This window comes from Bubalus kerabau, chromosome 1, assembly GCF_029407905.1.
Source record: "Bubalus kerabau isolate K-KA32 ecotype Philippines breed swamp buffalo chromosome 1, PCC_UOA_SB_1v2, whole genome shotgun sequence".
Lineage (NCBI taxonomy): Eukaryota > Metazoa > Chordata > Mammalia > Artiodactyla > Bovidae > Bubalus > Bubalus kerabau.
Window position 1 is genome coordinate 83,858,940 of NC_073624.1, and position 467,094 is coordinate 84,326,033.

General features: G+C 38.3%; 4 protein-coding genes, 3 long non-coding RNA genes and 2 pseudogenes across 40 annotated transcripts; 5 read left to right on the forward strand and 4 right to left on the reverse strand.

Annotated features, from left to right (window-relative positions):
* Positions 1–4,358: 4,358 nt before the first annotated feature.
* Positions 4,359–5,967, forward strand: LOC129641668 (splicing factor 45-like; annotated as a pseudogene).
* On the reverse strand, positions 4,385–9,119 carry LOC129641670 (uncharacterized). Of its 2 annotated transcripts, none has more exons than XR_008709387.1 (4): positions 9,016–9,119; positions 8,511–8,621; positions 6,238–6,346; positions 4,385–4,674 (listed from the first exon to the last, which is right to left on the reverse strand). It is a non-coding gene; the product is annotated as an uncharacterized LOC129641670 (long non-coding RNA). The 2 variants fall into 2 exon arrangements; XR_008709386.1 differs by having other exon boundaries at positions 6,238–6,459.
* Positions 9,120–49,312: 40,193 nt separating this feature from the next.
* On the reverse strand, positions 49,313–98,822 carry GXYLT1 (glucoside xylosyltransferase 1). Of its 2 annotated transcripts, XM_055580868.1 has the most exons (8): positions 98,447–98,822; positions 89,923–90,015; positions 80,586–80,757; positions 75,006–75,131; positions 70,882–71,133; positions 63,185–63,308; positions 62,803–62,975; positions 49,313–53,957 (listed from the first exon to the last, which is right to left on the reverse strand). In XM_055580868.1, exons 1-8 carry the CDS (start codon positions 98,665–98,667, stop codon positions 53,796–53,798), a joined length of 1,323 nt encoding a protein of 440 aa, XP_055436843.1. In that variant the 5' UTR covers positions 98,668–98,822; the 3' UTR covers positions 49,313–53,795. The 2 variants fall into 2 exon arrangements, with proteins under 2 accessions (XP_055436843.1, XP_055436852.1); XM_055580877.1 differs by lacking the exon at positions 89,923–90,015.
* Positions 98,823–108,361: 9,539 nt separating this feature from the next.
* YAF2 (YY1 associated factor 2) lies at positions 108,362–327,416 on the reverse strand. 10 transcript variants are annotated; one of them, XM_055581137.1, is made up of 5 exons: positions 327,406–327,416; positions 188,550–188,640; positions 187,979–188,104; positions 110,543–110,695; positions 108,362–109,746 (listed from the first exon to the last, which is right to left on the reverse strand). In XM_055581137.1, exons 2-5 carry the CDS (start codon positions 188,573–188,575, stop codon positions 109,509–109,511), a joined length of 543 nt encoding a protein of 180 aa, XP_055437112.1. In that variant the 5' UTR covers positions 188,576–188,640; positions 327,406–327,416; the 3' UTR covers positions 108,362–109,508. The 10 variants fall into 10 exon arrangements, 6 of the variants coding, with proteins under 6 accessions (XP_055437112.1, XP_055437153.1, XP_055437128.1 ...); XM_055581178.1 differs by lacking the exon at positions 327,406–327,416 and adding an exon at positions 162,900–162,971 and having other exon boundaries at positions 188,550–188,714; XM_055581153.1 differs by lacking the exon at positions 327,406–327,416 and adding an exon at positions 121,588–121,642 and having other exon boundaries at positions 188,550–188,657.
* LOC129652500 (uncharacterized) lies at positions 130,026–135,292 on the forward strand. Its single transcript, XR_008714567.1, has 3 exons — positions 130,026–130,150; positions 130,536–130,707; positions 135,161–135,292. It is a non-coding gene; the product is annotated as an uncharacterized LOC129652500 (long non-coding RNA).
* Positions 190,476–196,977, forward strand: LOC129652507 (uncharacterized). The gene is made up of 3 exons (XR_008714573.1): positions 190,476–190,632; positions 194,229–194,367; positions 196,828–196,977. It is a non-coding gene; the product is annotated as an uncharacterized LOC129652507 (long non-coding RNA).
* On the reverse strand, positions 274,279–291,599 carry ZCRB1 (zinc finger CCHC-type and RNA binding motif containing 1). 3 transcript variants are annotated; one of them, XM_055581097.1, is made up of 8 exons: positions 291,407–291,596; positions 289,733–289,818; positions 284,701–284,729; positions 278,855–278,966; positions 278,404–278,511; positions 275,883–275,995; positions 275,708–275,783; positions 274,279–274,978 (listed from the first exon to the last, which is right to left on the reverse strand). In XM_055581097.1, the coding sequence occupies exons 2-8, from the start codon at positions 289,814–289,816 to the stop codon at positions 274,847–274,849; spliced, it is 654 nt and encodes a 217-aa protein (XP_055437072.1). In that variant the 5' UTR covers positions 289,817–289,818; positions 291,407–291,596; the 3' UTR covers positions 274,279–274,846. The 3 variants fall into 3 exon arrangements, with proteins under 3 accessions (XP_055437072.1, XP_055437085.1, XP_055437076.1); XM_055581110.1 differs by lacking the exon at positions 291,407–291,596 and adding an exon at positions 279,059–279,194; XM_055581101.1 differs by lacking the exon at positions 284,701–284,729 and having other exon boundaries at positions 291,407–291,599.
* Positions 291,429–461,929, forward strand: PPHLN1 (periphilin 1). Of its 21 annotated transcripts, XM_055580960.1 has the most exons (12): positions 291,633–291,707; positions 301,902–301,943; positions 304,654–304,742; positions 304,966–305,057; positions 327,228–327,392; positions 330,005–330,066; positions 365,538–365,746; positions 373,593–373,649; positions 376,126–376,205; positions 389,946–390,065; positions 402,536–402,676; positions 461,117–461,929. In XM_055580960.1, the coding sequence occupies exons 4-12, from the start codon at positions 304,986–304,988 to the stop codon at positions 461,306–461,308; spliced, it is 1,098 nt and encodes a 365-aa protein (XP_055436935.1). In that variant the 5' UTR covers positions 291,633–291,707; positions 301,902–301,943; positions 304,654–304,742; positions 304,966–304,985; the 3' UTR covers positions 461,309–461,929. The 21 variants fall into 21 exon arrangements, with proteins under 21 accessions (XP_055437060.1, XP_055436998.1, XP_055436880.1 ...); XM_055581023.1 differs by lacking the exons at positions 301,902–301,943; positions 304,654–304,742 and adding an exon at positions 405,203–405,319 and having other exon boundaries at positions 291,578–291,707; positions 461,117–461,186; XM_055580915.1 differs by lacking the exon at positions 304,654–304,742 and having other exon boundaries at positions 291,624–291,707.
* Positions 383,888–388,324, forward strand: LOC129652367 (sorting nexin-4-like; annotated as a pseudogene).
* Positions 461,930–467,094: the final 5,165 nt, after the last annotated feature.

Sequence of the window (467,094 nt, forward strand, 5' to 3'; positions counted from 1 at the left end):
ATAAGATTCCCTTCAAAGCAGTAAGTAGTAATTGCCCCCAAAAATCAAGACCAAATGGGCCAGAAATGAGAAACCATTTGTAAATCCTGAGTTTGGGTCCACCAGAGCCAATTACTCTAAAAGGGACAACCTTGGTGTCTTTATTTGGATGCCTGAGGTAGATTGTTTACCACAAGGTAAATGAATTGATGTGTTCTCTAGGTGTAATTGAGGAGAAACCTGTTGGATCACAAATTCACCCAGTAATTACCTAGGATTCCTCTGAGAAAGTGCTTATATAATTTCCTTTGTATGTGTTTTCCAAAAAGACATACATCTCCTATCCAGTGTTCTCTAAATCACAAATGTACCCCATTGATTTTCTCAGTCTACAGTGTGCTGATTTCAGCCCATCGTGTAGAAGGTGAAAGGAAACAATAATTGTATATAGAAAATATTGATCTGCAACCATTGATTCAAGGCCCCATGGAACCAAAAGATTAGTTACTTTGAAGAGAAGTACTAAAGGTGACTTTCAGCTACTTTTTATTGACTAACACAAACCAGATAAATCCTTTCATTCTAAGCCATAAACTCTTCTCCAGAGGCCATAATGAATCAACTATTTTACTTCCTTGCTTGAGATCTAAATAACAGTGTCAACATATTTTCCAAATACATGTAAATATATGCTGCACTGTTACCAAATGATTCATATTTAATCTTAACTGTAATAATGACTAATACATTTAATATTTACTATGTCCCAAGAATTGTTCCAAGTGATTTACATATATTTATTTTTTTAATGTTCATAATACCTCTCTGAATTAGGTGCCAATATTATTCCTATTTTACAGAAGAGTAAACTGAAGCATAGAAAGTTTATGTAGCTTGTCCAAAGTCACACAGCTAGTAAGTAGCAGAGCCAGACTTTGAACTCAAGTAGCCTGACTCTCAGAGAAGGCGATGGCACCCCACTCCAGTACTCTTGCCTGGAAAATCCCATGGACAGAAGAGCCTGGAAGGCTGCAGTCCATAGGGTCGCTGAGGGTCGGACATGACTGAGCGACTTCACTTTCACTTTTCACTTTCATGCATTGGAGAAGGAAATGGCAACCCACTCCAGTGTTCTTGCCTGGAGAATCCCAGGGACGGGGGAGCCTGGTGGGCTGCCGTCTATGGGGTCGCACAGAGTCGGATATGACTGAAGCGATGCTGCAGCAGCAGCAGCATATGTTAAAGAAAATGTGAGAAACTTCATGTGTCAAAATTGCAAATAAAAATTATTTAAATAGCAGCCATTATTCTGCATCTGAAGAAGGTGAAAAAGAAAAGGTAATTTGTTATCTTTCTGATGATAGCTAATCTGACAGGCATGAGGTAATATCTCTGTGATTTTGATTTGCATTTCCCTGATATTTAGTGATGGTGAACATTTTTTATGTGTGTGCCTATTGGCCATCTGCATGTCTTCTTTGGAAAAATGTCTTAGTCACATCCTCTGACCATTGTTTAATTGGGTTATTTGGTCTTTTGATCCTGAGTTATATGAGTTCTTTGTGCATTTTGGATGTTGATCTCTTATCAAATATATTATTTGCAAATATTTTCTCTCATCTAAAGTTTTCATTTGTTGGTGGTTTCTTTCACTGTGCAAAAAGCTTGTTAGTTTGATGTAGTCCCATCTGTCTATTTTTGTTTTTGTTTCCTCTGTTTGAGGAGACATATCCAAAAAATATTGCTAAGACCAATTTTAAAGACCTTATTGCCTGTGTTTTATTCTGGGAGTTTTATGGCTTCAGGTCCTATATTTAAGTCTCTAAGCTATTTTGAGTTTATTTTTGTACATGATGCAAGAAAGTAGCCAATTTGATTCTTTTGCATGCAGTTCAGTTTTCCCAATACCGTTTATGAAGAGGCTGTCTTTTCCCCACTGTATATTCTTGGCTCCTTGGTCATAGATTAATTGATCATATAAACGTGGGTTTATTTCTGGGCTCTCTTCTGTACCTTTGATCTGTGTGTCTGCATTTGCGCCAGTACTAGACTATTTTGATTACTCTAGCTTTGCAGATTAGTTTGAAATCAGGGAGTTTGATACTTCCTATCTCATACTTCTTTCTAAAGATTAATTACAGTATTCTGGGTATTTTGTGTTTCCATACAAATTTTTAAATTATTTGTTCTAATCTGTGAAAATGCCATTGGTATTTTGATAAGGACTGCACTGACTCTGCATATTGCCTTGGGAAAGGGGAACCTTCCCAAGGTTTGGCCCTTTTGGTGGGAAGGTAAATTGGTATATCCACTATGGAAAACAGTATAGAAGCTCCTCAAAAACAGAAAAGTAGAACTACCACATGATCCAACCATTCCATCTCTAAGTATATTTTTAAGGAAAATGAAAACGCTAATTTGAAAAAAAATATATGCACCCCATGTTCATTACATTATTTACAATAGCCATGATATGGGAGCAATCTCAGTGTCCGTTGATAGATGAATGGGTAAAGAAGATGCGGTTGATATAGATATAGGATGGAATATTACTTAGCTACTGAAAAGAATGAAATCTTGCCATTTGCAACAACATGGATGGACCTAGAATGTATTATACTAAGTAAAAGAAGTCAGACAGAGAAAGACAAATACCACATGATTTCACTTATATGTGGAATCCTAAAAACAAAAATAAACAAACATAACTAAATAGAAACAGAATCATAGATACAGAGAACAAACCAGTGGTTACCAGACAGAAGGGTGGAGGGATTTAAAAAAAAAAGGTAACTATATGAGATAATAAATACTAATTAACTTAATTGTAGTGAGTACTTTACAATGTATATTTATATGAAACCATGTTGAATACCTTAAATATATACAATTTTTTATAATTATGCCTCAGTAAAGCTGCAAAGATTTTTTTTAAAAAAGGAAATGCAACTTTTTCAAGTTCAGTTTTTCTGGTTTATCTTCCAAAAAAAATTTAGAGAATAACAAAAATTTTATTACTCTATAGCTTAATAAAATACTCAGGGAAGATTTCTTATCATCATGCATAACTTTTAAATTGTCTCAATTTATAATCTAGAGAAATGCAAATAAAAATCACAAGATACCACTTCACACCCATTAGGAGGCCTATCAACAAAACAGAAAAACAGAAAATAACAAGTGCTGGTGAGGATGTTGAAAAATCAGAACCCTTGCTAGTGAGAATATAAATAGTGCAACCGCTATGGAAAACAAGGAGGAGTTCCTTAAAAAGTAGACATAGAATTACCATATGATCCAGCAGTTCCACTTCTGGGTATACACCTGAACAAACTGAAAACAGGGATCTGAACAGACATTTGTATGCTCGTGTTCAAAGCAGCATTACTCACAATGGCAAAATGGAGGAAGCAATCTAAGTATTGACTAAGAGATGATTGGATAAACAAAATGTCATACATACATATGATGGGAATATTATTCAGCTTTAAAAAGGAAAGATAATCTGGCATATGCTCAACATGGATGAGTCTTGAAGATATTATGCTAAGTAATATGCCAATCACAAAAGAACAAATACTGCATAATTCCACATATATGAGATACGTAGAGTAATCAAACTCATAGCAATGGAAGTGGCATGATGGTTACCAGATGCTGGGGTAAGAGGGAAATGAAGAATTAGTGTCTGATAGGTACACAACTTCCTTGTGAGCAGATGAAAAATGTTCAGGAGACGGATGATGGTGACAGTTGCACAAGTGTGATTATATTTCATTCTACCAGACAGTACAGCTAAAACGCTTAAACTTTATATTAAGTATGTTTTCAGATCAGATCAGATCAGTCGCTCAGTCGTGTCCGACTCTTTGCGACTCCATGAATCGCAGCACGCCAGGCCTCCCTGTCCATCACCAACTCCCGGAGTTCACTGAGACTCACGTCCATCGAGTATATTTTACTACAATAAAAAAAGACCACATGTGTTCATTTGTGCATGCAGATAATGTAAGTAGATGATAGAGTCTCTTTTTAATACAAATTGAAACTGTGAACACTGTTCTGAATCTTCTTTTATTCTGGTAACAACATATCTGAGAGAGACTTCCATATCAGCACATTCTTTTAAATAGCTGGTTGCTATTTTATGGTACAGGATACTAAACTTTATCTAAGCTACCTGTTGGCAACGGTCATTTAATTATCTACAGTCTTTTGTTACAATACACAGTGTGGCAACAACAACAACAAATTCTCTACAATAAAAGGTGCACTGGCTGACTCTGAGCACCCAGCCCGCCAGGTCCAGGGCACCTGGGCCTAGGTTTCCTGCCGCAGCCAGGAGCGTCCACCCATCCGGTGGGCATTAAACTAAGAAGATGTCCGTATACAAAGATCTGGGAGTGGAGAATAGTGACTCAAAAAACAGAAGGTTGGTCCCCAAACTTCAAACTTCTGCAGCCTCAGCTCCAAATGAAGAAGGCAGCTCTCACTCAGGCAAAGAGCCAGGGGACAATACAAAGTACTGTCCTTGCCCCAGTCATCCATTGACTTCAAGCGAGGTGACTCTTCAGATGAGCAGCAGATCCAGGACACCCCACCACACACAGCCGCGGGCCTCAAGGATCCTGTTCCCAGTGGGTTTTCTGCAGGAGGTTTTGATCCCTACAGCTGAGGAATATGATCCAGCGTTTCCTAATGATTATGAGAAAGTAGTGAGGGGCCATGGAGAAGGCAATGGCACCCCACTCCAGTACTCTTGCCTGGAAAATCCCATGGATGGAGGAGCCTGGTAGGCTGCAGTCCATGGGGTCGCTAAGAGTTGGACACGACTGAGCAACTTCACTTTCATTTTTTACTTTCATGCATTGGAGAAGGAAATGGCAACCCACTCCAGTGTTCTTGCCTGGAGAATCCCAGGGATGGGGGAGCCTGGTAGGCTGCCGTCTATGGGGTCACACAGAGTCGGACACGACTGAAGTGACTTAGCATAGCATAGTGAGGGGCCAAAGAAAGGAGCAACAGAGTCAGTGGGAGGTGGAAAGACCGAAGAGAGAGAAAACAGGCATAAAGCCAGACACGAAGCTAGTGGGTTTTTCAGGTTAGGCGATCCAGACTGATGAACATGAATATTATGAGTGAAAGCGAAGTATGAGCGGAGCTGCCATTGCACCACCTGCTTCTCTTGTAGAGAAAGACAAAGAGTTATCCCGAGGCTTTCCTTATGAAGAGGATTCAAGACTCGGCTCCCAGTCTTCCAAAGCTGCTATCTCTCCCTCAGTGTATGAGCAACAAGACAGACCCAGGTCCCCGACTGGCCCCAGCAATCCTTTCCTCGCCAACATGGGGAGGGTTGGCGGTTGGGGGAGGGGGGGGACAAACAATAACACAGAACATCATGCAGAAGTATGGCTTCTTGGGAAGACTGAGCAGGGCCTAAGCACAATGTTGTTGGTGGAGAAGACCAGAAAGCGGGAAGGCAAAATCATCATGGGTTGACACCATTCAGAAAGATGCAGCCAGGAGTCAGAATCAAATCGATTAACTGAAATACTTGTGTCCTACTAAAGTGGTCCTACTAAGGAACATGCAGGAAGGCATAGCAATCCACTCCAATTTTCTTGCCTGGAGAATCCCCATGAACAGAGGAGCCAGGCATGTGGTTCATGGGGTCACAAAGAGTTGGAGGCGACTGAGCAACTAAGCACAGCACAACACTAAGGAACATGGTTGGTGCAGGAGAGGTAGATGAAGATTTGGAAGCTGAAACCAAGGAAGAGTGCAAAAAATATGGCACAGTTGTAAAATATTTGAAATTCCTGGTGCCCCTGATGATGAAGCAGTAAGAATAGTTTTAGAATTTGATAGGGCTGAATCTATTAAAGCCGCTGTTGATCCAAAGGAGAGGTATTTTGGTGGATATGTGGCCAAAGAATATTTCTACAATTTGGAAAAATCAGAGTCTTGGATTTGGCAGAACAAGTTTGATTTAAAAACTAGAGTTTGAGTCATCTCCAATGATCCTTCAACAAGCTGCAGACTGAGCAGAGAAGAACAAGGCAATAGGCAACCTTCATGGCTGAGGGTGCAGAAATTCTGGAAAGAATTCTAAGATATTCATCAACTGATCCCTTTTTTATTTTGTGGTTTTTTGATATAGTATAAAAATCCTTAAAAAAACAAAGTATACAATAGTTCTTATTGGTCAGGATAGACTTCATGACACTGAAAAAAACAAACCCCTAATCCTTTACTGACCTCCCAGTTTCTCTTAATACAAGAGTTTCTTTCCTCCACAGGTGACATGTCCAGCAGAAATCAGCAATGGCTTCTTTCCACACAGCTCCACCATCTTCTCCTTCATCATCTAGAAGACATAGCCTCCCTCCTTATTCACTGGGATTCCCACAGTCTCAACCCAGAAGGAGATACATCACATTAGCCAGGACTAGTATTTTCTCCCTCTCAACTGAAAGGAGGCTGCAAAAAATGTAGGAGAGTAAAATAAACTATTTCAGCATCTCTTCCATACTTCAATTGCACAAATAGAATTAATTTCCTCATTAAGGTAAGCCCAAAATTTACAAATTATTTCAAGAAGGTTTTTTTTAGCTCTCAAGTGATTATGTTTCATTCAACAAACATTTATATCACTCTTGATGAAAGTAAAAGGGGAGAGTGAAAAACTTGGCTTAAAGCTCAACATTCAGAAAACAAAGATTATGGCATCTGGTCCCATCACTTCATGGGAAATAGATGGGCAAACAGTGGAAACAGTGTCAGACTTTATTTTGGGAGGCTCCAAAATCACTGCAGATGGTGACTGCAGCCATAAAATTAAAAGACGCTTACTCCTTGGAAGGAAAGTTATGACCAACCTAGATAGCATTTTGAAAAGCAGAGACATTACTTTGCCAACAAAGGTCCGTCTAGTCAAGGCTATGGTTTTTCCAGTGGTCATGTATGGATGTGAGAGTTGGACTGTGAAGAAAGCTGAGCGCTGAAGAATTGATGCTTTTGAACTGTGGTGTTGGACTCTTGAGAGTCCCTTGGACTGCAAGGAGATCCAACCAGTCCATTCTAAAGGAGATCAGTCCTGGGTGTTCATTGGAAGGACTGATGCTAAAGCTGAAACTCCAATACTTTGGCCACCTTATGCGAAGAGTTGACTCATTGGAAAAGACCCTGATGCTGGGAGGGATTGGGGGCAGGAGGAGAAGGGGACGACAGAGGATGAGATGGCTGGATGGCATCGCCAACTCGATGGACATGAGTTTGAGTGAACTCCGGGAGTTGGTGGTGGACAGGGAGGCCTGGAGTGCTGCAATTCATGGGGTCGCAAAGAGTCAGACATGACTGAGCAACTGAACTGAACTGAACCATATGCTGAGTGCAGGAACATGGTGGGCACTCAATAAATATTTGCTGAATAAACAAATGTATGATCCCTAATTATACTAGTAATTGCTACCTACCATTTTTCTCAGAGCAGTCCAACTGCTAGAAATGAATATGAAAAGAATAAGAAATGACTCTGTCTTCTCACCTAGCCACTTGACCAGAGCCCAAATTAACTAAACTTCCTATCTGAGAGCAACCCTTGACCATCAGGAGGAGAACCAGGAGTCTGACTAAGCTCTAAGCTACAATTAAGCCATGATTATTGCCCAATTCAAAATTCTCATTGCTTCAAGGTCAATCCATGAGCCAAGGCTGGCACTTAAAACACTTCAGCTTACAGCTCATATTTGCATTCTGCACAAACATTAAGCACAGGTAAAAGAAGAGAATAGGATTCAGCTTAATCCAATAGCTAATTAGCAACACCTGCACCAAGACGCTATTAGCATCCTACTATTAGGTTACTGTTTGCCTTAAAGGATAAGTGATTATGCCTGTCAAATTATGACAGGACTTGCTTCATTTTTTAGTTCATGTTTAAATTTAAATGCCATATTTTTTAAGGTCCCACAAAACGTTTAGATATGACATTGCTATTTTTGAACGGCTGTTACAGATTTCAGTTCAATGACAAAATTACAATTCAATGCCTAGGAAACTTAAAAGTTGTATTTACATGAATAAGCATATCCTTTTAATTATTAGTATCAGAATGTCCCTTCTAATCAGTCTCCCTGTTGTCCCTAAAGCTCTAGTGCCTAGATATAAACTCTAAAAGTAGTAACATGTGCTAATGCTCAAAATTTTATGCATATGCCTAAAGAGATTACCCAGCATATGTAAGTGCTCAATGTATATTGGTTAAATTAATTCATCTTCTGCATCTCTGTTGATGACTCTCAAATTTCCACTCTAACCACTCTCTAAGCTCCCGGCTTCTGTTCACTTACAAAATATCTTTCAGTATGTCACCATTCTACAGACAATATATGCTCTACTGTGATATGGTTGTAATTATTTTTTAAGTTTACAGTCATTCAGATCAAGAGTTCACAGTATCCCTGGTCCATCTTTATTCTGCTAGAGAGAGAAGTGGCCAAGATGGTGGAGTAGGAAAACGCTGAGCTCACCTCCTTCCAAAGGCACGCCAAAGCTACAGCTATTTACAGAGCGATTTTCCATGAAAGTCACCTGAAGACTAGCAGAAAACATCTTCTGAACCAGCTAAGAACCGGAACCAGCTGAAAAAAAAAGACAGGTAGGAGAGGCATAGATACAGTACAGTCAAGATCCGCAGTCCAGTTAGGCAACTCACAGATGAGACGATAATTATAATTACAAAAATTCCCCCCAAGGAGCACGAGGTCTGAGCCCCACATTGAGCTCCCAAGACCAGGAGTCGTGCACCAGAAAAACAGGCCCCCAGAACATTTGTCTTTGAAAACCAGTGTGGCTTACTTTTAGGAGAGCCAGAGGAGTGTGGGAAATAGAGACTCCACTCTTAAAGGATGTACACAAAATCTCACACACCCTGAGACCCAGGGCAAAAGCAGTAAGTTGAAAAGGCCCTGTGTCAGACCCACTTGTTAAATATTGGAGAGCCTCCTAGAGAGGCAAAAGTCAACTGAAGCTCACCCTGGGGCCACAGACTCTGGCAGCAACAATTTTTGGAAGCTCATTTCACCACGAAGACACTGATGCTGTTAAGCACCATTTTGAAATCCTCCCTCTAGCTTATTAGTGTTAGGACCTGGCCCAGGGCTAAGATGCCCTAGGCCAGGTCCCCACCCACCAGCAGGCCAACTGCTATAGGATTCCCTGAGCACCTAGCCAACCTGGGACTCAGCCCCATCCACCAGAGAGCCCAGGACCTACCCCCATCCACCAATGAGTCTACTAGCCCCAGGACCCAGGGGCCACCATGGCTAGCTGTCAGATTGGCCCCTCCACCAGCAGGCTGACACCAGGCCCCAGACAACCACACCTCATAGATAGCCAAGTCAAGACCCATTACCCACCAGCATGCTGGACCCTGGCCACACCCAACAGTAGGCAAACACAAGCTCAGAACAATTTTGTCCCCTCAGCCAGCATGGCAGAATCTGGTGCCATGTACCAGCATGCTGCGATCAGCTCTGGCTCACCCCAGATTCTGTAGCCAGCCATGTCAACAGTTGACCTCATCTACCAGCAGGCTGATACTAGTGCTAGGACCCCAAGCCCAGCAGCCAGATACCTGGGGACCCAGCTCTGCCCAATAGTAAGCCAACATGAGCCTGAGGATCCCCAGAGTTTCATAGCCAGGCACTTTATGTCCTGGTACCACTCACTTGATAGCCAATACCAACACAAGGACTTCTCTGGACATGCAGTCTGCTACACCAGGACCCAGTCTCACCTATCAGTAGACTCCACACAAGGAAGAGCCTGGCAACTAACCAGACCAAGGGCCAGTCACATCTCCAAGTATTTCCACACTAGTCAGCCCCACCACAACATAAAGACCCATGCAGCCCACAGAGAGGGCGCTCCTAAAGCATATAGCTCTGGTGACCAGAGGAGAGTACCTTGCTGGGATCCATAAGATGTTTCCTACACAAGGCCTATTTTCCAAGATCAAGAAACATAAAGCAACCTACCAAATACATAGAAATAAAAATATCACATTGGGCAAGATGAGGCAACAGAGAAATATGAAGATAAAACCCTAGAAGAATTAAATGAAGTAGAGATAAGCAACCAATCTGATAAAGATGCTCACAGAACTCAGAGGGGGAAATGGATAAGCAAAGGGAGTAGTTAGGAAGTTTTAACAAAGAGTTAAAAAAATATAAAGGACAACCAGACCTGGATGAAGAATACAACAACTGAAATTAAAAAATACACTGGAAGGAATCAACAGTACATTAGGTGATACAGAGAAATGAATTAGCAAATTGAAAGACACTAGTGGAAATCACTGAAACTGGACAGTGATTTTAAAAAATGAGGACAGTTTAAGAGACCTCTGGAACAGCATCAAAACATTCACATTATAAGGATCCCAGGAGAAGAAAGAGAGAGAAAGGGGCCAAGACATATTTGAAGACATAATAGTGGATAACTTCCCTGGCCTGGGAGAGGAAATGGACATCCAGTTCCAGGAAGTACAGAGAGTGCCAAACAGAATCAACCTAAAGAGGACCAAATCAAGACACACTGTAATTAAAATGGCAGAAGTTAAAAATAAAGAGAGAATACTAAAAGCTGCAAGGGCAAAGCAACAAGTTATGTGCAAGGGAACTTCCATGAGGCTATATGCAGACTTATCAACAGAAACTCTGCAGGCCAGAGGGAATGGCAAGATACTCCACTTTTTTAAAGTGTTATAAAGTGATAAAAGGAAAAAAATGACAACCAAGAATACTCTACCCAGCAAGGCTTTCATTCAGATTTGATAGGGAGATCAAGTTTTTTTAGACAAGCAAAAGTTAGAAAGAGTTTAGCATCACTAAACCAGCTAAACAGGAAATGAGGTAAAGATACTTCTCTAAGTGGGGAAAACAAAAAGGTCAAAACTAGAAATATGAAAAGCACAAAAGAAAATATTTCATTGGTAAAGGCAAATACACAGTAAAGGCAGCAAATCAACAATTTATAAAGCTAATAGGAAGGTTAAAACAAAAAAGTAATGAAATCATTTATATCCATAATGAGGAATTCAGTCAGTTCAGTCCCTCAGTCATGTCCAACTCTTTATGACCCCATCACTGCAGCATGCCAGGTTTCCCTGTCCACCACCAACTCCCGAAGCTTACTCAAACTCATGACCACTGAGTCAGTGATGCCATCCAACCAACTCATCCTCTGTCATCCCCTTCTCCTGCCACCTTCAATCTTTCCCAGCATCAGGGTCTTTTCCAGTGAGTCAGTTCTTCACATCAGGTGGCCAGAGTATTGGAGTTTCAGCCTCAACATCAGTCCTTCCAATGAATATTCAGGACTGATTTCCTTTAGGATAGACTGCTTGGATCTCCTTGCAGTCCAAGGGACTCTCCAGAGTCTTATCCAACACCAGTTCAAAAACATCAATTCTTCAGTGCTCAGCTTTCTTTATAGTCCAAGTCTCACATCCAGACATGACTACTAGGAAAACCATACCTTTGAATAGACCGATCTTTGTTGGAAAAGTAATGTCTCTACTTTTTAATAGGCTGTCTAGGTTGGTCATAGCTTTTCTTCCAAGAAACAAGCATATTTTAATTTTATGGCTGCAATCACCATCTGCAGTAATTTTGGAGCCCAAAACAATAAAATCTCTCACTATTTCCATTGTTTCCCCATCTATTTGCCATAAAGTGATGGGATCAGATGCCATGATCTTAGTTTTCTGAATGTTGAGTTTTAAGCCAACTTTTTCACTCTCCTCTTTCACTTTCATCAAGAGGCTCATTAGTTCTTCTTCACTTTCTGCCATAAGGGCGGTGTCATCTGCATATCTGAGGTTATTGATATTTCTCCCAGCAATCTTGATTCCAGATCGTGCTTCATCCAGTCCAGCATTTCTCATGATGTACTCTGCATAGAAGTTAAATAAGCAGGATGACAGTATACAGCCTTGATGTACTCCTTTTCCTATTTGGAACCAGTCTGTTGTTTCATGTCCAGTTCTAACTGTTGCTTCTTGACCTGCATGCAGATTTCTTAGGAGGCAGGTGAGGTGGTCTGGTATTCCCATCTCTTGAAGAATTTTCCAGTTTGTTGTGATCCATTCAGTCAAAGTCTTTGGCATAGCCAATAAAGTGAAAATAGATATTTTTCTGGAACTTTCTTGCTTTTTCAATGATCCAACAGATGTTGGCGATTTGATCTCTGGTTCCTCTGCCTTTTCTAAACCCAGCTTGAACATCTGGAAGTTCACAGTTCACATATTGTTGAAGCCTGGCTTGGAGAATTTTATGCATTACTTTGCTAGCATGTGAGATTAATGCAATTGTGTGGTAGTTTGAGCATTCTTTGGCATTGCCTTTCTTTGGGATTAGAATGAAAACTGATCTTTTCCAGTCCTGTGGCCACTGCTGAATTTTCCAGATTTGCTGGCATATTGAGTGCAGCACTTTCACAGCATCATCTTTTAGGATTTGAAATAGCTCAACTGGAATTCCACCACCTCCACTAGCCTTGTTTGTAGTGATGCTTCCTACGGCCAATTTGACTTCGCATTCCAGGATGTCTGGCTCTAGGTGAGTGATCACACCATCGTGATTATCTGGGTCATGAAGATCTTTTTTGTATAGGTTATTCTGTGTATTCTTGCCACCTCTTCTTAATATCTTCTGCTTCTGTTACATCCATAGCATTTCTGTCCTTTACTGTGGCTCAGTTGGTATAGAATAATAAGGAAAGCTATGCACAAAACAAAAGGATGTTAAAATATGATGTCACAAACAATAAACATGGAGAGGAGGAGTAACACTGCAGAATTTTAAAATGCATTTGAACTTAATAGATCAGCAACTTCAAATAATCATGGACTGTAGCCCACCAGGATCCTCTGTCCATGGGATTCTCCAATCAAGTTTACTGGAAAGGGTAGCCATTCTATTCTCCAGCAGATCTTCCCAATTCAGGGATTAAATCTGGGTCTCCCACATGGCAGACAGATTCTTTACCATCTGAGCCACCAGGGAAGTCCATATAAACCTATAGATTACTACATATAAACCTGATTGTAGATTCCAACAAAAGACATAGAACAGCTGAATGGATAAAAAATAAGACCTATATATATGCAGTCTTGTTGTTTTTAGTCGCCCAATCATGTCCGACTTTTTGCAATCCCATGGACCGCAGCACATCAGGCCTCTCTATCCCTCACCATCTCCAGGAGTTTGCCCAAGTTCATATCCATTGCACTGGTGATGCCATCCAGCCATCTCATCCTCTAACACCCTCTTCTCCTGCCCTCAACCTTTCCCAGCACCAGGAACTTTTCCAATGAAGAAAAGATACTCTTTTCAGTAAATAGTATTGCTAAAACTGGAAACTACATTCAAAAGGATCTAACTGGATCCCTTTCTCACACTACATACAAAAATAAACTCAAGATGGATTAAAGACTTACATGTAATGAAACCATAAATCTCCTAGAAGAGTATCCTCTTCTAGGCAATATACTCTTTGATGTCTTAGCAGAATTTTTTGGTTCTCTCCTCAGGCAAGGGAAACAAAAGCAAAAATAAATGGAACTCCATCAAATTAATAAGCAAACACAGACAAGGAAATTATTAAAAAAAAAGAAAGAAAGAAAGAAAAGAAAACCAAAAAACTGCATACTGAATAAGAAGATATTTGCAAATGATATATGCAACAAGAGGTTAATATCCAAACTATATAAAGAAATCATATTCCTCAACATCAAAATATTAATAGCAAACAGCTCAACTGAAACTGGGCAGAGGACCTGAACAGACATTTTTCCAAGGGAGACATAGAGATGAATCACAAACACATGAAAAGATCTCACACCTACAGATAGCTATTATCAAAGACAACAAGTGTTGGTAAGGATGTGGAGAAAGAGCAACCTTGTGCACTGTTTGTGGGAATGTAAATTGGTACAGTTGTATAGAAAACAGTATAGAGATTACTCAAAAAATTAAAATTAGAACTACCATATGAGGGGAAATCAGATGAAGGTAGTCAAAAGGCACAAACTTTCAGTTGTTAGGTAAGTACTAGGGATGTAATGTACAACATAATAGGTGTAATTAACCCATTATATACTATAATGAAAATTGTTGAGAATAAATCCAAAGAGTTCTCATCACAAGAAAAAAGTATATGTATTTTTCTATTTCTTTAATAATGTATCTATATGAGATCATGGATGTTAACCATGTTGTGGTAATTATTTCATGATGTATTAAATCAAATCATTATGCTATACCTCTTAAACTTATACAGTGATCTATGTCAATTATATCTCAATAAAACTGGAAAAGCGTTCTCCTTCTAGTCCAGGAGGCAGTATCGTGGGTGAAATGGGCTTTAGAGAGTCTTAACCTAGAACCACAAAGAGGGTTTTAGAAATCCAAGAACCTCATAAAATTCATACAAAATTTGTGTCTCGTGGATTTTACCCTCTCAGGGTAGGAGTGGGTTGTACCTATGGTATTGGCGTGCTGGCAATCCCAGCTGCAGCAGAACATGTTTGTAGTGGCAGCGCAATGGCAGCGGTGGTTTATCTAGGTCTGTGTTCACGGTGTCCACGCAGAGTTGGTGGTGGTTGCTACAGGACCATATGGGCAGTCGGGGCCAGTTACGTAATTCACAGGGCTTAATGCAAAATGCAAACGTGAAGCCTGGTGTTTCAAAATAATTAAGCAATCCAAGATGGTAACAATAGACCCTTAAACCAAATGTGAGCCCTTCAGAACACAGTGCCCTGTGCAGCTGCTCAACTTGCAAGCCCAGGAGCAGGTTCTATTTGCAGTGTCGACAAGGTGCAGATGATGGTTGCTATGGGTCCACATTTGTGAGGCCAGCCAGTATCGATGCTTGTTGCTGCGGGACCAAGTTAGTGGGGTGTTTCTGTCTGACCATGAACAGCCTAGCTCCTCACGACACTGCCCACCAGGTTCAACTATTTTCAGGTGCCAGATCCACTAGGAATCCTCATCCACCACCATTTGATAAACACAGGTTTACTGGGTTTTGCTGTAAAATTGAAGGAGGTGCTCAGCGGGCAGTTCCCCTTTCTCATTACACCTTCAGGAAAACCAGGAGGATGCTGGACAGATGCATCATGGCAATAATGCCTGGGATTGACCAGGTTGTGTTCCAGTGGGAGACTGGCCATCCCATCCTGTGTGTGGGCTCCATGTGGAGGAACTGGGAGTAGCTGAAGGAAGGTTTATTTTTGGTGCTGACCCAAGGCAGAGAGATCCTGACTCAGAACTGCTTCTCTACCTTCACCCTGATGAAGTTGTGGCACTTCCTACTGTGCAGGGCAGCCTAGGGGTCAGCCACGTGCAGCACCTTCCTCCTCATGGACTACAGAGTCAATGCCATTGCCTTCTGCTTCTACATCCTCTAGTGGGGCACTTGGCCCTGACTGCACTCACCTCCTGGTAAAGAATCCACCTGCCAATGCAGGAGACATGAGACACAGGTTCGATCCCTGGGTCGGGAAAATCCCCTGGAGGATGGCAAGCCACTCCAGTATTCTTGGCCGGAGAATCCCATGGACAGAGGAGCCTGGCGGGCTACAGTCCACAGGATGGCAAAGAGTCAGACACGACTGAAGTGACTTAGCATGCACGTATGCACTCACCTCTAAGCCTAGTGGACACTTTGTGCTGGAAGGGAGGAGGGGTTTTCTCCTTTTCCTTAAACACATACACACAAATAGAAGGAAATAAACACAGTTTACCCACTTCCCAAAAATTGGGGTGGAAGCTATGGTTTCAACAGCACTAAATTTCAGAAATAGCAGTCCAAACTGCAGCTTAGAGTGCAATGTAACAGTGGATTCCTCACCAGACACCTCTGTAGGGTAGGCTTGGACATTTCTTCCTGGTTGGTTAATCTCAGTTCCAACTCTACAACACTCCCAGAGGTTCTTTGAGCTACCAAAGTCTGAAAATCATAAAGCCTCCTTTCCATTTCAAAATCCAATCCGTTTTTTTTTTTTTTTTTAGCTTATAACAAAGAACTCCAACTGATATGTGGCTTATGTGGATTTATTGGGAAGGGAGGTTTGGCCTTCATCAGATTCTTTCAGAGGTTCTCTGCTTCAGAACCAAACCTAACTGAATTTCAGTGACAACTCTATGCCTTCCTTGCTCACATCTTACTTCCCTCTTATATAAACAGATATAGTAAAATCTTCTTTGCAGTGTTTTCTAAGGAATAAGAAATAATTCAAGGAGGAACTATCTGGCATACATGTACTGTATCAAGGTTAATTCCCTTTCTCTAGACTCACTTAAACTATAAATAAAACTTGTTTCACATTAAGAAAGGGGATCATAAGGTAGAGTTAAAAGACAAGGATCAGTGATAGCATAAACATACTTAATATTTGTAAAAATAATGAGGTGTCCTAAATTTGCTAAGGTGTTTTTAAAATATAAATAAAATCTACAGAAAACTAAGATGAGATTAAAGGCTTCTATAAACAATACAGGGAGGATTTAAATAAGAAACTGGGAATAAAAATTAAATACCATTATAGGGACTTCCCTGACAACAAAGGTCCATATAGTCAAAGCTATGGTTTTTCCAGCAGTCATGTATGGATGTGAGAGTTGGACCATGAAGAAGGCTGAGCTGTCGAAGAATTGATGCTTTTAAATTGTGGTGCTGGAGAAGACTCTTGAGAATCCCTTGGACTGCAAGGAGATCAAATCAGTCAATCCTAAAGGAAATCAACCCTGACTATTCATTGGAAGGATTGATGCTGAAGCTCCAATATTTTGGTCACCTGATGCCAAGAGCCAACTCAGTGGAAAAGACCCTGATGCTGGGAAAGATTGAGGGCAGGAAAAGAAGGGGGTGACAGAGGATGAGATGATTGGATGGCATCACCAACTCCATGAGGATGAGTTTGAGCAAACTCCAGGTGATAGTGAAGGACAGGAAAGCCTGGCGTGCTGCAGTCCATGCAGTTGCAAAGAGTTGGACATGACTGAGCAACTGAACAACCAGTGGTCCAGTGGTTGAGTCCACTTCCCAGTGCAGGGGAGATGGGCTCAGCCCCTGGTCTGGGAAGACCCCACATGCTGCAGAGTAACTAAGCCCATGTGCTGTAACTACTGAGTCTGCTTGCTGCAACTACATAGGTGGCACCTGTGGTCAAGAACCCACCTTCTAATGCAGGTAGACAGCAACAGACGTGGGTTCCATCCCTGGGTTGGGAAGATCCCCTGGAGGAGGGCACAGCAATCCACTCCAGTATTCTTGCCTGGAGAATCCCATAGACAGAGAAGCCCAACGGGCTACAGTCCATGGGGTTGCAAAGAGTAGGACACGACTGAGTGACTAAGATTAGCACAGCTCACTCTGGCGCTCTGCAACAAGAGAAGCCACTGCAATGAGAAGCCCACGTACCACAATGAAGAGTAGCCCCTGCTCACCACAACTAGAGAAAAGCACTGAAGACACAGTGCAGCCATAAATAATTAAAAAAAAAAAAGAATTAAATACCATTATAGTTTAAGGTCGACACAAATATTTCATTTCTGGGACTGTAGGCCAAGTAAAGTCCATATGCATAGTATCACTGAATTTCAGAATGGTATTATTATATTTGGTGATGATCTTGTAAGATATAAGAAGTATGCTGGAAGTGACTTAGTGTGGTGGGCCCATAAATGGTTGAATGACCAGAGTCTAAAACACAGATTGTGGGTTGCAGGAGCAGGGTTTAATGAGGTATAAGGGGCAACGTCCTTGGTCACATACACATGTTTCTTATTACTTTGCTGAGGTCATTTGACTCAAGAAATACGTAGTAAAAGCTTACTATATGCCATGCATTATACTAGACATGAAGATACAAAATGCATTCTGGATCATACAGGTTAGGGAGGAAATGAGCCAAGGATATGACCATTATAATGTATAATAATTTGATGAGTGCTAGGACTAACCTAAATACAGAGTACTATAAGAGCTCTGAGGTAGGCCATCTCACCCAGTAATAAACAAAGTCCTAGAAAAAGTGATGTCTCAGTCAAGCCTTGAAGAATAAGAGCTAGCAGAGGACAAAAAGGAAAAAGTATCACAAAACAGTATATGCAATGACTCAAACTGAGATAAAGCATGACTTGTCCAAGAATTATATTTCTGATTGTATGTATGGAGTAGAGTGTATGAGGGTGGGAGTGATGAAAGATGAGGCTGGAAGTGACATAAAAGAGCATTATAGGATCTTTAGCTAATATAAGAAACAATTACGAAGATTCTGGTAAGCCAAAACGATAAGCTAAATACAACAAGAAATTTAAGAGAGATAAATGCAAATTTCAAAGTCTAACTCAAACTCTACTCAAGGATGTGTGGAAGTGTTTAAAGAGCATGAGAAAAGAGAACAGGGATTTTGGTTGACAAGATTAACACGATTTAAACGAGTGTGAAGGTAACCCATAAAAAAGACTTCTTCAAAATCCAAATCCTAGGGACTTCCCTGATGGTCCAAGAGTTAGGAATCTGCCTGCCAATGCAGGGGACATGGTTCGATCCTGGTCTGGAAAGATTCCACAAGCAGTGAGGCAACTAAACACACGTGCCACAACCACTAAGCCCACACGCTGCCAGCTGATGAAGCCTGCATACCTAGAGCCCATGCTCCACAACAAGAGAAGCCACCACGACGAGCAGGTTGTACACTGCAACCAGAGAGTAGCCCTGGCTCTCCACAATCAGATAAAGCCCGCATACGGCAACAAAGACCCAGCACAGGCTCCTCTGTCCATGGAACTCTCTAGGCAATTCTACTGGAGTGGGTTGCTGCTCCCTTCCCCAGGAGATCTTCCTAACCCAGTGCTGTAGCCCTTGCCACACCATAAATCAAATTCTGTGTCATTGTATTTGACTTCAAATGTCTAAAAGGTTTTTCACATGGAAGAAGGAACAGACTTGTTCTGTGAGGCTTCAGAGGACAAGCCTGGCATGAGAAAGTTATTTACTGAACAGATTTGGCTTTTCACCTTTCAAAAGCAAACAATTGAGAGGCAAGTGTTGATGAGAAAGGAAATCTGCTTTATTTAGAAAATCTGGCAATCTGGGGAGATAGTGAACATTTGTCTGAGGTTCGCTCAGCCATGACAATTTTTTAGGGAAAAGGGAGAAACAATCCCAGTTAGTCATTAAGGTAAGAGGTCAGATTCTTTGTCATTTTTCCATTGAGTGCAGACGGACTGACTTCTGACCCTTTTTTGGATGCTGTATTGCCCACACGGACAACATGCAAATTTGCTAAGGGGAAGTTTGGTGTAGAGAGTCAGTTATTCTTTTACTACTTACTTCTTCACTTTTTACTCCTTTTAATCCAGGAAAGGAATCAACAGGTTAGGCAAGGCATTGTGTATGTTCAGTAAAATAGAAGTCAAGAATTAGGTTAAATGTTACCTAGGGATCTCATTTTTATGATTAAGATTCGAGGAAAACAGATAAATAGAAAAGCTGCTTGCCAATTCCCACTGTCAGATATCCTTCCATTTCTATGAGATTAGGGGCAAAGGTCCCTTTTCTCTGTTTCATGCTGAGAAAGGGCATCGAGATCTTAGATTGAGAATTATCAGCATGGGTCTGTAGCATCTCTTTGCTGGCAAAAAATTTTAGAGCAAGCTACAATTATTCTAATGCCCACAAAAATATAGATGATTATAAGCAACAGCATTAATCCCAATTTTTCATCAGACACTGAGTCTATGACTTTATTGTCCTAATCATTCATTGCTTCAGCCTGTTCTTATGTGATTCTGGGAGGCCTGGGAAGCCTGGGAGACTTCAGCTTTTCTACAAACAAGAAGCAAGAGACACAGAGGGGCCTTTGTACTTGCAGGCAGGGAAGCCACATGGCTGTGCTCAGTTTCAATTAAAGAAGAGAGAATAAAAATTCTTCAAGAGAAGAAAAGGTTTCTGCCTAAGCTGTCAAAACCAGAATGGGTTGACTGGTATAGTGGGGGTAACAGTGTTGAAACATGTTCAAGCAGAGGCTTGTCCATGACCATTCAGTTGGATATCTCCAAAGACCTTCATCCAGGACTGACCAGGCATAATAGGAGTGAGAGGGTAAAAAAGTGAATAAGAGATGTCCCTGCCTTTGATCTAAGATCATGCTCTATATAAAGAGGTGTGTGGAGATTGGCATGTTAAAATCATACTGTCACTCAAAACTATCCTATTTTGGAAAGATTCTTTTGCCTAAATACTGACTTTTACAGCTCTTTGTGTATTTTTTAAAACTATATTGCCAAAATATTTTGTATTTCAATTTTGCAGTTAAAAAGCATTGATTTACAACCTAACATAAGCAAACCCACACTCTGACTCTAAAGATTGAAAAGCTGTTTTCTGTGCATGCCACCATGGGAGCCCATCCAGTAATCAAGGCTCCACGCTTTCTGTGAAATGGACTCAGACTTCGCCTCCAGCTGTACAATATAGAACCCTGTGGACAACATTTTTAAATTTGCCATTAAAAGTATAAGAACGTTTTCCAGACTCTACCGAAAACTACTCTTTCAGACAATGGAAGTCATTTTTTTTCATAGCACTAAACTGAAAAAGGCACTATAAGTCAGAATCTTTATACTCAGAGAGCACACGTATTCATTTATTCCAAATTCCATCTGAGAATGAACCACAGCAGTGGTGACTCACAATTCGTTACAGGCTGATTTATCCTGAAAAGATCCCAAATAGCCTTTCTATTCAGCATACAATATCTACTCATCTAGTGTGAGAATCTCATCTTCACTACATACTCTCTCTGGGTATAGATATTCTTTGTCATACTTGCTTGACTTTGATCACCAGTTTGCTAGCTTCAGCCTCTATTGAAGAAAGTGTTGTCTAGTTTAAATACTTTGACTTAAATAGAAAACTGTAATAGATTAGTTGAGGCAAGGCAATTTTATCTATTTTAGCATGTTTAGAGACTTGTAAGAATAAGACATTTTGAACTAGCTAATTTTTGTGGGTTTTTTAGAAATAATAATAAACTGATTTTTAGAATGGACTCAGTAAAAACAATAGTTTGCCAATCTCCTTTATATCAGGGACTAAGAAAAGTAGGGGAGGAAAGAAATAAAGCACAGTGGTTTTTAATATTTCTCTTGAATAAGGTGAGAACTCAAAATACAGTTTTCAAAACAAATGTTACCTATTTTTCAGAAATAAGACAAAAATTGGCACAATGTATAACCGATACAGCCTGGAAGTTTTACTCTGTAATGCTGACTCTATGAAATTTCTTTGATTCTATACAATATAAATCCTCTACCTATTAAAATTCAATGTAATTTAAAATTAATGATGTGAAGAATTTTTTTCAGTTATCATTTAATCAAGCCACTTTCATAATTCAGCTAGTCACCTTGGCTTTTCAGAAACTAATGAAAGAAATAACTTCCCAAATGGCAGGGGTTTTGGACTTTGGCATCTGATCTTTTACTACAAATCGATCACTGACTAGCTCTATAACCTTGGACAAGTCGCTTCACTTCCCTGGTCACAGGTCTTTATCTGAAAATAGGTACATTTTTTTCTATGTGCCTATCACCAGTGCTGTCACCAGCTATGGACTGAAGGTTCCAACCAATCAAATTTGGCTTGATTAATTTGCTAGCGTGGCTTGCAGAACTCAGAGAAACACCTTACTCACCACATTGGCAGTTTATTTTAGAAGGCGTAACTCAGCGACAGCCACATGGAAGAGATGCATAGGGTAAGGTCTAGGGAAAGGGCCCAGACCGCCCGCTATTCCTGAATGGCATACCATTCTTCCTGAATCTCCACAAATTCACCAACCTGTCCTTTCAGGTTTTACGGAGGTTCATTACATAGGCATGATTGATTAAATCACTGGCCGTTGGCGATGAATTTAACCACCAGGCCCTCTACCTTCCCAGGAGGGCACGTGGCAGGACTGAAGCGCCAGCCCCCCTAATTATAATGGAGTGGCTTGTCATTTCCTTCTCCAGAGTATCTTCCCAACCCAGGGATCAAACCCTGCATTGCCAGGAGGGTTCTTTACCACTAGCACTGCCTGGGAAGTCCAGTTAACATAACAAGAGATACCTTAACAGCTCTCATCACTTAGGAAATCCAGAGTTTTAGGAGCTCAACTGAGTGAAGACCAAATATATGTCACAATGGAAGAACTGATGCTGAAGCGGAAGCTCCAATACTTTGGCCACCTGATGCGAAGAGCTGACTCATTGGAAAAGACCCTGATGTTGGGAAAGATTGAAGGCAAAATGATAAGGGGGCAATAGAGGATGAGATGTTTAGATATCATCACTGACTCAATGGACATGAATTTGAGCAAACTCTGGGAGACTCTGAAGGACAGGGAATGATGTCATACTGTAGGCCATGGGATCGCAAAGAGTCAGATACAACTTAGCGACTGAACAACAAAAACAACATAGCAATATACAGAATACACACAAGGGGTGGATACAAAGAGTAATAGATAGAGTCCCATTTATATGGTATAATCAGAATTACAGTAAAGATTACAACAAAATGGAATCACAAATATAAAGCACTTGGCACATAAATGGCATTCAATAAACAGTATTTTCTTATTACATTGCTCAGAGCAAGATATGGAGAAAATTCTAAAATATGAGTAGGTAGGATTTGAAATTTAAAGGAATAGCAGGCTAGATGTTTTCAATTTTTTTTCTATAAGCTACTTAGAAAAACTGAATCAAATATAAGTCATTCTCTCCAATGCATACCTGAGTTCATTTTTTTTAATGTATGGGGAATTCCCCCTAAAAGCAAGTTGTAACCCATAGTTGCAGGCTGACCCTAAAAGTGCAATTGGCCTCAAAGCAGTGGACAGTTCCCATTTTCTAAAGGCTTGGTTTTTAAGAGTGACCTGCAGACAGAAAATAAGATCTTGAACTTACAAAAAACAGGGATTTGGAGTTGAAATCCATGTGCTCAACCTCAGTAAAAAAAAAAGAAGGCTAGAAAATTGCTGTCTGCCAATCAGCAAAAAGGAAACACAAGATTGTTCTGTCTTGGCACAGATTTAGGGTGCTTAAAAAATAAAAAATATCTTCTGAAATTCATAACTACTGGTTTACCCTCATGCATTTGGGATTAAAATTCAGTCTCGGATTGGTTTGGGAAACCCCCAAACAATAAATTAACATACAAAATGCAGACAAACATGGTATCACAATCCAAAATTATAAAACACACCAGCCATGAGCAAAAGAGCTGGAGAAATAAAGAATTAGGCCCTCAAGAACTGTAGCTGTTGGAAATATCAGATAGAGAATACAAAATTAGAATGCCCCAAAGCAGCTTAAAGTGACCCCAAAGTAAAAATCTAGAAAAAATTATACTGATGACAGGGTAGGATACCCACAAAAACTTAATCAAAAATAAAAATTAAGCTGAAAAAATTATAGGAGAAATGGATGTCTATAAAATATAATGGAATTGTCTGGAAGGTGTGTGAAATTTACACAGATGTCTCAAACTACCTCTAATAAAATAAAATTCATACATCACAAATTTTTTAAAGTTTCGGGACTGAGGATAAACTGCTGAAATAGTGTCTTCTTCAGTGAAACAAAGATTCTTGTGCATATAATACAATATGATATGATATGATGTCTGAGGCGATCTCAGGCTTTCATTAGAACTACCTTATTTAGAATTGAAACAGCTATTCATTTTACAATTTTGATCAAGAATAATTTTGACCAAGAACTGCTAATAGTAAAATAGCTTCACAAAATTGGTTATCTTGTAACGTAAGCCCAGGGTTGATCAGGAATATACAAGAGAATCATATGCGTGAAATGCAGGTGTGTACACATCGGGCACTGTCATTTTCTCCCCACTTGGTATCTGCTGAGAAAGTGGTCTTGCATATGTGCCCCCAGGCTGGCATGAACAGAGGAAGGGGAACAGGGGAGAAGCAGTACGGAGAAAGCGGAGGTTGGAGTCAGCACTTGTGCTACTTTGTATGAATAACATGACTTTATGTATGGTTGATGGATCCACAGAAACTGCATGGAAGGGAATCATCCAACCAGAACAGCACTCATGGAAGCCATTGCCAGCAAAGTGGTCTGGTAGGAAGAGGAGGTCAAGGGAAGAGGCTGATCTGAAACCAAAGATCCCAGAGGAAGGAATGTTGTAGTGGGGACCCCGTCAGAAAGTCAGCGTCTGCACTCTGCAACCAGGCATCCTCTCCCATCAGCATTACCAGAAAAGCAACAAAAAGCAGATTGTAATCACCCAAAGAAGACAAAAGTTTTTCTTCCCTGCCATCCCTTCCCCAAGCTAGAAGACAGAAGATAGAAGACAGAAGATGAAAAAGTCTGACCAGCACTAGAGAAGAGTTTTGCATCAGATATGAAATTGAAGCTTTTAACTGGACTCAGTTCAGTTCAGTCCAGTCACTCAGTCATGTCCGACTGTTTGCAACCCCATGGACTGCAGCACGCCAGGCTTCCCTGTCCATCACTAACTCCCAGAGCTTATGCAAACTCAATCCATTGAGTCAGTGATGCCATCAAACTATCTCATCCTCTGTCATGCCATTCTCCTGCCTTCAATCTTTCCCAGCATCAGGGTCTTTTCCAACGAGTCAGTTCTTCACATCATGTGGCCAAAGTATTATATCTTCAGCTTCAGCATCAGTCCTTTCAATGAATATTCAGGACTGATTTCCTTTAGGATAGACTGCTTGGATCTCCTTGCAGTCCAAGGGACTCTCCAGAGCTTCTCCAACACCACAATTCAAAAGCATCAATTCTTTGGTGCTCAGCTTTCTTTATAGTCCAACTCTCACATAACTACTGGAAAAACCATAGCTTTGACTAGACGGACCTTTGTTGGAAAAGTAATGTCTCTACTTTTTAATATGCTGTCTAGGTTGGTCATGGCTTTTCTTCCAAGGAGCAAACATCTTTTAATTTCATGGCTGCAATCACCATCTGCAGTGATTTTGGAGCCAAAAAATATAAAGTCTCTTGCTGTTTTCATTGTTTCCCCATCTATTTGCCATGAAGTGATGGGATCAGATGCCATGATCTTAGTTTTCTGAATGTTGAGTTTTAAGCCAACTTCTCATCCTCCTCTTTCACTTTCATCAAGAGGCTCTTTAGTTCTTCTTCACACTCTGCCATAAGGGCAGTGTCATCTGCGTATCTGAGGTTATCAGTATTTCTCCGTGCAACCTTGATTTGTTTGTGCTTCATCCAGCCTGGCATTTTGCATGATGTACTCTGCATAGAAGTTATAAACAGGGTGACAGTATACAGCCTTGACATATTCCTTTCCCTATTTGGAACCAGTCTGTTGTTCCATGTCCAGTTCTAACTGTTGCTCCTTGACCTACATACAGATTTCTCAGGAGGCAGGTGAGGTGATCTGGTATTCCCATCTCTTGAAGAATTTTCCACAGTTTATTGTGATCCACACAGTCAAAGTCTTTGGCGTAGTCAATAAAGCAGAAGTCGATGTTTTTCTGGAACTCTCTTGCTTTTTTGATGATCCAACGGATGTTGGAAATTTGATCTCTGGTTCTTCTGGCTTTTCTAAATTCAGCTTGAACATCTAGAAGTTTACGGTTCACATACTGTTGAAACCTGATTTGGAGAATTCTGAGCATTACTTTGCTAGCGTGTGAGATGAGTGCAACTGTGCTCAAAATGTGGGGCTTCCCTGGTGGCTCAGCTGGGAAAGAATCCACCTGCAATGCGGGAGACCTGGATTCAATCCTTGGGTTGGGAAGATCCCCTGGAGAAGGGGATCCACTCCAGTATTCTGGCCTGGAAAATTCCATGGACTGTATAGTCTATGGGGTCACAAAGAGTTGGACACAAACTGTGAAGATGGCTGAGCACCAAAGAATTGATGCTTTTGAACTGTGGTGTTGGAGAAGACTCTTGAGAGTCCCTTGGACTGCAAGGAGATCCAACCAGTCCATTCTGAAGGAGATCAGCCCTGGGATTTCTTGGGAAGGAATGATGCTAAAGCTGAAACTCCAGTACTTTGGCCACCTCATGCAAAGAGTTGACTCATTGGAAAAGACTCTGATGCTGGGAGGGATTGGGGGCAGGAGGAGAAGGGGATGACAGAGGATGAGATGGCTGGATGGCATCACTGACTCGATGGATGTGAGTCTTGGTGAACTCCGGGAGTTGGTGATGGACGGGGAGGCCTGGCTTGCTGCAATTCATGGGGTCGCAAAGAGTCGGACACGACTGAGCGACTGAACTGACTGAACTGAACTGAGCAACTTTCACTGGCATTGCCTTTCTTTGGGACTGGAATGAAAACTGACATTTTCCAGTTCTGTGGCCAGTGCTGAGTTTTCCAAATTTGCTGGCATATTGAGTGCAGCACTTTCACAGCATCATCTTTTTGGATTTGAAATAGCTCAGCTGGAATTCCATCACCTCTACTAGCTTTGTAGAGATTCTTCCTAAGGCCCTCTTGACTTCACATTCCAGGATGTCTGGCTCTAGGTAAGTGATAACACCATGATTATCTAGGTCATGAAGATCTTTTTTGTATAGATTATTTTGTGTATTCTTGCCACCTCTTCTTAATATCTTCTGGTTCTGTTAAGACCATACCATTTCTGTCCTTTATTGTGTCCATCTTTGCATGAAGTGTTCCCTTGGTATCTCCAATTTTCTTGAAGAGATGTCTAGTCTTTCCCATTCTATTGTTTTCCTCTATTTCTTTGCATTGATCACTGAGGAAGACTTTTTACCTCTCCTTGCTGTTTTTTGAAACTCTGCATTCAAATGGGTATATCTTTCCTTTTCTCCTTTGCCTTTAGCTTCTCTTCTTTCCTCAGCTATTTGTAAGGGCTCCTCAGACTACCATTTTGCCCTTTTGCATTTCTTTTTCTTGGGAATGGTCTTGATCACTGCCTCCTGTACAATGTTACAAACCTCCATCCATAGTTCTTCAGGCACTCTCTCAGATCTAATACCTTGAATCTATTTGTCACTTCCACTCTATAATCATAAGGGATTTGATTTAGGTCATACCTGAATGGTCTAGTGGTTTTCTCTACTTTCTTCAATTTAAGTCTGAATTTTGCAATAAGAAGTTGGTGATCTGAGCCACAGTCAGCTTCCAGTCTTGTTTTTGCTGACTGTATAAAGCTTCTCCATCTTTGGCTGCAAAGAATATAATCAATCTAATTTCAGTATTGACCATCTGGTGATGTTCATGTGTAGAGTCTTCTCTTGTGTTGTTGGAAGAGGGTGTTTGTATGACTAGTGTATCTCTTGGCAAAGCTCTGTTAGCCTTTGTCTTGATTCATTTTGTACTCCAAGGCCAAATTTGCCTGTTACTCCAGGCAATTTCCTAGTTTTCCTACTTTTGCATTTCAGCCCCCTATAATGAAAAGGACATCTTTTTTGGGTGTTAATTCTAGAAGGTCTTGTAGGTCTTCATAGAACCGTTCAACTTCAGCTTAAAAGCATTATTGGTTGGGTCATAAACTTGGATTACTGTGATATTGGTTTGCCTTGGAAATGAACAGAGTCATTCTGTCGTTTTTGAGATTGCACCCAAGTACTGCATTTTGGACTGTTTTATTGACTATGAGAGCTACTCCATTTCTTCTAAGGGATTCTTGCCCACCGTAGTAGATATAATGGTTATCTGAGTTAAATTCACCCATTTCTGTCCATTTTAATTCACTGATTCCTAAAATGTCAATGTTCACTCTTGTCGTCTATTTGACCACTTCCAATTTACCTTTATTCATGGACATAACACGACTGAGCAACTGAACTGAACTGAACTGATGGACATAACATTCCATCTTCCTATGCAATATTGTTCTTTATAGCATCAGACTTTACTTCCATCACGAGTCACATCCACAACTGGGTGTTGTTTTTGCTTTGGCTCCATCTCTTCATTGGGCACCTACTGACCTGGGGAGTTCATCTTTCAGTGTCCTGTCTTTTTGCCTTTTCATACTGTTCATGGAGTTCTCAAAGCAAGAATGCTGAAGTGGTTTGCCATTGCCTCCTCCAGTGGACCACATTTTGTCAGAATTCTCCACCATGACCCATCCATCTTGGGTGGCCCTACATGGTATGGCTCATAGTTTCACTGAGCTAGACAAGGCTGTGGTCCACATGATATGTTTAATTAGTTTTCTGTTATTGTGGTTTTCATTCTGTCTGCCCTTTGAGGGATAAGGATATGAGGCTTATGGAAGCTTCCTGCTGGGAGAGGCTGATTGAAGGGGAAACTGGATCTTGTTTTAATGGGTGGGGTCATGCTCAGTAAATCTTCAATCCAATTTTCTGTGATGGGCGTGGCTGTGTTCCCTGTTGTTTGAGACCAAACTATAGTGGAGGTAATGAAGATAATGGCGACCTCCTTCAAAAGGTCCTGTGCGCACACTGCCGCACTCAGTGCCCCTGAACCTGCAGCAGGCCACCGACGACCCACGCCTCCACCAGAGACTCCTGGACACTAACTCACAGGCAAGTGTGGGTCAGTCTTTTGTGGGGTCACTGCTCCTTTCTCCTGGATCCTGGTGTGCACCTGGTTTTGTTTGTGCCCTCCAAGAGTCTGTTTCCCTAGTCCTGTGTAAGTTCTGGTGGCTCTGTAGTGGGATTAAAGGTGACCTCCTCCAAGAGGGCTTATGCCACACCCAGGTCTGCTGCACCCAGAGCCCCTGCCCCCATGGCAGGCCACTGCTAAACCATACCGCTGCAGGAGACACTCAAACATTCAAAGGCAGGTCTGGCTCAGTCTCTGTGGGGTCTCCTGATGCACAAGGTTTTGTTTGGTCCCCCCAAACATCTCTGGTGGGTATGGGGTTTGATTCTAAATGCAATTTTGCCCCTCCTATTGTCTTGCTGGGGCTTCTCCTTTGCCCTTGGACGTAGGGTATCTTTTTTTGGTGGGCTCCAACATTCTCCTATCGATGATTGTTCAGCAGCAAGTTTTAATTTTGGAGTTCTCACAGAAGAAGATAAGTGCACGTCCTTCTACTCTGCCATCTTGGCACAAATAACAAAAATTGATCAGAAAGGTGTAGGAATTGCTCAAGGTGTTGTTAGGAGGCTGAAAGTCATACTTGGCATAGAATTATTAAAAGTGGCTTGTATTCCAATGTTTCACGTCTCAATATTGCAATGAAAACTCTGGAAAAAGCAGAAAACAATACAGTACTCAGTTTCCAGTTCCTCCATTAAATAGTACACCTGCATTCATTTTTCTTGTGGATTGAAGTTTACAATCTATTTAGAGAGATGAAGTTCTCAGACATAAAATGTTAATGCAAAGTACTTCACATAGGTACAAGAGGTTAAGTGCTGAATGTGTGGCACATACTACAAGTTGAGAGAAGGAAAATGCTGTGAGGTACCCAGTGAGGTTCACGGGCAATATAGGACCTAAGCTGTGCCTGGAGAGATAAATATAATTTGCATTGATAAAGTGATGTCATAAAGATTTTTCAAAAGGAAGAGGCATCATGAGCCAATGTGCAAGTATGGCAATCCAGGCAACCATGGTCTACCTAGCTGCCAGGGGACTCACATGAGGGAACAATGGGACATAAATGTGCAGAAAGAGTTCAAGGTCAGATTTCAGCAGCCATGACCAAACAGCCAAAGGAATTTGCATCTGATCAAACAAATAATAAGAAACCATTAGGGGTTTTGCACAATGGTTTTTGAGATGGTTGTCAAAGCACGAGTGAGAAAGAAGCATTTAGAAAAGGAAAGAAAGCATTTATTTTCCAAGAGAGCAAAAGAATTGGACTTCAGAAGTGGCTGGCCAAAATTTAAAAGCTGCAGAATTACCCAGGTTACCAAGTTTACATAATTCTGTCCATCAAGGAAAAACAGCAGTTTTCTCATAAGATTATCACATTCAAATGGTCATGATGTATCTTCAGACACCAACATGGCAAATAACAGGTATAAAATGATTTTCAGGAAATATTCAAGGTTTTGCTCTGCATGGGCCAAAGCCAGTCAAGGTGGCCTCGTTATTTTTGGTATACGTCAGAGGGTTACATGTTTTCTCTGACTGTCATATATGAATTGCTTAAGCATATTAGAAAGAGGGCAAAATGTCACTCTTAGCTTCTACAGGATCAACGCAGAATTTGAAGCCAATAAATCTGACACGTGTTCAGTCAGGTTGTTGAGATGAGCAGATGTCTCTGTAGGTCTGAGCTGCTTGTGTTTTCCAGCTTCACCACAAAGAAACTGAGGCAGAAGTGTCACTGACAGGCTCCATAACATATCCCACTGGGCTGCAGTATGCAATTGACAGCGTGGCTGTCTGTTCCACTTCCCCAGCCCTTCTGATTAGGCTGCTGAATCATTTCACTTCTCATTCAGTAATAACTACCAGTGAATTAATTCAAGTGTGAGTGTTTTGGAGTTGCTATCAACAAGACAAATGATACAAGCCTCACCAGCAGGGCCCATAATTCAATTATTCTTAATTAGGCAGTGCTAATCTGAGGAGGAGCCATCCTACAAGATCCCAGATGCCTCCCTGGATATATCAGCATTATTGTCAGAGCATCTGCCTCCTTTATTGCTCATTCCAAAACATATGATTTACTTCTTATTATATTGTGGGGTTTTCCCCCTTGAACCTGGATGTGCAATTGGTGTCTTATTATTACATTTTTCATCCGGCCACAGAAGGAGCAATGTGAGGTTACAAATATGCCTCGGTGGTGTCATACCAATTCAGCCATTAAGAGAGTCCCATTATTTCTGCCTGGCTCCATCTGCTCCTGTGCTGAGAGGAGGAATCTCTTTAAAATCTTGACTGTATTCATTTGGTCTTTACTACACAATGGACTATTGTTCAATAACTATTAAAAATACAATAATTCTCTATAATATGTTGTATAGAGCAGAGAATTTTTTCCATACCTGTTATTCAAAGTTGCAGATTCAGACCTTCTCGGGTCTTCATTTGTCACACAATGATTTTTTTCTAACAGAGTGTTGACTTGGATTTTTCTGTTATCTTGACATTGCTGTTAATTTAGTCGCTCTTTGTACTGATCTGACATACACAGCGTTCAGTGCCAAAATAGACACACAGCTCCACAACTCTGCAGTTGCAGTTGTGTCTGTAGACATATTTATAAAACTGCATTAGGGCAGTGGGAGTTGGTAGTGGGGGTCAGAGGCGAAGAAAGAATAAATTACAGATGTTTGGGACTTGGAAGTAGAAAGGGGTTCTCAAAATGCACCACATAAAATGACCTTTTTTGATGCTTTTCCTTATATAAAATGCTTTTACTATTTTGTGAAATTATGATAAACATGATTCAGTTTGGTTCAGTCGCTCAGTTGTGTCTGACTCTTTGTGACCCCATGGCTGTACAGGACTGAGAATACTTCAAAGATGTTTTGCTCAACAATTGACATCTTAATAATTTCATTTTAAAAAACTAAATTGTAAATTAATATGATGTAAATTGAAATACAAATAAAACTTTCCCTTTAAAAGTAATTTCTGAGTGGAAAGCTTGTCCTTCAAGTTTTTGTCTTCTCCCCACTGATGGCAGTTTTTCCCTCAGCTGGTTTGATGTCATTTTATTAAGAAGCACTGTGTTCTCTAGTAGGGTGGTAACCCTGAGGCAGAAGGAACCCTCTACCCAGACTGGATTCTGCAATGAGAAGTGTGTCAACCACTAGCACCTTTATGGTGTGTGTGTGTGGTATAACACATATACCATTAAATTTAACATCTCATCCATGTTTAAGTGGACAGTTCAGTAGTGCCAAATACATTCACACTGCTCTGCAACCCATGACCAGAATTCTCATCTTTTAAATCTGAAACTCTCTACCCATTAAACTGTAACTCCCATTCCGTCCTACCCCATCCTCTGGCATTTATGCCCTTTTAAGAAACCCCTGTTTCGTTTCCTTTCAGTGCTGCCTGTTTGATGGTCCCCACCAGTTTTCTGCTTCCAGGAATGAAAGGCGTTGGCTCTACCAGCTTCCGCTCTCTGCCCAAGCAGCCCTCTTAGCTTTGTCGCACTCATCTCCATGCTTCTCCTCATCACTCCTCTCCTACTCAGTGCTCCCCATTTCCTCCTTAGCATCCATAGTGGCTGGAACAGCTCTTCCTTCTCCCCAGATTTATTTTCTTTTAGATTGACTCTGAGTTGACATTTTAAACACAAGTTTAAAACTTTTCTGAAGGCTGTGGTTGCTGAGCAGTAGTAGCAGGGGTGTAGGCGGCTATAGCAAAGCAAAACAGAGACTGAGGAGACAATGAAAAGATGGCTGCCTAGAGCACCCGGACCAGAATTCATTCCTAAAAACCACTTTCTTGGCCATTCTCCCATTAAGAGTCTTCAACCTTCCCTTTCAACCATAGCTCTGTACTTCCACCCCCACCCCCCACCTTAGCCACTGATACTCCATCTTCTAGCCCACTGTTTACAAACAGCACTGCATAGACATGTCCAGAGAGATAGAAGGTGGGGGAAAGACTTCTGTGAATACAAATTTAGACAACACTGTGTACTCTTTTCCCCTCTGGAAATTCCCAATGTTCATTTGAATAATAAAAGCTCTGACAAGTGCTGTAATGAAGAAATCAATGTAATTTCATCTAAAATGTTGTTCAGTTGCTCAGTCGTGTCTGACTCTTTGCAGCCCCCATGGACTGCAGCACGCCAGGCTTCCCGGTCCTTCACTGTCTACCAGAGTTGGCTCAAACCCATGTTCACTGAATCGGTGACGCCATCCAACCATCTCATCTTCTGTTGCCCCCTTCTCCTCTTGTCCTCAATCTTTCCCAGCATCAGGATCTTTTCCAGTGAGTCAGCTCTTTGCATAGGTGCCCAAAGTATTGGAGCTTCAGCTTAAGCATCAGCCCTTCCAATGGATATTCAGGATTGATTTCCTTTAGGATTGACTATTTTGATTTCCTTGCTGTCCAAGTGACTCCCAAGAGTCGTCTCCAGCACCACAATTCAAAAGCATCAATTCTTCAGTGCTTTATGGTCCATCTCTCACATCCATTCATGACTACTGGAAAAACTGTAGCTTTGACTGTACAGAACTTGGTCGGCAAAGTGATGTCTCTGCTTTTTAATACATTGTCTATGTTTGTCATAGCTTTTCTTCCAAGGAGCAAGCACCTTTTAATTTCATGGTTGCAGTCACTGTCCACAGTGATTTTGGAGCCCAGGAAAATAAAATCTGCCACTGTTTCCATTTTTTTCCCATCTATTTGTCATAAAGTGATGGGACCAAATGTCTAAAATAGCCTTTTCCAAATTACTTGACTATGTACCTCATAACATGATGGTGAAAAACACGGGTTTTTGGAGTCATGAAGCTCTAGATTCCAGGACCAACTTTTCTATTTACAAGTTTCACCAAGTTACTTACCCTCTCTGGGCTTTGGTTTCAACATCTGTGCAACAAGTTAAATAACATCTACATTTATAAGGAAGAAAAGGGAATCCTATAAACTCAATTTCCATGATGACATGGATTCAAACTATTTTGAGTCCATAGATTTAACCTAAATATAATAGTAATAGCAAAAAAAAAATGTCAGGATCAAAAACTAAAAGAAGCTAATGAAATGTTCCAGATTAAAAGAGGCTAAAGAACTATGACAGTGTCACACAATGTATGTGCATGGATTAAATCTTGAACCAGAAAAAAAAAAAAGCTATAAAAGACATTATTGGGATGATTGGTAAAATTTGAATACAGGCTGTATTTTAAACAAACAGAATTGTATACTTGTTAAATTTCTGTTTATTTATTTGCTTTGGGCTGTGTTGAGTCTTCATTGCTGCATGGGCTTTTCTCTAGCTGTGGTGCTCGGGCTTCTCACTGTGGTGGTTTCTTTTGTTGTGGAGAACAGGTGCTAGGTCTCTCAGGTTTTGGTGGTTGCAGTGCATGGCTCTAGAGCACAGGCTCAGAAGTTGTGGTCACAGGCTTAGCTGCTTCACGGCATGTGGGATCTTCCTGGATCAGGTATTGAACCCATGTCTCCTACATTGGCAGGTGGATTCTTTACCACTGAACCCCCAGGAAAGCCCAAAATTTCTCGATTTAAATTATTGTACCATGGTTATAAAAGAGAATGTCCTTATGCCTAGGAAACACACACTGAAGTAGTTAGGGGAAAGGAGGCATAATGTGTCCAACTTACTCTCTAATGGTTGAGGGAAGCCTCAGAATGCAACAGGGGAGGTGGAAATGATAAAACAAATGAGGCAAAAGAATTAAGAATATACAGGAGTCCCTGGTGCTATTCTTGTAATTTTCTAGTTTGAAGTGAATCAAAATGAAAACGTACCTAAAATTCATGATAACATATATAATGGTTAGCTCAGGACTCATCTTCTCAAAAACACCTTTATGTATCTCCCACTAGCCCCTCCAGTTTGGCCTCCACCACCCTTCTTGCCCCAGTTTGATCTCTGGGGATCTGTCTTTGAGGCCTCTATCAATGGACTCTGTCCTTTCTGGTTTTCACCTGGATTTGCCCAGCAGGAGATGTTCTCTGAGTTCTAGCAACTCTACCTCCCTGCTCTGCCCCTTTGGACTTAGAAGTAATAATAGTTCCCCAGTGTTGTGAGCCCTGGATATTCCAACATTTTGTGTTGTTTTCTCTAAACCTTGACCCCACATTGGTAACTTGTTTCTCCATGTATTTCTGCTCAGTTACCCAATTTGAACTGCTTCAGCATACTCCCTAGACACTAGAGATAACAAGATGGTTGAACATGAACCATGCGTTCCAACTGCTCACAATCCAAAGTAAAAATTGAATGCAGCTAAATAAAATGCACGATACCCTCAATCATAACCTGAATTACTCAGGCACCTTTCCTCAACCCTCTTTTGCCCGGCCTTGTGGTTTGGAGATTAATCTTGCCTAAATGTTCTCCAGATGTATTTGAGCCATCCCCAAAGGGGGGCCACCTTACAGACACCAGGAGCAGGGTCTGCGGTCTCTTCTGCTCTGGCCTCCTTGTGTCCACGCGCCACTGTGTTTGATGACAGTGACACATGTATGATCACCTGCCGAGCCCAGCTCATGTGTTTTCATTCATTTCTCAGAGGAATGATCTTCCCTGTAAATGGTGGCACTAGTGGTAAAGAACCCACCTTTCAATGCAAGAGATGTAAGAGACGTGGGTTCCATTCCTGGGAAGATCCCCTGGAGGAGGGCATGGCAACCCACTCCAGTGTTCTTACCTGGAGAATCCCATGGACAGAGGAGCCTAGCAGGCTACAGTCCATAGAGTTGAAAGAGTCGGACACGACTGAATCAACTTAGCACACACACACAAATCAGAGGAAATGTAGTCAGTGTTAATAGAAACTACTAAAAGTCTTAGAATAAGGGAATATTATAACTTAACACTTACCACTCTGCTCTGGAATGTCCTGGTGTTCTTCATCTAATACACTCACTGTTTCAGTCAGTCACCAGAAGCAACCCCACCTAAACTTCCAGTGTGAAACAGTTGAGATTAACTGATCAAATAAATCTTTAAAATGATGGGAAACTAAACAGCCATTAAAGATTAAAGATATGCTAAAGAGCTCTATAGACAATAGTGTTTACAATGGTTGAAGTAAGAAAAATAGGTTACAGAACCCCTTGTAGAGTATGAATTCATACACACACACACATATATATGTATATGTGTATACATATATATGTATACATACATGTGTATGTGTATATGTGTGTATGAATTCATACTTCTTGGTGGCTCAGACAGTAAAGCATCTGTCTACAACGTGGGAGACCTGGGTTCGATCCTTGGGTCGGGAAGTTCCCTGGAGAAGGAAATGGCAACCCACTCCAGTACTCTTGCCTAGAAAATCCCATGGACGGAGGAGCCTGGTGTCCATGGGGTCACAGAGTCGGACACCACTGAGCGACTTCACTTCCACTATACGAACATGTATGTACTTACACACACACTATAGTCAAATTTGTTAACCTGGGAACCATGTTTCCCAGAAGCCCCTTACCTGTGTAGGTCTGAGATGGAGTCAGCGGCCACATTCTGAAGGAATTCCCAGTGAGATACAGTCAACAGACCCAGACTTACCTGGCAGCTTCCAACTTGTTCTAACTCTTCTCATTCCATGTCCATCTCTTCTGCTGCTGCTACAGCAACCCCCATCCCAGCTCACCCCACAGAGGCAAAAGCTTCCCACAGACCTCTCCACAAGTCTTGGCTTTTTTGTGAAATGTAGTAGGGCTTCTCAGATTTCCTGCAAGCTTCAACTTATCCACCCACAGCACTGCTTCGGGAGAGTGGCTACTAGCTCTTTCTCAATCCTCCAACACCCTCTTCTGGACTTTCATTTCTCCAGCTCCCCCCACAATTGGCTAGAGTCTAATTACTATAATTAATCCCTCTTTTGTAACGTCCATAGGGACTCTGCTTCCCTGACTGTACCCTGACAGAAACAACACATGAATGTGTGAAGGAAAATATCTGAAAAGATATATACCAAATGGAAACCCTTATTATCTCTGTATGTTAGGCTTTTTAAACTTATTATATTCTATCGGTTTCCATAAACTATGTTTCCCATGCTGTACAATATATCCTTGTAGCTTATTTTATGCATGGTAATAATCCCCTTCCCATGTATTACTCCTCTCACTTCCCTCTCCCTGCTGCTAACCGTTATTTGTTCTTTATGAGTTTCTGTTTTGTTATATTCATCCATTTGCTTCATTTTTTAGATTCCACATATAAGTGAAAACATATAGTAAATACTATATGTTATGTCTTTCTCTGTTTGACTTACTTCACTAAGCATAATACTCTCCAGGTTCGTTTACATATATACATATTACACATATAAAACATCTTTATCCATTCATCTGTTGATGGACATTTTTTTGCTTCCATGCTTTAGCTAATGCTTCTATGAACACAGGGGTGCATGTATCTTTTCAAATTAGTGTTTTTGTTTTTTCCAGATATATATGCAGGAGTAGAACTGCTCTATCATATGGTAGTTCTATTTTTAATTTTTTTGAGGACCCTCCATAGTGTTTTCCACAGCTGCTGCACCAAGTTACATTCCCACCAACTGTGCACAAGGGTTCCCTTTTCTCCACATCTTTGCCAGCAATTGTTATATGTGGTCTTTTTGATGATAGTCATTCTGACAGGCATGAAATGATAACTCATTTTAGTTTTGATGGACATTTCTCTGATGATTAGCAGTGTTAAGCATCTTTTTATGTGCCTGCTGGCCATCTGGATGTCTTCTTTGAAAAAATGTCTATTCAGGTCTTCTGCCCATTTTTTAACGGACTTGTTTTTTGATATTCAGTTGTATGATTTGATTATATATTTTGGATATTAACCACTTATTGGTCGCAACACTTACAAATATTTGCTCCCATTTATTAGGTTGTCTTTTAGTTTTGTCAATGGTTTTCTTTCTTTCTTTCTTGGTTGAGTTGTGTGGCTTGTGGGATCTTAGTTCCCTGGCCAGGAATTGAACCTAGGGCCACAGCAGTGAAGGGCCAAGCTCTAATCATTGGACCACCAGGGAATTCCCTATCAATGACTTTCTTTGCTGTGAAAAATCTTTTAAGTTTAATTAGATTCCATTTGTGTTTCCTTTGCCTTAGAAGACAAATCCATGAAAGTATTGCTATCGTTTATGTCAAAGAGTGTTCTGCTGATGTTTTCTTCTAGGAGTTTTATGGTTTCTGCTCTTACATTTAGCTCTTTAATCCATTTTGAGCTTATTTTTGTATATGGTATGAGAAAATGGTCTAATTTCATTCTTTTACAAGTAGCTGTCTCATTTTCCCATCATTATGTTAAGAATGTCTTTTCTCCATTGTACAGTTTTATCTCCTTTGTCATAGATTAATTGGCCATAGGTGCATGGGTTTATTTCTTAGCTCTCTATTCTGTTTCATTGATCCATGATCTATGTTTTGTGCCAGTACCATACTGTTTTGATGACTATATCTTTGTAGTATAGTCTAAAGTCACAGGGTGTGATTAGCTTCAGCTTTGTTCTTTTTCTCAAGATTGCTTTGGTAATTAGGGGTCTTTTGTGGTTCTATATAAATTTTAAGATTATTTGTCCTATTTCTATGAAAATGTCATGGCTATTTTGATAGGAATTGCATTAAATCTGCATTGCTTTGAGCAGTATGGACATATTAACAATATTCTTATAGTTCATGAATACATGTTTTTGTTTGTGTCATCTTCACTTCCTGTCATCAGTGTCTATAGTTCTCCATAAAAAGGCCTTTTACCTCCTTAGTTCCATTTTTTCTAAGTGTTCTAGTCTTTTTGATGTGATGATAATGGGATTATTTACTCAATTTCTCTCTGACCATTTGTTGCTATTGTATAAAAATGCAACAGATTTCTGTATATTAATTTTATATTATGCAACTTCATGAAATTTGTTGATGAGTTCTGGTAGTTTTTTGTTGAGTTCTTTAGAATTTTCATGTACAGTATCATGTCATCTGCAAACAGTGACAGTTTTACTTATTCCTTTCCAATTTGGATTCCTCTTATTTCTTTTTATTGTCTGACTTAAATGTATGACTTATTGTATGACTTAAATGTATTGTCTGACTTATTGTATGACTTTTTATTGTCTGACTGTGGCTAGGACATCCAATACTGTGTTTTGTTGTTGTTGTTCCCTGAGGTAAGCTTGTATTACTATAAACTTCCCTCTTAGAACTGATTTTGCTGCATCCCAGAGATTTTGGATCATTGTGCTTCCATTTCCATTTGTCTCCACATATTTTTTATTCCCTCTTTGATTTTTCAGTGATTCATAGTTGTTTAGTAGCATATTGTTTGGCCTCCATATGTTTGTGTCTTTTGTAGTTTTTTCCTTATACTTGATTTCTAGTCACATAAAATTTTGGTTAGAAAAGATGCTTGAGATGGTTTGGATTTTCTTAAATTTACTGTTTTGTCACCTAGTAACAAGCCATTTTTAATCACTTGTTATACAAGAACTCTAACAGGAATGAATAGGACTCAGACTAGCTGACATCAATATCAGAATCTTCTCTTCAATATTTAGCCAGAAGTACTCAGTTTATTCCCTGAGGCAGTTAAAGCATCTCTGAAATATTATGGGTTTTTTTAAAGGAGAGAGACAGAATAATTATAAAATTTCAGAATTTTGATCACCTTCACATTTCTTCACTGATTCTTTTCTCACTCTGGAAAAATTCATATAGAAGCTTTAATTTTACAGAGGGAGAGACTGACACAGAGGGCAAAGGAGAGTAAATTTAAAAATTTAAAGTTTAAATATTATTTTTCCTAAAACTATCACAAATAAGGATCAATTATATCTGGAATATATACAAATTCTGCATCAATTTGTAGGTCTTGGGTGAGAAGGTTTTCTGTTGTTGTTTGCTTTTGCAGGGTAGGTTTTTTTTGTATAGACTGAGTGGTCACAGGTTTGGAATACTTTATATAAATATTATAAATTAATTTCACAGATGATATTTTTGTATTAAAAACTTGGCAAACTGTCAGCAAATTTGACAATTGTTTAAAAATGAACATTTTATCCAATGAGTCTCTATGGTTTAGTATGTAATTACAGAGCTGTGGATATGACGCTAAGCTATCAAAAGGATAAGTATGGGGTGAATTTGATTCTTGGAGCATGAGGGTAATGAAAAGCACTTTACTCTAATAAACTACCCTCCCTCACATGACCTAAAGTGGTATTAACATAAAAACCAACAGAAAGTCCTTTTAAAGAGAAATTTAAATGATTCATTCAGTAGCTAACTACATATTCCCCAAAGATAATATAGTAGTAGAAAAAGGAAGAACCACAATAACAAAGCAAAAGGATGCATATTAGTTGTTCTGAGGCTAAGAATAAGAGCACTGAGGAACTTCCAGTTCAAGATGGCATAGTAGAAGGACATGCACTTATCTCCTCCTGCAAGAGCACCAAAATGACAACTAGCTATTGAACAGCCATCAGCAGAATGCTGGAACCTACCCAAAAAAAGATACCCATGTCCAAAGATAAAGAAGAAGCCATAGGAAGACGGTAGAAGGGATACAATCACAATAAAATGAAATAAAATCTCATACCCACCAGGTGGGTGACCCACAAACTGGAGAACAATAATATCAAAGAAGTTTTCCCACTGCTGTGAAGACTTGGAACACCACATCAGGCTTCCCACCTGGGGACTGACAAAGGGACTGGGAATCCCCAGAGAATCTGACCTTTAAGGCCAGTGGGATTTGATTATAAGACTTCCACAGGACTGGGGGAAACAGAGACTCCAGTCTTGGAGGGCACAAACAAAACCTTGCCTGCACCAAGACTCAAAGGAAAAGAGCAGTGACTCCACAGGAAACTGAACCAAAACCACCTGCTAGTATTGGAGGGTCTCCTGTGGAGGCCACAGGAATGGGGGCACTGGCAGCAGCAGTCCTGGAAAGGCCCCTTGGCATAAGCCCTCTTGGAGGTTGTCCTTAATTCTACCATAGACTTGAAGGCTGGGTTGCCTCAGGCCAAAAACTAGCAGAGAGGGAGCACAAACCCATCAATCAGCAGATAACTGCACTAAAGCTTCACTGAGCAAGGGCCTGCCCACCAGGGCAAGACCCAGTTTTTCCCACCACCAGGTCCTCCCATCAGGAAGCTTACACAAGCCTCTGAGCCTCCTCCATCAGAGGGCAGACTGAAGAAGCAAGAAAAACCAAAATCCCACAGCAACTAAAACAAAAACATTACAGAAAGTCAATCAATGAAAAAGCATAAAGTTATGTCCCAGATGAAGGGACAAGATAAAACCACATATAACAATTAAATGAAGTGGAGATAGGCAACCTTCCAGAAAAAGAATTCAGAATGATGATAGTGAAGATGATTCAGGATCTCAGAAAAAGAATAGAGGCAAAGATGCAAGAAATGTTTACCAAAGACCTAGAGGAACTAAAGAACAAAGAAACAGAGATGAATAATACACTAGAAGGAATCCGTAGCAGAATAACTGAGACAGAAGAATGGATAAATGACTGGGAGGACAGAATGGTGGAAACCACTACCACAGAACAGAATATAGAAAAAAGAATGAGAATAAATGAATACAGCCTAAGAGATCAGGGAGAACATTAAATGCAGCAAAATCTGCATTATAGGGCTCCCAGAAGAAGAAGAGACAAAGGACCTGAGAAAATATTTGAAGAGATAACTTCAAAGAGATAACTGAAGCTGAAAACTTCCCTAACATGGGAAAGGAAATAATCAACCAAGTTCAGGAAGCACAGAGAGTCCCAGGCAGGATAAACCCAAGAAGGAACACACCAAGACACATAAAAAAACTGATGAAAATTAAAGACAGATAAAATATTAAAAGAAACAGGGAAAAAAGACAAATAACATACAAATAACATACTCCCATCAGGCTAACAGCTTATTTCTCAACAGAAACTCTACAAGCCAGAAGGGAATGGCATAATATATTTAAAGTGATGAAAGGGAAGAAACTACAACCAAGAACATTCTACCAAGCAAGACTCCTCTTCCGAGTTGATGGAGAAATCAAAAGCTTTCCAGGCAAACAAAAGTTCAGAGAATTCAGCACCACCAAACCAGCTTTACAACAAATGCTAAAGGAACTTCTCTAGGCAGGAAAGTAAAGAAGAAAAAGACCTACTACAGAAAATAAATCAAAACAATTAAGAAAACAGTAATAGGATTATACATACTGATAATTACCTTAAATGTAAATGGATTAAATGCTTCAAGCAAAAGACATAGACTGGGTGGATGAAAACGTGCATGTATGCACTTCCATTTACCACATCACTCTGCTTGATCCAAATTGTATGTAATTATTTTATATTGTTAGGTTAATCATGTTTCCATTATGACTTGCAATTGTAATTATCTTTTATTTTGGTCTGGCTATTGATTGTAAAAACTGATAAACATCTTTTACTATTGTGATTATTTAACTATTACTCACTTAATACCATTGCATCACGATTGGTCAACAGGAAAATAAAAGAATTCTATATCACCAAAATTACCATTTAATAGAAAATCCTGTAATCACTTTTTAAAATCCAGGTGTATATCAGAATTATCTTGGAATTTTTTGAAAAATACAAATGCCCAGGTATTGCTTTTATTCACCAGAGATCCAGATATGTTTCTAATGAACAGCATGTTTAAAAACAACTGGAGTATATTAGGATCTTTTACTTTTGTCTAGTTTGATTCACTTTTTCTATTTCATATTCTGTGCTCCCATTTCATTTATGTTTTCAATTTCTCCATCTCCTTTTTTTCTGATGTTCTTTCTCAAGCCTTTATCAAGCATAGTAGAAAAGCTTTTGTATACATATATATAAATATGTATAATAGAGAAGGCAATGGCATCCCACTCCAGTATAATATATATGTTTTAGAAAACTTATGAATTTTTGCCTAAAAAACTTATGACATTTTGATTTCACTTGTTTGACTTAGTATGAATAGAATGTTAGATTTCTAATTAAAAAAAATAGATATGCAAGAAGCAACAAAGGTTCACTGTATAGTATAAGGAATTATACTCAATATCTTGTAATAACCTATAATGGAAAATAATTTTAAAAATAATATATGTGTATATGTGTAAATGAATCACACACAAAAAAATAATTTTTTGAAATTTAGTAATGTTTGTTTATCTTTTTGTCAGTTTTTCTAAATGTCTAATCACAACGTGATACAAAGTTTTAAATATATTTGTGTAGGACATAAGATTAATACAAATGAATTAAATATAAATCTATTATATTTAAATTATTAATGATATAATTCAAGATGCTCCTGTTCTTATTTTTTCTCCACTTGATAAAACATTCTCAGAGAAATGTTGGTATGTCTCACTATGATTATATTTTTTTTCTTTTCCCTTATATTTCTTCTGCTTTTTGCTTTATGTATCTTTCCTTTGTTGTTAGGTGTCTAACGGTTTATGGTTCCTATTTTCTTTGTGAATTGTACCTTTTATCATTAAAAATACTCATCTTTGTTTCATTTATAACAAATAAAGAAAATAAAAACAATGCTAAAAAAAAAAGAATAAGAGCATTGAAGTCTGCTTTTGCCACTTAAAAGTTGTTTTTGCCTTAGGCCAGTAACACACTATGCCTCTCATTTGCTCCACTTAAAAAGTGCAGATAGTACTATCTCACTCCTACAACTGTCATAAAGATTTCATGATAATAAATATAAAGCAAAGAGCATCATACTTAGTGCTCTATCTCAGAAAAAGCTTAGCTCCTTTAATAAACTCAAGTGCGGGTGGAATAAGGAGCTTTCTGAAAGAAGACAGAGCTTAAAACACCCAGAGTTTAGCTAAATGAGTCTTTCACATGTAATTAGGGCCATTAGAAATGTATAAAGTTAGAAGCATAGATAGAAAAGAAAATCAAAACTCTTCATGTTGGAGTTTCAAGAACAGAACTCTTCATTCAGGCTTTCCTGGTGGCTCAATGGTAAATAATCCACCTGCCAGTGCAGGAGACAGAGGTTCAATCCCTGATCCGGAAGGGTCCTATATGATGCATGGCAACTAAGCCCATGCACTGCAAGGACTGAGCCTGTGCTCTAGGGCCCAAGTCCCACAGCTACTGAGTCCACACGCCACAAATGCTGAAGCCTGCTTGCCCTGGCGCCTGCGCTCTGCAACACGAGAAGCCACTGCAATTAGAAGCCCTGTACCCACCGCAACTAGAACAGCCCCGGCTCACAACTGGAAAAAAGGCCATGCAGCAACAAAGACCCAGCACAGACACAAATAAACAATTTTTTTTTAAAAGCTCTTCATGTTGGGACGTCCCTAGTGATCCAATGATTAGGACTCCATGCTTCCACTGCAGCATAAGACACAGGTTCGATCCCTGGTTGAGGAACTAAGATCCTGCAACAGCTCATGGCTAAAATACAACAAATTGCCTAATTAAACACAGTGAATTGAACTCACATATTTACCTTTGTGTCTTCACTAAATTCCACCAAAATGATAGCAAAACAGAAGCATACATCCACACGGGCAAAGAAAACAAGACAGGAGATGAAAGCAGCAACAAAAAAAATTGAAAGCTGAAAAGTAAAGGGACAAGGAGTTGCTGACCATTTATTTTCTTTGCTGAAATGTAAGCAGGAAATGGGCTTCCCTAGTGGTTTCAGCAGCAAAGAATTCGCCAGTAGCGCAGGATACACAGGAGACACAGGTTTGTTCCCTGGGTTGGGAAGATTCCCTGGAGAAGGGCATGGCAACCCACTCCAGTATTCTTGCCTGGAGAATCCCATGGACAGATGAGCCTGGCGGGTCACAAAGTCAGACACGACTGAAGCAACTTAGCACACAGCACAAGCAGGAAATGGGGAAAGCACAGGAATAAGCCACTTGAATCAGACTCCTGGAGAAATATCAGGAACTGGAGGACAAGTTTCTACTGAAGGTAGGGGCACTGGTGACCTCAACAAATGAGAGCTAGCTGCAGCTGCTAGACAGCCCCCCAACCTCCCCCCACCCTGCACCTCTGTGCAGTGAGTACCATTCCTCCACGAAGACAGAGACTGGAGTTTAACTGGCTAAAGAGCTTGAATTTTTTTAAAAAATAAAAATCTCTGACTTTGGATACATTAGCCTCAATTGACGTTACCAAAAAAAAAAGGGGGGGGAGGTGAATTAAATGATAGCTAACAGCCCCCTTCCCCTCCTTAGTTCTCATAATTGAATGCAGGCTCAAACCACATAAACTTGGTCTCCTTTCTGAGGCATCTGAGCAGCCCAAGAAAAAGACCTATAGATACTGAAAGAATCAAGAGTTCCCAATAAAACAGCATAGATTATCCTATAGTAAAATCCATCAGATAATAAATCCCACCCACACAGAGCTTCCACTCCGCTCTTAGGCACTTTTAATATTAACTACAATCACCAGACATCCAACATTAGAGGCAGACCAAAACAAAGAATAGAAAGAAACTCTGTGATTGGAATAATGCAAAATCATTAACATCCTTGGGGAGAAAAAAGAAAAGAGTGCATTTTTAAAATGAGTACAAGATGCTATGAAAGAAAACACCAGAAATTTAAAATATAAAAGCAAATTCAGAGATGAGTAGGAGAGAGGTGGGCACACGTGCTAAGTCGCTTCAGCTGTGTCTGACTGCATCCCTATGAACTACAGGCCGCCAGGAGGGCCCCAGGGAGAAGGCAGTGATCCATCTCCCTCCGCACTCTGCCGCGAGCACCAATGCAAGGGTGACAGTTGGCAGAGCGGGTACCTTTCACCACCGCACATGCTAACAGCAGCCTCATGACAAATCCAGTGCAAAGTCAAAGAACTGGCTTTAGACGGGAGGTATAAGGCAATGGCACCCCACTCCAGTACTCTTGCCTGGAAAATCCCATGGACGGAGGAGCCTGGAAGGCTGCAGTCCATGGGGTCGCTGAGGTTCAGACACGACTGAGCGACTTCACTTTCACTTTTCACTTTCATGCATTGGAGAAGGAAATGGCAACCCACTCCAGTGTTCTTGCCTGGAGAATCCCAGGGACAGGGGAGCCTGGTGGGCTGCTGTCTATGGGGTCACACAGAATCGGACACGACTGAAGTGACTTAGCAGCAGCAGCATAGTAACATAGGAAAGCCAGAATCTACCAGAGCACATTCAGGTTTATACAGATTTGAGATTAATATGTGTGCATGAATAATCAATGATCCAAAAAGTGGACCAGGAGGGTATGTGAATCATATGACCTCACACTGTCACCTGAAGTTCTGTGCAGTAGACACCACAACCTTGCTAGCACTGAGCTTCCTCTCATTATCTCAGACATACACACTTTAATTAGACTAAAATTTTTTCACCTCTTCTGGTTTAACTTCCCTCACTATCCATGAGGGTATACATTTTGGGGAAATAGAATTTTATTTCTTGTCTTTAAAAATAAAATGGTCAGAGTTCAAACTCATACCAATTTACAAAACACCTCCAAAGTTTTATAAAACATCTCTCAATTAAAATATATTGAGCAAATCTGTGTCTACCATGTATAGTCATGGTAACAGACACTGCTTGAAAAAAGAAATGACTTTTGCCTCCAGAGTTTACACTCTAGTAGAGTTGTGCTGTCCAATACATTAACCACGAGCCACAAGTGGCCACTTAAAACGTGACAAAGCTGAACTGAGATGTGCTGTGTGCGATAAGCACATGCTTATTAGTACACTATGGAAAAAATATGATCTCACTAAATATTTTTATATTTACTACATGCCCAGATGATAAAATTTTGGATATACTTAAGCAAAATGTATTATTAAAATTAGTAGCAAGTGCTTTTTACTGCTTTTAATGTGGCTACTAGAAAACCTAATTATATACATGCTTGTATTATATTTTTCAGACAACACTGTTCTAACAGATTAAAAACCTCTTTTAACCTGTTAAGTGACCCTATTAAAATATTTTAAATGCTAAAGAACAGTAGATAAAGCATAAGTAAAATTGATGGTTAAATTTTGTTAATTTTCACAAATTTTTTAAAACTTTACTATTCAAAATGTCTTTTTAAGAAAGAATGGAAAGGTATAAGAATAACCCCGAAGTAACAGTACTTAGACATGTCAGTCTCACAAAGATGTAACTATTACTTACTTTGATTATATTATCTATTGTATATTACAAATTATTTATTTTACAAAAACTTTCCACTTAATGCACTTAAATCACAACTAGAAAAATGGTAAAAGTAGTTAATGACTACTTCCCCTAACAAGTTAAAACTCATTACTTTTGGTTTCATACTTCATAAGTCCACAGGCTAATCTCTACTTAAGTATACTATTATTACATAATAAGTAGCTAAAAATGAGGTGGGTCTAATGTATCAAGGCAAGATATTATAATGTATAATCTGAAATGAGGCAAGCTGTCAGACACTGTAGCAGCAAACCCAGTGTGCGTGCCTCATGTGTAAATGTGCAGAACAAGACAGGGAGGATACACACTAAATGTTCTCAGGGGTGGCTTGTTAGGAGTCTTTTTTTTACTTCGTATACTTTTAATTCTTCTGTACTGTTTGAATTTTTTTCAAAAAGGACATTGTGTAACATATATGATTTAAAACAAAAGATAGTTGATTTTAACTCTCTTGTAAGTACTCATCACCTCAGTATCTTTTAAAACCCTTATGCTTATGCTATCATTTGTGACCAGAAAATCATAGTATAAATAATAAAATACGTAAAAACCTGAGAACTATTGGATCATAACATTACGGAGACCGATTAAAGCACAATTACACTCTGGCACAGGAAAAGTGCTCTTCTCTAGATCTGAAATTTGATCCTTTGGGAAGTTTTAAGAAATACTTGGGCCAGTAAAATCATGTAGGTCTATTATCTACCCCTCTACCCCACAGACTTCTAACAGAACCCTGATGTTACTTCCTTTTCCCTTCCTGTGAGTAGCCATTTTTCAAGGGGAGGCTATGTTTAAGTTTGTGGCAAATCAAAATCTGAGCGAACCGTTCAAGTTTCATTCTCTTTGAAAAGTAATTGTTTTGGACACAGACAGCCACTGCTATGGCTATGAGGGCAAGTGAATGGGGACAGGTGGCACCTTCCTCTTATAAAAAGATGTATTTTTGCCTCTGGTTGTCATTTGGGACCCAGAATGCTGGCTGTCATTTGGGGACCACGGGGGGAAAACTAGCTCACACGGTGAGAACAGTAATGTAAAGACAGAAGGTACCTAGGTCTCCAATGACATTGTCCAGTTGCTGAATTAGTCAATCCAGGAACTGCCATCTGCCTGAACTTTTAGTTATCAAGTTTCCCAAGCCTAATGATTTCAAAATTACTTTAAAAAAATTATTTAAATGGAAGATAATTACTTTAAAATATTGTGATGGTTTTTTGCCATACATCAACAGGTATTAGCCTTCTAGAATAATTCAGACACATCATTTGAAGAAATCAGACATTTATTGAGTATATGTTCATTTAATAACACCACAGAGTGAAAAAGATGATATGAACTCCCCCCAAAAGAGAACAAAGCAACTTGCCATTATTCTCACATTATATCTGAATCTATAAGCTTGCACTCACCTTCTCTTTAATAAATGTCAAGACACACAAACTACTTGGAGGAGGATATTCAATTTATCCTAAAATCATAATATTTTAAGGTAAAAAGCAGTTTAAGAGTAGTAATCGCTATGTATCACAGTACAGCAAAATGCCTTCTTGCAGCTTTAGAATCATTACTACTCAAAATATTAACACAGTTATGCAAATACTTGTGAAAAATGGAAACACCTTCCAGTTTCTGATTTCAGGAACAGGTGCAAACCACCATCTCCTTCACAGATCTTCTGTTACAACATCCATCAAAAGCCACTGGCCCAGCCCTCAAATACTGACAGTGAATGTGGTGCCCGTGTGTTCTGTTGAGTTTGAAATGGATGCAACAGTCCACAGCAAAGCTGCAAGACCTGAATTATTTTTGCATAACACCCCAATATTCCCTGAAGAAATTTTATACACAGATTGAAAACAGCTATTTTCCATCATAGTCAAAGTCCACTTATATTTTAAATGGAAGGTACACTGTTGGGTTCTCTTTAGTTTTTACAAGGACTTACCATGCTGTTATATATTTGAATATGCTTACAAATTCAGACAGTATACGTAAACTACACATCATCAGAGGCTTCACATCAGTTCAGTTTGTATTAAAAAGTCTGACCAGACATTCCAAATAGCATTCACAGCATTAGAAGTAAGAGAGATTTTCCTTCTTCTCTCCATATCCTTCCAAAGGCTCTCTTTTGTTTGATAACTGGAGTTATAGAAAATTCTTAAAAAATAATCCCATTAGATATTTGGAATTATTGGTAGAAATGAGGTGACAATAGATATTTTCTATTTAGAAGTAAGTCTGACATTGATTTGTAATCAGTTTTAAATTGCCTAGTTCAACATGCTATTCCATGTTCTCATAATTCTGTAATTGCTAGATATCTAAATTAACATCATATTCATTTTTAGTTAAAAAAATTCTTGCACCACATTTTACACCTGCTTTAGTTTTAAAAATCTCGTTTCATGTTCAATGAATCAAGAAACAACAAACATCAGGACAGTTAAGCCAGGCTTTAATAGGCAAAAAAGGGTTGCTTTGGCAATGTATAAAAGGATAACTGTTACAGTACTAATCATTATTTAATCTACTTTTATTAAAGATTAAAATGCAATAAGGCAATTGTTTTAAGACACTTGAAGTTACATTGAATAAACTGCTAACTGTTCCTACACCGCCACACTGTGCACCCACCTTTCCTGACACAGTGTGCTCCTACTTTTCTTCTCTGTTTACAAAATCAAAAAGTAAAAGAAAAAAATTAGTGGTCTTGCTAAATCGCTACTGATTAACACTAAGATGTTTACTCCTTACAATATAAACTTCTGAAAAAGAAGACACTGACTACCCTCTTTTAAGGTTTTCCCATTTAATGTACTCCTGTTGTCTCCTGTTCTTTTGAATCCCTTCCTAACACTCCACCTGGAAGTATGCCTATTGAGGAATCAATGGATGTGGTGTGTGGTTTAAACTGCCACTCAAGGCAGGGCAGTGGTTCCCAAACCTGGCCTCCTATCAGTATCATCTGGGAAAACCAGATAGATTCCTGGGCCCCCTTCAGATTTAATAAGGTTATGCCCTCCACTCTAACCTCCTGTATGATCTATATGGTCAGTCCTGCATAATCCATTATCTGGGAGGACTAAAAGGATGTCAAAAAAGAAGATATTTGTCATCCTGTTTCCACAGGTCTTAGGTCACAACTGGGATCCAACATATAAAAAGAAGAAAAAAAAAAACTACAATGTAGAATCATAGCACTAAATGATCAGTGAGCAGAGTAACTGGGGAAAGACTCTACTATCAACAAATCAAACAAACAAATTCAACAGAGGTAGCCTGGCTGCCCCTTCCATGAACGCCTGACCCCGCAGGGCCATGAACTGAAACAGAGGAAGGCAAGCTGACGGCAGTACAGGCTAGGGGGCTGCTGCTTCACAAGTGACTGTCCCCACACCACTTCCCTCCCTCTTGCCTTCTCTATTCCCCACTCTTAGCCACTCTTCTCTTTCTCTGCCTTTGGCCATTCTCACTCTTATTCCCTTCTCCTTCCTCACTTTTCTCACTTCCTCTCTTTCCCTTCTTCCTCTAATCATTCATTTACATCATTCTTTTCTTTGCTTTCTCTTCCTTAAAAATTCTTCCTTACACAAGCTAAGCAAATTCACACTGGAGATACAATGTACGTCAGCAAACATTCAGTCTAAAACAGAATGATCTGTACAGGAGGCAACAGGGCAGCCCAGAACTTCAGCAGCAAGGCTGGAGGGGCATGAGACAAGCCACGCAGCTAACCCATTCTCTCTTCTGGGTCTCACAGCTCCATGACTGCCGAGTCTTGTGAGGCAGGAAAGGCACACTGATTGTTCGCAAACTTAGGGTACAGAGGTGAATGATATGCCCTGGCCCCCTAACCAAGAGGAGAATGTAGATCCAGTTCAGTTTGGTTTTCTTTCCTTTATACCAATAACATTCGACTTGAGGCAAAATGAGAGAGCAGTGAAGCAGTAAAACTGTTTCAGGCTCTGAAGTATCCAGAGATAACCAGGTTGCTGTATATACATTATGAACTACTCTTCCCAGGGGGAAAAAAACCAAAGTATGTATTTTCTTAAAATGTAAATCACAATATATATTTTCTAAAGGTTTTTTCCTCTAAGATGGCAACTTCATATAAATGAAGGTTGACTACATTATAAAGTCATTCCACTTTGGTAACACTGTAGCCCAGAGATAATTCTGAGGTCAAAATTTTTCTAAGACATAGACTCAAAGAATATATAATTCAAATACACTGCATAGATATATACTGTCTTAAGGAAAGAAATATAAAACATTCTCTAAGCTGCTCTAGAATTTAACCTCACTAATGCTGAGAAACTGTATTTCTTGAAACTTCTCAAGGAAAAAGTTTATCTAAAGATAAATTCAGAAAATTCATTTTAATATTGTTAAGGACTTTCTGTGATATCCTAAATTTTAGGTAAAAACAGTCCCTCAGTGGAGAGTTTTCACCATAACCCAATTTATGGTAAAATGCTAAAATTAGGTCAGGACTGAATAAACCAAGTGAAGAACCTTCCAACTGACCCCACAGTGGAGAGTGTGTGATGGTATAAATAAGGCACAACACGTGTGACACCACAGCACACAGTCCAGTTAAACTAGGACACACTCTACCCAGGCTCAATCATACTAGAGCCCATGGGGCTAAGAGTCTGTTCACTGAGAAAATTAAACCTAAGAAACCTCCTAAGAATATAAACTCATATCTTGTGAATAACCCCAAGTACTTCCACTAACATTTCAGAATCACATTTATAATCCACCAACTGTGCTGAGAACTGTGGTCCTAACTTCAACCTTCAAGTTGGCAGAATGATTTCCAGTGGTTCCCAAACTAAATGACACCAAAATCATCTGAGGTGCTTGTTAAAAATAGAATTATAAGGTGACTTATTTTTGCACTCTTATCATAAGGGAAATGTGCCTTTGATATTAACTGAAGCCAAAGGGGGTACAATGTCATTGCAGTTAGCAAAGTGTTTATACAGGTGAAATAACATGATGACTGGCATTTTCTTTAAGATACATCAGCAAAGGAAAAAGGGACAGATAACACAAATGTGGTAAAACACTGACATGTTCAATCTGGACAAGGAGTCCCACACTGTACTGTTCTCTCCACTTCTGTGTAATGTGCAGACCCATCTGGATACGGCATACCAGGGTCATCCAAGGTGAAGCCCAGGCCATTCTCGTCAAGGTCCCCACAAGAGCCTAATATGCCAGGCGGCCAAGGGGCTCCTCCAGGGCCATTAAAAATGATCCTATCTGCTCCAAATTTCAAAATTCTAGGGATCCCATTTTTTATTTAGCCAATTCAATCTCAACAATCAACAAGTTCATGAGTTCTCATGTTCACTGTGGCATTCCCTAAATGCTTCTGTCCCAGCCCTGAGAGCCGGGCTGGTTGTCAAATTCGGATTCGTCTTTCTTACAGCTTCCTTTCTCAATCTGTCCCTGACTGAACCGCGCCAGAGGCCAGCTCTTCTCCCACATCCCCACAGGGGGCACTGTGTCTTCATAAAGCCAGTCACCACTATTTTGGGTACTTCATAAACGACCAGAGAGTGGCAGTTTTCCTTCATGATTTTCTCTTCTCTATTTAAGTATTAAAATATCAAAAGGAGAAAAAGAAGTTAACCTCATAGTACTTGGTAAAGAGACATGTGCCCCAGCACAGTACATGCTAAGTACTCAGAATCTATAGTTATATCAGTTAAAGGTCAAAAACACTAAGAAAAGTAATATTTTTCTTACTGTAAGATAAAAAACATAGCTGTCTCAAGTGACATTCAAAAAAAAGGAGGACATGCACATTAACCAAATCAAAACTGTTTTTTCTACAGTCAGATGTGACAATCTTAAGCCAAATCATCCATGAAAGTTTTCTAATGTACTTAAATTAAGGTTGTATATGTATATTTGCTTCTTCAAAGATATTTTGCAAAGCCACTTTGAGGTAGAAGGGAAAAGGTTTCAATGGACCGCTTTTTCCTGCTCCACTGTAACTGTAATTAATCACTGCTCACAGAAGACATAGCTTCCGTATTTTGGTCCACCACATTTTCCACCATCACGTAAGTATACTTGTTAGGTTCTCACTTTATTATCTGCCTATTTATTGCTTCCAGAATGCCCAGTAAAGCTGAAATTTTTCATTTAAAGTGATAAAAAAATTTTCCTAAAATACTTGCTTAATAATCTTAGATTTGACTTTTGGCAAGACAGTTAAGCACATACAAATGAAAACACGACATTTCACAAATACACATAAAGAAAATCCAAACTTTCACTGTTTTTCTTATAGAGCTCAGTTGTAAATGTGCAGCTTACATATAAACTAAAAACACTTTTAAACATGATTGTCACAAAAATATTTTAAACAGAGATGAAATGTATGAAGGCACGCACAGATTGTCGATAGTGACATCAGTTATATCACATTTCTTTAGAAACAGAACCTTTCCTGTTTCTGTAAACAACTTTTTTTTCTCACACATTTAAAGTGAGGTTAGTGCTGACATAAGATTATTGCTATACTCACAGTTTGAGTGTTTCCACTTTGTATGAGGTACATTTTCTCCATCCATACATCCCTACTGCTCTTACCTACTTGAGAGTTAAGAGTCAACCCAAGTCTGTAGGCTATATCCATTCAATAAGATTTTTGTCAATACTGGAATGATACCAGATAACATTATAAAACATCAGAGATCAAAAATATCTTCTTGTTGAGGTCCAAGACTTCAACTTGTTCTTCATTACATGAAAATACAGCTCATTTAACTTCTTCAGGAAAAAAATTATACTGAAGATGAGTAATTTCTTCCTGAAAACTTCATCTAAGACTATTCCTTCACAATAGTCTCTGATATTTTGTTGTTTTAATTCATTTGATTTAGCAGTCACCACGAATCACCTTTCTTTTGGCGGTCTGTCGTAACGGTCTTGTATGCTTTTTGTCAGCTGTTTGATAAATATTTTGTAAATTTTTCCACAGTATGTATGCACTGTCTTTTGTAGTTCCAGTTCTAATGGCTTTAATAAGGAATGGATGTTGTCATCTTCAAAAGAACACTAGAGATAAAAAGACAAAGATATACATAAAAATTTAACTCTATTCCCAATAACTTCTTCAATCAACTTTGTATCAACAGTCTCCACTTTAAAGTCTCATAGAAACCACGTGCCCAACAAATAATTTCAATGAATTAAACAGAAGACATCTCACAGGAGGAGGGAGGAGGCAGAGAATCCTGTGTCAAGGCAAGGACATGGTCAACAGCAGAAAAGACCCAGAGGTTCTCACAGCTGTGAGAAGACAAGCAACCAGTCTGAAAGGGGCTGAGAAAGACTAATAAAAGCCAAAAAATCACTCCGGTAACACTGGTGAAGCTGGACTGGAAAGGAGTGAGATAAACAGAGCACAGTTCAGGGCTTCCCAAAGAACCCTAGCTGCACAAGGATAAATGTCTGAGAACTGCTAAACACCATGCACTCTTTAGCGAGATTCACAGGGGCACGTGAGAAACTATTAAAACAAAAGATGCACCTGTTGAATGTTGTTTGGCCCACTAATTCCAAAATGTACTTTCAGAATCCTTTTTCACTACAAAATGTATTCATATCTCAAGAAATATATTTTGGAAAACACTGCAGTAGTAGTAGTAAGTGGGAAAAAACCTGAGATCTTAGTATTTTCGGCCATGTACCTTTTTGTTATTTGCAACCACAATTAGAAAGACTGATGAGGCTTGAAAATATCTTACAGGAAATTTTGAAGTCAGTAAAAAATGGAAGACTCTAAAGGAAATTCAGAACCTGAAATCTAGGAGCACTGCAAATGACCTGAGGTTTACTACTCTGCCACAGAGGGAGAGGAAATGGAAGTACCACTTGAATCACAATTAGTGAGTCTGTAGGAAGCTGCAGCCTCTCTATGGAGAACAGGCTGAACTTCAATGCTCATTCAGAACACTGACGTGATAGGGCTGCACAGAGATCCTACACCCTGGTGCCTCTATGCAAGAAAACTAGGATCATTATGCATGAAACCTTCCCTCTTGGGTAATTTTTTCAAACCTAATCCCATATACTGAAGATAAATATCTTCAGGTATTTTTAAAAATAATAATAAAAAAAAGGCAGAGGGGAGAAGAGGCTTAACTAGGAAGAAATGTAATGAAAATAATAACAGCCAGCACTCTGGAATCTGGGAGAAACTGCTGAAAGCTGGACTGGTTAAAAAGAAAGCACTTCTACACACCAGGCATCAGGCTAAGAGCTTTATATGTAGTAATGCATTTAAGCCTCACACTGACTTTATGAAACATGACAATTTACAATGAAGCAACTAAGGTAGGGAGAGAGAATTTTTCCAGTTACAAAGCTCTAAGTGGCTAAGGCAGGATTCCACCTGCAAAGAGCTTTACAACCACACAGCACTGCTTACCCAAAAAAGCAAATGAAATTGTGCCAAGTGAGTTTCAAAAACTCTGCTGAAAAGATGAAGCTCAGTTAACAGTGGTCAACTGTTGTGTGCTGTATATAGATATGTCTGCATTCCTCTGGGGTTAAAAGTAGCAGCCATGCTGAAGAAGGGAACCTTCCTCAAGGTGTAACACCTGTATGAAGTGACACTGTCTGGTAACATTTCACTGTGTACAAAAACATCCTAGGACAACTGTGGCTGAGACGCGAGTAATAGGGAAGTCATAGGGAATTTGGGAAGACCAAACTGGTCTTTTTCCTACTCTACAATGACTAAAAATGAAAATGTTACAAAGGTGTTTTAAAAGTTAATTCCTGGGAATACTTGAGATTCAGTTCATTTCCTTGTGATTTTAAATCCCAGTGTTTGTGGTTAAAAAATTTTTTTTCTTCACTGGGGAGCTCTTTTGATGAATATTTTCCTGAAATAAAAACAGTGCCTCATGGATTACAGCTCTTTTAGTCCACCATATACCACAAGAAGTTTGACCTTTAAAGAAGGTGCTGCTACTGCTGCTGCTGCTAAGTCACTTCAGTCGTGTCCGACTCTGTGCAACCCCACAGACGGCAACCCACCAGGCTCCCCCATCCCTGGGATTCTCCAGGCAAGAACATTGGAGTGGGTTGCCATTTCCTTCTCTAATGCATGAAAGTGGAAAGTGAAAGTGAAGGCGCTCAGTCGTGTCCAACTCTTAGCGACCCCAAGCATCACAGCCTACCAGGCTCCTCCGTCCATGGGATTTTCCAGGCAAGAGTGCTGGAGTTGGCTGCCATCGCCTTCTCCGAAAGAAGAAGGTTAGAAATCTCCAAATGCCCACCTGTACATACACAGCCAGCAGTCACGCCCTCCGCCAGGCAGACCCCACAAACACCCAGGGCTGTGCACGCACATTGCATCCAGAGGTTCACCTGCCCAGAGGCCACAGAGCCCTCACCTGACTGCAAGCCTCCTCCTCCCCTACTGTGTGCTACCTGGACTCGTCCACACCTTTCCTGGCTGCCTGGTACTCGTCCTTCCAGCTCAGTCCAATGTCAGCTCCTCCGAGAAACTCTCCTCACACAGATAATCACTCCCTCTGCACTGGCACTGTGCCCAGCACACAAACTTTTAGGAAGGTCATGTTTTATATATAAGAATGTCAGCTGAAGGCAGAGAGTAAACAGTGATGCTATGATGCCCACAATGAGATACTTCAAGGCATTTTCAAAAAACAGAACATGTTTTAAAAATACAGGTACAATGGCAGGCAGTTCAAGCCTTCAGATGCCAAGTGCCAGCTACATATAAGAAAATTGTGCAGGAGAGGATGTCGAGTCCCCTGCATCTCTGCAAATCTACTGTATCTCATGCAGATACAAGAAGGATGTGAGGTAAATCAAAGTTAACACAGAAACACCACAAAATCTAATAATTCAAATGAAATACAGGAAGCAGAAAATGCTTTACAGAGCAATAAAATGTTTTATTCCCACTGTGAATCTGCACTTTTTAATCTTAGTATTTGTATTCACTCAACAACTAATATTTAACAATTATGTATGGACTGTAAAACCTGATTTGCTGGCAGACATAGCCATGAATTCACATTTTACAGATGGTTCACATCCTTATGGTTCACAACATTCAATGGCTATGACTAAGCTTCTCTCTGAAACTTGCATAAATACCTCTGTCTGAACAGTAATTCTTTTAAAAATTATACTTTCCATTGAATAATAGATAAGAGAAGATAAAAACACTAACCAAGCACCAAAAAGACTGATTAACTTCATTAAGTTGAAAACTGGGCAGATACGGCTAATTAATACAAACCAAAAACAACCACTAGTCATTAATTACTTCAGTGTTTGAAACAGTTTTTAAAATAAGATTTATTTCTTAAAAATCGAATGTAATTAATCAGCTTAAAACAAATACTCAGGGTTTTTTTTAAGTATATACTTATAAGAGATCAAAGAAAAGATCAAGTAAAACTAGTAAGATTTAATTCCTTAATAATGGATTTTTTTTAAATGCTCAGAGGCAACAAAGAAATCACATTTTTATAGGAGTGCATTTCTTTTCTACCCTGCAAAGTCTCAGAACTCCAGAAGTACCTTTTGTTATTTTTATCACCTCTTGACAAGCCATAATAAAGCATTATTAAAATATAATATTGATTCTGAAGGCATACAAGGTCAGCTACATGAAAATGAACATCAACACTAAATTTTATAATTCTTCAGTGAGTGTAGCTGTATCATGATAAACTGATTATTCAGAAACCCTATCTCTCAGGCTTATAGGATTAAGAAACTTAGAAAAACACTAAAACTGTAGCTTACAATGCTATCAGCACTTTCCCTACCACCAAGTGTGAGCAACACTCATTTCCAGGAGAAAACTTCAGCTCCCTGTACTGCAGATCATCACCTTACACAGCACACATCGTCACCACTTCGGGCCCAGTCCAGCCACTGCCTACTTCCACCCATCACCCCAGTTAAACAGCTCAGCTCCTGACCTCCTCATGGGTTTTTCACCACCCACATGACTGAGCGACTTCACTTTCACTTTTCACTTTCATGCATTGGAGAAGGAAATGGCAACCCACTCCAGTGTTCTTGCCTGGAGAATCCCAGGGACAGGGGAGCCTGGTGGGCTGCCGTCTATGGGGTCGCACAGAGTCGGACACAACTGAAGTGACTTAGCAGCAGCAAGACCTTTTCTCAGGCAGTGTTGGTTCTGCCTGCTCACCTGGCAAACTCTTAACTCATTCTTCAGGGTTCACTTCAAATGTCTCCTCATCAATGATGCCTTCCCTGGCCCTTCGGGGCACAGCTGTTGCACTCTTCCACATCCTAAAACAGTCTGTGTCTCAGGAGATTAGAGTTCAGTATCTTTATTCTCATTCCTATTAATGAGACTGTACTAGCAAATACTGAGATCAGTCATTAGCAAATGCTTAGAGTCTCACCAATAGGGGCATCAGCTCTTTTGATCCCCATACTTAGACCACACCAGCACTCCTGTTACTGGTATTTGTCTTCACATCCATATACAGTCCAGCAGCACAGTGAACATACCCACTGAGAGATGAATGGTCACATATAACCTCTCCCCAGGTATCGGTGAATTAGCTGCATGGGTAGTGCCTGATATACAGCTCATTAAGCAAAATCATAAATCCAACCCTTATTTGGTTTTGCCCCAAGTCTTGGTCCCCAACATACTCAGAGACCTGATTCATGCATCAATCTACAGGCACGTGAAGTACAATCATCTCTCCCTGTCAATCCACCTCAGCTACATAAATGTGGACTGTTAAGACCAAGGGGAAAAAGAGACAGAAACAGGTGTCTGGGGTGACAGGGCCAGAATAATTTTTTCCAAACTCAATATAAAGTTAGTATTTAAAAAAGAAAACCTCATTTACAAAGGCAACAAAGAAAACAGAATAGACTTAAGATATGTTCAAAATCCACAGTATGAAGAGATCTATTGAACATTCCTGAAAGATACAAATCAAAGACAACCCTTGTTCCTAAAATGTCTCAACACCATCAAAACGTCAGCAGTCACTAAGTCGACATGTGAAGAGACACTCCCCCCAAAAAACACAACTTTTTGTTAAATGTGCTGATATCTGTGTAAAAATAAAAATACACCAAGTAGGAAGACACTAAAAGGACAGGATGTGAACAGGGAATAGCCCTGCCAGGTATTAAAATACAGCTCAAAGGCTTCATGGTGAAAACAGTGTGTGTTAGTGCACAAATGGACACATCAGTGGAGCAGAAGAGAAAATCCAGAAATCACAAATGGAACTTTCAGTTCAGTTCAGTCACTCAGTCGTGTCCAACTCTTTGCCACCCCGTGAGCAGCACGCCAGGCGTCCCTGTCCATCACCAACTCCCAGAGTTTACCCAAACTCACGTCCATCGAGTCAGTGATGCCAACCAGCCATCTCATCCTCTGTCGTCCCCTTCTCCTACTGCCCTCAATCCCTCCCAGCATCAGGGTCTTTTCCAGAGAGTCAACTCTTCACATGAGGTGGCCAAAGTATTGGAGTTTTAGCTTCAGCATCAGTCCTTCCAATGAACATCCAGGACTGATCTCCTTAAGGATAGACTGGTTTGATATCCTTGCAGTCCAAGGGACTCTCAACAGTCTTCTCCAATACCACAGTTCAAAAGCATCAATTCTTTGGCGCTCAGCTTTCTTCACAGTCCAACTCTCACATCCATACATGACCACTGGAAAAATCATAGCCTTGACTAGATGGACCTTTGCTGGCAAAGGAATATCTGTGCTTTTTAATACACTGTCTAGGTTGGTCATAACTTTCCTTCCAAGGAGTAAGCATCTTTTAATTTCATGACTGCACTCACCATCTGCAGTGATTTTGGAGCCCCAAAAAACAAAGTCTGACACTGTTTCCACTGTTACCCCACCTATTTGACATGAAGTCATGGGACCAGATGCCATGATCTTAGTTTTCTGAACGTTGAGCTTTAGAGCCAACTTTCTCACTCTCCTCTTTCACTTTCATCAAGAGGCTTTTTAGTTCCTCTTCACTTTCTGCCATAAGGGTGGTGTCATCCGCATATCTGAGGTTATTGATATTTCTCCCGGCAATCTTGATTCCAGCTTGTGCTTCTTCCAGCCCAGCGTTCTGCATGATGTACTCTGCATATAAGTTAAATAGGCAGGGTGACAATATACAGCCTTGACGTACTCCTTTTCCTATTTGGAACCAGTCTGTTGTTACATGTCCAGTTCTTTAGTACATGATAAAGTCAGTATCTCAAATCTTCAGGTTATAGATAACCTTTCAAATAAACATAATTGGGACAAGACGGCCACTTGGAAAAAGATCAAATCAGATCTATCCCTTACTCAAGAGTAAATTCCAAACCGAGCAGAAGACTAAATGTAGTAAGTGAAACAGTATATAGGTAAACCTTTCTGTAAACTGAGTATAGGTAGGGAAAGACTTGCTAACTATGACTTTTTTTTAAGTTTTAAATTTGATTACACAAAAATTAAAAAAAAAAAAAAAAACTCTGAACAACAAAAAATGCCATAAACAAAGTCAAACTGGGAGGAAATATTTACATCAGATATAACAGAAAAAGAACCAATATCTTTAATACACAAAGAACTTGCAGCAACTGATGGGGAGGTGGGAAGTATGAAAGTCTCACATGGTGATGATTGTACAACTCTGTAAATATGCTAAAAACCACCGAATAATTTACACTATGAGTGAAAAGGATGGCATATAAAATATGTTAAAAATAAAGTCATTTTAAAAAATCAATAGAAGACTAAGAGATCTGAAAGAAAATTCGCTCCAAAAAGATGTAAAAACAGCTGTTAGATATATAAAAAGATGTTCACCTCACTCACAAGAGAAAGTGAAATTTAAACTAAGATTCCATTTCTCACTTATGGAGCATGGCAAAAAATTTTCAAGGTTGACAATACACTTCTGTGCATAACAGGCTTCCTCATGAACTGTTGGCAGGAATACAAATAAAGGCAGTAACTTCAAATAAAATTATCTCATGTCCAGGAATTTATCCTAATTAATACATTGCTTTTTACTTCCTTCCTCCCTCCCTCCGTTACTTCTTTCCTTCTTTTCTCTCTCTCTTATTCTCTTTCCCCCTCTCTCTTTATTGGCCACCTTGCAGTTTGCAGAATCTTACTGCCACCAAACAAGAGATCTAACCAGAGCCCTGGCAGTAAAAGCATGGAGTACTAACCACTGGTCCACCAGGGAATTCTGCTGCATTCTTATTCAAAATGTTGGAGAATACCAAAACGTTCAAACATAAGAGATTAGTTGAATAAACTCTAGTACATGCACCAAGTGGAGTATCATACAATTGTGTAAAAAAAGGTATGAGGAAGATATTTATAAATGCCCAAACTTACAGAATATTGTAAAACAAAAGCAAAGAACAAATAAAGATGAACAATACCTTTCATGTAAGAAAAGGGGACTTAGAAAACATACGTGTACCTACTCATCTGTATTGGAAGGAAAAACCAGAAAATGAAATTGGTGACTGGGGCTGGGACTTGGGGTAGAAGGATGCAGAAGGAACAATTTCTGAGTAAGCCCTAATACAGCTTTGACTTTTTGAAGTATATTAATATTTCTCACATCAACCTGAACTTAGGACTTCCCTGGTGGTCCAGTGGTTAAGACTCTGCCTGCCAACGCAGAACACGGGTTCAATTCCTGGTCTTGGAAGATTTCACATGCCATGGGGCAACGAAGCCCAAGAGCCACAACTACGGAGGCCCCTGCTCTAGAGTCTGTGATCTGCAACAAAAGAAGCTACTCTAAGGGGAAGCCTACGCACTGAAACTAGAGAGCAGCTCCCACTCACTGCAACCAGAGGAAGCCCTCGTGCAGCAACAAAGACCCAGCACAGCCAAAAAAGTAATTAAGCTCTTAAAAATTAAAGTTAAATCAACAAACATGAGGAAAAAAACTTGTAACTGAAAGCATATGGAAATATATGAATCCAACAGTATTTCAAATGAATAAAGACATTGACACAAGGAGAAAAAAACTAATGCAAATCACGTCTGAACACAGTACAGAATGTACACCCTCATCTGGGGGTAGGGAGGGCGGGAGAAGGACAGTAAACAAACTGAACGCTTACAGCCGGCTAGTTTTTCAACAGCCGGCTAGTTTTTCAAGGAGAGGAGTGGGGAAGAGTAGTACAAATGGAGCGTTTCTGAAATTATTTTAAATGTATTATAGCATTAAGCAACAGAGGAAAAGTTTTAGTTTGGAGCTGGGATTCTAACTGGAAGAAAACAGAAACCAAGTAGAAGAGGAATGGAAGGAGCCTGGGAGAATGAAACTGGGCACACTGGTGTGAGCACAGGACTGTGTGTGTGTATGTGTTTGCATTTTTGTATTTCCCAGCTCTGCTGCTGAAACGGCCTGGAAGGGAAGACACCTTTGCAGCAATAAGCATCAGAGTTCCTTAGAGAGACAGCTAATTTCAGGGCGCGGGCAGGGAAGGCATAATAAGATAAGCCTGGGATATTTTGCTTGTACCTCCTCTTTGAGAAGGTACTCAAAATAACGATGGAAATGTGTCAAATAAGCACAAGAGATGGCCAAAAGGGGCACCCAATCGCCAAATTTGGCACAACTTCAGCATCAATATAAATAAAATTGAACACTGCATTATAATTTGCTGAAAAGAATAATATCAGTGAGCTCATACTGATAATGCATAGGTCAGTAAGTGGGCAAAAGGCAGTGCCCTTCCTTACAGCAGAATGCCAAGTGCCAGAGCTGTATGGGGAGGGTGTGGTGGGCTTTATCACTGATGAACTGGAGCAAAGGATATGCAAATTCTCTGTGAACCAGGGAGTCTGTTCACAAAAACACTTAAAAAAAAAAAAAGAGCTTACATTTCTCAGTGCTTCATAAATAGCTCTAAATGCTGGTTGCTTATCATCATGGTAAACACCTCTGTTCCCATGGAGAATAAAGATTCCTTCTTCTTCAGCTTCTTGGCAATTGCTTCCATATATGCAATGATCTGGTCGGTAATTCCATTGGCAAGGAAAAACAAAAAGGCTTTCTATGCAAAGATAAAACAAAGAAGTAAACACACACTAATTCCACAGAATTAACGTTCTGCAAAGATTTTAAACTTAGTTTACTCTGTCTTAAACATAAAGAGTGATAACTTAATATAAGCCAAAATCAAATAAATGCATTTTTTTCAATTTTGACTACATACTATGTTTTTCTTTTTTTACAAAGAATAAAAGAAATTTTTAATATTACCTGGATTGTGAAAAAATATGATATTCAACAGATCTTGATCACCCCATGTAATGTTCAGTTTGTATTTTTTAAGCAACGGCATCAGTATATCTCCCCATCGTAGTCGCACGGTGGTCATATCATTCTGTTGGTAAATACATTAACAAATTTCTCAGACCTCCAGGTTAAAAATGGCAGCATAATGACAGTTCCTCATTCTTCCCTTAGCCATTGTTACAGAGCAACAGATGTGTAAACTTCTTTTGTTACAAAACAATGTGACCCTAACGTAAACCTAAATGTGAGGAAGAATGAACAGCTCAACTGGACAGATAACAAAAGATATCTGAAGCTGTACAGAGCCATGACGAAACTAACAGAAGTCAGGAAGAAAAGGGAAAGAGAAAGGAGGTGGTGGTTTCAGTGATATGACTGTACCCTCATCTTAAAAAGCACAGTTTTAGTACCTATGTCATATATCTAGACACAGTACCTATGTCTTTGTAATACAGCTGTTGAAGACTAAAGGTGTTAATATATAAATGAAAAGTACTAGAAGCAGTGGGGCTTCCCTGGTAGCTCAGACGACAAAGAATCTGCCTGCAACGCAGGAGACCAGGGTTCAATCCCTGAGTCAGGAAGATCCCTGAAGATGGGAATGTCTCCTCATTCCATTATTCTTGCCTGGAGAATTCCATGGACAGAGAAGCTTTGCAATCTATAGGCTATGGGGTCGCAAAGAGTCGGATACGCTACTGCTGCTGCTGCTGCTGCTAAGTCACTTCAGTCGTGTCCGACTCTGTGCGACCCCATAGACGGCAGCCCACTAGGCTCCCCCTCCCTGGGATTCTCCAGGCAAGAACACTGGAGTGGGTTGCCATTTCCTTCTCCAAAGCATGAAAGTGAAAAGTGAAAGTGAAGTCGCTCAGTCGTGTCCGACCCTTAGCGACCCTATGGACTGCAGCCCACCAGGCTCCTCTGTCCACCGGAGTTTCCAGGCAAGAGTATTGGAGTGGGGTGCCATTTCCTTCTCCAGGAGTCGGACATGACTGTGCGACTAACACACACACACAGGAGCAGTACTTGGCACAGTGTTGGTTAGCTCTTATCACCATGATCACTATGATTCTTAGACTGATTTGCTAATCCTTTATAACTGGCATTTCAAAGAGATCACTTGAAACTGATAAATAAAAAATAGATACTGAATTTAATCAGATGCCTTTTCAGCCTCTATGGAATTCCTCATAGCTCATTATTTTAAAACTCAAAGTCAGATACCTAAGGAAACAACAGAGTTGAAAGAGGGCTAGGGATCATTTGAATCTGGGGTGAAAAGGGGTGGAGTTGAATACTAAGTCTTTTATACAAATTTGACTCCTGCAAACTCTCCAGGTTTAAACTAAGTACTTTTCAAATTATAGTTTGCAACATGCTGATGAGTGAATTTTTCATATCCTCTGAGAGATTTAAGTACAGAAATTGAGAGTAAGATTTAGAAACTTTTATAGCAATTTAACAGAGTAATTTTATATCTATTTATTTTAACATTTTCCAAGTAATTTGTATTATTTTTTACAAAACCATTGGCTCATGACAGATTGCAAACAATGTTTAAAAAAGCACTTTCCTTCTTCACTGATCCTATCTCCAGATAGTCTGAAAACAATTGTTACAAGCTATTCTCCTGTTGCTGCTACTGCTGCTGCTAAGTCACTTCAGTCATGTCCAACTCTATGCAACCCCATAGACGGCAGCCCATCAGACTCCTCTGTCCCCGGGACTCTCTAGGCAAGAATACTGGAGTGGGTTGCCATTTCCTTCTCCGATGCATGCAGGCATGAAGCTGAGTCGCTTCAGTCGTGTCTGACTCTGTGCGACCCCATGGACAACAGTCCACCAGGCTCCTCTGTCTAACGGATACTCTAGGCAAGAATACTGGTATATATAACAAACTCAATGGAGGTATAAGCAATCTATCCTTTGAGAAGGAAAAGTAAGAATTCCTAGGGGAAAAAACTAAATATTTAAACTAAATATAATCTACTATAGTAACTGTATTACCTTATTTCTCAGGATGCATTAAATACAGTGACTATACACACATACACACACACAAAATCTGGAAAATGACTGAAACAAATTTTACTTAAGGAAATAGTAAGAAAACAATTTATTTGAAAGGATAACTCTGCAATGATTCATTGATCATGTTAACTAAATGTTCTTAGGATCTGAAAAGGAAAATATGAGTTGATCAACAAGGACCAAGACCAGCAACACATTCAATATATGGTACTGTTGAAATACCCCTTGTATCATGTCATGCTCAAGTTTTCACTACACTTTACTTATTTAAAAAAAAAGAAAAATATACCTATTCAAAGAAACACATCTACTCAAAGAAAAAAAAAATCTTTATTATGCAAAGGAAAAGTCCTACCAGAAAAAATATTGGACAAGAAGAAATAACACCAGTAGTACTTGTTGAGGATATAACCTAGAATATCCAAGACTAAAAAAGCCATGAAAAATGAGTTTAATAAAGAGGCATTATATACAAAAAGAGTTTAAGCCAACAGAAATAGAAAAACAGCAAACTAGAAAAAAAATCAAAGGAAATGGACATACAGCCATTCACAAAGGAGGAAACAAAAACAGCTAAAAATTGTATGAAAAGATTTTCACCCACATAGGTGGTGTCGGAGAAGGCAATGGCACCCTGCTCCAGTACTCCTGCCTGGAAAATCCCATGGACGGAGGAGCCTGGTAGGCTGCAGTCCATGGGGTCGCTAAGAGTCAGACACAATTGATCGACTTCACTTTCACTTTTCACTTTCATGCATTGGAGAAGGAAATGGCAACCCACTTCAGTGTTCTTGCCTGGAGAATCCCAGGGACGGAGGAGCCTGGTGGGCTGCTGTCTATGGGGTCGCACAGAGTCGGACACGACTGAAGTGACTTAGCAGTAGCCGTAGCAGGTGGTGTAGTCAGGTAAGTAAAATTAAAATACATGAGGTGTTTTTCAGCCATCAGTTCAGTTCAGTTGCTCAGTCGTGTCCAACTCTTTGCCACCCCATGGACTGCAGCACGCCAGGCTTCCCTGTCCATCACCAACTCCCAGAGTTTACCCAAACTCATGTCCATTGAGTCAGTGATGCCATCCAACTATCTTATCCTCTGTTGTCCCTTCTCCTCCTGCCCTCAATCTTTCCAGCATCAGGGTCTTTTCAAATAAGTCAGCTCTTTGCAATAGGTGGCCAAAGTACTGGAGTTTCAGCTTCAGCATCAGTCCTTTCAATGAATATTCAGGACTGATTTCCTTTAGGATGGACTGGTTGAATCTCCTTGCAGTCCAAGGGACTCTCAAGAGTCTTCTCCAACACCACAGTTCAAAAGCATCAATTCTTCGGCACTCAGCTTTCTTTATAGTCCAGCTCTCACATCCATACATGACTACTGGAAAAACCATAGCCTTGACTAGACGGATCTTTGTTGACAAAGTAACGTCTCTGCTTTTTAATATGCTGTCTAGGTCGGTCATAACTTTCCTTCCAAGGAGTAAGCGTCTTTTAATTTCATGGCTACAGTAACCAGCTCCAGTGATTCTGGAGCCCCTCAAAATAATTGGATCAAAATAAAAAAAAAAACAGTTTCCACTGTTTCCCCATCTATTTGACATGAAGTCATGGGACCAGATGCCATGATCTTAGTTTTCTGAATGCTGAGCTTTAAGCCAACTTTTTCACTCTCCTCTTTCATTTTCATCAAGAGGTTCTTTAGTTCCTCTTCACTTTCTGCCATAAGGGTGGTGTCATCCGCATATCTGAGGTTATTGATATTTCTCAAGGCAATCTTGATTCCAGCTTGTGCTTCTTCCAGGCCAACGTTTCTCATGATGTATGCTGAATATAAGTAAAATAAGCAGGGTGACAATACACAGCCTTGACGTACTCCTTTTCCTATTTGGAACCAGTCTGTTGTTCTACATTCAGTTCTAACTGTTGCTTCCTGACCTGCATACAGATTTCTCACGAGGCGGTCAGGTGGTCTGGTGTTCCCATCTCTTTCTGAATTTTCCACCGTTTATTGTGATCCACACAGTCAAAGGCTTTGGCATAGTCAATAAAGCAGAAGTAACCATATAACTACATATTAATACTAGTACACAGAATCAAATCAAATTATTCTTTCTCCATAATATGACACACATTAAATGTGACGGGCTATATGTACTGACATAAAAATCAACTATATATTTGCTAAGTGAAAAAAGCAAACTGAAGCTGTATAAAAGGACGGCACATTTAAATGCTAATGTACATGTATATCTGCTTCAAAATGCCTTTTTAAAAGGGTCTGAAGAATACAGAGCAAAGTACATAATGTCATTTGGGCAAAGAATGAAACTGGGGATAGTGGTATGTAAAGCAGAAAAGTATCTTTTTTACTCAATGAATTGCCTGAATTTTTACAAGCATGATTTTGTAACTTTTTTAAAAAGATGCAGCTCTAATATTCATTTCAGCAACTCTACCAAAAATGCACATGTATCATATTAAGATAAATTAGTTTCATTTTTAGCATTATGTAAGCTTTTGAAAACAAACTCATTATTACCATCAGTCTATGTTATACGTAAAAATAAAATTGACAGATGACTATTCATATCATGCTCTGACAACACTAGAAACTGAGAACTCATGAATTCTCAAAGATTGGTTACTCTACTAATTTCTGAAAAGTTCTGCCCCTTTTGCTAAGATGTTCACTGACACTGTTTCTTAGGCTATATATGTAACACAATAAAAGCCGTCCATCATACACATATTTCAAATATGTAAAAATAATCATCACAACCACTTCACAGTAAGTATTCTATTTTTTAATACTTTTCAATAATTCATCAATGGCAAAAAAAAAAAATAGTTCAATAACAGCCTGGTTTCTAAAACTTCTGTCTGTCTTCTGCCAGTAATTATCCATTAAGTTGCTACTTTATGCCAGACTCCATGCTAAATATTCTGAAAGCAAAGCTGTATAAAAGACATACCCTCCCCTCAGTACATGGAGAAAACAGGCAAAAATTAAACTTTACAAAATAATAAATGGCAGGACACAAACAAGGTACAACAAACATACAAGAAAAGAATTCTCAAGATGCCTTATTTATAGTCTTTGGTTTTTATCTAATAAATAGGAAAAGGTCAAGAAATATCCTACTAAGGATTCAACACTGCAGAAACAATTATAACACAAAACACAAAGCAGTATCTTAGCCAGGGTTATATCAGTGTCTGTCAACATTATGAGAAACAAAACAAAAAGCTAAATTTTTACTATTTTAAATTTTAAAATATATAACACATAAGGCTGGAACAGAATAATTATGAATGGTAGGGGCTGGGTGACAACAAAGCAAATAAGAATTTAAAACATGGTCATTGTCCTATGGGTTGTCTTACAGCCTTTCATGTGATAGTAACTATGGGATAACATTTGTGAACCTGTATGAAACAGTTTGAAAAGTTATTACAAGTAATTCAGTTATATCACTAGAGCTCTAAAATTTAACATCTGTGCCAGAAATTATGAGTCAGTAGGAAAAAAAAACAAAGCCATGTCTGCTAAAGATATTTTTGGAAATCAGGAAAAATAAAGAGATATAAAATGGAACAAAAAAAATCAATAAATTTTGTCGTAATGTATCAGCAATCGTAAATAAAATATTTTAAAAACAGAGCAAATCTTTGTTCCCACTGGGCAAGAACAGAGTTGTCTGAAACCAAGGGATAGTACGTATAAAGCAAACTGCAGCTACTAAATTAATACACAATCATACACCTCATATGTTCTTCATTAAGTCAGTAGTACACAGACAGAAACAAATGTTCGAAAGCTTAGAAATTATTTCAGCTCCCGTATCTACAACTCTAGCTGGATTATAACATACCACAGGCAAAAAGGAAAGGGGAGAAACCATTATACACACTTAAGAATGACATTCAAATAAGTAAAAGGCAAATAAAAAATAATTATAGATTTGAACTACATAGCTGTAATTTGAAATGTTCTTAAAAATTAAATAGTGGTGTTACACTAAATTATCTCTAAGGTTCTTTGCAACACAACACTTCTCATAATTCTAAGAAATTCAAATGAAGAGTTCCTAAGGACTTACATTATTCCTTAGCACATAATCTTACAGCACCATCTTCTGGTATAGTATTACCGTGCATAGTCTAACCATCAGAAAAGGAAGAAAACTCACGGTATGACACCTGCTTTGTTTAGTAAAATGTTATGGTAGATAAATTTTTAAAACTCAAAATATATTATCAAATTGGGTAACTGAGGTTGACTGATAAGCAAGAACACAGGTTACACTGGCTTCATTAAAGCATTCATTTGTGGAAGACAAACTGAAAAGACATCAAGGTTTCAGAAAGGTACAGAAGATGGGAAAGCTAAACAAACAAACCCTATGTAGGCTAGATATACAGAAGACAAGAGTGATGGATGTTAAACTGCCTTAAGATTGAAATGTCCAGATGTGGGTGGTGACGGCCACAAGCAGTACAGTGGCCTGTAGGAAGGATACGAAGGGACAATAGATTTAAATCAGACACGAAGACAGGAATAAAAATAATGGTGTAAACTCTGGTCCATCACAGCCAATGGAAAAATCCTAAATGTATACATGTGCAAATATGTATGTATAGATATTCATATTATAAAAGATAATATCCCTTAATGCTTAATTCAGTATTAACCAGACGTAAAGGGTTAAACAGTGAGTATGAGTGTTTCAGAAATCACTGCTTTTAGCTAACGCTGAAGTGCTTAGTATGTGTCATGCCCTATACTAAGCACTTTGAATGGGTCTCTTTTAAAAAGACAACCTACTTAAGTCATTTATTATCTCTATTTTTCAGCTGAGAGAAATGACATTTGAAAATTAACTAGCTGGCTAGTAGTTGTGGTGAACAGGTGACAAAGTTAAACATAAGGCCAAACCACCTGACTCCAATGGCCCCAGACTACAGTGACTTAAGGACTCATCAGCATGAAACTGACAAACAGTACAATGCATCCGGAATGCACAGTCAGAGAAGTCAAATAGCCGGACTTTTCTGATCCCAAAATTTGAGACAAGAAACGTAGGGATTTTAAAAAAGTCACTATAACTTCCAATAGCACCAAAATAGCCAACATTTCCTATGTGTTAAGCCTCGTTCTAACTAATTTATTCCTCACAAAAACCCCAAGACATACATACTGTTATCTATCATACCATTTCACAGATGAGGAAATCAAAGCCTGGAGATGTTCAAAACTTACCCAAGATCTCAATGTTTGAACCAAGCTAACATGACAGTCTTAAGCTCTTAACTACAATCTGTGCTCCTCCAGGACATATCACATTTTAGAGTCAAGTATTATGAGGCTGCACGACTACAAAATGACAACTCTTGTCTGGAATACCAATCTAGGAATGTTCACACTTGCTGCTTGATCCTTGACTGTAATGCCATCTGCTTTGACCTACTGTAATGCTCTAATAAACAGAATACTAAGAACACACTTGCTTCAATTATTCTAGGTAAGTAGAAAAATTCTGAATACGTCGATCTAGCTTTTAATAAAACAAAACTAAATTGGAAACCAAACAATCTGGAGGGAAAAGAGCAGAATGCTAACCTGAATCAGTGACTTACCTTGAAATACTTCCTTCTCATTCTGGTCATGTTCATCAGCATAACTCCCGAGTTCACTCCAGTTTTCCCATAGTATGGATGTCTGGCAAAGCGATTATACCAGCCTATTCGAGGCTCTTCATGTTCTGGTGCCATTGCGGCAATTTGTGTGGAATTAAACTTCTTTAGCAAAGCCCAAATATCATCAACAGGCCGTAGAAAAAGGATATCAGTGTCGACATACAATAGTGAGTCAACTTCTTTCAGGATTAACTATGGGGAGAGATTTTTGAATCAGTAACTCTATTTCATTATAAAACACCAAAGAAGCTTTCATTATTTTTTAAAAAAAATACTTAAGAGATAAACTACTTGAGAGATAAACTACTTGACATTAATTTTTAAAATTAATCTTTCCCAAGTCTGACATTTTTGCAACAGCATATATAGATATTCTGCTAATCTTTTTATTAACTTTTAAAGAAGAAAAGCTATAAAAACACATCAGAATAAAAACTCAATACTAAAAACTGGAAGAAAAAAGTAAAAGCAGTATCCTCAAAGACTAGGGAGGAAATGTTTTCCATAATGGAAAATAACATTACCTTTGGTGAACTGACATAGCAAATCTTAATTTCCTGAGATAAATACAGAAATTAGCCAATACAAATGAAGATCTGAACTTGTCCCCTCTGCCGTAACACTAATAACTGGTACCTTTACTTCATAATACCCTCAGCCAGCAATTGGTAGAGCCAAAATTGAATCCAGACCACCAAGCTCGAGTCCATGCTCTTATATGTGAGCTGACCATCTCCTAACAAATCAAAGATCCTGCACTTAAATAGCAAGGGCTAAAACAAGACTTGTCTTGGAAGACTGGCTATGTCACTTCCCCAAGAGATGTCAAACCTCCTGCCTGCTCCGGCTGTGCTCAGCTGTGTCTGACTCTTTGCAGTCCCGTAGCCTGCAGCCTGCCAAGTTCCTCTGTCCATGGAATTTTTCAGGCAAGAATGTTGGAGTAGGTTGCCCTTTCCTACTCCATATGATCTTCCCCACTCCGGGGGTTAAACCTCCAACATGTATCTTTTACAGGAATTTTCAAGGGTAAATTTTTATTTCTGCCTCACCCAAAGACTTGAGAATCTGACCCCTGCAAATTTAAATTTGTCTATCCCAGTGTACTAGTAAGTCTCAATGATTAGGTTAACCCAAATTAAAGCTTTTTGGTTAAGAATATAATGAGGATAAGAGCTTGATTCTCATTCTGCTCCCTTTCAAAGCTGCTGCCTCCTTCTGAAGCTAGGGTTAAGCCATCACCTTAATGACCAGTTGCGAAGCTGAAATCACTCCATGCCCCCACTGATTTAATAGCAGGCTGAGGGAAAAAAATCTGACAGTTAACCACAGAGCCTGAATAGAGAAGGTTCACTTGTTCAAGGACTATAATTAAAAGGATATGTATGTATGTGTCTGTCTGTCTGTCCCTCCTGTTTTGGAGGACAGAAAACTGAACGCAATTGTTTTGCTTCTGTACCATGAGACAAATGTGTTTACAGCCTACTGTATTGTTAGCAGTCTAGGAAGACGCTACAGGAAGCTCCAAGGTCACTGTCAGGAGCCACGGCCATCGGTGGTCATGTTGTGTGTGTGTGTGTTCTGTCACTTAGTCACGTCCTACTCTTTGTGACTCTATGGACTGTAGCCCACCAGGCTCCTCTGTCCATAGGATTTCCCAGGCAAGAATACTGGAGTGGGTAATCATTTCCTCCTCAGGGGATCTTCTCAACCCAGGGATGGAACCCACGTTTCCTGCATTGCAGGTGGATGCTTTATCACTGAGCCACCAGGGAAGTCCACCTGGAAGCCACCAAGGAAGTCCACCTTCACACATAAGGTGAAATGACAATCATATCAGTATTTTTCTATGGTTCCTTTTGGAGGAAGGAGGATTTGCCAGAGCTTACATTGGATCTTTTAATCCCTCCATTTTTTAAAAAAGTTTTTTAATGTTTATTAATTGACTTGGCTGTGTCAGGTCTTAGTCGTGGAACATGGGGTCTTTGCTGCAGTGTGCAGGCTTAGCTGCCCTGTGGCACGTGGGATGTTGGTTGCCTGTCCAGGGATCAAAATCACATCCCTGCACTGTAAGGTAGATTCTTAACCACTGGACCAGGGAAGTCCCTTAATCCCTCCATTTTAAAAGAGAAGAACCAGTTAAGGTTTTTACTTAACTACTTCAATAAATACTTTAAGAAAATTCTTCATTTAAGAAAAATGAAGAATCAACTTACTTAGAATCTGGTTAAAAAGATGCAAAACTAAGAGTGAATGAAGTACAAGAACAATTTGACAAGTTTCAAGTATTTAATTTCAGTATTTCAAATTTTTAACTACATCACATCATTAAATGATCTGGCAAACTTCCTATCAAAACATCAACAATTAAACTTTATAACGCTGAATAAAACAGAAGAGCAGTGGTTGTAACCTCATGCTTCTTTCACCACTCATTGCTTTCCAGTGGTGTATTCTTGTTTATTTAATGTCATAATGTGCTTGTTTAAATGTTCATCTCCCATATCAGACAATAAACTCTACGAAAACAAGAAATCTGGGTACATATTCATTCCTATATGCACAGCACTTCAGTACAGATACGTGGCAGAACAAAGGCACTCAAACTACTAATTAAATGATGTAACACTGCAATGATTCAACCTAAATATTTTTTTTAATTTTTAAAATTTAAAGCCTGCATGAAGTTATCTAAAACTTCTTAGGCTTTTCCCCTCTTAATCCCTTATTTGTGTGTTTCTTACAAGGGAGGTAGACAAGGAAGATATCCTAGGATCAAGATTTTTTATGCCCAGCAATAAACCTACGGGTTAGGCAGATTCAGCTATCAAAATGTAACATGATTTTAAATCTTAACTGACATCCTAGATTTGACAAACTCTATTCTCAATATGCTAAGAACTGCCTTATTCCACTTAATAACAAATAAGCTTCTTCCTGATAATTCCTATACTTAACAGAACTCATGCACTTTCAATATTTCTACTACCGTAATTATTTTAAACATTATAGTGGTTTTAACAACTACTGAGAATTTTTTAAATGTGGGTGAATTAAAATGGAAGAGGTAATCTTGCTTCTGAATATTTTTTAAAATATTTATTTATTATTTATTTGAGTGTACTGGGTCTTAATAGCGCCACATGGGATCCTCTATCGCTAGCTGTGGCAGTGGGATCTAGTTCCCTGACTAGGGATCAAACCTGGGCCCTCTACACTGGGGGCAGAGTCTTAATCACTGGACCACCAGGGAAGTCCCTGAATATTTTTAGATTAAAAAAAATAATAATCAGGGTTTATCACCAGAGACTACCACCAAAGAAGAGCCCCACTGAATAAATGGTTCCCATTTCCCTTTTAGTTCATGTCCTCAAATTCTGTTTCTATGTTAAAAGTATCAGCTAGAAAAGGTGAACTGACTTGCTGTTAAAACAGAAAGTTATTTAATAAACTGCTTCATTTCCCAAATTACAAATGCAGCGTGCAACTGGCAGGTGATCCTGCCACTGCATTCCTACTGGCAAAGACTTGGCTCCATTAAGATCTGATAACCTCTAACTCCTTCTCAGGGCTTCCCACATGGCACTAGCAGTAAAGAACCTGCCTGCCAATGCAGGAGGCATAAGAGACATGGGTACAGTCCCTGGGTCGGGAAGATTCCCTGGAGAAGGGCATGGCAACCCACTCCAGTGTTCCTGTGTAGAGAAGCCCCTGGCCAGAGGAGCCTGGTGGGCTACAGTCCATGGGGGTCGCAAGAATTGGACACAACTGAAGTGACTTAGCAGGCAGGCACACAGGCAACTCCTCCTCAGAGAAGAAACAGTTTATAGCAACTGAATAAATTAAAATGTAAGAAATAGTATTGCAACAGAAATTACTTACACTTTTCATTTTTAACAGCATATTTTACCATAGCTTTTATTTGTTCTATGGGAAGTTTTTTCTTTCTTCTAATATTCAAAGGGAAAATAATTTGTGTGTGTTCATTTAACTGATTTACATGAAACTCTTCATTAACTCGTGTGTAAAAGCAAGATGCAAACAAAAAACGCTGGAGAAAAACTTACTGGCAAGAACAATCTCTGGGAAGCACACGGTTTAAACAGTTTTTTCCACTCTGCTGCATTCTCACTTGGAAAAGTTATCGGGTATAATGAATAATTAAATGTTTGCAGAAATGACCAGCTGTCAAGCTACAATAAAAAAAAAAATAAAAGAACTCAATTCAAACTTCTGCAAAATTATAAACCAAGATTATTTTTCAAAAGCTAAAAATTAAGATGTTATACATCGTATGTCATACACAGTTAAAAGAAAGATTTTTCTTTCCCACCATTTTGTTTTCATTCAAAATCTTAAAATCATTCTAATAGCTAGAAAGAATTCACCATAAAGATCTAAGGGACAATTAAAATGATATCATTTAAAATGATTAAATGATATCAATCAAAAAACCAGGAAGTTGAAAGAACTATACAAACTGTTCACCTCCATCAAACTTGACCTGATGTACAAATCTTCTCAATCCATAAACAAGTTAAACTCAGAAAAATTAAGCACTAATTTTATTACCATCGTATGTATGACATAATAGAAAATGTTTACAATCCGAGTCAGATCAACGTAAAGAACTGATGAGAAAATATTATCTGTGACTTCTCTGGTGGTCCAGTGGTTAAGTCTCCATGTTTCCACCGTAGGGTGCTCAGGTTCATCCCTGGCTGGGAAACTAAGATCCCACATGCTGTGAGGCATGGCCAAAATATATATTTTTAAAAAAGAAAGAAAATATTTACCTATGCATTTTCTATATTCATAGATATTCCTCATGATAAAATATTTCAGTAAATATATATCTAACACCGAGTTTTTGTTTCTGGCCACACTGTGTGGCCCACAGGATCTCACATCTCTCCAATCAGGGACTGAACCCGGGCCCTTGGCCACAAAAGCTCCAAGTCCTTACCACTGGTCTGCTAGGGAAATTCTTCCAGTGCCAATTTTTAAAAAATAATTTAAAAAAAAGCAAAATCTGATTTTCTCATCTGAAAATCTATAATGAATATATTTACTTTTTAGTTTCCTGAATGCATCTGGAGACTCTGAATTGTTTCAAATTCAGAAAGCATTACCTATCACTGCTGCTTCAACAGTATTGTTGATGTAAATTTCCTACAGAGCATTCACAATCTCTGGGGAAGAAAAAAATACAGACTGAAGGTCTCTTTTTGAATTATGTCTGTGTTCAAGTAATTTTTAGAAACATCCTCCTTCTTCTTCTTTTATTCCAACATATGTTTGGAAGGAACATATGCCTTCCAACATAGTTTAAGGGAATAGCTTTATATCCAACACAGCTTTGATGTCTCCATCAACTAGTTTCAAACACTAGCATTTTATTTCCCTTGCATGACTTATTAATCACTTATTAAAGACCCTTTAAATACCAACATCAAAATGAAATCTTAATCATTTTTAAAGTTCCAGTATCTAGTCATCTTTTTTGCAGTAAAAGCACATTCCAGAAAATATTTGATTCTCTTTCATCAAAAGAAAACCCAAACATTCTCAGAGTTAACTATGATAGTTAATGAAAAACTAAGTTTAAAAATATAACATATACTACACAAGCAATAACTCATCCAGATTTGAAGACAACACAGAGCTGCATATAAGATGAAGCAATAAATTTATTTTACTTTTATATTATATTTTCAAAGGCTTCCACAGTTGGTAGCAATCTGTTGCTAGTCTTTGAACTGTTAGGACAAGATTAATTCTTCTGTTAATATTTCAGAAAACAACCCAGATAATGACCTTAGGATCAGAAAAGCACATATCACAGATACAGAAACTATAAATATTTTAAAATGGTTAAGTAAGGCTTTTATTTTGGTAATTTTATTGAACTACAGCTGATGTACAATATTCTGTAAGTTACAGGTATACAATACAGTGATACACACTTTTTAAAGGTTATACACCATTTATAGTTATTATAAAATACCAGCTACAGTTCCTATGTTGTACAATATATCCTGTAGCTTATTTTATACATAATAGTCTGCATTTCTTAATCTCCTACCCCTGTATTATCCCTCCTCCTTTCCCTCTCCCCACTGGTAACCACTAGTTTGTTCTCTATAACTGTGAGTCTGTTTCTTTTTAGTTATATTCACTTGCTTACTGTAATTTTTAGATTCCACCTATAAGTAATATTAAACAGTATTTTTTTTCTCTTATTTCACTTAGCACAGTATCCTCCAAGTCCATCCATGTTGATGCAAATGGCAACATTTTCATTCTTTTTTATGGCTTGTTAGCATTTCACTGTGTGTGTGTGTGTGTGTGTGTGTGTGTGTGTGTGTGTGTATACACACAACCTCTTCTTTATCCATTCATCTGTTGATGGACACTTAGGTTGCTTCCATACCTTAGCAACTGTAAGTAATGCTGCTATGAACATTGGGGTGCATGTATCTTTTCTAATGAGTGTTTTTAGGTTTTTTCCCCAAATATAAACCCAGGAGTGGAACTGCTAAGTCATATGGTAGTTCTATTTTTAATTCTTTGAGAAACCTCCATACTGTTTTCCACAGTCTGCACCACTTTACATTCTCACCAAGAGCATACAGGATTCCCTTTTTCCACATCCTAACATTTGCTGTTTGGGTCTTCGTGATGATAGCCATTATGACAGGTGTGAAGCAAGATCACACCATGGTTTTGATCTGTGTTTTCCTAATGATTAACATGCAATATTGAGCATCTCTTCCTGTGACTGTTGGTCATCTGCATGTCCTCTCTGGAGAAATGTCTACTCAGTTCTTCTGCCCATTTTTTAAATCAGGCTGTTTTTGGATGGTAAGTTGTATGAGCTGTTTATATATTTTGGACATTAACCCCTTATGGTCATGTTGTTGTTCAGTTGCCAAATCGTGTCCAACTCTTTGTGACCCATAGATTGCAGCACACCAGGCTTCCTTGTCCATCACCATCTTCCGGAGTTTGCCCAAGTTAATGTTCCTTGTATCAGTGATGCCATCCAGGCATCTCATCCTCTGTCACCCTCTTCTCCTTCTGCCTTTAATCTTTCCCAGCATCAGTGTTTTCCAATGAGTCAGCTATTCACAAGTGGCCAAAGTGTTGGAACTTCAGCATCAGTCCAATGAGTGTTCGGGGTTGATTTCCTTTAAGATTGACTGGTTCGATCTCATTCCTATCCAAGGAACTCTCAGGAGTCTTCTCCAACACCACAGTTCAAAAGCATCAATTCTTCAGTGCTCCACCTTCTTTATTATGGTCCAGCTCCCACAACTGTACATAATTACTGGAAAGACCATAGCCTTGACTATATAGACCTTTGTCGGCAAAGTGATGTCTTTGCTTTATAACACACTGTCTAGGTTTGTTATAGGTTTCTTGCCAAGAAGCAATCGTCTTCTAATTCTAAGGCTACAGTAACCATCTGCAGTGATTTTAGAGCCCAAGAAGAGGAAATCTGTCACTGCTTCCACCGTTTCCCCCTCTATTTGCCATGAAGTGACAGGACCAGATTCCATGATCTTAGTTTCTCAATACTAAGTTTTAAGTCAGCTTTTTCACTCTCCTCCTTCACCTTCATCAAGAGGTTCTTTAGTTCCTCTTTGCTGCCATTAGAGTGGTAACATCTGCATATCTGAGGCTGATGATGTTTCTCCCAGCTATCTTGATTCCAGCTTGTAACTCACCCAACCCAGCATTTCTCATGATGTGCTCTGTAAGATAAATAAATGGGTGACAATATACAGCCTTGTCATACTCCTTTCTCAATCCTGTACCAGTCAGCTGTCCCACACAGGTTTCTAACTGTTGCTTCTTGACTGGCACACAGGTTTCTCAACACAAAGATAAGGTGGTCTGGTATTCCCATCTCTTAATTTAAGAGCCTTCCACAGTTTTTTATGATCCACACAGTCAAATGGTTTAGCAGAGTCAGTGAAACAGAGGTAGATGCTTTTCTGGAATTCCCTTGATTTCTCTATTATCCAGCAAATGTTGGCAATTTGATCTCTGGTTCCTCAGCCTTTTCTAAACCCAGCTTGGACATCTGGAAGTTCCCAGTTCACATAATGCTGAAGCCTAGGATGCAGGATTTTCAGTAAATCCTGCATGCTAGGCATACTGGTCATATCATCTGCAAGTATTTCTCCCATTAAGTAGGTTGCGTCTTTTTGGCTAGTCAATGGTTTCCTTCGCTGTGTAAAAGCTTTTAAGCTTAATGAGGTCCTATGTGTTTATTTTTGCTTTAGGAGACAGATCCAAAAAACACTGCTATGATTTATGTCAAACAGTGTTCTTCCTATGTCTTCTTCCATGAGTTTTATGGTTTCAGGTGTTACATTTAGGTTTTCAATCATTTTGAGTTTTTGTGTATGGTGTTAAGAGAATGTTCCAATTCCATTCCTTGTAAAACAGTAAGCTTTATGCCTCCCAGAATCAAAGATTTTAGCAGGAAACTAAAAGACTTGAGGTCACAAGTAGTATTTTTCAACTAATATGAAAAATGAACTAAATTACCTGAGAAAATATCAAATAAGCTTTTCCTACATAGGTCAAGCATAAAAATCCAAATCAGTTTGAAAGCTTAACTGAATGGACAGAGAGACAGACAGAGATGGTGAAGGCATAATCACCATCACTTTTACTACCATTTCAGAACACAAGGTAATGAGATTTCTGGGGAATTTTCTTTTTTGTGTATGTTCTCCCTTCTATATTTATCTGTTCTCTTCTTCCTGCATAGTAATTTTTTTTTTGTTAAGATAATGCAGTGGTCCTGATTAAGAGTATATTTTCAATCTTCACAAGTAGCTAGATATGGTCACATGACTAAGATCAGACCAATGATATACTAGCACGAACATCCTGTGCGACTTCCAGAAAGTCTCCTTAGAAAGGAGGAGAACACCGTTCTTCACTCCTTTTTCCCTCATGTTGGCTAGGATATGAGTGTGATGACTGGAGCTTGAGCAGCCATCCTGGATCATGAGGTAGAAGTCTTATGTTAAAGATGGCTCAGCTACATGAGAGAAAAAAGAGCAGAATCCCTGAAAACATGGGGCTGCCACGTAACACAGACTACCTGCTTTTATATAAGAGAGAAATAAACTTCTATCTTTTTAAGACATTTTGGGTTTTCTGCCATTACAGCCAAACTGATTGCAACTAATGCAAAACCAAAATAGAAAACCTTACTATCAGAACAAGAAGTCACTTCGCTCCATATTATCAATTAAAAGTTCCCTCCACTCACAACAGAATCAAAACCTTGTCCACACTCTGACTGAGCCACTCTCAAGTCAAGAATGGGAACACAATTAAGACACAAGACTTCTCAGTCAAAACATCCTGGAACTACAGTTAGTAAAACAAAACCTCCATGCTTGGCAAAGGACTAAGTAGGACTAAGCAGCCTAATGCCTTCACAGAGACAAGCCTCCTTCTTACACCCCAGGTCTGGACGCACAGACACAAGTGGCAGCAGGGAGCAGTCCCCACTCTAAGAGGGCAGAGCTGCAGGATAAATATTTTTGTTCAACAACATTTTACTATAGTATATGTTAAATATTCGACTCTACAGACCTGACTAAGTCTCAAATACTTACTATGCCTTTAAAACTATCATGCAGTTGATCTTCAGCAAAAATATGGAACTGAAGAGGTTTGATACTAAAAATGAGCGCTGACTTCAACATGGTTACGGTTTCTTCCAGTCTTTCCCCGCAGGCAACCACGGCTAGGTGCACTCTCTCAACGGGCTGCATTTTCACGCCATACCTGATAGAAAAGATAACCACATATTCCAACAGTTTTAGTACAGGGTAACATGTTAACAACATGGTATTCTGACTGTGTTCAAAGACTTAGGTTTGAACAATAAGGTCCTACTGTATAGCAGAAGGAATTCTATTCAATACCCTGCAATAAACCATAATGGAAAGAATATGAAAAAACATATGTATATAACAAAATCATTTTGTTGACTTCAATTTTTGGTTAGAGATCCTTTCTGTAAAATGTAAAAGGGGATTAGAAATTATATTGTTTAACATTAAGAGTTGTATGTATATATTACTAAGTAGCAGGGACAGGTGGGTGATCAATCATTTTTCTTAATTTTACAGGCTAAAATTATTGCAGTTACATTGCTTATTAGCACAGGACTTTGGAATCTTGAGTATTTACGTTTGCATGTGGCAGAGTGGACCCAGAACTGTTCTCCGAAGAAAATCTTGTTCATGGATATTCCCTCAACTGACGAGGATATCAGAAAAGAGAAAATATGCTAAATAAAATTAAATACAAACAACTGACTATATAAAAAAATGCAGGCTTGTGTGTGTGCTCAGTCATATCTGACTCTTTGCAACCCCATGGACTACAGCCCGCCAGGCTCCTCTGTGCATGGGATTTCCCAGGCAATTACCATTTCCTCCTCCAGGGGATCTTCCCAACACAGGGACTGAGCTCATGTCTTCTGCATCTCTTGCCTTGGGCAGGTGGAGTCTTTACCACTAAGCCAGGTAGGCCCAAATATTAAATTCATACATCTTAATGTTTTAACATTAAACATTTGGAATTATACTATATTTTATCCTTTTTAATAATTATACCAATTATTTATATTAACATGATAAAAAATTAAGCCTGGAGATATATATATATATATATAAAACGTGCTCCTGCTTTTACTGTGGATCTGTCCATTCCTATTAACAAGCTTGTTTGTTAAAGGCCTAGAGACACTTAAGACAGCAGTTGAAACTGATGCTTTTCTGGTCTTACTGGGTTCCTGAGGCCTGAAAACAGGTTCATTTCTCTTGTATACACAATTACTGGTAACTGTCAGCCTTCAGCACAGAATACTCACCTCCTAGAAAAAAAAAAGGGGTGATTTCCTTCCCTGACCCCTCAACTGGGAGACTGAAACTCATAACCTTGATAACTTACCCCTAATGGGCTGATTATTCTAAAGGTGAAGCTCTTTACAAAAAAATAACAAAAACTGCTTTTAAGAAAATGAAACTTCCCCCAGATACCTGACAAAGTTAAACATTATTACACCACTTTGTTAAAGGTGGTAAATGGAGAAGTCACATATAAAGTGGTATTCTTGGAAGAAGAATATTTACTATTCAAGAAATGGTGCTGATATTTCATTCATCAAGTCATTAAGATTATTAATAAGATTAAGATATCAGGTACATATCTTGCCTTTAAAACTTACATCAGTCTACCAGGAACTGATTTTTATGAGTGGTCTGAAGAGGAGACAACTGCACAATTTTGCATGTGGCTATCCAGTCGTCCAAGCTCCTTCTGTTACAGGGTCACAGAGAGGCCAGCCTTTCCCTACCCACCTGCTATGCCACCTCTCTCACACATAAGGTGTAGCCTAAGCCTGGGTCTTTTGAAAGCTCTGTTCTTCTGTACTGATAGCAATTAGAAAGCAACAGCACCTCCTTCCTTGTCTGCACCCTCTATCCATTTCCCTCTTTTCTGTGGAGCCCGTCAGTGTTTAACACTGGATCCCTATCAGAGGGGAGACCACCCACACATTCTATATCTAAACAAGGGCACGTGAACCCAGTTCATCTCTAAGCAGTGGAAGTCACGTAACACAAGCAGAAGCCAGGGCAATCAAGACACACAAAAATTTCAGAGTTCTAAACTATCTCATCTTTCTGATAAATGCCTCCAGATCCTGTTCCTCATGATGACCAAGATTTGAGAATCTATAATGGGCTCGAATTACCCACCTGACCATAACTCAATCCTGTTCCAAAGATAAAATGCCTGGAGACTTAAGAGAGTAAGCAATAACAGGCATGTGCCACTTTGCAGAGAACTCTCTACATACAGAGACAAGAAGCAGAATAAACCTTCTCAAGAAAAACAAGTCAAATGTTCTTCATGGAAAAAAAGTCCCTCTGAGTCAGTCCCAGGGACTCCGGCTCTCAGGTACTGCAGCAAGGCTTCTTCTAATCATACTGCTAGCACTCCTCCCACCAGTTTCTATGAAATTTGCTTTTCTGTTATGTGTCTCTTTTCAGTAAAAGCGTTATACACAGTACATCTAAACTGAGAAGACAAAACATAGTTTGAAGATGTCTCTGCCCACCACCCTGTCCCTAGACCCAGGGATGGGAAGTCACTGCAACTGGACGAAATCTAAAGTAAGCTTCTACACTAGAGGAAGGGATGACTAAAACTTTTGAAGAAGTTAATAGGAAAGTAGCCATTCAAGGAATTTTGATCCCAACCGAATGGTGTTAATATTGTCAGCATCTACAAAAATGTGCTATATGCTATATATTAATCACAGTGTGAATAAGAAAAAACCCCTGTGGATTTAAAGAAATGTTATCCAAAAGGACATTTTAAAGTCAACTCTGTTCTTCTACAGATATATGATCAGAAGATATCCTTCAGATAATTCAAAGTTAATACCTGAGGGTCCCCATGACTAAATTTGGCATCACCTGAACACAAACAGCAATTTTGACAGTAATGAAGGGTAACACATTCTATTAAAAAAACTGAATCAATGGGTCCAAAATGATACTAAGTAAAGGGTAAGGAGGGCAGGGGGAGGAACTCTCCTTTAAAGAAGAATACCAACCAATAAATGTAGAAGGAATGGGAAAACCACAAAAAGCACTATTTTGCATTCACTCTTGTAGTAGATGATTTGAACAGGAGTAATTAATAGATGCTAAAACCACATAGTATCAAGGTGTTATCCCCACACATTACAAAGGGGATAATGATACTGTTACAGTGTAGAAATGTGATACCACCACCATAACCACCTGATCAAACAACCAATTATGTTAACCATCTACCACCAGGTGCCTCCCAACAGCACACCCAAAGGGCACCGGATCTCCATGCAGCATTCCTGCCAAAGATCCCGAATCTGATCCCAAGGGGACAGGCAAGTTCAAACAAAGGAACATTCTACAAAACAAAGGTATCATGTCCTGCCCTGCCCCCCCTTCAAAAAAGTCTGCAAACTGTCCTAGAGAAAAGGGGGACTAAATAGATTTAAATAACTGGATGTAATGTATTTTCCTTGACTGGGTTCTGAATGGGAAAGAAAAGATATAAAATTCATTAATAGGTAAATAAGGAGATATGAATACATATAAATGTATTGTAAATGTATATGTAGTATATAAATATAATATTATCAGTGTTTGAAGCAGGAAATGGCCACCCACTCCAGTGTTCTTGCCTGGAGAATTTCATGGACAGAGGAGCCTGGCAGGCTACAGCCCATGGGGTCACAAACAGTTGGACATGACTAAGCAACTAACATACACATACTGTCAGTGTTAAATAAACTGAAGTGCCAATTTTGTTATGGTGAAATTGGAGAATACCCGTGTTCTAAGGCAATACATGTTCTTAGGCAAATACAAAAATATGTGTCATGGTGGTGGTGATTTAATCTCTCAGTTGTGCCTGATTTTTGTGACTCCATGGACTGTAGCCTGCCAGGCTCCTCTGGCCATGAGATCTTCTAAGCAAGAATACTGGAATGGGTTGCCAGTTCCTTCTCCAGGGGATCTTCCTGACCCAGGGATCGAACCTGCTTCTTCCACATTGCTGGTGGATTCTTTACTGCTGAGCCACCTGAGACGCCCATGTGTCATAATGGCTGTTGCTCAAATGGTTCAGCCACAAACAAAGTGGCAAAATGTTAGTAACAGGTAAATATCCAGTGACGGATAAGCGTGCCCACTCTGCTGTTCTTATAGCCTCTGTAGATGTGAAAACTTATCAAGGTAGAAAGTTGAGAGGAGGAATCTAGAAAAAAAAGTTAACACAATGTTTTAGATGAAAATTCTAATATAAAGACTGTAAATAGACTTACAAGCATTAAGAACAGACTTATTTTAAGTAACATTCCTGTTATAAAGGAATAACTTTCCCTCTCTTTTTAAAAAATTAGGCCACACTGAAAGCTTCCAGTGTGTTCTTCTAGCCTATAATTAAACTAGTGTTTTCTCTATAAAAGAAAACAATGTACAATAAGATTTAGACTAGGAATTAGCATTATAACGAAGTACATGAATTCAACGTAAGTAAACTACATTTCTGGTAACATTCTCCTCAAACTAAAATAGTAACTACCATGAACTAATTTTTAAAATTTGCAGTTGAACAAAACTGGAAAACTCTACTCAGAAACACTAATGATAATTTCCTTAATGTGTAACCTTTTAAAAAAAAGTTTTTCCTCTTACTATAGAGAAAAAGAGTTGTAGTGAATTATCATACTAGGTAAAACTACTTTAAAGGTTGTATATAAATCACTTTTGGAAAAGGGCATGGCAACCCACTCCAGTATTCTTGCCTAGAGAATCCCATGGACAGTAGAGCCTAGCAGGCTACAGTCCATGGGGTCGCAAAGAGTCAAACACAACTGAAGCAACTTAACATGCAGCACGCATAAATCACTTTTGGGACAAAATACAATTCTTTGCAAAAAAACTCTTTAAGGTTTTATGTAAAGTATTAAAAAATCTAAAAATTCAATATGAAGTATTAACTGTTAAAATACAATTTAAAAGAGTCTGTAAAAATATACCTCTTAAAACTAGTATGGAACCATTCAAGATAACAGTTCAGGTAGTAAATACACAGACACTATGAACTGAAAATCAATTCCCATCATAAAGAGAAAGATTAAATATTTTAAAAGCTCAAGTCATTTAATAATATTAAAATTAAGAGATTATATAATGAAAAGATAACTAAAATTTTAAAATTAAACAGATTAAACATTTGTAATCAATGTCAAAAGTAGAGTATATTCTTCTTAGAGTTCATAAAGTAAGCATTAAAAACCAAACAGGTAAATATCAATACAGACAATGCCAACAAAACTTTTAAAAGATAAACAAATACAGAAATATATTCAAGAAATAATCAATGAATATAAACCAATAATAAAATATCATTTTACTCTAATAGGTGGCAAAAATTATAATTCCCAATAATGAATGCTAAAGTTATGGTGATACACAATGCTGGGGCAGGCTTAAATCTGTATAATTTTTAGAACACAGGGATTATCCATTCTTTGTAATATCTGAACTCCTTTCACATGCTAGACACAGGATTAGCCAGAAAGCCACGATCCGAACCTTATACAATTTACAGCCTGTTGTGAAGAACAGATTTTTTAAAGATTTAAACAGAAAGCATGGTAACTGCTTAACTAGAAAACAACTGAGGTTGCTAAGAGGGCTTACTACACAAGCATCTAGCCTTAAGTCTGGAAGTGCTGGGGGAAATTATTACTAGTCGTTTACTGGTTGCCGAGCACCTGGCTAAATAATGGGGCTTAAATAATGAGCAACACTTGCTGTCCGCCTACAAAGCCAGCACTTCTTGAAATGGGTAACAATTCACAACCACAGGAGATGCAGCAGGTACAGTACATGAGAGGATACAGAGAAGGAACAAGAGGTGGGCAGGGAGTGAGATCACAGTGGCTGGATGAGCAGTGATGGCATGGGAGTTCAGGCAGAGAAAGGAGGGGGCCGGCAAGAGCGCGGGCAAGAAAGGAGACGAGCAGGAATAGTCACTGTGGACTGACACACACAAAGTCCACCACGCGTGAAGATACAAAACCCAGACGAGGGGAGGCGTGATGAGCCAGAACGAATCAGCAGGTAAAAATCACCCCAGCGCAGCTGCAAACACGGCTCGGGAGCTCAGGAAAGAGCTCTGGACTGAAGAGACCAATTAAACAGGTGATCCCGTGACCATCCAGGGAGCAGGAAAAAGAGCAGAGTCCTAAGGAGTCCAGAGGCAGAGAGCAACAAACCCTGGGACATTGGTCTCAAGAGCCAGAGATGGAGACAGCACTGAAAGGAAGACAGAGGAAGAGGTAACAAGGAAGCAGACTAGGCCTCGGAACAATTCCGACATCAGAGGTGACCTCGGGTCAGAAGCGGGTGCTGCTCACAGTTGAGGTGTGAAGGTGGCTTTTGTTTTTTAAGGAAGTAAAGCCAGAAGACACTCTTATAAATGCTTGTTGGTGAAGAGAAAAAATAAAGGAAGGATGCTTGACGGGAAAGGGCTGGAAGCAGGTGCTGTAGGGACTTCGTACTTGTTGTTTGAAGCACAGAGGAGGGAGACGAGGTGTGAGCGCTGGGGCACAGTCAGCCAGCAAACACTCAGATGCAGATACAAATTACCAAAAGCACATGCACGAAATGGACAAAACACGTGGCGATTTGGGCTTTTTTATGTTACTTTTAGCAGTCCATGGGGTCCCAAAAAGTCAGACAGGATTGAGCCACTGAACTGATGTTACTTTATGATCATAGTATAATAAATCAATTGGGAGGAATTAATCCTCCAGAGAAGATCAAAATATACAAAGAATTCAAACTGGGAACTCTGAGACAAGTCTGAGGAGGAGAAAACAGTGCCAGCTGAGGGCCCACTGCTGCCAGACAAGACGGGAGTCCTAATGTTGGCAGAGGGGATTTCCAAGATGCTCTCCTAGGTGGGTGGAGAAGCTCTCGAGTCAGGCCAAAATGCAGTGTTAATTAAATACTGAAATGGAGCATGAGAATGACACAGCAGCTGTATAGCACTTTGGCCTGTCTGCCAGTGTGAACAGGCCAAGTAAATACGGGATTCCCAAGTTTAAAGCAAGAAACTAGGCGTGCTGGACTGCAGCATGCAGGCCTGCAAGCCTGTACTTGCTCAGTTCCAAGACAGGAGGGGGAGGTTGGAGTCAGGCGACGGGGACATCAGTGGCTTAATGGACAAGGGGAGTTTACACATAGGAGGCAAGGCCCTGCAGCAACACCCCACCGTGTGCAGAGGACAGGGCAGCAGTGTCTGCTTCTGGGGAAGGAAAGATCACCAGTTATCGAGAACTGACCTCAGGTTGGCTCGCTGGTTACCAGGGAAACCAGCAGAAGGGTAGGCCTCTTACCATCCCTTTGATAAGCTATCATAGAGATGTTCTGATTTAAGCGTTAGAACACTCACTAGTCCGTTTAGGGGCAAGTACGCAGGAAGGTCAGTCACGTGAGTAGGGTGAATGTGAAGTAGGCACCGGTGGAGAGGGAATGTACATAGAGCAAGAGAACAAGCCATCTTGGGTAGCCTGATCATACACTAAGTTTAAAGAGATTTTACATAATGATATGATACACGTAACAGTATGTTACAGTAATATGTACATATACATATATGTACACATACAGTAATATGCACACATACATCTAAAACGGTTTCAGAATTACCCTTTGGATGTATAACTTTTAAAATCTCCAATTTAGGATGGTAAAAAGCACAAGGTTTGCAATATCATGTATCCATCCACATGGAATTCCTTCCAGGGAATACATGGGAGTGTTGGGAAAATAATGAGTTGGAGAGGCTCAAACAAAAGGAATATTGAGCAGAGCTCCAGGATTCAGATTAGGTCAGCTTCTCTAGGCTGCTCCTGCAGTAAAGGAGTAGGAAGATTATTACTCATGCCAGAACTTACAAAAGGGTCTGGGTTGTATAAATTGGAGAATACAGGGGCTTTCAAGCTTACCCAGCTTCCAGAGTGAATAGATTTATGTCACAAGACCAGAGATAACAAGTGAAGCTTGTCAATACTCTATTCATTAGCCAACTCTTTAAAGAAGGAAAAATATGGAGCTCCTACTCTCCAAAATTATGAACAAGCTGAATGGTAAGATTATCTTAAAAATTTAGTTTTATTTAAAAGTTTACATAATCTGACTTGACTGACTCGTATTAGAATTTCATTCATCGAATCTTTTCCATAGCAACCAGATTAAAATATCTGATTTCAACGATTTCTTCCCAGTTGTTTGTAGGCTGCATAATATATCTGGACTATAAGAATTTAAAAATATACACTACTAGTATTGATTAAGAATGCAGTTCTTCCCACCTGGAATATGTCACCTCCTGTCCTAAGCCTGGCTAATTTCCTGTTCATCATGTAGTCAACCCCTCCAAAAAGCCTTCCTTGATGCCTTAAGATAATTCCATCTGATTACCACCTGCTTCTTCCATCATCTTGGCTATAACTTGTCACCCTCTACTATAATCTCAGATCTGAAGCTTCCATCAGAATGTAAGCTCCAGAAGGACAGGGCCCTGTTAACCAGACTCAGTCTGATTTTTACCATCTAGCACTGTGCCCGGCAAATGGAATGAGTAGAATTAAACTTCAAATGAATCACAAAAAAATGTTACTCTTGGGGAGGGCATTCCCCTGCCACTATCTCAGAGTCTGATATTCCATTTCTACCAACACTTGTTTCCCTCATTGAGGGTTAGAAGCAGGAGGTACCAGAGTCAGCCAACCCTGTGCCTTCATTATCCTGATAAGTTAACAAAGCCACACTCCTCAAAAACTTTTTTAAAAAGGGTCAATAAACGTTGTCACATCACTTGCTTCTTCATTATACATTTGTCTTTTTCCTCCCATTCCCAAATATTCAATCCCTCTGCTAATGACCAACTTAACCCTGCCCCAGTTGTCTCCATCTACCTACAAATGTTTTTTTAGTACACCAGCTTTAAATTAGATAAATGCCATATGCCTGCAAATGTCAGTGGAAGTCTATATTCAATATCTGTTAATCATTTTATCACCTATTACCTAAAATTAGACCATAAATTGTTCTATGAACAATGGTTTATCTTAATAACATCTAAAAAATTTTAGAGCATTTCACGCAAAGTATGGATTTAAATATTAGTCGTAACTACTTCAAAGTGGGAAAAAAAAGAAAACCTAATCAGAAAATGAATTACTTACTTTTATGATAATGTTAGAAGACAAGAAAAGAAACCTTCTTCTGACCTGTTACAGTTAAAAATGTATTATCTACTATCTGATCTTACCTACACTGATCTACCAATTAAATATTAAGTGCCTACCTAAAGGCCGCTTCCCAAAAGCAGTTCATTCCACAAACATCAGAGGGCAGCATCCAATAGGGATTCCAGTAACACAGAGAGAACTCTTTACACCTAACAGAGTGAGACAGAAACCTATGTGAGTATTCAGGCTTAAAACTAACAAGAAATTTACTCAATAACATAAAAACGTACTGTTCTATTTTACAGCAACAAAACTGCAAATCCAACCTGCTATGGTAATGAGGATTTCTGGAAATTGATTTCTCCCTTAGGGTACCACTATTTTAAACAGAACTGTGTAACTTTTAGGCAGAAAATACTACAGACTGGAACAGTGTTTTAGTCATGAATTCTCTAATATAATAAGATCTCCTTCTCAGATGACACAGAAAATACTGGAATACTTCTAAAATTTTCCTTCATGACCTGCACACATCCCCCCTAGAAAAAAAAAAAATCCATTTCAGCCAAACAAAACATCTGCTATCCTGAGGCAAAATTTAAGCCACAAATGCTGGTAGAAAGGAAAAAGATCTTTAAACGCTTTTAAATTAATCTTGAATCCAAGTTACACATATGATGTTTTAAGTGGGACATAAGAAATCATGCTGATATTCACAGTTCTGTTTCACTTTTCTACACTTATCTCAGCTTCACTGTATTTCACAAGCTAAACGGGAGGATCAAATTTCTTCTTGGACTGCAGGTTGGAGCTAAAAAAAAAGAAACCACACAAAACAGCAGCTACTTAACAATACAAAATGTATGTATTTTCATCGTTATTTCTTCTCAAAACAATAGTCTAGCTGGTAATTCAGGACAGTGGAAGCCCGAGTTTACTAAAGCAAGCAAGTATGAAGCCAGAGTCACTAAACCATGTCCCATCATCATGAATTCAATTAAGTGACTATTCTTACAGTGAAAGGTCTATGAAATGTCATATTTGCAAGATCTCTGAGTCCACCTCTCACAAATGCCAACAGGTTAAGACAGGGGGGTTTCAGATCCAGGACACACAGTGAAATCACCAGAGACCCCTACACCAGACCTGTTAAATCAGAAACTGTGAAAACAGAGCCAGGCACGCTGCTGCTGCTAAGTCGCATCAGTCGTGTCCGACTCTGTGCGACCCCATAGACGGCAGCCCACTAGGCTCCTCTGTCCCTGGGATTCTCCAGGCAAGAACACTGGAGTGGGCTGCCATTTCTTTCTCCAATGCATGAAAGTGGAAAGTGAAAGTGAAGTCGCTCAGTCGTTTCCAACTCTTAGGGACCCCATGGACTGCAGCCCACCAGGCTCCTCCGCCCATGGGATTTTCCAGGCAAGAGTACTGGAGTGGGGTGCCATTGCCTTCTCTGGGGCCAGGCACTAGATTTTTTTTAAAAAACTAGTAGTTTTTAAAACCCTGCCTAAGTAATTCTGTATACTACTGCACAAAAAACGAGATCAGACTTTTAAATCAATGGGAAAAAACTGACACTGTAATGTGATTTTTCTTGAAAGGGACGGCATTCTCAAGCACGGCATAAAACGTTAACATATCTTAATTTAAATGGTTAATAAATAAGAAAAAGAAAACATGTACAGACCAGTAAAATGTACAACTTGATAAGGAAATTTATGTTTGTCCCCTTCCAGGTGTGGTCACCTACTTTTTAACTTTTGCATTTCCTTAGGCTCGGTGGAAGTGGCAATTACAAAGTTTTTTTTTCCAGACTCAAGAGCTTTCACATCCATTTAAACCTCACAACAACTGTTCAAATAGGTATCCTTATCTTTCAGATACAGACAGTATCAAACCTTTCTTTCAAGCCCACAATTGATTTATAATCAACACCTTTATTTAAGGAAGGAAGCTAGTTATTCCGTCTCCTGTCAAATCTTCCAACAGTAGAAAATGAAAATGAAGTCTCAAGAAAATGACTAAGTCAATTTTTCTGTAAAAATGATTATCTGAAATTATGTATTAACACCATTTTCTGCCTTAACTTGCATTACTCAATCCCTTAGCCCTAAGGAAGCACACATTTATTTTCTGTCTCCATAGATAAATGGAATCATTAGTATGTGGCCTTTTGAGTCTGACTTTTTTTTCACTTAGCTTATTTTCAAGGTTCACCCACTGTAGCACTTATCAGCACATTTCATTCCTTTTAATGGCCAAATAATATTCCCTTTTATAAATGAATGTATATACCACATTTTCTTTATCCATTCTTGAATTAGTGACTATTTGGGTCGTTGATAGTTTTGGCTATTATAAATAATGCTTTTATGAAGACTCATGTACAATTTTAAAGTGAACATATGTTTGCAGTTCTCTTGAGTGTGAGTACGTATCCCTACAAGAGGAATTGCTGGATCATGTAACCACTGTAAACTGATTAATGCAGATGGGAAAAAAATGTCAAGTTTTACCTAAGTTTCTTGACCATAACTCAATGTCAGAAAACACAGTTTATAGGAAGAATGTTTTCTTTCTTTCTTTAATGAAAATATAAAACATATGCATTAGTGATTATACATTTTCCTTATTTAAAAAAAAACAAAACACACATAAAACACTGATGTGCTGATGGCAAGAGGAGACATAATTTACTTAAGTTTTCTATCTCCCAAGCTTACATTCTCTCACTTATGAAAACTTGGTTTTAAAGACTGAAAAAGTAGAAACTCATACTGAGAACTCATTACATATCAGTAACTATCACTACAAACAATAAATTAGGAAAAGCAACTAAACTAGCGATGATAGTATTTGCACTTTCAGGCCAGAAAAAAAAAAACTTAAAAATGTTGGAAAAGTAAAGGTACTTATCCAAGTTCTAGTTATTAGTTCCTTTTGCTTTTATTCCTTAAGACTACTGAAAAATGGAACATAAGATATACAAAATTTAAAAAGATAACTTCAATATATTCAATGGAATAAAACTATAGCTGAGCCAAATGGGTATGTCTTCAGTAAGTAATAATATCCAGAATCAGTAAAGTTCATAAATGCAAAGTTTTTCCACCGTGGATCAGACAGCAATAAAACTTTACTAAGGCTCATCCTCCTACTTCATAGGCTTAATGTTTCTAACTAGGTGGCTTGTCTAGATGCAAACCGATCAAGGGATAGCACGGGACTCTCCATGATGATAAAACAGTCTGTATCCTGACTGTGGGGGTGGTGACATGAACTTTACCTATTGATAAAACATCATAAAACTACACACACACAAGTGTATGTAAAATTGGTGATGTCTGAAGATGGTGTATGGGTTGTACAATGTCAATTTCTGGGGTTCTAGTACTCCACTACGTTCATACACATATATTCCAGATATAGAGGTATTATACCAAGCTCATGTAAGATGTCACTACTGGGGAAAAACTGAGTGAAGATTAAATGGGATGTCCATGAAGTTTCTGTAAACTTACATTTACTTCAAAAGTTTAAAAAAACAAACAGGTCACAAATTTCAGTACTTGAAAAATGTTTTAAAAATTGAGGCATCACCCTCTGGAGATTAAACAGAGCATTAAACAGTAAAAACTCTCTCCACGATAACAGTTTTCAAACTTCAAATTTACTTAAATCCAATAGTGGAAGGTCACTTATACTTTTAAATTCAACTGATAAAGGTATTTTTCATTTCAAAACATCCATGATAACCATGAGGCTTTAGTGAAAACCACGCATACTGAGGAGAGTCAGGGATATGTCTAGGCATATCCAGCATAACAATGTCTCAATGAGGTGCCTCACCAATGATGCACCTTAAGGCATGAACAGATACCTTCACTGTGACTGCGAGAGAAATGAAGATGCTCACAGCCACGTAAAAGGAGACCATTCCCATGGTTCTGACCACCACTATTTAAAGATCAGTACCTGTACAGCTCATTTTTAACTAAAAATTGTCTTCAGACAAGTTAGATTAGTTTCTAGTTCTAATCAGTTTTCTTCTTCTTAAATATCTAGTTTCAGGAATAGTCAGGAAGTGAGAAAGAATTGTCTACATACAAATGGCAATGAACAGTTATTTCAAAAAGTAGGTTAGCATCACACTGTACAACCTATCCTCTATCCGGAAAAAAAAAAACTGAATTAAAGATTTAAATGTAAAAAAAAGGGGGCGGGGGGGAATCCCACTGATAGAAAGTTTTTCTACACAACAAAAATAAAAAGAAAAGAAAAAACTGCCAATCTGAATACAGTAAAATTTTGAACTTCACGTAGTACACACTCCAAAAACAAAGTTAAGTCAACATGTTTGGGGTAAGTATTTCCAACAGGTATGACACACAGACAATAATCTTAAGGTTTTAAAATAGGATTTCTAAGTCAAAAGTACACATTTTTTCACTTGCCTAATCATTTTCGCTTTTCAAAATCACGGAATAACTAATTACTAGTTAAGTTTGTGCTAAGCACTTTACAAATACGTGAAATGTAATCTTCAATGAAATGAAATACAAGGGGCAAAGTTACTGGTTTTTATATAAGATGTCGCTGCATTAACAAAGCAGAGATTAAAGTGGCTTTAGTAAATAATTCAGCCTTCTTCACTGTTCACTGCTTAACTCCTCTCCTCTTCAAAAATAAGCACAAGGAAGAGGGAAGAAAATTCTCCCCCAGAAAACAACAGTGCAAAAACACTGGTCAAATGATTCCCAGTTAAATCAATGGTTTAATCAATCTTTGGTTTTATAACAATAACCTGGAGCACCTATCTAAAATATATATTCCCAGGCCCCACTGCCTGGCACTCTGGTTTAGTAGGTCTGGACTGGGGCCTCAATTTTCCTCAAAGGTCAGAAATCAAGAAAAAAAAAAAAAAATCACTTAAAATTTAAATGATCAAAACCATCACTGAATTAGCTCTAATTTTACTGTGCCAGGCATCACCAAGTAATCTACATATGCTATTTTATTTCGGTTCCCACCAAAAAACCCAGTTATCATAGATACTCTTACCTCTGTGTAACTGATGAGGAAATGTGTTCAAGGTTAACAGAGTTAATAAGGGGCAAAGCTGAAGCCTGTTTCCAAAGCCCTAACTCTTGGCACTCTACATTTTCAGTATATCCTACTGGTGTTCCTGGGACCCAGCAGAAACCATAACTTGATGGCCTGACCAGATCTGCAAAGGAAAGGAAGGTGCCTACCTCCCAAGGTAAGTCATTCACACTAAGGGCAGGACAGTCCAGAAAAGGCATCACTGAAGTGCTTACTAGTTTCTTGGTTCGCCACTACCAGGATTCATCAGTGAAAGGTGAGAAATTACTCATCCTGAGAATCTAGTTACAAAATGGTTTAATTCCTTCTGGAGAATTACTGATACCTGGTAATATTAAGTGCTGTAGATCGAATACCTGTAATACAGTCTGTCCATAGTTAGCAGCTTCAGAGTCTCTCACTTCCCTCCACTGAGGCAGCACTCCTCTCCTACACCGGTCATGTGATTCTGTCTGCAGTAGAGATGTGCAAGGGATATAGCCCACAGAATCAGAGATCCCCATTCCAGTCAACAACCGCTGGCCCACAATGGGCATGTGATGCAAAGCAAGTCCAAAGAGAGTCTTTTCCTAGAATTTTTACTTGAGATTAGAGATGAAACACTGTAAGAAGTGGAAAGATGCAGGAACAAAGGCCTGTATACAGCAGAAGAGAAAGAGCCCTCAGCCCTTGAGGTTCCTATGGCTGACCAGGCATTTCTCCTGTTCCTTCTAACAACCCATATAAGTCTATATGTAATACTATATATAGAGAGAGAGAGACTCATATATATATATATATAGTCTATTATAGTCTACAGTCTATATATAATACTACATTAAGTCAGTTTTATATATATATATAGTCTATTATAGTATACAGTCTATATATAATACTACATTAAGTCAGTTTTAATGGGTTCTGATGACTGACAACTAAGAATTCTGATTGTGTGTGTGCTTAGTCATTCAGTCAAGTCCGACTCTTGAGACCCCATAAACTGTAGCCTGCCAGGCCCCTCTGTCCATGGGATTCTCCAGGCAAGAATACTGGAGTGGGTTGCCATTTCCTTCTCCAGGGTATCATCCTGACCCAGGAATCGAACTCAGGTCTCCTGCATTGCAGGCGGATTCTTTACCGACTTGAGCTAGTTAAGGTAAATATAAACTATATTTTACAGGTGAGAAAAGTAAAGCAGAAAGGTGGTCAAGGTTTCATAGCAATCAGAGCCAGAAAGACAGCACAGGTTTGTCTGACACTAAGATCTACCCATTTTCTAAATACCAAAACAATGGATTCAAACAAAATGACTAATAATAAATTTCACTGAAAAACTGTTTCCATCATTTTCGACTTTTTACTTTGAGAATGTGAAAGGACGTTTACAAGTATTTTGTTATCATGGAATACTGTGCAATGAATATTTTCTATTAAGATTTGACCAATGGAACCTATTAGATACAACTGTAATCCCTTGTTTTAAATGAGAGAGAGAAACAGTAGTTTAAGACTGCTTCAAAAAAAAGTAAGAATGTAATTGATAAGTCCTACCAAGGAAAAAACAGATGTTGCTTGCCTCATAGCCCCAATTTTCACTGATTAAACACTATCTAGACTAGGGTCTTATCACAGCAGCTTTATAGGAGTACTGGCAGAGCAAGCAGAAGATACAGTTTCTAATTCTGGTCCACTACTGATGCTCCCTGCATCTTGGCTAAACAATTTATACACTGGAAGCAGGTTAATACCTACTCCATATCCCATGATAGCCAAAAAAACTGAACTCTGTGAGAAGTCTAAAAAGATGTTATAAATGATAGTATCGAAAATGAAGAGAGCCTGGTATCTTTTAGGAATTCTCCTGACCGTAATCAAATCATGCGATCCAAGCAATCCAGCTTTTCCATGTTGTTCCTCTTCTCAACCTTCTTATGCATGCACACATGGTGAAATGTATTTCACAACAATTTAGCAAAGAATGATACACCTTCAGTTTTAACTCAAATATATGCCTCATTTAAAATGAGGAGTTATGCTGCTCAGAGGACTTATAATACAAAGCTTTTAGTTGGTTCTGACATATCAAACTTCAGATTTCAGTAACGGCTCTATAAAATATCTTTTAAAACTGAGGCGCTTATTTTCTGAATTTCAAATAACGTAATTCTGTTAAAATTAGCTAGCCAAGCAAATACAGTTTATAAAAATTTGTCACAAAATATATAAGTATCTCAGACAAGGCACTAAAAATGCATGTTACTCTATCAAACTGAAATGCTAATATCATAGTTCAATTTCATTTTGACAAAAATGTTTCTTCAATTCTACCCAATACAAAAACAGTTTCCTTCCCTTAACTTTAAATGCTTCACAGGAACAACACAGACTTCGATCAGCTTTTCATGAGCTCGTCCAGATCTTCGGTCACTGCCTCTCCCAGGACAGATAAAGGCAGTGACAAACCTGGCTCTGGAAAGTAGTTCTGCTTTTATGAACAGAGCCCTTATAATCAAGTCAGAGGGTGAAAAAACACGACAGTCCGGCTTTTCCGTGCTGCTCCTCTGCCCAAACGTTCCTTTTCATTTTAGGAATGGCCATCAACTTTGAGAAGAACCTTCAACAGTCTACAGCTGACCTGCGCTCCCTCCTACCAATCCGATATTTTATCCGATCAAAGCAGCCTTTGCCTCTTACTAAAAGAGTACTAGGAGCAAGAGAGTTGGCCCACAAATGGAGGAGACTCTTTTTCAAGGAAGTGGGAGCGCTCAGATTTTAAGCATTCGTAATGCGTTGCATTCTTTTTTCCATTTAAATCTCATACTGATTCCAACTCTGACAGTGATTTGTGTTAATCCACTTAAGTCACTGTGCTTTTTAAATTCCTATTTTTAAAGAAAGACACCTCTATCCCAACTCACAAAAGACGTATGTTAAGTATCCCTTATTTTTCTTAACTTGCTCTAAGTTTCACAATAGACCGATTGTTTCCTAAAGAAAAATTCACAATCAGCAGAAAATGCTCTCTCCAGATTTAACTGATCGGCTAATAATGAAAAATTTAAGCGTTAACAGGAAATTTAGACGCCTCATTTAGGAGGGAGGCGGAAAGCTGAACCAGGGCGCCAGGCGGCTGTTTAAATATCTCAACTGGAACGCCATGGAAACAAGAGGGAATTCCCACTAGTCAGACAGCAAGAAGGTTTTGTAAGACCCCCTTATTTTCGACAAATCCTAAGAAAGAAAGAAAAGGAAGACGCAACTGTCAAGTAAGAGTTGAAAATTAATTTCTAACTGCTCTGAATTGTGCCTAAGGAACAGGTTAGAAGACAAACGCAAAACGCGTGGTGTGCTCTCGGGCTAGAGCAGCACGGAGCTCACCCCTGGGGTGAAGTGAAGGAGGGAAACGAGCAAAGAGGGTCAGAGTCGGCTGCAAAGGAGCGGGAGATGCGGGCCCGGCGGCGAGAGGCGCTAGGCGGACTCGCGGGCAGCCCGGGCCAGGCCGAGTCCCGAGCCCCGTGCCGCAGCACCCCCGGCCCCCCAAGAGGGAACGGCCCGTACCTGTCCGACCGGCCGTGATGCGCCGCAGGGCCCGCGCTGCCCACCCCTCTCCCGGCTCCGCGTCCATCGCCCCCAAGCCAGGAAGCCGCTGCGGCCTGCGGCTTCCCGCCAACGCCGCCCGCTCCTTCCTCCAGGGACACGGCGAGCTGGCTGAAGGCATAGAGAAGCGAGCAGAAGCCGCAGGCCAGGCACAGCACCACGACGCGCAGGTAGCGCCGCATCGCGCTGGCCCAGCGCTGCTGCCGCCGCCGCCGTCGCCGCGCCCGTCCGGGCGAACTGGAACCGAGGGAGCGGCACCGCGCAGCCGCGAGCGCAACAAGTTCCTCCTCCGCCACGGCCTCGCACCCGCCCCACTCCGCTCCCTGCCCACCACCTTCACCAGCGCGTCGACACCCCGCCCCGGCGCCCTGACCCCGCCTCCGCCGCGGGCCCCTCCCGGAAGGCTGGCGGCCCGACGCGCCGGCGCACTGAGCGCGAGGGCGGGGCGCGCCTGGTGGGCTGGGGTGTCCTGGAGCTCTGGGAACTGGGGGCTGCCGGGCGAGCGACTCCCAAGCCCTGCAACTCCCAACTGCGCTGCAGAAGTGTGGCGAAATGAGCGGGGCGTTGGAGGCAACTGACCCAATTTCAAATTATGGTTCTGCCACACAGTAGTTTGGGACGCTGAGCGACCTAAATTCTCTGAGCGGGTTTCTTCTTTTCTAAAATGGAGATGATATCCTCATCATAGGATGGTTGTAAAGATTAAATTGCTTAACGCACAAAAAACGCCTTGTATTGAGAAGGCACTTGATTAAGCCGCTTTTCCGCTCCAACCTCATCCAGCAGCGACTTCCCTAGCCTCTAGTGTTCTGTAATAGAGTTGGTTCGAGCCATTCCCACGCAGATATCGAGTGCAGATGCCTAATGCTGTTGAGGATGCATATTCCGCCTCCCATCGATGTTGTAAGTTCCTGTAAGACTAAGGTCCAAGCTTTTACTCCTTTATGAACCAGCTCACAACTCACCATTTGCAATAATATCCCCCTAAAGAGAGCTTTCCAGTCCTTCTCCCTCTTCTTCAGCCCTATTTTCACGCCATTCATCTATTGAACATTTATAGATGATCACTATGTGCCAAGCACTCTGAGTATCTTGGAGCACAAAAACCCCTAGCTAGGGCATGGGGGTGGGACAGTGAATATTTGTAAGTGCAATACAACCATACAGACGTTAGGATAGAAGCCTGTAAAGGTGTGGGTACACACAGAAAGGAGCACCAGTTCTACCTGCGGGCATGGTCAGGAGGTACTTCATAATGTCAAATGAAACAGAGACCAGACTTGCAAATTCCTTGACCAGACAAAACCGGTCATACAAGCAAAGCTTAATTTAGCATATTTTGCAGGATAAGAGTTTAACTTGATCTGCGTCACTTCTTGCCTATACATCTGAAAATAATAAGCATAACTTAAATATTTAAGTCCCCAAAACTGGTATAAGGTAACCACTAACCAATTCCCTTTTCATTTAAGTAAATTCTCCCCGAGGGGTAGGCAAATAGATGAAGGGAGTCAATTGTATGGTGATGGTTGATACCTAGACTTATGGTAGTGATGCCTTTGCAGAATGTCTACTAAATTGCTTCAGTCGTGAGGGATTCTGCAACCCCATGAAATATAGCCCACCTGGCTCCTCTGCCCGTGGGCTTTTCCAGGCAATACTGGAGTGGATTGCCAAGTTCTCCTCCAGGGGATCTTCCCAACCCAGGGATTGAACCTAGGTCTCTTATATCTCCTGCACTGGCAGGCAGGTTCTTGACTACTAGTGCAACCTATAATGCTATACACCTGAAACTTGTATAATAAAAAGAATTTAGAAATAAGAAAGAAAAGCAGTCGAATAAAATATTCAATGTTTGAAGTTTAAACTGAAAAAAAAAAAAAAGAAAGAAAAAATTGTAATGTTTTAACCAATCACTGAAAAGACAACACACTCACGGCCTTCACACTATATACACTGCTTGATAACAATATACCCCTAAGCCTCATTGCATATTTTGGTTTGAGTGTTACCAGTTTGCTTTCTTTTGGTTGTGTGCACGATACACTTTTACTGGTAACTACTTCAGTGATTCATAGGTTTTACTTCTGTTTTTTTGTGAATCTTTGAGTATAGCAAAACTGGCCCCAGAGTCTTGGATGGGGTAATGGAAGTGATTCCAGGCTGAGGAATCAGTGCAACAGGCTCTTGTGTTCCAGGAGCTGGGAGAAGTTTGATACCATCAGTTAAGCAAACGCAAGAGAAGATATGATGAGCGATAAGACTGGAGGTTGAAGGGGCCAGATATCTGAATTCCTTGTTTAGCACACCAAGGAGTTTGAAGGTAATCTGGCAGACAACGGTGAACCACTGAGGGTGTTTTAAGTTATGAAGTAACATGGTAACATCTGCCTTTTGGAGGGCAGATTCTGGCTACTGTGTGGAGGCTGGGAGAGAGAGCAAGCGAGCCAGAAAGCAGCTACAGTGCCAAAAAGTGAGGGCAAGGAAGGCGGCTTTAAACACACACACACACACACACACACTCCCTCTCTCTCTCCATGGAGAAAAATCATGCTGTTAAACTGTTCAAATTGCAGTTGAAGCTTCGAAGAGTTTGGCCATGCAAAACAAGATGGGGAAATGCTGTGTAATTAGTAGTAGTTCTTCATTTGGAATCCCTACACCAAAGTGCTGCTTCTGTGACCATGGGAACTACTTACTAACACATTTAAGCCTCAGTTTCTCCCCCTATAAGGATTCAATTTTTTGCCTTACTTAACAAAAAAGTAAAACTAGCATGCTGTTAAGATGTATGAATAGAATGAAAACATACACTTATTCATTCAATAAACATTTATTGAATATGTTCTACATGCCAGACAAGGGGCTATTCTGTACTGCCCCCAAAAGGGGAGACAGGCAAGTAAAAACAGCAACAATAATCCTTTCACTACACCTTACAATTCTTAGAGAAATAAATAGAAACTTAATGAGATACAAAGATGGATAATAAAAGCATCTGTAAGAACAGAAAATAGATTTTGAGAGAGACAACTAAAGGATATTGTAACAAGAAACTAGAGTACGAGCTAGTACTCAAAGTATGTTTAAAGAGATGCTAACTACGATCGTTTCTATTGCAACAAACTAAATATAATAAAGAATAATTTAATGACCCAGAGAATGTTAAAATACTGGAATGGCAGTATTCATATCTGCACAATATATGGGAAGAGCATATCGAGAAGCACAATCATCCTTTTACTTGACATCAGGGTTCTAGACCTTTAGATCCCTTTTAATCCTGTAATTAAAAAGGAAATTGTTGAAAAAGTATATATGGCATTCCAAAACTAGATATGACTTTTGTATTACCCACCCACTGTCCTAACTGGTTATCCTGGAGTAAAAGGAGCTGTGTGAATACTTCTGATCATTTCCAGGATTCACACATATTGATATTTCTAAAATTAACTGTAAATTACTGAAAGTGATTTAAAATATTTTTATGTCATAATGGTTAGGCATTTATTTCATTTACTTTGTGTATGTACATGTTCTTAAGTCTATTTTGGCATCTCTAGACCACCCTCTTGATTCTCTAATGACAGGCTGGCTATATTCACATTTTTTATCAATTTTGATTTTCCCTTCATTCTGTCAAAAAGGTTAAGTTTAGGTGGATGAAAAGAAATTTAAAAACAGCAACATTGGTTGTTGGTTAAATTATGAAGATAGAGACCTTCTCCAGACCTGGAAGAAAACTCTCAGATTCAGGATAATCCCAGTATCAACAATCTTATATTCAAAAGATTAATCTTGATTTTTCATGCAGCTCCTGGTACATGTTGGATATATAATAGACACTCAAGTTAATGAAAATTTAAAAATCCTTCCCAAGTCATTCTAGAGCAAATTTAGGTTCTGCTCAACATTTCTTTTCCAATTCTACATTTCAGTACTTCTTTAAAAAAAGATATCCTATGAGGAACAAGGTAAATTCTATACCTTTTCAGAGTAAAGCTCAAAGACTTTTTTTTACATAACTTTCACTTTATAAAGGTCTGCATAATCTAACTTAATCCTGATAACAGCTATATGAAATAGATGTTATTTCATTCTTTAAAAAAAAACAAGGAACCTGAAACTTAGAGAAGTTAACTAACCACATGGCTAATAATGAAGATCCATAATTCAAATGGAAACATTTGAGGATCCAAACTGTGTATTTTTTTCCCTTATACCATGCTGCTGCTGCTGCTGCTGCTGCTGCTAAGTCGTGTCCGACTCTGTGCGACACCATAGACGGCAGCCCACCAGGCTCCCCCGTCCCTGGGATTCTCCAGGCAAGAACACTGGAGTGGGTTGCCATTTCCTTCTCCAAGGCATGAAAGTGAAAAGTGAAAGTGAAGTCGCTTAGTCATGTCCGACCCTCAGCGACCCTATGGACTGCAGCCTACCAGGCTCCTCCGTACGTGGGATTTTCCAGGCAAGAGTACTGGAGTGGGGTGCCATTGCCTTCTCCAAGCTATCTCACTATGAACAAATAAATGCTAAACTAAGTTATGCAGATTAAAAGGAAAAGAAAAAAGAAAAAAAAAGATATTACATGGAAATCTGTGAGATCGGTCTTAAGGAATAAGACAAATTAAATTTACAACCAAAGAAATAGAAATCAGATTAGTTGCAGAGCACAAAGAATCAGAAATTCACACTGAAAATGAAAATCACTCTCTCCTCTTTTTGGCCTCTAGTGAAATTACTTTTTTCACAAGCCACTTCCTAGAGACCTTGTTGGACTGGTGGAAAAAATTGGAAGACTATGTTGTCAGTTGGAGCAAAAAATTTCGTGTTCATTCAAACCAGCAAATACAGAAAAAGGGTAGGGTAAGGGGGAAGATGAAAGAGTAAAGTGATTATTTTCATGCTCAAAAAACTCAGCTGTAGGCAAAAAGATTAGGAAAAAAGTGGCAGTGGAAAATTAATAAATGGTGACACTTTAATGCAGGAGACCCCAGTTCAATTCCTGGGTTGGGAAGATCCCCTGGAGAAGGGAACAGGTACCCACTACAGAATTGTGGCCTGGAGAATTCCATGTACTGTATAGTCCATGGGGTCGCAAAGAGTCAGACACAACTGAGCGGCTCTCACTTTCATTTTTCACTCCCAAATAATCCCAGAATTCAGCTAGTTTATTTCTGCCCACAAAGAAGAGAGAGTATGAAGAGGCAGAGTGGGGATGGGAGAAAGGAATATCCTATGGGCCATCCTTATAATTCTCCCTGGTTAAATCTACAGGAACTCTCCATTCCCATTAATAGATTACAATCTATTATTATTTAGTGTCAGTGAAATTAAGTCTAGATTTGTAGGGAAATTTAGTCACGGGGAAAATAAGAACTAAAACATTCATGCCATCTGGACCCAGATTCCTCAAAATTGAAAGATAAAGAATTCTGATACCATTACACTTGAGAAGTACAGTGCTTAGTTGAAAAATAAAGTCAGAATTCTTGTTATCTATATTCCTTTCTATATAGAAATTACATCCTAAACAGTCCTATGTTTTTCTTTTTTAAAAAATATTAATAGGTTTCATATGTTGAAATGGTTTTTTTCTCATTTCTGTATTTTAAATAAAGTTAAAAAATTCTTTTTGTTCTAATTAAGTGTCCCTTACATTATTTACCTTATCGTATATTGAAAACATCATAGTCTTTCATATATCTCTTATTAAAGACCAAAAGCTCTCTCTCTGACCAAAGGCCAGATCACTCAGTTCTTTAATTTTGAAACCAACCTACTTTCCTTTTTAATGCTCTCATTACATTTTTGTTCTTTAGGAGTCTTCTCCCCAACTGGTTTTATAAGAGTATCCCAACTCTAAACACAGGCTAACCTCATTGTTGCTATTAGTCTGAATTAAAACAGTGAAAATAAAACACATGAAAAAGTTTAAATTAATAAATCTTGGTACCCAGTTTAGCTTCTGAATTCTCTTGTAAGAGCTGATGAAAATATGAAGATGAAATAGTAACTTTCATTCACATTCCCTACTTCTAGGTAAATCAGCAGATCCAGGTTTCCCTGGATGTTAACTGAAGACCTACCAAACTTGTGTATTATTTCCACTCTACAGGAATTTCAGTTGGATGCATTTTACTGGATACTTGCCCTGAAAATTTCACATTGGGGCTTATCCTCACAACTAAAATTAAGCAGCTTTTTTGATATTTTTTTTTTAAGTATTACTATTTAGCCTTATTTACAGAAGAGATTTGAGGAACTTTAGAACACAAGGAAAAAGGTTAAGTAGATAAAAATTGGAATCTAAAAAAATATAGTTGGATCAAAAATAACAAGTCAGAATAGAAATACACAGATGATTGAGTTCTACCTAAATATTAAAAGTAGGCCTGATTTTAATCTGAGATTTCTCACAACTACAGCAAACAACTAAAACTAAAACAGTCAGTGATTTGCATTGTTCATAAGAAACATGCAAACTGATTTCTCAGGTTGAAGTAAAGCTCTTCCTGAAACAGGTCTGAACAAAATTTCTCATTTAGATTCTGAGAGATGTAATGTTTCCTCAATATCCTCACAAAAAGGCAATAGGAGATCTCATTCAATGGTTTACTGACTTTTAAACATTAGAACAGAAAAATAATAATCTCACATTACATGGCTTAAGGTCTAACTTTTGAAAATTCAAGCTAGGGTGATGAAATGGTAGCTGGCTAAAGTTACTGGTTAACACCCAACATTATCAGCTGCAAGTATCAAGGTGAGATCCTAATATCAATGTGGACTCACAGTGGGCACTCAGGCCAAGCCTGAATTTTCTAGAAAGGAAAGGAAAGTGGCAAGCACTCCCTCTTCTCTGTTACTTCTGTATATGTATTTTTAGTGTTGAAGTAATGGCATTATATTTACAGATCTCTCCTCTAGTATGAGAGTTCTACATCTTAGTCCTCTTTGAAATCAACCCCCAGACCAGTGCCTAGCACACAAATATACTCAATAAATGTTCACTGAATACCAACATAAAGAAAATCAAGATCAGGAAAATACTGGAAGTAGTGATCAAACAGCAACTATAGTCTACAACTTTCACTGAAGGAGGGGAGAGAAATCACCACCAAAAACCAATTCAGAACATGAAACATGTCCCAGAGAACTGAAAGCTTTCAGAGCTCTACTTGATTTTTCTAGTATGTATGGACCTGGTCTTATCAAGACATTTCATATGCTCCAGAATTGGCCCATTCTGCACAGGCAGGAATACCTGCACTGGCTAAATACAAAGCTGTATTAAAAAGTGTAACATTGAGATTATCCAGGCTAGCAGGGCTGTGATTCAAGACAGCAAAGTGTTCATATAATTCAAGGTAAATCTTCTCTATGACGCTTCTAAAAGTGAACTGGTTTTGAAGAAAATCATTTTATAGCTATTTCACATATTGCTGCTCTAGTAAACACAACTGGAACAATGACTGCATCATTATGAAGATGATTAATCATGTTTTAAATTTTTTTCCAAGACAAATTCTTCTCTTTGTTCTCTTTCTCCCTTCCTAGTGATTCTTCTCTGCTGTCATCAACTGCATTCCAGTGTGCCATTTTCTAATTTCTCCTACTATTATTGCTTTTTCTCTGCCTCCCTCATTTTTTCCAATTTCTACACTTTCTTGCCTCTGTTATTAGGGGACCTTCTTTTTCATCACCCTCAATAGCCAGCGAATGTTTTTTTCCTTCTGCTTTCACGAAATGATCAGTCACGTCGTGTATTCTGTAACCTCCGCTGTCTCCTGATTCTGCTCGGCTATTTTGTCACTGATGACATTTCTAGTTTTTCTACATTTCAGCTGTTGTTCCAGACACCTGAAGGTGCCTGTGGTTGAAGAGGGGAGCCAGTGCTAAGTCAAAGTATTACTCTGTGATTATTCTTAACACACACATTCACTGTTTTCACTTAATTTTCAAAGTACAGTACAGAAGTTTCTATTAATGGCCCAGTTCCTACTTCAAGTCTTTAAAAGATTTAAGGAAAGAGATAAGTGGCAGACCAAGAAAACAGGTAAAATAAGACTGTCAGTGGAAACTAAAAATTCTGGACCACTCTGCATAAATGCATATACTATGAATAAACTACAATATTGTCAGGCAATGAGGACTTTTGTCTAAAAAAATGGTAATAAATATGTCAACTTAGAAAAGCTGAGGTCTTTTCTTTTTAAATGTTTTCACTTTGTCTATAATCACTATAATTTTAGGAAGCATTTAATAAAAATAAAACCTTTAAGTTATTAAGTCAACTATTTCTGTGTAATATAAAAGGTTTTAAGAATATGTATTCTTGTACGCCTCAAATTATATCTTCACTCTTACTTATATCAAAATAAGCTAATAAACTCTGAAAAACATCCAAATGCTCTTTTTGTGTAGAATTTGGCTAAAAGAATCCACTATTAAAACCACAAGGTAAATTGATGAAACAGAGCTAAATATATACCTTAAGCCCAGGCTCTGAATCTTTTTGCATACTTGAACATTAGAGATAAATATTTATAGAATTGGGGTCTGTCTCCTGGTTTGGAAGTGTATTTGAGGTAGGGTGAAACAAAGGCAGATAAACTAACTATAATTAACGAAAGAAAACAAAATGTCAAAGTAGCCAACTCAACTCATTTCTCTTGTCTCATAATACATACCATCAAGTTAATTATAGAAAGATAGCTCATCTGGGATCAGAGCAAACATCTGGTGCAAAAATTCAGTTTAACCTGTAGAACACAATTCCTTTCAGTCATCCAAGAAGGCATGGAAATAATTTTTGTTATCAAAAAAAACCCCAAAAAGCATTATGTTTCTGTAAATGGGATTTTACCTATAAAGACAGTAACGGCTCACCTTTACTGAGCATTGGGTATGTATCAGGTAATTATTAAGAACTGTATATGGATTGACATTTAATCCAACAACACTACAAGCTAGACATGATTATCATTATCCCTGTATACCAAAGAGGAAATGACCTGGAGTGACTAACTCAAGCTAACTTAGGTTCTACAAGAGATTAAAATGCCAGACACCAGTTAGCACTCTTCATTTCCATGCTGCAGTGTCTCCTTACTATTCACACAGATGACTATGCTCCGTTCAGGTAAAATCCCATCTTCTGTCCGATTATTCTCTCTTGCAGTCCATTTAAAATACATCTAGAAAGTATTTGATCATCATCATAAGACCCAGTACCTCCAAAGAGTAGTTTTAACTTAAATATTATAATATTTTCCCTATTACAGTTAATACTTGCAATTTTTACTATGTCTAAAAAATGAATATATATGCATATATATAAAACATTTGAAACATGTGAAAAAGAATAAAATTTTAAAATTTCATGTTTTAAAAGAACATACCAGTTATTTGGGGTTCCACTGGAAGTATCTTAAAAACAAAATTCTTCCACTTAACAACACTAAAGAATGAGGTATATAAATGTTTTAATCACAGACTTTTACTGTATGCAATTAACTGTATTTCACAACTTGCATCTTACAAAAAGACAGTACCATAGTGCCTGTAAAAAGTACTGCAATTAAACAAAAAGTTACATTACCACATGAAACCACCAAATATCACAACTGTCAGAGTCTACAGTTTCCTTTCTTCAAATGCGATCATGACGTTTTTATGTGATATTTTGTATCCACATTATGATTTAAAGTTCATTTATAGTTCAAAAGTCTCCTACAGGTAAATATGTATTAAACAAATAGCTAAGAGAAAGCAGGAGACCCTAGAATTTAAGAAGTACTGTGTGGTTTCTAAGTTTGATTTTTAAAGACAACATAAAACACTTTTATTAGTTGCAAACAAAAATGCAAAATCTGTAGTCATAAAAATATTTTATTGGTAAATTTACATAATAGTAACTGGGGCTGTAAATATTTTTTTAATTTTAGGATATTGATAAATGCATAAACTGGCAAGTGTCTCTGAAAATAGGGTACTATAATTTTTATAAGAATTGTTATATTTAATAAAGAGGCCAATTAAGCTGATTAAATATTAGTTATTTCCTAGTTCTGTGCAACAGTTCCCATTTGTGTATTAATTAGATTCATACTCCTATGACCCTGGCTAAGTCTGGGGCAAGGAAACAGTGATAAAACTATTATTAAGTTAAAGCTTTTCCAAAATTGCAGCTCTTAAAATTACAGCTTTTCTTTTCTGTTTTCATCAAATGCTTATAATTACTTGAATTTTAATGTTCTATACAATACAGAAAATACCAGTGTTCAATGACAATAGCACTAAACCTGAATTATAAAGCTACGTAATCAATGTTTTATTGTTTACTAGTCTGCTAGTAAACATTACAATAAATGAATGTTTTGAAAGATAAGCAAACCCCCCCCAAAACAGATAAAACCTAAAACGTAATTCAGAAACAATAATTTAGTAAAATGTGTCAAAAACATTGGCAATGGTTCATACAAATTCTTTATTTAATAACAATCTTCCTATTTAACCACACCAAGTACCAGCAGGTGTATTTAAGAGGATATCCATTAAGAAATTCTGTTGCAGCAATAGTTGATTAAGTTGATCTTTGACTTGTATACATATAACTATTTGTTTCACAATTCTCAAATAATACATATTTAGGCAGCTTGCACTATGTTATAAAAATTTAAATTCGTTACATGCCAATAGTAGAGAATTCAAGAATTATGTGTTAGAATTCACTAAACTAAAAGTGAAAATAGACTTACCAATAACACTGCATAATGAATAACTCAACCACATTTTCATGGCAGCTTAACTGTGGAGACCAAAACATTAAGTCTGGAAATGTTTGGTAGGCACAGATTGCAATTAAAACCTAACGAATTCTAACAAATTTCTATTTTAATTAAAACGCAAATCATGGATTGTGCATGAATATGTTTGTCATGAAAATGTGGTACTTCTTGGCATAATCTGTGTATTTGCATGGTATGACAGAAGTGACGGAAACTGGAGAAAATAGACTTTAATGAGATTCTCCATTCAGTGATGAGGCTTCTCCTCTGGGTGAAGACGACCTGGACATTCCCCTCTCTGTGTTATCAGAGCTGGAGCCACTCTGACTGTGTTGATCTGCAGAGGCAGCACTAGATGCAGGCGGGGACTTCGTTTTCTCCTTAAAGTCTGTAATAATGACTGTCAGATCTCCAACGGTAACTTCCAAATGTTGAGCACTACTCCGATCCACATTTTTCAATCTTGGCCTAAACACAAAAGATGATAAAATTTTTAACTAGCTTTTCTCTCTACCAAGTCTCTGAGCATGCAATGCATATTAAATTAAGTAAAGATGACAAAATAAGTACATCTATATTTAAAGCTCTCTATTCATGTGTAACTAAATGCAAAAATATAATTAAATGCTTGAAATCATTAACATTAATCAAGCCAATCATTCATGAATCTTCCTCAACATGACAAAAAATACTGGGAGTAATGGTCTCCTACTTGTGCTTTTATAACTTTATCTCAGTTTGGCAAACAGCTTATCAATTTTACTACAGTAAAGAGTTCAGAACAGCAGTCACAGCTGCATCACAGAGGAAGCTGACAGCAGCTAAGGCTGAGTCAGATGGAGGGCTGCCACTCCACTGATGCGCACTTAAATAAGGGCATCGTGACTGTCTGCTCTGCCAGGACCTACGACCATTCCGATTGGTTAGAATTCATGCAAATATCTGTTCAGTATTGTGAATATCACTCCTGGCTTTATGAGTGAAAAAGAAATAATTCAAACACAAATGTCTTTTAATCTAGTAAAACAAAAACAAAAAGCAGAAAGTGTCCGCACACTTAAGCCTGTATTTGTGGCCTCCATATTTAATTTCTAATATATCTTCAACTTGAAAAAATACTTTCATGACATAGTAAAACAGATGAAATCTTTTATTTCTATATTATATATTTCATATTCTACTTTATACATCAGTTTTAAAAGACAATATTAAATGGTTAATTTTATTATTTCAAAAGTACCATTAAAACACTCTTCAAATTTACCTGGTTTTCTTATGACTGTTCTTTTTGCTAGTTGTTTCCTTTTCACTTTTTTCTTTTTCTACTTTATCTTTTTTCTCTTTCTTTGACTGTGTAGGGGGTACAAACTGCTGAGTAACCTGCTGTGCAACCAACTGGGAGACAGGTCGAGGTTTCCTGTGTGCATGTTAAAAACAAAGGTTTTTTTCTTACTATAATTTAAGAACATGATTTTTTATGAGACTACCTCAAATTATGAGAATAGATATAGATTGTGATTTTCACATATAAAAATTTTTCATATGTAAGGTAATTCAGATGTGCAATTTAACAGATATATATATGTATATACACACACACATACATTATTTCTTTCCTAGTCAACAAAAATAGAACTATAATAATGGTTCAAAGTTATCACCCAAGATATATAGTCAAACAATTAAAATGTAACTGTCACATAAATCGACATGAAAATTATTAAAAATGTATATCAAACTGTGCTCATGGGGAAGCAAACATATAAACGAACATGAAATTTTTAAATTAAATTTGAAAGTTTACACTGAAATAAAATCTAAATGTATCCCTCCTCTCTCAGAGAAGGAAATAGCTCACCATCTGTGACAGTGGCTATTCTTTTCTTTAAAAATCGTTCGTTTATTCATTCAGTAAATTTTCTCCTTATTGTTAAAGTCTTTAAGGTTCCTTACCTATCTAGCCACAATTTCACTGTGCTTTTTTAACCTTGGAGATCTTCCCAGTCTTTTGAGACTTGCCTAGCTTACTTATTAAAAATAAATAAATAAATGTATTGAGAACCTACTGCAAAACTGCACCAAGAGAGATGAAATGTTGCCTGACTACAGCCTTTGGTACCAGTTGTCACTCTATTAGCCCAGGGTCAAGGATCCCTCCAACTTTATGGTACAGTGTGGGAGGCTGAGGTCAAGATTCAAAGCTAATAGTCTCTTAAAATGAGAAAGATTACTACAGAGGGGAAAAAAGATGGGAGGAACAAAACAGGGAAAAATAAGATAAAAATAAATCATAACAGATGGTCTACAAACAACAATAATCTATTGCCTGGAAAATCCTGGCCCTCTTTTGGTCAGCACAGCTATTAAAAACATTTTTTTTCCTCTGTTCTTCTAAAAGAAGACAAAATAGAAACCAAAGAGAAAATACTGCACAATCTAGCTTTCAAAGCTGTTTAAGGAGGAAGGAATCCTTTGAAGGAGGAAACAGGAAATGCAGTATATAAAACATCTTAATAGATGGATACTGAATTTTGTTTAGAACCAACAGAGTCTGAAGTAAAGGTAGGATATCCAGGAAAGATGTCCAGAATACAGCAAAACCAATACAATATTGTAAAGTAAAAAATAAATAAATAAATAATAAATTCAATTAAAAAAAAAAAAGTAGGGCTGACCCAGATACCAGGGTTAATGATACATATCAAGAGTTACATAGATGAAAATATTATTGGCTGAGCTTGTTCAGGAAATAAACTTTAAAAGAAAAAGGACTAAAGCACTGTTCTCAAATTTAAGGTACATCAGGATTACTAGAAAGTCTTGTTTAGCTTGCTTAGCTCTGCTCCCCGGGTTCTGATTCAGTAGGTCTCAGATGGACCCTAAAATCTGCATTTTTAATAGCCTCCCAGTTAAGCAGAAGCCTCTGGTCCAGCCATCACACTTTGCAAAGAAGCTTGAAGCAGTGTAATATATTAACATTACTGCAACAAAGAGTTTAAGATGGAAAGCAGGGAGCAGCAGAGAAATGAAAAAAGATATGAAGGAACCTGATAATGCAAAGCTAAGGAGTCTGATTTACTCTTTAAAGATGGGAGCTCACTGAAGAAATACAGACTTGAATTTTACGAAAATTACTGGCAGCAATGTGGAAGAGAAAGGTATACAGAGGCAGGGAAAGCTACTTTAATAGATCAGGCTAAAATAAAAAGGGCTGGAACTAAAAGGAAGCAGCCATGGGGTTATTTAAAGACAGAATGAAGAAACAGATAATCAAGGGGACATGGTGACTAATTAAACGTGCCTTTCTCACTTCTCAACCAACATAGTCCCTTAGCAAAACGTACAGCAACTCTTGCTTGTTCTCATGTAACCAGTATTCTGTAGATGAAATTTAACAAAAAATAGAAGTCTTAGATGTGGATAAATGCTATGGAGAAACTCTTGCTTGTTCTCATGTAACCAGTATTCTGTGGATGAAATTTAACAAAAAATAAAGTCTTAGATGTGGATAAATGCTATGGAAGAAAAAAAAAGTAAGGAACACAGGGAGTTTTAAGGAAGGAATTGCAATTTTAATTTCACCATCTCTTTCTTCATCTAGAGTATAAACTCTACAAAGAAAGAGACAGTATCAGTTTTATATACCACTGGATAACTAGTACCTAGCATAGTATTGGAAAATACTAGATACCTAATATTTGTTGAAAAATGAATGAATGATAAAATCAGGTTTAACGAGGAAAGGTTTTTGTATTTATTAAAAAATTTTAATTGGAAGAGAACTGCTTTACAATCAGCCATTAGTATACATCTGTTCCCTCCCTCTTGAACCTCCCTTCCACCCTTCACCCACAAAGATGTTTTTAAAGGAAAGGAATACTGTCTCTATGCTTACTCACAGGATCAACCACTCACTACATAGAAGCAAGTAAGTAGTGAAAGGCAAAAGCAGCAGGAATTAATTTCTCTTTTAATTATTCTAGGGTATGAAAAGAGAGAGTTCAAAGGTGTGGCAGGGTGTATAGAGATTTGGTTAGACTAGTGCCTGGTGAACAGTGAGTCACCTAAACTTGAGAGTCAGTCCAAGCTCTATAATGCACCTGGGGTGCAGCCATCATTTGTCTCCCAAGGTATGATGGGTGTCTGAATCTCTTCCTGCCACGACAAATGGAGGTTTGACAACTTCCTTTATTACAGTGTGTACTCTTACTCCCTTAAACCTGAAACTGAATACAAAATAAATTTAGAAAAATTTTAAACTGAATTACAATAAACTGAAAAATTTTTTTAATTCACATTCTAGAGTAGAAATCCTGATGTTTCCATCAATCAATAAATTGACTTTAGTTATTTATAGGCCATTATCACTAACTTCAGATATATAATCATGTATATTCTTTTTATTTAGTGCTGTTTTTAAGCAAAACTGAATATTTTTCTAGGTTTTTCTGGATTTATTATTAACCTCAATACAGTATTTCCCTTAAGACGAAACTGTCTCAATCATGGATTCTCTGATCACTAAGTTTTTAGGAATGTAACTGCTGTGTTGTGGTTAGGTACTTAATATTTTTACAACACTATCAATCACTCCCCTTCCCCATCAGTATCTGTCTCCAACTTGGTACATGTTGCTTATGAGACACAGTTCCTCAATCACTCCCACTTTTACGTAAGAAAGAAAACTAATTCCCAACTTCATGAACCTTACAATAAAACTGCTGCCAAGTGTTTTTCATAGTTAACAAGTTCTCGCTCCAGAATCTTTCTAGAACCATTTCCCCTTTTTATATGGCCCATAAATCTGAAAAGGAAAACATATCAGTCAGTAGAGAATGATTTTCTCCATAAAACCATGAGGTTGAGTTAAATAAATCAATATTTTAAAACAAGTTATGAATCTAGATTTCTTCTAAGTGTCATTTTCTCAGAGGTAAGAATAAAAATAATAAATGTATATTCTCCTACAAGGTGAAAACAACACAGAAAGAAAGACTAGCTGGCCTGGTCAGGTGAAAGACTGGAATCGGGGGACAAGCTCGAAGACCATCACAACAAACTAGAAATGATGGTGCTGGTCGTGCTGGGCTTGTGGGTTTTATAAAATTCAAGAAAAGGTGTCCCTGGGGCAAGTGGAAATGTGAGACCAGTGTTCGCATAAGCAACCAGTAATCTGTGTACTTGGCACTGTCTTTCTGTTGTTAATTTTTTGTTAGTTTTTAAGCACCAACAAACTTTCTATAGTTGCTCTCTTCTGCCTCAAAAAATATTGTTTTTGTTTTTCATTACTTACATCTCTTTCTCTTTTAATCCTAGATTTTCCTGTTTATTAATTCATTCTTTTATTCTTATTTTAATTAGATGGTTGATTTTCACTTAAAAATTACATCTTTGCTCCTCTTTTGTAGGATTATTTGATCTGGTACAACTATGGATGAAAAGAAGCACAAAACATGTGTATACACGTAGCTTAACTACTGAACAAGCTTTCTGCTGCTCTCTAATGGCTGAATGAGTTTTAAAGATCCTTCAATGAAGGCAGGAGGAACACAGCTTCTGACCATCTTTTCAGCCTATCATAAACTGACTCACCTTCACCATGCTCTATTCAAAAGAAAGCTCTCCTATCTCTAGGGGTCTTAGGTTTAACTGTGATCCATTTTCTACTTAGTGAGAAAAATCTAGAGGAGAGCAGGGGATTTTAGAGGTGGGAGATAGGATATGGGAGATAGTTAGGATATTAGGGGAAGGGTATGTATATTGTATGCCTTTTTTATGTTCAGCAATTTATCATTCATGATTTTTGACAATACACCTACAACCCTGAAGGTTCTGTGATCAGGAGGACAAAAAGGTCACCCAGTTAGAAAAATAAGTGCTATCCAGACATATCTCAACTGTACTCTATTATTCACATATGTCATGATTTGATGCAACTTGTAAAATATGGCATTCCAAAATTTTGGGATCTCCATGTCTCCCTATGTATCCATCATAAATAGGTCAAAGAGACTATGTAAAGTTTGACAGGTCTCTTTTGCTTTCCTGTAACCTAAAAATTGATTTCCTGTAACATTAAAAAAAAGAGGAGGGAACATTTCAACAAACATTTATGGATATCTCCTACTCATCAGAACAAAGTACTTTTAGGAGCTATTTGACTTTTCATGTGGGTAGGAGACTGGTTAATAGTGGCTTGATATATACCGTTTCTAACTATGTCTCTGCCCTCCACCCCAACCACCCTGCAACAAAAATTCTATGTGCTGAATATTACGAAATAAATATTTTAAGCTTGATTAACCTCATCACAAATTAGCTTTGTCGAGCTGGATAGGCAATAAATAAGATATAAAGCAATTATTCATTCTTTTCTAAAGGAGGCAACATTATTCATAGCTGAGAAAGACACAATCTGTTGCAAAACACTAAAATATGTATATTGTAAATTGAAGCAATATAATAAATTTAACTGAGTTAAAAAACTAAACCAAAAATCTAAACTTGTTGCAAGTCTGTTGATACACTGCTAACAAAAGTCCAAAAATATAACCAAGGAAGATTTTATAAAGAAGCCCCACTGTTTGACAAATATATTGTACATCCACATGTGTCAGACACTAGACACGGTGCTGGAGATTCACTGTGAACGAGACAGACACAGTTCTCACCCTCAAAGTGTTTGCTTAATATATGGGAAAGAAGCCACACAAAGGATAACTAACTAAATAAAAGTAACTTTTGTCAAAAGCACCAAGAAGGAAAAAAGGATGTGCTGTGATTTCAAAAACCAGACAGAGGATTTACTCCATGATGGAAGGAACTTTAGTTCATGTTTAAACCGTCAGTACACCAAGAAAAACAGCCATCACCATGGACTGCCACCATCCTCTTTAAAATCATTTTACGAATAATTTACAGAAGTAAAAAACAAAGGAACAATATTAAAAATTTTAATATTACTAAAAATTTTATAAGACTTTAAAATGTAGTAAACCCAAATTTTTATTCTATTTGAAGGTATATAGACCTGATATGGTAAAGGCAATGGCACCCCACTCTGGTGCTCTTGCCTGGGAAATCCCATGGACGGAGGAGCCTGGTAGGCTACAGTCCATGGGGTTGCTAAGAGTCAGACATGACTGAGTGACTTCACTTTCACTTTTCACTTTCATGCATTGGAGAAGGAAATGGCAACCCACTCCAGTGTTCTTGCCTGGAGAATCCCAAGGACGGGGGAGCCTGGTGGGCTGCCGTCTATGGGGTCGCACAGAGTCGGACATGACTGACGCGACTTAGCAGCAGCAGCAGCAGCAGACCTGATATAGACTAATGTAACTAATTCCTCATCAGCTTGTTAGGCCTAATCCTAGGAACATATCTACTTTGTAAATAGTGACTCCTGATCTCAAATACATCTCTAATAGACTCTGGCTTCTCTTTGCTTCCACGTCTTGCATTGCATCATCGAAACACTTTTAATCTGAAAGCCTGACAGCTCACAATTTTTTGAAGAGGACTGCCATTTTCTTTGCTCCCAAAATATCACACATTGTCATTTCTAGACTAGGTATACACTCCAACCATTCAGCAGCTGTCCACTTACCAATCATATCAAACAAATTTCAGTGCCAAATATCAAAGATGAAGAAAGAATACTATCACATGTCCTACAGCAAAACAAGATGATTCAGGTTCACTATTGCAAAATGTTTCATGACAGAGTTTTTTGGGTTGAATGACTACTTGTATGAGAAACCATATCCCTTTCTGTTCTTAAAAGACTATTCATGTTATAATTCTTCAGTTCAGTTCAGTTGCTCAGTCGTGTCTGACTCTTTGCCACCCCATGAATCGCAGCACGCAAGGCATCCCTGCCCATCACCAACTCCCAGAGTTCACTAAAACTCACATTCATCGAGTAGGTGATGCCATCCAGCCATCTCATCCTCTGTCATCCCCTCTTCCTCCTGCCCCCAATCCCTCCCAGCATCAAAGTCTTTTCCAGTGAGTCAACTCTTCGCATGAGGTAGCCAAAGTACTGGAGTTTCAGCTTTAGCATCATTCCTTCCAAAGAACACCCAGGGCTGATCTCCTTTAGAATGGTCTGGCTGGATCTCCTTGCAGTCCAAGGGACTCTCAAGAGTCTTCTCCAAAACCACAGTTCAAAAGCATCAATTCTTCGGCACTCAGCTTTCTTCACAGTCGAACTCTCACATCCATACATGACCACAGGAAAAACCATAGCCTTGACTAGACGGACCTTTGTTGGCAAACTAATGTCTCTGCTTTTCAATATGCTATCTAGGTTGGTCATAACTTTGCTTTCAAGGAGTTAAGCGTCTTTTAATTTCATGGCTGCAGTCACCATATGCAGTGATTTTGGAGCCCAAAAAAATACAGTTTGACACTGTTTCCACTGTTTCCTCATCTATTTCCCATGAAGTAATGGGACCAGATGCCATGATCTTTGTTTTCTGAATGTTGAGCTTTAAGCCAGCTTTTTCACTCTCCTCTTTCACTTTCATCAAGAAGCTTTTTAGTTCCTCTTCACTTTCTGCCATAAGGGTGGTGTCATCTGCATTCACCTCAGAAGGTGATTGATATTTCTCCCAGCAATCTTGATTCCAGCTTGTGCTTCTTCCAGCCTAGCGTTTCTCATGATGTACCCTGCATAGAAGTTAAATAAGCAGGGCGACAATATACAGCCTTGACATACTCCTTTTCCTATTTGGAACCAGTCTGTTGTTCCATGTCCAGTTCTAACTGTTGCTTCCTGACCTGCATATAGGTTTCTCAAAAGGCAGGTCAGGTGGTCTGCTTAAATCTGCAGAAAAATTCATCCAGGATTATTGTCATACGATGACTTGGAGTCAGAGAGCCCAAACACCGTGCAGCTAACAAGCATGAAGGTAGGTAAGTTACTCCATTGAAATTCCCTGGATTTCTCCCCCCAGGGCCCAGGGAAGTGCATTCCATGGCCTGGCCTGCTCAGTGTATCTTCCTTTCCCAGGCTTTCTAGGTCAGATCTTATTTTTGACAGATCAGTTTTTGAGGCTACAGAGGTTTTGATGAGTGTAGCTTGGGAGCAAAACTATTATGTGAGAGCAGAGGTAGAAGAGGGAAAATGATGACTAAATAATGTTGCTAAGGCCATGTGAATGTTTTCACTATGTTGGAGAAATACAAATGAAGGATTTGCTACTATATTTTGAAGTGGTAAAAAAAAAAAGTGAATAAGCAAAATAAATTAGTAAGCTTTATCATCTTCCTTTTGTGCACGTGAATATTTGGTGCACACTGATCCTGCTGCTTAGTCGATCAGTCATGTCAGACTCTATGCAGATCAGTCATGTCAGACTCTATGCAGCTCCATGGACTGTAGCCTGCCAGGCTCCTCTGTCCATGGGATTTCCCCAGGCAAGAATACTAGAGTGGGTTGCCATTTCCTCCTCCAGGGGAATCTTCCCGACCCAGGGATTGAACCCGTATCTCCTGTGTGTCTCCTGCACTGCAGGCGGATTTTGTACCACTATCCACCTGGGAAGCCCTATTTAGTACATAGAACACATTTATGTAACAGGTTACTGAAATTTTTAAAAAGAAATGTACATCACATGTCTGTGGAACCCCTGCAGCAGCTCTGTGGAGTGGTAGTCTTTTACACTCTTCTGCAATGCTGTTGATCCTTTTATGGCTGCATTCTATCTCCTCACCAATGGGACTCTAATTCCTACGTGGGAAAAGATCACATATTGCCTGTTTTTCTATCCCCAACAAATACATATACAGTAGATCTTACAGTATTAGATGCTCAATAAATATCTCAACAGTACCAATCATAAAAACCTGTTAAATATGATGCATAAATACAACTATAAATTAATTTTGTAAACACTGATTTAACTAGGTGCCAACTTCCAAGAATTCACTTTCTTGAAAAATTTGCTGATGCCATTTTGCTTCTGAGCCATTTACTTCCTTTTTCATGAAAATGGAATGAAAGGTTTAAAGTATGACTGCTTTGCATAAATAGTGACTATTAAATCAAAGGATTAAAGAGTCCTTTCTATGTGGCTTTCCCCACCTCCAAACAATGAAATAATCTACTCTGCTAATACCAGCACTATCTAACTTCTCAGCAAAACTCAATGCTACCTACCCTCGAGATATACAAATATTTTCTGTTACTGTTTCTACAGTAGATAATCATGCAAATAAAATCTTTACCAAGAATCACAATATATAAAACTGAAAGCAAACTGAAGTCTTTTTATATATCTTTATTTTTTAAATTTTAAGTATGATAACACAGGAGACTTAGAAAATACAGAACAAAGTTACATATATTTCCACTATATATTACAATTAATTTTAAGTAAATTAAGATTTTTAGTTGGAGTTTCAATATTAAACTTTCAAAAATTAATAGCATGGATAGAAAAGTAGAAGGGTACAGTAGACCTGAAAAGCACCATGAATCAACTTAATATAATTAAGATTTATACAATTTTCACACAACGGTAGAACACAAATTCTGTTTAAGTTCCCATAGACTATCAACTAGGAGACACTGGAATGCATCCAGGGACATAAAACAAAGTACAAAAGTTTCATGGTTGAGTAGTGGCCACAGGACTGCAAAAGGTCAATCCAAATCCCAATTCCCAAGAAGAGCAGTACTAAAGAATGTTCAAACCACCAGACAATTGCAATCATCTCCCATGCTAGTAAGGTTATGCTCAAACTCCTGCATGCTAGGCTTCAGCATTACATGAACAGAGAACTTCCAGATGTTCAAGCTGGGTTTAGAAAACACAGAGAAATCAGAAATCAAATTGCCAATATTTTCTGGATCACAGAGAAAGCAAGGAAATTCCAGAAAAAATCTACCTGTTTCACTGACAACGCTAAAGCCTTTGATTGTGTGGATCATAACAGTGGAAAACTCTAAAGAGGTGGGAATACCAGACCATCTTACCCGTCTGCTGAGAAACCTGTATACTGGTCAAGAAACAACAGCAAGAATCCTGTAGAGAACTGACTGGTTCAGGACTGACAAACTAGTACGACAAGGCTGTTTATTGTCACCCTGTTTATTAAACTTATACGCTGAGTGCATCATGAGAAATGCCAGGCTGGATGAGTTACAAGCTGGAATCAAGAATGCTGGGAGAAATACCAACAACCTCAGATATGTGGATGGTATCACTCTAATGGCAGAAAGCAAAGAGGAACTAAACAGTCTCTTGATGTGAAGGAAGAGAGTGAAAAGGCTGGCTTAAAACTCAATATTAAAAAAACTAAGATCATGGCATCCAGCCCCATCACTTCAAGCCAAATAGAAGGGGGAAAGGTAGAAGTGGTGACTGATTTCCTCTTCTTGGGCTCTATAATCACTGTGGATGGTGACTGCAGCCATGGAATTAGTAGACGATTGCTTCTTGACAGGAAAGCTATTGCAAACCTAGACAGTCTGTTAAAAAAGCAAAGACATCACTTTGACAACAAAGGTCTGTATAGTCAAGGCTATGGTCTTTCCAGTAGTCACATATGGTTGTGAGACCTTGACATAAAGAAGGTAGAGTGCCAAAGAATTGATGCTTTGAAACTGTAGTGCTCCTTGGACAGCAAGGAGATCAAACCAGTCAATCTTAAAGGAAATCAACCCAGAATAATCACTGAAAGGACTGATGTTGAAGCTAAAGCTCAAATACTTTGGCCACCTGATGAGAATAGCCAACTCACTGGAAAAGACCATGATGCTAGGAAAGATTGAAGGCAGAAGGAAAAGAGGGTGACAGAGGATGAGATGGCTGGATGGCATCACCAATGTAATGGAAATGAACTTGGGCAAATTCCAGGAGATGGTGAGGGACAGGGAAGCCTGGTGCACTGCAAAGTCGGGCACAACTAGGTGACTGAACGACAGCAAAGGTGCTAAATCATACAGACTGTGTTCTCTTATCACTATGGAATTTTGTTAAATATCAGTATCAAAAGCTATTTGAAAATAACCAACATATTTTCAAGTGCAACGTGACATTTACCAAGAGAGATCTTTGATTTAGCCACTGAAAGCCTCAATCAAGTTAGGAGACTGAAAAACCAGAGGGTGACTACAGAGAAGAAAGCATTTAAATGAGCAATCAATATCAAAATGAGAAATTTAAGATAACTAAGATAACTTAAAATCCCATATATTTGAAAATTAAATGTCCACTTTTAAATGATGGGTATATCTAAGAAGATACAACAAAGAAAATCAGAAAATATTTGTACTAGAATAAAAATAAAAAAAGAACTTACCAGAATCTGTTGCATGTACTGGAGATGCTCAATGCAACTAAATACAATGTGGAATCTTGAATAAGGTATGAAAATAAATAATGGACACTAGCATAAGATTTTTTTGTAATTTGAACAAAATCTGTACTTTAACAATACTGTATCACATTTAACTTCCTGTTTTTTTATGATATAGTATTTCTTTATATTCTCAGAATTGGATTAGAGGTTTCAAGCCTCATTCAAATTCTCTTTTTCAAAAATCATTAATAAACTTCCTAAACTTTTAGCAGTAATACTAGATGCCAAAATCCATGGAACTATATCAAAGTTCTGAGTAAATATAAATCAGAAATCTATCATTCTGTTCATATTAAGTCAAGTAAGTGGAATCAAAATGTCATAAATTATTTAGCTAGGCAAAAATTCCTAAAATTTCTAAAATATATATATTATACATACTCTTTATATTATACATACTATTATATTTACATATGTATACTAAAGCTTTTCTACTACGCTTGATAAAGGATTGAGAAAGAACAAGAAAAAAGAGATGGAGAAATTGGAAAACAAACTAAATGAAAAGGGAGCACTGAATATGAAATAGAAAAAGTGAAACATACTAGATAAAAGTAAAAGACCATCATATAGTCCAATTGTTTTTAAACATAGGTGCTCATTAGAAACACATCTGGACCTTTGGAGAAAAAAAGCAATACTTGGGCATTTGTATTTCTCAAAAAATTTCAAGATAATTCGGATATGCACCTAAATTTTAAATAGGTTTTTCTATTAAATGATAGTTTTTGTGATATAGAAGTCTAATTTTTGTTGACCAATCATGATACAATAGTATTAAGCAAATAATAGTTACATAATCACAATAATAAAAGATGTTTATCAGTTTTCACACTCAATAGCTAGACAAAAAAATAAAAGATAATTACAACTTCAAACCATAATGGAAATATGATTAACCTAACAATATAAAGTAATTACATACAATTTGGGGGGTTAAGTAGAATGATGTGCTAAGTGGAAGTGCATACATGTTTTCATCCGCCTAGCCAGTCTACATCTTTTAGTTGGTGTATTTAATCCATTTACACTTAAGGTAATTATCTTAATTGTTTTGGGTTTATTTTGTGTAGGTCTTTTCCTTCTCTTGTGTTTCCTGCCAGAGAAGTTCCCTTAGCATTTGCTGTAAAGCTGATTTGGTGCTGCTAAATTCTCTTAACTTTTGCTTGTCTGGAAAGCTTTTGATTTCTCCATCAAATCTCAACGAGAGCCCTGCTGAGTAGAGTATTCTTGGTTGTAAGTTCTTCCCTTTCATCACTTCAAATAATCTTGCCATTCCCTTCTGGCTTGTACCCTTGTATGTTATTTGTCATTTTTCTCTTGTTGTTTTTCATATTTTATCTCTGTCTTTAGTTTTCATCAGTTTGATTATGATGTGTCTCAGTGTGTTCCTCCTTGGGTTTATCCTGCCTGGGACTCTCTGTGTGGAATTCCTGGACTTGGCTGATTATTTCCTTTCCCATGTTAGGGAACTTTTCAGCTATTATCTCTTCAAATATTTTCTTGGATCCTTTCTCTCTCTCTTCTCGTTCTGGGACCCGTAAAATGCAAATGTTGGTGCATTTAATGTTGTCCCAGAGGTCTCAGACTGTCTTCATTTTCTTTCTTTTTTCTATATTCTGTCCTCCAGGTCACTTATCCATTCTTCTGCCTCAGTTATTCTGCTATGATTCCTTCTACTGTATCATTCATCTCTGTCTGTCTGTTCTTTAGTTCTTCTAGGTCTTTGGTAAGCATTTCTTGCATCTTCCCCATTCTTTTTCCAAGATCCTGGATCATCTTCACTATCATTATCCTGAATTCTTTTTCTGGACAGTTGCCTATCTCCACTTCATTTAGTTGCTTTTCTGGGGTTTTATCTTGTCCCTTCATCTGAGACATAACCCGCTACTTTTTCATTCTGATTAACTTTCTGTGACGTGGTTTTTGTTCTAGCCACTGTGGGATTGTGGTTCTTCTTGCTTCTTCTGTCTGCCTTCTGGTGGATGAGGCTAAGAGGCTTGTGTAAGTTTCCTGATGGGAGGGACTAGTGGTGGGGAAGACTGGGTCTTGGTCTGGCAGGCAGGGCCATGCTCAGTAAAACTTTAATCCAGTTATCCGCTGATATGTGGGGCTGCACTCCCTTCTTGTTACTTGTTTGGCCTGAGGCGTCTCAGCCCTGGGGTCTATGCCACTCTGTGATAGGGTTAACTCTCGAAGAGGGCTTATGCCAAGGAGCACCTTCCAGGACTGCTGCTGCCAGTGCCCCCATCCCAATGGTGAGCCACCAGTGACTCACACCTCCACAGGAGACCCTCCAACACTAGCAGGAGGTCTGGTTCCATCTCCTATAGAGTCACTGTTCCTTTCCCCTGACACTCGATGCACACAGGATTTTGTCTGTGCCCTCTAAGAGTAGAATTTCTGTTCCCCCTAGTCTGATGGACGTCCTATAATAAAATCTTATTGGCCTTCAAAGTCAGATTCCCTGGGGATTCCCAGTCCCTTTGTCAGATCCCCAGGCTGGGAAGCGTGATGTGGGGCTCAGAACCTTCCCAAATGGAAGAGAACTTCTTTGGTATTACTGTGCTCCACTTTGTGGGTCACCCACCTGGCGAGTATGTGATTTGATTTTATTGTGATTGTGTTCCTCCTACTGTCTCGTTGTGGCTTTTTCCTCGTCTTTGGACATGGGGTATCTTCTTTAGGGGGGGGGTTCCAGCATCCTCCTGTCGATGGCTGTTTAACAGCCAATTTCGATTTTGGTGCTCCCCCAGGAGGAGATGAACACATGTCCTTCTACGCCACCATCTTGAATCAATCTAGAAAGCAAACTAACTTCTACTGAAGTTAATGTGGAGACTCCACAGCCCCCACCTGTTCAGTGCTCATCCTTGCATCTCCCAGTTGACCCTGAGGTATGGCTGTGAGGAAAACAATTCTGTCTGCTGATCCAAGGTATTCACACCAAACCAACTGACACCTCAGGTTCAATGCACTTTGTCTTGTCACTTGCCTTAATTTGCTTATAGAATGCAATGTACAGTATCCTTCATCATTTTAAGAATCTATGCTGAGTATTTTGAAGAATTTTTATTCCAGGGTTTACATACATTTAATTTTCAACATCAAACATTTTCGCAGAGGCCCAGGACACAATTTTCCCTAAATTCCTGAGAGGTGGTGGCAGGAGAGACTTGATTCCTTGGGAGCTACTGAAACACTCTCTGGTAAATATAGACAAGATAGATGACTACATCAACTTTATAAAAACTATGCTAGTGTTCAGCAGTTAAGTCTTTGAAAAATCACTCAAATAATTAAAGAACATCACAGTCCACTTCATTTGAAAGACTAAAGACATGCTCCAGAGCTATAGACAAGTCATCCTCAACTTTTCCATCCCCTTAGTCAAATTAAAATCAAGTCCTTTCCCTTTTCTTTCAATATTATTGGAACAGCTCTCATCATTCCCATAAGCACCACTCTGGCCTAAGCCAACAGCCACTTTCTGTACTACCTGACTTGACTCCTTACCTCCTCCCCTCCAATCCAAGGTCACTCTTCCTTACATTCATTCAGTTAACAAATATTAACTAAGCCCTCACATGTTCAAATTACCATTCTAAGTACTGAGGATAGAGTGCTGAACAAAACTTACTGTGTTCTCTTTACTTATCATGGAGTGACCTTGATTCTCATTTCAGAAAGACAACAGATGCTATTTGATAGTCTAATTTTCCCTCTCCATATTCCTATTTAAGGTCATGCCTCTATCTGCCAACAAGATTCCTTCTCCTAGGACACAACTCCTGCTCCAACCATATTTCCCTCTCTACTGTTATTCCTGTCAGCATACATTATGATAGTTCTTACATGAAAAAGAAAAAAAAAGAAAGCCCATCCCTACTTCCACATCCCCTTCTAGTCACTTGCCCCATTTCTTTATTCTCTTTTCCACAGTAAGCATTAAATGATTTGTCTGTACTTACTTTCCTCCCTTCTCTCATGAGCTCACATCAATCAGGCTTTTGTCCCTATCACGCCACCAAAAGCACTTCTTTCAAGTAAAGTATTTCAATGAGCACTTTACCATGTCCATTAGTCAACTACAGCTCAAATTTCACTCCGTTTCTTCAAGCCATATTTTAGAGTTTATCACACTTTACCTCCTGACAGAACTATAATTATCTTCAGAAGCCTCTAGAATACCACCCTCTTCTTTTTTTTTTTTTTCTTTTGCCTCATTTTCTACTCCTCTTTCCAAATTCTAAACTTTGGAGGCGCCAGGAATCAGCCTTGAGGTTATCTCTTCTATCTACATTAACCTTCTAGGATGGGCTATTCAAAGTATGATCCATCGGCTCAACTGAGGGTATCAGCATCTGGGAGCCTCGCAGAAATACAAATTCTCAGAATTTGCCCCAGGAATATGTGTATTTGCTTGCAAACAAAAGCTTGAAAAATGACTATCCGGGGTGACCTCATTCAATACTTGGCTTTAAATACTATCTGTGCCATGGTTCTCAGCCCTGGCTCCACATCAGAATTAACCTGTGATGCTTCTTAAAAATAACTGCACCTAGGAAAAAAGAAGTTAAATTTTGCTAAATTTTCTAAATTGAATAAGATCTGTCAAAATGAATATTTAAGAAAAAAATTCTAGATTTAAACTGAAATTAATACACTGAGTATTAATTTTAATAATGAAAATAGTGTCTGGAAAACTTCTGGGCATAAAAGGTTTCCTCAAGGACACACATACATCCATGCTCACACAAAATCCCTCATGCTGAAATATATGAAAAAATGTGATCCATACAAGCCAGCTATTCCATTCTACGATATTTATCTAAAGGAAATATATATCCACACAAAGACTTATACACAAACGTTCACAGTAGCTTTATTTGTGGTGGCCCCAAACTGAAAACAACCCAAATGTTCATTAACAGCTGAATAAAAAAAGAGATTCATACCATGGAATACTACTAACAAAAAGGAATTATACTTAAAGGAGTTACACTCAAAACAGTTACAGAAGACACACAGAAGAGTATATACTGTTAAGACTTCATTTATAGAATCCCAGAAAATGTAAGCTAATCTACACAGAAAGCAGATCAGCAGTTGCTCAGTGACTGAAGATGGGAGGGGGGCATAATAGGGAAGAACTGAAATAGGATATAAAGAAACTTCTGCTGGTGATGGATATGTTTCACTATCATATTTGTGGTGATGGTTTCACAGGTGTATTCATCTGCCAAAACTTATCAAACTGCACACTTTGTGTGCAGTACATGGGGCATCAAATATACCTCAATAAAAGTTGTTGAAAAAAATGTTTAACCACTAGCGAAATTAAAACAGGAATACCTGAGCCCCACTCCCACATTAAATGAGAATATATAGGGGTGGGACCAGGTTTAGAAATGTTCTGAAAATTCCCAAGCTGATTATAAAGGGCATCCAAGGTTGAAAACTACTGATCTATACAATGATACTCCAAAATTTCTATCACCAGCCCCAGTGTCCCCTCTAAACTCCAGTCTTATAAACCAACTACCTACTTAAATCTTCATTTGGATGTTTAGCAGCAACTCAAAATAACTTATAATTTTGATTGCTCCCTCCTCCCATTCTTCCATTCTTTGACAGTCTTCCTATCTTAGTAAATAGCACTCCATTTTTTCAGTTTCTCTGACCAGACACTTAGACACAGTATTCATGCCCCACTTTCTCTCACACCCACATCTAATTCACAAGCAATTTCTTTCCACTCTACCTTCAAACTATATCTAGAATTGGATGATTTCACACTGTTCCCACTGATACATGTGCAACAGTTATGAAGATAACTGATGTCCCTGGAAGGAACACTATGCTCCCTCAAAGCAGCCAGCTGATCCTTCTAGGTGTAAATCAAAGTATACCACTCCTATGCCTGAAACAATTCAATGGATTCCTCCTCCTTACCCAACTCCTTCCCCAGGCAAAAAGAATACATGGCAACTGACAAGAAAATCCAAAATTCTTGCCCTAGACTGCAGCCCTACATGATTTAGTCTTCTACTTCATCTCCTATACTCTCCCCTGTGAAATCCTCTGTTCCCGGAGTCTCAGTTGGTTCAGTTCAGTCACTTAGCTGTGTCTGACTCTTTGTGACCCCATGGACTCCAGGCTTCTCTGTCCATCACCAACTCCCAGAGCTTGCTCAAACTCAAGTCCATCAAGTCGGTGATGTCATTCAACCATCTTGTCCTCTGTCATCCCCTTGTCCTCCTGCCTTCAATCCTTCCCAGAATCAGGGTCTTTTCTAATGAGTCAGTTCTTCACATCAGGTGGCCAAAGTATTAAAGGTTCTGCTTCAGCCATCAGTCCTTTCAATGAATACTCAGGACTGATTTCTTTTAGGATTGATTGGTTGGATCTCCTTGCAGTCCAAGGACTCTCAGGAGTCTTCTCCAACACCACAGTTCAAAAGCATCAATTCTTCAGCACTCAGCTTTCTTTACGGTCCAATACTCACATCCGTACATGACTACTCGAAAAACCATACTTTGACTATATGGATCTTTGATGGCAAAGTAATGTCTCTGCTTTTTAATATGCTGTCTTAGTTGGCTAGGGCTGCCATACCAAATACTGGAGACTGGGTAGCTGAAAGAACAGAAATTTATTTTCTCAAAGTTTGGAAGACAGAAAGTCCAACATCAAGTCTATCAGGATTCAGCTTCTGGTGAGTGCTCCCCCTCCTGGCTTGCAGAGGCCTCCTTGCTGTTCCTCTCATGGCAAACAGGGAGAGTGATTTCTTTTTCCTCTTCTTAAAAGGTCACCAATACCATCCCATTAGGATTTCATACTTATGACTTGGCCTTCCCTGCTGGTTCAGCTGGTAAAGAATCTGCCTGCAATGTGGGAGACCTGAGTTTGATCCCTGGATTGGGAAGATCCCCTGGAGAAGGGAGCAGCTACCCATTCCAGTATTCTGGCCTGGATAATTCCATGGACCATGTAGCCCACGGGATGGCAAAGAGTCAGACACAACTGAGCAACTTTCACTTCACTTACAACTTATTTAACTTTCATGACCTCCTGGAAGCCCTATCTCCAAACAGTCATGCTGGGGATTAAGGTTTGGATATATAAATGGGTATAGGTATGTGTTTTGCACAATGCAGTCCACAACATGCAACCTCACTGGCCTATGCCTGCTTGGAGGTTTCCCTTATGACTTCCTCTGTCTACTCACTCCCTCACTTCTTCCATGTCTCTGCTCACATGCCAACCATCAGGGAAGTCTCTCCTAACGACATAAAACAGCACTCTCTTCTCTGACCCCATTCCCCCTTCTGTGCCCATTCCTGTTTCCCTCATTATGCTTTATTTCCTTCAAAACATTTGTTTTTGCTTATCACATCATGTATTATTAGTTTATTGCCTGTCTTCCTCTACCAGAAAAGAATTTAAGCTGTCTTCCACCCCTATAAGTGTAAACAAGGACTTTTTCCTGTTTTATTTTGTTCACTGCTGTTTGCCCTCTTCCTATGGCATAAAAAACAAAACAAAACAAAAAGCCACCCTAATGTGTTTTTAATAGAAGGGTAAATTGAAACCCTCCTCCTCAAAGATTTCCAGGGACCTTAGGCGGTCCTATAGCAGTTTTTGAACTCTGGTCGCACAGCAGCCAACACAGGAAGTCTTTTACAAGTCACAATACTTAGGCCCCACTCAGACCAACTGAACAAAATTCTCCAGCAGCGAAACTTGGTATTTTTCATAGCTCCTCCATTGCTCTTCTTATATAGCCACTACAGAGTTAAGACCAAAGTGCTAGCTAAACTGTCAAATTTCTCCAAGTCAGATTCTAGGATCTGTCAAGTGAAGCAAATTACTGCCTTTCACCTTGTACTTCTCTAACGCACCCAGATCCCACCTCTTCCAAACCGCCTTCTTACTGGAGCCTGTAGGTATCTCTCCCCTCTCGAAAATCCCACAGCCCATGAGGACTATCAGGTAATCATAGTAAATACATATATACCACAAAGTAAAGCTTACTCCCATTTTTAAACTACTTATATGTATTTTAATCCCCCACATGTGCTATGCACATACTAGACACAATAAACATGTTGAATAAAGAAAGCTTGTTAATAAAATTATTTCCTTTTTCAATTTGTACTAAACCTGAGAAAGGGTATATGCTCAAATCTCTCCTTTAAGAACCACTTAAGGCTCCCTGGTGGTTCAGTGGTAAAGAATCTGCCCACCAATGCAGGCACAGGTTTGTTTGATCACCCGTCCAGAAGATCCCACATGCCGCAGAGCAACTGAGCCTGTGCTCTAGAGTCCGGGAGCCGAAACTACTGAAGCCTGCGTGCCCTAGAGCTCAGGTTCCACAACACAGGAGCCACCGCAATGAGAAGGCCTCACACCACAACTAGAGAGTGGCCCCTGCTCACCATCACACCATCAACAACTAGAGAAAAGCCCACGCAGCTGCGAAGACCCAGCACAGACAAAAGTAAGTAGTTTCTTAAAAATACCAATCCCTCTCATCTGCTCTATCAATGCAACACAATCCCTCTCCCCCAAAAAATAGAACCACTTAAATCAGTGGTCCCAAACCCTGATGACAAACTGCAAACACCTGAGGAGCTTTTAAGACACGATTTCCTTGTCTGGGCCCCACCTTTTGGAGCTGTGATTTATTTAGCCTGGAATAGAGCCTGGTATTCTTTTTTAGTTTGGTTTTCTAGTTCCTAAAGGGATTCCAATGTGCAGGAGAGCTGGAAACCAATGACTGAAACACATCAAAAGTCATTAACTTTTGTAAACATAGAAACTGATAACATTTAAAAGATGGTGAGAAAAACTAAGCCTATGAGCCACAACTACTTAATCCACAGGCAAGTGGAAACGACTGAGCCCACTACTGAAGCCCGCACACCTCAGCCTGTGTTCAGCACAAGAGAAGCCACCACAGTGAGAACATGCACCACCACGAAAAGGCAACCGCGCTGACTGCAACTACAGAAGCTCGAGTGCAGCAACGAAGACCCACCACAGTCAAAAAATTAAGTAAGTAAATCTTAAAAAAAAAAAGATGTTGAGTTACAGTCTGCAGAAAATAGCACTTATATTTTCAAAGTCTTTATGATATTGAAGAACTCCTAGTGTACGTATTGATCAAGATGTCTATTTTAAGCTAAAACAAGTCTTATCCAGAGATTAATTTTCTGTTTTATGGCTCAGCTTCTCTTCTAGTAATCCGTATTTGTAGAGGACTTACTAGTACAAGCTATTTTTCTTAAGTTTTTCTTCTTTCCTTCATTCATCTACTCATTCATGAACATGTTTATTGTGGCAGCCTTCTTCTAAGATGTCCCCAATAATCCCACTCACTGGTATTCATGCCCTATCTCATGTCCCTGGGAGTGACTGAATCTTGTAAAGTGCTTCTAACAGACTACAGCAAAATTGATTGATGCCACTTCCAAAATTAGGAGACCAAGGGACTCTATCTTCCACCTTGTTCACATCTTCCTGCCTTGTTGTGAGTGCCTCTATATAAAGTGGTCCACATGACAGAGAAGCCTGTTCAGCACCCAGTGAGGAAAGGAGGGCTGCCAACAGCCACCTAAGTAAGCCTGGAAGCAATTCCTCCCTCACTGATGCCTTGAGATGACTGCAGCCCAAGTCAGAAGCCCCAGCTAAGCTGTCCCCAGATTCCTAACCCAAAGAAACAGTGAGGCAATTAATGTTTGTGTTTTTAAGCAGCTAAATGTTGAGATAATTTATTATGCAGAAATAGATAATATACTTATTATCTATTCAGATTCCAGGTATTATGACATCATCCTTCATTACAGAAAATCTGATACCCATATTGGATGATAATGGCCTCTTTGATACACCTAGCTCTGATCCACTGAATCTTTATATATTACACAGAGGTTATGGTATGGACTCAGGTCACCACTGGACTATAACAAATCATCTATCAGATACAGCACCTTCAGCATGGGACAAGCTGTCCTGTGCTTGAAGTTACACAAGTAAATACTTGATTTGTTCTTCACTTAATGTTCTCACAAGTTCCAACTGGTATTTCTTTTCACTCCTTTGTACTGTTCACCTTTAGTCTGTGCTATCAGTTCTTCTTGTTATGAAGTTTCCTTTGTGATGTCTATCCTACTCCTTGCTCTATTGCTTCTCCTCTGCTTCCTGGCCTGGTGTGGGTTAAGACAATCACAAGGCATTAATAACTTCTACTTTCATTTTTATCTCTCCTTTATTTTTTACCTGCAAGACCTATTACTTATGTAATAATCAGATCTGTGGCTATTTTAACAACTGCTCCTGGAACAACTCAGTGCAATACTTTCAAAGTTTGGCTTATGTACCACCAGTGTCCCTGTCATCTATTAAGTATCTACAGGCAGCCTGGTATAATTATAAATTTAAAAGGTAAGGTCAATTACAAATTTCCACAAAAACCTTATTATTTTATAATGTGTAACTCAAACTCATAAAAGTAGAGGTGAAAAAATACCAGAATTCACTGAATAGGGCTTCAAGAGAATACAGAACATCAGTCATTATGACAGGTAAATGAATCTACATCATGTGTATGCACAAATACCTGGAAAAGAAAAGTGTGAATGGAAAAATACCTGATAAATATCTGAAAACTGTTTTTTAATAAACTAGCATCCTGTCATCTCACATGATCATGGTATAATCTTTTTTCAAACAGTGGCATCAGCATTGAAGCTTCTGAATTATTTTTTAAAATGTAGTACTTTTCTGTCAAACCAAGTAAGCTTTTACAAAATGAGGGCAAAATACGCTCTTTGGTGTGGCATCAATGAACTCTGTCATCAAAAACAGCTAAGTCTTAAACTATAAAGGTAGCATTCATAGTTATCAGATCAGATCAGTCGCTCAGTCATGTCCGACTCTTTGCGACCCCATGAATCGCAGCACACCAGGCATCCCCGGCCATCACCAACTCCCGGAGTTCACTCAGACTCATGTCCATCGAGTCAGTGATGCCATCCAGCCATCTCATCCTCTGTCGTCCCCTTCTCCTCCTGCCCCCAATCCCTCCCAGCATCACAGTCTTTTCCAATGAGTCAACTCTTCACATGAGGTGGCCAAAGTACTGGAGTTTCAGCTTTAGCATCATTCCTTCCAAAGAACACCCAGGGCTGATCTCCTTCAGAATGGACTGGTTGGATCTCCTTGCAGTCCAAGGGACTCTCAAGAGTCTTCTCCAAAACCACAGTTCAAAAGCATCAATTCTTTGGCGCTCAGCCTTCTTCACAGTCCAACTCTCACATCCATACATGACCACAGGAAAAACCATAACCTTGACTAGACGGACCTTTGTTGGCAAAGTAATGTCTCTGCTTTCCAATATGCTATCTAGGTTGGACATAACTTTCCTTCCAAGGAGCAAGCATCTTTTAATTTCATGGCTGCAGTTACCATATGCAGTGATTTTGGAGCCCAAAAAAATAAAGTCTGACACTGTTTCCACTGTTTCCCCATCCGTTTCCCATGAAGTGATGGGACCAGATGCCATGATCTTTGTTTTCTGAATGTTGAGCTTCAAGCCAACTTTTTCACTCTCCACTTTCACTTTCATCAAGAGGCTTTTTAGTTCCTCTTCACTTTCTGTCATAAGGGTGGTGTCATCTGCATATCTGAGGTTATTGATATTTCTCCCGGCGATCTTGATTCCAGCTTGCATTTCTTCCAGCCCAGCGTTTCTCATGATGTACTCTGCATATAAGTTAAATAAGCAGGGTGACAATACACAACCTTTACGTACTCCTTTTCCTATTTGGAACCAGTCTGTTGTTCCATGTCCAGTTCTAACTGTTGCTTCCTGACCTGCATACAGATTTCTCAAGAGGCAGGTCAGGTGGTCTGGTATTCCCATCTCTTTCAGAATTTCCCACAGTTTATTGTGATCCACACAGTCAAAGGCTTTGGCACAGTCAATAAAGCAGAAATAGATGTTTTTCTGGAACTCTCTTGCTTTTTCCATGATCCAGTGGAGGTTGGCAATTATCAAGAACATCATAAACTAGAAGCTTTTTTAAAAAATTCACAAAGTCAATGATATGTTTAAAGGGAAAGTAGAAGGCATAAAATTCCTATAATATGATATAGTTGGACATCATATAATGTTAATAGCATACAATACTATGTATTGTACATGTGCCCGCTAGCAGATATTTTTGTTTTACAGTTGGAAAAAAATAAATGTGAAAAAAACCCAAGCAGTTCTTACGTCATTTTAAGCAATCTATTTGAAAGAGAAATGATCAATGATATTGTTTGATTTATCACTGACATCCCAAGCTACAGAAAAGTTATTTCCAGTAGAATGACACTATATTGAAAACTGTGAACCACAGTATCAGTTGCAAAAGGTGGGTCAGGGTCAGTATTGATAGAACACCAGATATTTATATAGATGCATGTGTGTACGCTAAGTCACTTCAGTCGTGTCCAACTCTCTGCGAACCTTTGGACTATAGCCCACCAGGCTCCTCTGTCCATGGGATTCTCCAGGCAAAGATACTGGAGTGGGTTACCATGCTTCCTGACCCAGGGATCGAACCCACATCTCTTATGTCTCCTGCACTGGCAGGCAGGTTCTTTACCACTAGCGCCACCTGGGAAGCCCATTTGTATAGATACCAACTTACAAAAGTGGTTGCAGTTGATTGCCTAACCTTCACATTGCTGTACTGTTCAGTATATAGCTGGCAATCAAAAATACGCCTCCCTGTTTTGATTCAATGTGATCAGAATGGTCATAATGTTTTTCTATACAAAGAAAACATTGAATATACTGAATTTTGCACGTCAATATAATCTGTTGCAGTAAAAAATGTTTGTTTCTTTAAAACACTGATAACATGTGAAATGATCATTTATATGACTTTTAGAGACTTGTTCAAGTAATATAAATATCTGAGCAATATGTTTAAAATCTTGAGTAGCATGAAATATGGTGATTTAGGGTACAAAATAATAAATATTATTTTAGTTTAAGAAAAGTCAGATATGGTGGGTTTAACACCTAAAGATTGATTTTCCCACTAAAAAATAACCAGGAAGCTATTTAATATTATACTCACCACTGCCTCAATTTGAAAAAATGCAAACTTTCAGCAATTTTCAGTAAGACAAAGTTGATCAAGAGTTTGAGAGTGCAAGAAACAGTTTAAGGAACTATCTATAATCTTGGAGATATGTTCAGTTTGAACATTGAGAATTATCTGAGCAAGCCATTGCTTGCTATCATTTCAGCAACCTATAATTGAGTAAGAAATCTGAAAGCTGATATGTGAAGGTAGAACTAAAATATGATTTAGGAACACATACTTTTATAAGACTTTAAATTTTTCATACTTTGTCATGTTAAGAAAAAAAATCACTTCTACACTACAAAATCCCAATTTGGAAAAAACTAAAAGCTATTTGGCTTATTCATTTCCCCTCTGTTTCGCAGTTCTGGAGCTAGATTAGACAACTGTTGCTGGCCTCCAAGACAGTTTCACATCTCTTGGCATTCACACCCTTACACAGGCTCCTCCTAAGATGAACAGTGCTGATTTCTACCAACAGAAGGATACTGCAGAAGTGGATTTAAGTGGGACTTTCGAGGCTATGTCATAAACAACACTTGCCTTCTATCTTGCTCACCCTTGATCACTCACACGGGGGAAGCCAGCTGCTATGTCATCAGAACATTCACGCAGGGCCTATGGGGAAGTACACATGGCAAGACACTGAGATGTCCCGCCAACAAGAGCCAGTGTGAGTGCACCATCTTGGAAGCAGATGCTGCAGCTGGGTCCCGCCTTCAAACAACTGTAGCCTCAGTTAACATCTTAATTGCAACCTCATGATAAACCCAAGGCCAGAACTATCAAGCTAAGCTGTTCCCAAACTACTCCCTCACAAAAGCTGTAAGAAAACAAATGTTTTGGAATACTCTGTTACACAGAAATATATAAATCTGTTTGCCAAAAATCCAGGTGAAAAGAAAGTGGTTTCTGGTGTGGGAAAGAGGAATACAGAAGGGGGTGGGAGTGGGGAAGAGACTGAATCAAGTGAACAGAATAAATCAATGCAAAGTTTTAAAAATGTTTTAGGTTATTATCTCTAGGTTTCAAAAGTCATTTTAATCTTCTTTTTTCTCTTATCTATATTTACCACACTTTTAACAATCTACTATACTTTAAAAATAAAAACAGAAAAAAATTAAAACAGAAATTTGTAATCCTAAAAACTTTTTTATTTTATTTTATTTTTAAACCTGAAACACTGTATTAGTTTTTCCAAACATCAAAACGAATCTGCCACAGGTATACATGTGCTCCCCATCCTGAACCCTCCTCCCTCCTCCCTCCCCACACCATCCCTCTGGGTCGTCCCAGTGCACCAGCCCCAAGCATCCAGTATCGTGCATTGAACCTGGACTGGCAACTCGTTTCATACATGATATTACACTTAATTTTTAATTCTAAAGACTTTCTAAATTTCACGTGTATAATTTTATTAGGTAATGATCTATTTGAAAATAACTGAAGGTCAACTGTTGAGATCATTACTGACTTCAAAGCTTCATCTATATGCAAGACACTGTGCTAATTGGAAGAAGAGACCAAACGATGAAGATGACATGGTTCCTAATGTCATGGAGGCTCAATTTAGTAGAAGAAACTGTCAGGAGGAATTCAATAATGGCCTAGAACTTGGTATAGTCTTAATAAATATTTGTTAAAAAAAAAAAAAATAGGAGGAGTAGGATACACTCAAAGAGCATACCTGCAGCTAGGAGAGTCAGAGTTGAAAAGAAACATGTCAGGGAAGCCCCGCTAAGGAGACGGTACTTAAACTTAGCCTCATGTGTAGAGATAAAGGTGGAAAGGAAAGTTGAAGCCAGGCTATGGACAGTTCTGACTGATATATATTCAGTGGTCTGGAGTCTGGATTTCATTCTGAAAGAATAAGGAGCTATCAAGTTCAATCCATATAATATTCTTTCTGTCATATGTTTGAAACTTCATATAATGTTGTATCAAGTCACCATAGCTGGTGACTGCACCCGTGAAATTAGAAGACACTGGCTTCTTGGAAGGAAAGCTATGACCAACATAGACAGCATATTACAAAGCAAAGAAATAACTTTGCTGACAAAGGTCCATATAGTCAAAGCTATGGTTTTTCCAGTAGTCATGGACAGATGTGAGAGTAGGACCATAAAGAAGGCTTTCGAAGCCCAGAATAGATGCTTTCAAATTGTGGTCCTGGGAAGACTCTTGAGAATCCTTTGAAGAGCAAGGAGATCAAACCAGTCAATGCTAAAAGAAATCAACCCTGAATATTCGATGGAAGGACTAATGCTGAAGCTGAATCTCCAATACTTTGGCCACCCAACGTGAAGAGACAACTCATTGGAAAACACAGTGATGCTGAAAAAGATTGAAGGCAAAAGAAAGAGGGCAGCAGATGATGAAAAGATTAGATAGCACCACTGACTCAATGGACATGAACTTGAGCAAATCCCAGGACATAGTGGAGGACAGGGAAGCCTGGCGTGCTGCAGTCCATGGGTCACAAAGAGTGGGAAACAACTTAGCTACTGAATAACAACAACATATAAATAAAAGTTTAAAAGTTGAAACTGTTTTTGAATCCTCATTGCTGACCATGCAAGAGGCTCAGGGTTAGACTGAAAGCAAAGAAAATCATTAAGAAATTGTTACTATAGAAGTGTTTAAAATAGAGCTTCAGGGATTAGATGGGCTACATGTGAGAGCATATGTAGGGAAAATAATCAGAAATCTATTTTTATTTGGAGGTGTTGAGACAGAGGGGAGGAATGAACAATGATGTCACAATTTACAACTGAAGCATAAGAGCATGGTGACACCACAAAGCAGAGATGTGCTTCAACTTTATTATTTGGTCTTGTATATGTATATATGTGCTTCCCTTGGCTCAGATGGTAAAGAGTCCACCAGCAAGACAGGAGACCAGAATTCGATCCCTGGGTTGGGAAGATCCCCTGAAGGAGGGCATGGCAATCCACTCCAATATTCTTGCCTGGAGAATCCCATGTACCCAGGAGCCTGGCAGGCTATAATCCATGGGGTCACAAAGAATCGGACACAACTGAAATGACTAACACACACACATGTATATATGTATTAGACGTGTGTATACACTTGATTTTGAAAACATTAATCACAAATTTGATCAAAATTGTCTTTTTAAAATATAAATGCCATAAAATCAACTTTTGTTGTATTCTTCATATGGTTTGCTCTATTTAATTCAGTATCTCTACAATCACAGAGATTTCTAATTTAAAGAGTATTCTTTCAAAAGATAGTGTCCTGTAATCAGAAAGATTTTTAAAACACTGAGCCTAGTAATACTAATCACTGTTAAGTCTGTTTCCCTTTGATTATATTACATATCAATTATTCAGAGACACAAGATAGCAACAAATGATTATTATTTTCTGTCTGCTAACAGAAGATTTAACTCAGCCTTCATAAAGTTCTCCAAAAATTTGGATTAATAGCTGTATATCTTGTTTCTCTCTCTTTTTTTTTTTTTTTTTTTTTTGGTGGGATCCAACATTCTCCTGTTATGGTTGTTCAGCAGGAAGTTGCAATTCTGGAGTTCTCACAGGAGAAGATGAGCACACATCTTTTACTCCACCATTCAATATCACAGGAATCCAAGTCTATGCCCTAACCACCAACGCCAAAGAAGCTGAAGCTGAATGGTTCTATGATGACCTGCAAGACTTCCTGGATCTAACACCCAAAAAAGATGTCCTTTTCACATAGGAGACTGGAATGCAAAAGTAGGAAGTCAAGAGATACCTGGAGTAACCGACAAGTTTGGCCTTGGAGTACAAAATGAAGCAGGGCAAAGGCTAACAGAGTTTTGCCAAGAGAACACACTGGTCATAGGAAACACCCTCTTCCAACAACACAAGAGACCACTCTACACATGGACATCACCAGATGGTCAATACCGAAATCAGATTGATTATACTCTCTTCAGCCACAGATGGAAAAACAAGCCACAGTCAGCAAAAACAAGACTGGGAGCTGACTGTGGCTCAGATCATGCACTCCTTCTTGCCAAATTCAGACTTAAGCTGAAGAAAGTAGGGAAAACCACTAGACCATTCAGGCATGACTTAAATCAAATCCTTTAATTTGTCAGTGGAAGTGACAAATAGATTCAAGGGATTAGAGCTGACAGACAGAGTGCCTGAATAACTATGGTCGGAGGTGTACACTGTATGGTCCTGATGTTCAGGAGGTGGTGATCAAAACCATTCCCAAGAAAAAGAAATGCAAAAATGCTAAATGGTTGTCTGAGGAGGGCTTAAAATAGGTGAGAAAAGAAGAGAAGCAAAAGACAAAGGACAAAAGGAAAGATATATTCATCTGAATGCAGAGTTCCAAAGAATAGCAAGGAGCGATAAGAAAGCCTTCCTCAGTGATCAATGCAAAGAAATAGAGGAAAACAAAAGAATGGCAAAGACTAGAGATCAAGTCAAGAAAATTAGAGATACCAAGGGAACACTTCATGCAAAGATGGGCACAATTAAGGAAAGAAATGGCATGGACCTAACAGAAGCTGAAAATATTAAGAAGAGGTGGCAAAATACACAGAAAAACTATACAAGAAAGATGTTAATGACACAGATAATCACGAAGGTGTGATCACTCACCTAGAGCCAGATATCCTGGAGTCCAAAGTCAAGTTGGCCTTAGGAAGCACCTCCACGGACAAAGCTAGTGGAGGTGATGGAATTCCAGTTGAGCTATTTCAAATCCAGTAATGAAAGTGCTGCACTCGATATACCAGCAAATTTGGAAAACTCAGCAGTGGCCACAGGACTGGAAAAGGTCAGTTTTCATTCCAATCCCAAAGAAAGGCAATGCCAAAGAATGTTCAAACACATTTTAAGCACAACTGCACTCATCTCCCACGCTAGCAATGTAATGCTCAAAATTCTCCAAGCCAGGCTTCAACAGTATGTGAACTGTGGACTTCCAGATGTTCAAGCTGGATTTAGAAAAGCCAGAAGAACCAGAGATCAAATTGCCAACATCCGTTGGATCACTCAAAAAGCAAGAAGAGTTCCAGAAAAACATCTACTTCTGCTTTATTGACTACTCCAAAGCCTTTGACTGTGTGGATAACCACAAACTGTGGAAAATCCTTCAAAAGATGGGAATACCAGAGCACCTGACCTGCCTCCTGAGAAATCTGTATACAGGTCAGGAAGCAACAGTTGGAACTAGACATGGAACAACAGACTGGTTTGAAATTGGGAAAAGAGTACATCAAGGCTGTATATCATCACCCTGCTTATTTAACTTATATACATAATACATCATATAAAATGCCAGGCTGGATAAAGCACAAGCTAGAATCAATATTGCTGAGAGAAATATCAATAACCTCAGGTATGCAGATGACACCACCCTTATGGTAGAAAGCAAAGAACTAAAGAGCCTCTTGATGAAAGTAAAAGAGGAGAGTAAAAAAGTTGGCTTAAAACTCAACATTCAGAAAACTAAGATCATGGCATCTGGTTCCATTACTTCATGGCAAACAGATGGGGAAACAATGGAAACAGTGTCAGACTTTATTTTTGGGGGCTCCAAAATCACTGCAGATGGTGACTGCAGCCATGAAATTAAAAGACACTTGCTCCTTGGAAGAAAAGCTATGACCAACCTAAATGGCCTATTAAAAAGCAGAGACATTACTTTACTAACAAAGGTCTGTCTAGTCAAAGCTATGGTTTTTCCAGTAGTCACATATGGAAGTGAGAGTTGGATTATAAAGAAAGCTGAGTGTCAAAGAATTGATGCTTTTGAATTGTGGTGTTAGAGAAGACTTCTGAGAGTCCCTTGGACTGCAAGGAGATCCAACCAGTTCATCCTAAAGGAAATCAGTCCTGAATATTCATTGGAAGGACTGATGCTGAAGCTGAAATTCCAATGCTTTGGCCACCTGATGTGAAGAACTGACTCATCTGAAAAACCATCATGCTGGGAAAGACTGAAGGCAGGAGGAGAAGGGGGTGACAGAGGATGAGATGGTTGGATGGCATCACCAACTTGATGGACATGAGTTTGAGCAAGCTCTGGGAATTGATGATGGACAGGGAAGCCTGGCGTGCTGCAGTCCATGGGGTCGCAGAATCAGACACAACTGAGCAACTGAACTGAACTGATTTTATATTGTTAAGTTAATCATGTTCCATTATGGCTTGCAAACTGTAATTATCTTTTATTTTTGTCTAGCTATTGATTGTGAAAACTGATGAAGATCTTTCATCATTGTGATTTGAGTAAATATTACTCACTTAATACCACTGTATCATGTTGGTCAACAGAAAAATAATAGAAATTTGTATCAGCAAAATGAAGATCTGATAGAAAAATCTGTAATCACTCCTTAAAATCCAGATGCATATCAGAATTATCTTGAAATATATAATATAAATGCTCAGGTATTGCTTTTTTCTCCAGAGCTCCATATATGTTTCTAATGAGTAGTCATGTTTAAAAACAACTGGACTATATGATACTCTTTTACTTATATCTAGTTTGTTTCACTTTTTCTATTTCATATTCAATGCTCCCCTTTCATTTAGTTTATCTTCTCCAATTTCTCCATCTCTTTTTTTTTTTCTGATGTTCTTACTCCAGCCTTTATCAAGTGTGGCAGAAAAGCTTTTTTATACATATATATAAACATGCATAATGTATATATTTTAGAAAACTTATGAGTTTTTGCCTAACTATGGCATCTGGTCCCATCACTTCATGGGAAATAGATGGGGAAACAGTGGAAACAGTGTCAGACTTTATTTTGGGGGGCTCCAAAATCACTGCAGATGGTGACTGCAGCCATGAAATTAAAAGACACTTACTCCTTGGAAGAAAAGTTATGACCAACCTAGATAGCATATTGAAAAGCAGAGACATTACTTTGCTAACAAAGGTCCGTCTAGTCAAGGCTATGGTTTTTCCAGTGGTCATGTATGGATGTGAGAGTTCGACTGTGAAGAAAGCTGAGCGCCGAAGAATTGATGCTTTTGAACTGTGGTGTTGGAGAAGACTCCTGAGAGTCCCTTGGACTGCAAGGAGATCCAACCAGTCCATTATGAAGCAGATCAGCCCTGGGTGTTCTTTGGAGGGAATGATGCTAAAGCTGAAGCTCCAGTACTTTGGCCACCTCATGTGAAGAGTTGACTCATTGGAAAAGACTGTGATGCTGGGAGGGATTGGGGGCAGGAGGAGAAGGGGACAACAGAGGATGAGATGGCTGGATGGTATCACAAACTCGATGGACGTGAGTTTGAGTGAACTCCAGGAGTTGGTGATGGACAGGGAGGCCTGGCGTGCTGCAATTCATGGGGTCGTAAAGAGTCGGACATGACTGAGCAACTGAACTAAACTAAACTAAAAAAAATCATGACATTTTGATTCCACTTGTTTGACTTAGTATGAACAGAAGCTAGATTTCTAATTTAAAAGTAGATATGCAACAAGCAACAAAAGTTTACTGTATAGCACAGGAAACTATAGTCAAAATCGTCCAATAACCTATGATGGAAAATAATTTCAAAAACAATTTATGTGTATTTGAATAATTGATTCACCTTGTTGTGCACTTGAAACATTGTAAGTCAACTATATTTCAATAAAATACATTTTAAATATATATACATATATATATATACACACACATATAAAAAAAACTAAGCTTTTATTTTGTTCCCCAAATGCAGTACAGGCTTCACTGCCTTAGTACACAGTACATATAAAAGCTATTAATCTTTTCAAGATACCTTACAAGTGCCAAAGGTCATACTAAGCTTTATACATTCACTAACTTATTTAATTTCATATTCCTTTTTATATGACAGGTAAACCAAGGTTCGGTATGTTTAAGACATCTGTAATGATCATATTTCAAGTTATACTGAACTCCAGGTTTGCCTGATTCTAAAGTCTGTACTTTTATTTTTTGCCAGCTTTATTAAGGTGCAATTGACAAACACAAGGGAGCACACTCTGGCCACTATTAGTCAACATAGTTTTGGAAGTCCCAGCCACTGCAGAGAAGAAAAAGAAATAAAAGGAATCCAGATTGGAAAGGAAGAACTAAAACTCTCACTGTTTGCAGATGACATTAATGCTATCCACAGAAAACCCTAAAGATGCCACCAGAAAACTACTAGAGCTAATCAATGAATATAGTAAAGTTGTAGGATATAAAGTTAATAGACAGAAATCCCTTTCATTCTTATAAACAATGAAAAATCAGAAAGAGAAGTTAAGGAAACAATCCAATTCACCATTGCAATGAAAAGAATAAAATACCTAGGAATAAACCTCCCTAAAGAGACAAAAAACTTGTATGCAGAAAACTATAAGACACTGATGAAAGAAATCAAAGACAACACAGCAGATGGAGAGATAGACCATGTTCTTGGGTTGGAAGAATCAATATTATAAAAATGACTACATGACCCAAGGCAATCTAGAGATTCAATACAATCCTTATCAAACTACCAAAGGTATTTTTCACAGAGCTAGCACAAAAAATTTCACAATTTGTATGGAAACACAAAAGACCCTGAATAGTCAAAGCCATCTTGAGAAAGAAGAATGGAGCTGGAGAAATCAATCATCCTGACTTCAGACTATACTACAAAGCTACAGTCATAAAGACAGTATGGTACTGGCACAAAAAAACAGAAATATAAACCACTGGAGCAAGGTAAAAGCCCAGAGATAAACCCACACATCTATGGGAACTTTGGAGAAAAAACAGTCTCTTCAATAGGGGTGCTGGGAAAACTGAACAGGTACGTATATAGAATGAAATTAGAACACGTCCTAATACCATAGGCAAAGATAAACTCAAAATGGATTAAAGACCAAATGTAAGACCAGAAACTATAAAACATAGGCAGAACACTGACATAAATCACAGCAAAATTCTTTATGACCCAGCTTCTAAAGTAATGGAAATAAAAACAAAAATAAAAAAATGGGACCTAATTAAAGGCTTTTGTACAGTGAAGGAAACTACAAACAAGGTAAAGAGACAAAACTCAAAAATGGGAGAAAATAATAGCAAATGAAACAACTAACAAAGGATTAATCTCCAAAATACACAACCAGCTTATGTTGTTCAAAACCAGAAAAACAAACAACCCAATCTAACAGTAGGCAGAAGACCTAAACAGATATTTCTCCAAAAAAGACACACAGATGGCTAATAAATACATGAAAAGATGCTCAACATCATTCATTATTATAGAAATGCAAATCAAAACTACAATGAGGTATCACCTCACACCAGTCAGAATGGCCATCATCAAAAGATCTACAAATAATAAATGCTGGAAAGCGTGTAGATAAAAAAGAACCCTCTTGCACTGTTGGTGGGAATATAAATTGAGACAGCCTCTATGGAGAACAGTATGGGGATTCCTTAAAAAATTAGGAATAAAACTACCGTATGACCTAACAATCCCATTTCTGGTCATATACTCTGAGGAAACCATTACTGAAAAAAGACGCCATGTACCCCAATGTTCATCACAGCAACATTTACAATAGGTAGGATATGGAAGCAACCTAGATGTCCACTGACAGATGAATGAAGTTGTGGTACATATATACAATGAAATATTACTCAGCCATAAAAAGGAAAGCATTCAAGTCAGTTCTAATGAAGTATATGAACCTAGGGCTTATTATACAGTGAAGTCAGTCAGAAAAAGAAAAATGAGTATCGTATATCAACGCATATATTGGAACCTAGAAAGATGGTACTGATGAACCTATTTGCAAGGCAGCAATGGAGACACAGACATAGACAACAGACTTGTGGACACAGTGGGGCAAGGAGAGGGTGGGACGAATTAAGAGAGTAGCATTGAAACATATACATTACCAGATATAAAACAGATATCCAGTGGGAATTTGCTGTATGAAGCAGGGAGCTCAAATCCAGTGCTCTGTGACAACCTAGAAGGGTGCGATAGGGTGGGAGGTAGAAGGGAGGTTCAAAAGGGAGGGGACATATGTATACCTATGGCTGATTCAAGCTGATGTATGGCAGAAACCAACACTATTGTAAAGCAATTATCCTCCAATTAAAAATAAACCAAAAAAAGCACAACTGACAAAACTATATACAATTTAAGCTGTACAATGTAATGTTTTGATATACATATATACTATGAAATGGTTACACAGACTAATTAACATATCCATCACATAATATCACCTTTTTGCGGTGGTGAAAACATTAAAGATGTAGAGAATATTAAAGATGTAATCTTCTGACAATTTTCCAGTATAGAATATTACTAACTACAGCAACCATGCTGTACATGGTTACTATAGTTAACCATGTATTAACTTGGATTAATCCAAAATCATTGCAAATGGTGACTGCATCCCATCTAGTCAAAGCTATGGTTGTTCCAGTAGTCATGTATGGATGTGAGAGTTGTACTACAAAGAAAGCTGAGCACCGAAGTATGGATGCTTTTGAACCGCGGTGTTGGAGAAGACTCTTGAGAGTCCCTTGGACTGCAAGGAGATCCAACCAGTCCATCCTAAAGGAAATCAGTCCTGAATATTTACTGGAAGGACTGATCCTGAAGCTGAAACTCCAATACTTTGGCCACCTGATGTAAAGAACCAACTCATATGAAAAGACTCTGATGCTGGGAAACATTGAAGGTGGGAGGAGAAGGGGACAACAGAGGATGAGATGGTTGGATGGCATCACCGACTCAATGGACATGAGACTGAGTAGGCTCTTGGAGCTGGTGATGAATAGAGAGGCCTGGCATGCTGGAGTCCATGGGGTTACAAAGTGTTGGACACAACTGAGTGACTGAACTGAACTGAATACATGGATTAATACATTGGATTCCCCAGAATTTACTTATTCTGCATAACTGATACTTTGTACCATTTTACCAACATTTCCCCATTTCTTTCATCCTCAGCCCCTGGAAGCAACCATTCACCCTGATTTTATGAGTTCAACTTTTTTAGATTCCACATATATTCCACATCATGTAGTATCTGTCTTTCCACAGCCCATACTTCCCACATGTCACAAGGCTGTGCTGTCTTTTCTACTCAGAACCATCTTCTAGAACTTCATGCAGCATGGTATTCTGGAGCCATTAAGATGTTTTGGAAAGTCTGCCTTTATCTGCAATGGCAGTTCCAGAATGCTGCCTCATTCTAGTTGGTGTTTTTATTGTGTGCCATCTTGGCATCAGTTACCACTTCTCTGTATAACTGCTTTAGGCAACCTTAGTCATCTCAATCACAACTCCAAGCCCCAAGCTGCTTCTAATTTAATATCTACCATAACCAAAGAAGGACTGAAAATTGCCAAGAGTAATAAGATCTTATCAAATTGGTGGTCATATTTTATACAAAAGTTGTTTTATATCACTATTAACAACTGTGACACAAAAAAAATTCCATGAAGCAGAATAGGGTTGTAATTCTTAAAGTTGCACACAGCATTCCCAGAAGCTAATGGAGGAGTCATGGATGACGAAGAGGTGACTACTATGCTCCCTAATCTGCAACAAAAGTCGTTCTGCTTTCACTTTATTCATTAGCGCTCCAAACAAAATTTTTTGAGATTTTTTAATGGGAAAACCACTAAAATAAGCTAATTAAAAACACTGTGAGAATGCATTTGTGGAAATAACTGAAATGTGGCTGAAAATTTAGCTCTTGAACATGGTAACCAAATGCCCAGAACAAAGCACTTGAATGTTATCCAAAGTGTTTGGGGATTACTTCGATATCATGCTTCTCTAATTTCTTTTACTGTTAGCACATCTAGAACAAAGTTAAATAATAGTGATGAGAATTGCCTTGCCTTGTTTCTAATATTAATATCACTTAATTTCTAATATATCTCCCTGAAGCCCTTTCCTGAGTATGATTTTGAGGTACATATTTTAATTATGTTATTACTAAAGACTGCTTCCAGGAATAAATGTCTGACTTTATTAACTGTATTTCAAGATCTATTGAGATAATCACATAGCTTTTTTTCTTTTATCTACTAATACACTTAAGTATCTGGAAGTTCTTAGTTCACATACTACTGAATGCTAGATTGAAGGATTTTGAACATAACCTTGGTAGCATGTGAAATGAGTGTAACTGTATGGTACTGTTATGAATACTGACCTTTCCAGTCCTGTGGCGACTGCTGAGTTTTGCAAATTTGCTGGCATATTGAGTGAAGCACTTTAACAGCATTATGTTTCAGGATTTTAAATAGCTCAGCTGGAATTCCATAACCTCCCTAGTTTTGTTCACAATAATTCTTCCTAAGCCCCACTTAACTTTACACTCCAGGATGTCCAGTTCTAGGAAAGTGACCACACCATGTGGTTATCCAGGTCATTAAAACCTTTCTTGTATAGTTCTTCTGTGTATTCTTACCACCTCTTCTGTCTGTCAGGTCCTTGTCATTTCTGTCTTTTTTCATACCCATTCTTGCAAGAAATGTTCCCTTGATATCTCCAATTTTCTTGAAGGGATTTCTAGTTTGTCCTATTCTATTGTTTTCCTCTATTCCTTTGCATTGTTCATTGAAGAAGGCTTTCTTATCGCTCTTTCTGTTCTCTGGAAATCTCCACTGGAGATTGGATTGGAGATTGGAGATTGGAGTTGGGTATACCTTTCCCTTTCTCTCTTGCCTTTTGCTTCAACAGTTAGAATTGGATATGGAACAACTGACTGGTTCAAAACTGAGAAAGAAGTACAAGGCTATATATTTTCACCCTGTTTATTTAACTGCTATGCAGAGTAACATCATGTGAAATGCCAGGCTGGATGAAACATAATCTGGAATCAAGATAGCCGAGTTCACCCTTATGGCAGAAAGTGAAGAGAAACTAAAGACCTTCCTGACAAAGGTGAACGAGCTGGCTTGAAACTCAACACTAAAAAAATGAAGATCATGGTATCCAGTCCCATTACTTTATGAAAAATAGAAGGGGGAAAGGTGGAAGCAGTGATAGATTTTATATTCTTGGGCTCCAAAATCACTGTGGATGGTGACTAAGGCCACAAAATTAAAAGATGTTTGCTCCCTGGAAGGAAAGCAATGGAAAAATCTAGACAGTGTATTAAAAGGCAAAAACATCACTTTGCTGACAAAGGTCCCATATAGTCAAAGTTATGGTTTTTCCAGTAGTCATGTACAGATATGAGAGCTGGACCATAAAGAAGGCTGAGCACCAAAGAACTGACGCTTTCAAACTGTGGTGCTGGAGAAGATTCTTGAGAGTCCCTTGGACTATAAGATCAAACAAGTCAATCCTAAAGAAAATCAGTCCTGAATATTTATTGGAAGGACTTATGCTGAAGTTTTTTAAAAATAATAGGAAAGCCTCGATTCTTCCTTATTTTCTCTAGGTCAATTTAAATATATGTGAAATTATCTGTTCCATGAAGGCTTGAAAGAAACCACTTGTAAAACCATTTGGGCTTGGTAGGTTCAGATTTTCAGTCTCCTCTTAGATCAGTTTTGAATATAGAATAATGCATATTTTCCTAGAAAATGATATGTTTTCCCAATGCTTTCTAATTTATTTATTGTGCCAACCATTCTCTTATGTTTGTATTATTTACATCTATGGTTGCTTTCTTCTTCATAATCTAAATTTTAAGTTTTGTACTTTATCCTTTTGTTCACAAAAGAAAAAAAAGTTAGCTAGTCTTATTTTTGTTTTAAACAAAGAATCAGTTCTTGGTTGTATTTATCTTAACTACCTGTTCTGTTTTCTAATTTATTACTTGCTATGTTGTGCTTTATTATTTTTTTCCATCTTTCCTTAGGTTTGTGTTATTGTTCTTTTAATAAATTCTTTGAATGTTAACTTGTTTATTTTCATTTAGTAATGAAACTTTTAGAAATTACCTATGTCTTATATTTATATATTTAATTTTTTAAATAAATTTATGTATTTATTTAGTTTATTTTTTTAAGCCATACCATGTGGTACGTGGGATCTTTATTCCTTAACTAGGGATTGAACCTGCGCCCCCTGCCTTGGGAGTAGAGTGTTAACTGCTGAACTGCCAGGGAAGTCCTTGTATTTAATTTTTATTGTAATTATTTTCTAGAGAGACCACAATTGCTGGTTTGAGGTACCTTTAGACCTTTGATCTAAAATTTTTTAGGAGAATGTTTTTACATTTTTAAACTCAATTAGCTGAGGTTTTTTGTTTTGAGGTTGGGAAGATTTTGTGGTTGGTTTCTGGTTCTAACTTTTCTATTAACTTAAAATTTTCATTGTAGAGCATGTAGTTAATACCTTTTTTCCCCCAACTTTCTTTCTAGTATTTATTTTTGACAATGTCTCATGGGGAATTAAAAATATGCTATTCTTTTTATAATAACAAAATATATTATATGGATTTATTAATTACATAATTCAGATCTCCAGATTCTATTTTTAATTTTTCTGATGTGGCTAGAACTGAAAGATGTTTTAAAGTCTGTTACTGTTAGACTTCTTTCTCTTCCTTCTTGAATTTATAATTTTTACTTTAAACATTTCAATGCTTCATCTTCAAGAAATAAAGATTTGTGGTTCTCTTCATATTAGTAACTATATGCTTGATTTTATATATATGTGTGTGTGAATATAGAGAGAAATAGATAAGATAGGTATGTATGTATATACATACTACACTGTGCATCTTTTTTCACCTAATGTTAATTCACTTTTAATTCACCTTTGTTTAGCAATACCATGCAACAATTTACTTTTTGTTTTTATTTGCCTAGTATCTTGTTTTGATTATACATTTACCTACAACTCCCTCAGAAGTTTTGTTCTAAATGTTTCTAACATCAAGCATGTAGTTGGGTTTTGTGATTTATCAGTCTTGCTTAACAGCTGAGCTTATGTCATGGATTTCTGTTGTTTTAATAAGCACATATGATCTTTTTTCTGGTTTTGGGGGTCTTTTTTCCTTTCACGCTCATTTTTATATTCCATCTTTTGCTATACAGTTATTTACATGTTAAATATTTCAGTTCAGTTCAATCGCTCAGTCATGTCCAACTCTTTATGACCCCATGAACTGCAGCAGGCCAGGCCTCCCTGTCCATCACCAACTCCCAGAGTTCACTCAAACTCACGTCCATCGAGTCGGTGATGCCATCCAGCCATCTCATCCTCTGTCGTCCCCTTCTCCTCCTGCCCCCAATCCCTCCCAGCATCACAGTCTTTTCCAAAGAGTCAGCTCTTCGCATGAGGTGGCCAAAGTACTGGAGTTTCAGCTTTAGCATCATTCCTTCCAAAGAACACCCAGGGCTGATCTCCTTTAGGATGGACTGGTTGGATCTCCTTGCAGTCCAAGGGACTCTCAGGAGTCCAACACCACAGTTCAAAAGCATCAGCTTTCTTCACAGTCGAACTCTCACATCCATACACGACCACTGGAAAAACCATAGCCTTGACTAGACGGACCTTTGTTGGCAAAGTAATGTCTGTGCTTTTTAATATGCTGTCTAGGTTGGTCATAATTTTCCTTCCAAGGAGTAAGCGTCTTTTAATATTTACTGAGCACCTATTATGTGCCAAGCACCATACTTAGCATTAAGAACACAATGGTAAACAAAAAAAAAGTTAGCACATATACATAATAATGGAGAAAGGAATGGCAATCCAATCCAGTATTCTTGCCTGGAGGATCCCATGGACAGAGGAGACTGGCGGGCTACAATTCACGGGGTCACAAAGAGTCGGAGGCAACTGAGAGGCTAACACTATACATAATTACAAACTGTGGTTTTGTTCTTCCCCACCCCATGCAAATATCAGAAGCAATTCTAATATGAGAAGGGGTAGATAAGGTTTTCAAGGAAGACTGCTCACAAGATCCAATACACTCAGACTTAAATAACACAAAGAAGGTGCTTCAATGACACAGTGAAAGAAAGGTTATGATGGGCAGAAAGTAAGCAGTCAGTGTATAAATGTGTCAGAGAACTTGATGGCCTATAGAAACAGAAGGAAAAGCTGAAGGATATTGAGCAAGAGGGAAGAACTAAATGAGATTAAGAGGTAAAAAGGCCACATCAGGTCTCCAAATTAAAGAGAGAATCTCAGTTTTATTTTAGGTACAGTACTCATTGGAAAAGACTGATGCTGGGAGGGATTGGGGGCAGAGGAGAGGGGGACGACAGAGGATGAGATGGCTGGATGGCATCACTGACTCGATGGCCGTGAGTCTGAGTGAACTCTGGGAGTTGGTGATGGACAGGGAGGCCTGGCGTGCTGCGATTCATGGGGTCGCAAAGAGTCGGACACGACTGAGCGACTGAACTGAACTGAACAGAAGGATCCTGAAATACTTTTAAATTTTAAACACAGAGAATGAAACATGACACATACGGAACTGAAGAACAAATGGTACAGTATTAGAGTAGGCCTGACAAGCAGCAGTGCTGGCTTGGAGCAGTTGGCAAATGGTGAAGCTGGATCCAAAAATTTACACAGTACTTATCGCTCATCCCCATCCCCTTTCTCCCAATTCTGGAGTTCTGTGGTCTACTTTTAGTCCTATTCAACATTACTTTTACATATAGCATAATTTGGTTGTTTATTTAAAAGATATGCTACATAAACTCATTCATTCAGCAAATACTTAATCAAATGTGTATTACTGCCAGGAAACATTCTAGGCATGGGAATACAGCAAGGAAGAAAAAATCCCTAGCCTTGGATAGATTACATGTTGTGAAATTAAAGTTTTATTTAATTATTAATTATTTATTAAGTTTTAAGCCTGCCTTATGTATCTGATTATGTCCTACCATAATATTCTAAATTACTAACATTAAAGCATTTTTTGATGTAATACAATCATTCATCCACTCAACAGATATTTATTAAACACCATCTGTGTACCAGTTCTACTCTAGAGGTATACAGAAATATCCCTTCATGAAGCGCACATTTTCATAAAGATAGGCTACATATATATTATATATATAATTTATATATATTATTATAAACAAGTATACATATATATATTGTGAGGTACCAGTAGAAGAAAAATAAAGCAGGGTATAGGAAGAAGCACAGAAGTGCTATTTTTTGGCAGGAAAATCAGAGAAGCATCTCTGACAAGGTTACACTTAAGCAGAGTCCTCAGTGAAATACAGGAGTAAGCCCTGAAGGTATCTAGATGTGAAACATTCCAGGAAAGGCAAGACCAATTGCAAAGGCCCTGAAGCAGAAGGCTGGCATGTTCAAAGAACACTAGGGTGACCAAGATGTCTGAATTGCAATGAAAAAGAGAGAAAATGGTAAAACTAGTTTGAAGAGGTGGCCATGGACCAGATCATACAAAGCCTTCCTCTCATACAGCTGGAAATAACTTGGGATTTTATTCTAAGTAGGATGGGAAATGAAGTAGGATGTGAAGATTCTAAATGGGGAATAATATAATCTTACTAAAGTTAAAACAAAAATTACTTGGTTGCCCTACTTGGAATGGTCAAAATCCAGAACACTGATAACACCAAACACTGGAGAGATGTGAAGCAACAGGAATTCTCATTCATCATTGTTGGGACTGAAAAATGGTAGTCACTTTAAAAGATAAATTTTAAAAGATACTAGGATTCTCCAATTATAAATACTAATACCACCTGAAAATAGTCCATGGACTCAGCACAAAGAAAATTATATTAGATTTTAGAGATCCAAAATTTCCTACAGATGAAAATATTTCTCAAGTCAGAATTCTTTGGCACAAAACAATTTTACACAAGACTTCATATAAAGTTCTCAGGTAAATTGTTTTAAACTTTATTAGTCAATGGAAGATACCCTAGATGGCTTAAGAACTTTGGGTTGAGGTGCTAAGTCATTTGAGAGTGAAATGTCAAAGTGCATCAGTTATTCTTCCAACATCCAGGGGTCTGTTAAGCACAGGGCATTATACCAAGTTTCGGAGACGGTAAACAAGCCACAATCACTGACCATTATAGAATTTACTCCCTGGTAGTTTTTAAAAGAATAGACAGTAGAATCACAATCAATATTTCACTGCCTGTTTCTCTTGCCCCAACTCAAGACATTTCCCCCTTCTCCAGTTGCATATGGAGGGGAAAGGATGGGGACAGAGAAATAGGGAAGAAGAAGAGATCTGGATATAACATACTGAATTAAAACTATTTTTTTTATCTCTTTCCTTGTACAACTCTGAACTCCTTAAAGAGAGAGGATAAAAGTGTTAGCCCCTCAGTCGTGTCCGACTCTTTTGTTCACTCCATGGACTGCAGCCTTCCAAGCTCCTCTGTCCATGGGATTTTCCAGGCAAGAATACTAGAGTCGGTTGCCATTTCCTCCTCCAGGGGATCTTCTCAACCCAGGGATCGAACCTGCATCTCCTGCATTGCAGGCAGATTCTTTACCTGCTGAGCCATTGGGGATGAAACCACCCTATCTCCAGCACCCTAATCCAGGGTCTGGCACTTCTGTGATGCTCACTATCTCAGAACTAGACTAAATTATAGCCATTGTTCTAGGGCCACTGCTTTTTTCTTTTTCTATATAACCAATATCAAGAAAAATAAATTCGATATATGGCAGAACCAATACAATATTGTAAAGTTTAAAAATAAAATAAAATTTAAAAAAAAAAAAGAAAAAGAAAGATTAAAATAGAGGCCAATCTTTTCAGTGGTTCTTTTAACAGAATAAGCATATATAAACAATAAGTGCAAGTATTTAAAAGCTATATAGTAATGTACATCATCTTGAAAGAAAGTTCCCTATGCTAGTTTCATTTTACCACCATCCCTGGATCTCCCTCACCTCCCAATCCCATTCAGTGGTAACAACTACCATGAATTTGGTGTAAATGAGACTCTTCCTTACATTTATGTAAGGAATTAACTTTTCCTTATATTTAGGAGGCCTCTCCATATTTTTAAACATCAAAAGGCAACATGGCATAGTGGACTCGAGCAAGGCAACTTTGAATCCCAGCTCTGCTATTTACTACCCATGCGAGTAGGCAGGGGTATTTACTCCTCTATGCTTTAGTATTCCATCTAAAAAGTGGAGACAATGACAGTACTTACTTCTAAGTTCTCATGAGGACTAAAATATTTAATGTTTATAAAATGCTTAAAACAATCATGGTTATAGACAGTACCACTTTATTATATTAAAAAAAAAAAAATCACTGGACTTCTCTGGTGGCTCAAAAGTAAAGAAGCAGCCTACCAATGCAGAGGACACGGATTTGATCCCTGGTCTGGGAAGATTCCACATGCCACGGGGCAACTAAGCCCACAAGGCAAAACTACTGAGCCCCCGCTCTAGAGCCTGTGCTCTGCAGTAAGAGAAGCCACAAAATGAGAAGCCCAAACACCACAACAAAGAAGAGCTCCAACTCTCGATAACTAGAGAAAGCCTGTGTACAACAATGAAGACCCAGTGTAGCCATAAATAAGTAAATTAAACCACTGATAATAACCTAATCGTGAAAAGTGAAAGTGTAGTGGCTCAGTCATGTCCGACTCTTTGCGACTCTATGGACTGTAGCCCACTAGGCTTCTCTGTCCATGAGATTTTCCACTCAAGGACACTATAGTTAGTCGCCACTTCATTCTCCAGGGGATCTTCCAAACCCAAGGATTGAACTGCAGGCAGACTCTGCAGGCAGACTCTTTACCATCTGAGCCAACAGGGAAGCCTGTAAACTAATCATAGACTCAGGGAATTCTTAATTAAATAACTGTATTATATCCTATATATCCATGATTCTTATTGCAGCCATTTAGACTGTTTTCCAGATGAACATCCCTGCACAAATCACCCTTGGCAAATGTGCAAGCTTCTCTAGACAATATCTTAAATAGAAATTGTTGGATAACTGTGTATGCACATTTCTAATTGTGTAACACTTATCTTACATGTGTAACACTTACCTGATCCTGAGCCTTGCAACTTAATGGGTAAACACTGATGACTCGTAAGTTTTTAACTGCTTCTACCCTAAAAATGGGATGTCCCTGGTGGCTCAGACAATAAAGAATTTGCCTGCAATGTAGGAGACCCAGGTTCAACCCCTGGGTTGAGAAGATCCCCTGGACAAGAGAATGGCTACCCACTCTGGTATTCTTGCCTGGAGAATTCCATAGACAGAGGACCCTGGCGGGCTACAATCTATAGGGTCACAAAGAGTCAGACATGACTGAGCAACTAACACTTTCAAATAAAATCCCTACAAACAGACTAACCATCTTCTCAGTACAATTTCCAGTCTTTGCCGTGAATTGTCTTACTATCCATTGTTCATTTTATTTGTATTACCTATCTTACCTCTTTTGATCTTTACATATTCTGGACACAAAAACACTGGATAGTACAGACATTATATATATCTCCCAGTTGTGACATTATGTTTTATTTGGGTTTGTGGGAACTTACATTAAACCTAAGGTTGTTTTTTCTTTTTTTTTTTTTTTAGGTAGTCAAATCCTTGATGGTTTTTCATCCCTGATGGTTTCTTCTTTTTTTCTTGACTTGTTAAAAAAGGCCTTACATATTCTGAAGATACCTATACTTTCCTTTTTTAAAAAGATACTTTCCTTTTTTAAAAAAACGGGTTTCACATTTAGTATTTAATTCAACTGGAATTTATTTCTGCATATGTCCTGAAGTAGAAATCTAGTTTTCCCCCATATAGAAAAACCAATTCAACAGTTCACATTTCCTCTCCCTGATGACAGAAAATGCCATCTCGAGCACCAACCAACTTCTCAAATATATATGGATCCATTTCTTAACTCTATTCTGTTATATGAATCTGTTTTTTCGTATTATTAAGACTATACTACTTTAAATACAAGTACTGTGTACAACCTGATTTTTAAGTATGTATAGCCCTGTGTGATCCAACTCAGACTAAGATTTAACTTTTTTCAATGCTTCAGAATCTCCCTCATACACATTCTCAGTTAGTACCATGCTTCCAAGAGAACTACTATTCTGATCTCAATCATCATAGATTAGTTCTGTTTTTGAGCTTCCTAAAAATGAACTCATACCATATGAACTCTTTTCTGTCCCACTTCTTTTGCTCAATGCTAAGTCTGGAAGATTCATTTCATGTTGTGTGTGCCAATGTTTCGTGACCCCATGGACTGTAGCCCATCAGGCTCCTCTGTCCATGGGATTTCTCAGACAACAATACTGGAGTGGGTTGCCATGTCCTCTTCCAGGGGATCTTCCCAACCCACAGCTCAAACCCAGGTCTCCCACATTGCAGGTGAATTCTTTACTGTCTGAGCCACTAGGAAAGCCACACACACATGTTGTGTGTAGCAGTTTACTATTTTTCATTACTGTGTAGGATTCTATTCTAAATACCAAAATTTAAGATTAATCTAGATATCCAACAGTCAACTCCCTCCTCCTCATTCTTATTCTTCTTTCACAACTGTCTTGGATCTTTACTTTTGTATATGAAGATCATTTTCCTCCAAAAAAGAAAACAAATTCTATCAGGTTTTTGTCTGAAACTACATATAAGTCATATAGAAGTTAATTTTTTAGCAATATTTATACTTCCCACTAATAATTATATCTTGTCTTTTGTTCATGTCTAATTTTATGTCCTTCAATACAACTTTGGGTACTTCATAGAATTTGCTGTAAAAGAGGTATTTTTATTTCCTAATTGGCTACTGTCAATTTGAATGTTGATCTTGTATCCAGCCACACTGAATTCTCTTATGAATATAGTCAGTCTGTTGATGGTTTTCTGAGGGTTTTTTTGACCAAGCCACATGACTTGAGGGATCTTAGTTTCCTGATCAGGAATGGAACCCAGGCTCACAGCAATGAAAGTGCTGAATGTTAACCACTGCACTGCCAGGGAATTCCCTATTCTGTTGATTAAAAAAAATTTTTTTTTTTTTTTGGCCACATCACATGGCACGTGGGATCTTAGTTTACTGAGCAGGGATTGAACCTGTGTCTCCTGCATTGGGAATGTCAAGTCTTAACCACTGAACCACAAGGAAGTCCCATAGTCTGTTATTTTTTGTTTTTAATTTCCTATGGATACATTCATCTCATTTTTCTTCCTTTCTAGTCCTTTTGTAATTTATTTCCTTTTTTTTTTAAATCTTACTAGTAGAGATATATTTGTCCTGTTCTTGATATTAATGGGAATGTTTCTAAGATTTAGACAGTTAAGTTTTAAAGAGAGCCTCTATTGGAAGAAACATGTTTCTCGTCATGGTTTAAAGGTTACTTTAAAAAAAAAAAACACTAATGAGTATTGAGTTCTATAAGAATTTTATCAAATCTTTCAAGATTTCCTTAATAATTTTCAAATATTGAGCTATGTTTACATTCTTATCCTAATTAAAAATTTTGTCTCTGTTTGTAAATGAGACTGAATGTACCATTATTTTTCCTTGCATATTCTTTTCAGTTTAGGTTTCCAGGGTAAGTTTCTCTGATAAACAACAGAACAGCTCTCCCTCTTTTTCTATTATCTAGGTCAGTTTGTATAAAATTGGGATTACCTGTTCCCCAAAAATATGTCTGAAATTATGATAACAAAATCACAATTAAAACTATTCTTTATGATACTGCTTCACACCCATTAGGAATGCTTTAATTAAAAAAAAAACATAATGAAAATGCTGATGAGTGTGTAGAAAAACTAGAACCTTCATACACTGTTGGTTGAAAAGTAAAATGGTACAGCTGCTCTGTAAAATAGTTTGATTGTCCCTTAAAAGCTTCCATGGTTACCACAGTTCAGTTCAGTCACTCCGTCATGTCCGACTCTGTGTGACCCCAGGGACTGCACCACGCCGGGCCTCCCTATCCATCATCAACTCCCAGAGTTTACTCAAACTCATGTCCATTGAGTCGGTGATGCCATCCAACTATCTCATCCTCTGTCACCCCCTTCTCCTCCTGCCTTCAATCTTTCCCAGCATCAGGGTCCTTTCAAATGAGTCAGTTCTTTGCCTCACGTGGCCAAAGTATTGGAGTTTCAGCTTCAGCATCAGTCCTTCCAATGAATATTCAGGACTGATTTCCTTTAAGATGGACTGGTTGGATCTCCTTGCAGTCCAGGGGACTCTCAAGAGTCTTCTCTAACACCACAGTTCAAAAGCATCAATTCTTCGGCACTCAGCTTTCTTTATAGTCCAACTTTCACATCCATACATGACTACTGGAAAAACCATAGCTTTGACTATATGGACCTTTGTTGGCAAAGTAATGTCTCTGCTTTTTAATATGCTGTCTAGGTTGGTCATAATTTTTCTTCCAAACAGCAAGCATCTTTTAATTTCATGGCTGCAGTCACCATCTGCAGTGATTTTGGAGCCCAAAAAAATAAAGTCTGACACTGTTTCCCCATCTATTTGCCATGAAGTGATAGGACCAGATGCCATGATCTTAGTTTTCTGAATGTTGAGTTTTAAGCCAACTTTTTCAAGCTCCTCTTTCACTTTCATCAAGAGGCTCTTTAATTCTTTGCTTTCTGCCATGAAAGTGGTGTAATCTGCATATATGAGGTTATCGATATTTCTCCCAGCAATCTTGATTCCAGCTTGTACTTCCTCCAGCCCAGTGTTTCTCATGATGTACTCTGCATAGAAGTTAAATAAGCAGGGTGACAATATACAGCCCTGACGTACTCCTTTCCCTATTTGTTGTTGTTCCATGGTTTCCACAAGACCCATCAATTCTACTCCTAGGTATACATCCAAGAGAAATGAAAACATATAACTATGTTTACACAAAATCTTATACACAAATGCCAGTATAAGGACTATTCATAATGGGAAAAAATCCAAATATCCATCAACTGATGTGGTATATCCATACAATGAAATATTATATGGCCATAAAAAGGAATGAGGTATATGATACATGTTTCAACATGGCTGGACCTTAAAAATATGCTAAATGAAAGAAGCAAACCACAAAAGGCCATTTATTAAATGATTCTATTTATGTGAAAGATCTAGAACAGGCAAACCTATAGAAACAGAGAGTAGATTAGTGATTGTCTAAGGCTGGAGAGTTTCAGAGAATTGGAACTGACTGCTAATAGGTACACCGTTTCTTTCTGAGGTGATGAAAATATTCTAAAAATTAGCTATGGTGATGATTCAACAATTATGTAAAAATATTAAAAACCATTAAATTGTACATTTTAGGTGGGTAGGTGGTATGGTTTATGAACTATACAGCAATTAAGCTGATGTTTTTAAAAACTTCTTCTTGGGGAAATTTACTACAGCTTCAATTTTTTAATGGTTTTTAGTTTCTATGACTATCTTTTTCTTTTACAGTCAATTTCTAAATGATATTTTGCCTAGAAAACAGACAATTTCATCAGGTTTTTAAAATTTATAACATATAAATTAATAGTGATTTCTTATGATTTTTTAAATTACAATTATTATTTGTAATTATATCCCATTTTATAATTTTATTATGTCATGTGCTTCTTGGTATTTCCAGTACTTAATCAGCTGAAGAGAAACAGCTTTGATTTGAAAGATGATTGCTGTCATTTCTATTGTTGATTATTTCTATTTCATCTAATTCCATTTTTATTTTCTCTTTTCTCCTGTCTTTGGTTTTACTTTTTATTTTTGTTTCTTGAGTTGTATATATGGCTCACTTACTTTTTTTCAATCTAACACAGCCATTTAAGGTTATAAATTTACCCCTAAGTACCACTTCTCTTACATCCTTCTAGTTTTGATATGACGTTTTTGTGATTCCACTCTAGTTATTTCTTAATTTCCATTATTTCTTTTTAATATTTGAAAAATCCTGTCATTTTTCTTCAATATTGCTTCTCTACCATTCTCCATATCCTGTCTTCTGGACATTATATTGGAGCTTTTCAAGCTAGCCCTAAAGTGTCTTAGTTTTTCTTTTCTATTTTTCATTCTTCATCTCCCTGGGCTCTGGTCCTGGATGAGTTATTGGTTTTATCTTGGAATTAACAACGTTTCTCTTTATCTATGTCTAATCTTCTGTTTTGCCCATGATTATTTTATAACTAGATATTTTCATTTTCAAGATTTCAATTGGTTAATTTATATATATATACATGTATTTACTGTTACTTGATTGCTTTTATTCAATTATAATGGAATGTGCTCTGAATAATAAAAAAGGGAACAGATATATTTTAACTTAATATACTTTTAGGTGAAATGTTCTTTGAACAGTTCTCCACTAGAAAATTCTTTTTTAATGTAAAAAGAAAATTACTTCTTAAAAGCTCTCCTGACTGCTATTCTACCAAATGTTATCCCACTGTGCCTACCTGCATCAGGGCATGGAAAGAATAAGTTCTATTATTGTCATTTTAGAATTAGAGAAACTGAAGCACAATCAAGTTCTTTTTAAAATACTCTCCCCCACACACTTTTCTTTGAAAAATATCAGAGCCACAGGAAAGCTTAAAGTACAATGTATACCACTATACCCTTCACCTAGTCCCAAAACTGTTTAAACTTGCCAGATTTGCTTTCTCTCTCCCTTTATCTCTCTTTACATACACATAACATATACCACATTCAGATACCCACACATGATTTTTCTGAACTCACCATGACATTTCACTTCTAAGTATTTCAGCATGCAACTCTAAAGAATAAGGCCATTCTCAATGTAACGACCATACCACAATCACACAAAAAATCAGGAGATTGAACAGTCAGCAGATTCAAATCAAACACTCATGTCATTTGACTAAACATTCTTCAGTTTGGCTCATCTAACTGGACCTGAAGTGGTTCTCTGGTGATTATTTAGAAGCGACACTTGGGACTTCACTGGAGGCCCAGTGAAGACTCCACACTTTCAATGCAGGGGGCACAGGTTTGATCCCTTGTCAGAGAACTAAGATCCCACACGGTGCATGGGACAGCCACAAAATAAAATAAAGTGACACCCAATCTGTCAAAGAGCATTTCCTTCCTTCAATGGCCTTGAAATCAGATTTTATATACTGTTTCATCAGACAGGTATTTTAAATTCAAGCATTTCTGAAAAAAAATCAACCAATTATCTCCTAAGATATTCAGGCCTCAAAAATCAAGTACATTAAGTTCCCAGATTCTTTTCCAATAATACACAGTCTTAAAGTGAATACAATCTAATTAACTCTCTCAATACTATACAGTCTTTTCTGGAATGCAATGAAAGTTTACAATGTATATCAGCTTTGAAGGAAAGCTGTTCTTAAGAAAAACATACAGTACAAACAGGATTGATTAGCCAAATGAAAACCTATTTTACAAATAAAAAAACTGGTATGTATGTATGTCATTCTACATGAAAACTAACTTTTCAATGGGCATGATTTAATCTCAGTCACTAATCTTAAGAAGTAAGGTTACAGACAAAAAAAAAAAAGCCTATTAAAAAAAAAAAAGTCTCTCAGTCGCGTCCAACTCTTTCCAACTCAATGGACTATACAGTCCATGGAATTTTCTAGGCCAAAATACTGGAGTGGGTAGCCTTTACCTTCTCCAGGGGATCTTCCCATCCCAGGCATATTCTTTATTCTCTGAGCCACAAGGGAAGCCCAATAAAAGCCTATACTTGCTGTCAAAGACCATACAAGTCAGAGTAACAGTTTTATATCAGAAGAAATATCTATTGGTACAATCTGATACTAATATTTAAAGCTAAACTGTGTCATACAGATATGAATTATATGTACAATCAAAAAAATATTTAAGATAAATCTATGGTCAAATAATAGTTAATAAGAGAAGTTAGTATGTGCTGCTAGTCACTATTCTAAGTACATTTCATTAATTAATTAATTCAAGCCTCATAGTAATCTCATTTTTTCACTGAAGAAAGAGACGAACAGAGATGTCAGCATAAAAGGATATACGTAAGGGGTAGGACTTAACGTCAACTTTAAAATATAGAGAAGCAGAATGGATCGTCCAAGGTCATTTCAAGAAAACAGAAAAGCACAAGCTAAAGCATAAATGCTGAGGTAACACCAAAACAAAAGTTTCAAATTGAAGAAATTAAGGCTTGATAAAAAGAAATTAAGGCTGGATAAATAGGACTGGATTATGAGAGGCCCTAAGTACTGAGCTATGGATGAAATTTTATAAAACAGCAAGAGCATGGCATCACTATGGCTCTTTATGTAATGTGTGGCCTTTTAGAAACGGTAACTGGTAACAATACAGAATGAGTAAGAGAGAAATGGGAAGCAAGGAACTCTATACAATTCTAACATTTATACAAATAAATAGGGTTAGTAACTGAGGCAGAGCTCACACTGAACCAACTGTGTTACCCTTCACATTAATAAGGCTATCCATTATAAACAACAAAGTAGTAAATATAATTGCAACATACCTTAAATTATTTCCAAACATACATTCAATGAAATTTAAGGTACACTGAAAATTATATCAGTAAGAAGTGTTGGTCAATTAATGTAAAACTATTCTTGCTGTTCAGTACAATGTCAAAAGAATTTGGCTAAATTAGACACAAGCAGAAATTTTACAGTACGAGCATCTACTTCAATAAAAGCAATATCACAAATAAAAGAACTAAAGTAATTCAACACATAGCTCCTCATATTGCTTTAGAACTATTACACTATTTACCAAAAGGTAGTAAATACATAACGTTTATAAACTATTATGCAAATGCTGTACCTTAATGTCACATTTATTCATATGTCCATTAAGAACTAGGTATTTATCGTCTATACAATAAATACTATAATCCACATAAAACTTACAAAAAGAAACTATCCCAAACCATTTCCTCTCTTTGCAATTAAATGAACTCCTAAAGAGAAAAAATGGGCAAAAAGAATCTCAAGTCTGTGAAAACTAGACTACTTACCGGTAACTTGAGTTATCCTATTGGGTCTTTTCCCTCACAGATCCACCTCTCCTGCCCTTCTGTCCAGCATGGGAATCTTCCTCACGGGCATCCGCTGGAACTGAGGGGGCATGCAGGACAGACGCATATGTAAGAAAGTGGAGGGAAGGGGATTTGGGAGATGCTAGAGACATGCTTCAGTGTGCTTGCTTACCTTCCTGAAATTGGAAATTTCAACAGTCCCATGGTCCACGAGGCATTCACAATAACTTCAAAGAATGTGGATCTGTGGAGATTACCCAATAGGAGAACTCCAGTTACTGGTAAGTGATCCAGCTTTTTCTTCTCTATCAGAATAAGAAAATTATTTAAATTTATTTGACATTAATACATAAAGAACTACAGGGGAAAGGGCTGCAAATTAATTAGATAACTATACATGAACACACCAAAGCAAATACAGAAACAATGTGCTAGCTATAAAGTCAACAGAAACTTCTGGCACTATTAGAAACACAAGGAAAAGAAAATGATTTGAATAGTTTCATTTTAAAATCTCTACTGTAACAACAGCAACATTTTAATTTATAAAAATATCAGCTATCAGACTATTTTGTCTCACTAAAGTACTACCATCATTTTTTAATATCCGTAAAGGGTAATTAATTGATCAAAATCTACCATTTCTTAACTAGACACTGTCATTAACATAGGCTGAATTTGGGTGTAGAGGCCACTACAGTCGATTAACAATCTATAACGCTTCAGATAAACAGCAGCAATGCAAGTCCCATTCATCACTCAATAAGTCTTTAAAATAACCATTTGTCACCTATAACAAACCAACCACATACATATATGTAAGTATGCCACTGTGCTATGTTCATGTCTGACTCTTTGTGACCCCATGGACTGTAGCCCACCAGGCCCCTCTGTCCATGGGGATTCTCCAGGCAAGAATACTGGAGCGGGGTTGCCATTTCTTTCTCCAGGGGATCTTCCTGACCCAGGGATCAAACCCACATCTTCTGCATTGACAGGCGGATTCTTGACCACTTCACCACCTGTGAAGCCCTTACGAATGCCAGGCCACTGATAAATAATAATGCTGATTTTAATGTAAACACTTGTACAAAGTAGTACAGTAATATTTTCGATTAACTGTTATACTTTTTAAATTGGACCCGTCATTAAAAAACACAACAAAAAGAAAACTATTTCTAACAAAAGAAAGGTATCCTCAATAGAAATTTATCTTCAGGGACACATGAAGATTGCTTTTACCTTTAACTCAATACATATTTGAAGAAGGCAATGGCACCCCACTCCAGTACTCCTGCCTGGAAAATCCCATGGACGGAGGAGCCTGGTAGGCTGCAGTCCATGGGGTCGCGAAGAGTCGGACACGACTGACAGACTTCACTTTCACTTTTCACTTTCATGCATTAGAGAAAGAAATGGCAACCCACTCCAGTATTCTCGCCTGGAGAATCCCAGGGACAGCGGAACCTGGTGGGCTGCCATCTATGGGGTCGCAAAGAGTTGGACACGACTGAAGTGACTTAGCAGCAGCAGCAGCAATACATATTCATCAGGTACATGTCCATTTTGATGTGCTATAGTAGTGATGACTTCAAACACTAGCTCCTATTGAAGATACAGATATATTTCATAACAGTCTTCCTTTTCTCATTATGCTGCTATTTAATGGTTATTTCCTACCTTCAAAAAATATGGTTTCATGGTTCTTTCTATGGAAAAAATTAAATACATAGCTTCTACTTTAAGAGTAAACAGGGTAAGATGGTATATAAAATCATTAATTCATCAAAAACAAAATGTAATTCTAAAAAAAATTCTTAAAATGTAACTCTAATGAAAATCTAGCATTTCAATCTTGTTATGAGGTAATATTTATATTTAGTAAAGGTGGACAGCACCATGTCAAGATTTTTCCTAGATTCTCACTTAAGGATACAATTTGTTTTGGATAAGCTATATCCATTTTATATAAATCTGAGTTTTAAAAAATAATAGCAATTAGTGCATTAGTTTTTAAATGACTCATTCAGGCAAACAGGGGCACTACACAGACCTCAATTTCTAACTTCAATATAGAGATAAATTCCAAAAGGATCATCTAGTTTAAATAAGATTCCTAGTTAACTTATATTTCCTGAAGTGTGAAGCAGTACATGGCATGAAGGTCCTATGTGTTTGGATTGACACAACCTATACAGGAGCAATAATCCAAATATTTTATCCTTACAGTAAAAGCTAGTATAAAACTTTTCATTAAGAACTAATGAAACTGGAAATAATAATTTCCAATTTTAATTTATAGCAACACATACAGTCTTCATTTAGACTAAGATCTTGTGAATTTAAAACAAAATCAAATGCACCTTTTAAAATAATTTGAAGAATTAAAATATCTTGAAAATATTTTAAGGTAACCTAAAAGGTCACTTAAAAGACCAGCATTCAAAGCTATTTGTTGCTGTTATTATGCCATAGGTTTAACTAAAATGGATTTTATTAGAATAGCTTAGAAAAGAAATTCCAGAAATTAGAATACTCTACTCAAAAATATCCTTTTTAAGTTCTAACAATTATAATGCTGGTTCACAAAAAGGTTAACAAGTAATTAAGAACCTAATAAAGCATTTCACTAATGAGAATCTACTCTAAAAAATCAATCTGAACTTTTGAAAAAACTGCTCAGAAAAAAAAATAAGTTATCTAACTTTCACCTCCACTACTGCTAGATATTATGTTTTGGCTGGAAGCAACTTAAATTACAACTGGTTCTGTGATTCCAAGTACATGTTCAAATTTTCAAATAAGGTTTGCAATTCTAATGTAGGGTACTATAGTTGTAGAAAGTTGTTCATGGTAAATCTGGGATGTGAAATCTTTTAGCAGGTAATAAAATTTAATATTATACATATATTCACATATACTTAAGTGACATCATAATGGTTCATAAATATGGGGGGAGGTGTGTAGCTCAATTAAGTAAAATAAGGTCAAAAGTGAGCTGTAAACTTACTTATTAAATAACGTTATTTAAGGAAACTGTCATCTTTCTTTGTTCCTTAACAAGCTCATCAGATAATCTGTTAATTAAATTTTCCTTTCCTTCAGCTTTATCCTTTAGCTATACATGAACTCATAAAGAAACAAACAAAAACAGCATTATTCCCTTGTTAACATAAATAACCTAAAATCAAGATGAAAAAACTATCCTTATCTGTAAAATAGGGGTAAAAACAGAACCTACTTCACAGAACAGTTATGAGGATTAAGTTAATAAAAATGTAAGTTCAGTTCAGTTCAGTTCAGTTGCTCAGTCGTGTTGCTCTTTGCAACCCCATGAATTGCAGCACGCCAGGCCTCCCTGTCCATCACCAACTCCCGGAGTTCACTCAGACTCACGTCCATCAAGTCAGTGATGCCATCCAGCCATCTCATCCTCTGTAGTTCCCTTCTCCTCCTGCCCCCAATCCGTCCCAGCATCAGAGTCTTTTCCAATGAGTAAACTCTTCGCATGAGGTGGCCAAAGTACTCGAGTTAAGTAATGCATTTAAAAACCATGCCTGGAATCTAACCACGTTATCAAACTGTAACATATCCACCTAGAAATGGAATTATTTTCAAATGATTTTACATATCTGCAAAGAACTACTAAAAAAAGTCTAAGTTTAGAGATTTATTGTTTGCATTAACTGTTGGCTCTCTGTATCACGGGTTCAGGATCCACAGATTCTACCAACCACATGTCAAAAATATTCAGAAAAAATTTCCACTAAGTTTCAAAAAGCAGAACATGAATTTCTCATGCTAACAACTATTTACAGAGCATTTATATTGTACTAGGAATTATAAGTATCCCAGGGATTATTTAAAATATACAAGAGGATGTGTAGGTTTGTGGAATATGCTGTTAATAATCCTAAACCTACATATAAGTGACTGCGGCATATTCAGATTTTGGTAACCGAGAAGGTCCCAGAACCAATTCCCCCATGGGTTCACAAGGATGACTGTACTATTGAGATTATATTCTTTATATTGTAAGAGAAAGACAATAAGTAGTTTATGGTATTCATTAGGAATCATGAATTGGTCTTCCCTGATAGCTCAGTTGGTAAAGAATCTGCCTGCAATGCAGGAGACCCCAGTTTGATTCCTGGGTCAGGAAGATCTGCTGGAGAAGGGATAGATTACCCACTCCAGTATTCTTGGGCTTCCCTTGTGGCTCAGCTGGTAAAGAATCTGCCTGCAATGCAGGAGACCTGGGTTCGATCCTTGGGTTGGGACGACTCCCTGGAGAAGGGAAAGGCTGCCCACTCCAGTATTCTGGCCTGGAGAATTCCATGGACTCTATAGTCCATGGGTTCCCAAAGAGTTGGACATGACTGAGTGGCTTTCACTTCACTTAAGAATCACGATTTGCAGTATGATAGAGATACGAAACAAATTAATATTGAAGTTGAAGTACAAATATCATTGATATACCTGTGATTTTTTAAAAAATACATACAATTTGGAAATAGTTAAGAAAACATTCTAAACAGTAGTTACTAAGTAAATCACTATCACTATCCTATCAATATATGAAGTATATCTGCTAATATTACAAAATCAGGTATTCCATTAGATTTACTAGTAAAGAAAGCTCCCCAGACTATTAAAATTGCCAGAAACACTTACACAAATCATTTTTTCATGTTCTAAAACCTGATCGTTATAAGCTAGAATCTTAGAACTGCAACTGCTAACAAATTATAAAAGGAAAGGTTGAGGAAAATAGTATATATTCATGTTCCTGATGGACATTAGATGGTAAACATACTAATATCCAAACTGTTCAGAAAAGCTGAAGGGGAGGGATGCTAGTAGGTCAGCTCTAGCTTCCTAAAACCCCTGCTCTGAACAGAAGAGCTCTCTATTTATCCATTTTATATTCTGGGTTTCCTCTATAAACTTTCCTTTCAATAACGAATTCTGTAACAACAACAAAAAAGGTTTTCAACTTTAAAGGACATTGTGGTGGGCAGCCTTTAAGATGGTCCACAATGATCCCACCTCCTGGTATACATGCCCTTCTGTAATCTCCTCCCCCTGAGTATGGGCTGAATTTAGTGACCCACTTCTAGGGAACAGAATTTAGCAGAAGTAATGGAAAGCGTTAGTCGCTCAGTCATGTCCCACTCTTTGCGACCCCATGGACGGTAGCCCACCAGGCTCCTCTATTCATGGAATTCTTCAGGGAGGAACACTGGAGTGTGTAGCCATTTCTTTCTCCAGGGGTTCTTCTCAACTCAGGGCTTGAACCCAGGTCTCCTGCATTGCAGCAGATTCTTTACCATCTGAGCCACCAGGGAAGCTGCCAAAGTAATGGATGTCACTCCCAAAATTAGATTATTAAAGGACAGTGGCTCTTGTTTTCATGACTCTCACCAGATATGGTGCTTTGGGGTAAGTAAGCTGTCGTGTTGTGACAGCCAGAGTTCCAACAGAGGCCTGCTAACAGCTGTGTGAGTAACCTAGGAGCAGGTATTCTAAGGCCACTGAAAACCATGAGAGCTTGGACATGGATCCCTCCATAGTTGGGCCTGAGAGATCCTGAGCCAGAACCACCTGCTAAACTGAAGGGATGTGGGAGAGGGAGGGAGTATCATAAATGCTGATTGTTTTCTACCACTAAATTTTGGGGTAGTTTGTTATACAGCAATAGGTAACTAATATGGAAAGCGTTACAAAGTAATTAGTATTAAGCTAAAAGTTGCAAAGTGAGTATCAATTTGGTGCCTAAAAAGGAACTCACAGGAAAACATGAGTCCCAATTGGTGGAGGCCCAATTCTGAATTTGGTTCTTGGGTTTTAGGTTCAAAAATTCAACCTAGGGCTAAAGCAGATAAGACCCAACTCAATTATACCTACAAACCTTCTCAAACTGCGAACAAAACAGACGTCATCTTCCAGGTCTGTTTCCTTCCCCACTTCAACCAATCTGGACAGAGCCAAAGCACTACAAAGACCTGCACAGTGCACACAGGCCAGGTGTGCAGCCCTGAAAACTGGCTGCTGTTATCTACAAGCTACGTTTTTTAATTTTTAAGTTTAAGATGTGGTTAACTTAATATAAATAAGCCTACATTACTACAACTCCAGAATAAAGCACCATTCTAGCAAGTGCCAAATAACATCTCTCACTTCCTACCACCCCCTGTACTATGCTAAACATGACCAATTATCCCGTGTCATAATGCTATATGGTTTTGCATTTTGTATCATTTTATGTTCTAGTCATTCTTCCTAAGGACACCTTAATCACATTAATTGATCTTCAACAATATTTTGATCTTCCTAATTAGACAAACACCCTAGTCCTTTAACTAAGCAACACATTTTAAAAACTCCATCTTAAAATGAGGTACTTCTGTAGAAAGTTAATATGTTGTTGTTCAATCACTAAGTCATGTCTGATGCTTTGCAACCCATGAACTGCAGCATGCCAGGCCCTTCTGTCCTCCACTATCTCCTGGGAATTTGCTCAAATTCTGGTCCATTGAGTAAGTGATGCTATCTAACCATTTCATCCTCTGCTGCCCCTTTCTCCTTTTGCCTTCAATCTTTCCCAGCATCGGGGTCTTTTAATATCCTCTATTCTTGGGGCTTCCCTGGTAACTCAGTTGGTAAAGAATCTGCCTGCAATGCAGGAGACCCCAATTTGATTCCTGAGTCAGGAAGATCCACTGGAGAAGGGATAGACTACCCACTCCAGTATTCTTGGGCTTCCCTTGTGGCTCAGCTGGTAAAGAATCTGCCTGCAACGCAGGAGTCCCCCATTCAATCCCTGGGTTGGGAAGATGCCTGAGTTGGGAAGATCTCCTGAAGAAGGGAAGGGCTGCCCACTTCAGTAGTGTCGCCTGGAGAATTCCATGGACTCTATAGTCTATGGGGTCCCAAAGAATTGGACTGAGCAACTTTCACCCGCTCACTCACTCACTCACTCCTCTACCCTTAATAGTTTCTAGTTCAAGGAAATATTTTCCTGATCCTAGTTCAAAATATCAAGAGCATTAGTCCTTCATATGCTAATTATAGTCAGTATCCAAGTTAAATACACAAAAATAACAAACAGCTAACTATTTTGAATGTCAACATGATAAAGAAGTCTAACTTTTACTCTGCAACTTCACCTTTTTTCTCACCTCTTCTGACTATAATATTAAAATTAATCTGAGGAGATTCTAAGCCCTGTATTCATTTTCAGTTCAATTTTTAATAACCATCTCTAAAATATAAGTGCATATTTTCAGTGTAAAATTGATTTTATAAAACAATGGCCAACTTTTCTAACAATAAATCTCAAATAGTCTGAGGTCAACAGTAACAGTTTGCAACCTACTGACTATATTCTAAATATTGTTAATTCAGCACTCAAAATCTGAATCATAGTGTAATGAACGTACATTCTCAAAAGAGATACCCCACAAATGGGCTTATTAGAGCTTATCTATATCTAGCTATATATCTGTTTGTCTATATCTAGCTAGCATACATCTGCTTGTTGTTTAGTCCCTAAGTCATGTCTGACCCTTTTTCGACCCCACAGACTAGCCCTCCAGGCTCCTCTGTCTATGTGATTTCCCATGCAAGAATACTGGAGTGGGTTGCTGTTTCCTTCTCTAGGGCATCTATTAAAAGGTCACAAAATTATTTTGCCTAAAAAAAAAATCTGAATCATGGATCACATCAAATTCAACATACCCCACAATGGCTATCACTTTAGAGACCAAACTGTAGAATTGTATGAAAAGTATTGTGATTTGCTTCCAAAGCTAATCTAAAACTATTATTCATTCCTTCTAAAAACAGAAGATAAGGACTTCTTCAAACTATACAAGCTCCCCCACAATTAACAATGCAATTTTCCAAAACAGTATTCCAAGTTAATATACTTACCACTTAAAATATTTTTGATACTAACCTGGACCCAATTTTTAAATTAATTCTATTCATTCCTATAGCTACAATCAGGAGTTACCTGTAAACGTAGAGGCTTAGTTACACATTTAACTAGATAATTAGAGCATTATTCCTTGAAAGAGTAACATAATTTTACTCATCTCCTGATCTACCATCATTCAGTTCAATTCAGTTCAGTTCAGTCCCTCAGTCGTGTCTGACTCTTTGCGACCTCATGAACCGCAGCATGCCAGGCCTCCCTGTCCATCACCAACTCCCGGAGTCCACCCAAAGCCATGTTCATCAAGTCGATGATGCCATCCAACCATCTCATCCTCTGTCGTCCCCTTCTCCTCCTGCCCTCAATCTTTCCCAGCATCAGGGTCTTTTCTTTTCCAATGAGTCAGCTCTCCGCATCAGGTGGCCAAAGTATTGGAGTTTCAGCCTCAACATCAGTCCTTCCAAAGAGCACCCAGGACTCATCTCCTTTAGAATGGACTGGTTGGATCTCCTTGCAGTCCAAGGGACTCTCAAGAGTCTTCTCCAACACCACAGTTCAAAAGTGTCAATTCTTCAGTGCTCAGCTTTCTTTATAGTCCAACTCTCACGTCCATAACCTCCTTTATGTAATCTATAGATTTAATTCAGAATTGTTGAAACTATCATGGAAAGCTTAGCCCAAGAACTATGCAGGATTATATTATTGTTACAATTTGAAATATAAATGTTAATGCAACACTTGTTAAACATTACACAGAATGCAAAGGAAAAATTAAGATTCTGACAAAAGTAAAAGCCCTCTGCCATGGCCAACCACATCCTCTCCTTTTGAAAACATTCTTTTCCTTCTATTCCTATAACATTACTCTCTCCTGGGCTTTTTATACCCTAGTTAATTTTTCTTTCTCCTCCATTTCTTTCTTCTTCTTTATATGGTGCTTTTCTTCTACCTTAAGGAAGTGATGATGTTTCTCAGTTTCTGTCCTGGGTTCTCTTTTCTCATGCTGCTGCTGCTGCTAAGTCACTTCAGTCGTGTCCGACTCTGTGCGACCCCATAGACAGCAGCCCACCAGGCTCCGCCGTCCCTGGGATTCTCCAGGCAAGAACACTGGAGTGGGTTGCCATTTCCTTCTCCAATGCAGGAAAGTGAAAAGTGAAAGTGAAGTCACCCGACTCTTCGCGGCCCCATGGACTGCAGCCTACCAGGCTCCTCCATCCATGGGATTTTCCAGGCAAGAGTACTGGAGTGGAGTGCCATTGCCTTCTCCGTTTCTCATGCTATTCAATCTATTCTCTCCTTGATCTGCCTCACTTTCATGGCCTCAATTGGTCATATGTGCTGATGACTACTGAACATACATTTAAAGCTCTGATTTCCTTCCTAAGCTTAAGCACCACATATCCAACTGCCTCATATATCTACCCTCTCACATTTCTCTCAGATGCTTGAAATTCAACAAATCTAAAAGTGACCCATTTGTTGCTATTCAGTCGCCAAGTCACGTCTGACTCCTTCTCACCCCATGAACTGCAGTATGCCAGGATTCCTTGTCCTTCACTATCTCCCAAAGTTTGCTCAAATGCATGTTCATTGAGTCAGTGATGCTATTTGGGTCTCCACCTCTGCTGCCCCCTTCTCCTTTTGCCTTCAATCTTTCCCAGCATCAGGGCCTTTTCCAATGAGTCAGCTCTTCGCCTCAGGTGGCCAAAGCACTGGAGCTTCAGCATCAGCATCAGTCTTTCCAATGAATATTACCTTCCCCAAAACCTGTCCTTTCTTCTGTTTCCTTTCAGTGAAAAGTATCTCCATTGACCTAGCTGTACAGCTAAGCCAGAATCCTGGGATTTATCCTCAATTTCTCTCTAAATACTCTCTAAATTTTCCTCTCTAAAACCCAACTTCCTATCTTCCACAACCATATTCAACCATCCATCAAGGCCTACATATTTTCTCCTAAACATATCTAGAATCCATTCATTTCTCTCTCCTATTGGCATTAACTTTGTTTAGGCCACTACTGTCTCTTGCCTAGCATACTGCAATGAATTCCACCAAATGGTTTCTCTACCTCTAGTTAAGATTCAACAAACAGTAAGCATGATTTAAACAGAATAAAATGCTGCCTGCTATGGTTTCTACTATGCATTATTTTGATGGCAAAAGAAAACATTTTAAACTCCTGCAAAAGTTGAGTATGAAGATAATTTAGGTTAACACAAGTTCTTTTATGAAGTAAATACTCTACCCAACTCAGAAGTTCAAAAAATGAAATGAAATGATGTAAGTGTTCCTTAAAAACAAGTGGCAAACAGTTTAAAGGAACAATAGAACCAGATAAATGATAAGGAGCCTTTGCAATTCAGTTAAGCATTGTCAGTACCTATGGGCTTCCCTGGTGGCTCAGCTGGTAAAGAATCTGTCTGCAATGCAGGAGACCTGGGTTCGATCCCTGGGTTGGGAAGATCCCCTGGAGAAGGGAACGGCCACCCACTCCAGTATTCTGGCCTGGAGAATTCCATGGATTGTGTAGTTCATAGGGTCGCAAAAAGTCGGACATGGCTAAGCGACTTTCACTTTCATGCAAGACACAATGACAGACATTGGGATCTTTTATTAATGTCATTTACAATTATTATCATTGTTATTAACTAAAAATTATGTTAAGTTTCTTATATCAATTATCAAATTTAATCATCAACACAGAGTCCTATGGTTATATGACCATAAATGGCATATTAGGAATTTAAACTAAAATGTGATTCCAGTATCAGTGGCACTATTCTCAAGGAAATACAGTTCAGGGAAGCAAAATTAAATATTTTCAGTACACTGTAAATACGATCATCACATTTTGCACAGAACACTTTAAGACTAATTGAAAGGGCATTCATTCTAGCCTAATAGATAAAGAAATGCTTCTTGAGAGAGATGATGCTTTGAGCAGTCATAAAGAATAAGAAAGAAACTGTCACGAATAGGAGAGTATGAAGCAGAAGAAATAATATAATAAACAAGAAGACACAGTGGCCTAAAAAAGACCAGGACCAAGCTGTCTGTCAATCCAACCTTGAAAATAGACGTGTTGCTGTTGTGCAGTCACTCTGTCATGTTGGACTCCTTGCAACCCCATGGACTGAAGCACATCAGGCTCCTCTGTCCTCCACTATCTCCTGGAGTTTTCTCAAATACATGAAAATACACTTACTCTTAGTTTAAAAAAAGGCTGTTTTTAACTATTCAATTAAGTCTATATAAACTGCTTACCACTATTATACTATCAAAGTACCTCCTAGAGGTTAAAACTTTTACTGGTGAGGTCCAAATGTTTCTATGACAGTCCACATCAGCTTCACACACACACATACACATGCACACACACACACAAGGAAGAGAAGAAAGAGGGAGAGATGGAAGGAGGTAAGAGGAGAAAACATCCCTGAGGCAAGCTGATGAAAGACTATTTTTCAGTAGAAGACACTTACCCTTATGTTCTGGTTTTGTCAGTCACCCCACTGGAACCCACACATATGACAATAGGGAATGTTATACCCCTATATACAAGTCTACTATGATATCACCACTCAGGTATTTGACTGTTTCAACTAATATTTTCTGAGGACTTATTGTATGCCAGGCACTGTGCCAAGTACTTTACAAAAATTATCTCATTTAATCCTTACAACCACCCTTGGTTGTTATTATCATCTCCATTTACAAATGAAAAAACAGGTTCATAGTAACTTTCCTAAGTTCACATAGTCAGTAAGTGGAGACTAATAATTAAGTCCAAGATGAGTTACAGAATCAAAACTCTTCACCACTATACTACATAATTACAAGCAACTCATAAATATCAACATTCTCTTCTTTGTTTTGCTTTTCGTTATCATGAGTACACATAAAAATTAAAAACAAATACACATTTGAAAAAATAAAACTAAATATATTTTCCTGCACTAAAAAGAAGTATAATGAAACTCTACACAAGTGGAAGATGGCAAGATTACAATTAAAATGTACACTACCAAGGAACCAAAAAAGTGCTGTGTGAACCAGAGACATGAAGTTTACAAAAAACTAGCATACTGAGCAAATCTGATAACCACGTTCATATAGATGATGAAATAGTCTTACTAAGTTTTATCATAAAGTACAACTTGATAACATTACTAACTTAACATATTTTTCACCTGTAAATTGTACGGCTCATTATGTATCTAATCAATAATTATAGAGCTCTGGGCCTTACCAGCCTTAGTCTTAAAAAAAAAAAAGCAAAAATGTCTTTAAAAAAATAAAAAGAGCAAAAAATAAAGTCTAAGATGGGTGAACAAAAAGGAAAGGAACAGGGAAGGAGGGAGAAAGAAAAAGGCTTTTCAAAGGGAAAAGCTTCAAATTCCCCCACCACTGTACAGAAGTCAGTATTAGCTCCTCCCTTTGAAATGTGAGCCTAAGAAGTCTAGGCACAATTAATCCAGCCTGTGCAGAACAGAATTTGAGTGGTAGAATGGATAGAACAGGACAATGATCTTCAAAAAGTTTTGATAGTGCCACATGTTTAGGAAATAAAAATTAAGAGAAATCCTAATAAGTAAAATGTATAAGTCAAGGCTATGGTCTTCCCAGTGGTCACGTATGGTTGTGAGAGCTGAACTGTAAAGAAGGGAGAAAGCCGAAGAATTGATGCCTTCAAATTGTGGTACTGGAGAATACTCCTCAAAGTCCCTTGGACAGCAAGATCAAGTAAATCTTCAGGGAAATGAATCCTGAATACTCATTGGAAGGACTGATGCTGAAGTTGAGGCTTCAGTATTTTGGTCATCTGATGCGAAGAGCTGACTCATTGGACAAGTCCCCTTTGCTGGGAAAGACTGAAGGCAGGAGAACGGGATGACAGAGGATGAGATGGCTGGATGGCATCACTGATGCAATGGACATGAACTTGGGTAAACTTCGGGAATGGTGAGGATCAGAGAGGCCTGGCGTGCTGCAATGCATGGGGTCACAAAGAGTCACACACGAATGAGCAACTGAACAACAAAATGTCTAAGAGCACAGATGATCTGGCTGAAGTAGAGTAGGGGAACACAAAGCCCCACATGTTTGCTCTATTGGCAGCCACTGAGACAACTTCAGGAGATCTCAGGGCTCCAAACAGCCCAATTCAAAACCTCTGCACCCTTCTAGAGGTAAAAACAGCTCTCTCTACGCCAAGAAACATGTTACTTGATTCTAAGCGGTAAACCCGTCTCCTCCTTACTCCTTATTTCCTGCAACTTGCAGGAAGGAGGCTTCCCAGAGCTAGCCCTAAACAAGCAGTACAGCTGAAAGAATGGATGGCTGTGCGTTCAATGCTGTACTAACGTCTCTCTGGCTGGAGAGATGTCATAATAGGTGGGCATTCCTATTTTCCTCCTTATACTTTAGTATCTTCAATAAATATGTAGTGCTTTTATCATCAAAAAGAGTTACTGTCTTAAAGAAAAAAAATAATTCTATCCCCCATGCTCAGGTTATTTACATTCATAGTTGAAAGTATTATTTTATTTAGATTTACCTAAAACAAGAAAGTTCTAATAAAGGAATAACTGCTGGTGGAGTAAGAACATACAGGAATCAGAATATTTCAGAAAGTAGGCTATAAATTATTATCAAGCAGATGCTGGGCCTTGGGTAGACAAAAAGTAAATAAAGAACAAGGATGGAAAAAGATGAAAAACGACTAAAACAACTCTGTCTACTCTGAAAATACACATAGAGGTCTACTTCCTGAGCAACTATTTCTCTGGCATGGAATATTACCTACTTGCTGCTGTTGTAGGTTTATCATCATTAGTATATCCTATAAAGGATGATATTGTATAAAAGAGCCGTGATCAGACTATAAAATATGTAAAGATGAAGTGAATCTCAACTCATGCCTAAAAATTATCAGAGAATTGTACAAATTTTTTTATCATACACACACATTCATATTTGTTATCAGTTATACTATTAGAGATTCTTAGTATTTCTATCACAAATAAAAGAAGGAAATAATATTTACTGGGATTTTTCTCCTAAGAAATACTATGGTATCAAAGAAGTCAGAATATACAGCACAATAACCATTACCATAAAAGACATCAAAATGAAGTTTAACATTTTAACTTCAAAAATATTACCTAAAATAAGGAAAACAACAGTCATTTTGTTCTTCATTCAGTATAATGCTAGCCCAAATTTTAACATAAGTTCTTGTATTAGTTATAAGTAGTAGGTTTAATGTTAGAAGTTTTCAAGGTGTGCAACACAAGCTACAGGCACAGGAAATTCACCAGAAGAAATCCTTAAGAAACTACTTGCTAGCAAATTTAAATTAGAGAAGGAAATGGCAACCCACTCCAGTGTTCTTGCCTGGAGAATCCCAGGGACGGGGGAGCCTGGTGGGCTGCCATCTGTGGGGTCGCACAGAGTCGGACACAACTGAAGTGACTCAGCAGCAGCAAATTTAAAGCTACCACAGCAAGGTAATAAAAAAGACTTAAAGAAATCCAAACATTTGAACCTGGCATTAACCAGCTACTGACCTTGAACAGGTCACAATCTTTCCAGGCCTGTTTTCTTACTTGTCAAGAAACTAAGCTAGAGCCATGAGTTCCAACACATGGAAAAGACCTCACCCAGCATATTGCTATGTGTTACCTGGCAGTTCTCTAAGACTTCAGTGCAACAAGAATCCTCTAAACTGAGCTGAAAATGTCAAACAAAAGGATCTGGAAACAATAACAGCCTCGACAATTTCAGAAGTTTTAATACCAACATCTCCACCCCATACCCCTCAAAACTTCCCTCTGGAGACCACCTTCTCTCTCTACCATGAGGTGCACACGCGCTCAGTCGTGCCCAACTCTTTGTGTCCTTGTGGACTGTAGCCCACCAGGCCCCTCTGTCCATGAGACTTTGCAGGCAAGAATACTGAAGTGGGTTGCCATTTCCTCCTCCAAGGGACAGCTCCAACGCAGGGATCAAACCCAGTCTCCTGCATCTCCTGGATTACAGATGGACTCTTTACTGCTGAGCCATCTGGGAAGCCCTCTACCATTAAGGTTTCAAGAAATAAAAAACAGCCTCTCTCAGGAAATGACTAAACACTATGAAAGCTCTTAAAGTCTCAGTAATTCTGTAAATTGCCATAATAAACAATATTACAGAATGAAATCTCTACTGAATCTTTTAAAACTGATCAATCATAGATCACATATCATGTAACAAAAGGTAGAGATTTTAGCAGGAATAAAAGCCAATAAACAAAACACAGCTAAGTGTTCAGTAAATATTTGTTAAATGAATAATTTATTTTCAAAGTCACAATTACATAATATTTTATAACTTATTAAAATCACTATTTAAGGAAAATGTGTCTTTTAAAAACAAGGAAACACCTCAGGTTTCACTGAATGAAAACCTGATACCCCAAAGAATGCCAATCTTGTACCAACGTATGTTGGCCAGATATCTAACCTCGAAGGAAAGAGGAATAGCAAAGAAATCTTTCACCCATATAAAATAGTTTCATAAACCTCTTTATCAGAGACAGTAGGGTGAGTCAAACAAACCTGTGTTTCTTTGGTTTATTTAGAAGTAAAAAGAAAAAAAAAAAAAAAAACTATGCTTCTAGCAATAAAACTATGATTAGATGACCATCTCCCTCTCCTGAATGCCGGGTGGCTTGATGAGCAAATGGAAGAATAAACAAAAGCATTCTGAACACAGTAAAGCACTATATGAATTATAAATAATTTAATGATATTGCTTTTATTGAATCCCTACCCACAGAAACAACCTATAATAACTAAGAATTAATTTGGTAGCAATAAGTTATAAATATTTTTTAAAAATATTTAGTGAGTACTTACTTGTACCAGCCACAATGATAAAGGCTTTACAGAAATTAACTCATTTAATTTTCTCAACACTTTTAAAGGAAAAACAAACTAGAAAAACAAAACCTGAGTGGCATAATGAAGATCACTGCCAATATAACCAATACGACAGCTGAGGAAAAAAATGGCTCCTGGGATAAGTACAAAATATACATAAACCTCATTCAATCCATCCTATGTAAATTTGTCATAGTCTTGATAGTAATCATCTTAGTCTTCTGAAATCTTCAATTACATAGGAAACATCCTCCTGTTGTTCATCGTTAAGTCACTAAGTCATGCCTGACTCTTTGTGACCCCATGGATTGCAGCACACAGGGTTTCCTTGTCCTTCACCATCTCCTGGAGTTTACTCAAATTCATGTCCATTGAGTCGGTGATGCCATCCAGCCATCTCATCCTGTCAACCCCTTCTCCTCCTCCTTAAACATCTTGTTAAAAACAGCAATCCCTTTTAAAAACATACATATTTATATATATATGCATATATATATATATGCATATATATACACCCACATACACATATACACACATATAAAGAGAAAGAGGGTTTTACCCAACAATGAAGTGGCAGCTTCATTTGGCTGAAATTTCTTAGGAGAAAGGTAATCAATCAAACTGGAAATTGGCCACAATGTTAAAGCACACTTTGTACCAAAAGCACTTTACTACTGGCCACTACAGTAACTGTTTTTTTACTCAACTTGAATATAAACACTATAGGTCCAAAAACTAGACAATATTGTAAAATTTTAAATTCCTTCTTTTGTTTACTCATTAGCAAATACTATCGATCTTCTTTGCTAGATTTCAAACTCTTAGAAGCTGGAACTGGTGTCTACAATTCTACAGGCCTAATTCCATGGACGGAGGAGCCTGGTGGGCTGCAGTCCATGGGGTCGCGAAGAGTCGGACACCATTGAGCAACTTCACTTTCACTTTTCATTTTCATGCCCTGGAGAAGGAAATGGCAACCCACTCCAGTATTCTTGCCTGGAGAATCCCAGGGACAGGAGCCTGGTGGGCTGTTGTCTATGGGGTTGCACAGAGTCGGACATGACTGACGTAGCAGTAGCATATGACATATGGTACATGTCCAATGACAACATGTTGCCCAACAAACAACAGAAAGATGTTTGCTATGCAATTGAAGATTTCAGAATCTAGATTCTGTTCACTTCTGATCATTTATTTCCAATAATTCATACATGTATACAGAAGGTTTCTTTTCCAAGTATTGACTTAAACTGTATCAGAATTCCAACTTTTTCAAATACTCAGCTTCATGAGAAAGACAAAACCAATTCTGGGTTTATGAGGAAATGCTCAAGTTAGAGATCACAATGAGAGGTAAACAAAGACACAAAGGCAGGCAAGCTTTGGATGGACTTAGGAGAACGGCACAGAGACTACACATGTGAGCTGGGTCTTGAAGAAGCAGTTAACAAGGCAGGCAAAATAACCTATTCTAGAGAGATATCAATGACTAGTTCTTTTAGCTTGACTCAAAAAAATTAGAAATAGTAAAGAAGCACAAGATGAGGGAAATTTCTTTTTTTTTTAATGTCTGCCTAATCTCTATCAGGAAAGGAGAAGTGGGAGAAGATGAGATGGTTAGATAGCATCACTGACTCAATGGACGTGAATTTAAGCAAACTCCGGGAGACAGAGGAGGACAGAGGAACCTGGTGTGCTAGTCCGTGGAGTAGCAAGAGTTGGACATGATTTAGTGGCTGAAAAACAGCTAATTTCTACAGTTACACAGGTGTCTGCTAATTTGTACAACTGATTTATCTTTAAAAGTAACGTGTTGATAGATAAAACAATGCTACCTCAATCATAAGGTAAAAATTAGTGCCATTTTAATTATAATTAAATTTAATTCATTCCATTGGTTAATTTTAAAGTCAGTACAGTTCAAACAATTGCAAAAATCTGAATTCTAAATTATTTTTCAATTAAACAATCTCAAATATTACAAATTTATGTCCAGTATATTTTAGTTTCTGATAGGCTCTTGACATCAACTATTTTAACTTTGAATATTCAATGGAGAACTTACAATTTAATCGAGTAACAAAAAATACTTGACAATATGTTGTACTCTTTTATGATTTCAGTATAGTCAGGAAGTACTTCTATACTATGCAAACTTCAGTAATGTAAATAACAAGACCTAAACAAAAGGGTGTGAGATAATAAACACAGAATTTTCCAAAGTTAAACCTTAAAAATGTTAAGGTATTCATGTACAATATCATCCTTGAAATAATGTTAAAACATGAAACATGTTATATGTCAATACAAAAAATGATACAGCTAAAAATGTACTAAAACTGAGATAAAAGTTGTGTTTCCTCTTGTACACATACATGCTTTTAAGAATGTGTATAAGAACAAATAAAATATGGTAATAGAAATAAGACATGTGCTAAGCTCTTTGTTTTTATCTGATCTTTAAATAAACAAATATTGTATTATAAAAATACTATTTCCATGTTTTAAAAAAAACTCAGAATTACTCATCTCAGTTACTAATCCAACTGTAAAAATAGTGCTTTTACTATTTGGCAAAATTGCAAAAATTTTTTTAAATGCACAAAGGATTAGTATATACTTAACAAATTAAGACAAAATAATCCAATCATATTTTTACAAAGACAATCTCTAAAGTTATTGGAAAAGCAATGCCAGGTGGCAAATAGTAACAAATTTAAAAGAACATTAACTGACAAGGTTTAAATGCCTAAAATGTTCCAAGTACTAGCTTCCGAGATAGCAAAGTAAGATAGTCCTTGCTGGGGAGAGCAAACACCTACACAGTACTGTGTTCTGCTGCGGAAGTAATTATACACACATACACATAAAAAGATACACTGCATCAATATGATAGTGGGAGTGGGTGCAGGGAGGGCTGCAATCCCACAGGACTTCTTTTTAGAAGCACCATCTGATAGGAATACTTGAATGCTGATGCAGCACAGGCCTGGCTGGGATACATAGCAAGAACTGAAACTAGCAAGGCAATCTAGACATAGGTTGTCATGGCCTTGAATACCATGCTCAAGAGCTCAACCTTTATTCAGCAGTCACCAGAAAGATCTCAATTTTTTTTTAATACAGAGCAATCAAAATAATCCCACAGGTGTCAAAAAAGTGCTGAAGGTAACATTAGCAGTGTTCTGGAGAAGAAATCCATTTGTCCAATAACTCATGAGAGAAATGATACTGGCTTCTTAACTCTAACAACAAAAACTGTAAAAAGAACAGATTTGAGAAAGAGCCAAAAGAAGACCGGACATGAGGGAGGAGGATGAATTGAAATCAAAGTTGAGACAATGAAATTCCATAAAGCTTATGTCCCATACAAAATAAGGAATAGAGAGAAGTCCATTTGGGGTAAGCAGAAGTTAATTTCAAAATGTATTAGGAAAACTAAGAAAAAAGAGTGTTAGAGATATCAAGGAAGGGGAACTTACATTTTTAGGAAAGGCTGCCAACATCAAATAGTGCTGAGGTGTCATGAAAAAGACTTCAGATTAGGCTTCTGAGTTTAACACTAGGTCACTAGGGGTCACTAGGTTATATCTGAGAGCTGTCACTTAGGACAAAAGAAAAGGAAAGAATGCTTAATGAATGACATCTACCGCATACAGAAACCCAAAGTAGTAAAACTCTACGCCAGCAGTGCATAAATATTTTGGTCCCAGGATCTCATTATACTCTCAAAAGCTAAAAGAGCTTTTGTTTATCTAGCTCTTATCTAAACCAAAAAATAAATTACACTGAAAATAAAAACAGAAAAATTTATATATTACTTCATTTTAAAATATTTTAATATATTTTTATAAAAAAAAAAACTATATTTTCCAAAACAAATAACTTTGTGTACTTGTGTATTTTTAGTGTACTCAACTATTCAGCTTAACATAAGACATCTGGATTGTCATATTGCCTCTTGCATTCAATTTGGTGCAATGTGTTTTTTTAAGAATATGAAGAAAATCTTGACTCCCACAAATTTGTAGTTGAGAAAGGGAGGCATATTTTAATAGCCTTTTCAGATAATTGTGGATATTCTTCGATACGTACATAAAAACACAACAAGGAGTTGTTTCTCAAAGGTTAGTTGCATATGAAATCTGGAACCACATCAAGGAAGTTTTCACAGGGTTCCCTTAAAATCCACTGGTTCTTTTATACTTTGAATGGATTATCTATATATGGTTTTATAACATAATACACTGGTAATTGGGAAATACTGGTTTACTGAGTTATACAAATCTTCCAAATGATAACAAACTTTATGATAAAGTATCAGAAATTATATTTGTTGATATAACCATCCAATCTCATCTTTAAAGTACTAGGAAGCTCTTAAACTCAATATAGAGGTTACAAGTTATCAAAAATTTTCACTTGAAAGCTCAGTTTTATTCACTGGCAACAAATACCATCAATTGTTTTTCTTGAAGTGACAGACTATGTTCAGTTTTGAGAAAATATCTAATGAGTATCCAAGTCTGAATAACCACAGTTTGCTAGGTATTCTCTCAAATAAAAATAATGTTCTATCAAAAAAGCTAGTTCTGCTCAAAACTCAAACTACAAAAATGCTTTCCCGTGAATCAACCACATGATTTTGGTATGCAGCAGGAATGCCTTACTTGTACTCCCAGTTCATCAGACAGAATATTTTAAAAGACACAAGACTTTCTAAAATTAATCATTTTTATTGCTTCATGAAGGATATTCTAAGTGAAACTAGCATGATTTTTACAACATGTGCATGGTGGTGAAATTACGATGAATACAGCAATGTGGTGCCACTGAAGAGCTAGCAGGTTTGGGTTTTTTTTAATAATTTTATTTATTTATTCTTGGCTGTGCTGGGTCTTCACTGCTGTACAGGCTTTTCTCTAGTTGTGGCAAGCAGGGGCCTCTCACTGTGGTGGCATCTCTTGTTGCGGCTCCTGGGCTCTAGAGAGCTCTAGTACTCAGTAGTTGTGGCATATGGGCTTAGTTGTTCCGAGACACGTGGAATCTTCCCGGATCAGTGACTGAACCCGCGTCTGCTGAACTGGCAGGCGGATTCTTATTCACCAAGCCACCAGCAAAGCCCCAAGCCAACAATGTTACCCAGCATTAACTCTGCATCACCACCTCAAGTGTCAACACGGTGAAAAAGGCAAGTAACAGAATGATTATGAAAATTGTTTGGAGCTTACAGACTCCCTAAGAAGTCTTTAGGGACTCTTGGTTCACACTTTGAAAACCATTACTATCCAAACACTAATCACTTTTTAAAATTCCTATGTAAACAAAGAACCATGTGACTACTCTAAGCCAAGATGTAGAGAAAAACACAAACAAGCCAACCTCTTAGAATCAGAAGTCTATGAATAACTGTGTGGTGGGAAAGGTTCCTCAGGTAAGGGAGGCTCACAACTCTGCATTTCTGAAAAACACACTGCCTGAGATGGTCCTCAATGTTTTTCTCCACATTCTCACACAAGAGTCTAGATGAAATCTGTGCCAAGCCTCAAATTAGAAAACAGAAAGCAAGCATGACAACAATGACACTGAAAAGATTTTTATCAGATGATAACTGGTTTAAGGTTTCTTCAAAAAAAAATGTGAATTTTATCATTTACTTCCATTTTATAGAAACTAAATCACTCTTTTTACCAACAGTCAAATCCTAACCATAATGCTGTATTTAATTATAAACACTATTTTTTTAAATAAGAAAATTTCACCTCTTCAAGATGCATACACATTAAGAATTACTAATACGACCTTATGTATAGAATTGGGTACAATTCAAAGTGTTTCTGAACTGACAGCAAATCATAAAGTTTTATAGAAGAAACAAGTATCTATTTTGTTCACCACTGTAAGTCTAGCACCTAGCTCAACCCCAGGACAAAATAAGATGTTCAGTAAACATTGCTGAATGTTGAAGTGGTTAAAAATAAGAATTCATGGTCAAACTCCTAGTATAACACCTAGTGCTCTTGCTAATACATGAAATCTTTCTCATCATTCTTGTAACATCTCTGAGAAACCCAAAGGAACTAATACAATTTACCCTCAGAAAATACAACACTACCTATTATACTTGAAATTACATTTGAAAGCCTGCTCTGGGCTAGGTGTTTTTAAGTATTCATTTAGATCACAGTTCAAAACCAAATAGCTCTATCAACTTTCATTTTCAAATATCTACAATCTGAATTAAGCATTAATTTCCATTCCTATATGAAGTGGCAATAAGATACCACTCTAACTCAACACATTGATTGTACTACCTCACACACGCTATGCTACTTCTTTTTCTCTGATAATTCAGAATTGTTCTTGATTTTTTAAAGTTTCTTAGACTTCTATCTGAGACACTATTGCCTTAAAAGAATGAAATATAAAGATAAAGGAAAATGTGTAGCACTTTTAATAGTAATTGTCACTGTAACTTTTTCAATTTTTCCTGTCAGACTGACATTTGTCATTGATTTTCTTACAAAAGCACAGTGTATAAAACTTGCAGTACTGGAACTATCTAGTTATTTAGAGTTTAGATTTTTTTTAAAAATTAATCAAATTTAAACTAAGGCCAGCAAGTACAAAATTGCAATTCAATTGGGGAAATGGCATACATTTAAAGAAGCTAACAATTTAGGAATTGAAGTTAGTTCAAATCACATTTCATCTTAAAACTCTGCTACGAATATAACCCCATTTTATTTCATACAGCTACTCTGCAAAAAAACATGACTTACCAGGGATATTGTCAAAGGAAAAGATCTTCTGTTGCAATATAAAAGGATTTGAACTAGATATCCTTTAAACAAAAAAGACTTGCTGGAAAGACTTTAAAGGGAGACCACAGACTCCATCTTCTCTGGAGGTTTAAAAAGAAAAGTTTTTCAAATGTCTGGGATTGGCTTAGACATGGCCTCACATTTGGCAACGAAGACAGAATCAGTTCAAAGATCAGTCTGACTCAAGGGACTGAAGTCCCGTCTGTCAGTCTCACAAACAAGTCATTAGCAAACTGCCTCCTCCTGCTTTGCAGCTATCCAGTCCCTGCCTTGGTAATCGCCAACCTCATTCTTGAAATTACCCTAACTGCTAATTAACATGTCAGTCGTAGAGAATTATTTCTTCCAACTACTGAAACTTCTGCTCCTGAGTATTATATAGTCCTTTAATTCTGTATTTCTAACATCACCAGAGAGGCAAATATTTTGTGGTGCAATCAATATCTGCCCTATTAACAATGCACTGTTCCATTGTTCTCTCCAAACATGGATTCCACTCTGCATTTCAGAAACAGTGGGAGAAAAGTAACAAATAACAGAGAAATTAGAGCTCTTAGGTTTAACTTAGGGCCAAAATCAAAAGAGAAGAGACAAATTCAGAGAGAGGAAGGAAGAAGCTGAGAGGGTCGTAGTGTAGAACACTTACTTTTAGGAACAGAGTGTCCCTTAGACTTCTGGTGAGTTGCCCAGAGCCTCTTCAGTTTCAATCCAAATGACAATGCTTCTCTGAGTCCTTCTCAAGAAATGTTTCCACCACTAAAAATTGGATCTATAAGAGCTCAGATGTACTGGTAAAAAATGTCAGGGGCCCCCAACGTGGGCCTCAAACCTCTTTTAAACTAGGCCCACTTCTCTGTCCTGGGCCAACTCCCCTGTGCACTATATTCCTTCTTCTTCCAGGTGCCAGGTATTCGGCCTGTTTCTTCTCTTCTGAGCTGCCACCACCTACTCTATTTCTCAGGGTTCCTCTAACCCCAAGACTGGCTGTGGAGTAGGACACCAGCTTCCCCCCTTCCTTGCTGTCCCTGCAAATAAACATATAGGCTCTTCTAGTTTCAGTATTTTTCTAATGGCTACAAGAACATAGAAAGGGAACAACAAAAAGCAACAATACCGTACCAGAGGTTAAGATTATAACTGTCTCCACATTAAAGTTCCTGCCTTTTCTTAACATTGCTTATTGAGCATTTAAAACAGTACAAAGTACTACATAGATAAACAAATATAATCTAAACCAAATCAAACCTTATATAAACTAAAAGGTATAAAGATACTTTGCTTTTCAAAATACTTAAATCACGGGTCCAAAAATAGCTACCACATTCATTTCAGCAAATGGTGCTTTTTCCTTTTTCGTATGTTGTTTACATTCCCTTGAATTTAGTAGTTGTTCAAAAGTTTGCTTTTTAAAAGATATCAGGAAAATATTTAACAATTTATTGAATTTAATGAGACTATACAAACAGCATATTATGGTTTACAAAAAGACAGGTATGTCAAACGCAGCTAGCTTCAATAAGCAAATCTTCAAATTTCAAGTTTTTTATAATCATTTATGTCTCTACATTTAAAATTTAATTAGAATCAAGATATCTCGTTTTTAGAATCATAACTTCTACTGAATATATTTCCCCAAGGTTAATATCATATAGACCTTTTTAAAAGCAACAGTATATTGCATTCGTATACTCATGATAATTCACTTTCCAAGAAACTTTAATCAAAAATATATGCCCTCTAAATATCAGGCCACAAATGACAGCAACCAAGTGCTGGCAGTTCAAGAATGTCACTGACTTTGAATCTCCTGAATGATCTTCTTTATCCACTTAATACACTTAAGTGGTTTTTTAAAAGACTGTTATCATACTGTAAGCTGACAATGAAATAAAGACTGAAAATAGGCAGAGATCATTTTATCTCATTTGTATAGTAAAATAGATTGCCATTTAATCAAACTAAAGATATTCAGATACTTTCAGGAAAAATGTGTCCCTGTGACTGGGCTCACCTCCAACTATTTATAAAACATTAAAGAACTGAGATTTAAAACACTACACAAATGCCTGATTTGACCTTTCCAGAGTCTATATTAAAAAAGGAAGCTTAATCTATTGTGTATTTTCTAATCAGATACTTTTTTTGAGAAACGAAATTAAATTACATCGTTTGCTCCTAAAGAGGGTTTCATGATTTTTCTGATTCCTACACACTATCACAACAATGCAGCCAACGTTATTTCATCCAGAGAATGTGGTGCGGATGGGGGGGTGGGGGTGGCATTACATCCAGCGACACAAATTAATCGCGGCAGAGCTAATGCCTCCCTTAAATAATTTAGTCTCTCTTGGCAGCAAAAAACATTACAGCCTCTTCAATTACCCTCACCGCAAAGCATCGCTCGGGTCGTGATCAATCTGACCCAGTTCCTATCGCGGCCACCACCTCAGTCTCGCCTCGGCCCTCCGGGTCTGCCAGTATCCTGGGAGGGGGCGGCGGCCGCAGGGGCGTCCTCGGCGCCGGGACCCCGGGGGCTGGCGGCGCGCGGGGCAGGCCAGGGACTCACCGGGTGGAGGTGCCCTTCCGCACATCGCACATCATGCACTTGAAGGCCTCGGCGCTGTTCCGGAAGGTGCAGACGCTACAGTCCCAGTAACCCTCATCCGAGGACGGCTTCGGCTGCCGCTTCGGCCTGCAGGACATAACCCGGACACGACGCGGCGCGGGGTCACCAGCGGGCCGCGCTCGGGCCCCGCAGCCGCCCCCGCCCCGCCCCCAGCCCCAGTGCCGCGACCCCCGCCCCGCCGGTCCCCGGCGCGCCAGGCTCTCGCCCGGAGGGGGAGGGGAGTCAGGAAGGCGGGGGCGCGAGCACGGCCGCAGCAGTAGCCGCCGCCGCTGGACACCCGGGGCCGCCGCTGGACACCCAGGGCTGCCGCTGGACACCCGGGGCCGCCGCCATCGCGGCTCCATTGTGGGGCGGCCGGCGCCGGCCCTTCACGCGGCAGCGCTCGCACAGCGGCGGCACCGCCCCCGTTCTCGCCCCGCTGCCCCGGCGGCTAGCGAGGCGGCCGCCCGAAGCCCGGCGCAAGGGCCCCGCCGCCTGCACAGTCCGGGCCCCGGGGCCCGGGCGCTATTACCTGGTGGGGCTCTTCTTGTCTCCCATGACTTGGCTACAAACGCACGCCGAGAGTCGCCGCCGCAGCCGCTCTGTTTGTCAATAAGGAGGATAATAAGCCGGGCGGAAGCGGGCGGGGGAGGAGGGAGGGAGGGGGTGGGGAAGGCCGCACCGCCGAGCTCCGGAGCCGCCGCCGGATCCCACGCAGCCTCCAGCTGTCGGGGAAACTCCTGCCTGGGCCACGTGACCCGCGCCAGCCAACCAGCGGCCGCGCCGGAGACTTCAAACGCGGCCAGCGCGGCCCAGCACTCGCGGCGAGTTTGCCTGCGGCGGCGTGGGGGTGGCCGCCGCAGCCTCCAACGCCGTCGCCACCTCTCTGCCCCGAGCCGCCTGCTTCCCTTGGGCGTCCCCCGAGCCGCTCTGTTGGGGTTATCTTCTGCCATCCCGCCCGAAGCCTGGGCCAAGGTGGGCCGGCGTTCGGAGGTCAGCTCAGCTCCGGACCAGAGAGCGCGGCCGCGGTCTCCAGGTAGAACCGCTTTCCGGGCCTGGCGCGTCTCGGCGCGTCTTCCCCAGCCCGAAGGATCCTCGGGGGCAGGCGGGAGCCACCAGTGAGCGCCATTGCTAGGTGCTTTAAGCCACTTGGTTTTGTGCACACGAATGCTCTACCAAGTAAGGATTGTTGCCCTTACTCCGGAGGAAAAGAAACTGAGGCTCAGGAGAGGTTAGGTGATTTCCTCTATATTACATAATTAGAAAAGGATAAAGCTAGGATTCTAACCCTGGTTTAATTGCAGATGCGTTCTTCTCGACTCCGAGGCCTCTACAGTAACTGCTTCAAAAAAAAAAAAAATGAAGAAAACACTCATAAGACCTTTTTTCCTCTTTTTAAATAACGAGCTTGATATGCCCTGAACGTTGTTAAGGAAAGAACACTTTCAGAGGGTGGGATGAATGGAGAGAGTAGCGTGGAAACATATGCACTAACATCTGTAAAATAGAGAGCCAGTGGGAATTTGCTGTATGACTCAGGGAACTCAAACCGGGGGTCTGTGACAACCCAGGAGGGTGGGGTGGGTGGAGTGGAAAGAGAGAGGGAGGCTCAAGAAGGAGGGGACTTATGTATGCCTATGGCTGATCCATGTTGATGCATGGCAGAAACCAACACAATATTGTAACTATCCTTCAATTAAAAATAAATTAAAAAAAAAAAGAACACTGTCCTCCCAGGTCTGATTTTACTTCAGCGTACTGGATGCTCTCCTGGACTCTGGCAGTTGCCATCCAACTAGTCTCTGAGCTTCAGCCCCACCTCCTCAATCTATTCAGTAATTCACAACCAGATTAAAAATAAAATTCTGGTAACATTGTGTCACCTCGCTGATCAAGAACTTTGCTTAGGCTCTCAGACTTGGCCTAATTAAAAAAAACAAATACTCTTTAGCACTATGTGCAGGCACTTTGTAAATCTCTTTACACAAATTCGTGTTTTAAAGGTCTGGAAATTTACACATTTGTGACTATGCAAATGTTCTCATCAACTAGCCTAACTACACTTGAAAGACAAGGAATTTAGGGACCAGGTTAAATGTTTTCTTTAATGAACTGGTCAGGTTAGAGCTCAAATATCCTGTCAGTCTTTCACCAAGTCATGTTTTCTTTCTTTTCTTTTTCAATTGAAGTATAGTTGACTAACAATATCAATTTCAGGCTGCAGCATAGTGATTCAATATTGTTACAGATTATACTCCATTATAAATTATTACAAGATAATGGTTATAATTTTGGGTACTATAATATATCTTTGTTGCTTATCTATTTTATACATATTAGTTTGTGTCTGTTAATCCTTAATTTGCCCCTCCCTGCTTCCCTCTCCCCTTTGGTAACCACAAGTTTGTTTTTTGTGTGTCTGTTACTTTTTGGTTAACCAAATGAGGTTTACAGTTTACAGCCATTTCTGAACTTATTGCACCACCTGTATTTTTGGCAAGCATCGCTTCTTAAAATTCACACCTCGATGCAGAAACCCAGGAACTATGAGGAAGGCACACAAGAGATCTAAGGCCTAGTCTTCAATCTCTTGGTAATGCAATGGGTAGATTTAGGTAAGTCATTTCATTTTTTCCCTCTGTGAAATAAAGGGGTTAAAATTATCTCAATTCACGTTCCTTCCTCTCTAAGGTATTGTGATGTTTTTAAATTCCTCAACTGGATGGATTATCAATGAGATTAACAAAAACTGGCCTACTTGCAAAAGATGGCAAGATGGCAACAAAGTATTTTTAAATTAAAAGAAAAGCAAATGGAGCAAAAAATCCCCAGTGCTGCAAATCACCATTTTGCTAGAATATAGCATCCACCACTATGAAACAGTACTTTCCCCGGTGGCTCAAACGGTGAAGAATCTTCCTGCAATGCAAGAGACCTGGATTCAATCCCTGGATCGGGAAGATCACCTGAGAAAGGCATGGCAACTCACTCAAGTGTTCTTGCATGGAGAATCCCATGGACAGAGGAACCTGGCAGGCTACAATCCATGGGGTCGCAAAGAGCTGGACACAACTCAACGACACACACACACTATGAAATAAACTTCATCTCGGATTCATAAACTCAAGAAGTGTAGGAACATTTATTTATTGTCTTCATCATTGCATCTAGGATAGTCTGACACGTAGTAGGCAGTCAATAAATATTCTCAGAACAAATACATTCACCTGTGTCACAATTCTACAATGAGGTTTTTTTTCATACCAAGACTTATAGCCTGTTATGCTGAAATTTACAACAGCCCTTCAAACTGTACTTTACAACTTTGCAAAGTAGTCCTTATAAAAGAACCAGAAATTCATTTTCTGGGGAGGACCAAATTGTTGAAGTTTACTAATGATATACCTTTTTAAAATTAAAGTAATCCCTGGATTCCCTGGCGGTCCAGTGATTAGGACTCCATGCTTCCACTGCAGGCGGCCCAGGTTCGATCCCTGCTCAAAGAACTAAGATTCCAAAAGCCACATGGCACAGCCAAAAAATTAAAATATCCCTGGATCATTGATATAATAATATTAATTTCCATTCTGTTATGCTTCCAAGAATGGTGAAGACTGGAGAAGTTACTGAAACTCTGTGTGGGATCCTGCACACAGGATTCTGTTCTCTGCGGAGGTGGATAAAAAATATCAGAAACTTGACCTTGGATCCCAGAGCCCCCAGGATGTTCTGATGAATTTTGAGCTTATACCATAAGACAAGCATAACAATGACAATAAAAAATACGTATTAAGGTTTTGTATATAGTTATTAGGCAACAGGAGCTAATAACTGAAATGAGTGCCATCTTGCTTATCAACTGGAATTTGAGGGGAAAAAATTGTATAAATTAGGCAGAAATAAGCTAGAAACCCTCCCTGACAGAACTCAAAGTATAACAATAATAAGCTACAACTGTAAAACCAATCATACTTTAAAACGTTGATAGGTTTTTGTTTAGTTGTTGGTGTTTTGGGGTATTTTGTTGGTTATAAAAATTATATGTTACCAGTTATATTAGCTTCTAGGGTGTCAAGACAAAATACCACAGACTAGGTGGCTTCAGCTGCAGAAATGTATCTTTTCACAATTCTGGAGGCTGGAAGTCCGATGGCTGCCTTCTCTCTGTTTCTTCATGTGGTCTTCCCTCTGTGTATGTGTCCTAACCTCATCTTCTTGTAAGGACACCAGTTATATTGGAATGGGGCCTAACCTAAGGACCTCGTTTTATCTTAATTACCTCTTTGAAGACCCTGTCTTCAAAAACAGTCACATTCTGAGGTACTAGGAGTACTTCAATGTGAATGGCGGAGGTGGGGGCAGAATTCACCCCATAACACCAGTAAAAAGTTCAGCAAAGATTTTTTTAATTAACATGTCCAGCACATTCTTGTAACACTGCTGGTACAGCCTCACAATCCTCATCTGAAACCCTTAAAGCCTGGATATGTTTCATAAATAATATATTTGGGATTTTCAAAAGTATCTTCCAAATACTGCATAATTACCTAATACTCCACATGAGTTCTGAAGCGGTAACCTATAATCAGATGCATTAATGTTTCTGCAAAACATAAATATTCACACTAAGTGGGAAAATAAAGTCTATAAGTTACCTCACATCAGTTCTACTCAGGTTTTACTGCTGAATGATTACAGATCAGGCAAAATGTGAAAATGCTCTCAATTTTCAATGCTTTTTGATTACAGAATTGTGGACAAAGTAATGTGGATCTGTAAGAATTTGCAGATGAATTCAGATTGAAAAGGTGACTCAGTCTTTCATTCCTAAATGCTCAGTGGTCCTGCCTTGATTTGGTTGCTGAAATTTGCATTAAATTTTACTTTTGGACATTGAAGTACTAAGAGGTGAACTCAATAGCATTCTGGGTTGAAGACATAGTCCTTCCTACCCTCACAGTGTTCCAGCAACACAACTTTCCCTTCATAATCAGGATCCATCTCTCCATCCAAAAAAAGCTAATCTGTTGGTTCAGAAGCATGGGGAGCACTGAACATCCATTCTGGCAGTTTCATCTTCCAGTCCAGTAAAAGAACGATTGTTGTGGTCCCTGATAGAAGCATTCCTACCCCAGGAATCAAGATCTCCAGATCTTTAGAGTTTGATGTTAGGGGGATGGAAAGCAGAAACTCTGCAATCAGGATTTTAGGTATAATAGTGAGAAGAGCCACTACCACTTCCATCCTTTTTATTCCACTCTTTAGTCTGGCTATGGGAAGGATTGTACCACGTCCTGGGCTCTGATTCAGAGCATGTGCTGCATTTTAAGATGTAAGATGTGGATGATGAAAGATGGGAGATAAACCACATTTTGGATGTTGTCTTCAAACTGACTGAATCTTGAGTAAGCCACTCCACTATTCTGTCAGGCCAGGTACTTAATCAGAACCAGTGTTGTACAGAATAGAATGAAAATGAGTAAGACGTTTTATGAGTCCATGGATGGTGATGCCAGCAGAAGCAGGTAGGGCAAATCTATAATATGTATGTGTGTGTCTGTATGTATAACCCAGTGAAAAAATTTCTGTCCTCTTCCATGAGGGAAGTAGTCCAATGTACTCAACAGATAGCTGGCTTGTCCCTCCAAGAAGGATATCAAATAGAAGGCCGAGTGTTGGTTTATGCTGTTAACTAGTTAAGCCCTCGGTGGTAATTTGGTAATTCAGCTAATTTGTAGCAAGGCTACAAGGTCTGCCTTCCTGAACAGATAATATCGCTGAGCCTGTGCAGAGCCTCAATTTCAAGACATATGACCACTTTACACATGGGTCCATTAAGAAAGCATTGGGGTGGCTGTGGACAGTGGCTTACAGACATCAAGAGAGCATCACTTTGTCCACCTGATTATTGAAAGCCTCCTCTTCAAGTGATACCCTTTGATAAATATTTGCATGGAACAAATATCTTTACACCCTGTCTGTGTTCTGCAAGAGCCATTCATATACCTCTTCTCCAGACCTTCTTGTATCAATATTCCAATCTTGTCTTCTCCAAGTCCCTGACAATCCAATCCAAATGTTAGCAAGTGCTGGTGAATCAATGAAGCTCCATATTTCTGATCGTGTTTCAGTTCAGATAATGTGGGCATTCAAATGTGTTGCTCTCAATTATGCTCATTAAAAGAATTTCCCCTCTATTACTGGTCTCCAGAACTATCTCTCCACTGAAACTATAATGATGCAACCATGTGCCTGGATGCCAGCAAATCATGAAGAACCATTTGGAAACCAGTCCTGGATTTGTTATCTTCCTACTGGATAAACCAGTGATAAGAAACTCCCACAAGGCCGTAAGTATAGGTTGAAGGAGAGGAAGAATCATTGTTGAAGAACTCCTCATGCAATTACTTATGTCTTTCATCTTTGTTCAAATCCAATATCTTATTTGATAATAGATTTCTGCCAGGCACACTCAACCTCATCATTTGGTGGTCAAAAGAACACTCATTTCATAAAAGGAAGCTCAGTTATTATGGTCACTTGATGTTCCATGGTTAGGCATTCAGTCTCTACCCACGACTAAATGGCAAGATAGGAGCTCTTTTTAAAAAGAAGAATTATCTGAAATAGAGAACATGGATTTTTTTTTCCAAAGCCCCACCGATCTGCACTGTGACTTCCTTTTGGTGCAAAGGATATCTGCTTACCTCATAATAGGGTCAATATTAATATGTACAGCTATTTGAGTATTAAATATTAATATTACTGTTCTTACAGATTTTTTGTTAAAAATCTTTTTGTTGGGACTTCCCTGGCAGTCCAGTAGTTAGAATTCAATACTTCCTTTGCAGAAGGTGGGTGTGCAAATCCTCATCAGGGAACTAAGATTCCACAAGCCGTGTGGTGTGGCACAAAAATTTTTTTGTTAAAAATGTGTGCTTTGGTCTTCTGGTCTTCTTCAGTTTTCTCTTTTGGTTTCTATTATTCTCATTAATTTATGTTCATTTTTCCTTCACTTTCCTGTTGTGTTTTTTCTTTTTGTTTTCTGCAGATATTGCCTTTTCAGTTGACCTTTTTCAAGTTTTCCTCTTTTATTTCAGTTTTCTATTGACATACTTTCTTCTCCTAAGGTTTCCTACTATTCTTTACCAACTCCACTTTTATCTCTGTATTTTCTTATCAATTCTGTTTTATTAGTGCCATTTAAGTTTTTAACACAAGACTCTGGGATAGGTTTTTTATATTTATCCTTATTGGTTTTACTGAAATTTGTTGGAAAAATTTACAGCCTATGAAAAATTTCCCTGATAGCTCAGTTGGTAAAGAATCCACCTGCAATGCAGGTGACCCCAGTTCGATTCCTGGCCTGGGAAGACCCACTGGAGAAGGGATAGGCTAACCATTCCAGTATTCTTGGGCTTCGCTTGTGGCTCAGCTGGTAAAGAATCTGCCTCCAATGCAGGAGACCTGGGTTCAATCCCTGGGTTGGGAAGATCCCTGGAGAAGGGAAAAGCTACCCACACCAGTATTCTGGCCTGGAGAATTCCAGGGACTATACAGTCCATGGGGTCACAAAGAGTCGGACACAACTGAGTGACTTTTACTTTTCACTTTCACAGTCTATGAGAATATTTAATATGGTATGGTTGGATTAGCTGTTGAGAAGGCCGTAAATTTGATATTCCTAGAAATCAGAGGGTTGAAAACTGACATAATCTTTGTTAACTGTAGTCATATGTGCATGCATGCTTAGTTGCTCAGTTGTGTCCAACTCTTTGCAGCCCCATGGACTGTAACCCACCAGGCTCCCCTGTCCATGGGATTCTCCAGGCAAAAGTACTAGAGTGGGTAAGCCATTCACTTCTCCAGGGGATCAAACCTGGGTCTCCCACATTTGCAGGCAGATTCTTTACTGTCTAAGCCATCAGATCAGATCAGATCAGATCAGTCGCTCAGTCGTGTCCGACTCTTTGTGACCCCATGAATCGCAGCACCAGTTGCAGTCATACTACATCACTAACTCTGTTAGGTGCCCTCACACGTCTTCACCTTCAATATGAGAGGAGTGCAAGGAAAGCAACTCCATGTGCATATCCAATAGCCAAGCAAATTAATGGCACTGCATTTATTATAAAAAGGATCATGGTAATAAACTCCACAGTTGTAAAGATTTCATCCTCAATTATATATTACATAATTTTATAGAATTTCCATATAAAATACAGTAATTATAGAGCTACACTTAGAAACTCTAGTATAAAGTCAAATATATTTTAGACATGTTTTATTAACATGTTTGACCCAGAGAAGTCTACTGTAACGTATCTGAAAATTTTATTAAGTACCCCAAATCTTTCTGCCAATAACATAAACATAACTCAAACATTACTAGTCAAAGTAATATTTCCCTGAGATATCACCTTAGAGACAGATGTTTAAGGAGAATTTTCAATCTGTTGTCACATATATCTTCATAAGAAAATGATTTAGCATTAGTTTTTGCAATAGTTTGAATAAAACTCCAGCCATTCTGGCAAGGATTTCTTGCAGCAAACACATTGCCACTTAAACAGTACATTTCATTAGCACATTATATTCTTGAAAAAAAGTATGTCAGTAATATATTTAAGTAACATATTTTAGAAGTTATCTATTGCTTGACATTTCTCAGATTAAATGCATATTTTTAAAATATTTTTTTGGCTACACCGAGTCTTCATTGCTGTAGGCTTTCTCTTGTTGCAGCGAGCAGGGGCTACTCTTCTTTGTGGCATGCGTGCTTGTCACTGTGGCGGCTTGTCTCGTTTCAGAGCACAGGCTGTAGGCACGTGAGCTTCGGCAGTTGCGGCACACTGCCTCATAGCTGTGACGTGGGCTTAGTTCTCCGTGGCATGCAGAATCGTCCCAGACCAGCGATCAAACCCATGTCCCCTGCATTGGCAGGTGGATTCTTAACCACTGTACCACCAGGCAAGTAAAGATTAAATATATTTTCAAAGTTTAATGTGAATAAATGTTGGCAATAGGCAAAACAAAACCGTTTGCTTAACCAACAGTTAATGACATTATCTATACAGCCAGTTTGCTTGGATTCAAATTCTGGCTCTGAAACTCAGTAGCTGTGTTACCTTAAATTTACCTAACCTGTCCCCCAGTTTTTACATTTATGAAGTGGAGTTAATAATATTAGGTATTTATAGGACTATAATACAGATTAAACAAGTCGATTATCGACAGTCCCTTAGAAAGGATGTATGTCTGTATGTTAGTCACTCAGTTGTGTCCAGGTCTTTGCAACCCTATGGACTGTAGCCCACCAGGCTCCTCTGTCCATGGAATTCTGCAGGCAAGAATACTGGAGTGAGTAGACATTCCTTTCTCCAGGAGATCTTCCTGACTCAAGGATTGACCCCAGGTCTCTGCATTGCAGGCAGATTCTTCAGTGTCTGAGCCACCAGGGAAACCCTCTTAGAAAGAATGCTATTAATATTCTTTTGAGGTAGCTTAGCAGAATGGCTAGAGCCAGACTAACAGTTGCTGATCCCAGCTCTACAATTTACTGCTGCCTGCATAACATTGGACAAGTTATTTAATCTTTTTGTATGTGAATTTCCTCATCTATAAAATGGGAATTATGCTAATACTTGCCTCATAGAATTACTGTGGGTTGATATTTGTAAAGTTCTGTGGTGAGTACACAGAAGACTCAATATGAACATTTCCTTTTATCATCAGCCCTTGCCCTGAAAGCCAATGAGGCTTGAAAGCCCTAACAACTTGGTGAATTTTAGGCAGTCCATCCTCCCTGGACCCACTGAAGACCCCTGTGTGGTAACCAGGTCAAACACCAGGATTTCTTCTGATCAGGGTTCCCTGTGCCCTTCCAGGCAGCTAGAATTTGATAGATAATAAAAAATATCCATCTTTTAGATTAAAACAAGGAGAGAAGTATACAATCAGCTGAAGGTTGTAAGATATTTGACTTGGTTCTGGTTTTCCTACTCTGGAACTGCTTTTTATCTAGTTGTTTTTTGGTATCTAAATATAAGTCAAATTATTTATCATTAGGCTTCTCTGGTCCTCAGTTTTCTTACTTGTAAAATGAGAGGATTGTACTCAAAAATCTCTCGTGTCCCTTCCAGGTATAAAATTCTAAAATTCTAGCATTCCATCCACACATGGAGTCTTAGTTGCTATTTGAATCAAGTCCATAGCTCAAATACCTCTCGTTGGTAGCAGCTGCCTAAACACTTGGTCTCTACAAATCCTATAATTTCTTATTATTATGAGAAAAATTACCAAAGTTAATTGAACTGTTTATCATGATATGTATTTCCGTGACTAAATTGCTATAAAACTCATGAACTACTTTGAAATAACAGAATTTTATAGATTTGAAAGTTTCTAAAGTCCTTCCAAGCATAAATATTGTTTAACTGAGGACATATCCTCAGTTATATCCTCATTTCAAACACACATATATGTTCTTCATACAGTTAATACATTTACAAATGCTAGATGTCATCATTTTAAAAAAGTAATCTTGTCTTAACTTGTTTTAACAAAAGAACTTTGTAACAGTTTATGAAGATAGAAACCTCTGATTATTTAAGAAGCATATAGAAGTCCTTGATTCTAAACTGACATCAAAGCATTTCTGTGTGATAAGATGTCCAAGTAAGATTTCATGTATATGATGTCATGCCAGTTGCTAGGAGGATAAGCAGCTTTACTTTGATGGTTTTGAGTTTCCACATTTGCTTTTAGCTCCCCTGGTAGAGGCACCCCTCACCCCCAGATAAATGTCTCTGATGTTTTTAGATAGCAAGGCTTTTTTCCCACTGCCTTTTCAGTTTTATCAGATAGCAGAATGACTCATCTGTTGGCAAAATTTTTTCATCTGTTATTGTCTATCAGCATGTAATATAGGAGTTAATTCTATAGTATTCTTTAAAATATGGCTTGGGTTTATCCACAGTAAAATATAGTGATCCATTTACCAACGTATGTTTGAAAGACAATTTTTTGTGCAAAATACTGCAAAATCACCTTGTCATTATCATGCCTGGTAAAAGGTTTACATTAATTAGCACATCTCACAAATGGTGCAGTATTTGTGTTGATATTTTTATGTTTCTTGATCATATATTCAGTGTTTCACTAATCACCTCAATTGATCTGCAGGATTACTTTTTCCTCAAGTTTTATTGAAACATAATTGACATACAGCACTATAAGTTTAAGGTATGCAGCCAAATGATTTGACTTACATATATCATGAAATGATTATCTCAATAAATTAAGTGAACATTCATCATGTTATATAGATGCAAAATTAAACAAATAGAAAAGCTTTATTCCTTGTAATGAGAACTCTTAGGATTTACACTCTTAACAACTTTCATGTAAATATACAACAGGGTAAATTATGTTGTACATTCAGTTCAGTTCAGTTCAGTCGCTCAGTCATTACATTCCCAGTATTATTTATCTTGTAACTGAATGTTTGTACCTTTTGACAGCCTTTCAATTCTGCCTCCCCCTACCCCTCCAACCTCTGGTAAACACAAATATGATCTTTTTTCCTATGAGTTTGTTTGCTTGTTTGTTGTAGAACTATAACTGACCTACAACACTGTTAGATACTGGTATACAACTTAGTGATTTGATATTTCTATACATTTCAAAATTAACAGCATGATAAGTCTAGTTACCATCTATCACCAAACAAAAATGCTATTTAATTATTCACTATATTCCCCACACTGTACATTGCATACCTCTGTGTGTTTAGTCACTCAGTTGTGTCCGACTCTTTGTGACCCCATGGACTGTAGCCCACCAGGCTCCTCTGTCCATGGGATTTTCCAGGCAAGAATACTGGAATGGGTTGCCATTTCCTTCTCCAGGGAATCTTCCTGACCCAGGGATTGAACCTGGATCTCCTGTGTTGCATGCAGACTCTTTACCATCTGAGTCACCATGGAAGTCTGTACATTTTATTTATTTTATATATGAAAGTTTGTACCTCTCAATCTCTCTCACCTATTCTTCTTCTCTCTCCACTGCCCTCTTCTCTGGCAACCACCTGTTTGTTCTCTGTATCAATGAGTCTGTTGCTATTTGGTTATGTTTGTTCATCCATTTTGTTTTTTAGATTCCACATATAAGTGAAATCATACAGTATTTTTCTTTCTCTGTCTAACTTATTTCACGTAGCATAATACCCACCCTACAGGTCCATCCACGTTGTTATAAATGGCTAGGCTTCTTTTTATGGCAGATTATGGTCAAAGCTATGGTTTTTTCAGTGAAAGTGAAAGTGATGTCGCTTAGTCGTGTCCGACTCTTTGCGATCCCATGGACTGTAGTCTACCAGGCTTCTCTGTCCATGGGATTTTCCAGGCAAGTGTACTGGAGTGGGTTGCCATTTCCAGTAGTCACGTACAAATGTGAGAGTTGGACCATACAGAAGGCTGAGTGCTGAAGAACTGATGGTTGTGAACTGTAGAGCTGGAGAAGACTCTTGAGAGTCCCTGGGACAGGAAGATCAAACCAGTCAATCCTAAAGGAAATCAACCCTGAATATTCACCGGAGGGACTGATGCTGAAGCTGAAGCTCCAGTACTTTGGCACCCTGCTGCAAAAAGCCGACTCTTTGGAAAAGACCCTGATGCTGGGAAAGATTGAGGGCAGAAGGAGAAGGGGGTGACAGAGGATGAGATGGTTGGATGGCATCACCGACTCAATGGACATAAGTCTGAGCAAACTCAAAGAGATAATGAAGGGCAAGGAAGCCCGGCATGCTGCAGTCCATGAGGTCACAAAGAGTTTGAAATGACCGAACGACTGACTAACAACAGTCCATTGTGTGTGTGTGTGTGTAGATAGATAGATATCTTACATATTATTTATCCATTCATTTGTTGTGGACACTTAGTTTTCTTCCACATCTTGACTAATGTAAATAATGCTGCTATGAATATTGGGATGATGTACCTTTTTGAATTAGTTTTTTTTTTTTTCCTGGGTAAATAGCCAGACATGGAATTGCTGGATCATATAGTAATTCTATTTTTAATCTTTTGAGGAATATCTTTAGTATTTTTCATAATGGCTACACTAATTTACATTTCCACCAACTGTGCACAAGGATATCCTTTTTTCTACATCCTTGATAACACTATTTATTGTCTTTTTGATAATAGTCATTCTGATAGGTATGCGGTGATATTTGTGGTTTTGATTTGCATTTCCCTGATGAATGATATTGAGTATCTTTTCATGTGTTTGTTAACCATCTATATGTCTTCTTTGGAAAAAAGGTTTATTCATGTTCTCTGACTGTTTTTTAGTTGGGTTGGCTTTTTGATGTTGAGTTGTATGTGTTCTTTGTGTATTTTGGATATTAACCCTTTATCAAATGTATCATTTGCAAATATCTTCTCCCATGCAGTAGGTGGCTTTTCTGTTTTGTTAATAGTTTCCTTTGCTGTGCAACAAGCTTTTTAGTTTGATGCAGTCCCATTTGTTTATTTTTGCTTTTGTTCCCTTGTCTCAGAAGGTATATCTAAGAAATATTTTTGCTAAGACCAATATCAAATATTTTGCTCCCTATATTTCCCTCTAGAAATCTTAAGGCTTCAGATCTTACCTTTAAGTCTCTAATTCATTTGGAGTGAACTCGTGTGTGGTGTGAAAAAGCAATCCAGATTGATTCTTTTGCATGTAGCTGTTCCGTTTTCCCAGCACTATTTACTAAAGAGGGTGTCTTTTCTCCATTGTACATACTTGCTCCTTTGTTGTAGATTAATTGTCCGTATAAATGTGGGTTAATTTCTGAGCTCTAATGAGCTTGTTTTTTGTTTGTTTGTTTTTGTGCCAGTGTTTTGTGCCAATACCATACTGTTTTGTTTACTTTGGCTTTGTAGTATATTTCGAAATCCAGGAGCATACTGTCTCCAGCTTGTTCTTTCTCAAGATTGTTTTGCCTATTCAGGGTCTTTTGTGTTTCTGTACAAGTTTTAGAATTATTTTTTCTAGTTCTACAAAATATGCCAAAAATATTTTGATGGAGATTGCATTGAATCTGTAGATTGCTCTGAGTAGTATAGTAAACATTTTAACAATATTAATTCTTCCAGTCCATGAACACAGTATATCTTCCTATCTGTTTGTGTCATCTTCAGTTTGACACAGTTGATGTGTCAACCTTCATCAGCTTCTTATAGTTTTCTGAGTGCAGGTCTTTTACCTCTTTAGATAGATTTAATCCTAAGTATTTTATTCTTTTCAATGTAGTTGTAAATTAAATGATTTTCTTAATTTCTCTTTCTGATAGTTCATTGTTAGTGCATAGAAACACAACACATTTCTATATATTGACTTTGTACCCTGAAACTTTACCAGATTCCTTGAGGAGTTCCAGCAGTTTTTGATGGCATCAGTAGAATTTTCCATGTATAGTATAATTTCAAACAGTGACAGTTTTACTTCTTCCTTTCCAATTTAGATTCCTTTTATTTTTCTTGTCTGACTGTCATGGCTCGGACTTACAAAACTATATTGAATAAAAGTAGTGAGAGTAAGCATCCTTGTCTTATTCCTGGTCTCAGAGGAAATGCTTTCAGCTTTCACCATTAAGTATATGTCAGCTGGGGGTTTGTCTTAAATGATCTTTATTATGTTGAAGTATGTTCCCACTTTGTTGAGAGTTTTTATCATAAATGGGTGTTGAATTTTGTCAAATGCTTCCTCCACATGTATTGAGATGATCATATCATTTTTACTCCTCAGTTTGTTAATATGCTATATCACATGATTGATTGGCAGATATTGATCCATCCTTGCAACCCTTGGATAAATCCCACTTGATTTTAGTATATGATTCTTTTGCTGTATATTGAAAACAGTTTGTTAAGACTTTGCTGAGAATTTTTACATCTATGTTCATCAGTCTTATTGGTCTGTATTTTCTTTTTTGTGTGTTATCTTTGTCTGGTTTTGGTATCAGGGTGATACTGTCCACATAGAATGAGTTTGGAAGCATTTATTCCTCTGAAACTTTTGAAATACTTTGAGAAAGATGGGTGTTAGCTGTTTTCAACTGCTTTTAACATATTTTACATCTTTTTGGTTTGTGTATCTCTTAACTACTTTAAGTAGATATAGATGATTTTTGCTAATTTTGTCTTTTTACCGTCCTTCCAGTTTTATACATGGTTGATCTACTACCTTTACTGTGTATCTGCCTTTACCAGTGAGGTTTTTTCCTTTCCTAATTTTCATATTTCTAGTGTGGCCTTTTATTTTCCACTTAGAGAGATTCCTTTAACATTTTTCATAAAGCCAGATTTGTGGTGCCGAACTCTTTTAGCTTTTGCTTGTTTGTAAAACTTTTCATCTCTCCTTCAAATCTGAATCATAACCTTGCTGGGTAGAGTATTTTTGATTGTAGATTTTTACCTTTCATCACTTTAAATATATTATGCCACTCCCTTCTGGCCTGCAGATTTTTTTGCTGGAAAAAACCCCATAGCTTTATGGGGATTTCCATGTACATAACTTGTTGCTTTTCCCTTGTTTGGATCCATACACGATCACGTCCGACACTTTCTGACCACATGAACTATAGCCCGCCAGGCTGCTCTCTCCATGGAATTTTCCAGGTAAAAATACTGGAATAGGCAGACTTTTCCTACTTCAGGAGATCTTATTGACCTAAGGATGGAACCCAGGTCTCTTTCATTTCCTGTATTGACAGGCGGATTCTTTACTGCTGCACCACTTGGGAAGTACCTGCTTTTCCCTTGCAAATTTTAATTCTCTCTTTATTTTTCATTTTTGCGATTTTAATTGAAACATGTCTTGTTGTGGTCCTCTTTAGCTGTATCCTCTTTGGGACTCTCTGTGTTTCCTGGACCTGGATGTCTAATACCTTTCCTAGGTTAGAGACATTTTCAGCTGTTATGTCCTCAAATATGATCTCTGTTGCTCTCTCCCTCTCTTCTCTTTCTGGGACCCCTATAATATGAATGTTATGCTTGATGTTGTCTGAAAGGTTTCTTAAACTGTCCTGATTTTTTAAATTATTTTCCTGTTCATCTTGAGTGCCTTCTACTGTTCTCTCTTCCAGGTCACTGATCCATTCCTCTGTTTCATTTTAATCTACTGCTGACTCCCCTTAGTGTATCTTTTAGTTCAGTTACTATATTCTTCAGCTCTGTTTGGTTCTTTTTTGTATTATCTGTTTGTTAGAAACTTTTAATTTATCAGTGTCTTTATCCATTCTTATCCTGAGTTCTTTGAGCATCTTTATGATCATTACCTTGAACTCTTCTGTGGGTAGACAGCTTACTTCCACTTTCCTTAGTTCTTCTGCAGTTTTATCTTGTTCCTTCATTTAAACATCTTCCTTTGTCACCTCATTTTGCCTAATTTTATTTTTATATTTTTGACAGGTTGGTTATATTTCCCAATCTTGGAGAAGTGGCCATATGTAGGAGATGTCCTATGGTGCCCAGAAGTGTACTCCCCATTGGTAACCAAATCTGATGGCTGCCCTCTATGTGGACTGCATGTACCTTCTGTTGTGAGCTGACTACCGTGGGCATGCTGGTAGGCATAGCCAGTCCCCAGCCTCTTTGGTTACCAGGGCCTAACTTGTGCAGATGCTACAGGCCACTCATAGGCAAGGCCATGTCCTATCATGGCTGTCTACATGACCAGGGGAATCCTGGTTCTGGTGCCAGCCCACTGGTGGGCAAGGCCAGGTCACAAGGTAGCTGGTTTTAGGGCCAGGGATTGTAGAGCTAAAGTTGGCCTCTGGTAGATGGAACCACATACTGGAGCAGCTATCTCAGGATCCCAAGGTGTCTTAGAACTGATGTCAGCCTACTGGAAGGGGAAGTGGGGTCCATGCAATCCCAGAGTCGTGCCAGCCTCCTGGTAGGGTGCTGGGTCTTGATGTTTCTGGCTCTAGGACTGCAGTTATCCCAGGACTGGCGTTGGTTCCCCTGTGGGTGGGGTTGGGGCTTAGAAGATCCTGAGGCTGGCTGTGGCCTGCTGGTGGGTGAGCTGAGTCCTGACATGTCTGACTGTGAGGCCACAACGATCCTGAAACTAGTGCCCACTCCTTGGCTGGGGTGGTAAGATCCCAGGACTAATGTTGGCCCACTTATGGGTGCAGCTGGGTCCCAGGGTCTCTGGCTGTGGGGTCTGGGGCTCCTAGACCTGGTGTTATCCCTCAGGTGGGCAGTGCTCTGTTAGATGGCTGGTTATGATGCCTGGGTCCAAGGGCTAGTGCTAGCCCACTGGTAGGTGGCACCAGATCCTGGGCCCTCTGGGAGATAGGATTGGGTCCCCAGGGCAACTGGGGACTCAGGAGGTCCTAAGGCAGCTGGCCTACTGGTGAGTATGGCTGTGTCCCTCCCTCACTAGCTGCTTGGCTTGTGGGTGTTCCAAGACTAGTGCTGACTAGCTCGGGTCAGGTTCCAGCACTAATAAGCTAGAGAGTAAATTCCAAAATGGCTCTTCCCACCACCAGTGTCCTGATGGTAGGATGTGTGTGTGTGGTCAGTCGTGTCTGGCTCTTTGCAGTCCGCTGGACTGTAACCTGCCAGAGTCCTCTGTCCATGAAATTTTCCAGGCAAGAATATTGGAGTGGGTAACTATTCCTTCTCTAGGGCATCTTCCTGACCTAGGGATCGAACCCACATCTCCTGAGTGTCCTGCTTTGGCAGATGGCTTCTTTACTACTGCACCACTTGGGAAGCCCAATGGTAGGACGAGTTTCTCACAATGGCTGCTGCCAGCATCCGTGATACTCTCCAATATCAATATCAATATCTCCAATATCAACAAGTTTATCTGACCAACGTTCCTTTCAAATTACTGCCTCTGCTCTACATCTCAAAGCATGTGAATTTGTGCATACCCTTTAAGAGTGGAGTCTTTATTTCTCACAACCCTCTATCTCTCTTGAATGTAAGTCCTGCTTGCCTTCAAAGTTCTGGTAGCTTGTCTTCATGGTGCAGAATCCCAGGCTAGGGAGACTGATGTGGGGCTCTGACCTCTTTCTCCTTGGGGAGAACCCCTGAAGTTGTAATTATCCTCCAATTTGTGGGTTGTATACCTGGGGGTATGAATTTGATGGTGCTGTATGTCCACTCCTCCCATTCATCTCACTTTTGTTCCTTCTTTATACGTTTAGTTGTAGAAGACTTTTTCTGATAGTCTTCCAATTTTTATGAGCCATAGTTGCTCTGGAAATAGATGTAATTTTGGTGTGCTGTGGGAGGACCTGAGATCAGGGTCTTCCTGATCAGAGATCAGGACTCTGCCATCTTGGCCACTCTCTCCCCTCCAGGATTATTAAATTAATTACACTTTTCATTATTAAATATGTGGAGTTTTTTTCTAAAAAAAGAAAAAAACATTGTATTTCAGTTTTATACAATAAAATTCACTCTATTTTGAGTTTTGACTAATACATAGAGTCACCTAACTCCCCTAGGAGGCAAGATGTAGAACAGTTTCATGGCCGAAAACTTTCCTTCACGCAGTCCCTGTATAATAATCAAACTTATCCTCATCCTCTAACTCCTGGCAATTGCTGACCTGTTCTCCACCTTTTCTAGCCTTTTCTGGCATGTTGTAGAGATGGAATCATACAGACAGACAAATGTAGCTTTTTCAGTCCAGCTTCTTTCACTTAGAACAATGAGTTTGAGATTCATCAGTGCTGTTCTTTGTGTCAATAGTTTTTGTTCCTTGTTTTGCTGAGTAGAATTCCCGGGTTGTTTATCCATTCTCCAGTATAAGGACATTGAGTTATTTCCAAGTCTGGTGATTATGAATAATCCTGCTATAAACATTTGCAAGCAAGGTTTTATGTGAGTATAAATTTTTATTTTTCTTGGGTAAACACTTAAGGCTGGGATTGCTGGGTCACATGGCATTTTATGTTCAAATTTATAAGAAACTGCCAAACTCAACATTCTGTACTATTTTACATTCTCACCAGCTATGTATGAGAGTTCTAGGTGCTCCAAATATACATCAGCACTTGGTATTATCAGTCTTTTTTTTTTTTTTAACTACCAGCCATTCTTTTGAGTATACAATAGCATCTCATTGTTTTCAATTTGTATTTCCTTTATGATAAACAATGTTGAGCACTTTTTTCATGGACTTATTAAGCATTTACACTTCTTTGGTGAAGTGTCTGTTCAAAATTTTGCTCATTTTTTAATGCAGTTGTTTCTTATTATTAAGATTTTCAAATTTTTTTGTTAAATATATATAATATTTAACTTTTTAAGCAATTCACAATTATATAATTTACTGGTATTAAATACAATCACAATGTTGTATAACCATCACCATTATCTATATCCAGAAGTTTTTCATTATCCCTGTTAGTAGATAGTTAGGCATGAGCGAGGAATTGTGGTCTATCTGAAAGGGATGCAAGCTGATCTCTAAGTCCCAAGACATACCCAGGAGAGCTCACAGATATGCTGCAAATTAACCACAGGGTCTTCTCTAACTCTAGCACATACATTCTAAGCACACAGTGGATACAAACTAACCACAGGGATTTCATCAAGTGTCTTAGGCAGCTAGGAGCCAATTCAGTTCAGTTCAGTCCCTCAGTCATGTCCTGACTCTTTGTGACCCCCATGGACTGCAGCTCGCCAGGCCTCCTTGTCCATCACCAACTCCCGGAGTTTACTCAAACTCATGTCCAGTGAGTCGGTGATGCCATCCAACCATCTCATCCTCTGTCGTCCCCTTCTCCTCCTGCCCTCAATCTTTCCCAGCATCAGGGTCTTTTCAAATGAGTCAGCTCTTCCCATCAGGTGGCCAAAGAACTGGAGTTTCAGCTTCATCATCAGTCTTTCCAATGAACACCCAGGACTGATCTCCTTTAGGATGGACTGGTTGGATCTCCTTGCAGTCCAAGGGACTCTCAAGAGTCTTCTCCAACACCACAGTTCAAAAGCATCAATTCTTCTGTGCTCAGCTTTCTTTACACTCCAACTCTCACATCCATACATAACTACTGGAAAACCATGGCCTTGACTAGATGGACCTTTGTTGGCAAAGTAATGTCTCTGCTTTTTAATGTGTTGTCTAGGTTGGTCATAACTTTCCTTACAAGGAGTAAGCGTCTTTTAATTTCATGGCTGTAGTCACCATCTGCAGTGATTTTGGAGCCCCCCCCCCCAAAATAAAGTCTGACACTGTTTCCACTGTTTCCCCATCTGTTTGCCATGAAGTGTTGGGACCAGATGCCATGATCTTAGTTTTCTGAATGTTGAGCTTTAAGCCAACTTTTTCACTTTCCTCTTTCACTTTCATCAAGAGGCTCTTTAGTTCTTCACTTTTTGCCATAAGGGTGGTGTCATCTGCGTATCTGAGGTTATTGATATTTCTCCCAGCAATCTTGATTCCAGCTTGTGCTTCATCCAGCCCAGCGTTTCTCATGATATATTCTGCATATAAGTTAAATAAGCAGAGTGACAATATACAGCCTTGACGTACTCCTTTTTCTATTTGGAACCAGTCTGTTGTTCCATGTCCAGTTCTAACTGTTGCTTCCTGACTTGCATACATTAAACGTTCACAAATATTCTACACATATGTAGATCTGATTACAACAGACTGAATCACAGGAAGACATACACAGAGCCTGTTATATAACTTGCAATTGTCAATTAGCCTTGAACATACGCCTATTTGCATCCCCTTTCTTGACTGGTGGTGGGTACAAGCCCTATTGTGCACAGGGCACAACCAAAAAAAGGAGATGGAAAGTATAAAAGGGTGAAAGCCAAGAGGGATTGGGAGCAGTACAACTTCTCTGGGGTCAGCCTGCTCCCATGTCTTGGGAATGTCTGCCTAAGAAAAGATCTGTGTGCTTGAACTGAACTGAACTGAGCTGTAACTTGTGTGTTGTTTTAAACCTTGTAGTATATCATTCCAAATTTTTGTAGTGTTGAGACAAGAACCAAGGAAGAGAAACAAACCAACCTGACATCCCCAACAAAAGTTGTGTATCCATTAAACACTAACACCCCTGTTCTCCTTCCTCCCCCTAGTCCCTAGTAACCTTTATTCTTCTTTTTGTCTCTGTTAATTTTCTTATTCTAAGGGCTTCATATAAACGAATGTTTGTCCTTCCGTGTCTGGCTTATTTCTCTAAGCATAGTGTTTTAAAGTCCATCCATGTTGTACCATATATCAAAATTTCATTCCTTTTTATGACTGAATAATATTCTGTTGAGTAATATTCTGTTGAATAATAATGTCTTTAAGTGGAAGCTAATCTAAACTTAATGTATGACAATTTGCAGTGGGATATAAAAAGTGCTTATCCAGTGTTGTAAGTTCCTTGACAAAAAGGCAAATAATATTAGTCTTGATTAGTTTTTTACAACGAAATAACACTTTAACTTTCAGTGTTTGTAATATTTTAAACTACAGTGTGCTAAGGTACAATTTTTTTCATTTCCTTTAACATTTATAACTAACACTTTTAAATATTTTGACAAAATTTTTCCAGGGTCACAGAACAATAATAATGTCCTCCATTAATTATTAAGGTTATTTAATTGACACTACCACCCATGCAAGGCAAGGACTGCCTATAAGGGAGAATAGTACCTACTTCAGGAAAAATTAATTTTGATACAACTGAGTAGTTGAGCTATTTTGGAAATAATCTCCATAAAGAAGTGCTAAGGATATTATTTCTTCTCCCCACTATTTTTTTAAGTTTTAATACTGTAAACCTTTCATTGCATAGACACTTTTTTTTAAATGAAAATTTGTTCTTGGTGGCAAAAATCTTATTCTATGTGTAAAGCATAAGTATACCTACAATATATAAACAGATATATATTTTTTAGATTTCTCAGGTGGCACAGTGGTGAAGAATCTGCCTGACAATGCCGGAGACACAGAAGTGCGGGTTCGATCCCTGGGTCGGGAAGATCCCCTGGAAGAGGACATGGCAGCCCACTCCAGTATTCTTGCCTGAAAAATGCTATGGACAGAGGAGCCTGTCAGACTACAGTTGATGAGGTCACAGAGTCAGACACAACTGAGCACTCATGAACATTGCGTTTAAAGAGTTCTTTTTATGTTCTGTTTACAAGTTCTTTGTCAGGTATGTAAATTGCAAATATTTTCTTCCAGTCTGTTGTTTATCTTTCATTTTCTTTGAGGTTTTTCAGAGGAAAAGAATTTTTAATTTTGTTGAAATCCAACATATAAAATTTTTAAGGACTATGACTTGAATGTTATACCTAAGAACAGTTTGTCTAACCCAGTGTCACAAAGATTTCCTCCTATGCATTCCTCTAATGGTTTAAATTTTTACTTTTGGACTATGATCCATTTTAAGCAAAATTTTATATAAAGTGTGAGGTATGAATCAAATTTATATTTTACATGTGGATTCAACTTTTCTAGCACAATTTGTTGAGAAAACTAACCTTTCTCCATTGAATTGCCTTTGTACCACTTTCAAAAATTAATTGACCATATCTTTGAGGATTTAATTCTGTACACTTTATATTTCATTGATCTATATGTCTATCCTTTGGCCAAAACCATGCCATCTTGATTACTATAGGTATATAGTAAATCTTGAAATCAGGTAGTGTGAGTCCTCCAGCTTCTTTTTCAAAATTGTTTTGGCTATCCTAGCTCCTTTGCCTTTATATAAAAATTCTGGAATCAACCTGCTCATATCTACAAGAAATCCTGCTGAGATTTTTATTGGGATGAGGGTGAATCTACAGATTAATCGGCAAGCCCTGACATCTTAACATGTGTGGTTACTTTGGGATGAAACTATCTGATTCTAAATTTCTGCAACAAATCTTTCATGTCTTTTAAATAAAATCTGACTTTGTCTTATCTTAGCTAACCTAATACAGATATTTAAAGTGAAGCTTTTTCTGTAGCAGTTGTTTCCAGGTGATTTTATGTTGTAATAGATTACTCTCAGCTATTACGCTTAGTGACACAAAGCTATGGTCACTTTTTATTTATTGTTTTAGTTATCCTATTATTATTAAAATGGTGATTTTTTTCCCTTGATTTTTGTAATCATTTAAATTTTTACATAAGGTAAAGTCTTATTGATTTATTGTGGTAAAATATACATAACATAAAATTTACCATTTTAATCATTTTATTTTATTTATTTTTTTTTTAATTTTATTTTATTTTTAAAGTTTACATAACTGTATTAGTTTTGCCAAATTTCAAAATGAATCCGCCACAGGTATACATGTTTTCCCCATCCTGAACCCTCCTCCCTCCTCCCTCCCCATTCCATCCCTCTGGGTCGTCCCAGTGCACCAGCCCCAAGCATCCAGTATCGTGCATCGAACCTGGACTGGCAACTCGTTTCATACATGATATTTTACATGTTTCAATGCCATTCTCCCAAATCTTCCCACCCTCTCCCTCTCTCACAGAGTCCATAAGACTGTTCTATACATCAGTGTCTCTTTTGCTGTCTCGTACACAGGGTTATTGTTATCATCTTTCTAAATTCCATATATATGCGTTAGTATACTGTATTGGTGTTTTTCTTTCTGGCTTACTTCACTCTGTATAATAGGCTCCAGTTTCATCCACCTCATTAGAACTGATTCAAATGTATTCTTTTTAATGGCTGAATAATACTCCATTGTGTATATGTACCACAGCTTGCTTATCCATTCATCTGCTGATGGACATCTAGGTTGCTTCCATGTCCTGGCTATTATAAACAGTGCTGCGATGAACATTGGGGTACACGTGTCTCTTTCCCTTTTGGTTTCCTCAGTGTGTATGCCCAGCAGTGGGATTGCTGGATCATAAGGCAGGTCTATTTCCAGTTTTTTAAGGAATCTCCACACTGTTCTCCATAGTGGCTGTACTAGTTTGCATTCCCACCAACAGTGTAAGAGGGTTCCCTTTTCTCCACACCCTCTCCAGCATTTATTACTTGTAGACTTTTGGATCGCAGCCATTCTGACTGGTGTGAAATGGTACCTCATAGTGGTTTTGATTTGCATTTCTCTGATAATGAGTGATGTTGAGCATCTTTTCATGTGTTTGTTAGCCATCTGTATGTCTTCTTTGGAGAAATGTCTATTTAGTTCTTTGGCCCATTTTTTGATTGGGTCATTTATTTTTCTGGAGTTGAGCTGTAGGAGTTGCTTGTATATTCTCGAGATTAGTTGTTTGTCAGTTGCTTCATTTGCTATTATCTTCTCCCATTCTGAAGGCTGTCTTTTCACCTTGCTAATAGTTTCCTTTGATGTGCAGAAGCTTTTAAGGTTAATTAGGTCCCATTTGTTTATTTTTGCTTTTATTTCCAATATTCTGGGAGGTGGGTCATAGAGGATCCTGCTGTGATGTATGTCGGAGAGTGTTTTGCCTATGTTCTCCTCTAGGAGTTTTATAGTTTCTGGTCTTACGTTTAGATCTTTAATCCACTTTGAGTTTATTTTTGTGTATGGTGTTAGAAAGTGTTCTAGTTTCATTCTTTTACAAGTGGTTGACCAGATTTCCCAGCACCACTTGTTAAAGAGATTGTCTTTAATCCATTGTATAGTCTTGCCTCCTTTGTCAAAGATAAGGTGTCCATAGGTGCGTGGATTTATCTCTGGGCTTTCTATTTTGTTCCATTGATCTATATTTCTGTTTTTGTGCCAGTACCATACTGTCTTGATAACTGTGGCTTTGTAGTAGAGCCTGAAGTCAGGTAGGTTGATTGCTCCAGTTCCATTCTTCTTTCTCAAGATCGCTTTGGCTATTCGAGGTTTTTTGTATTTCCATACAAATTGTGAAATTATTTGTTCTAGCTCTGTGAAGAATGCTGTTGGTAGCTTGATAGGTATTGCATTGAATCTATAGATTGCTTTGCGTAGTATACTCATTTTCACTATATTGATTCTTCCAATCCATGAACATGGTATATTTCTCCATCTGTTAGTGTCCTCTTTGATTTCTTTCACCAGTGTTTTATAGTTTTCTATATATAGGTCTTTAGATTCTTTAGGTAGATATATTCCTAAGTATTTTATTCTTTCCATTGCAATGGTGAATGGAATTGTTTCCTTAATTTCTCTTTCTGTTTTCTCATTATTAGTGTATAGGAATGCAAGTGTTTTCTGTGTGTTGATTTTATATCCTGCAACTTTACTATAGTCATTGATTAGTTCTAGTAATTTTCTGGTGGAGTCTTTAGGGTTTTCTATGTAGAGGATCATGTCATCTGTGAACAGTGAGAGCTCATTTTAATCATTTTAAAGTTCAGTAACATTAGGTACATTCACAATCTTGTGTGACCATCACTACCATCCACCTCCAGAACTTTATCATTTTTCTAGACTGAAAGTCTGTACCATTAAATAATAACTCCCCCTTCCCCCCTGCCTCCCACCCAGCCTCTGGCAACCACCGTTCCACTTTCTGTCTCTGCATTTGGCTACTCTAGGTACCGCATATAAGTGGAATCACACTCTCTAACTGCCCTTTTGTGAGGGCAGTGTGCCCTTTTGTGGCTTATTTTACTTAGCATAATGTTTTCAAGGCTCATCCATGTTATAGCATATGTCAGAATTTCCTTCCCTTTTCCCCCCTTTAAAGTAATCAATTTGCTTATTTTTGGCTGTGCTGGGGCTTTGTTTCTTCTCACCGGCTTTTCTCTACTTGGGACTAGCAGAAGCTGCTCTTTGTTGTGGGGCACAGGCTTCTCATTGTGCTGGCTTTTCATTGCAGAGCATGGGCTCTAGAGCTGGGCTTCAGCAGTTGTGGCCCATGGGCTTAGTTGCCCCATGGAATCTTCCTGGACCAGGGATTCTCCATGACTTCTTCACTGGCAGGCTGATTCCTATCACTGGACCACCAGGCAAGTCCTTTTTAAGACTGAAATATATATATATTACTGGCTTCCCAGGTGGCTCAGTGGTAAAGAATCTGCTTGCCAGTGCAGGAGACGGGTTTGATCCCTGGGTTGGGAAGAGCCCCTGGAGGAGAGAATGGCAACCCACTCCAGCATTCTTGCCTGGAAAATCCCAAGGATAGAGGAACATGGTGGACTACAGTCCATGGGGTCACAGAGTCAGACAACTGAGCACACACGCACACACACATATATATTACATTTTTAAATTCCATTTGTCTGTTGACAGATATTCAGATTACTTCCTCCTTTTGGCTGTTGTGGATAATGCTGCTGGGAACCTGAATGTACAAATATCTGTTCAAATCGCTACTTTTAGTCATTTGGGAATATCCCCAGAAGTGAAATTGTTGAATCATGGTAATTCTATGTTTAATTTTTTTAGGAACCCCCACACCATTGAGCTAAAGTCTTAAAAGAATGATATACTTAATTAGAGGAGGGCATGGCAATGCATTGTAGGCAAGTATTCTTGCCTGGAGAATCCCCATGAACAGAGGAGCCAGGTGGGCTATAGGCCATGGGGTCGCAAAGAGTCGGACACGACTGATTGACTAAGCACAGCATATAATTAACATTGTTTTTCATATATTATTGCTGAATTTATGAGGAATATTTAGAAAAGAAAATGGATTTCAGATGCAATGGACAATAGCATGGCTAGTATGGAGAGTCAGGAAAGACCTTCTGAAAAGAAAGACACTTCAACAAAGAATTTCTAATGTCTCCCTGTACTTACATAACAACTAGATCAGCAACAACGTTCACAGAATTATTTGTTTTCTAAAATTCTAATATCAGAGGTATATACAAAATGTAGATTTTAAAATTTTATTTGTTTGCAAAAAGAAAATCTGACATTCTAAATTACTTAGCTATGGAAACAGCCTTTGCACCAGGTATTTTGAAAATTAATTTCTATAATAAGCTATTTTATGGCTTCATCCAGAATTTCCCATAATGATGTTTTTAAAATACTATGAGAAGCAAATAAAAGATACAAAAGTTACAAAGAACTAAATGTTTTATTTGTTAAGTTGTGTTTATTATTTTTTAACTAGGTATTGTCCTAGATGCTAGGAGTTTAAAAAACAAGATCCTTATTCATTTAGAATATACAGCAGATGTTGAAAAAATACACACACATGAATGATCTAAGCATAATCATGTCTTAGCATCAATTATTCCTCTGTTATTTCCACATATGGAAGTGATGCTGAGGACCCACTTTGAGAAGCACCTTCAGGGATGTGAGTGCTACTTGCACATTGAAGAGGGTTTCTAATTTCTTTAAATGCAAACAATAGCTTTCAAGTCACACTGGGCCCAAACTATATGGTGAGATCCTTGGAAGTGACACAGCTTTCCACCTCCATCTCACTTACCAAGAGAACACGTTAGGAACCATGTCACTCTCATCCAGCTGAATCTTCCCTGAGGAGCTCCCAACACAGACCATGCACTGTTCTAATGAGAACATGAGCAAAGACCGCAGACTTGAAAGAGTATAGCCTCATCAAGTCTGACACCATTAGAGGACTTAGCCTGGGGCAGTTCTGAACCTCAAAGCTGATTAATCCTAGAATGTTGCTTATCTTGTCATTGTCGATCTGTCTCACAATTGCAAACCACAGTCTCCTTCCCCCACCGATATTTAGACTCTGTCTTTTAAAGTAGTGCTGTCCTGCTACTGCTTAGAACTTTCTCCGCAAATAAATCACTGTCCCTCTGGAGGTTGCCCACTCATCCAAGCCCTTTTACCATGCCTTTTGAAGTGCTCCCCCACCAACCAACCAAACAAATGTTTTTCTAAAGATTTTTCTTTTTTAAAGTGCTTTCCTTTTTGAATTGGCTGCTAGAATGCTTGAAGTCAATTTTGTCAATGGACCCCACTTACATCTCCATCATATGATCTTATTTTTATTTCTCCTTTGCTTTATCTCTAAGATGTTTTAAAAAGTTCGCTAAGGTTTTAACATCTTTGTAAAACCTCCTTTAGTACCTTTTAGAACAATAGACAGTAATACATGAATACTCTGGCATTCACTTATTACATATTCAAAATTCTGTTACCTCTCATTCCTTATTAACAGAATATCAATTTTACTTGGAATATCAATGTGCCTCCAGATCAAACAGTTTTGATTTTTTCAGTCTTCTTTTAAAGCTAGGAGTGGTCATTTGACATAATTTTAGCTAATAAGATGTTTATTTCAACTAACAATTTTACTTCAGAATTTCCAGAAAAACTATTGTTTTGCTATTAAAAGAGAGTGACTCAGGCTGTCACAACTTTTGCCTTTCTTCTTTCCTTCCTTCTGTAACGAGAACATGATGTCTGGCATTACAGAAGACATCTTAGCACCATAAGTTCAAAAGCCACATGCGAAGAACAAAGTCTCAAGAAGGAAATATGATTCTTTCCTGATGATCTCTTAAAACCACCTTCAGTTCAGTTCAGTTCAGTTCAGTCGCTCAGTCGTGTCTGACTCTTTGCGACCCCATGAATCGCAGCACGCCAGGCCTCCCTGTCCATCACCAACTCCCGGAGTTCACTCAGGCTCAAAACCACCTTACCACCCCTGGAATGCTTTTTCTTAGACTTTTTATTTCATAAGATCAAGAAATTCCTTATTTGACTAAAGTAGCTCAAGATTCTATTAATACTACCAAATCTAAACCTAGCTCTACAGACCCTCTCTATTTCTGTGTCCTCCAGTGGATGTTGCTTCTCCCAACCTCTGCCTTCACTTTCATTGTTGCTGTTCAGTTGCTAAGTCATGTCTAACTCTGTGATCCCGTGGGCTGTAGCCTGCCAGGCTCCTCAGTCCTTCACCATCTCCGGGGAGTTTGTTCCAACTCATGTCCATTGAGTCAATGATGCTATCTAACCATCTCATCCTCTGCTGCCCTCTTGCTTTCAATCCTTCCCAGCATCAAGGTCTTTTCCAATGAGTCAGCTCTTTACATCAGGTGGCCAAAGTATTGGAGCTTCAGCATCAGTCCTTCCAGTGAATATTCAGGATTGATTTCCTTTAGGATTGACTGGTTTGATCTCCTTGTAGTCCAAGGGACTCTCATGAGTTTTTCCAGCACCACAGTTCAAATTTATCAATTCTTCAGCGCTCAGCCTTATTATGGTCTAGCTCTGTCATCCATATGTGACTACTGGAAAAATCATAGCTTTGACTGTATGGACCTTTGTCAGCAAAGTAATTGTCTCTGCTTTTTAATATGCTTTCTAGTTTTGTCATAGCTTTCCTTCCAAAGAGCAAGTGCCTTTTAATTTCATGGCTGCAGTCACCATCCACAGTAATTTTGGAGCCCAAGAAAATAAGATCTGTCACTGCTTCCACTTATTCCCCTTCTATTTGCCATGAAGTGATGGGAGCAGATGCCATGATCTTAATTTTTTGACTGTTGAGTTTTAAGCCAGCTTTTTCACTCTCCTCTTTTATCTTCATCAAGAGGCTCTTTAGTTCTTCACTTTCTGCCATTAGAGTGATACCATCTACTTTCATGAGTTGCCTTCTTATCATACCATTTTCACTAGAACTCCACTGAGAAGAGGCTATCCATCCTTTCATACCCCACAAAGCAAAGGCCTAAGAGGAGAAATCATCTTTTTCTGCCTCTCTCTTTCCCAATTTTAACCATTATTTTTCCACTCTAATGTAAAAACACTTCCTTATTCCAGGGACACACCACTGATTCACCCTTTAACACTCCACTCTGCTGTCCTTATCCTACCTCCCAGAGAATCCCCCTCAATCGCACTCTCCAACCAGAATTCCATAACCATTATAGACAGTTTCAGTGCAAACATACCTCATTTTGTTGCTCTTTGCTTTGTTTGCACTTTGCAGATACTGTGTTTTTCACAACTTGAAAGTTTGTGGCAACCCAAGTCTATCAGCCCCATTTTTGCAATAGCATTTCCTCACTTTGTGTCTCTGTGACACATTTTGGTAATTCTCACATTTCTAACTTGGTCATTATTATTATATTTGTTATGGTGATCTGTGATCAGTGAGTTTTCATTTTACTATTGTAATTGTTTTGAAGTACCACAAACCACGCCCACATAAAGATAGTAAACATAATTGATAAATGTACTGATTAGCCATTCCCTCATTTCTCACCCTTTCCTTGGGCTTCCCTATTCCCTTAGAAGCAGCAATATTTAAATAAGACCAATTAATAACCCTACAATGGCCTCTAAGTATTTGAGTGAAAGGAAGTTTTTTATTTCTCACTTTAAATCAAAAAGTAGAAATAATTAAGCTTAGTGAAGTAGGCATGTGGATAGCCAAGATAGATTGAAGCCTAGGCTTCTTGCAACAAATATACACATTAGTGCTACTTCAGTGAATATAGGAATGATTTAAAAAAAAAAAAAAAAGGCAATACAGCCTTATTACTGACATGCAGAAAGTTTTGGTGGTCTTGGTAAAGGGTCAAACCAGATGACATTCCTGTAAGCCAAAGTCTAATCCAGATGAAGGCCCTGATTCTCTTCAATTCTTTGAAGGCTGAGACAGGTGAGGAAGCTGTGGAAGAAAAATCTTAAGCTAAAAGAGGTTGATTCATGAAGTTTAAGCAAAGGAGTTGTCCATAACATAAAAGTACAGACAAAGAGCAAGTGCTGATAGAGAAACTGTTGCTTCTGCAGTTGTCAAGATCTAGCTAAGATAATTAATGAAGGTGGCTACATGATACAACAGATTTTTCAGTATAAATGAAACAACTTTTTATTGGAAGAAGATGCCATCTAGGACTTTCATGACTAGAGAGAAGAAGTCAACACCCAGCTTCATAGCTTCAAAGGACAGGCTGACTGTCTCATTAGCGGCTAATGCAGCTGGTGACTCAGTTGAAACCAATGCTCATTTACCATTCTGAAAATCCTAGGCTCTTAAGCATTCTAAATCTACTCTGCCTATGCTACGTAAGTGGAACAATAAAGGTTGGATGATTGCACTTGTGTTTAAAACATGTTTACTAAATATTTTAAACCCATTGTTGAGACCTACTGCTCAGGAAAACAGGTTCCTTTCACAACAGTACTGTTTGTTAACAATACACCTGGTCACCCAAGAGCTCTGATGGAAATGTGCAATAAGGTTAATGTTGTTTTCAACACAAAATCCATCCTGTTAACACAAAATCCATTCTGCAACCCACAGATCAAGGAGTAATTTACACTTTCAAGCAATACACTTCATAAGACTATAGCTGCCATGGATAGCGATTTAGCTGTTGAATCTAGACAAAGTTAATTGAAAAGTTCTGGAAAGAATTCACCATTCTAGATGCCATTCAGAACATTCATGACTCATGGGAAGAGGTCCAAATATGAACATTAACAGGAGTTTGGAAGAAGTTGCTTCCAACCCTAACAGATGGCTTGGAGGGGTTCAAGACTTCAGTGGAGGAAGTAACTGCAGCTGTGTGAAAATAACAAGCAAACAAGAGTTAGAAGTAAGACCCGAAGATATGACTGAATTCCAGCAATCTCATGGTGAAAGTTTAATGGATGAGGAGTTGCTTCTTATGGATAAGCAAAGAAAGTGGTTTTTTGAGAAGAAATCTACTCCTGGTGAAGATGCTGTGAAAACTGTTGACATGAAAACAAAATACTTAGACAATTACATAAACTTGGTTGATAAAGCAGCAGCTGAGCTTGAGAGGACTGACTCTAATTTTAAAAGAAGTGGCGAAGGAAATGGAAACCCAGTCCAGTATTCTTGCCTGGAAAACCCCAGGGACGGAGGAACCTGGTAGGCCACAGTCCATGGGGTTGCAAGGAGTTGGACACAACTGAGCAACTTCACTTTCTTTCTATCTTTCTTTCTTTCTACCTTAGGTAAAATGCTATCAAACAGTGTTACATATACAGAGGAATTGTTCATGAAAAGAAGAGTCAGTTGATGCAGCAAACTTCATTGTTGTTTTCAGAAATTGGACAGTCACTCCAACCTTGAACAACAACCACCATCCTGATCAGTCAGCAGCCATCAAAATTAAGGCAAGATCCTTCACCAGCAAAAATATTAGGACTCACTGAAGGCTCAGATGATGGTTAACATTTTTAAGTTATGAAGTGTTAATAGACTACATTATAGGGTAAGCATAACTTGTATATGCATTGGAAAACCAAAAGATTTGTGGGACTCATTTTATTGTGATATTTACTTTATTACAGTGATCTGGAACTAAACCTGTGTTATCTCTGAAGTATGCCTGTATCACTACTCAACATCCTGATCTTGAAGTTTCTTGACTTCTTTCAGTTATTCCAACAGCCCATTCCCAAGGCCACAGTCAGACTATGTTATCTCCTTGAGCTCCTCTATGGGTTGTTTTGTAAAGTGAAGAGGAACTAAAAAGCCTCTTAATGAAAGTGAAAGAGGAGAGTGAAAAAGTTGGCTTAAAGCTCAACATTCAGAAAATGAAGATCATGGCATCTGGTCCCATCACTTCATGGGAAATAGATGGGGAAACAGTGGAAACAGTGTCAGACTTTTTCATTTTGGGCTCCAAAATCACTGCAGATGGTGACTGCAGCCATGAAATTAAAATACGCTTACTCCTTGGAAGGAAAGTTATGACCAACCTAGATAGCATATTGAAAAGTAGAGACATTACTTTGGCAACAAAGGTCCGTCTAGTCAAGCCTATGGTTTTTCCTGTGGTCATGTATGGATGTGAGAGTTGAACTGTGAAGAAAGCTGAGCGCTGAAGAATTGATGCTTTTGAACTGTGGTGTTGGAGAAGACTCTTGAGAGTCCCTTGGACTGCAAGGAGATCCAACCAGTCCATTCTGAAAGAGATCAGCTCTGGGATTTCTTTGGAAGGACTGATGCTGAAGCTGAAATTCCAGTACTTTGGCCACCTCATGCGATGAGTTGACTCATTGGAAAAGACTCTGATGCTGGGAGGGATTGGGGGCAGGAGGAGAAGGGGACGACAGAGGATGAGATGGCTGGATGGCATCACTGACTCAATGGACGTGGGTCTGAGTGAACTCCGGGAGTTGGTGATGGACAGGGAGGCCTGGCGTGCTGCGATTCATGGGGTGGCAAAGACTCGGACATGACTGAGCGACTGAACTGAACTGACCTCTAAGAATTTTAATATATACTTAATTTTTTAAAGGATAGTCTTTTTTAATTAGCAAATTAATCTATTTTCCATGTTCACAGTTACTATAGTTTGGACAAATTTTACCATCTTATATTTATCATGTACATATTCTCTTGTTTCATTTTTCCTTATTTTGATTTTTTTTTTTTTAAAAATCTTTATTTTCTTTACACAGCAGTAAAAAATATGTATTATATATTGGGTATGTGCGGCAGCTGCGCAGCGCCAGAGCGGCGATGAGATTTCCCATGTCCAAGGTCAGAGAAGCCCCAGCAAGATGGTAGGCACTGGAGCGGTGGCAGCACGGTGCTGGAGCGACTGTGAGGAGTTACCCCACATCCAAGGGCAAAGGAGAAGTCCCAGCAAGACGGGAGGAGGATCAAATTTGCGTTTAAATCAAACACCATTCCCACCAGTAATGCTCAGAGGGCTAAAACAAACCTTGTGCACACCAGGACCCAAAGACCCCACAGAGACTGAGACAGAACTGTGATTGAGCATCTCCTGTGGAGGTACGAGTCAGCAGTGGACTGCCGCAGCGGCAACAGCTCTGGATGCAGCAGACTTGGGTGTGGCATAAGCTCTCTTGGAAGAGGTCGCCATTAGAGCTGCCAGAACATACACAGGACTAGGACATAGAATCTTGAAGGGCAAAAAAGAATCTTGTGTGCACCAGGACCCAGGAGAAAGGAGCAGTGACCCCACAAGAGACTGACCCAGACTTGCCTGGGAGTGTCCAGGAGTCTCCAGCGGAGGCGTGGGTTGGTGGTGGCCTGCTGCAGGGTTGGGGACACTGAGTGTAGCAGAACATGCATGGGACCTTTTGAAGGAGGTCGCCATTATCTTCATTACCTCCGCCACAGTATAGTAAAGTGAAGTCGCTCATTCGTGTCCGACTCTTTGCGACCCCCTGTAGCCTATCAGGCTCCTCCGTCCATGGGATTTTCCAGGCAAGAGTGCTGGAGTAGGTTGCCATTTCCTTCTCCAGGGGATCTTCCCGACCCAAGAATCGAACCCAGGTCTCCCGCATTGCAGGCAGACGCTTTACCGCCTGAGCCACCAGGGAACCACTGCTAGCACCACAGTATGGCCCCAGGTAAATAACTAGGAGGGAACACAGCTCCACCCATCAACAAAAAACTGGATTAAAGATTTACCGAGCATGGCCCTGCCCATCAGAACAAGACCCAGTTTCCCCCTCAGTCAGTTTCTCCCATCAGGAAGCTCCCATAAGCCTCTTACCCTTTCCCATCAGAGGGCAGACAGACTGAAAACCACAATCACAGAAAACTAACCAATCTGATCACATGGACCACAACCTTGTCTAATTCCATGAAACTATGAGCCATGCCATGTAGGGCCACCCAAGACAGACAGATCATGGTGAAGAGTTCTGACAAAATGTGGTCCACTGGATAAGGGAATGGCAAACCACTTCAGTATTCTTGCCTTGAGAACCCCATGAACAGTATGAAAAAGCAAAAAGATATGACACTGAAAGATGAACTCCCCAGGTTGGTAGATGCTCAATATGCTGCTGGAGATCAGTGGAGAAATAACTCCAGAAAGAATGAAGGGATGGAGCCAAAGCAAAAACAATATCCAGATGTGGATGTGACTGGTGATAGAAGCAAAGCCCGATGCTGTAAAGAGCAATATTGCATAGGAACCTGGACTGTTAGGTCCCTGAATCAATGCAAATTGGAAGTGGTGAAACAGGAGATGGCAAGAGTGAACATTGACATTTTAGGAATCAGTGAACTAAAATGGATTGGAATGGGTGAATTTAACTCAGATGACCATTGTATCTACTACTGTGGGCAAGAATACCTTAGAAGAAATGGAGTAGCCATCATAGTCAACAAAAGAGTCCAAAATGCAGTACTTGGATGCAATCTCAAAAATGACAGAATGATCTCTGTTCATTTCCAAGGCAAACCATTCAATATCACAGTAATCCAAGTCTATGCCCCAACCAGTAATGATGAAGAAGCTGAAGTTGAATGGTTCTATAAAGGCCTACAAGACCTTCTAGAACTAACATCCAAAAAAGATGTCCTTTTCATTATAGGGGACTGAAATGCAAAAGTAGGAAGTCAAGAAATACCTGGAGTAACAGGCAAATTTGGCCTTGGAATACAGAATGAAGCAGGGCAAAGGCGAATAGAGTTTTGCCAAGAGAACGCAGAAATCATAGCAAACATCCTCTTCCAAAAACACAAGAGGAGACTACACATGGACATCACCGGATGGTCAATAAATACCAAAATCAGATTGATTATATTTTCTGCAGATGAAGATGGAGAAGCTCTATACAGTCAGCAAAAACAAGAACAGGAGCTGATTGTGGCTCAGATCATGAACTCATTATTGCCAGATTCAGACTGAAATTGAAGAAAGTAGGGAAAGCCACTAGACCATTCAGGTATGACCTAAATCAAATCCCTTACAATTATACAGTGGAAGTGACAAATAGATTCAAGGGATTAGATCTGATAGACAGAGTGCCTGAAGAACTATGGACAGAGTGCCTGAAGAACTATTGTACAGCAAACAGGGATCAATTCCATCCCCAAGAAAAAGAAATGCAGAAAAGCAAAACAGCTGTCTGAGGAGGCCTTACAAATACCTGTGAAAAGAAGAGAAGTAAAAAGCAAAGGAGAAAAGGAAAGCTATAAACATCTGAATGCAGAGTTCCAAAGAAAAGCAAGGACAGATAAGAAAGCCTTCCTCAGTGATCAGTAAGAAGAAATAGAGGAAAACACATGCTAGTAAAGTAATGCTCAAAATTCTCCAAGCCAGGTTTCAACAATACATGAACCGTGAATTTCCAGATGTTCAAGCTGGATTTAAAAAGGCAGAGGAACTAGAGATCAAATTGCCAACATCCGTTGGATTGTCAAAAAAGCAAGAGAGTTCCAGAAAAACATCTATTTCTGCTTTACTGACTATGCCAAAGCCTTCAACTATGTGGATCACAACAAACTGTGGAAAATTCTTCACAAGATGGGAGTACCAGAGCACCTTACCTGCCTCCTGAGAAATCTGTATGCAGGTCAGGAAGCAACAGTTAGAACTGGACATGGAACAGCAGATTGGTTCCAAATAGGGAAAGGAGTATGTCAAGGCTGTATATTGTCACCCTGCTTATTTAACTTATATGCAGAGTACATCATGAGAAATGCTGAGCCAGGTGAAGCACAAGCTGGAATCAAGATTGCTGGAAGAAATATCAATAACCTCAGATATGCAGGTGACACAACCATTATGGCAGAAAGTGAAGAGGAACTAAAAAGCCTCTTGATGAAAGTGAAAGAGGAAAGTGAAAAAGTTGGCTTAAAACTCAACATTCAAAAAACTAAGATTGTGGCATCTGGTCCCATCACTTCATGGGAAATAGATGGGGAAACAGTGGAAACAATGGCTGACTTTATTTTTGGGGGCTCCAAAATCCCTGCAGATGGTGACCGCAGCCATGAAATTAAAAGATGCTTGCTCCTTGGAAGAAAAGTTATGACCAGCCTAGATAGCATATTGAAAAGCAGAGACATTACTTTGCCAACAAAGGCCCATCTGGTCAAAGCTATGGTTTTCCCAGTGGTCATGTATGGATGTGAGAGTTGGACTATAAAGAAAGCTGAGTGCTGAAGAACTGATTCTTTTGAACTGTGGTATTGGAGAAGACTCTTGAGAGTCCCTTGGACTGCAAGGAGATCCAACCAATCCACCCTAAAGGAAATCAGTTATGAATATTCATTGGAAGGACTGATGCTGAAGCTGAAACTCCAATACTTTGGCCACCTGATGTGAAGAACTGACTCATTTGAAAAGACTCTGTTGCTAGGAAAGACTGAAGGCAGGAGGAGAAGGGGATGACAGAGGATGAGATAGTTGGATGGCATCACCAACTCAATGAACAAAAGTTTGAGTAAACTCTGGGAGTTGATGATGGACAGGGAGGCCTGGCGTGCTGCAGTTCATGGGATCCCAAAGAGTCGGACACGACTGAGCGATTGAACTGTCTGTGCAGACTCAGTCACTATGTTACATCCAACTCTTTTGTAACCCCCCTGGACTGTGGTCCACCAGGCTCCTCTGTCCATGGGATTTCCCAGGCAAGAATCCTGGAGTGGGTTGCCTTTACATTCTCCCATATTTTACTTTTTATTAGAGCAATTAGATTTTATTAATTTTATTTTTAACTGTTTAGGAGTTATACACTCTATTTTGGTAGTACCAAAAGGTATTGTTTCACAATTTTATTGAGGTATATAATTTATATGCTACACAATAAAATGAAAGTGTTAGTTGTTCATTTGTGTCTGGAATGCAATGGACTATATCCTGCCAGGCTCCTCTGTCCATGGAATTCTCCAGTCAAGAATACTAGTATTGGTAGCCATTTCATTCTCCAGGGGATCTTCCTGACCCAGAGATCAAACCCAGGTCTCCTCCAATGCAGGCAAATACTTTACTGTCTGAGCCAGGGAAGCCCAATAAACCCTTTGTAAGCAGATGATTTTTCAATGGTTTTTTACAAATTTATGCAACTGTGCAGCCATCAATATAATTCAGTTTTAGAACTCGTTCATCATTCTTTAAAATTTCATTATGTCCTTTTGTAGTCAATCTCCTCTCTCAGTCAGCTTCAGGCACACATTGATTTTCTATCTCCATGCTGCTGCTAAGTTGCTGCTAAGTTGCTTCAGTTGTGTCCGACTCAGTGCAACCCCAGAGACGGCAGCCCACCAGGTTCCCCGTCCCTGGGATTCTCCAGGCAAGAACACTGGAGTGGGTTGCCATTTCCTTCTCCAATAGTTTCTATCTCCATAGTTTTGCCTTTTCTAGAAATGTCATATAAATGCAATCATACAGTATGTAATCTTTGTGTCTGACTTTCTTCACTTTGCATAATAATTTTAGGTTCATACATGTTGCTGCATGTATCAGTTGCTAATTCCTGTTAATTGCTGAGTAACTGGGACTCTCAAAAGTCTTCTCCAACACCATAACTCAAAAGCATCAATTCTTCGGCGCTCAGCTTTCTTTATAGTCCAACTCTCACATCCATACATGACTACTGGAAAAACCATAACCTTGACTAGACAGACCTTTACTGGCAAAGTAATGTCTCTCTGCTTTTTAATATGCTGTATAGGTTGGTCATAACTTTCCTTCGGACTGCAAGCAGATCCAACCAGTCCATCCTAAAGGAGATCAGTCCTGAGTGTTCATTGGAAGGACTGATGTTGAAGCTGAAACTCCAATACTTTGGCCACCTGATGCGAAGAACTGATTCATTGGAAAATACCCTGATGCTGGGAAAGATTGAAGGCAGGAGGAGAAGGTGACAACAGATGATGAGATGGTTGGCTGGCATTACCAACTCAATGGGCATGAGTTTGTGAAAACTCTGAGCATTGGTGATGGACAGGGAGGCTTGGCGTTCTACAGTCCATGGGGTTGCAAAGAGTCAGACACGACTGAGCAACTGAACTGAACTGGACAATATTCTTTGTATGGATATACCATTTTTTAATCTATTCATCATGAGTTGATGAATGTTTGTATTGTTTCCAGTTTTGGGCCTTTATCAGTAATGTTGCTATTAATGTTCACATACAAGTCTTCATATAGACATATGTTTTCAGTTCTCTTAGGTTAATATCTAGGAGTAGAATGCTAGGCTATATGAGAACTGTGTGTTTCTGCTATTCACTGCTTGGCATAAACCAAGAAGGGGAAGGGCCTAAGTTCTTCTTGTTCTCTAACCAATGTTTCTGACACTTTCACTGGGCTCTTCCTTGCTCCCTTTGTACATTCCTTCTGAACCTTCAGCATCCCCAAAACCCTTCCCATATTTTTAACCCTCCTCTTTTTTCTTTTGTTTTGGGTTTTAGTTCTTCCCTCAGACTGAGTCCAGCTACTTTTTGCCTTGAGGGATGCCTCGTAATTTTCGGCCCAACAGGAGCACCTTTACTTGCTTTTCAACACTGTCATAAATTTATCTACAGTGTGATTGGTTGTGAAATTGGAAGTTCTGGCCAAAACCAAAAGATAGTAGATAATCAGGTCTCAAAGTGAAGTGATAGACAGGTTTTCAAAGCAGGAGATTGGAAAGCAGTTAGAAAACTGACCCACAATGAAGATAAAACAGGTTAGGAAAGTGGGGGAGGGAGAAATGTGTGGAGAGCCGCTGCCGTTATGATAATTCACTGCCGTCCTAGCACCTCCCCTTCCTACTTCCCCTCAAGCCCAGAGTAGACGTCAAGGAACCACTGGCGAGCTTGATATCTGTTCCCTGGAGTTTGGGGGAGCACATTAGTCTGATGTCTGCCATTGGGCTGAGAAGTCAGGGAAGAGACACAGAGATACTTCTGCCTTGAGAAGGAGTTGCATTCCTTTCTGACACAAGCCAAAGGTGCGTGACCATCAGGGATGACATGTGGAACTCTTGTGCGGAATATCAGCCAGGAGTCACTTTAAAAGTATTCCAGTCCTTCTGCCGAAGGAAAAGGAAACCCCAAGAGGGGGTCTGTGCAAGTGGGCTGAGACTTGAGAGGAGACGCAGCAGGGTTTACTAGGGATGTGAATTCATTACAGCCCTTGCAACTGGGTAAACACAGCAAAGAACCTAAAGAGCACTGTGAGAGAGTCCACTTGAACACCTGCAAGGCCTAGAGAGAAGGTCATTTATAACAGTTTTAGTCAAATGAGAACATTCTCTTTCTGTGTTCCTTTCTTTTCCTCTCTCTTTGTGGCCCAACCTCCAAGGGACCGTAAGTTATGAGTAGCATGCTGAAGGACACATCAGAGGGAAAAGAAAGTCTTGACATCTCCTCTTCCAGGGGTCAGGAGGCCTGCCTGAAGTTGGTCCTAACTGCAAGAGAGGATAATTTCACTGCAAATCAACTTTAGAATTATGATTCCTGCAAAGAGTTGACCATACTAATTTTCATTTTCAAATTATGTTTTGTGACTTAAAGTGAACATAAGAGTCTATTTCCAAAGAGAGATTAAGAAAGTCATGGGGACCTTCTGGAGATTTCAATGTGGCAGCAGAACAGTTCCCTCACTTATTACATTTTAAAGGGATGATAGTCAACCACATAGTTAGCTTATCAATTATAACCTTTCATTGGGCTTGCTAAACAATATGGTTACAATTTTTATGTCTGTGTAATGGACTTATAGTGGTGGGGGAAGTTGAAGTGCTTTCATAGTCCAATTTTTTTTTTTTTAACCTCTGAAATCTTGTATTCTTTTATGATTGTTTTCCAAATATAACTATTTTCCCAGTATTCTTATTGTTTCTTCATATTAGTTCTAGGCACTAGTCAATTAAACCTTGTGTTTCCCAGCTTGGACTCAGCTTCCTTTCTTTTCCAGCCAAGATGGTCTAATGTATTATTTCAACTTGCCATCCCACTTCTACGACCTCATCTTTTTTTCCTTTATGTGGCCATGCTGTGTGGTATGCAGGATCTTAGTTCCCCAACCAGGGGTCAAACCCATGCCTCCTGCAGTGAAAGTGTGGAGTCCTGACCTCTGGACCACCAGGGAATTCCCGTCGTCCACCTCATCTTTGCACTGATTCTGCTATCGGACTTTTCTGGTTCCATACACAGGCTGCTGAGCAATACTGCAGAAATTATTTAAACCCACATTCAGCAAATTCCTATTCTCCCAACTCGGCTGGGTTCCTAGTACTACTTTGCAAAATATTTATACATTTTTCAGGGTCAATTTCCTTTTCCGCCCATTTTTGTAGTTTTTATAATTCTTTGTCACTCATTTCGAGCTCTGTGCTCTGAATAAATTCATGTTTTATTAATAAATTTATGTTTTATTTATAAATTCATGTTTTATTTATATTTATAAAATACCAAAGCAGTGTTTATGATCAAGTTCTCACTTTCTCAATTCCACCTAAAAAATGTATTTATATTTCCATGTCTTCCTCTAGTCCCTCTAGTGTCAGGTGGAGATTACCTTCCTACTGACTTCATTTATTTTGTTTCCTTGTGTTCTGGGTCAGTGCACATGAACAGTCAGGGGATCTTTTTAAAATGATTCAGCAGGTCTTGGATGAGACCAGAAACTGTGGGGTTCTAACTGGTGGCTCAGAGGTAAAGAATCTGTCTACCAATGCAGGAGATGTGGGTTTGATTCCCTGGGTCAGAAAGATCCCTTAGAGAAGGGAATGGCAACCCAGTCCATTATTCTTGCCTGTGTATTTCCATGGATAGAGGGGCTTGGCAGGCTACAGTCCATGGGGTTGCAAAGAGTCAGACATTACTGAGCAACCATACAACAACAACAGCCACCTTCCAGGTGATGCTGATGTTTCTGGTCCACAGACCACACCTGGACCACCACACTTTCATTCACTTTTCAGACCTTTAGATTTTGGTTCCCCTTTTCACTGCTTACTAGAGAGATATCCTAATTGTCAAATCCAAAAATTATTTCTCAGGACCCACCTGATTTGATCTTTTACTTAGCTTCCATAACACTATTCTCTCCTAAATGAAAGTGAAAGTGAAGTCGCTCAGTCGTGTCTGACTCTTTGCGACCCCATGGACTGCAGCCTACCAGGCTCCTCCATCCATGGGATTCTCCAGGCAAGAATACTGGAGTGGGGTGCCATTTCCTTTTCCAGGGGATCTTTCCAACCCAGGGATTGAACCCTGGTCTCCCACATTGCAGGCAGACGCTTCAACTTCTGAGCCACCTCCCTATTCCTTGAACCAAATCCTTCTCAATATCTTTCCTAAATACTCTTCATCGATGCATATATTTTTATGTTTTAATTTTTTATCCTTTGGCCGCACTGCTTGGCATGTGAGATCTTAGTTTCTTGACCAGGGGTTGAACCCACACCGTCTGCATTGGAAGTGTGGAATCTTAACCACTGGACCACCAGGAAAGTTCCTATGCATATTTTAAATGTAGGTGTTTCAAGTTCCTGTGCTTTATATTCTTTTCACTCTGTATATAGTACTCTGATCTTCACCTCCAGCTTTCTTCATCACATATTCATGATAGTATTAGGGTTCTCCAGTGAAACAGAACCAGTAGGAGCCATATATGTGAGATTTATTATGGGAATTGGCTCATGTGATCATAGAGGCTCAGATAAGCCACAGCATGCCGTCTGCAAGCTAGCAAACCCGCAAAGCCAGTGGTATAACTCAGACTGAGTTGGAAGGTCTGAGAACCAAGAGAGACAATAGTGTAACTTCCTGCCTGAGAACCTAGAGGCCACTGGTGCAAGTGCCAGAGCCCAGTGGCCCGAGAAACAGGAGTTTTGACATCTGAGGGCAGAATGAGGTGGCTATTACAGCTCCAGAAGAGAAAGAGAGAATTTGCTTCCTCTCTCTGCCTTTCTGTAGGCTTCACAGGTGATGTTAGCGGTAAAGAACCTGCTTGCCATTGCATGGTTTCAAACCCTGGGTGAGGAAGGTCTCCTAGAAGAGCACATGGCAACCCACTCCAGTATTCTTGCTTATAGAAGCCCATGGACAGAGGAAACTGGTGGGCTACAGTCCATAGCATTGTGAAGAGTCAGACACAACTGAAACGACTTAGCACGTACTGCCTGGCACTTGATAGATTGGAAGATGCCTGCCCACCCTGAGCTTTACTCCATCTACTGATTCAAATGCTAATCTCATCCAAAAACATCTTCATAGACACACCCAGAAATAATGTTTCACCAGCAATCTGAGCAGCCCTTAGCTCAGTCAAGTTGAACACGTAAAATTAACCATCAATGATAATACCAAAGAATTTTCTTTAGAACTCCAGAACAGTATTTCTGACTTCTGCTTGTCCCATAAACATCACAATCATGAACGCATCCTTTCCCCCATATACACTTAATCTTCTTGTTTCTCATATCCTGCTCAATGTCATGACAATCTACCCAACTGCCCATATTGGAAATCTGGGCCCCTCTTAGAACCTTGGCACCTTTCACATCCACATCTAAGTCTTGTTGCTTTTATCATCTTCTGTGTTCTAGCCATTCATCTACTGGGTCTAGCATCTTTGACTCCTTCTTCCACATTGTAAACCCCATGAGGATAGGGAGTGTAGCTTGTTCACCTCCATGATCTTACCACCAGTCCAGGGAGTATTGCTCTTGCTAAATATTCCTTGTCTGGTTGATCAAAACTAAAATTTAACTCTGACTGTGCTATTGTAATACTTATAAGTCTTTAATGACTTACAATTACTTATCTAAATTCTTTAATATCATATAAAAGATATTCCCCTATTCAGATGTATAGATTTGTTTACACATTTAATAGATACACTCGGATGCCTGTTTTAAGGTTTTTCAATCTGCTTTTGCATTTTTTTTCTGTCACTTCCCTCATCATTCAGCTGTCCACTTCTATTGCTTCTTACACTATTATTATGCTTGCTGTTAACTGTCTTATCTTCATTTCCAATTGGTTGCTTCTATGCTGCCACAGAGAAGGCAATGGCAACCCACTCCAGTATTCTTGTCTGGAAAATCCCATGGACGGAGGAGCCTGGTAGGCTGCAGTCCATGGGGTAGCTAAGAGTCGGACACGAGTGAGTGACTTCACTTTCATTTTTCACTTTCATGCATTGGAGGAGGAAATGGCAACCCACTCCAGTGTTCTTGCCTGGAGCATCCCAGGGACGGGGGAGCCTGGTGGGCTGCCGTCTATGGGGTCACATAGAGTCGGACACGACTGAAGCGACTTAGCAGCAGCAGCAGTATGCTGCCACAGGCAGGGAAAACAGAGACTGTCTGAAAATACAAAGGGTTGTCTTTTTGTGAAGTTCATGAGCACTTGTGAACAAAAATTATAATTTCTCACTTGGCTTATCACAGCTTTCCCCCTATTTCCTACTTCTTGGTTGTATTAGAGAGATGAGAGATTGTGAAATGAATCTTTTAGATAAGTAAGGCATAGTAATATATAGCAATTAAAAATTATATGTCAGTTCTACATATGTTTTCTGTGTGGGAGAACCTTTCTATTAGCAAATCAATAATCCAGTACTTAAATCTGAATTATAAGTGGCTCATTCACTCCATTTTCTTGCACTTTACCCTCAGTTCTTTTTTACCATCCTACTTTTCTCTCATAGCAATCTCAAGCATAAAATGGTAGGTGTAGGGCAATGTACATGACCATAAAAGAGAATTCTAGAAAAATCTTAATGCTTTTCATCTTCTATTTCATAATTTTTGGTGGAGAGATCATGAGAAATCACTATTCACTGGCAGATTGATACCTTATACCTCCTGTCCCCATATAAGGTAACTTAATTGAAAATTATTATTTAAATTAACATATTACTGATGTAATATATATATAATTATATATATATATAATATATATAAAAAGGGGCCTTATATATACCTATCACTGATTCATGTTGATGTATGGCAAAGACCAACACAACATTGTAAAGCTATTATCCTTCAACTAATAATAAATTTAAAAAGATAAAAAGGGGTCCATCATAAGCTATTTGACTCCTTGCCCAAAATAAAAGCAAAAACTAAATCCACTGGACAACGCTATCCGCAGGTGAGCTGATTAGTTCTGCCAAAACAGGGTGAATATTTAGTTATCAGGAAATGCATGAAATGACAACACTCTCACCAGCTGTCCATTAGACCAGGTATATGTGAAGATGCAGATAAATGAAAGGAGCAAATGAACAAATATGGGTATTCCTTTGGCAGTTCTCAATTAGAATTAGCTGTAACAGTCTGGAGTGAAGGAATGCAAGAGAAAAAGCTTCCATTTGAGCTGAGCTTTGTTTATCCTACTTCTCTGAAGTCAGAGCCAATAATCCCAATGATCCCAAGAACGGCGCTAAGTGTTTTTTCCACATTTAGAAAGAGCCAGTTGGCAGACCCTTTGCAAATGCGCCACTTCTTCTAGTAACATGATACAGATTAGGGCTCTTCTGATTTCATTCTGGTGGTCAGGTGCCTTGCGTTGTTTCTTACAAGCAGAGAGATTCACACTCATTCTCATGTTCTCTGGCTCCAGCTGTTACAGTTCATCTTTGATGGATTCCACAAAGACAATTTTCTTTGTGTGTGTGCTCCTTTGATTTGATTCTTTTAGCCCAGCAGTCTAAATCTTAAATATCTTTTAGATCTTTGCTCTTTCTTTGAAAAAATTTTGTTTTAAATCTTATTTATTTATGTTTGGTTGTGCTGAGTCTTTGTTGCTGCTCAGGCTTTTCTCTAGTTGTGGCGAGCAGGGGCTACTCTCTAGTTGCGGTGCACATGCTTCTCATTGCAATTGCTTCTCCTGTTATAGAGCACAGGCTCTAAAGCGTGTGGGCTCAGTAGTTGTGGCTCCTGAGCTCCACAGCACAGGCTCAGTAGCTGTGGCACATGGACTTGGTTGCTCTGAGGCGGGTGGGATCTTCCCAGACCAGGGATCGAACCTGCGTCTCTTGCATTAGCAGGCAGATTTTTTACCACTGAGTCAGGGACGCCCTGGATCTCTCCTCTTTCTGTCTGTACTAGTTTTCATTGTTTTGTTTGGGCAGCTTGCTTTCTGTCCTTGGCCAATATCTGATTCTGCTTTTCCTTTATTTCACTATGACTCATTGACCTGCTTTTGCCCTCCCCTGTATCTGGTTTCAACCTCTGGCTACTTTTGCTTTGGTTTTCCCCTAACAGTCTGCAGAGACTTTGATCTGTCTTGCCACACAAGACATGAAGAGCATTGTGCATGTGTGCTAAGTCGCTTCAATCGTGTCTGACTCTTTGTGATCCCATGGACCGTAGCCTGCCAGGCTCCTCTGTCCATGGGATTCTCCAGACAAGTATACTGGAGTGGGTTGCCCTTCTCTCCTCAAGGGGTTCTTCCTGACCCTGGAATTGAACCCCCGTCTCTTATGTCTCAGAGAAGGCGATGGCACCCCACTCCAGTACTCTTGCCCATGGATGGAGGAACCTGGTAGGCTGCAGTCCATGGGGTCGCTAAGAGTCGGACACGACTGAGCGACTTCACTTTCACTTTTCACTTTCATGCATTGGAGAAGGAAATGGCAACCCACTTCAGTGTTCTTGCCTGGAGAATCCCAGGGACGGGGGAGCCTGGTGAGCTGCTGTCTATGGGGTCGCACAGAGTCGGACACGAGTGAAGCGACTTAGCAGCAGCAGCAGTAGCTCATATGTCTCCTGCATTGGCAGGCAGGTTCTTTACCACTAGCGCCACCTGGGATGCCCTGGAGAGCTACATCAGAACAGTGTGAACAGTTATCAGCCGCTACGACCTCCCATCTTCTAAAATGATTTTATTTGTAGGCTTTTTAGTTAAAGCTGGTGTACAGTCTTGTATGATGACCTGTAAGTAAGAATCTTATGATGAGGATGGATAGAAAGTAACATTTCTTCTCTCAATTCCCATCCTTTTGTTTATAACATGAATGCTGAGCCTCCCTAGGAGAAAGTGTTTCACTTGCCTTTAGAAATAACTTGGAGCTATTATGCCCCCAAAGGAATGCAGATTAATAGCCCCATTAATTAATCGAAATCTAGGGAAGAAAGATCTCAGTCTTTTTCCCTTGAGTAATTAATGACATCATATGTGAATCTAAGTGATTTTTGTAATTTTTAGATTGAGTCTCAGCTATGAGCTGAAACTGTTCATACCAGCACTAAAGAGGGTTGTACTCCCACAAGTTGCCATTTCATATATTTTAACTCCTTACTACCAACATGCAGAATAAAGGAGTTTCCAACTCTAAAGGGATGATTTTATTTCCAATGCAATGTGTTTCTTTTGAGGATAAAATCAAAAGAGAAAGAGCCGCTTCCTTTTTAAAGGTGTAGTACTAGATCTTACCTCTTACTGCTATCCCAATCTTGGTAGGGCGTTTGGTAAATGGTCTCTAACCATAGGCAATGCAGCGTTCCTTAAACCAAATCAATCCAACCGCAAGAACTCCTCTTTGTAGACTGAGTCAGAGAACAAGATTAGAGCAATGAGCACCACCTTTGCCTATGAGCACCACCTATCTTCCAGGATCGTAATGCTGGTTGGCAATAACGTATGTAATGTACATTGTGCATAATAGATCCACAAATTGTAGCTCTTTTGCTTCATTTTGCTATTATGATTATTTAAGACAATACACTATGATAGATACAGACACACACAAAACTGAATGAAAATGCAAAAAATTAGGTAGTGCTTAATATAACTGTTGCATCTCCCAGAGCTATACTTAGGGCTTAAAATCTGTAGTGTAGCTTTATTTTCAGTCCTTGTAATTAGTGGCTACAGGTGGTCAAATGCAATTTTGGGTTATAGAGTTAAGAAACTTAAAATGAGTACAGAATCTGACAACTATGTTCTATCTAGATTTAAGTCACATTTAGAGTTTGGCCGGGATGTCAGCCAAAAGAGATTTGCTATAGTTTCATGAGATAAAATTATGGCGTGAATCATCATCTCTCCAGCTTATGCAAGTAAAGATAGTTTTTTCAGAGAATATTTTAAAGACACAGTTCATAATCTGATGTATGTGTTTCTACAATTTGATTCTTTAATTTCAGATGGTATGGTGAAGGGCATACATTATCTGAAGGATTTATGTTTGGATTTAACAGATGAGAACTAAATAAAGGAATGCAAGGACATTTTTTAAAACGAGCGAGAGGTTCTGTTTAAAAAGAATCGACATTTTCCAGGCTAAACTATTGTTATAGAACTTAGAACTTTTATAAAAATACAGATGTCTTTCTAAGCAAGAACTTTAAAGACCAATTATCATCGTTTTGATAGTATAAGAGAAATGCGGAATATTGGAAGAGCCCACACGGAGATCACCATCATCTAACACTGCAGCCATAAAACATTTAAGTCCAACCTTGGAATTCTTGACACTTGCTGTGGAGATGAAAATGTGGGTTTTAAAAGACTAGTTCAGTAAGATGTATTTTCTCATTTATTCTGAAATTTTTGGTTGGCTAAGCTTTCACAAGTCAATTTAATCTTTATCCTTTAACTTTATCATAACCTTTAGGTATTAGCATCCAGCATTCTATTGAAGTTAAGTGTAGTGTCCTTAACAATCATTTTTTTTAAAAAGGTATTTGAAAATTATGTAATTTAAGTAAGATGTGTTATTTAGGCTGATTCTGCATAAACTTAAATGTCACCTGGTATTACAGGTGCCGATTACTTAATTTCTCTGTGGCTTGGTTTCTTCCTCTGTAAAATGGGCATTTCTCCTTACATTCTTAGGAGGATTAAATTAGAAAATACATTTCAAGAGCTTAAAGTAGCTCTTGGCACATAGTAAGCATTCAACATAGGATATATGTTATCAGTAGCAGCAGTTGCATAAGGAAAATGATGGCTTAATATATTGCAATATGAAAATAAATAAAGGACATATTGTTTTAGAATTTATCCACCTAAAATTTGGACAAAATGTTTACTATTTCCTAATCAATAAAAAGCTTCTTAAAAATACCTAATGCACAATTAATATTTAGTGAGCATTCTAGAAATGAAAATCTTTATGAGAAAAATTAAGAATGTAACATATAGGTTTTACAGAATTCTTGACAAAGTTTAAGAAATAATAATGATAAAACTGGAAGAGAATATTCAGGATAAAAAATTTCAAAGATAGTAATTATTTATATTGTAATTTTGACTGCATTGCACGACATATGGGATCTTAGTTCCCTGACCAAGAATGGAATCTGTGTCTCCTGCAGTGGAAGCTTGGAGGCTTAGCTACTGAAGTACCAGGGAGGTCCCCTGAAAATATATTTTTGAAAAGACAATGGGAACCAGAAGATCATGAAACACACTTTTTAATAAGCTGAAAGAAAATCACTGCCAACCTAAAATTCTGTACCAAGTGAAAATATTCTTCAGGAATGTTTTACACTAATAAAACCTAAGATAATCCATCACCTGCACAGTTGTATTAAAGGAAATACTAATGAGAGTTTCTTGGCAAAAAAATGAGAATGGTCCTAGGTAGAAGTTCCCAGATACAAGAAGGAATGAAGTATACAAAAATAGTAAAGTTATCGGTATATTTGAATAAACAAAGACTATCGAATAATTAAACTAGGATTTGTGGGGTTCAAAGATATATATAGAAAACTGGATCTTCCCTGGTGGCTCAGAGGGTAAAGCGCCTGCCTACAATGCCTACCAAGTGGGAGACCGGGTTCAATCCCTGGGTCGGGAAGATCTCCTGGAGAAGGAAATGGCAACCCACTTCAGTACTCTTGCCTGGAAAATCCCATGGGTGGTGGAACCTGGTAGGCTACAGTCCATGGGGTCGCAAAGAGTCGGACACGACTGAGCGACTTCACTCACTTGTGGGGTTCAAAATGTATATAGAAAATTGAAACATGGTAATGCTAGCATATAAACCAATAGAGACATTAGGTAGAGTAAACGTACACTGGGGAAAAAGTAAACTAATTATCATTAGAATTTGACAAATCACAAACACATTTTTGAATCCAGACATAAATCCTTGTATTTATTATAAGTTGATTTACAACAAAAGTGCCAAGGCAATTCAGTGAGGGAAAGGATGATTTTTTTCTTCAACAGGAATAATTAGATATCTATAAAATGATGAATTTGGACTCTTGTCTCATATCATACACAAAAATAAACTCAAAATGGATCACAGATATAAATGTAAGAGCTAGAACTATGAAAATCCTAAAAGAACACACAGGAGTAAACCTTCATGGTTGTCCGTTAGGCAAAGTTTTCTTAGAAATAACATGAAAAGCGCAAGCATAATGAAAGAAAAACACTGATAGACTTCATTACAATGAAAGACTTTTGTCTTTCAGAAGACATAATAAGAAAGTGAAAAGACAAGTGCTAGGGACGTCCCTGGTGGTCCAATGGCTAAGACTTGGAGCTCCCAAGGCGGAGGGTCCAGATTCCATCCCTGGTCAGGGATGCCACATGCCACATGCCACATGCCACAGCTAAGACTCTGCATGCCTCAAATAAAGATCTTGCATGCCACAACTAAGGATTCCACATACTGCAACCAAGATTAAAGACTCGAGGGCTTCGAATAAGACCTGGCACAGCCAAACAAATAAATAAATATTTTAAAAAGGCAAGCCACAGAATGTAAACTATTTGTAAATCATATATCTGATAAGGGACTTGTGTCATGATACATAAAGAGCTCTTACAACCAATGATAAGACAAATATTGGGGAAAATTTTTGAATAGAGACTTGAGCAAAAAGAGTATGTGAATGACCAATAAGGACATGAAAATACGCTCAATATCATTAGTTATTAAGAAAATGCAAATTAAAATTATAATGAGATGACACTTTGCAGCCACAAAAATGACTATAATAAAAGCAACAGTAACAGATGTTGGTGAGGATGTAGAGAAACTGGAAACTTCATGTGTTGTTCGCAGGAATGTAAAATGATAGTCACTCTGAAAAATATGTTGACTGTTTCTTAAAATGCTAAACATAAATTTACCACATAACCCAAGCAATTCTTCTCTTAGTTATTTACCTCCTCAAAATGAAAATATAAGCCCACACAACTTGTATACAAATGATCATACAGGCATTATTCATAACGGCCAAAAACATGGAAATAATTCAAATGTCCATCAACTGGTCAATGGATGAACAAAATTTAGTGCAGACATAAAGTAGACTACTGTTTGTCAATAAAAAGAAATGAAGTAATAATACCTACCACAATATGAATGAGCCTCCAGAAGTCAACATTTTGTATACTTTCATGTATGCTTTCATTTAAAAGAAATTTCTAGAAAAAGCAAAATTATAGAGATCGATCAGTGCTTGCTTGGAATTAGAATTGGCAAATTGCTAATTGGCCACAAACTTCCTTTGCGGGGGAGAAGAAATGTCCTAAAATTAAACTGTGGTGATGATTTCACAACTCCATAAAATTACTAAAAAATAATTTAATTGTTCACTTAAAACAAATGAATCTTATGGTATGTAATTTACCTCAATAAAGCTGTTAAAAACTTTTATGTAAAGTGACATGTTAAAAATATATAAAATAACATGTTTTATAAATCAGAATTATCTCTAAAACAGTAGTGAAATAATGCATATTTTTCAAACTGATACAGGAGGTGAAATAGAACAATAGAAATAGTTAACCAAAAAAAAAAAAAACCAAAAACCAAAAAACGCTAGATAGGGGACAGTGAAGAACATAAAACAGGTGGACAAATAACAAGCACATTGTGAGATGGTAGATTTAAACTCAGATATGTAAGTAATAACATTAAAATATCATTGGACTATGGGTCCTATTTTGATTTATTGTCTCAGCTCCAAATTCACCCTTTTTCCTAGTCTAGGAAAATGGTTCTGGGCCTGTTAAATGTTTTTCCCTTGCCAGATAGCACTGATGCTTTGTCAGTAGAAGGTGCTCCAGAGACATTACAGAAAGAAAAGGTTTTTACTTCCTGGTTCCACTGCACTCACTCTAGCCTCCTGCAGCATGCACAGCTTTTCGGCACCCAGCTTCTGCAGAGCACATGGCCTTCATGGCGCTTGAGTTTTCACCAGCACAGAGTTCCTGCATGCATGTTGAGAAGCCCCCAGTAGCTAGCACATTTTCATTTCTCTGGTGGCGCTATGAGATGCTTCTCCACGAACAGCTTTCCCCAGCCTCTTGGAGTTTGTATTTCTACTAAGTTCCAGTCGGCAAACTTCCAAAAAGTTCCACCCACGTGGCACCAAAGAATTCTCTGCCATCCTGAGGCCTGGCTGTGATCTCTCAGCCCTGACATGGGGATGAAAGTGGGGGAAGGAGTACTTTTACTTGGACACTAGGTCTCAGCCCTAGAGTAGCAGCTCTTACTTATATCTGCTGTATTTATTAGAGTGCTCTGTTTTTAATTAATACTAGTTAATCCATTATCCAACTCTCTGATATAGTTAATAACTCTTTATGTTACATTTTCCCTTCAAATTACCATGTGGTTTCTCTCTTCTGAGTGGACCTAGACAGATATATGGACTAAATTCTCTAATTAAAAGACAAAATTTTGAAATTAAAAAACACCAAAATACATTTTGTTAAAATTTAGGAATACATACATAAGGTTGAAAGTAAATATTGAACAAATGTTTGTACTTATGCAGTTGTATAACATGGGCTTCCCTGGTGGCTCAGTGGTAAAAAAATGTGCCTGCAATGCAGGAGAACTGGGTTTGATCCCTGTGTTGGGAAAACCCTTGGAGGAGGGCATGCAAACCATTCCAGTATTCCTGCCTGCAGAATCCCATGGTCAGAGGAGCCTGGCAGGCTACAGTCCATAGGTTCACACAGAGGCAGATAGCACTGAAGCAACTAAGCAGCAGCAGCAATTGCATAACATGGAAATAAGAATTTAGCATAGATAAAAAAGATGGAAAATAAAAATATGGCAAAAAATATACACTGCAAAATAACTGGCCAAAGGGAAGGTGACGTAGCTATTAAGGCAAAAACAATTAGCAGAGATAAAAAAGAGTACTTCATAATGATAAAAAGTTTAATTTAGAGGGAAGTATAGAAAAATTCTAAATTGCTATGGTGACTAATAACAGCTCCACCCATCAAAAGCAAATATGGACAAAACTGTAAGAATAAATAGATAAGTTGATAGTTATAGTGCGGGACTTTAACATTCCTCTCAGGAAAAAATAAAACAAAATCCAGTCCTAGCTTTGAACAATATAATTAACAAACAATTTTATTGCATTCACCACCTGTTGCTGCTGCTGCTGCTAAGTCGCTTCAGTCGTGTCCGACTCTGTGCGACCCCATAGAGGGCAGCCCACTAGGCTCCTCTGTCCCTGGGATTCTCCAGGCAAGAACACTGGAGTGGGTTGCCATTTCCTTCTCCAATGCATGAAAGTGAAAAGTGAAAGTGAAGTCGCTCAGTCGTGTCCGACTCTTAGCGACCCCATGGACTGGAGCCTACCAGGCTCCTCCATCCATGGGATTTTCTAGGCAAGAGTACTGGAGTGGGGTGCCATTGCCTTCTCCTCACCACCTGTAGAATCTATATTTTTTCAAAAAGAAAAAGAACATTAATAAAAACTGACCAGTTGTTGTATAATATAATATAAACACATTTCAGAAGATTGAAATACAAATTTCTGCCTAATACACTTTCTGATCAAAAGGAAGTTAAACTTAAAATTTTATTATAAAAGTAGAAAGTATTCATACATTGTGGAAATTTGTAAATACATTATCAAATAACTCATGTTCCAAAGGAGAAATCACAATGAAAATTTGATAGTATTTTGAACTGAATGATAATAAAAATTTAACTTAATAAAACTTGTGTGATGCAGCTAAATAGTACTTAGAGGTTAATTTCTATACTAAATGTGTATATGTTAGGAAATGAAGAAGTTTGGGTATCAATGAGCTAAGCATTTTAAGTACAAAAAAATAAACTTTAAAAGGTCAAAGTACGAACTAATGAAGATAAGAATAGAAATTTTTTAAAAAAGTTAATATTAAGTTGATAAACCTCTGGTAATACATAAATTTAAAAGGAGAGAGGGCACACATAATTGTTCTAAGCTACTTTAAAAGCTTTCTCTTCATCTATTGAAATAATCATATGGTTTTTATCATTCAATTTGTGGCATCTTTGTCTGGTTTTGATATCAGGGTAATGGCAGCCTCGTAGAATGAGTTTGGGAGTTTTCCTTTCTCTGAAATTTTCTAAAAGAGTTTGAGTAAGATAGGTGTTAGCTGTTCTCTAAATTTTTGGTAGAATTCACCTGTGAAGCCATCTTGTCATAGACTTTAGTTTGTTGGAAATTTTTGATTATAGTTTTGATTTACATGCTTGTGATTGGTCTCTCCACATTTTCTATCTCTTCCTGGTTCAGTTTTGAAAGGTTATACTTTTCTAAGAATTTGTCCATTTATTCCACCTTGTCCATTTTATTGGCATATAATTGCTCATAGTAGTCTTTTATGATCATTTATATTTCTGTGTTGTCTGTTGTAATTTCCCCATTTTCATTTCTAATTTTATTGATCTGAGTCTTCTCCCTTTTTTTCTCGATGAGTCTAGCCAAGAGTTTGTCTATTTTGTTTATCTTCTCAAAGAACCAGTTTTTAGTTTTATTGATCTTTGTATGCTGCTGCTACTGCTAAGTCGCTTCAGTCGTGTCTGACTCTGTGCAACCACATAGACGGCAGCCCACCAGGCTCCCCCGTCCCTGGGATGCTCCAGGCAAGAACACTGGAGTGGGTTGCCATTTCCTTCTCCAATGCATGAAAGTGAAAAGTAAAAGTGAAGTCACTCAGTCGTCTCCGACTCTTAGCGACCCCATGAATTGCAGCCTACCAGGCTCCTCCATCCATGGGATTTTCCAGGCAAGAGTACTGGAGTGGGGTGCCATTGCCTTCTCCAGTTGATCTTTGTATAGTCTCCTTCATTTCTTTTTCATTTATTTCTGCTCTGATTTTTATGATTTCCTTTCTTCTACTAACTTTGGGGTTTGTTCTTCTTTTTCTAGATGCTTTTTTCTAGGTATAAGGTTAGGTTATTTATTTAATGTTTCTCTTATTTTTTGAGGTAGGCTTGTATTGCTATGAACTTCCCTCAGTACTGCTTTTACTGAAATCCATATGTTTTGGGTTGTTGAGTTTTCATTATCTATGTTTCTATGCCTATTTTGATTTCCTTTTTGATTTCTTCAGTGATCTGTTGGTTATTCAGAACCAGGTTGTTTAGCCTCCATATGTTTGTTTTTTATAGATTTTTATTTCAACAGATGCAGAGAAAACCTTTGACAAAATTCAACACTCATTTATGATAAAAACCCTCCAGAAAGCAGGCATAGAAGGAACATACCTCAACATAGTAAAAGACATATATGACACACCCATAGCAAACATTATCCTCAGTGGCAAAAGTTGAAAGCATTTCCTCTAAAATCAGGAACTCAAGGGTGCTTACTCTCACCACTACTATTCAACATAGCTTTGGAAGTCCTAGGCATAGCAACCAGAGAAGAAAAAGAAATAAAAGGAATCCAGATTAGAAAAGAAGAAGTAAAACTTTCATTGTTTGCAGATGACATAATCTTCTACATAGAAAACCCTAAAGATACCACCAGAAAATTACTACAGCTTATCATTGAATATAGTAACATTGCAGGATATAAAATTAATACAAAGAAATCCCTTGCATTTCTATACACTAACAATGAAAAATCAGAAAGAGAAATTAAGGAAACAATCCCATTCACCACTGCAATGAAAAAGATAAAATTCTTAGGAATAAATTTACCTAAAGAAACAAAAGACCTGTATACAGAAATCTATAAAACACTGAGGAAAGAAATCAGAGATGACACAAAAAAAAGGAGAAATATACCATGTTGTTGGATTGGAAGACTCAATATAGTGAAAATGAGCATACTCCCCAAAGAAATCTATGGAATCAATGCTACTACTATCAAACTACCAATGATATTTCTCATAGAACTAGAACAAATAATTCCACAGTTTGTATGGAAACACAAAAGACCTCGAACAGCCAAAGCAATCTTGAGAAATAAGAATAGAATTGGAGGAATCAACCTTTCTGACTTCAGATTATACTACAAAGCTACAGTGATCATGACAGTATGGTACCAACACAAAGACAGAAATATAGATCTATGGAACAAAATAGAAAGCTCAGAGATAAATCCATGCACCTATGGACACCTTATCTTTGACAAAGGAGGCAAAAATATACAATGGAGAAAAGACAGTCTCTTCAACAAGTGGTGCTGGGAAAACTAGTCAACTACATGTAAAAGAGTGAAATTCCTGACAACATATACAAATATGTTGAAATTCCTGACAACATACAAAGATAAACTTAAAATGGATTAAAAACTGAAATATAAGACCAGGAACTGTAAAACTCTTAGAGGAAAACATAGGCAGAACATGCTGACATAAATCACAGCAAGATCCTCTATGACTCACCTCCCAGAGTAATGCAAATAAAAACAAAAATAAACAAAAGGGACATAATTAAACCTAAAAGGTTTTGCACAATGAAGGAAACTGTAAGCAAGGTGAAAAAACAGCCCTCAGAATGAGAGAAAACACTAGCAAATGGAACAACTGACAAAGAATTAATCTCCAAAATATACAAGCAGCTCTTGAGGCTCAATACCAGAAAAATGAACAACCCAATCAAAGAGTGGGAAAAAGACCTAAACTGACATTTCTCCAAAGAAGACATACAGATAGCTAATAAACATGTGACTTAAAGTTGGCTTAGAGGTTCATGGGGTTGCAAGGAGTTGGACACAACTGAGCAACTGAACTGAACTGAAAGTGGTTTAAAGGTGGCTTAAAGCTCAACATTCAGAGAACTAACATCATGGCATCCAGCCCCATCACTTCATGGCAAATAGATGGGAAACAATGGAAACAGTGGCTGACTTTATTTTGGGGGGCTCCAAAAATCACTGCAGATGGTGATTGCAGCCATGAAATTAAAAGACATTTACTCCTTGGAAAGAAAGTTATGACCAACCTAGACAGCATATTAAAAAACAGAGACATTACTTTGTCAACAAAGGTCCATCTAGTCAAGCCTATGGTTTTTCCAGTAGTCATGTATGGATATGAGGGTTGGACTATAAAGAAAGCTGAGCACAGAAGAATTGATGCTTTTGAACTGTGGTGTTGGAGAAAACTCTTGAGAGTCCCTTGGACTGCAAGGAGATCCAATCAGTCCATCCTAAAGGAGATCAGTCCTGGGTGTTCATCGGAAGGACTGATATTGAAGCTGAGACTCCAGTTCTTTGGCCACCTGATGCGAAGAGCTGACTCATTTGAAAAGACCCTGATGCTGGGAAAGATTGATGGCAAGAGGAGAAGGGGACGACAGAGGATGAGATGGTTGGATGGCATCACCAACTCAATGGACATGAGTTTGGGTGAACACCGGGAGTTGGTGATGGAGAGGGAGACCTGGCGTGCAGCGGTTCATGGGGTTCCACAGAGTTGGACACGACCAAGCAACTGAACTGAACTGAACTGAATAAACACATGAAAAGATGCTCAACATCACTTATTATTTATTGTTGTCCAGTTGCTCGGTCCAGTCCAACTCTTTGAGACCCCATGGACTGCAGCATGCCAGGCTTCCCTGTCCATCACCACCTCCCAGACCTTGTTCAAATTCATGTCCACTAAATCAGTAATCCCATCTAACCATCTCATCCTCTGTCATCCTTTTCTCCTCCTGCCCTCAATCTTTCCCAGTATCAGGGTCTTTTCAAATGAGTCAGATTTTTGTATCAGGTGAACAAAGTATTGAAGCTTCAGCTTAAGCATCAGTCCTTCCAATGAATATTCAGGACTGATTTCCTTTAGGATGGACTAGTTGGATCTCCTTGCAGTCCAGGGAACTCTCAAGAGTCTTCTCCAACACCACAGTTCAAAAGCATCAATTCTTCAGTGCTCAGCTTTCTTTATGGTCCAACTCTCACATCCATACACGACTACTGGAAAAACCATAGCTTTGACTAGATGGACCTTTGTTGGCAAAGTGATGTCTCCACTTTTTAATATGCTGTCTAGATTGGTCATACCTTTTCTTTCAAGGAGCAAGCATCTTTTCATTTCTGCAATCACCATCTGCAGTGATTTTGGAGCCCCCCAAAATAAAGTCAGCCACTGTTTCCATTGTTTCCCATCTATTTGCCATGAAGTGATGGGACCAGATGCCATGATCTCAGTTTTCTGAATGTTGAGTTTTAAGCCAGCTTTTTCACTCTCCTCTTTCACTGTCATCAAGAGGCTCTTTAGTTCTTATTCATTTTCTGCCATAAGGGTGGTGTCATCTGCATATCTAATATTTTTGATATTTCTCCCAGCAATCTTGATTCCAGCTTGTGCTACATCTAGCCTGGCATTTTGCATGATGTACTCTGTGTAGGAGTTAAATAATCAGGGTGACAATATACAGCCTTGATGTACTCCTCTCCCAATTTTGATCCAGTTCATTGTTCCATGTCCGATTGTAACGGTTGTTTCTTGATCTGTATACAGATTTCTCAGGAGGCAAGTAAGGTGGTCTGGTATTCTCATCTCTTGAAGAATTTTCCAGTTTGTTGTGATCCACACAGTCAAGGCCTTAGCATAGTCAATGAAGCGGAAGTAGATGTTTTTCTGGAATTCTCTTGCTTTTTCGATGATCCAACAGATGTTGGCAATTTGATCTCTGGTTCTGCAGCCTTTTATAAATCCAGTTTGAACATCAGGAAGTTCTCAGTTCACATACTTTTAGAACTTAGCTTGGAGAATTTTCAGCATGACTTTGTTAGTGTGTAAGATGAGTGCAATTGTGCAGTAGTTTGAACATTTTTTGGCACTACCTTCCTTTGGGATTGGAATGAAAACTGACCTTTTCCAGTCCTGTGGCCACTGCTAAGTTTCTCAAATTTGCTGGCATATTGAGTTCAGCAGTTTAACAGCATCACCTTTTAGATTTGAAATAGCTCAACTGGAATTCAATCACCTCCACTAGCTTTGCTCATAGTGATGCTTCCTAAAGCCCATTTGTCTTCGCATTCCAGTTTTTCTGGTTCTAGGCGAGTGATCACACTCATTATTAGAGAAATACAAATCAAAATCACAATGAGGTATCTTCTCACGTTGGTCTACAAACAATGGCCATGATTAAAAAGTCTATAAACAATAATTGCTGGAGAGGGTGTGCAGAAAAGGGAACCCTCTTACACTCTTAATGGGAATGCAGAGTGTTATAGCCACTATGGAGAACAGTGTTAACATTCCTTAAATAACTGGGAATAGAACTGCCATACAACCCAGCCATTCCACTACTGTACATATACCACAAGGAAACCAGAATTGAAAGAGACACAGATACTCCAATATTCATTGCAGTACTGTTTACAATAGCTAGGACGTGGAAGCAGCCTAGATGCCCATCAGCAGATAAATGGATAAAGAATTTGTGGAATGGAATATTACTTTTAAATGGAATATAACACAATGGAATATTACTCAGCTATAAAAGAAAACATTTGAGCCAGTTCTAATGAGGTGGATAAAAATGGAGCCTATTATACAGAGTGAAGCAAGTCAGAAAGAGAAAGACAAATACTGTATACTAATGATATATGGAATTTAGAAAGATGGTAATTATGATCCTACATGCAGGGCTGCAAAGAAGACACAGATGTAAAGAACAGACTTTTGGACTCAGCGGGATAAGGCAAGTGTGGGATGATGAAAGAATAGCATTGAAACATGCACATTACCATATGTAAAATAGATGACCAGTGCAAGTTCGATGCATGAAGCAGGGCATCCAAAGCTGGTGCTCTGGGACAACCCAGAGGGATAGGGTGGGGAAGGAGGACGGAGGGGGTTCAGGATGGGGGGACACATATATATACTGTGGCTGACTCATGTTGATGTATGGCAAAAGCCATCACTGTATTGTAAAATAATTATCATCCAATTAATTTAAGTTTTAAAAGTTAATAGAAGCTATTGTAAACAACTTTACGTTAATACTTTATAAATTTCAGGAAAAAGTCATCAAATTCCTAGAAAAATATGGCTTACCTAATATAATACAAGAAAACTAGAAAATAAAAATAGTTTTATAGCTATTAAGGGAATTGAGTCTATAATTAATTACCATAGAGAAACCTGCACGCCCAAATAGCTCCCCTGCATAATGTCATGGAACATTTAAGAAAGAAATGGCAGTTCAAAAAACTCAGCTAGAGAATACGAGGCAAACATAATCTTGATATCGATACTCAACAGGATATAATGAGAAATGAAACTTACAGGAATATAATGAGAAATACTGCCCCCCCCAAGAGTATAGATAAAGAAATTCTACACAAAATATTCTCACACTATATCTAGCAATATATAAATAACATAGTGCATCATGTTCATCTGCTCAGACTGCCACAGTGAAACACCACAGACTACATGGCTTAAACAACAGAATTTTATTTTCTCACAGTTTTGGAGGCTGGAAAGTCCAAGATCAAGGTTCTGGCAGAACTGGGTTTCTGGTGAGAGTTCTCTTCCTGGCCTGGGGATGGCCACTTTGTCCTCACAAGCCTTTCTTCTGAGTGCCCTTGAAGAGAGAGCAGGAAATCTCTGATATCTTTTCTTACAAAGACTAGTTCTGTGGGATCAGGGCCCCACTCTATGACTTCACTTACCCTGAACTACTTCTTTAAAGGCCCACTCTCCAAATACAGGTACACCAGGGGTTAGGACTTTAACATATGAATTTTAAGGAGGGATAATACTCAGATTGTAACATGCATCATGGCCAAATGGGATTTATTCAAGGAATGGAGTATAATTCATACATTATCAGAATAAAAGAAAAGTGATAAGCTTCTTTCAATAGATGCTGAAAACCAGCATTTGATACAGTTCAATATCTATTAACTGATAAAATTTAACATTTCCTAGAAAACTATGCATTGAAGGGAATTTTCTCAACCTACCAAAAAGTGATGATATGCATCATATTTAATTGTGAGATCGTGACAGATTTTCTTTTGATGAAGGAAAAAGACAAGGATGCTGCTGTCACCACCTCAGTTCAGTGCTGTGGTGGCGGCCCTAGCTGGGACAGTGAGGCAATAAAAGGAAATAGAAGATACAAGAATTAGAAAGTGTGCTGGTTATTGAGCCATGTCTCTGAGCTTGAATTCCCCTTGGTGACGTTGGTCTGGGACTATACTAGCCACATTTCTTTGTTAGCTGTATAAGCTCTGCATGTAGGAGGCTCTAAAGGACTCCAGGAATGGAATTGCTGGGTCATATGTTCATTCTGTGGTTGTATGTTTCTGAACCATAGTTCTCTGGAGAATAAACAGCTTGTAGAAAATGACAATTTAGAAGAAACCTTTGAATTCTTATTTTCAGTATTATTTGAGATAAAGAGAATTAGATGTAAAAAAGTTTTAAAAGATCCTCATCACTTCTTTTTTTTACTTCTTTTTTTAAATTGAAGTACAGTCTATTTTCTGTCCTTTATTGAGGGCATCTTTGCATGAAATATTCCCTTGGTATCTCTAATTTTCTTGAAGAGATCTCGAGTCTTTCCCTGGAAGGAAAGTTATGACCAACCTAGCAAATTAAAAAGCAGAGACATTTCTTTGCCATCAAAGGTCCATCTAGTCAAGACTATGGTTTTTCCAGTAGTCATGTATGGATGTGAGAGTTCAACTGTGAAGAAAGCTGAGCGCAGAAGAATTGATGCTTTTGAACTGTGGTGTTGGAGAAGACTCTTGAGAGTCCCTTGGACTGCAAGGAGATCCAACCAGTCCATCCTAAAGGAGATCAGTCCTGGGTGTTCATTGGAAGGACTGATGTTGAAGCTGAAACTCCAATACTTTGGCCACCTGATGCAAAGAGCTGACTCATTTGAAAATACCCTGATGTCAGGAAAGATTGAAGGCAGGAAGAGAAGGGGATGACAGAGGATGAGATGGTTGGATGGCATCACCGACTCAATGGACATGAGTTTGGGTGAACTCCGGGAGTTGGTGATGGACAGGGAGGCCTGGCGTGCTGCAGTCCATGAGGTGGCCAAGACTTGGACATGACTGAGCAACTGAACTGAACTGAACTGAACTGATAGTCTATTTACAATATTGTGATAGTTTCTGGTGTTGTTTGTTGTTGTTTGGTCACTAAATCATGTCTGACTCTTTGTAACTCTATGGACTGCAGCTTGCCAAGCTCCTCTGTCCTTCACCATCTGCCTGAGTTTGCTCAAATTCATGCCCACTGAGTCAGTGATGCTCTCTAACCAATTAATCCTCTGTCGTCCCCTTCTGCCCCTGCCATCAATCTTTTCCAGCATCAGAGTCTTTTCCAATGAGTTGGCTCTTCACATCAGGTGGCCAAAGTATTGGAGCTTCAACTTCAACATCAGTCCTTCCAATTTATATTCAGGGTTGATTTCCTTTAGTATTGGCTGGATTCATCTCCTTCCTGTTTAAGGGATTTTCAGGAGTCTTCTCCAGCACCACAATATGAAAGTATCAATTATTCGGTGCTCAGCCTTCTTTATGGTCCAGCTCTCACATCTGTATACATGACTACTGGAAAAAATCATAACTTTGACTAGATGGACCTTTGTCGGCAAAGTGATGTCTCTGCCTTTTAATACACTGTTTCAGTTCAGTTCAGTTGCTCAGTCGTGTCCAACTCTACGACCCCATGAATCGCAGCACGCCAGGCCCTCCCTATCCATTACCAACTCCCAGAGTTCACTCAGACTCGCGTCTATCGAGTCAGTGATAACATCCAGCCATCTCATCCTTGGTCGTCCTCTTCTCCTCCTGCCCCCAATCCCTCCCAGCATCAGAGTCTTTTCCAATGAGTCAACTCTTCGCACAAGATGGCCAAAGTACTGGAGTTTCAGTTTTAGCATCACTCCTTCCAAAGAAATCCCAGGGCTTATCTCCTTCAGAACGGACTGTTTAGGTTGTCATTACTTTCCTTCTAAGGAGCAAGCGTCTTTAAATTTTATGGCTGCAGTCACTGTCCACAGTGATTTTTGAAGCCCAAGAAAATAAAATCTGTCACTGTATATGTGTGTGTGTGTGTGTGTGTGTGTGTGTGTGCATGTATATACGGCTTAGTCAGTTAAGTCATGTCTGACTCTCTGTGACGCTACAGACTGCAGCTTAGCAGGCTCCTCTGTCCATGGGATTCTCTAGGCAAGAGTACTGGAGTGGGTTGCCATATCCTCCTCCAGGGGATCTTCCCAACCCAGGATCGAACCTGGGTCTCCTGCATTGCAGGCAAGTTCTTTACCACTGAGCCACCAGAGAAGCCCATATATATATGCCTAATTTATCCCTCCCCTGCTTCCCCTTTCATAATCATAAGTTAATCATCTCTATATGTGTGTGTGTGTTCTTTTTCACCTTCTTTTCCCTTATAGGTTATTACAAAATTTTGAGTAAAGTTGCCTGTGAGACAGTTCTGTTAGTTATCTGTTTTATATAGTGTGTATATGTTCATCCTAACTTCCTAATTTATCCCTCTCTCTGCCTTCCCCTTTCATAATCAAAAATTTATCTTCTATATCTGTCATTACTTCTTTTGAAATTACACAAAGACACATCAACTGCAACCTCCTGAAACATATTTTGCTCTGTGGAGTAATTTGCACTTGTTGGGACTAATCTGTTCAGTCTGTTACATCACCGAGAGAGCCGTGGCTTGCACTAGTGTGTGACCTCATTTCTCTGCTTTGTTCCCAGAGATGTTTCCTGCCTGGGTTTGAACTATTTCTTTGCAATGGGCTTAAATTCCAAACCTCAGCTTCTGTCTGTGAAGTTAATAGTTTGCTTCTGATTTTATCTTTTATCCATATACGAACTTTGTTTCTTTTTTGCTTGGCTGGGTCTTCACTGGAGAAGGCAATGGCACCCCACTCCAGTACTCTTGCCTGGAAAATCCTATGGACGGAGGAGCCTGGTAGGCTGCAGTTCATGGGGTCGAGAAGAGTCAGACACGACTGAGCAACTTCACTTTCACTTTTCACTTTCATGCACTGGAGAAGGAAATGGCAACCCACTCCAGTGTTCTTGCCTGGAGAATCCCAGGGATGGGGGAGCCTGGTGGGCTGCCGTTTATGGGGTCGCACTGAGTCGGACACAACTGAAGCGACTTAGCAGCAGCAGCAGGGTCTTCATTGCTGGCCCAGGTTTTCTCTATTTGCAGCAAGTGGGGGCTTCTCTCTAGTTACAGTGCATGGGCTTCTCATTGTGGTGGCTTCTCTTGTTGCGGAGCACAAGCTCCGGGGGCACGGGATTCAGGAGTTGCAGCACAGTCGGTGGCTGCAGCTCTTGGGCTCTAGAGGGCAGGCTAAGCTGATGTGGCACATGAGCTCAGTTGTCCTTGGCACGTGGGATCTTCTCAGCCCAGGGATCAAACCTAAGTCCCCTGCATTGACAGGTGGATTCTTCACCACTGGACCACCAGGGAAGTCACTCTGCATGTATGAACTCTGAATACAGACTTTTTCCTAAAATTCTGATCTGAATACAGAATTGTGACCACGCTCTTTCAGGTATACCCTGATCACATTTCTGCCTATGTACCTTGAATTATTAGGTTGGTATGAAAGTACTTGTAGTTTTGGAAACTGGATTTTCAATCATTATAACAGCTCAAACACATCTTTATTAATCAAAACAGGAGCCATTACAATCGACACATTTTTGGTGATCAAAAATGTTTGTTTATTTCTATAGCATAAAAATCTATGCTTTGGGATTTGACAAACTCTTGGAAAGCACAAACTCTTGGAAAGCATTTTCTGCATCCTGCTGTTGCGGAAGCATTTTCACTGCAAAAAGCTGTTGAGATACTTGAAGATGTGGTAGTAAGTTGGCGAGAGGTCAGGTGAATATGGCGAATGAGGCAAAACTTCCTAGCCCAAATCATTCAACTTTTGAAGCGTTGGTTGTGTGAAGTATGGTTGGGCATTGTCCTGAGAAAGAACTGGGCTCTTTCTTTGGCCAATGCCTTCTGGAGCCATTGCAGCTTTCAGTGCATCTCATCGATTTCCTGAACATACTTCGCAGATGCAATGGTTTCTCTGGGATTCAGAAAGCTGTAGTGGCAGCAGACCACCAAAGAGCAACCACGACCTTCTTTTGGTGCAAGTTTGGCTTTAGAAAGTGCTTTGGAGCTTCTTGGTCCAACCACTGAGCTGGTCCATCACTGATTGTCATTTAAAGTCCACTTTGATCATATGTCACAATCCGATTGAGACATGGTTCATCGTTGTTGCAAAGATTAAGAGAAGATGACATTTCAAAATGACAATTTTTTTGATTTGTGGTCAGCTCATGAGGTACCTACTTATCGAGCTTTTTCACCTTTCCAACCTGCTTCAGATCCAACAATAGAGTGGTCAATGTTGAGTTCTTGGTCAACTTCATGTGTAGTTGTAAGAAGATCAGCTTCGATGATGCTCTCAGTTGGTCGTTGCCAACTTCTAATGGCCAGCCACTACACTCCTCATCTTCAAGGCTCTTGTCTCCTTTGCAAAGCTTCTTGAACCATCACAGCACTGTACGTTCGTTTGCAGTTCCTGGGTCAAGTGCATTGTTGATGTTGCGAGTTGTCTCTGCTGCTTTATGACCCATTTTGAACTAGAATAAGAAAATCCCTCAAATTTACTTTTTGTCTAACATCATTTCCATAGTCTAAAGTACATATACAATAAACAGCAAGTAATAATTTGGCCACCAGATGCCAAGAACCAACTCATTAGAAAAGACCCTGATGCTGGGAAAGATGGAAGGCAGGAAGAGAAGGAGGTGACAGAGGATGAGATGGTTGGATGGCATCACCAATTCAATGGACATGAGTTTGAGCAAACTCTGGGAGATAGTGACAGACAGGGAAGACTGGCATATTGTAGTCCATGGAGTCGCAGAGTCAGACACGACTTAGCAACTGAACAACAACAATAAGTCATTAGCAAAAAACATAAAGCAAGAAATGCTCATTAAAATGATGTTTAGTTAGTTAGTTCAATTGCTCAGTTGTGTCTGACTTTTCCAACGCCATGAACTGAAGCATGGCAGGCTTCCCTGTCCATCACTAACTCCTGGAGCTTTGCTCAAACTCATGCCCATCAAGTCAGTGATGCCATCCAACCATCTTGTCTTCTGTCGTCCCCTTCTCCTGCCTTCAATCCTTCCCAGCATCAGGGTCTTTTCCAAGGAGTCAGTTCTTCGCATCAGGTGGCCAAAGTGTTGGAGTTTCAGCTTCAGCATCAGTCCTTCCAGTGAATATTCAGGACTGATTTCCTTTAGGATTAACTAGTTTAATCTCCTTGCAGTCCAAGGGACTCTCAAGAGTCTTCTCCAACACCACAGTTCAAAAGTATCATTTCTTCAGAGCTCAACTTTCTTTACGATCCAACTCTCACATCCATACATGACTACTGGAGAAACCATAGCGGGTTTCTTTGTAGGCAAAGTAATGTTTCTGCTTTTTAATATTCTGACTAGGTTGGTCATAGCTTTTTCTTCCAAGAAGCAAGCATCATTTAATTTCATGGCTGCAGTCACCATCTGCAGGGATTTTGGAGCCCAAGAAAATAAAGTCTGTCACTGTTTCCATTGTTTCCCCATCTATTTGCCATGAAGTGATGGGACCAGATACCAGGATCTCAGTTTTTTGAATGTTGAGTTTTAAGCCAACTTTTTCACTCTCCTCTTTCACTTTCATCAAGAGGCTCTTTAGTTCTTTGCTTTCTGCCATAAGGATGGTGTCATAATAATCTGAGGTTATTGATATTTCTCCCAGCAATCTTGATTCCAGCTTGTGCTTCATCCAACCTGGCATGGATGTACTCTGCATATAAGTTAAATAAGCAGGATGACAATATACAGCGTTGACATACTCCTTTCTCAATTTGGAACCAGTCTGTTGTTCCATGTCAAGTTCTAACTGTTGCTTCTTGACCTACATACAGATTTCTCAGGAGTCAGGTAAGGTGGTCTGGTATTCCTGTCTCTTTAAGAATTTTCCACATTTTGTTGTGATCCACACAGTTTTTGAAGTTTATTACTAGAAATTTCTGTGGTCATTCCAACAGTTTTATATTAATTTAGAATCTTTTTGAGTTTCCAGAAGTCAAGGAATTACTAATAGGCAACTGATATACTCTTGACAGATTCTGGAAAATACTACCCTCATTTTATTAGTACAATGGCTTTATCAATATTATGGGTTGTTTTTTTTTTTTTTAAGATTTTTTGATGTGGAGCATTTAAATTTTTTTTATTTGTTGTAATATTGTTTCTGTTTTGTGTTTTGATTTTTTGACTGAGAGGCATGTGGGATGATTGCACCCAAACCAGTGATTGAACTTGAATCCTCTGCATTAGAAGAGGAAGTCTTAACCACTGGACCACCAGGAAAGTCCCATATAAAAATTTTGTTGTTGATTCACTAAGTCATGTATGACTCTTTGTGAATGCATGGTCTGCAACACTCCAGGCTTCCCTGTCCTTCACCATCTCCCAGGGTTTTCTCAAACTCACGCCCATTGAGTTGATGATGCCATCCAACCATCTTGTCTTTTGTTGCTTCCTTTTCCTCCTGCACTCAATCTTTCCCAGCATCAGGGTCTTTTCCAATGAATTCATTCTTTGCATCAGATGGCCAAAGTACTGGAGCTTCATCTTCAGCATCAGCCCTTCCAGTGAACATTCACGGTTGATTTCCTTTAGGATTGACTGGTTTGATCTCTGTGCTGTCCAAGGGACACTCAGGAGTCCTCTCCAGGGCCACAGTTGGAAAGAATCAATTAATTACACATTTTCTATTTATTCCTTCCAGTTTAAGTAGAAGTAAAAATTTCCATGAGATTCACTTTGGTAACTGCATCCAGAGCCAAACTATAGAAGACTCCATGAAATCTGAATAATTGTTTTTCATTCAGACTACTTGTTTACAGAGTTCATTCTTGAATGTTCTGCTGTTTACCTTAAACATTGAAAAATTAATATTGGCCTCTGTTTGATGACAAAGAAGCCAAAGAGTTAGTGACTAGTCTTAGCAATTTGTTCACCCTTTTTTCTTTCAGTCAGATTCAGTAATAAAAGAATAGTGTAGGCAATGTAATTTATTTCTTCACATGTCTAGTTATTTTTTTATCATACACTGACAAGGTGGATGATAAGATGACAAGACTGGGAATTCTAATATCTTCCTCTGAAGAGTGTTGAGTTTAGTCCTAGCAGACAATTATATTATTGGAGAATAATAATTGTTTAGCTTGTTTAGTATGAATCTGTTTAGGTTTTGTCCTAGAGCCTGTTCTTCTCTAGGAACTTTGTCTTTATTCATAAGGCCTGGCCCTTCTTGAGATCAGTGACTAACTTTTATGGTGTGAGGTGTCTAAATTAATGATCTTGTATGTGGATATCCAATTTTCCAGCAATATCTGTGGAAAAACTACTTCCCTATTAGATTGCCATGGGATCTTTGTCAAAGATCAATTGACGTTGAATGTAAGAGTTTATTTTCAGATTCAAAATTCTTTTCCATTTTTTCCATGTGCTTATCCTTATTCACTTCACTTCACTATCCTTATGTCAAGTCTCTTAATTGTTGTAGGTTTATATTATGTATTGAAATCAGGTAGCATAAACCCTGTAATTCTGATCTTCTTTTCAAGGTTGTTTGCCTATTCTAGGTTCTTTATATTTCTATACACATTTTAGGGTCTTCTTGACAATTTCATGCAAAATAAGCTTGCTAGCACTTTATAGGGATTGCATTGAATTTATACATCAACTTAGGAAGAATTACCATCTTAATGATGTTGAATCTTCCAGTCTATGAACGTGAAATATCTTCCTGTTTATTCAAATCTTGTAAAATTTCCCTCAGCATGTTTTGTACTTTTCAATATACAAAATCGTGTACTTCTCTGTTACATTTATTCCTAAGCATATTGTTCTTTCTGATTATATTGTGAGTAGAATTTTCTTCTTTTTTGTAGTTTTTTGCTAGAGGAATGCAGTCAATTATTGTATATTGATCTTGAGTTATGTGAATTTGCTACATTTTTTTTTTAGCTCTAATAATTTTTTGGTGAATTTCTTGGGGTTTTCTACCCCAAGACAATATAGGATTATATTGTCTACAAACAAAGCTAATTTTATTTTTTTCTTTCCAATCTGGAGACTTTTAATTTATTTTTCTTGTTAAATCACGCTGGCTCGAGTATCTAGTACAACACTGGAGAGGTGAGAGCAGAGATCTCTGCCTTATTCCCAATATTGCAAGGAAAGCCTTCAGCATTTCGCCATAAAGTGTATGCTGATTGTAGGGTTTTTGTAGATGGCCTTTATCAGGTTGAGAAAGTTACTTTCCATTCCAAGTTCTAAGTTTGCAGAGGGATTTTATCATAGATGGATGTTGGATATTATCAAATATTTTTCTGAATGTGTTAAGATAATCTTATGTTTTGCCCTATTAAAATGTTTTATTATATTAATTGATTTTTACATGTTTAACTTTACACACTGGAATACTTGGTCATTGTGTATAATCTTTTTTATATTTTATTGGACTTGGTTTGCTGGTGTGTTACTGAGGATTTTTGTGCCTATATTCATAAGTAATGCTTGTCAGTTTTATTTTTTATGACATTTCTGTATGACTTTGATATTAGAGTAATACTAACTTCATTGAATGAGTTTATAAATGTTCCCATCTCCATTTTCTGGAAGGATTTGTGAAGGATTGCTATTATTTCTTCATTAAATTTTTGGAAGAATTTACCAGTGAAGCAATCTGAGCATTGAATTTTCTTTGTAGGAAGATTTTTAAGCACTACTTCAGTTTCTTTTTATAGGATCTCCCAAAGATATTCATCTCCGAATCCCATGTAAATATATTGTTTTACATAACCAAAGAGACTTTGCAAATGTGATTAAGTTGAGGACTTTGAGATGGAGAGAAATAGCTTGGACTGTTCAGTTGAGCCCAATGTAATGATGAGGGTTTTTAAAAGTGAAAGAGAAACGGAGACAACTCAGAATGATGTGATGTGCAAAGCACGCCTGACATTGCTTGCTTTAAAGATAGAGGAAGGTGTCAATGTGCCAAGGAATACAGTGTCCTCTAGAAACTGGAAAATTCAAAGAAACAGATTGTCCCCTAGAACCTCCAGAAGGGAATGTAGTCCTGCTGTTACTTGGATTTTAGCGCAGTGAGATTTATAACCTTTCCTCGGGGAGTTGAATGGCTACCCACTCCAATATTCTTGCCTGGAGAATCCCATGGACAGAGGAGCCTAGCGGGCTCCAGTTAATGGGGTCGCAAAAAGCTGGACATGCTTGAGCGACTAACACAGGGAGTTGAACTTCTAACCTGTAAAAATCTGTGGGTTTTTAAGTTGCTAAATTTGAGGTGATTTACAGCAGGAATAGAAAATGAAACTATCTAGACTATTCATATTTTCTATTTCTTTTTGAGTTAGTTTTGTTAACTTGTATCTTTCAAAGAGTTTGTCTGTTTCAACTAATTTGTCTAATTAGTTGACACAAAGTTGTTCACAGTATTTCATAACAATCTATTCAATCTCTTTAAGGTAGGTAGAGAAATCCTCTCTTTTGTTCATGATTTTGGTAACTTGTACATTCTCTCTCATATCCTCTTTCTCTCTCCCCCTCCTCATGACCTTCCCTCCCCCCATCTTTCCCTCTCTCCCTGCCTCTCTATTTTTATCTGTCTTCGTTCATCTTTCTCTCTGTCTCTGCCTTGGTCTGTATGTCTAAAGGCTCCTCAGTGTTGTTGACCTATTCAAAGAACCAGTGTATGTTCCATTGATTTTTTTCCTACTCACTTTCCATTTTCTATTTCATTGACTGACTCTGACTTTTATTATTGCTTTTCCTCTACTTGCTTTGGATTTAGTTTGCTCTAATTTTTCTGGTTTCTTTCCTTAGACTTTTAATTTTATAGGAGTATAGCCTGCTAACAATGTTGTGATTATTTCACCAAAGGGACTCAGCCATACATACACATGTATCCATTTTCCCTCAAATTCCCCTCCCATCCAGGCTGCTGCATAGCATTGAGCAGAGTTCCCTGTGCTGTTCAGTAGGAATTTGTCGGTTATCAATTTTATTTTTTTTTAATTTTTTATTTTGTATTGAGGTATAGCCTATTAACAATGTTGTGATAGTTTAAGGTGAACAGCAGAGAGACTCAGCCATATATACATTTGGGGGAGCAGTCTATTCTCCCCCAAATTTCCTCCCATTCAGGCTGCCACATAACATTGAGCAGAGTTCCATGTGCTATATAATAGGTCCTTGTTGGTTATCCATTATAAATACAGCAGTGTGTACCTGTCGATTCCAAACTTCCTGCCTCTTCCTCTCCATTCTTCCCCCCACAACCATAAGTTTGTTTTCTGAATGTGTGAATCTTTTTCATAAACAAGTTCACTTGTATCATTTATTTTTAAATTCTGCATATAAGGGATGTCATATGATATTTCTTCTCCGTCTGACTCTGTCATCAGCATGACAATCTCTACCTAGAGAGATTGCATCGGTGTTATTGCAAATGGAATTATTTCATTCTTTTTAATGGCTGAGCAATATTCCATTGTATGTATGTACCACATCTTTATCTATTTACCTGTCAGTGGACTTAGGTTGCTTCCATATCTTGGTTATTTTAAGCAGTGCTGCAGTGAACATTGGGGTGCATGCATCCTTTTGAACCACATTTTTCTGTGGGTATATGCCCAGGGATTGTAGGATCATATGGGTCATTAACTCTATTTTTAGTTTTTTAAGGAATCTCAATATTGTTCTCCTTAGTGGCTGTACCAATTTACATTCCCACTGACAGTGTAGGGGGATTCTTTTCTCTCCACACCCTCTCCAGCATTTACTGATTGTGGATTTTTTGATGGCAGCCACTTTGACTGGTATGAGGTGATATCATATTGTAGTTTTGATTTGCATTTCTTTAATAAGTAGTGATGTTTAGCACTTTTTAATGTGCCTTTTGGTCATCTGTATGTCTTCTTTGGAGAGATGTCTATTTAGGCCTTCTGCTCATATTTTGACTGAGTTGTTTGTTTTGATGATGTTAAGCCTCATGAGCTATTTGTAAATTTTGGAGAATAATCCCTTGTTGCTCACATCATTTGCAAATATTTTCTCCCAATCTGTAGGTTGTTTTTTTGTTCTGTTTATTGTTTCCTTTGTTATGCAAAACCTTTTAAGTTTAAGTAGGTCCCATTTGTTTATTTTTGTTTTTATGTCCATTAGTCTGGAGACAAATTGAAAAAGATATTGCTGAGATTTGTCAGAGAGTGTTTTCCTCTAGGAATTTTTTAGTGACCAGTCTCATAGTTAGGTCTTTAATCCATTTTGAGCTTATTTTTGTGTGTGGTGTTAAAGAATGATCCAATTTCATTTTTTTACATGTGGCTGTCTAGTTTTCCCAACAGCATTTGTTGAAGAGTTTGTCTAACGTTGTGTAGTCTTGCCTCCTTTGTCATAGATTAAATGACCATAGGTGCATGAGCTTATTTCTAGGCTTTCTATCCTATTCCATTGATCTACGTTTCCACTTTTTTTTGTGCCAGTACCATATTGTTTTGATGACTGTACCTTTGTAGTATAGTCTGAAGTCAGGGAGCCTGATTGCTGCAGCTCTGTTTTTCTTTCTCAAGAGTGCTTTGGCTCTTCAGTCTTTTGTGTCTCCATACAAATTTTAAGGGTTTTTGTTCTAGCTCTGTGAAAAATTCTATTGGTAATTTGATAGGGATTGCATTGAATCTGTAGACTGCCTTGGGTAGTATAGTCATTGTGACAATATTGATTCTTCTAATCCACAAACATGGTATATCTTTTCATCTGTTTTTATTTGATTTGATTTCTTTCACCAGCATCTGATAGTTTTTGGAGTACAGGTCTTTTGTCTCTTTAGGTGGGTTTATTGCTAGGTATTTTATTCTTTTTGATGCAATGGTAAATGGAATTGCTTATTGAATATGTCTTTCTGATCTTTTGTTTTTAGTGTACATAAAATGCAGCAGATTTCTGTGTATTAATTTTGTAACCTGAAACTTTACCAAGTTCATTGATGAGCTCTAGTAGTTTTCTAGTAGTGTCTTTAGGATCTTCTGCTGTATATGGTATCATATCACCTGCAAACAGTGACTGTTTAACTTCTTTTCTAATTTGGATTCCTTTTATTTCCAGTTACTTATGGTGGAAGCATAGGTTGTTTATTTTATATCTTTCATTTTTTCTAATAAAAAATAAAATATTTTTATTAAATATTCATTTAAAATTGACTTTGCCTCCAAAGCACTAGTTAGTTACAGCCCATACATTTTGAGATGATTTATTACATTATCATTCAGGTCAAAATATTTTTTAACTTCCTTGATTTCCACACATGAGTTATATAGAAGTGTATTGTTTAATTTTCAAATATTTGTGGATTTCTCAGGTTTCCATTTTGGTTGGAGAACATCCTTTGAATAATTTTGAATCCTTTAAATTTACTGAGACTTTTTAAGAGCCTACCATCTTATTTATTTTGGAGAATGATGCATGTTTCTTTGGAAAGATGTGGATTCTCCGAAATTTGTATGGGGTGTTTTACTGATATCAGTTAGGTCAAGTTGGGTTTCTCTGGTGGTTCAGTAAAGAATCCATGTGGAATGCAGGAGACCTGGCTTCAATCTCTGGGTCAGGAAGATCTTCTGGAGAAAGAAATGGGAGCCCACTCCAGTATTCTTGCCTTGGAAATCCCATGGACAGAAGAGTCTGGTGGGCTACAGTCCATGGAGTCACAAGAGTCAGACACAACTTATTGACTAAACAACCACCACCACCAGATCAAGTTGGATGATAGCATGGATTCTTCTATATGCTTGCTATTAATCGCTATTTTGTCTAATGTACTATTTTTGAGAATGGGTTGAAATAGCCAACATTATTGTTGAATTGTCTATTTCTTCCTTCAATTGTCAGGTTTATTTTGGGTTCTATTGTTAGGTATGTGTATGTCTACAATTGTTGTATCTTCCTGATAAATTTATTCTTTTACTATTATAAAATTTCCAACTTTTTCTTAGCAATGTTTTTGTCCTAAAATCTAATTTGTCTAATCTTAGTATTAGACAGACTCCAGCTGTCTTTTAGTTACTGTTTGTACAGTATATATTTTCCGTGCTTTTACTTTCAGTATACTTGAGCCTTTAAAGTTTGTCTTTGTTGACAGTGAAGAGTTGGATCTTGTTTTTCATTCAGTATAACAATCTCTGAATTTTCATTGGAGTGTATAATCCACCCACAGTCAATATTGTTATCAATATGATTGGATTTATAGCCGCCATTTTGCTATTGGTTTTCTGAATTACTCATTTTTTGTTGCTCTCTTCTTCCTTTACTATGTATGTTCTTTTGTGTTAAATAGGTATTTTCTGATATACTATTTAATTCCTTTGTTGGTTTTTGCTTTTTTTTTTTTTTTAAAGATACATTCTTGGTGGTTGATTTATGCTTTGCTTCTTAATTTATCACAACCAACATCAGATTCTTCCTTAATTTCAATATAGAATCTTTGCACTGACATTTGTGCTATTATTTTCATAGGTATTACATCTATGTATTGCAAACTCAACAATACAGTGTGTAATTATTGCTTTATATGTCTTGTAAAGAAATTAGGAAAAGAAAGGAGAAAAAATATAGCTTTTTTTCAAACTAGAAATTTACCATTTCAAGTACTTTATTTCTTCCTGTGGATTTGAGTTACTATCTATTTTATTTCATTCTTCCAATATAGTTCCATTTATCTACCGTCTATTGTGCTATTGTTATTATATGTATTACTTATTAATACATTATATGATTTATGCATTAAAGTATAGTTGAGATACAATATTGTATTAGTTTCAGGTGTACAACAGAGTGATTCAACTTTTATATATATTATGAATTGATCACCATGAGAAGTCTTCTAACCATCTGTCACCATACAAAGTTATTGATTGTACTCCCTACTTTGTACATTATATCCCTATTACACTTATTTTATAATTGCAAGTTTGTACATCTTGATCCCCTTCACCTATTTCACTCAACCTCCCATTCCTCCCTTCTGATGACTATGTTTGTTCACTGTTTCTATGAAACTGTTTCTGCTTTATTTTGTTCTTTAGATTCACATATAAGTGAAATCAGAAACAAATTTTATTTTCTTGGGCTCCAAAATCACTGAATGGTGACTGCAGCTATGAAATTAAAAGATGCTTGCTCCTTGGAAGGAAAGCTATAACAAACCTAGACAGCATACTAAAAAGCAAAGACATTACTTTGCTGACAAAGGTCTGTACAGTCAAAGCTAATGTTTTTCCAGTAGTCATGTATACAGATGTGAGAGTTAGACCATAAAGAAGGCTGAGTGCCAAAGAATTGATATTTTCAAAATGTGATGCTGGAGAAGAGTCCCTCGGACTGCAAGTAGATCAAACTTGTTAATCCTAAAGGAAATCAACCCTGAATATTCATTGGAAGGACTCATGTTGAAGCTGAAGCCCCAGTACTTTGGCCACGTGATGTGAAGAGCCAACTCATTGGAAAAGACCCTGATGCTGGGAAAGATTGCAGGAAAGAGGATAAGAAGTTAGTGACAGAGGATGAGATAGTTGGATAGCATCACCATCCTCAAAGGACTCAATGGACATGAGTTTGAGCAAACTCTGGGAGATGGTGAAGGACAGAGAAGTCTGGAATACTGCAGTCTATTGGGTCACAAAGAGTCGTACATGACATAGTGACTGAACAACAAAAACAGTAAGTAAAATAATATTGTATTTGTTTTTCTATCTGACTTATTTCACTTAGCATAACACCTCCTAAGTCCATCTCTGTTATCATAAATGACAAGATTGGCTGAGTAATATTCCATTATTCCATTGTGGGTATGTATATAAAACATCTTTAATATTCCATTGTGGGCATACATAAATGTTATATATGTAGATAAATATACATAATATAAACATATAAACATACATAAATGTTATATATATATATATAATTATTCCATTATTCCAATATTCCATTATTCCATTGTGGGTATGTATATAAAACATACTTAATATTCCATTGTGGGCATACATAAATGTTATATATATATATATATACACACACACACGCAATATCTTCTTTATCCATTTATCTATTATGGATATTCAAGTTGCTTTTGTACCCTGGTTATTGTAAATAATGCTGTAATGAACATAGGGGTGCATATGTCTTTTCAATTAAGTGTTTTCGTTTTCTTTCAGATAAATACCCAGAAGTAGAATTTCTGGATCCGAAATCAACTCTGAATATTTGCTGGAAGGACTGATGCTGAAATTGAAGCTCCAGCACTTTGGCCTCCTGATACAAAGAGCCGACTCATTAGAAAAGACCCTGATGCTGGGAAAAATTTAAGGCAGGAGGAGAAGGGGATGACAGAGGACAAGATGGCTGGATGGCATCACCGAATCAATGGACGTGAGTTTTAGCAAGCTCCAGGAAATGATGAAGGACAGGGAAGCCTGGTATGCTGCAGTCCAGGGGGTTGCAAAGAATCGGACACGACTGAGTGACCGAACAACAACAACAATGGTAGTTCTACTTTTAACTTTTTGAAGAATCTTCATAGTGTTTTCAATGGTGGTGGCATCAATTTGCACTCCCACCAATAGTGCACAAGAGTTCCCTTTTTTCTAGATTGTTGCCAGCGCTTGGGTTTTGTTGTCTTTTTAATAATTGCCATTCTGACAGGTGTAAGGTGATCTTATTGTGGCTTTGATTTGCATTTCCCTAACGCTCAGTGATGCTGAGCATCTTTTCATTTGTCTCTTGGCCATCTCTATGTCTCCCTTGGAAAACTGTTCAGATATTCTGACCATTTTTTAATTAGATTTTTTAAAATACTAAATTGTATGAGCTCTTTATATATTTTGGATATTAACCCCTTATCGGATATATCATTGAGAAACATCTTCTTCATTGAGTAGGTTGCCTTTACCTTTTATTGATTGCTTTATTAATATCTGCTGTGCAGAAGTGTTTTAATGTAGTCCCATTTAAAAAAATGTTGTTTTTGTTTCCCTTGTCTGAGTAGACACATCTGAAGAAACATTGCTAAGACTCATATCAAAGAGCATACTGCCTGTGTTTTCTTCTAGTTTTATGGTTTCAGATCTTCATTTAAGTCTTTAATCCATTTTTATTTTTATATGTGGTATAAGAAAGGGATCATGTTTCTTTTGCATGTAGTTTTCCAGTGTTCCCAACACTATTTTTTAAAAAGACTGTCTTTTCTCCATTGTATATACTTGGTTCCTTGGTTGTAAATTACCTGACCACATAAGCATGGTTTTATTTCTGGGCTGTCTATTCTTTTCCATTTATGTATATGTTTTTGTGCCACTTTTTTTTTTCTTTTTTGCCACGTGGCTTCTGGGACTTTAGTTCCCCAACCAGGGACTGAACCCAGCATACACTTTTGACTACTGTAGCTTTGTGGTATAGTTTGAAGTCGGGGGGCATGATGCTTCCATTTTGTTCTTCTTTCTTCAGATTGTTCTATTTGGGTCTTTTAGGTCCCACACAAATTTTAGAGTTATTTTTTCCAGTTCTGTGAAAAATGCCTTGGATATTTTGATTGGGTTAGCACTGACTCTGTAGATGCTCTAGGCAGTATGGAGATTTTAACAATATTAGTTCTTCCAATCTGTGAGCATAGTATTACCTTTATATTTATTTGTGTTTTCTTCAATTTCTTTCTTCACTGGTGTATAGTTTTCAGAGTACAGGCCTTTTGCCTTCTTGGTTATTTTACTCCTATGGATTTTTTCTTTTTGATGCATTTGTAAATAGGATAGCTTTCTAAATTTCTCTTATAGTTCATTATTAGTATATAGAAATGCAACAGATTTCTATATATTAATTTTGTATCCTGAAACTTTACTGATATACTATCATGTCATCTGTCATTATATATGTTTTCTATATACACTATCAGTGAGTTTTACTTCTTCCTTTCCAATTTTCATTTATTTATTTCTCTTCTCTTATTGCCATGGATAGGAATTCTAGTGTTATGTTGAATAAAAGTGGTGATAATGGGCACTTCTGTCTTGTTCCTTATCTTAGAGGTAAGGCTTTCAACTTTTTACCATTGAGTTATATTAGTTGTGGATTTGTCTCTTATAGCCTTTATTATGTTGAAGTATGTTCTCCTTATATCAAAATTTTTGAGAGTTTTTATCATACCTAGATACCAGATTTTGCCCAGTGCTTTTTTCTACATCTATTGACATGATCATATGATTTTTATCCTTTGTTTTGTTAAATGTGGTGTTTTGATTTGTGGCTATTGAATTATCCTGGAATAATTCCCACCAAAGTATGTCATATCTTTATAAAAGATTATGTGTTTCACATAAAGCCATGCATTTGGTGCTGGAGAGGGTGTGGAGAATCCTCCTACTCTGTTGGTGGAAGTGTAAATCAGTGTAGCCTCTATGAATAACAGTATGGTGACTCCTTAAAAAACTAAAGGTAGAATTGTCATGTGATCGAAGAATCCTACTTCTGGGCATATATATGGACAAAACTATAATTCAAAAAGACAAATGCAGCTGCTGTGTTCACAGCAACACTATTTACAATAGTCAAGACATGAAAAACAACCTAGATACCTATTGACAGAAGAATGGATAGAGATGTGGAATATTTCTCAGCTATAAAAAAGAATGAAATAATGCCATTTGCAGCTATGTAGTTGGACCTAGAGATTATCATGCTAAGTGAAGTCAGAAAGATATCACTTTTGTATGGATATAAAATATGACACAAATAAAATTATCTATGAAAGAGAAATGAACTCACAGACATAGATAACAGATTTGTGGTTGCCATGAGGGAGTAGGGGAGGGTTGGATTGGGAATTTGTAACTAGCATGTAATATGTAGGATGGATAAACAAAAAGATCCTATTGCATAGCATAGGGAACTATATTCAATATCTAGTAATAAACCATAATGGAAAAAAATACAATCTGAGAAAATGAGAAAAAACAAAAAAGCCATGCATTTGGAAAGATGTAGTGATAAAAGATACAACACTCCCAGGAAGGAATCTGCTTAAGACTGCATTCTATGAAAGGTGTTGCATTTTTGATCTGCTTATTCTAGGTACCAGATCTTTTTTATTAATTTATTTTTGGCTGTGTTGGGTCTTTGTTGCTGTGTGGACTTTACTCTAGTTTTGGCAAGTGGGGTGTATTCTCTAGTTGTGGTGTGCAGGCTTCTCATTGTGGCGGGTGGCTTCTCTTGCTGTGGGTCATGGGCTCTTGGCAAGCAGGCTTGGCAGTTGTGGCGCGGGCTCAGTAGTTGCAGCATGTGGGCTCAGGAGTTGTGGCACACTGGCTTGGGTGTTGTGGTTCCTGAGCTCAGTACTTGCCATTTCTGGGCTCAGGAGTTGTGGCCCCAGGGTTCATTAGTCGTGGCTCCTAGGGTCTGCAGATGTGGCTCCCTGGCTCAGCAGTTGCAGTTCCTAAGCTCAGTAGTTGTGGTATGTGGGCTCAGGAGTTGTGGTTCCTGGGCTCTGCAGTTGTGGCATGCAGGCTCAGGAGTTGTGGCTTGTGAGCTCAGGAGTTGTGGTTCCTGGGCTCGGGGGTTGCAGCACACAGGCTCAGTAGTTTCAATTCCTTGGCTCATTAGTTGTGGCACATGGGCTCAGTAGTTACTATTTTTGGACTCAGTAGTTGTGGTAGACAGGCTGAAGACTTGTGGTTCCTGGGCTCAGTAGTTGTGGTTCCGGGGCTCAGTAGTTGTGGTTCCTGGGCTCAGTAGTTGTGGCACTCGGGCTCAGTAGTTGCTATTCCTGGGCTCAGTAGTTGCTATTTTGGGGCTCAGTAGTGGTGGTACACAGGCTGAGGACTTGTGGTTCCTGGGTTCAGTAGTTGTGGCACTTGGGCTCAGGAGTTGCTGTTTCTGGGCTCAGTTGTTATTTCTGGGGTCAGCAGTTGAGGTTCCAGGGCTCAGTAGTTGTGGTTGCATTTCCTCAGGGGTTGTGGTTCCTGGGTTCAGTAGTTGCTATTTCTGGGCTCAGTGGTTGCAGCACATGGGCTCAGGAGTTGTGTTTCCTGGGCTCTTGAGCACATGCTGAAGTCTTGTGGCACAGGGCACAGGGGCTTAGTTGCTCAGCAGCGTGTGGGAAATCCTGGATCAGGGATTGAACCTCTGTCTCCCACATTGGTGGGTGGATTCTTTACCCATGAGCCTTCTAGGTACCAGATCTTAACTAAAATTATTAATCAGTTCTATCTGTAACAGTACCTAAGGATTCTTAAAATTTGGATTTTACAAAAGCAATTTTATTTATTTATTTTTTTAAATTTTATTTTATTTTTAAACTTTACATAATTGTATTAGTTTTGCCAAATATCAAAATGAATCCACCACAGGTATACATGTGTTCCCCATCCTGAACCCTCTTCCCTCCTCCCTCCCCATTCCATCCCTCTGGGTCGTCCCAGTGCACCAGCCCCAAGCATCCAGTATCGTGCATCAAACCTGGACTGGCAACTCGTTTCATACATGATATTTTACATGTTTCAATGCCATTCTCCCAAATCTTCCCACCCTCTCCCTCTCCCACAGAGTCCATAAGACTGTTCTATACATCAGTGTCTCTTTTGCTGTCTCGTACACAGGGTTATTGTTACCATCTTTCTAAATTCCATATATATGCGTTAGTATACTGTATTGGTGTTTTTCTTTCTGGCTTACTTCACTCTGTATAATAGGCTCCAGTTTCATCCACCTCATTAGAATGGATTCAAATGTATTCTTTTTAATGGCTGAGTAATACTCCATTGTGTATATGTACCACTGCTTTCTTATCCATTCATCTGCTGATGGACATCTAGGTTGCTTCCATGTCCTGGCTATTATAAACAGTGCTGCGATGAACATGGGGGTACACGTGTCTCTTTCCCTTCTGGTTTCCTCAGTGTGTATGCCCAGCAGTGGGATTGATGGATCATAAGGCAATTCTATTTCCAGTTTTTTAAGGAATCTCCACACTGTTCTCCATAGTGGCTGTACTAGTTTGCATTCCCACCAATAGTGTAAGAGGGTTCCCTTTTCTTCACACCCTCTCCAGCATTTATTACTTGTAGACTTTTGGATCACAGCCATTCTGACTGGTGTGAAATGGTACCTCATAGTGGTTTTGATTTGCATTTCTCTGACAATGAGTGATGTTGAGCATCTTTTCATGTGTTTGTTAGCCATCTGTATGTCTTCTTTGGAGAAATGTCTATTTAGTTCTTTGGCCCATTTTCTGATTGGGTCATTTATTTTTCTGGAGTTGAGCTGTAGAAGTTGCTTATATATTCTCGAGATTAGTTGTTTGTCAGTTGCTTCATTTGCTATTATCTTCTCCCATTCTGAAGGCTGTCTTTTCACCTTGCTAATAGTTTCCTTTGATGTGCAGAAGCTTTTACGGTTAATTAGGTCCCATTTGTTTATTTTTACTTTTATTTCCAATATTCTGGGAGGTGGGTCATAGAGGATCCTGCTGTGATGTATGTCAGAGAGTGTTTTGCCTATGTTCTCCTCTAGGAGTTTTATAGTTTCTGGTCTTACGTTGAGATCTTTAATCCATTTTGAGTTTATTTTTGTGTATGGTGTTAGAAAGTGTTCTAGTTTCATTCTTTTACAAGTGGTTGACCAGATTTCCCAGCACCACTTGTTAAAGAGATTGTCTTTAATCCATTGTATATTCTTGCCTCCTTTGTCAAAGACAAGGTGTCCATAGGTGCATGGATTTATCTCTGGGCTTTCTATTTTGTTCCATTGATCTATATTTCTGTCTTTGTGTCAGTACCATACTGTCTTGATAACTGTGGCTTTGTAGTAGAGCCTGAAGTCAGGTAGGTTGATTCCTCCAGTTCCATTCTTCTTTATCAAGATCACTTTGGCTATTTGAGGTTTTTTGTATTTCCATATAAATTGTGAAATTATTTGTTCTAGCTCTGTGAAGAATACTGTTGGTAGCTTGATAGGGATTGTGTTGAATCTATAGATTGCTTTGGGTAGTATACTCATTTTCACTATATTGATTCTTCCAATCCATGAACATGGTATATTTCTCCATCTGTTAGTGTCCTCTTTGATTTCTTTCACCAGTGTTTTATAGTTTTCTATATATAGGTCTTTAGTTTCTTTAGGTAGATATATTCCTAAGTATTTTATTCTTTCCGTTGCAATGGTGAATGGAATTGTTTCCTTAATTTCTCTTTCTGTTTTCTCATTATTAGTGTATAGGAATGCAAGTGATTTCTGTGTGTTGATTTTATATCCTGCAACTTTACTATAGTCATTGATTAGTTCTAGTAATTTTCTGGTGGAGTCTTTAGGGTTTTCTATGTAGAGGATCATGTCATCTGCAAACAATGAGAGCTTTACTTCTTTTCCAATTTGGATTCCTTTTATTTCTTTTTCTGCTCTGATTGCTGTGGCCAAAACTATGTTGAATAGTAATGGTGAAAGTGGGCACGCTTGTCTTGTTCCTGACTTTAGAGGAAATGCTTTCAATTTTTCACCATTGAGGATAATGTTTATTGTGGGTTTGTCATATATAGCTTTTATTATGTTGAGGTATGTTCCTTCTATTCCTGCTTTCTGGAGAGTTTTGATCATAAATGGATGTTGAATTTTGTCAAAGGCTTTCTCTGCATCTATTGAGATAATCATATGGTTTTTATTTTTCAATTTGTTAATGTGGTGTATTACATTGATTGATTTGCAGATATTGAAGAATCCTTGCATCCCTGGGATAAAGCCCACTAGATCCTGGTGTATGATCTTTTTAATGTGTTGTTGGATTCTGATTGCTAGAATTTTGTTAAGGATTTTTGCATCTATGTTTATCAGTGATATTGGCCTGTAGTTTTCTTATTTTGTGGGATCTTTGTCAGGTTTTGGTATTAGGGTGATGGTGGCCTCATAGAATGAGTTTGGAAGTTTACCATCCTCTGCAATTTTCTGGAAGAGTTTGAGCAGGATAGGTGTTAGCTCTTCTCTAAATTTTTGGTAGAATTCAGCTGTGAAGCCGTCTGGACCTGGGCTTTTGTTTGCTGGAAGATTTTTGATTACAGTTTCAATTTCCGTGCTTGTGATGGGTCTGTTAAGATTTTCTATTTCTTCCTGGTCGAGTTTTGGAAAGTTGTACTTTTCTAAGAATTTGTCCATTTCTTCCACATTGTCCATTTTATTGGCATATAATTGTTGATAGTACTCTCTTATGATCCTTTGTATTTCTGTGTTGTCTGTTGTGATCTCTTCATTTTCATTTCTAATTTACAAAAGCAATTTTAAAAATAATAATGACTAAACCCATACGGTGGACTTGGGTTTAGTCTCTGACTGCAATTGCTTATAGTCTTCCCAGGAGGCACTAGTGGTACAGAACCTCCCTGCCAATGCAGGAGACCCAAGAGACGTGAGTTCAAACCCTGGATGGGGAAGATCCCCTGGTGTAGGATATGGCACCACACTCCAGTATTCTTGCCCAGAAAATTCCATGGGCAGAGAAGCCTGGAGGGCTGCAGTCCATGGGGCTGCAAAGAGTCAGCCATGACTGAGCACGTGCACATGCACACACACACACACACACACACACACATAGAGTTGCTTCCATTGTTGCTTCCAATGCTTACTCCAGGAAATGGCTTCTTTTTGTTGGGTGCTGCATCTCTGTTTCCTTTGTGCATCCTGCTCAGCTGCCTCAGTATTCTGTTTTGATGAAAAGGAGAGCTGAAGAGTCTTGACGAGATAAGTAACTTACACATTGATTCCAAACTTAAACTACTACATTGCATATGAACACACTTAGTGTATGTGAGTTGGGTGGGACTAATCTACTCATCTTCAGAAGTAGGGACTGTGACACAGGCCTGCCCCCTCAGGGCTTTTCTTGGGACTTTTGCTGGAACCATCAGTTGGAGAGGAGTTCTAATTATTAGGATTCCTAGCTTTAGAGATACTGGTGTTCATCTCTGCTATCTCATAAAGAAATGTTATTGGAAAACAAAGGTAGAATACCAGACCACCTGACCTGCCTCCTGAGAAATCTGTATGCAGGTCAGGAAGCAACAGTTAGAACCGGACATGGAACAACAGACTGGTTCTAAATAGGAAAAGGAGTACATCAAGGCTGTATACTGTCACCCTGCTTATTTAACTTCTATGCAGAGTAAATCATGAGAAACGCTGGGCTGGAGGAAGCACAAGCTGGAATCAAGATCGCTGGGAGAAATGTCAATAACCTCAGATATACAGATGACACCACCCTTATGGCAGAAAGTGAACTAAAGAGCCTCTTGATGCAAGTGAAAGAGGGGAGTGAAAATGTTGGGTTAAAGCTCAACATTCAGAAAATGAAGATCACGGCATCCGGTCCCATCACTTCATGGCAAATAGATTGGGGAAACAGTGTCAGACTTTATTTTTCTGGGCTCCAAAATCACTGCATGTGGTGATTGCAGCCATGAAATTAAAAGACGCTTACTCCTTGGAAGGAAAGCTATGACCAACCTAGACAGCATATTAAAAAGCACAGACATTACTTTGCCAACAAAGGTCCGGCTAGTCAAGGCTATGGTTTTTCCAGTGGTCATGTATGGATGTGAGAGTTGGACTATAAAGAAAGCTGAGCGCAGAAGAATTGATGCTTTTGAACTGTGGTGTTGAAGACTCTTGAGAGTCCCTTGGACTGCAAGGAGATCCAATCAGTCCATCCTAAAGATCAGTCCTGGGTGTTCATTGGAAGGACTGATGTTGAAGCTGAAACTCCAATACTTTGGTCACCTCATGCGAAGAGCTGACTCATTGGAAAAGACCCTGATGCTGGGAGGGATTGGGGGCAGGAGGAGAAGGGGACGACAGAGGATGAGATGGCTGGATGGCATCACTGACTTGATGGACGTGAGTTTGAGTGAACTCCGGGAGTTGGTGATGGACAGGGAGGCCTGGCGTGCTGTGGTTCATGGCGTCCCAGAGTCGGACACGACTGAGTGACTGAACTGACTGATAGAGGAAAGCAGTGGTTATGGGACAAGGAAAAGATTTCTAATGACATTTTAACCCCTTCATCCATTTCTGAAGCTGAACTGTCCGTTATGTGATCCAGTGACTCTCCATCCCACCTTTTATAATCACGTTTCGCTCCTCTATAAATAATTGCATCTAAATTACTGATCTTGCTCTGGTATATTCTATGTAAAACTTTCAAGTACTACTCTAGCCAGGGTTTTACTATTACACGTTAATCCCTAAATACTTCATGATCATTGTTGTGTACCACATATTACACCTATGGAATATAAAACAAAGAAATGTATTAACATTTAATACTTATAAATAAGGGCTTCCCACACGGCGCTAGTGTAAAGAATCTGCCTGCCAATGCAGGAGATACGAGATGAGGGTTCGATCCCTGGGTTGGAAAGTTCCCCTGGAGGACGGCATTGCAACCAACTCCAGCATTCTTATCTAGAGAATGCCATGGACAGAGGAGCCTGATGGGTTATATAGTCCATGGGGTTGCACAGTCAGACACAATTGAAGCATGCATTCACACACGCACTTACAAATCTGTCCTATTATTTGTGGCCATCTTTATGATAATCTGAAAATTGTAAACAGCAGTTCCAAAATAGACACCTAGCAAAAACTCCAAATGAATAAATAAGTGATTGCAGATGGAAAGAAAACATATCTGGTAAGACAGGCATTCTCTGATTGAATGTTTTCGCATTAGAAACAACCAGTCTATTATAGGCCTCAGTCCTTTTCTCTGAAACCCAGGAGTCAAGACTTTTAAAGCCAGAATTCCTCAGCTCCTGTAAGCTCCATTTTTTTGGTCTAGTCATTTGGATTCTGCTGTTTGAGGCTTTCCTCAAACATTTGTTGATGCTTATGTGTCTGTTCATATTTGAATGTGAAGCACTTAAAGTGAAAAGTATTTCAATGATCATAAAATAAAAGCAGTTAAGATATGGATTTAACCAAAAATTTTAACAGTCATATTGTGAAAGTGGAGGAGGGCAGAGGGGAGTATAGATTGAAAAGTCCTCCTTCATTCCTTTATGGATTAAGTGGTAGAACTATATGTATTTTATTTAGCAAGATGTATTTACATGTGAAAAGAAATAAAGAAGCTGGCTGGCTGCTTCTGAGGAATGGAACTTGACGCCAAAGGCAGGACAAATTACTGCTGTTTGGCTACAAGCTTCTGAGAGCTACTTTATATTTTATGGGTGACTGCAATGTATCCAGATAGGGATAAAGATAAAAGAAGTAAGATAACAGAACACCTACATTGAAAAATAAAGTTCTCTTGAGAAAACTTTATTAACATGAATAACAATAAATCACTCCAAACTTTCCACAGTCTTTATGAAATTTTTATTTTAAAGATGAAATTTATTTCAAAAGTTCTTATATAAACCAATCATGAATAAACTTTTATAATGAACTTCTCAAATCTTTTTACTATCTACCTTTCTGGCTCAGCTGGTAAAGAATACGCCTGCAATGTGGGAGACTTGGGTTCGATCCCTGGGTTGGGAAGATCCCCTGGAGAAGGGAAAGGCTACCCACTCCAGTATTTCTGGCCTGGAGAATTCCATGGGACTGTATAGTCCATGGGGTCACAAAGAGTCAGACACGACTGAGCGACTTTGACTTTCTTCTTGGGATTGCTTTGTTATAATAGTATTACATTTCCTTTTTTATTCAAATGAACTGTTTTCAAGATTAATTATTATTAGCAAATCTTGATGCAAGATAAACATGATACTATAAAATTACCATTTCCTATCAACTATCTAAAGTAAAAAAGTATTTGGTACTAAGTGTTCTTATGTTCAAATTCTAAAAGTAATTTTTAGTCCCAAGGGAACTTGGTACTCCAAGACTTAAAAAAAAAATTAATGATATTTACATAATATATATATTTTTAATCACTAAGTTCCTCCTCATCACTGAAGTATGTGCTTTTCTTTATCCTTGGGCGTCTTGAATCATCTGATGTTGAAGGACCTCCTGAACTGGGTTTCCATTTTTTTTGTTCTTCTTCAATTTTGGCTTGCTGTAAAGGTTATTTGGAAAATAAACAAAACAAAAACCAGGAATCTGCTTAATAATATTAAAATAATATTAAATATTATTTGTCCTACCCCCAAGTTTTTTCCCAGTCTTACCATGTTACTCAGAATTAGTCTGGGTAATTTCTATTAATTAACAGGCATATGAAATGAAGCTTACTTGCCATTGCTGTTGGATGTGGGTACATTACATAATATACTGAATTAACTAACAAAAGGAAAAATGAATTGATGTATGCATTTATAATTTATCAACTACATTAAAACAAAATAACTGTTTATATAAAATCAGGAAGTTATACATTTTCTTCAAAAAATGTTTCATATACTTGTATTAGGACTTTTAATGATCAAAAATGTTTTTTGTTTTAAAATGAAGCTTCCTTTAAAACAATATCTTGGATTTAATAAAATCTTTTCTGTTGGGGGCTAAACTCATTTTAATCAATTAGTTCTGTTCAATTCTATACTGAAAACAGATTATGATATTAAAAGTGTTGTGGGGCCCTTAAAATCTAGAAAGAACCAATAGGAACTTTTCCATCACATTATTCTAAAGATCTTAAAGAAAGAGCCTATCTCCTAAAGTTTAGGGGCAAAGGGGAAAGACAGAGGATGTCATGAGGAGATGATTAATAAAGCAAGCAAGGAATATAAAACTATTAACTCAAGGGAGCTATGGCAGGTGCCTTGGAAAAAGAACTGTTGAATACCTGGAAAGCTATGGCCTGACTGAGGCTGTCAAGAGCAGGATCTTCCCCTTCATCTTCACTTTCTTCTACTTCTTCACTAAATTATTAAAAAAATCAAAACGCACTCAATAGTAAAAAGACAGAAGTAAAAAGACAGCATACATTTAATGTATTTGGTAAGAGTGGATATACATACATTTCTTCTTCTGGCTCAGGAATTTTCTTTTTTTTCTTTTTCTCTTTCTTCTTTGGAGGTTCACGTTCTCCAAGCATATTTTTAGGACAGGCATAACTTAAGTGTCCACTTTCCTTTTGTTTTTCATTAAGAAGGAAAGGAAGAAATAGAACATTTGTGTTAGTAACACAAAATATGAAAATATATACATTATGTATTATTAACAGAAACTTGGTGGTTCCTTAAGATTAAATGTCAAGATTCAGGATATAAAAATTCAAAATTTAAATGGACCATCTACCTTAAATGTTAAAATTTTAAGTTAGTATGATAAAATGGGGACAAAACTACTCCTAATTTCAAAGATGTTAACAATCTCTTTTAAAAACACGTGGAAAATTTAAAGTCTTCCTCACTTTTCCTTGCAATTAATTTCATTTTGCTTATTTCTTACCTAGACTACACTAGCATTGCCCACTTATGATAGCCATTTGTTACAATTCTCTTGTGGTTACTGAGAATTGATTTGTTTGAATTGATACATACTGGATTGTGAAGACAGCAGGAAAAAATAATATAAAATATTATACTTTTAAAAATATTACATAATTCAAATGATAACATTTTGAATTAAATAAAATGTATTTAATTTTTACCCTGTTTATTATTTTTTAATGTGGCTATTAGAACATTTAAAATTACATTTGTAGCTTGCATATATTTGTATTTGACAGTGCTGGACTAGCTGTAACATTAAAATGAGATATAACTCTGTCTGAGTTGTAAAAGAAGACAATGAATCTGTATATTAGCTTACCAAAATAACTTTAAGAAGATTTATGTGAGAATGAGGGTGTGGGCAGAGACTGAGCCAGGATTAAAACAGCAGAAGAGAAAGTTAATCATGCTTTTCAAGTATTATTTTAGAAAGCATCAAACCAACTGTGTACTTTTTATACCTGGGGACATGGCTGAACCCAAAAGGTGTTATTATTAAGGAATTGCTGAGAGCATGCACTTAAGAGAACCATTTTGCAAAGTGTTCTGGAATAACGATATACCAAAAACTGTTAACATATCCCATACCAAAAAAGGGGTTTAACAATGCAACAGCTTTTGGAAAAACCAGGCTAAAATAAACAGATTTGGGCTGAGGGAAGAGTTTTAAGAAATACTATAATGTACAAAGTATAACATAACACATTTATGGACTCATGAACCAAAACAGATTAACAGATTTACCCAGAAGTTCTCAGATAATATCTACTGTGAATATATATACTCATCTATCTGACCATAACAACTCCACCCTCTCTTCCTTTCTTTTTTTTTTTTTTTAACAAAACTTAGGAGTCTGGAACACAGTTTTTGAAACATTAACTTAAGTGTTAGAATCACAAAATTTGACAGAACTTACCCAGGACCTTGCTCGCTCTCTCTTTCCATCTATCCATCCATCTATCCGCTCACTTACCTGTCTGTATATGTAAATATTTTTGAGGGGGAGTGAGTGACATTGGAGAAAGAACTCCAAAAACCATTTCCTTCTATTTTCCATATAATCGTGTAGCCAGAACAATGTCTTTCAGTAATTTCCCCTTCAGTAAACGCTCCCCATTAATCTCTGGATCATATATATGGAGACATTTTAGAAACAGAAAGCAATGAGACCCAGACTGAAATTCCTTTGATATCATTATGGGCCTTGGGCAAAACTGCTCTGCGGCTATGTATGTCTCCTAATCACCCAAAGTTTAAATGGATAACAATATTAATAGATGATGAGAACTAGGTAAGAAAATCTGGGTATAGTTCAGCTCTTGAACTATTAGCAGTACCAATAGGTGGGAAAACTTTTCAAAACAATATCCCATAGAGGATAGGTCATATGACAGTGTTTTTACTGATCTGTGATACTTAATCATTGTCAAAATACTATAGAAATGCAAAAATTTATGGGTCACTAAAATCTGGGTGTTCGTTGGAAGGAATGATGCTAAAGCTGAAACTCCAGTACTTTGGCCACCTCATGCAGAGTTGCCTCATTGGAAAAGACTCTGATGCTGGGAGGGATTGGGGGCAGGAGGAAAAGGGGACGACAGAGGATGAGATGGCTGGATGGCATCACCGACTCGATAGACGTGCGTTTTGAGTGAACTCTGGGAGTTGGTGATGGACAGGGAGGCCTGGCATGCTGCCATTCATGTGGTCGCAAAGAGTCGGACACGACTGAGTTGACTGAACTGAACTGAAAATCTTTCAGACAATAATGTAAGTAATTAGTCTTAACACTTTTTAACCTAACAACTTTCAAAGATTTAGAAATTGGAGAAAATACCTCTCTAGATTACCCAATTCAGACTGTCTTTACATCATAGTATATTTCAACGGAATTTACTTAAATGAGTCTACATTCCCAAAGTGAAACTTTTATAACTTGATTTTATCCTTCCAGAAGTTCTGGAGAACACAAATAAAACACTGATGTGAAAACCACCTTCAAGTAAATAATGGAAAATTATATTGCTTTAGGTATACTCACCCCACATTCATAACACTTAGATTTATCAAAGTAGTTTCGTCTTCGGATGAACTCAGCTGCTCTTCCATTGTCAATAGCAATGCTTGCTTTTATCACTCTACCAAATAACTGGACCAGAGAAAAATGTAAATGCAGAAGGATGTTATCTCATTAAACCTAAAACTACAGTTATTGGATCCCATTTCTTTAAGTTTTCAATTCTATTTTTTTATATTATTTTAGCAAATGCCCACGTAGGTGTGACAAATTCTTTCCTGTAGAACAGATTTTTATTCCTTATATTCTACCAGTGTTTTGGGAACCCAGTACAGTTTTGACCTCTTTTCTATAAGTAAAATACCCCCAGGAACTACTGATATCCAGACATGACCATCCACTGCATCCCCACATTTTTAGCCTGGTTTGAACACAGACTTCTGGTTAAAAACCTTGCTGGGAACAAATGGCTTACCTGTTTGTTGTTTATTGCCCGGGTACAGTTTTGTGCAGAGTCTTTATCCAAAAATAAAATAAATGCAACCCCTTTACTCCTCCTGGTATCTTTATCTTTCATTATAGTAACCCTTAAACCATAAACAAATAGCCAGTTAAAAATGAGGCAGCAATAAATAAAACATATGAATAAATTCTTGAAATGAGAAACTGTGATACTAACACAAGTGAACACAGCTATAATTAGGAGTATCTGATAAATCAAACATTAATCAGAAGTTGAGGATGAGGTAGAGATTACAAGAGACAATGTAATCTTGAAGATTAAGCATAATTCCTCTTCTCTACTGACTCCCTCTCTGCAGGAAAAAAACAAAACTGAGGTATTCTTTTCTGCACAAAAAGTAAAGTGATTTACTCAATTTTTTTTTTCTGGTTTTAGAATAAAACTATATTCTTAATATTATTTTAAAGAATCTCCAGTTCCGTGCTTCTCAGCCATACTACCCAAAGAACCTAAATGGTATGGATAGTGACAAGAGCACAGAGCCTGCTCTTTCTCCTCATCCTTCACCCATCTCTAGTCCTGTTGCTCCTTGCTCATCGTATGTCATTAAATACATTTTAAGAAACAATATTCAACAGGGCTCTTTGGAGAAATGGCTGATTTGAAGGCTGGGAGAGGTTACGTACAAGATGAACTTGGAACATCTTGTTATGCCAGAAAGGAAGCACTTGAAAAAAAGTGTAATGACGGGGCATGGCACAAGAACAGAGAAGCCAGCTGAGGGCAGAGCCCACTGGCCAAATCTAGGGCAATCTGAGTACCAAAATGTATAATTAAATACATTCATGAATTACAGACCACATAAGAAAGGAATTCTTAAGTCCATGCTGATAATAAATAAATAAGTGCGGGAGAAAGGAGGGCTACTGCTTATAGCACAATGCCAGGGGTTGACTGGTGAATGTACAGGGAGGGCCAGAAAATCACCATTTGAAACGATCATGGTAAAGACTGGGTCAGGCAAGAATTATAACAAATGCTATGTCTCAAATGACATTTTTATATGGAACAGGATGCTTGCATTGTCTTAACTGTCTCCCATTGATTGCTTGTTAGTTGCAAAAGGGTAAAATAATTATACAGCAGAGAAGTTGGTTAAACCTTGACTGAGTGATCAAAATTAGTATCACTAATGAGATAGATGGATGCTATATGAATCCAGAGTGACACCTTGAGAATAAATCATCGATAGCATATTCCTGCCAAGACTATATAACCCCCATATAATCATGAGGCAACATCAGGAAAACACATGGGTTAGAGCTGTATTATTTATAAATGTTTCAGACTAAAGGAGGCTAAAAAGATTTGACAGTAAAAATCAATACTTAATTCTAGACTGCATTCTGCACTACAGGTGAAAAATTCTACATGGGATATTATTAGGTCAACTGACAAAACTGGAACACGGACAATTGATTCAACAAAAGTACTGCATCAGGATAAATTTATGAGTTTGGTTAACTGTGCTGTGGCTATATAATATATAACCCTAATGTATTTTTAGGAAATACACAATGAAGTACTATGCTGCTGCTGCTGCTGCCAAGTCACTTCAGTCGTGTCCGACTCCGTGTGACCCCACAGACGGCAGCCCACCAGGCTCCCCCGTCCCTGGGACTCTCCAGGCAAGAACACTGGAGTGGGTTGCCATTTCCTTCTCCAATGCGTGAAAGTGAAAAGTGAAAGTGAAGTCGCTCAGTCACGTCTGACTCTTCGCGACCCCAGGGACTGCAGCCTACCAGGCTCCTCTGTCCATGGGATTTTCCAGGCAAGAGTACTGGAGTGGGGTGCCATTGCCTTCTCTGATGAAGTACTATATTTAGGAGTAAAGGGTGACGACATTTATAACACCCTCTAATGACTCACAAAAGCAAACTGTGTTTGTGTGTATGTATACACATAAAGGCACACACACATGTGTGATCCCATGGACTGTAGTCTGCCAGGCTCCTCTCTCCATGGAATTTTCCAGGCAAGAATACTGGAGTGGGTTGTCATTTCCTATTTCAGGGGATCTTCCTGACCCAGGGATCAAACCCGAGAGTCTTGCATCTTCTGCACTGGCAGGTGGGTTCTTTACCACTGCTTCAACCTGGGAAGCCATACATATACACACAAACATATATATACACATACACACACACACACATATACCCATTCTTGAACACACATTGGGGACAGAGTACAAATGATAAAATAAATAGGGTAAAATGTTAACAGTAAGTGAATCTGGGTAAGGGATATTTTGATGTTCTTTGTACTATTTTTGTAACTTATAAATTTGAGATTATTTCCAAATAGCAAAAAAGAGACAATATTTAAGACAAAGCTTAATTATTTTCTAAAAACTAAATTAACAGGAAAACAGACAAGAGGATATGAATGAATAAACAGAAATTTTATTTAATATTACATTTCACATATTAAATTTTATTTTATTTAGGTTTGGGTTTTTAGGTACCTATAGTCTCTAGAATGAAACTGGTAAAAAGATCTCTATATTAAGAAAAGCGATGTCTTATTCCATTAAAAAAATAAGTTACAATAACTTAGGGGAAAATGGGCAACTAAAATGGCTTACTTTCTCAAAGGCAGCATGTGTTTATTCATTGGGTTTAGAAGGAAAGAAGTCAAGTACTCAATGACGCTCAAGTTTAGACTAATTAATTTTCTGCAAAGACACACCAGTTATTGAACATAACAAAGTTTTTAACCCATTTAAAAAAAAAGTGTGAAGTGAGACGTTGCTTTAACTTTTAAAAAACTCATAATGTTTCTGGAGGTCAGTTAAAGTCATACATTAATTTTTTGAAAGTACTATTTTGGAAGTGTTAGCTTTCTAAATCATCCTCTATTAATGATCTCTCTCCTCCATCCTCTCTTTTCTGTTCCCATTGCTTTTTCTTGTCCATAGTGGCATTACTGTTTCCATAGTCTATTCTTACTGGTTCCCTTGATGTTAATTCCTGCTCATATGCTGGAATTAACACAGTGGAAGAGTCTTCTACTTGAGGAATAAATAAAATCACTTATTCCCTCGCTTAAAAGTTTTTGGTTCTTCAAACTGCCTATTCTCCGGTCCAGCAGTCAATAACCTTTATTATGGCCCCTTTCCCTCATCTTTCACTGCTCCTCACTCGCACACTGCAAGCTTTAGCCACAAGAAGCACTCAGTGTTTATGCAGCATGGCCTGAACTTCCCTAAACTGGTGCCTCTGTTCACATGGCTTCTATTCTCTTTAAATTCTCAATTTTTGCCCATAAAATTTTACTCACTCTTCAGGGTTCAGAATGTATGAGTTCTTAAATTTCTTTAACTGCTTGTCTCTGCTGAAATCTGTATAAACACTGCCTCATCTTCCCTACTGAAGTTTATTTTTGCAGTAATGACAAGTCTTTATGTTTGGATACATGTGATGGCATTTTCACTTTATTAATTTGTCAGCTACTTCTTTAAGCTTTATCTAGAAAATGCTCCTTTCAGCTCACCTATTTTGATTGAGAAAATAGTTTCTCAGAAGCATGTATCCATCTGTTTGTTCATGAGGCCATTCAGTCCTTCCATTAGCCTCAAGCACAAGTACTAAGCACTGGCAGCAGGACAAGGTTTGTACCCTCAGGAAAAAACTGACTGTCTAGAGGTGGAGAGAGACCTATAAACCAATTAAAGTACATTATTTTGACAGAATTACCTTCTATGATAACAGAAAAGTAATTATATCAAGGATTTGAGAGGATAAACCTAGGATTTATTCCCATGTCTCTGGCATGGGAGAAAAGGTAGATGGTGGCACCATTTCCTGATACAAGGTAGATGATGTACTCATTTAAGCACATAAAGTAGACACTATTCTGGGAAACCTGAGTGTCATCTGTAACACCTCCTTCTCATTCACCCAACCATTATATACAAAATAAGTATAGCACTAAGTATTATCCATTCTTCTGCCTAATGATCTCTCAAATCTGACCAGTTTCTACCTCTCTGCCTGTATCATTTTAGTCTAGATTTCTTCCCAGGGCTACTGTTATATCTTTTAACTGGTCTCCCTGCATCTGCTCATGTTCCCCTCCAATCCAGTCTCTACACTGAAGTTGGATGGAACAAGGTTCTAAAAATTCAAATCATGTCACTCTAATTAAAATTGTTTAACAGATTCCTGGTCTTCTTAGAGGAACCTGTTTCTGGACCCATCTTGTACTTTTCCCCTCTTGCTCACTCATCTCAAGTCACACTGGCTGTTTCTTGATCTCACTTTATTTTCTCTTGCCAGAGGGTCTTTGCGGGCCTTTGTATAAGCATTCCCTCTAACTGAAATGTTCTTCTCATTCTTTTTACCTACTTATACTCAGCCTCTAGGTTTCAACTCAAAGAATACTGCCTTTGTAAAGCTACTCTGACTCTCTAGACTAGATCATGTCTTCCTTGCTTATAGGTGCTTATAACTCTGTGTCTAACTTCATAGCATTCTCATGGCTAACAATTATGTATTGATATGGAAATTTACTCAGTGATTCTGACAGGGAAAAATCAAGAAAAGGTAACGGGAAGGTAAAGGAATAGGCTGGAATCAAACCTTGTCTTCACTGCTGACTGGCAATATGATTTTAGGTTTACAGGCTTCAGTTTTGTCAATTACAACATCAGGATAATAGCAGTGTTTACCTTCAGAGACAGTTGTGAGACTTTAGTGAGATAATTTATGTAAAGATATTAGAACAATAAGGCTTCCCAGGTGGCAGAGTGGTAAAGAATTCACCTGCCAATGCAGGAGACGTGGGTTCAATCCCTGGCTTGGGAAGATCCCTTGGAATAGGAAATGGAAACCCATTCCACTATTTTTGCCTGGAAAATTCCATGGACAGAGGAGCCTGGTGGGCTAGTCCATGGGGTCGCCAAAGAGTCAGACATGACTGAGCATGCACACACGCACACACACACACACACATTAGAACAATGCCTAGCATGTGCTCATTGTTTCATATCATTATTATTAGTGTTCTGATTGATAATGATCACTGTTTGAAATTCTGACCTCAAAATTGACCTAGTAGTATTTCTGATGATTTTTTTTAAATGGAGAAGTAATTTTAAAAGATGTGAACTTCAGGATGCAGATGAACTTCAACTGTTTAATGTCCATTTATCAAAAGCTAAAGAAAAACAACTAGTCAAGATAAATACGCTCTAAATTCCTGGGATTTTAAATGACTTTAAATTTATACTAAAACATATATTAGTTATAAGATAGAGTAACACTATCTTGTTTTTACTTTATACGCTCATTAACGCTGCATAGTTCAAGAGTCAATGGTGTTTGTTTTTACATTGTTTGACAAATGATAATCCATTTATAGTATACTTGCTAACATACCTTCTACTACCTGATATTTATATTTAATCAGCTTTTATGTCTTATATTGGATAACAGAATCAGTTTTAATTCTTAATAATGTGGTATAAAACAAGTAAATAATAACACAAAGGACTACCATGAAATTATTAAATACAAGGATGTATCTATATAGTACATGGAAAGCTATTTACAATATGTCAAGTTAAAAAAAGACAACAAAATTGCGTGCATAGAAAGGAGTCTTTTTAAACTTGTCTATAGATATTTATGTATATTAAAAAATTAAATACACATAAAATGTTAACAGCAGTATTTTTATTCTTTTTTATATCAAATATGTTTTATAAAAATATAATAAGTCTACTTTCATTAAGAAAATAATGGAGAAGAAAATTAAGATAGACTTTTAAATGAAGTTTCAGGATCTGATATACTTACTTTACAACTTTGCCATACTTGGAAAATATCTGAAACAAAAGACCACATAATGATTTGCAATTTGATTTAAAATCATAAAAAACACATTAAGTTTTCAGGCTGTATATACTGACCACATTTTTTATTGTAGTTTACGAAAATTTTTAGCATTTAGTCAGTAAGGCAGGCCACAGAAGATGTATTTTTTTAGTGACTTGAATAATACTCTTTTTTGTCTATTGGTATCACAGGTATTTATTTACCTTATTCTTAAATCTCTGACAAATTCCCTGACAAGAGTACAGGGGAAAAAAAAACACTCTTCAAGTGTGGTAGGTTGAAGGCACACACACTGCATAGCTATAGTTCGTCCGGTACATCCATGACAACTGTCAACCCCACCAGAGCTCCAGAGAAACCTTGTGCTTTAATTATCAATGTTGTAGAATATCACTGTTCCTAACTTACTCCCCCCACCCCATCAAGCAATCACTATGTCAGAAAACAGATCCTTACTTAGACTGCTTATAAAATTAAAAAAAGCTTCTATATTGAAAAAATCGATTTCTATCAGCCTACTTCTGCCCACCCAAACATGTTGGTGGCATGTTACAGTTGGCCCTTTCTTCCCTTTTACATCTATATCTTCACTCTAGGCAACCTCATCTATTTCTATTGCTTCAGCCAGTACCTATATACTGATAGTTCCTGTTTATCATGTTAACACTTTGTAGAAGAGTCTTTTATGATACATTAATATGTGTAAGAAATAACAATAATAAATGTTTGAGTTCTGTAATTAAGTTGTGTAACCCTGGGGCTTCCCTAGTGGCTCAGGTGAAGAACCCGCTTGCAATACAGGAGACCCAGGTTTGATCCCTGGGTCAGGAAGATCCCCTGAAGAAAGGAAAGCTGGCTACCCACTCCAGTATTCTTGCCTGCCTGGAGAATTCCATGGACAGAGGAACCTGGTGGGTTATAGTCCATGGGGTTGCAAAGAGTTGGACAAGACTGAGTGACTAAAACTTTCACTTCAACCTTGGAACACAGGATAACTAGATTGCAGTGTTAGTAATACTGGAGATCAATACAGACAGTTCTCTCTTTTTTTTGTTGTGGTTTGCTTTTCATTTTCTTTCTTAAAAAAAAAATTATTAAAGGATAGTTGATTTACAATGTTGTGTCAAGTTTCTGGTGTACAGCAAAGTGATGTATATATATGTGTGTGTGTGTGTGTGTGTATGTATACACACACACATTCTTCTCCATTTCGGTTTATTATAGGATATTGAATATAGTTTTCTATGCTGTACAGTTAAGACCTTATTGTTTATCCATTCTATATATAGTAGTTTGTATCTGCTAACCTCAAATTACCAGTCCATCCTTTCTTCCCTTTGGCAACCATTAAGTTTGTTCTCTATGTCTGTGAGTCTGCTTCTGTTTTGTAGGTTAAGTTCATTTGTGACATATTTAGATTCTACATGTAAGGGATATTTTATGGTATCTGTCTTTCTCTTTCTGATTTACTTCACTTAGTACCATCTCTAGGGTCATCCATGTTGCTGCAAATGGCATTATTTTATTCTTTTTTATGGTTGAGTAGTATTCCACACAAACACACACACCTCACATCTTCATCTATTTATCTGTTGATAGACATGATTGTTTCCATGTCTTGGCTATAGTGAATAGTACTGCTATGAACATAGAGGTGCATGTATTTTTTCAAACTATAGTCCTGTTTGGATGTATGCCCAGCAATGGGATTGTGGGATCCCTATGGCAACTCTTACTTTTTTTGAGGAACTTCCATACTGTTTTCCATAGTAGCTACACCAATTTACATTCCCACCAACGATGTAGGAGGATTCCTTTTTTTCTATACTCTCTCTAGCATGTACTGTTTGTAGACTTTTTAATGATGGTCATCCTGACTGCTGTGAGGTGGTGTTTCATTGTAGTTATTTTCATTTCTCTAATAACTATCAATGTTTAGATCTTTTCATTCATGTGCCTATTGGCCATCTGTATGAATGACTATTTTCTGTACAATATTTTCTAATGGCATCTCACTTCACTCAGAGTCCTTATCATTAGTCATTATCTTACCATTATGCAAGTCCTATAAGGCACCCCTGAATGTGCTTGTCTCTGACTGCCTGCTTCTCTCCACTTTATTTACTGTCTGACTGAAATTCTTGTCCCTCTTAGACATCTGCACAGCTGCCTCTTACTTTCTTCATGTCTTAATCAAAAGTCACCCTCCTAAAGTAAAATTTCACCCCTAAACTAACATTTAGTAACCCTCCATTCCTGCTTTATTTTTCCCCTTAGCATTAACTTAGTATCTAGTATCGACAAATATCATTTGAATTTTTTATATTTCAAATTGTTTCTCTATCTTGCTGTATTGTGAGTGCCAGAAGAGATTTTCATCTTTTTGTTCACTGATGTGTTCCTTGTACCTGGAACAATGTTCTGTGGCACACAGTAAGTATTCAATGAAAAGAGAGATGTCTCTATTCTGATACAAGGAAGGAAACCAAAGTTCATTTTCTCTGTTCTTCGAGACTCAAGCTGTCTTAATTCACCAAGTACTATGTAATCAAATCTTTCACTTTCATCAAGAGGCTCTTTAGTCCTTCATTTTCTGCCATAAGGGTGGTGTCATCTGCATATCTGAGTTTATTGATATTTCTCCCGGCAATCTTGATTCCAGCTTGTGCTTCATCTAGCAAAGCGTTTCTCATGATGTACTCTGCATATAAGTTAAACAACAGGGTGACAATATACAGCCTTGATGTACTCCTTTTCCTATTTGGAACCAGTCTGTTGTTCCATGTCCAGTTCTAACTGTTGCTTCTTGACCTGCATACAGATTTCTCAGGAGACAGGTAAGGTGGTCTGGTATTCCCATCTCTTTAAGAATTTTCCACAGTTTGTGCTGATTCACACAGTCAAAGGCTTTGACATAGTCAATAAAGCAAAAGCATATGTTTTTCTGGAACTTTCCTGCATTTTTGATGATCCAGCAGATGTTGGCAATTTGATCTTTGGTTCCTCTGCCTTTCCTAAATCCAGCTTGAACATCTGGAAGTTCATGGTTCACATACTGTTGAAGCCTAGATTGGAGAATTTTGAACATTACGTTGAGATGAGTGAAATGAGTGAAACTGTGTGGTAGTTCAATATCAAACTGAACATTCTTTGGCACTGCCTTTCTTGGGGATTGGAATGAAAACTGACCTTTTCCAGTCCTGTGGCCACTGCTGAGTTTTCCAAATTTGCTGGCATAGTGAGTGCATCACTTTCACAGCATCATATTTTTGGATTTGAAACAGCTCAATTGGAATTCCATCACCTCCAATAGTTTTGTTCGTAGTGATGTTTCCTAAGGCCCACCTGAATTCACATTCCAGGATGTCTGGCTCTAGGTGAGTGATCAAACCATTGTGATTATCTGGGTCATGAAGATCTTTTTTGTACAGTTCTTGTGTGTATTCTTGCCACCTCTTCTTAACATCTTCTGCTTCTGTTAGGTCCATACCATTTCTGTCCTTTATTGAGCCCAACTTTGCATGATATGTTCCCCTGTTATCTCTAATTATTTTGAAGAGATCTTCAGCCTTTCCCATTCTATTGTTTTCCTCTATTTCTTGATGAAAGTGAAGAGGGGAGTGAAAAAGTTGGCTTAAAGCTCAACATTCAGAAAACTAAGATCATGGCATCTGATCCCACCACTTCAAGGCAAATAGATGGGGAAACAGTGGCAGACTTTATTTTGGGGGGCTCCAAAATCACTGCAGATGGTGACCACAGCCATGAAATTAAAAGATGCTTGCTCCTTGGAAGGAAAGTTATGATCAACCTAGACAGCATGTTAAAAAGCAGAGACATTACTTTGCCAACAAAGGTCTGTCTAGTCAAGGCTATGGTTTTTCCAGTAGTCATGTATGGATGTGAGAGTTGGACTATAAAGAAAGCTGAGCACTAAAGAATTGATGCTTTTGAACTATGGTGTTGGAGAAGACTCTTGAGAGTCCCTTGGACTGCAAAGAGATCCAACCAGTCCATCCTAAAGGAAATCAGTCCTGAATATTCATTGGAAAGACTGATGCTGAAGCTGAAACTCCAATACTTTGGCCACCTGATGCAAAGAACTGACTCATTTGAAAAGACTCTGATGCTATGAAAGACTGAAGGTGGGAGGAGAAGGGGACGACAGAGGATGAGATGGTTGGATGGCGTCACCGACTCAATGGACATGAGTTTGAGTAAACTCCAGGTGTTGGTGATGGACAGGGAGGCCTGGAGGGCTGCAGTCCATGGGGTCGCAAACAGTCAGACACGACTGAGCAACTGAACTGAACTGATGTATCACCTATGCAGCGTCTCTCCACTGTACTTAACATCTACCCAAAGTAGCAGAGAAAAGAGGGCACACTTGGAAGATAGGATTCATGTTATCCCTGGAAGTCCCTCTCAACCATCAATGTGCAGAACAGACAAAGCAGGAAATTTTGTTCTCTGTAAGGTAAGGAGCATAAAGAATATATGTTGGAAAGGATTTCTTTTTCTCTTTTACTCACCCTATTCTGAATTGAAACCAAACTTTATTAAACTGTTACGTTTTTGTCACATATTAAATTAAGATATACTTTCAGAATTGGAGGGTTAGGAAAGGGATCTGTTTTGCTTCCATCAGCTCTTTCCTCCAAAACCTCCACCCCACTACCAGTTTCAAAAGCCAAGTAAGCAAGCAGGAAAAATCAGCTTCATTATGCTAGTAGTGCCTTCTGCGTTTTTTGGTTAAAAAACAAACAAACAAACAAACTTGTTATTCTCTATAAAGCACTGGAAATTTTCTTTGGAAATGACAAGTGTCTAATTTTTTTCACTTATGTTTGCAATAAAGGTTTTTGGTATTAATGATTTAAGTGCATTTTAATGTATTTACTAAGAATATTGTCTAAGAGAACTGCTTGCTTAAGTGATATTTGTATCTCAAATACAGAATTCAGTAGATAATAGTACTAATATAGCAACTTACCCGATATAAGTCATTGTTGGTCAGGGAAAAGGGCAGATTGGATACATACACTGTGCTTTTACTTGGGGCCAATCCACCACTCATTTCTAAAAAACAAACAAACCCAGAAGCAATCTAAAACAGGTATTCTTCCTTGCAAGTAAAACCAATACTATAGGAAAATGACAAATTTATACAATTTTTCTTACTTCTTAGTAATAATCAGTGATAGCTTATGGTGAACCATGTCGGATTCATGATCTCCAAAGAAGATTTAGCTTTGAGATCAGGGACAAGGGTTGATCACTTAGAGCTTTTGTGTCACGGAAATTTTATTACAGTGTAAAAGTAACAAGAAAGCTTCTGACATAGACATTAGATGAGGGAAGAATGCCCCCCTTGCTAGTTTTATCAAAGCCTCATATACTTTTATCAGACCCACTTTCACAACTTATGTCTTAAGTTGACAAAATTAGTCAGAAGGTTCTTGTTAAGAAGGAGAAACATATCCTCGAGCAAGACACATTGTTGTTACATGTAATGTTACATCACTACACTAATGTTACATCATTAGTACAGAGCTTAAGGAAAAGCATAAAAATGAATTGTTTTGTTGTGTAAGCATTAACTCTGGGCTTAAAAAAAGTTAGTCTTAAAGACTGTTGTCATAAAAACTCAATAATTTAAGGAAAAAAGTTTTATATGACTAAGACAAAGCATGTAGAAAAGAGTTAGTCTTTTTCTCCTCTTCAAGAGCCCTGAGACTCCTTAACCTACCTAAGAATCGGCTCTCACTCAGGAACAATGACTCTGGCTGGGTGAATTAAGGAATTGCGTTGCTCCAGACACCACTTAAAAGAGTCTTTACACTAACCCTTTCAGTGATGGCATATGGTGTGAAGGAAAAGGTGAGTTTCAAACAAATGAGGGAAAAACTCTGAGGCTACTCTTAACCTCTCATAAGGCTGAGAGCAAGAAAGTGCTTTCAGATATGCCTCATACCTTACCTACCCATGTGAGAAAGAGCCTGGGAGGGCAGGAAGAACCTTAGCCACTGATATTCACTAATTTGGTTGAGTGCCTTTTTGACTGTCTTAATATTTTTGTCTGGAGCAGTGCTAAGAAGAAATTTTGCCCTCACATTATGATGTAATCAAAGTTCTCTCAAATCACTAATTTTGCATGTTATCGCTAAATTATGAAATTATACATTTTATCATTTGAATAATTTTCAGTGCCCTGAAGGGTACTGGCCTGTATATGTATTTTTAAGTTTACAAGTAAAATCTGTAATTTATTTTCATATCGTATATTCATACCTGTGAAAATTATCTCAGATTCAATCAAGTTCAAATTTTCGATTTAAAAACCGTGTGTGGTGTGTACTGAAGATCACAAATTGCAAAATAATGATTCTAAGGCATCCTTATTAGCGCTGTGATAGGAAAATCGCTTGATGATTGGAATGTTCTGGGCGACAACTTCAGGAACCTAGCACGATAGGTCGCTTTTTAAAAGCTTCCAACTGAAGCTTTTTAAAAGCTTTTCATACGTTAGCCGTTCCGGTGAGAACGGTGAGGGCAGGTAAAGGTCCTGAGATAAAAAGGGTGGCAGGAGAAAGGGGAAAATGGTTCCGGAAGCTTGTTCTGGAAAGGAGCCCGCAGGGAGCAAGGCCGCAACGGGGGAGGCGTTTACCTTCAAGTGGGGCGGGCCCGGGGGGAGGGCCAGAAGAGCGCGAGCCCTCCGCTCACTTGGGGCTCAACCCCGAGCGTTCGTCGCTCCTTGCAGCTGGCATCACGGGTCCTGGGAGGGGTCAGGCGCAGGAGACGAGAAGGTAGCTGCTGTGTCTCTTCCCGGCTTTCCTTTGACCCAAACCCCGGAGGTGGGCTTAGGGGCGGGCACTTTTGCTGACGTCTTAGTGTGCGCCGGAAGTGCCTCCCCGGGAGCGCGGCGACGAGCGGACGACTACATTTACGGGATCTCCAGGCGGCCCAGAGTCAGTGAGCGCTTTTTACCTTTACGAGAGGTGTATGGGGACGGGCACGCGGCCTCCTGCACCCGGGAGGGGGCAGCGAGCGGGCGGGCGGGCGGGCGTTTCCGCGGTGGGACCTGTAGTCTCCCGCTGAATTTGAACCATGCAGGGATTCTGCTCCTGCGGTTGAGGCGGAGAGACGCAGCGGAGTTTGGCATAAATGAAAGTGTTGAGTCTGTGATATAGGTTCACTTCTCTTTAGCACCATTAATAGGCAAAAAAAGGGCTGAACTAGGTGGCATCGGTGACCCAAGGTCAGTTAGTAAGTCGATAAATTTACTGAATGTATTCGACGTGCCCAGTTCGGTTATAGGCACTTCAGGAGTTACAAAAAAGTGTAAAGCGGGATTTTTTGGAGGATCCCTCAGTCTTGTTGGGGAGACAAGGTCAATTTGGGGACACTCGAATTCACACAAAAACTCATCCTGAGTATTGGTATGGACAACTGTAAAACTTCCTGGCACCTTTTTTTCTCCCTAGAAATCTGTAATGGGCAAACACTGCTTTTTCTCTAAGTGGCTGTAAACAGGCCCATCATTCCTACAGAAACACCAGAAAATTTAATGCAGGGTAGTTCATACTTAACTTCTATCCACCGGCACACGCAGACCAGCCCTCTAACCACTCCCTGGGAGCCTGCGTGCCAGCAGCCTGGAACAGAGTCTCTCGTGGAGCCTGCACGATCAATCCAGATCGAAGCTGATGTCTTCTAGAGAGACGGAAGTGGAATCCAGCCAGGGCGCAGCAGAATTTTGAGAAGCCCGAAGGCCTCTGTGTCCGCCAGGGGACCGCAGGGACTAATTCTTTTGACAAACTTGTGGCCAGCCAAAACTGCCATGCTTCACATCCCTGTTAATCCTTGGTTACCGCCCAAGATGTAAGCCCTTTTGGTCTTCTATGCTACACCCTCATCCCCGTGCTGCTTTGTGCTCGCTCCTTCTCCCTTTATTTAGGCTATCACTGCTTCTCCCTCCTTTTCTTCCCACATTTCATCCCTCAACACAGGAACTGTGCTCTCTGAAACCTCTGCTTAACAAACTCTTTTACAGATTCAACCTCTTTATGGAAATTTTCTTACATCTCCTGACTCTAATACTTGTTTTTTCCCTCCAGTCATGTCAGTTGAACCCTTTCGCTGACCCTATTTATGGGTGGATCATGGCTCTTGCTTCCCTGGCTTAGGTGGTAAAAAATCTGCCTGCAGTGTGGGAGAACCGGGTTCGATCCCTGGGTCGGGAAGATACACTGGCGATGGAAATGGCAACTCACTCCAGTATTATTGCCTGGAAAATCCCATGGACAGAGGGGCCTGGAGGGCTACAGTCCATGGGGTCACAAAGAGTCAGCCACGACTGAGCAACTAACACTTTTTTCATGGCTCTATAGACATATTCAACTTATTTCAACTTCTAATGCTTTTTTCTTCTGTCAGTGTCTTTGCAAAGTTCTTTTTTCTCTGAGACATTTGATTTACCTTATCCCAAGCCTACCTCTTTCTGGTTGATTCCTACATCTGTTAAAAATCTCAGTTTTAGTCACTTTCTCTGTGTGGTATTCCTAACCTCCCATAGACAGAGTTAAGTACGGTTGCCATGTGCTCTCTACTTGCCTTTTAGTAGCATTTATCAGATGTATCCTGATTGCTTATCTCTTTGTCTTTGCTACGATGCTAGGCTTTTGAGGAGGAGCTGTATTTGTCTTGTTTACTTTCGTAACTCTAGTGCCTAATAGGCAGTCAAGAATTTCTTGAATCATTGCAGTTGCTGCAGATACAGTCTCAGAATTCAGGTAGTTGATGTCATCTTCTGATTTTAAAATGTAAAAATCATAGAGGCCTGAGTCTGATTCTAGGCTCCCTAAGCCTCTGAGATTTGAGCTTTTCAGAGCCTCTGTGTTTTTTCCTGCAATGGGAGGGATAATATCTACTTCAGGGGAGGAAATGAAAGCTTGTTAAGTCCCTATGCAGGCTCATTTCCGCTCTTTTTGCAAAGCAAATCTTCTGCCCTCATTATTTGTATCTTTCTTAGGCACATTTCCATTCAGTTTCTTGGATTCTACCATTTACTGTTGTTCATCCACATTTAAGTGATCTTATATTTGATTATATTTGATTTTTCTTGGCTTTTTTAAACTGCCATTGCCTGTATTTATCTCTGAGCACTGAATAGTGATTAATTTCTGTGGATTCTTTTGCTTTATTTTGACCATTTTAGTTGACATCCAATGTTTTTATTTTCCTCATAGACTTTATATTCTAAAATTTATTTTTGTTTTAGATGTCTGGAATTTTAAACAGTTTTCAAGTAGAAATAGTATTATGTAATCTTTAGGCTCAGGCTGACAATTAAAAACTTATTTTAATTTAGAATATCAGGAATATGTTTACCTTGCTTTAACGTCAATGGATCATATCCTAAGGTGAAATAAGTTTAAGATTTAAAAGAAATGTCCCAGGCAACTATATAGAGATTTTAGAGAATAAGATCTAAGTATTAGTATTTTTTGAAGCTCTCTAGATGATCCTCATGTGAGGACAGGGTTGAGAATCACTGCTTTAGGTGCTGGAGCTAAAGGATTCTCATTGGTACCATTTGCTCAAAAATGAAGTGGCATTAGTATCATGAGAAGTGTGATAAGACTCATAATCTAATAGTGCTCATTGGAAGTTTTCTGAATAACCAAAAGGTAAAAACCAATATTTAGCTTCTCCAGAATAGCTCATGTAGTGGGCATGTGAATAATATGTTTATTTGGCCTATATTTAATAAGTACCTTTACTCTGCTAAACAACAGAAGTAAGAGGTACACAGTCATTGCCTTTGCAGTGGTGTTTAGTTTGGGAGGGAGGAGAGGAAGGAAAGTATATTGAATATTATGTTATATAGTTCTAATACAGCAGGGTGCTTTAAGAGGCCTGAAGAAGAAACTTCACTCTTTCTGGAGAATATAAGAAAATCTTACATTTTAGCTGAATCCTGAAGGAAGAGTAGAGAGTTAAGTCAGATAAGTTGAAGAAAGATACTCTAGGCAGGAGAAAGGTTGCCATGATAGGGTGATGAGAAATAGTGGCATAGTTGCAGAACAAAGTGTAGTTTGGTTTGTCTGGAGGTTCTGGAGACTGTCTGGAAATTGGTAGGAGGTGAAACTGGAGAGATAGGAGAAAAGTCAAAAATAAGCCTTTTTCAAGTTTAGGTGGAGACTTCATTCTTAGGAAATGGGGAGTCACTGAGAGATTTTTAAACTAGTTGTCTTATGAGAACTCTTGCTATAGTTGTTGGCTGTAGGAGGTGACATCAGAAGCAAGGAGACCAGTGTTTTACTGTTGGGGGGGGGTCCAATGACTAGATTGAAAGGATATGAACAAAGACCTTGATAGCTGGGATAGGGGAGTGGAGACACATGTGCCTTATATATTGAGGTGATAGAAATAATTGGCTTTAGTTAACTGAGATATGATAAGTTTTGGTTCTTGTGTGACTCAGGTTTCTGATTTGGGCCTTTGGTTATCCAATATGGTGTCACTGACCAAGATGGGGAAGACAGGAGATGAAGCAGGTTTCTGAGTAGTGTGAAGGCACACTGAATTGGAGGTGCTGTGAGATATCCTCTTGAAAGGAAGTTGAGATGTGGGAATCATTTATCTAAAGAGGGCGTGGTACCAGCATTAACAGATATTTTCTATGGATACTGAACACATACATTGTATGGATTGTTCTAGGTGCTTAATTTTAATAAATTAACAATGTAGTTCATGTAGTTGATATTCCTAGTAGCAAGGGACCAGTATTGTACATCAGAGTTATCTAGTATCTTAGATATTTAGTGCTATGAAAAAAAAATAGCTAAATTAGGGGAATCTGGTAGAAAAATGACATTAAGATGACTTTGGAAGTGACATTGAGGGTTAACCATGCAAATACCTGGAGAAAAGCATTCTGGGTGGGGAATTGCTAGTGCAGAGGCCTGAAATGTTACCTAATTGCTCACCGTGGTTTGCTATCAAATCAGTTATTGAATGAATATAAAGAGTGAAAGGAATGCATTGGGGAAGGAGGGAAAGCTATTTATCCTGAGTGTGTTTAATACTGGAAGTTGACTAGAGAGATCTTCCTCTTAATGCCTTACCTGTGGAATCAAAGCATAAATAGTTTGACAGGAGGATATTGTGCTCAGCATTCTTTATGGTCCAGCTCTCATATCCGTACATGACTACTGAAAAAACAATAGCTTTGACTGTACGGACCTTTGTCGATGAAATGATGTCTTTGCTTTTTAATACACTGTCTAGGTTTGTCATAGGTTTCCTTCCAAGGAGCAAACATCTTCTAATTTCATGGCTGCAGTCACCACCTGCAGTGATCTTTGAGCCCAGGAAAATAAATCTGCCACTGTTTCCATTGTTTCCCCATCTATTTGCTGTGAAGTGATGGGACTGGATGCCGTAATCTTAATTTTTGGAATGTTTTGAATGTTTTAAGCCAACTTTTTCACTCTTCTTTTTCATTTTCATCAAGAGGCTCATTAGTTCCTCTAAGCAAAGAGTGGTATCATCAGAGTGGTATCATCTACATATCTGAGGTTGTTAATATTTCTCCTGTCAATGTTGATTCCAGCTTGTGACTCATCCAGCCTGGCATTTCTCATGATGTACTTTGCATATAAGTTAAATAAGCTGGGTGACATTATACAATCTTGAAGTACTCCTTTCCCAGTTTTGAACCAGTCATTTGTTCCATGTAAGGCTCTACTGTTGATTCTGACCCACTTATATGTAGATTTCTCAGGAGACAAGTAAGGTGGTCAGGTATTCCCATCTCTTCAAGAATTTTCCACAATTTGTGGAAAATTGCGGTCCACATGGTCAAAGGTTTTAGTGTACTCAGTGAATCAGAGGTAGATGTTTTTCTGGAATTCTCTTGCTTTTCCTATGATTCAGTGGATGTAGGCAATTTGATCTCTGGTTCCTCTGCCTTTTCTAAACCCACTTTGTACATCTGGAAGTTCTTGGTACACATACTATTGAAGCCTAGCTTGAAGGACTTTGAGCATCACCTTACTAGCATGGAAAATGAGTGCAATTATGCAGTAGTTTGAACTGCCCTACTTTGAGATTGGAATGAAAACTGACCTTTTCCAGTCCTGTGGCCACTGCTGAGTTTTTCAAATTTGCTGGCATATTGAGTGCAACACTTTAACAGCATTATCATTTAGGATTTTAAATTGCTCTGATGGGATTCCATCTTCTCCACTAGCTTTGTTCATGGTAATACTTCCTAAGGGCCACTTGACTTCACACTCCAGGAGTCTGGCTCTGTGTCATTGAGCACACCATCATGGTTATATGTTTCATTAAGATTTTTTTGCATAGTTCTTCTGTGTATTCTTGCTACCTCTTCTTAAACTCTTCTGCCTCTGTTAGATCCTTACCATTTCTGTTGTGTATTGTGCCCATCCTTGCATGAAATAGTCCCTTGATAGCTCCAGTTTTCTTGAAGAGATCTCTAGTCTTTGCCATTCTACTGTTTTCCTCTGTTTTTTTTGCATTGTTCATTGAAGAAGTCCTCATCTCTCCTTAGTATTCTCTGGAACTATCAATTCAGTTGGGTATATCTTTCTCTTTCTCCTTGCTTTTGCTTCTTTTCTTTCCTCAGCTATTTTGTAAAGCCTCCTCAGACAACCACTTTGCCTTCTTGCATTTCTTTTTCTTTGGGATGGTTTTGGTCGCTGCCTCCTATACAATGTTATGAACCTCTGTCCACAGTTCTTCAGGCACTCTGTATACCTGATCTAATCCCTTGAATATATTCATCACCTCCATTGTATAATCATAAGGGATTTGATTTAGGTCATACCTGAATGGCCTAGTGGTTTTCCTTACTTTTTTCAATTTAAGCCTGAATTTTGCAGTAAGGAGCTGATGATTGGAGCCACAGTCAGCTCCAGGTCTTGTTTTTGCTGGCTGTATAGAACTTCTCCATCTTCAGCTGCAAAGAATATAATCAGTCTGATTTTGATATTGACCATTGGTGATACCCATGTGTAAAATCGTCTCTTATGTTGTTGGAAAAGGGTGCTTGCTTGATCAGTGTGTCCTCTTGGCAAAATTCTGTTAGCCTTTGCCCTGCTCCGTTTTGTACCACAAGGCCAAATTTGCCTGTTACTCCAGGGATCTCTTGACTTCCTACTTTTGCATTCCATCCCCTATGATGAAAAGAACTAACATCTTTTTTGGTGTTAGTTCTAGAAGGTCTTGTAGATCTTCATAGAACTGTTCAACCTCAGCTTCTTTAGCATTACTGGTTGGGGCATAGGCTTGGATTACTGTGATATTGAATGGTTTGCCGTGGAAATGAACTGAGCTCATTTGGTCATTTTTGAGACTGTACCCAAGTACTGCATTCCTGACTCTCTTGTGGACCATGAGGGCTACTCCATTTCTTCTAAAGGGATTCTAGCTCACAGTAGTAGATACAATGGTCATCTGAATTAAATTCACCCATTCCTGTCCATTTTAGTTCACTGATTCCACAGGATGTTGATGTTCACACTTGCTGTCTTTTTGCCATCTCCTTGACCACATCCAATTTACCTTGACTCATGGACCTAACATTCCAAGTTCCCATGCAGTATTCTTCTTTACAGCATCAGACATCATTTTCACCACCAAACACATCCCAACTGAGCGTTGTTTCCACTTTGGCCCAGCAGCTTCATTCTTTCTGGAGCTGTTAGTTAATTGCCCTCTGCTCTTCTCTGTGTTGGACACCTTCCTTTCTGGGGGACTCTTCTTTCGGTTTTGTATCTTTTTGCCTTTTTGTGCTGTTCGTATGGTTCTCGCAACAAGATTAGTGGAGTGATTTGCCATTTCCTCCTCCAGTGGGCCATATTTTGTCAGAACTCTTCACTTGACCCGTCCATCTTGGGTGGCCCTGCATGGCGTGGCTCATATCTTCGTTGAGTTACCGAAGCCCCTTCCCCATGACAAGGCTGTGATCCATGAAAGGGAGTATCGGTTATTAGCAAACTTCTGAAGCCTACCCAACACTGAATTCTAATGCTGTTCTCTGCCTAACTGTAATGTGGAGGGTCCTTCCATTTTTCTGTTGTATTCTTCAGTTTTCATGTGGTGTTGGATTAGAGAACTTTACTAGTTTACTTCTGATACTCCTCTAATGGTTGGAGGTTAGTGAAGTGATGACAGGTAAATAAACATCATCACTTCACTTTGCTGGGAGTCTGAGCTCCTTGGTTTAATTTAGCTGATGAGCTTCAATTACAGAAGGGGTCAATAGCCTAAATTGGGTAGTGTCATAAACATGTGCCTCTGTTCTGAAGATTGCTGTGCTCATCACTTATTCTTAAATGCTTCAAAAATTACACACAGACTCTTTGAATTCAAGATGATATTGGCATATTCTTCCCTCATTGCCCTACACTAGCTTCATCATATCCTCCTGCTCTAATACCTTTTCCCTTTGCTGTTATTTTAAAATCTAGCTGAAAGTCTATTTTCTTTACAGTCTATTGTTTTTTCCTTTCTTTTGCAGGTAATCATCAAACTATGTCTTCTGTTTTGTTTTACTAACAGTACATGGTTGCATACGGAGTTGTCTATTTATATTTCTACGTTTCCCAGTTATATAGGTTTCTTAAGAATGAAAGGGGGATTTTCTACTAGTGGATGCTAATTATTTTGCTACACCAAGCTCTATTTAATTTCACCACTATCTTGTGCTCTACTATTTTATATACTTATTCTGAAAATACATAGTAATTTAGATAATAAAGATTATATTTTGTTATTGCTGTTTTATAAAAGCAATAGGTATGGCAAGAGAATGTTTAAAAGCTAGATACCTGCAAATTCACTAAAAATTCACTAAATTTACTAAATTCACTAAATTTACAAATTCACTAAAAATATTAATATTTTGGTGTATTCACTAGTAAGAAATAACTTAAAAAAGTGAAATAATTGATTATAAGAGATTGCTTTATAGCCTAATGTTTATATTTAATCACAGTGATATAGACAATTAAATATGTATTTTTATTTGTAAAGGAAGGGGCTTCCCTGGTGGCTCAGAGGTTAAAGCGTCTGCCTGGAATGCGGGAGACCCAGGTTTGATCCCTGGGTCGGGAAGATCCAAAGGGAACTAATTTTCTTTTATAAAATCATTGCTATAATTACAGTAACTGAAATTTTAAATTAAGATCTTTAAAAAATGTCAACTTTTTAGAGTAAAGAGAATTTACTTTATTTACCAAACAGTTTTACTTGAAACTGTGCTTTTTATAGCTCCTGATAAGGTGAATATTGGGGCATCATTAGGTATGGAGTCAAACATGCAAAATTGTCATAGATTTAACTAGGAGTTGAAGTTTTGGTAATAGTAGTGTAGTATCTAGCTGTTTTGTAGATGCTGTTTGTTTCTTGTAGAAATTAAGTTCAGAATACAGTTTGATGCCTTACAGAAGATATATTCAGCAAATTCCATTGAGAGTTTGATGCTGGATAAATTCATGTTAAAGTTTTTTACAGAATTGTGACAAAATACACATAAAATTTTCTGTTCTAGCCACTTGAGCACAGGATTTGGTGGTATTAGGTTCATCACGTTGTGTGGCCATCACCACCACCCAGGGCTCATCATCTCCCCAAGGTGGAATAACATACCTGTTAACAGTAACTCCCTACCTAATAAATTTGCTTTTATTTGAGTTTGTTTCCTGTCTCTGGATTTTAACTCTGTGGTTCATTTCTTTACACTTAGCTCTTCCACAAATGAATTTAATTGGTCTCTTGTCTCTTGATGATGTATATTCTAGATAGTGCTATTTTGACTTTCTTTATGATTATGTTTCTTAATTTTTGTTTTGTTCTAGCTGCTTTATTCGGAGAAGGCAATAGCACCCCACTCCAGTACTCTTGCTTGGAAAATCCCATGGACGGAGGAGCCTCGTGGGCTGCAGTCCATGGGGTCTCTAAGAGTCGGATACGACTGAGCGACTTCACTTTCACTTTTCACTTTTATCCATTGGAGAAGGAAATGGCAACCCACTCCAGTGTTCTGGCTTGGAGAATCCCAGGGACGGTGGAGCCTGGTGGGCTGCCATCTATGGGGTCGCACAGAGTCAGACATGACTGATGCGATTTAGCAGCAGCTGCTTTATTTCCAGTTGTTGGGCTTCATCAAAGTTAATTACTTTCACTTTCTTTGCTGCTTTTTTTCCTTAGCTTCTGTAAGTTGTGGATTGATTAATTAAAGTAGAAATACTGTGAGGTAATTGCAATAAAGTTTTTGTTGTCTTCCAACCTGCCAGGCAATAAAAGGGAACTAGATCAAGAGTGACCTATAAATTTAAGACTATAAATACAGTCTTATATCTTCACTCAGCGAGTGAGGCACTTCTCAGAATTTCTGTACAGAAATTAGGTGAGCCACTCCTCTGTCCTTTGAATTTCATGCAAAGTGGTAGATAGAGCTAGAGCCTTGAGTAGAGTTAGTTACTTTTTTTAAGTTAAGAATATTTGAGATATTTGCAAATTTCATCATGAGTCATACATACCTTTTTTCTTTTTTCATTTATGTAAGGTTGCTCAGTGTACTTTGTATATTTTGAAGGAAAATCATTAAAAGTTTTCCTTCAAACTTAACACCTAATAAATTGAGTGTTCTTTGATGAGCTGATGATTATTGGTTTGATACTGGGATTACTTTTGAACACGGGACCATTTATTACCAATATAAAAATGTAGGGTGTTCCAGACTAAGGATGTCAGATTTTCTTTCAATATGTGAGATGCTTTAAGGCCAGTTTTCTAGGTGAAAATGACCTTCAGCATCTAGTGCAGTCCTTTCAGAGAAAGGATAAGAGAGATACCCTGTCCACCTCTCAGTTGGCAAAATTAGGACTAGAAAATTAGGACTAGAAATCTTCTTGACAACAAAATGTTGTTGTTCTTATGAAACTTGAATGGCCTCTGGTGGTCAAAATAATATATTCTGTTTTCAGAAGTGTGTTTGAAGGGAGTTTTGCTTATTAAGGCACATAATTTTTTATTTTGAGAGCTTGTACAAATGAAAGTTTAATTATATTTCTCCATTGGTATGTACAGACACAAATCCTTACGTCTGAATTCCCCCCCACCTACAGGAAATTGTTGACAACTTAAATTTGATTCCTGAAAGGACTCAAGTAAGTAGAATAGTAATTATTCATGCATTTTTGTTGGTGTGGGAAGCCAGTAGATTTCAGTAATTTAGTATTGCATCTTGTTAAGAAACTATATAGTATTTCTTTAGAGCTCTTATAGTTTTTCTTTCTCATTAATTACAAAATCTTACTTTTCCTTATGTTCTCCTTTAGTTCATTAATTTATATTCATAATTTTTGCTATCACTTGACATGTTTTATTTATTGAATGATTTTCAGGACCCTTAAAAACAATTATCTGTTTTTATAATAATAAGGTGTAACACATGCAGTGAAAATATTTACCCTCCTATCCTTCGGCCATCGCATTTTCCCCAGAGGCAGGCACGGTTAGGTTCTCTTGTTTATACTCCCAGGAGTAGTCTGTGCATAAGTATGTGTCTATTCATAAACTGCTTTCTTACTTCCAAGGTGTCTGCATACTCTACATGTTAGTCTCCCCTTTGCTTTTTTTTGCTTAGCAGTCTATTGTGACAGTCTTTCTATGTTGTTATATATGATATTACTTCTCCTTGACATGGTTTGCATAGAATTACTTTATATGAATGTATAATATTTCATTTAATCTGTACCCTCCTGAGGGACATTTTAGGTGGCTTTCAGTCTTTGCCATGCACACATACAAGTATAATGTAGATGGGAATTGCCAGGTCAAAGCGTATGTATATTTATCATTTTTAATAGATACTGTCAAATTGTTTGCAGTCTGTTCCAAATTATATTTCATTAATGTATGAATGTTGCTTTCCTTACCCTGGGCTTCCCTGGTAGCTGAACTGGTAAAGAATCTGCCTGCAATGCAGGAGACCCCGGTTTGATTCCTGGGTCTGAAAGATCTTCTGGAGAAGGGAATGGCTACCCACTCCAGTATTCTTGGGTTTCCTGGGTGGCTCAGCTGGTAAAGAATCCACCTGCAACGTGGGAAACATGGGTTTGATGCCTAGGAGAAGGGAATGGCTGCCACTCCAGTATTCTGATCTGGAGAATTCCATGGACCGTGTAAAACATGGGGTCACAAAGAGTTGGACACCACTGAGTGACTTTCACTTTCACTTTTCTTATTCTCATCAAAACAGTTAGATTTTGCAGAGCTTTGCACCATTAAAGTTTTAGTTTTCATCTTTATTTTGCAGAAAGGTGAGCATCTTCTCAAAAGATTGGGCAGTTGCATTCCTTTTTTTTGTGAACTGTGTCATATATCTGTTTTTCTTTAGGGTGGTTGGGTTTTTTGTTTCCCTGCGATTTGATTTCAGTTTGTTGCTGTGTACTATATCTTAGGTAGGATAAAACCTAACTCATTGTTTAGATTGAAACTCTTACTGAAACCTGGATTCAGTAAAGGTAGGAGAGGAGAAGTAATGTTGACAGTTCCTTTTAAGCTTCCATCAATTCTTCTACCTGAAAGACTGTTTACTTTGAAATAACATTGTTAATAATGTCTGATTATAGAATTGGAATTCAGGTTAATTTATTCATAATAGTAAAAGCTAATTTATAACTTAAGATTTCCCCTGGCACCTTTGGTTAGTTAGTTAATTTTATTTGGTCTGTTTGTATTAGAACACATTATAGTTTTGTTTTTTTTTAAAGAGAAAATTAAGGTTGATTGTACTATGATAGTGTTAAAAAATATTGCTCTCATCTTCCAGGCTTTATTTTTCCCTTAGCCTAAACTAACCTAGAATATTACAGTTCTGTGCTGCCAAACCGGGATGTTCATTCTTTTTTCTCCCCCTTAGTATTCCATCATAAAGAACCACCAAAAATCTCTTAATGTGTGTCTTTGAAATATTTTTCTTCTTCACAGATCTGTGGACTACGCATGTGGACTTATTGCCTTGTTTTCCGTGAACTAAAAGGCCCTAACTTGGTACCTGTCCCATTTTTGCTTCTTGCTCAAGATCATCTGTCTGCTCATCAGGATGGTTCACAGATCTATACTGCTCCATGAGTACTTTACCCTCTTTCAGTTCTATCCTGTTAAACATTTGTCATCTGCTCTGGGGCTACCTGCCTGTTTTTGTAGATAGAATGTTTTTGGAGCATGGCCACACCCATACATTTATATATATTGCCTCTGACTGCTTTCATGTTATAAAATAGCAGAATTGAGCAGTTGTAACAGAGACCTGTGACCTGCAGTGCCAAAAATATTTGTCTGGTCCTTTACAGACACATTTGCAAACTCCTCAACTATGGCATAAGTGTTTCATGTAAATGACTTTTGGGCTGTTTCCTGCACCCTAGTCTCATCTTCTTTCTTGTTTGCATTGTTAACTTGTTCGCAGATGCTCTTTCATCAGGACTCTGTATCACACTGCATTAGCTCTCTACCCAGAATGTGTCAGCTCTCTGTCAAAGTTGGAGTCTCTCTTTGCCTCCCACGTGTGAAGAATCCTGGCAGAACTTTTAATTTCAAATTTTACAAAGGTGCCTTGACATTAAAATGCGGTTATAGAATTGAAAAAAAATCAAGAGTGGTTTCTTTCAGGGTTTGTTGAGTGTGTTTTTACAGGATTGTTTACTTAGTATTTTTTCCAGGTAAAACCACTTCATTGGATGTACAGAGAGACAGTAAGCTCTTAAGGATGTAGAAAAGATGAAGCTGCAGTTGTACACATCATTCAGCTTTGCTGATCAGTCTCTCATACTACTCATTAAAATGAATCTTTTCTAATTTTTACTCTACGAGAATGGAAAACTCGTGGTCGTATGAATCTTCCCATTGTTGATGGGGACATGGTCTTTGAAGCTTTTCATAGCCTTGGAAATTGAAGAAAGGTGGGACTTTTTATTAATTTTTTTTTAAAAGAAAATTTCAGAATTATTTTTGAAGAATTGTTGTAATCATTCTTTTTTCCTTTAGATCACTTACATTTATTCCCCCTTAAGTGTCTCTAGAAAATATTTGGATCAGAATGTAATAACTTACCTTTTCCTTTTCTTACTTATTTCCTGGTAACCTAAAACCCATTATTCTCTGGTTTCTTTTTTTATTCTTTAGTGGCTTACAGAGGAAATGAAATGTGCTCTGAGGGACGATATGACTATGAAAGACTTCCAAGAGAAAGAGTATCTCCTCGAAGTCACCCCAGTGTAAGTTGTTCTTACATTAGAATAATTCAAAACCTAGTGTCCAAGTGAATTTCCTCTGTCAAAGCTAACTGAAATGGAGATAGATCAAGCTTTTAAAAGTCAAAAGTTTGAAAATAAAAGATAACATTTTATTTATGTAGCAAATCTATAGTTTATATTTCTTATTTAAATTTCTAAAAGGGAGGGTTTGTATTGATTGTAATTTGTGAAGAAAATTCGAGGTTTGATAAAACTCAGACCATCAGTTAACAAAGAAGTATTTCAGCAAGGGGCATCTCAGGGACAGGCAGGCAGCTTCCGGTGTGCTCTTCTGCTGCTTTTCTCTTGGTTGCTCTGGGAGTTAGTAGTTTGAGCCAGTCCTTTTCTTTGCTCAAGGAGCTTGCTGTTTTGCTTTTTATTCCCAGCACTGTGTTTATAACCTGGCACATAGTAGGCACTCATGTTTATTGAATGGTGTATGTTCTCTCTCTCTCCTCAAAATCCTCTGTAGAGATCCAAGGGAGGATCTGGGGAAGGTCAAGAACCGGTCAGTCTTAAACTTTTGCTTAGGGGGATTGGGCTCATGGTGATGGTATATGAGTATATTATGGATTCATTATACACCATCAAAAGGCACAAATATTTGTTTATATATTAGTTGTTTTTTACTTCTATAAGTAAATCCTCTAACCCTCTTAGGTGGGTGATATCACCTTCATGATTGTCATTTCTGCTAGGTTACAGCTTACTTTGGGGTTGATCTAAAGTGATTTAAGGTGGAAAAATGAAGAGGCCTACCATATTTCAGAAGGAGCAGATTTAATTATTACCAAATGTCATTTTTTCCAGGTTAGCTTACAGACTTGATGTTTCTAATAAATATCTCAATTTAAAAATATTTTCAGCTTGATAGGATTATTTTATAGTTTACCTAGAACAAACAAGTGATAAAATGTAGGATTAATGCAGCAATGGGAAAAGATATGAATTATTTTTTTAAAAATGATTGTTTTTTAGGCCCCTTACTCTCCTATGGATAGATCCTATTAGAAATTTGGGATACTTAACAGAGTTTTCTGTGTGGTTATGCCATAACTGAATATGTATTGTTGGGTTTGTTTTACTTTGTTTTTTTTCTTTTCTAGTTAGATTTTTTTTAATGTAACACATTTGTTGTTGTTTAGTCACTGAGTCATGTGCGACTCTTTGTGACCCCATGGAATGAAGCTCACCAGGCTTCTTAGTCTGTGGGATTTGCCAGGCAGAAATACTGGAGTCTCTACTGCTGAGCCACTATGAAAGCTTCTGTAACACATTTACATGGCTTCAGATTATACAATAAGGTATATTTAGAGAGATGATGATTTACTTTAAATGATAATTTATTGTGATTATCTATTTAGCCAGTGCCTGCTTACTGTAAGTGAGGTATAAACTTCCTAATCTTCAAAACAATTTTAAGTGTTGAATAGTATAACATTTATAGAGCTTAGTAGAGCCTTAAAATGTAGACAGAAATTTATATGTGGAAATACAGTTTCATGTAACAATGGGAAATAGCCATGATAAAATCATGGAGAAAGTTACAACATAAAACCTTCATGACACTATTCTGCATTGTGTGTACATGCTACGAATATTTTAATGATAGAACACACTGCGGTGGGAGTTGGCTTAAGAGCTGTTAAAATTGAAAGCCAAGACACCTGCCCAGAGGCTATTGCTAAGCAAAGAAGCTGGTTTAAATAAGATGGGGAGGAGTGAATTTTAAGATAGGAATCAGTTTATTAGTGTCATAACTTGAATATGTCAGCAAATCTGGAAGATCCAGCAGTGGCCACAGGACTGGAGAGGTCAATCTTCATTTCAGTTCCCAAGAAGGGCAGTACTAAAGAACGTTCAAACCATCGGACAGCTGCACTCATCTCCTGTGCTAGTAAGTTCATCCTTAAAATTTTGCATGCTAGGCTTCAGTGTTATACAAACCATGAACTTCCAGACATCCAAGTTGTGTTTAGAAAAGGCAGAGGAAAGTGAAAATGAAAGTCACTCAGTTGTGTCCAACTCTTTGCGACCCCATGGACTATACAGTCCATGGAGTTTTCCCGGCCAAAATACTGGAGTGGGTAGCCTTTCCCTTCTCCAGGGGATCTTCCCAACCCAGGGATTGAAACCAGGTCGCCTGCATTTGCAAGTGGATTCTTTACCAGCTGAGCCACAACGGAAAAGGCAGAGGAACCAGAGATCAAATTGCCAACATTTGCTGGATCATGGAGAAAGCAAGGGAATTCAAGAAAAACATCTACCTCTGCTTCACTGACTACACTAAAGCCTTTGACTTGTGGACCATAACAAACTGTGGAAAGCTCTTAAGGAGATGGAAATACCAGATGATCTTACCTGTCTGCACGCGGGTCAAGAAGCAACAGTTAGAACCTGGTGTGGAACGACTGATTGGTTTAGGGTTTAGAAAGGAGCACAACAGGGCTGTCTGTTGTCACCATGTTTGTTTAACCTATATGCTGAGCACATCAGGAGAAATGTCAGGCTGGATGAGTTACAAGCTGAAATCAAGATAGGCGGGAGGAATATCAACAACCTCAGATATGCAGATGATACCACTCTAATGGCAGAAAGCAAAGAGGAACTAAAGAACCTCCTGATGTGGATGAAGGAGGAGAGTGAGAAAGCTGGCTTAAAACTAAATATTAAAAAAACTAAGATCATGGCATCTGGACCCGTCACTTCATGGCAAATAGAAGGGGAAAAGGTGGAAGCAGTGACAGATTTCCTCTTCTCAGGCTCTAAAATCACTGCGGATGGTGACTGCAGCCATGAAATCAGAAGACAATTGCTTCTTGGCATGAAAGCTATGATAAACCTAGATAGTATGTTGAAAAGCAGAGACATTCTGCCAACAAAGGTTCATATAGTCAAATTTATGGCCTTCCCAATGGTCATGTATGGTTGTGAGAGCTGGATCATAAAGAAGGCAGAGCACCAAAAAATTGATGCCTTTAAACTGTGGTGCTGGAGAAGATTCCTAAAAGTCCTTTGAACATCGTGGAGATCAAAGCAGTCAATCTTAAAGGAAATCAACCCTGAATACTCATTGGAAGGACTGATGCTGAAGCTGAAGCTCCAGTATTTTGGTCACCTGATGTGAACAGACAACTCTTTGGAAAAGTCCCTGTTGCTGGGAAAGATTGAGGGCAAAAAGAAGAGGGTATCAGAGGAGGAGATGGCTGGATGGACATGAACTTGGGCAAATTCTGGGAGATGGTGTGGGACAGGGAGGCCTGGCGTGCTGCAGCTTGTGGGGTTGCAGGGAGTCGGACATGACTTGGTGACTAGACAATAACAAAAGACCGATGGGTAGGACCCTCTAATCTCTAGTAAGGTCATTGTCTGTGTGAGAATCGACTTGAGAAAGTTCATATGTCGAGGCCTTTATTTTTATGTAAAGTAAGAGGTGGCAAGATGATTTGTTGAAAGCGGAGGAGGTAGAGGGAGATTGGGGCCAGGATTGGGGTTTTGGCACGGCCATCGTAGGGCTCTCCTGACCAGAGACGTTTAGAGACACTGCTGCTGAAGGTCTATAAGCTTAAATTTTGTAGGGGCACCAATTTGGGAGTAGCGAAAGCAAGTTGTATTGATTTGAGATTGCAAGATGAGTGATGGACCCAGGGAGGACAGAATTGTTGAGGTGCTGTGTTATGTGGAATGGACTGATTAGGAAGGGGATAAGGCTGTGAGACAGACAGTGAATTGAAAGCGGTTGGAGGCTGAAGGACAGAAGAGTCTCTGTGAGGTTGAAGACCAGGTATGGCGGGAAGATAAAGCAATGAATATTTTGGAATGTAGAGTTTCCAAAATGGAGCAGTTCTGGGTACTGAAGTGAAGTTCAGGGTATGTGGTAAGAATGAGGGTAGGTGAAGGTTATTGGAGTTGAGATTAACAGAACTTTGAGGTTAGATTTTGGATCAGTGATATAAATTAGGGCTGTCAGTCCTCACTGTACATTAGATTCAGCTCGAGAACTCTTAAGCACCAGTGAATGGGTCCTCCCTAGCTAATGAAGTCATGATCTCTGTGGATAGAATCTGGATGTCAGTGTTGTTTAAAAGTTCATCAGGTGATTCCTATTTGCAGAGTCAAAGTCAGATTGTGGCTGAGCACTGAAGTCACTGATGATGACAGTTGAGTTAAAGATGTCAGGTGAGAGAAAGTGAAAGTTGCTTAGTCGTGTCTGACCCTTTGTGACCTCATGGACTACACAGTCCATGGAATTCTCCAGGCCAGAACACTGGAGTGGGTAGCCTTTCCCTTCTCCAGGGGATCTTCCCAACCCAGGGATCGAACCCAGATCTCCCACATTGCAGGCGGATTCTTTACCAGCTGAGCCACAAGGGAAGCCCAAGAATACTGAAGTGGGTAGTCTATCCCTTCTCCAGCGGGTCTTCCCTACCCAGGAATCGAACCGGGGTCTCCTGTGTTTCAGGAGAGGGAAGTCCTCAGTGAATGAGGATGTTTTAGTAAAATCTAAACAAAGCCAAACATTTTCATTTTATGCCATTTTTGTGTGTGTCAAGTGAAACAGAGGTATTTTTTCCTTTGTAAAATAATTTCATCAGCTGTATGCAGATAGGGAGATATGTTTTTACACAAGTGTCTATGAAATCAGATTATATGTATTCAACTGTAAGTCTAAAGGTAAATCGTACTTTGTTAAGTTCTCTGGCTACTAGTCTCCTCCTAGATGGGGAGGAATCCAGACTGCTTTTCTCCTTTTGGAGCACAGAACATGCACAGACCTTGTCCAAGTTCATTCCTTTCCTATTTTAATTCAGTTAGATTGATCTCTCCATTCCCCCAATCAGTTTGTCTTACTCTATAAAGTCTGTATTCTCACATCCTCTCTCCATAAGAATCAGACATTACAGATTTTCTGGTGAACATTTATTATGGTTATTAATTTAAAGCCTTCCTTTCCCCTCTATATGGTGTACTCCTTTGATGGCTCTTGGAAAATTATCCCTTTGCCTTTTATGTTATACCTGCATTTCAGTTTAAAGAAAAAAAATGGAGGCTTTTATCTTTCTCTGTGACATGGAACCCTTTAGCAATCTGGTGAAGCCTATTACAGTTATTATTACAGCCTAAAACTATTAAAAATCATACTTGTGATATAGTAGTATATACTTCTTTAGTAGGTCGTTAGATGTCAAGCAAGATGTAATGGTAGGGATTTCATTGCTATGGTTTCAAAGGAGTGATGAGTGTAAATGATACTCTTGAGGTATCTGCAACAGCTGGAACATGATATAAAAATATCTGTGATTTCTGTTAGTGGCAAAGCCACAGATAGTCCTCCTGCTGTTTTGTTGTTTGTTGCCTGCTTTTAGGTGGAAACTGCTGCTGCTAAGTCGCTTCAGTCGTGTCTGACTCTGTGCGACCCCATAGACGGCAGCCCACTAGGCTCCCCCATCTCTGGGATTCTCCAGGGAAGAACACTAGAGTGGGTTGCCATTTCCTTCTCCAATGCATGAAAGTGAAAAGTGAAAGGGAAGTCGCTCAGTCGTGTCCAACTCTTAGCGACCTCATGGACTGCAGCCCACCAGGCTTCTGCGTCCATGGGATTCTCCAGGCAAGAGTACTGGAGTGGGTTGCCATTGCCTTCTCCGTTTAGGTGGAAAAGTAGTTTTCTATTCACATCTAATTTCATGGGATGGCAGAATTCTTAGGTTAAAATGTTTCAGTGATACAAACTGGAAATGTACATAGAGTTGTAATTATTACTTGGACCTAATAAAATCATATTAAAAATTTAAAAATATTTGGTTGCAAAATGAGATCATTTAATTATATTTTAAAAACTGTATTGTTGTGTAATATTGACATGTACAAGATCATTCCCTAGCAGCATTGTACATAAGAGCTCCAAACTGGCAACAATCCAGATATCCAACAGTGTGGATAAATTAATTGTGCGGTTATACAGCAATGAGAAAGAATGGACTGCTGTCAAATGCAGCAACATGTGTGAACCTCACAAACAATACTGAAACAAAAGTGTATATCTTATGTGTTTCCTTTTATATAAAGTTTCAAGATAGACAGAACTAGCCAGGAAAGAGGTGACTTTTGGGAGACAGGTGGTGACTGGGAGAGTGCACAGAAAGGCTTTTGCCATGCTAGGAATGTTGTTTCTTGATCTGGGTGGTAGTTACGCAGTGTGATAACCTTGTGAAAATTTATCCAAAAATAACATTTACAGTTAGTATACTTTTTTAGATGAATGTCATACCTCAATAAAACTTCATGTAAAAATTTGAAAGATGAGCCCCCCGCCCCCCCCCCCCCCCCCCCCCGCCCCAGGTCGGTAGGTGTCCAATATACTACTGGGGAAGAGCAGAGAAATAGTTACAGAAAGAATGAAGAGGCTGAGCCAAAGCAGAAACGGCACCCAGTTGTGGTTGAGGACAGAATATATTTTTTTCCTAAATATAAAGCTTTAGCAGATCCTTCAACAATTGAGAACCCACTCTCACTAGTGTCTGAGATAGAGAAAGTTAATGTTCTATTTTATTTTGTATGTTTGGGTTCTCTGTCTAACAAAAAAAATGATTTTATTGCATTTCTCTCTCTTTTTTATTACTTTCCTTTGTCCCATTGTCCCATTCATTCTCAAGTCTGATACACCAGAAATATGTTTGAACAACTATTGCTGTGACATAAAGTATGACATCAAATAGGGACTTTAGATGGTACCTGCTACACTAGTATGACTTCAGTTGTAAAGTATCTATTTTGTGAACTTCTGGGTTTGATTAACCTAGAAGGCAACTGGACACATATATCTTGGTGCTGATGTTAAATTACACTTTATTTGAGTATTGGAAAGCTTATCTTCAGTTGTAACTTGACAAATATACCAGTTATTATTTAGTACTTTAGAGCACTTAAAAATTCCTCTGTATTGATAATAAGTTACTTGTAAGGTACTTCACATAAATTTTTATTTGGTTTTAAATTTGAGTAGATAAATAGGAGACTTAAGCCCAGAGAAGTATTTTACACAGAATCTGCACATTCTTTTATTGGAAGGACATTGATTATGACAGAACAGCCACATTTAACTTTTAGATGTTCATAAGACCTTTATTTTTAAAAATATGCTTTCTGTTTAATCTGTAATTTCTATGAGCTTATCTGACTTTGTAGCCTTGATAAAAGTTTTGTGACAATGGCTTTTAGACACCAGTAAGTTTCCAGTTGTGGAAGTCCACCTTGTTAGCCTGATAGGGAACAGATGGAAAATGTGGAACATTGTAATGAAGTTGCAACATAAAGTGTCCATTTTCTGTTGGCTTATTTCAGATTTTTAGGAGAAGGCAATGGCAACCCACCCCAGTACTCTTGCCTGGCAAATCCCATGGACGGAGGAGCCTGGTGGGCTGCAGTCCGTGGGGTTGCTAGGAGTCGGATATGACAGAGTGACTTCACTTTCACTTTTCACTTTCATGCATTGGAGAAGGAAATGGCAACCCACTCCAGTGTTCTTGCCTGGAGAATCCCAGGGACGGGGGAGCCTGGTGGGCTGCCGTCTCTGGGGTCGCACAGAGTCAGACACGACTGAAGTGACTTAGCAGCAGCAGGGGTTATAAAGTTTGGAAACCAGGATCAAAACACTAGCGGTTTATATTCTGGGCACTGTAATGTAACTGGAACTGAAGTAGTCCTGTCTATTTCTACTTGGCTTCTTCTGTTAACAAATGTATGTCAAGTAAAAGATTTTCTAATCTTGGTGGCAGTGAACATTATAAAGACTGAGGGTAGTGATGAGCTGCTGCTGCTGCTGCTAAGTCATGTCAGTCGTGTCCAATTCTGTGCGACCCCATAGACGGCAGCCCCCCAGGCTCCCCTGTCTCTGGGATTCTCCAGGCAAGAACACTGGAGTGGGTTGCCATTTCCTCCTCCAATTCATGAAAGTGAAAAGTGAATGTGAAGTCGCTTAGTTGTGTCTGACTCCTAGCGACCCCATGGACTGCAGCCCACCAGGCTCCTCCGTCCATGGGATTGAGCAGCAACGTTTAAAAAAATTTTTATTTTGGGGGAGTTCTCTGCCAGTCCAGAGGTTAGGACTTGGTGCTTTCACTGCCATTACTGGGGTCAAACCTTGGTCAGAAGGCTAAGATCCCATGTACTGTAGGGTACAGCCAAGGGGAAAAAAAAATTTAAAAGATTTTTTTCTATCACATTTAGTTAGTTTTGAGTTATATAATTAGGTTTTATAATTAAATAGTTACGTAACAATATTTCTTTCCTTGAGTTAGTTGAATGTTTGTACTGTTCATTTCATTGGTTATTTCTCTCCTGGAGACTATAGTGAGTTGGAAATAAATTTTTGAGTGAATTCAGAACATGAGTTTGTTAATTTCTAAGATCTTGTAGATAATATATGGTACATATATTTGTTCCATATATTCTCCAATTTAAATTTACTCCAAATAACATTGAGATCTTTCTTTTATCCAACTTGAAATAAGTAATCAAGTCTACTAAACTTAGCAATTCAGTTATTTACATATTCTAGATAATATTGCTAAAAGTATGTTAATGTGGAAATACTCCTCTTTTCCCCACTTATTTCATGAAACACTTTTAAAGTGTGCACTTGCATAATTTTAATTCTTTTCATACCTCACATTTTATCATCTAGTAAGTGTTCATGTAAATGCAACTTTTATCATTACCTTATGAAAATTTTCAGACCTACAGCAAAGTTGAATTTTATAGTGAACATCCATTTATTCATGATTTAGATTCAACTATTAACATTTTACTAAACTTTCTTTATCATGTCTTCACCCATCTATCTGTCCTTTATAAGTACACCTAGTCCATCAGATTTTAGGGATGCATTTCAAAGTAAACTGTGGACAGCACTACACTTTCCATTAGCTACTTAAACATGCATATCATTAGCTGAAGTGCAATTGTTTTTGAGTGTAACTGTAAAAATTACATACATTAGATGCAAAATCTTAAGTGTGCATTTGCTGAGTTTTGATTTAGAAATGTTCCTTTGTGTAGAGCTGCCCTAGGAGGTGTTTAATTTTTTTGGCGGACAGAATTACATGAACTTTCGTTTCGTTGTCACTGTTTCCAGAGAGACAGGATCAGTTCTCAGCTACATTCTGTAATATGTTCTAGTTTTCTGGGGACAGTTCCAGCTTCAGATATTTGACATATTATTCCCAAAAGCCATTGAAATGACCCAGAGATACCAATATTTCATTGAAAATTCAGTGAGTGAATTAAACCAGTAAGTGCTACAATGCAGATGTTGTGCTGCTTAGTCACTAAGTCATGTCTGACTCTTTGCTACTCCATGGACTGTAGCTCGCCAGGCTCTTCTGTTCATGGGATTTCGCAGGCAGGAATTCTGGAGTGGGTTGCTGTTTCCTTCTCCAGGGGATTTTCCTGATAGAGGGATCAAACCTGTGTCTCCTGCTTTGGCAGGCAGATTCTTTACCACTGAGCCACCAGGGAAGCCCTACAATACAGATACGTGTCTAAAGCATGAAGGATTGGAGTGAGGAAACCTTAAGCTTTTGAAAGCAGAAGTCCTCTAGACTTGTGGGTAATCGAATTTTTTAGTTAGGTGTTGTACTTTTCTGGTAAAAAGCATGTGATGCCAACAGTAGTATAAAACTGAGATGCAAACTGGCATGTATATTATGTATGTGGTACTTGCTATGTGCCAAGTAATACTCCAAGTGCTGGGAATAGGGCAGTGAATAAGTTCAAGGTTTCTGTGCCCATGAAACTTCCATTCATACTAAGTTGATTATGTCAGGAAATCTGGCATTTGAGTAGTTACATATACCATTGTACTTAGTTACTTCGGTGGTAGGTTAATGTGTTTTAGTTGTTTTTGACTTTTTATTTATAACGGTGAAAATTAAGTATTTAAAAGTAGACAAAATGACGTAATGAACTACCCATAGACAAATTATTCAAATGGTATTTATCAACTCAAGGTCAATCTTCTTTAGTCTATGCTTTCACCACTTGGCTCTTTCTTGGATTAGTTTCAAGTAAATTCAAGATACTTTATTTCAAATGGAAATATTTCATTATGTCTCAAAAAAGAAAGATGCTTAAGAAGAGGTGCTTATATATTAAAATAAAATGTTTTTGTGTTAAAATGAGTACAAAGTATATTTTAATGACAATGGAAAAGAAATGTTTTTAAAGAACTGTAATCCTGATAATTTGTACCCAATTAGTAATAAGAATGAACATTAGTGTGGAGAATTCGATATACATTTATATATTGAATCAAACAAAACATCAAACTTGGTGCTTTTACTTAAACTAAAATGAAAGTGTTTTTCATAACAGGTATTTATAGTGAATTGGAATTTATAGAAAGTGAAGGAATAATTGGTTTTCTAACAAAACACAATCACCATTTCAGATTTCAAAATTGGAAAAATCATTTGATATGTATCTTGGTCAGATTTCTGTTAGCACGGGCAAACTGTGAATAGTCCTTATTCCAGAAATGCAGAGAGCCATGTGGAAGAAATTGTCTTGTCTCTAAGATAATGACAAATATGAAAGTGTAAAAAATCATATAATACTATAACTTAAAAGAAGTAGTTAAGTTTATTTGGGAACCATATTTTACTGCTTTCTCAGAAATGTCTCTTGGAATTTAATCTTACTCATTCTCTCTTCCTTGCTTGGTCTTTCCCCTGCCCTTAAGTTAGATGGTCTGGCTGACATGTCAGCATTAGCAAGACACTGTTCTCCTTGTAGAGCAATCCCACTTATCTTCAAAGACCTTTCTTTAGGACTCTCATGTGATTTCCTCCAGACCTCTGGGAGGTAACTTCCGTAATCCCAGAGTTCTGGTCCTTGTCTTGATTTACTGTTCTTAGTTAAAGATTACAAGATAAATTACCAGTAAATAAGCTCTCAGCTTTTTCTCTGAGCTCTCCCTGCGCTCTCTTATAATCCTGTGTGTTTGTGAGAACTAACCCAGTGTGACTCTGCCACATTTGGTGGCCGAACAGGGACCATGTGAAGGTTTGCTTGCTCAAGCCTGAGCAAGGGAAAAGGACATCTGCTCTTCCAGGTAGGAACTATGGCCTTTAAGACTAATGACAGAATGAAGCCTTCTAGATGTGCGGTACTTTCGCTTTCCGCTCTGGGTAACTTTCTCCTCGATAGCTTGCTCGTAAGCATCAGCTTTCTTTTCTGCTTGTCATTAGTGGTTGTAAGTTTTCTGATTCAGACTTAACTAAACTTCTTATGGTGATTTATACTTGTTGTCTTTGGTATCCACAAGAAGTTTCTTTGAAAGTGTCTGATTGGGAACCAGTAGGTCATTGGTTGAAAAATGGTATAGGTGTTGTTAATGTACAGCATCTAAATACTTGGAATTTATGTCATAATTGTGGTTTTTGCCATAGAAGAGTGAGAAATTGCTTCAGTTCAGTTCAGACAGTTCAGTTGCTCAGTCGTGTCCCACTCTTTGTGACTGCATGCCTGCAGCACGCCAGGCTTCCCTATCCATCACCAACTCCCGGAGCTTACTCAAACTTACTCAAACTCATGTCCATTGAGTCGGTGATGCCATTCAACCATCTCTTCCTCTGTCGTCCCCTTCTCTTCCTGCCTTCAATCTTTCCTAGCTTCGGGGTCTTTTCCAATGAGTCAGTTCTTCACATCAGGTAGCCAAAATATTGGAGCTTCCACTTCAGCATCAGTCCTTCCAATGAATATTCAGGACTGATTTCCTTTAGGATTGACTGCTTTGATCTCCTTGCAGTCCAAGGGACTCTCAAAAGTCTTCTTCAGCACCACAGATCAAAAGCGTCAGTTCTTTGGTGCTCAGCTTTCTTTATGGTCCAGCTCTTCCATCCATACATGACTACTAGAAAAACCATAGCCTTGACTAGATGGACCTTTGTTGGCCAACTAATGTCTCTGCTTTTTAATATGCTGCCTAGGTTGGTCATAGCTTTTATTCTGAGGAGCAAGCATCTTTTAATTTCATGGCTCCAGTCACCATCTGCAGTGAGCATTTTTTCCCCCCATCTATTTGCCATGAATATATATATATATATATATATATATATATATATGTTTATGGCCCTTTATATATATTGCATATAACCTATATGCAGAGTACATCATGAGAAACGCTGGGCTGGAAGAAGCACAAGCTAAAATCAAGATTGCCGGGAGAAATATCAATAACCTCAGATATGCAGATGACACCACCCTTATGGCAGAAAGTGAAGAGGAACTCAAAAGCCTCTTGATGAAAGTGAAAGTGGAGAGTGAAAAAGTTGGCTTAAAGCTCAACATTCAGAAAATGAAGATCATGGCATCTGGTCCCACCACTTCATGGGAAATAGATGGGGAAACAGTGGAAGCAGTGTCAGACTTTATTTTTTTGGGCTCCAAAATCACTGCAGATGGTGACTGCAGCCATGAAAGTAAAAGACACTTACTCCTTGGAAGGAAAGTTATAACCAACCTAGATAGCATGTTCAAAAGCAGAGACATTACTTTGCCAACAAAGGTTCATCTAGTCAAGGCTATGGTTTTTCCTGTGGTCATGTATGGATGTGAGAGTTGGACTGTGAAGAAGGCTGAGCACCGAAGAATTGATGCTTTTGAAGTGTGGTGTTGGAGAAGACTCTTGAGAGTCCCTTGGACTGCAAGGAGATCCAACCAGTCCATTCTGAAGGAGATCAGCCCTGGGATTTCTTTGGAAGGAATGATGCTGAAGCTGAAACTCCAGTACTTTGGCCACCTCATGCGAAGAGTTGACTCATTGGAAAAGACTCTGATGCTGGGAGGGATTGTGGGCAGGAGGAGAAGGGCACGCCAGAGGATGAGATGGCTGGATGGCATCACTGACTCGATGGACATGAGTCTGAGTGAACTCCGGGAGTTGGTGATGGATAGGGAGGCCTGGTGTGCTGCAATTCATGGGGTTGCAAAGAGTCAGACATGACTGAGCAACTGAACTGAACTGAACTGAATGACATGATCTTAGTTTTTTGAATGTTGAGTTTTAAGCCAGCTTTTTCACTCTCCTCATTTACTTTCATCAAGAGGCTCTTTAGGTCCTCTTCACTTTCTGCCATAAGGGTACTGTCGTCTGCATATCTGAGATAATTGATATTTTTCCCTCCATTCTAGCTTATGCTTCATCCTACCCAGCATTTTGCATGATGTATTCTGCATATAAGTTAAATAAGCAGGGTGACAATATACAGCCTTAACGTACTCCTTTCCCAATTTGGAACCAGTTTGTTGTTCCATGTCTGGTTCTAGCTGTTGCTTCTTGACCTACATACAGGTTTCTCAGGAGGCAAGTGAAGTGGTCTTGTATTCCTTTGTCTTTAAGAATTTTCCACAGTTTGTTGTGATCCACACAGTCAAAGGCTTTGGCATAGTCAATAAAGCAGAAATAGATGTTTTTCTGGAACTCTCTTGCTTTTTCTGTGATCCAGTGGATGTTGGCAGTTTGATCTCTGGTTCCTCTGCCTTTTCTAAATCCAGCTTAAACATCTCGAAGTTTTCAGTTCACGTACTGTTGAAGCCTAAGTTGGAGAACTTTGAGCATGAGTTTGCTAGCGTGTGAGATGAGTGCAATTGTGTGGTAGTTTGAACGTTCTTTGGCATTGCCTTCTTTGGGATTGGAATGAAAACTGACCTTTTCCAGTCCTGTGGCCACTGCTGAGTTTTTCAAATTTGCTGGAATATTGAGTAGAGCACTTTAACAGCATCATTGTTTAGGATTTTAAGTTGCTCTGCTGGGATTCCATCACCTCTACTAGCTTTGTTCGTAGTGATGCTTCCTAAGGCCCACTTGACTTTGGACTCCAGCATATCTGGCTTTAGGTGAGTGATCACACCATCGTGGTTATATGTTTCACTAAGACCTTTTTTGTATAGTTCTTCTGTGTATTTTTGCCACCTCTTCTTAATATCTTCTGTTCCTGTTAGGTCCATACCGTTTCTGTCTTTAATTGTGCCCATCTTTGCATGAAATGTTCCCTTGGTATCTCGAATTTTCTTGAAACAATCTCTAGTCTTTTCCAGTCTATCGTTTTCTTCTATTTCTTTGCATTGATCACTTAGGCAGGCTTTCTTATCTCTCCTTGCTATTTTTGGAACTCTGCACTCAGATGGATATATCTTTCCTCTTCTCCTTTGTCTTTTACTTCTCTTCTTTTCTCAGCTATTTGTAAGGCCTCCTGTGACAACCATTTTGCCTTTTTGCATTTCTTTTTCTCGGGGATGGTTTTGATCACCACCTCCTGTACAATATTGCTAACCTCTGTTCATAGTGTTGAAGAAGTTAAACGTATTCCTACAGAAGTTTATGGCCCTTTATCTAAAGACACCGTTGGAATTATTTTAGGCCAGTCCAGCATAACTATGAAAGGTATTCATATTTTACCAGGGGTAATTGATTCAGATTACTCAGGCAGTATTCAAATTATGGTTCTCACATACTTATCATACAGTAGAGAAAGGGACAAAACTTGCACAGCTATTACTCTTGCCTTATTTTGTACCCTCAGCAGAGAAAGAAATTAGGAAAGGAGGCTTTGGATCTACGAATGTGGCTTACTAGACAATGCTAATAGACTAACCACCCCACATAAACTCTAAAAATTCAAGACCTTTCATTCACGGTTTTAATAGATTAGGAACTTATATAGCTATTATCACAAAACAAGAATGGCCTTCCATCTGGCCTTTAAAAAGCGTCCATGGACAGATGTTAGTTGTTGGGGGATTCCAAGAAGCATATCAAAGCACCTTTCCAAAAATCTGTACAGATTCAGAAGGGCATGTAGCTATTATCTGTCCTTACATCATGAATATTCCTACAGCTTTATGGGGGTGAGATATATTATAACAGTATCAACTAAAACTACAGACAAATCTACCCTCAGGGCCACTGCTGTTATATACCATTACAAATCATCTAGATTGATGAACCCTTCCCCACCCCCCACCCCTGGATCTGGATAGAGCAGTGACCTATGACTAAAGAAGAAATTGGGCTTATAGAACAATTGGTTAAAGAATAATTAGATGCAGGACATAGAGAACCTTCCTTAAAATACTCCCATCTTTATTATCCCCCCAAAATCAGGAAGATGGCATTTAATTCATTATTTAAGAGTAAATAATGCTCAAATGCAACCGATGGGTTCATTACAACCAGCTATTCCAAACCCCTCTCTAATTCCAGATGATCACACTAATAATTATAGATCTTAAGATCTGTTTTTCTACCATACCTTTACATTCTGAAGATAAACAGAAATTTACAGTTTTAGTTCCTAATATAAATAATCATCGTCCTTTACAATGATATCAGTGGAAATACTTACCTCAGGGTATGAAGAGTAGCCCTACCACGTGTCAAAGATTTGTAGATCTAAGTCTGCAACTGTTATGACAACAATTTCCTGATGCCTGTATTTATCATTATATGGATGATGTTCTTTTAGCACACTCTTCACCACAAAAATTAGCAGAAATTCTCTCTTCCTTGCAGACATATTTGAACTCACAGGGGTTAATAATAGCTCCAGAGAAAATCCAACATATGCCCCCATGGAAATATCTTGGTTTTCAAATTTTACAAAAAGCAATTACTCTTTTACAATTTTCCTTCAGGGTTCCAGAACCATTAACAATTCTTTCTTTACAGCAATTCTTGAGTCACTTAAATTGGATACGACCTACGTTAGGCATCCCAACATATGCAGAGCTTCCTTTCCCTTGTGGCTCAGCTGGTAAAAAATCTCCTGCAGTGTGGGAGACCTGGGTTCGATCCCTGGGTTGGGAAGATCCGCTGGAGAAGTGAAAGGCCACCCACTCCAATATTCTGGCCTAGAGATTTCCATGGACTGTATAGTCCATGGGGTCACAGAGAGTTGGACACAACTGAGCGACTTTCACCTTCACTTTCTTTCAATTATTACAGGGAAATGAAGATCCTACCTCACTCACCCTGCTGTTTTCTCCTCAACATTATGCTTTATTACCACAATTCAGCGCTGCTTATGTTAAACATTTTCTTGACTGTATGTTTCTTCACATCCTTTTTCACTGATTCTTCTTTCTATCAAACATACTGCTACAGCAATATTTGCCCACATCTTACCTAAAGAGATAAAAAGCATTGAATGGCTACATTATCCTAATCAACCAAAATACATTGTTCTTCTCTGCTTACAGGAGAGACTACATCTATTACAGCAAGGACACTTAGGCCTCTGTTGCCTTACTGGCTCAGATCCACAAACAATTTTGTGGGAATATCTAAAGAAAATGTGGAATCATTATATCAAACTAATGAACAATTTCAAATCGCCATATCAGATTTTACAGGGGTATTATTTACAACTTACTGATGGATAAAATAACTTCTCTTTTACAATTAGTGCCCTTTTCTTTACATCCTCTTGTCTCTAGACATCGTGTTCCTAACTTCCTTACCCACTATACAGATGGCAGTCAAAACTTGAGGAATAGTGACCTGGAAGGAAACATCAGGATGGATAAAGATCTTTACCAGCCCCCAAACTTCCCTACAGCATTCTGAATTAGCTGCTGTCTTGCTTGCATTGCAAACCTTGCAAACTTTACTCTCTTAACAGATTCCTTTTATGTTGTTAATATCATTCAACAAGTGCCCAATTCTATTTTAAATACTTCAATGGATAAACCAGTACTTTCCCTCTTTGTTTCTGTTCAAACTCTTTTAACTAAATGACATCATCGTTTTTTCATAGCTCATATTGGAGGACGTAGACTATTTTTGGAGCTCTCACTTTCGGAAATCAACAAGCTGACTCATCTCTTCACCTTATAGGATCATCGTTTACTGCTGCCTTTCAGTCACATCAATTCTTCCACCAGAGTGCCAAGGCGCTACATAAACAATTTGCTCTAACCTTACAGGAAGCCAAAAGATTATTAGTACCTGTCCCACATGTCAGTTATTAACTCCTTCTCTCCCAGAAGCTGGCATTATAACCCTTGTGGTCTTTGTTCTAATGAGTTATGGTAGATGGATGTGACTCATTATCCTCCATTTAAACCATTTCACTTTGTGCATGTAACTATTGATACTTTTACAGGCTTTTTATGGGCTACCACACAGCATGGAGAATAAGCACATCATGTGCAAGCTCACCTTGAATGTTTTGCTATTCTAGGACACCCTCAAGCCATTAAAACTGCTAATGCTGCAGCATATACATCACACAAACTTAGGGATTTCTTTCGTCTATAGGGTATTAAACACATCACAGGTATTCCTCACAACCTTACTGGACAGGCATTATTGAATGCATGAATGGGCTACTGAAATTAATTTTAAATAAACTGAAAAGGAAAGAATTAACCCCTCCTAGGGAATGATTGGAGAAGGTGATGGCACCCCACTCCAGTACTCTTGCCTGGAAAATCCCATGGATGGAGGAGCCTGGAAGGCTGCAGTCAATGGGGTCGCAAAGAGTTGGACACTAGTGAGTGACTTCACTTTCACTTTTCACTTACATGCATTGGAGAAGGAAATGGCAACCCACTCCAGTGTTCTTGCCTGGAGAATCCCAGGGACAGGGGAGCCTGATGGGCTACTGTCTGTGGGGTCGCACAGAATCGGACACGACTGAAGCGACGCAGCAGCAGGGAATGATTATATATTGCCTTCAGTTCAGTTCAGTTCAGTCGCTCAGTCGTGTCCGACTCTCTGCGACCCCATGAATCGCAGCACGCCAGGCCTCCTGTCCCTCACCAACTCCCGGAGTTCACTCAAACTCAGGTCCATTGAGTCAGTGATGCCATCCAGCCATCTCATCCTCTGTCGTCCCCTTCTCCTCCTGCCCCCAATCCCTCCCAGCATCAGAGTCTTTTCCAATGAGTCAACTCTTCGCATGAGGTGGCCAAAGTACTGGAGTTTCAGCTTTAGCATCATTCCTTCCAAAGAAATCCCAGGGCTGATCTCCTTCAGAATGGACTGGTTGGATCTCCTTGCAGTCCAAGGGACTCTCAAGAGTCTTCTCCAACACCACAGTTCAAAAGCATCAATTCTTCAGTGCTCAGCTTTCTTCACAGTCCAACTCTCACATCCATACATGACCACTGGAAAAACCATTATTCACTCCTAATCACTTGTCAGTTTCCAAAAATTCTTCACAATCAGCTGCTGTTACTAGACATTTTGCTACTCCACATTCATAAGAATTCCCTCTGGTACTTTTTAAACAACCACCCTCTCTCCTATTTGGCAAGGACCTGTTAAATTAGTAACATGGGGAAGGGAATATGCTGCTGTTTTGTCTCCATCAGGTCCACTTTGGATCCCTGCGCATTGTGTGAAACTTTATCATGAGTTGGCACCAAGGACTTAAGGATCCATTACTGGAGTTTCATCTATTGACCACCCAGATGACTCTTCCTGGCATGCCTCTTCCAAAAAGACCGAGAAATAACCAATCATTCTCCAGCCGCTGACATTATGTGGGGTGATATTAAACGTCTTACTTTAAGAGCTGAAATAGCTGTTGTTAATAGTGGCACACCTATTACTCCTGAAAATATGTTGCTTTCCCTTTTAGCCATTATAACTGCTAACTCTGCCCATAAGGTGTGGCTGTTTCGGGTTAGTTTTTTACTTCTGTTTTTCACTTGGGTTCCTGCTTGTGTGCTACTTAACAATAACTCGACATACTGGGCTCACTTCATGAACCCCCCTTTGTTGTCTGTTGTCCCATGGGAAGACCCAGAAATTCCTATTTCTACCAATGATTCCACCGTTACTAGGGGAGAATGGCTTTGTCCTCCATCTCTTTTACCTATGCAATACCTTAGATTCTCCTTGGACCATTAATGGTTCACATCTACCCTTCTGCATAACTAACTGAACAAATGAACAGATATGTGCTTATACCAGCGCTCAGTGGTATATGAATAATATAATAAAACCCCCCAAAATGATCTCGAATTGTTACCATTAAACATCAGACCTTTGTGTTTACTTTTGGTTTCCAAGGAAACTTAGCATCTGGAATGTCTCACCCTAAACCATTAATCCCATTATGTATTCATGCTTGGATTGATATGCAACTGTTTGATGGATTTAATTGGCATGTTTGCGGATCTCACAATTTTTCCACACAGCTCTCATGATCAATAATTATACAATAGAACATTGGGGTCCCCAAGGATTATTGGTTCAAGACAGTAACAAAACTTGGCATGATCAGATTTGGTCTTTTCTCTTTCACTATAATAAATCTGATCCTTTATGGAATCCCGGATTTACAGAACTTGTACTCCATTTAAAATTTGCACCAGCACCATTACAATACTCTCCTACTAAGATCCTCATGTGGCATCGTCTTGTGCTTCCTTTTTTTTCACAGGTTTTGCAACAGGGCCTTCAAATCTTTAACAGTAATCATTTTGTTTGGAACTTTACAGACATGAATGCCCATGTTAATATCTGCACTACCAGACCATACATCTTTGCACTTGCTTATAACTTTACCCTTTCTATTAAATTGACCCTGGTGTGGTGATTCTCACCTAGCTCAATCCAATCTAGTTTGGGGTAAAAAACGTTTTTTAGGTACTCTAATAGTTTCCATAATAGCTGTTACCATGGCAGCTGCTATTACAGCAGCCCTTTCTATTTCCTTAAAAACTGCCAAGTACAGACTAATATAACTTCTGACTTTACTGAACAGTGGAAATTGATCACATGAGTTTATCTCGACTTGCAGCTTTGGAAGCTGCACTTTTATGGCTCGATGAAAATCAGCGTGCTCTTTGGACTCGATCACAGACTGTGATAGCACGTTTTCTTATGTTTAGAACATTGATTGCCTTATTTTCTTGACTCACCTGCACTGAGGCGATGCTAACGCTGTTCTTCTGACAAGAAGATCAAAGAAACATTCATTAAAACAAGAAGAGGGGATTTATGGGAATCATGTTTTACTGCTTTCTCAGAAATGTCTCTTGGAATTTAATCTTACTCATTCTCTCTTCCTTGCTTGGTCTTTCTCCTGCTCTTGAGTTAACCGATCTAGCTGACATGTCAGCATTAGGAGGGCACTGTTCTGCATGCAGAACAATCCCCCTTCTCTTCAAAGACCTTTCTTTAGGACTCTCATGTGATTTCCTCCAGGAGGTAGCATCCTTAATCCCAGAGTTCTGGTCATTGTCTTGCTTTACTGCTCTTAAAGATTACAAGATAAATTACCGGTAAATAAGCGCTCAGGTTTTTCTCCCTGTGGCTCTCATAGTCCTGTGTGTTTGTGAGAATTACTCAGTGCAACACCACCAGAGGGATGATATAATGTATATATTTGTACACTTTCTCAAAACATAAAGGAAACGGCAGTTTCATCTTCATTGCTAGATACAAGAACTATCATTAGCAGATTTTTTCTTTTGCTTATTAACAACTTTGGATTGATTATTTTCATTTATTATTTGGTAGGAACAAATGGGTATTGTGTAATTGAATTTTATGGTTTCCCACAATTGGAGAAGTCAGTGGTTTGAATTTTATGTGCAACAAAAATTGAATTAGAAGATGCTGTAAATTTTGGCTTAGTGACAGTTTTTTTTAAGTTCAGTATCTGCTTAGATTTAATTGAAATCTCTATGAAAGATAGTGTTAAGAAGAAAAAGTCACTAAATTCATTTGTGTACTATATTTTATGTGATCATACAGAATATATATTGCAATTTAATATGTTACATACTAAAGGAAACCACCTTATATCCCCATGGGAAAAAAATTACATAGGTCATTTTAACTCTCAAATGGATATGAACTGTTTTTTTGTGGCACATTGACAAATTTCCTACTCATTGGGAAATTTGGCATTGGTGTAGTTATTTAATAGCTACTATAATAGTTTTTTATATATTTAAATAGCTATTTTATAGCTATTTAATAGTTATTGAATAGTTGTAGTTATTAATGATAAGCAATATAAGGAAATAGCCACTTTGAGGAATTTAGTGTTTCACTTAGACTTGCAAAAATAGTAATCATAATAGCAAACATTTTTTGAGTACTTAGTGTATCCTGCTGTACTAAGTGTTTTACAGTCTGGTTTTTCTTTAGTCCTCACAACTTCATGATGTAGTTACTGTTATTAATGTCATTGTTCAGATAATGAAACTGAGACTTAAATAGTAAAATTACCACTCCCAAATGTTAGGCATTATGAGTTTTTCATTTTGTCAAATTAGTTAATTCATAGTGATCGTATCTTACACTTAGGTGGCTTGCCAATTTCTTTCACATAGGCCTCATCTGATATTGATAGACATAGTATGAGTGCTCAAGACCAGATTATTTAGAGATGCCTGTTCTGTAGCTCTCTGGTTCTTCTTGTTGATAACCATTTTTATTTTACAGCAGCTTCTAGTCTAAGATAGGTGTTATTTTCCCTCTATTCAGTTTCCCAACTCCCACTAAGAATCCGTTCAGCTAAACTTTAAAACATTAACATATTACTTTGAAAATTAGTTCAGCTTTTATATCGAGTTTTATTTTGCTTCCAAACTTATGATGTCACAGGCTCTTCTCTTACGTGCTGTTTTAGAAATAGCAAAATGTATCCTCTAGATCTTTCTAGCTCAGTATTATCTCCTTATTTGCTGTTGGTTATGTATAAAAATCTTTTCTTTTTTTCTGGACAATAAACTTTAGACACAGTAAACAAAAGATGTGTGCTATCTTAAATGATTTTATTTCTAAAATACCTGGACAACTAGGGATTAGAGCTACTGTGACATTCTCCCTTTCATGGTTTATTTTTTATTAATAATGTTGTATTTTTTCTTTTATTTATGATTGGTTTTTTGCATTGCTGCATGTTACTTTTAAACACCTGGCTTTCTCATTGAACAGTTTCATTTCCTTTAAATTCATGTGAAGACCTTACTATTAGTTATTATTCATGTTATTTCATTAATGCATTTTTGTTTGTTTATACATTTACTCTATTTGATTAAGGATAACTCCTATGCTTTTAAAAAAACGTTTCCAAAACCAAATAGCGAAGTTAGTGATTTTTATGTATTTCTTTTTGTCTGTTTTAGGATGGCTACCGTAGAGTAGTTAATGTTGTGCCAAAGAAACCACCACTGCTAGACAGACCTGGTGAAGGAAGCTACAATAGATATTACAGTCATGTTGATTACCGAGACTGTGACGAGGGCCGCAGTTTTTCTCATGATCGAAGAAGTGGTCCACCTCACAGAGGAGTATGTAAATTTCCCCCATGTACTAATTGTTGTTTTTTATAAGTTTAAGAATCATGTAATTTTTGGAATTTATGTGACTGGCCATGGAGGCAGTTGAATAAACACTTCCTGCTTGATGCTCTGTTGAATTGCCTGCTGGACCTGTCAAATGGGAACTGGTAGTCAAGAATCTTGGGGTGCTGGACAAAGTGGGTAAGCGCTCTAGATAGCTCTGTCTTAGATTTAATAACATTGATTCCAACTCGCCTGCTTTTTCATTTCCTCAGTTGGCGAGAGTTTGTAGAACCAGATAAAGGTAATCTTACCTATTGCTTTTGTATTCAGTAAGAATCCGCCTGCAGTGCGGGAGACCTGGGATCTATCCCTGGGTTGGACGATCCCCTGGAGAAGGGAAAGGCGACCCACTCCAGTATTCTGGCCTAGAGAATTCCATGGAATGTATAGTCAATGGGGTCACAAAGAGTCGGACACAACTGAGTGACTTTCACTTTCACTTTCAAGTGATCAGCAGGTAGTTATCTTCTGTTACTGAATGTGCCCAGTTAAAATTATGTTATTTTCATCATGATGAAATGCTGTGGGTGAGGTTGGGTTAAGGTTGTTGACACTCAGTCTCATTTTGTTATAATTATTAATAAAGTCTACTTCTTACCTCAGATTAGAAAGCTCTCCAAACATTGCCTTTCCTATAATAAGCATTTTTAAAATGTTAGCTACTATTGCTTTATTATGTTCTTTTCTTAATCATCTTTAATAATCTAGAAACATATTTAATGTTGCAGTAATCTGTTATTGAACTTGATTAAACTATTCCTTGATGCACTTCCTTTGACATAGCTTGCATGTTTACATCATTCTTCTGCTGAACCATTTTCCTATATTTTCTCCTTTTTCTCCTTTCCTACCATGCAATATCGTAATTAATGAGATATTCAGTCATTGCTTATAATAAAATTTGATGAAAGCTTCCTTACGTCTCAATAGAATTCATTTTTATTTTGTTCACTTTTAAATGTCATGCTTTTCCTTTAGGAGGAAGGGTTCAATATTGAAAAGTAAACATTATGCATTATCTCTATTTTAGAAATACTGAATTTTGCCACCAGAGTCATTCTTTCAGGTAGTCTGAAGGAGAAACAGTTTAGCCTTTGGTTAAACAGTTGTTACCTCATGAAAACCCTGTGGCTGCTTAGTGTAGACAGGGAATTTTGGATTCAGTGGACTAAATTGTATTTGAAACGTAATAGTGCCTTGATAGTATTTTTTACTCTTATTGTTATAAATTGAATTGTTCATTCTTTACACATTTCTCATGTAATATTCTTCAAACAAATAAACCCACTTGAGATCCTTAGGATTCTCATGACACTACTTCTTACCTAGACTTCAGTTAATATAAAGCAAACTACTTACTAGATCCAATGTGATATTATAGCTGTTGACTTTTTTCTTCAGTTTAATGTTGGGAAGAAAAATGATGAATACATTTTACTTCTGTAAGTATGGTATGTGATGCTAAAGAGGAAAATGAAGATAATATTTTTATTTTAGCTGAATCATTGTTTCTGATTGTAGGTAATGCATATGTTACAGTTGTCCATTGATATCAGGGGATTGGTTCCAGGACCCCCAGTATACCAAATCCCAAGGATGCTCAAATCTCTTATATAAAAAGGCATAGTATTTACATATAACCTATGTACATCCATATATTTTAAATCATCTCTAGATTATTTGTGATACTTAATACAACATGGTGCTATGTAAGTAGTTGCTAGCATGAGGCAAATTCAAGCTTTGCTTTTTGAAACTTTCTGAATTCCACCCTTTCCCCATATTTTTAAATGTGATTGGTTGAATCTGCTAATGTGGAACCTGTGGATATGGAGGACTGATTGTCCCTTGTTGTATGTGTAATGTTAAAGTAATGGAGTGTGGATTACTATGTGGTTCCTTCATATGTACCTCTTCCAACTTGTCTGTTTCAGAGGACACAGTGTGCTACTTCTTAAAATTTTAAGCTTACCTTAATTTTAAACAAGATTTTAAACATCTTGGTCTAATATGGTTTATCTAATATAGTGTTGATCTCTTATTATATTGTTTCCAGTTATAGTTTTTAATGGGAGGTAGGATGAGAAAAGGAAACCAACAAGAAAACTGGGAAAGTGACGGTTTCCTCATTAGGCTTGAAGATGAAAATTGCTGAGCAAACTTCACAGAGAAATAAAATGAAAGATTGAGAAATATGTGTTTGAATTTAATTTAAATTGAACTTTTGTTCTTGAACAGACTTTCTCTATTGTGAACGATGGCATGTGTTTTTGACAATAAAGTTGTTTGGGCCCACCAAAGAAATACTTTTACGTATTTTAATAGAGATAAATAAGTACCACAGGTTCTCAGTCTACCAAATTAGTTGTTTGAAATGGATGACTTGTATCTTGTTTTCTTTTTCATGCCTTTGAAGCACAGAGAAACTTAAGTATTTTTTCCCTCATATTATTTTGGTTTTGAGACTAGTTTCCAGTAATGCTGTTAGATACAAGTAGATACTCTATTTGACCAAAATAATGTAAATGAATATTTTAAGTAACATTTTTCTGTTACAGGATGAATCTGGCTATAGGTGGACGAGAGATGATCATTCTGCAAGCCGACAGCCTGAATACAGGTAAAAGATAAAAATAATAATATAATTACTTTGATGTTTGCCTCATTGAAATGTCTCCTATTGAAATCTCACCTTAAGGCGCATAGATGAAATATTAAATAGGATTTAAAATTTCAGAAGCAGCTAGTATTATAATCTTTTTGTGACTGTGTAATATACTGTTAATGGCACTAGTAAGCTAGCATTCTTCTCTCTTGGCATTTTATAATAGATAATAAAAATATTTAAACTATTGTTTATTCTTTTCTGTTTATTAAATTGTTCTTAATAAGTCATGTGGATTATAAGGTATCTATTTACTTAATTAGAAAGTAAGGCATTTTTTTTCCCAGAAGTATCCTTGAAAATATTTGAGTCATTACAAATTATCTTCTATTATAAAGCATCTCTTAGTTGCTTTATTTTGATCAATTAAGTTCTGTTGGGAAAACATATTTTGGAAGGACCTCGATCATTGTTGGCTTTGGTTACTTATAGAGACATTTGATAGAATAGTTAGAAAAAAAGAACAGATAGATTTAACTGGGTTGATAGTTGCTTTCTTGTATAACTTGACTCTGATAGTGTTGGAGGTTGTAAAGGATCCTTTTAAAGATCTCTTATAGCCTGTCGGAGAAGAATCACAAACTCATGGAGAATGGCAAGGAGTAACTGCCACAACTTCATAGGTGCTAGAAGTAGACAGCTGGATTCAGTGGGCAGTTATTACAGCCCAGTAGTCAGCAGAAGCATCAGCATGGCAGTGTTGGGTCCCTGTCCCCAAGTCCCACAGGGTGATATGATGGGCAGATTGGTGGCTCTGCACACAGTGGGATGCACTGTAACTGAGAAACCCAGAGTTAAGCTAGATACCTTTTGTTGCAGTCAGGAAGCAAGCCAGTCCTTTCCTGGGGAGTAAGCAGTCACATGGGAGTTAAACTGCGGTCAGCTTGACTTGTTGAACTATCTGTTGACCAGTTACAAAAACTCTTCTGTATCAGTGGATGGTTAGGCCTTTCAGTTTGATACCTATGGCAGGGTTGCACAAGGACATTCAGAGTTCATGGCAGACTGCTTCTCTCAAAAGAAGCAACAGAGATAACAGATGTTGAAAAATACTTTGGTAAAATTTAACACTTAGTATATAACTTCAGCCAGGAAGAGAAAATTTCCTGTATTTAATAAACAGGCATTTGCTATACTGACTGGTAAAGTTAGAGGCCTTCGCCTTAAAACCAGAGCAAAGCAATAATGCCTGTTCTCACTGCTTCTATTCATCATGGTAATAATGGTTTCAGCCCCCCTCTACTGAGACAAGGAAAATGAAGGTTAAGGGTTACAATGAAAGAAACAGAATTTATTTACAGATTATATAATTATCCATGCAGAAGATCCAAGAGTCTATAAACAATTAGAATTATTGGGAAATTAGCAAAGTTCAATATAATAAAGTCAAGTCAAGTATGAACAGAATAAATTAGACAACGTAATTTAAAAACACTATAGCATAAAAACTATCAAGGAGTAATAAAAATGAAATTTAATGAAAGTGTGTGAGATCTAGTTGGATGAAATTACAAGTCATTTCTAAAGAACATTTTTAAGGTCCTCAATAAAAAAAGGAGCAGTGCAACATCATTGGATGGGAAGAGAGACATCACAAATGTATCACTTCTCTTCAAATTCAGGTGTGAATATATAGTTCCAGTTTTTTGTTTGTTTGCTGCATCAGTTCAGTTCAGTTCAGTCACTCAGTCGTGTCCGACTCTTTGCGACCCCATGAATTGCAGCACGCCAGGCCTCCCTCCCTGTCCATCGCCAACTCCCAGAGTTCACACAAACCTACGTCCATCGAGTCGGTGATGCCATCCAGCCATCTCATCCTCTGTCTTCCCCTTTTCCTCCTGCTCCCAATCCCTCCCAGCATCAGAGTCTTTTCCAATGAGTCTGCTCTTTGCATGAGGTGGCCAAAGTACTGGAGTTTCAGCTTTCGCATCATTCCTTCCAAAGAACACCCAGGACTGATCTGCTTCAGAATGGACTGGTTGGATCTCCTTGCAGTCCAAGGGACTCTCAAGAGTCTTCTCCAACACCACACTTCAAAAACATCAATTCTTTGGCGCTCAGCTTTCTTCACAGTTCAACTCTCACATCCATACATGACCACTGGAAAAACCATAACCTTGACTAGACGGACCTTTGTTGACAAAGTAATGTCTCTGCTTTTGAATATGCTATCTAGGTTGGTCATAACCTTCCTTCCAAGGAGTAAGCGTCTTTTAATTTCATGGCTGTAGTCACCATCTGCAGTGATTTTGGAGCCCAGAAAAATAAAGTCTGACACTGTTTCCACTGTTTCCCCATCTATTTCCCATGCAGTGATGGGACCGGATGCCATGATCTTCATTTTCTGAATGTTGAGCTTTAAGCCAACTTTTTCACTCTCCTCTTTCACTTTCATCAAGAGGCTTTTGAGTTCCTCTTCACTTTCTGCCATAAGGGTGGTGTCATCTGCATATCTGAGGTTATTGATATGTCTCCCGGCAAATCAGCTTGTGCTTCTTCCAGTCCAGCGTTTCTCATGATGTACTCTGCATAGAAGTTAAATAAGCAGGGTGACAATATACAGCCTTGACGAACTCCTTTTCCTATTTGGAACCAGTCTGTTGTTCCATGTCCAGTTCTCCCTGTTGCTTCCTGATCTGCATATAGGTTTCTCAAGAGGCAGGTCAGGTGGTCTGGTATTCCCATCTCTTGAAGAATTTCCCACAGTTTATTGTGATCCACACAGTCAAAGGCTTTGGCATAGTCAATAAAGCAGAAATAGATGTTTTTCTGGAACTCTCTTGCTTTTTTGATGATCCAGCAGATGTTGGCAATTTGATCTCTGGTTCCTCTGCCTTTTCTAAATCCAGCTTGAACATCTGGAAGTTCACGGTTCACGTATTGCTGAAGCCTGGCTTGGAGAATTTTGAGCATTACTTTACTAGCGTGTGAGATGAGTGCAATTAGGAGTTGGTAAACTGATTCTAAAATTAACAGGAAGAGGCCAAATAACAAAAATAATATTGAAAAGATGTGAAGACTCAATAGATCATGTATCAGAACAAAGCTGTAGTAATGTGAGCAGTGAAACAGAGTAGGGAGTCTGGAAGCAAACCTAGATACATCTAGGAGTTTAGGGTATAGCAATAGTAGTGTTACAAATCAAATGCAGAAAGAATGAACTTTTAAATAAATAGTGCTGGGAAACTTGCTCTCCATTCAGGAGAGAAAAACATAAAATTGGAACCCTGGCATGTGAACATAAATAATCTGATATAATAAAGACCTAAATATAAAAAACAAAATTTAAAAAAACATACAAGTTTTGATTAGGCTAACTAATGGTTTATAATGGTTTATTTCTCCCCAAAGAACCAGCTCTTGGATTATTGTACTGTGTTCTATGGTACTATGCTTAGTCTCTCAGTCATGTCCTACTCTTTGTGACCACATGGACTGTAGACCACCAGGCTCCTCTGACCATGGGATTTCCCAGGCAAGAATACTGGAGTGGGTTGCCCTTTCCCTCTCTAGGAGATCTTCCCAATCCAGGAATCTAACCTGCATCTCCTGCATGGCAGGCATATTCTTTACCACCTGAGCTATTTCTGTCTTTATTCTTTCTTTTCTTATTTTAGCATTTCCCCCCCTGTACCTGTGGATAATATTACATAAATGAAATAAAATTGTATATCTTACTCCTCAATCTTCGTAGCAGTGTTAGTAGCTTGGTATATGTTCTGTTAGGTTGGTGCAAATGTAATTGTGGTTTTGGACCATGAATTTTAAGTCATTATATCTAGGCTCAAACACATCTTTATTAAGGAAAATAGAAACCATTATAATCAACATGTTATTGTCAATGAGAAATAAGTTTGTTTATTCCAGTAGCATAAAAATCCATACTTTGGGATTCAGCAGACTCTTGGAAAGCATTTTCCGCCTCCTGATGGTTATGGAAGTGTTTTCCCTGCAAAAAGCTGTGGAGATGCTTAAAGACGTGCTACTTGGTTGTTGAGAGATCAGGTGAATATGGCAGATGAGGCCAACAAAATCTCATAGCCCAATTTGTTCAACTTTTGAAGTGTTGGTTGTGCAACGTGCGATTGGGTGTTGTTGTGGAGAAGAGTAGGGCTCTTACTGTTGACCAGTGCTGGATGCAGGCGTTGCCGTTTTCTATGCATCTCATTGATTTGCTGAGCATACTTCTCAGATATAATGGTTTCACCAGGATTCAGAAAGCTTTGGCGGATCAGATGGGCAGCAGACCACCAGACAGTGATGATGACCTTTTTTGGTGCAAGTTTGGCTTTTGGAAGTGCTTTGGAGCTTCTTCTTGGTCCAGTCACTGAGCTGGTCATCACTGGTTGTCATATACGATCTACTTTTTGTCGCACGTCCCAATCCCAAAACGGTTCGTTGTTATTGTGTAGAATAAGAGAAGATGACACTTCAAAATGCTTTTTTAAAATTTTTGGGGAGCTCACAAGGTACCCACGTACCTAGCTTTTTCACTTTTCCAACTTGCTTCGATGACCATATGCTTACAATGCCAAACGACCATAGAATGGTTGACACTGAGTTCTTGGACAACATCTTGTGTAGTTTTAGAGGATCAGCTTTGATGATCCTCTTAGTTGGTCGTTGTCAACTTCTGATGGCCAGCCACTGGACTCATTATCTTCAAGGCTCTCCTCTCATTTGCAAAATTTCTTAAATCATCCTGGCCAGATGCGTTGTTGATGTTGTGAGTTGTCTCTGCTTTCTGACCAGTTCTGAACTCGACTAAGAAAATCGCTCAAATTTGCTTTTTGTGTAATATCATTTCCATAGTTAAAATAAACAGCAAGTAATAAAGTCATTAGCAAAAAAACATAAAGTAAGAAATGCATGTTAAAATCATTTATAGCATAACCACATTTATTTGAGTGTATTCTAATATCAAATGGCAAATTTCAACAACACAAAACCACAGTTAGTTTTGCACCAACCTAATATTTTGTCTATATTCACAGACACTTGGGGTATTTGATTTTTGTTAATGAGGTCAGCTTCCCTGGTGACTCAGATGGTAAAGAATCTGCCTGCAATGCAGGAGAACCGTGCAATGCACGAGACCCGTGTTCTATCCCTGGGTCGGAAAGATCTCTTGGAGTAGGAAATGCCAACCCACTCCAGTATTCTTGCTTGGAAAATCCCATGGACAGATTCCATTATGTGGATAAACCAGATATTTCACTTGTTTACCTGTTGATGAATATTCATGCAGTTTCCAGTACAAAACAATATTGCAATAAATCTGAGTACATAATATCTTTAAGAAACAGTACTTTGGTAGCCATGGGATAGATTGCCAAAAGTGGAGTTTCTGGGTCAAAGGGCATGTATATTTTAAATTTTAATAGGTGTTTTCAGTTTGCCTTCTAATAACCTAAAACAAATACGCTTCATTTAAAAAATCTAAAATTTTAACTTGGACATTTAATTGTTTTTTTTATCTATTAACATAAGTATAGTTTTAAAATTTCCTTTAAGCACTATTGTAACTAATAGTAATTTAATACTGATTCTGATATAGTAATCCTAGTTATTTGTGATCAGAGAATGTTGCCTGTACTCTTATTCTGTTGTTTGAAATTCATTGATTCAGTAGTGTTTTTTTTGTTTGTTTATTTCTCTATTTTTAAACCTTTTAAAATTAAAAAACATTTTTAGCCATGTCACACAGCATGTAGGACTTTTAGTTTCCTGACCAGGGATCAGACCCATGCTCCTTACAGTGGAAGGATGGAGTCTTAACTACTGAACCACCAGAGTGGTTCCTGTTGATCATTAGTTGATCAGTTTTCTTATCTGTACCATGGACATTAAACAAGTGTATTGTTTTCAGATTTTTTCTGGATATATGCATGTACCTCATACAAGCACTATTTACAATAGCCAAGACATGGAAGCAACCCCTTGCCCATCAGTAGACAATGAATTAAGAAGATGTGGTGTATGCACACACACATACACAATATTACTCAGCTGTAACAAAGAATGAAATACTGCCATTTGCAGCAATGTGGATGGACCTAGAAAATATGCTAAGTGAAATAAGAGATAAGTGACAAATACTATGTCACTTATATGTGGAATGTAATAAATAATAGAAGTGGCTGTGCATATAATACAGAAACAGATTCACAGATATGCAAAACAAACTGGTTACCAAAAAGGAGAGGGAAGGTTAGAGGGATAGGTTAGGGGTATGGGATTCACAGATACAAACTACTGTGTACAAAATAGATAAGCAACAACTGTATACTGTATAGTACAGGAAAGTAAACCTGTTATCTTAAAGTAACCTGTAATGAAATATAAACTGAAAAAATTCTGAATCATGTTGTACACATGAAACTAGCTTAATATTGTAAATCAACTATACTTCAATTAAAAAAAAAGGATTACATGATTCAACACATGCAACACATATTTTACCATGCCTGTTACATAGTAATCATTTAAAAAAATATTTTCAATGATTAAAAAATAATTTTAAAAGTTAACTATGGTGGGGAAAAAAGCAAGGTATATTCTCTTTTCAGAACATAGAGTTAATTTTATATGTTATATTCATTCATTTGTTAAGTATTTACTGTGTACTTTGTATACATCAGATACTCTTCTAGCCTCTGGAGATAATAAACTCCTTTCATGTAACCTACATTTTAGTATAGATTATAGATAGTAAACAGGTGTAAAACAAAGCAGTTTTTATGAAGAAAAATGAAGCAGCATAGTGAACTAGAAAATGCTTCTATTTCAACAGCTTCACTTGATGTCTGGACATCTTCAGTAATATTTCACATTTTACACTATCACAAAAGTTACAGCTTTTAGTGGCTGGCGTCTTCCTGGTTATCTTTAAGTTGTTCCCTATCAGATGGACTCATTGAAGAGTTCCTACTAAAAGACTTTGTGAGTGGAAAGTAGCTATTGTTCTAGGGGGAAAAAACCATTGCATCATAAACCATACAGGAGTAGTTGTATATTTTTGTAAGAAAACAATTCTGAGCAATTTGGAGAACCATGCTTGTCAGTATTTTTGTTTTTGTCTCCAGCACTGCCCCAGTAATGCACTTTATAGCAAAAAGATCTAATTTGATCTCATAGGTCCTATTTTTGTAGACTTCTTTAATCTGGAACAGTTCCTTAGTCTTCCCATGATTTTTATGGCTGTTTTTGGCAAAATGAATACAGGACAGACATTTTATAGAATATTTCTCAATTTAGGTTTGTCTGGTGTTCATGATTAGATCCAAGTTATACATTTTATTTTTTTCTGCTGCAGTTTCTGAAGTGATCCTGTCTTTTTATTGTGTTTTGTTAGATTGCAAATGTTGATTTCCTTTTTTGGTGGTGTTGTCTTAGTAAGATTGGGGTCTGCAAAATTTCTTCCCTGTGAATTCAGCTTTCTTCCTTAAAGTTAGTGTTTTGTGGGGAGATACTTTAAAACTATGTGATTATGCCATTCTACATCCCATTTCACTCCCTTCCTACTTTTAGTATCCATTGATGTTTCTTGCCTGAATTAATTAGTAATGAGATGCTTCTAAATGAGTGATTTCATAATTAGATGTTTCTTTCTATATTGTGTAGACATTATGTTTTGAGGAAGAGCTTTCTTTCTCTCTGCTACCCTCTTTAATTAAGAAACAAAACTTTGTTTATATTGGGTTGGCCAAAAAGTTCATTTGGGGTTTTTCTGGAAGATCATATGGAAAACCTGAAAAAACTTTTTGACCTACCCAGTATCAGCAGATTCCTGTTTTGTTCAGTGTGGTATAATCTGTTGGTATCATTATTTTGATGCCCGAATTTGGCCATCAAATCCCTTCAAAGTAGCTTCTGTGTTTTCTTTTAAAAAATATTTTGTGGCAAAATATACATGACATAAAGTATGCCATTGTAACAGTTTTCAGGTATACAATTCATTGGCATTAATTATATTTAGAGTGTTGTGCAACCATCTCAACTATTTCCAAAACTTTTCATCATCCCAAACAGAACTGCGTACCTGTTAAGCAATAGCTCGTTATTCTCCTTTACCCCCAGCACTTGGCAGCCAACATTCTAGTTTCTATTTTTAGGAATTTGCCTGTTCTAGATATTTTGTATAGTTGCATTCATACAATGTTTGTTCTTTTCTATCTGTCTTCTGTCACTTGACATAGTATTTTCAAGGTCTGTTGTATGTTGTAGCATATATCAGAACCACATCCCTTTTTATGGGTGAATAATATTCCCTTGTATGTGTATACCACATTTTGTTTCTCTGTTTTTCTTCTGATGAACTTTTGGGTTGTTTCTACCTTTTGGCTGTTGTGAATAATGCTGCAGTGAACACTGACTTATGAGTGTCTGTTTTGAGTTTCTGTTTTCAGTTCTTTTGGTTACGTATGCAGGAGTGGAATTGCTGGGTCATATAGTAATGCTTTATTTAGCTTTTTGAGGAACCACCAAACTGTTTTCCATATTAGCTGCACTGTTTTACATTCCTGCCAGCAATGTCCAAGAGTCCAAGTTTTTCCTGCATGCCCACCAGCAACTCATGATGTTTCTATCATCAGTCATCACCATTATTACTATTATTATTGCCATCCTGGTAAGTGTGAAGTGGTATCTCCTGGTTTTGATTTGCATTTCCCTAACGACTAGTAATGATGAACATCCAGTTTCATGTGTTTATTGGCCATGTGTGTATCTTCTTTGAAGAAATGTCTATTTAGTTTATTTGTGCATTTAAAAGTTGAGCTGTTTGTCTTTTTGTTGTTGAGTTTTAGCAGTTCTTTATGTATACTGGATATTAAATCCTTTTCAGATGTACAATTTGTTAAGTATTTTCTCCCATTCCATAAATAGTTTTTTCACTTTGTGGATCATGACCTTTTTTGATGTACAAAATGTTAAAATTTGATTAAATTTAATGTATCACCTTTTCCGTTTGTTGCTAATGCTTTTGGTATTATATATGAATTCATTGCCAAATTAAGATCATCTGAGTTATTTTGACTTATCTACCTCATTTTTTGATTATTTCTTAACTTTCTGCTGAAAGATGTTCTAGGTCCTTCTTATACTGTCCCTGCCCCAGCCCTCAAATCAGCAGTTTCTCTAAGGAACACAAGTTCTCTTTAGTGGAGAGTGTTTTGTTATAGATAAGACCTGGATACACACTTTTACACCTGTATTTATTTTTATACAGTATTTCCATATTTGACTTCATGGCAGTATCCCTTCATCTTTTCCTAATTTTACTCCCTTTCTATATCATTGAGAGAATCCTGGCTTTCAGTTGTTGGGAGAAACAGTCCTCCATGGGTCTCTTGCACTCCTATACATCTTACCAAGTTATGCCAAGAATGCAAGGCCCTGATCGCTGTTTATCTGTCTTATTTCTCAGAGCTGGGTTTGTGGTGAGCAGTCTTGAAGGATAAGGTAATGTCTTCCTCTGTGTTAAAGAGCAGGCTTGCTTTTTTTTTTTTTCTTTCAGTTCTTTTACAAGCCTTGGGCTATTCTAGTTTGTTTTTTTTTTCCCCCCCAATTTTTACTTATCTTTTTTTTTTTTTTTAATTGGAGTATAATTGTTTTACACTGTGGTGTCAGTTTCCACTGTTCAACAAAGTGAATCAGCCATACATATACATATATGCTGCCTTTGTTTTGAATTTCTTTCCCATGTAGGTCACCAGCGAGTACAGAGTAGAGTTCCCTGTGCTATATAATAGATTCTCTTTTTTATACATAGCAGTGTATATATGTCAATCCCAGTCTCCCAGTTCATAGGCTTGCTTATTGCTTGGTGTAAAAATAGTGGATTTCCCAGGTTTCCTCAGGTGTGAGCCAGACCCACCACATATGCATGTGCATACACCTGGGCTCATATCAGATCATCCCTGTGGGACTTGGAACCTGGAGAAACTCACACAAACATCCCAGTGCTTATGGTGTTTGCTATGCTGGCAAATTAAGTCTTTCGTGTCTTCGGCAGGCATCCGCGAGGTAGTAACAGCTCATTAGCTTGTAAATAGGGTAAAATCTGATCTTAGACCTGAATCTAGCACCCTTGATATTTTGTGTACATTCTAGTACATAGTAAATCTTCTGACCCTGTCAGTCTTTCTTCTTACACAGCTCAGCACTTCCTTTTGCAGATTGCCATCATTCCTGGGCTTCCTTGCTTTCACACCATCTTCCACAGGTCTATTACTGGCAGTGGAACATCTGTTTTATATGTTTCATATTGTAACACATTATGTACTTTATAAATTCAGGGTATGTGTGTATATATATGTGTGTGTGTACATGTACATATATATATACAGTAGTTCTTATTCAAATATGTTTTATTAATGGGAGTGTGGAGTCACTGGAAACAGTCAACAGAGGAAAAGAGAATGTATCAAGTTTTCTGTCATCCTCATACAATACCCCCTACCCCCTGCCCATGCTCTGAAAATTACCACTTTCTTATTTAATAGAGCCACATACCTGATAATTTGTCTACATTTCAAGTATATCATTACCTACTACTCTTGGTTCTGTTTTTACCCAGTGATTATCTGTTTGTACAAAACACATTTGTTTGTGAAATTCAAAATATGTTAGGATTTATTTCACTTTGTATTTAAGGAACATGTTATACTTTATCAGGAGTTACTGATTTAGAGAGAATGAGTTTTTTTTTTTTAAGTAATTTTTTCCCCTGTAGAATAAACCTTAGAATAAAGTATTAAATAATACTGAAAAATATGGAACAAGAGTGTCACCAAGTGGCCAGTATACTTTATTTTTAAATACTGTTTCCCCCTCCCCGCCCCCGTATTCACACATGGAAAATTTAGATTTAGTACTTTAGTATTTCATACTGCATACTGACGTTTTTAAAAAGAGTAAGTTTAACTTTTATTATAGCTCTTTTATCTTCTTAGGTAATAATCTCTTTGACAGAGAAAAATACTGTCTAATATCTTTGTTGGTTTTGTTCAGGGGTACACATGTTTATTGAGTGTTTGCTATGAGTAGGCCACTGTGCTCATATCACTTGCTTACAGTCTACTTGGTGAAATAGATGCGCAAGTAGATAGTGTAGTATAATACATGCTCAAGTTTCATCGAATGTTAAACTCAAAGAAGCACTTATCCTATACTGAGATTTTATTAAAAGTTTCCTGTAGGAGCAGATTAATTTGAATAGAACCTGAAGGAAAGTTAATAATCAGAGAAAGAGTAATGGGGACCATATTCTTACAAAGCTGTGTAAAACCATGATGTGTAGAGCTATTAACAGGTGATTATGTAAGAGCTAGCAAACTATGGATTAAACTATAACTAAGAAATCTGGGTTTTATTCTATTAACTCTGATAAATTGTTGAAAATTTTTAGCTTCATAGGAAGAGAGGGGCTATGGTAACTCAGATTGTGGTTGGTCTTCAGTGTAGGGGGTTACTTTTAAAAATGGCTCTAGAGATAGAATAAGAAGCCATGAGTATCTGAATTGGAAAAGGCGAATTGGGTTGGAGAAAAAGGGTTAAATTTGATAAATGCTGAAAAATCAGCAAAATGTGGTTGTTGGATATTGATAAGAAAGAAGAGAGAAATGCCTGGATTTTTCATTTTGTTTACTGTGTGTATAAAAATGTCATTATCTGAGATTGGCAGTACAGAAGGAATGGTTTCAAGGGACGAGCTGCATTCAAAATTGAGCTTGTCCAATGAGAAGGTATATTTAGACAAGAGCAATGGACTAAGGTCAGAACCCCTAAAACACTTTTATGGAAGTGATGGAAGATAAAGGTTTTTAAACAGCATTAAAGGTCACCGATGTCTCTTGCAATTGAGTGTTTCGGTGATAAAAAGTAAAGTATCTCCTGGTTTTGGCAGTGTCAGGATGAATGACATGTGAAGGGGATAGATTCAACATGGGTGGATAACTTTAAAAGAAAAATAATTGAGATAGAAAGTAGGCAGTATTGTTACTTGGAGATTGGCACTGGCTAAATGGACATCACTTAAAACATTTTTAGCTGATCAGTAATGAGCATACTTAAGAGACTGAAGAGAAAAGAGAGGCTGAGGGTATAAGAAAGAAAAGGGCTAACTGATGAAGCAGTTAAATGAGGACAAGGATGAAGACTATTGATAGAAGAGCTAACTTTTGATGGCTGGGAGGAGACAATCATATACCAAGAAAGGAAGGACAGAATTAGGGACAGGCAGATGAAGACACATTATGGGAGAGGAATCTGGGCTGGCAGTTGAGGTACTCATTTCATGTCTGGAGATTACTATATTTTTCAGTCTGGGAGGTAACTCATTGAGAGTAAAGATGTGGTACTAGGTTAAAGGACTTGGGGAGAATTATCAAGATACAGAATACTTGCTGACATGAATGAGAGATTGAGCTCACTAATAATAAGTAAAAATTTTATTAGTGCAGTTGAAGGCACAGTGGAAATCATAGACTATGTACCTGTAGGGGATCAATCTGTAGGCTCTTATAATTTCTCTCTAGGATATGGCAGCTCTAAGTGTATTAATGAAGAAATCACAGATATTGGAATTAATGTAGGCTTTGTCTTGGCTTATATGTTGTATCAGAATTGACAGGAAGGAACGTTAGTAGTTTTCATAGAGTGTTTCAAATACGGTAATTTAGGCTGGAAGCACAATGAGAATGGGGTTCATGGGTTGCTAGATACTATAGGAGACTTACAGGTATCTGTAAAGTGGAGGTGGAGTTATTGTAGGAGTGAGAAAACTGAAGGATAAGACATTGTTATAAGAAGGCCGTATTAGATTCTGATGAAGAGCACCTCTGGGTAATAAGTGGCAAGGTGTTGGATTTAGGGGAGTGGCTAAGTATTGTGGAGAGGTAAGAAGTACCTGGCCAGGAAATTGCTCCCAAGCTGCACAGATGATCCCCTGAATTCTGAAAGTCACTCATGATGTGGATAGGTTATGTTACAGTGCAGACTGTGTCATTGAGTGCAGGCTTTTGGAAATGTGGGAGCATTCCCAGAAGGTTGAAAGTATAGGCAGTGTGGGGTTATGGTGGGTATGCATGAATTTAAATAAGAAGTTTGTCAGTCTCTTTCTCCCTCTTCTTGGAAGATGGAGGATTTAGAACATAATCCTGTGCCCCATGTACCTCAGGACTTTGAGGTAAAGTCATCAGTGTGCACTTATTACTCAGCAGATTGAAGGGAGCTAGTATTTGTGTTCCACTGCCAAAGTTTCAGTTAAAGAAGTTGGAGGGATCGGTTTATGAAGAGGCTGATGTGAAAACATTTACAAGATTGACTCAGATTTATTTTGTTACATGAGTATATACAAATACAGCTATTAGACATAAAGGATACTTGTAATACTTACAGGTGAGTAGTTAACATATTTATCTATAGTAATAATGCCCATGTCTATTAATGGCAGTAACTCATGTGCTTACAGTGACCATGTTAGGGAATATAAACAAATGCTGAGGTCAGATTGGAGCAGCTGCTACCTGGTAGCAGCTGATCCGTGCTGTTTAGCAATCTATTTACTTCTGACCTCGAAAGAACTCAGAAATCCAGATTTTTAAACAATGTTTAATTTCTTGATTTTTCAGTGTTCACAATTAATTAAAATGAAGATTTGCTGTCTTTAAAGTAGGACATTAACCTGGGACTCTGAAATGAAGAACATGTAATAGCAGCTGTCTCATAATGGTGTTTCTCAATCCTGGCTGTACTCTGAATTAGGTGTAAAGCTTAAGAAAGAGTACTCTGTAATTCCTGCTCACTCTTGGAGATATGATGTAATAATTGGTGGGTGGAACCTCAATATTAATATTTTTTAAAAGCTCATCAGATGTTCTAATGTGGAGCTAGACTTGAGAACTATTGATCTAATAGATAGTATAGTGCGACAACAGCCCAGAAACCACAGGATCATGTTAACAGTGTTAACTTCTTGGCACCTTCTCTCATTTGTGGTACCTTTATCTTGAATCTTTATTCTTTTTTTAAAATTTTCATTTATTTTCATTTATATGTCTTTGGCTGCAGTGGGTCTTTATTGTTGTGTGCGGGATTTCTTTAGTTGTGACAAGCAGGGGCTACTTTTTGTTGCAGTGCGCGGGCGTGGTTTTCTGATTGTGGTAGATTCTCTTGTTGTGGAAGCTTCCCTCGTGGCTCAGACGGTAAAGAATCTGCTTGCAATCCAAGAAACCCAGGTTCGATCCATGTGTCAGGAAGATCCCCTGGAGGAGGGCGTGGCAACCCACTCCAGTACTCTTGCTTGGAGAATTCCATGGACAGAGGAGCCGGGTAGGATACAGCCCATAGGGTTGCACAGAGTCTGACACGACTTAAGCCACTTAGCCCAGCATAGCACTCTTGTTGCAGAGCGCTGGCACAGTAAGTGTGGTGCGCAGGCTTAGTTGCTCTATGGCATGTGGGGTCTTCCTGTACTAGGAATCGAACCCGTGTCCCCTGCATTGGCAAGTAAATTCTGAACTACTGGACCCCCAGGGAAGTCCCTTGAACCTTTGTTCTTGATGGCAGTTATTCCCTTTGCCCATGTTTCTAAAACTTGTGTTGGTAAGAATTGCTTAGAAGCTCATTAAAAATGAAGTTTGCCAGGCTTTATCTCAAGAGATTCTGATTCAGTAAGTGGAACCTTGGAATTTGATTGTGATGTAGAGTTTGAGAAACTCTGGCTTGTATGTTTGCTATGCTAAGTCACTTCAGTTGTGTCCGGCTCTGTGTGACCCCATAGATGGCAGCCCACCAGGCTCCCCCATCCCTGGGATTCTCCAGGCAAGAACACTGGAGTGGGTTGCCATTTCCTTCTCCAATGCATAAAAGTGAAAGTGAAGTTGCTCAGTTGTGTCCTACTCTTAGCGACCCCATGGATTGCAGCCTAACAGGCTCCTCTGTCCATGGGATTTTCCAAGCAAGAGTACTGGAGTGGGGTGCCATTGCTTTCTCCGATGTTTGCTATTGATGGTAAACAAATCTCTGACTTTGGCTTCTCTTCTGAACTCGACATTTTTTACATCCAACTGCCTATTAGACACATTTTTCACATGGAAATACCAAACTTTTCATTGAAAACTTTTCATTTCATCATTCTTCAAAGACTTCTACCTCTTCTTCACATATCTTAGGCACACAGATGGACTACTTTTCCTAGCCTTCCTACTAGTTACGTGTGGCCTTGTGACTATCTCCAGTATAATGTGAGTAGGAGTTCTGTCTCTACACACATTCTTTCACACACATTTACCTTTTCCCGTGTTGCAGGGTGGGCCCTGGAAGGCAGTGGCAGCAAGCATGTGACCTCGGAAGCCACACATTGAAATAGCAGTGTGGTCAGCCTGGGTTCTTGGAGCAGAATTTCTCACCTTGGAATGCCTGCCCTAGACTGTTTGATGGTGCTTAGATAGACGTTTATGTGTGTAATGGATCAACATTACATTTTTTGGTATTTTTGTTACATCAAGTTAGGCACGTTTTTTCCTTAGTAACATTAGGTATTGTTTTAGGTATTAGAGATCAAATTATGACTAAAACAAAAAAATCTATATTCTAACTGGGGGATCTCTGTCCATATCTCATACTTTGAATACTTTTTAACTGTAAAGGTATGGTTTTGTGGAAGGAACTCTAGACTGGGTCTCTAAACATCTAATCTCAGCTCTGGTACAAGACAGTCACTTGATTTTGTTGTTGTTCACCCATTCAGTCGTGTCTGATGCTCTGTGACCCCATGGACTGTAGCAGACCAGGCTTCCTTGTCCTTTACTGTCTCCTGGTTGCTCAGACTCATGTCCATTGAGTAAGTGGTGCCATCCACCCGCTTCATCTTCTCTTGCCCCCTTCTCCTCCTGCCCTCAGTCTTTCCCAGCATTAGGGTCTTTTCCAGTGAGTCAGCTCTTTGCATCAGGTGGCCAAAGTATTGGAGCTTCAGTATCAGTCCTTCCAATGAATATTCAGGGTTTATTTCCTTTAGAATTGACTGGTTTGCTCTCCTTGATGTCCAAGGGACTCTCAAAAGTCTTCTCTACCACCACAGTTGGAAAACATCAATTCTTCAGTGCTCAGCCTTCTTCGTGGTCCAACTCTCACATCTGTACATAACTACTGGTAAAACCATGGCTTTGACTATATGAACCTTTGTTGGCAAAGTGATGTCTCTGTTTTTTAATATGCTGTCTAGGTTAGTCATAGCTTTCCTTCCAAGGAGCAAGTGTCTTAATTTTATGGCTGCAGTCACCATCTGCAGTGATTTTGGAGCCCAAGAAAATAAAGTCTGTCACTGTTGCCATTTCCTCCTCCCGTCTATTTGCTGCGAAGTGATGGGACTGGATGCCATGATCTTAGCTTTTTGAATGTTGAGTTTTAAGCCAGCTTTTCACTCTCCTCTTTCACCTTCATCAAGAAACTCTTTAGTTCCTCTTCGCTTTCTGAGTAAAAAGTAATATGCTCAAGTCACAGTAACCCCTCGTTCTCTTGTTCCACATTTAAAAACAGACATTTGAGGTCTGCACACTTAACTTTTCTTAACTTTGCTTAAGCAGTTACCCAGATGCTTTCTCAAAATGATTCCTGAATTTTTAATTCCTTTTTGAAGATCCTGCTCACTAGAAGTAGCCAGTATTTTGTGTGAAATATTTGAGTGTTGAATGTGGGAAGGAAAGGTGAGGTCCTGAATAAGAGGTAACTTGCTTTCTTTCTCCCTCTTCTCCCCTCCCCTTGTATCTTTGCCTCTTGCTTTGCCTGATTTTTGCTCTTAACCGGTAAACATACATCTGCTGAAACTGAGAGGTTGATCACAATTTGTTTGGTTTGGTGTGAGGGGCTGGAATTATGTTAACAGATGAGAATCCTGAACTTTATAAACCTGCTTTTGAAACCAGCATTCAAAGTAATAAATAGGGCAGATGGTTCCAGGTTCACATTTTGAGTAACAGTGTTATAGGGTGTCTGTTCTTCCCATCTTACATTCTCTAGGTGACTTTGCCTCCTGTACTTTTCCAGCATTGCGGCTGAAATGTTTGTGATGCAGCCAAAGATCTTTCCTAACTCTCAAGTTATATACTTTTTTGATAATAAAAAGCATCAGTTCCTTACATATATGATTTTGGGCAGGGGGAGACTTCATAGTAAGCATTCTAGCTATACTTATATTTATTTCTTCAAGGGCTCTTTTTTATTGCACTTATTATATTTGTTGATATCATTTTTAATGTAACTAGAAACTTTATAAGGGCTTCCTTGATGGCTCAGACAGTAAAGAATCCATCTGCTATGCAGGAGACCCAGGTTTGATCTCTGGGTCAGAAAGATCCCCTGGAGAAGAGAATGGCTACCCACCCCAGTATTTTTGCCTGGAGAATTCCATGGACAGAGGAGCCTGGTGGACTACTGTTCATGGGGTCACAAAGAGTCGGGTGGGACTGAGCAACTAACATTTTCACTTTCACTAAAACTATAGTTTGAAAGCTTTTGATATAAGTTTTCTTTCTGCAGTAAATGGAAGTTTGTCTTAAGTACAAAGTTTTACCCTGTGAATTATGAACTCGCAATTAAAACATGCTCAAGTTCCCAGTATCTTGTTGTGTTCAGCATGCTTCAGGCTCATTGTTAAAGAATTGTTAAGAATTCTTTCTTAAAATCAGGATGATACTTGCATAAAAATGATTATACTGTACTGATATTGAGTAATTAAAAAAATTTTGTTTAAAAAAAAAAAAATTTTGTTTTGGCTATGCTTCTCAGCATGTGGGATCTTAGTTCCTTGAACAGAGATCAAACCTGTGCCCCTGCATTGGAAACATAGAGTCTTAACCACTGGACCGCCAGGAAAGTCCACCCTGTTGATGAATTTTATGAATGAGTACTGGAACTAACACATTTTGATAGAAAAAAAGTATAAATAGAATGGTGATATTTCTATCAATCAGTCTGTTCTTTCCTTTTAATTTTTGGGGGTGAACTAATGACAATCTATAGAGATTTTGTTTTGCATTCTGTATCCTAAATGACAGTTGTATATGTGAATTTAATTTATACAGTGCTTCAGGAAATAGTTCTGTGTTTAAGAATGTCCATCTTAGATTTATTTTGCTTGTGTGATTTTAAGTACTTAGATTTTCTTGTTAAAATGGGATTTTTATATCTGAAGTAGTTTTAAAAAATACTTATTATTTTTGGCTACATTGGGTCTTCATTGATGCACATGGGTCTTCTCCAGTTGGTTGAGCAGAGGCTAATCTCTACTTGTGGTGTGCTGTATAGTCCATGGGGTCGCAGAGGGTCAGACACCACTGACCGACTTTCACCTCACTGCTTCACTCATAAGTGCAGTCAACAGCCAGGAAGAGCTGTGCTCCACACAGTGACTCAGGGACCCAGGGCCGAAGGACCTCTGTCATTTTCTGCATGTAGCATTTCCAAGGTTACCCTGGTCTCAATACCCAGCAGGCAGATGCTAGGAAGGAGAAAACAGAGGCACTATGCACATGAGCTTCAGTAGTTGTAGCATGTGGACTCAGTGGTTGTGGCATCCTGCCTCCAGAACACGAGCTCAGCGGTTGCTGTGACTGGGCCTAACTACTCCACAGTATGTGGAATCCTCCCGGATCAGGGATGGAACCTGTGTTCCTCGCCTTGGTGGGTGGACTCCCATCTACTGTCCCACCCTGAAAGTCCCATCTAAAATGATTTTAAGGAATTTTAATTAATATTCAAGAAAACAGAAATCTTATATTTCAGATAAAGGGTCATTCAGATCAGATCAGATCAGTCACTCAGTCGTGTCCGACTCTCCGCGACCCCATGAATCGCAGCAAGCCAGGCCTCCCTGTCCATCACCAACTCCCGGAATTCACTGAAACTCACGTCCAACGAGTCAGTGATGCCATCCAGCCATCTCATCCTCTGTCGTCCCCTTCTCTTCTTGCCCCCAGTCCCTCCCAGCATCAGAGTCTTTTCCAATGAGTCAACTCTTCGCATGAGGTGGCCAAAGTACTGGAGTTTCAGCTTTAGCATCATTCCTTCCAAAGAAATCCCAGGGCTGATCTCCTTCAGAATGGACAGGTTGGATGTCCTTGCAGTCCAAGGGACTCTCAAGAGTCTTCTCCAACACCACAGTTCAAAAGCATCAATTCTTCGGCGCTTAGCCTTCTTCACAGTCCAATTCTTACATCTGTACATGACCACAGGAAAAACCATAGCCTTGACTAGATGAACCTTTGTTGGCAAAGTAATGTCTCTGCTTTTGAATATGCTATCGAGGTTGGTCATAACTTTCCTTCCAAGGAGTAAGTGTCTTTTAATTTCATGGCTGCAGTCACCATCTGTAGTGATCTTGGAGCCCAAAAAATAAAGTCTGACACTGTTTCCACTGTTTCCCCATCTATTTCCCATGAAGTGATGGGACCTGATGCCATGATCTTTGTTGTCTGAATGTTGAACTTTAAGCCAACTTTTTCACTCTCCACTTTCACTTTCATCAAGAGGCTTTTGAGTTCCTCTTCACTTTCTGCCATAAGGGTGGTGTCATCTGCATATCTGAGGTTATTGATATTTCTCCCGGCAATCTTGAGTCCAGCTTGTGTTTCTTCCAGTCCAGCGTTTCTCATGATGTACTCTGCATATAAGTTAAATAAACAGGGTGACAATATACAGCCTTGACGAACTCCTTTTCCTATTTGGAACCAGTCTGTTGTTCCATGTCCAGTTCTAACTGTTGCTTCCTGACCTACATACAAATTTCTCAAGAGGCAGATCAGGTGGTCTGGTATTCCCATCTCTTGAAGAATTTTCCACAGTTTATTGTGATCCACACAGTCAAAGGCTTTGACATAGTCAATAAAGCAGAAATAGATGCTTTTCTGGAACTCTCTTGCTTTTTCGATGATCCAGCAGATGTTGGCAATTTGATCTCTGGTTCCTCTGCCTTTTCTAAAACCAGCTTGAACATCAGGAAGTTCACGGTTCACATATTGCTGAAGCCTGGCTTGGAGAATTTTGAGCATTACTTTACTAGTGTGTGAGATGAGTGCAATTGTGCGGTAGTTTGAGCATTCTTTGGCATTGCCTTTCTTTGGGATTGGAATGAAAACTGACCTTTTCCAGTCCTGTGGCCACTGCTGAGTTTTCCAAATTTGCTGGCATATTGAGTGCAGCACTTTTCACAGCATCATCTTTCAGGATTTGAAATAGCTCAACTGGAATTCCATCACCTCCACTAGCTTTGTTCGTAGTGATGCTTTCTAAGGCCCACTTGACTTCACATTCCAGGATGTCTGGCTCTAGGTCAGTGATCACACCATCATGATTATCTGGGTCGTGAAGATCTTTTTTGTACAGTTCTTCTGTGTATTCTTGCCATCTCTTCTTAATATCTTCTGCTTCTGTTAGGTCCATACCATTTCTGTCCTTTATCGAGCCCATCTTTGCATGAAATGTTCCTTTGGTATCTCTGATTTTCTTGAAGAGATCTCTAGTCTTTCCCATTCTGTTGTTTTCCTCTATTTCTTTGCATTGATCGCTGAAGAAGGCTTTCTTATCTCTTCTTGCTATTCTTTGGAACTCTGCATTCAGATGTTTATATCTTTCCTTTTCTCCTTTGCTTTTTGCTTCTCTTCTTTTCACAACTATTTGTAAGGCCTCCCCAGACAGCCATTTTGCTTTTTTGCATTTCTTTTCCATGGGGATAGTCTTGATCCCTGTCTCCTGTACAATGTCACGAACCTCATTCCATAGTTCTTCAGGCACTCTATCTATCAGATCTAGGCCCTTAAATCTATTTCTCACTTCCACTGTATAATCATAAGGGATTTGATTTAGGTCATACCTGAATGGTCTAGTGGTTTTCCCTACTTTCTTCAATTTCAGTCTGAATTTGGCAATAAGGAGTTCATGGTCTGAGCCACAGTCAGCTCCTGGTCTTGTTTTTGCTGACTGTATAGAGCTTCTCCATCTTTGGCTGCAAAGAATATAATCAATCTGATTTCGGTGTTGACCATCTGGTGATGTCCATGTATAGCGTCTTCTCTTGTGTTTTTGGAAGAGGGTGTTTGTTATGACCAGTGTATTTTCTTGGCAAAACTCTATTAGCCTTTGCCCTGCTTCATTCCATAGTCCAAGGCCAAATTTGCCTGTTACTCCAGGTGTTTCTTGACTTCCTACTTTTGCATTCCAGTCCCCTATAATGAAAAGGACATCTTTTTTGGCTGTTAGTTCTAAAAGGTCTTGTAGGTCTTCATAGAACCATTCAACTTCAGGTTCTTCAGCGTTACTGGTTGGGGCATAGAGTTGGATTACTGTGGTATTGAATGGTTTGCCTTGGAAACGAACAGAGATCATTCTGTCGGTTTTGAGATTGCATCCAAGTACTGCATTTCGGACTCTTTTGTTGACCATAATGGCCACTCCATTTCTTCTGAGGGATTCCTGCCCGCAGTAGTAGATATAATGGTCATCTGAGTTAAATTGACCCATTCCAGTCCATTTGAGTTTGCTGATTCCTAGAATGTCGACATTCACTCTTGCCATCTCTTGTTTGACCACTTCCAATTTGCCTTGATTCATGGACATGACATTCCAGGTTCCTATGCAATATTGCTCTTTACAGCATCGGACCTTGCTTCTATCACCAGTCACATCCATAGCTGGGTATTGTTTTTGCTTTGGCTCCATCCCTTCATTCTTTCTGAAGTTATTTCTCCATTGGTCTCCAGTAGCATATTGGGCACCTACTGACCTGGGGAGTTTCTCTTTCAGTATCCTGTCATTTTGCCTTTTCATACTGTTCATGGGGTTCTCAAGGCAAGAATACTGAAGTGGTTTGCCATTCCCTTCTCCAGTGGACCACATTCTGTCAGATCTCTCCACCATGACCCGCCCATCTTGAGTTGCCCCACGGGCATGGCTTAGTTTCATTGAGTTAGACAAGGCTGTGGTCCTAGTGTGATTAGATTGACTAGTTTTCTGTGAGTATGGTTTCAGTGTGTCTGCCCTCTTGCAACACCTAGCGTCTTACTTGGGTTTCTCTTACCTTGGGCGTGGGGTATCTCTTCACGGCTGCTCCAGCAAAGAGCAGCCATTGCTCCTTACCTTGGACGAGGGGTATCTTCTCACCACCGCCCTTCCTGACCTTCAAAGTGGGATAGCTCCTCTAGGCCCTCCTGCACCTATGCAGCCACGGCGTGGGCTTGGTCCTCCCGGCCACTGCCCCTGGCCTGGGGCGTGGGGTTGCTCCTCCCTAACGCCGCCCTTGGCCTTGGGCGTGGGGGCGTGGGGTAGCTCCCCCCGCCCCCCCTGCCGCCCCTGGCCTCAGGCTTAGGGGAGTGGAGTAGCTCCTCCCGCCCGCCGCCCCTGGCCTCGGGCTTAGGGCGTGGGATAGCTCCTCCCGGCCACTGCCCCTGACCTCGGACACGGGGTAACTCCTCTCGTCGCGGCCCCTGACCTCCGACGCTGGGTGTCTCCTCTTGGCCGGCCTCCCTGACCTCGGACGCCGGGTAGCTCCTCTCGGCCGTTCCTGCACCGTCACAGTCTGGTACTCGCAGCCGCTGCCTCTGACCTCGGACGTGGGGTAACTCCTCTTGGCTGCCGCCCTTCGGGCATGGGGTCCTCCCGGCTTCTGCCCCTGACCTCGGACGTGGGGTGGTTCAGGGTTACCTTAGGGAGTTTAGGTTATATGAGGCCAGGCTAGTCTGTTTCTAGTTCACCCTGGCTCATTGTGTAGGTCTTAGTAGTTTCAGCCCTCTTTGGTAAGATCTGGACTCTGTTTTTATGTACTATGCTAATCCTATGAAGCAGTCAACATTATTTCTTAGCTTTTCATCCTTTCAACTGATGCGTTTGAAATTGGCAGATGCATAAAAGCAAAAGCAACCCCCAAAAGACAGACCTAGCTCTCTGGGTTTCTTCTCTTGTAGATCCATAATTCTGCTTCATTCTTAGCTCTCTGATGACTGAGCAGATAGCTAAAAATCAAGTTTTTTGGTTCAGTTTTTCTAGATTTTTTTCAAAAGTCAATTTAGAATTTAGTTCTTCATTTTTGAACTTTAAAGTGTTTCTTTTTTTTTTTTTAAAGTGTTTCTTAAAGTAGTAGTGGTATTTTGTTGAAGTAGCAAAAACTGAGGTAAGCCTTGAAGTAATGTTATCTTTATGTCAAACTCTATGAAATAGAAATATTTTTTAAAATATATCAAAGATTTTATTAGTAGAAAATATCTGTTAAATATATGGTACAGAATTAAAGCCAGGAGTGAGTTTACTGAAATACAAGCTGTTAAACCAAGGGCAATGGAACACTTAAAATTTTCCTAATGATAATTATTTTGTGTTTGCTTATTCACTAGTCATTTGATAGCATTTGGTTGCATACATACAATAACAGGCACTAAAGCTTTAAGAAAAACTGGGGGGGGGGGGGAACACTTTACATTTTATTACAAAGGATTTAAAAAAATTTTTTTTTTATGAGATTTTGTTTGAATCTGTTCACTGACTTTCCTGCAGGTCCCCTAAAGAGAGTTGTATTTGGAAACAATGTTAAAAGTTGAGCTGCTTTGTTAAAGAACAGCATTTTTCTGAATAATGAAAAAGTAGATCACAGCAAAATATAAGTTGGATGATGATTTCCCAGCCAAGATGTTTGGAAAGGTTTGCGTTTGCAGAGAGTATCTGAGGTGGAGGAAGCTACTCTTGTTGCCCGGATTTCTTGGTGATCCTGAGATGGTTACCTGACACCAAGTTGGTGGTGGTGGTTGACAGGGCTGTCTTCTCTTGGGCGAGTAAGCTATGCTGTATGAGTGTTCAGAAGAAATCCTTAAGATGTAATAAGGATTTTTAGACAGTAGTTGATCTTACAGTTTGTTTTCCCTTAAAATAAACATTAATAATGGAAATTCTTTTTTGAAAGATAAAAGTTCTGTTTGCTTTTCCAAAAAATCCTTTCATACCATTGTAAGTGACAAAGAGCTATATTTTTATATTTCATATTTTTAGAGGACAATAAAAATCTTAAAAAAAAAAAGACACTAGAGCGTATAATGTATACAAAGTACATAAATCAAGGTATATAGCTCACTGAACCGTAAGTGTAACCACAATCCAGGTTAAGAGAGAGAATTTTACTTGCGTCTCAGAAGCTTTTTCATTCTTCTATTCAGTTGCTTTCTTCTTCCTCTTCGAAGGTGATTGTTATTCTGACCTAAAGCAATCTTAATAGTCAGTGACAGTAATTACAGTTGTTGTAACTTGTAAAAACTTTTTGTCAAAGTAAAACTAATATTCATTTAATACACTGTAATTTAAAACATTAGTAACCTTTGTCAAAAACTTATCATGAGTAGTTTGAACATGTGTTTGTTTGTCTCCTCGAAGCAAGCATCTTTTTTATGCCTTGATGAATTGTTATACTGCGTTCTGAGTTTGAGTCAGTTTCCAGTATTTTATCCTTTGCATTTTCATTGTTGGAAATATCTCTGAGAGTTCCTTTACTGTGGCTTTTTTATTAGCCTCCCTTCCTCTGGGACATCTTTATCCTTTTTGTCATAGTCCCTTTCCTTGTTTGCCTTCAGTAAGTTTGCCTTTACCATTTTTCCTCAGGCTGCGTATCTTTTTTTTTTTTTGAGTGAACACAGAATTTTATTTATCTCGTGTGAACTCATAGTGAGATTTCTGGGTTGTATGGTATGTATGTGTTGGACATTATAGGAAGTTGTTACATTATTTGCTAAAGGGGCTATTTCACATTACTTCGAGCAGTGTATGAGAATTCCAGTTGCTCCACATCCTTGTTAATGCTGATTTTATTGGAGTATAGTTAATCTACAGTGTTGTGTGAGTTTCTGTTGTATAGCAAAGTGAATCGGCCATACATATACATATGTCCACTCACTGCCAGACTCCCTTCCTCTATAGGTCATTACAGAGCACCCAGTAGGCTTCCCTGTGCTATCCAGTATGTTCCCATCAGTTATCTGTTTTATATACAGTAGTTGTGAATACACCAGTGCATGTCTTGAAAGCAACATTGCCATCGTTCCCTTGGTCACTTATTTCTTCCATAACTCCATTTATATTCAGTTTGAATTCCATTCCTACCATCACACTTTTTCTGTTTTCACAAGAAGGCAACAAAACTACGTCTTTGTTGTTTGCCTGTGCACTAAATAACACATACATGGTGGCCAATCCAAAAGCCTTTGAAAAATGCAGTGTGATTGGTCACTGATGATGATGTGCATTTGTTAGTCATGTGGTGATTTGTGGACTGAGAGCTAGCAGCTGTGTGCCTGTTTATATTCCTGTATGTGAAATCCAGTTGTTTCACATCGTTGTCAATGCTTGGTATTGTCAGTATTTGTTTTTTCTTTAATTTGAGTTAGAGAGTTAATACATATGGTACATGTTATGTATGCTTGTAGGCATTATTCCTCTTAGTCCATCATTTCCATTTTATAGATGAGGAAACAGGCACAGAGAGGTTAAGTAACTTCAGACCTCTCCCATGGTAACCAAATGATGGAACCAGGATTGAATCCTGACAGGCTTGTTCCAGAGCCTATGCTCTTATCTATGGGGCTGTATATAAATTAAAAGATTGAAAATAGACTCTGTGGGAGAGGGAGAGGGTGGGGAGATTTGGGAGAATGGCATTGAAACATATATAATATCATGTATGAAACAAGTCGCCAGTCCAGGTTCGATGCACGATACTGGATGCTTGGGGCTGGTGCACTGGGACCACCCAGAGGGAGGGTATGGGGAGGGAGGAGGGAGGAGGGTTCAGAATGGGGAACACAGGTATACCTGTGGCGGATTCATTTCGATATTTGGCAAAACTAATACAATATTGTAAAGTTTAAAAATAAAATAAAATTAAAAAAAATAAATAAATTAATTAAAAGATTGAAAATCGAGTAGGAAATATTTTACTTGAAAATATAACATAATTTGAATAGGAGAATTGAAGAAACTTTAGTGCTTGATGTTATGTGTATTAAAAGCAACGTTTTAGAATTGTTCATTGGTTTCAAGAAAGCTCTTGAATATTTTTTCTTGTTTCTCCAACTGATAAATTTATGAGGGAGTGAGTGTGTTTGTACATGTGTCTGTCTGACTCGGGATTGCTGAACTTTGACACTATTGGCATTTGATACTGGGCGGTTTTTTATTGTAGGGGGTCTGTCCTGTGCTTTGTAGGATGTTTAACCCCTGAGCTTTACCCACTAGATGCTAGTACTATCCCCAGTTGTGAGTCAGAAATATCATGTCTTCAGATATCGCCACCTGTCCTAGTAGGAGCAAAAGCACCATCACTTGAGAACCATTAGTGTATGGAGCCTCACTAATAAAATCCTTTTTTATTCTTGCATATATTTGAGTATTTTTCATATTCATAACCTGGATAAATAGGTTTTTCTGCATTTACAGTATCGGATTCTCAGAGCAATAATGATAGCTGTTGCTAGTCATGTGAGTACATTAAGCATCAGGAAACTGTTTCTATAGGTTGCTTTTCCTCTCTAAAGTATAATTACAGCAACTTAATTACTCTGTAAAAGATGAACTAAGGGTTTCTTTTTGGATTGGAAAGGTTGATGTTGGAGAACTAAGGGTTTCTTTTTGGATTGGAAAGGTTGGTGTTGGAGGTGGTGGCATTAAGTAGTGGAAGATCAGTTTTAGAAATCTAAAATAGGGAACTTAAGAGAATATTGACATTGGAAAATATTTACTTATATAAGTTGTTAATAGTAGTTAAAGTGATTTACTAAATAATTGGGAAATATTTTGCTCTCCCACATGATGAATAGGAAGTATCAATGAAATGAAAGAATAAAAAAGTTTAAGTAATTTCTAATTAAAAATCAAAATTTAAAACCTTAATATTATGAAAATACTACAGTCACACTATAGAAATCATTTGTAAAGGAAAAATTCCTTGATTTTATTAGGAATAGGTTTATAGATGAAAGCATGGTTGATTTTCTGTTGAATTACATGCTTTGAAGACTCATTACATTCTCACATCAAAGAAATAGAAATAAATCTATGAAAGGCTTTTGTTTCAGTATAAGGTAAAAGATACAAGGTTGCTCAATTTGTCCTTGCCATATTATCATAATTAAAAAAACAAACCAAGCCTTTGTATATCCGTATTTAACCTCATAAATTATAGTGGGTGACAAAAATCTAAGAAAATTAGGACTCAGTTGTTTCATAAAACTCATGTCATGTGCACTAGTGATACACATTAAGACATCCATATTATTTATGGATAACTGGATTATTTTGATAGTCATGACTTTTTTCTCTCAGATAGAAACTCTTTGGGCTGACATTTGAAACCAAGTGCAAACTAAATTAGCCAGGTGTTATGACAAGAAAAAGAAGAAATTAAAAGTATTTTGCAGCATTTGGTCACATTGGGTTGAGCCTAGACAAAGATTTTTATAGATGTATAAATAGAGGAAAAGAAAGAAAATTTATTGTTGAAGATGAGAAAGGCATTCTGACAGAAAAGTTTGCTATTTCAGCTCTATCTAGTATTTGCTCTCTGTGTGTATCTTGAAGTCTAACCCTATTTTGTGGACTGGATTAGTATTTTTCTTTTAGGACCATTAAGTCCCTAGTAATTTCCACCCCAACCCAAATTGTATTTTATTCATGATGAGGTTTATCTACATTACCCTAATTTTCACAACTGGTCAGGATCATTTGCATGTTTGATAGAAAAAATTAAAATAACTTGAGTTACATTAAATATTTACTTAGATAACATATTTGTCTTCCATTGATTTAGCTTCATATCCTTCTTCTATTTCTTATTGGTGTTTTCAGAAAACTTCTTCAATGGTTTGTCAGCATTCATTAAATTATTAAAGACTAATATTTAAGATACTGCCATCTGATGTTGAAGTTTTCACCCTTAATTGGAAAGTCACTTTAAATCTAATTAAATTCCAACTTTAGGTATCTTTTTTGGATGTAATATAAACTTAGTATTTTGATACACAGTAGTTTCTTCTTATTGACTTATAATTTATTTTATTTATATATATATATATATATATATATATATATATATAGGGACAAACAGGGACAGACAGACAGGTCTTTTTTTCCTATCCCTTCTTTCCAAACATTTAGCTTTTTAATCAATCTGAATTTGTCATGGCATATGTTAAAAGGAAGGGAATCAGTCACTCTCTTCCCCATGTTGTCTCAAAGTTTGGTAAAATATTTTATAACTTGATAGTCCATGTGTTTGAGGGAAGATTAAAAATGAGGTACCTGATATGTTTTCTACTGTTCTTTCCATCTGTTTTCTGCAATAGAAACCTAACTTTGACAAGTTGAAACCACTTCCCTCCTAATTCATTGGTTCTTGTGATGAGTTCTGGGCATACTTCTTGGTTCTTATTACCTCCTCCAAGCCACAGTTCCAATGTCATCTGTGAACTTCTCCATTTGTACCACTTGTCCTCGTCTCTGTACTCTTTGATGAATTTTCAGGACCCCATGGCTTCCTTGGTGGCTCAGTGGTAAAGAATCTGCCTGCCAATGCAGGAGACGTGGGTTCAGTCCTTAGGTTGGGATGATCCTCTGGAGAAGGAAATGGCAACCCACTCCAGTATTCTTGCCTGGGAAATCCCATGGACAGAGGGAGGGCCCTGATGGGCTATAGTCCATGGGGTCGCACAACAGTTGGGCACAACTTAGTGACTAAACAACAGCAAATTCTTTGTTTCTGGATTATTATAGTTTCTGGCACACAGTCTTTTCCATCCCTCTCTGTTTTGATTTGGTGATACTTTTAACTAACATCAGTCTTGCGTTTTTCAACTCTTCTGTTTAGCTGTCCACTGGCATGGTCAAAACCCTAGAATCGTCATCACTGAAAAATGTTCTGCCTCTGTCATGAGCTCTGAGTTACTGTTTTTGACTTGTTGTTGTTGTTCAGTCACTAAGTTGTGTCCGACTCTTTGCAGCCCCATGGACTGCAGCACGCCTGGCTCCCCTGTCCTTTGCTGTCTCCCAGACTTTGCTCAAATTCATGTTCATTGACTCGGTGATGCAGTCTAACTATCTCATCTGCCGCCTCCTTCTGCCTTCAATCTTTCCGAGCATCAGGGTCTTTTCCAGTGAGTCAGCTCTTCATATCAGGTGGCCAAAGTATTAGAACTTCACCTTTAGCAACAGTCCTTCCAATGAATATTCGGGGTTGATTCCCTTTAGGATTGACTGGTTTGATCTCCTTGTAGTCCAGGAGACTCTCAAGACTCTTATCCAGCACCACAATTTGAAAACATCAGTTCTTCAGTCCTCAGCCTTCTTTATGGTTCAACTCTCATATCCATATACATGACTACTTGAAAAATAATAGATTTGACTATATGGACCTTGGTTGGCAAACTGATGTCTCTGCTTTTTAATATGCTGTCCAGGTTTGTCATAACTTTCCTTCCAAGGAGCTGATGTCCTTTAATTCATGGTTGCAGCCACCATCCGCCGTGATTTTGGAGCCCAGGAAAATAAACTCTGTCACTGCTTCCAGTTTTTCCCCATCTGTTTGCCATAAAGTAATCGGACCAGATGCCATGATCTTCTTTCTTTTAATGTTGAATTTCAGGCCAGCTTTTTCACTCTCCTTTTCACCCTCATCAAGAGGCTCTTGAGTTCCTCTTCATTTTCTGCTATTAGAGTGGTATCATCTGCATATCTGAGGTTGTTGATATTTCTCCCAGCAGTCTTGATCCCAGCTAATGATTCATCCAGCCTGGCATTTCACTTGATATACTCTGCAGAGAAGGTAAATAATCAGGATGACAATATACAGCCTTGTTGTACCCCTTGCCCAATTTTGAACCTGTCCTCTTTTCCATGTCCCAGTCTAACTGTTACTTCTTGAGCTGCGTACAAGTTTCTCAGGAGACAGGTAAGGTGGTCTGGTACTCACATCTTTTTCCAAGAATTCTCACCATTTTGTGATCCACATGGTCATAGGCGCTAGCATAGTCAATGAAGCAGAAGTAGATGTAGATGTTTTTCTGGAATTCCTTTGTGTTCTCCATGATCCAGTGGATGGTGGCAGTTTGTTCTCTGGTTACTCTGCATTTTCTTAAACCAGCTTGTACATCTGACATTCTCAGTTCACATACTGCTGAAGTCTAGATTGAAGGATTTTGAGCATAACCTTGCTAGCATGTGAAATGCATGCAGTTATACAGTAGATTGAGCATTCTTTGGCATTGCCCTTCTTTGGGATTGGAATGAAAACTGACCTTTTCCAGTCCTGTGGCCACTGCTGACTTTTCCAGATTTGTTGACATTGCGTGCAGCAGTTTAACAGTGTCATCATTTAGGATTTTAAATAGCTCAACTGGAATACCATCACACCACTAGCTTTGTTCGTAGTAATACTTCTTTGACTTAGAGATACCATAGCTGTATGTAAACAACTCTGACATGTCAGTGAGGTTGTCTAGTTCAGTCCTTCTCAAAGTTTTGTGTGCCTTAGATGCATCTGGAAGGCCTTGTTAAAGCCCTGAACGCTTGGTCTGCACACTTCAGTAGGTGGTGTGATGCCCTGAATTTGCATTTCTCTCACCTTCTCAAGGTTGCAATGCAGGTCTGGGGACCTGCACTTTGAGAAACAGTGCTCAAATTAATACTTTTCCCCAAAGGACAAATAATTTCCATTCTTCCTTAAGCATCTGTTCATATCCTTACTTTCTTTACTTTGTATTGATGACTTCTAGAAATATGTTAGGGCTTCTCTGATAGCTCAGTTGATAAAGAGTCCACCTACAGTGCAGGAAACCCCAGTTCGATTCTTGGGTCAGGAAGATCTGCTGGAGAAGGGATAGGCTACCCACTCCAGTATTCTCGGGCTTCCCTGGTGGCTCAGCTGGTAAAGAATGCACCTGCAATGTGGGAGACGTGGGTTTGATCCCTGGGTTGGGAAGATCCCCTGGAGAAGCGAAAGGCTACCCGCTCCAGTATTCTGGCCTGGAGAATTCCATGGATTGTGAAGTCCATGGGGTCGCAAAGAGTCAAACACTACTGAGTGACTTTCACCTTTGTGGCATAAACAACAGAAATATGTTACTGAGGTAAAGAACTTCTGAAGAGAGATCTCTCATGCTTTCTCTTGAAATGAGAATTTTCCTCTGTGTCCTTTCATGTTCTCTCTTCTTTCCTTTGTGCTGTTCTCTTCTACTTAGTTCCCTTGTCCCATTTTCTCCTGGTGATTTTTGGCTCCTTCTTTATCAGTTACCAAAATGGTCTTGGATTATCAGTTTCTCCTTCTATAATAAATTAGCGTTTTCCCTTCAGCTTCCAAATATATCCAAAATTCCCTCATAGCTCAGTTGGTAAAGAATCTGCCTGCAATGCAGGAGACCCCAGTTTGATTCCTGGGTCGGGAAGATCTGCTGGAGAAGGGATAGGCTACCCTCTCCAGTATTCTCAGGCTTCCCTTGTGGCTCAGCTGGTAAAGAATACGCCTGCAATCCAGGAGACCTGGGTTCGATCCCTGGGTTGGGAAGATCCCCTGGAGAAGGGAAAGGGTACCTGTTCCAGTATTTCTGGCCTGGAGAATTCCATGGACTGTACTGAGCGACTTTCACTTTCACTTTCCAAATATATCCAGATAAGCCCCTTTTCTCAGAGCATTGTCCCAATTCTCTTCCTTCTTTCCTCTGCCAAACTTTTTTTTTTGGAAGAAAAGTGATAGTTTAATCCCTTTAGTAGATACAGTTTCTTATAGTCTGATTTGGTTTCCAGAGTTTCACTGGTCAGCCCACTCACTGGTCATGTGACTCTTAGGTTTTAAATTCAAAGATCTCTGCCAGTTTCTTCAGTATTTGATATAAACTATCTTTTCTCTTTTTGAAAGTTTCTTCCTTTGTTTTTCAGTTATAGCCTTTTAAACTTTTCACTGTTCTTGTTTGCATATCCTTTAATCCTTCTCTGCTTTTTCTTGAAACTTGGACTGCTTTTCCCAAACATCTAAATTTGTGCTGTTTAGTACGAGAGCCACTAGCTAAATGTGCCTGTTGAGCACTTGAAATATGGCCAGTTCAGACTGAGATATTGTGTAAATATAAAATACACACTTGATTTTCAAGATGTAAGATGAAAAAGAATATAAAATATCTCACTAAATTTTAGAATATTGGTTATATGTTGATAATACTTTGAGTATATTGGGTTAAGTAAAATATTGCTAAGATTCACCTGTTTCTCTTTACTTTTGAACTCTTACTACATCATCTGTGGCTTGATTATGTTTCTCTTAGACATTGTTGATCTAAATTTTAACTTTTCTTAAAGACTTCTTGGTTAGTTTTTCATCTATTAATATATACTTCTCTTCTGAACGATAGTACAACTTTCTGAAACATTTTCTCCCCATCCCCACAGTTAGATACTAAGCTTTTTTCAAGCCAGAATAATTCTCTATAGTGCCTTTTATATATTGGGACATAGATATATAGATATGAAAAAATATGTATAAATATGCATGTGAATAAATGACTTAGGTAAAGTAGTCCCATATACTTATGGTAGATGATGCCTACTGTGATGTTTTTGTTTAATCTGATGGTCAGTAGGAGAGGTTGATGTGAAAGAAAGGAGAGATGTTATTCTGCTCTGAGATTTTAAAATCTGACATATACTTCCCCCATGTGTATCTTGAGCCACCCCAAGCCACTGATGGCTCTGAATTGTGCTGTTGTGATTTTACTGCCATCTGGTGTCAGGATTAGGAAACTGTAATTCAGCGTTTCATCTTTCCTCTCCCTCCAGAGAAAACAGGCTATCTTTCCTCTGAATGTGGCCTTGTTCTCCATTTCCTGAGTAAGTTGTCGGGAAGAGCTCATTGACTCTCACTGTAGGAAACCTTTATTCTCCTTCTTGGAGCACTCTTCCGTTTCCTTCACTGATCACTTACTCTCCTGTCCCTCGTGTTCTTGTGGCCTCACACTCTCTCATTCTTCTCAGACAGCCCATTTCCTTCTGAGTGTGGTAGTTTTCTAGCCTTGGATTCTAGGCCTTCTGCTTTTTATCCTTTGATTTCATCTATACCAAAGGCTTTAAATACTGCCTATTTACAGTTATGACCAACCTAGATAGCATATTCAAAAGCAGAGACATTACTTTGCCCACAAAGGTTCGTCTGGTCAAGGCTATGGTTTTTCCTGTGGTCATGTATGGATGTGAGAGTTGGACTGCGAAGAAGGCTGAGCGCCGAAGAATTGATGCTTTTGAACTGTGGTGTTGGAGAAGACGCTTGAGGGTCCCTTGGACTGCAAGGACATCCAACCTGTCCATTCTGAAGGAGATCAGCCCTGGGATTTCTTCGGAAGGAATGATGCTAAAGCTGAAACTCCAGTACTTTGGCCACCTCATGCGAAGAGTTGACTCATTGGAAAAGACTCTGATGCTGGGAGGGATTGGGGGCAGGAGGAGAAGGGGACGACAGAGGATGAGATGGCTGGATGGCATCACTGACTCGATGGACGTGAGTCTGAGTGAACTCCGGGAGTTGGTGATGGACAGGGAGGCCTGGCGTGCTGCGATTCATGGGGTCGCAAAGAGTCGGACATGACTGAGCGACTGATCTGATCTGATTTACAGACAAATTTATAATTATAAGCAGAAACCTCTTCTGGTCTTGTCACCAGTATCTGTAGTTGCTTACCAAACTGTTAACATGAGCATCTGAAAGATAGCATGATTGAATCTAAATGTGGCTCTCCTGCTTTGTACCTATTTCTCAGGTCTGCTTTCTCATTTCAGTAATCCACTGTGCCAGAATTCAATATCATCTTGGCATCCACTGTCTCTCACACACAAAAGTCAAACATTTACCTTGTCCCATTGAGTCTACAAAACTTCTTTCTTGCCCATGTTGAATTTGTGATGCTTCCCCTGCTTCCACCTTATCTAAATCACCACTGCCTCTTGCCTGGACTAAGAATGCTCCTAATTGGTCTCCCAGCACACACTATTGGCTGCACATTTCATCTGTACATTTAGTATCAGCCTCTCCCACTTGCCTGAGAGTTCCATAATGGTAGGGGCTACATGTATGTGCTTCATCTTTGGGTCCCCAGCCCCTGGTAGTTCCTAATATCTGTGTAATACATATATAGCTACTTACTTCAGCTCTCAGTGATTTTGCTATGACTCCTATAGTTTTAGTGGCTTATTTCAGTATTAATATTTTGTCTGAGTTCATTTATTGTAATGAGTTTTAACTATTCTCTACTTCTGCACAGAGGAGCTACATTATATCTGTAAAGACAATATAGTTTGGGTATTAATAGTTAATGACAACAATCTGGTTACATATTAAGGACTACCAGTCAGTATGCTGAAATTATTTTCTGAGCATTTGAAATTTCATGGCAGTTGGCTCATCTTTTTATCATTCTTCTGTCTAGAGTGTAATGTTCTTTAATTTCAGTATGGAGGTATATTTGCTAAATCTTCAGTTAAAAACTGTTTGACTCCAAGTGTTCTTTTAAATAGAAACTTGTGTCTCAATAGTTTTATTAATTTTAATTTGCTTTGATGTTTTAATGATAGTTTTGCTTTATAAATCTTTATTATTTGGGCTTGCTTTCTGCTTTGAGTTGGTGATATTGCTTAATAAAGCAATATAACTTTTATAAGTAAAGGTGATACAAAAAGTTGGTATTTAGAGATGGGCAATACTCTGTTACAAACTCAGAGAGCAAGGATTTAATAAGTATATACCATGGTTTCTCAACCTTGGCATTGTTAACACTTTGGATTGCATCATTTTTTACTCTGTATGTTTGGGAGCTGTTCTGGGCATCATAGCATTTTGGTAGCATCCTGGTACCAGTTGCATTCCCTCCTCTCCAATTGTAACAACGAAAGTGTCTGTAAACGCTGCCAGATTACCATGGGGCAGGGTAGTGGGGAATTGCACCAACTGAAAAGTGTTGAATGCTATGCTTAGATGAGGATAATAGGCCAAGAACTGTCTCACTGGGGCAATCTTTGGCATTTTCTAGGAGTCTTTGAGAGAGTAGTAGTGATGTGGTGTGTTGTTAGTAGCAAACAGAAGTAAAAACTATATGACTATGTTTTGCACATGTATAAATTTTTGTGCTTGCTTAAAAGAAGTAACTTTTGCACATAACCACATGGTTAGCCAAACTAAAAAAATGCTGCATTCCAAATATGTTACTGATAAAGCTTCATTTATTGACTGATTTCAGAAGGTAGGTGATTGTAGAAAAAGGGAACAAAAATTACAACATAAAGAGTGGCTTATAACCAGATCTTTTGCTATTTGTTCTTATATATAGAGAATACAAGATATAATTAACTTATTTATTTTTACTTCAAAGGGACGTGAGAGACAACTTTAGAAGAAAAAGTTTCAACTCCTATTATGTGAGAGAGCGGTCACCTCATAAAAGAAACACTCCTTTTTTCAGAGAATCGCCTGTAGGCCGAAAGGATTCTCCACACAGCAGATCTGGCTCCAGTGTCAGCAGTAGAAGTTACTCTCCAGAAAGAAGCAAAACTTATTCTTTCCATCAGTCTCAACATAGAAGTATGTATTTTTAAGAGTTCTCCTTTTTGTTTTGTTTTTTTTTTTGCAGCCTCTAACAGTCAGAATATACCAAGTCAGATAGCATTATATGTGTTATTAGATATACATATTATTTTTAACTCTTTATTTGAAAGTTTTCAAACTTAGAGAAAAGTAGAATAGTATAACGAATGTCATAACGTGTCTTGGAACCATTTCAAGTTGCAGTCCGCATGATATTTCACTTCTTTAGTGAAGTATCTGTGTAGAGGAGGTGTGTTTGTAATCATGTTGGCGAGTTATACACTCCTGTATGTTCTGCTAATTCCTGGGTTGATCCAACCTCCTTTAACCTTTGTCACTAGGGGAGATCATTTATATTTTTCATGAAAAATATTAGTGTTTCCCCTGAATATAAGGTATAGCCTTACAGAATTTAGAGCTAAAACCTACCTTCGATTCATTCTTTGCCAATCTCCAATTTGTTTTTTTTTTTTTTTTTTTTTAATTTGAAGTCCCCAGACATGCATGGCATTCAGTGCATGTCACCCTGGCCCAGTTGCTCAGTATTGGTTGGAATAAATAAATGAAGCAACTTTCCTAGGTAAAATGTTCCTGTATTACCATTCTGGACTCTACCACCTGCAGGTGTGCTCATTCACAATACAGTTCCTCATGCCTTCTGTATCCAGAGTGTTATGTTAGAACAGTGTCCCTGTCACCCAGGAATTAGAATGTATATGTATTTTCCCACAACTAATAGCAAGTTTATCAGTATATAAATGTGACATGTAAAGTATAACTTTGATGTAAGACTTGATACTTTGTAAATGAGTTAACATGACATAAGCAGGTCTAAGTAAGAGATTCTCACTCTGGGGATGGAAGAACATGCCATGGAGGAAATGACATTTGGACTCATCTTTTATTTCAGACTTGTATGACTAGAGAAGTATCTTCTAGGTAGAAGGAATTATAAACCAACATACAGAAATCAGAAATTTATTCTTTCTTTTCCTTCCTTTTAACTTTTTTTTTCAAATAATAAGATTTTTAGTTTAACAGTCTTTGCTTAAGATCATTAGATTGTCTCCATTGTAGCTGTTGCTGGATTCCTGTATTTAACAAACGTTTATCACTTGTCTGCTATTTCCAGAGATAGTTAGAGTGGGGCTTCCAAAAAACATATTTTGGATATATGTGTATGAATGGCCTTGCGGAAGGTAAGAATCCCACTTGAAGGTTTTAAAACAACTATAGTGACTCAACACATGCCTGATTGCTTAAAATATTCTTGGACTAGTTCCAGGTAATTGGAAGTTTTACTGTGGAGTTCAGTGTTAAGTGTTTGGTAACTTCTCCTTTCCTTCACTTCCTTCCTCTCCCCTCACCCTTCAAGGAGATAAACAGCCTCTAAGTCTAATGTATGCTCACACACACAGACATAAATATCCAAAATTAGCCAGATACCTTCTAGGGACTTATGTTTTTAGATGTGTATGACTTAAATCCAGATCTATTAGTAATTTGGTTAAGAGGAAGACAGTGTCTTTAGACACAGAATTGAAGCCTTTTAAACAAAACTAGTAAAGTGGAAGCTGGAGATCCTTCCTTAGATCTTGTAGTGAAGCTATTAAGTTATTTAAATTATTGGTGAATTAGCCTTGTTTTTTCCATTTTTCCTCTAAAACAGATTTCTAGGACGATATCTTCAATCTGCATTTGGTCTGGTAGGTAGTGGCCGAAACTCTAAAATCTTGAGATGCAATATGGAGCCACAATGTGATGCTCCAGTCTGTGTGTCTCTAATATGCTTTCCCCATCCTTACAGGTCTAATAGGTTTAATATCTTGCAATGATGGAAAGATAACAGAAAATGGGGAGACTAAAATCTGGTGTGAATTGAATGAAATAGAGTGTACAACTTTGTTAATGCCTTCATGTTTATTTTCTTAAGTCATTTAACTTTGAAAGTGAAGTTCTTCAGTCAAGAAAAAAAGTTGTTTTTTTTCCCCTGGGAAAATTCTCTTTACAGATTGCTTTGGTTGATTCCTCAGCTATTGGGGCTGAACTGTTACAATGTTTTTCTTTACTCCTTTCATTAAACAGTTTTCAGAACAGTTACATGAGATAATCTTCCAAAAAGTTAATGAAGTCTTACTTTAAACAATAAATGGAAAAAGCAATTGTTATCTTACATATTTGTGGTACTGGTTTTTGCTTTAAATATACATCTCCCAAATATTGATTGTACCTTGCGTTTATTCAAAAAATAAAAAAGAGAAATGTGGTCCTTCAATTATCAGTCACTTAAACTGGGCTAATTTACCAGTAGTGGGTTAATTTAGTTTTCCAATGGAAATTGGAATTTTGACAAAGATTTTAAATGTTTCTGTAAGTAACAGGTAAAAATAATTTTCTTATTCTGTATGCTCTCATTTTGTTAATTTTTTAACATATAATATTGTGCTTCTTTTCATACTTTTTAGAGAAATTTTACTCATTTTAATGATCATTAATAGTTTGTCCATGGCAATCATTTTATGACTATTTATTCATAATTCTTCTGTGCATTTACTGTATCTCTTATGTGCTTAATTATAAGTCACAATGATTGTTACTTTTTCTTCTCAGTGGCTTATTTCCTGTTTTATGCACACATGTCCATACATGTTATTTAATTAAATTTTTTCATAGTGTTTTGAGTTAAATCCTATGAAACTTTGTACTACCATAGGCTGATTATCTTCGTAAATCAAACTGTCTGCATCTTGTGTTCACATTTAAGAATTTTCTGCCCATAACTTAAGTGGGCCAACCTGATCATAGCTGTGACTATGATATATGATAATATTTTTTTTCCTTATTATCATTCATATTTACATGTTAACAGTATAGATTGTCCTGGTTAGCCTCATTTCCTTTTCCCTTGTTATTATACTGTTATAGTTAAAATTGTTTTGTTATATATACCATTTATATTTTTACTTGAAGTTTATTTTTATTCTGAGTAATATAACCAGACATTCCCTGTTTGTCAGCTCTCTCTTAGATATTTATTTCCTTTTTCTTTCCCCTCTCTCTGATGAATCCCATTGTTTTCCTATCTTATACTCTTGCTACTTACCTTCTGTTTAGGATAATAGTGTTAATAAAAACACCAGAATCTCTCATATCAGTATGGGAGACTTTTTGTTAAAGTACTTCCCATGAAGTTTTCTACATCACAGGTCAGTCTTTCTGTTTTTATATAACTCATTAAAAAAAATAATAATTTAAAACCTTTTCTTGTAACAGCTACTTAATACTAATTATTTTTCTTAGAGCCATAAAGATATTTCTATTTATGTTGGAATCTTTTGCAAATTTGAAAAGTACCATCATAATCTCTTTGATTTTTTTTTTTCCAGATTTAAATATATTTACTTCCTTAAGTGCTTCCTTTTATTTGACATGGTTTTCATACCTTTTACTTTCCTAATTTTTTTTCTATTCCTTTTAAGTTGTGATGCCAGAAGTGAACTTTTGTCAACCATATTGTGTTACTGGCCTTTATTGAAACTGCAGGCAACTGCAATCTAGGCCGTTTTCACATATATTATAATAATGTGAAGAAAAAGAAAAACCCTGCAGCTTATACTTTTTTCAGGTACAGTTGTTTGTTTGTGGTTAATACATTAAAAAATAATCTAGGAATGCTGTATTTCATTTAATTAACTTTGGCTTACAATTCTCTTCCATAAAGGTCTTAAAATCTATTTAGTGACTCTATGTACAACAGCAGATAAAAGCAGTTTTGTTTTATCCATAAATGAAGTATACTTTATGTTTTGTATTAGTCATTAATAATTAATTTGAGTAGCATAAGTCCTAATATAGAAACACCTCCCTCTGTGGACCATGTATCTAAATGATTTGCTATTACTCAACCAGTTGATTCCCCATATTTTTTTCTTTTCCACTTGAGAATCACAAAGCATTTCCTCTTTGGAAACAATAACATAAAGATTGCTTTGCTTTGTTGTGTAAAATCTGTTGTGATTCCTAGGGATGATACTGTATGTACTTACAAACTCTTTGTTAATTTGTTCTAAACATTTGCTGCAGGTTAATGTCAAATTTACCAGTGATGCTCATATATAAATCAGGCTTCCCTCATAGCTCAGTTGGTAAAGAAACACCTGCAATGCAGGAGACCCTAGTTTGATTCCTGGGTCAGGAAGATCCCCTGGAGAAGGGATAGGCTACCCACTCCAGTATTTTTGGACTTCCCTTGTGGCTCAGATGGTAAACAATCCGCCTTTACCATCACATAGAATCAGGCTATGTGACACTTTGGAGCTTCCCTCATAGCTCAGTTGGTAAATCATCTACCTGCAATGCAGGAGACCCGGGTTTGATTCCTAGGTCAGGAAGATCCCCTGGAGAAGGAAATGGCAACCCACTCCAGTATTCTTGCCTGGAAAATCCCATGGACAGAGGAGCCTGGTGGGCTACAGACTATGGGGTTTCAAGAGTCGAACTCGAGTTAGCGACTAAGTCACCACCACCGTGTGACATTTTGGTTGAATTTTTTAGAGGTCCTTATTGTGGAAGATTGACAGGTCTATTGCTTTCATTGGTCTGTATCTAACTTTATATAGCTCCGACTTTGGGTCTAGTCTCCCCTTATTTTCTTGAAATCAGCAGCCATTATTAAGAATGGAAGATATTTTAAAGAAAGACAATATTAATCAGTGTTTAATTTTGAAAGCACATCTTCCTTGATAACTGAAAATGTACAGGAATTAAAAATAATATTTTGAGAAGAGTATCTTTGGAAATTAGACTCTATTATTAAACTTCAGTTTAACAAGAAAGAAGACATGTCTTAAGACCTTTTGCTGTGAATGAATTTGGAAGTCCATGCGAATTTTTGGATAATAGCTGAAATTCCAATAAAATTTGGAGATTTAATTCTGCCTTTAGAAAGAAGGCTTTTCTGTGCAGTTGTAGAGTTAATAGTGGGAACATGGAAGTAGGCTTTACCATCAGATCATGTTTATTACACAGTAGGAACCTATTTTCGTATATGCTGAATATAATAGTGTTTCTTAGCTTAAAAGTTACTTTATTTGTGTTCAGTACTCATAAATATTTTGGCCACCTGATGTGAAGAGCTGGCTTATTGGAAAATATCCTCATGCTGGAAATAATTGAAGGCAAAAGGAGAAGGGAGCAGCAGAGGATGAGATAGTTGGATAGCATCACTGATTCAGTGAACATGAATTTGAGTAAACTCAGAGATAGTGGAGGACAGAGGAGCCTGGCATGCTGCAGTCCATAGGGTCACAAAGAGTTGGACCCAACTTGGCAACTGAACAACAAAACTCATAAAGTCATTCAACAAAAATATATTTTACATAAAAGATTTGCCAAGCAAGACAGATCCAGTCCTTGCCCTCTGAGTTTATATTTAGAGAAGGAGACAGATCATTTCATGGGAATAGGCATTTTAGGTGATACCCGAGTGGGCAGAAGTTGCTGGGAGGATGAAAGTAGAAAAGTATTATTGGGATGAGCTGTTTCATGTGGAATTTAATCTTGGACTCTTTAAATGATCCAAGCTGTAAATGTGCTATTGAATTAGATTCCACAGTATATTCTTTTTGTCTGAGAACCTGTGGTTTAATCACAAGAGAGCTTTGGCTGTGAGTTTTCTGGGTGAATCCTAGGGGGTCAGCTGTAGCTTTCCTGGCACCTACCTGAATGATGGAGGTTCTGAAACAGTAGTCAAATAATGGCATTTTCATGTGTGTAGACATATATAGCATCCCTGTTTTAGGGCATGTATGTTCTACCAGGAGCACACTTCCATAATTTTCGGAAATTCACTTCCATGTGTTCATAGTTAATATGTCTTAATTTTAACTGGTTGGATCTCTTACCTCCAAAAGTTGGTTATTTTGGGGAAGCAGTAGTGGTATAGAGCTTTTTCTACCTCTGTGGTTGTTTTTTCTGTAGTTTTTTGGTGTCTTTACCACAAGGATCATTTTTCTTGTGTCTCCTCCGTTTTTCTGTTTCATGGCCTTTTTGTGGCTGTGCCATGTGGCATGCGGGATCCTAACCAAGAATCACACCTTTGCCCCTTGCAGTGGAAGCACAGAGTCCTAATCACTGAACTGCCAGGGAATTCCTTGTTTCATAATTTCTTGAATAAACAAGTAGATCGCTGAGAAATCATGTTCTTCCTAACTGAGAGCCCCATATTTGCACATCTTCATCCATGATTCAGAAAAACGATTTCCTTAGCATCTTTGTAGTCATCACATCTTCATTTGTTCATATCTTAATTTCTCTTTTAAAGCTTCAGGTATCAAAGGAGAGATGAATGTACTACCAGTGCTCTTGTTTATTTTTTATTGATAAGACTTTCAGAAATATCTAATTTTACTCTTATATCAGGCACTGTACAAAGCATTTAATAGTTTGCAAGATATAGCCCTAACTTTATTATCTCTCCAGCGATACTTAAAAATTTTTTTCCCTAGCAAAGTATTTTGTTCCTATATGGGTTATCAATAATTAATAATGCTTGATTGGATGAATCTGGTTAAATTTATCATTGCTTTCATCAGAACACATGAGCAAGAAAGTATGTTTCTGAAAGATCATATCAGATTTACAGCTACTATATTCAAAGAGACAGTGAATATTGTTAAATTCTTACAGACTTTTAGGTGTTTGTTGGAACACTGAGCTGCTTCTTTGGCTTTTATTTCACCTGCATGGGAAGAACTTTATAGTCTGTGGAACCAGTATTTGAAATTCTTGTTCATTTTCTTCCTCACCATTTATTCTTTCACTCACTAATATATTAACTGGGATTTTGATTTCCATATTGCCAACTTTAGAATTTTCTTTCCTAATTTCTTTCCTTCATCCTACTTTAGAACTTTTTTTTTTTTTGCAAGTCATAGCAAAGACAGGAATGTATTGAGTCCTGTTGCCAACATGGTCAAGTAGGAGTTAGTTTCTGCTTACTAAGATCACATATAAGATGAATTTGAGATAATGGCCAAGTACCTACAGAGTAGCATTCTGTCCATTAGAAATATAGAAGTATGAGTGAAAAGAGTTGAGAGATATTTGTCTTATTTTCTTAGTATTGATTGGAGCCAAATAAGAACAGAACCAAAAAGACTGAGGATAGGAGGAACATTCATATTTAAGGAGCAATAACCAACAAAGAAGAGAGAGAAAGGTAAGAAGATATAGGATGACAGACAGAAAAGTACAAAGGCATGAAAGCAAATGGCAAAATATTAAGAACTCGTAATAGGCTACCTGTTGAGAACAAGGCAGAACGACTACTTGCAGGTGGTCATCGTATGACCAGGGAACTGGTATGATGTAGCATGAAAACTTTCTCAGGTGTCTTTTTTGATTTCTAGGGGTGGTTCATCTTTCACTCTTGATTTTTTGATGTCATTCTTTAATCCTTTATATATTTACTTTATGGAGGAGATTAGATTAGATGCTTATACTGATGAGTAAGATGTGTGATACCTGTCTTTAACTTTTGGTGTCTTATTATAGGGTCCTTTTTTCATGACTTTCTGGCCATGCTATCCTTGGTTAGCCTCGTTTTCATTCACCTTTGTTGGACCGAATCTTAACAGAGTTTTTCTCCTATTTTGTTATTTATTTCTCTTTAGTGATATTTGCTCAGGCAGCCCAACTTGAAGACAGGGTAGGAAAGATGTTAGGGTTACCAGCAAATGCTCAGAAGTTCCTGTTCTCGGTATTCCTACTTCTGGGTTCTTCTCTTGTTCCTTCTGGGCACAGAGGTGCTGGTGTTAATTCCTCCCTGCCCACCTTTCCCTAGAGTCCGTGCGTGCTGGTGCCTGCTACAAACGGCAGAATGAAGGAAAGCCAGAAAGAGGTGAGTTTTGAGCTAGATTTTGATTTGGGATTGTGAAGGGTGGGGGGTTATAATTGATAGAGGTTATAGAAATGGGAAAGTGTATAAACTCTTCGTTAGTCTACTGTGGGAACCAGAGTTGAACAAGAGCAGGCTCACATAGTAGGATTTGGGTAGATAAGTGGGTTTGTTGTATAAGCTAGCCCATTCCTGGTTAGAAACAGCCACCTCAGAGGAGGTTGAGATCTGTAGAAGAGACATTGGCAGATAGAATCTAACAGCAGTAGGTTCAGGACATATCTATTTTTTGTTTTTGTGCTTTTTCTGCTGCCATCTGTATCATCCTTTTTCGTTTATCCTTTGCTTCTTGCCTGTCCTTCCCCTTCATGTAACTGGTGTATGTGAATATATGTTGATATTTGATCAATCACTGCCCTGTCCTTCAGTGTTCCTTTGCTTCTGCACAGTGAGATTGGTTGAAATCTGCTTAAATTAGCCTTATGCAGCTAAAATGATGAGAGATCCTAAGACAACACTTTGACATCATACTTGGCATACCTGTAGTGCTGATGTTTTATTTGTAAAGGAAATGCTAAATAAGAAATTAACAGCTGCTTGTGAAAATTTTTTTTTGTTGTTGTTGCTATGTTTAGCTGCTGTGTGCCAGAATTGAGCCTGTAATTATGCCTTTAATTAACATAGTGTGCTGTACTGATTGGTCCAGTTCTTCATCTTTGAAGGAAATATTCTTCAGAACACACTGAAGAGGTCATTGTGTCCTAAGGGTAGAAAAATAATTCATCTCTTCACCAATTTTTGAGCACCTACTCTTTTCTTAAAGGCAGGCCTTGGGTATTCAGAAAAAAAATAAGCTTCTCTAGGAGTTTTAGATGCGATGGGATAGACAGACACTGTCACATTATGATGTGGGATTTGCCATGTACAGTGGAAATTCAGTAGGGAATAAACCATGTTCTTAGTCATTTGGGGATATAGTGATGATTGGTATCCTTTTACTTTTGATTTTTCAGGTCTATAAGAACTTTTAAACTTGCTTAGTATGAAAGTCTCTTAATGGTACCACAAGTTAAAAGATTCTAGAATTCTGTCTTTATAAAGACTATTGGAGCTTCAGAGTTGGAGTATAGTACCTGTAGCAGGGGAGTCTTCAACCTCAGCACTATTAACATTTGAGGCTGGATAATTCTTTATTGTGGAGGTCTGTTCTGTGCATTTGTAGGATGTTTAGCAGCATCCCTAACCTCTGTTTGTCATGTGCCAATGGCACTCACCCATTTGAGACGATCAAAAATATCTTCACACATATGCACATATTATGGGTGGGGAGAGGTGTGGGGGTGTCTTGAGAAAGCCTTTTCAGGTCTTCAAGACATTGGAAAGAGATGTTATTTACTACTTCTCCAGGTGGTTGGAAGCGCTTGAGCCTCCAGGTCCTTACTTAGCTATTGTGACCACAGCAGGAAGAACTTAGGAGGCTTTTTGACTGAAGCCGGCTTTGCTTCAGTTTGAAGGTCATTTGTCTCTGCTTTTGCTCTTGACTGCTTTCCTGGCCTTAACCCACTATCCAGCCTTGACCAATTTCTGTGCCACTCCAAACTTGGTGCTACTTTTTCTTCTCTCCATAGTTAAAGTTTCCTAGCCCTTGAAAGCAGAGGATACATACTACATTTGACATATAGTCAATTTAATGAAATGTTTTTCTATTAGTAACAGCTCACTGTTATTTAAAAAATTATGTTTAGCTAAACCTTTTTTGTTGTTTTGTTGTTGTTGTTGTTGAACTGGCTAAAGTAATATTTAAATTTATTTTCTGGCTTAAATTTCCATAAAAGCAATAATATATACATAGAGCACTTTGGGAGTGTCTGAAGTGACTAAAGATAAAGGCTAGTGACTTTATCTCATATGAATTTATTTTTAATTATTCAATATATATTTGAGCACTTATATCAGGTACTGGACTAGTGCTGTATTACAGTGTTCTAGTTTTTATTTTTATTTTTTAAAAATTTCATGAATACCTGCTAAATTCCTTAGGTGTCTTTCTCTTGAGCTTCTGCACAATTAGCTAATATTTAGCTAATTCTCTTTTGCAGTATTTATGTAATAACCTCCATTGGATTTTTATTGTGTGTGATGCATTAAAAGTTAGCTTTTCAGAATTTGGAAGAGGAAGCATTTATGATTTTAAAATGGTTTTGCCTTTCCTCAAGTCTTCTCTGTTGTTCCACGTTTGCTAACTGGCACTGATATGACCTAGACTGCCGTCATGTGTACAGTCCTTTGGTTCTAGATTATTTGAAATTTTCAATGGTGCCCAGCCTATAAGAGAGATTTAGATATTAACAAATTTAATAATAAAGATTTCAGTACTAAAATAAATATATGATCTCTGTCCTTTGTTTATTCGCTTACAGAATCAGTCTAGTTGAAAACAAATGAACTAGAAAATTGTATTTTATATTTTCTTATATAGGTAAAGAAAGACCTGTTCAGCCTTTGAAAACATCAAGAGACACTTCACCCTCAAGTTCTTCAGCAGTTGCTTCATCAAAGGTTTGTTGTATTTCTAAAATTAATTTAAAGAAGGATTACAAAGTAGATGAGATAGACTGTCTAGTACAGTGCTTTTATTCTTTACTATCATATCTTTAATTTGCTGCATTAAAATCTTGAGTTTTAAGTAACCATAACTTGAAAATAGCCACCAGAGTAAATGAGCAGTTTTCTTATGGAATTATTTCCACAGGTTATGCTAAAATTAGTACTTACTGTATGCCTTCTCATCTTGACAATACCTGAGTGGGAGATGGTGTATATTTGAGAGAATATGCTTTTATTTTGGAAGTGACCTAATTACTTGATTCTTGATAGTATATCATGTATTTTCTTCTGTTGTTAATTCATATAAAAATTCTATGATGTAGGTAAGTATGTTTCCATTCGAAGTTAAATAATTTTCTCAAATTATTTCACTGATGAGTTATCCGCAACATTTAAGAATACCTATACTTCTCAAACTCTTCCAAAAAATAAAAGAGGGTCAAACACTTCCAACATTGTTTTATGAGACTAGCATTATCCTGATATCAAAACCAGACAAGAACATTACAAGGAAAGAAAATTACAGGCCAATATCTCTGCAAAATCTCTTAGTCAGAATTTATCAAATCAAATTCATCAGCACATGATCAAGTGGGATTTATTCTAGGCATGCTAGGATGGTTCGGTATCTGCAGATCAATCAGTGTGATGCTGATTGATAGTGTTGTGTGATAAAATGAAGGATAAAAATCATAGTAGCATCTTACTAGATGCAGAAAAAGTATTTGATAAAATTTAATATAGTTTGATAAAAAGTCAACAAAGGGGGCATGAGGGAACATCCCTCAACAAAATAAAGGCTATATTTGTCAAGCCAACAGCCAACATCATTGTCAAAGCATTTACTCTAGGATCAGGAACAAGATAAGGATGCCCAGTCTCACCAGTTTTATTCAACATAATATTGGAAGTCCTAGCCAGAGCAATTAGGCAAGGAAAATAAATAAAAAGCATCCAAATTAGAAAGGAAGAAGTAAAACTGTCAAGATTTTCAGATTACATGATATTACATATAGAAGACACTAAAAAAGAAATAAAATCAAACAAGCAAGTGGGACCTAATTAAGCTTAAAAGCTTTTGCAGAACAAAGGAAACCATTAAGAAAATAAAAAGACGATCTACAAAATGGGAAAAATATTTGCAAATGGTATGACCAATAAGGACTTAATATACAAAGTATATAAATAGTTCATACACCTCAATATCAAAAAATAGACAGAAGACCTGAATAGGAATTTTTCCAAAGAAGACATACAGGCTAATAGGTACATGAAAAGATGCTCAACATTGCTAATTATTAGACAAATGCAAATCATAATCACAATGAGCTATTGCCTTGCACCATTTAAAATAGCTGTCATCAAAAAGTATACAAATAACAAATGTTTGAGAGTATATGGAGAAGAGGAAACTCTGTGTGCAATTGGTGAGAATGTAAATTGGAAAACAGTATAGGGATTCCTAAAAACAAAAAACAAAACAATAACTATCATATTATCTAGCAGTCTCCTTCCATGTACATAAGCAAAGTAAATGAAAACAGGGTGAACACATGGCCACTCCAAGAGTGCAAGGAAGCTCTGCACCCCTTTGTTTAGCCTTGCTTAAGAATCTTTTTATCATAAACTGCTTCCCATTAGGCACAAAATTCAGCCCATGTATCAACACTGGAAGGAGTTCAGCATCTGTCTGTCAGGATGCTTTCATTTGCCCATATGGCCACTTGCTCATACTAAGGAAAGGCCAAGATGGAAAGAGTAGAAAGACCCTAAACCCATCTCCTCGTAATAGCAAAATCACAATTTTCTATAGAACAATCATTGATGAGAAAGAGTGGGACCCACCAGAAAAGATCTTCTGCAACTAAAGACATAAAGAAGGAACCACAGCAAGAGAGGTAGGAAGAATGGACTCACAGTATAATAAAATCCCATACCCTTCAGGTCGACAACCCATGAAGGATAATTATATTGCAGAAGTCCTCCCACAGGAGTAAGAGTTCTGAGTCCTACATCAGGCCCCCAAGCCCAGGGTTCTGGCACCTTGAAGACAAGCTCCTAGAGCATTTGGCTTTGAAGGCCAGCCGTACTTAATTGCAGGAGGCCCACAGAAGTGGGGGAAATAGACACTTCACTCTTAAAGGAGGCACACAAAACCGCATGCATACCAGGATGCAGAGCAAAAGAAGTAATTTGATAGTTGCCTGTATAAGACATACCTGCTGATCCTGGAGAATCTCCTGGAGAGGCAGGGAGCAGCTGCGGCTCACCCTGGAGACATGAACACTGGTGGCAGACATATTGGGGAACATTCAAACACACAAACACTGTTTCTGGCTGCTACCATCTTGGCTCACTGGCACCAAGATCTGGTGCCAGTGACCCCTGAAGGGGTCAGTGCTGGGATTCCTCAGGCCAAACAACAAACTGGGTGGGAACACAACCCCACCCACCAACAGACAGGTTCTCTAAAGACTTCTTGACTCTATATCCACCTCTAGACATGCCCCTGGATATGTCCCTATCCAGCAAAGGGTCAAGAACCAGCTCTAACTACCAGTGGGTAGGCACCAACTCTTCCCACCAGGAATCCTGTACTAGTCTCTAGACTAACCTCACCCAATAGGGGAAAGACAGCAGAAGCAAGCCAGACCTACTGTGGGACCAGTTGTGCCCTTGCCTTGACCACAGCAGGCCAGCACAGCCTTCTGGACACCCTAGACCCCATACGCAACTGTTTTAGGAACTGGCCTCCCCACCTCAGTGATCAGAAATGAGCTCTGAGATCCCTGAACGCTGCAGCCAGACTCCAGAAATTGGTTCTGCCTGCCAGTAGTCTGGCATTAACCCTAGGATCTGACCTCACCCGCCAGTGGGTAGGCAACAGCTCCAGAGTCTTCAGAACTCTAACCCTGTTCAGTAGTGAGCCAGCACTAGCTCCAGGGCCCCCTAGGATTCTGCAGCCAGCTACCTTGTGACCAGGTACCACTAAACAGTAGCCAGCAGCATCTGCACAAGACAGGGCCTGGCAACCAACTGGATTAGGGGCCAACCAAGTCTACTAGACTTCCCACATTATCAGCCCACCATAACAGAAGGACCCGTGCCGCCTTCCTCAGGGGAATGCTCAGAGCATACAGCTCAGGTGGTGACACTGCTAGGACGCATAGGCCATCTCCCAGAGAACACCACTTTCCCAAGTTGGAGAAGTGTCACTGACCTCTCACATAGATAAAATACAAACAGCAGATTAGACAGAATGAGGCACCATAGGAATATGTTCTAGACAAATAAGATATAACCTCAGAAGAAGAATTTAAGTGAAGATTGGCAGTCTACCTGAAAAAGTTCAGAATAATGATCATAAAGATGATCAAAGAACTTGGGAGGAGAGTAGATGCATAGAGTGAGAAGTTAGAAGGTTTTTTTTTTTTAACAAACAGAAAATATAAAGAACAATCAGAGATGAAGAATACAATAGCTGAAATGAAAAATAGACTAGAAAGAATTAATATTAGATTAAATGATAGAGAAGAATAAGTCAGTGAGCTGGAAGAGAAAATAGTGGAAATGACTGCCAATGAATAGAACAAAGACAAAAAGAGACCTCTGGGACCACATGAAGCACATTAATATTCACATTATAGGGGCCTCAGAAGGAAAAGAGAGAGAAAGGACCTGAGAAAATTAAAGATAAAGTGAAAATATTAAAAGCAGCAAGGGAAATACAGCAAATAGCATACAGGGGACCTCCCATAAGACGATGGGAGCTGATTTTCCAACAGAAATTCTGCAGGCCAGAAGGGAGTGGCATGATATATTTAAAGGAAGGGAAAAACCTGCAACCAAGAATACTTTGTGCTTCCCTGGTGGCTCAGTGGCACAGAATCCACATGCCAATGCAGGAGACGTGGGTTCGATCCCTAGGTCAGAAAGATTCCCTGGAGAAGGAAATTGCAACCCACTCCAGTATTCTTGCCTGGGAAATTCCATGGACAGAGGAACCTGGTGGGCTATAATCAATGAGGTCACAAAAGAGTTGGACATGACTTAGTGACTAAACAACAATAAGAATACTTTACCCATTAAGGCTCTCATTCAGATCTGATGGTGAAATCAAAAGCTTTACAGGCAAGCAAAACTAAAGGAATTCAGCACCACTAAACCAGCTTTAAAACAAATGTTAAAGGAACTTCTCTAGGTGGGAAAAAACGACCACCACAGGATTACAAGAAAATTATGAAATGAAAAAGCTTACCAGTAAAGGCAAACATACTATAAAGGTAGAAAATCATCTACACACAAAGCTAGTAGGGAGGTTAAAAGACAAAAGTAGTAAAATCATTTGTATCCCCAATAAGCAATTAAGGTATACACAAGACAATTAGATATAAAATTAAAGACAGTAATCATGAAGTGAGGAGAGTACAAACAGGGCCTTAAAAATGCATTTGAAATTAGGAGATCAGCAACTTGATATATTGCTATAAAGAAGTCTCATTATAACCACAAACCAAAAAAATCTATAAAATATGTACAGACAAGAAAAAGAAATCCAAACATAATACTAACAATAGTCATCAAATCACAAGAGAAGAGAACAAAAGAAGGGGGAAAAAAGACCTAAAACAGCAAAATTACAGTAAGAATATATATAGATAACTATCTTAAATGTAAATAAACTAAATGTTCCACCCAAAGACATAGGGTGGCTGCATAGATACAATAAGACCCATATATATGCTGTGTACAAAAGACTAACTTCAGGTATAGAGTTACATACAGACTGAAAGGGAGGGGATAGAGAAAGGTATTCCATGCAAATGGAAATTAAAAGAAAGCTGGAGTAGCAAATACTTATATCAGACAAAACAGACTGTAATGAAGACTAACAGGAGACAAAGAAGGACACTATATAGGGCTCAAAGGGCCAATCCAAGAAGAAGATATAACAATTGTAAATATGTATGTACCCAACATTCGAGGAACTCAGTGTATAAGGCAAATATTAACAGACACAAAAGGAAAAATTGACAATTATTGTAGGGGAGTTTAACACCCTACTTATTAGGTTGGCGAAAAAGTAATTGCAATTCGGACCATGAATTTTAAATTGTTATAATGAGGCTTGAATACATTTTTATTGATCAAAATAGAAACCATTACAAAAAACACATTTTTGCCAGCGAGAGATAAGTTTGTTAATTCCTGGAGCACAAAATCCATGTTTCAGGATTCAACAAATTCTTGGAAAGCACTTTCTGCCTCTTCTTTGTTCTGGAGGCTTTGGAGCTGCTGCTTGGTCTAACCAGTGAGCTGGTCATCACTGATTGTTGTGTGAAATCCACTTGTTTCACATCACAATCTGATCTAGAAATAGTTAATGGTTGTTTCATAGAATAAGAGAAGATGACATGTCAAAATGACATTTTTTTTTTTTGCTTTTTGGTCAGCTTATGAGACACCCACTTATTGAACTTTTTCACCTTTCCAATTTGCTCCAAATGCTGAATGACCATATAGTGGTTGATGTTAAGTTCTTAGGCAACTTCTCATGTAGTTGTAAGAGGATCAACTTTGATGATCCTTTCAGTTGGTCGTTGTCAACTTGCAATGACTGGCCACTGCACTCCTCATCTTCAGAACTCTTGTCTCCTTTGCAGAACTCCTTGAGCCACCACTGCATTGTATGTTTGTTAGTTCCTGGGCCAGATGTGGTGTTGATACTGCAAGTTGTCTCCAGTGCTTTCCTTTGAACTCAAATAAGAAAATCGCTTGAATTTGATTTTTGTCTAACATCATTTCCCTAGTCTAAAATAAATATAAAATAAACATAAAATAAACAGCAATAAGTCATTAGTAATAAAGCATAAAGCAAGAAATGCACATTAAAATAATGTATAACATAACCACATTTAAGAATGTATTCCAGTATCAAATTGCAGAGTTCAACAGTGCAAAACCAAAATTACTTTTGCACCAACTTTAATACATCAATTGACAGATCATCTAGACAGAAAATCAGTAAGGGAACACAGACCTTAAATATAATACATTAGACAAAAAGGACTTGATTGATATTTATAGAGCATTCTATCTGAAAGCACCAGAATACACATTGTTTTCAAGTGTTAAATGGCGCATTCTCCAAAATGGATTGCTAGCTAGGCCACAAAACAAGCCTTAGTAAATTTAAGAACATTGAAATCATATCAAGCATCCTTTCTGACCACAAGGATATGAGAGTAGAAATCAACTACAAGAAAAAAACCTACAAAAAACAAAGACATATTGGAGGCAAAACAATAAGCCATTAAAGGGCCAATGGATCACTGAAAAAATCAAAGGAAATTAAAACAGTATCTCAGGTAGAGATCTGCTTTTTTTTTTTTTTTTTGGACTTTGCTGCATGGCTTGCAGGATCTTAGTTCCCTGACTAGGGATTGAATTCATGCCACAACAGTGAAAGCCTTAAATCCTAACCACTAGGCCACCAGGGAACTCCCTTGCATTTCTGTGTTCATTGTAGTGTTATTTGCTATAGCCAAAATGTGGAAACAGTCTAACTGGCCCTCAATGAATGAATGGATAAAGGAAGTATGGGGGGTGTGTGTGTGTGTGTGTGTGTGTAATTTATTTATATATATGTGAATATTATTCAACCATGAAAAAGGAGGGCATCTTACCATTTGTGACAACATGGATGGACTTTGAGGGCATTATGCTAAGTAAAAGAAGCCAGATGGACAAACATGAGTATTGCATGATCTCATTTATATGTGGAATCTAAAGAAGGCAAATTCACAGAAAGAAGGGTGGTTACCAGCCTCTGGAGGATGATAGGCAAGGGGAACTGTTGTCAGAGATTATAAACTTGAAGCTACAATGTGTATCAGTTCTGGGTATCTAATGTATAACATAGTTTTGTAGTTAACAATACTCTTGTTATAATTGAAATTTGCTAATAGATTTTTAATGTTCTAACTACAAAGAAGAGATACAAATTGTGTCATCATGAAAGTATTAGCTAACACTATGGCTGTGATTATGTTGCAATAAAAAAGTAGGTAGATATCTCCATTTTATGGCAAGGCTTAGGTGTTAAATAATTTTCTCAAGGACATGACTAGTCTTCACTGCATCATTCTTCACAGGCCTTCCTTCCCAGCATTCCTAAACGTGTTGAAAAGATGATTCATGGTTCTGATCCTCACAATTTTAAATTTGTGGTGTTGCTGAGATTCTCTCCACCAGCCTCCCACATTCTTTCTCTTTCCATGACTGTCGTTACTTTTCTTCTCTTTTTTCTCCACTTCTTTTTGGTTTCTGTCTTTAGTATGTCTGGCTTTTCTGTAAGAATAGGTATCATCTGGTGGGCTATGCTGGTGTTCACAGGGCATCTGCTTCTCTGCCTCAAATAAAAAAAAGAAAAATGTGTTTTTGTGGCGACTTGTGTCTTTGGAGCTTTCCCAGAACTCTGAGGATGCTAGAATGGTGGATTTTTGAATAGAAAAGGTTGATTTTTATTTTTTATTTTTTTACCATATCAAGGATTCTTTACCCATCTGAAACACTGGCTTGTTTTGTGTGTGTGTGTGTGTGTTTGGTTATATAGGAAAGAATGAAGAAGAAAAATAGTACTTCCCATAATTTAAATATGATGATATTTGAGATATTTATCTCCCTTTAACTATAATATGGTGTTTCAAATCATAAAATATGATGCTGTTAAAGTGCTGCACCCAATATGTCAGCAAATTTGGAAAACTCAGCAGTGGCCACAGGACTGGAAAGCGTCAGTTTTCATTCCAGTCCCAAAGAAAGGCAATGCCAAAGAATGTTCAAACTACCACACAATTGCACTCATCTCACATGCTAGTGAAGTCATGCTCAAAATTCTCCAAGCCGGGCTTCAACAGTATGTCAACTGAACCGAGAACTTCCAGATGTTTAAGCTGAATTTAGAAAAGGCAGAGGAACCAGAGATCAAATTGTCAACATCTGTTGGATCCTAGAAAAAGCAAGAAATTCCAGAAAAACATCTGCTTCTGCTTCATTGACTACGCTAAAGCCTTTGACTGTGTGGATCACAACACACTGTGGGAAATTCTTCAGGAGATGGGAATACCAGACCACCTTACCTGCCTCCTGAGAAATCTGTATGCAGGTCAAAAAGCAATAGTTAGAACCAGACATGGAACAATGGACTGGTTCCAAATTGGGAAAGGAGTACGTCAAGGTGGTATCTTGTCACCCTGCTTATTTAACTTATATGCAGAATACATCATGCGAAATGCCAGACTGGATGAAGCACAAGCTGGAATCAAGATTTCTGGGAGTAAGAATTCTGCATATCAGTAACCTCAGATATGCAGATGTACCAACTTTATGGCAGAAAATGAATAAGAACTAAAGAGCCTCTTGATGAAAGTTAAAGAGGAGAGTCAAAATGCTGGCTTAAAACTCAGTGTTCAGAAAACAGAAGATAATGGCATCTGGTCTCATCACTTCATGGCAAATAGATGGGGAAACAATGGAAACAGTGATAGACTTTATTTACCTGGGCTCCAAAATCACTCTAGATGGTGACTGCAGCCATGAAATTAAAAGACACTTGTTTCTTAGAAGAAAAGCTATGACAAATCTAGAGAGCATATTAAAAAGCAGAGATATTACCTTGCAGACAAAGGTCCATCTAGTCAAAGCTGTGGTTTTTCTAGTACTCATGTATGGATGTGAGAATTGGACTGTAAAGAAAGCTGAGTGCCGAAGAATAGATGCTTTTGAACTGTGGTGTTGGAGAAGACTCTTGAGAGTCCCCTGGACAGCAAGGAGATCCAACCAGTCCATCCTAAAGGGAATCAGTCCTGAATATTCATTGGAAGGACTGATGCTGAAGCTGAAGCTCTAATACTTTGGCCACCTAATGGGAACAACTGACTCACTGGAAAAGACCCTAATGCTGGGAATGATTGAAAACAGAAGAAGGGGACGACAGAGGATGAGATGGTTGGATGGCGTCACTGACTTGATGGACATGAGTTTGAGCAAGCTCTAGGAGTTGTTGGTGGACAGAGAAGCCTGGCGTGCTGCAGTCCATGGGGTCACAAAGAGGCAGACATGACTGAGCGACTGAACTGAGCTGAATAATGTGATGTGAATATAAGTTACAGCATAAGACTTTGTATGTGACGAAATATATTTTAACCATAAAATCCATCCCTAGCATGGCAGCATAGTCACACTGTGTCTGTTGTGTTGAACTGTAGCCATGGAGCAAGCAGCTCCTGACCCTGGGCAACTTTTGCAACATGCACACCTAGAGCCCTTGGACCACTCCAACTGACACTGGGCTGGAGTCTGTGGTGGATGAGGAAGCAGAAGGAATGAGGGCCCTGGGGATGGCAGGGTAACACAAATTTGGTTTTGGTTCAGGAAGATAGAAATTAGTGTTTTTGAAGCAGAAAAGTGAGCTGGAAGAAATGCCATGAACATGCAAGAAATGTAAACTGCTTACTTCATTGAACCAAGATTGGTTGAACATAGAGATCATCAGAGTGTTCTAACGGACTCACTATGGAGGCAGCATAGTGAATTTGAGTTGTTGAGAAACTACCTTTTAGTTTACTATTCACATATTGTTGTGCCATGTCTACCAGAAAAAAGGGTGGAATTTGTTCGGCATATACTCTCTGCTGACAAAATGGACCTGAATTTTTTGGACAGACATGGAAGCAATTTAGAAAACTTCCTCTTGAGAATTGGTTCACATCCCATCCTTTATAGAGACAGGCTCTTCTGTTTTTAACAGAGGAATGTAACTGGAAGGAGACTGTAAATGTAACTGGATTTCAGCTGAAAGCAGACTCAGGTTGAAAATGCTTTAATGCAACATTCAGAGTGAAAAACCCAGACAAGATTTACTGAATTAAAACACTGCAGTGATGAACTACAGTCTGTCATCTCATAACTTCTTTGAGTCAGGGCTAGAGTAGTAGATTGACTGCATGGTTTATATAAAGTGCATGGAAATTATGGGCAAGTTTTCAGTGAGTGAAGTGCCACAGTAAAAGAAATGGGTGATGGACTGCAGAGTGCTGGTCATCACATGGATGTGCATGCATGTTCTGTTGATGATATTTTGGAAGATAAAGAACATTATGCAGATCAGTTAAAGGAGTATCCTTTTCATACAGAAGTACTGCAGGTGTGTGCAGGAAACATGACTTAACATAGTATGACTTGGAGATGGCTGCTAAGGACTTAGCATCCAAGAAGCAGCAACATGAGGAGCTCGCTACCGGGACCGTGAGAACATTTTCTTTGAAGGGAATGACTACCAAACTCTTTGGTCAAGAAACTCCAGAGCAAAGAGAAGCCAGAATAAAGATGCTAGAAGAACGAATACGTGAAGGAGAACAACAACTTCAGTCTAAAAATCTGGAAGGCAGAGAATTTGTCTTGGGTTGATATTTAATGCTTGGGCTGATATTTAATGCTTCAAAGAACAAAAGAACTGTGATTTAAAGGAGGCCCTCATAAGCTATGCAGTCATGCAGATCAGTATGTGCAAAAAGGGAATTCAAGTTTGGACCAATGCTAAAGAATGCTTTAGCAAGATGTAATCCTGTGAAATGAATTTCTCTTCAACTGAAGTACCCCAAAACAGAAGCCCAAGTAAATTAAAAAAAAATCAAGTTGTTACTGAGCATACACAAAAATACACAGTAAGTTGAGAAATTCAACTTTGTTTGATTTTGTTGTAGTTGTATTAATATAGCACAAAGGGATGTGTTTTAATGAAGATTAAATATTCTAATTTGAGGTTTTGGGGACTGGTGCGGATTCTAAAATGTTAATTAGATAAAATAGCCAACAGATTGTCGCTTCTGAACCAGTGACTGAATATCAAGGTATTAGGTCATTTCCAGATGTTCGTTTCAGTGCCTGCTGCTTCAGATCTGCTCATGTGGGGAGTTTTTCCCTAAGATTAAATCTTATCTTGATTTGGTAAGACCCACTAATCTCTCATAAGGGGTTAGTTTTTCTTGCCTTATAGTTGAGCTGTTTGATTTGATAAAGCTCAGCTGAAACTTAGTGTAAAATCTAAGTTATTTCTCCCACATTCATTAATGCCTCCAAACATTACATGCACTAGACAATGCCTTCAATGTGGATTTTACCAGAATTTTGATACTGGTCAAAAATTTTATACTCCCAACAAAGAAGACTCAACTTCTTAGATGTATAGTGGAATACATTGTTATGATCTAGGAATTGCTATATAGAAAGTTTTGAGTATGTGAAGTATAAGCATTAAATTCTCAGATAATTCTTAGCCTCATTGATGAGCCTAAATTTTCTCTGCTTGGCCCTCTATACATGGTATTTCAGGGTACAAGATATAGCATTTCAATGTAAAAGATACATGTAGTGAACATATGTGTTAAGATCTTTATTATGAACATCCTTTTTTATTGCTTGGCTGTAATTTTTATAAAGATAAATTGTATTGCTTTTGTGTGTGTGTATGTGTTTGTGGTATATATTCAGAAGACAAGCATCCTTGGTATGTTGCTAGCTTTGTAAAACCCTATGTGTGTACTTATTATTACTAATTATGTAAAAAAAATTTTTCAGTGGTTTAGCATTTGACTTTTTTACGTTTGCAATGTTGCTGAATTTTTTGCTGTTTGCCAAACTTATGAAATAAATAAATGAAGTATTATGTTGATTTAAAAAAAATCCAACTCGAATGGATTTTAGATGTTTTCTTTTCTTTTCCTTATGAATTGGAAAAGAACAGCTTCCTGTGTCCTTTTCCCAGGGTTACATGCTAATTTTATTTTCTATTAATTTTTTACATGCTAGCTTTATTACCTAGATTTTCTGATATGGTGGAAGACTTTTGCTTTTAAACATTATGGTTGCTGTCATGTAGGAATAATTCTTCAGAGTTTATTTTCTGCTGTTTTAAGTTACTTTCAAATGAGTTTTTCAAGTGTATAGACTTAATAATGGTTGAATAGAAGGATTCATTTGAAAGATTTTGCTTCCTTCTTCACTAGAGATAGCTTATAATGTTTTATTTTGTTTTGTTTTTGCTCTATAACTTTCTCTTCAAAACAGGTACCAAAAAGAGGTATACATTAAAAAATATATGTGTATCTAATTGTTTAAAAAGCTTTTTAGTGTTATTAATAAGTAATATTATAATAAAGGTATCGCTTATATCTTTTAAATTTTATGTATGGGTAGGGCTTTGGAGTAAGATATTTAGTCTCACCCAGTGGCCATGGAAACACTCGATGTAGACACATTGTGATTATTTTCCAGTAAATATTACAGATGGCAGTCCAGTTTTTTGGTGAATTGAATAAGGTATTGAAGGAGGTCAGGGCCTTGCACATCTAGAAGACCTGGTCTTAAGTTCCAGTTTAGCGTTTATTGGTAACTGTGTATAAATCAGTAACATATTGACATTCAGTTTTTTGGTTTATAAGTTTGTGATGATAAAGTCTACTGAGCTACTTTCATGGAATTCCATTTAATTAAAATACCTAATTTTTGGTTTGCGTATATGTACTTTATAAACAGTAGTATACGATAACTTGGGTTTTCAAATTTTTTTTCTACTTATAGTTTTACTATAGCAAAAGAATACAGATTAGAAGAAAAAAAAGGAAGATACACACAGGGCAAGATTTGGAATGTCCCATAAATGAAGCTTCTAGTTGTCCTTTCTCTGTGGAGTCCAGACCCATTACCTCCCCCGGCAGCATACTCAAAATGTATTTCCAACTTGGTAGCTTGCCTGATTCAGTCTCTAGAATTTTTATTGAGGCTTCATTCCATGAACATTATTTGTTGTATTGTTGCCCATACGGTTGAACTCAGCTTCCAACTTCCTTTCCCAGAGCTTGGGTTGGTGTGTCTTTACCCAAAGCGCTATTAAACCTTTAAGGGTTTGTCTTTTTGGCACTGCTAGCCAACATGGGGACTTTTTCTGCCACTGTCATCTGGAGGAGGTGTGTTTAGGAAGAGTGATACAACTTTACAGAAGAGATGAAGATGAAATTAAACTCCCAAGCATTACACTAGATGCTTTCAGGTCTGTTACCTCTCTTGATTCTCACAACTGCTTTATTTGAGCATGAATATAATATTAGTAACCCCTATTTTGTAAATGAGAAAACCAAGGCTCACAGTATCATAAGATATGTATATAAAATCATCTACCCTCCCTAATGATGAAACTGCTATTAAACCCAGCCATAGCATATCTGGACTTTTCTGTTGCATTAATTAGGAATTTACCTTGATGAAATTTTGTCATTATTTATTTCATTGAATATAATTAAACATATAAAGTTGGACTCACTATAATGTCTATATATTCTATAAATTGTATAGTGTATTAGTTAATTGTCAGTGTCTTTTGTTTCATTCATTAGATGAATTTCTAAAGCTTTATATAAATGAAATTAGGAGTCACGTCTAGTCTATGTCCCAGACAAAAGGCAACTTAAAGAAGTTCTGTTTATTTTTGAAAAAGTAAAGAATATACGTGTTCGTTATATAAATTTGAATGCTTATATGATTTTAAGCATTAAGTGGGATATACTTCCTGATGTATTTGAAATTTAAAAACCCTTGAGAATTGTAACAGAACCTTTCTTTTGTTTTTATTAGGTATTAGATAAACCCAGTAGGCTAACTGAAAAGGAACTTGCTGAAGCTGCAAGCAAGTGGGCCGCTGAAAAGCTAGAGAAGGCAGATGAAAGTAACTTACCTGAAATTTCTGAGTATGAGGTAAGGCATAATTTCTTCTGTATTTGCCTGGATTTTAAATTATAGATGAAATTTTGGTTTCTTCTAGTGTTTTAAAATATGTTTAGGGAAAATGTCCTCATGAATTACTAAATTTTACCACACATAATAATAATATGAATATGAATTACTCTGAATTCAGTAATTATACTATGTCTGAATGTCTCTAGTAGTTTAAAAGTGTAAGAATGGTATAAATGTGGAGTATTATTAGGAAGATGCAGTATTTATATATGCTGCTTTTATGAGCTTTTAAAAGTATTTCTAGACATGCTAAGCCACCAGTCATAAATCAGTGAATTCAGAACAAAAATATAATTAATTAAACCTTGGATCTGGGTTATATTTATATTGCATGTTATACTCTATGCAAATTTTTTCATATATATCCCAAGAAATGCAATTATGCATTGTTGGGTCTACCTGTGATTTTTGATGAATCCTGAGTACCAAAAAATGAGAACATTTTTGGGTCCACAGAATATGCTTTATAAAATGTTTGCATTAAAATATTGGAAATGTACTGAAAAATTTTTTTGTAACCTGTAAAAGAAATACAGATATTTTGTGGGCACAGTTAACCTTCTAGATTCAGGATTTGTTACTAGAGGAATTATTTTGACATGGCAGAGAATATAAAAATCTCTGTACCATGATAGATTATATTTGGAAGAGATTTCTGACTTTATATTTTTGAATGCCTTTTAAGACAGGTCCTCTGATAAAAGAGATGAAACGGAATTCAATGTATAAACTCTATACCTATGTGCATCTTAATACACTGTGGAAAGACCTTTCCAAAGTAACTAATATACACTGATCATAGAAAGTACAAATCAGTACAAACCCTATCAGTGCTTATAGAAACAGAGCCTTTCTTTTTTAAAATGCTGATGTGTGACTGTCATTTAGCTATCAGTTTTTCTTACATAGGCCAAAGTTTCCTTGTTACTGTAGAGATAATAATAGATATTTATGCATATTTTCAAGTTAGTATCAAAAATATCAAGCTGTGTCTCTTTGGTACCTCTCTAGCGCTATTTTTTTAAATTTATTTATTTATTTTAATTGGAGACTGATTACTTTACAATATTGTAATGGTTTTTGCCATACATTGACATGAATCAGCCATGGATGTACGTGTGTCCCCCATCCTGAACCTCCCTCCCACCTCCCTCCCCATCCCATCCCTCAGGGTCATCCCAATGGCATGGCCTTGAGTGCCCTGTCTTATCCATCGAACCTGGACTGTTGATCTATTTCACATATAGTAATATACATGTTTCACTGCTATTCTCTCAAATCATCCCACCCTTGCCTTCTCCCACAGAGTCCAAAAGTCTGTTCTGTACATCTGTGTTGCTTTTGCTGTCTCATATACAGAGGCATCATTACCATCTTTCTAAATTCCATATATACGTGTTAATATACTGTATTGGTGTTTTTCTTTCTGGCTTACTTCACTCTGTTTAATAGGCTCCAGTTTCATCTACCTCATTAGAATGGATTCAAATGTATTCTTTTTAATAGCTGAGTAATATTCCATTGTATATATGTACCACAGCTTTCTTACCCATTCGTCTGCCAATGGACATCTTGGTTGCTTCCATGTCCTTGCTATTGTAAACAGTGCTGCGATGAACATCAGGGTACACGTGTCTCTTTGAATTCTAGTTTCCTTGCTGTGTATGCCCAGCAGTGGGATTTCTGGGTCATATGGCAGTTCTATTTCCAGTTTTTTAAGGACTCTCTACACTGTTCTCCATAGTGGTTGTACTAGTTTGCATTCCCACCAACAGTGTAAGAGGGTTCCCTTTTCTCCGCACCTTCTCCAGCATTTATTGTTTGTAGACTTTTTGATAGCAGCCATTCTGACCAGCGTGAGATGGTACCTCATTGTGGTTTTGATTTGCGTTTCTCTGATAATGAATGATGTTGAGCATCTTTTCATGTGTTTGTTAGCCATCTGTATGTCTTCTTTGGAGAAATGTCTATTTAGTTCTTTGGCCCATTTTTTTATTGGGTTGTTTATTTTTCTGGAATTGAGCTGCATGAGCTGTCTAGCACTATTTCAAAGTATGAAGAGTATTACATTTAATAGGGTCATTTACTATTTTCCTTAAGAATTTAATCGTTTTTATATTAATAATAGAAATATGTACTTTAAAGTTGCTGATTTGGATGTCTGATAATTTTTCTCAGAGTAATTAAACCAAAACTTCCAAAAAATACTTAGTTATTTGTTTTCTAAATATAGTATCTTCAACTGTTGTTGTTGTTTAGTCACTAAGTCATATATGACTCTTCTGTGATCCCATGGACTATAGCACACAAGGCTCCTCAGTGTGTGACATTTTCCAGGCGAAAATACTAGAGTGTATGGCCATTTCCTTCTTTACAGGATCTTCTCAACGGGATCAAACCCACGTCTCCTGCATTGGCAAGCAGATTCTTTACCACTGAGTCACCAGGAAAGCCCACATATCTTCAGTTAGCAAAGCTATTATTAAGATATATTCATTCTCCCTCCTTGTCATTTTGATATTTCTTAATTTAAAAAATCAAATCCCACTGGCCTTCAAAGTCAAATTCCCTGGGGGTTCTCAGTCCCTTTGCTGGATCCCCAGCTTGGGAAATCTGTTGTGGGCCCTAGAACTTTCACAACAGTGTGAGAACTTCTTTGGCAAAATTGTTCTCCAGTTTGTGGGTTGTCTGCTTGGTGGCTCTTTGGTGGGGTTCACATGCTGCACCTCCCAGATCTGCTGTAGCCAGAGCCCCTGTCCCCACAGCAGGCCACAGATGGCCCATGCCTCTGCAGGAGACACCCAAACACACAAAGGCAGGTCTGGCTGGGTCTCTTGTGGGGTCCAAAATCACTGCAGATGGTGACTGCAGCCATGAAATTAAAAGACATTTGCTCCTTGGAAGAAAAACTTTGACAAACCTAGACAGCATATTAAAAAGCAGAGACATTACTTTACTGACAAAAATCCATACAGTCAAAGCTATGGTTTTTCCAGTAGTCATGTATGCTGTGAGAGTTGGACCATAAACAAGGCTGCACAATGAATTGATGCTTTTGAACTGTGGTGTTGGACTCTTGAGAGTCCCTTGGACAGCAAGGAGATCAAACCAGTGAATCCTAAAGGAAATCAGTCCTGAATATTCATTGGAAGGACTGATGCTGAAGCCGAAGCTCCAATACTTTGGCCACTTGATAGGAAGAACTGACTCATTGGAAAAGACCTTGATGCTGGGAAAGATTGAAGGTAGGAGTTCGAGAAGGGGATGACAGAGGATGAGATGGTTGAATGGCATCACCAACTCAGTGGACATGAGTTTGAGCAAGCTCCAGGAGAAGCCTGGCGTGCTGCAGTCCATGGGGTCGCAAAGAGTTGAACATGACTGAGCAACTGAACTGAACTGAAATTTAAAAAAATCTTACTATCCATCTTTTCCAGGTTTTGATTATTTGTTTATAGTCTTTTTTCATTTCTTGACTGGATCTCGACTCTGAATAGTCAGTGACATTGGGGCTTGAAAGATGTTTTTCTAGTACTCTTGTTTTTTCTCTATAATGTGCCCAGAATTTGCTAGAGTTTTGAATTAATGAGAAGTCAGGAATCCTAAAATCTGTGTGTGGAGCCATAGGTCAGAGGTGATTTTCTGTTGGAGCAAAGGCAAGGTAAGAGTACTGTTGAAATTACCGTAGTATGTTTGTTAGTTGGCGTACGTCATTAGTGTTGTACAGCATCAGTCTTGTAGCGTTGTCTGAAAAGTTCTTCAAGTTTTGTTGATACTTTTCCATACTGGAGCAAAGGCATTTGGGAAATTCTTAGGATACTCTGTCTTTTGGGCAAGGATAGTCACATTTGTTTTTAGGCAGTTGTTAAATAGTTGCTCATTTCAGTGATTCTTTTTTTTTTTTTTTGAGATATAGACTTTTTAAGAATGTTAGCCTTGGTTCTATAAACTCTTATTTGATTTGAGGTGGAAAGACCTTGATGCCAGGGAAGAGTTTTGCATGGTTCTCTCTGTTCATGTGTTTAGTGACAGTCTTTATATTAACTGTCAAGAGAAGAGATTAAATATTTAGGTTTCCAGTTTGTCTTCTCTTGCTGTCATCAATATAGTTTTAAACAAGTTGGTTGGGAGACCATGTAGTTTATATATAGGTAGTCAGTGAAGTTGAAGATAAATTTAGTGCTATGCTTAAGTATCAGGAATATTAGTGTTCACTATTCTGTTCAGGTTTTTACTTTTACCTTTTGGACTCTAATAGGGAATTTCTGAAAGTATTTGATAGAATGATAGTTCTGAACAGTCTTAGTGACTTGAGGAAGAACAAAAAAGATTCTATTGGTGCCAATGTTGTCATTGTTTAGTCGCTAAGTTGTATCTGATTCTTTTGCCACCTCATGGACTTTGGCCCACCAGGCTCCTTGTCCATGGTATTTTTCAGGCAAGAATACTAGAGTGGGTTGCTGTTTTCCTTCTCCAGGGGATCTTCTGGGCCCAGGGATTGAACCTGTGTCTCCTAAATTGGCAAGCAGATCCTTTACCACTGAGCCACCAGGGAAGCCCGTTAGCCCCACTACATTGAGGAAATGCTAGATTTAAAAGAAGTAGGTTGATTTTGGCATTTTAGTACTTTTAAGAGATTTTAGTATGTTAATGTGCTCATCGGTTATCTGTGACAAAAGAATAAATGATGAAGTTTGCATAATTTATCAAAATTTTTACTTCAAATTTATTCAGAGTGCACATTTTAGGATTATGTTTTAAGGCATGTGTGTTCAGATATACTATTATATATACAAACTATATATACAAAATATACAAAATAATACTATACTGGCTTTCTCATAGTTTATTTAAATTCACTAAATAGTCATTCTGCATCTGTTTCTATCAAACACTGCATTAGAGGCACCATCCTGGCTTTCAAAGAGCTTTCAGTCAAATTTGGTAGATATATAATTTACTATCCATAAGCATGTGGCCATGAGAGTTTCCTTTTGGCTATCAAAATGAAAATCAAATTATTCAAAGGTTATTAGAATGTCACAGTAGAACAAGTTGCTTCTTGCCGCAGAAGAAAATTTTAACATGTTTCTTACTTAAATATGAAAGTGTGAATTGTGTTGTTTCCACATGTCAGGTGTTACTTTCCACTTACCCTGTCCCTAAAGTATGCCCAACTTCCATGGCTGTCTTTCAAATTCAGATCTAGTCAGTGAAATCAGTAGTGCTTGAGATAATAAGATGCAATATCTTTCTTGATTCCGATTTTCTTCCCTGCTCTCTGTGCTTAGTTGTGTCTGACTCTTTGTAACCCTGTGGACTGTAGCATTTCTTCTGTCTCAAGCTTTGGCAGGCGGGTTTTTTGTACCACTGTGTCACCTTGGAACCCCATTCTTCCCTTACTATTGTAAACTTTTTTGCCACTATTTCACTGATGACCTTATATTGCCTTTATTAAAAAAATTTTTTTTCTTTTACCAGTCTAGTTATCTAGATAGATAGGTAGAATATACCTCATGTCTTGTTTTCCCTCTAGTCCTTGAAAAATATGTATCTAATGCTATGCTATGCTATGCTAAGTTGCTTTAGTCGTGTCCAACTCTGTGCGACCCCATAGACGGCAGCCTACCAGGCTCCCTTGTCCCTGGGATTCTCCAGGCAAGAACACTGGAGTGGGTTGCCATTTCCGTCTCCAGTGCATGAAAGTGAAAAGTGAAAGTGAAGTCGCTCAGTCGTGTCTGACTCTTAGCAACCCCACAGACTGCAGCCTACCAGGCTCCTCCGTCCATGGGATTTTCCAGGCAAGAATACTGGAGTGGGGTGCCATTGCCTTCTCTGATATATCTAATGGACTAAACTAAATATAATTACTAATAAGCACTTTTTTCCCCCAGTTTTACTGAGATATAATTGCTGCATAGCACTCTGTACGTTTAAGACAGATAGCATAATGACTTACATTATTGAGAAATGATTGCTACAGTAAATTCAATTAATATCTATAGTCTCATAAACACCACAAAAAAGAAAAAAATATTTTTCCTTGTTTTGAGAACACTTAATATTTACTCTTCTGTACAGTGTCACAAACCTCCATCTATAGTTCTTCAGGCACTCTATCAGATCTAATTTATTGAATCTATTTTGTCACTTCCACTATATAGTCTAAAGGAATTTGATTTAGGTCATACTTGAATGGTCTAGTGGTTTTCCCTACTTTCTTCGATTTAAGTCTGAATTTTCTAATAAGGAGTTCATGATCTGAGCAGCAGTCAGCTCCTGGTCTTGTTTTGCTGACTGTATAGAGCTTCTCCACCTTCATCTGCAAAAAATATAATCAATCTGATTTTGGTATTGACCATCTGGTGATATCCAGGTGTAGAGTCTTCCTTTGTGTTGTTGGAAGAGGATGTTGGCTATGACCAGTGCATTCTCTTGGCAAAACTCTTGTTATCCTTTGCCCTGCTTCATTCTGTACACCAAGGCCAAATTTACCTGTTACTCCAGGTATCTCTTGACTTCATACTTTTGCTTCCAGTCCACTATAATGAAAAGGACATCTTTTTTGGGTGGTAGTTCTAGAAGGTCTTTTCATAGGTCTTCATAGAACCATTCAACTTCAGCTTCTTCAGCATTGTTGGTCGGGGCATAGACTTGGATTACTGTGATATTGCCTGGTTTGCTTGGAAACGAACAGAGATCACTCTGTCATTTTTGAGATTGCACCCAAATACTGCATTTTGGACTCTTTTGTTGATTATGATGCCTACTCCATTTCTTCTAAGGAATTCTTGCCCATAAAAGTAGATATAATGCTAATCTGAGTTAAATTTGCCCATTCCAGTCCATTTTAGTTCACTGATTCCTAAAATGTCTATGTTCACTCTTGCCATCTCCTGTTTGACCACTTCCAAAATTACCTTGATTCATGGCCCTAACTTTCCAGGTTCCTATGCAATATTGTTCTTATACAGCATTTACTTTACATCCATTACCAGTCACATCCACAACTGGGTATTGTTTTCGCTTTGGTTCCATCCCTTCATTCTTTCCGGTGTTATTTCTCCACTCTTCTCTAGTAGCATATTGGACACCTGCTGACCTGGGGAGTTCATCTTTCAATGTCCTATCTTTTTGCCTTTTCATACTGTTCATGGGGTTCTCAAGGCAAAAATATTGAAGTGGTTTGCCATTCCCTTCTCCAGTGGACCACATTTTGTCAGAACTCTCCATCATGACCCGTCTCTCTTGGGTGGCCCTACATGGCATGGCTCATAGTTTTATAATGCAAAAAGGCAAAATGTTGTCTGAGGAGGTCTTACGAATAGCTGAGAAAAGAAGAGAAGCTAAAGGCAAGGAGAAAAAAAAAGATATAACCATTTAAATGCAGAGTTCCAAAGAATAGCACAGAGAGATAAGAAAGCCTTCCTCTGTGACCGAGGCAAAGAAATAGAGGAAAATAATAGAATGGGAAAGACTAGAGATCTCTTCAAGAAAATTAGTGATACCAAGCAAACATTTCATGCAAAGATGGGCACAATAAAGGACAGAAATGGTATGGACCTAACAGAAGCAGAAGATATTAAGAAGAGGTGACAAGAATACACAGAAAAACTCCACACAAAAGATCTTCATGACCCAGATAATCACGATGGTATGATACTCACCTAGAGCCAGACATCCTGGAATGCAAAGTCAAGTTGGCCTTAGAAAGCATTACTACGAACAAAGCTAGTGGAGGTGATGGAATTCCAGTTGAGCTATTTCAAATCCTGAAAGATGATGCTGTGAAAGTGTTGAACTCAATATGCCAGCAAATTTAGAAAACTCAGCAGTGGCCACAGGACTGGAAAAGGTCAGTTTTCATTCCAGTCCCAAAGAAAGCCAATGCCAAAGAATGTTTAGTTTGGCATTGAACTACCACACAATTTTACTCATTTCACTCATCTCAATGTAATGTTCAAAATTCTCCAATCCAGCCTTCAATAGTATGTGAACCGTGAACTTCCAGATGTTCAAGCTGGATTTAGAAAAGGCAGAGGAACCAGAGATCAAATTGCCAACATCTGCTGGATCATCAAAAATGCAGGAGAGTTACAGAAAAACATATGCTTTTGCTTTATTGACTACACCAAAGCCTTTGACTGTGTGGATCAGCAACAAACTGGAAAATTCTGAAAGAGATGGGAATACCAGACCACCTGACCTGCCTCCTGAGAAATCTGTATGCAGGTCAAGAGTAACAGTTAGAAGTAGACATGGAACAACAGACTGGTTCCAAACAGGGAAAGGAGTATGTCAAGGCTGTATATTGCCACCCTGCTTATTTTACTTATATATAGAGTATATCATGTGAAATACCAGGCTGGATGAAGCACAAGCTGGAATCTAGATTGCCAGGAGAAATATCAATAACCTCAGATATGCAGATGACACCACCTGCATGGCAGAAAGTGAAGAAGAACTAAAGAACCTCTTGATGAAAGTAAAAGATGAGAGTGAAAAAGCTGGCTTAAAACGTAACATTCAAAGAGAAGGATAATGGCATCCAGTCCCATCACTTCGTGGCAAATAGTTGGGGAAACAGTGTAAACAGTGAGAGAGTTTATTTTCTTGGGCTCCAAAATCACTGCAGATGATGACTGCAGACAAGAAATTAAAAGACGCTCCTTGGAACAAGGAGCTCCTTGTTGTTGTCATATGACTGTTCAGTCCCTCAGTCATATCTGATTGTTTGTGACTCTATGAACTGCAGCATGCCAGGCTTCCCTATCCTTCACTATTGTCCATTAAGTCTATGATGTCCAACCATCTCATCCTCTGTTGCACCCTTCTCCTTCTGCCCTCAGTCTTTCCCAGCTTCAGAGTCTTTTCCAGTGAGTCGGCTCTTCACATCAGGTAGCCAAAATATTGGAGTTTGAGCTTCAGCATCAGTGAATATTCCAATGAATATTCAGGATTGATTCTTCTAGGGTTGACTGTTTTGATCTCCTTGCTGTCCGAGGGACTCTCAAGATTTGGAGTTATAAACCAACATTGCAGTGATACCAACTTTTACACCTATAATTTTTTTTCTTTAAATGTCATAGGCTCCTAAATCATGTTGCAAATAAAAAGTACAGTTTATATTAGCCATTGTAATTGACCATGCATTTCAGTATAGTGAGCTCTTTATTCTTCCACACAGCTTCAAGATACTATCTAGTGTCCTTTCCTTTCACCTTTTAAGACTCCCTCGAGCATTTCTTGCATGGCAGATCTAGTGTCATGATCTCGCTCAGCTTTTGTTTACCTGGAATGTCTTAATTTCACCATCACTTCGAAGGACTGTTCCTTCGAAGACAGAGGCCATTGTCTTCTGGCCTCCAAAGTTTCTGATGAGATATCTACTTAATTTTAGTGATGACCTCTTGTATTAATGATTTTGTTTCTCGTTGCTTTTAAGATTCTCCCTTTGTCTTTGTCCTGAACGTTTGATTGTAATATGTCGTTTGAGCTTTTTTGAGTTCATCTTACTTGGATTCTTTGAGCTTCTTTGGTGTTTGAATTCATGTCTTTGATCAGATTTGAAAGTTTTCAGTCATTATTTATTCACATATTTTCTCTGTGTCTTTCTCTCTGTCTCTTCGTTGGGACTCCCAGAAGATTGTATATATTTAAGTGTATTAGATTGTTGCAAAAGTAATTGCTGTTTTGCATTGTTGAACTTTGCTATTTGGTATTGGAATACCTTCTTAAATAAATGTGGTTATCTTATACATCATTTTAATACACATTTATCACTTTATATTTTTTGCTAAAGACATATTACTTGCTGTTTATTTTGTATTTATTTTAGATTAGGGAAATGATGTTAGACAAAAAGCAATTTTGAGCGATTTTCTTATTTGAGTTTAAAATGGGTCATAAAGCAGTGGAGACAATTTGCAACATCAACAATGCTTGTGGCCGGGGAATTGCTAACAAAGATACAGTGCAGTGTTGATTGAAGAAATTCTGCAAAGGATGAGACAGGGTGCTCAGGGCTGGTGCACTGGGATGACCTTGAGGGATGGGATGGGGAGGGAGGTGAGAGGGAGGGTCAGGATGGGGAACACATGTATACCCATGGCTGATTCCTGTGAATGTATGGCAAAATACACCACAATATTGTAAAGAAATTAGCCTCCAATTAAAATAAAAAATAAAAAAAGAAATTCTGCAAAGGAGACAAGAGCCTTGAAGATGAACATAATGGCCAGCCACCAGAAGTTGACAGCAACTGAGGGCACTCATCAAAGCTGATACTCTTATAACTACACGAGGAGTTGCCAAAGAACTCAGTGTTGACCATTCTACTGTCATTTGGTATTTGAAGCAAATTGGAAAGGTGAAAAAGCTCAGGAAGTGGGTGTCTCATGAGCTGACCACAAACCAAAAAAATTGTCATTTCAAGATGTTGTCTTCTCTTACTCTACACAACAACAACAAACCATTCCTCAATCGGATTGTGACTTGTGATGAAAAGTGGATTTTGTACAACAACCAGCAATGACCAGCTCAGTGGCTGGACCAAAAAGAAGCTCCAAAGCACTTCCCAAAGCCAAGCTTGCACCCAAAAAAGGTCATGGTCACTGTTTGATGGTCTGCTGCTTGTCTGATCCACCACAGGTTTCTAAATTCTGGTGAAACCATTACATCTGAGAAGTATGCTTGGCAAATCAGTGAGATGCACCCAGAACTGCAATGCCTGCCACCAGCATTGGTCACCAGAATGGGCCGCATTCTCCTCTATGACAACACCTGACCGCACATTGCACTCCCAATGCTTCAAAAGTTGAACGAATTGGGCTACAAAGTTTTGCCTCATCTGCCATATTTACCTATCTCTTGCCAACTGACTACCATTCTTTCAACCATCTCGACAACTTTTGGCAGAGAAAATGCCTCTACTACTAGCAGGAGGCAGAAAATACTTTCCACAATATTGTAAAGTAAAATAAATTAATTAATTTAAAAATAAATAAAAATAAAACAAACAAACAAACAAAAAGAAAATACTTTCCAAGAGTTCATCAAATCCTAAAGCTTGGTTTTTTATGCTACAGGAAACAAACTTATTTCTTGTTGGAAAAAATGTGTTGATTGTAATGGTTCCTATTTTGATTAATAAAGATGTATTTGAGTCTAGTTATAATTATTTAAAATTCATGGTCTGAAACTGCAGTTAGTTTTGTACCAGTCTAATATATTGATCCACTTAATGGTGCCCCACAAATCCCTTAGGCTCTGTTCCGTTTTTTTCAATGTATTTTCTCCCTGTCATTCAGATGATAATTTCTGTTGTCCTAATTTTCAAGTTCACTGATTCTTTCTTCTTCCTTTGAATCGCTCTAGTGCATTTTTGTTGTAATTATTGATCTTCTTAGCTCTGAAAAAAGTTTTTGTCCAGTAGATCTTCCATTAGGTCTTTTTCTTGAGTAGTTTCTGTTGATTAATTCTTTGAATAAACCATACTTTGCTGATTCTTTGTATAATTTTTTTTGGTGCGCTTTGGGTGTTTGATTCTAACAGTGTGGTAACTCTGACAGTCATATTCTCCCTCTTTTCTAGGGCTTGCTGGGGTTTTTTCAGTTGTTATTTGTTAACGCTTTTTATTGTTGGCCACTGTTTCTGTACTGAGGATCAGCCTGAGGTGAAAACTTTTAAAGGCTTCTCAGTTCTTTCTGAGCTTTTCCCTTGGTATAACCCAGTTACTTTCTGTCTTCACCCATGTATACACTTATTTTTAAATGGTGTTTTTAACTTCTGGAAGTAGAGCCCTTTTCCATGTTTCTGTTATTTGTTTATGTTTGTTCACACTTCTCTCTTCCAGTTGAACTTTGTTCTTCTGTGTTTCTTAAATAAGTTGCTTAAGAAATAGAGAACAAAACCTTCTAGCTCTGTCTTAATATAGTATGAAATATAATTTTGGAATGGAATAAGCCTAGAATCTTTGTCCTGTGTAAAATTTATAAAGTAGCCAGAATTTCCTCTTTAATCCTCCTCACATATCTTCATTATGCGTATGTGTGCTCAGTCGGGTCCAACTCTTTGTGACCCCATGGCCTGTAGGCTGCCAGGCTCCTTGTCCATGTAATTTTCCCAGCAAGAGTACTGGAATGGGTTATTATTTCCTACTCCAGGGAATCTTCCTGAGCCAGGGATTGAACCCACATCTCTTGCATCTTTAGCATTGGCAGGCGGATTTTTTTTACTTCTGCACCACCTGGAAAGCTCTCATATGTTCACTATGCATAACAAAATTAAAAGTGTTTCTTTTCTTATAACAGATCAAATTTAGTGGGTTTTTTTGAGATAATCTGCCAGTTAGTGCTTATATGTAGTCATCTAAAATGCTATATATGTCCTTTAAGAAAATAATGAAAGATTTCTAATTTCTTCTAAAGGCGGGATCCACAGCACCATTGTTCATTGACCATCCAGTAGAACCTGAGTCAAATGCAACAGATGGCATAGAATTGTTTGAAGACAGTCAGCTAACCAGTCGCTCTAAAGCAATAGCAACAAAAACCAAAGAGATTGAACAGGTGAGAATCCAGTCTGCTTAAAGTACAAAATCTTTTGTTCAATTTGTACACAATAGTTACAGTAAATATTTATTGAATAAATATGTTTCATTTTATCTTTTTTCATTTATGACCCTGAAATTTTGGAATGGAATAAGCCTAGAGGCTTTGTCTTTCCTAAGATTTAAAATGTAGCAGCCCTTTCCTCTTTAATCCTCCTCACATATGCTCATTATGCATATAAAAGTTGAAAGTGTTTCAATATGGAAATATTACCTACCTTATAGGGTATTATCACTTTATGAGAATTAAATGTAGTAAATATAAAAGGACTTTATAAAATGTAATATATTGTACAGCTGTTTGTTTTTGATGTTGTTACTCTCTAATGGCTTGAATAAATGCTATATTGTTATAGAATCTTCTAAAAACTATTGGCAATTAAGAACAAAATTAAACCTTTTTGCAAGGTGCTGTCTATTTCCACATCAATTAGAATCTATTTCCTTTGGTTAAATACAAAATCTTATTTAAATCTTAGGTATGATTTGCAGCGTATATTGATGCCAGTCTAGTGCAAAAGATAAGAACCCAGATAGGAAATTTGTCAGTAAGCCAACAGAGTTTCAAAACCGAGTTAGTTAGCAATGTCAGATGCTTGGAGGAGTATAGGAAAATGGAGACTGAGAAAATCCTGTTTAACTTGGCTATATGAAAGGTAGGTTAGCACCTTTAAAGATATCAATTAAATGAGAGTAAAATAGTTTTCTTACTAGGTGTATCTTCCAACATGAATATGTATAGCATTATTATTGTCTTTTTACTTTCACTTAATTTTCTATTTAGCTTTATCCCCCCTCTGCCATTTGACATATGTTTGTTTATCTCCTTTACCATATGGAAACTTCATGAAATCAAGGGCTTTGTTTTGTTCACTGCTTTATCTTCCATCATTACCCACAACAGTGATTGACACATAGTGGACTCACAAGAAATATTTGTTGTATGGATAGTTACTTGAAACGAGACTGTATCTTAAACTGACCACTTAACAGTGTGCCTATGCCCAGCACTTAGTAGTAAGTGCTTGATAAATGATTGTTAAATGAATTAATTACTTTCTTATTTTTCTTTTCCGCCTGAATTGCAGTTCTTTAAAGGAGATTTTTCTTAAGAATATAACTGGTAGAAAAACTTGACTGACCTCCCTGTTGGAAGGGAGTATTGGGTTGTTGTTTTTTAATCTTTGTGCTATCTTCTCTTGTTATTAATCACAGTTGATCTGTTTGATCTTGACTATTCAGAGGTAGAGCCTAGCTTGGCAGCACACAAAATTTAGTATGAAACCAGTATATACTTTATAGATACCCATATATGTTTGACATGTAAGTATGACTATTTCTGTTTTCATCTGCCTATTGTTCAAACACATGAAAAATCTGATACTGAAGCATATTGTGCAAGGAGAGATGACCTAAAGAAAGAAAAAGGTCATTACTATATTCTGATGCATTAGAGAAGTAAACGCATTATAAAATAAAGAACTTAATGATATTAGATATTGGAATGTAGCTACCATGTTTTGGCTAGGGTACTTCAGTTTTCATATATTGTCAAGAAAATCAATCCAGAATTCCTCAAAAATGTCACAAAGCTAGGATATAATAATACATAATTATTTTACAAATAATTATCTTAACATTATAGTGAAAATGAAAAAGTTAGTTTTAAGGGGGTTTGCTTCCCGTTTTTTCCATTTCCAAGTTTCGTGCATTTATTTTTAGAGATTAAAGAACAGATGGATAGGAATATTATAAAGGTTTTATATTTTTCCATATGCTTGAAATACTGCATGATTTAAAATATGAATAATAGCCTCCCCCAAAAGGGCCTGCACAGATGAGGCCAACAAATCAAGCTTAGAATAATATAGGAATGTAAATGTTGGTTGTATATAGCAAAGTTGCTTTTTCTCCTTGTATGTCTAGTACAATATATTCTCATATAAAGATAAATATCCACATATAATTTTTTGAAGGCTGTAAATTAGGTCCTTCAGCCCTTGAATCCCAAGAAAGTCATTCACTTGAGGCAGTGTTGCAATATATAATAAGCTAAATCTTCAGGCTAAAATTTAATTCAAATGGCCTACAAATGTGGCTTATTTACTTTTTAAAGTCATGTATATGGAAACAGATTGGATCAGAATCACTTCAATAAGAGTGGATTTATGTTCTTTGCCATTTTATTGCCATCTCATTCTTGGGCATATAATAATTCGGTAGGATAGAGGTACAGGTGTCTTTTTAAAAAGCTTACAGCTTGTAATCATATGGCAGAGAATCACTGGTCTAAAATCTTTGAGCCAGAAGACCTCAGATTGCATCTCTGAATATTGTGTTGCTAGAGATCATTTGAATTATCTCACTTTTACGTGAATGAATATCTTTTCGAGAATATGATTCATTCTCTTGCTCCAGCACATTTATCGTCCTTATGCTTTGGATTCTGTGGTGTATCTTTTCCCCCTTATTTTTATTTCCCCAGGTATCTCCTCTTAACCAATTTGGGCCACTGTTTACATTCAATTGTGGAAATACTTTCCTAGGCTTCCTGGCTTCTGAGCTTTGAGGGGCAAACTTCAGAACTTCTTCAATCATTATGGTAATTCCTAGAGAGATCTAACCTACAAAATTATAGGTGATTCATATTCTGGTTCAGGTGTTTACAATTTCATTAACCTCTTAATTGTAGTATATCCCACAAGCCCTCACATTCCTACTATTAACTGAACTATTTGGTTTGAAAGTGCATCCTGCTGCTGCTGCTAAGTCACTTCAGTCGTGTCCGACTCTGTGTGACCTCCTAGATGCCAGCCCACTAGGCTCCCCCGTCCCTGGGATTCTCCAGGCAAGAACACTGGAGTGGGTTGCCATTTCCTTCTCCAATGCATAAAAGTGAAAGTGAAGTCGCTCAGTCATGTCCGACTCTTCGCGACCCCATGGACTGCAGCCTACCAGGCTCCTCCGTCCATGGGATTTTCCAGGCAAGAGTACTGGAGTGGGGTGCCATCACCTTCTCCAGAAAGTGCATCCTACTCCTTGCTTTATTACTAGTGAGGAATCTTGTCTTTTAACAAATTGTTATTTTGAATGAAGCACACAAATTGAAATCCCCTATTATTACATAACTTATTTGCTCTACTGTACCTTGAGGGATAAAACAATATTTACTCTCAACTCTTTGGAATTGTCTTATTTTAGATTTACAAAACCCCTCATATTTTGATAAAATTGTGCTTAGACATAGCCTCTCAGTGAGATCCTCTGTTTTCTTGGGATCCTGGCATATAGTATTTAAGTCTACTTGTAATCCCACTGACAAGATCGGACTTAGTTTCTTCTATCTTCCTCTTTCTTCAGATGGAATCCAGTGAGTATACACACGTGCGTATATACATGCATACAGACAAAAAATGTGCATGTACATGGTTGACCTAGCAAATCATATGGCTAAGAGTGTCTGGGTGGCTAAAATCCTCCTAAGGACACAGAAGGTTGTAGAGAAATAGGTACTTAATGAAGCAGTATAAGGATAGTGGGTGTATGAAGTGAAAGTGAAAGTCACTCAGTGGTGTCTGACTCTTTGAGACCCCATGGACTGTATAGTCCATGAAATTCTCCAGGCCACAATACTGGAGTGGGTAGCCTTTCCCTTCTCTGGGGGATCTTCCCAACCCAGGGATTGAACCCAGGTTTCCTGCATTGCAAGCAGATTCTTTACCAGCTGAGCTAATGGAAGCTGAAGATTACTGAATTCTTTTGCCATGCCAACTAGTCTTACAAAAAAGAATGTTTCATCTCTTCACTCTCAAGGCACAGCGCTTATATTGTGATTCTCTGCCTTTATTGTACATGTAGGGGGCTTTTACAAAGAAGAGTTTTATGGATTTCAGCCATAAATATTCTGGTTAATAAGTTGTCAGAGCTTCTCAGATGTCAATGTATTGTAAATCACTGGGGGATCTTGTTTTTTGGTTTTTTTTTTTTTTGGATCTTGTTAAGATACAGGTTTTCATTCAGTAGTTCTGGAATGGGGCTTGAGACGCAATGTCTGACATTCTCCCAGGTGATGCTGATTTTACTAATAAGGAATTGAAAGGAAGTGACTGTATTTCCGTAAGTTCTTCCATAATTTCTGGGCTTCTCTGATGGCTCAGTGGTAAAGAATCTCCCTGCAATTCAGGAGATGCATGCTCAATCCTGGATTGGGAAGATCTCCTGCAGGAGATCTTGTTTTCTTGCCTGGAAAATCCCATGGACAGAGGAGCCTGGTGGGCTACAGTTCATAGGGTTGCAAAGAGTCAGACATGACTGCAGCAACTTAGCATACGCACATAGCTTCTAATGTGCTGAAAATGATTAATTACCACCTTTTATGTAAGACGTTTTATACTGTTTTTCAATTGTGGTATAATTAACATGCAATATAATGTGTAGACCTTAAGTATTCAGTTGGATAAGTTGTAACACTTTCTTAATATCACCCAAAACAAATATTAAAGTTTTTTCTATTCAGATATGCAGTTGATTATATTGATAGCAATAAGGTTTAATTAGGAACTAAAGTTATGGTTATATATCAAAAGCATGTCCTTTGGCTTAGTTTAAATATTGTACAACCCATCTATTGAAAAATGTATTTTAAGTGATAAAATACACAAGGATAAAATTCAAAAGGCACAAGAGATTATGCAGTGAAAAACAAGTTTCCTTCTCACCTGTAATTTTTAGCCACCCAGTTTCTTTTCTCAGTGTATAGATAAACTGATAAGTGATATATATGTATATGTGTATACAGAGTTTATATATAGTATTTGTGTATGTGTGTGTACATGTATACATACCCTGTGTGTATGCACACATATATATACATACACACACACAACTGGAACATGTTTGATTCAGGTGAGTGGAGATAAAAGTTGGTGTGTGTGTCTCTATACTTTTTCTTTAAATACCATAGCATACTGTCTACCCTGTTGAGTGTTTTTTAGTGACCATTCTATATCAGTATATATATAACTAGTCTCTTATTAATAGACATTTATAATCCCTTGGAAACCATGTTACAAAGTATAGATCCTCTGGTTTCTCCACATTAAAAAGTATATATGTGTATGTTTAAAATAAACAGTTTTACATTTAAAATGAACAGTTTGGGATGTGGAACAGTTGCATTAATACTCTGAGTGTCATATTCTGTGTTTAGGTCTTGTGGGGTGCTGTGCAGGTTTTAATAATTGCATAGGAGATCAGCAGCATATCTGTTTAATTCTCGTGGTTCTGATGGCTTGCCGAGTTTGAGAGTAACTGTAATATGTGACTTTGCAGAGAATCTGAACTTCTTCCTTGTACCAACCTTTGTCAGCTTTCTTAAAATATGTTAGTAGATGCAATTAATAATATCTAAGCCAGTCTAATTGTGGGGATGTATAAAGAATATTGATAATATTCTTTAAATGCATTATTCATGATATTCCTCAGTTTGCAGAAAATCACTATTTGTAAGGGGGGTAAGGCTATCTCGTCTTTCTGCTTGTTTGTTGGATAATTTAAAAAGAGAACAAGTACCATGAAAGCAAATTCATTTTTAAGACCTCTGGCTATTTCAGGATACTACTTAATAATATAAAGCTGTTTTATGAAAAAGCTGATTATTCCTGCCTGTAAGTAAGTCTTTCTATTAACAGAATGGTTGATTATATATTTATTTGATAACTTACAGTTAAAATGTACACATGAATAATTTAAGATCCAGAGAGGGTACCAATCTAATGTTCTAAAGCAAAGAGTACTCAGAGACTATTGATAGAGGGGATTGCTTATTTTTCTTCTTTCCTTCTTTTAACTTTCAAAGACTTAAAACATTTGTTTTAGTAAAAATATTATTTTTTATACTCAGTCATAGCTATGCCAACCTTGTTATATGGAGGAAATGTTATTTTATAGCCATGTAGGAACCACTTTAATAAAAATCAAGTTGCTTCAGAAATCATTTTGTTGCCTATGTAGGTCATTAGTGTTATAGGTTAATACAATTTTACTCTCAGTCTAGATCAATCTACTTAATATATGGTTTTTATTTTACACATGTCAACCATTTTCTTAATGTATGGGCAGCTGACTAGCTTTCCTTCATTTTTTACCTCAAAATAAGAAGTTAGACTGAATAATCTTAGTTCAATTCAGTTCAGTCACTCAGTCGTGTCCGACTCTTTGTGACCCCATGAATCGCAGCACGCCAGGCCTCCCTGTCCATTACCAACTCCTGGAGTTCACTCAAACTCGCGTCCATCAAGTCAGTGATACCATCTAGCCATCTCATCCTCTGTTGTCCCCTTCTCCTCCTGCCCCCAATCCCTCCCAGCATCAGAGTCTTTTCCAGTGAGTCAACTCTTCTCATGAGATGGCCAAAGTACTGGAGTTTCAGCTTTAGCATCATTCCTTCCAAAGAAAACCCAGGGCTGAACTCCTTTAGAATGGACTGGTTGGATCTCCTTGCAGTCCAAGGGACTCTCAAGAGTCTTCTCCAACACCACAGTTCAAAAGCATCAATTCTTCGGTGCTCAGCTTTCGTCACAGTCCAACTCTCACATCCATACATGACCACTGGCAAAACCATAGCCTTGACTAGACAGACCTTTGTTGGCAAAGTAATGTCTCTGCTTTTTAATATTCTATCTAGGTTGATCATAACTTTCCTTCCAAGGAGTAAGCATCTTTTAATTTCATGGCTGCAATCACCATCTGCAGTGATTTTGGAGCTCAAAAAAACAAAGTCTGACACTGTTTCCACTGTTTCCCCATCTATTTCCCATGAAGTGATGGGACCAGATGCCATGATCTTTGTTTTCTGAATGTTGAACTTTAAGCCAACTTTTTCACTCTCCTCTTTCACTTTCATCAAGAGGCTTTTTAATTCCTCTTCTCTTTGTGCCATAAGGGTGGTATCATCTACATATCTGAGGTTATTGATATTTCTCCCAGCAATCTTGATTCCAGCTTGTGCTTCTTCCAGCCCAGCATTTCTCATGATGTACTCTGCATATAAGTGAAATAAGCAGGGTGACAATATACAGCCTTGACGGACTCCTTTTCCTATTTGGAACCAGTCTGTTGTTCCATGTCTAGTTCTAACTGTTGCTTCCTGACCTGCATATAGGTTTCTCAAGAGGCAGGTCAGGTGGTCTGGTGTTCCCATCTCTTTCAGAATTTTCTACAGTTTATTGTGATCCACACAGTCAAAGGCTTTGGCATAGTCAATAAAGCAGAAATAGATGTTTTTCTGGAACTCTCTTGCTTTTTCCATGATCCAGCGGATGTTGGCAATTTGATCTCTGGTTCCTCTGCCTTTTCTAAAACCAGCTTGAGCATCTGGAAGTTCATAGTTCACGTACTGCTGAAGCCTGGCTTGGAGAATTTTGAGCATTACTTTACTAGCATGTGAAATGAGTGCAACTGTGTGGTAGTTTGAGCATTCCTTGGCATTGCCTTTCTTTGGGATTGGAATGAAAACTGACCTTTTCCAGTCCTGTGGCCACTGCTGAGTTTTCCAAATTTGCTGGCATATAGAGTGCAGCACTTTCACAGCATCATCTTTCAGGATTTGAAAGAGCTCAATTGGAATTCCATCACCTCCACTAGCTTTGTTCGTAGGGATGCTTTCTAAGGCCCACTTGACCTCACATTCCAGGATGTCTGGCTCTAGGTGAGTGATCACATCATCGTAATTATCTTGGTTGTGAAGATCTTTTTTGTACCGTTTTTCTGTGTATTCTTGCTACATCTTCTTAATATCTTCTGCTTCTGTTAGGTCCATACCATTTCTCTTCTTTATTGAGCCCATCTTTGCATGAAATGTTCCCTTGGTATCTTTAATTTTCTTAAAGAGATCTCTAGTCTTTCCCATTCTATTGTTTTTCTCTATTTCTTTGCAATTGGTCACTGAGGAAGACTTTCTTATCTCTCCTTGCTATTCTTTGGAACTCTGCATTCAGATCTTATATCTTTCCTTTTCTCCTTTGCTTTTTGCTTCTCTTCTTTTCACAGCTATTTGTAAGGCCTCCCCAGACAGCCATTTTGCTTTTTTGCATTTCTTTCCATGGGGATGGTCTTGAATCCCCATCTCCTGTACAATGTCACAAACCTCCGTCTGTAGTTCATCAGGCACTCTATCAGATCTAGTCCCTTAAATCTATTTCTCACTTCCAGTGTATAATCATAATGGATTTGATTTAGGTCATACCTGAATGGTCTAGTGGTTTTCCGCATTTTCTTCAATTTAAGTCTGCATTTGGCAATAAAGAGTTCATGATCTGAGCCACATCAGCCTCTGGTCTTGTTTTTGCTGACTGTATAGAGCTTCTCCATCTTTGGCTGCAAAGAATATAATCAATCTGATTTCGGTGTTGACCATCTGGTGATGTCCATGTGTAGAGTCTTCTCTTGTGTTGTTGGAAGAGGGTGTTTGCTATGACCAGGGCGTTCTCTTTGCGAAACTCTATTAGCCTTTGCCCTGCTTCATTCCGTACTCCAAGGCCAAATTTGCCTGTTACTCCAGGTGTTTCTTGACTTCCTACTTTTGCATTCCCGTCCCCTAGAATGAAAAGGACATCTTTTTTTGGCTGTTAGTTCTAAAAGGTCTTGTAGGTCTTCATAGAACCGTTCAGCTTCAGCTTCTTCAGTGTTACTGATTGGGGCATAGGCTTGGATTACCGTGATATTGAATGGTTTGCCTTGGAAACGAACAGAGATCATTCTTTTGTTTTTGAGATTGCATCCAAGTACTGCATTTCAGACTCTTTTGTTGACCGTGATCGGTACTCCATTTCTTCTGAGGGATTCCTGCCCGCAGTAGTAGATATAATGGTCATCTGAGTTAAATTCACCCATTCCAGTCCATATGAGTTTGCTGATTCCTAGAATGTCGATGTTCACTCTTGCCATCTCTTGTTTGACCACTTCCAATTTGCCTTGATTCATGGGCCTGACATTTCAGGTTCCTATGCAATATTGCTCTTTACAGCATCAGACCTTGCTTCTATCACCAGTCACATCCACAGCTGGGTATTGTTTTTGCTTTGGCTCCATCCCTTCATTCTTTCTGGAGTTATTTCTCCACTGATCTCCAGTAGCATATTGGGCACCTACCGACCTGGGGAGTTCCTCTTTCAGTTTGCCTTTTCATACTGTTCATGGGGTTCTCAAGGCAAGAATACTGAAGTGGTTTGCCATTCCCTTATCCAGTGGACCACATTCTGTCAGACCTCTCCACCATGACCCACCCATCTTGGATCGCTGTACAGGGCATGGCTTAGTTTCACTGAGTTAGACAAGGCTGTGGTCCTAGTGTGATCAGATTGACTAGTTTTCTGTGAGTATGGTTTCAGTGTGTGCCCTCTGATGCCCTCTCGCAACACCTACCATCTTACTTGGGTTTCTCTTACCTTGGACGTGGGGTGTCTCTTCACGGCTGCTCCAGCAAAGCGCAGCCGCTGCTCCTTACCTTGGACGAGGGGTATCTCCTCACAGCCGCCCCTCCTCACCTTGAACATGGAGTAGCTCCTCTCGGCCCTCCTGCGCCCTTGCAGCCGCCACTTCTTGGACGTGGGGTTTTTCCTCGGCTGCCGCCCTGACCTCGGGCGTGGGGTAGCTCCTCTCGGCTGCCGCCCCTGACCTCTTATATTTGGTCTCTTCCTAATCTAAATTGTATTAAAATTAAAGGCTAAATAGTGCTTCTTTTGTACATACTATTATGTGAGTACATAAAAAAGCTAATTTCAGATTTAACCCTAGAAAATTTAGGTGTTTATTATTTTTTAAGCCTCTTAATGACAGAGGACATAGAGTACTTACATGAAAATGCTTTTCAAAAACACAAATATTTGTCATTGCTATGCATCAGTCAGTGATCAATTAGTACATGTTGAGGTAATGAATTGTGCAGTTAGTGTTTTCTTTGTAAATAAGATACTCCATTTAATCACTGTCTGCCTATGGCTGTCTTCTTTTTACTTAGAGTGTCTCTTTCGGTCACCGTATCTCTGTATAGCTGATTCTTCACAGTCCTCTCACCAGCTCTTGCTCTTGTGCTCTCAGTATAAAATAGGATATTTTTGTTTCACTTTTAAAGTGAAAAGGCTTGAAAATTAATCAAATGTACCATCTTTCTAAAAGGTTCACTAGATTGGGAGACATGGAAAAGAGTCACTGTTTAACACATGATGGGTTAAAATTTAATTGTTTCAAACAGAGGCAACTGTATCTTCTGTATGCATGATCTAAGCATTTTATACTCTACATAACAGAAACATTCTTTGTTTTTTTTTTTGTTTTTTTCAGAGCAAGTAACGAACTTGGTAAAAGTGCAGCTCTCATCACTATCTTGTCTAGACATCAAGTCTACCCTACTGTATTTAACAGTCTGTTATTACCAACCACTTATTCGGACTTAACATATATATAGATTTAGTAACATACACTCATTTGAGATCTACCTCTGAAAAATTTCTTAGTCCCAAAACACATTGAAAATAAATTGTTTATTTTGGCTAAATTTCAGAGCTTTTGTAAAGTTAGTTTATCAGTCAGATTATGTTCATCTGCTTACTGTAGACACTTGTTGCTGAAACATTAGTGTAAAGTTTTCACTTAAAGGGTGTAGGTATGTTAGTTGCTCAGTCGTGTCTGACTCTTTGGGACCCCATGGACTGTTGCCTGCCAGACTCCTTTGTCCATGGGATCTCCAGGCAAGAATACTGGAGTGGGTTGCCATTTCCGTCTCCATGGGATCTTCCCAGCCCAGGGATCAAACCCAGGTCTCCTGCATTGCAGGCAAATGCTTTACCGTACTATCTGAGCCACAAGGGAGTTTTATCTGAAAGCTGTCTCAGAAGGTAATTTGTATCATGTTTGAAATGTCAAAGCCAAGTGTCTCCACCTCTATGTTTAATGAAAAGTAATGTATTTATACCTGATATAAATCCATAAATATGGAGATGGGGTCTATTAAGGTACTATTTTTATATAAAATATAAAATTTGGACAATACAGATACCAAGTCTTATAAAACCCATACTTAAAATATTGTAAGTACCAGAGGAGATGTGACCATCCTGGACTGTATCCCTGGGATTGTCATCATTTAAACAAAAGTACCCAATACAAGTATTCCCTATGGCATAAGCCCATGCGTGAGCTTCCTTCTCTTACCTCCCTTGTTTCCTGTCGCCCAGTGTTAGATAAGGATTTTTGCTAGTGGTTCCAAATTACTGTCACTTGCTCTTCAGTTCCTCTCTTGTAAGTTGACAATTTTACTTAGTCTCTGAGTACTTCACATTAGTCACATTTCCAACGTGATAGAAAATGCTGGATATTTCCATTTAGTGCTTTAACATCTTAGAGCCTTTTCCTCATTTGTTAAATGAGATTAGTTTCTTGTTTTCCTGCTGAATTAATAAGTTTTTGTGGCTCAGCTGGTAAAGAATCTGCCTGCAGTGCGAGAGACCTGGGTTTGATCCCTGGGTTGGGAAGATCGCCTGGAGAAGGGAAGGGCTACCCACTCCAGCATTGTGGCCTGGAGAATTCCATGGACTATATAGTACATGGGGTCACAAAGAGTCAGACAGGACCGCGTGACTTTCCATGTCACTTTCTATGTGAAAGCCCTTTATATATTGGAAATCACAAATGGTTATTTTTGTTTAGTATTACTTTGTCCTTTTGCAACCTTGAAATACTATTTTCACATTACCTCTTAGGAATATTTTATAGCAAGTTTCCTGTATAACTTTAACTCTGAGAGGCTGTTTTCTCATCAGTGTGAGGATTTGGGCTATTTACCTTTTGCCCTTTTATTCTGTTTTGTTTTGGGGAGCTTTCCCCTTTATTTGTTAAAAATGAAATGTGAAAACTTTAATATGAAATATTTTGTTTATTTTGGAGGGCTTTATAATTTTTCTTTCACATTTTCCATTTGGCTTGCTTTTTTAAAATCTCACTAACCTTATCTATTTTTCTAGACATAAGAAGTACCATAAAAGATTAATGTTTCCTTCTTAGAATTCCCTGCTTTCCCTCCCCATTCCTAAAACATAAATTGTTCTTATATTTCCTCCTTCATTTGTCATCCCTTATTTTTAAGATGTGATCCCTCCTATAACATCTGCTGTCTTCTCTTAACTGTTGTTTAATTCAGGTATTGTGCAAGGAGATAACAAACTGGTCTGTTTTAAACATTCATTTGCTGAGTACAATATTAGTTAATTGATATTTTCAATTTATTTAGAGAAGGTGTTTTAAAAGTTGAGCTAAGATAATCTTATGTTTCTACTTAAAGATAACTTGAAATTAAGCATTAAAAATGAGCCGATGTTGGGAGTCACTTACATTGTTATCTTTGTGTTCCCCTTATTCTTCCTCTTTTTAAAATTTTGCTTTTAAAGAAAATAGTACAGGAAATCGGACAGTACATTGTATATCATTTCTATTTCTATTTATTTATTTGAATTTGCCAGGAGAGTTTCTCCAAATATTTAGAGATTTTTTTTGTCTACCTCAGAACTGAATCCCTCAGTTATCTGAACTGGGGGGAGAAATGAGTAGTTTGGCATCATTCAGTTTTCTGGTTAGCTGATGTTCAGTTATGTTAAACTCTTGCTATGATTCCTAATGTGCTCTACTTTAATGATGTATAACACATGTACAGAAGAGTGTTCAAAACATAATTGTTAGCCTAAATGACTTCTCACAAAGCAGGCACTAGTGAAAACTGCCATTTAAGGAAAGAAATAGAGATTACCAGCACCCCAGGAGTTCCTTCGTACATCCTCCCTAATCACTACCCCCCCTTCCCAAAGTAACCAGTATATTGATTGCTAACACTGTAGTATAGTTTTATCTGTTTCTGAGCTTTACATAAATAGAATTCTACAGTATATGTAATTTTGTGCTTAGTGTCTTGTTGTTCAGCATTGTGTTTGTGAGTTTCATTGATATTATTATATGTAATGTAGCTCCTTTTGGTTTTAATTTGCATTTCCCTGATTACAGATGATGCTGAGGATATTTTCATATAGTTATTGGCCCATGGATTTCCTCTTTTGTAAAGTACCTGTTGAGATTCTTGCTGTTTTCCTGTTGAATTCTTTTGTTTTTGTTTTTTTTTGACTAATTTGTAGAAGTTCTTTATGTATTATGAATACAAGCCCTTTGTTAGTTACATGTGTTGCAGATATCTTTTCCCATTTTGTGGCTTGCTTTTTCATTCTTTTGATGTCTTTGGAGGAATAAAAATTCTTACTTTTAATCTAGTCCAGACTTTTTAGTCTTTTTCTAAGACTAAATAAAAGCAATATCTTTTGTCTGCTATTTAAGATATCTTTCTCTTTTATTGCCTTCTAGAAGCTTTTCTGTTTTGTCCTTTACATTGAGTTACAATCCATTTGACAGTGATTTTATGTATAGTGTATGTTAAGTGTAGCTGGGGTCAAGTTTCATTGCTTTCCACATGGATATCCATTTGACCCTGGAGTATCTCTTGGTAAGACCGTATGTTCCTCACTGTTCTGCACTGACACCTGTGTAGTAAGTCAGGTGTCCATATATGTGTGAATCTGTTTATGGTCTCTTTTTTATTGCATTGGTCTGTTGATGCTTGCAACAGTACCACACTATCATTACTGGAGAATTATAATCAGTTTTGATATCCAGTAGAGCTGATTCTCCCTGTTTTGTTTTGTTTTGTTTTTTCCTCATGGGTACCTGTACTTGGAACTGTGAATTTCTGTAGAAACTTTAGAATTGGTTTCTTAAGTTCTCAGGTATAAAAGACAAAGCCTGTTGGGATCCACACTCAGCATTTCTCAAGAGGTTGCAGTCAAGCTGATAACAAACAGTATAGTTTCTCAAGATGTGACTGGAGTAGGAAGATCCACTTCCAAGCTCACTCTTGTAGGTGTTGGCATGAGTTTCAGTTCCTTATGTGGAATTATGGCCTCCACTAGAGCTAGTGACCCGAGTGAGAGAAGAAAAGTAATACTTTGCTACCTTCTTTGTTCTGTTCACATACTGTCTGTCACTTCTACTTTGTTCTATTGATTGGAAGTTGAGTCACTAGTCTTTTTCAAAGAACCAGCTTTTGGTTTTGTTCATTTTTTTTTCTTGTTTTGATTTATATTTCATTATGTTCTGCCTTTATTGTTTTTTTTTTCTATATTTTTTGGTTAGATTGGTATTGAAAAAAATTTTTAACTAGATACTTACTGATTTGTAGCTTTTCTTTTAGCCTATGAATTTCCTGTCAACATGACATTAACTCACCTTCCAAAGTTTGATGTTTATTGTCATGCAGTTTAGAATGTTTTCGTAATGTTCTGTGGAGTTTTCTTTAAAGTTATTTAGACTATTTCTTAGTTTCTGAACATATGGCAATTTTGTGGATTTAAAACAAAAAAAACAAAAAAACATTTCGAATTCAAAACCACTGTAGTCAGAAAACATATTCTTTAGGATTTTGGTCCTGTGAAATTTGTTGTAACTTACAGTGTGTCTATACACATGGTCAGTTTTTCTGAGTGTTCTGTGTACTTGAAAAGAAGGTGTATTTTTTCTTTGTTGAGTGCATTGTTTTATTAATATGTCAGTTAGCTAAAGTTTATCATTATGTCAATCATATATCCTTATTGATTTTGCTTGTCTTAACAGTTTCTGAAAGAGTTGTGTCAAACCTTCAATACGTTTGGATTCTCATATCTCTTTTAAATGTTTCTATTCCTTTTATATATTAAGGCTATGATGTAAATTCAGAGAAGGCAAATTGCATATGAGTTTAGAATTATTTTAAATCTTTATGAAGTAGTGCCCTTAATTTCTAATGTCTCATGTTTATCTATGTTAGTTTTGGTATGTAATCTTTTTTTGTCATGTTACTTTTATCTTGTATTCAAGAGAAATAACTTTCTCTTACAAGCAACATATATGCTAAGTCACTTCAGTTGTGTCCGACTCTGTGCGACCCCATAGACGGCAGCCCACCAGGCTCCCCCGTCCCTGGGATTCTCCAGGCAACCTGACCTGCTACTCACTGCTGCTGCTGCTGCTAAGTCGCTTCAGTCGTGTCCGACTCCGTGCAACCCCACAGACGGCAGCCCACCAGGCTCCCCCGTCCCTGGGATTCTCCAGGCAACCTGACCTGCTACTCACTGCTGCTGCTGCTGCTAAGTTGCTTCAGTCATGTCTGACTCTGTGCGACCCCATAGACGGCAGCCCACCAGGCTCCCCCGTCCCTGGGATTGTCCAGGCAAGAACACTGGAGTGGTTTGCCATTTCCTTCTCCAATGCATGAAAGTGAAAAGTGAAAGTGAAGTCGTTCAGTCGTGTCCGACTCTTAGCAACCCCATGGACTGCAGCCTACCAGGCTCCTCTGTCCATGGGATTTTCCAGGCAAGAGTACTGGAGTGGGGTGCCATTGCCTTCTCCGAAACATATATAGTTGAGTTTTAAAAAATCCATTTTGATATATATTTTTTACTTGAATCATTTCCATTTACTGTAGTTGCTGATATATTTATGTTTAGTAGTTCTTATTTCATAGTCCTTTTTCCTTTCTTTGGAATGTTTAAATTTATTATTCACCTCCCATTTTCTTTATAGTTATACATTCTTTTACGCCATACATCCTTGACTTATTGAAGTCTAATATAAAATAGTACTTTTTACTTCTTGATGATCAGTCAAGGCATCTTAGAGCACTTGAACTCCATTGAACTTCCTCTTGATTGATTTGACTTAGTTAGTATCTTACTCCCATATGTATTTTAAATCCCACCAGATACTTAATAGTATTTTATGTGGTTAATGTTCATTTAGTATTTACCCTTTTGTTATTTTCATTGCTTCTTACATCTCCAACTTGCATCAAGGATCATTTTCTTCTACCTGAAGAACAATGACTCAATAGTTTGTAGTGCTCACACTTCTGTATACTTAGTAGAAGGATTTGTGGAGCGTTCCTGCAGTGCAGCTGCAGTGTTTTAGAAGTCAGAGTAGTGTAGGAACTGTGAATTAGGGGATTTGGCTTGAATCCCAGTCGATCCAATTGCTGTGCTTATTTGGGAAAGTCAGCTTTTTCCCCTCAATACTCTCTTGGGGATGGTGATATTCCCACTTCATAGTAAAGGTAGAATTAAATGAGCATATTTATTTAAGTTGCTTAGTGTATTGTCAGTATCAACATGACTGCTGTTGTTGCTTTGTACTATTCTTTATGGTAGATGAAAAAAGTGTTAAATCTTGTGTGCTTACAAGAACAAAATACCCATAATTTCAAATAGAAAAAGATGAAAGAAAAAATTAAGAAAATGAAAGAGATGAAGAAAGTCTGCCTATGTCCAACTGGAGTACATAAAAATAGAAATTGAGTATACATACCCACACTCTGACCAGGTAACTTATAAATCACACTGAAAAATAATCTGTTCCTTTGGTAGTCTTGTATATTAAATTATAACCTTTGTGGATGGGTTGAAATTATAATTAATGGCATTGAAGTCAAGGAGGACAAAAATGACCCCTCCTGTCTCTTTCATCTAGTGAGTCTCTCTTACTAGAATTTGTTCTTACATAAAAATATTTTCCATTCCATTTCTTTAATGATTGTAATTGTGAAAGAGGTTGGAATGTCGTGTAAAGCAAAAGTATAAAAAATATTAAATTAATTGGCTTTTTAGTTGAAACCAGGTATTAAGGGAGGGCAGGTTGTTTGCAGCATGTGTACGTTTCTCAGTTTTGTTTTATTTATGCTATGCTAAAACTTTATTCACTGAATTCATCAGTTGCACAGCCAACTGTTGTTTGCCTGTGAAAGTTACACAGCCAAAAGTTAGTAACATCTTTTCCTCCTACTCACAGTTAGCATATGTTCAACCAGGGTGCTGTTTATCTTTTAAATAGGCTAAAAGGATAGTTAGCAATTAATCACCTTTGTAACATCCAGAGTCCCTTGCCTACAGTAGATTCACAGTAATTTAACAGTTGAATGAATGAAACTAGAAGCATTGCCATATAGTTTTTCTCTGCCATTTTAGCTTCAGGAGTCTTTCACTTCAAGAGATTGGGAGCTAAAGGAAGAAAGAAAACCATCCTAATGCATTTTGTTGAAAAAATGCAGACAGATTTGATTGGTTTTCATATACTATAATCCTCTATGACAGGATTTCTTATACATTTATTACTCGTGACTAAAATATATATACTAGAAGATTGATATAAAAACTATTATTAATGTGAAAAAATAGATCTTTACAACAGTCTGTTAAGGGACAAGGAAAAGATTTTTATCCTAAAATTTATTTAAGTACAGTTTCACTGTAACGTGTCTAGATATGGATGTTTTTAAAATTTGTTCTGTGTAAGATAACTTACGCTTTCTGAGAATTTACATTTTTCATTAGAGCTAGAAAATTATAAATTGTTAACGCTTTGAATTTTGAGCATCCTCTCTTTCTATTTTTATGTACTCCAGTTGGACATAGGTAGACTTTTTTCATCCCATCTTTTATTTCTCTTAAATTTTTCCTTCATCTTGTCTATCTTTTCCTAGTAGCTATTATGGGTATTTTGTTCAGTTAATAATATAGGTTATTACTTAAAACCTCTAAGTCTTCAGTTGTATCTAATTTGTCATTCAACCTATCCATTGAGTTCTTAATTTCAGTTAATATTTTCTACTTTTACATGTTCAATTTTATTTTTTTTTATATATTGGCATAGAATTAGATTGTTTATTGCTTATGTTTTCATTCCATTTCCTTAAACATCTTATTTTCTATAACTGGTAGTTTTAATATCTGAAGTCTCAGGTCTTTAATCCAGCTGTTGTTTCTGCTGACTCTTGCTTATGGTAGCATGTTCTCTCATGTAATATGTATTTTGGAGTTGTGAGATTATATTTAGAACTTCAAATGCATATGAAGGGAGACTGCACTTATGAATTTTCAGAGGAAACTGCATCTCCTCACCTCAAGAGACCAGACCAGGGCAGAGAAGTTGCCCTGTCATTTTCTTTTACTGACGAGTGATTTTTGTTTTTTTCTAGTTCAACCTTTTCACAAAAATCTTAGCTTTATACAGAGGGCTTAAATCCAGGTCTGTCTTGAATGAACCAGAAGTTGTGTTTCTCATTCCCTGCCAGGCTTTGAGTTCTTGACTCTTCGGGGCAGCCATGGCTCATGATACTAGTACAGCACTCTGCTTTCTTGCTTCTTTTCTTTCTTCATTTATGACTTCTGGCAATTCCTCTTACTTATTTAGAGTTTAGCTATGCTTTTAAATGAATTTTTTTTTAGGTTTCTGCTTTTTAAAAAATTTCTGCTGACATATAGCTGATGTATTTCTTAAAAAAATTTATTGACTATATTAATTTCTGCTGTACAGCAGATTGACTCAGTTATACACACACACACGTGTGTTGTTTTTCATATAATAGTTTGCATCTACTAATCCCAAACTCCCAGTCCTTCCCTCCTACCCCACCCCCATTGGCAACCACAAGTCTATTCTGCGTCTGTGAGTGTGTTTCTGTTTTGTAGATAAGTTTATTTGTGTCGTATCTTAGATTCCACTTATAAGTAATACCATTTGGTGTTTGTCTTTCTCTTTCTGACTTACTTCACTTAGTATGATAATCTCTAAGTGTTGCTGCAAATGGCATTTCATTCTTTCTAATGGCTGAGTAATATTCCATTTATATCTGTACCACATCTTCCTTATCCATTCCTCTTTTGATGGACATTTAGGTTGCTTCCATGTCTGGCTGTTGTGAACAGTGCTGCAGTGAACGTTGAAATGCATGTATCCTTTTGGACCATGTTTTTCTCTAGGTATGTGCCCAGGAGTGGGATTGCAGGCTCATGTGGTAGCCCTATTTTTAGTTTTTTAAGGAACCTTTGTATAGTTCTCTGAAGTGACTGTACCAATTTACATTCCCACCAACAGTGTAAGAGGCTTCCCTTCTCTCCACACTGTCTCCACATTTATTATTTGTAGACTTTTGAAGGATGGCCATTCTGACCAATGTGAGGTGGTACCTCATTATGCTTTTGATTTGCTTTTCTCTAATAGCAATGATGAGCATTTTTTATGTCCCTCTTGGCCATCTGTACATGAATATTTTTTGATCTCTCCCACATACCCTTCATTTTCCTGTTCACTTTCCCAGTCACAGCATTTATTGCAATGATTTTGTAGAATAGGTGTTGACAGAATTTTATTTCCTGTGGTGTATTAGAAGTATTTTGAATAGTCTTGAGTAGTGGGCTTAAGAACTTTGTCTTGATTTGATGGAAAGACTTTGGAAGGAAGTATTTTGTTTTCAGTCCCACCTGGTGTACTGCAATGCAGTTCTGTCCCTTACCACCCAGAGTTAGTGCAGACTCCAAGAGTTAAAGGGTCCAACAAGACTGTCCTTACTTTAGATATCAGCTGGCTGTACTTTGGATGGCTGGTAACAAACTGATCCCCAGTCAATTCGTTACAAATTGGCTGCAAATTTAGGTGTTCCCTAATCTCATTGAGTTCAGTTATATGCTAAAACAACTGAGAGAACTCAGAAAAGTGCTAAACTTCTGATTAGAGTTTTGTTATAAAGGATACAAATCATGAAGAAAGTATCTTTTCAGTTGGCTACTGATGAGCTGCAATCCAATTCTGTACTGCAGTTAACCATTCAGAGTTAGTATAGGTCCCACAAGTTAAAGGGCACAGTCTCCAAGTAGAAGACAGCAGACTAAGGTAGCATGAGAAAGGGTGTGATTATAGACTGTATTTTATAGAAATTTCTTGGTAGGGAAAAGATGGCAAGCCCAAGATAGTTTTCTGAGGAGAGATAGTTGAAAAATTTAACCAGGAAAAATATTTTCAACCAGGTTGAAAATTTAGCCAGATTGTTGAAAAATTTAAGGACCAGGAAAAAAAGAGTTTGAATTCTATTGATAGGCAGTATGGTTTATGGATGAATTTCATATTCATGAGAATTAGAATCATGATTTTTTTTTTTTTTTGAAGATGGGTTTGGCTGTGGACAACTGTTTGGCTACTCTTTAGGTAGGTGATGGTGAGAGCCTGATTTAGATTGGTGGAGCCAGCAATGGAGAACTAGTGTGTCAGAGCAGGTGGCAGGAGAACAACAAAACTTAGTCCCCTATTTATTTATTTACTTACTTACTTTTAACCAGTTGTGAAAGGGTAAAGGTGATAGAGAGAATGAGATAAAAAACAGATGAAATAATTGATAAAGCATGAGAGGCTATCAATAGCAGAGACAGAAGGACCTAACCTTAAAAATTTAGAGAAACCTTTTTTCTCGGGACTAGGGCAAAGGAGAATAAAGTGGCAGCATTTTTGAGGTGGAAAGAAAATGAGTTTCAGTTCAGTTCAGTCACTCAGTCATGTCTGACTCTTTGTGACCCTATGGACTGCTGCACGCCAGGCCTCCCTGTCCATCACCAACACCTGGAGTTTACTCAAACTAATGTCCGTTGAGTCAGTGATGCCATCCAACTGTCTCATCCTCTATTGTCCTCTTCTCCCAACTTCAGTCTTGCCCAGCATCACAGTCTTTTGCGAGTCAGTTCTTCACATCAGGTGGCCAAAGTGTTGAAATGTCAGCTTCAGCATCAGTCCTTCCAATGAATATTCAGGACTGATTTCCTTTAGGATGGACTGGTCGGATCTCCTTACTCTCCAAGGGACTCTCAAGAGTCTTCTCCAACGCCACAGTTCAAAAGCATCAATTCTTTGGCACTCAACTTTCTTTATAGTCCAACTCTCACATCCATACATGACTACTGGGAAAACCATAGCTTTGGCTAGACGGACCTTTGTTGGCAAAGTAATGTCTGTGCTTTTTAATATGCTGTCTAGGTTGGTTATAGCTTTTCTTCCAAGGAGCAAGTGTCTTTTATTTTCATGGCTTCAGTCACCGTCTGCAGTGAGTTTTGAACCCCTAAAATAAAATCTCTCACTGTTTCCATTGTTTCCCCATCTATTTGCCATGAAGTGATGGGACTAGATGCCATGATCTTATTCTGAATGTTGAATTTTAAGCCAACTTTTTCACCCTCCACTTTCACTTTCATCAAGAGGCTGTTTAGTTGTTCTTCACTTTTGCTTCTTCACTTCTGTCATAATAAGGGTGGTGTCATCTGCATGTCTGAGGTTATTGATATTTCTCCCGGCAATCTTGATTCCAGCTTGTGCTTCATCCAGTCTGGCATTTCGCATGATATACTCTGCATAGAAGTTAAGTAAGCAGGGTGACAATATACAGCTTTGATGTACTCCTTTCCCTATTTGGAACCAGTCTGTTGTTCCATGTCCAGTTCTAACTGTTGCTTCTTAACCTGTATACAGATTTCTCAGGAGGCAGGTCAGCTGGTCTGGTATTCCCATTTCTTGAAAAATTTTCCACAGTTTGTTGTGATCCACACAGTCAAAGGCTTTGGTATAGTCAATAAGGCAGAAGTAGGTGTTTTTCTGGAACTCTTCGCTTTTTCGATGATCCAGTGGATGTTGGCAATTTGATCTCTGGTTGCTCTGCGTTTTCTAAATCCAGCTTGAACATCTGGAAATTCACAGTTCACATACTGTTGAAACCTGGCTTGGAGAATTTTGAGCATGATTTTGCTAGCGTGTGAGATGAGTGCAATTGTGCAGTAGTTGGAGCATTCTTTGGGATTGCCTTTCTTTGGGATTGAAATGAAAACTGCCCTTTTCCAGTCCTGTGGCCACTGCTGAGTTTTCCAAATTTGCTGGCATATTGAGTGCAGCACTTTCACAGCATCATCTTTTAGGATTTGAAATAGCTCAACTGGAATTTGAGAGGCATTTTTGCTTTGAGTAAGGGGAAGAAGGATATGGAGAAGAATCCTATGAGCAGTGGAGTTGCTGAGTCAGGCAAGGAGAGGGCGTAGAGTACACCGAATGGTGTGTTTTGATATGGAACTCAACAGGGAGATTAAAGAGTTTGTAATGGATCAAATAACTGCAGTTTTGGAATTTTTCCAAAAATTTACAGTGTCCTTTGAGTAAGAGTGGAAAACCAAACTAGATTGTTTATCCATAGTTAACCAAGTAAGGACACCTTAGATATTTCTAAACAATCACTGATAGATGGTGAAGGTGGATGATTTTATTGGGGAAAAAAAGGAAATTTAATCTCTTCACGGTTTGACTCATTTATTTATATGCCAGGAAGTTTTATCAGTTCTGTTGCCCAGGATTTTGAACAATTACATATTGTTAGCTCAACAACATAGAAGAGGCAAGTGAAAAACAGTAAACTTATGGTCATAAGTTTAGCAGCATGGCTAAACTTAGCATGGCTGTTGATCATGATTTTTTTCTTTTAAGAGAGCACTTACTTATTAATTTACTCATTTACTTTTGGCTGTGCTGAGTCTTTGTTGCTGTGCACAGGCTCTACCTGCAGTGAGTGGAGGCTCCTCTCAGTGCAGTGCGTGGGCTTCTCATCACAGTGGCTTCTCTTGTTGCAGAGCACGGGCTCTAGGGTGCATGGGCTCAGTAGCTGTGGCACACAGGCTCAGTTGCCTCACGGCATGCGGAATCTTCCTGGCCCAGGGATTGGACCTGTGTCCTCTGCATTGATAGGCAGTTTCTAATCACTGGACAACCAGGGAAGTCCTAATCATGTTGTGTTTAAAAGGGAGGAAAAGAAAAAAGTACTTTAGTTTTTTAGTGTTTTTGAGATGTCTTTTTTTTTTTTTTTTTTTTACTTTTAACTTTATATTGGAATATAGGTGATTAACAGTGTTGTATGAGAGTTTCTGGAGTACAGCAAAGTGATTCAGTTATACATAAACATGTATTTGTTTTTTTTCAGTTTATTTTAAATACAGGTCATGTGTGTACATGTCAATCCAAACTCCCCATTCCTAACCATAAGTTCATTCTCTAAGTCTGTGAGTTTGTTAGTTTCCATATGTAAGTGATATCATCAGATATTTCTCTTTCTCTGTCTGACTGACTTTTCTCAGTATGGCAATCTCTAGGTCCACTGATGTTGCTGAAATGGAACGGCTTAGTAATATTCCATTGTATACATGTACCACATCTTCTTTATCCATTCCTCTGTTGATGGACAGTTAGGTTGCTTCCATGTCTTGGCTATTGTAACTAGTGCTGCAATGAACATTTGCGTGCATGTATTCTTTTGAACTATGTTTTTACCTAGATATATGCCCAGGAGTAGGATTGCAGGATCATATGGTAGCTATATTTTTATAATAGTTTTTAAAGGAACCTCCATACTGTTCTCCATAGTGATTCACCAATTTACATCCCAGCCAATGGTGTAGGAGGGTTTCATTCTTGCCGCACCCTCTCCATTTATTATTTATGGATTTTTTGATGACAGCCATTTTGACGAGTATAATTATGCCACTACCTCATTGTCGTTTTGATTTTCATTTCTCTGATAAATTAGCAATGTTGAAAATCAAAGCATTCTGAATTAAAGACCTAAGTATATATATATATAAGCCTTAGGCAGGAAACGGCTAATGTATTTTAGAATTTTCCACCTGAAAGGAACAAACAATAGTATTTCAAACAAAAACAAGTTTCAGTGCCCCAGAATGCTTTGAATTCCAGTCTTTTAGCCAAATAACATGTTGCTGTGGTTCTTTCCAGATGTATAAACCTGTTCAATATAATGGTTTCCTTCCCATTGTAGTATTTCAAAGTAAAAATGTGAAGTCTTCACACTGTGGCTGTCAAGATCTGCTGGTTCTTTCTACTACCTCTCTCTTCATATTTCTTTCATATCACCTTTGTGCATATTACCTTTATGACCGTACTGCAGTCATGTCTTTGTGTGTGCGTGTTTGTGTATGTGTTTTCAGTTATGTCTGACTCTTTGCAACCCCATGGACTGTAGCCCACTGGGCTTCTCTGTTCATGGAATTTTCCAAGCAGGAATACTGGAGTATGTTGCGATTCCTACTCCAGGAGATCTTCCCAACCCAGGGATTGAACCTGCATCTCTTGCGTCTCCTGCATTGGCAGGTAGGTTCTTTGCATTGGCGATGGATTCCCCTGCATTGGCAGGCGGCAGCACTGCGCCATCTGTGAGGCCCTGTACTACCTCTTAATAGAACATGCTTCCCCACCTTGGGTGGCCTTTGTTAATGCTGTTAGGTTTGCCTAGAATGCAGTTGCTGGCTTTTCATCTTTCAGGACCCTACTTGAATACTGCTGCTGCTGCTAAGTCGCTTCAGTCGTGTCCGACTGTGTGACTCCATAGATGGAAGCCCACCAGGCTCCCCCGTCCCTGGGATTCTCCAGGCAAGAACACTGGAGTGGGTTGCCATGTCCTTCTCCAATGCATGAAAGTGAAAAGTGAAAGGGAAGTCGCTCAGTCATGTCCGACTCTTAGCGACCCCATGGACTACAGCTCACCAGGCTCCTCCATCCATGGGATTTTCCAGGCAAGACTACTAGAATGGGGTGCCAGTATACTATTCCCCTGAATAATCAAAGTAGTTCCTCCATCACCGAACCTTTGTAACACTTCCTGCGAGTATACATATGTTTATATGTTTTTATACATATTGTTGTATATCTTTCCCACTAAAAAGAAAGCTTTCTAAGGATAGGACTGTGCGTTTTCTTTTGTTTCTTTGCCAGTTGTATGGGGCTTGTATATAGTAGGTCCTCAAAAATTTGTTGGCTGGTAGGCCTCAAATATTTGTTGAGTGAATGGTTTCTGAGTATTAAGTATATTTTTTGTTCTTTAATACTTGTACAAAAGCCCTGTAAGATCCTGTTATAGTTCCCACATTACAGATAAGGCAAGTGGGGCTTACAGAATCATGTAACGCACCCAGAGACACATAGCAACCCAAACCTAGGGACTCCGAGACCTTAAAACCCATCATCTCCATCACTCGGCCATATTGCCCTTCCATCCTATTAACAATTTAATTTCTTTCACACACATTTTTATAAGACAAAGTAAAAATGGACATTTAAAATGCTAATGGCCTATCTTTGTATAATAGTGGCATCTGTGGGAACTTTTTCAAGAGTTGGAGACTTAAGATTTCTTTTCAATTTTGAATACTGAATTGTGTTCAGATTATATTTATGTTCAATGTGAATGAAAACTTTTTTTATAGAAAGAAAATGATAAATGATACCTATAGTAATTTTTTACATTTTTTTCCTTTCTCTTTTGGAATATCTGTGACTTATTCTTTCAGGTCATAACAAGTTAATTTTTATTGTGTGGAGGATTTCAATTTGAAGCTTTTCCTGTGCAGTTATATCCACATATGATGACTTGAAGGCTAAGAAAACATAGTTAATCTAATTTTCATATGGATAATTCACAATATGTTCAGTATGTGAGGAGAATGGTATACATATATATATATATATTTTTTTTTTTTTTTTTGGACAGAAATACAGGATGTTATAGTCAAAATTTGACTTTTAAAGTTGTATTTGGTTGTTCCAATTTATTGTGGTTTCCTTTGTCTCTATAACTGAAATAAGTGGCATTTAAAGAAAAATACAGAATGCAGCTGTTACACAAGAGTCATATGAGATAAATACTGGCTTAAATCACTGGAGATGATTCAGCGTTTGAGGAAAAAATGTGGTGCTTTCCTGTCACACCTACACACTAGAGATAGAGGCAGAACTGGAAGTTTTTCCTTTGTTTTACATACAATATGTTTACATTCTAATTATTGCTTCATCTTAGTAATATGCAATCCTCTTGACATCTTAAATATTGTCATCCTGAATGGAAACATTTCTGGGTGAGTTTGCTTTAAATTTTGAAGAAGTTCTTGTTGTTTTATGTGTGTATGTGTTTTGTAAAAGACAATATAAATGCATTTTTAGACATTTTGCAATTTGTCTCTTTGTATAGTTGTCTTTATTTGAATGTACAGTGAAGCACATCATTTCTAGTTGAATTTTGTTATCTTTCTACAGAGATTGTCTTATAGGAAAAGAACTTTAGACTGAATTTTTTTAAATCGAGGCATAATTGATATATAGTATTATTGCTAAGTTTCAGGTGTACAAATGAGTCACAATTTTTTAAGATTATATTCCATTTATAGTTATAAAATATTATCTGTATTCCCTCTGTTGTACAGTATATCCTGTAGCTTATTTATTTTATACATAGTAGTATACCTCTTAATCCCCTACTTTTATCATGCCTCTCCCTACTTCGCTTTTCCTCATGGTAATCACTAGTTTGTTTTCTGTATCTGAGTCTTTTTTTATATATATACTCGCCAGTTTGTGTAGCTTTCAGATTCCACATATAAGTAATACCATATAGTATTTGTCTTTCTCTGTCAGACTATTTTCACTTAGCATAATACCCTCCAACTCCATCCGTATTGTTGCAGATGGCAAAATTTCCTTATTTATGGCTGAGTAGTATTCTCTTGCATATATATGCACTACATCTTCTTTATCCTTTCATCTATTGATGAACACTTAAGTTACTTCCATATCTTGGCTGTTGTAACTAATGGCTGCTATGAACATTGGGGTGCATGTACCTTTTTGAATTAGTGTTTTTATTTCCTTCAGATATATACCCAGGAGTGGAAAAGGGATCATTTGGTAATTCTATTTTCTGTTTGTTTTTTTACCAACCACCACTGTTTTTCATAGTGGCTGTACCAATTTACATTCCCATCCTCAGTGTACACGAGTTCCCTTTTCTCCACATCCTTGCCAATATTTATTATTTATAGTCTTTGTGATGATAGCCAAAGATGTGACAGGTGTGAGATATGAGGTAGTATCTCATTCTGGTTTTGATATGCATTTCTCTGATGATTGGGTTTCCCTTGTGGCTCAGCTGGTAAAGAATCCGCCTGCAGTGTTGGAGACCTGGGTTCGATCCCTGGGTTGGGAATGTCCCCTGGAGAAGGGAAAGGCTACCCACTCCAGTATTCTGGCCTGGAGAAATCCATGGACTGTATCGTCCATGGGGTTGCAAAGAGTTGGACACAACTGAGTGACTTTCACTCACTCACTCACTCTCTGATAATTAGTGATATGGAGCAACTTTGCATGTGCCTGTTAACATTTGCATGTCTTTTTTGGAAAAATGTCTGTTTATATATTTTGCCCAACTTTTAAAAAATTGGTTTGTTTATTTTTTGATATTGACTTGTAGGAGTTGTACTTTGCATAATAACCCCTTTTTGGTCATATCATTTGCAAGTATTTTTTTCCTTTCTCTAGGTTGTCTTTTTGTTTTGTCAGTGGTTTTCTTTGCTGTGCAAAACTGTTAAATTTTATTACGTGCCATGTGTTTGTTTTTGCTTTTGTTGCCTTTGCCTAGAGAGACAGACAAAATCTTCTACCCATGTTTTTCTCTATGAGTTTTATAGTTTACAGTTTTACTTTTAGGTCTTTAATCCATTTTAAGTTTATTTTTGTATATGGTGGGAGAAAATGTTCTAAGTTCATTCTTTTTTATGTAGTTGTCTAGAATGCCTAGCACCACATTAAAGTGATTATCTTTCCCCACTGGATATTCTTGCCTCTGTCATACGTTCAGTTCAGTTCAGTTCAGTCGCTCAGTCGTGTCTGCCTCTTTGTGATCCCATGAATCGCGGCACTCCAGGCCTTCCTGTCCATCACCAACTCCTGAAGTTCACTCAGACTCACGTCCATTGAGTCGGTGATACCATCCAGCCATCTCATCCTCTGTGATCCCTTTCTCCTCCTGCCCCCAATCCCTCCCAGCATCAGGGTCTTTTCCAATGCGTCAACTCTTCGCATGAGGTGGCCAAAGTACTGGAGTTTCAGCTTTAGCATCATTCCTTCCAAAGGAATCCCAGGGCTGATCTCCTTCAGAATGGACTGGTTGGATCTCCTTGTAGTCCAAGGGACTCTCAAGAGTCTTCTCCAACGCCACAGTTCAAAAGCATCAATTCTTCGGCGCTCAGCTTTCTTCACAGTCCAACTCTCACATCCATACATGACCACAGGAAAAACCATAGCCTTGACTAGACGGACCTTTGTTGGCAAACTAATGTCTCTGCCTTTGAATATGCTATCTAGGTTGGTCATAAGTTTTCTTCCAAGGAGTAAGCATCTTTTAATTTCATGGCTGCAGTCACTATCTACAGTGATTTTGGAGCCCCCAAAAATGAAGTCTGACACTGTTTCCACTGTTTCTCCATCTTAACTGACTGTAAATATGTTGATTTTTTGTTTTTGTGCCAGTACTGAACTTTTTTTACTACTGTAGCTTTGTAATATAGTCTGAAGTCAGGGAGCATGATACCTCTAGCTCTGTTCTTCTTTCTTAAGATTGTTTTGGCTCTTCATGGTCTTTTGTGTTTCCATACGAAGTTTTAAATTATTTTAGTTCTGTGAAAGATGCCATTGGTATTTTGATCGGGCCTGCATTGAGTCTAGATTGCCTTAAATAGTTTGGTCATTTTTATATTATTAATTCTTATCATTGATGAACACATAGGGCTTCCCTGGTGGCTCAGATGGTAAAGAATCTGCCTGCATTGCAGAAAACCCAGGTTTGATCCCTGGGTCTGGAAGTTTCCCCTGGAGAAAGGGAATGGCTACCCACTCCAGTATTCTTGCCTGAAGAATTCCAGGGACAGAGGAGCTTGACAAGCTACAATCCACGGGGTTGTAAAGGGTTGGACATGACTGAGCAACTAACACTTGCACTATCACATGAACATCATATATCTTTCCCTCCACGTGTGTCATCTTCAATTTCTTTCATCACTGTCTTTTAGGTTTTTTTTTGTTTTTTTTTTTAATTTTATTTTATTTTTAAACTTTACATAACTGTATTAGATTTGCCAAATATCAAAATGAATCCGCCACAGGTACACATGTGTTCCCCATCCCGAACCCTCCTCCCTCCCCCCTCCCCATTCCATCCCTCTGGGTCGTCCCAGTGCACCAGCCCCAAGCATCCAGCATCGTGCATCGAACCTGGACTGGCAACTCATTTCATACATGATATTTTACATGTTTCAATGCCATTCTCCCAAATCTTCCCACCCTCTCCCTCTCCCACAGAGTCCATAAGACTGTTCTATACATCGGTGTCTCTTTTGCTGTCTCGTACACAGGGTTATTGTTACCATCTTTCTAAATTCCATATATATGCGTTAGTATACTGTATTGGTGCTTTTCTTTCTGGCTTACTTCACTCTGTATAATAGGCTCCAGTTTCATCCACCTCATTTCTTTTAGTTTTTTAAATACATGTTTTTTACCTCCTTAGGTTTATTCCTAGATATTTTATTCTTTCTCATGTGATCGTAAATGTAGGTTGGTTTCCTTCCTTTCTTACAGTTCATTGTTAGTAGGTAGAAATGCAATAGATTTCTGTATATTAATTTTGTATACTTCAGATTTACTGACTATATTCATAATCTCTAGTAGTTTTTTGGTGGTGTCTTTAGGAATTTCTGTGAATACTCTCATGTTCTTTGCCAATAGTATTAGTTTTGTATCTTTCTTTCCAATTTGGAATTCTCTTATTTCTGGTTGTTGTCTAATTGCTCTAACTAGGACTGCCAATACTATGTTGAATAAAATGCAAAGGAAACATTCTTGTCTTGTTCTTAATCTTAGAGGAAATGCATTTCACTTTTCACCATTGAATATGAATGTTGGCTGTTGAGTTCTCATATATGACTTTTATTATTTTGAGAAATTTTCCTTCTATATACCCACTTTCTGGAGAGGTTTTTAAATCATAAATGGATGTTGACTTTTACCAAAAGCTTTTTCTTTATCTACTGAGGTGATTATATGGTTTTTATTTTTCAGTTTGTTAATGTAGTAGGTGTATCACATTATTTTGTGGATATTGAACCATCCCTTGGATCCCTGGGATAAACTTCACTTAATCATGATGTGTGATCCTTTTAATGTATAGTTGGACTCATTTTGCTGATATTTGGTTGAATATTATTGCATCTATGTGATAGCTTACCGTGTACAGTACTGCCAGTTTCATGGTCTCCAAAGGAGAAGATTTAACTCTGGGACCAACCACAGTCTCAGTCACTAAGAGCTTTGTGTAGAGTTTTATTTAAAGTGAATGTGACATCAGAAAGGGGTAGAACAAGTACCCAGCCCCACTAGTTTAATCAGGGCCTTATATACTTCTCAACTGGCTGCTGAGAATAGATAAAAAGAATACTTCAAGGTTGTTAAGAGTTCCACCAGGCCCTTTCCCAAGGCATACATCCTGAGATAATTTGGGCACAAGATTATACTGGGAGAACTGGTTCTGGGCAACCTCTCTGGACAAGATACACTGTTGCTGTGTGATCAGGGGTAGGAGTCTTGAGAAACAGGTTCCCAGTTGAGATTTGTTACAATTATTAGCTGCTGCTGCTGCTGCTGCTGCTGCTGCGTCGCTTCAGTCATGTCCGCCTCTGTGCGACCCCATAGACGGCAGCCCACCAGGCTCCCCCGTCCCTGGGATTCTCCAGGCAAGAACACTGGAGTGGGTTGCCATTTCCTTCTCCAATGCATGAAAGTGAAAAGTGAAAGTGAAGTCGCTCAGTCGTGTCCGACCCTCAGCGACCCCATGGACTGCAGCCTACTAGGCTCCTCCGTCCATGGGATTTTCCAGGCAAGAGCCTAAGAAAAGCATAAGGATGTCTTAGAAAAGCATTTTCCAGGAGTAAGATGTGTTACTGCTGTGTAGCCAGTTGTCTCAAGCAAGATATATTGTTGCAATACCAGTACAGGGCTTAAAAGAAACATGCTACCTGACTAAGGCAAAAGAATGTATAAAAGAATGCTTGCTGCCTCCTCCTTTAAAGTCTTGGACTGCCTGCTTAACTCTCTAATATGTTCATCAGGAATATCTGTAGTTTTCTTTTGTTTGTGATATTTTTGGTTTTGGTATCTAGGTAATGGTGGCTTCATAGAATGAGTTTAGAAGCATTTCTTCTTCTGTGGTCTTTTGGAGAAGGTTGAGAAGGACGGGTGTAACTCACCCTCTGAATGTTCGGTAGAATTCTCTGAAACCATTTGATCCTGGACTTTATAGTTTGCTGGAATTTTTTTAAATTACTGATTCAACTTTTGTAATAATTGGTCTGTTCATCTCTTTCCTCCTGGTTCAGTCTTAGGGAATTGTACATTTCCAGGAGTTTGTCCCTTTCTTCTAGATTGTCCATTTTGAGGCATATAATTGTTCATTGTAGTTACTTACTTTTCTTTGCCTTGGTGGTGGTGTCACTTTTAACTTATTTTTTGTTTCTGATTTTACTGATTTGGGCCCTCTTCCTTTTTTTTTTCTTGTGGAGTCTGGATAAAGATTTATCACATTTATTAATCCTTTGAAAGAACTAGTTTTTAGTTTGATTGATTCTTTGCCTTTTTTTTTTTAAGTGTCTTTTTGTTTATTTCTGCTCTGATCTTTATGATTACATTCCTTCTTCTAACTTTTGAGTTTGTTTGTTCTTTCTCTAGTTTGTTTAGCTTTAAGGTTAGGTTGTTTATTTAATATTTTTCTTGTTTCTTGAGGTAGGCTGTATCACTATAGACTTCCCTCTTAAAACTGTTTTTGCTGCATCCCAAAGGTTTTGGATCTTCCCTGGTGGCTCAGACGGTAAAGCGTCTGCCTACAATGCTTACCATGTGGGAGACCTGGGTTCAATCCCTGGGTCGGGAAGATCTCCTGGAGAAGGAAATGGCAACTCATTCCAGTATTCTTGCCTGGAAAATCCCATGGATGGTGGAACCTGGTGGGCTACAGTCCATGGGGTCGCAAAGAGTCTGACACGACTGAGCGACTTCACTCACTCACTCAAAGGTTTTAGATCATTGTATTTTTGTTTTCATTTGCCTTTAGGTACGGAGAAGGCAATGGCAACCCACTCCAGTACTCTTGCCTGGAAAATCCCATGGACAGAGGGGCCTGGTAGGCTGCAGTCCATGGGGTCACTAGGAGTCGGACACGACTGAGCGACTTCACTTTCACTTTTCACTTTCATGCATTGGAGAAGGAAATGGCAGCCCACTCCAGTGTTCCTGCCTGGAGAATCCCAGGGACGGAGAGCCTGGTGGGCTGCCGTCTATGGGGTCGCACGGAGTCGGATACGACTGAAGCGACTTAGCAGGAGCAGCAGCCTTTAGGTATTTTCTTATCTCCTCTTGAATTTCTTCAGTGATCTATTGGTTTTTGAGTAGCATATTTTTTAGCCTACACGTTTGTGTTTTTGCAAATTTTTTTTTTTGTAGTTTCTAGTCTCATTGTTGGGGGTCAGGAAAGAAAGCCTGATATGATTTCAGATTTTTAAAATTTACTGAGGTTTCTTTTGTGGCCTTGCCTTTAGTCTGTCCTGGAGAATGTTCCTTGTGCACATGCATGTGTATTGTTTCTTTTGGATGAAATGCTCTATATATATATCCAGTAAGTTCACCTAGTCTAAAGTGCCATTTAAGGTCAGTGTTTCCCTTATTGATTTTCTGTCTGTCTGATCTGTCCATTGATGTAAATAGAGTGCTAAAGTACCCTACTGCTATTGTCCATTCCTCCTTTTATATTTGTAAATATTTGCTTTATATATTTAGGTATTGCTTTGTTGGCTGCATATACATACACAATTGATATATCCTCTTGGATTGTTTCCTTGATTGTTATGTATTTTCCTTTTTTATCTCTTGTTTCAGTCTTTGGTTTAAAGTCTATTTTGTCTGATACAGCTATTGCTACCCCAGCTTTGTTTTGATTTCTGTTTGTTTAAGTTACCTTTCTCCATCTCCTCACTTGCAGGCTGCATATGTTTAGGTATGAAATAAATCTCTTACAAACAGCATATATACAGGTATTGTTTTTGTATCCATTCAGCCTATCTTTTGATTGGAGCATTTAATCCACTTACATTTAAAGTAATTATTGATATCTATGTACTTTCTGCTATTTTGTTCACTGTTTTGGGGTTGTTTTATAGCTTTTTTGTTCCTTTTATTCTTTTCTCTTGTGATTTGATGACTGTCTTTAGTGTTCTGTTTGACTTCTTTGTGTGTGTGTGTCTCTGTTAGATCTTTGGTTTATGGGTAGCATAAGTTTCTCTGTAGCAGACTCTATGTATGTGATTATTTTAATTTGTTGATCTCTTGATTTCAAGCACATTTTAACAACCCTTCATTTTTACTTTCCTTCCCTCAGGATTATTGTTTTTGACACCATATTTTTCATGTTTGATTTGTGAATCCCTTAAATGTTTATTGTGGACATAGGTGATATTGTTACTTTTGTCTTTGAACTTTCCTTCTTCCTTTGTCCACAATTGATTTACTACCCTTATTGTATATATTTGCCCTTATTGATGAGGTTTTTCCTTTTGTAATTTTCATTTCAAATGTGTCTTTTCCCCCTAGTTGGGCTATATTCTTTTTTGATTACAGAAATCCCATTAACATTTCTTGTAACGCTTGTTTGGTGGTGCTGAACTCTTCCCTTTTGCTTGTCTGTGAAACATTTGATCTCTTCCTCAAATCTGAATGAAAGTCTCCTCAGGTTGAATATTCTTTGTTGTATGTTTTTCTCTTTCTTACTTTAGATATATGATGCCACTCCTTTCTGGCATGCAGAATTTCAGCTGAAAAGTTAGCTGATATACTTATGGGAGTTCCCTTGTATGTTTTTGTTTCTTTCACTTGCTGTTTTTATTTTATTGTTTTTTAAAAATTAATTTATTAAAAATATTTTTAGTCTTCTATATAACATTTTAAAGGTTACTTTCCATTTACAGTTATTACAAAATATTTGTTATATTCCCTGTGTTGTACGGGGCTTCCCTAGTGGCTCAGATGGTGAAGTGTCTGCCCACAATGTGGGAGACCTGGGTTCAATCCCTGGGTCAGGAAGATCCCCTGGAGAAGGAAACGGCAGCCCACTCCAGTACCCTTGCCCGGAAAATCCCCATGGATGGAGGAGCCTGGTAGGCTACAGTCCCTGGGGTTGCAAAGAGTCGGACATGACTGAGCGACTTCACTTTACTTTTCTTTCTGTGTTGTACAATACATTCTTAAAGCTGTATTATACCTAGAAGCTTGTGCCTGCCACTCCTCCACAGCTGTATTGACCCTCCCCTTTGTTGCTTTTAATATTTTCTTTTCCGTTTTTCCATTTTAATTGTAGTGTGTCTTGGTGTGGTCCTTTTGTGGTTTATCCTGTTTAGAATTCTCTGTGCTTCCTGGACTTGGATGTTTGTTTCTTTTCCCAGGCTGTGTCTACAGATATGTTCCCTGCTTCTTTCTGTCTGTCTCTTCTCTTTCTGGGACCCCTATAACGTTAATATCAGTACACTTCATGTTGTTTCAGTGGTGTCTTAAACTTCCTAATTTCTTTTTATTTTCTTTTGTTTCTGTTCAGCTTTAGTGATTTCCACTGCTCTGTCTTCCAGCTCACTTAATCTGTTTTCTGTATCATTTAGTCTTCTGTTCCTTCTAGTGTATTTTTCCTTTCAGGTGTGGTGTTCATCTGTGTTTAGTTCTTCGTAGTATTTTCTATTTGTTAGAAACTTCTAGTTTCTCACTTGGTTCATTCATTTGTCTCCCTGGTTCTTTGATCATTTTTACAACTGTTAATGTACTCTTTCTCAGGTAGATTGCCTGTCTCCACTTCACTTGGTTGTTCTTCTGGGATTTTATCTTGTTCCTTCATTTGTAACATGTTCCTTTGTTGCCTCATTTTGCATAATTAGTGTTTTTGTTTTTATGTATCTGGTAGGTTGATTATATTTTCTGACCTTGAAGAAATGACCTTTTGTAGGAGACATCCTGTGAGTCCCGGCAGTGCACTCTTCTTTATATGCGCTAGGAAACCAGAGTTATATGCTCTGGGGATACCTTCTATGTGGGCTATGGTGGGCTGACTACTCTTGGCAGTCTGGTAAGCACAGTTTGTTTGCCAGGTTCTGTTTTCCAGAGATTGCCCTCTGCTGGCTGGGTGGGCTGTATCGTGAGGTGACCAGTTATAGGACCCTTGTGGGCCCTGGGGTTAGTGCTGGTTCACTGGTGGGCGGAGTTGGGATCTGGAAGATCATATGGCTGGTGCCTGCCCATCCATGGCTGGGTAAAGCAAGGTCCTTAGACTAGTGCCAGCCCACTGATAGGCAGTGCTGGCTGTTGGGGTCTGGATGCAAGGCCAAGGGGTCCCAAATCTGGTGTTGAATTGCTGGTGTGTATCACCAGTTCAGGCACAGCCGACGGCATGGTCTGGGGTGTCCTGAAGCTTGTGTTGGCTTGCTGGTTGGCAGGGCTATGGCCCATGCCATCTTAGGGCTGGTACTAGCCTGAAGGTAGGGTGTGGGGCTGCAGTGGTCCTGGATCTGGTGTCATACTTTATGGTGAAAGAGACTTTCCCCAAGACTAGACCTGGCTTGCTGGTGAGTGGAACCAGATCCCAGCGATTTCTGGGCTTAGTCCCTGCCTCTCAGCACATCCTGGTACTCTCGCGGCAGGTCCTGGGCATCTTGGGTCTTGTGCCTGCACACTGATGCATGGGACCAGTTCTGGGGCCCTCTGGTGGGCAGAGCCATGTCCAAGGGCGACTGTGGGCTTGGGGTCAGCCCATCTGCCGGTCAGTGGTGCTGTGTCCCTGCCCAGTTAGTTGCTTGGCCTGATAGTACTGATTCCTACAGACTGGAGGGTGTGAGAGGGTTTGGTCACACCTTCCTTGTAATGTTCAATCAACTACAAATTTAATTTTTATATTTACTTGATCAAGGAACAGTATTCATTGACAACAATTATGAACAGCTCATTTACTGATCTCAAAATATGCATGTAGGATCAGTTGGAAGGATGGACAGAATGTTTCATTCAAGTTTGAGCCAAGGCCAAAATATATGATGTTAAGTCTTTGAATCAGTCAGAAAGAATTTAAAGATCCATTTTGTTCCCAGCCTTATACCTAATGGGAGACAGTTATAGAGGAAGCAAAATAAATTGTATTTGCCCTCAATATAATGGAGATAGGATGGCCAGAAATAAATGTATGCTTCTTAGATATTTCAAGTAGCTGGAAAAGTTTTGTGAAATATACCTTGAACAAAATTTTGAATAAATTAAAGTAGAAAAGCAGCCAAGGAAATCCAAGTGGCATATGAGAACAGATAAAATCCTGAAAAATGTATGGTGGATGGTATTTTTGGTAAATGATAAGAATATTTTAGTAGTTAAGATTTTATTAAAGAATTTATTTGAGTCAGATCTTGGAAGCCAATAGGATGATGACTTCTGTGAGCAAGAAAGTTTACAATAAATAGAAACAGCAAAACCAAGAAATAAGGAGATGTATAACAGAGTTAGATTTCGGGATTATGGTACCTCTGAAAGCATGTAAGCAGTCCTTTTTAACAGTAGACTATTTTAGCAATTAATTTTCACAGATGATTTTGTGTTTTCTCAGGAAATCAAGTCCTAACTATCAAAAATAATTTCTGGCCTATTAATTACTATAACATGAAGTGTGCACCCTCAGAGAGTGAAGCCACATTTTTATGTTTATGCTTTTTATTGACAATAGGACACTGAAAATATGTGCGAGGAAAGAAATGGTTTAATGAATTTTTCCTGGATGTGTTTATATGAAAATGTTCTGTTTATGTTGTATCTACATGAGCACATGATAATCTTGAATGAAGTAAGGATAAAGGGGAAACCACAGCCTCCTGTTTCTTTTGGCTCTTGTGGTAAGGTAGCCAGCCGTTTGACCATTAAATTTTCTGAAGCAATTAAGTATTCAATGCTGCTAATCCAAACAAAGATTTAATTTCTGGTTTTTCCTGTTGTTCTTCCCTAAAATATACTGATCACTCCTATCTTAGTGATTTGGGAAGCTAAAAAAACATTATTAATTTGAAAGTACAGTTACAGTGCTTCATTTTTAGCTTCATCAGTTCAGTTCAGTCGCTGACATGTCCGACTCTGTGCAACCCTATGGACTACGGCACACCAGGCCTCCCCCTCCATCGCCACATCCCGGAGCTTGCTTAAACTACTTTCTGAGTCAGTGATGCCATTCAACCATCTCATCCTCTGTCGTCCCCTTCTCTTCCTGCCTTCAATCTTTTCCAGCATCCGGGTCATTTCTAAAGAGTTAGTTCTTCACATCAGATGGCCAAAGTATTGGAGATTCAGCTTCAGCATCAATCCTTCCAATGAATATTCAGGACTGATTTCCTTTACGATCAACTGATTTGATCTCCTTGCAGTCCAAGAGACTCTCAAGAGTCTTTTTCAAACCACAATTCAAAAGCATGAGTTCTTTGGCAGTTAGCTTTTTTTATGGTCTAACTCTCACATCCATACATGACTACTGGAAAAACCATAGCTTTGACTAGATGGACCTTTGTTGGCAAAGTAATGTCTCTGCTTTTTAATATGCTGTCTAGGTTGGTCATAGCTTTTCTTTCAAGGAGCAAATGTCTTTTAATTTCATGTCTGCAGTCACCATCTGCAGTGATTTTGGAGCCCAAGAAAATTAAGTCTGTCGCTATTTCCATTGTTTTCCCGTTTGCCTTGAAGTGATAGGACCGGATGCCATTATCTTTCTCTTTGAATGTTGACCTTTAAGCCAAGTTTTTTACTGTCCTCTTTCACTTTCATCAAGAGGCTCTTTAGTTCCTCTTCGCTTTCTGCCATAAGGGTAGTGTCATCTGCATGTCTGAGGTTATTGATATTTCTCCCGGCAATCTTGATTCCAGCTTGTGCTTCATCCAGCCTGGCATTTCGCATGATGTACTCTGCATAGAAGTTAAGTAAGCAGGGTGACAATATACAAACTTGACATACTCCTTTCCCAATTTGGAACCCGTCTGTTGTTCCATGTCCGGTTCTAACTGTTGCTTCTTGACCTGCATGCAGATTCCTCAGGAAGCAGGTAAGGTGGTCTGGTATTCCCATCTCTTATTAAAGAATTTTCCACAATTTGTTGTGATCCTCACAGTCAAAGGCTTTGGTGTAGTCAATGAAGCAGAAGTAGATGTTTTTCTGGAATTCTCTTGCTTTTTGTAGGATCCAGCGGATGTTGGCAGTTTGATCTCTGGTTCCTCTGCCTTTTCTAAATCCAGCTTGAACATCTGCAAGCTGTCAGTTTACATACTGTTCGAGCCTCGCTTGGAGAATTTTGAGCATTACTTTGCTAGCGTGTGAGATGAGTGTAATTTTGCCTTTCTTTGAGATTGGAATGAAAACTGACCTTTTCCAGCCCTGAGGCCGCTGCTAAGTTTTCCAAATTTGTTGGCATATTGAATTCAGCACTTTCACAGCACCGTCTTTCAGGATTTGAAATAGCTCAACTGGAATTCCATCACCTCCACTAGCTTTGTTCATAGTGATGCTTCCTAAGGCCCACTTGATTTTTCATTCCAGGATGTCTGGCTCTAGTTGAGTGATCACATCATTGTGGTTATCTGGGTCATGAAGATCTTTTTTGTATAGTTCTTCTGTGTATTCTTGCTACCTCTTCTTCTGGTTCTGTTAGGTCCATACCATTTCTGTCCTTAATTGTGCCCATCTTTGCATGAAATGTTAACTTGGTATCTCTGATTTTTTTTGAAGAGATCTGGAGTCTTTCCATTCTGTTGTTTTCCTGTTTCTTTGCATTGATCACTTAGGAAGGCTTTCTTATCTCTCTTGCTATTCTTTGGAACTCTGCATTCAGATGGCTATAGCTTTCCTTTTCTCCTTTGCCTTTCATTTCTCTTCTTTTCTCAACTATTTGTAAGGCCTCCTCAGACAACCATTTTGCCTTTTTGTGTTTCTTCTTAGGGATGGTTTTGATCACCACCTCCTGTACAGTATTATGAACCTCTGTCCATATTTCTTTAGGCACTCTATCAGATGTAATCCTTTGAATCTATTTGTCACTTCTACTGTACAGTCATAAGGGATTTGATTTATGTCATACCTGAATGGTCTAGTGGTTTTCCTACTTTCTTCAATTTAGTTTGAATTTTGCAATAAGGAGTTCATGATATGAGTCACAGTCAGCTCCTGGTCTTATTTTTGCTGACTGTATAGAGCTTCTCCATCTTCGGCTGTAAAGAATATAATCGATCTGAGTTTGGTATAAACCATCTGGTGATATCCATCTGTAGAGTCTTCTCTTGTGTTGTTGGAAGAGGGTGTTTGCTATGACCTCCTCATAGTTTCAAATAAATAGAAATATGTGCAACCCCATGGACTACCAGAATACTGTAGTGGGTAAGCTGTTCCCTTCTCCAGGGGATCTTCCCAACCCAGGGATCGAACCCAGGTCTCCTGCATTACAGGCAGATTCTTCACCGTATGAGGTACCAGGGAAGCCTCTGTAATAGCAACTTACCTCAAAGTATCTGTGAAAATTAGAAGATTCATTTGAATGGATTCCTAGCTCAAATCCTTGGCTGTAGCTGTTACATCTTCAAAAAGGCTTTTTGAGGATCAGATTTACATCTCATTTTAAAAAATTTAATAACATCATACTTAGTGATTAACGCATGGTCTTTATCAGCATAAAATGGAAGTAGCAGCCTAATTGGTTGATACAATGATGACTGCATCATTGTTCTAGTATGTATGTGTTCATTTTTGGGCACAGTATTGTTGTAAGTATGTCTCTGATTCTTGGAAAGTATTTCAGTATCATTTAAGAAGACATTAGTAGTTTTATGTATAATATCAAATAGACACATCAAGACTAATTTTGAATTATATGCCAATTATTCTGTAAACTTTGCTATTAAATGTATGGAGTATAAAATATTTTTAGAAAGACTGTTAAAATATGTATTTCCATCCATATGTAATGAGATTTATGGACTTTTCCCACTGTACATAACATAGATACCCTCAGAGGTAATAGTAAAATAATGAATTGTTTTAAACACTCAATGATTTTAACTTACTTTTTAATATACCTGATATTATAATTCCTATTTTTAAAATGAAGGTGTGCTATTTGTGTTAGTTATGAAAAATTCCTTTCTAGTAGAAAGGGAAACAAGCCCCACATCTTAGAAGTATTCAAAGTGGTACTATATGTGATCTAATTGTAAAACTTTCTGGTAGAAGTACAATTAAGTAGACTGATAATATTCTGTTTCTTACATTTGCATATGATGAGTTGAAAGCAGATACTGAAAAGTAGGAGAAACAAAAGTTTTATTTTCACTGAAAACTCCAAGGATTGATGAAAGTTGTTTTAGCTTTCACCATGAAACAGTATAGCCTATTTTCAACTATGTTGGTTAAAGCCTTGTGAAGCACCTTAGAGAGGTTTGCGATTGCATTAAATAAAAAATAGATTTCTGCCATCACCTTGGGACTCTTGCCAGTGTGAAAGCATTGCAGGTCTTTGCTGCTCCCCGCTTGTCACCCCAGCCCAGAGGCCCGCTGACATCTACTACATTGTAGCAGGCTATCATGCAAGATAATTGGAGAAAGTTCCTTTTGGTTACAATATAAAACCCACTCAGACTACCTTTAGCAAGTAAAGGAGAAGTATTGAAAGTTTATGAGGATTTCTCATGAAAGAGGGCAAAAACCAGGTTTTAGAGCCTGGAACTGGAAGGCCACAGGTAATTTCTTCCTTAATTTCCCTTCTTTCTCCTCATGCCTTTCTCCCCACTGGCTATCCCCTTTCCTGTATTCCTTGGCAGTGCAGCCTCCTAAACCTGATTCATAACCTAGTAAACCCTGGGATTTGTCTTTATCACCAAAATCTCTTAAATTCTATTTTATAAATATGTATTTTTCAATTGGAATATAATATAAATATAGCTGTCAGAGGCCTCTCAGAGTGGGGGTGGGGAAGGCACAGCTAAGCAGAAACTGCTGAAGCTGCCTGTGTATTGGAGTTACAGTTAATCCTGACCACCTTTATTGTTTCCTACCCTTTCACTGGCACTTTCTGGCTCAGTGACCTCTTAATAACTCCACTCCCATCATCTTCACTAAAAAGCGACTTTGGCTTTTTAAGTCTCCCAAAATTAGTAGCAAGGACTTCTTGTCTTGAGTTGACAATTCACAATACCTTGATACTCTAACAAAAATGAAAGCTTTCTAAACTGCATTACATACAAAATGTTTAAACTAATATCACAGAAAGCAGAGGAAAAGAAAAAGTAGCACAATAGCACATGTATACTGAAACATAACTTGATTTTTCAGTGTGAGGCATGGGGAAATTTCATAGTAGGAAAAATTAATTTCCCTTAAAATCAACTTCACAATATAGAATTTTAATGTTGAAAGAAATGGAATGGTAGAGTGAATCATCGAGCAAAAAAGATTCACTGAATCACCTGGCAAAGAAGCTAGAGAAGAACTAGCCTCCCCTGTAGAATTCATTGAAAATGTCCCATTTCAGCCATAAAGTGCTCTTTAAGCCAACAGCATAAGTAGTTTACAAAACAGTAGTGCTTTTTCTCACCACGGGGAAGGTGGCTGATCTGACTTTTTATTTTTCCTAAGTTTATCTCAGGGACATCTTTGAAGCTGTATGGAGAAATCACCCAAGTTTCAGATTGCACTAGGGGAATGACTTCTAGAGCATTAGACATGAAGCACACACATAGGAATAACATCTCACTTCCTTAAGGTATAATAGTTAGGATCATGACCTTGGAAGGCTGATCATCTTTCTTTACACCACTCTTCAAAATCAAGTGAATTAATTTGTCTTTGCCAAAGATTTAGTCTCAGTCATGACTTTATTTCTATTTTTGGATTTAAATAATTCTCGGGGGTTATAGCAGCTGTATTGTAAGGGTTAAGTTAGAAAACTAGGCTGTGAATGTTAATCACACTTCTTGCAGCTGAACTTCAGTTTCTCTGCTTCAATATTTTTGTAAAATGAGGATATGAGGATAGTCCTGGCACATAAAATAATGTAAAAACCTATATGAAGATGTTAGTGACTTAATGTTTCTAATGTGCCAGTAATTTCTAAATGCTATTACATTTAAACAAACAAAAATATCCTTTAGAATTGTAACCCATCACTATTTCTAGCCTTGAAGACCTTTTCTTACATTTCCTCCTCATTTTCTTAAAATTCTTCCTGCAGTGTAGCAAGAGCCCTTCCTGATGACTCAGTGATGGGCTCAGTAACTTAATACTTTTAGGTTCTGAGCCATTCTTCCATATTTTTACAAGGTTAAAACAACCTTACTTTTGGATTCTTTCCAACCTCCTTTATAAGACAGGAATCAGGAAGAATGGAGTGAGGAAGATGGGTCATGAAGTAGCTAAGCTGCTTCCTGCTTAGTCATTCCTGACAGTTTCTCCTGTCAGAGGGTTATTGGGTGGATGGAGGTTGCTCCTCTTATATCTCAAACCAATGTAAGATTTTTCATTTATGGAACAGGCTACTGCTGTTTACTTTCTTTTCAGTTTAGTTCAGTTCATTTGCTCAGTTGTGCCCAACTCTTTACAACCCCATGGACTGCAGCATGCCAGGCTTCCCAGTCCATCATCATTTCCTGGAGCCTACTCACAATTATGTCCATTGAGTCGGTGATGCCATCCAGCCATCTCATCCTCTGTCATCCCCTTTTCTCCTGCCTTCAATCTTTCCCAGCATCAGGGTCTTTTCTAATTGAGTCAGTTCTTTGCATCAGGTGGCCAAAGTATTGGAGTTTCAACTTCAGCATTCCAGTGAATACTCTTTGATCACCTTTAGGATGGACTGGTTGGATCTCCTTGCAGTCCAAGGGACTCTGAAGAGTCTTCTCCAACACCACAGTTCAAAAGCATCAATTCTTTGGCACTCAGTTTTCTTTATAGCCTTATTCAAATCTAAATATGACCTTTTGTAGGGCAGGACTTCATACTTTTCTGATTGATAATGTTAAATCATTTGAGAATTAGACTAACCTCATGAAAAATTTTAAATCTGTTGATTTCTAAAAAGATTTATTTGGAAGTAATCTTAATGAAAATCTTTGCTAACACCAATTTAAACTATATGTTAGATTTTTCTTTTGGTTGTATACTCATTAGCTTCATTTAATTTTCAGCAATATAATAATTTTTTATAACAAATAGCTATGTGTTAAAAATAATTAGCTCAGTATGTACATGAAAAATTTTATACTTTAACCTGATTTTTCTTTTTTCATTCAAGGGAAATACAAGGGAAATAATAAGTGACAAGTTTCTTGTAAGGAGCTGACTTGTCATTTTAACCTCTGATCTGTTTCATTGTGATGTATGTTTTAAACATCAACTTTGGAAAATGTGTGCATTGAACCTATCTCTCCCTGCCTTTATTAAAGAGTTTTTATTGTTTTTAGACATGAAAATATTAAAAGCTACTAGTTTTGTCATTTTGCAAAATGCTTATTATTAACATTTTCTCAGCAACTGGAATTTTTAAACCTATTTTATTTGATTGCCTTTTATCTTCATTATGACTAATTTTCTTTAGATTTAACGTTTTTATAAAATGTTTTGAATCTTAGAATTTTTCTCAAACTGTTACTGACATTGAGCACCAAATGACTTTTCCTGGTCTACTGAATCAGGTCTGAAGAGGACATTAGTAATGAATACATCATTTTTCTCTGATCAGCAGTCTTCAGAGGTTGGTTTGTTGTCTGTTGATTAAGAAGAAAATGTCACCAATATAAGTTATTTTAAGTCCAAGGAGGAGCTAAACCATTGGCCAGTCATAAGCTATTAAAAGTCCAATCTGTTTAGATCTAGCTTCATTTGATTCCAGCCTATCCATTAGCCGTCTTTTCCAAATCTTTCCCATCTTCCAAGATTCAGTCTTCTTTAACCTTACTATGCTTTTTTGTTTGCAGTCTTCCAAAATTCCTGAAATAGCCAGCATTCTAAGTGCCATTAATCCACCCCTTCTCCACTCATTATTATTTTTTCTTTAGAATTGTTATAAATAACATTTTGTATTTGTCTTTTGGCATTTACGATAAAGACAGAGGATGAGATGGCTGGATGGCATCACTGACTCGATGGACATGAGTCTGAGTGAATTCCGGGAGTTGGTGATGGACAGGGAGGCCTGGCGTGCTGCAATTCATGGGGTCGCAAAGAGTCGGACATGGCTGAGCAACTGATCTGATCTGATCTGATCTGATAAAGACATACCTTTTTATTGTGCTTTGCTGTATTGGATTTTGCAGATACTGCGTTTTTTATGAATTAAAGATTTGTGGCAACCCTGCATCTAGCAAGCCCACTGGCACCATTTTTCCAACATTTGGTCACATTATATCTCTGTGCCACATTTTAGTAATTCTCACAGTATTTCAAACTTTTTATTATTGAATTTGTTATGGTGATTTGTGATTTTTGCTGTCACTGTGGCAAAAAGATGACTCACTGAAAGATGAGGTGAGGGTTAGCATTTTTTAGAAACAACATTTTTAAATTAATATATACATTTTTTAGACGTAATGCTATTGCACACTTAATAGACTATAGTACAGCGTAACCAGCTCTTTTTCTGAAGTATAATTGATTTAAAATACAATATTTTAAATCAGTTTCAGATATACAGCAAAGTGATTCAGGTATATACATGTATTTTTTCAGATTCTTTTCCATTGTAGATTATTACAAGATTGAATGTAGTTTCCTATGCAATAAAGTAAATCCTTATTGTTTATCTACTTTATATATTGTGATGTGTTAACCTCAAACTAATAATTTATCCCTCACCAGCTTCTCCTTCACATTTGGAAACCATAAGCTTGTTTTCTATGTCTGTGAGTCTGTTTCTGTTTTGTAAGTAACTTCATTTGTATTACTTTTTAGATTCCACATGTAAGTAATACCACATCTGTCTTTGTGTGATTTACTTCTCTCAGTATGATTGATAATCTCTAGGTCCATCCATGTTGCTGCAAATGGTGATATTTCATGATTTTTTATGGCTGAGTAGTATTCCATTGTGGATATCTATCACATCTTCTTTATCCATTCATCTGTTGAATGGACATTGCTTCTGTGTCTTGTCTATTATAAATAGTGCTGCTATGAACACTGGCTTAGTTTCATTGAGTTAGACAAGGCTGTGGTCCGTGTGATTAGATTGACTAGTTTTCTGTGATAACGGTTTCAGTGTGTCTGCCCTCTGATGTCTCTCTCAACATCTACGGTCTTACTTGGGTTTCTCCTACCTTGGACGTGGGGTATCTCTTCACAGCCACTCCAGCAAAGCGCAGGCACTGGTCTTTTACCTTGGATGAGGGGTATCTCCTCACGCTGCCCCTCCTGACCTTGAACGTGGAGTAGCTCCTCTTGGCCCTCCTGCGCCCGCGCAACCGCCACTCCTTGGATGTGGGGTAGCTCCTCTCAGCCGCAGCCCCTGACCTTGGGCGAGGGGTAGCTTCTCTCAGCCATGCTTCTGCACAGTCTGTCGCAGCCGGCGTGCTTCTGCGCGGTCAGAGATGGAGAAGCTCTATACAATCAGCAAAAACAAGACTGGGAGCTGACTGTGGCTCAGACCATGAACTCCTTATTGCCAAATTCAGACTTAAATTGAAGAAAGTAGGGAAAACCACTAGACCATTCAGGTATGACCTAAATCAAATTCCTTATGATTATACAATGGAAGTGAGAAATAGATTTAAGGTACTAGATCTGATAGATAAGAGTGCCTGATGAACTATGGACGGAGGTTCGTGACATTGTACAGGAGACGGATCAAGACCATCCCCATGGAAAAGAAATGCAAAAAAGCAAAATGGCTGTCTGGGGAGGTCTTACAAATAGCTGTGAAAGGAAGAGAACCGAAAAGCAAAGGAGAAAAGGAAAGATATAAGCATCTGAACGCAGAGTTCCAAAGAATAGCAAGAAGAGACAAGAAAGCCTTCCTCAGCGATCAATGCAAAGACATAGAGGAAAACAACAGAATGGGAAAAACTAGAGATCTCTTCAAGGAGATTAGAGATACCAAGGGAACATTTCATGCAAAGATGAGCTCGATAAAGGACAGAAATGGTAGGGACCTAACAGAAGCAGAAGATATTAAGAAGAGGTGGCAAGAATACACAGAAGAACTGTACAAAAAAGATCTTCACGACCCAGATAATCACGATGGTGTGATCACTGACCTAGAGCCAGACATCCTGGAATGTGAAGTCAAGTGGGCCTTAGAAAGCATCACTACAAACAAAGCTAGTGGAGGTGATGGAATTCCAGTTGAGCTATTTCAAATCCTGGAAGACGATGCTGTGAAAGTGCTGCATTCAATATACCATCAAATTTGGAAAACTCAGCAGTGGCCACAGGACCAGAAAGGTCAGTTTTCATTCCAATCCCAAAGAAAGGCAATGCCAAAGAATGCTCAAACTACCGCACAATTGCACTCATCTCACACGCTAGTAAAGTAATGCTCAAAATTCTCCAAGCCAGCCTTCAGCAATACGTGACCTGTGAACTTCCTGATGTTCAAGCTGGTTTTAGAAAAGGCAGAGGAACCAGAGATCAAATTGCCAGCATCTGCTGGATCATGGAAAAAGGAAGAGTTCCAGAAAAACATCTGTTGATTGGAGATTTATCCAGTTCCTGTATTTACTTTCAGTGGTACCTGGTTTTGCATTTGGCATCAGTGAAAGATGTAGACTCTGGAATTCTTTTGTTTATTTTTGTCTGTTGAGTATATTATGACTGGAAGAACCAATAAGTTGGAAAGGCTAAAACAAAAATCATTTGAGTATTAATCTTTGATTGAACCCTATAAATTTATAAATTGATCTGTATGTATGGATGAGAATTAACAAACATTCATTGCTGAGGTTTTTTAGCATTTAACCACTTTATCATTAATTTTGGACTTTTTTTTATGTGGCTGTAATAATTGTACTCACATATTGAATGTAGGTGTTTAAGATCTAATCCATGTGTTCATAATGCATTTCTTAGCAACCATCAGTGTTCTTTTTGGAGCTGTGTTTTTAAGAGCCAGTGCCGCATTGAGGAGGATGTTTAAAGATATCTTTTTCTATTAATATAGCACAAGAAGTAACATAGATTACAATAGTTTTGACACTTTCTACATTACTACAGACCCAAATTAAAGGGTTTACACTTGCTCCAGTATTTAACATCATTATGCTGTCAACAGTTTTTCCCAATCTCACCAACACGTTAGACATTATGAATTTTTCTTGTATATTAAGCCTCAATTGGAGTTATTTTTTTAATTTATATTTTTATATGAATTTCATAAAAAATTATGCAACATTTCACAGGTACTAATTATATTTCACAGTTCTTCTTTAAAAGTGGTAAATGTTTATTTCCACCTTAATGATAAAATAGTTGCAAATATATACTAATTAATTTACCAGGTCAACACTTGTCACCTTACCCTTTTTTCACTTCCCAGTCCTCTGTAATAACACTCCTTAGTAGAATTTTCTGTGATGATGGGAATGTTTTATATTTGCACTATCTGATATGAAAGCCATTAAAGTGCAACTGAGGAACTGAATTTTTAACTTAATTAATTAAAATTTAGTCACATATGGCTAGAGGCTACTGTATTAGTTAGCACAGCTCTATAATCTCTACCATCCCAGTAAACTGCTCTTGCAGTTACCTACTTCCACACGTTTCCAAATCCCATCAATATGTTTTGTCTGTTAGCCTCTTTAATCTTTCTCTGACATTTGATTGATTGTCCTTATTTTGCAAACCTTTTCCTTCATTCTCTCCTGGTTCATAGTCTTCCTTATGGTCACTTTATGACTGATATTGATGTTTTTAGATGTCTACTTTGGACTGTCTTTTCATTCTTGCGTTATACATTCTCTCAGAACTGACTCTTTAACTATTCATTCAACATTTACTGACTATCTACTCTATCAGATACTGGAGCGGGAAAGAACTTACGCTTTCTTCTAGGAACTCCCCTTGCCTCAGCTCGCTTTAGTGCTGAAGATAAGATCTCTCTTCCTCCTCTGTTTCCTTCTCCTAAGGGCTAGACTCAGTACTCCACTTCCTTTTGACAGGTGCCTCAAATTACATATTGGGCTTCCCTGATAGCTCAGTTGATAAAGAATCCACCTGCAATGCAGGAGATCCCGGTTCGATTCCTGGGTCAGGAAGATCCCCTGGAGAAGGGAAGGGCTGCCCACTCTAGTATTCTGGTCTGGAGGATTCCATGGACTGTATAGTCCATGGGGTCGCAAAAGTTGTCCTAGGCGAATGAGTGTGTTTCACTTTAACGCACTCAATTAAAGTGAGTTTCACTTTAATTGAATTACATATTAGGTACTGACCTTATCTCCCATTCCTAGTTCCCTCCCCGTTGAAATAAAACTTTCTATCCATGAGTTTTTATATTATTATATCCATATTGCTTCTTAATTACTCTTAATGAAGCCTCTAATCTCATCTTTTTTTAACACATCATGTGACATTTATAGTTCCAGTTCTCAGGAACCCCATAGCATTGATTCCTAACCATTCTTTCCTTGATGTATCAAAAGGATCCACTTCCAGCTTCCCTCATAGCTCAGTTGACAAAGACTCTGCCTGCAATGCAGGAGACCCCTGTTTGATTCCTGGGTCAGGAAGATACACTGAAGAAGGGATAGGCTACCCACTCCAGTATTCTTGGGCTTCCCTTGAGGCTCAGCTGGTAAAGAATCCACCTGCAATGTGGGAGACTTGGGTTCCATCCCTGGGTTGGGAAGATTCACTGGAGAAGGGAAAGGCTACCCACTCCAGTATTCTGGCCTGGAGAATTCCGTGGACTTTATAGTCCATGGGGTCGCAAAGAGTCAGATATGACTGAGCAACTTTCACTTTCTTCTCACCTTTTCCTGCTTGTAGATTTTTATCTGTTTGCTAATTGTTTACAGGTTGAGATCTAAGCTCCTTAAAAGAAAGCTTTTCATGGCCTACTTTGAGAGTGAGCATGCTTTAAGCTATGCCAAGCCAATTGAATTTCTCCAAAATGCTGTTTCATTTTCCTCCTCCATATTTTCCTAACACGAACTCCTCATGTTTAAAGAATTGGTTCTTGAGATGGTGAATGTGGTCTTCATATTGATTTTTTTTCAATGTGTACATAGTTAATGTCAGTAGAAAGTGGAGGACGACTTGAGATAAAACTAAAACCAAAATAAAAGCATTAATGATATAATTTTAAATATAGTCATTGATGTTAGAAATATAATTGGATGTTAAACATTAAAGAAGTTATAATACCATTTTCTAATACTCCCTTCTCTAGACAAAGCTAGAATGTTTTTTCTTTTTCCATCATCAGCATCACTATTTTTAACATACATTAAATGCTTCCTGTAGAGCAGGCACTATACTGAGTGCTGTTTATTACCTCAGCCCTTAAAACAGCATAGTTAGGTCTGTATGTACTGAAGCTGTGGCACAGGAGGTCGTAACTTTCCCTTGCTTGTTTTTCAGTTGTGTGATTGTCTCGTAGTCAATCAAAGTGGCTTGTATCATTTTGCATTCCCACCAGCAATGAATGAGAGTTCCTACTGCTCTGCATTCTCACCAGAAATTGGGGTTGTCATTGTTTGAGATTTTAACAATTCTAATAAGTGTGTAGTGGTATCTCATTTCATCATTATTTTAATTTTCAGTACCCTTAATGACATATGATGTTTGAACATCTTTTCGTTTGCTTATTTGCTATCTAAATGTTTTCTTTGGTTAGGTTTGGCTCTTTTGCCCATTTTTAAATTGAGCTTGTTTTTATTATTGAGTTTTAAGAATTATTTTGTATATTTTGGATACCAGTATTTTGTCAGATGTATGCTTTGCAGTGATTTTTCTCCCAGTGTGTAACTTGTCTGTTTGTTCTTTTAACATTGTCTATCCCAGTGATATTTTTAATTTTAATGAAATCTATTTTTTCTTTCTTGGAATATACTTTTGGTGTTATCACCCAGATTTTTTCTTCTGTTTATCTTCTAGAAGAATTATAGTTACGTGTTTTACATTTAGGTCTGTAGTCCATTGTGAGTTAATCTCTGTCTAGATTTTGCACATAAACGGTCAGTTCCTCCAGCACCATTAGATGACTAGTCTTTCTTTTTGAATTGCCTTTGCTCCCTTATCAAAGATCAGTTGCAATTTGTATGAATCTATTTCTGGCCTCTTTATTCTGTACAACAGATCTCTTTGTTCTCTTGATAATACCATACAGTCTTGATTACTGTGGCTTTATAGTAAGTTGAGCGTCAGTTCTGTGACTTTTTTCTTTAATACTGTGTTGACCATTCTGGGTCTTTTGCCTTTCCATATAGACTTTAGAAGCAGTTTGTCAATAATCCACAAGATTACTTGTTGCGATTTTGGTGTAGTGACTGTTGAATTTATAGATCAAGTTGGGAAGAACCGATATCTTAACAATAGTGAGTTTTCTTATCCATGAGTGTAGACTATATCTCCATTTACAAACATTTACATAGATATCGCAGGTTCAGTTCCAAACCACTGTAATAAAGCAGATATCATAATAAAGCAAGTCACATGAATTTTTTGGTTTCCCAGTGCATATAAAAGTTATAGTCTATTAAGTGTGCAGTGGCCGTATGTCTATAAAAAAGTGTGCCTAGCTTATTAAAAATACTTTATTGCTAAAAAATGCTAGCCTTTGGTGATCCTAAATCTTTTTGTTGGTGAAGGGTTTGAAATATTGTATGAATTACTAAAATGTGACACAGTGAGCAAATGCTCTTGGAAAGAGGAGCCAGTAGCCCTGCTTGGTGCAAGGTTGCCATAAACATTCAGTTTATAAAAAAGACTGCAAACACTGCAAAGCACAGTAAAGCAAAGTGCAATAACATGACGTATGCTGAAATTTATATCTTCTTTGATTTATATCATTAGTGCTTTATAGTTTTTCTCATATAGATCATGTATCTGTTTTGTTAGATTTATACTAACTTTTTTCAGTGCTGTGTTGTTTTAATTTCAAATTACAATCATTCATTTTTAGTATATAGAAAGCAATTGACATTTGTGTATTAACCTTATTTCCTACAATTTTGCTCTAATCACTTATTAGTTCCACTAATTTTTTGGTTAGTTTGGGATTTTCTCACAGCAGTGTCACCTGCAAACAAGGAGAGTTTTATTTCTCCGTTCACAATTGGTACACCTTTTCTTGTCTTATTGCATTAGCTGTGTTTGGTACAGTGTTGAATAGTTTTTAGAGGGGATACCCTCATTTCCTGTGTTGGGAGAAGGGACATATATTTTCTTACCATGATTTAGCAATAAGGTTATTGTAGATATTTTTTTTAATCAAGTTGAGGAAGTTCTTTATCCCTAGTTGGACAGAGAGTTTTGTTATAAATGAATGTTGGATTTTTTTCAAATGCTTCTCTATATCTATTGATATGATCATGTGATTTTTCTTTTCTAGCATATCGATGAGATGGATTGTATTAATTGATTTTCAGATGTTGAAACAACCTTGCATAACTGGAGTAAATCCCACTTGGTTGTTAAGTATGGTGGTGGTGGTGATTTAATTGCTAAATCATGTCTGACTCCTGTGACCCATGGACTATAGCCTGACAGGCTCCTCTGCCCAGGGGATTCTCCAGGCAAGAATACTGGAGTGGGTTGCCATTTCTTTCTTCAGGGTATCTTCCCAACCCAGGAATTGAAAACCTGGGCCTACTGCTTTGCAGGATGATTCTTTACTGACTGAGCTATGAGGGAAGCCCCAGTTGTTACGTGTAATTCTTTTCATTGTATTTTGGGTTTGCGAATTTTTTGGTATCTATGTTTATGAAAGATACAGGTTTGTAACTTTTCTTCTAGTAATGGCTTTGGTTTTGGTAGTAGGGTATGCTGACCTCATAGAACACCAGGAAATGTTCCCTCTGCTTCTGTTTACTAGAAGTGATTATAAAGAATTGGCATCACTTCTTTTAATGTTTGGTAATAAGCATCTGAATGCAGAGTTCCAAAGAATAGCAAGAAGAGATAAGAAAGCCTTCTTCAGCGATCAATGCAAAGAAATGGAGGAAAACAACAGAATGGGAAAGACTAGAGATCTCTTCAAGAAAATCAGAGATACCAAAGGAACATTTCATGCAAAGATGGGCTCGATAAAGGACAGAAATGGTAGGGACCTAACAGAAGCAGAAGATGTTAAGAAGAGGTGGCAAGAATACACAGAAGAACTGTACAAAAAAGATCTTCACGACCCAGATAATCACGATGGTGTGATCACTGACCTAGAGCCAGACATCCTGGAATGTGAAGTCAAGTGGGCCTTAGAAAGCATCACTACGAACAAAGCTAGTGGAGATGATGGAATTCCGGTTGAGCTACTTCAAATCCTGAAAGATGATGCTGTGAAAGTGCTGCACTCAATTTGCCAGCAAATTTGGAAAACTCAGCAGTGGCCACAGGACTGGAAAAGGTCAGTTTTTATTCCAATCCCAAAGAAAGGCAATGCCAAGGAATGCTCAAACTACCACACAATTGCACTTATCTCACGCGCTAGTAAAGTAATGCTCAAAATTCTCCAAGCCAGCCTTCAGCAATACATGAACCATGAACTTCCAGATGTTCAAGCTGGTTTTAGAAAAGGCAGAGGAACCAGAGACCAAATTGCCGATATTCCGCTGGATCATGAAAAAAGCAAGAGAGTTCCAGAAAAACATCTATTTCTGCTTTATTGACTATGCCAAAGCCTTTGACTGTGTGGATCACAATAAACTGTGGAAAATTCTGAAAGAGATGGGACTACCAGACCACCTGACCTGCCTCTTGACAAATTTGCAGGTCAGGAAGCAACAGTTAGAACTGGACATGGAACAACAGACTGGTTCCAAATAGGAAAAGGAGTCCGTCAAGGCTGTATATTGTCACCCTGCTTATTTAACTTATATGCAGAGTACATCATGAGAAATGCTGGGCTGGAAGAAGCACAAGCTGGAATCAAGATTGCCGGGAGAAATATCAATAACCTCAGATATGCAGATGACACCACCCTTATGGCAAAAAGTGAAGAGGAACTAAAAAGCCTCTTGATGAAAGTGAGAGTGAAAAAGTTGGCTTAAAGCTCAACATTCAGAAAACGAAGATCATGGCATCTGGTCCCATCACTTCATGGGAAATAGATGGGGAAACAGTGGAAACAGTGTCAGACTTTATTTTTCTGGGCTCCAAAATCACTGCAGATGGTGACTGCAGCCATGAAATTAAAAGACGCTTACTTCTTGGAAGAAAAGTTATGACCAACCTAGATAGCATATTCAAAAGCAGAGACATTACTTTGTCAACAAAGGTCCGTCTAGTCAAGGCTATGGTTTTTCCTGTGGTCATGTATGGATGTGAGAGTTGGACTGTGAAGAAAGCTGAGTGCCGAAGAATTGATGCCTTTGAACTGTGGTGTTGGAGAAGACTCTTGAGAGTCCCTTGGACTGCAAGGAGATCCAACCAGTCCATTCTGAAGGAGATCAGTCCTGGGTGTTCTTTGGAAGGAATGATGCTAAAGCTGAAACTCCAGTACTTTGGCCACCTCATGCGAAGAGTTGACTCATTGGAAAAGACTCTGATGCTGGGAGGGATTGAGGGCAGGAGGAGAAGGGGACGACAGAGGATGAGATGGCTGGATGGCACCACTGACTTGATGGACGTGAGTCTGAGTGACCTCCGGGAGTTGGTGATGGACGGGGAAGCCTGGTGTGCTGCAATTCATGGGGTTGCAAAGAGTTGGACACGACTGAGTGACTGAACTGAACTGAACTGAATTTATCAGCAAAACCACTTGGGCTTAGTGCTTTCCATTTTGGAAGTTATTAATCGTTAATTGAATTTCTTTCATAGTAAAAGCCTACTTAGATTATGTATTTTTTCTTGTTTGAGTTTTGCTAGACGATTTTTCGAGAAATTGGTTCATTCATCTGATTTATCAAATTAGTGGGCATAGAGTTATCATAATATTCCTTTATTATAAATGCTTGAAAGGTGAATAGTGGTGACCCCATTTCAATTTGATATTAATAATTTGTGTCTTTGTTGTTTTTTTCTTGGTTAGCCTGGCTAGAAGTTTATCAATTCTATTAATCTTTTCAAAGAACCCGTTTTTAGTTTTGTTGATTTTCTAATTTTCTTTTCTTAATTTCATTGATCTCTGCTATAATTTTTATTATTTCTCCTACTCTGCATTTAATTTGCTCTTCTTTTTCTAGTATCCTAGCTTATTGCATTATTTATTCTATATCTTCTTTGCTAACATTCATTTAATGCTATAAATTTCTCTGAGCACTGTTTTTGCTACATCTCACAAATTTTGATGTTATATTTTGAACATATTTTTAAATTTCTGTTGAGACAACTTCTTTGATTTTGGTGTTATTTATCAATAGCAGTATGTTATTTATCAATAGTATCTGGAGCTTCCCCGATAGCGCTGGTGGTAAAGAACCTGCTTGCCAATGCAGGAGATGTAAGAGATGCGAGTTCAATCCCTGGGTCGGGAAGATCCCCTGAAGGAGAGTATGGCAACCCACTCCAGTGTTCTTGCCTGGAGAATCCCATGGACAGAGGAGCCTGACAGGCTACAGTCCATAGGATTGCAAAGAGTTGGACACAATTGAAGCGTCTTAACATGCACGCACATATGTTGTTTAATCTCCAAATATTTGGGGATTTTTCTAGCTATCGTTCTTTGCAATTTTAGCTTAATTCCACTGTGGGCTGAGAGCATACTTCTTTTAAATTTACTAAGGCATGTTTTATGGCCTGAAATGTGGTCTGTCTTGATGCATGCTCCATGTGAGCTTAAGAAGAATGTGTACAAGTTTCACCAGATCCAAATTAAGATTTCTGCAAGGGCTGAACTTACTGTGGACACTCCAAGGGAGAATCTCTTTCTTGGCCTTTTCCAGTTTCTGGAGGCTACGTGTACTCTTTGGCTGGTAGGGTAGCTCCCTCCTCGTACCCTACGACTATCTTTAAAAGCCATCACTCAACTTCTGTTTCTGTGATCACATTTCCTCTCTTTTTCTGCATTTTGTTTTTAAGAACGTATGTGATTGCATTTTATTTACCTGGATAATCCAGGATAATCTCTCCTTCTCAAAATCCTTAATATAAACACACCTGCAAGGTCTCTTGTACCATGTGAGGTAACATATCCATGGTTCCGGGAATTAGGATGTGAACATCTTGGCTGTGGGGTTGGAGGGTGTTCTTCAGTTCACCACGGTAGTAGAGTCTGGATTTGAACTTGATATACCTGCCCTTGGAGCCACTTCTGTGCTCTTTCTGGCTTCCCTGTCACCTTCCACGTCTAAATAGCTCCTCTATGGTGTACTTTATTAGTCTGTGTTTACCTTTACCATTAGGATGTGTCTCTCCTGAAACAGGACACATCCTTTTAAACCAAATGAATTCAGATCAAGGAAATTACGTGGAATCTTGAGGTATCAGCAACAGAGAAAAAAATTGTTTTTGATTCCTCAGTCTTTTAAGGCTGTGTGTGTGTCTGACTTTTGCAGTTTATTCATTTACCTCCTAATATTAATATAAATTATAAATTAAGTGCTAAGATAAATATACACATATTTACCTAAATTCAAGTAGTTTCCTGTGGCTAATGGCTGTGTAATTGCTATGATTCCACCAAACTACTATTATGGAACTGTAATATATATCCTAAAGATGTTTGTCTGAAATGAAAATTCGAACAACTCATTTTGCCTTAAGTTTTGGTTTCTCTTTTTGTGGGAACAGAGGTAAGGACTAGAATGCTGTACATTTTAGAGGAGTTTTATATCATAGTTTGTTATGCCAAGTAGTCTTGCTTCAGTCACTGGACAGCATAATTAATAGTAAAAAGTTTTGGTAGTTTATCATGTCCTTTTATTCCTAGAAGCACTTTATGAGCCTTCAGCTATTAACACAACTATAGTCAGATACTGTGTGAAACCACATTTAGATAGTGTTTTCAATATGCTGGCAAATTTAACTACATTTCTGTGCAGTGTATGTGAGCCCCACCCAAACTTGAACCTGTTTCCATTTTGATGAGGTCCAATCAAGAGAAAAAGCAACAACAAAAAATCTTCCTGTGTGGCCTGTAGATATCAAGTCTGAAGATTATTAATACATTTCCAGCTTGGGACCACAGATAACTACACCCTTCCTGTTTGGGATTGAGTTTACTGTGGAACAGATTTCGGAAATATGTTTCTGACCGTTGTGAATTTTATTTATAAAACTTTGGAGGGTGAGGTCCTTCCTTTAACAAAAAACTAATGATTTCCTGTCTAATGCCCAACCAGCGCATTTTAAGCAGTCTTTTTAGAAAATTTACCCTGTGGTACAGAATTACATTGCTTTGGGAAGTTCTGATTGTTCTTGTCAGCTAATGTACAAAAATTTGTCTTTTCAATGAATAATTCAAAAAGGATTTACAATCAAAAAATAAAACACAGCCTTTAAATGCTTTTATTGTCTCCAGAGTGAGAATAGTTTGCAGTGTAAATAAATGCATGAACACATTTTAAATACGGTTTTACTTTTGATATGCAAATCTGTACTACATTTATGTTCTGTAAATATGCTAAATGAAAAGTTACAGTTATAGGTAAAACAGCAGATTTACATTAAAGAATTTGCAGGTTAATTCACAGTGTAACCTTATCCTCATCTAGTACATCTGCTATAAAGAAGCCTATAACATTTAGGCCACCCACAAAGTGGTCTGCTGAGGCCAATGGTTGATGTTAGAATGCTGTTATTATATGGGTTGACTGGTTTGGTAAGGAATTTACCTCCACTAAGACTGTAAAAAACATCATGGTTCTGACTTCCCCCATGGGGACTGCATTGGCTTGACTTAGGTTAGATCCTCTGTGTTTGTTAGACCAGTTACTGTGCTCCATTGCCTTGACATCCTATGTACTATTATGCGGATGGTATACTGTTTCCTAAGTTGGTTTATTAGAGTAGTCAGTAATATTAATTCTGGGTCATGTAAACCTTGAGATAAACTGGAATAAACATTTGGTTTAAATATTCAAATTAAATTTAATGCCTATTAGGGGTAAATTTCGTTCACTATTCAGAAAAAATGTTTAGTGTTGAGATGGAGAAGGCAAACTGAGGATTTTATATATTTTAATTTCTGGTCATTTGAAGAACTTACTCTTTGGGGCTTATGAATTATTTTCAAGAGCACGGAAGTGAATTTAGTATAATTTGGCAACCTAGTACTGAGAGGCAAAAACAAATATTCTTCTTTAAATAGCTATTTTAAGGGGTTAAAAAAATATTGCTGACATTAAAAAATACAGCAGCAATCACTGTGACTAGCAGTGATCATTTGAGGAATGAGAACTGTCATGAATGAAGCAATGTCTCAAATCACTTCTAAAGTTTTAAAAAGTGAATAAAATTCTTTTTCAGAGAATGAACATATTGTTTTTGTTAAATTTGGAAAAATTAAAATTAAAACAGTACTTTTAAATCAGATAATTTGTATTTAATTTTCATGGAGACTTAACTAATTTTTCTTTAAATATATGAATTTACAGAGTATGAAAAATAGCATAGAAATCTAAAATGCATTTTGTGACTGCAAACTAAGGAAATAACATTTAGTGTGGAAAAAAATTAGCAGTTTTTAGACAGGAAATAATATTTGATTGCCATTAGTAAAAATTATATATACATATTGAAACAAAATATTAAAATATATACATTAAAGTAGAAAATATATAGACATGTATACATGCATATACTATATATACATCTGTGTGTACACATGTATATGTATGAACATGTGTGTGTATAATATACTGTTTTGATCTGAACTCTGCCTTGGTGATTTTAATTATCAAATATTTATAACTTGAAAAGCTTTTTTCAAATAAATACTTTCAGCCTTCTTATAGTTGTTTGTTGTATACTAAACAGAATTTTGAATCTATCACCCGGTCATGATTCAAACAAAAAATCAGAAGTTAGGGGCTTGAATATACTTAATCTTATCTTAATCTTATTTCTTCCAAACAAGTAAATGAATAAAGCTATCAGCATGTCTTACCTAGCTGGTATTTGTTCTTAGTTCTCATTTCTAGTCTTATGTCCTATTGGTAGACTGCATTATGCTTGACAAATGCTATGCCTGACTTCTGTAGTCAGTGATGTGGTCTGTCAGTGCTTTTCTGCTCATTCAACTTGCCAGCAAATCTCAAGAGAGAGTGGTTTAAATGGCCTTTGGCAGTAGTGTTTACTCAGAGCAAGGGAGGTGTTGTGTCTCCCTTTTAGATTTCAGTATCATAATTCTGTCGACTGAATCAGCTCAATGTTTGGCTAATTATTCTTAGTAACCACAGTGTATTTATCTTTCTAGGTTTACCGACAAGACTGTGAAACTTTTGGGATGGTTGTGAAAATGCTGATTGAAAAAGATCCTTCATTAGAAAAGTCTATACAGTTTGCATTGAGACAGAATTTACATGAAATCGGTGAGCGGTGTGTTGAAGAACTCAAGCATTTCATTGCGGAGTATGACACCTCTAGTCAAGATTTAGAGCCGTTTTAGATTGCTTTCTCAGGCAAAAAAATTTCTAGATTTTTTCCCCCTGGATTGTGTAAATCCTTAATATATGGAATTTTTGTGAAGAGAAATACTTTATGATAGTTGACCATATTTCCAGTATCAAATAAACATCTAAAATAGTCTAAGATATTTTAATTAGAATCTTTTTTATCTACATGTAGAGCCTTCTAATCCATACTTATCTTTTTTTCCCCTATCCTAAAACAATGGGTCAGTTAATTTTTCAAGCTTTCTTGAAAATGCAGTCCAAGATTTCTGTACTTACAGGACATGTCCTGCAGTCTTCCATTGTTACGTGATCATCTGGTCACACTAGTGTAGTTTATAGGTTAGAGTACATTCCACTTAAACATTTGTAACTTTTTGCATTTCATAGTCAGTGATACCATGTGAAAATGTTACAATTCTGAGTTGTGTTTTATTGACTTGTTGCTTGCTTACCTTAGGCTTTGTAACTTTCAGTATGTTTAAGTATATTCAAATAAACTGAATACTTTGGTATCTTGGGAAATATTTGCTTTGAGGATAATTCTCATTGTGATAAAATAGAGCATTTAAATCTCTAAAAGACACCTCATAATAAAATCCTGTTTTCCAAGTAAATGAACTCAATGTCTTCTGTTAAAATAATCCTGAAATGCCTGACTAGTCTCACTGATGTGTGAGTCTTAAATATTACCGCATAGAAGACTAACAGACTGGGAAATTGGAGATGAAAGATGAGGCCTATTTTAAAATTGAGATTTCTTTAAAAATTTCTAACCAAAAGAGAAAAATTTAGAATATGGGGAAGTAGTGGAGTTCATTTTATCTGTAGGCCCATATTCCCCATCTCAAGAAAGAAAGTGATTGGTAACATATTCATAATTAAACACATTATGCCTTTGTTAATCTCTGTTTGTAATCCAACAAACTCTTGTTCTGCTGTCCCTTTTAGGGGTTCATAGCCCTCTACAAGTGTTTTTGAATGAAACAAAGAGTAGGCTGTAAGCCTAGCACATCTACCCTTCACCAAGCAGCCTGTGTAAACAATCCTTCATGAGCGAGCCATCCAAATCACGGGTTAGTTAAGAATCTAACTGGGACAATTAGGGTATTCCGCTCATTTCCTGATCACTTCCAGCTGCCTGGTGGCATTTAGCCAAATATGTAATTTCGTGGCATGTGTTTGGAAACTTTTAAAAATATTTGTTATTACTACCCAATCTCATTATCCTTCCATTCTTTTTCCATTCCACTCTCTCCTCAGTTGAATTTCAGCGTTATTTTTAGTGGCCTCTATTGACTATATCTAAAGAGCTATACCAGAGTAGATAAAATTTCTATTAAAAGTAGAAATAGCAGTATAAATAATTTTAGTGGATCCTGTAATGTGTGCCTCAAAATATGCATTATGCCATTTCACAAATTAAAAAACTAGTTGAAGGCAACAATTTATTAAGTTTCCTATATGAGATCACCTTGAATTTAGATATTGTACATAAGCCAAAACTAAACCCTATGTATCATCTTTGGTATTCTTCTCTAATGTGAAAAGTGGTTTTATCTGTTACCTACATTAGAAAGACTAAGAAAGTACTGATTTGTTTCTAACACCCATTTTTTCTTCTTAAATATTCTAATTCCGAGATTCATTTCCTCAAGTCAAGATGTCACAAGTTTAAAAATAAAACTTGAGACTCAACTACCTTGAGACAAAGGAGTTGTTTACTTTGTTGAACTTCACTAAACTAGAGAAATTGTACTCACAGATGCATCTAAATATAGGTTCAGTGGGTAGCTTCTTTTCCCCTTTCCCCAAATTACATTCAACATTTCAAGCTGTTTATAACTTGCCATCAGCATTATTCTGGTACGCTTGTCAGTGTTAAATCTGCTTGTTTTATTTTTAAAGCTTTTAAAAGTTTTATTTTAGGATAGATGAATTCAGATACATGCCAGGGTATGTATGTTGCAAAATGTTTTTGATTAAAGAAATTTGTTTGTAAATTATCCATTGTTTTTGAGTATGCCCAATTGATGTGATAAAGTTTTGTCTTACCATAAAGCCTTGATGATCAACAGGGGGAAAGCAAATATTGTGAAGCTTTTGTGAACTTTAAAAGTACAAAATAAACCAACCAGTTTTAAATAATTAGATCGTTTCTTTTAAAAAAAAAAAAAACTGGCTTAAAGCGTTTTGCTTAAATGTAGATTTTTAGTGCTCTCTACTGCAAGATTGCTTCTGAGTGTTCAGTTCACCTACTCAACACTACTCATCAGGATGGAGGATGTTCGAGGGTTGAGGAGCTATAATATTAACTATGGTGACTTGGGGAATCTCCATGTCTGAGAAAGCAGTTAAGTGAGGTGAGATTGAGCACTGAGTCACGTGCCTGTGCTAAGTCACTTCAATCATGTCCGACTCTGTGCAGCCCAAAGGACTGTAACCCATCAATCAGACCCCTCTGTCCATAGGTTTCTCATAGGGATCAAATCTGTGTCTCTTCCATCTCCTGCATTGGCAAGTGGGTTCTTTGCCACTGTGCCACCTGGGAACCCCATTGAGCATACAGTAGTGCTCAATAATTGTGTAATTATGAATCTGAGTTTCAGAGAATTACAGGATTAAAATCCTACAGCCTTATAGTAACCTCTGGAGTACAGGAAACGTGTTGTCTTTGTGACCCTGGTTCCTAGCATAGCTTGGAAAGTTGTAAGTCCTCCTATTTTCTATACTTTACAAAGGAAGTGACATATGATCTCTGGGTCTTATTCAGGGAGAGAAGGGAAAGTATTGGAAGTTCACGTTGGGGAAGACGATAAGGGATGAATGTAAGAAATGGTAGATTGAGAGCAGAAATATGAAGGGCTTTGAATCCTTTCTCTCCTACTTAAGATTTTTAAATAATTACCTTTGTATCAATATTTATTCTTGCCATGACCATTGATTTCTCATAGCCCCTCTGCCACTTGCCAGCCCTGAGCCAGTTCATAGACCCATAACCTCATCCCCTCAAGGGCAGGCCAGATCCCCTGAAGAAGGGACTCATGCTATATTGCCTAAATATTCTGTAGTACTTTCAGCTTCACTTCACACCTTCTAAAGGGATCCTAAAGTCAAAGGAAAGCTCTGACAGATTTTTGGCAACAACTTTGAAGATGGTAACCTGGTCATTCCTGAAGTATTCATGGTGGGCAATATTCAGCCAGCCACCCACGCAGCATTACATCTGTCACATTGCTCAGGCTGGCACCTGGAACTCCAGTGAGTAACGGCCACTCTTCTTGCCAGACTAAGATTTGTGGGTTAGCATTTCCTTCCTGCCAGTTCTCTCGAGAGCACTGATGTCACCCAATTCAGAGAGAAAGAAAAAGGGTGGGGCAGGAGCGGCTGGTAACTAATGTATAGTTAGCAGAATCTGTTCTTCCCTTTTCCCGTGGTAATGGAATTGAAATTCAATCAGATGACTGCCTAATTAGGACTATGTTTTCTGTGTCCCTCTTGTCACAGGTGTAACCAAGTGACTTCTCTCCTGGGCTGGGACTGTTAGGACAGTGGATGTAACTCCTTCATGTTCTCTCTTACCCCTCCCTAAAATAACAGGAATAGCAGCCCAGCCTTAATTTGTTGCAGAGCCACAGACAGGAGATGCCTGGATCCCTGGGTGACCACATGGAGTACTGGACTGTCATGTGAAAAAGGAGTTAATGTCTATTGTTTAAGCCACATTACTGGTTTCGGGTTAGCAGTCACCTTTTGCTCAAACTAATAGAAATGATATTTGAGGATTGGCTTTGCTGAAGTTCGCCTTCAGTAGGCTGTACGAGTTCTGTGTTTCCATCCTACAATAATAATTAATTAATCGTGGAGTAATGGGGACTGAGTTTACTTCAAGTTGTATTTAAAATGTCAGTTGGTGACATATTGCTAAGGCTGCATGCACATTTGTATAGCAGTAGGGACACCCTGCTTTTTCTAGCATGTTGTTTTTTGAGCTCTGCCCCCCATAGATGAATGAGTGTTCTAACGTTAGACCACTGTCACTGAAGTTTTAACTTTTGGGGGGGGTGTTTTTTAAATTATCTTTTTAAGAGATAACTGATGTATAACATATGTTTCGTGTGTGCAACCTTCTGTCCCTGCTTCTGTGTACTCCACAGTGTGTTCACCACCCAGGCGTTCGTTTCCATCCATTACCACACAGTAATACAGTGGCCTGCCCTGGTAGCTCAGCTGGTAAAGTACCTACAATGTGGGAGACCTGGGTTCGATCCCTGGGTCAGGAAGATCCCCTCGAGGAGAGCATGGCCACTCCAGTATTCTTGCCTGGAGAATTCCATGGACAGAGGAGCCTGGTGGGCTACAGTCCATGGGGTCGTGAAGAGTTGGACATGAGTGACTTAACACAGCACAAAACAGAAAATAACCACACTTATAGACACTTGCTAGAAGAGGACACCTGAGGTCTTTCTCCACTGCCTAGGCTGCTCCTGTATGGTCATTTTTTTCTGGTTAGAACAGGTGTGAGGTGGGGAGGAGGAAAGGACAGAGTGATCCTGGCCAGCGGGCACGTGACCTTCAGGGCTGCACTCTCTGGGAAGCCTGCTCCTGGCCCAGGACTCTGTTCCTGGGGCTCCTGCTGGTGCCCCCTCTCAGGCTTTCTGGCTGCATCCCTGCTGTTGTCCCTGAGGGCAGCGGGGGCTCACTGAGAGGGCGAGGATCCAGCAGCCAGAAACGGTGTGCTGTCCTGCATCCGTCTGATGGGAAGAGGCCACCCTTCATGACCAAGCTCTCAGGAAGACACACTGGCCAAATGGTTTCAGTGCCCTCAAGCAGACCCGGCGCCAGCGCCTGGCATGACCACACCCTCTGCTTGCCTGAGGCTGCTGAGGCCAGACCCGGGTCAGCCCCCAGAGGATGGGGCTATGTGGGAACGTTTGTATGTGTGAGAGAGTGTGGAGGGCTGGGGTCGGGGGGAGAGAGGCGACAGTCCAGCAGAACCACAGCTCAGCAGGCCAAGGCATGTTTTGTGGTCAAGTGTTCAATTTCCCTTTCCTTTACTGGCCAGGACTGAACCTTAGCTGTGATGTGGGCTCAACCAGGGTTGCCTTCCACCACCACAGAGGGTGGGGATGGAGTGTGGCTCCTCAACACTGCAGGGCTTCCTCAACTGAGAGAGGGGAGTCGTGTGTGAAAGTCACCTTTCCTTTCCAACACAGGAGTAACCTGGTCCACCCCAAGGGCCAAGAAGAGGCACCGTTTTTTTCAACATCTCATTCCCTGGGGCAGCTTGACCTCTACAAAGCCTACAGGGCCTGCCCCCATCCTGAGGTGCGAATGTTGAGTGAAGGGGTGACGCCCTGCAAGTGTGGGTAGGGGCGTGGAATTGGTCCCCACCTTGTAGGAACTTCACATTTTAAAAACTTTGTATTCCGTTACTTCTGTAGGGTAGAATCAAGTGTAACATCAGATGTAGCTTAAAGTACATTCCAGGTTTAATATATTAAATATAGGATTCAGAGAAGCACTGTTGTTCATTTATTTCACTATCTGAACCACATTAGAAGGCCCATTCTAGTGTTCTTAGATTCACAAACAACACTTTCACATGTAAGCCAGTGAGTATTTTTCTCTCACTTTACAATTAAGGGCTTGCCTAAGGTCATATAGCTGGAAGGGGCAGAGTCAGTGTTTTACCCAGATCTTTCAACTTTTAAACTTGGTGTTCTTGAAAGAAGTGGAAGTTTGGTGGTCGTCCAGAACTAGGCTCCAGTGCTCACTCCAA

Excerpts from the sequence above, each read along its gene's own strand:
- GXYLT1 (XM_055580868.1), bottom strand. The coding sequence starts at position 98,667 with ATGCGGCGCTACCTGCGCGTCGTGGTGCTGTGCCTGGCCTGCGGCTTC. Across the intron at positions 90,016-98,446 it reads CATCACGGCCGGTCGGACAG|GTGTAAAGAGTTCTCTCTGT; the intron begins GTACGGGCCGTT and ends TCACTCTGTTAG. Across the intron at positions 62,976-63,184 it reads CATATTTTTTCACAATCCAG|AAAGCCTTTTTGTTTTTCCT; the intron begins GTAATATTAAAA and ends ATCTTTGCATAG.
- YAF2 (XM_055581178.1), bottom strand. The coding sequence starts at position 188,575 with ATGGGAGACAAGAAGAGCCCCACCAG. Across the intron at positions 162,972-187,978 it reads CGGAAGGGCACCTCCACCCG|ATCCACATTCTTTGAAGTTA; the intron begins GTGAGTCCCTGG and ends TAATCTCCACAG. Across the intron at positions 109,747-110,542 it reads AACAGTCATAAGAAAACCAG|GCCAAGATTGAAAAATGTGG; the intron begins GTAAATTTGAAG and ends TTTTGTGTTTAG.
- ZCRB1 (XM_055581097.1), bottom strand. The coding sequence starts at position 289,816 with ATGAGTGGTGGATTGGCCCCAAGTAAAAGCACAGTGTATGTATCCAAT. Across the intron at positions 278,967-284,700 it reads AAGTATGGCAAAGTTGTAAA|GGTTACTATAATGAAAGATA; the intron begins GTAAGTATATCA and ends TTATGGTTTAAG. Across the intron at positions 274,979-275,707 it reads GTCAGGCCATAGCTTTCCAG|CAAGCCAAAATTGAAGAAGA; the intron begins GTATTCAACAGT and ends TAACCTTTACAG.
- PPHLN1 (XM_055581085.1), top strand. Across the intron at positions 305,058-327,227 it reads CTCCTCGAAGTCACCCCAGT|GATGGCTACCGTAGAGTAGT; the intron begins GTAAGTTGTTCT and ends TGTCTGTTTTAG. Across the intron at positions 402,677-461,116 it reads AAACCAAAGAGATTGAACAG|GTTTACCGACAAGACTGTGA; the intron begins GTGAGAATCCAG and ends TTATCTTTCTAG.